This window comes from Chiloscyllium punctatum, chromosome 14 (assembly GCF_047496795.1).
Source record: "Chiloscyllium punctatum isolate Juve2018m chromosome 14, sChiPun1.3, whole genome shotgun sequence".
Taxonomy (NCBI): domain Eukaryota; kingdom Metazoa; phylum Chordata; class Chondrichthyes; order Orectolobiformes; family Hemiscylliidae; genus Chiloscyllium; species Chiloscyllium punctatum.
This window is the reverse complement of record NC_092752.1, coordinates 30,147,619-30,679,792: the sequence shown is the minus strand read 5'-3', so window position 1 is coordinate 30,679,792 and position 532,174 is coordinate 30,147,619. Positions and strand designations below refer to the sequence as shown.

General features: G+C 40.7%; 3 protein-coding genes and 2 long non-coding RNA genes across 10 annotated transcripts; 3 read left to right on the top strand and 2 right to left on the bottom strand.

Moving 5' to 3' along the window:
- The first annotated feature begins 44,811 nt into the window (after positions 1 to 44,811).
- LOC140485703 (uncharacterized) lies at positions 44,812 to 112,873 on the top strand. Of its 2 annotated transcripts, XR_011962411.1 has the most exons (4): positions 44,812 to 44,889; positions 57,555 to 57,794; positions 72,667 to 72,795; positions 108,402 to 112,873. It is a non-coding gene; the product is annotated as an uncharacterized lncRNA (long non-coding RNA). The 2 variants fall into 2 exon arrangements; XR_011962412.1 differs by lacking the exon at positions 72,667 to 72,795.
- On the bottom strand, positions 95,310 to 159,164 carry il15l (interleukin 15, like). Of its 2 annotated transcripts, none has more exons than XM_072584127.1 (8): positions 158,591 to 159,164; positions 133,505 to 133,614; positions 117,659 to 117,770; positions 117,536 to 117,562; positions 113,959 to 113,985; positions 111,716 to 111,748; positions 106,842 to 106,982; positions 95,310 to 99,033 (listed from the first exon to the last, which is right to left on the bottom strand). In XM_072584127.1, the coding sequence occupies exons 1-8, from the start codon at positions 158,663 to 158,665 to the stop codon at positions 98,932 to 98,934; spliced, it is 627 nt and encodes a 208-aa protein (XP_072440228.1). In that variant the 5' UTR covers positions 158,666 to 159,164; the 3' UTR covers positions 95,310 to 98,931. The 2 variants fall into 2 exon arrangements, with proteins under 2 accessions (XP_072440228.1, XP_072440229.1); XM_072584128.1 differs by having other exon boundaries at positions 95,310 to 99,030.
- Positions 158,311 to 313,325, top strand: LOC140485704 (uncharacterized). 2 transcript variants are annotated; one of them, XR_011962413.1, is made up of 3 exons: positions 158,311 to 158,439; positions 312,209 to 312,370; positions 312,478 to 313,325. It is a non-coding gene; the product is annotated as an uncharacterized lncRNA (long non-coding RNA). The 2 variants fall into 2 exon arrangements; XR_011962414.1 differs by lacking the exon at positions 158,311 to 158,439 and adding an exon at positions 217,785 to 218,082.
- Positions 252,763 to 278,695, bottom strand: znf330 (zinc finger protein 330). The gene is made up of 9 exons (XM_072584126.1): positions 278,485 to 278,695; positions 276,628 to 276,647; positions 276,273 to 276,343; positions 272,469 to 272,548; positions 271,820 to 271,946; positions 260,420 to 260,524; positions 259,528 to 259,574; positions 259,161 to 259,278; positions 252,763 to 253,242 (listed from the first exon to the last, which is right to left on the bottom strand). Exons 1-9 carry the CDS (start codon positions 278,602 to 278,604, stop codon positions 252,953 to 252,955), a joined length of 978 nt encoding a protein of 325 aa, XP_072440227.1. The 5' UTR covers positions 278,605 to 278,695; the 3' UTR covers positions 252,763 to 252,952.
- A 22,210-nt stretch (positions 313,326 to 335,535) lies between the features above and the next one.
- rnf150a (ring finger protein 150a) lies at positions 335,536 to 469,060 on the top strand. 3 transcript variants are annotated; one of them, XM_072584123.1, is made up of 9 exons: positions 335,536 to 336,725; positions 386,984 to 387,234; positions 431,070 to 431,141; positions 434,622 to 434,704; positions 438,671 to 438,767; positions 448,427 to 448,640; positions 449,342 to 449,534; positions 451,573 to 458,503; positions 459,264 to 459,364. In XM_072584123.1, exons 1-8 carry the CDS (start codon positions 336,272 to 336,274, stop codon positions 451,589 to 451,591), a joined length of 1,383 nt encoding a protein of 460 aa, XP_072440224.1. In that variant the 5' UTR covers positions 335,536 to 336,271; the 3' UTR covers positions 451,592 to 458,503; positions 459,264 to 459,364. The 3 variants fall into 3 exon arrangements, with proteins under 3 accessions (XP_072440224.1, XP_072440225.1, XP_072440226.1); XM_072584124.1 differs by lacking the exon at positions 451,573 to 458,503 and having other exon boundaries at positions 335,538 to 336,725; positions 459,264 to 469,060; XM_072584125.1 differs by lacking the exons at positions 449,342 to 449,534; positions 451,573 to 458,503 and having other exon boundaries at positions 335,538 to 336,725; positions 459,264 to 469,060.
- Positions 469,061 to 532,174: the final 63,114 nt, after the last annotated feature.

Genomic DNA, 532,174 nt, shown 5'->3' with positions numbered 1-532,174 from the left:
TGGTTAGCAAAGATAGATTTCATGGAATACAGGGAGAACTAGCCATTTGGATATAGAACTGGCTCAAAGGTAGAAGACAGAGGGTGGTGGTGGAGGATTGTTTTTCAGACTGGAGGCCTGTGGCTAGTGGAGTGCCACAAGGATATGGATGTGAGCATAAGAGGTACAGTTAGTAAGTTTGCAGATGACACCAAAATTGGAGGTCTAGTGGACAGCAAAAAAAGGTTATCTTAGATTACAACAGGATCTTTATCAGATGGGCCAATGGGCTGAGGAGTGGCAGATGGAGTTTAATTTAGATAAAGGCGCAGTGCTGAATTAGCAAATCTTAGCAGGACTTGTACACATAATGGCAAGGTCTGAGAGAGTGTGGCTGAACAAAGAGACCTTGGAGTGCAGGTTCATAGCTCCTTGAAAGTAGAGTTGCAGGTAAATAGGATAGTGAGGAAGTCATTTGGTATGACTTCCTCTATTGATCAGTGTATTGAGTACAGGAGTTGGGAGGTCATTTTGCGGCTGTACAGGATATTGGTTCAACCACTTCTGGAATATTGAATGCAATTCTGTTCCCCTTCCTATTAGAAAGATGTTAGATTAGATTAGATTGCTTACAGTATGGAAACAGGCCCTTCGGCCCAACAAGTCCACACCGACCTGCTGAAGCGCAACCCACCCAGACCCATTTCCCTACATTTACCCCTTCACCTAACACTATGGGCAATTTAGCAAGGCCAATTCACCTAACCTGCACATTTTTGGATTGTCGGAGGAAACCGGAGCACCTGAAGGAAACCCACGCAGACACTGGGAGAATGTGCAAGCAAACTCCACACAGAGAGTCGCCTGAGGCGGGAATTGAACCTGAGTCTCTGGCACTGTGAGGCAGCAGTGTTGTGAAACTTGAAATGGTTCAGAAAAGATTTACAAGGATGTTGCCAGGATTGGAGGATTTGAGCTACAGGGAGAGGCTGAATAGGCTGGACCTGTTTTCCTGGAGCATCAGAGGCTGAGGGGTGACCTTATAGAGGTTTATAAAATCATGAGGGACATGGATAGGACAAATAGGCAAAGTCTTTTCCCTAGGGTGGGGGAGTCCAGAACTAGAGGGCATAGGTTTAGGGTGACAGGGGAATGATTTAAAAGGCAACTTTTAAGAGGGAACGTTTTCACTCAGAGGATGGTATGTGAATGGAATGAGCTGCCAGAGGAAGTGGTGGAGGCTGGTACAATTGCAACATTTAAAAGACATGGGTATATGAATAGGAAGGGTTTGGTGTGATATGGACCAGGTGCTGGCAAGTGGGACTAGATTAGATTGGGATATCTGGTTGACATGGACGGATTGGACCAAAAGTTTGTGTCCATGCTGTACAACTCTATAACTTTCTGAGTTGCCTGTAGCCCATGTTTGCCCCTTGAATCTTCTTATCCTTTCTTAAGTTACAAATCAGGCTCGACTTTTAGACTCTGGAATACACCATGGGCCTTTTAAAATAGCAACTGGCCCACAATGAGCAAGTCCCAGTCCTATTTTCAACTGATCCAATTTCAGACAGTGGGAGAAAAGTCACAAGGCATCATTGGCAAAGAAGGGACCCCTGACCTCATCACGACCTTTTGAACATGCTGCTGACTCAATTTTAATTTTTGCAAAGCATTTAGCCAACTATGTGAAAGTCGTGCATTCATGCAACAATCATAAATGTTCTTGAAGGCTAGATACACTCTGTTTAGGTTATGTTCTCTGTCAAACTCCTGCTCTTTAACCATTAAGAAGAGGCTGAAACATTTGTGTGCTCTAAATGCAATCATTTGCTGGACTTCCTTGAATGAAGGGAAGCCAGGTATAGGTTCAAAAAGATTATGTGCAAGTGATTATGCAATTTCAACTGAGTTCATTGTTCACATTGCCCTAAGGGCTGTTATAATCGTTATGACTCAATGTGGAAATATACTGGAAATCAAGCTCTGCTATTCCCAGAGTCATCACAAAAATAAAAAAAATTAAAAAGAACTCAAAGTTCTCCAATTTACCTGTTTTTGAGACTGAGATTAACAGAAAACACAGACCAGGTTTCTGTTTTTAACAAGAATGACTATTTATTCCAAGTCATCAAGTCATACAGCATGGAAACACACCCTTCAGTCCAACTCGTCCATGCCAATCATGATCCCAAACTAAATTAGTCCGACCTACCTGCTCTTGGCTCATATCTCTCTAAACGTTATTCCAATGTCCTCATCTGAATGTCTTTTAAATGTTGCAATTGTACCTGTATCCACCACTTCCTCTGGAAGTTCATTCACACATGAACTACCCTCTGTGTAAAAGAAATTGATACTCGTGTCTTTCTTTAAATTTTTCTCTCCTCACCTTAAAAATGTACCCCCTAATCTTGAAACCCTCCATCCTAAGGAAAAGACAACTCCCATTAACTCTATCTATGCCTCTCATTATTTTATAAACTTCTATAAGATTGCCTTTCAACCTCCTACACTCCAGTCGATCCAGCCTTTCTTTATAACTCAAACCTTCCATACCCAGCAACATCTTGGTAAGTCTCTTCTGAACCCTCTACATCTTAATAATATCCTTGCTAAAACTGGACAACCAGAACTTGTACACAGTGTTCCAGGTGAGGCCTCTACAACCTGAACATGACTTTCCAACTCCTGTATGCAAAGGACTGAGCAATGAAGACAAGTGCCTTTTTTAATCACCTTGTCTATATGAATTCCTGAAGAAGGCCTAATGCCCGATTCTCCTTTCCTTTGATGCTGTTTGACCTGCTGCGCTTTTCCAGCAACACATCTGCAATCCTCACTTTCTCCTTGTCTATATGTTAAGCAAACTTCAAAGAATTATGTGCCTGAGTCCCTAGATCCCTCTGTGCTACGACAGTACCTAAGGCCCTACCATTAATTATATAAGCCTTATCCTTGTTTACTGTATAAAAATGCAATACCTCACATTTATCCAGATTGAATTCCATCTGCCATGTTTCAACCCAATGACCCATTTTATCAAGATGCTTTTATCTTAGAAAACTTTCTTCACTGTCTGCTGCAATTTTGGTCTTATCTGTAAACTAACTAACCATGCAATCTGTACAATAATCCAAACCATTAATCCAAATGACAAATAAAAGAGAGCCCAGAACCAATCCCTTGGAACAGCACTGGTGACAGGCCTCCAGTCTGAAAAGCAACCCTCCACCGCCACTCTTTGTCTCCTGCAGTTAAGCCAATTATGTATCCAATTGGCAAGCTCACCCTAAATCCCATATGACCTAACTTTACTAATTAGTCCATTGTGCAGAACCTTGTTGAAGGCTTTACTAAAGTCCAAGTAAACAGTGTCTACTGCATTGCCATCATCAATCCTTTTAGTAACTTCCTCAAAAAATTCAAACAATTTGTGAGACACAGTTTTCCTCACACAAAACCAGGCTATTAATCAATGTTTGCCTCTGTAAATATCCATAAATCCTATCTTTTAAAATCACCTCCAAGAATTTATCCAGAACTAAAGTCAGACTCACAGGTCTACAGTTCCCCGATTTCTCCTTACAACCTTTCTTTAACAAAGGTATAACAGGAGGAGCTGGACGAAAGAATCTGTTTCTGTGCTGTCTGATTCAGTTAGCCACCCTCCAGCCATCAGGTACCTCAACCATAGTTACAGATGATGCAAATATTTCTTCAAGATGTCTTGCAATTGATCACAATGTTCTGGGATAAATTACATGAAGTCGCGGACTTTTATCCACCTTTATATTCTCTAAGATTTCCCAAACGTCCTCTTCTGTAATGTGAACAGTTTTCAAACATTAAAATTTATTTCTCTGTGTTCTCTAGCCTCCATTTCTTACTCCAGAGTAAAAACCGACACGAATATTCATTTAGAATCCCTCCCATCTCCTGGGGTTCAGACAAAGATGACTTCCTCGATCTTTAAGGCTGCATTTGGACAACGTTTTGGCTCCAAACCACCTCCAACTCAAACTTCAGTTACTGCTGGTTCAAACAGTGATTTACATAATACCTGCAATCGGGGTCAAGTTGCTTGCTTTCAAAACATAGAGCCACCCTTTCAACCACTGGTTCTAAAACAGTTCTTTCTCATTTCATAAAAACCAAGAGCAGAAGTAGGCCATTTGGCTCTTCAAGCCCATTCCACCATTCAATAAGATCATAGCTAGTCTTTTTGTGGCCCGTGCTCCACTTACACGCCATCTCACCATAGCCCTTATTTCCTTTACTGTTGAAAATGATTGATTTTAGTTTTAAAAGCATTCATTGAGGAACCCGCAACAACTCCATTGGAATTCCACTGATTCACAATCTTCTGGGTGAAGAAGTTCCTTCTCAATTCAGTTCTAAATCTGCTCCCCTTAATTTTGAGGCAATGCTCTCTTGTCCTAATTTCACCTGCCAGTGAAACTAGGACATCCTCGCTACTTCTATCTTACCTATTACCTTCATAATTTTAAATGTTTCCATAAGATCCTCTCTCATTCAGCTAAATTCCAATGAATATAATCCCAGTCTACTGAGTCTCTCCTAGTAAGCCAAATCCCTTGAATCTGGAATCAACCTAGTGAACATCCTCTCCACCCCCTCTGGTGCCAGTACATCCTTTCTCAAGAAAGGAGACTAAAACTGCAGGCAGTACTCCAGATATGGCCTCACCAGCATCCTGTACAGCTACAGCATAACCTCCCTGATTTTAATCTCAATCCCTTTAGCAATGAGGGACAAGATTCCATTTGCTTTCTTAATTACTATTGCACCTACAAAACAACCTTCTGTGATCCATGCAGAAAGACACCCAGGTCCCTCTGCATAACTGCATGCTGCAGTTTTTAACATTGAAATAATAGTTCTTTCTATTGTTATTCCTACCAAAATGGTTGACTTCACATTTATTAACATTATACTTCATCTGTCAGACCTTTTCCCACTCACTTAGACTATCTATTATGTCCCTCTGCAAAGTTTCACAGTCCTCTGCACACTTTGCTCTGCTACTCATCCACAAATTTTGACACACTACACGTGGTCCCTAACTCGAAATCATCTGTGTAATTTGTGAATAATTGTAGTCCCAACACTAATCCCTGAGGCACACCACTAATCAATGATCGTCAACCAGAATAGCACTCATTTATCCCCACTCTTGGCTTCCTCTAACCATGCTAATACATTACCTGTAATGTCTTGCATCTTTATCTTATGCAGCAGCCTTTTGTGCAGCATCTTGTTGAATGCCTTTTCGAAATCTAGATACACCATATCTATGTCTTCATAGAATTCCAGTAGATTAGTTAAGCATGACCTGCCTTTCATGACCCATGCTGCATCTGCCTAAAGGGACAATTTTTATCTAGATGTTTTGCTATTTCTTCATTGATAATAGATTCAATCACTTTCCACACTACAGAAATTAAACTAACTGATCTATAATTCCCCATCTTTTGTCTATTTCCTTTTTTAAATAGTGATGTCACATTTGCTGTTTTCCAAATGTACTGGAAGTGCCCCAGATTCAGCTAATTTTGGAAAATTACCACAAGTGCATTTGCTATTTCTCCTGCCATTTCTTTTAATACCCAATGATGCATTCCATCAGGGCCAGGAGCCTTGTGAACCTTTAGCTCCATTAGCTTGACCAAAACTACCTCTTTCATGATAATGATCAGTTCTAGATCCTCACCTACCTTAGTCTCCTTGTCAATTGTTGGCATGTTAGTCATGTCCTCCACTGTGAAGACTGACACAAAATAATTGTTCAATGTCTCGGCCATTTCCTAATATCCCATTACGAAAGCTCCTTTCTCATCCTTTGAAGGACCGGTGTTTACCTTAGCCACTCTTTCTCGTTATATATTTGTGGAAACTTGTACTATCAGTCTTTATAGTCTGAGTTACATTACTCTCATAATCTATCTTACTTTTCTTTATAGCATTTTTTGTGATCCTCTGTTGACCTTTAAAGTTTTCCCAATCTTCTAGTTTCCAGCTGGTCTTTGCCACTTTGTATGCCTTCTCTTTCAATTTGATACCCTCCCTTATTTCCTTAGACATCCATGGCAGATTACGCATTTTCCTACTGTTCCTCCTTTTCACTGGCTTATACTTTTGCTGAGCACTTTGAAAAATTGCTTTGAAAGTCCTCTACTGTTCATCAACTGTCCCACCATAAAGTCTTTGCTTCCAGTCTACTTTAGCCAACTGCTCCTTCATCCTATTGTAGTCTCCTTTGTTCAAGCACAGGACCCTGGTTTTAGACTTTATCTCACACTTTCCATCTGTATTCTAAATTCAGCCATATTGTGATCGCTCCTTACAAGAGGATCCCTAACTATTGAGATCATTAATCATTCCTATCTCACTACACAGAGCCAGATCTAGAATAGCTTGATCCCTTGTCGGTTCCATTACATACTGTTCAAGAAAACTATCGTGAATACATTCAATGCACTCCTCAAGGCTACCCTACTGACCAGGTTTGACTAATTGACATGTAGATTAAAATTGCTGTATCATTTTTACAGGCATTAGTTTTTTTTTTGTTTATAGCTCACCTCAATATGATATTGTTATTTGGTGGCCTATAGACCAAGCCTATCAGTGACATTTTCTTCTTAGGATTTCTAATTTCCACCCAAATGGATTCAACCTTATTCTCCATAGAATATTACCTCCCACCACCGCCCTGATGTCATCCTTAAATATTAGAGCTGTTTGCTGTTAACTTGTCTACTTTGTTACAAATGATACAAGCATTAAGGTAAACTGCCTTTATGCTAGTTTTATGCCCTCTTTATGAATTCTAACATCTCCATTAATAATATCTCCTGAGTTTTCCTTCCTTTTGACATCTTTCATAGTCTGACATATAGTTAAAAGTTTTTAAAAATACAAAACTGAAGAAACTTTATATAATGTCATCAATAGTATGTGGTTGAATTTCAAATGCTAAAATTATCGATGTTGGTGTTTCTGCATTTACCAATAAAAAATGCAAGTGCTGCCAAAAGTCAACAGCTCTGGCAGTATCCTTGTAGAGAGCAAGAGGGCGAGTGCTCCAAATCAAATCTGATTCTTCTTCAGACTGCAAGCCTAATTCTATCCCCTCTCTGCACTGTGGAAAGGCAATTGAATATAATAAGGCACCTTTTGCCAAGCCTGGTCCAGTGGTTAGAGATACTTCCAGACTTGAGCTGCCCACCTCGGTACAGAAATCTGAACCATTGACTTTTCTTTTTTGTGTCTAAGATATCTTGTTGGCTTGCCCTTCTTGAAAACTATATATTTTGTTATTGTTTTCTATTTGTTTATACTTGGGTTATTTGTAATACTCAAAATATTTCCCCTTCAGGCACTATGAAAAGGGCAAGACCTGAAGTTCAGCACTATAATATCCATGGGAATTGATACATAGAGACTGTAGCTTTTTAAAAATTCATTCACGGGATGAGAGCATGACTAGGCCAGCACATGTTGTCCATCTTAATTGCCCAGAGGGCAGTTTATCAACTCATCAAACCCCGTCAATTCATAGATTTACACTGGAAACTTCTAATTTTGATTTGTCAAGTTACTTATTTTCTTTCACAGTTGAAATACATGTATCTGGTGGTCCTGCGTCTTTGATATTGGATCTTAAAAACTGAGTGACAATGGAAAATAAGGTAAAATTAGGGTTTGAGTAGAGTTCAAGCCAACCTCCACAGATTAAAAAACACATTCCAGTGGTGTGGCAGTGGCCTTCTTGGCATCCTCATTGACATGTGTATCTGGATAATCATATTAGGGAGGTGCCTGTTTGGGATAGATTACAAACTGCAATAGTTTAGTTGTGAAGTGACCAAAGTGGTTAATGATCTCTGACCAATGTAAAATCATCCGATTAATCATAAAAGCCTGGTGGGAACTCGCACTAACAGGATGAAACCTCAGAGTGAGACGTGTTACTCGCTATGTCTCATTGTAAAAAACAATCATGAATCAACTAATTTAAAAGAAAGACCTCCCCATGGCTATAAAATGATACTGGTAACCTAAACAAGCAGCTCGAGCGTGTGGTGCTGGAAAAGCACAGCCAGTCAGGCAGCATCTGAGCGGCAGGAGAATTGATGTTTTGAACATAAGCTCTTCAACAAGAAGATGAAGCAATGCTTCCTGATGAAGTGCCTCCTGAAGCAATGAGGCCCTTCCTGATGAAGGGCTTATGCTCGAAACGTCAATTTTCCTGGTCCTCTGATGTTGCCTGACCAGCTGTGCTTTTCCAGCACCACACTCTTGACTCTGATCTCCAGCATCTGCAGTCCTCACTTGCTCCTCAATACTAAACAACTCCCACATCCATCCCATTATCATCAAAGTCTGATGGAGCCTAGTTTCTCCCACCCTTGCTAGACAATAATAATAATGCACTGCTGAGGGACTTCATGTAGGCTACAAATACATGCTTTGGGTTAAGTACTGAGGAGCTTTGCAACCATAGGTCCTCTCAGATGGTGCAATGTGCAACAACTATGTTCTAAGCTTAACCAGTGATAGATAAGTCATGAGGGAATATTATGGAGTTCTTCAAAGATAGTCCCTCTGTAAACTTCTCATTAATGACCTGACAAAAGCAGTCACAGCTCCCTCACACACTGAAGGGTATGGGACAGGTGAAATGAATGTAGTTGTATTTATTGTCATAATCTTGAACTATTTGGAGTCAGTATAAAAATGACTGCCCACTGAGTGAGAATAAAAGAGCTTCAACAACTCCCCAGATAGAAATGAGTGAATTAATTTAATTAGGTTATGTGGAGTGTCATGAAAAAAGGATTGTAATTCTGCAATATAAGTAAAATGTATAACCACCCAAAATGATCCAAGCAAGTGGCATAAATAAGGTATTTCTTCTTGGGTCCAAACAGATGATGAGATACAAAAGCCATTAGAAACAGTTTAGATCAGGTATCTTGATAAGTGGACCTCAGTGAGACTGGAATCTAATTAACCAAGTAGAAATGAACTAACAGAATTGAGTTAGGCAGTATGTATGAAATTATGTTGATGTTTTTAAAGGCATTGACATCTATCCCCTCCAACATGAACAAAGCTGATCAGTCTCCCTTTAATAATTCATAATAAGAGATTACTGGTATTTAATGAGACTAAGAAATGAGTACAAGTGTTTACGGAGTTACCTGAATGGAAGCTTTCTGAGAAAGGGCTTTTCTTTGGGACATTGCATCCTCAGAAGATAAAACATACAAGGATAATTTTATTTGGATGCCTGACTCTTCCCTCTACTTCTCATGTTCTTAAATCTCATGAACTATTTTTTCCTGCAGGAAGAATTAATACATTTATTAATATAACAGTAACCTGAAATTTAGCCTGCAGCTATCATTTGATTTGTCATGGCTTGGGCAGCACAGTGGCTCAGTGGTTATCACTACCAGGGACCCGGGTTTGATTCCAGCCTGGGCAACTGTCTGTGTGGAGTTTGTACATTCTTCCTGTATCTGTGTGGGTTTCCTCCAGGTGCTCCAGTTTCTTCCCACAGTCCAAAGATGTGCAGATTAGGTCAATTGGCCATGCTAAATTGCCCTTAGTGTTCAGGAGTGTGTAGGCAAGATGCATTAGTCAGGGAAAATGTAGAGTAATAGTAGAGGAATGGGTCTGGTTGGGATGCTCATTGGTGTGGACTTGTTGGGCTAAATGGCATGTTTCCACATTAGAGATTCTAATCTATTCCATCTATTAAGGGATAATTACGATATCCACAACAATAATAATTTTAAAATGGTTTGCAATTATAACATCTATAGACGAAAGATCATTGTATCCAAAATTAAGTGCATTGGCAATAGGATTGGTAGGATACAAGTGACAAAGTGGACCTGGCACTAAGACTTAGAAGTTAATGTCTGAACAGTTTAGACAAGAAGTAAGCATTTACTATCTGAATTTTCTATATGCTTTTATGACTAAAGACCGCCAAGTCACATATAATTACTGTCTTTGTCAGCTCATAAAATAAATGTTGATAGTGGCATGGTATTTAAAGGTTAGAGAGTTGCCAGGTGCCGTCTTTTCAATTCCTTAAATATTTCATGTGCAACAAAGTTTGCTGAGCAAGAAACCAAGGCCATCATGCCGACCTTTTCATTCAGTTAATATATTTTCCAACTTGGTAAACTTTGCTTCTTCCTCCCCCTTTGACTAGATTGACTTCTATTGAAAAAGTTTGCTCTGTAAAGCGCATTCTGCCATTGAAAGCCACAAATGATTCCAAATTTTCTAAAACAATCCCCAATTCTATGTTTTCCAGAACTCCAAGATGTTTTCATCCTGTACTGCTAGGCCCCCAAGTGTCTCAATCTAATGTTCTGTTAAAGAAGGAACGCGGGGATTTCTAAAGTGACCAGCATTTACAGGGATTGGTAGATGGACTTCCTGCCCTGTTGCATTTATTAGGGCAGAGAAAGGACATTCAAACTTTTTGTCTTACCTTTTCATAAACTCAAATAAATGTTATTGGCAAAGCACATGAAACCAAAGCATTTCTAACTGTGTGTCACACCTGTATGGGTCACCTTAATACTAATAGAGAAAGGTAGACCAATGTTGATTGTTCTTATTCATTCATGGGATGTTGGCATTGCTGGCTAGGTCAGCATTTATTGCCCATCCCTAATTGTGCAGAGGGCAGTTAAAATTCAACCACATTACAGTAAGTCTGAAGTCACACGAAGATAAGGATCACTAAAGGATGTTAATGAACCAGGTGGGTTTTCTGCCTGTCAGCAATGGTGTCATGATCATCATTAGATTCTTAATTCTAGATTTTTTAAAATTGAATTCAAATGTCACCATCTGCTGTGGTAGAATTCAAACCCATGTCTCTAGAGAATTACCTGGATCTTTGATTGAACAGTCTAGCGATAATACCACTAGGCTATTGCCTCCCCTTATTTAAGAGGATCTTATTTAATATTTAGAATTATCCTTGTGTAAAGGGATAATCTTAGTGCAAACACAACCAATCAGGTGACTGCAATGGTCATTTTAGATGTAGGACAATTTCTTGAGCCTAATGGATCCTGCCAATCTAATATTGTGTTTCTCAAGCATTTTAGTTTGAAGAACAACTTTTCAAATCACAGACCCCTGTCTGAAGTAGAATACTATATAATATTCATAAAACAAAAGTACTGCATGTATATTGAATTTTCATGATGTGTTTAAGAAAGTAGATAATTACTTAGGATAAGTTTGAAAAGTAAGTTTGCATATGGTAAAAAGATTAAGAGGGTGGTTAACAATGAGAAGGAAAGTGTTTAATTGCAGAAGGATATAAATAGATTGGTCAGATGGGCAGATCACTGGTGAATGGAATTTATCTCTGATAAATATGAGATGATGCACTTTGACAGAAGGAAAATGAGAAGGAATTATTCAATGAATGGCAAAATACCAGGAAGCTCTTTTTTTTTAATTTCAAAAATATACTTTATTCATAAATACTTTGATCTATACAACTGGACATGCCATACATATGTAAACATTCCATTTCTTTGTGTATCGAAACAGAGTAATCATTCCTATTTACAGGTTGGTGCGATTACATTTTTGAGCTGAGGCACCAGCAGAGCCCAAATGACTGCATGGGCTCCCTGTTCTTATTAGGCAGGCAGATGTTACATTGTGGTCTTTCCCCACCGCGCCTTGGCAGCAGCTGCCCCATTACCAGGAAGTTCTTGGGGTAACTGTGCCCAGATCCCTGTACAGAACTTTGGTTAGTCCCCAGCTAGAGTGTTGTGTAGTTCTGGTGATCACACATTTGGAAGGATGTGATTGCACTGGAGGGAATGCAAAGGAAATTCACCAAGATGTTGCCTGGATAAAGCATTTCAGCTATGAAGCTCAAGTTGTTTTCTTTGGAACAGAGAACGCTGAGGGCAAATGTGATAGAGGAGTATAAGATTGTGCAGTTGATCGAATGGGAAGTGAATAGAAAGCAGATGTTCCCCTTAGTTGATGGGTCAATAACAAGGCAGCATAATTTTAAAGTGAAAAACAAGAGGTTTAGAGGGTATTTGAGGAAAAGCTTTTTCATCCTGAGGATGGTGTGGATCTGGAATGCGCTGCCTGGGAGAGCAGGTGAGGCAGGAAATTTCACAACCTTTTATACATGGATGAGTTGTTAAAATGTCATAATAGTCAAAGCTATAGGCCTCGTATGGAAAAGTGGGACAAATGTAAGTAGTATACTTGTGGTGATATAGGTTTAATGAACTGAAGGGCCTCTTCTGTATTGTTTGATTCCATGTTTCTACCAATTTCAAAATTATTTTACTGAAATAGAAAGTGAGACAGGCCAGACAAACCGGAGATAAAGGATAAGTATAATTCAATTAAAACTCTAGTGTATGCTAAATTGTGTTTAATATGGATAAAAGTTGTTTGTAAATTTCCCAAATACCCACTTGATTTGCATCCAATATAAGCAGCTGATTACCAAATCAGTATGAACAGCAATTTCAATATATTGAGTTGTTTTAAGATTTCTAAATTTAGAAAAATAACTTTCCAGAAACAAAGGAGTTTGCTTCCTTTCAATTTATGACACCCTCAATCAAGTCATTTTCGGTAATATATTACAGACCTGTGCAAACACAGCCTTATGTTATTTAAACAGGCAAGAAATTTACATTATTGCAATAAGATAGATAATTTAAGTTAATCAAACAGACAGTACTTCCACAATTAGAACAATCAAACCAACCAGAAATTGATATTATCAAAAAGGAATGGAAATGCAGGCAGTGTTACAATGGTACTGGCTCATTGCAGTGTCCAAATCTAATACCTGTCACCTCCCTTCCCCTCCGACTGAAAGTAAATGGCAGTATTACTACTTTAAGCAATGGCAACCATGGTGCTTATCTCCATAAATAGAACCTAATATTTGGCATCAGTGGAAATGGACATTCTGTTGAACAAAAACCAAAGAACTGTGGATGCTGGAAATCAGAACCAAAATCAGAAATTGCTAGAAAAACTAACAGATCTGACAGCATTTGTGGAGAGAAAGCAGAGTTAGTGTTTTGGGTCCAGTGATTCTTCTTAGAATAGATTATTTTGTACAGACCAGGAAAATATCAATGGACTACCAGGATTCCATAGATTCTAATTTGAGAATCATTGTTCTACTGACATCATGAAACATTGGTCATCATATGGGCTGCCTAACCATTCTATTTCTAAATCAATCAATGACTGTTTACAGATCACAATCCTTTGATTCAGTCAACATATTAGACCATTAGGCCCAGATTTTCTGAGGAATGACGATCTCATGCAGATTGTCACTTCAGCCCTTTTTTACAAAAGAAGGGAGCTGCGCTTTTCTAAGAGGCAAATCCAATCAGATCTCCGTCAGAAATGAAAATCCATACTTCCATTCTGATGGTACTCAGAACTGAAAGAGGAGGGAAGAGCACACCCTATTTTCACAGCAATCATCTCCCCAATTCTGAAATGTAAAGGTCCTGACAGCTTTTGACAGCTACTGTCAAGTGGTAAGTCCATAAGGTAAGTGTGATGTTATGTTGTTGGGAAGGTAAGGTGCCAGATGTGTGGGGGATAGAATGCCAGATAGAGTGCCAACTAAGTAGAGTGCCAGCTGAGTAGAGTTCTGGATAGCAGAGTAAAATGCCAGGTGTGTATAGTACCAGCTGGATAAGCTGCCACTGAGAAACAGTGGGCTGCCAAGGTTATGATGCCAAATGAGGAGGAGATAGGATTGCAGCTGAGTAGATGGTATGTGCCAGCTGGGTAGGGTTCCAAGTGCGAAGGATGTACGGTACAAGTTGGCAAGGGGGACAAGTAAGTGATGTATTGTTTACAGTTGGTCAGGTTCAGTAGTAGAAATTAGGTCCTTTGGAACACAAGAAGAGATGTTAAACCTGCAGGTTGGTGGAGGAGGAAGCAGGTGTTCTGGTGTAGCAAATGGAATGTCAGGTCCTGTCCAGTCGGGTGGAGGGGACAGACTGGTTGGATGTCAGTTCTGGGGTCATTGTTCTAATTGAGCAGCAGTGGTGTCAGATCCAATCTGGTGGGCATAGTGGCAGGGTTTGGGTCTATCAGCTGAGCGGGGGTAGGGGGTCAGATCAGGACCCATGGGGGCTGGAATAGGAGAGGTAAGGGTCTAGTCCCAGTCTGCTCTAGTGGAAGATGAGGAGTCAGATTTTGTCTGGCGTCAAGGGGATGTGTCAGGTTTGGTCTGGCATTGGGTGACCTTAGGCATGATCTAATGGGAAAAATGGTCTTGTCCTTTGGGGGCTTCTGGATGGTTAGGGATGTGTAAAGTAAATATGAGTCCTGGTGAATTGTTACTCAAAAGTTCAACTGCATATTTAGTAGTCTAACTTCTCTTGAGTAACTATTTATTTAATTTCAAAGAACCTACTGAATTTTAAATGAAGACATCCAAATGGTTCCATGCATAGAATCATGAATTTCCTAGGCAATTCCTGCAGAGTCTGCTCTGATGAGAATTCAGCAGGCTCCCCGTGCGCATCTCCCTTCTGAGCTAGATTAATGTTCAAGAAGGGGGAAAAGTAGCCTTTCAAATTAATTGTATAAGACTGGGCAACTACCTTGACAATGACACCGAGAGTGGGACAGGAAGGAAGTGAACATGCAAGCATTAAAATAAAGCAGCAAATAGGAACGACAGGGAACAAACGGTAGTAAGGCAAATTAAAAGTTGCAAGGAAATTGAAGCTGGGAACTAAAACTTCAGGAGTATTCACCTTTTGAAAGGGCAGACAGGAACGGAAGGGTGAGGTAGTTTTGTTAGCATGAGGTGAAATTAATGCATTAAATTCAGGCAACACAGTGGCCCAATGGTTAGCACTGCTGCCTCACAGTGCCAGGGACCACATTCCAGTCTTGAGTGACTGTCTGTCTGGAGTTTGCACAGTCTCCCTGTGTCTGTGTGGGTTTCTGCTGAGTGCTGTGGATTCTTCCCACAATCCAAAAATTTGCAAGTTAGGTGGATTGGCCATGCTAAATTGTCCATAGTGTCCAGAGGTGGGTTAGCTATGGTAAATGCCAGTTTACTGGATGGAGTGGGGATTCTGGTCTGGGGCAGATGCTGTTTGGAGGGTCAGTGTACATTTAATGGGCTGAATGGCCTCTTGCTGCACTGTAGGGAGTCTAAAAAATGATGTTGGATTAAATGATAAAGAATCCATATAGGTGGAGGTAAGAAATAATAAGGGACAGAAGGTAGTAGTCGAAGTAGTTTATAGATCCCCCAACATTTGCTATCCTCTAGGATAGACAATAAGTTATGAGATGATGAGCAATGTAAAATAGGCAGTACAATTAATCTATAATTTCTAAGACCAATAGGTTGTGTATCCAATGAGGGATCAGGCTTTTTTGGATCTGTAATCTGTAATGGGGCAAGTTTAATAAATGTTCTCAGTTAAAGATCCCCTAGTAAATATAACATGTTTGAATTTAGTATTTAGTTTGATGGTCAGAAACTTAGTCAGAAACTGCTATACTAAACTTAAAAAAATCAGAAATTGCTGAAGAAACTCACCAGGTTTGGCAGCATCTGTGGAGAGAAAGCAGAATTTTGGGTCCAGTGATCCTTCTTCAAACTGATTCTAGCTAGGAAAAGGTCACTATATATGGGGTGGGTTTGGGAGGTGGGTGGAGTGGGGGTTTGGAATAGGAGTAAATGGCAGGTAGAGATTGGAGCCCAGAGGGAGAGAACTGCAGTTGCATAAACAAAGGAATGGGAAATGGTCAGCCTAAGTGAATCAATAGCTACTAATTGTGATCATTAGTAGCTGACAATGGCTTATTTGCCGTAGCAACCCATATAATAACAAGACCTGGTGTATGGGGATTTGGGGAAAGGACATGGAAGAAGTTGCTCAGGCTCTAAAATTATTGAACTCGATATTGAGTCCTGAAGGCTGCAGGGTTCCCAAGCAGAAAATAAGATGCTGTTCTTCTAGCTTGCGCTGAGCTGCACTGGAGAACGGCAGCAAGCCCGCAACAGAGATGTTAGCCGGGGGACACGGTGGTGTGTTGAAGTGGCAGGCAATCAGAAGCTGAGAGTCATTTTGGTGGATGGAATGTAGGTCTTCTGCAAAGTATTGGCCCAGTGTGCATCTTGTCTCCCCAGTGTAGCAGAGACCATATTGTAATTAGCAAAGATAGTAGACTACATTGAGTGACATACATAAAACTTGTTGGTTTACCTCAAGTGTGTCTGAGGCCTTGAATTATAAGGAGCAAGGAAGGAAATCTGCTGGTGTTACACCTTCGGCAATTGCATGGGAAGGTGCCATGGGGATGTGGGGAACCTTGGGAGTGGTAGAAGAGTGGACCAAGGTATCCAGGAGGGAATGGTCCATGTGGAATACTGACAAGGGAGGAGAAGTAAATATGTGTCTGGTGGTGGCATCCACCGAGAGGTGGCGGGAAAGGGAGCAAATGATACTTTGGATGTGGCTGCTGATGGGATGATAAGTGAAGACTAGGAGAATCATATCAGTGTTATGGGAGAGAGGAGAAGAGGCAACGGCAGATATGTGATAAATTGGGCATATATGGCAGAGGGCCCTGCCAACCATGGTGGTATGAAATCCTCAGTTGAGGAAGAAAGTGTACATTTAAGAGGCCCTGTTGTGGAACCCAAGGGAGCATATATTTAAGGTGAGAGGAGAAAGTTTTATAAAGGACATGAAGGGTAACTTTTTCACACAGACAGTTCATATGTGGAATGAACTGCCAGAGGAAGTGGTGGATGCAGGTACAGTTACAACATTTCAAAGACATTTTGATAAGTATATGAATAGGAAATGTTTGGAGAGATATGGGTCAAACGCAGGCAAGTGGGACTAGTTTAGTTTGGGAACATGGTCAGTGTGAATAAGTTGGATCAATGGGTCTGTTTCCATGCTGAATGACTCCATCACTCTATAAGGAGAAAGTGGAGACTGCAGATGCTGGAGATCAGGGTCGAGAGTTTGATGCTGGAAAAGCACACCAGGTCAGGCAGCATCCGAGGAGCAGGAAAATTGACGTTTTGGGCATAAGCCATTCATCAGGAATCCAGAAGAAGTGCTTATGCCCAAAATGTCAATTCTCCTGTGCCTGTGACTATATAACCTGACATAGAGTCATAGAGATGTACAGCATAGAAACAGACTCTTCGGCTCAACCCATCCATGCCAACCAGATATCCCAACCCAATTTAGTCCTACCTGCCAGCACCCGGCCCATATCCCTCTAAACCCTTCCTGTTCATATACCCATCCAAATGCCTCTTAAGTGTTGCAATTGTACCAGCATCCACCACTTCCTCTGGCAGCTCATTCCATACACGTACCACCCTCTGCATGAAAAAGGTGCCCCTTAGGTCCCATTTATATCTTTCCCCTCTCACCCTAAACTATGCTCTCCAGTTCTGGACTCCTCCCCTCCAGGGAAAAGACTTTGTCTATTTATCTTATCCGTGTCCATCATAATTTTGTAAATCTCTATAAGGTCACCCCTCAGCCTCTGACGCTCCATGGAAACAGCCCCAGCCTGTTCAGCCTCTCTCCATAGCTCAAATCCTCCAACACTGGCAACATCCTTGTAAATCTTTTCTGAACCCTTTCAAGTTTCACAACATCTTTCCGATAGGAAGGAGATCAGAATTGCACACAATATTCCAACAGTGGCCTAATCAATGTCCTGAACAGCCGCAATATGACGTCCCAACTCCTGTACTCAATACTCTGACCAATAAAAGAAAGCACACAAAACGCCTTCTTCACTATCTTATCTACCTGCAACTCCACTTTCAAGGAGCTATGAACCTGTACTCCAAGGTCTCTTTGTTCAGCAACACTCCCTAGGACCTTACCATTAAGTGTATAAGTCCTGCTAAGATTTGCTTTCCCGAAATGCAGCACCTCGCATTTATCTGAATTAAACTCCATCTGCCACTTCTCGGCCCACTGGCCTATCTGATCAAGATCCTATTGTAATCTGAGGCAACCTTCTTCGCTGTCAACTACACCTCCAATTTTGGCATCATCTGCCAATGTACTAACTGTACCTCTTATGCTTGCATCCAAATCATTAATGTAAATGACAAAAAGAAGAGGACTTAGCACCGATCCTTGTGGCACTCCACTCGTCACAGGCCTCCAGTCTGAAAAACAACCTTCCACCACCACCCTCTGTCTTCTACCTTTCAGCCAGTTCCATATCCAAATGGCTAGTTCTCCCTGTATTCCGTGAGATCTAACCTTACTAACTAGTCTCCCATGTTGAATGCCTTACTGAAGTCCATATAGATCACATCGACCACTCTGCCCTCATCAATCCTCTTTGTTACTTCCTCAAAAAACTCAATCAAATTTGTGAGACATGATTTCCAACGCGCAAAGCCATGTTGACGATCCCTAATAAGTCCTTGCCTTTCCAAATATATGTATATCCTGTCCCTCAGGATTCCCTCCAACAACTTGTCCACCACCGATGTCAGGCTGACCGATCTATAGTTCCCGGCTTGTCCTTACCATCATTTTTAAACAGTGGCACCACGTTAGCCAACCACCAGTCTTCTGGCACCTAACCTGTGACTATCAATGATACAAATATTTTAGCAAGAGGCAGAGCAATCACTTCTCCAGCTTCCCACAAAGTTCTAGGGTACACCTGATCAGGTCCTGGGGATTTATCCACCTTTGTATGTTTCAAGACATCCAGCACTTCCTCCTCTGTAATATGGATATTTTGTAAGATGTCACCATCTATTTCGCCACATTCTATATCTTCCATATCCTTTTCCACAGTAAATACTGATGCAAAATACTCATTTAGTATCTCCCCCATTTTCTGCAGCTCCACACAAAGGCCGCCTTGCTGATCTTTGAGGGGCCCTATTCTCTCCCGAGTTACCCTGTTGTCCTTAATGTATTTGTAAAAACCATTTAGATTCTCCTTAACTCTATTTGCCAAAGCTATTTCATGTCCCCTTTTTGCCCTCCTGATTTCCTTCTTAAGTGTACTCCTACTGCCTTTATACTCTTCTAAGGATTCACTTGATCTATCCTGTCTATACCTGACATATGCTTCCTTCTTTTTCTTAACCAAACCCTCAATTTCTTTAGTCATCCAGCATTCCCTACACCTACCAGCCTTCCCATTTTCCAGCCGTTCCTTTACCTGCAAACATCTGCCTCCAATTTGCTTAGGAAGGTTCTTGCTAAATACCATCAAAATTGGCCTTTCTCCAATTTAGAACTTCAACTTTTAGATCTGGTCTATCCTTTTCCATCACTATTTTAAATCTAATAGAATTATATTCACTGGCCCCAAAGTGCTCCCCCACTGACACCTCAATCACCTGCCCTGCCTTATTTCCCAAGAGTAGGTCAAGTTTTGCACCTTCTCTAGTAGGTACATCCACATACTGAATCCAAAAATGTTCTTGTATGCACTTAACAAATTAGTCTCCATCTAAACCCTTAACACTATGGCAGTCCCAGTCTATGTTCAGAAAGATCTCCTTGCAAGTTTGTTTCTCAATTTCCCTCTGACTATTAGGGGGTCTTTAATACAATCCCAATAAGGTGATCATCCCTTTCATATTTCTCAGTTCCACCCAAATAACTTCCCTGGATGTATTTCCAGGAATATCCTCCTTAAGTACAGCTGTAATGCTATCCCTTATCAAAAATGCCACTCCCCTTCCTCCTGCCTTCCTTTCTATCCATCCTGTATTATTTGTATCCTGGAACATTAAGCTGCTAGTCCTGCCCATCCTTGAGCCATGTTTCTGTAATTGCTATGATATCCCAATCCCATGTTCCTAACCATGCCCTAAGTTCATCTGCCTTCCCTGTTAGGCCTCTTGCATTGAAATAAATGCTGTTTAATTTATCAGTCCTACCTTGTCCCTGCCCGCCCTGACTGTTTGACTTGCTTCAGTTCTCAACTGTACCAGTCTCAGTTTGATCTCTTTCCTCACTATCTCCCTGGGTCAAGAAAAATGAAAAATCCTCTCAGCAAGCTTTGAGCAAAAGTGCATTCTTCAAAGTTTCAATTTCACCATATTGTAAATGTAATCTGTAACCATAGTTCAAACATCAACCTTTATTGGTTTGCTAATTGTAGTCTGTTACCAATTTACATGAGGAAAGATCTCATATGCATTTGAACAACATATAATACTCAGTTGCTAACAACAACTGCCATTCTGGATATACAGTGCATGAAAATATTTCTCCAAAGCTAATGCCAAACTTCTGCCTAGATTATACTAACAGAAGAGGTATGTGTCTAGACGAGATTTCCAGTTCAATTTATATTTAGACACTGGTATGTAAATGATTAAATTGAAGTAAGACATAGTGCTCAGTCTCAGTGATATCCAACTTCTGTTTCCTTGGCTGTCATGTAAGCACTGTATACTGCTTTTAACTTGTCCAGAATCTCAAACCTGAAACTAAGGATATGGTTTACTGCCTGATAGTATCTCTGAACTTACATTTCAGATAGTTGGAAACATGCAACTTCTGCACCCTATAGAGGAGTACCACCATAAGTGCCTTCATAAGATCTTCCAGAACCCCGTGGGAAGAAATGTTGTGTCCCTACGAGTGTGAAACTTCACAATTTTGTTTACATTCCTGACAGCAGACTCTCAAAAGCGGAATTGGGTCACAACGGGAGACATCCAGAAAGACAGTGGAAACATTTCAGGGATGCCCTTGGAGCTTTAGACTTATCGGCTGTTGTAGAAGTGGAGTGGAAGCAAATCGTCCTCAATCCTAAGGAGCTGCCTAAGAAAAGCAGTATCTTCTTGTTTCCTAATTGTAGAACTGTTTCTAAACTGCATACAAGTTTATAGTTATTGAGTGCTGAGTGCTAAATACAACTTTTTTAACACCCATAATTATCCTTTGTATCTCCTTCTTGATTTTATTTTTAATTGTGCTGCCACAGTCATTGCATTTCTTCAAGTGGCTTCAGCTAGCACAGTTCCTCATTTAGATTGTCATCAATAATACTCACGTCAATGCTGAAGAAAATCTTTAACATATGCACTGTGCCAGATGTAATATTAACCAATTGCCTGTACAAACTCGAGCTAAATTTCCTTCTCCTCAACACCACCAAAGTTACAGTAGTTCTGTTTATTTCTCACCTGTCCCTGGCTCCAACTGTTTCAGCTGTTTTTGATGTCTTTTTAACGTGATCCATTGTAAAGCGTTATCCACTGTTTCACAGCTACTTGAAGCAGTATACACGTGCTTCATCAGATTGTAGAGCTGTTGGCTGTAATGGTTGGATTCAAAAGGTCTTGAACCCCAGATACTCAACCCCAGATAATTCCAAATTGATTTTTGATAACTTTATCACCAGCTGTGCAAATGTTTTAAAAACCACAGAATGCAACCCAAGAGTAGGAAATACATGCTGATATTGAGCTGCAACTGGCAAAACACGCATATTACATTAGTAAATGCAATGGCAACATTTGACACAAAATCCTGAGCAAACATTTTATACTTTGAAAATATCCATGGAAGCTAAAACATTCACATGTCTTCTTGCAAGAAATGCAATACCCATCAAGAGCAATTATTCTTCAGTCTGTTGAAGAGACAAATCTTTTTGTGCTCTATGAACCTTAACTCAGTCTTAAGCTTGTCATTTGCATTGAAATCATGCTTTCACAGCTGATTGCTTTTGGGGGTCAGATGCTAACTGAAAAAGGGAAACCGAAGGAAAGGAAATCAACCCTTCTAGAGTCCCAGGTTAGTGTGTTGTTCTTCAAGTCCAACTATGTATCAATGTTTACTGTCGAGAAAGACATGGAAGATATAGAATGTGGTGAAATAAATAAATAAATAAAACCTTGACATCTTGAAAACTGTCCATTTACAGAGGAGGATGTGCTGGATGTCTTGAAATGCATAAAGGTGGATAAATCCCCAGGACCTGATCAGGTTTACCCTAGAACTCTGCACGAAGCTAGGGAAGTGATTGCTGGGCCCCTTATTGAGATAGTTGTTTCATTGATAGTCACAGGTGAGGTGCCAGAAGACTGAAGGTTGGCTAACATGGGACCATTATTTAAGAAGGATGGTAAGGTCAAGTCGGGGAACTATAGACCGGTGAGCCTGAATTCGGTGGTGGTCGCGTTGTTGAAGGGAATTCTGAGGGACAGAATTTATACATATTTGAAAAGGCAAGGACTAATTAGCAATAGTCAACATGTGTTTGTGTGTGGAAAACCATGTTTCATGAACTTGACTGAGTTTTTTGAGGAAGTAACAAAGATGATTGATGAGGGCAGAGTGGTGGACATGATCTATAAGGACTTCAGTAAGGTGTTCAACAAGGTTCACTATGGGAGACTGGTCAGCAAGGTTAGAGCTCATGGAATACAGGGAATCCATGGATGCAGAACTAGTTCGATGGTTGTAGACAAGGGGTGGTGGTGGAGGGTTGTTTTTCAGGGGGAGGCCTGTGACCAGTAGAGTGCCACAAGGATCGGTGATGGGCCCACTACTTTTTGTCATTTATATAAATGATTAGGATATGAACATAGGAAGTATAGTTAGTACGTTTGCAGATGACACCAAAATTGGAGATGTAGTGGACAGCGAAGAAGGTTACCTCAGATTATAATGGGATCTTGATCAGAATGGGCCAATGGGCTGAGGAGTGGCAGATTGAGTTTAATTTAGATAAATGCGAGGATTTATGCATTTTGGAAAAGCAAATCTTAGCAGGATATATACACTTCGTGGTAAGGTCAAGGGGAGTGTTGCTGAACAAAGAGATCTTGGAGTGCACGTTCATAATTCCTTGAAAGTAGTCGCAGGTAGATAGGCTAGTGAAGAAGGCATTTCATATGCTTTCCTTTATTGGTCAGAGTATTGAATATAGGAGTTGGGACATCGTGTTGCAGCTGTACAGGATATTGGTTAGGCCACTTTTGGAATATTACATCTAATTTTGGTCTCCTTCCTATCGGAAGGATGTTGTGAAACTTGAAAGGGTTCATAAAAGATTTACAAGGATGTTTCCAGGATTGGAGGATTTTAGCTATGTGGAGAGGTTGAATAGGGTGGGGCTATTTTCCCTGGAGTGTCGAAGGCTGAGGGGTGATCTCATAGAGGTTTATAAAATCATGAAGGGCATGGATAGGATAAATAGACAAAGTTTCTTCCTTGGGGTGGGGGAATCCAGAACTAGAGAACCTATGTTTAGGGTGAGAGGGAAAAGATATAAAAGGGACCTAAGGGGCAAAATTTTCATGCAGATATATGTGTATATGGAATGAGCTGCCAGAGGAAGTGGTGGAAGCTAGTACAATTACATCTGGATGGGTATATGAATAGCAAGGATTTAGAGGGATATGGGCCAAGTGCTGGCAAATGGGACTAGATTATTTTGGGACATATGGTCAGCTTGGACGAGTAACTGAAAAGTCTGTTTCTGTGCTGTACATCTCTATGACTCTGTGGTACATGGTGAAATTTGAATTCCATTTTAAAAATTCTGGCATTAAAATTTAGCTTAATGGGGACCATATAACCTTGTCAATTGTTGTAAAACCCCTGAGGGATTTGGGGAGGGAAATTTGCCATCCTTTCCTGGTCGGCCTCCATGTAACTCCAGATTCACAGCAATGTGATTAACTCAACTGTTATTTAAAAAGGGCAGGTCAATGACAACAACTGCTGGTGTAGCCAGCAATATCCCCATCCCACACAGAAGAAATTAAAAGAAATATTGGAACTCAAATGATATTTCCTTGGCGCAGTACAGACAGACTGAAGAAGATAGAAGCTGCAAATCAACAAATTTGCTTTTGCTACAGCTATTGCTGTCACTTGAAGATAACATTGGTCAACCTAAGACATCCAGATCATTGTGAGCAGAGTTGAGGACGTTCTGCAGACATGTGCCATTTTTGGTGAAAGAATTCAGAGAAAAAAAAGGAGCTAAATGTCTTTGTACAGTAGACAGAGTTTTGAATAACATATATGACTGAAATTGAAATATATGTTGAGCGCACTATCTTAATTGTACTTGATGTTTAATGTGTAACTTCGTTTACAATTGACTGTAATTTAGCTGTTAATTCATCTTTGATTTACATTGATTTTGGATTTTAATGCAAAAGTGATTATCTAAGATAATATTTAGAGTTTGCCCCATCTAGTACAGTAAAAATAATTTTGTGTTAACCCATGGAATCCTGTGGTTTCATGTTTCCAATAAATTACTGGGATTTCAGCTTTCTTTTCTAAAAAAAAAGGTGTTACTAGTCTGTATTGAGGTCATGCATATTTCCAAGGTACATTGAGATATGTGTATCAATCCTATGGTGCTAGTCATTGAAATAACTCCACAGAGGCTGCTATCCTGTTACCAAATCATGTGGGTGTGTGTGTGCATGTGGGGGTTGGGGGGATATGAGAGAGAGTGTGTTTATATGTGTGTGAGTATGCGAATAAAGGGGTATAAGTCTGGCTATGTCAAAGGCATCTTGAAATGCCTTATACAGGGGACAAGCTTCTGTCGTGACACTACAGATTTCTTATAGAAACTCAGCATCCACAGACCAGTCAAACTGGGAACATTCCTCATCACAATGGACGTTTCAGCACTCTACACCAGTATCCCCACAATGATGGCGTCTCAGCAACAGCCTCAGTACTCAACACCACAACTGCCAATCTCCAAACACCGCCCTACAACTCATCTGCTTTATTCTCGATCACAACGTCTTCACCTTTGACAACCAGTCTTCATCCAGATACATGAAACAGCCACAGGGACCAAATTTGCACCCCAATATGCCAACATTTCCATGCACAGGTTCGAACAAGACTCCTTCTCTATGCAGGACCTCCAACCAACGCTATACACCTGGTATATTGACCAACATTTTCTTCCTCTGGACCCATGGGGAGGAGTCACTGAAACAACTACACAGTGCAATCAACGAGTTTCACCCCACCATCAACTCATCATGGACTACTCTCTAGTGTCTCTCATTTTTGGACACATGCATCTCCATAAATGATGGACACCTCAGCACCTCACTCTATCAGAAACCCATGGATAAGCTCACAATGCTACACTTCTCCAGCTTTCACTCAAAACATATTAAAACAACCGTCCCCTACTGTCAAGCGCTATGCATACACAGGATCTGTTCAGATGAGGAGGAACGTGACGGGCATTTGGAAGTACTCAAGAATGCCTTCACAAGAACGGGGTACAATGCTCAACTCATTGACCGCCAGTTCTGATGTGCCACAGCGAGAAACCATAACGAGTTCCTCAGGAGAAAAAATGAGCTGCAACCGACAAGGTACTCTTTGTTATCCAGGAGCCGAAAAGCTACACCATGTTCTTTGCAGTTTGCAACACATTATCAATGAGGATGAGCACCTCGCCAAGACCTTTTCCACGCATCCACTTCTCACCTTTAAGCAACCACCAAACCTCAAACAGATTACTGTTCACAGCAAACTGCCCAGCTTTCAGGAGAGCACCATACAACTTTGTCACAAAAGACACTGCAAGACATGTCAGAGTGTTGACACGGATACCAACATTACACATGGGGACACCTCCCCCATGTACATAACAGGTACTCATATGACTCAGCCAACATTATCTGTCTCATACGCTGCAGGCAAGGATTCCCTGAGGCATGGTACATTGGCAAGACCGAGCAGAGGTTACGGCAACAGATGAATGGACACCACACAATAGTCAACAGACAGGAGTGTTCCCTCCCAGTTGGAAAACACTTCAGTGGTCCAGGACATTCGACCTCAGACCATCCTCCAAGGCGGACTTCGGGACAGGCAAGAACACAAAGTGGCTGAGCAGAGGCTGATAGCCAAGTTCGGTACCCATGGGGATGGCCTCAACCAGGACCTTGGGTACATGTCACACTACAGGTGACCCCACTGAACTACACAAACATACAAAGACACAGACACACACACTCTCACACACAGACTCATGCAGACCCTCTCTCATACAGGCTCACACTCACACCCACACATGCACCCCCTCACAGACTTATACCCCTTTACACTCACACACATATACACATTCACACACTCTCTCACAGACAAACTCCCGGTGCGCATGCGCATACACGTCAGTCTGTGGGGTGAATTTGTACTTGCAGAATTACATTTGACTTTGCTCAAAAACTGTATGAATCCATGTAAGATTCTGTAAATCCTTTTTTTAAAAATAGAATCAATCTGAACATTGGGGCACAGACAGCCTCACGCAGGGCACTTCACACCTTCAATGCATTATCTGGGCCACATGGCACCTATTGTTAAAGTTCACTTGAGAATGTAACTTTAAAAAAGTTCTGGGATTTACATATGATGGAACTGAAACCAACATGGTCATTCTAAAAGATGAGAGACTTAAAAAACAATCCAGATCTTTTTCAATATATAATTTCAGCTACATCACACTGTAAACATTTGCTTTGAATTCTGTGTCTTACGATCTTATACTCCACAACGACCTATTGAAGGAGCAGTACTCCAAAAACTAGTGTTTCCAAAAAACCCTGTTGGCCTAGAACTTGATATTGTATGATTTTTAAATTTGTACACCCTAATCGAACACCGGCACCTCCAAATCAAGGACTGTGGACAGAGCAGTACAGTTCGGTGTAAGTGGAAATGTGAACATAAAGCTGCAAACAGATCTGAGTGTAGACAGTCTGTGGTCAAAGCATGTATTGTATGGGGAGACCAGATGAATACATATACTCAGTCCTGAAACAGATGCTGGTCTGCATGCATTGAGGGACTGATACAATTTCAAGTAGTGTTGTCAAAAATTCTGAGATTTCAAAGCCCTTATGTGAGATTGAAAATGAGTTGCTAAATTTTACTTTTAAATGACATCTCCCCTGTAAAGGTTCATTAGTGTTGGAATGTCTGAGATGCAGATCAGAAATTAGTCTGCCTAATAGGTCTGTGCCATTCTGGCAAGTGTATCTTTAAAAATAATCACAGCTGAATTTCCCACTTTTTGGCAAAGTGTTGTTTTGGGTAGAATCATAGCATTTGGTCTGTTGTGGCCCATGTGAATATTTCTCACACAAGAGCCCACTCTTCAGCTCACTAGTTTTGCAATCGGCCTTTTCGGTGCCCATTTCATGGACCTGTGCAGCAGAACAGGTGAAATTGCTCACTGCTGTCAGAACTTGGTGAAATTTACATCACCTGCTCCATCTTTATGCCCCAGCTGTGCAGTACTTCAGTTGCTGCAAGCCAGGAACTTCCCCTTACGCCGTGGTCCTCCAGTGTCGAGGAAAAGCACAGCAGGTCAGGCAGCATCTGAGGAGCAGGAGAATCGATGTTTCAGGCATCAGCCCTTCATCAGGAAGTGGTCCTCCACTTTGGAACTCAACAAGTGACTCAGAAAAGGAAGCTGGCATCTAATTTCTCCAACAGGGATTGATGGATGGTATGGTTGAAGGAAGGGCAAGGCTGATTCCTCCAGACCATCAAATGAGGTCAGATTGCCAAGCACAGCCAGATTGCATAGAGTTAGTGTCCTGGGTTAAAGGAAACGCCCACAGTGTTGAATGATGGTTCATAACCTTCTGTGTTCTGCAAAGGTAAGTGCCTTCATCTTCTTTATGCAACCTCACTCCTAGAACCACCATTAGTCACTCTAAGTCTGACCACTGAAAATTCTCACCAAGACTCATGGACGACAACTCGTATTATTGCATGCATCATGGCCACGTAATGATTTTCACCCACTTCATCCTCCCAAACTATTAATCCTGCCTGCTCTCAGTGCTTCTTACTCACTCACTGGGGATATGTTGCCACCTTTCTTGTTCCTCCATCATCACCAATGGCTTTGCTATCCACTTCGGTCATATTCTGCCTTCTGTCCAATTGCAGGAAATGGGGAACCTGGGCCAAGAGGACTGTTTCATGTAGACTAGCTCTGTGTTCAATAGAAGGTCTTTATTGTACCTAGAATCAAATCGTCCTACAATTCAGATAGAGGCCAATCAGCCCATCAAGTCTGCACTGACCCTCCAATGAGCATCCTACACAGTCCCAGCCACATTACATTATCCCCGTAACCCTGCATTTACCATGGTTAATCCACCTAGCCTGTACATTCCTGGACATGTACGTCCGGAATCAAACCCTATGCTGTCTCTACCTCATGGTAGAGGTTGCATAACTAGGCCAGTCTAGGACAGACATTTTTACATTTGCATTTCAATCCAAATAACAGCCAAGACCAGGGGTGAGTGGCAAACATTAAGATTCTTATGGGGAGAAAGTGAGGACTGCAGACACTGGAGATCAGAGTCGAGAGTGTGGCGCTGGAAAAGCAAAGCAGGTCAAGCAGCATCCAAGGAGCAGGTGAATCGACATTTCGGGCATAAGCCTTTCATCAGCCCTTCATTAAGTTCCTTACCCAGTGTGAGGGTGAATGCTGCAGTTAGCCCAAAAACAGGGAAACCACTCACGAGGTCGCCAAGAACTGTTTTGTCATGCTGTGGTGCATTGCTCTCCCATTAACACAGTGGTAACTCATTCTTGTCCTGAATGAACTTTTACCCGCTTATCATAACTATTTCCATTTCTTTATATATGCAGCTACCAGTACAAAGCAGCAAGTTGTAACAGGAAGGAGGCCAGTGCCTCCTGTGTTGAGCTCAATCTCTACCTCTGAGGTGAAAGCCACTGACTCCCACAGTCACCTTGACTGTCATCCCTTTTTTTGTATTTACTTGTGGGATGTGGGCATCATTGGCCAACCAGCATTTATTGTCTGTCCCTAGTTGCCCTTAGGATGGTGGTGAGCTGCCTTCTTGAACCATTGCAGTCCATATACTGTAATTAGACTCAGAATATCCTTAGGAAGGGAAAGTTCTAGGATTTTGACACATCATCAAAAAAAGAACTTCAAATTCAGGATGGTGATTGGCTTGGATGGGAACTTCCAGGTGGTGGAGTTCCCACTTATGATGAGTGTTGTTTGAAGCTACAACCATCAGGCTAAGTGGGGAGTTTTCCTTTACTGTCCTGACTTGTGTCATGTAAGTGGACATGCTTAAGAGAGTCAGGAGGTGTGTTATTTCCTATGTACACCTATCCTCTGACCTGCTCTTGTAAACTCAGATACTGTTTTCTGCAAGGACTCCATTCCAATCTCAGTTTCTTCATCTCGATCACATGTATTCTCATGGTCCCAGTTTCATAAGCAGAACATCAGAAATTTCCACTTTTTCCTCAACTGAAGATTTCCCATTACTGTTGCTGATAGGGCCTTCAGCCATGTTCAAGATGTTTTTCACACTTCTGTCTTTACCCTCTCCCTTCCCTTCGAGGTCCCCAGTTCTCAATTTCCACCCCACCAGCTTTCACATCCAAAGGGTCATTAGCTGGTACTTCTGTCCCATTCAGTGGGATGCCAACACCAGAAATATATTCCCTTCTTTTGTTAGCATTCTGCAAGAACTGATCCCTTTGGGGGCATCCTGGTCCACTTTTTCTCCCACTCCCAACACTTCCCAACTTTCGCAGGGCACCTTTCTTGCAATCGCAGAAGATGCAACACTTGTCCATTTACCTCTTCCCTCCTCATTATCCAGTGTTCCAGACACACTTTCCAGGTGCAGCAGAAATTTACCTGCACTTCATTCAATCTATCTACTGTAGTTGCTGCTGACAATGTGGTCTCCTCTACATTGTGGAGACAAAGTGCAGACTGGGTGACTGCTTTATGGAACACCTGCATTCTGTCTGTAAAAATGACCCTGAGTTTCCAGTTGCCTGCCACTTCAGTATATTACCTTGTTCCCTCGACAATATCACTCTCAGGCTTGCTACAATGCTCTAGCAAAGTCCAATGCAAACTGAAGGAACAATACCTCAGCTTCTGACTGAGCACCTTACAGGCCTCAAGATTCAACCATGAGTTTAACAACCTCAGAATGTGAACACCCTCCTCCATTACCTGCCTGCACACCCTAGGTCCTGTTCTGTGTTGGTTGCTCCCAGTATCAGCGTAAATATCATTTTTTCGCAGCTGCTTTCAGTCCTGATGAAGGGTCACTGGTATCATCATATTAACTTTGTTTTCACACTATAATTGCTGGCAGACATACCATATTTCTCCAGCACTTTCTGTATTTGCGTCAGTAATGTAGTCCTACTCACTTATATGAATGAGAACAAAAGGACATGCCTCACACATTATAGTATAGAGGCTGTCTTTATGAGGAGGCCAATGTCATTGCCAAACTAAGAAGCTCTGAGCTATATAATCTTGTGCAGATACATGTTGCAGAGCCAAGATGCAAGTGCAACATTAGGGGAGTTAGTACAGCCACTTCTTCACTTTGATAGCACCCCTTCTCAAAAATAGCCCCCATTTTATATCATGGATTTTTTCATCACATGCTTTTAGTTAAGTGTGAAATATGGCAGGACAAAGGATCATTTGGATAAACGTATGGATGAAAATGGAATAGTGTAGGTTAGATGGGTTTCGGATTGGTTCCACAGGTCGGCGCAATATCAAAGGCCGAAGAGCCTGTACTGCACTGTAATTTTCTATGTTCTATGATGGAAAACTCATTTTTTGTGTGTGTGCAGGTGATGGAAAGATCATGATTACTTGAGGCAATAATTTATAATGTTAATGATTGCTGAACAAATTATGTTTCAATGTGATGACCAAGGAGTGGCATTATTTAATTAGTGGATGCATGATTAATACAGTTGCCCCAGCAGCACCTCATATGTAAATAATACCCTACACTTGAAGAGAAAAATAGCAACATACTTCATCCACTCTGCATGTGGTGCCAGCATTGTGTCTCATTATTACACACATTAGCTTTGTTCAAAGGTAGCAAGATTTTAGCTTCATATCCTCATTAGTGATTTGCAAGAGAATAAAGATGATTTCTACATCCGTCATGTTCCCTATTGTGTTACGGTCCCTATGTCCTAGATTACATTCAGCCTCCTCCTGTTTCTAATCAGCTCTTTTATATTACTATTTATGTTCGGGTCCTGTTGTAGTGCAGTGGTAGTCTACTTACCCCTGAACCAAGAATCCTGGGTTCAAGTGCTATAAGAGTTGTATAATAACATCCGTGAACAGGTTGATTAGAAACAGTACTGCTAGTGTTCCCCATTTATTCTCTGGACATGAGTCAAATTACTTCGTCCTTGTTGGCCAGACACTCTCCTCAGAATTGAGGATTGTAAACTGTGTGAACTATCCTCCCATGGTTTTCCTTCCTCTCCTTGTATCTGTAATTGGCCCCTTTTCACCACAATGATTTCCTCAGTGACTCAGTCTCATGGATCCCCACTTCAGATGTGAGTTTCCTACTTGCCCCAGGATTGCACAGGTTGCCCCGATGAGCTCCTGATTGTTAATATCCAAACTCTCATGGTGACCCTGGATTGAGAGGACTGTCCTGAGACATCATATTATGGCCAAACAGGACATTGGTCAGGTCAGTTTTAGAATACTATGTCCAGTTCTGGTCGATCTTCGATAGGAAGGGTATTGTTAAACGTGAGATGGTGCAGAAAAGGTTTACAAGGATGTTGACAGGACTAGAGGGTTTGAGCTATAGGAAGAGGTTGAATAGGCTAGGGCTTTTTTCTCTGGAATATCAGAGGCCGAGGTAACAGTTTATGGAGATTTATAGAATCATGAGGGTCGTGGTTAGGGTGAATAGCCAAGGTCTTTTTCCTAGGATGGGGAAGTCTGAAATGAGAGGGCATAAGATGCAAGGGCAAAGACTTAAAACATAGAACAAAGAACATTACAGCGCAGTACAGGCCCTTCGGCCCTCGATGTTGTGCCAATCTGTGAAAACAATCTGACGCACATCTAACTTACACTATTCCATTCTCCTCCATATGTCTATCCAATGACCATTTAAATGCCCTTAAAATTGGCAAGTCCACTACTGTTGCAGTCAGTGTGTTCCACACCCCTACTACTCCCTGAGTAAAGAAACTAGCTCTGACATCTGTCCTATATCTATCACCCCTCAATTTAAAGCTATGCCCCCGCATGCTAGCCACCACCATCAGAAGAAAAAGGCTCTTACTGTCCACCCTATCTAACCCTCTGATTATGTTGAATGTCTCTATTAAGTCACCTCTTAACCTTCTTCTCTCAAGTCCCTCAGCCTTTCCTCATAAGACTTTCCCTCCATACCAGGCAACATCCTCGTAAATTTCCTCTGAAGCCTTTCCAAAGCTGTCACATCCTTCCTATCATGCAGTGACCAGAACTGTATGTAATACTCTAAGTGCGACCGCACCAGAGTTTTGTACAGCTATAGCATTACCCCATGGTTCCAAAACTCAATCCCTCTACTAATAAAAGCTAACACACCGTATGCCTTCTTAACAACCCTATCAACCTGGGTGGCAAGTTTGAGGGATCTTTGTACATGGACACTAAGGTCTCCCTGTTCGGCAACACGACCAAGAATCTTACCAGAAGCCGAGCACTCTACATTCCTGTTGCTCCTTCCAAAGTGAATCACCTCTGCATTAAACTCCATTTGGCACCTCCCAGCCCAATTCTGCAGCTTATCTATGTCCCTCTGTAACCTACAACATCCTTCCACACTATCCACATCTCTACCAACCTTAGTATCATCTGCAAACGTACTAACCCATCCTCCTACGCCCTCATCCAGGTCATTTATAAAAATAGCAAACAGGATCCTTGCAGTGCACCACTAGTAACTCAACTCCAGGATGAACATTTCCCATCAACCATCACCCTCTGTCTTCTTTCAGCTAGCTAATTTCTGATTCAGGATTTAAAAGGGACCTGAGGGGTAACTTTTTCCCAGAGAGTGTAATGCATGTATGGAATGAGCTACCAGAGGACATGGTGGATACAGGTATAATTACAACATTTAAAAGGCATCTGGATGGGTATATGAAAAGGAAGGGTTTAGAGGGATGTGGGCCAAATGCTGGCAAATGGACGAGGTCAAATTGAGATGTCCAGTTGGTTCAGACACGTTTGAACAAAGAGTCTGTTTCCATGCTGTAAAACTCTATGACTGTGACTCTGTGACTGAGCACAACCCAAGACCTCAGTTAGATGTCTCCATAGCACCCCAACCGATGTATTTGTGATCTTTGGATTGGCTGCACTTGAACTGCAATTCTGACTGTGGTTCAATTCCCAATTTCACTCTCTGAACACTGATAAGGTGCCTGCTTCTCCCTCTTGCTTAGCAGTAATATAAGCCACAGGAGCTGTACATTATGGTTGAAGAGTCTCCATGCTGAAAAGCCAAAGAGCCAGGTAGTCTCAAAGTCAGCATGACATGAGTGAGTGCCAAGAAATCAAGCCAAGAGGAATAAGATGGATTCTATGAAGATAGATGTGTGTCCTGCTCATTAGGTGACCTGGCAGAAGCATGCAATGTGTAAATGTCCATGAGCTCCAAAGTAAGGTCCTAAAGGGCAGAGTGATGTGTGAGTAGATCTGAGTGCTGCTGTGATGATGCTGAGAGGCCTGTGATTGCCCAGTTGCATGCTGGAAGGGTGGGGGAACATAGTGTCTATGGAAGATTCAGGGAACCAGCTGGATGAAAACACAGAAAAGCAACAGCTGTGTCACAAGGTAACCATGCTGAGAATTGACTCCATCTAGTTTCCCAGGGAAGTAGGAAATTGGGATCTGAAGAGAAATGAGGCAAGATTAGTTGCTAATAAAATGTGGAAATAAGGTAATTGCTGCTCATTAGCAAGATTCAGATTGCTGTTCAAAGATTAAATGGAAAAACATTTTTTCTATGTCAGGGATCTGATTTTTTTCATTCTCACTCTAATTTCCTAATTTTCTTGCTGCAGTGATTGGAACAAGATTGGCCAAGTAGATCCTATTGAGTATGAGTTCCCTGATTGGGGCTGTTAACCTGGGTCAATCAGGGAGTCCTGGCTGATAGATATAAACAGGAGTCTCTACTGGGAAACAAAATATATAACCAGGAAATTTGAAAAAAATATGAACAGGAGAGTCTAGGTATCTCCTCACTCTAGGCACTGGCTCTGAGATAGCTGGTCAGAATCCTACTGTGCAGTGTAAATAAAGAATGACTCGGTGACTGGATACCAGCCTCTGTGAAGTTATTTCACTTGCCTTTGCCAACTTTGTTGAAGGCCTCGAAAATTCTGCCTGAGAAGTCTAATTTTGCAGAGACTAATTAAATAATGAGCCTTGAGTTTTGTAATTCAAAATTGTTCAGTTTATGCTATTCATTTTTCCTGCTCTGCAAATATAATGTCACCCTGACCTTAGTGTTAACTTATTATGAAGTGACACAGCTGCAGCTGAGAACTCCAGCATTGCTAATTCTCGGTTGCATTTCCCAGCACTGAATAAAAACATCATTGTTTTCCTTCAATTTGAAAAGTGACAAAAGAGAACATTTTAACCAAGTAAAAGCAAAATGCTCATGCTGGAAAACTGAAGGAAAAATAGAATGTGCTGGCAAGACTCAGTCAGTCAGTCAGAATCACATTCGTTCAACAGAATTCACATTTTAAATCCTGAATAACTCTTCTTTGGAGGTCCTTTCGAACTAATCCACATATACAGCCTGAACTACTCTCTGTGAGTCCAGTGAGGTCAATCTCGATATTGGGAACAACTTGCTGCAACTTTAACTAGGTTCTGCATGTTGAGGCAGGATTCTCGCTATGCAGGGTGTGTTGCCTATTACAGGAGATTATTGCTTGTTAACTATGCATCTTGCTTCATTAATTGCCACTCACCTAGAGCAAACTAGAAACTGAGCATTCTCAACAGAGAAGTCAATGCAGGTACCTGGTGACTTTAGCTCATTGCTTGCTCCAGAGGACCTCTACTTTGGCCACCAGGCACCAATATCTCAGAGAAAGACACCCATAGGCACTGGACATGTATACCTTACATCCAGGGGCATTGGCATCTGACATCTACCAGCCTTGAAGAACCTTCATGACGTATATTCAATCCACTTACAGTACGTTTCTGCACTTTCACTCTGTGCCTCAGGGCTAAAAGGCAGCTATCAACATAATGATGCAGCAAGGACACTTAGCACTCAGGGTCATACACCCAGTTCATAGATTGGACCAGGCTGTATCTCTGGGCTGTTCATTTGGTCTCTTAGTGCTCACTCATTCTTACTTTGACTTTTTGCATTTTGAGAAAGTGAGGACTGCAGATGCTGGAGATCAGAGCTGAAAGATGTGTTGCTGGAAAAGCGCAGCAGGTCAGGCAGCATCCAAGGAGCAGGAGAATCGACGTTTCAGTCTTAAGTCCTGAAGAAGGGCTTATGCCTGAAACGTTGATTCTCCTGCTCCTTGGATGCTGCCTGACCTGCTGTGCTTTTCCAGCAACACATTTTTCAGCTTTTTGCATTTTGACCCTCTTTGAACTGCTTCAACTGCTCCAAATCTGTTTACATTTGTTTTATTTGAGTGTCTTTAGAAGATAGACATCAACGTTCTCCAGGGCATTCCTCATGAGAGAGCACTTTATGGTTTGGTTATTTAGTTGTTGACTGAAAAATCCCTCCAGTGTTTCCATGGCTTATTGATGAGGCACCATTCAAACCATAGATGCACATTAAAAGCTTGCTGAACTTTTTCAGCTTTTCGTGAACTTTCTGTCTCCAAGGATATGTGCCTGCGTAAGGACTTGAAATCCATCGTATACTGTTTGTGTCACTGCTGGGCACCTCTTCAAGTTTTTTCCACCACTCTCGGGTTGGTTCTCTGCAGCAGATTTGATATTTAGCTGTAATTTGTACGTTCTCAGGTGCGCTTCAGATGTTCTTTGTTATTTACTTTTGGTTCTGTGATTCTCAGCACCAATGCTACCATGCAATAAGACTACTCGAATGGGTGAACACTGACAGACTTTTCCTATTATTCATTCATGAAATATATGTATTGTTGGATATGCAAGCATTTATTGCCAATCTATAATTATCCTGTGAATGGTGGTGGTGAGCTGCCTCTTGAACCACTGCAGTCCTTGGAAGACGTGCAGTGCTGTCAGGAATAGAGTTCCATGTTTTGACCCAATGCAGTGAAGAAAAGGTGATATATTTCCAAATTGGGATGATGTATGATTTGGAGAGAAGCTCAGCAGGTTGAGATATTCCTAAGCATCTGCTATTCTTATCCTTCTAGATGGCAGAGATCATGGGTTTGGAAGATGCTCTCATAGGAGCCATGGTGAGGCGGTGGATGGTAAACAATGCTACCACTGTGAGGCAGTGGTGAAGTGAGTGAATGTTGAAGGTGTTGGAGGGCTGTCAATTAAGTGAGCTGCTTTGTCCCGAATGGTGTCAATCTCCTTGATTGTTTTCGAAGCTGCATCCATCCTGGCAAGTATTGATTATTCCATCACACTCCCAATTTATGTCTTGAGATGATGAGTAGACACTGAGGAGATAACAGATGAGTTACTCACTGCAGAATTCCTAGCCTGTAACCTTCTCTTCTGGCCATAGTATTTATATGGTTGGTACAGTTCAGATTCTATTCAATGGTATCTCCCAGAAGTCTATAATAGGGGGATTTCAGTGATGGTAAACTTTATGACATTTTGGAATCCTACAGACTCAGGCTCCAGTCCCATGTGTTCTGATGTGATTATAACATAGTTGCTTTCACACATTCAGTAGCTATCCTTAGCGTAAAAGTATAGTTCACTCTTTGTTGCAATTTCCTTCATTAAAATAGTGACTACACTCCAGAAGAACATAGACTGGAGAATGCTTTGAGCAATCTAATGGTCCTGAAAGGTGCTATATAATGTACATACAAGTATTTATTTCTCCAAAACATTGGCACATTTAGTGTTGGCTAGTATTGAATCAGTAGAGTTTTTGTGCTAACTCAGCTACTTACATGATGGTTCAATTTCAGATATTATCTTATTTAAATGAGCTCTCTTTGTTGCAGCAGAATGAAACTTAATACAAATTCACAAGGATACAAAATTTACAAATATTGCTGGAGCTTCTTAAAGGGTTTAAGCGGGCATACAAAAATGAATACAATTAGTTTTGCAAGACCTTAAATGGAAACGAACGCAAGACAAAAACAAATGTGACAAGTGTGCACTTGTTCACGCAAGACAAGTGTGCACTAATCAACATCGATCCTCCACAAAGCACAGTGTCCAGAATATCTGGGAGGTGACAACCAAAATTAACAGCATATCCACGTCCCAAATAAATGTGCAAACAAATGGCAAATTTTACAACTGCTCCAAGAAGCACTTATACAAATTGTGCAATGCTTCATTTGCTTACATTGTATGTCTTTGCTACAGTACAGTGCATATTCAAAATGTAATTTAAAATACAGTGATCAGGAAATCATAGACAAGGCACGTCTGATTCTAATTTAAAATGCGCACTTAACTCCACTCTGTGCAATTTCAACAGTCTTAAGATTCCTCTTGATTTAACACAATTTAGAGGTGTTAGAGTTATTGTATCATCATTTCCTATGCTTCTCTGCCATGATTTTACTAACGCAATGAAATTAGTATCTATGTATTCCTGATATTTGGCATATTACTCACTTGAATTATAGTAATTACATATAGTAAAAAAAAATGCCATGCCGCTGAAACATTTTAGCTCCCAGTCTTTCTACAATAAGTCCTACCCACTTCTCTTAGATTTACCTCATTTTTCAGGTTCTTTTCAACTATGATGTATGGCTTTACCAATAATATCAAAATAGACTTCATGCCCAAACTCTTAACTTGTCATGTCTTTAAGTGTTAAAGATATTTCCAATATGAGTCTTATTGGTCCTGGATTTTCCAAAGTCCAGCAGTTGTTATTCTAGTGTTGATGAGAGTTGCACAAGGGGTCCCTGTGAGATCTCCATAGGAGTAGGCTCCGAATGAATTTTTCATTTTGCTCTTAGTACAGAGGACCCATTCTCTCCCTTTCACACCATAATTCACACCCATTTCATCTCTCTTTTTCTCTTCCATCACGATTAACAACCCCTTTTGCCTTTTTCACTGGGTCTCTACACCATCTGCCTCCTTGCAATTTCTCTACCTCTGTCAAAAGTGTACAACTAATGCAAAACCTTTCAGTTCTGAGGAAGAGTGATAGTGGACTCAAAGTGTTAACTCTGCTTTCTTTCCACAAATGTTGCCAGACTGCTGAGTTTCTCCAGTATTCTCTGTGTTTGAATCCTGCCTTTTATATCAATCTGTTCAAATATATCTGGGACTGCTAGGACTTGAACCCCAGCTTCCCTACTCAGAGTTGTGGATAGAGGGGTGAGATCCAGACAGACCATTCGGCAGGAGAAGAGGAACAACCAAAATTAGAAGAGACAGCCAGTGAGTCAGGAAAGCATAGGTCAGTTAAGGCACAAGGGAGTTTGACAAGGTTGACATTTATTTTAAGACAAGGAATCTGGCTAACAAGACAGGTGAAGTGAGGGCAAAAATTACAACATGGGAGTACAATGCCATCACTATTACAGTGACATGGTTGAGATAGGGGCAGGGTTGGAAACTCAATATTTCAGGATACAGGGTCTTTAGACAAGACAAGGAATGAGTAAAAGAGGAGGAGGTATCACAGTTTTGATCAGGGAATCAGTTACAGAAGTAAAGAGAGTTGGCATCTTAATAAGCACAATCAGAGTTTGTGTCAAAATTCATTAGGTGCAAGAGAGAAGCATTTTTCAAGAGACACAAACAAGTTTTAATGAGAGAACAGTGGTTAGCACTGCTGCCTCACAGCGCCAGAGATCCGGGTTCAATTCCCGCCTCAGGCGACTAACTGTGTGGAGTTTGCACGTTCTCCCTGTGTCTGTGTGGGTTTCCTCCGGGTGCTCCGGTTTCCTTCCACAGTCCAAAGATGTGCAGGTCAGGTGAATTGGCCATGCTAAATTGCCTGTAGTGTTAGATAAGGGGTAAATGTAGGTGTATGGGTGGGTTGTGCTTCGGCGGGGCGGTGTAGACTTGTTGGGCTGAAGGGCCTGTTTCCACACTGTGAGTAATCTAATCTAATCTAATCAAATTGACATGGAAAACATGATGGGATTGTGATGTTTGCCAGTTGGAAAACTAATCACTTTCTAGAGACTGGTTTATGTCAAGTGTAAAATATGTAGCTTCTTTGTATGGAAATCTTAAAAAGTAGTTTGACTCTCTGTAAAGTTTTGCTAGTTTGAAGAAGATCAACTGATGAACAATGAGAAGTTGAGTTGGAAAGTGCTGATCACCTTTTCTGGTCTGATGTTTGGACAAGTCCATATTAAAGGGGTTCACTTGTGATTGTAAGCATTGTATGGGTAAGGTATTTATGGTTTTTTTTGTTTCATACTGTGCTTTAATAAAGAATGTTGGATATATTCCATTGTTAGAATTGCCTTGGATTATTGATATCTAGAGTAAACACAATGGGCCAAGGAAAGCAGGAACAAGAGCCTACAACAGATGAAGGATTGATGAGTTAGTAGGTCTCAAGAAGTTAAAATGCCAGTAGCATCAGTATGGGTTAGAGCGCAGCACAGGATGCTCCAAAACTGTGCCTATCAGAGGGCATTACCTAATGACATACTGCTGAACAACTTAAAACCAAATTCTACAACTTTAACTAAAAGTACCTTCGATGGAATGACATTGAAACGAAAAAATGGGCAAACATTCAACGGGGATTTACTGCTCTAGTCAAGATATAGATTTTTTTAAAAATGATGAGTTACAGGCAAACTTTAGGGAGCAAATAAAGAAACTGACAAGCAGAAGCTCGAATGTAGGAAATTCCTGATTACTCCTTGTGTTGGCTGCCATTGAACATAAAAACAGAAGGAAAAGCATAGATTGTTGTTTATTTATTCACTCCTAGAATATGGGTATCACTACCTAAACCAGCTGTTATCCATCAATAGTTGCCTTTGAGAAGGTGGTGGTGAGCTGAATTCTTGAACTGTTGTAGTCTATGCATTATACAAAGACCCACGATGCTGTTAGGGAGAAAAATTACATGATTTTGACCCAGCAACACTGAAGGAATTGCAGTATATTTCCAAGTCAAAATAGTGATTGGCTTCATAGAATCCCTACAGTTCATTTCGGCCCTAGAGTCTGCATTGACCTCTTGAGGAGCATCCCACCCAAACCCAGAAACAGAACTTTCAGTCCAACTTGTCCATGCCAACCAGATTTCCCAAATGAAATTAATCTCATTTGCCTATCCCTGTAAACCCGCATTTACCATCACTAATTCACATAGCCTGCACATCTCTGGAAATTATGGACAATTTAGCATGGTCAGTCCATCTAATCTGCACATTTTTGGATTGTGGGAGGAAACTGGAGCACCCGTAGAAACCCACACAGACAAAGGCAGAATGTGCAAATGCCACACAGACAGTTACCCAAGGCTGGAGTCAACTCCAGGTCCCTGACACTGTGGGGCACCAGCACTAATCACAGAGCCACCATGCATGGAATTCTCATTCTGGAATGGCAGTCTCACCCTGAATGCATCTTCAGGGGTTTCCCAGAGCCCAGGAGCTGTTGCCCTGAACTGTGATGAACCCTGTCTTAATTTAACTTGTTTTTGTATTATTAGGCATGACTTCTATCATTAAGATGTTGTGAAACTTGAAAGAGTTCAGAAAAGATTTACAAAGATGTTGCCAGGGTTGGAGGATTTGAGGTATAAGGAGAGGTTGAATAGTCTAAGGCTGTTTTCCCTGGAGCGTCGGAGGCTGAGGGGTGACCTTATAGAGGTTTATAAAATCATGAGGGGTATGGATAGGATAAATAGACAAATTTTTTTCACTGGGGTGGGGGAGTCCAGAACTAGAGAGCATAGGTTTAGGGTGAGAGGGGAATGATATAAAAGAGACCTAAAGGGCAACTTTTTCACACAGAGGATGGTATGTATATGGAATGAGCTGCCAGAGGAAGTGGTGGAGGCTGGTATGGGTATATGAATAGGAAGGGTTTGGAGGGATGTGGGCCAGGTGCTGGCAGGTGGGACTAGATTGGGTTGGGCTATCTGGTCTGCATGGACGAGTTGGACCGAAGAGTCTGTTTCCGTGCTGTACATCTCTATGACTCTAAGTGCTGTGGTGTGGTGACTTTAAAAACTTTTCATTGTATTTTTCTTGTAAAAGTACATGTGACAACAAATTTCTATTATTTTTCTGTTCTTTTCACTTATGCTGAGTGAGACCGTGACTTGATATACCCTTGAAGGGCAGTGGCAGTGCAGTACCTGAGCTGGTGGCTACAATTGTAAGATCAAGAGACTACTAGTACACCATCATCATTTTCATAGGGTACCTCTTCACCTTCCTCCTGTGTCCATGTAAGCAGCAACTCTTCTGTAACTGAAAGGATACAAGTAGAGGGAGAGTTTTTGATTGAGAGAACAGTGATGGGAAGGAAAGCAGGAGATGCATGGTCACACTTTAGGTTTCAATTAATGCTGCATCCCAGGATGAGGGTACGGAGGGAGGTGAAAAGGAGCATATCTAACCAGCATCTATAGCTCTAGGTACCACAGGCTGCATTGCTTCCAGACTCACTATGTGTTGCATCATCTCTTCCAGGATGCTGAGGTGATGGATTTGTGGTGTCCACATTTTTAACCTTTCATTATAGTCAATCTACTCTTGCAAGGGAAGGGGAACAATGACCATGATTTTAGGTATGTTGTGCTGAAGTCATATGCTTATTATAGGTTACTAATTGGAGGAGTGTGGAGGCAGGTGAGGGTGGGCTGTGAGGCTGGCAGTATTAGTAGGTGTCTGTGGATGAGGTGGATAATGTGGATGTCCTGGTGAGTCCCAAGTGCCAGAGAATGGTGCTGCGAACATGACAGGAGTGTGGTGCATTGAGTAGAGTGAGAAATTGATGAGGTGGGCAAAGGATTCACTGTGAGCAATAAACAACATGAATCATTGCATTTCTGCCTACAGTGGTGCCAGACTATGGTCTTTCATCTCCTGGGTGATAAGCATCTACTTATTCTAAAGGGTGAGTTTGGAGAACTGCTTTCCCATCCAATGAAGCAGTAGGTGAAATCTTTTCGGCTTTCAAAGTTCCCAGAAATCAGGACCAATTAGAGATCCCAATGCCACTCACTTCTCCAGCACACTTTCCTTCACCATCTTACAGGACATGCTTAATTAAGGCACCACCGCTATGATCAATGTCCAGTTAAGGACAGCCCACAGGTTCCTAGGGAAGGCCAGAAGCACTGGATATCCAGCCACTCTGCTTGACCAAATAGCCAGCACTGGATGGCAGATGGCTCTGGACAACTGGGAGTAATGGATACCTGACAGCCCAATTGGAAAAAGTGGCTGTTGCTAAATTGATAGGGACCATTAGGGTATCTTAAAATGCTGGTGCAGTTAGAAACCTGTTGAAACTGTTAATCTTTGTTAAAAAGCTCCATAAGCATGTTCTTGTTTTGAAGGAAACCCTCCCTCAATGAGATTGATTGTGAGACTGTTATAGGCTATTTCATCCAAACAGTTCCATTTTTGGGGGTTTGAGGGCAGGTTCCACTGACCCCACCCCCACTCCACACCTGTACTGGGAAGGCACATGGCTGCAGCTGCTAGACTTTGACCTCAAACATGAAGCCTGATCAATGCCACTAAAATACCAATAACGTTTTAAAAATGGCACATAAGTGTGGCCTTAGTTACATGTCCACCTCTGAGGAGCAAGGCGCCAATTCCTATAGCAACCCCTTCTTGGGAAAATTGCCCAGAATCAGGAAGAGTGTCAAGGAGCCAACCTGAACAACCCTCTAATTTTCCCCACACCGCTAACATCAAAGGCACCTCTCAGGGCTGGTAAGATCCTACCCACAGCCTCCCACTTGTAATGTATCTTGGACACCACAGTATCCTTAAAGCGTAGCTAGAGTGGAAAACTCTTTCCCTTGGCTGCTGAGACTTTCTTCCAAATATGAAAACATCTTGTTTTAGGCATCATGGCTGATATACAATCTCCCTTTAAGAGACACCAAATCGTTTAAAGGCACAGGCTGTTTGTGTTTTAAGATCTGTGAACATATTGTCATTGTTAAGTATTTTGGCACATGCTGAGGGCTGCCGACCATATGCCAGTAAAATAATCCAGTAAAATAAACATTATACAACTGCCAGGGTCCGGGGATCTGGGTGAGGTGCAGCACTGAGCACATGATTTCTGTTCCTGCCTCTGCTTGCAATGATGTCTTCAATTTTAATATGTTCCACATTTAACAGACTATCCCATGCATTGTTGCTCTCAATGTAAGAATGCATAATTATATGTTGCTTATAACAATGCACTAAGTGTAATGATGTGCTACATTATGTGTAACAATGCATGCGTAATGATGTGCCAAGCACAACATACCCTAAGTATAACAAAATCTTGTTTGTAACAATTCATTATGTGTTATGATGTTTTAGAAGCATGCATTAACTTTAATGATGCATTACTTGTACCAATGTATTAAGGGCACTAATATTTTATACATTAAGAGGGCTAGATATTTGAGTCAGATTTTGTGGCTATTCATTTGAGAGCTGACCAAAGTAAGGTATCCTGAAGCCCATTTTAGAAAGGTGATAAAAGTGAAGATAATTATCTACACAATTTTTGTATGACTAGTTAAAGAACCATGAGCAGTTTTGGACAATTTATTATTGAAAGGACATTGAAGTCATATAAAGCATAGAAGGTAGATTCCCCAGGCTGATGCCAGGAATAAAAAATAAGGACAAACATAAGATTTGGGACTTTATAGACTGTGGGGGAATTACTAGAGATTTATAAAATCATTAAGGGTTTTAGTCAAGTACACAGGAAGAGTCCAAAGATATTCAGGTCAGGTGAATTGGCCATGTTGAATTGCCCATAGTGTTAGATGCACTAGTCAGAGAGGGGTGGGCTGCTCTTTGGAGGGTCGGTGTGGACTTGTTGGGCCAACGGGCCTGTTTCCACACTGTGGGGAATCTAATCTAATCACTACAACCTGGTGTTGTGTGGCTTTAAAATGGGTGGTGCGGTGGCTCAGTGGTTAGCACTGCTGCCTCACAGCACCAGGGTCCCAGGTTTGATTCCAGCCTCGGGCGAATGTCTGTGTGTAGTTTGCACATTATCCCTGTGTCTGTGTGGGTTTCCTCCGGGTGCTCTGGTTTCCTCCCACAGTCCAAAGATGTGCCGGCCAGGTGAATTGGCCATGCTAAATTGCCCGTATTGTTAGGAGCATTAGTCAGAGAGAAATGGGTCTGGTGGGTTACTCTTCGGAGGGTCGGTATGGACTGGTTGGGCTGAAGGGCCTGTTTCCACACTGTAAGGAATCTAATCTAATCTATCTTTGGCACTGGACTGTATACTTCACTTATGGTCACAAGATGGTAGATATGAGATATAAAAAGACATGCCAGTGAGTGCATTGAATGCTAATAACTATAGAATTGAGAGTTGATATGGCAAAGAACCAAAACATTATATTTGTGTTGATTAACTATGACATGCATGGTGGGAAATGATCAAATGACTGCCAGTAAGTCACAGGACACAGCAATTTATTCTTTACAGATGTGACAGCTGAATGTGGTTCTTCTTGTTCTGCCAGACACTTGCACTGAACTGGTATTCAGCCTCTTAAGCATACCCAGCAGGGACAGACAAAACATTGCAGTGTGCTTGTCATTTCCCAGCACAAAGGTAATGTGAAATGTTTACATACTTACACAATTTTAAGAATAATTTTTTTTAATGAAAATGTTTACTTCCAATGGAACAATTTTGGAGACAGACATCTATGCCAGAAAGTGAAAGTGTTTCTAATTTCTTGTAAATGTGTTACTAGGTAATCTAATATAGGATCATTGTATGTATATTCTTTTCTGCAAGGGCTGGTTAATTTTACTCCGCCGGCAGGTAAAGAATGCAATTGTACTTTGCAAAGTATAGCCGATAAATAAACCATATGTCAAGAATAGTAGATGTTTTGTCCATGTTTCCAATGCTTGATAACTCGTACCCTTCCTTCTGCTGACTTCTGATTACAAACTGGTACAAGCAGTAATATCTTATCTCCGAGTTCAGCAGGCAACTTTTGTGCAATCTTAGTTCTCTGCCGAAGTACTAAGTCATGCCTTTTCATGAACCTTGTGCACTATCCAGTACTTGCCTTAAAATCCAAAATTCCATCCTTTGATACATTTCATGCATGGATTCAGATGGCTTCACGACTAACACATTTTCCATTTTCAAGTACACTCTCAGCAACTATTACTCCAATTGCTCAGTTTACCTCTGTTGGCACACCTTCGTTTTAGCATTAGCTGAAATTGCTTTGATACCTTTCTCCAGTCTCTCAAAAGTTTCTCCAGAACACAAAATTCTCTTGCTGCTACACCGTTATTTGTCTTCTCTGCAACTTCAATAACTTTCAGTTTAAACATTGCTGTATATTTTTAGTTTTTCTGGAGGGAATTTTTACCAAAATGATGAAGAAATTTCAAAACCTCAACAAGGTATAGGATTGTACTTCACGAGGTTGGTTGTCACCTGACATTTTCCTGCTGAATTGGTGTGAATTGTACATCAAATCGCATAATAGCACAAAAAAATCATTCCCTCATTAACGTTTATGTACAGAATAATACCTTGACTCACAAATGGTGATATGTTATCTGTGAAGAACTAGGGTTGACTTTTACACAAGATATGTGGAAAATTCCAGAATTTTTAAATCAAAATTGAGGATTGACTTTTATATGAGATCAACTTTTACTCAAGTATCTATATGCTGGATAGCTTTTTTTTTGGTTGGCACAAATGCAAGGAGTCAAATGGTGTCCTTTTGTAACATAAACATTTATGATTCTTAGCTGGTATTGATTCACTATTTAAAGGTAGATCCCTTATGAAGAGTTTAATATGCATTAGACATTGTTCTTAAAGGGCTTGTCTGTTTGCATTTGTCATCAAAACATCCAATACTAAATATTTCCAAAACAAATAATCAAGTCCTTATACTGATCTTGAGTACTCTGCACATAGTTCTACCCCTGTGAAAATCACATTCTTAATGTACTACTCTTTCTTTTGTATCTGACTCTGCCTTAATTTACTCAACCCTCAAATTGTCTAAGACCAGTTGTGAAAATTGAAGCAAAACACCAAAACATTACATTCTTGCTGAGGAATTTTACATAAGAAACTTATTTTTAGCAAATTATTCTACCAGTAAGGAGAAAAGAAAATTCAACTTCATAAAGCAGAGCTACATTTTTTTTATAAAATTCAAACCTGGTTACAAGTTTTGAAATTGTTTTCCATGTGCAATTAATCCAAAGTACTGTAGGGGAAACATTTGAAGGGATTAGATTTGACAGACCAAAAATAGTATGGCAATTGCAATGCAGGATTTTTGTTTAGTTCTTGACAGGCGCATGCTTCAACAAATGTGAAATGTGATGCCAATACAAAATGTACTATTGTTTGCTATGCACTTTAGCAGGAGTGCCAAAATTATGGTAGAGTTAGAGTTACCACTTACAGTTACCTACCATTGCATAAAGCCAGCCTATACCTTTTAAAGAAAATGTATTCGATTGAAAGTAGACAGTAGAAGTCATTGAGGAACTCAATTTCACTTCAAAAACAAAATGGACGCGCAATGGAGGAGAGATGTGCTTTGTCCAAAAGGAGCTTTCAAGACAAACTCTCAGAAAGCTTCAGCCCCAGGAGATCTGAATATTTGCTTTACCAGGTAAAACTGCCTGGCTGATGAGCTCCAGAGGGCAGCACGATGGCTCGGTGGTTAACACTGCTGTCTCACAGCACCAGGGACCCAGGTTTGATTCCAGCCTTGGGTGCCTGTGTGGACTTAGTACAGTCTCCCCATGTCTGCATGGGTTTCTTCCAGGTCCTCTGGTTTCTTCCCATGCTCCAAAGATGTGCAGGTTACATAGATTGGCCATATTACATTGCTCCATAGTGTCCAGAGATGTGTAGGCTAGGTGGATTAGCCATGGGAAATGCAGAGCACAGGGATAGGTAGAGGTCTGGTTGGGATACTCTTCAGAGGGTTGTTGTGGAGTCGATGGGCCAAATGGCCTGCTTCTACACTGTAGAGATTCTATGATTCTATGAAACAAGTAATAAGATCAGATCATTATGTCAGTCAATGCCAGAAGTGTAGAGCAAAAGACTGAATGTCGGTTGACCAAAAGATTCAATCACATCACATGTGATTAAGGTTAGCAGATGCATTTTCAAATGCCACATCCCACCAACCGACATATTAGCAGTTGCAAGTGTCACACGTTAAACAACACAACATTTGTTTAATGCATCATACTGCAATCACACAGCTACTAACAATCTCTATAAATGTAGAGTCCCTGGTCTTGAAATGGGATTCTGATCTCTCCCCACAGATATTGCCAGACTCGCTGAGTTTCTCCAGCAATTTCTGTTTTTGTTGTTGATAAATAAGGATACAAATTTAGCATTCATAGCCTCAACTTACCCTCGTACACTTGAAATGACTGAATGCCTCACACACACATTTCACAGCTTGCAAGCATTGTCAGCTATTGAACCATAAGCAGCCATATCAACCAAACATATTACATCATGATCGCTGACATATTCCCATTTCCCTTAGGCAAGCTGATGTCTAGCAAAAGACAGAGGGATGTAATTTAAATATGTACCTCTGACTTTCCTCACATTACATCGACCAGTGCACACTTCTCATTTCACATACCCAAGAATCTCCAGCTGGCCAGATTGGTTTATGCATGGTGGAAGTCTGTGATAAGTAGATACCAGCAATGTAGACTGATATTCGGCAAAGTGGGAGTACTTCCTTCAGAACTTCCTTGTTCCCATAAAAGGCAATTCCCTCCAGCTCCAACCCCCAATTCTGTTTCCACCACCTCCAAGTCATAACTCTGTTGTTCCTTCCAAATTCCAATCTCTTAAACCTAGCCCTGCCATTGACCTCTAGTCTGGACTCGATTGGCTGCTCTTCTTCAGAGACAGGCTGAGCTCTAAGGAGTGGTTACTGCTCAAACTTGGTGCTTCTACAATCACAGACCTGCCAACTATCCAGTTAGCAGGCAGCTCTCAAAATGTGACAAAGAGTCATAGAGATGTACAGCATGGAAACAGACCCTTCAGTCCAACCTGTCCATGCCAACCAGATATCTCAACTCAATCTAGTCCCACCTGCCAGCACCCTGCCCATATCCCTCCAAACCCTTCCTATTCATATACCCATCCAAATGCCTCTTAAATGTTGCAATTGTACCAGCCTCCACCACATTCTCTGGCAGCTCATTCCATACATGTATCACCCTCTGCGTGGAAAAGTTGCCCCTTAGGTCTTTTTTATATCTTTCCCCTCTCACCCTAAACCTATGCCCTCTAGTTCTGGACTCCCCCACCCCAGGGAAAAGACTTTGTCTATTTATCCTATCCATGCCCCTCATAATTTTGTAAACCTCTATAAGGTCATCCCTCAGCCTCCAACGCTCCAGGGAAAACAGCCCCAGCCTGTTCAGCCTCTCCCTATAGCTCAAATCCTCTAACCCTGGCAACATCCTTGTAAATCTTTTCTGAACCCTTTCAAGTTTCACAACATCTTTCTGATAGGAAGGAGACCAGAATTGCACGCAATATTCCAACAGTGGCCTAACCAATGTCCCGTACAGCCGCAACATGAACTCCCAACTACTGTACTCAATACTCTGACCAATAAAGGAAAGCACACAAAACGCCTTCTTCACTATCCTATCTACCTGCGACTCCACTTTCAAGGAGCTATGAACCTGCACTCCAAGGTCTCTTTGTTCAGCAACACTCCCTAGGACCTTACCATTAAGTGTATAAGTCCTGCTAAGATTTGCTTTCCCAAAATGCAGCACTTCGCATTTACCAGAATTAAACTCCATCTGCCACTTCTCAGCCCATTGGCCCATCTGGTCCAGATCCTGTTCAAATCTGAGGGAACCCTCTTCACTGTCAACTACACCTCCAATTTTGGTGTCATCTGCAAACTTATTAACTGTACCTCTTATGCTCGCATCCAAATCATTTATGTAAATGACAAAATGTAGAGGACCCAGCACCGAGATCCTTGTGGCACTCCACTGGTCACAGGCCTCCAGTCTGAAAAACAAACCCTCCACCACAACCCTATGTCTTCTACCTTTGAGTTGTTCTGTATCCAAATAGCTAGTTCTCCCTGTATTCCATGAGATCTAACCTTGCTAATCAGTCTCCCATGGGGAACCTTGTCGAATGCCTTATTGAAGTCCAGATAGATCACATCTACTGCTCTGACCTCATCAATCTTCTTTGTTACTTCTTCAAAAAACTCAATCAAGTTTGTGAGACATGATTTCCCACGCACGAAGCCATGTTGACTATCTCTAATCAGTCCTTGCCTTTCCAAATACATGCACATCCTGTCCCTCAGGATTCCCTCAAACAACTTGCTCACCACTGAGGTCAGACTCACTGGTCTCTCGTTCCCAGGCTTGTCTTTACCGCCCTTCTTAAACAGTGGCACCACGTTTGCCAACCTCCAGTCTTCCGGCACCTCACCTGTGACTATCAATGATAGAAATATCTCAGCAAGAGGACCAGCAATCACTTCTCCAGCTTTCCACAGAGTTCTTGGGTACACCTGATCAGGTCCTGTGGATTTATCCACCTTTAACTGTTTCAAGACATCCAGCACTTCCTCCTCTGTAATATGGACATTTTGCAAGATGTCACCATCTATTTCCCTACAGTCAATCTCTTCCATATCCTTTCCACAGTAAATACTGATGCAAAATATTCATTTAGTATCTCCCCTATTTTCTGTGGTTCCACACAAAAACCACCTTGCTGATCTTTGAGGGGGTCCTATTCTCTCCTTAGTTACCCTTTTGTCCTTAATATATTTGTAAAAACCCTTTGGATTCTCCTTAATTTTATTTGCCAAAGCTATCTCAAAATCAAGAGACTTATCTCCAAAAACACATAATCAAGAAAGAACCCACTGTACTCACTACTACAGCCTTTCTCTTGGACAGACTTAAAACAACAATTAACTTATCTGATTCTGTGTTGTGAACTTCACCTAAACCGTTCCTCCAAGATTAATTGTGAAATTCACTGTTTGTTAATTTTCCCAGATGCACTCCGATATCTATCGACACATGAATTCAAAAACCGCAAAGGCAGTAACTGTGCAGGTTCTCTCTCTCTCTCTCCTGCACTGTCCTCACCATATGCTTCCTTTGTCTGTTCTTCTCCCTTTTAAAACTGCTGTTGTTTAATTTTTTTTTTCAAAGTTCCAAAACAATGCAACAGCATATAAAACAATGATTGCTGCTCCTGGAATTCGAGGAAATCACCTCCAGCACCTAAAATACCTCAAAAAAAGGAGCAGCTCTTCCAGCCAGAAATTTTTCCCATCCTCCATCTTGGATTACCCAGAGATCTTCCCAGATGTGGCTGAAAGTCTCGTCCCTGCCCAATTAATGCCTGACCAAATGGGCTCGAAGGCAGCTGGAATTGGCAGGGATGGGTTACTTTTGATACTTCAGGCAAAAGTTCTGTCCATGTCTGGGAACAACTGACTTACACAGAATCCTTGAGGACCAAGACCTTAGACATGCACCATATTGTTCTCTGTAGAACTAAACAATGACAAAGAATTCTAGAAACCATTTCACACCAATAGCCACAGAAACCAATCAGTCGCTAACTTGAATGACTTAATTTCATATAGTTAAAAATCACACAACACCAGGTTATAGTCCAACAGGTTTAATTAGAAGCACACTAGCTTTCGGAGCGTCGCTCCTTCATCAGGTGGTAGTCACTGTGTGATTTTTAACTTTGTACACCCCAGTCCAACACCAGCATCTCCAAATCATAATTTTATAAAGTGCTTTTTCAATCACCAAAGTGCATTAGCCAATAAAATACTTTACAAAGTGTTGTAATGTGAAAAAAAAGTGCAACAGCCACTGTCACTTCAGCAAACTCACACAAAAAGAAATAAGCAGATGGTCTTCTTTTAATTCAATGAGGAATAAGTAACTCCATAAGACATAGGAGCAGAAATTAGGCCAATTAGCCCAGTCTGTCCTGCCATTCAATCATGGCTGATACATTTCTTAGCCCCATTCTTCTGCTTGATGCCCTTGATACTCAAGAACCTATCTACCTTAGTCTTAAATATACTCAATGACCCGGCCTCCACAGCCTTCTGTGGCAATGAGTTCCACAGATTTACCACCACTGGCTGAAGAACTTTCTCCTTATCTCCATTCGAAAAGGTGCTCCCTTTACTTTAAAGCTATGTCTTCGGGTCCTAGTCTCTCCAATGCAAATATCTTCACAACATCAATTCTGTCCAAGTCATTTAGTATTCTGTATGTTTTAATTAGATCCCCCTCATCCTTCTAAAGTCCATTGAGTCCCAGAGTCCTTAAACGTTCCTCATGTGTTAAGCTTTTCATTCCTAGGACCATTCTCATGAACCTCCTCCGAACACACTCCTGGGCCAGTACATCCTTCCTGAGATTTGGGGCCCAAAGCTGCCCACAATACTCCAAATATGATCTGACTAGACCCTTATAAAGCCTCAGAAGTACATCCCTGTTTTTATATTCAAGTCCTATCAAAATAAATACTATCATTGTATTTGCCTTCCTAACTACTGACTTAACCTGCAAGTTTACCTTGAGAGAATCCTGGACTGGAACTCCCAAGTCTCTTTCACTTCAGACTTCTGAATTTTCTCCCCATTTAGAAAATAGTCCACACCTCGATTTTTCCGACCAAAGTGCATGACCTCACACTTTTTCACATTGTACTCCATCTGCCAATTCTTTGCCCACTCTCCTAACCTGTCCAAATCCTTCTGCAGCCTCCCCACCTCCTCAATGCTATCTATCCCTCTACCTGTCTTTGTATCATTTCCAAACTTAGCAGAATGCTCTCAGTTACTTCCTCTAGATTGTTAGTGTATAAAGTGAAAATGTGTAGTCCCAACACTGAGCCTTGCGATACACCACTTGTCACTGGCTGCCATCCTGAGAAAGACCCTTTTATCCCTACTCTCTGTTTTCTGCCAGACAGCCAAGCTTCTATCCATGTTAGCATCTTGCCTGTGACAGCATATTCCCTTATCTTACTCAGTAGCCTCCTGTGCACTACCATGTCAAAGACCTTCTTGAAGACCAGGTAGATAACATCCATTGGCTTTCCTTGGTTAACCTGCTTGTTACTTCCTCAAAGAATTCGAGCAGATTTGTCTGGCGTGATCTCCCCTTGATGAAACATAGTCTGACTTTGCCCTGTTTTACCATATACTTCCGAGTATTCAGAAATTTCATATTCATAATGGATTCCAGGATCTTACCCACGACTGAGGTAAGGCTAATCAGTTTGTAATGTTCTATCTTTTACCTTACTCCATTTTTAAACAGGAGTGTTATGTTAGCGATATTCCAGCACTCTGGGACCTTTCCTGATTCTAGCAATTCCTGAAAGATCACGTCAGCTATCTCCCTTAGAACTTTGGACTGTAGTCCATCTGGTCCAGGTGATTTATCCGCCTTCAGGCCATTCAGTTTTTCTAGCACCTTCTCCTTGATGATGGCCACCATACTCAGCTCTGCCCCCTCACTCCCTTGAATTTTTGGGATATTACTCATGTCTTCCATCATGAAAACTAATGCAAAGTAATTATTCAGTTCCTCAGCCATTTCCTTGTTCCCCACTACTACTTCTCCAGTGTCATTTTCCAGTGGCCCAATGTCCACAAATATTGGCCAGAAAACCATAACTCTCCAGACCATCTTCAAAACTATACACCGGGATCTTTTACATCCAAACAGGCAGGTGGAGACTTGGTTTAACATCTTATCCAAAAACAGCACCTCTGACAATGAAGTATTCCACTGGGATGTCAACTTAGATTTTTGTGCTGAGACCCCAAGTGGGACTTGAACCCAGAAACTTGTCACTCAGAAGCAAGCTACTAACTGACACAAGACTCGATTGATGATTCCTTCCATCTGCTGAATGCCTGTTAACCATGTATGATTAAAAGAGGCATTAGCAGAAACATTGAGTTCCAAAACAGCAAGACTAGCATAAATTCTTCAAATCTATATGCACATGTACACCATGGTCCTAATGTTCATTATATTTCCCCCAACAGCTTTTGTCTTTACCACCATACACTGAGGTTCTTTGCTGTGTTTGTTTCTAGGTAAACCACATTGCTGTAATATTAGCAGCCTTCAAATGTTCTCAACCCAGATGTGAAAAATGGTGCATTACATCTTTGCATTACAAAGATTTTAGCCTGTCAGAAGAAGCTTGTTTTTGACTAAGTCGCAAATGTAATTTATATCTATTTTCTATTCAATGCTTGCACAGATGTGAGCAAATTAGAACCATGAATGTATCACATTATCCCTACAATAACATTCCCCAGGAGAAGAAAGTCCCTGTTTTTGTTTCATTTAAAAGACGCTGGCCCAAGCTAATGACTCTCACCTTAACTCTCTTCCAAATATATTATCAGATACATATCAGATTCTTGATAAAAAGGTTGTGGAAAATATCAAAAACTAAGACGCTGTAATTACCAGAAAGACAAAAATAAAATAGGAAGACATCAAAATAACTTATAGACTGGATAAAAATGAATTTCAATAAAGTATGAGGTGATACAATTGAATAGGAGAAATAAGGAGGCCATCTGCTGCTTGGATTACAAGGTTCTAAATGGGATCGAGAACAACGGGATCTGGAAGTTCAAATAACACAAAAAAATTAATAAAAGTAGAAGTACCTCAGCAATACCATAAAAAACAATAGAAACACTGAGATGCATTTCTGGAGGAATTAATTTGAAAAGCATGTGACTGGTCGAGAACCTTGTTCAGACAGTATTTGGTATATTTTGCATGACTTTGCTCTTGCTATAGTAAAATGATTTACATGCATCAGAAACAGTACAAAGAATTACAAGAATTCACAGTTTATGATATCAAAATTAAGACTCCATAACTATCACTAAGGAGGACTGAGTGGATTGAGGCTTTTTTTGTAAGGAAATAAAATGCTGTGAGTTGGAATAATAGAGATCTTTGTGAATCATTTTATTATCTTAAAGAGATCAACAATACAAGAGTGGGGAAAGTGTCAGGTCATGAGGTTGCTCTTGTGTTCAAATATGATTCTAATGCTGATGACCCACGATACCTCATGGATGCCCTACCTTGAGGTGTCAGATCTGTTTAACGTCTGTTCCATTTAACACATTGATAGTGCCACTGGACATGATATAAGGTATTTTCAACATGAATGCAGGACTTTGTCTCCACAAGGCCTATACAGTGGTCATTCTTAACAATATTGTCTTGAACGTATGCATTTCTGGCAGGAAGATTAATGAGGACAAGGTCAAGTATGCTTTTACTTCTTGTTGATTCCCTCACCATCCACCACTGACCCGGTCTTGCAGCTATGTCCTTTAAGGCTCAACCAGCTTGATTAGAAGTGCTGCTGTCGAGCCACTCTTAGTGATGATCATTGAAATCCCTCATCCAGCGTACATTTTGTGCTCTTGCCCCAGTTTCCTCATCAACATAGAGGTGAATTCTGGGCAATTAGGGATAGGCAATAAATACTGGCCTGGCTAGTGACATCCACATCCCATGAATGAATAAAAAAAATCAACAGGAGGTTTCCTTGCTCATGTTTGTCTTGGCATCATTTGACTTTATGGTGTCTGGAGTCAATATTGAGGAATCCCTAGGCAACTTCTGAAGCCAATGTCTCCCTTGCAGCCCAATGGTCCAGCTGTGGTAGGACTTTTAGTATGCACCAGTTTTAGTATAGTCACAATTCATAAGATTCTAACCACAACCATTGTGGTACAGTCATACATGACTCAATCAAACCAGCTAAAGTTGAAGACATTCTTGAAGTAGATCTGTAACAGTTTGGCCAGAGCCAGTCTGAAAAGTTATAATTAGAACATTTGCATGATGAACAGCAACAAGTGTTGCAAAGCCCCAGGATAACTTGAAAGATTTAAGAAAGTACCTGAGAGGGTTTATTAATTTTTTTGGCAATACAGAAATTAACTTTATACTGTCTATCATGACAAGTCATTCCTAAAGGCAAGTTAGACCTAATAGAGAAAATATTGTGCCAGAATATGAGGGCAACATCACACCAGGGATGTATGGGTATTGAATGCACAAAAAGGTTAACGTGAATCTGTGCACTCATGAATGCATGTGACACATTTCAATGTATCAACACCAGAAGTGGAGGGAGCCTTTACATCTATACAATATTCAATCCTCTCTTTGGGAAAAAATAGCAACATACTTATTCAAAGTGCACAGGAAAGATTGCATCACTATGTCAGATTATTTCCCCAAATTTCCCATTGTTCAATAAGTTAGTAACACAATTAATACAACCATCGCTAACACAAGCTGACCATAATTTCAACTTTATTAAGCTTAATAAAATGAATAGAGTCTAACAATGTACTGCAGTTCACTGGCAAAGCAGTTCAAAATGTGTGACGTGGGGAGCAGCCCATAAGACATTGTTACCTCATTATCATTACTCAAACAGTCCAGCAGAATATATGGCATTTAGTACCAAATCAATGACCACCAAATGTTAAGCAACAATGCAAATTTCCCACATTGTATTGCTGCAGTTTCATGCATCATGAATGGAAATGTATAGGTATTCCAGCACAAATTATACACGGAAAGAACTGTTCAAACATCCTGAGGAACAGAACATATTTCTTTTTCTTTATTCATTCATTGGATGTGGATGTCATTTATTACCCATCCCTAATTGCCCAGAGGGTAGTTAAGATTTAACCACATTGCTGTGGATCTGAAGTCACATGTAGGCCAGACCAGGTAAAGATGGCAGTTTCCCTCCCTAAAGGCCATTCAAGAACTAGATGGGGTTTTCCAACAATTGACAATGGTTTTGTGGTCATCATTAGACCCTTAATTCCTGAATTTATTTTATTGAATTCAAATTCCACCATCTGCCGTGGTGGGATTCAAACCCCGGTCCCCAGGACATTACCTGGGAGTCTGGATTAACAATCCAGCAATAATACCAACAGGCCATTGCCTCCCCAAAAGATATTGAAGAATGAAAGAAATACATGGCCAGCAAGCTGTTTGAGAACCACCACAACTGTGCACTGGGCAAGAAGTGTAGGTCCTAAGTCCAAACAAGAATACTTGAATTCTAGAAATGTTTTCCAGATTATGCAACCAGCCCATATTGTACAAAATCATTATTAATGGTGATACCTTGTAAAAGGAACAGAAGCCAACTCAGACCAATTTACAACATGCCAATCAAATACAGAGAGAAAGAGGGAGAAAACTTTGTCAATGATGCGTGACAGCATCAAGTAGCAAGAAAACTCTGGTGACAACCAAGAACATCCAAACAGAACATGTACATCCCCAAAAGGGTGTACAATGACCAGAGATGTCAACATACAAATGTTATACTGAAATTTAAATTATTAACTTTGTAAACTCGTTTTATCAGTTTATATAATTATTGACAACATTTATCCATGTACAGTCATGTTTGCCTGTTTAGTACAACATTTTGTCTTTGGCAAAAAGGGGGATTGAATCGTGCCTCATAGCTAGTGAGCAGTAAACGTTTAAGAGACATGCTCATGATATCATCACTATTATAGCATGTAACTCTATATTCCTTCTCCACTCAAATTATCTGCATTAAATTGTTAGCCTGTTTTAATCGTGAATGAGTATATCTAAGTTTTGATTTTTGCAGAGGTGCAGTTAAACAACAAAGTCATAGATTAGAAATATTTTTATTTTTGTTAAAGTTGTGTTACAATACATCGTGTTATTTTTCTGCGACTGACTAAATTTGGTATGAATTGCTTTTGTCCTGAACAACAGTCAGTTGGACAAATTAGTAGTCTTTGTAGTCTAATTGGGATTTAAAATATTTTGTGATTGACAAGCTTCCCCAATTAAGTTGTAACTGCAGCAAATATCCAAGCTTGAGTTGATAAGTAACATGTACCATTTGTTCCTCAGAAGTGCCAGGTAAAGACCACTTTGATTAAAAAAAATCTAACCATCTATATGTGATATTTAATGGCATTCACATGATGAATCCCCATTGTCATCATGCTATGGGACAGGATGGACCAGAAATTGAAATAGACTAGCTATGTAGACGCTGTGGGTCCAAGGGCAGGTCAAAGGCTAGGAACTCTGTGGCAAGTAACTCACCTTCTCTCTCCACAGCACATGTCCAAGATCTACAGGTACAAGTCGGGATAGTGATGGAATACTCTCCAGTTGCCTGAATGAACACAGCTCCAACAACACTCAAGCAGCTTTACACCATCCAGGACAAAGCAGCATGCTTGATTGGCACGCTATCCACCACCTTCAGAATGGAAGACACATCGTATGAGATGCAATATTGCCTCAGGGCTACATGAAGAAGCTGTACCTAGGGATCTTTGTACATAAGATGTCAATGTAAGTAGTGACTTGTACAATTTTCACTGTACTTATTTGAAAATAAATTAATTCTAACTCTAATTCAAATTACATAACAAATCAAAACAAAGAGAGTTCAAATCTTTTGATTCTATGAGTGACTGCCCAACATGTGGAGCAAAGCAAAACACACAAACAAAAGCAAGTTCCAGTTCGATCACAAGAATGTTCCTTTTGCAAAAAGGACTTTCACACATGGACATTTGGTTGAAGCATATGCAATGCATTTGCCATGTAAGTCGCTGACACATGCTGAAGGTTTGACACTGACGTGGCATGGTGCCATACAGCAACAGGACTTGGCTGTTCAGTGCTCTAAACTATGACCTGTCTCCTCAGCCTGTACTGTAAAACAATGCAAGCCTGTAACTCAGCACTGAAGAATCAATGGGCTGAAAAACGTTACAAGCCAAAGAAGCTGGTTTCAAGTTGATGCAAAGTGAGTGAATGTCAATAAAATAAGTTAACAATCATATGTTAATGCATGAGATACATGTGTGTACCTGTGAGCAAGGCAACTTGGCAGAAGCATGCAATTCGTAAATGTTCCTGAGCTTGAAGGGCTGAAGTGGAATGTGAGTTGGTCCAAGAGCTGTCGGAGGCTGAAGGTGTGGTTGTACTGATCTGTGTGGACGAAAGATGGAGGAAGTCAGTGTTCATGGAGCATGCAGGGACATTGTCATGAAGACAAAGTTGGATGAAGGCCTGAGAAGCAGCTGCCCGCTTATGGCTTTGATTAGATTAGATTAGATTACTTACAGTGTGGAAACAGGCCCTTCAGCCCAACAAGTCCACACCGCCCCGCCGAAGCGTACCCACCCATACCCCTACATCTACCCCTTACCTGACACTACGGGCAATTTAGCATAGCCAATTCACCTGACCTGCACATCTTTGGACTGTGGGAGGAAACCGGAGCACCCGGAGGAAACCCACGCAGACACGGGGAGAACATGCAAACTCCACACAGTCAGTCGCCTGAGGCGGGAATTGAACCCGGGTCTCCGGCGCTGTGAGGCAGCAGTGCTAACCACTGTGCCACCGTGCCGCCCACTTTCATGTCAGGAATTGGCACCATCTAGTTTCTCAGCAAAGGAGAATAGGGGTGAATTGGGCTATTCACGAGATGGAAATACATGGGAAAATGGATATATGTTCCTCATTAGTGAGATTCTGAACTTGCTGTTTAACCTTTAATGGGAAAATCTGAATTTCTTTTCACAATGTCAAATTCTGTTTTATCATTTTTAACTGTATTTTCCCAACTTTCTCACCATTGCCCACATTATTCAGGGGAGTGGGAATTCAGTTATGTGATTATAATTTTCCATTAAGTTTTGAGAAAGATACACAATTGTTTGTTGTTCTTTATACTCTAAATTTGAAGACTGAGCTTATTTGTTAACATAAATTGACTTTCTGTCTTTGCTATGCTAAATTTCAAAATTTATAGCTTGGGTCACAGTTTGATAGTTTTTAAAATATCAGTTTGAGAAGGCATAGAAATCATATCAGGCATATCATTTAGGCTTAACAAATGAGGAATGTTTGAGCAGTCTACATTCCTCAATGGGGTTTTAAAAAATGAGGGAGGATCTAACCGAAACTTACAGAATACTGAAAGGCCTAAATAGAGTGAATGTTGGAAGATGTTTCCATTAGCTGGAGGGACCAGGTACCAAAGGCATAGCCTTAGAGTAAAGGGAAGATTTTTTGAGGGAGATGAGGAGACAATTGTGTAGAATTCATTGCCACGGCAGCCTGTGGAGGCCAGGACATTGAGTATTCTTAAGACAGAGATGGATACGTTCCTGGACTGTTAAGGGGATCAAAGGTTATGGGGACAAGGCGGGACTGATGAACTTATCAGCCATGATTGAATGGTGGAGCAGACTCGATGGGCTGAATGGCCTAATTTCTGCTCCTTTGTCTAATGGTCTTACGGTGTTATATATTTGATTAGCTAAATTTCTATTCATCCATCGCTTATAATGATTATTGTGATACTTGCCAAGTAAAGGGCTCCCTCCAGTTTACAAAGCATCAAGAGCTTGCTAACAAGAATGAATTTTGGGCATTGGTCCTAAAAGTTCAAAAATATTGCATAAGATGTAACTTGCACTTTGGTTACAGAAATGGAAGTCAATGTTACTCAAGATAAAGCAAGATTTAAAATTAAAGAAATTTGAAACAAGCATGTGAGTTTGGATTACAGATGAAGGCAAATGAAAATTTTAAAACTAAGCTGTTTGACCACCTATATATAATTATGTTGCATAATAAACTGCATCTTGTGAAAGAAAGACATAGACAATAGACAATAGACAATAGGTGCAGGAGTAGGCCTTTCAGCCCTTCGAGCCTGCACCGCCATTCAATATGATCATGGCTGATCATTCCAAATCAGTATCCTCTTCCTGCTTTATCTCCATAACCCTTGATTCCACTATCTTTGAGAGCTCTATCCAACTCTTTCTTAAATGAATCCAGAGACTGGGCCTCCACTGCCCTCTGGGGCAGAGCATTCCACATAGCCACCACTCTCTGGGTGAGGAAGTTTCTCCTCATCTCTGTCCTAAATGGTCTACCCCGTAATTTTAAGCTGTGTCCTCTGGTTCGGCACTCACCCATCAGCGGAAACATGTTTCCTACTGCCAGAGTGTCCAATCCTTTCATAATCTTATATGTCTCAATCAGGTCCTCTCTCAGTCTTCTAAACCCAAGGGTATACAAGCCCAGTCGCTTCAGTCTTTCAGTGTAAGGTAATCCCGCCATTCCAGGAATTGACCTCGTGAACCTACGCTGCACTCCCTCAATAGCCAGAATGTCTTTCCTCAAATTTGGAGACCAGAACTGCACACAGTACTCCAGGTGTGATCTCACCAGGGCCCTGTACAGCTGCAGAAGCACCTCTTTGCTTCTATATTCAATTTCTCTTGTTATGAAGGCCAGCATGCTATTAGCCTTCTTCACTACCTGCTGTACCTGCATGCTTGCCTTCATTGACTGGTGTAGAAGAACACCCAGATCTCTCTGTACTGCCCCTTTACCTAAATGGATTCCATTGAGGTCGTAATCTGCCTTCCTGTTCTTGCCACCAAACATAGAGACATATTCATAGTCCATCCTCCACCATAGACTAATGAACAGTCCTTATAGTAGCATAAGAAGGAATATTGATGCCAGCATTTTGCCTGAAAACCACTCAGAGATTCCACATTCAACAGAGGGTGCTGACACTTTGAATTCAGTTTCCAGAAGCTACTGTTGCCCATGGACCTCAGAGTTCCACAAAGCAGAGAAATTAATTAAAGCGGAATTTGACCAACCAATAGTTTGCACTCAAACACCTGGACTGGACTGGAGTGATTCAGCTAGGAGAGTGTCAAGATAGCTGGTGCTGTTTTCCTTTGAGGACAGAAGGCTGAGGGGGAATCCAATTGAGGTGTACAAAGTTCTGAGGGTCATAGAAATTGTAAATACTGGGAGACTTTTCCCATTAGTAGAGGGGTCAATAACTGGGAGAGGCAGATTAGTTTATAGTCATAGTGAGTACAGAGATTCCTCAGCAATTCCCATAGTGCACTTTGTTTTCTTTCTTGAAGATGGTGGCAATAGCAGCATCCTGGGGATTGGTAGAGATTTCTTCTTTGTCCCAGATTTCCAGGAACAGTGATGATAGGTAAGCTCAGCTCCTCCAAGTTTGAAAGTTTCCTCTGGAATCCTGTGTACTCTTGCAATGTCTCCAGTCTTTGTGTCAAATGGAGGCTTCAACTTCTGTGACATTAGGTAAGAATCTATGATCATCTTTGATGGAGAGTTGGGGGATTTCCTCAAATATGTCCTCATCGACGATTGTATTGTGGTTTAGGAGTTCTTTGAGGCGTGTTCTCTCTATCCAAGACTAATGTTCCTTTCTCTCTCAAAAGAATGCCATCCTTACTCGACACCACTTTGAGGCCAGGGTGTTGGTGGCACTGAAGAAACCTTGGGGCTTGTGCTTGTCCGCAAGGAGTTGCAGCTTCTTAGATTTCTCAATCCACCATTAGTTCTTCATTTTCCTAGTTCTTCTTTGGTAACTCCATCTTTGTTGTTTGATGAGGTCTCTTCTTTGCCTCCCTGAGGATATTGTTTTGCCAAGCACAGAACTTTTCTCTTCTAGCTAATGATATCTTGGATGGTCATTCTCGTCGACACAATCTTAGTGTTTTCCGGTCTTGATGATTTATTCACAACATGACATGATGGCTGTCTTCAGCTCTTTCCAACTCATTAAAATTAGTTCTTTGGTGATTTTGGTGGAGACACTGTTGGAAGATTCCTAGTTTGTTTGGTCCTTGAAACTGCTTAACATTGAGCTTTTGTCTAAACTGTAGCTTCATGTTCAGTTGTTCTGGTGGCATTTGATGGACCTTGAGGAGCAAATGATCCAATCGTTTATCCAGCAGTCATCTGCCCAGGTAATGAGGGTGTCCTTTTGGTCTCAGGATCGAACAATATGTAATTGATAATGTGCCAGTGCTTTGATTATGGATGTCTCCTCGAAGCCTTGAACTTGTCTTTTTGGTGGAACTGTATGTTGTTGATGACCAGTTGTTGTTCTGCATATTTGATAAGTAGGAGAATCCCTTGCAATTTCCAAGTCTTTCCTTTCTGATAGTTCCTTTCTAGAGTTGGGCACCTTTTCCAACACTGCTGTTGAAGTATTCAAGGAGAATAATATTATCTTCCTTCGGAATACTGGTGAGTCTAGTGTCCTGGCTGGAATAGAAGCTTTCTTTAGATTCATCTGTGGCATCAAGAGTTGGGGTTTAGGCACTCACAACTATTGCCTTTTGGTTCGTGGCGAGTTAAAGATGGAGAATCACAAAGCAACCGTTGATGTCAATAGGGAGCTCTGAGTGTCAGTTGATGAGCTTTTGATCGTAAATCCAATTCCATGTGTCCTAGGTTGATCCTCAGATTTTCCTCTTCAGAAGGTGTAATCACCATTTTCTTCCCTCAACTGCCATTTGCCTACTTTTCAAGTCTTCTGCTGGGCAGCAGTATCAGTATTAAGATGTCTGAAGAAGCCTGCTTAGTCATCAAGAAAGCTGCCAAGATGCTGTCCTCTTCCTTTTCCAAGAACAAAACAAATGTGATCTATATGGGCTTCAGTAAGGCGTTTGACAAGGTTCCCCATGGGAGACTGATTTGCAAGGTTAGATCTCATGGAATACAGGGAGAACTAGCCATTTGGATACAGAACTGGCTCAAAGGTAGAAGACAGAGGGTGGTGGTGGAGGGTTGTTTTTCAGACTGGAGGCCTGTGACCAGTGGAGTGCCACAAGGATCTCGGTGCTGGGTCCTCTACTTTTTGTCATTACATAAATGATTTGGATGCGAGCATAAGAGGTACAGTTAGTAAGTTTGCAGATGATACCAAAATTGGAGGTGTAGTGGACAGCGAAGAGGGTTAGAGCTGAAAATGTGTTGCTGGAAAAGCGCAGCAGGTCAGGCAGCATCCAAGGAGCAGGAGAATCGACGTTTCAGGCATGAGCCCTTCTTCAGGAATGAACCTGAAGAAGGGCTCATGCCCGAAATGTCAACTCTCCTGCTCCTTGGATGCTGCCTGACCTGCTGCGCTTTTCCAGCAACACATTTTCGGCTCTGATCTCCAGCGAAGAGGGTTACCTCAGATTACAACAAGATCTAGACCAGATGGGCCAATGAGAAGTGGCAGACGGAGTTTAATTCAGATCAATGCGAGGTGCTGCATTTTGGGAAAGCAAATCTTAGCAGGGCTTATACACTTAATGGTAAGGTCCTAGGGAGTGTTGCTGAACAGCGAGACCTTGGAATGCAGGTTCATAGCTCCTTGAAAGTGGAGTCGCAGGTAGATAGGATAGTGAAGAAGGCGTTTGGTATGCTTTCCTTTATTGGTCAGAGTATTGAGTACAGGAGTTGGGAGGTCATGTTGCGGCTGTACAGGACATTGCTTAGGCCACTGTTGGAATATTGCGTGCAATTCTGGTCTCCTTCCTATCGGAAAGATGTTGTGAAACTTGAAAGGGTACAGAAAGGATTTATAAGGATGTTGCCAGGGTTGGAGGATCTGAGCTACAGGGAGAAGCTGAACAGGCTGGGGCTGTTTTCCCTGGACCTTCGGAAGCTGAGGGGTGACTTTATAGAGGTTTGCAAAATTATGAGGGGCATGGATAGGATAAATAGGCAAAGTCTTTTCCCTGGGGTCGGGGAGTCCAGAACTAGAGGGCATAGGTTTAGGGTGAGAGGGGAAAGATATAAAAGAGACCTAAGGGGCAACCTTTTCACGCAGAGGGTGGTACATGTATGGAATGAGCTGCCAGAAAATGTGGTGGAGGCTAGTAGAATTGCAACATTTAAGAGGCATTTGGATGGGTACATGAATAGGAAGGGTTTGGAGGGATATGGGCTGGGTGCTGGCAGGTGGGACTAGATTGGGTTGGGATATCTGGTCGGCATGGACAGGTTGGACCGAAGGATCTGTTTCCATGCTGTACATCTCTATGACTCTATAACTGAGTCAAACTTCATCACCTACATGCCAGTCTGGACCTAGAGACTTCCAGATCTCACAATGTTGTCCCTATTGCCTCTTGCTGATCACCGCAGGGCTTGTGTAGTCTGTGTAGGCAGGTTGAATTCCTCTAGGTAGATATCTTGTGCAGGGAATCTTTTAACATAGGAATGCTGTTGCACATCAGCAGACTCATGGTCCTTGACAGAGGTGGATCCAGTTCTGGTGGCAAGGAAACTTCAAAGACCGGGACCTCTCTATTGTTGCAGCCTTCATTTACTGTTGCACCCAACATTATCACATGATATACAAATATCTTCCACCTGAATTGCCATTGAGGACTTGTTTTGGACTTTGCTTTCTCCCTTCAACCTTACTGTCATGTGTGGCTCTGCTAGGAGTTGAGAACTCCTAATGGTATCACTGTTAGGATCAATGGAACACTCAAGCCTCTCCACCACAGCAAGATGGCAAACCACAGAAAAGGTTTACAGCCATAATCAGTATCCCATTGAAATCTCTTGCTAAGGACAGACTTACTATAAACTATGATGATGTCTTTGGGTACTTCTTGCAAAATCTCACATTATCACATCTCTACTATGGATTTATCATACACTCCACCCCTTGTTTTCTTTTAACCTTTAAGGATAGCTAGACAAATTTCCTATGTAATTTTAACACGGCTGACTCTTTGTCATCTAAAATTCTTCCCCCCCCCCCCAAAGGAAATAGTACATGTTTAATTTTTTAGTGGAGAGGTTATGTTCCACTAAAAGGATACAGCAGTGTCCCAATTGTGTGAGTTACAAATTCATAGATTTTCCTAACATAATACAATACAACACAGGAGCAGGCTCTTAATCCTACCAAGCCTGCGCTGATTACTAATGCTTATTTAGCCCCACCACTTATTGCCCATGCACAGTAACTATCTCTCTATTTGCCTCACATTTATGTGTCAATCAAGATATGCCTTAAACATTACTAATGTGCGTGGTTCCACCACCTCCACTGGCAGTGTCTCCCAGCCACCCATGACCCTCTGTGTTGTTAACCCTCTCCCCTAACCCATGACCCTCTCCCCTAAACCTTGCCACCTCACCTTGAACTTGTGTCACTTGTAGTTGACCTTTCCCCCCGGGAAAAAGCTTCTGACTATCCATCCTATCAATAGCTCTCATAATTTTTTAGACCTCTATCCAGTCATCTCTCAGCCTGTCTTTCAAGTGAAAACAATCCAAGTTTATTCAACATCTCATATTTAAAACCATTCAGACCAGGCAATATCACGATAAACCTTCTCTGCACCCTCTTCAAAGCATCCCGATACTATCAACGGTACCTCCAACCTTTGTGTCATCTGCAAATTTACTAACCCACCCCTCAACCTCCTCATCCAAGTCATTTATAAAAACTACAAAGAGCAGAGGCCCAACAACAGAACCCTGGAGAATGCCACTCACCATTGATCTCCAGGAAGAATACTTTCCATCTACAACCACTCTCTGCCTTCTGTCAACCAACCAATTCTGAATCTAGACAGCCAAATCTCCCTGTATTCCGTATCTCCTGACTTTATGAATCAACCTACCATGTGGAACTTTATCAAATGCCTTGCTGAAATCCATGTACACCATATCCACTGCTTGACCTTCGTCAACCTGTCTCGACACCTCAAAGAACTCAATAAGATTTGTGACACATGATCTGTCCCTCACAAAACCATCAAGGTAAAAACAATGACTGCAGATGCTGAAAACCAAATACTGGATTAGTGGTGCTGGAAGAGCACAGCTCCTCACAAAACCATGCTGACTGCCTTTAATCATGCTATGCTTTTCCAAATAGTCATAAATCATATCCCTCAGAATTCTTTGTAAAACCTTGCTGACCACAGATATGAGACTGACTGGTCTGTGATTGCCAGGGATTTCCCCATTCCCTTCTTGAAAAGAGGATCAACATTCGCTTCCCTCCAATCCTCTGATACGACTTCTGTGGAGAATGAGGAAGCAAAGATTTTCACCAGTGGCTTAGCAACCTCCTTTCTTGCTTCCTGGAGCAACCCAAGATAAATCTGGCCCTGGGGACTTATCAATCTTAATGTTTGCCAAACTTTCCTGCACATCAATTTCCTCAATCTCGATTTGTTCAAGCCTGTTTTCCCGCTCCTCGAAGTTCTCATTCACAACAAGGTCCCTTTTCTTAGTGAAAACTGAAGCAAAAAACTCATTTTGGGCTTCCCTATCTGCTCAGACTCCATGCACAAGTTCCCTATGCTATTCCTGATTGGCCCTGTCTTCTCTCTGATCATTCTCTTATTCCTCACATATGGGTAAAATGCCTTTGAGTTCTTCCTAATCCTTCTTGCTAAGCCTTTTTTGTGCCCCTCCTGGCTCTCCTCAGTCCATTTTTGAGCTCCTTCCCAGCAAGCCTGTAATCCTCTAGAGCTGTACTAGATCCTTGCTTCCTCCACCTTACGTAAGCTGCTTTCTTCCTTTTGATGAGAAGCTCCTCTGTTCTTGTCATCCAACACTATTTAATCTTACCCCTTTTTGCCAATCTCAGAAGAACAAATTTAAGCATCACTTGCAACAACTGCTCCTTAAATTGTCTCCACATGTCTGTTGTATCCTTTCTGTGGCATAATTGCTCCCAATCTGTAATTCCCAACTCCTGTCTGTTAGCATCATAATTTCCTTTTTCCCAATTAAATATTTTTCCATGGTAACTGCTCCTTTCCCTCTCTTCATGGCTATGGTAAATGTGAGATAGTTGTGGTCACTGTCACCAATGTGTTCTCTCACCGTGCGATCTGACACCTGTCCTGATTCATTGCTGAGCATCAAATCCAAAATGGCCTCTTCCCTCATCGGTCTGTCTACATACTGAGTAAGGAAACCCTGCTGAACACACCTGACAAAAACGGCTCCATCCAAATCATCTGCACTAAGGAGGTTCAATCAATATTGGGAAAGTTGAAGTCACCCATTTGTCCAGATCAAACCCCATTTGTCATTTCTCTGCCTAAATCTGCAATTTATCTGTATCCCACTGTATCCTTTGACAATCCTCCTCACTATCTACAACACTGCCAATTTTGGTGTTAACCACAAACTTACTAATTAGATCACCTACATTTTCCTCCTGATCATTTATATCTATATATATTACAAACAACAAAGGTCCCAGCACTGATTCCTACGGAACACTACTAGTTACTGATCTCCGTTCTGTAAAACACTCTTCCACTGCTACTCTCGGTCTTCTATGACCAAGCCAGGTTTTTTATCCATCTAGTTAGGTCACCCAGATCCTTCTGTACCAGCCTGTCATGTGGTATCTAATCAAATGCCTTACTAAAGTCCATGTAGACGATATCTACTACCCTTCCCTCATCAATCATTCTTGTCACTTTCTCAAAAAGTTCAATCAACTTGGTGAGATATGATCTTCCCTGCACGAACCCATGCTGCCTATCTCTAACAAGTCCATTTGCTTCCAAATGTGAATAAATCCTGTCTCTCATTATCTTCTCCAGTAGCTTCCCCACCACTGACTTCAGATTCACTGGCTTCATTGTTTTCTATAACCAGTTTCATCTGTGTTTTCTCCATTAACTGCCTACTTAATCACAACAATATTTCAAAGGAAACTACATCCATGCTAATAAAATAATTCATTTAAGATATTTTACAAAGATTACCACTCTTCTCAAAGATTTTAGTTTGTATTCTCAATTTTAAAACTTGTGGAACTCTTAAATTCCTTAATTTTGTCCAAATCCTTATTACTCAGTCTAGATTGCAGTTTAGCTAGTCTATTCCACATACTGTAGACATACATCCGCTGTCTAATACTGCATAATTAAAATGCTCTGCTGTTTGGGATAATTCATGGGATAATAATACTTTATTGATTTATAGGTGTCACATCTACCAACATGCAGTGAGAAGTTTTGTTTTGCATGCCAATACAGTGTTACAACTGCAGATAAGGTGCAGAGAGAGAGAGAGAGATCAGAATTAATATGTGAGAGGTCTGTTCAAAAGTCTGATAACAGTGAGGAAGAAGCTTGTTCTTGAATCTATTCATACATGTATTCCAACTTTTATATCTTCTGCCTGTTGGAGAATGGTGGAAGAGAGTATAACCAGGGTTGGAGGGGTCTTTGATTTTGTTCATTGCTTTTCCAATGCAGCGGGAAGTATATGGTTTGCATGATGGACTGGGCGTGCTCATGACTCTCTGTAGTTTCTTACAGTCTTGGGAAGACCAGGTGCCATACCACACTGTGACGCATCCACATAGGATGCTTTCGATAATGCATCATTAAAATTTGGTAAGAATACTTTTGGACATGCCAAATTTCTTTAGCCTCTGGAGGAAGTAGAGATGCTGTTGTGCTTTAACCCCATTGTGTTGATGTGAGAAGACCAGGAGAGATTGTTGGTGATCATCACTCCTGGAAATTGACACGCTCAACCATCTCCACTTCAGTATCATTGATGGAGACAGGTCCGTGCCCACCACTTCACTTCCTGAAGTCAATGACAGATCCTTTGTTTTTTTTGTTGTTGATGAAGAGCTTGTTATCGTTATACCATGCTGCAAAGAACTCAATCTTTTCCTGGTATTCTGTCTCATCATTGTTTCAGATCCGACCAACAACAGTGGAGTTGTCAGCAAACCTGTAAATGGAGTTGGGTCAAAATTTGGCTACACAATTGTGAGTTTACAAAGCCTACAGTAGGGGGCAGACTAAGCAGCCTTGTAGGCACCGGTATTGAGGATTATGGTGGGGGATGTGTTATCCCCTGTCATTGCTGATTGTGGTCTATGGGTCAGGAAGGCAAGGATCCAGTTACAGAGGGGGGAGCCAAGACCTATGTCTTAGAATTTAGAGATGAGGTGTTTTTGGAATTATGGTGTTGTAGGCAGAGCTGTAGTCAATAAGTAGAAGGCTGACTTAGGTATCCTTGTTATTCAGCTATTCCAAGGATGTTGTAGGGCCAGGGAGATAGTACCTGCTGTGGACCTGTTGTGTTGGGAGGTTAATTGCAAAATATCAGGCAATTTGGTGGGCTGGACTTGACATGAGCCATGACTAATCTCTCAAAGCACTTCACAATTATGGAGGTCAGGTGCACTGGGCGTTAGTCATTGAGGCACACTGCATGATTTTTCTTTGGCAGTAGAATAATGGTGGTCTTCTTGAAGCAGGTAGGGTGTTCAGATCATAGTAAGGAGAGGTTAAAGATATCTGCGAATACTCCCACCAGCTGGTCTACACAGGATCTGAGCTGGTCTACACTCCATCCAGGCCAATCACTTTTCATGGGTTCATCTCATGAAGACCAATCCAATGTCTACAGCAGTGACCATAGGTGCAGGTGTATCTGAGGGTAGGTGACATTGTTTCACTGAGATTCTGTTCAAAGAAAGCAGAGAATGAATTGAGCTTGTCGGATTGGGATGTACTGTTGCCCATGATTTCTACTCAACTTCTCTTTGTAGCCCATTAGTCGTGTAAGCCTTGTCATAAACAACCAATGTCCGTGTCATTGGTCTGGGTCTGAAGCTTAGTTTGGTATTGCCTCTTGGAGTCTTTGATGGCCTTACAAAGTTCGTACATGGATTTCCTGTATAAGGTAGGTTTGCCCCACGTGTATGGATCAGACCTGGATTTCAGTAGGGAGTGTATCTCCTGGTTCATCCATGCTTTCTGGTTGGGGAGTATTCAGATGGCATGCAGTCTTCTACGCACTTACTAATGAAGTCTCTAACAGTAGTTTAAGTTGGTTGCTGAGTTCTTGAATATGGACCAGTCCACTGACTGTAAGCAGTCCAATTGAAGCTTTTTTGTTGGCTCATTGCAACATTGTATTACTTTCTCCACTGGGTTCTCATGTTTCAATTTCTGGGAGGAAGAGCACAACATTGTGATTTTACAAAATGCGGATGGGGGCTGGAGCAGTAAGTATCTTTGATTGTTGTATTGCAATGGTGAAGGACATTTGGGCCTCTGGTTGGACAGGACATGTGTTGGTGGTACTTTGGCAGTAAGTTCTTGAGGTTGGTCTGGTTGAAGTCACCGGATATGATGGACTAGGCCTTGGGGTGTTCTGTCTCAAGACTGTTTGCAGTGTTGTACACTTCGTCAGGTGCACTTTTCACTTCTGCATGGAATGGGATGGAAACTATTATCAGGGTGGATAGAGGTTAAACTTATTCAGCAGGTAGTAGGGATGGCACTTTACTGTAAGATATCCTAGGTCCAGGGAGCAGTAACACGCTAGGGTCACCACATCTGAGCACCAGGATGTTGATTAGGAGGCAGACCCCACTGCCCCTTACATTGCCCAAGGACACTGGGGGGTCCTTTCAGTGAACTGAGAAGCCCTAAGATTGTAAGGTACAGTCAGATATAGCAGGAGTGAGCCATGTCTCTGTAGGACAGAGCACAGAGCATTCTCTCAATTCCTTTTGAGTCCAGCTTTAAGTTCATCCTTTTTGTTCTCAATGGCTTGGATGCTTACCAGGACTATACTTGGGGGACTCGAAATCCCAAAGTTCTAGTCTCACCTGAAGTCCAGCATATCCCCCACATTTCTTGGTTGGATGGCTTCTCTTAGTCAATCCTGGATGTCTATGAAGGAAATCTGCTGCTCTGAGAGGTAAGTGTGTGTTCCCAATGGGGTCCTGTGCACAAATCACGCTCTTGAGAGTTCCGAGGGTCATCAAGATAAGTAGATGTCCAATGGAGTCCTGGGCACTCATCTCATTCATGAGCACTCCGGAGCGTTTTGCAGTCAGTCTGGTAGGGCCTCTGATGTCAGGTCACCGTGTTGTTGGGTCTTCTCACCATGCTGGTTGGGTCCCAGTTCTGGGTTTCCACAAGAAGGCCGGGTTTGTGGGAAGCCAGAAGGCCCTTAGTATGCCTGAGCTTGCAATTCCAGCATCAGTAGTTGAGTCTCACCAGTGGTAGAATCTTTAAACGTGAAAGTAGATTTAAGAGAACATTTTTAATAATTCTGATAGACAAGGAATTGATGTTTCTCTTACTCTAAATCCTAAATTCTTTTTGCTTCTTCAAATTATCAATAGCAATTCTGCCCTCATTTATCTCAGTCATATTTCTCTTTCTATACTGCTCCCTGTGATCCATACCTAGACGGTTTCACCAATTTAACATTGTGCCCTCCATTGAGTCATATTGTAATGATGCTGCTCTTTTGACAGGGTTATTCTGTCCTTGTGTTTTTTTTTCAAGAGGGGTAGTAAATGCAGAGGTTTTTATGGGCTTTAGGGCCAATTTGATTATAACTAACAGATATTGCCTCAGGTAAAAGGCTTCCACTTTTTAAAAAAAAACAGTTGTACCATGAAACGGAGAGTGGCCAGATTTTCCAGCTCAGCTTTTCTCTGGTTTGTTTTTCTTTTTAGCAAGCTGTTTTGTTTGTAGCTGCTTGTCATGTTTGATTGGGAACACAGAGAAGCTGTTGGACCCAAAGAGACAGCTCTAAGCTGATCCTTTCTCTCTCTGACATCTCTCCTATAAGAACCTGTGTTTGATTTTACCTTTTTTGCCAAGGGGTTGTTTATGGAGATGTTGCCAAGTATTTGGAACAGCATCATTAAGTTGCGATAATGTTTACCAAGGTTTTCAATTAAGTTACGTTATTCTAAATTCTGTTCTCTTTTGTTCGTGTATAAATAAATTGTTTTGTTTAAAAGCAAGTAGTTAGGCCAGCTGCATCACTTTTGGTTCATACACTTTGCCTGCTTAAAACAACTAGAAAAGTTAGGTCTGGGCTACCTTCTTGAACTGTTTTGAGGGCGTCTGGCCTGGCCCATAACAATATCAGCAATCATTTCCTTTGTGCTCCTCATTCTGCTGGAAAGGAATGTTATCCTAAGGATTTTTTTAAAGAGTTTCTGACATTTGTTCCAGTGCTGTATGTTTATCTGCAAATTTAACTCCTGTCAAAACTAAACTCTCTGCAAATTTGATACTTTGGTAGTCTGATAGCTTAAATGCCAGCACAGATTAGGGAAGTTCCAAATGAAATTTCATCAGCCTTTCTAAATATGTTAAAATCTGACATGCCTCAGGACGGTTGATAAATCATATTTTTGATAAATTTTATCCATTAAAGTTAACATTCTGCCCAAACCATCATCTGTCTTCATATCATCAGGATCTTCTTTGTCCAGCAGAAAAGTCATTTCAAATTTGGGTACACTGAGTCTGTAAAATATGTGCAATCCTGTTAATAATAATTCTTCCAAGTTTTTTTCCTATTGTAGACAGGGGTAATACAACTTTGTGATTGTCACAGATGAACTTGCCTCCCTTCCATTGTACCGATGAGTTATGGAAGCAACCTCATAACCTTGGGTCAAAATCAAAGGTTCAAGGTTAAGCAGAGAAGGCTGGTGAGTTTTTTAAAACCACATGAACTTTTAAAAAATGTATTCATCTTGTGTGATGAGCATGTTGCTGGTTGGCCAGCATTTATTGTCTGTTCTCAGTTGCCCTTGAGAAGGTGGTAGTGAGCTGCTGCCTTGAACCGCTGTAGTCCATTTGCTGTGGGTTGATCCACAATGCCATTAGAGAGGTAAATCCAGGATTTTGACCCAGTAACAGTGAAGGAATGGCAATATATTTCCAAGTCAAGATGGTGAGTGCTTTCAAGGGGAACTTCAAGCCGCACTTGTCCTTCTAGATGGAAGTGCCCATGGCTTTAGAAGGTGCAGTCCAAGGATCCTTGGCAAATTTCAGCAGTGCTTCTTATAGATAGTACACACTGCTGCTACTGAGCGTTGGTGTTGGAGGGAGTGGATGCTTGTGGCTGTAGTGCTAATTGAGCGGGCTGCTTTGTCCTGGATGGTGTCAAGCCTCTTGAGTGCTATTGGGGCTGCACTCATCCAAGAAAGTGGGGAGTATTCTAACACACTCCTGACTTGTGCCTTGTAGATGATAGACAGGCTTTGAGGAATCAGGAAGTGAGTTACTCATTGCAGTATTCCTAGCCTCTGACCTGTTCCTGCAACCACTGCATTTATGTAGTGAGTCCAGGTGAGTTTCTGGTCAATGATAACCTTTAGGATGTTGACATTGGGAGATTCAGTGATGGTAATACCATTGAATACCAAGGGGCAGTGGTTAGATTGTCTCTTATTCATGATGGTCATAACCTGGCATTTATATGGCATGAATATAACTTGCCACTTGTCAGCCCAAGCCTGAATATTGTCCAGATCTTGTTGCATTTGGAATATGGACTTCAGTATCTGAGGAGTTGCGAATGGTGCTGAACGTTGTGCAATCATGGGCAAACATCCCCACTTCTGACCTTATGATGGAGGGACTCCGATCATTGGTAAAGCAGCTCAAGATGGTTAGGCCGAGGACACTATCCTGAATAACACCTGTAGAGAGGACTTGAAACTGAGATGACTGACCTCCAATGACCATCGTCCTTTGTGTCAGGTATGACTCCAACCACCAGAGAGTTTGCTACCAATACCCATCGATTCCAATTTTGCTTGGGCTCCTTGGTGCCACACTTGTTCGAATGCAGCCTTGATGTCAAGGGCTGTCATTCTCACCTTACCTCGGGACATCAGCTTCTTTATCCATGTTTAGACCAAAGCTGTAATGAGGTCCGGAGGTGAGTGGCTCTGGAGGAACCCAAACTAGGTGTCACTGCGCAGGTTCTGCTTGACAGCACTGTTGATGACACCTTCTATCACTTTACTAATGATCGAGAGTAGAATGATGGGCTGGTGATTGGCCAGGTTGGATTTGTCCAGCTTTTTTATGTACTGGATATACCTGGGAAATTTTCTACATTGTCGGGTAAATACCAGTATTCTAACTGTCCTAGAACAGCTTAACTACAGGAGCAGCATTTTCTGGTAGAGAACTATTGCTGGAATGTTGTCAGGGCCTGTAGCCTTTGCGTATCCAGTGTCTCCAACCATTCCTCGATATCAATGGAGTGAATCGAATTGACTGAAGACTGGTATCTGTAATGCTGGCGACCATTGGAGGAGGCCGAGATGGATCATCCACTCTGCACTTCTGGCTGAAGATTGCTGTGAAAAATATTTGTGGAGAATCCTCCTCTGAGTGGTTTAATCGTCCACCACCATTTGTCGCAGGACTGCAGAACTTAGATCTGATCCACTGGCTGTTGAATCGCTTAGCTTTATCACTTGTTGCATGTGCTGTTTAGAGACAAAAAAACTGCGGACGCTGGAATCCAAAGTAGACAGGCAGGAAGCTGGAAGAACATCGTAGAACAGGCAGCATCAGGAGGTGGAGATGTCCTGAAGAAGGGTTGCCCTCCCACACTGTCTATTAAACCAGGGTTGATTCCTTGGCTTGATGGTAATGGTTGAGTGGGGAATGTGCCAGGCTAAGAGGTTACAAATTGTGCTGGAGTATACTTCTTCTGCTATTAATGGCCCACAGCACCTCATGGATGCCCAGGCTTGAGTTGTTAGATCTGATCAAAGTCAGTCCCATTTAGCATGGGGATAGTACCACACAGCACAATGGACATTATTCTCAATGTGAAGGTGGGACTTCGTTTTGACAAGGACTATGTGGTGGTCACACTTTTTGATACTGTCATGGACAGATGCATCTGCAGCTGGCAGATTGCTAAAGATGAGGTCAGCCTGGAGATAGTTAAAAATCACACAACACCAGGTTATCATCCAACAGGCTTATTTGGAAGTAACCTGATGAAGGAGCAGTGCTCTGAAAGCTAGTGCTTCCAAATAAACCTATTGGGCGAGAACCTAGTGTTGTGTGATTTTTTTTAACTTTGTCCACCCCAGTCCAACATTGGCACCTCCCCAACTTGGGAGGTAGTGTGGACTGCAGATGCTGGAAAGTCAGAATCAATAAAATGTGGTGTTGGATAAAACACAGTAGGTCAAGCAGTATCAGAGGAGCAGGAGAGTCAACATTTCAGGTTAGAACCTTTCATCAGGACTGGGGAGGGGGAAAGGGGCTGAGAAATAAGTAGAGGGAGGGGTATGGGGCTGGAGGAGAGGTAGGTGAGATGATGATAGGTGGATGCAGGTAAGAGGTGATTACGAATGGTCAGTGGGAAGGTTGGAGTGGATAGGTGAGAAGGAAGATGGACAGGTTAGGTCAGGTCAAGGGGGCTGGGCAGAGAGGGGGTGGCTGGACCTGGGATGAGGTAGGGGGTGGGGAGATTTGGAAGCTGGTGAATTCTACGTTAAGGCCGTATGGTTGTAAGCTCACGAGGTGGAAGGGGAGGTGTTTTTCCTCCAGTTTACATGTGGCCTTATTTTGACCATGGAGGAGGCCCAGGATGAGATACCATTGGAGGAGTGGGAGGGGGAATTGAAATGGCTGGCAACTGGAAGGTTAGGTTGATTGGAGCATACAGACCATAGATGTTTCCTGCTGGTTGGTTCTCTTATCAACTGCCGCAGACTCACTCCAGCAGCTATGTCCTTTAGGATCCAACCAGCTCGATCTGTAGTACTGCTGCCAAGTCAGTCTTAATGAAGGACATTGAAGTCCCCCACCCAGAGTACATTTTCTGCCCTTGCCATCCTCAGTGCTTCCTCTAAGTGTTGTTCAACATGGAGGAGTACTGATTCATCAGCTGAGGAATGGCGGTATGTGGTAATCAGCAAGAGGTTTCTTGGTTCTTGTTTAACCTGAAGTCACAAGACTTCATGGGGGTCCGGAGTCAATGTTGAGGACTCCCAGAGCAACTCCCCACCAACAGTACACCACTGTGGCACCACCTATGCTGGGTCTATCTTGCCAGTAGGACAGGACATTTCCAAGGATGGTGATGGTGATGTCTGGGATATTGTTAGGTATGATTCTGAGAATGAGAGTTCCACTGTTTTGAATAATTCTAGTGGTATGCCAGCAGTTTCTGGAGACATACCTCAGCAATTTACTTAAAGGAATGTGTTGACTTCAGCTTGAGACTTATCGAGGGCCTCATTCAGAATGTGATGCTATGGAAGTGACTCAAAAGCTTCATTGCCATACTGTGGTCTCTTGTACCAGGGATTGTTAAAGTGCTCCAGCAAATGAGAGAGAAATCTCATGCCTGTTTGTTCACAGCTGATTGCCATCTGCTCAGAGAACATGTATTATCTAGTTGGTTTTGGGGAGCATAATCAAGTTGGACAGCCTCGTGGACACCATTTAGGTCATACATTTTCAACGACTTCCTGAGATTCTGCTGTCTTGTCACATGCTCAACTGTTTATTTCTCTGAGTTTGGCCTGCATCATGTGCTTTGGTAGATGGTTTCTAGCTTTTCTTGCTGGTAATCTTTTCTTAGATATGTAAAACCAGTGTGCATTGTGTACATCATCTAGCAGCTTGGCTATAACTCAATCATTTTTGAACAATCTTGATGTTTCTGCTTCACAAGGAGCTCAGATACAGTGTTGTGTGTGACAAGCAACTGACTCCTTCACTGCAGATAGCATCAGGTGCCATGCGTTTGTGAACGATAACAATGATTACAGGAGCCAAAGCATTGAACTTTAATGTAGACAACAAGAGGCCAAAAGATCTTAGTTAGATTATGCTAGAGCCTGGTCTGCACATGTCCTTCTACATACAAGTTGGGTGAGTGAGAGTATGGAATCAATGATGATTCCACACATCTTTGGAGGGAAAGGTTCTTTTGTACAACAGATTTTCAAAGGGGCTTACTGTCTTTCAAGGCTAGGAGATGTACAATGTGGAGTTCAAATGGCCATTCTCCCTCATAGCATAATAGTTTGCTGTGTAAAATGCAGCCTCTTTCAAGTTTAACACAAATTGTAAGATGTTTGAGCACTTCAGGGCAACTTAGCGGTCTACATGCACTCTGAAACCTTGTGGGCAATCTGATTTTGGAAGTAGCTGGATCAGGATTGCTCTTAACATGCTGTCTATCATGAGAGACTTCAACGTGCAAAACTCAGGTATCTTATGCTGACTGAAGCTTCATAGCTACTTAACCTTACTTGTAATGTTAATGGACTTACTCATAGATTTTTGTTTTTTTTTCCTCCAGCTGTCAATAAGGATTCACATTCTAATAGTTAGATGCTTGAAAGTGGCTTTGCCTGATGATATCAAGTGTACAATCAGAATAATAATGAAATATTTATTCAACAATAGAAAAGGTCAAAAACTGCAAAAATAACAATCCACACATTCTTTTCACTAAGCCAGGGCTGCATGCCATATAACCAAAAGAGTGGAGAAGGACATGGGAGGTATACAATGTGGGGTAATAGATGGCAATATCTTGAAAATTGTCCATATTACAGAGGCGGTGGTGCTGGATGTCTTGAAATGCATAAAAGTGGATAAATCCCCAGGTCCTGATCAGGTGTAGCCTAGAACTCTGTGGGAAGCTAGGGAAGTGATTGCTGGACCTCTTGCTGAGATATTTGTGTCATCGATAGTTACAGGTGAGGTGCCAGAAGACTAGAGGTTGGCTAACGTGGTGCCACTATTTAAGAAAAGTGGTAAAGAAAAGCCAGGGAACCACAGACCGGTGAGCCTGACATCGGTGGTGGGCAGGTTGTTGGAGAAAATCCTGAGGGACAGAATTTACACATATTTGGAAAGGTACGGACTGATTAGGGATAGTCAGAATGACTTTGTGCATGGAAGGTCATGTCTCATGAATGTGATTGAGTTTTGTGAAGACGTAACAAAGAGGATTGATGAGGGCAGAGCAGTAGACATGATCTATATAGACTTCAGTAAAGCATTCATGTGAGACTGGTTAGCAAGGTTACATCTCATGGAATACAGGGCGAATTGGCCATTTAGGTACAGAACTGGCTCAAAGGTAGGTGGTGGTAGAGGGTTGCTTTTCAGACTGGAGGCCTGTGACCAGCGTTTTACCACAAGGATCGGTGCTGGGTCCACTGCTTTTCCTCATTTATGCAAATTATTTGGATGTGAATGTGGGGGATATAGTTAGTAAGTTTGCAGATGACACCAAAATTGGAGATGTAGTGGACAGTGAAGAAGGTTACCTCAGATTACAATAGGCTCTTGACCAGATGGGCCAATGGGTTGAGGAGTGGCAGATGCAGTTTAATTAAGATAAATGTCAGGTGCTGCATTTTGGGAAAGCAAATCAGAGTAGGAATTATACACTTTGTGGTCAGATCCTAGGGAGTGTTGCTGAACAAAGAGACCTTGGAGTGCAGGTTCATAGCTCCTTGAAAGTAGAATTGCAGGTAGATAGGATTGTGAAGAAGGCATTTGGTATGCTTTCCTTTATTGGTCAAAGCATCGAGTATTTGATTTGGGAGGTCATGTTGCGGCTGTACAGGACATCGGTTAGGCTGTTTTTGGAATATTGTGAAATATTCAGAAGAATATTGTGAAATTTGAATGGGTTCACAAAATGATTTACCAGGATGTTTCCAAGGTTGGAGAATTTGAGCTATAGGGAGAGGCTGAACAGGCTGGGGCATCGGAGGCTGAGGGGTGAGCTTATAGAAGTTTATAAAATCATGAGGGGTATGGATAGGGTAAATAGACAAAGTTTTTATTCCCCTGGGGTGGGGTAGTCCAGAACTAGAGAGCATAGGTTCAGGGTGAAAGGGGAAAGATATAAAAGGGACCTAAGGGGCAGCCTTTTCATGCAGATAATTGAATTGAATTGAATTTATTGTCACATGTAGCAAGGCACAGTGAAATGCTTTTTCCTACCAGCAACACAGGCAGATCACAGTAAAGTAGCATAAATAAGTAAGTAAATAATACATAAACAGTAGCAAAAACAAAAACACAAGTACAGATGAATGTTAAGAGTTTGTGAGTCTATTCAGTATTCTAACAACAGTAGGGTAGAAACTGTTTCAAAACAGGCTGGTGTGTGTGTGTGTTCAGGCTTCTGTATCTGCTCCCAGATGGTAGAAAAACATTGCCAGGATGGGATGGATCATTGAGAATACTGGCTGCCTTTCCTTGACAGCAGACTTGGTAGATGGGATTCTGTAGATGGGAGATTGGCCTTTGGTGAACTTGGCCCGGACAATCACAATCTCTGTAACCGTCTCAAATCTTAAATGGTACAGTTGCCATACCAGGTAGTGATACATTCAGGAAGAATGCTCTCGTTGGCGCACCTATAAAAGTTGGCAAGGGTATTCGCCGTATTGCCAAATTTTCTCAGCTACCTGAGGAAGAAGAGACATTGTTGGGCCTTTGTAGCCAGTGCATCCACATGAAGAGTCCAAGAAAGCTTATTGTGGATGACCACTCCCAGGAGCTTGACACTCTCCACTTATTCCACCTCTGTGCTGTCAATATGTAGAGGGGCAGGAGTAACAACCCACCAAAAGTCAATAATGAATACCTTGGTTTTGCCAGCATTGAGAGCTAGGTTGTTCTCAGTGCATAATTTTTCCAGGTCTTCCACCTCCCATCTGTAGTCTGTTTCGTCGCCATCTGAGATTTGACTGACTATGGTGGTGTCATCAGTAGACTTATAAATGGCATTAGTCTGATATTTGGTGACGCAGTCATGGGTATATAGTGAGTACAGTAGGGGGCTGAATACACACCCCGAGGGGCTCCACTGTTGAGTGTTAGTGAGAATGAAATATTGTCCCCAATCTTCATTGATTGTGGCCTGTGTGTCAGGACACTGAGGATCCAGTTGCAGAGGGTGGTGCGTGTATGGATTGAGCTGCCAGAGGAAGTGGTGGAGACTGATACAATTACAGTATTTAAAAGGCATCTGGATGGATATATGAACAGGCAGGATTTAGAGGGTCATGGGCCAAGTGCTGGCAAACGGAACTAGGTTAGGTTAGGTTAGGATATCTGGTCGATATGGACAAGTTGAGCCAAAGGGTCTGTTTCCATGCTATATATCTCTATGACTCTATTAAAGCAAGTCCCAACCCGGCTTACTCAGTGTGGATTTGGGTTTCAATAAGGTTCTTCCTGGCTTCTCGTACTCATTACTCCATAATGCTGTCTTGGGTGTTCCTCCGGTCAATGTCCTGATCTTCATCTTCATCATCAGGAGATTGACATTGATCCGCCATTTCTTCCTCAACAAGGATGTCAACTGCAGTTGTAGAGCACAGGGTGCCACAATAATGCAGCACAGCCTTTCTGGGCTGAAAAACAAGGTCCTAATCCAGGAAATAAAACCTTATCTTAAGGAAGCTTATGGTCTGGAGTGGGCAGCATTTTATGTGATTCTGAAGGTTTCATAAAGGTGTCAGCAGCCATATTTGGAAGGGGAAGTCCTGATCTCTGAGCAGACCTTGGAAGGAGGCAGCACATAAGCATTATGGCAGATCTCAGAATAAAATCTCAAAACAGTGGTAATCTTAATAACCACCAGACTAGGATTAGCTATTACTTAAGAACATAGTCCAACAGGTAATGCATTTTACTTATAATGTCTTAATCCACAGAGCCATATTTTTCTGAGAATTGTAGAAAATTACAGTGAGAATTATAGATATAGCAATTGCAATATTTTACTCTGCTTCCTTGGAGGAGCTTCTCACTCTGGAGTCCATGTGGCACATGCTGGACATCATTGTTCTTGCTGAGCTTGATGATGACATTGTAACTGATCTGCTCTTCAACAAGTCTTCATATTTGAAGCAGTGCATCAATAACTGCAGCCAGAGTCAGATTTTCTTTCCCTTTATTCATTCATAGGATGTGGACATCACTGGCAAAGCCAGTATTTGTTACCTATCCCTAACTGTCCAGAGGGCAGTGAAGAGTCACATTGTTGTGGATCTGGAGTCACATGTATGTCAGATTAGTTAAGGACAGAGGTTTCCTTCCCCAAAAGGACACTAGACAACCAGATAGGTTTTTCCCAACACTTGACAATGATGTTATAGTTACCATTAAGCACCCAATTCCATATTTTTATTGAATTCAAATTCCACCATGTGCCATGAGGGATTTGAACACAAGCCCCAGACATTTACTAGCTCTCTAGATTAACAGTCTAAAGATGGCCTAGTAGCAAGGGGTAAGAACCTGTGAAAGGCATCCCATCCAACAAAAACACATCCTTGCATACTTACTTCTTGTTTCAATGTGGCAACTCTAAAAACTTTATCTTCCATTGACAGCTAAACACTGTTTCAGATATGCTAAGCCCAGGTGACAATGTAAGTTAATAATTACATTTACATAGTAACATTATAAGGAGGCAACTAGTGCAATCACAACACCAGTTTATACTTCAACAGGTTTATTTGAATTCACAAGGTTTTGAAGCACTGCTTCTTCAGCAGATGAAGTGAAGAAAAACACAGGCACAGAATATATAGGCAGAGAGAACAAAAGATCATAGAAATGGTGAGTGGTTTGTCAATAGGCTGAATAACAAGTCTCTGCAGGTGATCAAAAGTGTCAGACAGTGTGATAAAATGTCACCAGCTGAATAGCAAGTGAATGGATGGCCTATTATCCAGTTAATTGTGGTAGACAGATAATTACAAAAAATAAAAATAAAATGGTGCTGCAACCAAACTAAATGGCAGAAATAAGTCTAACCAAAGTAACAAGTAATCCAAAACTGTACAAACTAATTAAGGCAGAGAGATCATAACAAGTTACCAATTTGGTAGTGTCAATACAGGACAATAAGGAAGATTTTACAATACAGAACAGTATGGTGGGGTTACATGTAGCGCGACATGAACCCAAGATCACGGTTGAGGCCGTCTACATCGGTACGGAACTTGGCTAGCAGTTTCTGCTCAGCAATTCTATGTTGTTGTGTATCTCGAAGGCCACCTTAGAAGTTTGGAGGATGAATGCCCTTGGCCTTTCCAAATACATGTACATCCTGTCCCTCAGGATTCCCTCAAACAGCTCGCCCACCACTGAGGTCAGGCTCACTGGTCTATAGTTCCCTGGCTTGTCTTTACCGCCCTTCTTAAACAGTGGCACCACGTTTGCCAACCTCCAGTCTTCCGGCACTTCACCTGTGACTATCAATGGTACAAATATCTCAGCAAGAGGCCCAGCAATCACTTCTCTAGCTTCCCACAGAGTTCTCGGGTACACCTGATCAGCTCCTGGGGATTTATTCAGTTTTAACCATTTCAAGATATCCAGCACTTCCTCCTCTGTAATCTGGACATTTTGCAAGATGTCACCATCTCTTTCCCTATAGTCCATATCTTCCATATCCTTTTTTCACAGTAAATATTGATGCAAAATATTCATTTAGTATCTCCCCCATTTTCTGTGGCTCCACATAAAGGCTGCCTTGCTGATCGTTGAGGGGCCCTATTCTCTCCCTAGTTACCCTTTTGTCCTTAATATATTTGTAAAAACCCTTTGGATTCTCCTTAATTCTATTTGCCAAAGCTTTCTCAAGTCCCCGTTCTGCCCTCCTGATTTCCATCTTAAATATACTCCTACTTTCTTTATACTCTTCTGAAGATTCACTTGATCTATCCTGACATATGCTTTCTTCGTTTTTTTAACCGAACCCTCAATTTCTTTAGTCATCCAGCATTCCCTATACCTACCAGCCTTCCCTTTCACCCTGACAGGAATATACTTTCTCTGGATTCTTGTTATCTCATTTCTGAAGGCTTCCCGTTTTCCAGCCATCCCTTTACCTGCGAACATCTGCCTACAATCAGTTTTCGAAAGTTCTTGCCTAATACCAACAAAATTGGCCTTTCTCCAATTTAGGACTTCAACTTTTAGATCTGGTCTGTCCTTTTCCATCACCATTTTAAAACAAACAGAATTATGGTCACTGGCCCCAAAGTGCTCCCCCACTGACACCTCAGTCACCTGCCCTGCCTTATTTCCCAAGAGTAGGTCAAGTCTTGCACCTTCTCTTGTAGGTACATCCACATACTGAATCAGAAAATTGTCTTGTACACATTTAAGAAATTCCTCTACATCTAAACCTTTAACACAATGGCAGTCCCAGTCGATGTTTGGAAAGTTAAAATCCCCTACCATAACTACACTATTATTCTTACAGATAGCTGAGATCTCCTTACAAGTTTGTTTCTCAATTTCCCTGACAATCCCAATAAAATGATCCCTTTCGTATTTCTCAGTTCTACCCAAATAACTTCCCTGGATGTATTTCCAGGAATATCCTTCTTCAGCACAGCTGTAATGCTATCGCTTATCAAAAATGCCACCCCCCCTCCTCTCTTGCCTCCCTTTCTATTCTTCCTGTAGCATTTGTATCCTGGAACATTAAGCTGCCAGTCCAGCCCATCCCTGAGCCATGTTTCCGTAATTGCTATGATATCCCAATCCAATGTTCCTAACCATACCCTGAGTTCATCTGCCTTTCCTGTTCGGCCCCTTGCATTGAAATAAATGCAGTTTAATTTATTAGTCCTACCTTCCACTGACTGTTTGACTCACTTCTGTTCTCAGCTGTACCTGTCTCAGATCGATCTCTTTCCTCACTATCTCCCTGGGTCCCACCCCCCCCCTTACTAGTTTAAATCCTCCCAAGCAGTTCTAGCAAATTTCCCTGCCAGTATATTAGTCCCCTTCCAATTTAGGTGCAATCCATCCTTCTTGTACAGTCACTTCTACCCCAAAAGAGATTCCAATGATCCAAAAATGTGAATCCTTCTCCCATACACCAGCTCCCCAGCCATGCATTCATCTGCTCAATCCTCTAATTCCTGCCCTCACTAGCTCGTAGCACTGGGAGTAATCCAGATATTACTACTCTTGAGGACCTCCTTTTTAAATTTCTGCCCAACTCTCTGTAATCTCCCTTCAGAGTCTCAACCTTTTCCCTTCCAATGTCGTTGGTTCCAATGTGGACAATGACCTCCTGCTGGCCCCTCTCCCCAGTGAGAACGTTCTGCATCCTCTCTGAGACATCCTTGATCCTGGCACCAGGAAAACAACACACCATTCTGCTTTTTCTCTGCTGGCCACAGAAACGTCTGTCTGTACCTCTGACTACAGAATCCCCTAACACAATTGATCTCTTGAAAGCCGACATACCCCTCATTGCATTAGAGCTAGTCTCAATACTAGAAACTCCAGAAGCCACTAGGAGACATGAACATCAACTAGCCACAAAACGACATGACCCTCTCTCACTAGTATCCTTACGTACAGATGAGGAAGGACACCACTTCGACTGGGATAAGACGTCCATCCTAGGATAAGCCAAACAGAGACACATACAAGAATTCCTATATGCATGGCATTCCAACTGGAACTCTATCAATAAACACATTGACTTGTATCCCATTTACCACACCCCGAGAAAAAGAACAGGAAATGGCATCATCACAGGAAACTTAAACATATAAATAAAAAGTGGGCCATACCACCAGTGCTTCACTGGAGACTCACTGATGATGTTACCTAGGAAGGTGACGAAATGTCTGAAAATGAACCTTCCAGCTCAGTGAGCAAACATACATCCAGAACCTGAATCTGAGCTACAAATCTTCTCAAAACTCGCTAACATACCTTTTGTATTGTGAATAAATGCAAAGATTCTTTTGCCCTGAAACTCTGCTTTTGTCTACTGCTTTCTTCATTTCACATTTCTAAATAAGTCCAGTGTCTAGAACCAGGGATCGGGGGTGATTCAAACCACCTAAACATGAGCAAATTACTGATCGCAAACCAGAATTCCTACAAACTGCAGTGTATGAGGTAGATAACATTTACCGAGTCACATGAATATCAGCCATGTATGTGGTGAGTAGTATTCCCATATGTGATGGCACTGTCCATATTGATGATCTGGCATGACTTGCAGAGGTTGCCTTGGCAGGATTGTGTGGCGTTGTAGTCCATGTTGTCCTGAAGGCTGGGCAGTTTGCTGCGAATGATGGTTTGTTTAAAGGTTGACCGTTGTTTTAAAGTGAGAAGTGGAAGCGTAGGGATCATCTTGGAGAGATGTTCATTGTCATCAATGACATGTTGAAAGCTGTGAAGAATTTGGTGTAGTTTCTCTGGTGTAGGGGATCTACTGGATGATGAAGGGTATGTTTTCAGTCGTGTCCTGTGTGTCTGTCTTCTGAGGAGGGTGTTGCAGCTTTTCGCTGTGGCACATCAGAACTGGTGATTGATGAGGTGAGCATCGTATCCTGTTCTTATGATCTCTCTATCTTCATTAGATTAGATTACTTACAGCATGGAAACAGGCCCTTCGGCCCAACAAGTCCACACTGACCTGCAGAAGCGCAACCCACCCAGACCCATTCCCCTACATTTACATTAGTTTGTAGTTTTGGATTACTTGTTTATTTGGTTAGATCCTTGGCATGCGACTCTTATACTTATGTAATTCTAGCCATTTGGTTTGTCTCCAGCACCACTTTAATTTTTGTAATTATCTTCCTGCCTCAATTAATTTGATCTCTCTGCCTGTAAATTCTGCGCTTGTGTGCTTTTCTCCACTTTACCTGATGAAGGAGCGGTGCTGTGACAGCTTGTGGTTTCAAATTAACCTACTGTACTAGAACCTGGTGTCATGTGATGTCGGACTCATCCACCCCAGTCTAACACTGTAATGATCATGATTGCTTGAGACCATCATTTGCAATGTACGTTCTTGGACAATGATCTGCCAATGAAGCATAATTTGATGTCAGGTGGCTGGCAGTACCAAATACATGGCCTCAGATACAAACAATTTTACTCCACCCCAAAGAGATATAGTAATTGACTCTGCCCATTCGGCATGCAGTGGCAACCATTTTGTAATGTTATTGTGCAATTGACTTAGCATTGAAGATAGAGTTGAAACCTTAGATTAGATTAGATTACTTACAGTGTGGAAACAGGCCCTTCGGCCCAACAAGTCCACACCACCCCGCCGAAGCGTAACCCACCCATACCCCTACATCTACATCTACCCCTTAACTAACACTACGGGCAATTTAGCATGGCCAATTCACTTGACCTGCACATCTTTGGACTGTGGGAGGAAACCGGAGCACCCAGAGGAAACACATGCAGACACGGGGAGAATGTGCAAACTCCACACAGTCAGTCGCCTGAGGCGGGAATTGAACCCGGGTCTCTGGCGCTGTGAGGCAGCAGTGCTAACCACTGTGCCACCGTGCCGCCTTGCTATGTTTTTGTGTGTGACTTGCAGTCCCATCTGAGAGACAGGATGATTTACATACCTTTAGTTTCACCTACTTTCAATCTGTGACTGTATCCATGGGTTTTAAGTGTTTGTATTGCACTTTGGGATTGTCTTCATTGTTTAATAGTTTTACCCCAAGGTGAGTTTTAAATGAATAAACTTGACCTCTTACTTTGGCAAAAACTCAAGAAACCCTGTCAGGCTAATTCTTTACAACTACCACATTGACAGTTAAGTATTTATACGCGGTTGACAGGTCTATTCTTTTAAAGCAACCACTAAAAGATAATTTTACCAGAGCACAGTGCTGCTCCCACATTAGAGAGAGGCTGGTGGTGGTTTAACCAGAGGATCACTATACCACAAGTGAAGGGTAAGGTTGAGAAGAAGAATCCTTCATGGGGAACTTAGCCACTGTGGGAATTGAACCCATGCGGTTGGCATCACAAAACAGCCATCCACTCTTGAGCTAAACGACCCCTTTCAAGCTTTAAACCCATTGAATAGCATCAAATGAGGAAGAAAGACAAAAAATCCACTCCACTCAATCAGTGATTGTATCTGATACTCTCATTCTTCTTCATGTTGTATCTATGCATGTTTTGTGAGAAGGGAAATGTTTTTCTTTTAAGTGTCTAGCAATAGAGGTTCCCAGAAAAGACAAAGCATGTCATTTCCTACAGTATAGCTAGGAAGTGACTAGTATTTCCATGAAACAGTGAGTCAGAGCATTACTTCTCATGAGCAGGAGCTTCTTATATGTCCCAACATAAATTATAGAAACATTCCATTTGTATTATTCTAATCTTAATTCTCCACTTCCAATATTTTCTTCAGGATTTAGTTTTTGTACCAGGCTTTATCTTTTTGAGTGTATGCTCACACATTTGCACTATTTATTACAGGAGAAGGCGTTTATGGTAATTTTCAGGAAGTTGTATATCTGTACAGATTAAATGGGAGCATTGTCGATGTTACTTAGTGTTCCTACCTCCGTCTCATGCTCCTGCAGCTAAATCTGTCTGAAATTTACTTTTTATTAGCCCACAATGAGTCTTCTGCAATTGAATGGATGTGCTGTCCAGTACAATATCCAGTACAGTTGACCAGCCTCCTGATTTTGACCCTGTATTGATACAGTGAAAAGCCATCGACAACAGAAAACACTGCTGATTGACTCCATGGGAAGAAGTGGAAGAGAGCATAAACATTGTGTCCCTCACTCAGAGGATCTGTGTGCAGATGAGAAAACAAGTTTATTAGATTTAAAATCTCGTCCAAGGTCCAGTGACACCAAACTTGCCAAGACAGTGTAAAGTAGTAAAAGAAGACATACATTTATATAATGACTTTCATGGCCTCAGGGCATCCCAAAACACTTTTACAACCAATTAACTGTGGTTTATGATGGGCAAACTGAATATGTTTCTTGCTAATTAACAAATTGCTGCTCCCTTATTACTTTATGAGTATTTAGGGTGTATAAGTATGCCCATTTTGCAAGAGGACACACTTTTGAATAGTAACGTGTAATTGGAATTAGCACATTAAAGTTGAGCCTGCAATACGAATCTCTAACAAACCTTGTTACTAAATACAGCTCTAATGTATTTACACATTTGAGATGTTCAGTTATGCAGATGAAAGTGGAATTAAAAGCTACCATTATATTATAAAACCTCATCAACTCACTACTGTCTTTTAGGGAAGAAAATCTGCTGCCCTTAGATAATGTAGTAAGTTTGATTCCAGAACTACTGGTATGTGGTAGACTCTTAACTGTCCTTGGCAATATCCTGGCAAGTCAAATAGCAGTATCAAACAGTGGGAAAAAGGGTTAAAATAAAATAGACCACTCACTATTGACCTAGGCAGCAAGCATGACATGGATAAAAGGAAGAAGTGAAATTAATTATGTTGTTGTTCTTCTGAGATGCTATTGATTTTACTTGACAATTCGAGAATCGGGGAATCCAAATCAGGATTTTTGACTAGGTTATGATGACTAGCAGAGGCATGTCAATTTGGTTTGACCTTCAATGAGATTCTGACAGGACATTTGGTATGTGTGATTAATGATATAACTAGAATAAAATAGGTGTTCTGAATTGGGTTGGGAATTGCAGGATTGACCGGATGTGACTGGACTGTTTGTGTGGCAATCAATATAAGCAGAAAGTGATAGACCAAGCTAAGCGATCACACAACCAATAGATCAGATTGAGCATATTGAGAGTGGGCATCCATGAAGCACTATGAGTCACTAACAGCAACAAAATTATACTCCAACACAACCTGCAACCTAGAGGAGGAGGCCATTCTGCCAGGCTAGGACAATGTCACACCACGCTGGGAGGCCACTGCAAGAGGAGGCTACTGTGCCAAGCCAGGAGATCACCACGCCACACTGAAGGTTGCTGCGCCAATGCCAGGAGGCCACTGTGGGAGGTTGGGAGGTCGCTGCGGGAGGCTGGGAGGTCGCTGGGGGCCACAGCAGGAGATCACTGCAGAAAGTCTCTGCACCAGGCCGGGAGGACACCATGCCACAAGACTGCTCTGCCAGGCTGGGAGGCCACCAAGCCAAGCCCGGAGTTGTCACCAGAGGCTGGGAATTGTCACTCACCAGAGGCCGGAGCTGCTTGATCAATTGTTAATTTTAAATCTGAGAGTAAATGGGGCGCAGGTTGGAGGAGGTTCGAGGGAAGTCAAAACAGTTTCAAAATCAAAGAAAATGGCAGAGTTAAAAAACAGACAGGAAACCTACTTCATGTACAGCAGGTAATGGCAAACTTATAAGAAGTATGTTGATTAAACTAGAAGAGAGAAATAATAAACAGATGCATAAAGCACCAATGCTCAGATTAGATTGTATGGCTCAAACAAGAGTTCCACATACAAATTAAATGGAGTGTAAGGAATAAATTAAGCAGGCTACAAATTCAAATTGGAAATTATGATATAGTAGCCATTACTGAGACTTGGCTACAGGGTGGTCAGGATTGGAAATTAAATATACCAGGTTAGAAGGTTTACAGGATGGATAGGGGAAATGGCAGAGGAGGTGGTGTGGCCTTACTGATTAGAAATAAAAGTATTTCAGTAGTGAGGGAGGATATGATGAGGGAAAGCATTCAGTGAAGAACATGTGGGTGGAATGGAGGAACAGTGAAGGATCTGAAATTACAACAGACAATGTGTTAGACCTTCTGTTCGCCCCTCAGATGTGTTAGATAGTCTAAATGAAGGACTTGGGCTAGTGCGTAGCAAACAATGGTATTGATGGAGGATCTTAACTTTAACACAGATTGAGAGAGGCAGATAAACACCTGTAACAAAGGTAGTGAATTTCTGGAGTGTGTCAGTGATAGGTTCTGGAATGTTTCAAGGGGCCAAGCAATATTGGATTAGTAATGAGCTAGGTTCAGTTAGTGACCTAATTATGTATGAACATTTATCAAGTCGTGATCTTGAATGATGAGTGCAATGTAGCTTTTGAAAATGAACAACATGAATTAGCAACTAGAGTTTTAGATTTAGGGAATGTTGACTTTAAATGAGATGAGACAGAGATGTCCACAGTAAACTGAGAAAACTGCAAATGGGCAAAACAACAGAAGAACAGCGAAGGATGTTTAAAGGAATATTTAACAGTACAAAATCAGATCATGCCCCTGAGAGAAAAGCTCCACTTCACAGAAAAATCATGGCCTTGAACAGCCATGGACAATTGAAGAGATAAAGGACAGCTTAAAACTAAAAGAAAGGGCTTATAAAAGATGCAAAAAAAACAGTACAGATCCTGATGAATGTGATCAACACAAAGAGCAGCAAAGGGCCACAATGAGATTTTTATAAGAGCTACTAAAAGGGATCACATAAGAAAATTTGCCAGAAACATCAACATCTATAAAAAGAAATTTTATAGTTACACAAAGGAAAAGTGGGTGTTCATGAGCAACACTGGCCCACTAAAGACTGAAAGTGGGGATATTGTCAATAATTATGGGGAAATGGCAGACATGTTGAATAATTACTTTGCCTCAGGAATTACAGTAGAAAAGGAGGATAGTTTGCCAGAAATCCAAGAAAATTAATAGTGGATTGGGGACAGGGACTGAAAAAAAAAAATCAACATGGGTAGAACAGTCATTAGAAAATTAATAGAATTAAAGAGTGACAAATCCCAGGACCCGACAGTTTTCACTGAAGCGTGTTAAAAGGAAGTAGGGGACATACATTGTAGATGCTCTAACTTTCTTTCAGAGATCCCTAGATACATGAGTCACCCATCTAGACTGGAAACTTGCACGACACTCCACCTTTTAGAAGGAAAGAAGAAAACCAAGGAATTGAAGTCTAACATTTGTGTTGGGGAAATTGTTGGACCCATTAATCAACAATAGACCGACTGAACGCCTCAAATTTTCAGTTAATCAGGAACAACCAGCATGGATTTATGACAAGAAAATCATACCTGACATACCTTATTGGATTTTTTTTTGGAAGAGATGACTAAGGTGGTGGACAGGGAATACCTTCAGATGTTGTTTATATGGAATTCTAGACTGATATTGTCACACTTAAGAGACTGTTAACTAATGTAGATTTCCATGGAATTGAGGGCAATTTATTGACATGGCTGAGAAATTATGTGAGTGACAGGCAATAATGGGCAGGGACTCAAATTGGAAGGGTGTGACCAGTGGTGCCCCAAAAGTATGTGTATTAGGGCCTCAGTCATTCATATTATTTATTAATTACTTTTGACAATTGCAGCAAAACTCAGATATTCAAATCTGCTGATGACACAAAGTTAGGGGGCATTGCAGACAATTTAGGTGACAGCATAAAATTACAAAAAGATATTGATAGACTAGGTAAATGGAAAAAAACTGGGAATTCAATGTAAGCAAGTATGAGGTTTTCTATTTTGGACTGAAAAAGAACAGATTAGATGGTATGAAGTTAAATACAGTGGATGTCCTAGGAGACTTGGGAGCATAGATCATTAAAATGCCACAAACAGGTGCAGAAAGTAATCAAGAAAGCTAATGGAATGCTGGCCTTTATATCAAGAGGATTGGAAGTATTAGGATGCAGAAGTTATGCTGCAGTTATAAAGAAAAATCTGGTTAAACCTCACTTGGAATAGTAAGCAGATTTGGACACCACACCTTCTGAAAGATATACTGGCCTTGGAGGGAATACAACGTAAGCTGACAAGAATGATACCTGGACTTCAGGGGTTATGTTATGAGGAGAGGTTGGACAAATTAGGCCTGTTTTTCCTAGAACATAACAGTTTAAGAAAAGATCTGATTAAAGTTTTCAAATTTATAAGAATGATTTGGATGCGAACATATGGCTAATAAGTTTGCAGTTGACACCAAAATTGGAGGTGTAGTGGACAGCGCAGGAGGTTATTTCAGTACAACAGGTTCTTGATCAGAAGGGTCAATGGGCTAAGGAGTGGCAGATGGAGTTTAATTTAGATAAATGTGAGGTGCTGCATTTTAGAAAGGCAATTCGGGGCAGGACTTATGCACTTAATGGTAAGGTCCTGGAGAGTGCTACTGAACAAAGAGACCTTAGTTTGCAGGTTCATAGATCCTTCAAAGTGGAGTCGCAGGTAGATAGGATAGTGAAGAAGGCGTTTGGTATGCTTTCCTTTATTGAACAGAGCATTGAGTACAGGAGTTGGGAGGTCATGTTAAGACTGTACAGGACATTGGTTAGGCCACTTTTGGATATTGTGTGCAATTGTGATCTCCCTCCTATCAGTAGGATGTTGTGAAACTGGAAAGGCTTCAGAAAAGATTTACAAAAATGTTGCCAGGGTTGGAGGATTTAAGCTACAGGGAGAGGCTGAATAGGCTGGGATTAGGGTAAACAGACAAGGTCTTTTCCCTGGTGTGGCAGAGTCCAGAACTAGACGGCATAGGTTTAGAGTGAGAGGGATAAATTAGAAGGGACTTAAGGGGCAACTTTTTCACGCAGAGAGTGGTGCGTGTATGGAATGAGCTGTCAGAGGAACTGGTGGAGGCTGGTACAGTTACAGCTTTTAAAAGGCACCTGGATGGGTATATGAATAGGAAGAGATAAGAGGGATATGGGCCAAGTGCTGGTAAATGGGACTAGATTAGGTTAGGACATCTGGTCGGCATGGACGACTTGAATCGAAGAGTCTGTTTTCGTGCTATGACTATAACTCGAAGTTAATAACAAGGAGGAGGGTAAACAAAAATAAACTACTTCCACTGGTTCTGAATTCTAGAAATAGGGGGCATAGTCTAAAAATTAAGGCTTGACAGTACAGGAGAGATGTTAGGAAACACTTCTATACACAATGGATGGTAGATGTTTGGAACTCTCTTTCACAAACAGCAGTGGATGCTAGATCAATGATTAATTTGAAACTTGAGATAGATAATTTTTGTTAAGCAAAGGTATTAAGAGATATGAGCCAAAGGCAGCTAAGTGGAGTTACACCACATGGTCACAGTGAATGGCTCAAAGGGCTGAATGGCTTCTCCAGTTCCTGCATTGCTATCTTTCTATGTGGGTCCTCAAGCCTGCTCTGCCGATCAATACAATCATGGCTAATCTGATTAGGACATTATGACACCTTGCCTTCTTCTTAGATTTAACATTTGTCTAACTCAGCATTGAACATATTCAATGATACCATCATTGCTCTCTAGGAAAGAAAATTTCAAAGTTTAATGACCCTCTGACAAAATTTCTTCTGTCTTAATTAGGAAACATTTATTTTTAAACTGTACTCCTTAATCCTTGAAATAGTTAACCCATGAAGCTCCTTTGAATAGTTACCTGTTTCAATATGATTAGAAGCAGTTCCAGAAGGTCTTTGATGATGTGCTGCACCGGAAGCTGCTAAATAAGAGTCCATGGTGTTACAGACAGGAATTTACATGCAAAGAGAAGTGGCTGGCTGGCAGAAGACAGAGTTGGGACCACAACTATTCACATTATACAGTTACATACAGTTAATGCTGGTTACATTAACTATCAGGAGAAAGGAACGGAGGATATTGCTGCCAAGTTTATAGATGACACAAAGATAGATGGAGGGATAGATAGTGTTGAGGAAGCAAGGAGGCTGCAGAGGACTTGGACATGGTGAGTGGGCAAAAAAGTGGCAGGTGGAATACAACGTGGGAAAGCTTGAGCTAATACACTTTGGTCAGAAGAATAGAGACAGACTATTTTCTAAACACGGAAAGGCTTCAGAAATCTGAAGCACAAAGGACTTGAGAGCCTAGTTCAGGATTCTCTTAAGGTCAACATGCAGGTCTGTTGGCGATTAGGAAGAAAAATACAATGTTAGCATTCATATCATGAAGGCAAGAATAGAACAGCTGAGGCTGTATAATGTTTTCGACAGACGACACTTGAAATATTGTGAGTTTTGGGTACTGTATCTAAGGAAGGATGTGCTGGCCTTGGAGGAGCTCCAGAGGAGTAGATGAGGACTCTGGGCCTGTACTTAATGGAGTTTAGAAGCATGAGGAGCATCGAATGAACTGACAAAATACTGAGAGGCCTCGGTGAAGTAATGACCTTTAGAACTGAGGCGAAGTTGAATTTCCTCGGCTGGAGGTAAACCTGTGGAAATTATAGCCTCAGAAGGTTGTGAAGGCCAAGTCATTAAATATATTTAAGATAGAGGTACATATGTTTTTGATTGGTAAGGGGATTAAGGATTATGGGGAGAAGGGAGGAGGATAGGGTTAAGAAACACATCAGTCATGATCAAATGGCAGAGCAAAGTCGACAGGCCAAATGGCCTAATTCTACTCCTTTATCTTATGATTTAATAGAAGCAGGAACAGATCGCTCTGCCTATAAGCCTGATAAAAAGATTACTTCTCATTATTCTAAAATTCAATGAGCACTGTCCAAACATGCTCAACCTTTCCTCATAATCCAAGTCATTCATTCCAGGAATCAGCCTTGTGAACTTTTTCTGAGTTGCCTCTAAATATTCTTAAATGAGGAAACTAAAACTGTATTTAGTAGTCTTGGTGTGGTGTCACCAAAACCCAATATAATTGTAATAAGGCTTCTCTACTTATACACTGTATCTCTTTTCCTTTCCAATGAATGCCAATATTCCATTTGCTTTTGTAACTGTGTGCTTTACCTGCATAATAATCTTTTGGTTTTCATGTACAAGGACATCCATTTACAGTAGCTTTCCAATCTCTCTCCATTTAAGTAATAATTTGCTTTTCTATTGTTCTTGTCAAACTGAACAGCTTTACATTTTTCATATTATACTACACCTAACAAATTTTTGCCTATATTTCAATAGATCTATCATATTCATTTTGAGAATCATTGTCTTCCTCACTACTTACTTCTCTCTCTATCTTTGCATTGACAGCATATATGCCTACAATGACTTACCAGCAATTCATTAGTTTAGATCATAATTAGTTAAGGCCCAAATTCTGATTCCTGTGACATTCCACTAATTATAGCTAGCCAACCTGAAGTTATATCCAAATGTTGCTTTCTGTTAGCTTAGCCAGTCTTCTAACTATATTAACGTCTAGCCCCCAACATCATGAGCTAATATTTTATTTAGTAATTTTTTATATGGCATATTATTGAATGCAGTTTGGAATTCTGAATATACCAAATCTATTAAGTTTCCCTTTATCTACCCTGTTTGTTAAATCCTCAAAGAAGTTTAATAGATTTATCAAACATGATTTCCTTCTCATAAATCAATGTAAACTTTGGATTACATTATACTTTTATAGATGTCTTTCTTATTTTTCTATCATTCCAATGTTGACTCCCTCTTGAACAGTTCTGTTACATCCTTCTATATCTCTTGGCTGGGTATTCACAGCAGGGTCCACTGCTCCAGTACCTCCTTTCAAACAGTTGCATCGTCCTAGACTCTCCTAGCTTCTGATCCAGCACTTTTCCTGGTGCATAAATTGTCACCCTACTTGTTCCACTATTAATACCAATGGTGACCCTGTGGTCGTTGGCAACAGATCAGCTCTCAAAAGACCTTTCAATACCTCTTCCAAAAAATATTCCCCTGTGAACAAGTATTTTGCAATCTTAAGAACTCACTATGAATGGTGTGATCAGTATCATGGTCTTACCAGACTTATTCTTATTAAAGACCCTTGCCTGGCTATACACTGCCTGACTCCAACCGTCGCAGTGGCACTAGTTCATTTATTTCCTTTCTCCTCTTTGATGTTTGATCTTCTTGTCTTGTTCCATTCTTCACACCTGTCATTTAAAATCCTTAGTCCCTATCAGTCACATGCCAAGATTTCCATTAAGCTGTTTATAATGCTTTCCTCACTTAAACTCTGCTGTGTGACTGCTTGTGTTCAGTAATTTAAAACTTCCTCTTACCTCAGACTTCATTGTCATTTGTCCCCTCTTAAATTTCTGCTTCCATTAAATGTACTCTGGCCATATTCATAGTCACTCGCTCAACCTCACTCTCTCCTTGCTATTCATCATTCATAATTAAAGTCAACTTCAATCCCAACTTTTTGAGTCTCCACCACATCTTCCTTACCCCTCCTAAAGCTACTTCCTTGTGCCCGATTCTGGAACAAATTTACCATCAAGTTACTTGTAACTACACTTTCAAACTTACAACTGTCTAAGCATTGGCTTTCATTCTTTGAACTTTCTACAACTTCTCAACTACATCATGAATCCACCTTTGGAGCCATTAAAATATATCCTCACCCAGTCAGTGCCATGCAACACCCAGCCTCCCCACCCCAATATGGTCCTTATTTCCAACCAACCTCAATTTCAATTGTGCAGAATTGAACGTCTTTGGCAAACAACTGCTCCATTCACCACCAGATCTGACTACAGCACATGAAGTCCTACCCTGCCCAAATTCATTTGCTAAAACATCAAAAAATCACCTTGAAATACAAAGTAAAGCCTGTTTCTTTTCTCTAGTATAATCTGCTATCCTGTACCATTCCTCTACTCAACCCCCACCTCCACGAGTGTAAGAATCTTGTGTACATTCTTTGCTACCACAAAGTTTGATCCATGAACTGACATCCCTCATTTCTCCCAAACCACTGGGCAATCTCCTGCCCGAACTTCAATTCCAGGTGTTCGCCAAAAGTTTTCAACTCTGTCTCCACTTCATCATTTTTAATGTTGCTATTGTCCCTTGTGTGTTACACTGTCCAACATCCAGGAACTGATAAGCAACCACTTGGTTTAACAAAAAGTGTTGTGAAGGCCAAAGCCATTTGTCTTCATCCTCACTCAAGCTCTGTTCCGTAACCACCAATTCCATCTCTCTTTCTGGCAACATTTTGATATTGAGCCAGGGTGTGTGCAACCTTAGGTTTGTGTTGGGCTCCGATGATGTTCTGACCATTTCTATCCCATAGCTGAGACTGATATCTTTTACCTTTGTAATATCACCCATCTCCATCCTTCCTTAACCCATCCACTGTAAAACCCTCATTCATGACTCTTATTACCTGTAAACTATTCCAGATCTTCCACTGAATATAAACTCTGATCTCAAAGATTCTATGGCCCATACTTTAACTCAGTGTAAGTATTATTCACCCATTGCTGCTATGCTTCCCTGTCTACATCTTCTCTTCATCTGGCAACATGTTAAATTTAAAATTCTCATTCTTATATTCAATTCCTTCCATGGTCTTACTCCTCCCCATTTCTGTAGCGTCCTCCAGGTCAACAATTCTGTGCTCCTCCAAGCCTCACATTTTATGCATCCTCAATACCTATACAAGGAGAGATATAAATAAATAAAAATGTTCCTTCTTGCCATTTTCTAACATCAACTCCCCTTGCTTGCTATCATCTCCAGATAATTTTTCCCAATCTTCCCAACTTCATGATCTGATTAAAGTTGGATTTTGATTTCCACAACAAATTCAATTTAAATGTATATGACATAGCGTGTGAAGTTCTGCCTATGGTGATATGGCTGAGCTAATGACTTAGATAAATGTCAACATCTGGGAACAACTCCAGCAGCATATCCGAAATTATTTAATCTGGCACTGTGCTTATCAGTTTGGTCTGATCACATACATGTGGGTAAGTTTTAGTTTCTTGAATGTAACCACTGACATGAAATTAACTCAAGTCCAATTTTACAAATAGAATAATGGTTGTGCCCCATCAAAAATAACAACTGGTGTTATTTCAAACTTAAATAACTAAATTGCAATTGTTCTTACAGACATATCTTCTTGATAGCCATCCAAGAATAATATTTCGGAATTTGAAATTACTTCTGAACTTTTCTCATTGTTGTGTACAATCATGAAAACTGAAGAGAAAATGAATCTCAAAAAATATTTGCTTTGGGAACAAGATTTATTTTAAATGTACTGAAAATGTGCTGCTTTTGTTCTCCGAAGCATCAAGTGTGCAAAACCTTAGCTGGTTGCTCTGTCACTGTGAACCATGCCTACACTTACCCTGGTCAAAAACCCCAGTATTTGGAAATTGAGGGCTGCGTGTAGTCACAGTCGTGGTCATTGCGACCATTGGTGCTGCTGGGACTGCTGGCCAATCACATTGGCTTACAGCACTCTGAGGTGGGAGGAGTGACATCTTCTTGGAACATGAAATGGCTGCCTTCATATCAACTCAACAGGTGGTGGGATGGGCAAGTCCGTCATCTGATAATTCTTGCTCATTATATAAAAAACTCAAAATACACAGAAATACATTAAAATCTGAAAGAGGAGAAGCAGGTTTATCAAACAGGAACCACACCACGTTGCTCATCCAGTGTATTGTTTTATGGTTTAGTGTACAGTATTGGAAACCTGCCTATTCCTGCTGAGGCAAAATATGCTGAATGGTCTCCTTCTGATTCCATCAACCTTCACCATGGGATCAAACTCAAAGTTGGTGGTGAAGGAGATAAAGAATGGAAGTGAAAGTGAACGGCATTACTCTTAGTTCAAAAGAGGAAAATTCTTTTGCAATTTTAAGTTAATTGTTTTCAAAAATACATTCCAGTAATACCTCAATCTGCTTGTTAAATAGATGGGCTAACAGAAATTAATAACCAAAATTCCCACCCCAGGCCTGGATTCTCCTTAACATCATTGACTGTTATGGTTAGAATAGGTTCTGATATGTCTTCACATCCTTAATGACTGGATTAGAATACAGTCTTTAATTTAACAGCTTTAATACACTTACTACATATGGTACACGTTACAAAATCCATATAATGGAATTCATAGATTCTTCATTTATAAAGATTATATTGTAGATATTTTTATAAAAACTATAAACATGAATTCTGTATTTACATACAATACAGCAATGCTAAGTTAAATACAATAAGCATTTATAAAAATAGCTTTTCACAATTCACTATTTACATACCGTACAATATGATCTACCTTTGTTTATACCGTTTTTGGAGATGTTTTTGAAAAGCCTTGAGAAAATGTGTTGCATTTTTTTCTTGGAATGTTTCACAGATTTTGCAGTTCTTCTGCTGTATTAAAAACACAAGTTTAGAACTACAACAAAACTTTATAAGGCAATTTTAATGTAATAAATGATGATTAACCTAATCAATTGTTGAAATACAGCACATCCTACTTTTAAAATAGCAGGACAGATTTAGAGCTATGAGAACTGAGAGAGGTTGGATACAGGTGTGTATGCAAACAGACAAGGCAGAATAGAAAAGGAGATGAAAGGAATGAAAATAAGATAAATTCCAAATGTTAATCAAAAAGAAATCAGAGCATAGAACACTAAAAAGTTAATCAAATGAGACGTTCAATTATAATGCAATGTTTTTGATCTGAGGTATGGATTAGATGTGTGAAACTTAGCTGTTTGAATTGAAAGACAACCCAGACAATGAGAAGAATTATTTTCATGTCCAGTGAACAGCAGAAAGAATCAAAACGTTTCTGATTTCTTCCCTGATCTATTTACAGTGATATTATAAATATGGTGTTAATACACGTGGTCACAATCTCCATGTGAATGACAAAGAATAGAAATTATCACACATTAAGTGTGGGTAATTCTATTCAGGTCATATTGAACTGAGGAGAACAATCTGGAATTAAACAGAAAGACGGTTATGAGCCTTCTTTAAACTGTGCCAAAACATTCAAGTGCTCCTCTAGGTTTACGTCTTAAATTTCCTGCAGGAGCACAAATTGGAGATAAAATTTCACTGACGTCAAATCATGCTCAAATTTCTTGCTCATCATGTGAGTTCATGCCTAACTAGGGCTGTGTATAGGGTTTTAAACTAAATAGTGGGCAAGCTGGTTCAATTGCATTGAACCTCTACAGTGCAGATAGAGGCAACTTGGCCCTCCAAAGAGCATCCCACCTTATCCCCATAATCATGCATTTACTGTGGCTAATCCACCAAGCGAACATTACATGGCTTTTTTTTAAAACGTGGTCAATCCAATCCAACTTGCACATCTTTGGACTGTGGGTGGAAACCAGAGTACCTGAAGGAAACCAACATAGATACAGGAGAATATGCAAACTCAGAGAGACAGTTGCCTGACACTGGAATCAAACCTGGGTCCCTGGCACTGTAAGGCAGTATGCTAACCATCATGCCACCATACTGCCCACGTCATATCGAAAATTATGGAAAATATTAAAGGAGGGAGGGCTCAGCAGAGGTTATTAAAGCTTCTAGAACAAGTAATAGGTCAGATAATATGAAAAGGCTCAGCAATGTAACTTCAGGAACAGCAGATATAGGGGTCAGGCAGTATCCAAGGAGCAGGAGAGTCAACATTTCGAGCATAAGTCAGGAATGTGAGTGGATGGGGTCCAAAGGGGGCTGAGAGATAAATGGGAGGGGGGTGTGAGGCTGGGGGAAGGTAGCTGGGAATGCAATAGGTTAATGAAGGTAAGGGTGAAGGTGACAGTTTGGAGAGGATGGTGGAACGGATAGGTGGGAAAGAAGAGAGACAGGTAGGACAGTTCAAGAGGGTGGTGCTGAGTTGGAAGGTTGGTTCTGGAATATGGTGCCGGGGGCCTGGTGAGGAAGCTGGTGAAATCCACATTGATCCCGTGTGGATCCTTTCACTTCCTCCAGACCAAAGGGGTAGCCATGGGAACACACATAGGTCCCAACTATGCCTGCTCCTTCATCGGGTACGTACAACAGTTCATCTTCCGCAGCTACACCAGCACCTTTTCCCCACCTTTTCCTCTGCTACATCGATTACTTTATAGGCACCACCTCGTGCTCCCAAGGGGAGGTTGAACAGTTCATCAACATCACCAACACCTTCCAGCCCGATCTCGAATTCACCTGGACCATCTCAGACACCTCCCTCCCCTTCCTGGTCCTCTCCATCTCCATTTTTCGGTGACCGACTCGGCATAGACATCTACTACAAACCCACAGCTACCTGGACTACACCCCTCCCATCCTGGCTCCTGTAAAAATGCTATCCCTTATTCCCAATTCTTCCGACTCTGCCGCATCTGCTCCCAGGAAGGCCAATTCCACCATAGAAGATCCCAGAAGGCCTCCTTCTTCAAACGCTACAGCTTCCTCTCCCACATAGTTAATGATGCCTTCCAGCACATCTCCTCCACTTCCCGTACCTCTGCTCTTGAACCCCATCCCTCCAATTGCAACAAGGACAGAACCGCCCCCTCCCCCCAGTCGTCACCCTTCACCCACATCCCTGCCATTTCCACCACCTACAAACAGACCCACTACAAGGAATATATTTCCCTCCCCACCCCTATCTGCATTCCGGAAAAACCATTTCCTCTGTGACTCCCTCGTTAGGTCCAAGCCTCCCACCGATCCACCCTCCATCAGCACCTTCCCCGCCACTGCAAGAAGTGCAAATCCCGTGCCCATACACCCATGTCACCTCTGTCGAAGGCCCCAAATGATCCTTCCGGATCTAAAGAAGATTTATCTGTACTTCCAAACACGTCATCTACTGTGCCTATTGCTCTCAATGTGGTCTCCTCCATACTGGGGAGACAGGATGCCAACTTGCAGAACGTTTCAGAGAACATCTCTGGGACCACGCGCTAAACAACCCCACTGCCCTGTGGGCAAACACTTTAACTCCCCGCTCCCACTCCGCCAAGGACATGCAAGTCTTGGGCCTCCTCCACTGCCAAACTCTAGCCACCTGATGCATGGAAGAAGAATGCCTCATCTTGCGACCTTCCAACCACATGGAATCAATATGGATTTCACCAGTTTCCTCATCTCCCCTCCTCCCATCTCATCCCAGATCCAACCTTCCAGCACCACCCTCTTGAACTGTCCTACCTGTCCATCTTCCTTCCCACCTACCTGCTCTACCCTCCTCTCAACCTATCATCTTCACCCCCACATTCAGCTACATTTCCAGCTACTAGCTCTACCTCCTCCTTTTTATCTCTCAGCCCCCTTGGGCCCACACCACTCCCCCACATTCCTGAAGGAGAGCTTATGCTCGAAACATTGATTCTCCTGCTCCTCGGATGCTGCCTGACCAGCTGTTCTTTTCCAACACCACATTCTTCAAATCTGATCTCCAGCATCTGCAGTCCTCACTTTCTCTCAGCAGATATGGGGGACAACTATGAAAAAGGGGTCAGTCAGTGGCACTGAGGATGTTGTACTTAGATACACAAAGGATACAAAACAAGGTAAATGAGCCTGTAGAACAGATTGAAATTGGCGGGTGCAGTGTTGGGGGTATCCTAGAGATTAGGCTGCAAGGGGATCACAGCTGGAACTAAACAATCAAGGCTATGTGTCCTATTGAAAGGACAGACAGATGGGCAGAAGATGGGTTAATCAGAACTGAAATTAAATCAATAACAAGAATTGGAAAGCACGGAATCTGAGGATAGAGTTTAGGAACCACAAAAGAAAAAAAAGACTCTGATAGGAGTTATGTACAGACTTACAAGCAGTAGTCAGGATGTGGGGAAGGAAATAAATCAGGAGACAGAAAAAGCATGCAAGAAAGAGACCATTATAATAATGATGTGGGACTTCAATATGCTGGGGGACTGGGAAAATCAGTTCAAAAACAAAAAATATGGGATAAAAGCAAATTACTGCAGATGCTGGAATCTGAAAACAAAAAGTGAAAATGCTGGAAAAACTCAGCAGGTCTGGCAGCATCTGTAAGGAGAGAAAAGAGCTGACATTTCAAGTCTAACTGACCCTTTGTCAAAGCTCAGGCTGGAACGTGCCTAGTCGGAAGATGAGATGCTGTTCCTCCAGTTTGCGTTGAGCTTCACTGGAACATTGCAGCAGGCCAAGGACAGACATGTGGGCATGGGAGCAGGATTGTGTGTTGAAGTGGCAAGCCACAGGAAGGTCCGGGACCTGATTGCATACAGACCGAAGGTGCTCAGCAAAGCGATCACCCAGTCGGCGTTTTGTGTCTCCGATATTGAGGAGACCACATTGGGAGTAATGAATGCAATAGACCAAATTGAAAGAGGTACAAGTGAAACGCTGCTTAATCTGAAATGAGCGCCTGGGGCCTTGGATGGTGAGCATGGAAGAGGTAAAGGGGCAGGTGTTGCACCTTCTGTGATCGCATGGGAAGGTGCTGTGTGTGATTGGAGAGGTGTTAGGTGTGATGGAGGAGTGGATTAGGTTGTCCCGGAGGGACAAAGGGTCAGTTAGACTCGAAACTTCAACTCTTTTCTCTCCTTAGAAATGCTGCCAGACCTGCTGAGATTTTCCAGCATTTTCTCTTTTTGTTTTGGGAAAATCAGTTTGCTAACAGATCCCAAGGTAAGAAATTTGTGGAATGTTTATGAGACTTGTTTTGGAGCAGCTTGTGGTAGAGCTTACCTGGGAGCAGGCAATTCTGGATGTGATAATGTGTAATGAGGCAAACTTGATTTTGGGAACTTAGGAAACTTTGGGAACTGGAGGCAGTGACATAAAATGATAGAATTCACCCTATAGTTTGATAGGGAGAAGCTAGAATCAGATGTAACAGTATTACAATTGAGTAAATGAGAGTGGAGCAGGCCAGAATCGATTGAAAGAGCAGCCTAGTAGGGAAGGTGGTAGAGCAAGAGTTTCTGGGGATAATTTGATAATTAAATAGGCACAGCAGAATTCATCCCAAGAAGAAATATACTAAGGGGCATACAACAAGGTAACCAAAGCTGACAAAGGAAGTCAGGCACTAGCATAAAAGCAAAAGAAAAAGCATACGATGTGGTGGAGATTAGCAGAAAACCACAGGATTAGGAAGCCTTTAAAAGCCAACTGAGGACAACTTAAAAGACAAAAAGAGGGAAGATGATTCAATGTGAGGATAAGCCAGCTAGTTTCTAGAAAAATGCAAGAGTTTTTTAGACATATAAAAGCTAAGGAGGTGTTAAGAGTGAAAACTAGACAGCTGGAAAATGAGGCTGGAGAACTTGCTTTGATGAAGAGTCACAGAACTTGAAACATTAACTCTGATTATTTCACACAGATGCTGTCAGATCTGCTGAGTTTCTGCAGCAATTTCTATTTTTGTTTCAGATCTCCACAATCTGCACTCTTTCCTTTGTATTATTGAAGTAATGGGAATCATTGAAATGCTGGAAGTACCAAATAGGTACTTTGCATGAGTTTTCATGGTGGAAAGGACCAGCAGCACACTAGAACTTCAAGAGAGTCAGTGGGCAGAAGTAGGCATAGTGGCCATCATGAAAGAGAAGGTACTGGAGAAGCTGAAAGGTCTGGAGTAGATAATATATTTGGACCAGATGGACTACACCTTAGAGTTCAGAAGGAAATATTTTAGGAGATTGTAGAGGCATTGATGGCGATTTATCAGGAATCACTGAAGTCAGGAGGGCCACAGAGGATTGTAAAATGGTTAATGTAACATCCTTGTTTAAGAGGGAGGGAGGCAGAAGATAGGAAACCAAAGGCCAATGAGCTCTCCTTGATCAATGGTAAGATTTCAGAGTCCATTATTAAGGATGAGATTGCAGAGTACTTGGAAGTGCTTGGTAAAGTAGGGCTGAGACTGCATGACATAATCAAGGGAGGTCATGTCTGATGAATCTGTTAGAATTCCTTGAGAAGGTAAAGTGCAAGGTATTTGCATGGATTGGTTGACTGATAGTAGTCAGAGAGTGGAAATAAAGGAGGCTTTTTCAAGATGGCAGCTGATGATTGGTGGAGTTCCACGGGGATCTGTGTTGAGTAACTACTCACATTAGGCATTAACAAGTGAATGAAGGAACTGAAAGCATTATTGCTAAGTTTGCAGATGACACAAAGGTGGAACTGGTAGTATTGAAAAATTGAGGAGACGTCAGAAGGACCTGGACAGGTAGATGGAATACAAGATGGGAAAGTGAGAGATTATGCACTTTATCAGGAAGAATAGGGACATAGAATATTTTCTAAATATGGAAAGGCTTCAGAAATCTGAAGCACAAAGGGACTTAGGAGTTATAGTACAGGATTCTCCTAAGGTTAGCATGCAGGTTCGGTTGGCAGTTAGGAAGGCAAATGCAATGTTAGCATTCATTTCAAGAGGACTACACAAGGCCTTAGTCAGTTCTTGCAAAGATCAAGCTCTGTAATTAAGGGTCATTGTGATCTTCGTACCCACTTTTAAGTCTATATCTGATAGTTGTGCATTGCCTGCACAGCTGGTGTTCGGTCAATTCTTCAAACAGGTACTGGAATATTAATGGATTGAAAGGATGAGAACAACCTATGTGCTAGGTTGAACCTATGTGCTAGAATAAATGGTGTGTCCCTGATTCACGTGACAATAATTCTTTCTGTGCCCAAAAACCTGGTCATCAATATAGACATGCTCTGAGCAAGTGGAACTGACAGTAACCTACTAGGCTGTGTAGGATCATTTAAAAAATTAAGATGTGGGCTGATTATAATTGCACACAAGTCAATTATGCTCAATTTTATTTAGAAAATTTCCAGTTATTCATTTAGTTTGTAGCCTGATTATGCGTATTCCTGAGTAAAAACTTCACAGGAAACTCATTCAGGCATATTGAAAAGAAAAAATGTCTGTTTCCAATCACCAAAAGACTTCAGACATTATAAGAGCACAAAATAAAGGAGGAAGAAGAGAGATAGAAGAGAGATGATACAGATGGATAATAATTCACAATCTAGTCTGTGAAAGAACAGATAGCTCTCTATTCTATATTATTGACAGGGTCAAACATTCTTTGGTAGGTCATTTACACATTGTATCCAATGATTTGCAATGTTCTTTGCAAGTCAAAGAATGCCAACATATTGGAAAAGCGTGGCTGCACTGCTTGAGATTCAGTCCACTGCTTTCAAATGGATGAAATATGCAGAACATTCTGATTAAGTGCCTATTGAATGTAAGACACCAATGACATAGGGTCTCTAAAAAGTTGGTCCATTGTGCACTTCATAAACAAAATACAGAATAATAAACTAAAATAAAATCACTACAGCACAAAGACTAACTGATTTTGGTCCAATTTAAATACCTCTTGTACAATGTCCTTCACTGTGTCTCACTTATTAACCAAGCTCCTACTACAGAAATTACAAAAATACTAATGAATATCATTTTGAATGCATTTTTTGACAATGAAATGAATTTGAAATAAGTTATTTATTTATTGTTTGGGCATAGATTAGCTAGAATCTAGCTTTGGCTAAATTTCTGAATTAAAAAAGTTTGTTATTTGTCGGGTGGCACAGTGGCTTAGTGGTTAGCACTGCTGCCTCACAGCACCAGGGTCCCAGGTTCAATTCCAGCCTCGGTCGACTGTGTGGAGTTTGCACGTTCTCCCAGTATCTGCGTGGGTTTCCTCTGGGTGCTTTGGCTTCCTTCCACGGTGAATTGGCCATGCGAAATTGCCCCTAGTGTTAGGTGCATTAGTCAGAGGGAAATGGGTCTGGGTGGGTTACTCTTCGGAGAGTCGGTGTGGACTTGTTGAGCCAAAAGGCCTGTTTCCACACTGTAGGGAATCTAATCTAATAATTACATCATAGTTATCAAACAGAAAATTCTCCGTGGTACTACCTCAAAGCATTCAATTCTTTAATGAAGTAACTAGACGTGGTTTCAAACAACTCTCTCTGGGTAAACTATCATGTGGATTAAGGAAGGAAAATAACACTGCTTATTTGTCTTGATGAACTTAAGAGGAGTCCTACTGTCAGATGTAACCTGGACAAGTGTGAGGGATTGGATAGATATTAAACAACTCCTTTCTTCAAGTAATTCCCTGGTACTCATAGTTCTGCACTGCAGATAGTTTGCCACACAGGTTATACACAGATACAGTTACTCAGGAACTTACCCCATTAAATTTAGAAAATGTTTTTGCATTTCTATTCATTTTATTCTTGTCTTTTAATTCATAAGACTTGAGCACAAATTCAAACTGCAAAACGTTCAGTTCTTGCATGAAGCACATCAAAGCAGTTTCGAAACAGTCATTCTGGGGGAGGAAGGTAAGCAGACTGGTTCATCAGAATGGTTTCTGTGTGTCTCAAAATAATTTGCATATTTATTCTCCATTTCTAATTTAAGAAAACCAGTAATTTTAGTAGATCCTTATGACTACGAAAACATTAGTTTGTGTCAAGTCAACATGCAATCACTAAATCAGCTGTAATGACAAGGTAAAACAACAAGTCTTAGATAGTTTTTCTTCTTTCCTGCCAGTTGCAAACCAGGCAACACGTGAAAGAATAGATGGGAATACGGTTCAGGCTGAACAGGTCTAAACTGATGCAATTTGAATTCAAAATGGAGAATACAAAATTCACAAATAATAGCTCTTAGTCCAGTCACTGGCACCTCATCACATTGTTTTGTTTCTCTCTCAACCCCACCCCCAAATCCTTCACATTCTTCCCATTCCCAGATGTTCTTCTCACGCCCTCCACTTCTCTTACACCCCTCAGTACTTCTTTCATCCCCTCACTTCAACTCACCACTCTCCTCCTATTCCCGATGGGCTCACTGTTCTCCCTGCCACTTTATCATACATCCCCCTGCATCGACCCGCTCACAGGGTACTTCTCTGTTGCCTTTACTTCTCTTCTTCCTCCCTGCCATCCAATCTGGAAATGAGCCTATCACAAAGAACCCAGTGAGAAACACAGAGAATGAGTAGTAGCATGTGAGGAGAAAGGGAGAGGGGAGCAGGGAGGAGAAAACGCTGCTGTCAGATAAGTTGTCAAGTTTTTGATTCTCTTGGGGTAACCAAAGAAATGCAGATATTTCTGCATGATATGCATCAGAGCGCAGTTGTTCCAGTAAATAAAGCACAAGTTTTATTTTCTAACTGAAAATTAGTGTATTCTGCCATTGCAAATGGTAAGCCAGTTTTTGTCATCTCTCTCTGAATAGATGAGTGATTGCCTAGTCCCTAACTTCTGACTGATTCAGTTCTGTTGCCCACATATCTGATGCTGCCAAATTTAAAGTTACAATCATTGTATTACCAATTAATTGAATTCAGCAGATGTGTCGCCTAAAGAAAGACGATTGATAAAAATCTGCAAATGTTGTACCAGTTAATAATTCTAAAGGCAGTAGAGAGTTGCTCTGGGAAACTCCCCAGATCTATCTAAGTTAACTAAAGATTAACTGCCAAGAATGTTGCTGTTAGAGAAATCAAGACACTGGCAAGTGCCTGAGCATGCGCAGAAAGCATTCCCGTGGTATTGCTGCCCTAGTGGTGTGGTAGAATGATAGTATATATGCAAGCCACTCAGTTCAAGGGCAGCTAGGGACAGGCAAGAAATGCTGTCCAGTCAATGACACCCATGTCCCACAAGTGAATAAATAAAAATTATGTGCTGTATTGTTTTTTAATTACCACCTTCTACAATTTATAATTTTCTTTCAGCGTTACAGAAAGAAAACTTAATACTAGCGAACACAATAATGGAAAGGAGATAAAATGAAGAACTGCAAATGTTTGACATTTGAAACAAACAAAAACAGAAATTACTACAGAAATTCAGCATATCTGACAGCACCTGTGAAGGGAATACAGTGCTCGAGTCCAGTTCTAGAGAATGGTCTGTAGCAGATGTAGCGAGGACGAAGAAGTGGGTAAAACATACTTGACCTCATCCTTACCAAGCTGCAGATGCATCTCTCTATTATCGTATCAATAAGAATGACCACTGCACAGTCGTTGTGGAAGCAAATCTTGCCCTCACACTGAAAATACGCTCCACCATGATAATTGGTATAGACGTTTGAACAGATTAAGCAGTTCCACATTGGGCATAAATGAGGCACTGAGGGCCATCAACAGCAGCAGAACTATACCTCATCCTAACCTGCAACTTCATGGCCCAGTATATCTCCCACTCAACCATTATCATCAAGCTAGGGGATGAACTCTGGATAAATGGAGAGTGCAGGAGGGCATCCCAGAAGCAGCACCAAGCAGACTTGGATTGGGGTGTCAACTTGATGAAGCTATCAAGCAGGACTACTTGCATACCAAACAGCATAAAAGCAAATGATAGATAGAGCAAAGCCATCCCACAACCATAGGATCAGATCTGAGCTCTGCAATTCTGCAACAAATAGTCATGAATGGCGATGGAGAATTAAAACAACTCACTGGAGGTGGAGGACTCCACAAATATTCCCATCTTCAATGATGGAAGAGAACAGCACATCAGTACAAAAGACAAGGCTGAAGCATTCGCAGCATTCTTCAGTAAGAAGTGCCAAGTGGATGATCCATCTTGACTTCTTCCATTGTTCCCAGGATCACAGATGCCAGACTTCAGTCAATTCGACTCATCCCACTTGATATCAAGAAACAACTGGTGGCACTAGATTCTGCAAAGGCCGTGGGCCCTGACAACATTCTGGCAATAGCACTGAAGACTTGTATTCCAGAACTTGTCACCCCCTAGCCAAGCTGTACCAGTACAGTTACAACACTGGCATTGACCCAACAATGCGGAAGGTTGCCCAGAGATGTCCTGTACACAAAAAGCAGCACAGGTCCCTACCAACTACTCCCCCCTCAGTCCACTATTGATCATTAGCAAAATAATGGAACATGTCACTAACCCTGCTATCAAGCAGCACCTGCTCAGTTATAGCCAATCTGGTTTCTGCCAGGGCCATTCAGCTCCTGACCTCATTGGTTCAAACATCAACAGAAGAGCTGAATTCCAGTGGTGAGGTGAGAGAGATTGTTCTTGACTTCAAGGTCACATTTGACCAGTGTGACATCAAGGACCCCTAGTAAAACTGGAATCAATGGGTATTGGGCAATCTCTCTGCTGGTTGCAGTCATACCTGGTATATAGGAAAATGATCGTGGTTGTTGGAAGTCAGTCAACTCAGCTTTAGGACATGTCTGCAGGAGTACCTCAAGGTAGTGTCCTAGGACCAACCATCTTCAACTGCTTCATCAATTACTTTCCCTCCATTATCACGTCAGAAGCAGGGATGTTCACCTATGATTGCTCAGCACCATTCACAACCACTCAGTTACCATGCAGCCCATGTTCAAATACTACCAGATCTGTAGTATTTGACAAGTAGCAAGTAACATTGATGCCACAATAATTCCGGGCAATGTCTCCAATAAGAGACAATCTCACCACTGCCCTTGATATTCAATGATGACACTGTCATTGAATCCCCCACTATCAACATCCTGGGGGCTTACCACTGACAAGAAACTCAAATGAACTCATCACTTAAACACAGTGGCTACAAGAGCAGGTCAGAGGCTATGATTACTATAGCAAGTAACTCACATCCTGATTCCCCAAAGCTTGTCCAACACCAAGGCACAAGTCAGGAGTGTGATAGAATACTCCCACTTGACTGGATGAATGCAGCTTCAACAACACTCAAGAATCTTGATACCATCTAAGATACAACAGTGTGCTTTGTCCACACCCACAAGCATCCATTCCTTCCTCTACTTATGGACAACAGCATCATGCTATCTTGAAGGAACACTGCAGAAATTCACCAAAGATCATTAGGCAGCACCTTCCAAATCCACGATCACTTCCATCTAGAAGGGCATGGGTAGCAGCCACATGGGAACACCACTAACTACAGGTTCCTTCACTGCCATTGGGCGAAATCCTGGAATTCCCTAGCTAAGGGCATTGTGGGTCAACTCACAGCATGTGGACTGCAGCAGCTCAAGAAATCAGCTCACCATCACCTTCTCAAGGGCAACTAGGGATGGGAAATGAATGCTGGCTCAGCCAGTGATTGCCATGTCTCAAGAAAGAATAAAAAAACAAAACACTTTCCCCAATCCCTCCAATTTTCTCTTTATCCACTTAAAGGATAAATCTCTGGACTATGTTCCATGTGGCAGACTATAAGCACCTCCCTCAATTTCTCATGCGTAAATAGTCTGGCCTTCTGCCCATTTAGAATAATGGCAGTGTTGTTGCAGTCTTCTACTCTTAAAAACTTGGCACTGAATTATGAAGCACATCATTTTCATGTCTCAAAATCACCAAATAATTTTCCCATTAAATAAGCAATTAAAATCCCTAAATAATCAACTCTGCACCAAGTAATGAGAGGTTCAAGGAATCAACACTACCCCTAACTTTGTAAACACTTGCACACTGATGTCTGATAAAGAGCCATACCACAGTCCTATTGTGGACAACACCAAAATAGGACACACAGTAACATACATAGGTTATAAGTCAGTCTACCCTCCAGCATAAATTGTCAACTTCCTTCATATGGCAGCAATATGTTGGAAATCATTCATTTCCAGTTCTGGATTTTGAACTAGGAACTGCTTGCATCTAGTCATTCATTACTGTTCAGATTGGCAGACTTTGCTCCAGCACATAAAAATTAAAATACTTCAGTAAAATGACCAGCCAAGAGGTTTAGAGGGAAAGAATCTGAGAGGTTAGAAATCTATTTAGAGATAGTTAGCTCCATACAAATGTGGATACAGGGACTTGTGCAGAGACATATGTATATACCATAAACCATTTCCCACTTAGCTCAAACTCATTGGAATACCTTAGCCTATGCTGCAACTGAAACTGTGTAGTTCATAGAGTTACAAGATTTGTTTGACTATTCCACTATTTATTAATCCAGTAACCAATCATCTACTCAATAATAGGGTACCAACATTCAGCTTATCTTATTGCAGTAAGTTACGGCATTCCAGTGCCTTATACTTACAGGTACATTTTCAGGAGTGTATAATCGTAATTCCTAGAAGAAAATAAAAGTGTTTTGATGAAAATATAAAACATATTTATTCTAAAATGTGTGCAACCAATCTTAATTGTTTAGTACCCTTTCATTTCCATATGGAATTGAACGTAGAATTTCATCAGCAGCTATTTTGATCACTTATTTAAAACAATGGTTTTAAGAATATATGAATAGGAACAGAGAAAGGCCATTTGCCTCATAAAATCTGCTCCATCAGTAAACTAGGTCTTAGGTAACCGCCTACATCTATACCATTTTCCCATAAAATTCCCATATACCCTAATATTTGAAATATGTGGTAACTATTGATCTCTGTCTCAAATATACTCAATGGCTGAGTCTCCATTACCCTCTAAGTAACGTAGAGACTCAAAAAAGGTTCAACATCCCAAGAGTAAAGACATTCCTTTACATTTCAATTCTAAGTGACCTACATCCTTTTCTGAGACAGTACCCCTTGTACTAGATAACCCAACTAGGAGAAAAATCCTTCCTGTATCTTTCCTGTTCAGAATTATGCATACTGGCTTTGTTTAACAAAGCTGGGCATTTGTGGAATGGTAGACAGACAGAATTGACAATAAAGCGAGATAATATGAGAGATGTTGCTTCTCATTGTAACACATAAAATATGCTAATGTTATCAGACACAAATACACATTAATTTCCTATTAAAATGGTTGTATAATTTGTTGATAAGAAAAACGATCTGTGACACATTTCTTCTTGTAATAATATTGGGGTTGGGGTTTATTACATTTAAAAGAATTTGTAGGGAGACTATGAAATAATTAATTGGATTGATGAGGTGAGGCAGTATCATAGTGAGCAGTTTGGAAAACAATAAGTAGTTGAAGGAGTCTAGTGAGTGAGAAAAAGGCTCATGAGTCTATGATTAGGTGCAAGAATACATTTTAGGGAATATTTAGGAATTAGAGTCATAGCGTGGTGCCAGGACATTTGAAAGTTGGTGGAGGGCCATCAGTATGGAGATGACAGTAGATGAAAATGGTGGGTGAAAGAAAAAGGCAGTTAATTTCTTATAAGAGTGAAATACTGCTGATACTGGAAATCTGAAATAAAAATAGAAACTGAAAAGAAGCAGGTTTGGCAGCATCTGTGGAAAGGGAAACAGAAACAGAATTAATATTTCAATATTTCAATAAACAGAATTAATATTTCAAGTCCAATTTGACTTTTTTCAGAACTGCTATGAAGAAGAATCATACTGGACCCAACATATTAACTCTATTCCTCCCTCCATAGATGCTGCCAACTAATTTCTGATATTACAGATTGGAACATACTGAGAGGTCCTGAATAAAAGTTAAGTAATGCAAAGTCCAGAGAAAAATTCTGGCATCATTGAATGGTGGATGTGTCACTAAAAATAAAAGCTAAATTGATAATTTAAAAACCTGAAACCATTTAAAAAGCTTTTTAGCATTGGACTTCTTGAACGAATTAAACTGTTTGGAGCAGTGTGTCACTGCTGCTTAGAATGGAAGCATGAAAGAAAGTGGACAAGGGGAATGAAGGATGGAATACAATATAATAATGGGTGAAGTATGAGTGCATCAACAAATAACAGCAGAGACCTTTGAGACCTCCAGTACTATACAAACTCTTTGACAATCTTCAACAAAGTGACCTAATCCATTAGTCTTCAAATTTTATGTCAGGATTGGGCTCCATTAAAATAAGTCCTTGAGCTTCATTTGACTATTTAGTAAATACAACATTGCTTCACTCCTTTTTACTTTTCCCATTTTATATTCAACTGTCTTTCTTTCACTCTGTTCTTTCACTTTTAGTTGGCATTTTTTCTCCTCTATTTTTATTGATCACTTACATCTGTTCACATTTCCTGTCAACATTTTTACTCCATCGGAAATTTCCATGTGCAACTTTATCATGGAAACTACTTATCACATTTTAACCACTCTTCTCCAGAGGATGAAGTTGCAGTGTAAATCTTAACAGTTTCATTGTAACTGCCAACACAGAAATTTGTGCTACATGCATGTACACACACAAACTACACTGTTACACATGGCTCAGTAAGGCACTGAAGAAGAGGCAAATGCTTACTTGGCTGTACTGTTTGTTTTATTGTTCCATTGGGTAATAAACTACACAGTGAAAAGATGAATGTTTCATCTTTTAAATATTCAGAAAAAGTTGGCTTGCCATTGTCTAATACTTACAGGTATATCTTTAGGAGGGAATAGACCCTAAAAAGAAAAAAAAAGAATTATTCTCCAACATGGCTTTAATAAATCTTAGTTGTGCTACTTATCTTCATATGCAGGTTTAAGGATAAAGCATCAAATTCTACAATGTTCTTTCTTAAATCAGTGACCAAAACTTGTATAGAACTAGTTATGGGAAGTGTGTGTGCGTATGTGTGTGAGAGAGAGAGAGAGAGAGAGAGAGAGAGAGAGAGAGTAGGGCAGTGAGGGACAAAAAAGTTAAGAGACACACAAAAACAAAAGTAACAGAGAGGGAGGGAAGGAGAAACAAAAGGAAGGTCGATAAAGATGCGTCAAATTCAGATAAATACTTTTTTTTGCTTTGATTTGATTTATTATTGTCACATGTACCTAGATACTGTGAAAAGTTTCTTTTGCGTGCTATACAGGCAGATCATACCACACAAAGTGCACTAGGGTTATAGAACAGAGCAAAGAATACAATGTTATGGCTCAGAGTAAGTGCACAAGAGCAAGATCAATTTTAAATCTAAACCTTTACAAGTCCATTCAGAAGTCTAATAACAGTGGGGAAAGAAGCTGTTCTTCAATCTGTTGGTATGTGTTTAAGCTTTTGTATCTTAACGCTTAGTATAGCAGGTTGGAAAAGATTATATCAGGAGTGGGAGGGGTTTTTGACTATGTTAGCTGCTTTCCTAAGTCAGCGAGAAGTGTAGATGGAGTCAATTGATGGAAGGTTGGCTTGCATTGACTGGGCTGTGTTCACAGCTCTCTGTAGTTTCTTGCCATACTAAATTATGATGCACCCAGAGAGAATGTTTTTAGTGGTGAACACCAAAAGAAGTCACTAAAAGGTCTAAACCACCTCAGCACAATTTTGTGCTTTATGTGGTTTCTTCTAAAACTGATCTGGCAATGGACTCATGAATTTTTTTTAAAAATCCATCAAAGCTTGAACTCATTTATTAATTTTCAATGTGTTTCATTGTAGAAATAGCCTTCGCCAAATTTGGTGGGAGAGAAGTATGAAGATCGGGGGACGGAAATAAAAGGCAATCACTTGGAATATTGTCCCTTTACATGTTTAACATATAAAGGGGCCAACCTGTTAAACAGTCTTTTAAAGATTCCAAGTACAAAGCTTTTGTGATTTACACCTTAGTTGCTGACTTCAGGAGGCAGCAGAGCTGGAGGAACAAAGTGTGTAAGGTGTAAGGTGCAACAAGATCAGAAAAGAACTTGAGTTTCTTAAAAATACAGTAGTCTGTTGCTGTCAGTGAATTAATTCCTCCTATCGATCTACCAAGTCGTACCTACAACACATATTCACCTATGCCCCTATCCCCACCCATAACCCTTGCCCCTGCTTTATCTGCAACTCCCCCTATCCATACCCTCATTCCTGAAGAAGGGTTATACCCACAATGTTGAACTTCTCCATCTTCTGATGCTGCCTGGCTTGCTGTGCTCTTCCAGTCTCCTGCTTGTGTGCATCAGTGAATTAACAGCTTCTTTCAATAATTCACATTCACAAACAAATGAATGAACTAGAAATTTCAAGAATTAAACTTATTTTAGAAATTAACAGTAACAAACCACTTACCAGCTTGAACAATTAAGGAGTGGAACTGATCTGAAAATGGCCTAATAAATGGAATTGCTTGAATTCTTCTGAGCAACTGCTGACCAGCTAATGGGGTACCTTTAGCCTTATCTCTCAGAATTGTTACGACACAGAAGGAGGAGAGCATTTAGCCATTTTTTTGATTCTGGGTGTTCAAAGAGCATTGTAACTTGGTATTCTTCTCTTGCCTTTTCCTTAGACACTTGCACATTGTTTCCATTCAGATAATCATTTAATGCCCTCTTGAATAGTTCAATTGATTCTGCCTCCATCAAACCTCCTGGCACTTTATTCCAGACCCAGACCACTTATGAAAAAGCTTCTCACATCATTTACAAAACTTTTGCTACTGACACATTTTATTCCATGAGTTATAACTTTTCTCACAAGTCTGTTGTGTGGCATTGTATCAAATGCCTTTTGGAAGTCCAAGTATACCACATCAATAGCATTACCTCTTCAAACAAACATTCCAGCAAGATAGTCAAATATGATTTTTCCCTTTAGAAATCCATGCTGATTCTTCATAATTAACGTACATTTTGTCATATGACTACAAATTTTATCTGATTAATTGTTTCTAGAAGCTCCCCACCCCCACTGAAGTTAAACTTTTAGATATATAACCGCTGTATTTAGGGCGGCACGGTGGTTCAGTGGTTAACACTGCTGCCTCACAGCGCCAGGGACCCGGATTTGATTCCAACCTCGGGCGACTGCTGTGTGGAGTTTGCACATTCTCCCTGTGTCTGCGTGGGTTTCCTCCGTATACTCTGGTTTTCTCCCACAGTTCAAAAATGTGCAGGTCAGGTGAATTGACCATGCTAAATTGCCCATAGTGTTAGGTGCACTAGTCAGGGGTACATATGGAGAATGGGTCTGGGTGGGTTACTTTTTGGTGGGTCGGTATGGACCGAAGGGCCTGTTTCCATACTGTAGGTATTCTAATCTAAAAAATCTTCACAACCTATTTGAATAAGCGCATAATGTCTGTAATCCTTCAGAACTCTGCCACCTCCTGAGGAGTCTGAGGAAGACCGAAAATATATGGCCAATGTCCCTTCAATTTTCAGTCTCACTTCTGCTTGGGACTGGGTTTGGATCAGGAACAGAAATTTTCCTAACTCAGAGATAAAGTTTTTTTTGCTTGATTTAAATATATTGAGGGGAACGCTAAAAGCAACAGGTATTTAATCTTCAAGACACAAGCAAATAATATTGGCCAAATCTTTACACTGAAACAATAATAGAACATAGAAGAATACAGCGCAGTACAGGCCCTTCGGCCCTCGATGTTGCGCCGATCAAAGCCCACCTAACCTACACTAACCCACTATCCTCCATATACCTATCCAATGCCCGCTTAAATACCCATAAAGAGGGAGAGTCCACCACTGCTACTGGCAGGGCATTCCATGAATTTACGACTCGCTGAGTGAAGAACCTACCCCTAACATCAGTAGTATATCTACCTCCCCCCTTAATTTAAAGCTATGCCCCCTTGTTTAGTAATCTAGACTATAGTCAACTCCTCAACTAAAATCAATTTTTAAAAAATGCAAAAAGACAAAACAATATTTGCAAGATCACACAATTGTGCTTCAAAATCAACTTGGGAGGAAATCAGTAGAAAAAGTTGAAACAGAGTTAATTCTTATTAAGAAAATTGACTCGTGGTAGATGAGCCCAACACGTTCGAGTAATATAGTACACTCTTTAGTCTTCATTCTCTAGCAAATTGGGCACAGATTCAACTTTACAGTTCAGTTTTAAGTCCCTCGTCTGTGATGAGTTTTACCATGTTACTTTGACTCTTGTATAAGGGATTTTTATAATATGCTGCTAATACTGTAATCTAACAGCTAATACTTTGCAGTTGCAATAGTGGATATTAAACTAATGTTTGCCCTTTGTAATTTCTCTAATTGGAAGGAACCTCATACTCACTGCTTTATGTCTTTCCTCCACTTCTTTCTAAAAAGAGATTAAAAAAATAATTTTCAGTGAAATGAAAATGTTTCTTCATAGAATGTAAAGCAAAATAATTTTAGAAATACTTCGAATACTAACTTGTATCGCTCCCACTATATTGAGCATTTCACTTAACACTGCTGAATTCTCTGGTTTGCTTGCATTATAATTGTGATCAGCATCTGCTTTTGGTAGACATGCAACAAAATTGCTGGAAAAGCAGGAAAAAAAAACTTAAGTCAGAATGTACTGCCAACCTCCAGATTTGCTATTTTCCACATGCATGATCTATGCATTTCAAATGCCAAGTTATGATCCTGCTGAATCATTGTAATGAATAACATTAAAGATCTAGAATTGGTCTTTGTATAAACATTCAAGCTTAATTTTTCATTCCACACTATTAGAGTTTATCACTTTCACGCATAGTTGAGCAATTATTCCTCACACTCCTGCCTCCCATCTTGGAACAATATCACAAACATTGACACATTGTGGGCACACTAAATGCTCAGTTACTCATGATTAGATCCACACATCTAAATTGCATATAGTTCAGATTTAAATTTAAAATAACATCCCCAAATATGAAAACTTCTCTAAGAAAACACCTATTACAACAATATTAGCTGAAAGGTGATTGCAATGCATGTTTTGCACCAGGTAGTTCATATTTTTTTGTGTGCATTTTGATAAGGTGGTGGGTCACAAAGTAGAGTGATCAAGTTTTTTTTTGACTGATGTATCTACATGTTTTGCTTCCTTGGTCATTGCTCATAGGTTACAATTCTGTGCAACACGTGTGAAATTGCTGGACTTTAGCAGCATAGAAGCACCAGAAAGAAAACGTGTTGCATATAATTGTTTACCTCTGGTCTGAAATAGAAATGCTGATGAATCAAGCTGATTATAATTACAGCTTCCCCCCTACCCAACCTTATCAAAATGCACAGCTAATACTGTGGGGGTGTGGGGGTGTGGTTAGGGGGGGTGGTGCTGTGATGTCACTGTAAATGACATCCAACCATGTTTTGGATGGAGAGCAAATGCCTGATCAAGCGACTCAACGTTCTTGACAATCATTCCAAAATCAAAATACAGCTCACGTCTACCACACAAAGACTCAGAATTCAAATGAAAATATTGTGCGTCTGATCAATTCAAGGCAGAATTCCAAATATATGTGAAAATAGAAGACTGCAAAAAATGGTAGTAGATGTTGGTTAATTAAATTCATTCATTTAGGAACACCTTAACAGTTTCAGTAGAGGAAATTACTTCTTCAGCAATGTATTTTTTTTCTAATTTCGGGAGCCCAGTTCCAAGTAATGATGTGATACAGCAAAAAGAAGGATTTGTCATCCACAATATGGTAGATCTTGGGTTGGTGACTGCAGCTTCACAAGTTATTCAGTTCACAATGCTAACGATGCTGTATAAGGAAGCAGCATTATTAGAGTGAATTGGGCTCTAAGGGTTAAATAGAGAAAACATAGAGCAGTCTCTACTTGATTTCAATTAATCAACCTTATACTAGATTAGCCTTCTGCATCCTAGGGGATAGTGTTGCTGGAATCTATTAACAATAATTAGTGATACCAAAATAGGTGGCACGGTGGCTAAGTGGTTAGTACTGCTGCCTCACAGTACCAGAGACTCAGGTTTGATTCCAGCCTTGGGTGACTGTGTGGAGTTTGCACATTCTCCAAGTGTCTGCGTGTGTTTCTTTCAGGTGCTCCAGTTTCCTTCCACAATCCAAAGATGTGCAGGTCAGGTGAATTGGCCATGCTAAATTGCTGATAGTGTTATGTGCAATAGTCAGAGGGAAATGGGTCTGGGTGGGTTACTCTTCGGAGGGTCGGTGTGGACTTGTTGGGCCAAATGGCCTGTATCCACACTATCGGGAATCTAATCTAAAAAAAATCCTAGAGAGGTCTTGCGGGAGAGACCAGGAGATGACAGAGACAGATAAAAGGATGGTGATGCAAAAATAAATGAACCTTGACTGGGTTAAGGAGTAGACATCAATGAAATTAGTCTATGACCTAGAATAAACATCTCTTTCAAATTATTTTAAGAAGCAAGATAGGTATTTAGATAATGAAATGTTTCCGCAGTAAAAATATTGCCTTTTCCTGTATTCGTTACAGTTCTTTGAGCTAGCTTTTGAATACACTCTTATTGCATATGCTTGATTAAATGATCAAAAATCTATAACCAGCACATCTGAAGCTATGAGCAGGAACCATTGGTTGGCACGACAAAACAGTATTTTTTATATTCCATCTATAGCTAGGACAGTAAGCCAACCCAAGGAAAATTCAGTGTGAGTATCAAAAAATCTGAAAGAGCACAAAGTATAGGAAGTGCTAAGAGGGAGAGGTCGCTAATTAGGGCTCTGTGTTGGTAGAGTTTATACAGAAGTCACAGTTGAACCAAAAACACTGCATTGGTAGAATTTGTGCAGATACTGTAATTGAGTCAAATTCCATGTTTTGAATTTGCATAGAAGGCAGAGCTAAGCTGAACCCGCATTGGTAGAACTCAAAGTAACATACTAGAAGTATTTGCATTGGTCTAAAGAAAAAATTTAAAATCCAGTAAAGAGAGAATTGATGCTACGGGTGGGAGAGACTGGGAGTTTCAAAAATAGGTTTCTAGCTGAAGAACAAATAATTAAGAGAATGCTGCAGAAGAATAGCTGTCAGTAGCTGGGTCAGATGATGTATCAGAACAAAAGGGGATAATGATCACCACATTTTATATTTGCAACTTTTTGATGAGTTAGTGTTAATTTAGGAAGACATTGCAAGTAAGTAGTAACAACTGAGAAAGGTAAAGAGCAAGGTGAAATCAGAAAATTTAGAGAAGTTGATAACTGAGTATGGAGAGAAGGCAAATCCACTCCACACAACACCAGAGAAGGTGTCACTGACCTACCCCAAATTCTAGGAGTGGTGTCAGAAATGGGATATCACAGAAGGAGAGGTTTAATTGGATTTAAATTTTCAAAGCAAAGAAGCAGCAGTCTTAGATTATTGTTAAAAACATATTAAGTTACAATGGCACTGGAGTATTCCAGAATGCCATTAACAAATAGTTTAACAAAAAAGTTAGGAGCATCAGCCATGATAATTGTTTAGCTCAATGGGCTGGGTGGCTGGTTTATAACACAGGGTAATACCAAAAACGTGTGTTCAATTCTTGCACTGGATGAGGTTATTATGAAGGATTTTCCTTCTCAACCTCTCCCCTTCCTTGAACACGGTGACCCTCAGGTTAAACCACCACCAGTCATCTCTCTAACACAGCTATGCAACTTTACAATTCCATCATAATCTGCAATTAAATACACATCCCATGTTCCAAACAGGATTCCAAATATTACCTTTGAAATTTGACCATCCCTATTACCATCTCCACCTGGATCACTGCTTCTTCCTAAAACAACTGTCCGTGTTCATTCACCATTTACGATATATGTTAATGATATAGCAGATGGTATTAGTAATAACATTAGCAAATTTGCTGATGATACTAAGCTGGGTGGCAGGGTGAAATGTGAGAAGGATGTTAGGAGATTACAGGGTGACCTGGACAGGTTAGGTGAGTGGTCAGATGCATGGTAGATGCAGTTTAATGTGGATAAATGTATGGTTATCCACTTTGGTGGCAAGAACAAGAAGGCATATTACTACCTAAATGGAATCAATTTAGGTAAAGGAGCAGTACAAAGAGATCTGGGTGTTCTTGTACACCAGTCAATGAAGGTAAACATGTAGGTACAGCAGGTAATGAAGAAGGCTAATAGCATGCTGGCCTTCAAGACAAGAGGGACTGAGTATAGAAGCAAAGAGGTTCTTCTGCAGCTGTAAAGGGCCCTGGTGACACCACACCTGGAGTACTGTGTGCAGTTCTTGTCTCCAAATTTGAGGAAAGACATTCTGGCTATTGAGAGAGTGCAGCGTAGGTTCACGAGGTCAATTCCTGGAATGGCGGGACTACCTTACGCTGAAAGACTGGAGCCACTGGGCTTGTATACCCTTCAGTTTAGAAGACTGAGAGGGAATCTGATTGAGACATATAAGATTATTAAAGGACTGGACACTCTGGAGGCAGGAAACAGGTTTCATCTGATGGGGGGGTGCCGAACCAGAGGACACAGCTTAAAAATACAGGGTAGACCATTTAGGACAGAGATGAGGAGAAACTTCTTCACCCAGAGTGGTGGCTGTGTGGAATGCTCTGCCCCAAAGGGCAGTGGAGGCCCAGTCTCTGGATTCAGTTAAGAAAGAGTTGGATAGAGCTCTCAAGGATTGTGGAATCAAGGGTTTGGAGATAAGGCAGGAAAAGGATACTGATTAAGGATGATCAGCCATGATCATATTGAATGGTGGTGCAGGCTCGAAGGGCAGGATGACCTACTCCTGCACCTATTGTCTATTGTCTATTTACCCAAGACTTGCTGTTAAACATTGCAGGCAACAAACTTGCCTGGCTTGCCTACACTAAATTCCCTTCAAATTTTCTGCTGCACGAATTGAACCCTATGACCATAAGGCATAGGAGCAAAAGTAAGCCATTCAGCCCATCGAGTCTGCTGCTGGTGAGCTAGACTTTTCTAGGTTATGGAGTCCTATATTATTGTTCATCAGCCAGCTCTTTTTGCAAACAGTCAATATTGTAAAATTATAATATGAGTTATGACAGAACTAAAGCCTCATTCTGCAATGTAGGCATGCGAGTTCTAAACCAGACTTCTCAATAATTATCAGGAGAAAATTAGGTGCTAAAAACATAAAGGAGTAAGAAAAGGGCATATTGTCCTATGAACATACACTTTCAAGCAATTAGTTAATGGTTGATCATCCGCCACATTATCTTTCAATGAGATCATCTCTCCTTCTAAACAATATGGGTCCATTTCAGAGAACTTCCATATCCTTCCAGGAACCAATTTTGTGAGCTTTTGTTACACCTGCTCCAAGACAAGTATATCCTTCCTAAAATAAGAAGACTAACTACATGTAGTACTGCAGACATGGTCTCGCCAACAACCTATGTAATTGTAGCGAGACTTTATTAATTGTCTGTCACCTGAAACCCTTGTGATAAATTCTAAAACATATTTCTGACCAGGATGTTGACTTTGTATTTCAGCAAAACAAATCATAGAAATAAGTGAGCTTCCGAAGGATTTACAACAAGGGAAAACCTCATTCCTATCCAGAAGCAACTAACAGAATGAGTCCATTGTGCTTTCCACAGAAAATGAGCTGAAAATATCCTCTGTAGGAATACTACTCTTCGAGTCTTCTCAGTTAAAAAACAATTGGCATTCAAAATGAAAGTGAGACAGTTAGTTTGCTTCAATGCTAACTGACAATAACTAGGTGCTATCGGAAAGTGAAGGCTAATGGTTGTTGAAACTTATTGGCTTGCCTTTTCTGACAATAAGATCTTGTTCTGACAAGCATGTTTCTTGAAAGAGTGAACTGTGATTTTATGCTTCTTATCAGAGGCCTGGATCTGAATGCCAATGGTGTAATCATCCTTCAAGGTAAAGTAACATTAGTAAATTGTGCATTATTCTGAGTTATCCTCAAGATTAGATATTTCTAATTTTTTAAAAATAAGCTGATCTATATTTTTGCATAGAAAAGCATGAACCTGTATTGCAGCGATAAGAAACACCATTGCTGAGGATTATCTAGAAGTCCCAAACAGTAGTGGGGATGTAAGAGAAGGCATTAAAAAAGAAAGCAAAAGATACAGGCAATAAGGGTACAAGTGTAACCATGGGTGACTTTAATTTAATTGCACATTGGACAAACCAAACTAGAAAAGGTATTATGGAGCAGGGCTTTCTAGAGTGTGATAGAATTCTTCATTAAGGTGAAGTGTGAAGTAGTAGAATCTAAAATTAAGGTTCTGAATCTAAATAAATGGGAATTAAGAGGTTATGAGGCACAATTTGGAAAGGATGGATTTGGGAACTTTACTGAAGGAGTTGATGATGGATAAGCAATGTTCATGCATATAGCACATGTGCAGGAATTATTCATTTACCTCCAGCACAAAAATAAAAGAGGAAAGGTGGCTCAACCATGGTTTACAAAAGAAGCTCAGTTCAAATTAGATCCAGTGTAAGATAAATTAGATCAGTACTGGATCCTAAGAGGAGACATGTAAAATTGCGAGAGAAAAAAAACCCAGCATGCCTAAGGATTGGGAGCATTTAGAATTTAGCAAGCTAGGAGGGAAAAAAATACAGTACAACAGTCAAATTGCAGTAAAACATAAATATGGCCATAAAAGCTTGTATAAATACAGATGAAAGAATATACTTGCTATAGAGGGAATGCAATGGATGTTCACTCAGCTAATATCGGAGATGGCAGGACAATCCTGTAAGGATAGATTAGTTCAACTAACGTATATTCACTAGAGTTTAGATGGGTGAGGGGCATCGGATTGAAATGTATAATTCTACAAATTCTAATTGGGCTGGATGCAGAGTGATATTATCATGGTTGTGGAGTCTGGAAACAGGAGACACAGTCTCAGGATATAGGATTGATCATTTAGGTCTGAAACAATTCTTCACTAAAAGACAGTGAAAACCAATATATGTTCAAGTCAGGACTGTGTATCAGAACTTCCAGGTGGTGGTGTTCCCATAATCTGCTGCCCATGTCCTTTTTAAAGGTAGTGAATGTGGATTTGGAAGGTACTGTTGAAAGATGTAAGGATGACTTTCTGCAGTGTGTTTTGTAGATAATGCACAATACTGCCACTGTGCTTCAGTGGTGGAGGGAGAGCATGTTTAAAAGTAGTAGATAGGCTCAAGTCAAATAGGCTGTTTTGTTCACAGTGGTGCTGAGCTTTTGAGATCATTCAATCTGCACCCATCCAGGCAAGTAGAGAATATACCATTACACTATTGACTTGTGCATTGTAGATGGTGGACAAGCTTTGGGGAATCAGGAATTAAGTTACTCATCACAGAAATTCTAGCCTCTGACCCAGCTCTTGAAGCCACAGAACTTACATGTCTGATCCAGTTCAGTTTATGGCAACTCCCAGAGTTTTGATTGTTGGGGATTCAGCAATGGTAGGTCCATTGAAATGTTAAGGGGGGATGGTTAGATTCACTTTTGTTGGAAATACTCAATGCTTGATGCTTGTGTGATGCAAATGCTACCTGTCATTTAGCACCCAAATGTTGACCGTGCATTTCTGCACATGGATATGGTTTGCTTCTTTTTCCAAGGAACTACGAGCAGTGCAGACCATTGTAAATTTGCTGCATTGATGCAGAGATAATTAGCTGTCAATAACCATAACCACTATTCTTCATGCTCATTAAAACTCCAATGAGTAGACAGTGATCCAATCAGTGACTCCAATTTAGCTCGGGCTCAATGACACCACAGTTACTCAAGAAATGCCTTAAGTTCCAAGACATTTGCTTTAGCCTCCCCTCTGCAGTTCATCTGTCTTGTCTATGCTTGGATCAAGGCTCTAACGAGGTCAGGAGCTAACGTGGAACATCAGTGAGCAGTTATTACTGAGCATAGCACTATCGAAGACCTCCTCTAACACTCTTTCTACCGTGCAATGGCCAACATTAATCATCATCAGAACTTCCTTGTTCTTGTACTCTGCAATCTATTTATAAAGCCCAGGAACACAAATGCCTTTTTAACCACTGTCCTATTGCCTTAAACACTCATATCTGCCCTGCATTCCTTTGGAATTATATCTTTCGGTTCATATTATCTCTTCTCATTTTCCCTGCCAAAGATTTATCACTAATCTTTTGCCATTTCTCAGATCATCATCATGTGCCCATCCATTACAAGAACCTGTGGATATCCTCAATTATTATCCTCAAAATGTACTGTATTTGGAAGTCTGTGCCTCTGGAAAACTTTGAAATGTATGCACCCAAGTCTAGACCATTAAAGGTATCAAGAAAGGCAGTGTTTCTGAGAAACCACACAACATACCACAACATACCAGTCCAAAAAAAATTAATCATGATTCTCTACTTGTCAATTAACCTATTTCATATCCATGTTGCCACTGTTCCTTTTACATCATAGGTGTCAAGTTTGCATATTATGTGACACTTTGTCAGTGTCTTCTGGAAGTCCACCTACATATCAATCATGCTACGCTAAGCAGCCCATTCCATGATCTCAACAAATGTTCAAACAAATTAGTCAAACACACTTCACCTTCCACAAATCTAAATTGACTCTCCTTAACAAATTCATGTTTGTCCATTCATAAATTCCATCTCAGTTCATTTCCAAAAGCTTCTCCATCACCAAGGTCTTAATGTCCGGGTTTAGTCTTCAGGCCAGTTTTGAACACAGTAAAGCCAATTGCAACTCTCTAGTTTTAGAACATAGAACATAAAATATAGAACAGTACAGTACAGGCCCTTCCGCCACAATGTTGTGCCGAGCATTTATCTTAATCTAAGATTAACCTTACCTACACACCACTCAATTTATTGCCGTCCATGTGCTTGTCCAGCAGTCGCTTAAATGTCCCTAATGTCTCTGACTCTACTACCACTGCTGGCAGTGCATTCCACGGACCCCATCACTCTCTGCATAAAGAACCAACCACTAACATCTCTCCATACCTTCCTTCAATCACCTTACAATTATTATCCCTTGTGACAGCCATTTTCACCCTGGAAAGAAGTCTCTGGCTATATATTCTATCTATGCCTTTCATTACTTTGTATATCTTTATCAAGTCACCTCTCTTCCTTCTTCTCTCCTGTGTGAAAAGCCTGAGCTCACTCAACCTTTATGCACTCCAATGCAGGCAGCAACCTGGTAAATCTCCTCTGCAATCTCTCTAAAACATCTACATCATTGCTATAATGAGGTGGCCAGAACTGGACACAATATCCCACATGTGGTCTAACCAGGGTTTCACAGAGCTCCAGCAAAAGCCTGCAGCTCTTAAACTCAATCCCCCCGTTAATGAAAGCCAAAACACCATACGCCTTCTTAACAACCTTCCAATTTGCGTGGCAACTTTGAGGGATCTGTGTACATGAACCCCAACATCCCGCTGTTCCTCCACACTGCCAAGAATATTCTGCATTCAAATTTGACCTTCCAAAACGAATCACTTTGCACTTATCCAGATTGAAGTCCATCTGCCACTTGTCAGCCCAGCTCTGCATCCTGTCAATGTCTTGTTGTAGATTAGAGTAGTGCTGAAAAAGCAAAGCAGGCCAGGCAGCATCCGATGAGCAGGAAAATCGACATTTCAGGCCAAAGTCCTTCATCAGGAATGAATCTGGGAGCCACAGGGGTGTAGAGGCTTGGGGCTGGGGAGAAGGTAACTGAGAGTGCAATAGGTGAATGGAGGTGGGGGTAAAGGTGATAGGTTGGAGAGGAGGGTGGAGTGAATAGGTGGGAAGGAAGATTGACAGGTAAGACAGTTCATAGGGATGGTGCTGACCTGGAAGTTTGGAACTGAGGTAAGGTGGGGGAAGGGGAAATGAGAAAACTGATGAAGTCCACATTGATGCCAAGAGGTTGAAGGGTTCTGAGGTGGAAGATGAGGTGCACTTCCTCCAGGCGTTGGGTGGTGAGGGAGTGGCAAAGATGGCAGCCCAGGACCTGCATGTCCTCGCAGAGTGGAAGAGTGACTTGAAATGTTCAGCCACAGTGCGGTGGGGTTGATTGGTGCAGGTGTCCCGGAGATGTTCTCTGAAGTGCTCTGTGAGTAGACGTCCAGTCTCCCCAATGTAGAGAAGACTGCATCGGGAGCAACGGATACAATAAATGACACGTGTAGAAGTGCAGGTGAAGCTTTGATGGATGTGGAAGGCTCCTTTGGGGCCGACATTTCCGCAACCTACAAACAGACCCTACTACCAGGTATATATTTCCCTCCCCACCTCTATCTGCTTTCCATAAAGACCATTCCCTCTGCGACTACCTAGTCAGGTCCATGCCCCTTAACAACCCACCCTCCCCTCCTGGCACCTTCCTCTGCCACCTCAGGAATTGTGAAACCTGCGCCCACACCTCCCCCCTCACCTCCATCCAAGATCCCTGTATCCCGTACCTCCTAATTTGCTGAATGAGCCTACCATGACATTATCAAATGCCTTACTCAAATCCATATACACCACATCCACTACTCAACATTCATCAACTTGTCTCGTTGCATCCTCAAAAAACACAATAAGGCTTCTGAGGCATTACCTGTCCCTTACAAAGCCATGCTGACTATCTTTAATCAAAATATATTTTTCCAAATAGTCATAAATCCTACCTCTCAGAATCCTTTTGAGTACCTTGCTTACCACAGACTTAAGACTGAGGGATTTCCCTATTCCCTGTCTTGAACAGAAAAACAACATTCGCCTATAACCAACCACCCCACATTACTCCCATGGAGAGTGAGGATGCAAAGATCATTGCTAGAGGCACAGCAATCTCATTTCTCGCTTCCCGTAGTAACCGTAGATATATCTGGTCACGCCGTGGGGACTTAGCTATTTTGATGCTTCACAGAATGTCCAGCACATTCACTTCCTTAATATCAATCTATTCAAGCCTATTAACCTGGTCCACAGTGTTTTCACTATCACCAAGGTCCCTCTCCCTCCTGAATACTCTAGCAAAAAACTCATCTAGGAGCCTTTACCTTACCATTCCTTGCCTGTTTCAGTGGGACAAAGTTATGCTACACTCTCAACAATTGCTCCTTAAACAGCATCCACGTTTGTGCATTTCCTGTAGAACAATTGTTCCCAATTTATATTCCATAGCTCCTTTCAAATAGCAATACAATTTCCCCTCCATCAATTAAATACCTTATCATACGGTCTGTTCCTACCCCTCTCATGGTTATGATAAAGGTGAGGCAGTTGTGGTCACTGTCACCAAAATGCTCTCCCATTGAGAGCTCTAACACGAAAGGATTCAGAAAAGATTTACAAGGATGTTACCAGGGTTGGAGGATCTGAGCTACAGGGAGAGGCTGAACAGGCTGGGGCTGTTTTCCCTGGAGCGTCAGAGGCTGAAGGGTGACCTTATAGAGGTTTACAAAATTATGAGGGGCATGGATTGGGTTAATAGGCAAAGTCTTTTCCCTGGGGTCGGGGAGTCCAGAACTAGAGGGCATAGGTTTAGGGTGAGAGGGGAAAGATATAAAAGAGACCTAAGGGGCAACTTATTCACGCAGAGGGTGGTACGTGTATGGAATGAGCTGCCAGAGGATGTGGTGGAGGCTGGTACAATTGCAACATTTAAGAGGAATTTGGATGGGTGTATGAGTAGGAAGTGTTTGGAGGGATATGGGTCAGGTGCTGGCAGGTGGGACTAGATTGGGTTGGGATATCTGGTCGGCATGGACAGGTTGGACCGAAGAGTCTGTTTCCATGCTGTACATCTCTATGACTCTATGACCTGGCCTGGCTCATTGCCTAGCACCAAATTCAATATGGCCGCCTCCATTGTTGGTCTATCTACAAATTGGGTCAGGACTCCTGCCTGGACACACCTGACAAAATCAGTACCATCCAAACCATCTGCACTAAAGGAGCTTCCAATCAATATTGGGGAAGTTGAAGTCACCCATAACAACAACTTTGTTACATCTACACCTTTCCAAGATCTGCTATCCAACCTGTTCTTCAATCTCTCTGCGGCTATTGGGGGGTCTATAGAAAGTACCCCATAAAGTGACTGCTCCTTTCCTGTTACTGACCTCCACCCGTACTGACTCAGTAGACAAACCCTCCTCAACAACCTCCTGTTCTGTAGCTGTGATGCTCTCTCGAATTAACAATGCTACTCCCACTCCTCTTTTACCCACCCCTCCCTGTTCTTTTTAAAAGATCTAAACCCTGGAATATCAAGCAACAATTCCTGCCCCTGTGAAATCTATGTCTCCGTTATGGCCACAACATCGTAGTTCCAAGCACTGATCCATGCCTTAAGTTCATCACTCTTATTCCTGACACTCTTTGCATTGAAACAGACAGACTTTAACACATCCCTTTGCCCTAACAATGTGTATCCTTCCTAATAGACTCTATTTCTGCCCATTGAATAACTATCCTCTCCTCTAATTTATAGCTCTGGTTCTCATCCCCCTGCCAAACTAAGTTTAAACCCTCCCGAAATGCTCTGGCAAATCTCCTGCCCAGGACATCGGTGCCCCTCCAGTTTAAGTGCAACCCATCCTTCCTGTACAGGTCCCACCTTCTCCAGAAGGTACCCCAATGATCTACATATCTGAAATCCTCCCTAGTTTTCTTGTACCAGTACCAATACCTGAGGCAGATTACAAGTTATGGCTAATCCTCAGCAATTGCCACTCACTTGTTTTCCAAATCCTTGGTTCCATCTCAGAGATCTTGGGGAGCAAGTTCATAGTTCCTTGGAAGTGGAGTCACAGGTAGAATGGGAAATGAAAAAGTTGTTTGATACTCTTGTCCTTATTGGTCAGTGCATTGAGTAGAGGCGTTGGGAGGTCTTATTATGGATGTATATGACATTGGTTCGGCCACATTTGGGATACTGAATTCAATTCTGGTCTCCCTGCAATAGGAAAGATGTAAAACTTGAAAGGATTCAGAAAATATTTACAAGGATGTTTCTGAATTGGAGGGTTTGAGCTGTAGGGAGAGGCAGGATAGGCTGGGGCTATTTTCCCTGGAAGTGTCAGAAGTTGAGGGGTGACCTTATAGAGGTTTATAAAACCATGAGGGGCACAGATAGGGTGAATGGCATAGATATTTTCCCTAGAGTTGGGGAGTTCAAAACTAAAAGGGCATAATTTTAAGGTGAGGAAAAAAATTTAAAAGGGACCTGATAGACAACTTTTTCCATACAGTGGGTGGTTCTTATGTAGAATGAATTGCTAGAGGAAGTGATAGATGTAGGTAGTTACAACATTTAAAAGACACTTGGATAGGTACATGGATAGGAAAGGTTTAGAGGGATATGGGCCAAATGCAGGCAAATGTGACTAGTTTAGTTTGGGGTACATGGTCAACACAGAAAAATTGGACCAAAGGGACTGTTTCCTTACTCTATAACTCAAAGACTAATTGCTGTAAAATGTGAAATTTCCAGACAAATGGATTCCCTTCACATGTTAAGACTGAAATGCCTTGCGTTATCTGCAGTGGGCCGACTGTAAGAACAACACTTGGTGTTTTGAGTCTTCAGATAGTTGTTGATGACACAAGGATAGGTAGGGAAGCACGTTGTAAGAGGACACAAAGTGCCAAATTTTCAACACTGAGACAGAAACTACAAATCAGACCATTTCCTAATTTTGCAATCCAGCGTCTGCCTAGCAGCATCTGCTATTGTTATTTTCATTGTGGGGTGACAGGGACAGGTTGGATTCATTGGCTGAGATAGACAGATTTTTGAACTACAAGTGAGTCCATGTTAAGGAGGTGGGTGCAATCAAGAAAGTGCAGTCTGCGTCTTTGTGCTTTAATCAACAAGACTAAAACAATACATAGAACAACACAGTCGCACATAAATTCTTAAAGACAGTAACAGTGTGGGATAAACATTGCAAGCATAGGGTTTGGTGGTTAAGAAGAATAAACTGAGAAAAATTCTTCATAATTCAAGCACGCTTTGAACCATCTAATGTTACAAACAGGTCAGCTGATGTTACTGAATGGTGGAGCTGGATTAAGCACAAAAATGGCCTGCTCTGATTCCTGTTTTCAATATCGTTAATTGTCTATGTGCGATTGTGCAACAATTGTGGACATTTAAACAATGCAACCTTGTACCAGTGATCTCATCATAATTTAATGACTGAACATCCATTTCTTCAGAAAGCCCTTTCACACCCCTTTTTTAAAATCTAAAATCAGACAAAAACATAAATACAGGACAACACATTCCTCACCATAATATACTGAATAATGTCAGGTTACCACACTGAAAGAGTGTCCAGTTTTGCTGCCTTCTGCCAACATGCGCGCCACAACCTTGCATGTTTGCAAAACAGTATAGTTGCTTCACAGTCCAGCAGCAATTTTAACAACTAGATCTTCTAAAATTCAGAGCAAGTATCTTTTACTGTACACTTGGTTCTGAAGGGGTTACCAATTTCTTGCATGCAGTGATATTCTCCAAAAACTAAGCCTCAGGCGACTGACTGTGTGGAGTTTGCACGTTCTCCCCGTGTCTGCGTGGGTTTCCTCCGGGTGCTCCGGTTTCCTCCCACAGTCCAAAGATGTGCAGGCCAGGTGAATTGGCCATGCTAAATTGCCCGTAGTGTTAGGTAAGGGGTAAATGTAGATGTAGGGGTATGGGTGGGTTACGCTTCGGCGGGGCGGTGTGGACTTGTTGGGCCGAAGGGCCTGTTTCCACACTGTAAGTAATCTAATCTAATCTAATCTAATCTAATTTCAAACAATATTTTTAGGTGTTTTTGGAGATTTATTACTTTAAACCCCAACACATAACTTTTTGCCTTTTAATTGCAGCACAACTGTCAAAATACACTTCACAGGTATACTCTACATTGTCCTTTAAATAGACATTCAATTCCCCCAGAATCATTCCAAATAGATAATTAGCTCTCAAGTGTTTAGTCCGCTCTTTTCCTTTCCTAGTCTGGAAACATTTAACCTTTTTATATTTGTTCATGGGATGCGAGTGTCATTGGTTGGACAGCCATTTATAGCCCATCCCTAATTGCCATGGGTCTAGAGTCACCAAACAAGGACAGCAGATTTCCTTCTCTAAAAGAAAATTAGTGAACCAAAAGGGTTTTTATGACAAATGACAGAAGTTACATGGTTGTCATGAGACTAGTTTTTTGCTGAATTCAAATTTCATCATCCAGGTATGGTAAATTGAACTAATTCCTTCAAAACCTTATCCTGGGTTTCTGGATTGCCAATCCAATGATACTACCACTTTGCCACTGTCTCTGGTGGAGGAGGAGAGGATATCTCTAGGGATATTTTTCACAATGCAGATTTTCCTACAGTTAGACAAATCTTCCAGCCTCATTTTAACGATTCACAAATTTGATCTTTCTAATCTCAGTGTTAACTGAGATAGTGAACTGCGCTATCTTTAATCACTAGTTACACTTTTTCTTCTGGATCGCCCGCCAGATTAAATTTTCTGTAATGTTTAGTGATTTTTACAAAAGCCTGCATCTCAACATTACAATAGTTTCTTCCATACTGTTCCCATCATAAAGCCCAGTACCATGGCAATATATATCACATGGGCCTTATACCCAGGCTGCAATGCAGAATAGTTTAAGGATCCAGCTTTCTTTGATTTTCAAAGTAAATTGACATATTAAAGCACGACTGTTTATAACCAGATATTCTCTACATCTTTCTAGGAGTTTGGAAATGTGTAACCATTTGTAGCACATGGGCCATTGTCTAATCGTGTAAATATCTTGGATATTTTTCAATTCTTTTAACATTCAAAACAGTTTGGACCTCATTTAATCTCTAACAATCAAATCACCCAGACTGTTATGAACATGTTCCCCTTTATTCTACCATATGTTAATGACACAGTCCCCCCCAAAAATAAAAAATCATACAAAAATGTTCTGATTGCAACAGTACCTCAAAGTAACCATCTTGGACTTAAATAAAATTTAATATTATATCGGAAATCTGTACCTACTCCTGATCTATCGATTGTGCTTGCTACTGCAAAGACATGTCACATTATTGATTGTAACTGAGGTTTGTTTCCTGGGATAAGTAAAGTTGAAATTCTCGCACATAGAACAGGATTGCAATATATAACCAGTTAACTTTCAGAACAGAGATGAACAAATAATTAATAACTGCAACATGTTAAGCAATGCATTTTACTACATCTATAAGCATATTATTACATACTTAATTATGATAGCTATCTCTAAATAAAACATTACCATAATAAGAGCAGAGAAATCCCAGTCTCAGTGTTTATGAATGTGAAAATATGGCAGTCCAGACTCAGATGGAGGTAACAGTAGAAACAAATTCGTTTCACTTGCCTTCTCTGCAAAGAGAAATAAAAAAAGTTTTTTTAAAAATTCATGGTTCCCTTCCTGACCAGAACAAAATCCACAGTGCCATTGAAAATTAAACATATTACTCTCATCAGTAGTGACTGGTATTTATATGAAGGGGAGCTCTCATCAAAAACAAAGAACATTGGTAATAATGATCAGCATACTTCAAAAATTGTCTGAAACTCTGCATTACTTGACTTGGAACTATGTCATCGCTCCTTCACTGTCAAGATCCTGGAACTCCTTCCCTAACTGCATTGTGGGTGTATTTACACCCAAGGAACTGTAGTGCTTCAAAAAGGCAGCTCACTGACACTTTCTCAAGGTCAATTAGGGATGCAAACTAAATGCTGGCCTAACCAACTATGCCCATATCCTATGAACGAATTAAAAGAAAAAACATACCTTCAGAAGAACACAAGTTACATTTCAAAATGTCAAAATTATTTTTAAAAAGTAGACATTCTTTGCTGCTGCTTTGCTAGTTGATATAGAGGCCTAACAACATTCCTTAAAGTTAAAAAAAAACTAAAGGCTCCTATGAAAACATCACGAAAAGACATAGCTGCACTCATTTTCCCACCCACTTCTAGGCATTCAATGCCCTCTTTCTACAGAACTGTCTCTTTCCAAAAAGGCTTTATTTTACATGCACACACATACACAAAGTTTTACTTTAGAGGGGCTACTAGATTTTCAAAACGCACAATCCACACTGTTAAGTGCTGGCAGCTCCCCATTCCAATTTAAAAGAAGCCCTGACAATGATGATGGCTCAGACCTCTCCAAACTGCCATTAAGCAGGCAGTGCAATCATTCAGCCCACCATCTGCCAGATCTCTTTTTCAAATCAAAATTGCTTCAGCATATTCTCCAAATTGCCACAAACAATATTAATGCAACAAAACACCGAATACTGGAGAAACTCAACTGGCAGAATCTGTGAAAAGAGAAATAGAGTTAATATTTCAAGACTGGCATGACTCCTTCAGAAATGCACAATACTATGAAATGCTGCAGGTTACAGTATGAAAACATAATATAGGCAAGTGTGTTTGAAATTAAGAATTCCCAACTTGCTTGTACTTTCTTGTATTGAGATTATAGCACGGTCAATGATTGGTATAAAACAATTAGTGAAACTTATTACTCAAAAGAGGATTCAACCTATAGAAGTTAATTCAAGTCAACAGATCAATGGGCCATGATGGAAACATAAAAGATTCCTTAGGAGTTTAGAGAAGAAATAGAGGGAACTCCAACTATAATTTTCTGAAATTGTACATAAAGAAATATTGTACAAGATGAATAATTGCAGCCTTCTTCAAAAGGAAAATTGCTAAGGAGTTGGAGAAACAGAACTTCCACCAAGCCCAGTCAAATAGTCTTTTTTTTTTAAATGCAGGTTATTTTTGCATTTGTTGTTTTCAGCACAGATTCCAGCATCTACAGTAATTTGCTCCTATCATTTTGTTTTATCATTTAGTCAAAGAGAAGCACTGTAATTAATGCAGATTAAGATACACTTGATGTTACACATGAAAATGGCATGTGGTATTAAGAGGAAGGTGCCCACGTAGCTGGAGATTGGAAAGCAAAATAGATATTTTAGCAAAGTGGCAGATGATTGTGAAGTACAGTTCAGATCAGAAAACTGTAAGGCAACACAATTACAAGAAAGAATTTCAGATAATATCCACCTGAAATGAAAATAGTATATAAACATGCATTTTAAACTTAAAAATAAAGTTAGACTGCATTTCTCAGAATACTGTGTATATCTCCCAGTTTTTATTTTACAAGGTCAAAATTGCAGTAGAATGTTAATTCCTGTCTAAAACAATTAATCGCAGATTGCCTTTACTTCTTATTATTTTAAAGGGCGGGGTTCCCTTTAAACAGGTAACCTTATGTTTTAATTGGCATTAAACTTCTCTCCTTACAATCAACTTATTGTGAATAATACCAGATAAGGCAACATCTACAGATAGTAAAAAAAATTGAATCTAGTGCATGTTACAGACTAAATATGGCCATAAAAGTTTTTCTTCCCCCAGTGGCTCCAAAATACACAAAGAACTTGAATAGAAAGTTACATTGATTTCAGCTATATATTTGCAGCATTTGGCATTTTAAGATTTCAATATGCCTTTTTGTTTAGTCTGTACTGCTACTTGTCCCTGACTTGTCTATACTCTAGATAATTTCTAATCAACTGGAGCTGGTGGCAGTTGAACCCAGGCCTCTTGGCGACCACCAGGTTCCATTCAATTTTCTTAAAGCCGCACTGGCCTCCAAGATCCATGACAAGCAGCAACTTCAGGAAACAGAAGTTCAGCGCCATGATTGGTATGCCGACGCCAATCACCATGTGGGTATCTTAGAGCAGTTTCACGCACAGCTGTTCAGCTTAGAGGGAGTAATGACTACCACTGCACCACAGCAACCTTCTTTCCTCATGTTCTAATCGCACACAAATTCACTGCCTAAAGGCCCTCTGAAATTCCAAATCTATTTTTTTGAATACATTACAGAAGTCATATGAGTAAAGAATTCTAAAAGGTTGGTCAAACATGATATCCTCTTTTGCAATACAATTGAACTATTATTGTATTTTTCATTTCTACATGTTTTTCCATTATATCTTTGAATAAAGGCTCCATTAGTTTTCTGATTATAGATGTTTGAACATATAGCTATTTCTTACTCCTGGACTTGTTCTATCTCACTTTTTAAAAAAATAGAAATAACTTGAGCTGTCATCCAATCCTCTGAAATCATAACATGTGCTGATTTTTGCTGAATAAATATAATCATTTTTCTCTTTCCTTGCATCTTCTAATCTAAGTAAATATAATTCAGGGGATTTATCATCTTTGGGAGGCTAGCATGTTTATCAAATATCTCCCCTGCCAATAACATTTTTAATGCCATATCATCCCTGTCATCCTGATAACAACTGAAGGAAAATTAATATTATTAAATTATTAAAATTAATATTATTGTCATTTTGTTGTCATTGTCCATGAAAGTTATTGTGTGCTTTCCTTGATGGCCCAGTTCCAAATGTTCAGTTTATCTGTGTCTGTAGAATGCTTTACTATTTAACTTCATTTCCCACAATTAATCAATTAAATGGTTATCCTTTTTTATTTCTCTTCTAAATCACTTTCCATCCTTTAGTTATGTTTCCCCCCATTGTTCATGTGTTTAATAAATGCCTTTTTCATTAGTTTTATCTCTCCTTGTACAGTTATACCCATCCACATTGGTCAATAATGCATCAGCAGAATTTTCTTTTCATAAAGTCTGTTGGTCACCATTTAAAATGTCTTCCTATTTCTATTCTGTTTACTTCTTGGCCCAAATTAGTTTCCATTATTCCATTCTCATTCAAAAATGAAATTCTTTCCCCTAATCCATTATTTTGGTCTTTGTTTCACTTACGTATTTTGTAAAGCATTATTCTAGGTTTATGGTGATGTGATTGCTCTTGCTTGAAAAGTTCTTTTACATTGATTTCTCCCAGGTGCTGTGCTTCATTTACTACTAGAACCAACATAATTCCTTTCTACATAATGGTTAAGAAAGAAATCCTGCTCACACTGCAAAAACTCAATTTCCTTAATGTTACCTTTCTCCCCAGCTAATTATTTAAGAGTAGTTAAAATCTCCCATTATTATTACTCAATGACCTTGAGTCATTTCACAAATTTGCTCACATTTTTCTCCCTCCATTTGCACAACCATCTAGGAATGATCAATCCTTTGTCTTCTATTTCAATCCACATGGGTTCTGGTTCTTATTAGTTAAGTCTCTTCTTACTATTACCATTATGTTGTCTCTAAGTAGTAGAGCTCGATCAAACACCGCCCACCCTTTTTCCTTCCATATCATTATTGTATATGATATAACCTGCAACATTCAGATAACAATGCTGTTCTTCTTGTTTCAGTTAGTTGGTCTCAACTAGGTTACACAAAAGAAAAGTCTGCAAGCAGTCTCAGCTCCCTTACAATAGCAAGAGTTAAAACAAAAGGTTTTTTTTACTCCAAATTGGGCTGTAACATTCCTGTATTTGAAGTATGCTAGAATCATAAATTAGAAATTAATTCAATAATTCATCCTTTTAGCTGGTACTGACAACATAATTCAAACACACTGAAATGTTCATTGATGGCAGCTAAACGAGTACCTCTGGGAAATCTGGGAAATCCTATGTCACTGGTCATGGGTTCCGTGAATTCTTGCTCGGCTGATGAGTCCCAATCCTTGAGCACAACCCTGTCCACACACTTGGTCGTTGTGTTTGGGTGGTGGACTTTGTCCTAGACTTTGGGATTATTTGCATTCCTTTCTCCATTCCTTTTCTGTGCTTCCTCTTGCCGAATGTGTGTTCTCAAAGAATTGTATCAGTAAATTGAATGAGCAGCTCATGGTAAAAATAAAAGATTTCATCATTCACAATCTTGTGAGAGACAAGAATATTAATTTAAATCCTGAGGACAGAATTAATAGCAATATTATTTCATCCTGCACATGTAGCTGCAATCATGAATGCCTTTACTTCTTCCAATGTAGACTATCTTTTGCAACACTTCAAATAGCTCAGAATAACTCTATAGATGCCATTGATGGCTCAGTGAAGTGGGTTTGCCACTTTAAAATGTTAGGTTCAAAGGCTATGGTTTACATCAGTTAAATGTCTTACTAAGCAGACATTTTTGTTATTGATGGTCAGATTATCTGAAATGAAGGAGTTATTTAATGATTCAGAACTAAAAGTAACTCACTTTTGAAGGTAGCTGTGGAAAATTTGCGAAAGGAATGTATTTTACACATCTATGCAAGATTTACTACTTACAAAGAAGAAATGCTTTTCACCTGAGCAGAGAGATTGCTAAAGATAATGTTAACAATTATATGGATACAAATTAGAACATGCTAATAAGAAGCATTCTTGATTGATCTTAAACCTACTTCACAATTTATAATGGTGCGCGCTGGTGAATCGTGGATTCCAGTGCTACTGGTTCAGCTAACCCTATGGCAGAATCCTTCTGTGATTGAATATCGGCAAGGTCCAAGGTCCAACCTAAAGCAGGCAATGACAGTGCAGAATTGAAAATGCTCCAGAATGGGGTCTTCTCTCTTTCACTGTAAGCTGTGAGAATGCTATTGTTGCCCTCGTGCTAGTAGATATGCTAAAATCACAGAATAATTTCTTCCGTATTTTGAAATTCACAAGGTTTGTCCAATTTTGTCTGATCAGTCGAGCATGTACCTAGAATATAACAGCACAGTACCGGCCCTCTGGATCTGTGAAACCAATCTGAAGCCTATCTAACCTACACTATTCCATTCTCATCCATATGCCTATCCAATGACCATTTAAATGCCCGCAAAGTTGGCGAGTCTACAACTGTTGCAGGCAGTGCAGTGCGTTCCACGCTCCTACTACTGAGTCAAGAAACTATCTCTGACATCTGTCCTATATCTATCACCCCTCAATTTGAAGCTATGGCCCCTTGTGTTAGTCATCACCATCCGAGGAAAAAAGGATCTCACTGTCCACCCAATCTAACCCAATGATTATCTCATACGTCTCAATTAAGTCACCTCTCAACGTTCTTCTGTCTAACTAAAACAGCCTCAAGTCCTCAACCTTTCCTCGTAAGGCCTTCTCTGCATACAAGGCAACATCCTAATGAATCAAACCCTTACCAAAGCTTCCACATCCTTTGTATAATGCGGTGACCAAACCTGCACGCAATACTCCAAGTGCGGCCACACCAGAGTTTTGTACAGCTGCAGCATGAAAAGCAATAGTACAGCCCTTACTATTAGTATTCTGGATTGTTTTTAATCTGCAGGCAAAATGTCTGTGCACAAATCTGAATGTTCATACACCATGGACAAGTCTGGGTTTTGACAGTCTCAATAATACTGAGATTGGCTCATGCTTGTTTCAACAGTGGATTTGGTCGAACCTGATTAATAACCTGGTAACGTTTCTGCCAGGGTATATACAAATGTTTTTGCATTCTGCTGTGCTTGATTGTGTGGCTGTTAAAACCAATCTTCATATTCTATTCTGTGTTTGCTTCTTTTGAATATGCACTGTCATCTTAAGTTTCAGTAGAATTCACTACAGTCAAACCCATTTCACCGAGCCATCAATGGTATCTATAGTTATGGTGATGCTATTTCTGAGTTATATTCTACATTGAAATAGGAACTGAAAAGAGAGCTGTACTAATCACAAATTTTGAGTTCATTGGTTAAGTTGGAAAAGGACAGCTAAGAGGCTAAATGGTTTGTAAGAGGCTATGGCAGAGTGCTAGCAATCCAGAAACTCAGGCTAATGTTCTGTGGACATGCATTAAAATCTTAACATGAAAGATTGTCCACATTAATAAAAATCTGGAATTTAAAACTTAAAAATCACAACACTGGGTTATATATCAAAATCTTCTGTCAGAAATGCAAAGCTTGTTTGTTTCATAAAAAAGGAACAAAGTGGGAAACTGCATGTGATTGCCACTCTGAGGTTGTAGCATTAGTCAGGTGCATGTTAACCGGGTTCACGTTAATATAGTATATGTGCTGAGCAAAGTAAAGCTTTGTGGTTTAAATTTTCCACTCACTGACCGACTGAATTATGATTTGCACTGGCCTACTTCCAAGTAACAGGTCTTCTGTGGAATAGAGCAGTCAGAGGAGTGGGGGAAAGTAAAACAGTCCTATTTTCACAGTAGTCAGTTGTCATCATCTGAAATTTAATGGCCCAATTGCTATCAAAAGGTAAATATGTAAATAAGTGCAAGATTAGGATGCCAGGCAAGTAGGGTATAGGGCAAATGGATAGGGGTAGAGTTCTAAGGGGAGGGGGGTGGGAATAGGGGCAGGTAAATGGGAGTCCTTTTTGGGTAGGTTGGGTTGGAAAGGAAATATCAAATCTGGCAGGAACAAAGAGGTTGGTGATATCAGGTCCCGAGGAAGTGCAGAGCTGAGATGGGATCCAGTGGTGGGGGAAGGTAAAGATTGGGTCTATGAGCAGGGTGGAGGAAGTGGTGAAGGTGCGGTCAGGTCAGAGGCCTGACAGATCTGGCAGCAGGGTTGGGGGATTCAGTGTGGGCATGAAAAACTGGGGGTGCGGTGTTCCAGAGGTAGAGAAAAGGGGAATGGTGAGGTGCTCACATGGGGGTGGTGTCAGGTCTACCAGCTGGAGAATGGGGCTCAAGTCCAGCAGCAGCAGCAGCAGCAGAGGAGTCGGGTTCCGGCAGTGAGGGGGTTTGTGACTGGTGCAGGTGAGGGGTTGGGATGACAGGTCAGGATCTAGTAGAGATGTAGTTCAGGTATTAGAGCTAGGCTGGGAGGCCAGTTGAATAATTATGCAGGGGTAGTCTAGGTATTTAATCAGAGTTGAGAAGGTGGTGCTGGAAAAGCACAGTAGGTCAAGCAGCATCCGAGGAACAGGAGAATCAATGTTTTGGGCATAAGCCCTTCATCATTCCCGATGAAGGGCTTATGCCCGAAACGTCAATTCACCTGTTCCTCGGATGCTGCTGTGCTTTGCTAGCACCACACTCTAGACTCTGACCTCCAGCATCTGCAGTCTTCACTTTCTCCTAGGTACTTAATCATCCAACTCTCCCTGAGGAACTACAGGTGGGGCTTCTATAACGCGTTTTTATTAAACGCAATTTGTCTATGACGCAATTTGCGAATTGCCGGACGTTTTTTTTCATAAACCCTTCTTCAGGAATCCTTTCCTGAAGAAGAGCTTATGCCTGAAACATCGATTCTCCTGCTCCTTGGATGCTGCCTGACCTGCTGCGCTTTTCCAGCAACACATTTTTCAACTCTGATCTCCAGCATCCGCAGTCCCCACTTTCTCCTAGTTTTTTTTCATAAAGTGAACTGTCGTTCACTGTTATGCAATTCTCATCCCCAACACTAGGTGTCACAGTGCGCAGAGGACTGGACTCCGCGTCAGCATCACACGGTCACTCAGCTCATGCACTTTCTCGTGAAGAGCTTCGTGAAAGGCATTGTAAATGTTTGTGCTAGTGGACTTGGAAAAGCATCGTGAAAATGTCCCTACAGCCTGAGGTCAAGAAACTGGGAGCAATCTGTTAATTTAAAGACTGAAAGAGTTGAAATAAGAACGGAATTTCACTGGAATTGACTAACAATAAAAGGACAATGTTGAGAAGCAGTTTGAAACTTGGTTTTGTTGCTTGTCTTAACAGCTTTTTTCTCTCTCTCTTTGTTTGACAAATGTTTACATGTTGAAGAATATCTGTAGACTCATGTGAATCTGTTTCAGTGACTAATCACTATGGTAACCAACTGCAAAAAAGCAAACTCCACAGGGACTCCATGGACGCGGTCAGTCAGCTGCTCAAGGTGGTCCAAGTCAGGAAGCTCTGCACATAGTGGGTGAAGTGGTCAAGGTAGGTATCACATTGTTACTTTTGGTGCATTTGTGCAGATGTCCTGAGGAGGTGAATAGGCTGTGCAGAAGAGATTCAGGGTTAGTCAGGGTCAGACGTCAGCAAGGATGAGAGCGAGTGGGGAAGGTCATAAAGTCATTGAGATGTACAGCGTAGAAACAGACCCTTCAGTCCAACCCGTCCACACCGACCAGATATCCCAACCCAATCTAGTCCCACCTGCCATTAACCGGCCCATATCCCTCCAAACTCTTCCTATTCATATGCCCATCCAAATGCCTCTCGAATGTTGCAATTGTACCAGCCTCCACCACATCCTCTGGCAGCTCATTCCATACGCATACCACCCTCTGCGTGAAAAAGTTGCCCCTTAGGTCTCTTTTATATCTTTCCCCTCTCACCCTAAACCTGTGCCCTCTAGTTCTGGACTTCCTGACCCCAAGGAAAAGACTTTGTCTATTTATCCTATCCATGCCCCTCATAATTTTGTAAACCTCTATATGGTCACCCCTCAGTCTCCGATGCTCCAGGGAAAACAGCCCCAGCCTGATCAGCCTCTCCCTGTAGCTCAGATCCTCCAACCCTGGCAACATCATCGTAAATCTTTTCTGAACCCTTTCAAGTTTCACAACATCTTTCCGATAGGAAGGAGATCAGAATTGCATGCAATATTCCAACAGTGGCTTAACCATTGCCCTGTACAGCTGCAAAATAATCTCCCAACTCCTTTACTCAATACTCTGACCAATAAAGGAAAGCATACCAAACGCCTTTTTCACTATCTTATCTACCTGCGACTCCACTTTCAAGGAGCTATGAACCTGCACTCCAAGGACTCTTTGTTCAGCAACACTCCCTTAGACCTTACCATTAAGTGTATAAGTCCTGCTAAGATTTGCTTTCCCAAAATGCAGCACCTCGCATTTATCTGAATTAGACTCCATCTGCCACTTCTCAGCCCATTGGCCCATCTGGTCCAGATCCTGTTATAATCTGAGGTAACCCTCTTCGCTGTCCACTACATCTCCAATTTTGGTGTCATCCGTAAACTTACTAACTGTACCTCTTATGCTCACATCCAAATCATTTATGTAAATGACAAAAAGTAGAGGGCCCAGCACTGATCCTTGTGGCACTCCACTGGTCACAGGCCTCCAGTCTGAAAAACAAATTCTCCACCACCACCCTCTGTCTTCTACCTTTGAGCCAGTTCTGTATCCAAATGGCTAGTTCTCTCTGTATTCCAGGAGCAGAGATAGAATGAGTGTAAGGTATCAATGAGAAGATGGTAGCACCTTCACTGGCAGACTGAAGAAGGTCATTGATCTTCTTCATATATTCTGTGCATTCCTTTAGATGGTTGAGACTGCATTGGCCTGGAAGGTTGGTATGGTCCCAGTAGAAAAGGACATCCTGCCTCTGCATCACCCCATCCCCATCAGCAGCATCTTCATGTCCATACCCACAAAGAGAGGTACTAATTTTCCATTGTCTGCCATGTCCAGGCCAATGTCAAGAACCATGCAGAGCAGCTCTGGACTAAAGCTCTTGTCTGAGTGCACAAAACCTTTTCAAAGATGGTGCTGCACTACGGATGGTGATCAATTCTGGGATATCCAATGGTATGTTGGTATTAGAACATGTGAGAGGGACACCAAAGGGTGAGGTAGGTAATAAATCAGGTGGGTTTTGTAAAACAAGGTGATACACATCCCTAAGCATCATGATGTGAAACCCTCAAAAATTTCACAAAACTGACACTTAGCAAAGAAAAAAAATTAAGATTCAGCTCTTGATCTATCAAGGCAGATTTCATTCTGGGATCTGACTTGTGCAGTATTACCATTGTAGTGCAGCCAGCATGTATCGATGCCAATCGAGAATAATCAGGATGTAGGTTTGCTTGCTGAGCTGGAAGGTTTCAGCGTGCAAACCTACATCCAGAACCTCAACCTGAGCTACAAATCTTCTCAAAACCAGAGAGTAATCAGTTGAAGATTCTGATGAATTGCACTATACAGTACCATATAATGGGTCCAAATTTACTTAGACTGTGCTATCATTTGTATTCGGTTAACTCCTAGTTTTGTTCCATTTTTACTGGTATTTTTGTTAGTTTGCCCCTAACCCTGCTTTTCCCATAGGCCCCATTATTTCTTTTCCAGAATACAGTATCACACATGAACCAACTACAGCGTTATAGGAGAACTACCTGTACTTAAACTAACTGCAGCAGAACCCTCTAAATTCTATGATCTAAATGGATACTTTTCGAAGTTACCAGGCATAGATGAATTGCCCAATCCTTGGCAACTCCTTTGGAGTGTGCTATATTTCTGGGATATCCAGAAAGTGGTGAGTTGTTTTGGAAATGGTCCATGGTATGGTGGTATTAGAACATGTGAGAAGGACACCAAAGGGTGAGGTAGGTAATAAATCAGGTGGGTTTTGTAAAACAAGGTGAAAGTCAACACATAGTTTCCAAACTTTTCACGCTTCAGAAACAAATATCTGGTCACCAGAAAATCTGGGTCAATTATTGTACTTAGCACTGTATGAACTCTGATGAGTCAGACTAAAAACTGGCTGGTAGTAATACAATGAATCACATGCTTTCAAGTCTTGATAGACTGTTGTTTAACTAACGTTTAAAATGCAATGAAGTGTTAATTGATAGCCAGGCTGCAGCTGCTACTTTAATGGACTGAGTTTATGCTTGGGTCACTGAAGAGCCAAATTCTACATCTATTAAATTCCTATACATAAACGCAATTCTTAGTCCACCAACTCGATGGGTGACAATAGTGTCATACCTCCAGATAAAGATGCAGTCTATCAATATTTACAATTCCAATTCACATATGAATAATTCAAATTTAAAGCAAGTTATCTTTTGACTAATTGCACTGATTGGTGCTGTGTTGCAACAATGACTGCCTTTAGCAAAAGGAGGTCAAAGTGTGAAAGGTTGGCAACTGACAACTTAAATTATTTACATTATCAATTAAACACGGTTCCTTGAGATTTTCCAAAGGAGATATCTTCAGAGGGATAACTTCCCCATCACACTCTCTCCTATCCCTTTGTCTGCTGCTGATATGGAAATGGCGGATCTAATTTAATAATGACCCCTGATTCGCTAGTAGTGATGTTTGGACATAAGCTTTTGATGAGTAACTTTGTCGAAAGCTTTTGATAAATCTAATATTGTCATGTCCATACTTTCATTTCTATCAAGACTTGAATCTAAGTCATTCGAAGTCTGGAAAAGCTATATTTTGGTTGACTTTTTTTGACTGAAACCCATGTTTACTGCCCACCAGAATACTGAGCTTCAAAGTGATTGATGGTATGTAAATGAACAATATGATGCATTCATATCAAAAACAACATTATATTTAATCAGGTGGAGGGATAAGTCTATAAAACCATGCCATCTTGGAACATATTAAGCTCTGGGTTTTTTGAAATATATAAAACTATTGGTGGCTTTCACCCCGCCAAAAACAAAAAGGATTTTCTCCTTTCTAAATTAGCCACATTTTATTATACATAAACAAGTACATTGCAACTTCAAAAACCATCATTTATTCAGTATGTAATGATGTATAACTAATGCAATATTCCATGAATGGCTTACAGTAGGATGAATAAAATTTACCGGATAGGATTAGCAACCTGCATGATTTTGAATGTTATTTAAAACAACAGCAGTTTTTTCCAATATTCACCATGTAAGTAACATTCATATCAAGGAGTAACATTAGGAATGAATCATAACAGTCTCATGAATATTAACAGATAAAGATCATTCAATTACTCACTGCTCACCTTTAAGTACAAGTGTAAATCTTGTGACCCCATCATAGATTCTAATTTTGCAAGAAAGTAAACTAGAATCACTTATGTTTCTTCTGCACCCCACACCCCCCATTCCAAAAGAAATACCTGTACCTGCTTCCAAATTAATAGAATGTGGGTATTTTGTCATCATATTGTGCCATGCTTCATCCACAGTGAAAGGCTGTCATAGAACATAGAAAAATACAGCGCAGTACAGGCCCTTTGGCCCTCGATGTTCCGCCGATCCAAGCCCACCTAACCTACACTAACCCACTATCCTCCATATGTCTATCCAATGTCTGTTTAAATGCCCATAAAGAGGGAGAGTCCACCACTGCTACTGGCAGGGCATTCTATGAACTCACGACTCGCTGAGTAAAGAATCTACCCCTAACATCTGTCCTATACCTACCACCCCTTAATTTAAAGCTATGCCCCCTCATAATAGCTGACATTTCTGATCTTATCCACCCATTATTTTATACTTTTTTTTTAACCTTATTTACCCAGGGGCTAAAGGATTTTGGTTAATCCACCTGCTAAAGTTACAATAACTAATTGTTGTACTTTCCCTCTTGGGCTCAAATTAATCATAGTTAAACAATTAAAACTTTGCGAGGACTGCAGTTAAGTGCAGTTACAATAAACCTCTTACAGCTATACTTTGATACCATTTTTGCATTATTTATTTTCTCTCCAGTGTGCTCCCGTAGCACAGACAATAAAAGGATACCACAACACATGTTCGTGATAAGAGCTTTGAGAGCAGGTTGGACCAGGATTCCAAATGCAAAGAACAGGAGAGATTTGGGACTGCAAGTGTTTAAACTGCTGGGTTTTCACTGCGTTTTTGATCAAGAATCAGACCTCAAGATTGGTTAGTTGGGTTAATTAGATCTAAAGGAGACTTGCCACTGTTAACATTCAGTCTGAGCTCCACTTCCATGGATGATTAGCATCACATTGTTAATATTTAATTCTCAAGTTAATTTTTAATTTCCAAAATGACTGTTTAAACTCTGTTACAGTGTCCCGTTAAGGCCTAGCATCCTTTAACATAGATTTAATTCGGCTTAGTTGACTTCCTGATTTTAAATGGTTTGCAAGAACTTCAGTATGGGAACCATTGCTGCCTCTAAGCTCACAACCTTGAAATCTCATCACACATCACTTTGGACGGGAGTGGCTTCCATGTCCCTTAGGGTTTGGGAAGCCCTGGTCCATTACCTTCCACATTTCGATCCTGATGAAGGGCTTTTGCCTGAAACATTGATTCTCCTGCTCCTCGGATGCTGCCTAACCTGCTGTGCTTATTCAGCACCACTCTAATCTTGATTTAGATCACTGTTCAAGATGCTTTTTCCAAGATCTGGTTTGGATTTTTGCCATCCATTTATAAATTTATTTTACTGCAGCTTTAAATTTCTCTTGGTTAGAATGAAATTCAAAATTATCTAGATATAAATATCATATTTACAAGTTACCAATGTCTGACCACCATTTATATAAACTGCATTTTCTGTTTGATAACCCATCTTTATTTCTATGCATCTAGAAATCAACTAACTCAAATTATTCAAGAAGTATCAATTTCAGGCAACAAATTGTTTTGAAGAAAGGGATAATCTACAAAGTATTTTGTGGTAGACAGTGATAGCCAGCACTCGAAACTTCAATACAAACAGGCCACATCCCAACCATTACACATTTTTATATATCCTTCATGTCAGCCGTAGTTCTAACCTCATGCGCTTTCACTGTTCCTATATCCTCCTTACCATAAATCATATACCTGTTTTGATTGTAATGAGGTCAGCCAAGTGGACCTCATAGAATGTGAGTTCCTGATTAGGGCTGTTAATCTGGTTCAATCAGTGAGCCCTGGCTGACAGATATAAATATGAGTATTAAGAGAGGAGAGGAGACTGATTCTGTTGGTGTCTCTTCCCACTAAGGAGGAGTTTATTTTGAAGTTTTTGTTTCTTCTTTTTTATTATTGTGATCGTTTGTTTTCTGGCTTTTCTTTCTTTTTTGCTTATTTGAAGCTGTGCTCAGCTGCACAGGCAGCTAAAGAAAGAAAAGAAAAAATAATAAAGAGATGTGTCAAAGGTTCTGCACACTTTGAGAGCTGGTTCTGAGAAAGCCAATGTCAAATACTATGCACGTGTAAATAAAGGGTGACTTGGTGACAGGGGATACCCGTCTCTGTGGAGTTATTTCAATACCCAACCTATTCTTACATAGTAATGCAAAGTTAAAAGTGACAACATCAGGTTATAGTCCAACTGCTTTATTTGGAAGTACTAGCTTTCAGAGCGCTGCCTCTTCATCAGGTAACTCGTAGGGCAGGATTATAAGACACAGAGTTTATAGCAAAAGATCAGTGTCATGCAATTAAAACAATATATTGAACAAACCTGTACAGCTCTAAAAGCTAGTACTTCCAAATAAACCTGTTGAACTATAACCTGGTGTTGTGTGATTTTTAACTTTGTCCACCTCAGGTCAACACTGGCACCTCCACATCACATTAATGCAAGTAAACACTGTCCTTAAATGCGATTCTATCATGGCCTTATTACTTCTGTCACAGAAAGATTCAGAAAAGGATTTCCTATCTCTCAGGTGATGGATAATGCTAAGCATGATGACTTAAATCAGACAAGTATCCAAAAATCAGATTTTCACCACCAAGTTAAACTTTCACAAGTAAACACTCATATGATGACTTTCTCACTATCAGGTGGTGAAAAGTCTATATACATGTATATGCATCTCATTAATACCCTAAAAACTTGAATTAACTTCCCCTTCCCAAATAACTTCCATCCAATTGAGATATAAATTTGACTGCGGAAACCAAGCACATGGTCCTCCAACATCAGCCAGGTGAGTACATAGCTTTCACTTCCTCTAATAATGTCTTTGCAATATTTCTTCTCTTTACTTCTGTTAGAAAAATGACAACTGCACTAGATGCCACCATGTCTTCAAAGGTACTACATGTCCCTGGACTCTCACTGCACCCAACTGGTTAATAACAATGCATTAGCCAAGACTTGTCAGGTGGTACTTTAGCACAGAAGGAAAGGCAGGAAAATATTGGTGTAGGACATAGTGAAGAGTTAATCTGAAAGGGGAATATGTGTTGAAGTGTGATATGGTGCTGATGTGATGCATATGCCAACAGTTTATGTGGTGAACACAGCATACATGCTTGAAGAGCATAGTGATATGAGAAAGAAAGAGAATGCTCAATAAGGCAAGGGCAGATTCCAGTCAGTCAGGGGCCAATCCTTGAGCTGGGACGTGCCTAGTCCAGGAGATAGACACAGTCAGGTCCACTTAAGTCCAGGGAGTCATGCAGTTATAATCTGGTGACAGTTTCTGCAGTCAGGAAAATTCAGTCTGTGCTTTGCTGGGATCGCCTTGCAAATTCAGCCTGGACCCTTCTCTATTTTATCCTTTCTTTACAAAGAATCTCAACACAGTGCAGTGTATGGAAGCAGGCCTTCCACTCTGAATATGTCCCCACCCCATAACCTCCACTTTGTTCTTGGTCACCCATCCAAACCATAGAAAGGTGTAAAACAAGGCCATTCAGCCCATCGATTCTGCACCATCAGAATAAACTAGCTTTTTAAAATTCATTCCAGGATGAAAACATCCCTGCAATCCAGCATTTATTGCCATCCCTAATTGCCCAGATGGCAATTAAGAGTCTATCACATTGCTGTGCATCTGGAGTCACATGTAGGCCAGACCAGGTAAGCAGTTTCTTTCCCTAAAAGATATTAGTGAACCAGTTTGGTTTTTATGACAATCAACAATGTATTCATGGTCATCATTAGAATCTTAATTAAAGACTTTTATGTAATTCAAATGGTGGGATTTGAACTTGGGCTCCCAGAACATTACCTGGGTTTCTAGATTGTTGATTGATAATACCACTAGGGCATTGCATACCCATTGCTGCCCACTCTAATCCCACTTTCCAGCACCTAGTTCAGGTTGCAGTACTTCAAGGGCAGATCCAGGTTTCTTTCAAATGTGATGAGGATTTCTACTTCAACCATCAAACTGCAGGATTACTAGTCTCTGACACGCTCGTGAACCAACAGTATTTATTTGGCTAGTCCAGTTCAGTTTCTGGTCAATGGTAATTCTAGGATGTTGACAATGGGGGACTCAGTTACAATCATGCCATTGGGTGAGGGGTAATTGTTAGATTCTGTCATTGCCTGGTAGTTGTGTGGCATGAACATTACTTGCCACTTCACAGGTCAAACCTGGATATTGTCAATATGTTACTACATTTGAACACAACTGCTTCAGTATCTCACCAGTTGCAAATGCCACTAAATATTTTCCAATCATCAACAACATTCTTACTCTTCACCTTATGATGGAGGGAAGATCATTGATGAAGCAGCTGGAGATGGCTGAGCCTAGGACATTATCAGGTAAGGGCCTTTTGTGGCACAGTGGTAGTGTCCCTATCTCTAAGCCAGAAGACTTGGCTTCAAGTTTCATTTGCCCTAGAGATGTGCCATAACATCTCTTTCACAGCCATCACACTCCGCATCCCCCCCCCCCCCCCCCCCCCACAACCTCTTTATTTAGATTCTCAGCATTATCCCTCTCCCTTATGAAGTCAGAGGCAAAGTACAGTGAGTCTTTTGTTAACACAAATTGGCTGTAACGCGATTGGTGAATTGGGAATGCTGTTTCTAAAACACAAACTTGTAAAACGTGTGTTCGCTATAATGCAATTAGATTGCCAACACTAAGTTTTATCTGTTTTGTGCAATTTTTATATAGCGAAGGTTCACACAGAAACAGAACTGTTGTGTTATAGAAGAAATTACTGTAATCATAAATAGTCAAAACAACCAGCCTGGTAGGCAGTGCTGGTTAATTGCTCAGTAATTTGCAGTGGGTATTCAAAAAGATTGCTGTGTTCTCAGTGGGCACCATGGGAACTGGGGAATGTTATCTGCCCCTCCAACACCACTCTGAATTTTGTCCGTCTTGTTTAAGCCACCTTTTTGGTTTCTGTTGTTGTTATATTATGTCTGGTATATTGCTTGTCAATTGTTTTAATGAATTAATTTGGATGTAGGTTTTCCAAAAAAATAGGCTGTGTGTGGTGCAGTGATAGTATCCCTTCCTCTGAGCCATGAGGTCTGGGTTCAATTCCAGAAATGTGTCATAGCAGGTTTATCAAAAATATAACATTCAATACCTTTAGAGACGGAGGCATTCAGAGGGTAGGGTGCTTCATTTCCTCTTCCAATTCCATTTTGATTTAGACCACTTTCCCTCATCTTTGATGTGCTTTGCGTGTAAATTATTCAATTGGAAACATGGGCAATTTACTGGGGAGGGTTAATAGATTAAAAAAACAGTGATTTGGTGATATGGCGAAAAAAGTTCAGTTGTGTGTAAGAGTCTTTCTGGATACAAAAGAAAACAAAGAAAAGAGCTATGTTTTCAGGGCTCTTGTAGCACAGTGGTTGTGGCCACTCTGAGCTAGAAGGCCCAGTGTTCAAGTCCCACCTACTCTAGGGATTGGTCACAACATATCTGAACAGGAATGAATTTTTTTTTAAACTGGGTTTGGGCAGTACTTGTATTTTTTTTCTTTCTCTATACCCAGAAGCGTGATCACACACAATTCCGCAACTTTCCCACCACCAAAACCACCATGACTCTTTTCTCATTTTCCTTTCTAAACACTAACTACTATGAGTAAAACACCTGTGTAGCCAATTAGATATTTTAAAGCAAAGCCCACGATGGATAATATGAACAATCAAAGGTGAGGGGGCAGGGAGAATGGGAAGGGGCCAAATCAAAATGAAGTTGGAAGGGGAAATAAAGCAATACTGCCCATCTCTCTCTAAAGACATCGAGAGCATTGAGGGCAGTGCTTGTAAAGTGTTAATTAAGTGATAAAATGAATGATTTAGTGGTGAGTTTAAAACTAAAAAAAAGTCTTGTTGTTAACGTTTGATAATATGTCAACTGGTTAATTCATTAAATGGGTGGTGAGTATTTTAGATATTTTTAAATCAACTTGTTCAGGTGCATTAATGACATTTCTGAAGCAAGTGAGATTTATACATAGACCATATAATCCAGAGATGGGGGCACTACCACTGTTTAAAACTTTTTAAAAAGCTGGGGTTCTTACATTGGGTGAATTAGCAAATTGTTGGTAGGTCCTTAAAATAAAAAAAAGGAGCTGTGTTCTCATGACAATCTTGCGCTACAGTGGTTGTGTCCCTACCACTGGGCCAGAATGTCTGGGTTTAAGTCCCACCGGTTCTGGAGGTGTTTTATAACATGTCTGAGCAGGTTGATTGAAATACCTAAAAAAAAACAGCTGAATTCTTGTGAGGATTTTGTGCCATGGCAGTCATGTCCATCCCTCTGTATCAGGAGATACGGGTTCAAATCCCACTTGCTCCAGAACACTATTTCTGAACAGGTTGATTAGAAAATATCTCCCAAGAACTTCTAGATAGGTTATCTATTTAGCCTGGCTTGAGGAATCCTGGCCAATGAACTGGCAGGAGCTGGATGCATAAGTCTCCAAATACCTAGGGTGCTGTGCGGGACTGCTTACAGTGCTATCTCACACAGCTGGAGCACTGGTCATAAACCGGCCGGTGGCCTTAATGCTGTGATACTGGCTGGTTCCTTTGACTCCTCCTCTTGACTTTGTCAGTAAAATCCAGAAGATGGTGATCAAGATGAACTGCATCACCACAGAGGTTCAGAATACCCCCCCATTGAGAGCAGTGAGCCACCAGCATGCCTCTGTAACCAGATGGCGACTTTCCACCTTCATACCTTGGAGCAATACCTTTACAATCGAGCTTCCTCCCAAAGATGTGACCTGGCAATGCATTTCAGCCACTGGATCAGTGACATGCAACTCCTATTCATAGACTGTGAGCATCTTCAGGTCTCCCTCAACGCTGCCAGGATCTGATTAACGTCTGGAATGTGGTTGGTCGGCTCACACCAGGTCTTCCCACCATCAGAAGTGGCGGTTGTCAGACTGCTTCTGCTCAGAAATCTGCACCTGCACCATCGCAGATTCTGTGGCTGGCGGAGTGGAGAGCCATGGACCTTGGTGCGGGCAGGGAGGGTGTTACCAGAGTCAGGGTCGTGCTGGGTGGCAAAGGCCTAGACTGAATGTTGCTGCAGGAATTTACAAACAAGGCAGTGTTGGACGTCCAGCTGATGGCCAATGCTATCTACTGATCGAAAACAGCAGTGCTCGGACGAAGGGAGGCCATTCTAATGTGCAGTGGGATCTGGCCTGCATGTATGCCTTCTCAGACAGAATTTCGCATCAGCCCTGGGGGTCCAGAGTGCCCCTCAGACTTCATGGCCCACAACCTGAGCCATGTCATTGTAATGCTGTCTGTGTCCTTCTGTCTGGTGTGAGGGAGTTTCCTATATGGCTGCTGCTGTATACCATCCATTTGTTCTGCTTTATTCACAGCCTGGACACACCGTGGTGTGGATCCTCAGTGGAAGGCTCTCTACACGGGAGTCCTCCTGCTTTACAATAGGGACCTGGGGTGGAGAGTGTTGCAATACAGCAGTCCTGTGCAATTGCTGACTGCAGTGGTTCACAGCCCATTTATTTATTTTACAGTGCTGTGGAGTCAGTGAACTATATATTTATTGGTTGTGAATGATTACATCCTCTCTGATTATTTATTTTAAAATGTCACTGTTCTTTAGATGGCACTTCGGCCTCACACTCCTGGTCTTTGGCCCTGTTCAGAGAGGAGCAGTCAAGTCAAAGAATCTCCTAGTGGGCCTGGCCAGTGTGATGATCCACAGGTCAAGACAGCAGGCAGTGGACGGGGGGGGTCATAGTCCCCGGCTGCCTTCCATTCTTCCACAACTATGTTCATATGAAAGTTAAAAATCACACAACACCCTGTTATAGTCCAACAGGTTTAATTAGAAGCACTAGCTTTATAGAAATTCTGTGTCTTACAATTGTGTCCTCCACAACCACCTGATGAAGGAGCGGCGCTCCGAAAGCTAGTGCTTCCAATTAAAGCTGTTGGACTATAACCTGGTGTTGTGTGATTTTTAACTTTGTACACCCCAGTCCAACACCGGCATCTCCAAACCATGTTTATGTCAAGTATCCTTGGTGAGGCGGCAAGTAGTGTCCAATAATACCCTTGAAACTTTCAGAGACAGTTGGGCACAGTGCAAGTTGGAGACCATTATTAAACCTTCCAACTCTATCTTAATTTAGTTCCCTCCTCTTTCCTTACCTTTTTTTAAAAAATGGTTATACTCACTCTAGTGAGTAAAGTTTGATTATCATTTGCTTAATTTGTAACAAGGGCAATTTGGTGGTAGTCAAAAAAGACTACCACCAAGTGGTCTGTAATAGCATCACTGGACAGAAAAATAAATATATAAATAGATAAATAAGCACTTGGTTCTCATAAGCATCTTTTCCCATATGGGTTATAAGATCCAAACATGCTGTTTAAATAAAAGAGCTGGGAACCCATTCCCCATGGGTGTTGGCTTCTAATAAAGTCTGTTCTAGTCAGGAAAAGATTCAAACTGATGTTTCTGCTCAACTGTACGTTTCCTAAAAAGAAACTGGAAAAACTATTCTGCCACAAAATAATGTGCTTCATCAAACGTGTCATGTAAACATTAGAGGGAGAGCTTGAAGGTTTTGTTATGCAGCAGATTGTCTGTCACTGATATGCAATTTTTATAAATTACAGTCTTTAGCACTTTTCTTCCACGCATCCACTAATAAGGCTAGTATTTACTACCTATCTCTAATTGCATTTGAGAAGATGATTAGTCACTTTCTTGGCTATAATTAAATGCTTGCTAAGTTACTCCGAAGGCAGTGAAAAAAGAACTACACTGCTGCGGGTTTTGAGCCACATCTATGCCAGACTGAGGATAAACAGGCAAATTCCTTTGCTGAAGAAGGTCTATAAACCTGAGAAGTTTTTACAACAATCTAGTAGTTTCATAGTCAGCATTACTATGCTGGCATTTTATTCCAGATTTTCTTCAATTTAATTTGATTTCCTCAGCTGCCACTTAAATCATATCCTGCATTACTACTGTGGGTTTCTGGATTTGTCCAGTAACGTAGCCACTATCTTGTGATAATGGAATCCATGTTGTATTTTCTATCGTCGTCTTGCACAGCTATCTATTGTCGGCTGTCAAATTCCTACTCCAAAAAGCAATGCCATGTTTCTTCTTGAATACTGAAACTTAAGTTCCCCTTGACACAATCATTTTGATTTACTAAGACATGCAGAATGTGTTTCTTTAGCAATACAACTGGGTGCCATTGAGTGGGAAGCAGACACTAAGGGTAATTCCAGTATAAGGAGATGTTGCCTTCTTTATTTGGAGGAATTCACTAGAGAATTTTAATCATTTTTGTAATGATTTTGGCATGTTAGGATTTTAATTTTCTCAAGACATGCTGCTTTTGGGACTTTCTGCAAACAGAGTACATTTAATTTCACTCACCATCTCCATGGGTTCTTTGTTTTGGCAGTGCTGGGTCAGGAGAATAGGAAAGTCCACATTGCAACTTTTCCTGTCTTTAATTTGGCAGGCATTCCAGAATAAGAAATTCTATTCTGCAACTTTCTATTACCCAGAGTAAATTCTAAAATAGATATCATTCGACTTAAGCACTTTAAAAAGTTAATAAAAATACTTCAGTTTTTAGCTCCTGGATTTTACGCCTTGTCAAACAAGGCTTGCTAGTGCAAGTGGGAAGTGTTGAATTACAGTGCTTCTATTGCTATGAGGGTGGATGAACTAGGGATGCAGGTTATGGTAAGCACATCAGTGCAATTTCATGCTTGTGTTGTTACAGAAAATGCCAGTACAAGACATAAAGTAAGCTTGTAAAGAAAGGTTTGGAAATATGAGGATTATAGAGATGTTGAGTAAGTCTGCCCTGTATTAATATCAAAGAGTCTGATTTTTGAGTGAATTCAATTTAACAGCCCATAAAACCCAGAACTAGATATTACATGGTATTCTTCTATACTTTAAGGCACTTTAGCTGAATAATGTCACATTATGTTTTGGATCTCCCCTCAAGTAAAGCAAACAGAATAAGTTGCTGAATAGGTTTTTCATTGGCCCCTGAACTACCACCAAATTAAAAGCAAAATTACAATATGAAATTCCTCCCCTTCAGCCCTCAAAGAACAGGAATGAGCAAAGATAGACCAGCGTCGAAAGGGGTTAAAATATGTATTCTGATATGTTTGCTGAAAGCAATTATACAGCATAATTGGGGTAATTTAAGACATGCCAAAACCTGAAGAATTATGAAAATTGTTAAAATGTTACGTCTGCTTCTTCCATGTGCAATCATAGACACAGCCACTAAAAAGAATTATAGAATTGGTACAGTTTAGAAAGAGGCAGCATAGCCCATGCTGTCTGCACCAGCTCTCCAAATGAGCATCTCAAATACTCCTCATTTCTCTTATAACTTTACTCATTGTTTCTTATCAAATCACAGCCCAATTCTCCTATGAATGCTTCAATCGAATCTGACTTGACTAATCAGGCAGTGTGTTCCATACTGTAATCATTCATTGTGTGAAGAATTCTTCCCCTCCATAATCACACTTTTTCTCCCCACTTAATTACTTAAAATCTGTCCTCAGTTCTTTCATGAGTGGAAAGATTTTATGCCTACATCGAGTCATAGAGATGTAGAGCATGGACACAGATCCTTCAGTCCAACCTGTCCATGCCGACCAAATATCCCAACCCAATCTAGTCCCACCTGCCAGCACCCTTCCTATTCATATACCCATCCAAATGCCTCTTAAATGTTGCAATTGTACCGGCCTCCACCACATCCTCTGCAGCTCATTCCATACACGTACCACCCTCTGCGTGAAAAAGTTGCCCCTTAGGTCTCTTTTATATCTTTCCCCTCTCACCCTAAACCTATGCCCTCTAATTCTGGACTCCCCGACCCCAGGGAAAAGACTTTGCCTATTAACCCTATCCATGCCCCTCATAATTTTGTAAACCTCTATAAGGTCACCCCCCAGCCTCCAGGGAACACAGCCCCAGCCTGTTGAGCCTCTCCCTATAGCACAAATCCTCCAACCCTGGCAACATCCTTGAAACGGTTCAGAAAAGATTTACAAGTTTCACAACATCTGTCCGATAGGAAGGAGACCAGATACTGAAGAATTTTAAATCTCTTTTTTAAAAACAATCAGATCTCCTTTCAGCCTTCACTTCTCCAGCAAAAACAATCCCAGTTTCTACAAAAAAACCAAAAGAATTGTGAATGTTGGAAATCAGGAACAACAGAAGTTTCTGTTTTTGTTCCCAGTTTCTTAAACCCATCGTCATAGTTCCTCGTCCCTGGAAACATTCTATTAATTCCCTTTTGTACGCTCTCCAATGCCTTCCGATTCCTTCCAAAAGGCAGCCCCATCTATTCTGGTGTCATGTGCAAACGTACTAACATCTAAATCATTTATAAAAATGATGAAAAGAAGTGGATCCAGCACTGATCCTTGTGGCACATAGATCTCCAGTCTGAAAAGCATCCCTCTTCCACCACCCTTTAATCCTACCTTCAATTTTGTATCCAATTGGCTAATTCACCCTGTATCCCATTTGACCTAACCTTACCAACCAGTCTAACACATGGAACCCACATTGTCACTGGCCCTTTTATTCCATGACCTAAAACTTTGGTCCCCTATCTGTTGTGTAGGAGAAAAATGAAGAGGCATGCTCCCTAATATTATAATTACCCTCAGCATGGCGTTCCTATGGCAGCCAGTCCCACCACTGGAGAAACATGCAATGCATTTATTTTAAAAACACCATTTTAAAAACAAAATAACTGTTGAAGGGGGAGAGAGACTAAGCGTCACATCAAGTCTTGCTAAAGGCTAGATACTTCCTAAAGAACTTTTTTTCCAGAGAGGGCATAACTGGAACTGCTGAAACTTGAACCAGGCCTCTTCGCTGAGAGGTCGGGACACTGCCACCACAGACGGTGTTGGTGTGCAAACTCTTGCACCAACTGAAACCTTAACACAAGCTAATTCAGAATTGGAAAGCGTGCAGCGTTTAAAGTTGACTGGCGCCAGCGCTTGGTGTCTTTGAATCTGTAGTCTGTACTGTTTGTCCTGTTCGGGTCTGCTGGTTTAAAGGTGGTCCGGAGTGGGGATGAGTTGGTTACAGAGGCAGGCACTGAGGAAGCAAACGTGGCTGTGGTAGCGAGTTTGTTTCAGGACGCGGTTGAAGAGCTTCAGGGCAGAGGAAATGACCTGGGAGTAGCAGTGGGAGGGGGAACTCGTTGTAAAGGTGCGCGCCAGAAAATTATGAGTGACCACAGTCGCCTTTCTTGACCCCACACCCCACCAACTCTAGAGAACAGCGATCGGCCGCTGCCGAGTGCTCCAGGGAAGACGGAGGTATATATAACACACGGTACAGGTTCACAAAAATCAGCTTAATGAGGCAGGCGTGCGATTGACATTTTGTTTTCATATCGTGGCTTTTCGAACAAACAAAAAGGCGTTCACAAAATACTCTTCCCCCCCCCCTTCCCCCACCAAAAGTTACCTGTGTGAATAGAGCGAACTGCATAAGCGACAGCCTGGTGAAAGTTAAGGCGAAGATGCACACAAGTGGGTTCATCCGCCCGTTTTACACCCTCCTCACGCCAGGGATTTCAATGACCGCAGGCCGGCGATCATGATCTCGGCGGCTGTCTGACTCAGGACAGGGTCTTCAGCGACGGGGGCAAAGTTCCCCCTCTCCCTCTCCCTCTCTCAGGGAATAGAGAGAAGCTCTAATTCCAAATAAGCCTAGCTCAGAGGCACACCCGGTGGACTGGGGCTGGAGGCAGCCTGTGTGTTCAGCAGCTGTCTGTCTGTCTGTTTGTTTGTGTCTGCCTGCCCCGGCTCGCACACTTGTGAAAGAGAAAGTTCAAAATGCAAACCAAAGTCGAGGAAGCCCGAAATATCACGTATCGCGACCAGACGCAACAAACAGTGCGCGTGCCTGTTTCTATCGGCTCCTTCCTCACTCCCAACATCGCTGACAGGGAGAAAGTGAGGGCTGCAGATCAGAGTCCACAGTGTAGGGGCTGGAAAAGCAGGCAGCATCCGAGGAGCAGGAGAATCGCCCTTACAGGTATAGGTTCTTCATCAGGAATGAGGCTTGTGGGTCTGGGTTGAGGGATAAATGGGGGGGGGGGGGGGGTGTTGGGAGGAAGGTAGCTGGGAAAGCTATGGGTAGGTGAGGGTGAGGGAGAAGGTGGCAGGTTCAGAGGGGGGAGTGATGGACGGGTCAGGAGGGTGGTGCCGAGTTGGAGGCTGGGGTAATGGGGCGATGTGGGAGGAGAAATGAGGAAGCTGTTGAAATCCACATTCATCCCCTGTGGTTGCAGGGTCTCAAGGCAGAATGTGAGAAACAAAGCCCACTCACTTCAATAATTTCAGTCCGAGACAAGATCTGAATCAGTAGTGTCATTTATTTTACACTTGCAAGTGGGTTTGATGTCCAGTGTCTATAAGGCAGAGGACATACACACCAAATTCAATTCATACACAACATTTAAAAACTTTGATTTCTTTTGTTTTACACTGCTCCTCCCCTGTTTACAACCTCCACTTCCCTAAGACCGGCCCCCACTACCCCTGTTATCTCTTACCTTATCCGGCCTTGTCTGTGACAAAATGCTTATTTCTGGCCTCACGAGGCTGTTTGACCTCATCCTGCTGTAGGTCATCGTTAGGCATATTCTTTCTTCATCATTATCTACCCCCTTCATCTGTGCCTTTCCCGAGGCCATTTGGATCCCTATGACCCTTTTAATTGGGGTTTGTTCCTCTGTCTCTGAAAAAGTGGGAAACAGATGTTTATACCTACTGTTTGTACAGGCGTATTTAGCTTAACTTCATCCCCTCACAACATCTTATCTATTTGCCCGTAATGTCTACCATGTTGTGCTGGCACATCTCATTCTGACATACAGTTTTAGCTAATACAAAAACAATTATATATTTCCTCCACATCGTTTCCATTCTTGTTGACTCAGCTCGTGGCTAAAACAATTACACACTGGTGTGAGTTCATTTTACTTTGTAAAATGGAATTGCAGAATTGCAGAAGTAACATTAATTTACCTATATCCCACAATTCCCCCCTTTTCTTTAATTACCATTTGTTATCTTCTGCATTTTTCTTTTAGGGGCACCTGTTTCATCAAGGCTGTTTGAATCAGTCTGGGTGAGCCCTCGTATACAGGGTATGATACAACAGCCAATGGCCACCAATACCCCGACTACTACTATCAGGGAAGTAAGGATAGAAACCACCACCCCCTTCTACCTTCCAAACCAGGACTCAAGCCATTCTGTGAGAGATGTCTCTACTCCTGAATTCTCAGCCAATTCCTCTGCTAAGGTAGTCAATCCCCTTAAGGCCCGAGTAATTGAACCATCAGGTGCAGTGTTATTAGGAATAAAGTGTGAGAAACAAAGCCCTTCAATAATTTCAATCCGAGACAAGATCTGAATCAGTAGTGTCATTTATTTTACACTTGCAAGTGGGTGTGATGTCCAGTGTCTATAAGGCAGAGGACATACATACAAAATTCAATTCATACACAACATTTATATGATTAGATTTCTATTGTTTTACACTGCTCCCTCCCCTGTTTACATCCTCCACTTTCCTAAGATCAGCCCCCATTACCCCTGTTTATCTCTTGCCTCAGGGTATGATACAACAGCCAATGGCCACCAATACCCCGACTACTACTATCAGGGAAGTAAGGATAGAAACCACCACCCCCTTCTCCCTTCCAAACCAGGACTCAAGCCATCCCATGAGAGATGTGTCTACTCCTGGATTCTCAGCCAGTTCCTTTGCTAAGGTAGTCAATCCCCTTAAGGCCCGAATAATTGAACCATCAGGTGCAGTGTTATTAGGAATAAAGGTACAACAGCTTCCTCCTAACATCACATACACACCTTTTTTCTGCTAAAATCATATCAAGGGCCATTCTGTTTTCCCATGCCATCCTACTTGTCACATCAAGCTGGTCTGATATTCCTTTAACCGCATCTCTTGTATAATTTATGAATCGCTGTTGATTATAGAAAATGTAATTTATCCAATCTACATTTTTATTAATTGTTACCCACCAAAAGAGAGCTGACTCAAAGCCTGCTGCAATCTGGTTATGAGCCTTGAATTCACCAGGTACCCCCCCCCCCCCCCCCACCCAGGGACTCCTACAGAATAGAGATAAATCCTGTCATCGAAAGAAGTGTCTAACAGTAATCTCTTACCCCTTCCCTTTTTCCCTCCTATCTTTTCCTTCTCAAATGCCAGGGTAAATGGAATTGCCAATTGTACAATTGTGCATATCCCTCTCCAATCTGGAGGTAGCGTGGGTCTCAATATTTTGCCTCCACAGTCCCACCACAGATCCGCTCGGGGAACCTTTAGTGCTGAGTAGTTCCCTCCCTTCTCTGTTTCGGTAACATTCTTAATCTCTGTACATAATTTCAGCTCCCCCCAAATCTTTCGACCAACTTGTACCTCGTCTACGCACACAGATGTGTGATTTCCAACTGCGGCAGAAAACAGGGGGGGAACTTTTGCATCTTTCTTCTCCAAGGGAGGGAACATCAGAGATAGGGAGGTACAATTCCTATCATTCCATGCAGTCTCATCCTGGTACAGGGCTATCATACATTTCATGCCCTTCCTGCCTCGCTTCCACCCGAGCGGAAAGGGAACCACCTGGGCCACTGGCCGACCGGAGGCACATGCATAGCAATTGCTTTTGTTCAGACTTTTCACAGTATACTTTACCCATTCAACCCAGGCATTTGCATCCCCGTACCCAGTTTCTATTTCAATGGTCTGTTTCAAGTCCTTTACCTCTATAAATTTTACTACTTTAGGATCATCGGGAGGGGTGAAAGATTGTATCTTATTACCCAGTAGTTCTACCCGTTTTCCCTGTCCTACACTAATTCGGAAACAATAGCCCAAGAAATCCTTCCGATTTGCTTTCATTTCTATCCCAAATGTTTCATTTCATTGTATCTCATAGGCGCCCAACCCCCCAGGATTGTTTCGTGCCATATGGTTTTCCTTATCGTTAGGTATATTGCACTTTTTATCGGGACAATCACGAGCTGGTCGGAAGGGGGTCCGGTGTACTGTGACGAGACCATTATACTAAGTACCATCCCCAAGGCCATCCCCGTAGGACTTAAGATGTAACTCTGAGCTGTGGTACTGTCCCTGATTATCTCCATCCCCACAATTTACTAAGCTGCATACATCAGCGTCTATTACTTGTGGATTATCAGATTCAGGAACCGTTAATAATACATATGAAAATGATATTTGACAAAATCCCAATACTAAGAGGGCTAGCATCATAACTCTAAGCATTCCCAGTATTCTAAACATCATGCTGAAGCACAAAACGACTTAATATACAATCTTACAGAAATAATCCCGCGCTCGCGTCTCCACTGTATAATTAGTTACTCAAAGTCTCTTTAGTCTGAATTTCAGTGGGTCTTGCGTTGATTCGGCTGTCCAGACTTCTTCCTCAACTGCAGCTTCCACTGGCCCTTTGATCCGAGTGTAGTGAGTCCAGCCTTTCTCCGCTGTCCTTATTGCCGTTTCAGTAGTCAAAAGAGCCTGGTACGGCCCTTCCCAGTCCGGCTGTAATTTAGTCTCTGTCCATTATTTACTAAGATTCAATCGCCCGGCTGGATGGGATGAACGGTGAATTCAAGGGGTGGAGTCTGTGCCAATAAACCCTGTTTCCTGAGGAAAAACAAAGAGGAGGACAAGCCCAGTATATACTTCTTTAAAAACAAATCTTTAGTTTCGGAAATTGGCAATTCTCCATTCGTTCCCAAGTAAGGTAATCCAAATAAGATTTCATAGGGGGATAGTCCCAAGTCTTTCCTTGGGGCTGTTCATACTCGCAAGAGAGCTATAGGTAAACATTTGGTCCAAGGGAGTCTGGTTCCTATTATCAATTTAGAGAGCTGTCGTTTAAGTGTTTGGTTCATTCTCACAACCCTTCCCGATGATGGCGGGTGCCATGGAGTATGGAACTCCCAGGAAATTCCCAACCCTTTCATTACCCCTGTAACACTTTAGAGGTAAAGTGAGTTCCTTGGTCGGAATCTATACGATTCACTTGCCCATATCGAGGAATTATGTGCTCCAATATTGTTTTAGACACTCCACTCGCAGTGGCGGTAGCTAGGGGGTATGCCTCAACCCAACCAGATAAATGATCTACTATGACTAGCATATATTTTAGTCTCCCTACCCTGGGGAGTTCAGTATAATCTACTTGTATACTCTGGAAAGGTCTCAATCCTGGGTCTCTTCCTCCCGGGGTCTGTTTTCTCAAGACTTTCTTATTTACCTTTTTGCATATGATACATCCCTCATATATTTGTTTAGCAATTGTATATATTCCTTTACATCCATATTCCCTAAGAACTAAATCACACATTGCTTGTACTCCCCAATGGCTGCCTTGGTGTAGGACAGCCATAATCTCTCGCATCATCATTTTGTTTAACATTCTCCTTCCATCAGGTAACATCCAATGCCCGTCTGCTGTTTTTACAGCCCCTAAATCTCTCAGTTCATTTTCTTCGCTTTCAGTAAATATAGGAGCTTCCCGAAGACCTGGGACAGCAGGTTTTAGGGAATGAATCACCACTTCTTGTGGGTTCAGGGCTGCTTCTTAGCCACTTCATCGGCTAATCTATTTCCCCTAACTTCTAGTTCATTTCCTTTCTGATAACCATTTACATGCACTACTGCTATTTCTCGGGGGAGTAATAGGGATTCCAAGACCCGTTTAATCAATTCTTCATGTACTAATTCCTTCCCCCACCTCTGGGTCAATACTCCCAAAGCCGCTCCCTTATCCACGGTAGCAAAGAGGTGGAAAGGTTTATCTAGGGAAGGTAAGGCTAACACGGGGGCATGGATCAGATCTCTTTTGCCTATCATCCCAACTTAGACATTTTGGTTCCCCCTCTAATAGTTTGAGATATAATTTCTTAGTCTTCTGTGCATAGGAATCAATCCACAATCTGCAATAACCCGTGAGACCCAAAAATTTGTGTAACTCCCGTTTAGTGCTGGGCAGCGGCATTCCCACTATTCCCTCTATCCGTTCTGGGCTTATCTTTTGCTTTCCCTCACTAACTAAATGTCCCAAGTATTTCACTTCTTGCTCCACATATTGTAGTTTGTTTTTAGATACCCTCAGTCCCTGCTGGCCCAGGAAATTCAATAATTTGTTAGTGGCTTCTACTACTCTTTCTCTTCTTTTTCCTGTTACTAAGAGGTCGTCTACATACTGCAACAGGGTAGTCCCCTTGGGGCTGCTAAATTTCTCCAATATTTGTTCTAACATCTGTCCAAATAAATCCGGGGATTCTGTAAACCCCTGGGGGAGCACAGTCCATCGGTATTGCTGTTTCTGTCCTGTCTTAGGGTCTTCCCACTCAAAGGCAAACAAATTCCTACCTTCCTCTGCCAAGGGACAAGCCCAAAGGGCATCCTTTAAATCTATCACACTAACCCATTTGTGGTCATGAGGGATCTCACTTAATAAGGTATAGGGGTTTGGCACCACTGGGTGCCTGATCTGTACTGTTCGATTTAATGTTCTCAAATCGTGCACCAATCGATAAGTTCCATCGGATTTCCGCACTGGTAGTATTGGGGTATTATAAGGAGACATACATGGCTCCAACAGTCCATCTCTAATCAATCCTTCAATTACTGGCTGCAGTCCTCGTTTACCTTCTATGGAAATGGGATATTGTCGCTCACAGACAACGTCCCCTTTCCTTTTTTTTAAACTTACTTCAAGGGGAGGGATCTGTAGTTTTCCACAATTCCCTTCCCTAGCCCATACAATAGGGTCTATCTCTCTCTCCATATCCTCTGTCAACATTGCCTTTGTACAACTAATTCTTTTTCCTGAATGCCAATCCCCAGTCCTAAGAGGATAATTAAATCTCTCCCTAATAAGTTACTTCCTATATCAGGGATATACAACAGTTCCCCTGTGACCATATCCTTAGGATCTTCTATCATCATAGGTTCAAATACTGGAACAGTAAATCCTTCCCCTTTAACCCCTGAAACAGTAATTGACCGTGTTGACATTCCTACTTTCTTTGGTTTAAAATTCAGCGATGACCGTGCTGCCCCGTATCTTCTAGGAAGACTACCTCTTCCCTACAGGGTCCCACCTTCAGGTTTATCAAGGGTTCCTGGTGGGTCCCCGGGGGCAGGAACCCCTGACACCCCTATTCTTCATCAAAATTCATAAGCGGAATTGCCCTCTCTTCCCTTTTCAGAGCAGGACACTCCCGCTTAAAGTGCTCTATCTTTCCGCAATAATAGCATCCTGCCTGTGGAGACCTCCAGCTCTGCCCCTGTCGCTCGAACCCTCTATCAAACGCTCCCCCTTGTCCTCTCTGCCCTACATGCTGCCACCCACCGCTCCAGTTGCTCACTATTGGTTCCATTCTTTTCTTAACTACCTCATCAACCGCAGCTACCATCATTTTCACCTTCTGTTTTTGTCTCTCATCCTCTCTCTTTACAAACACTTTCTGTGCCTCTCTTAACAATTCATCTAATGGCTTTTCACTCCACCCTTCTATCTTCTGTATCTTTCTCTGTATGTCTGGCCATGCCTTTGTCACAAAAATGTACTTTCAAAAGACTGGGTTCTCAGGGTTCATTCCAGAATATTTCCACATTGAGTCTCTTAATCTCTGCAAAAAAAGCTGAAGGAGCCTCATCTTTCTTCTGTCTAACTTCAAAGACTTTAGTCAAATTCTGTGACTTCGGAACTGCCTCTCTTATTCCTTTTAGAACCAGGTCTTTCAATTCGCTCATTCCTTCTTAATACTCTGGGTTTTGATCTTCCCACTGGGGGTCTCTGAGGGGAAACTTCGTCTCTCCCTGTCCAGCATCCCCATCTCCAATGGGGTGTTCCCTGTCCCATATTTTAATGGCTGCTCCCCGTGTAAGTCCCCTTTCTTCCCCAGTAAATAGTATATTCAAATTGACATTAACTCAGCCCAGGTATACAGACTGGGCCCTAAAAATTGATCAATTTGTTCAGACAACCCTACCGGATCCTCAACCAGGACCTTCATTTCTTTTTTAAATGTTCTGACCACCCCACTGCTGACGGGGACACTTACAAATCCAATCTCTTTGTCCCCTATTGGTACCTCCTGAAGGGGATAAGTCATCACGTTCTTCCCCTTTTTCTTTTTTAAAGAAATATTGCAATATTTCTAGCTCCCCATAACTTCAAACACCAATTCATCAATTCATGCTTGGCTAACTTTAAAGCCTGTTCCAAACTTGTAAATATATTTATATATTTACGTTCATTTATTCAGTATTTAATATTTAAAATGTAAAATGCATACAGTTCTCAATTTTGAAATCCACTGTAATCACCCAGTTTTAGTCCCTTAATTTAAATCCAAAATTAGTTTTCTTAAGTAGTGCTGACTAATCATTGCTCAATTACAATACTATAGGTCGTGAAATAATCAGAGCTGCCTTAAAAGAATTTGTCTATTCAAGTTAAAAAAAACTTCTAATGCATGAACAATGGCCGAATCCAAGGTCACAGATATTAACCGTAGAATTTTGTTTTTACTACAACCTAATGTTAAACTGAAACTTCAACTGTCCTCCATAAATCGCTTTTATGTAAAGATAAAAAAGATTTGTTAGAAACTGATAGTAAGGCAGTCATGACCTGTAAGAAGAACAGGAGGTGTCATTCTTTTTTTTCATAATCTCTATAGAATCCTTAACCTTAAAAGAAATCACGTTAAGTTTCCATAATAAAAATCAGATTCAAAACAGTCCCGGAACTCAAGCTCCAGGGAATAAAACGCAAACATTCAATCACCAACAAACAAATGTGCATTCAAACCAAATCACAAAAGGTTAAACTTTCTACCAGCTGTTAAATTCAGATATCTACAAACCCAGTCTTTGTCCAACCTGTATTTTGGCCAGAAGATGGCGGGACGAAGAATGGATTCCTTAGTCCATATGAAGCAACAATATTTAATCATCTTTTTCCCCTGTACAAGTATTATTTTGCCAATTCCACAACATCCTCCCCAAAGGACTTTCTGGAGGTATGTTGTAAAGGACCCCGCCTCCAATTCCATTGCCTTTTCCTTCTTTTGTTTTCCCGGAGGCTTTTTCCTTACCCACGGCACAACCCATATTGAGTTCCTTCGTTAGTCCCTTATTAACTACTAAAACTCAATCCCGGCCACCAAGGCAATACTTAAAAGTCAATTTTCTTACCTTGGTCTGTGCACAGAGTTGCCTGGCCCCTTTGTGCCATATTGTCTGTCGAGCTCCTATCACTGTCTGATTCAGATGTCTCTCTTGTGGGATTCGTACCAGTTGCCCAAGGGAGCGGACCAAACCGGGACACGAGACCGCTCCTCAATGGGGAACGGGACGCGTCTTCCCAGTGTCCAAGGCCAGCCACTCCCCGCGGTGATGGAAGAACAACCCGGACAGCCCCCAATTGTGAGAAACAAAGCCCACTCACTTCAATAATTTCAGTCCGAGACAAGATCTGAATTAGTAGTGTCATTTATTTTACATTTGCAAGTGGGTGTGATGTCCAGTGTCTATAAGGCAGAGGACATACACACCAAACTCAATTCATACACAACATTTATATAATTTGATTTCTTTTGTTTTACACTGCTCCTCCCCTGTTTACATCCTCCACTTCCCTAAGACCGGCCCCCACTACCCCTGTTTATCTCTTGCCTTATCCAGCCTTGTCTGTGACAAAATGCTTATTTCTGGCCTCACAAGGCTGTTTGACCTCATCCTGCTGTAGGTCATCGTTAGGCATATTCTTTCTTCATCATTATCTACCCCCTTCATCTGTGCCTTTCCCGAGGCCATTCAGATCCCTATGACCCTTTTAATTGGGGTTTGTTCCTCTGTCTCTGTAAAAGCGGGAAACAGATGTTTATACCTACTGTTTGTACAGGCGTATCTAGTTTAACTTCATCCCCTCACAACATCTTATCTACTTGCCCGTAATGTCTACCATTGTTTTGCAGTCACATTTCATTCTGACATACAGTTTTAGCTAATACAAAAACAATTATATATTTTCTCCACATCGTTTCCATTCTTGTTGACTCAGCTCATGGCTAAAACAATTACACACTGGTGTGAGTTCATTTTACTTTGTAAAATGGAATTGCAGAATTGCAGAAGTAACATTAATTTACCTATATCCCACACAGAATATGAGGCATTCCTCCTCCAGGCATCAGGTAGTAACAATTTGATGGTGGAGGAGGCCCAGGACCTGCAAGTCCTTGACAGAGTGTGAGGGGCAGTTGAAGCGTTCAGCCATAGGGTGGTGGGGTTGGTGGATGTGGGTCTGAAACGATTCGCAAGAAGGCATTCTGTTTCCCCGATGCAGAGGTGACTACACCAAGTGCAACGGATGCAGTAGATGACATTGGTAGAAGTACAGGTGAATTTCTGACATGTGGAAAGATCCCTTGGGGGCTTGGATGGTGGTGAGGGGAGTGGTGTGGACACAGGTTTTGCACTTCCTGCAGTGGGCAGGGAAAGATGCCAGGAGTGGTGTGTGGACTGGTTGGGGGTGGAGGGGGGGGGTGTGGACCTGACCAGGGAGTTGCAGAGTGCAGAGGGAATGGTATTTTCGGAACGCTAATAGGGGTGAGGAGGGAAATATGTTTCTGGTGGTGAGATCCATTTGGAGGTAGCGAAAGTGGCGGAGGATGGCGTGTTATATGTGGAGGTTGGTGGGGTGGAAGGTGAGGACCAGGGGGGTTATGTGCTGTTGCAGTGGGAGGGGTGGGGTTCAAGGGTGGTGGTGTGTGAAGTGGAGGAGATGTGCTGGAGGGCACCGTCAACCACCATGGGAAGGGAAGTTGTGATCATGGAAGAAAGAGGCCATCTGGGACTTTCTGAGGTGGAATTGGTCATCCTGGGTACAGATGCGGCGGCGGTGGAGTTTTGTGATAGAGGGAAGGTGATTGAAGAAACTGAAGGTGTTTGGGCCTAGGACACTCCCCTCGGGAACTCCTGCAGCGATATCCTGGGGCTGCAATTGTTGACATCCAGAAATCATAGTCATCTTATTTTGTGCTTAGTATAGAACATACAACATTACAGCACAGTACATGCCCTTCAGCCATCTGTTGCATTGACCCTTGGAACCAATTTGAAGCCTATCGATCCTACACTATTCCATTCTCATCCATATGTTTATCCAATAATCATTTAAATGCCCTTAAACTGGTGAGTCTACTACTGTTGCAGGCAGGGCATTCCGCATCCTTACTACTCTCTGACTAAACAACCTACCTCTGACATCTGTCCTATATCTATCGCCCCTCACTTTAAAGCTATGTCCCCTCGTACTAGCCACCACCATCCGAGGAAAATGGCTCTCACTATCCACGCTATCTAATCCTCTGATCATCTTATATGTCTCAATTAAGTCACCTCTTAACCTTTTTCTCTATAACAAAAATAGTCTCAAGTCCCTCAGCCTTTACTCATAAGACTTTCCCTGAATACCAGACAACATCCGCGTAAATCTCCTCTGCACCATTTCTAATGCTTCCATATCCTTCCTATAATGCGGCGACCAGAATAATATGCAATACTCCAATTGCCGCCACACTGGAGTTTTGTACAGCTGCAACATGAATTCATGGCTCCAAAACTCACTCCCTCTACCAATTTAAAGCTAACACACCGTACACCTTAACAACTCTATCAATCTGGGTGACAGCTTTCAGGGATCTATGCACATGGACACTGTGATCTCTCTGCTCGTCCACACTACCAAGAATTTTACCATTGGCTGAGTACTCTGTATTCCAGTCACTCTTTCCAAAGTGAATCACTTCACACTTTCTGCATTAAACTCCATTTGTCACCTCTCAGCCCAGCTCTGCTGCTTATCTATATCCCTCTGTAACCTGCAAACTCCCGATAGTGTGATCTCTCATTACTTGTTTCTAACCTCAGTAGACGAGTCTTCATCAAACGTCCTTTCTGCCGCTGTAATACTGTCCTTGACTAACAATGCCACACCTCCCTCTTTTTTCCCCTGTTCTTACTGACATATCTTAACCCCAGAACCTGCAACAATCATTCCTGTATCTGCTCTATCCATGTCTCCGAAATGGCCACAACATCCAAGTCCCAGGTATCAACCCATGTTGCAAGTTCACCCACCTTATTCAGGATGGTCCTGGCCTTGAAGTAGACACACTTCAAACCACCTTTCTGCCTGCCAGTACACTCTTGTGACCTTAAAACCTTATTTATGACCTCATTACTTTCAACCTCCTGGATACTGGAGCTACAATTTAGGTTGTTACAACACAGCTTAAAACCCTCCCTACTCATTTAAACCAGCAACACAGAAAAGATTTATCCCATGCAGTAATCTGAAAATTCAAGAGGCAAAGAACTATTTATAGCAAAAATTAACAACTTTATTTCTTAAAATAAAAAGAGAATAATGAACTAACAACTATTTACAACTCCTTCCTCTAACCTATCTTATACTTTTCCTTCTATAATACAAGTCCAACAAAACCCCTGATTAAGATTAACAGAAGAATTCAAATTTCAAAACCAGCCAGCTGTTGAATCTTCTCTTGCTATCTTCCTCTGTAGATTTGCTGTCCAGGTTGGTGTCAATCTTTTTTAACTGTGCAAACTCCTTCTCCAGATAGGGAGAGTTCTGACTAGCAGCCTACATCTGTTGGTCTTTTGGCAGTTCTCCTCAACTGTTCTTGTTTTCCTGATTTATACCCCAAAGCATAGGATTGTGTCATTGATTTTTAATATTGTCAACATACTAAATTCAAACTTGATTGGAGTTTGGTATTTTTGGGCGTTGGCCTAATTCGAATTGTTTTTGTCTCCAGTCAACCAGCTACTCTAGCTGCTGGACCAAAAGGTTACTTTATATCTTGTTTAGAACATTTGGTGCTGTTAGGTAGTTCTGCTAGCTATTAACTTTCTTAAAGGTACAGTATACTTCTACACCTTTATAACAAGGTTCCCATTCCCTCGCTGAATTAGTTTTGAATCCTCCTGAAGTACATTAGCAAATTTCCCCCCAGGATATTGGTAACCCTCTGGCTCATTTGTAGAGTTCCCACCTACCCCAGAATGAGTCCCAATTATCCAGGTATCTGAATCCCTCCTGCACCATCCCTGTAGCCACATGTTCAACTGTTCTGTCTCCCTTTTCCTCGCCTTGCTAGCATGTGGCATGGGTAACAAATCAGAGATAACAACTCTGTTTGTTCTTGCTCAAAGCTTCCACTATAGCCCCTTGAATTTCTGCCTTACATCCCCATCCCTTTTCCTATGTGGTTAGTGCCTATGTGGACCACAACTTTGCGCTGCTCCCCCTCTACCTTAAGAATCCTGAAAACACGATCTGAGACATCATAGATCCTGGCACCTGGGAGACAACACACCAACTGCGTGTCTCTCTCGTTCCCACAGAATCTCCTATCTGTCCCCCTAATTATGGAGTCCCCAGTGACTACTGCTCTTCTCCTCTCTCCCCTTCCCTTCTGAGCAACAGGGACAGACTCTGTGCCAGAGGCTTGTACCCCATTGCTTACCTCTGGTAGTCATTCCGCCCCACCCTAAACAGTATCCAAAATGGTATACTTGTTATTGAGGGGAACGACCACAGGGGATCCCTGCACTATCTGGCTGTTCCCTTTCCGTCCCCTGACTGTAACCCATCTGCCTTTATCTTGTATCTGAGGTGTGACTACATCCCTGTAGCTCCTCTCAATTACCCCCTCAGCCTCCCAAATGATCTGAAGTTCATCCAGCTCCAGCTCCCTAATACGGTTTTCAAGGAGCTGGAGATGGGTGCGCTTCCCGCAGATGAAGTCAGTGGGACATTAGAGGTAACCCTTACCTCCCACATTCTACAGGAGGAGCATTCAACTCCCCTAACATCTATTCACACTGTTTTGAATTCCCAAAGAAACTATTGGGATTTTTAAAAATCTAGTAACCTTACCAATCCGGCGCACAGATTCTTTTTCTATAGTTAGAGGAAGAGGATGGGTGGGAGATAATGCCTAAGTGGTGTTTTGGGTAAAGCAACACCCAAATTTATTACCTCACTTACTCAGCAGGGCCATATCTGCTCCAGGTTGGCATGCGCTCCATCTATACATGAAGTAAGTTTTTAAAGGATAAATTTACCTTCACGGCAGCCCCTGGTCCTCACACTTACTGCTCCCACTCCTGCTCAAAATGGAGACCGCAGACTCTCAAGGTAAGTCCCTTTAGAGGGAAACTTAACTTGGGTATGACTCCAACTAGCAAAGTGTGGTGGACATAGATTCAATTCAGCTTTTCAAAAGGGAAGAAAGAACATTTGCAGAGAAAGGGAGACCAAAGGCTAGCTAAATTTATCTTCTAGGATGCCAGCAAGGATATGATGGGCTAAAAGCCATAGTTTGTGCTAAGGCCATTGTATGAGTGCAGTGAAAAGTGACTCTTTTTGAGATTGTCAAGAGGGGAAGTGGTAAGCAGATCTTTCTCAATATCAGGCAGGTTGGTTGAGTACAGGGACATTGACCCACACCTCCCTAAAGTTACAAAAGTACACTGCACTCTTTACCTGTAATACTGATATGGCTTAAAAGGTCCACCAAGCTTTGTCACCTTTGCATTGGAGATAACAATTTATTTCATATGCATTTAAAGTAAAATATTTACAGCAACCTTATCTTGGGAAATTGGTATAAAAGTTCAATTATATTTGATTTTTAAAAAATAAAATTCAAGCCAAAGAATTGAAAAAAATGAATTGAATTGAATTGAATTTATTGTCACGTGTACCGAGGCACAGTGAAAAGCTTTGTCTTGTGAGCAATACAAGCAGATCACAGAGTTAAGTAGCATAGATAAACAGCAGCAAAGACAAAAACACAGGTACAGGAGAATGTTAAGAGTTTGTGAGTCCATTCAGTATTAAAACAACAGTAGGGCAGAAGCTGTTTTGAAACCGGCTGGTGCATGTGTTTGGGCTTCTGTATCTTCTCCCAGTGGTAGAAAAACATTGCCAGGTGGAATGGATCTTTGAGAATACTGGCGGCCTTTCCTTGACAGTGGGCGTGGTAGGTGGATTCTATAGATGGGAGGTTGGCCTTTGTGATTGTCCGGGCCGAGTTCACAACTCTCTTTAAAAGTCTCCGATCTTGAATGGTACAGTTGCCATACCAGCTAGTGCTACATCCAGACAGAATGCTCTCGATGGTGTGCCTATAAAAGTTGGCAAGGGTATTTGCCATTATGCCAAATTTCCTCAGCTGCCTGAAGAAGAAGGGCCTTTGTAACCAGTGCCCAAGAAAGCTTGTTGTGGATGGCCACTTCAAGGAGCTTGACACTCTCCACTCATTCCACCTCTGTGCTGTTAATGTGTAGGGGGCATGAGTAACATCCCGCCGAAAGTCAATAATGAGTTCCCTGGTTTTGCTGGCATTGAGAGCTACGTTGTTCTCAGTGCACCATTTTCCCAGGTCTTCTATCTCCCATTTGCTTCGTCGCCATCTGAAGATGGTGGTTTCACCAGCGAACTTGTAAATGGCATTAGTCTGGTATTTGGCGACACAGTCATGGGGATACAGTGAGTACGGAAGGGGGCTGAGTATGCACCCATGGGGTGCTCCAGTGTCGAGTGTTCATGAGAATGAAATATTGTCCCCAATCTTCACTGATTGTGGCCTGTGCATCAAGAAACTGAGGATCCAGTTGCAGAGAGTGGGGCTTAGTCCGAGATCACTAGGTTTAGTAATCCGTCTTGAGGGGATATTAGTGTTGAAGGCTGGTGTGTGGTCAATGAGTGGGATTCTTAGTTAGCTATTCTTGGTGTAAAGATGTTCCAGGGAGGAGTGAAAGGCAAGTGATATGGCATCTGACATGGATCTGTTGCTCCAATAGCCAAATTGGAGTGGGTCAAGAGTAGTGGAGAGGCTCGAGTTTATTAATGCCATGACCAGCCTTTCAAGGCACTTCATGACCACCAAAGTTAGGGCCATTGGGCGGTAGTCATTGAGACATGCTGCATGAGCCTTCTTAGGCACAGGGATTACATTAGCCTTCTTGAAACAGGCAGGGAAGTGGCCTGCTACAGGGAGAGGTTGAAGATGCCTGTGAAGACCTCTGCCAATTGATCTGTGCATGGTCTGAGTGCACGGCCTGGTACTCTGTCTGGTCCCATCACTTTCCTTGGATTCACACGAAGGAAAACTGATCTGACCTCTGATGCAGTGACTATTGGGATAGGTTCGTCAGGACTTGTCAGAATAGGTGTTACCTCTCCGACGAAATTCTGCTGAAAGTGAGCATAGAAGGTGTTGAGACGATCCGGGACGGATGTGTCATGGTCTGTTATCTTGCACTGTCTCTTTATCGAACCTGTGATGTCATTCAATCCTTGCCATACTCGCCAGGTGTCTGTCTGGGTCTCTAGTTTGGATCAGTATTGGTCCTTGGCTGTCTTAATGGCTCTGCGAAAGTCAGACTTGGATTCCTTACATTTGAGTGGGTCTCCTGATCTGAAGACCTCACCCCTGGTTTTTAGCAGGTTCTATGTATCCTGATTCATTCGAGGTTTCCTGTTGGGAAACACCTGGATTGACTTCTTCGGTATGCAGTCCTCCACACATTTGCTGATAAAGTCTGTGACGGTGGTGGTGTACTCATTCAAGGTGCCTGCGGACTGTTTGAACATGGCCCAAATCAGCCGAATCCAGACAGCACCGGAATTGATCCTCTGCCTTCTCCGACCAGCACTGGACCTGTATCCATGAGGGGGTCTCCTGCTTGAGCTTTTGCCTGTAAGCCGGGAGAAGAAGCATGGCATTATGGTTGGAGTTCCCAAAATGAGGGCGGGGGGATGGAGTGGTAGGTAACTTTGGTGTAGCAGTGGTCTAAAATATTCAGGCCCCCCAGTGGGGCAGGGGATGTTCTGGTGGTACTTGGGCAACATCTCCCTCAGGCTTGATTGAAGTCGCCAGTTACAATAAACAGGGCCTCAGGGTGTTCGTGGTGGAGTCCGGCATATCCAGAGCTTCCTCAACCTTTGCTTGTGGCGATATGTACACAGCAGTTAGTATAGCAGCGGTAAATTCCCATGGTAGATAGGAGGTAGATAGAATGTTGATGTTTGTCGACCATCTTAATACTTTTTATGTCTTACTAGGACAGTGCAGTGGAAATCAAAGCCAATTATTCTTGGGGTCATTACAAAAATTAAAGAATTTTAAAAGTATGCAGAATTCCCCATTTAACCTGACTTTCACACCGAGGTTGACAAAAGTTGTGGACCAGGTTCCTATACATAACAAGAATTACTATTCATTGAAAGAAAATGAACCACTGGTAAGCAATTATGAAATGCCGGCCTACAAATCTCCTAGTTAAAACTTAAATCCCTTATAAATTCCCTCTTACAGAAAAATATTGAGGAAAACATTATGGGTGTCATGAGGGGAAGGAAAGACTAGGAAAGCAGTTCAGGAGTTCCTGTTCACATGGTCTGCTCAGCTGATTCTTGGACTGATGAGAACACTACTTTCTCAGTCTTCCTTTCCCAGACGTTTTCTCTGCTTTTTCAGGAGTTACCGTGTGACTGGTTCACACTAGTAAAGATCTCTGATTCATTCATTAAAAGTCACAACTTACAGCAATTGCTATAGGAAGACTAACTGGTTTTCTTCAAGTAACTTTTTACTGCAGAATACAGAGAAATCTCTTGAGTTGATGGAGATCTGTAGGTTTGTCTGTACCTTGTCCACAGCCACAAGCTGTTCAGCTGCCTGAGAACCAAGCTCATAGTTGTTGGCAGGCAAAGGGCCTTTGCTATCATTAATTGGTCACCAATCAGCTATTTATTGCTCAGTAATTCTCCATTTGTACACACCCCTCAGTTCCAGCTTGTCTGTAACCTACTGCTTGAACACAAGTTTTGTCATAGGCACTTACCATGTGTGAATGTTAAAAATCACACAACACCAAAAATATTTGACTTTGCCCACCCCAGTCCAACACCAGCACCTCCACATTTATGAGTCTCATGTTATTTGTTTTCAAAGGTTACAGACCACCTTCAAGGCATCCTTGGTTTTTAGAACAGTTTTTTTTTTCTCATTTCAGTCCACAGTAAAAAGGCATGGTCTCTAAGATAAAAGTGTGTGGATAATAGATGTGTGAAGTATGACTCAGAGCAGAATACTTGGAAAATATTTCATGCATTCCTCTGACGCATCAGCTGAGATTTATTGTAGACCAATTGCTCCTACTTTAAAGCTGTGAAAATCAATCAAGGATATCCACGTTTAGTACTTGGGTAACACCAATACAAAGGTTGAATCTACATTGCAGAGGTTACATTTGCAAACTTACTTTGCATTTCACATTTTCACACGCATTTGTGATTAAGCAGCTTGGCGCATTTTCTTGGAGTAAGGAATAAACTGACTGTGGCATTGGGCCAGAAATTGTTGGGAAAATCATTACTCATCACTATTACTGATTCACAAACTGTTGCAATTTGTGGTAAATAAGAGGTATGCTGTGAATTTTGACTTTCCACAAATTGCTGAATATTTTCACCACTCCACCAGTATTAGCATCACCTAAGTTGGAATAAAAGTCATCTTCTCACCTTGAAGCTCTCCTTTGAAATTTATTACAACAATGTAAGTGCCTGATATTTGACATTGATGAATATAATTTTTGCTACAAACGTTAGGGATAATAAGGACCCTCTTCTCATAAAGACCCATTTAATAGCATGATGTATGGCTTTCAGATGACAGTAAACTATAGACATCCAGAAAGGGAATTGCAAAGCTGTAGGTTTTCTTTCCAGCATGCGAATAGTTATTCCTGAGTCTCTCTCAAAGCTGTCTTAATATTCCAAAGACATTGTATATCCACTTGGTGTTCTACTGCTGATGATGAAAAGGAGCAAAGAGTACGGGTCTGTTGAGTGAACCACCAAGGGCAAAGCTGTCAAAAAGTGTGGTGCTAGAAAAGCACAGCCGGTCAGGCAGCATCTGAGGAGCAGGAAAGTCGACATTTTGAGCATAAGCTCTTCAGGAAATCTGATTCATTCTTGATGAAGAGCACATGCTCAATGTCGACTCTCCTGTTCCTCAGGTACTGTCTGACGAGCTGTGCTTTTCCAGCACCACACTTTCCAACTCTGATCTGCAGTCCTCCCTTTCTCCAAGGGGAGAGGCTGACCAGTTTGATTGTACCACCAGTGAAGTAACTCCACACAAGCCAGTATCCTGTCACCAAGCCACCCTTTATTTACATGTGGAAAATCCTTGACACTGATCCAGCTCCCTCACAGACAGCTAGCTCCCTCACAAGTCCACCTTACTGACCTCATTATAATCAGTATACATCCATGAGAATGAGGGCATAGGCTGGTTCTTTTTCTTGTGGCTCTTCCTGGGGCATTTTAGCACTGGGTCAAGTTCCTCGGACCCTGCCTCAGGTACAGGTGGCATATAATGAACAGTAGCTTGCTTCTTATACTTGGAGTGTCTTGGAAGAAATTTGTTTTCTTTTCAGGCAGCGAAGCATTGAGGAGACAATATCCACCCTGTCTGTCTCCCTTTCTGAGGTATCTTCAATGCTTCACAGAGAGGGAGAACCCATGGGTGCTGCCAACCTTTCTGAGTTTTCTGAGGATCAGGGTAGGTTTGATCCCACACCGATTGTGAGTTTGCAGATTTCATGTCATCCATGTACTTATTCAGTACAGCTGCATCTATCCAGACTTTTCACTAGATCTGACCTCACATTGACCATGCCTCTTACCCCATGTAGGGCCGTTCCTGTGGTTCCTATATCAAACTTTGTCTCCTGAAGTGTCTCTCTCGCTTAGCGGTATCTTGTGCCCAGCATTGGCATTTCTGATGTTGTTTCACATTCATCCCAGGAAGGTCAGTTTTAACCTGATGTGAGTCATCTCCCCGTTAGCAACTCTGCTGGAGCTGTCTATGTACTTGCATAAGGGGTGGTCCTGTAATCAAATAGGACCAGGAACAGTTTGGTATCTAGAGAAGCTGTAGGTCTGCCTTCAAAGTTTGGACTGCTCTTTCTGCCAGACCATTGAATGATGGATGTTATGGAGTTGTCCTTATATGTCAAATGCCATTCAACTTTAGGAAATGCTCAAATTCCCTGCGGGTAAACAATGGCCCATTATCTGTTTCTAATATTTCCAGGCATCTGTGTATTGCGCAAGATTAGGTTAGATTAGATTCCCTACAGTGTGGAAACAGGCCCTTCGGCCCAACAAGATGCAGGCAGTTTTCTATCATTGCCCCTGTTATTAAAGTGAACTTTATGCATGTCTAGCCACTCTGCGTGGGCATCCACAGTGACTAAGAACATTGAGCCCATGAAAGGGCATGCAATGTGTTACTGAGTCCAGGGATTATCCAGACATTCCCACAAGTGTGAGGGAAATGCTGGTGGTAAGTTTTGTCCTTGTTGGCATTTTTGGCACTGCCCCACCAACATGGCTATGTCTGCATTCAAACCTGGCCACCAGACATAACTCCTCGACAACATCTTTGTTTTGGAAACGCTGGTAGTATTCAGCTAGAATCTGGTGGTGACCTTTGCTTGGGACAATCACTCTTGCTCTCCATGATGATCTGCTGTCCTCTACCATGATCTAGTCTTTCCAGGTTCCGAAAGTTTTAATTCTGGTTGCAATGGCCCTTTGGTTACCCTTATCACTACCAGCTCTTCCAGTTTTGCCAGGACTGGATCTGCATCCAAAGTTTGATATTGTCAACTGTAACTGAAAGCGTGTCTAGAAAATTTAAATTACAGACTCTTCCAGCAGAGGTACCACCGGTGGTGTAGCTGCCAGCGGGAGGCAGTTCAAAACATCCACATTTGTTACTTGGCCTCCTGGATGGTTTTCCAACTTATAAAATTCGCACATAGTATTAGAGTCTACAACTGAATTTGGCCTGAAGCTATGTGTGGCACTCTTTAAGTAGGCCTAGCAGGTGTTTGTGGTCTGTTATTACTACAAATTTACCTCCGTAGGTATTGGTGGAACTTCTTGACTCCAAATATGACCACCAAACCTTCCTTCTCTATTTGGGCATGTTGACACCCTGCATTAGACAAAGTCCTGTTTGCTATTGAGCCTTCCTCTCCATTGGGTCACCTGTGAGCTAATACCATTCTAGTGCCTTACGGTGTGGTATTGCATGTCAATACCAGATCTCACTTGGGCTCAAAGTGTTCCAACATTTTAGAGGATGATAGCTGTTTTTTCACTTACCTGAAAGCTTTGGCTTGACTACGTGACCATTTCCAAGGCTGACCCTTTTTACGAGTTGATGCAGAGGTTCCAGGTTGGAGGCCAGGTTCCCTATAAACTTTCTGTATGAACACTGCAACCATCCTTCCATTTCACTAAGCTTACAAGGAGAGAAGATTGTTTGAAACAATATCGGAAGAGCTGTGTTTTCACAGACTGTCATTCAATAAGGAAGTAACCAATAAATGTTGATACACACTAAGAAAATGTCAGTGTCAAGACGCTATCTCCAATAAAGCCTTGATAGTGCCCATAAGATTTACCACAGGCCTCAACTTCTGTTCATGTGGTTCCTTTCGAACAGGCACTGGTGACATTGCAGCATTACCCAGTGACTGCATTCTACAGGATAAGAATATCCTACCTTGCAGGGCTTCCAGCTTGTGCTACTGAAGGCACTTTAAATCTTGGTCATTTTACACTTGTTCAACAGGAGAGAAGCAGAATGGAGTATAAGGTGTCACAGTGTGCCTGCTAAAACCATTTCAGATTATACCCTTTGTGTCACAAATGACACAGCAAAGGAAAAGTACAAATACACACACTTGTGTGCAGGAGCCAAAAACCAGAACAGGAGGATGCTTAACTCACACTTCTGGAGCCCAGATTAGTTGGCATGTTTTGTGGTAATCATCTAGAAAAATGCTGATGCACATGGTGACCTTCTGTGTATTTCACAGTTGTTCCCTTCATCTACAAGACATGTTCATTATTCCAGGATCATCCTGAAATGCAAAGACAATTCCAGCTTTTTTCTCCACCACTGACCATGTTCTGAAAGTCTTTTCTTCCCTGTGTCTTCCAGCCTTACTTCCAACAATAAGTTGGAAGATACCTTATTGACTTCTTTGTCACTAAGATTGAGAACATGTGAAAAGTTACTTTTTGCAGTTTAATCCCTTCACCCAAATCATCTTCTAAAGATGGACAAAACATCTTCTAAAGGTTCCTCAGCCCTTGTCCTGAACCCTTACATTTTTTTCCTAATCGTTCATAGGACATAGGATTCACTGGTTAGGTCAGCATTTATTACCCAGGGGGCAGCTCAGAGTCAGCCACAGAACTGTAGTTCTGGAGTCACTTATAGACGAGACCAGGTAAGGATGGGAGATTTCCTTCATGAATCAGACAGTTTTTTACAACAAACAACAATAGTAATCATTAAGCCATCATTTTTCAAATTCCAGATTTTAAATATTTTTGAATCAACCTATTCTGAGATGTTACTACACACCACTAGAGCAGGTGTGACATGAAACTGGGTCGCCTGGCTGAGAGGTAGGGATACTATCATTGTATCACAAGAGCCCTCAATTCCTGATTTTAAAACGTAGAACGTTACAGCGCAGTACAGGCCCTTTGGCCCTCAGTGCTGTGCTGATCTGTGAAATTAATTTAATGCCCATCTAATCTACACCATTCCATTATTATCCATATATTTGTCCAATGCCCATTTAAATACCCTTAATGTCAGCTAGTCTACTACTGTTGGAGGTAGGCCGTTCCTCATCCCTTCTACTCTCTGAGTAAAGAAACTACATCTAATATCTGTCCTAAATCTATCACTTCTCAACTTAAAGCTATGTCCCTCGTGTTAGCCTTCACCATCTGTCCATCCTATCTAACCCTCTGATTATCTTATACATCTCGATTAAGTCACTTCTCAACCTTCTTCTCTCCAACGAAAACAGACTCAGTTCCCTCAGCCTTTCCTCATAAGACCTTCCTTCCAAAGCAGGAAACATTCTCATAAATCTCCTCTGAACCCTTTCCAAAGCTTCCACATCCTTCCTATAATGCGGTGACCAGAACTGTATGCAATATTCCAGGTGTGGCCTTACCAATGTCTTGCACAGCTGAAGCATGACCTTGTAGCTCCGAAACTCAATCCCCCTATCAATAAATGCCAACACACCATATGCCTTCTTAACAGCTCTATCTACCTTTCAGGAATTTATGCACCAGGACACCGAGGTCTCTCTGTTAATCTAGAGAGAATTTTACCATTATCTGGATTAGTGGTGCTGGAAGAGCAGAGCAGTTCAGGCAGCTTCCAAGGAGCTTCGAAATCGATGTTTCGGGCAAAAGCCCTTCATCAGGAATAAAGGCAGTGAGCCTGAAGCGTGGAGAGATAAGCTAGAGGAGGGTGGGGGTGGGGAGAGAGTAGCATAGAGTACAATGGGTGAGTGGGGGAGGGGATGAAGGTGATAGGTCAGGGAGGAGAGGGTGGAGTGGATAGGTGGAAAAGGAGATAGGCAGGTAGGACAAGTCCAGACAAGTCATGGGGACAGTTACTGAGCTGGAAGTTTAGAACTAGGGTGAGATGGGGGAAGGGGAAATGAGGAAACTGTTGAAGTCCACATTGATACCCTGGGGTTGAAGTGTTCCGAAGCGGAAGATGAGGTGTTCTTCCTCCAGGCGTCTGGTGGTGAGGGAGCGGCGGTGAATGAGGCCCAGGACCTCCATGTCCTCGGCAGAGTGGGAGGGGGAGTTGAAATGTTGGGCCACGGGGTGGTGTGGTTGATTGGTCTGGGTGTCCCGGAGATGTTCCCTAAAGCGCTCTGCTAGGAGGCGCCCAGTCTCCCCACTGTAGAGGAGACCGCATCGGGAGCAACGGATACAATAAATGATATTAGTGGATGTGCAAGCAAACCTTTGATGGATGTGGAAGGCTCCTTTAGGGCCTTGGATAGAGGTGAGGGAGGAGGTGTGGGCACAGGTTTTACAGTTCCTGCGGTGGAACTCAGAAATTTACCTCAGAATTTTACCATTAGCCTAGTACTCTACATTATTGTTATTTCCTACGAAGTGAACTACCTCATAATTTTCTGTGTTAAACTCCATTTACCACTCCTCTGCCCAACTCTGCATCTTATCTATGTTCCTCTGTAACCCATAACATCTTTTGGCACTATCCACAACACTGCCTACCTTAGTGTCATCCGCACATTTACTAACCCAACATTCTACACCCACATCCAGATCATTTATAAAACTGACAAACAGCATTAGTCCCAAAACAGATCCTTGTGGCACACCACTAGTAGCAGAGCTCCAGGATGAACATTTCCCATCAACCACCACCCTCTGTTTTCTTTCAGCTAGCCGATTTCTGATCCAAACTGCTAAATCACCTTCAATCCCGAAACTCCGTGTTTTGTGCAATAGCCTACCATGTGAAACCTTATCAAACGCTCTACTGAAGGTTATATACACAACATCAACCATATTACCTTCATCCAACTTTTTTGTCAATAAGGTTAATGAGGCACGACCTACTCTTCACAAAACCATGTTGACTATCTCTAATCAAATTATTCCTTTCCAGATTATTATAATTCCTATCTGTTATAACCTTTTTCAACACCTTACCCACAACCAAAGTAAGGCTCACTGGCCTACAATGACCAGGGTGGTCCCGACTCCCTTTCTTAAACAAGGGAACAACATTTGCTGTCCTCCAGTCTTCTAGCACTACTCCTGTCAACAATGATGACATAAAGATTGAAGCCAAAGACTCTGCAATCTCCTCCCTGGCTTCCCAGAGAATCTGAGGATAAATCTCATCCACCCCAGGGATCTTATTTATTTTCAGATCTTCCAAAATTGCTAAAAATTCAATGTCAATCCCATCAAACCTTGTAGCCTGTCTCTCCGTATTCTCACTAACATTGCCCTTTTCTGATGTGAATGCTGATGAAAAGTATTCATTAAGTGCTTCCCCATGTCCTCAGATTCAACACATAACTTTCCACTACTATCCTTGAATAGCTCTAATCTTACTCTAGTCATACTTTTATTTCCACACGTAACTTTCCACTACTATCCTTGATTGGCCCTAATCTTACTCTAGTCATACTTTTGTTTCTGATATACCTATAGAAGGACTTAGGGTTTTCCTTGATCCTATCCACCAAAGACTTCTCATGTCTCCTCCTGGCTCTTCGTAGCCCTCTCTTTAGATCTTTTCTGGCTAACTTATAACTCTCAAGCCCCCTAACTGAGCCTTCACGCCTCATCCACACATAGACCTTCTTCTTCCTCTTGACAAGAGTTTCAACTTCTTTAGTAAACCATGGCTCCCTCTCTCAACAACTACCTCCCTGCCTGATAGGTGTATGCTTATCAAGGACCCACAGTGGCTGTTCCTTGAATGAGCTCACATTTCAAGTGTGTCCATCCCCTGCAGTTTCTTTCTCCATCTTATGCAACCTAAATCTTGCCTAATCGCATCATAATTGCCTTTCCCCCAGTTATATCTCTTTCCCTTCCATATGCACTATCTTTGCCCATTGCTATTGTAAGCAGATCAAATTTTATTGAATTATAATCATGTGCCATTGGTGAAATAGAACTCACGATCCTAAGACATTAGCCTAGGCCTTTGGATTACTAGTCCAGGGATTTACCCATTACACCACTGCCTCCTTTCTCTAGTTTCTCTCTTTTCTCTCCTCATCCCACCCTGACCTCACTATCATTGTGGCCTACTGTTATCATACCTCTCCTCAAAAAAAATCCTGGATTTCAATATCCTTGTAAACTACCTATCCATCTCCAACTATTCTATATCTAAACACCTTTGAATGTATTATTGCCTTCCAAATCCATTCAGCTCCAGATTTGATTCCCTCCGCATACATTTTCACCCCTGGCCTATAACCAAAACAGTTCTTAACATTGTCACAAAATACTTTCCATGTGGCAAAGATAAAAGGTAAACCTTCTCTTGTTCTTGCCTTCCTATTCTCACACCTTTACCTCTGGTGTTCTCCAGCAGTCTCTTCCTATTTAACATCTACACTCTGCCCCTTAGCAATGTCATCGGATATCAAACCTACAGCTCAGTGAGCAAACCTACACCCTAAACCTCAACCTGAGTTACAAACCTTCACAAACTTTGCAAATGTCATCTGAAAGTACAACAACAGTTTTCACATGTAACCAGCTCTAACCTGCTTCCAGCTCCCTCAACTCCTCCATTATCACTGATTTCTCAGATTGCTTATTTGCTACATAGTACTGGATGAACAGACCTGTCTCATAATTAACCCTGAGATGAGCTTCCGATCACACATTGGTCCCAACAGTAAGATCATTTATACCTACCTCTGTAAAATTAACCAACTCCATGTCTTGACTTTAGATTCTTCATCCTTGTTTCCAAGTGCCACCTTGACTTTGTCTGCCAATATTTCTATTATATCTAGCCCTACATCCTCCAAGAAATCTGCACTCAACTTTCCCAATATTCCCTGCTGAACATTCCCAATATTAGTCTCAATACTGTTGACTATGCCTTTTGCTGACTAGCCCCTAAGAATTCCTTCCTTAAACCTCAATAGATTGCTAATCTTTCTTCCGCTAATACTTTCCATGAAACCTAAGACAAAGCCTTTGACCATCTGCCCCAATATTACCGGATCTCTCTCAGCATGAATTTTTGCCTTAATTTTGCTCTTGTGCAATTGCCTTGGGACAGTTTATTGTATTGAAAGGGTTACAGGAATACAAATTGTTGTTGCAGGAAGTATGATTCTTAATCTGGCTGGTGATTTGACAATGGACCATGGAGGATCTCAATCTGGATTTTGCTGGGGTTATTAGTCATGCCATGCACTTCTCAGCCACCCCTCCCCCACTTACATTCTTAAGAGCTGTCACAAGGAAGACACCAGTGCAGCAGCAGAATCAAGATATTCAGAGACTCTGAATAAGTTAATCGAATATTCCCATTAATGATGCAAAAACAGAAGGAAAGGCGAGATTTATAATGATAGTGGAAATTTATTGTGCAACAGTTCAAAGAATGTTCAACAAGTTATTGCAGATGAAAATTAAAAGAATTATTGGCATAAAGTACTGTATGACCTTCTTAATAAAAGATATTTTACAGTGAAAATGCATTGCTCCATTGCATGTGAACTGAGCAATAGTGGTAAGACTGGTTTGAGGTAATCAACTCGACAGTCATGTCTTGTATTACTTTTAAAACAAACTATCTCCTTTGCTGACAATTGGGCATTTAGTTTTAATTAAAAGCAGTAAACTGATGGAGAGTTGGTGGCATAGTGGCAATGTCAACAGATCATCTAATTGAATTCCACCAGGGTAGATGGTCAATTTCGAATTCAATAGAAATTTATAATTTTCAAATGAAATCTAGTCTCTTGGTGACAATATAATGATTTTTAATGTGTCTGCCAATATTTCTATTATATCTAGCCCACATCCTCCAAGAAATCTGCACTCAACCTTCCACAATCTTTAATCCACAACCTTTTCAAGGACATCTTGCTGCAATTATACAGGGCTTTGGTGAGATCACACATAGGATATTGAGTGTGGTATTGGTCTCCTTATCTGAGGAAGGATATTCTTGCTATGCAAGGAGTGTGGCAAAAGTTGACCAGTCTGATTTCTAGGATGGCGGGGCTGATTTATAAGGTGTACTTCACAGTTAAATCTGTTAGAAGTATCTATACTGGAATTTAGAAAAATATGAGGGGTTTTCTTAGAAACCTGGAAAGTTCTAACAGGACTAGGCAGCTTAGATGCAGGATGGATGTTCCCAACGCAGGGGAGTCAAGAATCAGGAGTCGCACTTTAAGGATACTGGGTAAACCATTGAGGAATAAACTGAGGAGAAACTCTTTCCCCAAGAGAGTGATGAGCCTGTGGAGTTGGCTATCACAGAAAGCAGTAAAGGCTAGAATATTGTATGATTTCAAGGAGTTGGATACAGCACTTGGAACTAAAGGGATGAAAGGATTTGGAGGAAAAGCATGAATAGACTAGCGAGTTGGATGATCAGCCATGATCATAATGAAATGTAGATCCGACTCAAAGAGCTAAATAGCCTTCTGCAACCTTTATTTTCCATTTTTACCAAAAACAACCTCTAATAAGAGCAACACTTGTAACCTTTAGCATTAAACATTATTCAAGGGTAAACTATTTCTCCCAGAATTATTTGACAGGGGGTAATTACAGTCCACAATCTTGCTCTGAGAGAGTAAGGATTTAAAAATGACATGAGGGGCAATCTTTTTTTCAGAGTGGTAAGTGTGTTGAATGAACTGTTAGAGGAAGTGGTGGAAACAGTGCAGTCACAATGTTAAAAGGACATTTGGATAAGTACATGAATGTGAAAGATTTGGAGGAATGGGGCCAAGTGCAAGCAGATGGATTAGTTTAGTTTGGGAATATGGTCGGCATGGACTAATTGGACCAAAGGGTCAGTTTTCATGCTGTTTGACTCTGTTAGAGAAAGACAGTTGGTTACATATAGCTTAAGGGACACGACTTTGCAAGTGTGAGGCAAGGCAAGGAGTCAGAGGCTCTATGAATTATCACTGCCAGCACAAGGATTAAACCCATGCTTTTGACATTGTTCTGCATCTCATACCTGTCACCGAGCCAACTAGACTGGCCAAACCCACAAATCAGAGTGGAAAACATGAAAATTAATCCCATCAATGCAAAATGAACAGATTTATTTCCCAGCAACAATAACACCAAGGAAATAAATAACAATGTAAGTGCAGCAAAGGTAGCAAGAAGAACAATGCTGGTGTATTTACAGCATTTTTATATTCAGATCCTTTCACGCATGCCTTAGAGTCAACTATGAGCAAGCCTTAATGGGAAGGAGTGGAAGCTGAATGATAAGGGTCACCTTATTCCCTGCTACACCATACATGTGTGAACCCTTGTGCCAAGTATATCGTTTCTCTATCAGACCTATCTTTTGGCATTAGGGTTCCAAATATTGTTCAGTCAGGGCATAAGGAGCAGCCTCATGAGGAGTGGCAGTGGCTGATTGTATCTTGAGACAATTGTCCTCAACAGCTGAGGTTCACGGTAGAAGGAAGTGACCCTGTAAACATTTAGCTTATCAGCTGCACACTTCTCTTGCCTCAGACTATATCTGCAGCAAGTGGCTCTCAAGGAGAAAGGCAAACATCTGATGCAGTATTGTTATATCTGTTGTAATCAAATCATCTTTTTTCGGATCCTCTGCTTCAGTATCTCATAAAGGATTCCCATGGGCTGGTTAAACAATCCAAGAAAGCTGAAATATGTCATGCTTTCGATGGACTTCCTTTTCGCTCTTAAAACTTATAGCCTTTCTTATATCTGGCACAATATCTGCTCTTCCTTCCTTTCCTACATATGTCCACCACCTCCCAATTATCCCTTACTGTACCAACAATTCACACTCATGCTGAGAATCACCTCTCCTCAGCTGAGTCAGAAAATTCATGACTGTTTATGATAGGGAATGCATGTGAGCTTTGCACAGTGCCAAGGAGTGCCTGAAGTTTGAGATAGCGGTAGGCACCTAGACATTGCATGAGGTTGGCCACAGTTAAACGTTTCCTTCATTTCACATTGCTTCACCTGCCCTCCACAGGGGCATACAGTCTGCGCGAGCTCCTGCTCATTCCACTATTTTGCTCACCATCCTCTCACACAGTGCCTTTTGCAACCCATTCATCCTTGATATTGCTGTGCACCTGTGGCAGGAAGAGCTACATATTAAAATAGTGCAATTTATTCATTTGCCATCTTTATTGTCAAATTCAGTGCACAGCATGGAAAAATGCATTTCACTTGAAATGCTGACATCCTGCAGAAGCCTTTTTTCACTTGAATATACTATTCCATTTTGCTGTCAGGGAAGAGTTTTTAAACATGCAGTGCATGGAACAGTTGCTTTTCTGAAAGTACAGATGTCCATTTTCTATTTATCTATCCATTTTCTATAAAATCTTCTCCACATCACTTCATCCAGGCCTCTCAGTATTCTGTAAGTTGAAATGAAATCATCTCTCATCTTTCTAAATCCAATCCAGTGCAGACCAAGAGTCCTCAACCACTCCTAATATGACAACCGTTCAACATTGGGATCAATCTTATAAACTTCCACTGGACCCCCTCCAAGGCCACACATCTTTCCTTAGATATGGGGTCCAAATCTCCTCACAATATTCCAAATGTGGTCTGACCAGATCCTTATGCAGCCTCAGTAGTACATTTCTGCTCTTGTATTCTGCACTCTCGAAATTAATACCAACATTGAATTTGCCTTTCTTACTGTCTACTAAACCTACATGTTATCCTTCAGAGAATCCTGAACTAGGAAGTCTCAGTCTCATTGTGCTTCAGATTTCTAAAGCCTTTCCACATTTAGAAAATATGCCCCTTTCTTCCTACCAAAGTGCATAACTTCACACTTTCCCAAATTGTATTCCATCTGCAACTTCTTTGCCCACACTGCTAGCCTGTCCGAATCCTTCTGGACTCTCCTTGCTTCCTTAAAACTATCTGTCCCTCCACCTATTTTTGTCTCATCTGCAAACTTAGTAACAATGCCCCCAGTTCCTTTATCCAAATCATTATTGTATAACAAAAATAGTTGAGGTTCCAACACTGGTCCCTATGGAACCTCACTAGTCACTGTCTGTCATCCTGAAAAAGACCCCTTTACCCCTACTCTCTGCTTTCTGTCAGTCAGCCAATCCTCTATCCATGGCAATATCTTGTCCCTAACACCATTGACTCATCTCTTTTAGTAGCTTCCTATGCTGCAACTTGTCAAAGGCCTTCTGGAAATCCAAACAAATCACGTCCACTGGCTGTCCGTTGTCTAACTTGCTCATTATGATGGTTTGACACTCTTCTCGATTCACTGATGTGGCTCTGCCCTCTGCATAACCCCCATTTATTACACTTGTCTCCACTACACAATGTTGCATGCAGTAACAAAAGAGACTATCACATTAGTTTCTCTTAGTGACCTCAATTTTCTCTCTTCAGTGGAAATTAAGCTGCCAGATTCAACAGTCTGTATAGGTCATTTCCTATGTCGACTAACATTTCTGACTTGCTTGCCTTTGGTATCAGCCTTGAATAAATAATTAGAAAATTATCTTAATTCCCCTCAGTATATATTGACAGACAGACAGATTTGAAATTATCTCAGAAATCCTAATGTGTCTGTAGAATGGTGCTGTTATAACAATTTATGGCACTAGTCTTGTCTGGCAAAACATTATTGAGTGAAATGTCACTGCTGGCTGCCCTGAAAACAATATTGATTTTCCTTGAAGCCCTTTCCCTTGATGTCCTTTACAGCCTCCTGTCCACTTCATTAAAACAACTTGTCAATCCTCATCTGCATAGCTCTGAAAACCCTTCTTTTCAGCTGGAGATCTTTTTCTATGTGTAAAAGCAAAGCACCTCTAAATATTCTGTACCAAGATGTGAAAGATTTAAAAAGGTTTCTTTCATGTTTTCAACTTTTTTACAAGTGGACTGATTGATAACATGGGTATCAGGTTTTGTCGTGTTTTCATGCCAAGTGATTAGACAGTGAAATTGACTTTTGCATTCAATGTTCATAAGCTTTCAGACATGAAACTGACATTGCAGTAATATTATTACTGTGTTCAAATTAAGACAAAACAATGTGAAAGTTCAACTAGAGTATCTAATTAATAGTTTTCTGACCCATTGTTTACAGCAGTGACTTATTTTTAATGTACTGATATTGTTGAGCCCCCTGAGTCTGCTTTGTCATTCAAGTAAATCATGGTTAATCGCCTGCCTCAATTCCATTTTACCACACTATCCCCGTATCCCTTAATGGCTTCAGTTACTAGAAATCTAGCAATTTCTGTCTTCCATGTACTCCGAGCTGTTTCTTTTCTTAGCTTCTTCCCTCCTCTCCTGAAGGCAGAAAAATGTGTTAATTTCACTTTTGAGTTTTTATATCAAGCATTTATACCTACAATACAGTTACCAAACAAAACCAAGAATTCAGATGAAACTTCTTTGTCCAGAGAGTGGTTAGAATGTGGAACTTGCCACCAAAAAGAATAGTTTGGATGGATTTCATTGGTGCTATTACTGGGAAGCTGGATAATTACGTGGGGAAGAAAGCAAGAAGACGATATGCAGGCGGGTCTAGATGCATTAGAGTGATGGGAGTCTCATGTGGATCATAAATAGAGTCCTAGAGACGTGCAGCATGGAAACAGACTCTTCGGTCCAACCTGTCCATGCCGACCAGATATCCCAACCCAATCTAGTCCCACCTGCCAGCACCCATCCAATTTCCCTCCAAACCCTTCCTATTCATATACCCATCCAAATGCCTCTTAAATGTTGCAATTGTACCAGTGTCCACCATTTCCTCTGGCAGCTCATTCCATACACGTACCACCCTCTGTGCGAAAATGTTGCCCCTTAGGTCTCTTTTATATCTTTCCCCTCTCACCCTAAACCTATGCCCTCTAGTTCTGGACTCCTCCACCCCAGGGAAAAGACTTTGCCTATTTTGCCTATTTATCCTATCCATGCCCCTCATAATTTTGTAAACCTCTATAAGGTCACCCCTCAGCCTCCAATGCTCCAAGGAAAACAGCCCCAGCCTGGTCAGCCTTTCCCTATAGCTCAAATCCTCCAACCCTGGCAACATCGTTGTAAATCTTTTCTGAACCCTTTCAGTTTCACAACATCTTTCCGATAGGAAGGAGACCAGAATTGCGCGCAATATTCCAACAATGGCCTAACCAATGTCCTGTACAGCCGCAACATGAACTCCCAACTCCTGTACTCGATACTCGAACCAATAAAGGGAAGCATACCAAACGCCTTCTTCAGTATCCTGTCTACTTGCGACTCTAGTTTCAAGGAGCTATGAACCTGCACTTCAAGGTCTCTCTGTTCAGCAACACTCCCTTGGACCTTACTATTAAGTGTATAAGTCCTGCTAAGATTTGCTTTCCCAAAATGCAGCACCTCGCATTTATCTGAATTAAACTCCATCTGCCACTTCTCAGCCCATTGGCCCATCTGGTCCAGATCCTGTTATAATCTGAGGTAACCCTCTTCGCTTTCCACTATACCTCCGATTTTGGTGTCATCTGCAAACTTACTAACTGTACCTCTTATGCTCGCATCCAAATCATTTATGCAAATGACAAAAAGTACAGGACACAGCACCAGTTCTTGTGGCACTCAACTGGTCACAGGCCTCCAGTCTGAAAAACAACCCTCCACCACCACTCTCTGTCTTCTACCTTTGAGTCAGTTCTGTATCCAAATGGCTAGTGCTCCATGTATTCCATGAGATCTAACCTTGCTAAACAGTCTCCCATGGGGAACCTTGTCGAACGCCTTACTGAAGTCCATATAGGTCACATCTACCACTCTGCCTTCATCAATCCTCTTTGTGACTTCCTCAAAAAGCTCAATCAAGTTTGTGAGACATGATTTCACACACACAAAGCCATGTTGACTATCCCTAATCAGTCTTTGCCTTTCCAAAGACATATACATCCTGTCCCTCAGGATTCCCTCCAAGAACTTGCCCACCACCGAGGTCAGACTCGTTGGTCTATAGTTCCCTGGCTTGTCCTTATCACTCTTCTTAAACAGTGGCACCACGTTAGCCAATCTCCAGTCTTCTGGCACCTCACCTGTGACTATCAATGGTACAAATATCTCAGCGAGAGGCCCAGCAATCACTTTAACCATTTCAAGACATCCAGCACTTCCTCCTCTGTAATATGGACATTTTGCAAGATGTCACCATCTATTTCCCTACAGTCTATCTCTTCCATATCCTTTTCCACAGTAAATACTGATGCAAAATACTCATTTAGTATCTCCCACATTTTCTGCAGCTCTACACAAAGGCCGTCTTGCTGATCGTTGAGGGGCCCTATTATCTTCCGAGTTACCCTTTTGTCCTTAATATATTTGTAAAAACTCTTTGGGTTCTCCTTAATTCTATTTGCTAAAGCTATCTCATGTCCCTTTTTGCCCTTCTGATTTCCCTCTTAAGTGTACTCCTACTTCCTTTATACTCTTCTAAGGATTCACTCGATCTATCCTGTCCATACCTGACATATGCTTCCTTCTTTTCCTTAACCATACCCTCAATTTCTTTCATCATCCAGCATTCCCAAATACCTACCAGTCTTTCCTTTCACCTTAACAGGAATATACTTTCTCTGGATTCTTGTTATCTCATTTCTGAAGGCTTCCCATTTTCCAGCCGTCCCTTTACCTGCGAACATGTGCCCCCAATCAGCTTTCAAACGTTCTTGCCTAATACCATCAAAATTGGCCTTTCTCTAATTTAGAACTTCAACTTTTAGATCTGGTGTATCCTTTTCCATCATTATTTTAAATCTAAAACAATTATGGTCGCTGGCCCCAAAGTACTCCCCCACTGACACCTCAGTCACCTGCCCCCATGCCTTATTTCCCAAGAGTGGGTGAGGTTTTGCACCTTCTCTCATAGGTACATCCACATACTGAATCAGAAAATTGTCTTATACTCATTTAACAAATTCCTCTCCATCTAAACCTTTAACACTATGGCAGTCCCAGTCAATGTTTGGAAAGTTAAAATCCCCTACCATAACCACTCTATTTTTCTTACGGATAGCTGAAATCTCCTTATAAGTTTGCTTCTAAATTTCCCTCTGACTATTAGGAGGTCTATAATACAATCCCAATAAGGTGATCATCCCTTTCGCATTTCTCAGTTCCACTCAAATAACTTCCCTGGATGTATTTCTGGGAATATCCTCCCTCAGCACAGCTGTAATGCTATCCCTTATCAAAAATGCTACTCCCCCTCCTCTCTTGCCTCCCTTTCTATCTTTCCTGTAGCATTTGTATCCTGTATCATTAAGCTGCCATTCCTGCCCATCCCTGAGCCATGTTTCTGTAATTGCTATGATATCCCAGTCCCATGTTCCGAACCATGCCCTGAGTTCATCTGCCTTCCCTGCTAGGCCCCTTGCATTGATATAAATGCAGTTTAATTTCTTAGCCCTACCTTGCCCCTGCCTGCCCTGACGGTTTGACTCGCTCCTGTTCTCAACTGTACCAGTTTCAGATTGATCTCTTTCCTCACTCTCTCCCTGCCCCCCCCCCACCTTACTAGGTTAAATCCTCCTGAGCAGCTCTAGCAAATTTCCCTGCCAGTCTATTAGTCCCCTTCCAATTTAGGTGCAATCTGTCCTTCTTGTACAGGTCACTTCTACCTCAAAAGAGATTCCGATGATCCAAAAACATGAATCCTTCTCCCATACACCAGCTCCTCAGCCATGCATTCATCTGCTCTATCCTCCTATTCCTGTCCTCACTAGCTCGTAGCACTGGGAGTAATCCAGATATTACTACTCTTGAGGATCTCCTTTTTAAATCTCTGCCTAACTCTGTAATCTCCCTTCAGATTCTCAACCTTTTCCCTTCCTATGTCATTGGTTCCAATGTGGATAATGACCTCTTGCTGGCCCCTCTCCCCCGTGAGATCATTCTGCACCCTCTCTGAGACATGCTTGATCCTGGCACCAGGGAAGCAACCCACCATTCTGATTTTTTGATGCTGGCCACAGAAACATTGGTCTGTACCTTGGACTGGAGAATCCCCTAACACAATTGATCTCTTGGAACCTGACGTACCCCTCGTTGCATGAGAGCCAGTCTCAATACCAGAAACTTGGCTGTTTGTGCTACATTCCCCTGAGACTCCATCACCCCCTACATTTTCCAAAGCAACATACTTGTTTGAAATGGGTATAGCCACAGAAGACTCCTGCACTAGCTGCCTACCTCTCTTACCTTTCTTGGAGTTCACCCATCTCTGTGACTATATCTGAGACTTTCCCCCCTTCCTATAACTGCCATCCATCACATACCGTTGCTGTTGCAAATTCCTTATCGCTTCTAACTGTCTCTCCAACCAATCCATTTGATCTGATAAGATTCGCAACCAACAGCATTTCTGACAGATATAATCCACTGTAACCCTTAAACTCTCTTTAAACTCCCACATCTGACAAGCAGCACATATCACTCTACTCAAGACCATTTTTGCTTCTTCACAATCTACAGACCCAGAAAATAACACCGTCTTATTCTTCTACAAACACTGCCCCAGGTTAAACTTATATTTTAAGTTTCAACAAGAGACATACCTCCAAAAACATATAATCAAGAAAGAACCCACTCTATTCACTACTGCAGACTTTCTGTTGGACACACTTAAAACAACAATGCACTTATCTGCTTCTGTGCTGTGAACTTCACCCAACAGTTCCTCCAAGATCAGTTGTGAATTTCACTGTTTGTTAATTTTCCCAGACGCACTCCGATGTCCAGCAATATATGAAGTCAAACAGCAAGGGCAGTATCAGTTTCTTTCTCTCTTTCTCACCTGCAATGACCTCACCATGTGCTTCCTTTGTCTGTTCTTCTCCCTTTTAAAAGTGCTGTTGTTTTGACTTTTTTTTTCCAAAGTTCCAAAACAATGCAACAGCATATAAAACAGTAATTGCTGCTCCTGGAATTCAAGGAAATCACCCCCAGCACTTAAAATACCTCAAAAAAGGAGTAGCTATTACAGCCAGAAATTTTTCCCGTCCTCCATCTTGGATTACCCAGAGATGTAATGTTCAGACGAGTTAGACTAATGGGCTACTTCTGTGTTACAAACAACCTTGTAGTAAAGGATCCTATGGGTTAGAGCGATCATAAAGTTACCATGTTTTGTTTGAGGGTTAGAAATTTGTGTCTGCATCTCGATTCTAATATATATATAAATAAAGGCAATTGAAAGGAATAGTTGGTGGAAGCGAACTGGGAAATTGATTAAAACGTAACACAGTACAGAAACAGTGACAAATATTTTAAAAAGATATATCAACTCTCAACAAAGATATCTGTAATTGAGAAAGAAAGACTGCAAGAAAATGAGTGGCTAACTAAGACAATTGAAATATAAGCAATATACAATGCTATAAAGTTTGTGATAGACCAGAAGATGAGAAACCAGCAAAAAAATGAGAGCAATTAGGGTATAAGAAATACATAGAAAGAAATACGAAAGCAGACAATAGAAACACCCACTGGGAGTACCTAAACTGAATCTTGTTTCCTTGCAGAGTGAGACTTTGGAATTAATAGTGGGAAGCAAGGAAACAGCAGAGACTTTAAACAAATATTTGGTATCTGTTTTCATAGTATAAGATACAAAAAGTATCCCAGCAACAGTAACCTATCAGGAGCCAAAAGGAAAGGAGGAGCTTTAAAATAATCATGATCACCAGAGAACAAATAGTGAGTCAACTAATGGGATAAGTCCCCTGGAATTGATGGTCTGCATCCTGGAGGCATGAAAGGAGATGTCGTCAAAATGGTGGATGCATTGCTTGTAATCCTTCAGAATTCCCTAGATACTGATAGAGAAAGACAGAGCAGGAACCAAATATCAGTTAAACTAATATCAATCATGAAAAAAATGTTAGAATCTATTATTAATGAAGTATGAAGGGAAAATATTCATTGGAGTTCCTTAAGGATAGAATAAAATAAGTGGATAAAGTAATTACAATTTTTTGATTTTCTAAAAAATATTCAATAGGTGCCACATAAGGTACAAGAGAGTGTTGGAGTGATACATTAAGATGGATAAAGGATTGGCTAACTACAAGAAAGCAGGAAATTGGGATAAAATGAATCATTCTCAGTCTGACAAACCCTACCTAGTGGACTGCCACAAAGATTAGTGCTAGGGCTTTAAAAGTTTACAATGCATATCAGTGACTTGGATGATAACAAAATAGACAAGAAACTAAATTGTGAGGAGGATACAAAGCATCTTTGAAGGAATATTAGATAAATGATTAATCAAAAGCTTGACAACTGATGTACAACATGGGTAAAATGTGAGATTGTCCACTTTGGCAGTAAGAATAAAAAAGCAGACTATTTTTTAAAAGGAGAGATTCAGAGGAATTCGTGAAACATGAAGTTTAAACATGCAGATACAAGTAATCAGGAAGGCAAATTGAAGATTGGCCTTTTTTGCTAAAGATGGAGTATAAATATTGTAAAGTCTCACTATAGCTGCAAGGTCACTGGTGAGACCACAGAATACTATATATACTTTTAATCTCCTTATTTAAGAAGGGATGTACTTGCAATCGAAACAGATTAGAGAAAGTTTATTCAGTTGATTCCTGGAATACACAGTTGCCTTATAAGAATAGGTTGACATCATTGGGCCTATACTCATTGGAGTTTAGATGTGATCTTATTGAAACGAGGAAGATTCTGAGGGGCTTGACAGGATATAAACCGAAAGGATGTTTCACATTTTGGGGGGAGTCTAGAGCTAGGGAGCACAGTTTTAAAATGTAACCTTTGAACAATAGAGGTGAAGTGGATTTTTTTTTCTCTTAGCATGTCGTTAACCTTTGGAATCCTCGTCCACAGAAAGCAGTGAAAGCTCAGTCATTGATGATGTTTAAAGCTCAGTTTGTCAGCTTTGTGATCTACAAGGGAGTGAAGTGTTAACTGAGGTCTAAACAATGAAATTCTATGTATCAGAACAGTTTTATTTTGTCAGTATTCACATTTTAGCACAAACATGAAATTGATACAATGTAAAAGTTATTTGTAATGATCAGAATTAACTGCATTTTCCATTCTCTTTCCCAAGCGATCCACCTCTAAAACTTATTTCAGGTAACAGAATACATATGAACCATGCTTCATTTCTGCAATAGTACATTCCCCTATTGGACTACTGGGAAGCTAATGCTATTTTTGTAATATAATTACCTTATTTAAAGACAGGCTCTTGTTTTCAGTGTTTTGGCAATAATAATTGTATTTTATTTCTGCAAGACTGTCTTATACAATTATATGAAGTTGGAGCAGTTGACTAATCTGCCCCCTTGAGCCTTTTCCCCACGTTTTGATAAAATCATGGATGTTCTGATTTTGGCCTCAACTGTTTTCTGCTAATACCCTTTACCCTTTGACTTTCTTGTCAATTAAAAACCTTTAACTCAGTCTTAAAAATATTCAATGCCCCAACTTTTCACTGCTCTCTGGAAAGTGAATTCCACAGTGCATCGACCCTCTGAGAGAAAAACATATTTACCTCATCTCTGCTGTAAATGAGAAACCTCTTATTTTTAGATTATGCCCCTTATTCTTGTATCTCCCTCAAGGGGTCTGCATTCTTTCAGTATCCACCCTATCAATTCCTCTCAGGATTTCATGTTACAATAAGATCACTTCTTCTAAACTCTAATGGATACAGGCCCAACCTTTCCTCGTAAGGCAACCCACCAGTGCCAGGTTTCAGTCAAGTGAGCTTTCTCTGAACTGTTTCTAAAACACTTATTTCCTTTTGTAAACAATAATCATAGTATTCCAAGCATAATCTCACCAATGGCTGATATGTTTGTTGCAAATTCCTGCCTTTATATTTCACTCCAATTTTTCACTTCACTGCAATAAACAACGATCCATTTGACTTCCTAATTACTGCTGGACATGCTTCCAAAGTAATTGTGGTTCATGCACCTAAACACAAAATTGTTCAGTATCAGATAAAAACTGAAAGAACTGCGGATTCAGGAAATCAGAAACCAAAACAGAATTTGCTGGGAAATCTCAGCAGACCTGGTAGCCTATGTGAAGCGAAATCATAGCTAATGTTACGGGTCTGGTGTTCCTTCCTCAGAACTGAGTTGTGAGGAAGGGTCACCAGACCCAAACCGTTAACTCTGATTTCTGCTCACAGGTGCTGCCAGACCTGCTGAGTTTTTCCAGCAACTTCTGTTTTTGTTATTGTTCTGTATCACACAGTTATGTAATCTTTCTATTTTTTAAATAATGTATTGCTTTTAGAGGCATAGATATTTACAGCATGAAAACAGACCCTTTAGTCCAAATCTTCCACACCAAACAGATATCCTAAATTAATCTAGTCCCATTTGCCAGCTTTTGGCCCATACCCCTCTAAACCCTTCGTATTCACATACCCATCCAAATGCCTTTTAAATGTTGAAATTGTACCAGCCTCCACTACTTTCTCTGGCAGCTCATTCCATAAATTGGCCCTTAGGTTCCTTTTAAATTATTTCCCTCGCAAATTAGACCTATGCCCTCTAGCTTTGGACTCCTTTACCTGCACTGACCAATAAAGGCAAGTGTACCAAACTTAACCTGTCTACTTGTAAGTCCCCTTTCAAGGAACTATGAAACTGCACTCCAAGGTCTCTTTGTTTGGCAACACACGCCAGGAACTTACCATCAAGTATGTAAGCCCTGCCCTGATTTGCCTTCACAAAATGCAACACTTCACATTTATCTAAGTTAAATTCCATCTGTCACTTCTTAGCCCATTGACCCATCGGATCAAGGTCCTTTGTACTCTAAGACAGCCTTCTTTGCTGTCCACTACACCACCAATTTCTGTGTCATCTGCAAACTTACTAACATATCTGTTCATCCAAACCATTTATATAAATGACAAAAGCAGTGTACCCAGCATCAATTGCAGAACACCACTGGTCACAGGCCTCCAGTTTTCTATTCTTCCAGCCAAAATAGACAAAATCTTATTTTCCCACTTGATATTCTATTTTCTAGATTTTTGCCCACTTACCTAATCTGTCTAAATCCCCTTGGAAACTCCTTTTAAGAATTTACATTCCAACCTTCTCTGTGTCATCGGTAAATTTAGCACCCGTCAATTTGGTTTCTTCATCCAAATCATTGATATGACTTGTAAATAACTGAGGCCTCAGCACTTATCATTGTGGCACTCCACTGGTTACAGCTTGCCAACCTGAAAGACCTTTACAATGGTGAGAAGAGACTGAATTGGCTGGGTTTGTTTTCCTTGGAGCAGAGAAGGCGGCATCAGATTGAAGTGTACAAAATTATGAGAGACATAGACAGTGTAGATCCTGAGAATCTTTTCCCCATGGCAGACACATCTAAGACCAGAGGACATACATTTAAGGTGAGGAGTAAGTGATTTAGAGGCGATCTGAGAAAAAAAGGTTTCACCCAGTGGTAGAAATTTGGAACATGCTGCCTGAGAGGATGATTGAGATACTCTCGCAACATTTATGAAGCATATGTGTGAGCACTTAAAATTCCAGAGCATACTAGGCTATGGACCAAATGGAAAAAATGTAGCTTCGTTTTGTTGGTCAGTGTGGACATGGTGGGCTGAAGGGTCTGTTTCTATGTTGTGTGACTTTGACTCTCTGACTAAACTGTCCCATTTACCCCTGCTGTCTGCTTCCTATTATGATCCATGGTATGTAATCCAATGTCTGAGAGGGTTTTATTGTTGTTGAAAACAGTTGAGTGAACCTTTGTCAAATTCTGCAGTGTGATAATGCAACTCGCCTCAAATCATTGTGTCTCTATTGTTATGATAAAAAAGAACACATCCATTTTTCCACACCACAAGAAAGGTGGAATGAAATTTATTTTCAGCGATAGTACAAAATTGGCAACAGCATGCCATTAATCTATTTTCTACTTCACCCAATTTTCTTTATTCAAGTCAGGTGTAAGGTGAACCTTCAATTTGCTTCAAGATCAGTAGTGCAAAATCCAGTCAATTGCGTTCAGCGGCAAAAAGAGGATGTGCTTAAGTTTTAGGAAGTGCAATTACAGTTGGCCTACAGCTTCTAACTGAATGAAAACTTGCACGTACACTGTCAAGCTGTAGTGACAAAAGCAGTAGCAACTGTTATGTGAGAGTTTCAGAAAACCTGAAACAACATTGTGGTATTGTCACAGAGCTGACATGACTGAACACAAATAGCACACAATGGGTGGAGTTAGAACATTTGAGAATTGTTATCACTGGAAACGAGTAAACAAAGAAATTAGATTAGTCATAGAGTTATGCAGCATGGAAACAGACTTTGTTCCAACTTGTCCATGCTGACCAGATGTCCTAAACTGATCAAGTCCTATTTGTTAGCATTTGGCCCATATCCTTCTAAACCCTTCCTATTCATGATTAGAGTGGTGCTGGAAAAGCACAGCAGTTCAGGCAGCATCCAAGGAGCAGGAAAATCAACGTTTCGGGCAAAAGCCCTTCATCAGGCTTTTGCCCGAAACGTCAATGTTCCTGCTCCTCCTGTGGCCATTGGTTTGTGTTTTCAGTTCACACAGAAAAGGATAAAGGCATGTCTAAACATAGCCTAACATTCAGTTCAGTTTGATTGTAGACAGTGCAATTGCCAAATGCAAGAACAGTGTCTTTATTTTTGAGAATTTTAAAAACAAGGAGAAAGAACTGTTTTTAAAAACAGGGACTTACCAGAATGGCTGCATAATTACACAGCAAGGAATGTGATAACCATGTGAACTTTTTTTTTAACCATGGGTTCCTGCAATGTGCAGACAGTCAGAAGCTGAAAAGTTGTTGACAAGTGAAACTGATAGGTTCTCAGCAAACTGAGCAGGTTGGAACTGGAAAAAAGTTACAGAGGCACAGACAGAGAGGAAGAAAAAAGATACAGATGTGTATACTGTAAGTGTTCTCAGTAGCAGAAGCTGCCTGTTCTCTGCAGTAAAACAAAACTCAGTTTATACTTGAAATAAAACAGTCACCTTTCCTGCATCAGCTATGGAGTCATAGAGTCATACAGCATGGAAACAGGTCCAACCAATCCATGCCGAACATAATTCCTAACTAAACTAGTCCCACCTGCCTGCTCCTGGCCTTTATCCTTCTAAACCTTTCCTATTCATGTACTTATCCAAATGACTTTTAAATATTGTAACTGTACCAATATCCTTTTGCCTTCATTCATCAGTCCTTTCAGTATAGGTGTTGGGAAATCATGTTGTACAGGACATTGGTCTGTCCAGTTCTGGTCTCTCTGTTATAGGCTGGAGAGAGTTCAGAAGGGATTTACCAGGATATTGCTGGGAATGGAAAGTTTGAGTTATAAAATGTATGCTGGAACTTTTTTCACTGAAGAGTAGAAGGTTGAGAGGTTACCTTATAGGAGTTTATAAAGTAATGAGAGGTATAGATAGAGTTAATGGTAGTTGTTTCTTCCTTTTGATGGGGGATTCCAAGAGAAGAGGGCACATTTTTAAGGTGAAAGGAGAGAGATTTTAAAAAGACATAGGTAAATATTTACACTTTGTTGTGAACTATGATTTTAAAGTTGATAAATCATAGATATTTTCTGAATGAATTAGTTATTCTAAACTTCTTACAAACCAGTAGGAGATTCCAGAGAAAGATAACTGAACATCAATGGTAGCAGAAGAAGGAGTATTTCAACATAAGAATCAGGAAACAACGACCTCTGATTTGATTTCCCAGGATTTTATTTTGTCTCTCTCTCTCTGCCAATAATCTATTTTGTCTAACTAAAAAAACCAAAAGAACAGCAAATGCTGGAAATTAGGAACAGAAAAATAGAAGTTAATGGGAAAACTCAGCAAGTCTGGCAGCATCTATGGAGAGAGATCAGAGTTAACTTTTCAGATCCAGTGACCCTTATTCTGAAGAATTTTTTCAGCAATTTCTATCAGAAGAAGGGTCAGTGGACCCCAAACATTAACTTTGATTTCTCTTCACAAAGACAAAAGTAAGGACTGCAGATGCTGGAGAAGGAATGAAGGACTCCTGCCCGAAACGTTGATTTTTCTGCTCCTCGGATGCTGCCAGAACTGTTGTGCTTTTCCAATACAATTCTAATCTTTCTCTTCACAGATACTGCCAGATCTGCTGAGCTTTTTCTAGCAACTTCTGTTTTTGTTATTGTTCTGCAAAACACAGTTACATAATCTTTCTATATTTAAATAATGTATTACTTTTAGAGTCATAGAGATATACACATAGAAACAGACCCTATGGTCCAACCCATCCATGCCATTTGCCAGCAATTGGCCTATATCCCTCTAACGTTTTCTCTAGCAATTTCTGTTTTTGAATCTATTTTCCCTATTTGTTTGTTCATGTAAATGTACGAGGGTGTTTATAAGGGGATTAAAGTTTTATCTAACAGTGGATATGTGTATGTCAATGGTTTAAAACTGTTTTCCTGTAGCTTTAGTCTAATCAAGTGTAATAAATTTTTTAAAATACAGAAATTTGGTATATTTTAACCTTGTCTATAAGCTGGGTAAATTGGGGCACTTTCTAACACAAAAAAACTTATAACATTTGGTACAACTCATGGAATAGTGGGGCTCAATTCACAGCATGTTATCCCAATGAGTCATAAAACAAATTGTAAATTTAAAGTAAGATGAATTTAGAAGTTTCAAATCTCTGTCATATTCTTTCTTGTTCAGTTACAAAGTCATTTATAAGTGCTTTGCTTCTATGAATACAAAAATAGATTATTGTTTAATCTAGGAAGAAATTTTCTTTGGCAACTGGCATAGCATATATCAGTGATTGACAGACTACTTCCCCAGCATTCTATCATTGGAAATTTTGCCATTTCCTTCACTTAGGCAGCTAGAAGGCCAAAGACATTCATTTGAGCCCTCATCACAAACTTTATAATCCTCTTGACTGATTCTATTCCCTTTGTTAGCTATTGTCCCTGGTTAAACCAGACTCTTTCACTTGCAGCAATTTATCCAACTCCAAGGTTAGTCTCTGGCTGAGTATCTTCTCCATTACTGGGACTGCCAGCTTCACCTCTGCATCATCATTTTCCTTTAGATCTTTCTCAGCTCAGCTTCAGCTGAAGCCCCCAATCAAGGTATTGCAATCTCTGGATTTAAGATTTTAAATACTTGCCACCCAGGTAAATAGTGCAGTGAAGAAGGCATATGGCGTACTGGCTTTTATTGGTAGAGGAATTGAGTTCCGGAGTCCTGAGGTCATGCTGCAGTTGTATAAGACTCTGGTGCGGCCGCATCTGGAATATTGTGTGCAGTTTTGGTCGCCATACTATAGGAAGGATGTGGAGGCACTGGAACGGGTGCAGAGGAAGTTTACCAGGATGTTGCCTGGTATGGTAGGAAAATCCTATGAGGAAAGGCTGAAGCACTTGGGGTTGTTTTCATTGGAGAAAAGAAGGTTTAGGGGTGATTTGATAGAGGTGTACAAGATGATTAGGGGGTTAGATCGGGTTGACAGTGAGAACCTTTTTCCACGTATGGAGTCAGCTATTACAAGGGGGCATAGCTTTAAATTAAGGGGGGGTAGATATAGGACTGATGTTAGGGGTAGGTTCTTCACTCAGCGAGTCGTAAGTTCATGGAATGCCCTGCCAGTAGCAGTAGTGAACTCTCCCTCTTTATGGGTATTTAAGCGGGCATTGGATAGGTATATGGAGGATAGTGGGTTAGTGTAGGTTAGGTGGGCTTTGATCGGCGCAACATCGAGGGCTGAAGGGCCTGTACTGCGCTGTATTCTTCTATGTTCTATGTTCTATGTACTCTCTTGGCTTTCTTCGCATATGTACCGTTCATTAAAAGCTCAGCTCATGCAGATCTATTGCCATTTATCTACCCTGCACCAAATGCTGCTCATTTATTTGGAAAGAAATACTCAGTTAATTTTGATTAATTTTCATAATGTTCCAGCAACCATATTTTTGACTGCATGCACAGTTAAGTTTACATATTTATACAGACAAATGTTGTTGGGCAAAACAATGTCAAACAGCTCCTGAGATGAAAACTCATTACAACTTGAAGAACAGGAAATCAAATACTTCCACCAGTGCGCTCTGACCATGACATACTGGAGGAAATTAATATCAATTCAGTGAATGCTTTACATTTGCCTTGATTTTTGAGTTCCATTTACTTGCTTGCCACATACATGTCAGTAAAGTGATGGTTTTCAACTCTTATTAATAAGGCAGGCTAGTGCAGGCACAGCGAATTTCCTAGTCGTGCTCCATTCCCTGTTCTCCATGAAAAACAATGAATGGCATTTCCTAAGAAGTGAGATACAGGGTTGGGATCAACATCTGGCCCTGAAGGATATTCCAGGGAAGAATCTGATGAAAAGACTCCACAACATCAAGAAGGATGGTACAAATTGGGAATTGACAGATTGAACAGAAGTTGAATATATTAAATCAATGCAGGCTTACTTGTGCAAGGAACAGCACTCAGAATGTTGATCATATATTCCACGAGCAATCCAGTATGGCTGACAAACTCTTTGTTGACACTAAAGATGTTGATACTCTTTGCATCTTTGTAGTTAACTATCTACAAACCTGTATGTAACAGGCATGAATATTTACATGCACTTGTATTTGAATTTATTGTGTGGGGTGTGGTATCTAAGATGGTCCCAACAATGGTACCAATCCACTTGGCAGCCCTGCGAACACTCTGCACCTTCCTGATGACACTGGCTCTGTCCAGTGCTGGTAGGTCATGAGGCATGGTTGTTGTGATCACCTAATCCATAGGTTCTAAAGGCCAGCAAACCCTGCATTCAGACCAAACTTGAATGCTGCAAACAGCTGAGCAGTGTTTCAGAAAGGGTGCTTTCTCCACAGCGAACCTCTTCTCCCTATAGGCTGTCTCTTGTTCAATCCAGGAGCCCCAGAGGCTGACTATTACTCAATTCAATGGAAAGCTGCAGGTTAACCAGGATGACAAAGATTGGACATGGAGGTTGCCACTGTGTCAAGGGAAGTCAACAGGTGGCCTTCTGTTGAGCAGTGCAGTCTGCAACTTCTCCTCACAGTTGCAAAGGATTGTCCGAGTTCTCTTATGAAAGGATAGCAAGAAGACACCCTCCTATCTGACTAAGGAAGCCTGTACAGAGGAATTTAGGGTCTCCCCAATTCTGGAGGCAGTGCCACAAATGCATTGATAATCTCCTCCTCTCTGCCAAGCTGAGTTTTACACACTCCTCTCCTCATTGGGGTTCGTGTGTAACAGGTTGAGGAGGGAGTGACAAACCACAATGTGGTAATAGGAAGCAATAGCATCAGGGACCATATGATACACAACTACATCACAACAGCCAGAATTGTTTCTCTGTTGCTGACACCCTGCCTCATGAGTGTGGATTTTGGGAGAAGCCATTGTGGACCCTCTATTATGAGCCAAAGGGATGCCACCATTATATGTGTACTGCTTGTTTTAATGTTGAAGCCAGAAGTAACATCATTATGCCTGCAAGAGAAATGGGCCTAGAACTACAAGGAAACATTCAAGACTGGTGGAGATCAGAGCACTGACACTGGCAGAAGAACAGGGTGCGGAGATGGGTGGCTTAAAGGACAACTGGGCAATTACAGATGCTGAGATTGAGACTGGAACCAAAAATAATAAGAAGGCATGAAACACATGTCTCTGCCATCACTGGAAATTATACCCAGCCTGCATGAGAACAGAAAGGATGTGAAACCCTTAGAGACAGACTCTTTATGGCTTTCTCATATAGGACTATAAAGTTGGTCAGCCACTAAGACCAGGGACTTGCAGTCTACTTCTGAGGAGAAAGAGGAAACACCAGGTGGTGCAGCATCGTATCATTCCCCTGTACCCTCCACCAGTCCAGAGACTTTCACATTGGTGGGTATAGCGGAGATTAGACTCAGTTGTAAAGCATCACAGAAGTGCCTGAGCAGCTGACCGAGACTGTGACACCTGAGGACTGTGGGCAGCCAGGCTTATGATGAATTCCAGGGTTGAAGACAGACCTTTGGTTTCAGCCATTTGGAACCCAATGGGGATGCAGCAATAGGTAAGGGTACATCTGACTTTGCCAGAAGCTAAGCTGGTCATTCAGGCAATGCTTGCAATGGCCTACAATGTCAACTAATGCTGCCTAAGGGCGATGACTCTGTTCTATCTGTAATCATGGTAATTGAACTTGGAATCTTGTTAGTATATTGCATGTTCTCTGTTGCTCCTTAATGATTCTCTTTTTCATTGATTGTCCTCAGTGTTCAACTGCTGAATCCAGCTCATTGGGGTTAGAACAAGGACGCAGCCTCTAATACAAACACTTTTCAGCTGTCCCAATCATACTTTGCTTTTGTTTACTTATAAAATGTGAGTGTTTGCCAACATTAAATTGCATGTGTCTGAGGTGATGCATAGTCCTGTGATGCTGCTCCTACAGAACAAAGCAGTTCCTCTGAGGATTCTTCATCTGTGATTCTGCTGTGTGTAGGCCCTGGCAGCGAGAAAAAATGTGAATTGTTGCAAGATATTGGCCTGGACTTTCTGATGGACAGAAAATAGTTTCTAAATCATAGATGGGCATGGGGCATAGGGACCCTGAGATGATCATGCTTCCAATTACAATATTCTCCAGAGTAATGTGCCTTTTAATTTACTGACACAGCATTTTCTCAAACATTGCTCAGATGTGTCATGAGTGTTTACACAGTAGCATTGCCCTTTGCCTGAGTTTAAAGACTATTCTGCCAAAATCAATATTCTACCAATGAGAGGTGATAGTCCAGCAGTATTGCCACTACACTATTAACCCAGGGATGCAGGGCATGCTCTGCAGACTTGGGTTCAATTCCTAACATTGCAGATAGTGGACTTTGAATTCAATAAAAATCTGGAATTAGATCTAATGATGGTCATGCAACTATTGTTGATTGTCAGGAAATACACATCTAGTTCACTAATCTCCCCTTAGGGAAGGAAACTGCTGTCCTTACCTGCTCCAGCCTACTTGTAACTCCAGACCCACAGCAATGTAATTGACTCTTAACTGCCCTCTGGGCAATTGGGGATGCTAGCTTAGTTAGTGATGTCCACATCCTGTGAACAATTTTTTTAAAAGTTCAGAATACACAGAAAAGTTGGGTTAAGGGCAAAATTTTTCTTATTTATTCATCTGATGTGGCCATCGCTGCCTTAGCCAGCATTTTTTGTCTGTCTCTAATTGCCCTGGTGACAGTGAGCAGCCTCCTTGGACTGTTAGGAAGGGAGCTCCAGGATTTTAAATCCTTGACAGTGTAGGAATGGTGATATAGTTCCAGGTGATAATAGTATGTGGTTTGGAGGAGAACTTGCAGGTTATGGTGTCCCTTTGAATTGCTGGTCTTGTCATAGTGATGGTACAGGTCACAAGTTTGGATGGTGGAGTTTGGGTGAATTATTGCAATGCACCTGCACGCTGCTGCCACTGTACCTAAACAATGAAGGGAGTGAATTTTGAAGATACTGATGGCATGCCAATCAAGCTTTGTCCTGCATGGTTTCATGCTTGAATATCATGCTGCACTAGAATGTCATTGGAACCACACATGGCCCACAATTGGAGAATATTTCATCACACCCCTAATTAGAGCCTTGTATTTGGTTGACAAGATTGTAGGAGTCAAGAGATGAGTCACTTGCTACAGAATTCCTCATTATGACCTGCTCTTAAAGCCACAGTATTTATATGGCTAGTCTGGTTAATCCTAACCTCCAAGCTGTTGGTAGTGGGAGATTCAGCAAAAGTAATTCCATTGAATGTCGAAAGGAGGTAGATTCTCTTTTGTGTTACATGATGGTTTTCTGGCATTCATGTTACTTGCCAGTTATTGATCCTGGATTTTGTCCACATCCAGCTGCTTATAGACACAGTCTGCTTCAGTATTTGATAACATGTGAGTGGTGCTAAATGTTGTGCAATCCTCAGCGAACAATCCTTCCCACTTCTGACCTTATGACAGAGGGGAGACCTTATGACCTATTACGATAACTCCTTAATCTTTCACATTCCAGTAAAATTCCTCTGGATAGTGTCCCATCAATGTTTGTAAAATCATGAGGGGCACAAATAAGGTGAATGGCAAAAGTATTTTCCTTAAGGTGGGGGAGTTCAAAACAAGTGGGTACATTTTTAAGGTGAGAGGAGAAAGATGTATAAAAGACATGAGGGGCAATGTCTTTACACAGAGAGTGATTAGTGTGCCAGAGAAAATGGTGGATGCAGTTACAGTTACAGCATTTAAAAGACTTTTGGATAAGTACATGAAAAGGAAAGGTTTGGAGGGATATGGGCCAAATGCAGACACGTGGAACTAGTTTAGTTTGGGAACATGGTTGATGTGGACTAGTTGAATTAAAGCACCAATTTCCTTACTATCTAACTTTATGACTCTATAAACCATAATCATCTTCCTTTCAGCTAGGCATGACTGCATTCAGAGAGGTTTCCAAATGATTCTCATTGAGTCTAGTTTTACTAGATTTCCAGTTCTGATGAAGAGTCATTGGGCTTGAAGTGTTAACATCAGAGAGCATGCAGAGTGAGTAAAGGGTGACAGCTGGAGAATTTTCTCAGTTATTCAATTTTAAAATTTTCATTTCGTGACATTACATTGAGGCAGGCTGTCTGCTTTTCCCATACTTGAACCCAACATCATTTGCTCTCATTGTGAGAATGCCCAGGCACCTAGGAGCCAGGCTAAAGTTCCAACACCTCCTCACAATCTTTTACCTGCTTCATGTGGCAAGGGTACCTGTCTTGAATCCACCAAATGTGTCTTTTTCTGCAGCTGCAGTAAACTTTGGGAGCACAGGCTACATCATTTCAGAACCCATTGCCAAACATCAACATCTAACATAGGAGCCACTTCAGGCTCCATGCTTGCAAAGCAACGTGCTTCATAAAGCTCGACTTGTAGTAGTCTAACCAGGTGACGCACTTCAAACAAGTCTAGTCGCATACATGTGTATGAATGATTACACATGTGTGCATAGTCCCATGTTGCATACATATTTGGAGAATAACAATTAAAATTTCTAAAGCTTTGAGCATATCATGAGGAAAGTTGACTTTGACTGAGGATTCACATTTCTCACAACGATCCCCATAGCTTGTCTGCTCACAGCACTCGTATTGACTGCTAAAGCTCCCATCTAGTTAAATTTTAAGCTGAAAATCATTGCCTTGGATATCTGCTTGGCTGTGGACTTTCTGATCAGTCAATAGCATTCTCACTGATTTTGTCCCGGATTATTTAAATAGCCTGCAAGAATTCTAACCACTGTGTTGTAATCATTTAAAGCTGTCCTCGTTTTAATTCCTTCCCATCATCACAAGATCTCCTTCAAACCCTTCCCAGCTACTGATTGCCATGAACTATTCCTTCCCATTGCATGCTGATTTTAGTCAGGGACCTGAATCAGTTCAGGCACAAGTTTTAAAATGATCTGGACTCATGCTGTTGAATTTGGATAGTTTTGCTGCCCACCTCAGGCCCGACCCATTGACTGCTATTTCAAATTAAATTTGTGCTGAAGAGTTCTTGAATGTCAGATAAATATGGAGGCCTGTTATTAATTAAGTTTTGTCCAGGAGCAACATCAAGTGATATTGAATTGATATATACAAGTTCAACAGAGTGCAAAAGGAAAAGTTGTCGTTCAAAGGAAATATATAGAGATAATGAAGTTGGAAAAAAAATAAGGTTCTAAAGTTTTAGGAAAACGTGGGAAAAGGTTTGACAGCTCATCATGAAAATCTCCATAGTTCAGACAATCTTCTATATTGACAGTTACTCGTTTTTAAAAAAAATAGCAAGTTAAACTTCAGTGCTGTAACAAAATATCTGGTTTATTAATATGAAAATATATCTTCAGAATTACAGCAAAAGGCAGAACTTTGTCCCATTATTTTAAAGGAAAAACTGCCTTTCTTGACAACGTTAGCTAAGTTAACATGAATTACAAATTGGTGTAGGTAGATTGAAATAACTCCACTGAGGCCACTATCCTGACAGCAAGTCACCTTTTATTTACACGTGGAAATCCTTGACACTGATCCAGCTCCCTCAGAGCCAGCTCTCAGAGTGAATAGAATGTCTGACGCTGTGTTTCTATCTGTCAGCCAGGGCTCCTTGTTTGGACCGGATTAACAGTGGTCCACCTGGCTGACTTTCTTACAATCATTACATAGGCATATCTTTAAAAGTGCTCCATTTGAGAAGGGGAGTGACAAATGCATGAGACTGTCCTGGCTTATCACATTTTCCATTTGTTTTGGTTATCTTACCTTGAGGCTGACTCTATCTGATGACACAGAATGAGACGCTAATGGCTTGCTTTTGTATTGCATCATTCTATGATTCCACAATTATAAAATTAAGACATGCAGACTTCTATCAATATTTTTTAGGTACTGATCTGTCACCTTCTGAGACCATGCTAACCAGCTTCGATTCACCCACTTCAAACCTAGATAAGGGCAGATGGGAGGCAGTTTACCCATATAGAAAATTTTAGTCCTACATAAATAGAGTCATAGTCATAGAGTCATAGAGATGTACAGCATGGAAACAGACCCTTCGGTCCAACCTGTCCACGCCGACCAGATATCCCAACCCAATCTAGTCCCACCTGCCAGCACCTGGTCCATATCCCTCCAAACCCTTCCTATTCATATATCCATCCAAATGCCTCTTAAATGTTGCAATTATACCAGCCTTAATCCAAATATGTGGTCTCTGAATTCTGACTTAACAATTTCTCCTTAATCGATTTTAGATTAGATTACTTACAGTGTGGAAACAGGCCCTTCGGCCCAACAAATCCACACCGCCCCGCTGAAGCGAAACTCACCCATACCCTACATTTACACCTTCCTAACACTACGGGCAATTTAGCATGACCAATTCACCTGACCTGCACATCTTTGGACTGTGGGAGGAAACCGGAGCACCCGGAGGAAACACACGCAGACACGGGGCGAACGTGCAAACTCCACACAGTCAGTCGCCTGAGGCAGGAATTGAACCCAGGTCTCTGGCACTGTGAGGCAGCAGTGCTAACCACTGTGCCACCGTGCCGCCCACTCTACCACATCCCCTGGCAGCTCATTCCATACATGTACCACCCTCTGTGTGAAAAAGTTGCCCCTTAGGTCTCTTTTATATCTTTGGAGTAGAGTGGTGCTGGAAAATCACAGCAGTTCAGGCAGCATCCGAGGAGCAGGAAAATAGACTTTTCGGGCAAAAGCCCTTCATCAGGAATACAGGCAGAGTGCCTGAAGGGTGGAGAGATAAAAAGCCTTTTTATCTGCTTGTATTCCTGATGAAGGGCTTTTGCCCGAAATGTCAATTTTCCTGCTCCTTGGACGCTGCCTGAACTGCTGTACTTTTCCAGCACCACTCTACTCCAGAATCTGGTTTCCAATATCTGCAGTCATTGTTTTTACCGCTTTTATATCTTTTCCCTCTCACCCTAAACCTATGCCCTCTAGTTCTGGACTCCCTGACCCCAGGGAAAAGACTTTGTCTATTTATCCTATCTATGCCCCTCATAATTTTGTAAACCTCTATAAGGTCACCCCTCAGCCTCTGACGCTCCAAGGAAAACAGCCCCAGCCTGTTCAGCCTCTCCCTGTAGCTCAGATTCTCCAACCCTGGCAACATCCTTGTAAATCTTTTCTGAACCCTTTCAAGTTTCACAACATCTTTCTGATAGGAAAGAGACCAGAATTGCATGCAATATTCTAACAGTGGCCTAACCAATGTCCTGTACAGTTGCAACATGACCTCCCAACTCCTGTACTAAATACTCTGACCAATAAAGGAAAGCATACCAAACACCTTCTTCACTATCCTATCTACCTACGACTCCACTTTCAAGGAGCTATGAACCTGCACTCCAAGGTCTCTTTGTTCAGCAACACTCCCTTGGATCTTACCATTAAGTGTATAAGTCCTGCTAAGATTTGCTTTCCCAAAATGCAGCACCTCGCATTTATCTGAATTAAACTCCATTTGTCACTTCTCAGCCCATTGGCCCGTCTGATCAAGATCCTGTTCGCTGACCACTACACTTCCAATTTTGGTGTCATCTGCAAACTTACAAACTGTACCTCTTATGCTCGCATTCAAATCATTTATGTAAATGATAAAAAGTAGAGGACCCAGCACCGGAATCCTTGTGGCACTCCACTAGTCACAGGCCTCCAGTCTGAAAAACAACCCTCCACACCAGCCTCTGTCTTCTACCTTTGAGCCAGTTCTATATCCAAATGGCTAGTTCTCCCTTTATTCCATGAGATCTAACCTTGCCCACCAGTCTCCCATGGGGAACCTTGTCGAACGCCTCACAGAAGTCCATATAGATCGCATCTACTGCTCTGCCCTCATCAATCTTCTTTGTTACTTCTTCAAAAACTCAATCAAGTTTATGAGACATGATTTCACATGCAGAAAGCCATGTTTACTATCCCTAATCAGTCCTTGCCTTTCCAAACACATGTACATTCTGTCCCTCAGGATTCCCTCCAACAACTTGTCCACCACTGAGGTCAGACTCACCCGTCTATAGTTCCCTGGCTTGTCTTTATCACCCTTCTTAAACAGTGGCACCACGTTTGCCAACCTCCAGTCTTCCAGCACCTCACCTGTGACTATCGATGATACAAATATCTCAGCAAGAGGCCCAGCAATCACTTCTCTAGCTTCCCACAGAGTTCTAGGGTGCACCTGATCAGGTCCTGGGGATTTATCCACCTTTAACCGTTTCAAGCCATCCAGCACTTCCTCCTCTGTAATCTGGACATTTTGCAAGATGTCACCATCTATTGCCCAGCTTGTTCTCAAACCTACCAATTGCTTCTGTAAGTCTGAAAATGGCACCAGTGGGCTTCAAAGATGATGTTCGGATATCCTTCAATACTAGGTCAGACTATGACCCAGTAATAGAGAAGGTAACAGGAGAAATGATTGGGATTCTAGGGAGTGCAGGTTCACTGAGACAATGTCCAACTTTGATCCTCAGAGGCTCCTTATGAAGCATTACTTATTAACCTTTTAGGAAGCATCCCAAAGGAGTAGATAAATGGGAGCTTCGATAAGTTGAATAAAATTCTATTTTCACCACGATTGATATTCTGACAGTGTGAAACATAGACTTTCTTATAGAAACTGAGTGAATTTCATTGCATGAAATTGAAAATCAAAGACAAGTACTAATTCAATTAAGTTAGCTCACACAATTCAGTAGATTGGATGGTAAGTACAGTAATTTGAGATTAGTGAAATCATTTGGTAAATAGACTGAAGAGTAAAAAATAAATTGATAATATTCAGAGTTCAGTTTTCTTTCATGCAGCTTAATGAACTGACTTAATTATATTTGCATTAATAAGACATGATAAAGATATCTTTGAAAATGTGTAAAGTGCAGGTTCAGTGAGGACAGGGAGTAAACATGACAGAGTGATTATTTTTCTCTTCATAACCTTCATTTACTGAACACATTCAACAATAATATATTATCTCCTTTCTCAGACTGCATTCTGATAAATGTGCTGCAGCTATTACTTTCTATCTCTTTCTGTTGGTTAATGGAGCATTACAACCTGATTCTTCATAATCATTGTTTTCACCTTCAGAGAGCAGCAATCATTTTTCAGTCCAACGTTATACAAAAACTACCATTCTTCAGTTTGTTTTGTTGAAGCGTACTGTAAGTCTCCAACAGATTTGTGGAGGCATCTAAAGTGAACCAGCGCAAATCTTAGATTGGGGTTGGGTCTCATTATATTTGCTGCCTGTGGATGTCAGACGGCAACTGTTCGCAGGTAATATCAGAACTCAATCCCTAGTAAATGGTTTTGTATCATCAGCATTGGTAGCTAGACTGTTGAATGTAAATTACATGTACATGCAGGATAAAGTGATTGACATTGCACACTAGCTAACCATTTGAGTTATATCCTGTTCACCTCCAAGTCTAGTTTCTATCTTCAAGTTCCTCTCCATGGCCAGAGCCTCAAAGAAAATCAAGTCTGGGACACTGTAATGCAGTATTGAGGGAGTGCTGTACTGTTAGATCTACTGTATGTCTCTGGAAGACTTAAAGCCAAGGCTCTGCCTGCCTGGTGGTTGGAAAAGATACCCATGGCACTATTTCATTACAGAAAACATTCTCCCTGGTGGCCTGGACAGTTTTAGTCCTCAAGGAGAAAGTGAGGACTGCAGATGCTGGAGATCAGGCTGAAATTGTGTTGCTGGAAAAGCGCAGCAGGTCAGGCAGCATCCAAGGAGCAGGAGAATTGATGTCTTCACTTTCTCCTCGAAGATTTTAACCTACTGCGAATCCTCTTGCAAGGATGCCTTCCTTGAAGAAGCTCTCTTCCTCAAAGGGCTTATGCCCGAAACGTCGATTCTCCTGCTCCTTGGATGCTGCCTGACCTGCTGCGCTTTTCCAGCAACACATTTTCAGCAGTTTTAGTCCGCAATCAACATTACAAAAAACAGATTATTTGGCCATAATCACATTGTTGTTTGTGGGGATTTATTGTGCCCAAATTAACTACATATAATACATCAAAAGTATTTCACCAAGTGCATAGCATTTTGAGACATCGAGTTATTGGGAAAGTACTATATGAGTGCAATTCCTTTCTCTTTCTTTTTACCAATGGAAAGAATATTGTCAAATAAAGCATTTGAAACCACAATATTCGAAGAACGTTTCCTTGATCTTGTGGAACCTTGCCAATCTATTAAGTTGGATTCTTCCATTCTTTGTATTATAGGCTTTGGTGTGAAGATAATGTGTTCCATGCATGAACTGAACTTTCAGTTAATTAATTATATAGCAGTGAACTGCCGCCTTATTTATATGACAAATATTGCTTCAGGCTGCTTAGAAAGATGTACTAGCAAAAATATTAATATCATGTCATTTTCACTGCCAGACATCTGTTGTATTGAGCAGTAGATGTTTGAGGTGGAGCTGCCACCAATCCTCCTTTCTACTGTGTGTGCTCTGTGATAATGCGTGTTTCTTCAATGTGAATTGGCTTTAACATGATTGAAGAATTTAGACTGTTATTTGTAGAACAGAGAACTTTCTTTATCTATGCTGGCTATAACTTGATTCTGGCCCTACAAGTTTAAATGGTACGGCTATTGAATGATTTTTCTTATAACGCCAGATCGCACAAGAACGGAATTATCGCATTATATCAGAACTGACTATATTTTAAAATAGGCAGAAGTGGGTGCTGCAGATGCTGGAGATCAGAGTCAAGATTAGAGTGGTGCTAGAAAAGCACAGGAAGTCAGGCAGCATCCTCATGAAGGACTTTTGTCCAAAACGTCAATTTTTCCTGCTCCTTAGATGCTGCCTGACCTGCTGTGTTTTTCCAGCACCACTCTAATCTTGACACTACATTTTAAAATCTCCAAATTAACCAAAATGAATGTAAACAGCTCCTAAAGGGCATTCTAATGAGAATTAAAATTTCAAAGGAAACTTACTCACCTTCAATCGAAATATAATTTTATGAGGAAATTAGGTACCCCAGCCCTGGGAGAACCCATTAAAGGCAGAAGGCCTGAAGCTTACCAGTAGATACTGCATATTCCCTCTCTGAAGACAGACATAACCACCACAGACAGTCAGGCAGGTAGGTGCAATGCGTCATCACTACATGTACCTGGTAATGGCCACATGGGTCTAAGCCATACGGACGTCCTCTGACGTGTCCATCCCTCTTTACTTTGGTTGTTCAAAGACTTAAAGCATTAGGTTGAAGTGCAAGCAAAAGGTTAGCAGCAGCTTTTTTGAAAAGCTGAAGAGAGGCTGAAGCATATGTTTTAAATGACCAGATTAAACAAAATTAGTACAGTCAGCCCCAAAGGAGCCACATAACGAAAATCAAAATCCAAAGAAAACTTGCTAAATTTAAATTTAAATATCACTGGGAGATGGGTGACTATGTATCTCTGCAGTGCCCACCTGTCACGGAAGTCAGAAACCAGATGCACCACAAGCTCCTTCTCCAAGGAAACCCAGGCCGAACATAAACACAAAAGAAAGGCAGGCACTTGGGTAAAATGATTCCCTCCAACGTCTACTGTCTGTTCCTGTTAATGACCATCCAGACCAGGTCTTGGTAAAAGACAGACAACTTCTAAAATGAGTCACAAAGATCAGAATATTCTACAAATGGGAGCTACAGCTCATTATCAAGCCAGTCAAGAGAAGTGTTTTGGCAGGGCACATCAGTTCGGAGGAAGTTTCACATACAGCTATCGCTGCAGGTTCTGAAGGCAATAAAACACCAACTGAAAGCAAAGCTGTAATATTTCAGGTATTACTGTTACCTCAGGAGACAAGGTAACAACTTTTTTTGGCAGAGGTCTGCAGTTCACAAGCACAATAGTGCATGCCCCTACTCGGATTCACCAAGACTCCTCTTAAGGTCTATCAGTGGCAGAGGACAGAGCACTAGGGAGTGTTAGCAGGAAGAGGTATGTGTCTTACATAACAAGGTAGTTTATTGTATGGAAGCAAATTATGCCTACATTGACTAGGCATAATTACAAAACTATCAGAAGCCAGAAATAATATCTCTGTCTCCATCAGGACCTCATGTTAGACTGATTGATTCTCAAGCCAAAGACTAGGTGTGATATGTCAGAACATTGGTGGAGCATAATACAACTTCAACATTGAATCTTTCAGAACCATTATATTATACAACATTGCACCATAAGATTTCTTTTCATAGTTAACATCTCTATGTTCCGATACACATATACTTTTGCATTATATTTCTTCCCTGAACTATCTGACCTAGGAGGTCTGAAGATTGCACAATTCATCCAGAATGCATTATCTTCAGAATTGGAAGTCGGGTATGCTTTAGCTTGAGAATTTGTTGACCTTAATTCTGATCTTAATCTTGACTTGTCTGTGAACCATTTCTCCACAGGAGGATTTGTTAACATTTTGAATGTCCTTTACCAGGATGTTCAGCCTGGTGATCCAAATAAATGGTCCATTAACGTATCAGGAGGACCTCTAATCTCCTGAATTTCCTTCACAGAAGAACTCTTCACTGCTGACTAAGATAGTTGTTGGATAGTCTCATCTGGGCATCCTTTATTCTTATGAATCTCCACCATGAAAGACAACTGCTCTGTTGGGAAAAAAATACTTTCTTCCTAATACTAGCATAGATTTCTGGACTGGGTGATTGTTTTTAAATGTGAAGAGGTGCTGTCTTTGCAGTATCCTGGATGTCAGACACTCAATTTTTTTTTCTTTTTGATCGTATCTTGAATCTGTGAACATTGATATGGTTTCCATGGAGTCATGATTAGCTTATTTCCATTTTATTCATTCAAAATGTCAATCAAAATGAGCTGATAGCTAAGATTTGAAATATACAGGCTATTTACTTGTTCAGTATATTCATCTTCATTCACCTTGGAGTCATGTATTCCTGGTGAATATATGTCTGTGCATCCTCTGCCATTGCTGCTCAGTCTGTCACTCCCACTGGCAATTCTGTTTTGAGTGTGAATAGATTGAAATGTTTTTCAATGGTAATAGGAATGAAAATCATTTCTGTCGTTGCTTTCCGTTGTGTAAAACCATTTTCTTATGCCGATATAACTAATCCCAATAGATTCTTTCTTCTCTTTATTCCACCAAGGTGCTGGGTTGCCCAGTGACAATCATGGGTTACTGCTCAACTGATTGGTCAGCAACAGTTTGTTTCTGGACCAGTTGTTCTCAGGGAAACTGAAAGGTGATGGCATATCTTCCCCCAGCAGAACGCAACAGATCATTGACCTTTCTGCAGCATTGTTTGCTGTCTTTCTATTGAACACCAATCTCTCTGACCCCCTTCTGCCAATTCTGCCCAGGCTGGATGAGTTTACCGGTTTAATGCCTCCTGAGGTGATCAGCCAGGAAGAGAACAGGAATTCTTTGTGTCACATCATCCAATCGGGTCTGAAAGGTAATTTCAATGAAACTAACATAATACTTACTTTATCTAAAGCACTGACAGTCTTCAAGTCAGGAAGGTCCTGCCAATGAGAAGAACTTACACCTCAATTGCCATGTATCATTTGTGAGTAACTCATGTAGGAAAGGTAATGTGAATGGACTACTAATCTGGAACTCCAGCTGTTGTTCTGTGGACCTGGGTTCGTATCCGACTATGGCAGATGGTTAAATGTTTAATTCAATAGCATTCTGGAATGTAAAGCATGCAAACGTATAACCAGTGTTGGCTGTTGTAAAAACCCATCTGTTTTACAACTATACTTTAGGGAAGGAAATCTTATTGTGGCAGGTGACAACACATTTGAGAACTTTGGTGTGGAAAGGGAGGTTGGAAATGGTGTGGTAGAATGTAAGGGCATTAGGGGTCCAGGGTTTTTTTTAGGAGAGGTTGAACATGACATATACAAAAGTGAGAGGGACAGTACCTGAAAATAAAAAAAATTGTAACAATGTGAATTAAAATGGGAACCAGGAAGGTCAGCAGTGAGTGACAACAAATGGATAGATGAGGGTGCGAGAAGCGATGTGATGGAATATGTTTGGCAAGACAGAGTGAAGAATAAGGCAAGATTGTAAGATGGACACTGTTACAAAGAGTTGAATCACTTTTTCTGGCATTTGCTTATTAAAACACATCCTGCACTGCTTTTTAGTGCAACATTTTCGATACTCACTTTGTCAGCTACCCCATAACCTTGAGAAGAATAGGTTTCATCCTCCCAACTTTGGGGAAACCAATATCCCTCACACTCATGACTACATCTAACAGTAATTCTAATGGCTCATCATTGAATGCATGTCCTGCTAATGCTCCATATCCACTACCAATCTCAATTTTCCATCTGTATACCATCGCTTTAAATACAACTTACATTAAATTAGATTACTTACAGTGTGGAAACAGGCCCTGCGGCCCAACAAGTCCACACCGCCCCGCCGAAGCGCAACCCACCCATACCCCTACATCTACCCCTTACCTAACACTACGGGCAATTTAGCATGGCCAATTCACCTGACCTGCACATCTTTGGACTGTGGGAGGAAACCGGAGCGCATGGAGGAAACACACGCAGACACGGGGAGAATGTGCAAACTCCACACAGAGAGTCGCCTGAGGCGGGAATTGAACCCGGGTCTCTGGCGCTGTGAGGCAGCAGTGCTAACCACTGTTCCATCCAAGATTATGTCTTGTTATTGCATGCCATCCCTGCCAAGCTGTTTGAAGTTGGATGTCAAAATCAATAACTTCAGTTGAGTTATGACCGCAGATTCCAACCCATTGAGTTTCACCCTCACAAATGCATCCTCCACCCCAACTCTGAAGCCACCTTGAGATTAATATAAGGATGTGTATCCTTATGTGTGGATATTTTCTTCCAGCTCATAAACATACTATTGTTTTGATGTTCGGTATCCAAGTGACAAGTACTGATAAAATGTAATGAAAACCACATTGAACCTTTCCAAACATTAATCGAATGCTTGAGGGAAATTTCACAATGCTATTCAAATGATTAATGTGTGAGTGTGAAGGTGCATACTGGCCAATTTAGCATCAATGCCAAGTGTATCACAATATGAAAACATAGGTTAATTATTAATTGCCCTCCTAGTACAAAACACAGGCAGCAGTGGATTAAAATTGAAATGAATGAGAAGGAAAATGGGCAGCTGGCCCACTGCCACCTCCTTCCCTCTGAGCTGGTATAATTTAAACTACACCCTAATTGTCTGATATTGTCAGCAAACTGTGCAATCAAAGTGAACATGTTGCATATAGGTTATTATCCCACTTCTTCAAAAAAGACAAATTCTGGGGTCAATTTTGATCCGATTTTCCTGCGAACCAAGAATTACATGCATCAATACACAACACCATCAGCTTGATTGACATGTTCCAGTATTGAACAACCAGGTGAGGAGGGGTGAATCATCCCCACACTTTTCCACCAACTTGGTTGGCTGCAACAAAACTTTATTGTAAGTTTTAACATGCCTCTAATAAAAATGTAGTTAATTAATGTCGTCTGTTGTGTCAATAAGGAGTCAATTGAAAGGCTTTCTTGAGTGAAAGGAAAATTAATTTTAATATCTGCAAGCCCTGAGAAAGATACAAAAGTCACAGTATCAAAAATACATACTTACAGGCACAAAATTAATGAGTGATAGGGCCTGGTGCAAAAAGAAGATAAAACAAAATACATTTTAAACCCCTTTGGGTGTCCTTTGAGGTAAACGCTGAACCTGACAGTATGATTGTTCAAGTGATGTCTTGTATCATCAGCAGGTGCAAATATTTCAGTTGTCCTTTGAGGTCTCAGCATTCTGATCAGCTTTTTCAGTTTATCTTGTAACTGGCTGTTGTAGCTTGTATAGCTCATTGCTGTTGTCATTTTGAGTGAGTGCTTTTATTTTCTTGTTTTAAAACCTTTTTAGTCCATGGAGGTCCCAGCTATTAAAATCAGATGATGGAATTTTAAAACTGATAGTCCATATTTTATCACTCTTGTGACAACTCCTGCACAAGAAAAAATATCAACAGTATTTCTCCTTCTGTTTCAGTTGAGTGTTCTGTTACAATGCCTTAACAAAATCATAATACAGGAATTGGAACAACAGCGCATACATTCCACACAATCTTTTTAGCTGATCCTGGATTCGAACCTGTTTGTGAATAGAAGCCAGACTTGTTCACTAGACAGTGCTATCTCTTTAAGTTTTTTGATAAATTCGAGGTGTTGCATTTTGGTAAGACAAACAAGGGCAGGACTTACACAGTTAATGGTTGGGCCCTGGGGAGTGTTGTCAAACAGAAAGGTCTGGGGGTTCGATACAGAGTTCTTTTGAAAGTTGTATCGTAGGTAGACAGGGTGCAAAAGCAAGCTTTTGGCTCACTTTCATTGCTTACAGCATTGAATATAGGAGTTGGGGCATTATGTTACGGTTGTATAGGACTGAAAGGCTTTGGGTGAAAGGAAAATGAGTTTTCTTCCTGCTAGCCCTGAGAAAAAAAGTCACAGTGTCAAAAATACATACTTACAGGCACAAAGTTAATGAGTGATAGGGGCTAGTACAAAAAGAAGATAAAACAAAATACATTTTTGAGTGTCCTTTGAAGTAAACGTTTAACCTGACAGCATGGTTGTTCAAGTGATGTCTTGTATAATCAGCAGTTACAAATATTTCAATTATCCTTTGAGTTAGTGTACTGATCAGTTTATCGGTTTATGTTGTAACTGGCTGCTGTAGCTTGTATGGCTCATTGCTGTGGTAATTTTGAGTGAGTTTTTTTTTTCTCTTGTTTTAAAATGATTTTAATCCATCTGGGTGCCAGCTATTAAAACTAGATGATGGAATTTGAAAATTGATAGTCCATATTTTATCACCCTTGTGACAAGTTCTGCACAAGAAAAAACATCAGCAATATTTCTCCTTCTGTTTAAGGTGAGTGTTCTGTTAAAATACCTGAATAAAATAATGATTGATAACAACAGCACACACATTCCGTACACTCTCTTTATCCGATCCTGTTTTGTGAGAAGCCAGACTTGTTCGTTGCATTGTGCTATCTATTTGTGTTTGTAGATAACTGCAAGGTGTTGCATTTTGGTATGATGAACAATGGCAATTAATGGTAGGGACCTGGAGAATGTTGTCAAACAGGGAGGTATGGATGTTCAATACATAGTTCTTTGAAAGGTGCATCAGAGGTAGACAGAGTGGTAAAGCCGGCATTTGGGGTTGGGGTGTTATTTTGTGGTTGTACAGGACATTGGTGAGGCAATGTTCAGAGGACTATGTACAGTTACGTTTACCCTGTCATAGGAAAGATATTATTAAATTGGAAAGGTGCAGAAAAGATTTATAAGGATGTTACCAGGACTGGAGGATTTGAGCTATACATAGAGACTGGATAGGCTAGGACTTATTTCCTTGGAGTGTAGGAGTTTTGGGGGTGACCTTGTAGAGATTTATAAAATCATGTTGGGCATAGATAAGGTGCATAGCCAAGGTCTTTTCCCTTGGAAATTCAAGATGGCAGCTGAACATTAGGCTGAGCCGGGCTCGTCTGCTCACATTTGCTTTTTCTTTTCTTTTTATTTCTTCTTTTAACTTTTATTCTTTTTTTTCTTTTCTGTTTGTTTTCTTTGCTTTAAAGCCTGGAGAGTGATGAGTGAATGAGGAGATTCCTGCTGGCAGCAGCAGCAAGGCCAGGCCAAGCTAGACATGGCTCCACCCCAACCCAGGGTCTCCTAGCGAGCGAGGAGCAATTAGTGTTCAGGCTGAGCCAGTCAGTTCCAGGCCAGCTGCATTCTATTTCTCTCTCTCTCTCTTCTTTTCGTCCTTTTTTCTTCATCTTCCTGACATTGTGGGGAGGCTAGAACAGAAATAGAGATGGGACATTGGCTACAGCAATGGCGGGGTGGGAGCTCCTGACTGGAACAGGGACCTTGCAGAAATCCTGGAGCCATGTTTGGGACCCTGGCCATTGAAGATGAACTCTATTTTAGTAGTTTTTTTATATTCTTCTTGCACCTCAAAATGGCTCCAGATTGTAGCAGCAGAACACTTTTCACTGTATCTCCCTAGATACATGTGACAATAAATAAATCATTTTCCCTAGGGTACGTGAGTTTAAAACCAGAGGGCAAAATTTTAAGTGGAGAGGAGAAAGATTTAAAAGCGACCTGAGGCCTAACTTTTTCACATAGAGGGTGGTTCATACGTGGAATGAACTGCCAGAGGATGTGATAGATGCAGTTCAGTAACATTTAAAAGACATTTGGACAGGTACATGGATAGGAAAGGTTTAGAGGGATATGGGCCAAACACAGGCAAATAGGACAAATTTAGTTTGGGAAACTTGGTTGGCATGGATGCTTTGGATTGAAGGGTCTGTTTCTGTGCTATCTGACTCTATGACTACCCAGTTCAAGATCCATGTACCAGATTCAGGCACATTTCTAGGAAGCTAGTGGATGGTAATCTAATAATTGTCCCATAGGGTGTCTGCATCTCACCCTTAGCGAACTTGATATCAGCCTGACTGGAGTATTTGAGATTTGAAACTCGGTTCTGAACCTTTAATATCCCAGTGGGTAACACTATTTTTACATCACTAGTATGTTCCTGGTGGTCCCAATAAGTAGTATCTACAATCGGTTATGTTCACCACCTTTTTCCTTTCATTTTCGGAATGTAGTTTCCCCTGGCCTTTTCACTTTCTCTGGAGCACCACTGCCATCAAGTGGATGTTCAGCTTATGCTATAGTCCACGAAGTGAGACTTCACCTTCACTTACCCTTCCCTGTGTGAGTTCCTCTGGTTCTCCCTCTAAATTTTCCTTGAAGATATCAGTTAACCAGATTTCTGGTTCTGGCCTGTCATCTTTTGTCACCTTTTCTGACCTTCTCTTACCTTTTTAATGACTATTGACCTAACTTTGGCCCTTTTAACATTCTTTAGTTGTGTTTCGATCTTTTCTGCCATTGCCAGCTGGACCTCAGCCCTGTTTATTTCAAGTAACCTTTCTTGAGTCTTTCCAGTCCTCAGGTTTTGCTGCCTGCTACAAGGCTTTTATGTTACTTTTGCTTCCTGGCATTCAGCTGTTTCACGCTGGCTTATTTCAAGAGCCCCTCACAAAATCCTATTTATTGTACCATGTGATATGTATGAAATATTTAGTTCTGAAGACTTGCATTAGGCTCGTACCCAGTCTGCTGATATCATAAGGACTTGGGTGGGGAAAGACAGAACAGCTTGGAAGACAGACCTATTATCCTAGGTATCCTCATAGTCTTCGTAATAATGTCTACCTTACTAAGGTAACTTGTAATCATGTAATAAACCAAATCTTGTTTAAGACAAGTGGCTCTTCTTTGTGAGACCAAGGAGACCCTGAAGACTTTGTTAGAAAATGGGATGGTGACAGCAATATACATATTGGCGGTGGTTTGCGTTGCATAATTATGCCGTATTACTGCTCCCATAAAGCTTCTGAACCTGTCTCCATTTGTGCCCTCTCTTTCACTTCTTGTTGGCTTTCTCTTGCCTTTTCAGCTTGTCTGAGCTTGCTTTTTTTCTGTTTGAGGAGTACATTTTGCTCTCGGCCAGGTCTTTCCCCCTACCTCTGGCATTGTTAAGCTCGGGATAACCCCTATTGTTGCCAGGGCCATAATAAGTTCACTCTTAATGTAAACCTTAATCAGCAGTATCTCAATACTGTTTTAACGTAACCCTTTTATCAGCACCTGGGATCTTCTTCCAGGTAGAAAATGTTTCATTATTCCCACTAGCAAGTTCTATGACAACCCTCGATTCTATGACAACTCTCTGAGCCAATCAGTAGTCAATGTTCCTTTGGCCACAAACTCTTGACAGCTATCTGGTCACCAGTCATGCCTGAGCACCCACTGATCACCTTTAATGCTACAAACGCCAGTCTGAAATTCTGCACTTGAACCGAAAATTTTCTTTTACTTGGTTTAGCTTCCTACAATGGAAACAATGGTAGCTTCCTTACAATGGTGGTTTGCCTCTAATCTCCAGACCAGCTGCCTTTTATTAATGGTTAGGACAGTTCTGCTTTCTCTGCCAGGCTTCTCTTAGTGTACAAAGTAGAAAAATAAATAAACAAGTTTAAAAATTAAACATTACAGTCCTTAGTACTAAGTAGAAAAAAAAAGTTAAATGGTCAAGAAGATTTCTTAAGTGTTGAGCCATGCTGAGCTCACACTCCCTACAAGGGCGCTCGATTTCCGACCACCAAAGTCCCCCCTCTGAGCCCCCAGTCACTGCCACACACCGCACCAGACACAGCCACAATGCTGTCATCACCGCTGCCTCCACAACTGAGCTCTCAGAAAAGAAAGAAACTAAAAAGCTAAAAGCAATTGAGAAAATAAGAAAAAGAAAAGCAAACGGAGTGGACGAACCTACTTTGCCATCACCATCTTGGATGACCTCTTTGACAGGGTAAAGAAAGATATTCTGTGTCCATTATGTCAGCAATTAGGGGTCACAACTTCAAGATTGGCAGCAAGAGAGCTGAGAGTGAGATGAGGAGAAACTTCTTTACTCAGAGAGTTGTTAGGATTTGGAATGTGCTACCTGGGGGCTTGGCAGAGTCAGATTCCATTGGAGTTTTCAAAAGAGAGTTGGATATAAATTTGAAAGTGATTGACTTAGAGGCCTGCGGAGAATTGGACTGGCCAGGTAGCTTTTTCAGGAGCTAGCACAGACATGTTGGGCTGAATGGCCTCCACCTGTATTGTAAAATTCTATATTAAACAATTTAAACCCCCTTTCTCTTTCCTTTCCTACCTATATTTCTTGATGTCTGCCTCTTTCTTTATCTCTCTGTTTCCAAACCAGTCCTGACATGTTCTACTTTTTTCCCTTTATTTGAAATGCATTTTCAATTTTCAGTGTAGCTATTTTGGTATCCTGAACTTCCACTTATGAATATTTCAGCACCAATTTTACAATTTCTGTTTTCCTGGCTTTCATGTTAAATTCTCCCTGTAATGCTCAGCTGTACCTTTTAATTTTACCAAGGATAGTATGTTTCATTTTTCACACAGTATCACAGTCTGTTCAGTGAAAGCATCAAATTAAATATCAACATCTTGGCACTGAATATTTCAGACTGAAGAAAACCTTTGCACAGTTTTTATTCAATGTCTTCTGAAGGAACAATTTATTTTCTACACTCCAATTGTTTTGTTTGTGTTTGGTGTTACAAGTCACTGAAGTAGCAAGCTGAAGATCCAACCCCACTATTCCTAGAGGCATTACAGAAGATTTTATAAAATACACAAAATTCCTCAATTTGCCTGATTTTCTGACCAAGATTGATAGAAACCATAGACTAGGTTTCTGTAGTGACCAAGAATTACTATTTATTACAAGTAATTAGACTGTAGCTACAGATAAACAGTTACAAAAAGTGTTCAAATATCACACCACTAGCTAAAATTCTCACTCTTTTATAAACAGATGCAGTAAAATAGATTGTGGGCAGAAGGCAAAACTGGAAAGATGGTTCAGTAGTTTTTCCCAAGTTCTGTATTTAAGGTTATCCTTAAGGCTCTTCGGTTGGTCAGCACATTGCTTCAGGCATCTTTCTCTGGATGCTTCCACTGGTTGCTAAGAGACACAAGGTGGCTGGTTTACATCTAAAAGGTGTCTGATTTACCAGTTACAGACCACAGCTTCCAACAACTGTTGCAGGAAATATAAACTTTTCTTCAGATTAAAGATTAGTTTTGATTTCAGGGAAAAGAGAGGTCGTTCCTAGGCTGGAGAAGAACTGAAATCTTCTCTTTTTCTGTAACTTGTTCCCAACTCCAACCTGTTCACTTAGCTGAGAACCCACTGCACAACTGTTGGCACGTGAAAGGTCTCTGTTGTCAATAACTGGTCATTAGTCCATAGACCAATCAACTTCTTGTCGCCAGGAAAAACTTCATCTGTACATCCCCTGATTTCAAATTGTCTGCAATTGAAAGTTCAATTACTGCCAATAGTTGTTTACATAATGCTTGCAAGGGGTGTGCAGTTATTTGCCTTAAAACCGTAGAGCCACCCTTTCAAACACTGGTTTTAAAACAGCTCTTTCACATTTTAATTTTTTTTACCAAAAGACAAAATTAAAAAAGGGATGCTTATGGTAGCAATTATCACTTAATACAAATCTTCAATTTTCTTCTCATGAGGGGAAAAGGGGTGAATCGGCTCCCTTCGTTTCAACCCCCTCTGTTGTTTGCAACAAAGATTTAATATTCTTTTTGCATGAAGCTATGCCTGTCTTTATTAAAGATGTAGTTACCCAATGTCCCAAAGATGTAGTTATCAACAATGAGCCAGCTGCAAGGTTTTCTTGAGTGAGAAATTATCAAGTTTATTATCTGCTAATGATGAATAAAACAATAAAGATGCAACATGAAACATACAATACACAATACAGAATTTTAAATGTAGCAGAAAAAGGAGGAGTAGCAAACCTCTTAGTTGTCTTTTGAGTTCTCAGTGTTCTATTATTTATTTTCAGTTTATGTAGTAACTAGTGCTTTATCTTTCAACAGAGATCAAGAAAGCAATTTGTCCATTGATTCCAGTCATAAAACCATCTTCTCGTTTACAAAACAGCAGCTCCCTGAAATATGGCTAGTTTCTTTACTCTTATGTCTGACTTCTTATTACATGTTTGGTAAATGTCAGCAATGTCTTTCATTTCCAACATGTGAAACTTATCAAATGGGATATATTAAAATAGGAGGTGAAGGTTTCTTCATGCCTGACTAATTTCAGAATTTTTAAATAAAAATATCAATTTCAGTTCAGACAAATTTATTCCATATCAGTTTCACAAAGCTTAACTAACCTGTGTTTTAGCCAATTGCTGTGGCCATTTTTAATCAGCGCTGTCATTCATTTTTTAAACCATTTTAGTCTAGGAAAGACTAGGTATTGAAATCATATGATAATATTTGAAAATCCAGGATCCATATTTTATGTCTATTGTGAGATACTTCTCACTTACCTCTTTTGTATTTAATGAAATTCCTCAGGAGAGATCTGTATTCAAAGAAATCACTGTAAAAAATCATTGACATATGTTTCAAAGGGGAATTGAGGTAATCAAGAGCAGTATTGTCAGAATGAAGGATTTGTTCACATCAAAATAACCAGACATGAATCTTAGGAAAAGTATGCAGAGGTGCTATATTTTGTTATTTATGATATATGCCATGGTTACATGGCCAACAAAGACACTTTTGAAAGATGAACGCATTCAAGATGTGGACATACATGTTCAGTAGGGTTGTCCCCATATCCTACACAGACAGGAACACTAACGAGGAAGTGCTGAAAATAGCCGGAGAAAAGGGGAAGTTACTGCATAACATCGAAGAGTGAAAGAAATAATATTGTGGTTACATCATTAGAGCAGATGGTAGATACATCCAGTTGTTGGAGCGGAAGTTTGACAGAAAACATAACAGAGGGAAGATGGATGACATGAATTGATTTGTACAAAATGTGTGAGGACTTTGCAGAATAGATAGTGATGAAGATCCATGGCAGTCTAACTTCTGCAAAGAAGATGACACAAACAAATCATCGAATTTGCTAGGCATATGACTTCCCAAAGCTTCTCCACTAAGCTGAGACTACACTCATCTGATACCATTCTGAGCTATCCAGTCATAGTCAGAGAATCAGATGTCACAATTTGCTTTCTGTCTCTCATACCAATTATATTAGTGCCTCCCAGTAAGTCAAGGTGGCATCTGACATTAGTTAATTCAATTCATCTCAGCATTGCTTCTGAATTTGCTAGATGGGAACGTAGAAAGAACACAGGAAAGCATAGTGAGAAGGGAGGCATAGATTGGCGTGTATTGATTTTAGTTGGCATGGGGCTATAATGGGCCATGGGGGAGGCACGAGTTGGAATTAAGTTGGCATGGAGGCATGGGGAGTGGCTCAGTGGAGGCTGAGTGTGCACAAGAGTTAGAGATCCTAACATGTAACAAAGCAACTTCACAAAATGCAGAAAATAGAGTCAGGCCTTTTAAGCAGCTGCCTGAGCAATAGACAACCTCTATGGTAATCACTGATCTGCATCTGGGACCAATGGTTCCAACTGTATCCCACGCCGGCCCCTATTGAAACAAAGATTGCACCTTTTGTGGGAGTTCCTCTAAGGTGGGTGCAGCGAGTGGGAAGCTTCTAGATTCATACTCGCAGTCATTCTTTATTAAGTAATGCTCTTTTCTTTTCATTGCCCTGCCAAAGCGAACAACTTCACATTTTCTCATATTGTGTTCCATCTGTCAGATTTCGATCCACTCTCTCAGTCTATGTACACCTGTCTGCAACCTCCTTATGTCTTCTCCTTAGAACATATTTTCCTACTTATCTTGGTGTCATCTGTAAATTTAGCTGCCATTGCCTTCGCTCCCCCCATCCAAGTCATTGATATAAATTGTAAAACTTTTAAGTTCTAGCACAGAGTCCCATGATTCTCACGTAATTTGTTGTTTGATTGAACCATAGAGGATTTTAGCAGGCTGGCCAGGTCAACATTAATGAGGAGAAAGTGAGAACTGCAGATGCTGGAGACCAGAGTTGAAAAATGTGGTGCTGGAAAAACACAGCAGGCCAGGCAGCATCCAAGGAGCAGGAGAATTGACGTTTCGGGCATAAGCCCTTCTTCAGGAACATTTATTACCCATCTCTAATTGCCCTGGAGAAGTCATCACATTTTGCCAGTCAGACAATGCATTTTCTCTGTTTTCTGTCAGCCAGCCAATCTTTGATCCATGCTAATATATTATCTCCTACACCATCAGTTTTTGTTTTCTGTATTAACCTTTGTTATGGCACCTTAGCAAATACTTCCAGCGCAACCCTCATTGTTGCTACAGGGGCAGCCATGGAGTCCCAGTAAAGAGGGTCTACTGTATATTCACATGCCGAGAGAACAATTCATACGAACTGCTTTATCCAGGTTGATTTTCAGTTTCTTGAGTATTTTTGCATATGCATCCATCCAGATAAATTAGAAATATTCTAAAGACTTCTGATTTTAGCCTAATTTGTTGTTTGATCATGGGATTTTAGCATCGCTGACCAGGCCAGCATTTATTACCCATCCCCAATTGCCCTAGAGAAGGTAGTGGCACAGCCTTCTTGAATTGCAATCCAGTCATAGGCTGCAGGGATACACAGAGCTGTTGGGAAGGGAGTTCCAGGATCTTCACCCAGTGACATAGTAAGAACTGCGATATAATCTTAAATCAGGAAGATGCGTGGCTAGGAAGGGATCATGCCGGTCTGATTCTCCCAGGTAACCAACACCCTCTAGGTAGAGTGTGCAGGCTTGGAAAAGTGCTGCTGAAGGAGCCATATGAACTATGTGCATCACTGTGCATCAGTGGTGAAGAGAGTGAATGGTAAAGTTTGTAGCTGGGATGCCAATCAAACAAGTTGCTTTGTCTTGGATTGTGTCAGCTTCTTAAGTGTTGTTGGAGTGGCTCTCATTCAAGCAAGTGGGAAATATTCCATCACACTCCTGACTTGTGCCTTAGAGATGGTGGATAGGTATTGCCAAGAAAGGATATGAGTTACTCGCTCCTGGGTTCCTAGCCTCCAACCTGCACTTGTTGCCAGAGTATTTAAATGGTTGGTCTCGTTTAGTTTCTGATCAATCGTAACCCCTAGAATGTGGTTGGTGGGAGATTCAGCACTGATAGGGAGGCATGGTGGCTCAGTGGTTAGCACTACTGCCTCACAGCACCAGGGACCCTGGTTCAATTCCAGCTTTGGGTGACTGCCTGTGTGGAGTCTGCACATTCTCTCTGGGGCTGCTCTGGTTTCCTCCCACAATGTAAAGATATGCAGCTTAGGTGAATTGACCATGCTAAATTGCCCATAGTGTTCAGGAATGTGTAGGTTAGGTGCATTAGTCAGGGAAAATGTAGGGAATGGGTCTGGGTGGGTTACTCTTCAGAGGGTATGTGTGGAACTGTTGAGCAAATGGCCTGTTTCCAAAAGGTCTATGGTGTTAGGAGGTGATTCATGGACAGTTCAATGCACTCAACTTCTTCCTTGTTTTTGAAACCACAATATTATTGTGGTTTATCCAGTCAAGCATCTGGCCATGGTGATATCCAATGTTGTTTTCCTATCAACTGAAGGAATCAAAGAATTTGGTGAGCATCCTACATATCTTTTCAATGGGCAGCAAGATTGCACTGCTGCCTCACAGCGCCAGAGACCCGGGTTCAATTCCTACCTCAGGCGACTGTATAGAGTTTTCATATCCTCCCCGTGTCTGCGTGGGTTTCCTTCGGGTGCCCCAGTTTCCTCCCACGGTCCAAAAAAAATGTTCAGGTTAGGTGAACTGGCCGTGCTAAATTGCCCGTAGTGTTAGGTGAAGGGGTAAATGTAGGGAAATGGGTCTGGGTGGGTTGCTCTTCGGAGGGCCGGTGTGAACTTGTTGGGCCGAAGGGCCTGTTTCCACGCTGTAAGTAATCAATTGCTTATTAGCAAAATCCAATTCATTCAATCCACTTCCATGTTTTACATGTTTTAGATCAAAAGAGGTGCAGAAAACACTTTTGCTAATATTGTTCAGATGAAAGATTGTCAGCTTAAAACATTAAATCTTTCTATTTTTAATCGATGTTTCCTGACGTGTTGATTATTTCCAGTATTTTCTTAAATGTTGTTGGAGTGGCTCTCATTCATAGATAAATATGGGGATATTTAAAATTTCAAAATGGGCTATTATTGTCAGCACAAATGAAATCATTTATGGGAGGCCTGAGTGAAAATTGTATAGGAAACCCAGGCCAGTAGTGTAATGGATATTTGTGGATACTATAGAGTTTCCATGAGTCGGTTGGAGTCATTAAGGTCAACCAGGAGAAGTCCCCTATGGTCATTGACCTCTGTAATGGTTTTGGAGAAAATAACAGATATTGATAAAGAAAGTGCAATAAATGTATATACATTTTCAGAAGAAGTTCAGCAAGATTCTGCAGTGGAGATTTCTTGGTAAAATTAAAGCAGCACAACGTTAAAGGAATATCAGGACCCATTATGAATTTGGATATAGTGAGCAAAATGGTAACTTTACTGACAATATGAAAATTAAGAGTTCATATGAAGAAGACTGTAAGAACATAAATAAATTAGTAACCTACTAGGCATAAGATCATTTGACATAGGAGCAGAATTAGGCCATTCAGCCCATCGTGTCTGCCCTGCTGTTCAATCATGGCTGTTATGTTTCTCAACCCCATTCTCCTGCCCACTCTCCGTAACTCTCGATCCCCTTACTAATCAAGAGCTTATCTAGCTCTACAGCCTTTTGCAGAAATGAGCTCCACTTTGCCTGAACTCCCCCTCATTTCACTTCTAAAGGATCATCTCTTCACGCTGTGGCCTCAGGTCCCAGATTCTCCTACTAGTGGAAATATCATCTCCAAGTCCACTCAATCCAGGCCTCAGTATTCTGTTAGTTTCAATCAAATTCCCCCATTATCCTTCTAAACTCCCATCGAGTGCAGACCCAGAGTCCTCCTAATGATAAGCCCTTCATCCCTGGGAATTATTCTGTGAACCTCCTCTGAACCCTCTCCAACACCAACATATCCTTTATTAGATACGGGGCTCAAAACTGCCCACAATACTCCAAATGCAGTCTGACCACAGCCTTAAACAGCGTTTAGAAGTACATCTCTGCCTTTGGATTCTAGCCCTTTCAAAATGAATACTAACATTGCATTTTCCTTCCAAACTGAAAACTGAACCTGCTTGTTAATCTTAAGAGAATCCTAAACTAGGACTCCCAAGTCCCTTCATAATTTAAATTTCCAAAGTCTTTCCCCAGTTAGAAAATAATCTATATCTTTTCCTACCAAAGTACATAACCTCACACTTCCCCACATTGTATTCCAACTGCCCACTTTCCTACTCTGTCCAAGTCCTTCTGCAGACTCCCTGCTTCCTCAATATTAGCTATCCCTCCACCTGTCTTTGTGTCATCTGCAAACGTAGCAACAATGCGATAGTTCCATTGTCCAGAACATTAAGGTATAACATGGATAGCTGCAGTCCCAAGACTGACCCCTGCAGAACTCTGCCAGTCACCAGCTGCTGTCTGTAAAAGACCCCTTTCTCCCTACTTTCTGTATCTTGCTGCTAACAGCTTATTTAGCAGCCTCTGAGGGCCACTTTGTCAAATCCAAATATTCTGGAAATCCAAATATATCATGTTCTCGAGTTCTAACTTGCTCATTACCTCCCCCAAAGAATTCTAGCAGACTTGCCTGGCATGAACTCTTTTTGAGGAAGTTGTGCTGATTTCATGCTATTTTATCACACACTTCCAAGTATTCCCAAATCTCATCCTAATATTGCACTCTAAAATTTTACGAACGACCAAGATCAGGCTAGCTGGCCCATAATTTCCAATCTTCTGCCTCCCAACTTCTTATACAGGGATATTACATTAGTCAAATTCCAGCCATCTGGTACCCTCCCTGACTCCAATGATTCCTGAAAGATCACCACTAACGCCTCTACAATCTCCTCAGCTATCTCCTGCAGAACAATGGGTACAGTCCATCTGATCTGGGTGAATTATCCATGTTCAGACCTTTTATCTTCCCCATTACTTTCTTAGTGATGGCTACCACAGTCACCTCTGCCCCTTGACTGTCTTATCAAACAAAATTATCTTTTTTGTGGCAGCCTTAATTGATCCCTTTAGAGCCATTAGTTGGACTACAATGATCCAAAAAATGAGCAGAACAATGCTTGGACAGCCTTAAAGTACAAATGTTTTGCTTCTGACTGATCATTATTTGTCCATTTTCCACATGCAATGAGAACCAGTCTGTCCTCTTTTAGGTTTATAGAAACCCTGCAAGACTGCCAAAAGAAGATTCTGACTATTTTTCCCCTGAGAAGCATTCTGAATCAAGTAAAAGACATGTAGAATCATGTCAGTGTTTTTATTGATACACAGATGAATGCTCCTGAAGCATGTTTCCCAGTTAATGTTCCATACTAGCAATAATCTATTGAGCAGGTAGGTCTGTTTATCCTTCAAACCGCTCAGAAACAGTTAACTGACTGGAATGCTGTTCACCCCAATCTCCACTGTGTAGTTCTGGATCTTGTTTAGCATCTCAAGTAGGATAAATTATCCTACAGATTATTTTGAAAAAGAGCAGGAATGTTCTCTTCAGTTTTGTGGTCAATATTTATCCTACAATCAACATGATTAAGAATATGGATGACCTGGTGTTTATTCATTGGTGTTTGTGTAACTTTGCACAAATTGGCTGTCATGTTTTCTATGTTATAACAGTGTGTTATGATTCCCATTGAAACCTATAACATTTAAATGAAAAATGAGTTTCCCAGTGACTGACAGAAATAAACTGAAGGTCAGGTTTTCACAGCTTAAGACTTTTACTCTAACAAACCAAAATCAACTCAACTTAACAGGCAATTAATTTAACTAAAGAAAAAATACTTTCCATATTAACTAACACAATCGAGATCGGTCTTGCAACATCTTCGGCCATGCACATCATCTCTGGCAGTTACATATAACTTAGAAGTTTTAATCAGAAGATGCTATCACTACTTTACCAGGCTCATTGCCCCCTGCTATGTCCAGTCAGATCTTTCAGTGACCTTTGTCCCTTTCTGTTTGAGTCAACCTTTTTTGACAAGCAAGGCCCCAGCTCAGTGATTCCTGTTCCTTAAATCTGAAAAAGTGCAGTTTTCTTCTATTTTGGACAGCTGTCAGTAATATCCTGCAAAACTAAAACAGTCTGACACTCAGCTCAGTACCTACATTTGTTGTATCTGAAAAGGTTAGTACTTTATTAAGTGAAATTAGCATTGTCCACCATGATGCTGTCATGAGGATTCGTTTGCAGAGTAAATTAGGATCGCATGGGAGATAGACCTAGTCTAGATCTTCCCATTAGTTTTTGTAATAATGTAGAGCCTATGAATGTAAGCTGAAAATAGTTGCAGAATGGGAAATGGTGTCTCATAAACTTGATTGAGTTTTTTGAAGAAATAACAAAGAGGATTGATGAGGGCAGAGCGGTGGATGTGATCTATATGGACTTCAGTAAGGTGTTCAACAAGGTTCCTCGTGGTAGACTGGTTAGCAATGTTAGATCATGTGGTATAAAAGGAGAACGAGCTACTTGGATGCAGAACTGGCTTGAAGGTAGAAGACAGAGGGTGGTGGTGGAGGGATACTTTTCAGACTGGAGACCTGTGACCAGCAGTGTGTCATAAGGATCAGTGCAGGATCCACTGCTTTTCATCACATATAAATGATGTGGATGTGAACATGGGAGGTATGGTTAGTAAGTTTGCAGATGACACCAAAATTGGAGGTGTAGTGGACAGCGAAGAAGATCCATTCAGAGTAGAACGGATCTTTTTTGTTGTCCACTAGAGTAGAATGGATCTTGATCAGATGGGCCAATTAGCCGAGGAATGGAAGATGGAGTTTAATTTAGAGAAATGTGAGATGCTCCATTTTGGAAGAGCAAATCAGGGCAGGACCTATATACTTTGCTGAACAAAGAAACCTTGAAGTGCAGTTTCATTGTTTCTTGAAAATGGAGTCGCAGGTAGATAGAATAGTAAAGAAGCCTTTTGGTGTGCTTGCATTTATTGGTCAGTGCATTGAGTATAAGAGTTGGGAGGTCATGTTGAGGCTATACAGGACATTGGTTAGGCCACTATTGTAATACTGCAAGCAATTCTGGTCTCCCTGCTTTCGGAAGGATGTTGTTAAACTTGAAAGGGTTCAGAAAAGATTTACAAGGATGTTGCCAGGGTTGTAGGGTTTAAACTAAACAGAGAAGCTGAATAGACTGGTGCTATTTTCTCTGGAGCATCAGAGGCTGAAAGGTGACCTTATAGAGGTTTATAAAATCATGAGAGACTTAGATAGGGTTAATAAACAAGGTTTTTTCCCTTGGGGTGGAAGAGTCGAAAACTAGAGGGCATTGGTTTAGGCTGAGAGGGGAAAGATTTAAAAGGGATGTAAGGGGCAACTTTCTCATGCAGAGGGCGGAGCGTTATGGAATGATCTGCCAGAGGAAGTGGTGGAGGCTGGTACAATTACAACATTTAAAAGTCATCTGGATGGATAAAAAGTAGGAAGGGTTTAGAAGGATATGGGCCAGATGCTGGCAAATGGGACTAGGTTTATTTAGGATATTGGTTGGCATGGACGAGTTGGACTGAAGGGTCCATTTACATGCTGTATATCTCTATGACTCTGTATGCAATAAACTACATCTTGTTTACTTGACAAGGCTGTTCTCATTAGACCATAAAGTGGACACCCTTGTCCACACAAGAGACCATGTAAACCCCTAAAGAATTTACACAATTGGAAGATACGGATAGCAGCACATACAAGTAGGTGATCAGTGTGATATATGACATTTAATTTAATAGCATCCATCCCCAAGAGACAAACTATTAGTTACCCAGAGGACTGCAAGCAAAACAAATACTGCTGATTGCTGAGCACAGCAAACCCCAAATAAAGTTTGTGGCAACACTCCATGTTGAAGAATACATTAAAGAAGAATATACAAAGTATTTCAGAGCTGATTAGCAATGTGCTGGAAAAGAAAAAAAATGTGCAGCTCCAAGAGAGAGGCACAGGCTGAATTGTGAGGCAGTAATCTGTGGGACCCGATCCTGAGTTTGAGTTTAGCCGATGAGCAAACAGATCATAGAAATGGTATATGTCAATGGTAAAAATCCTTAATGGAAAGGGGAAAACATTGAATGGTGTTGTGAGAAAAGTCACCCCCAATAAATGGAAAGAAATGGTGATGAGACACTCCTCAAGGCAGAGGTTGGATCTCTCCTATGGTTGATGGGTTCACTACTGAACCATGTTCTGGGTTCAGGAGTTCCATCCATTGGGTCCCAAGTGAGGATGTCTTTCAGAGGAGGGCACAGATCGAAGGAAGCAGCAGTAATAAGGGTCAGGAAAGGAAAAGGAGGCTGTAGAAGGGATGTGGAGGATACAAGAGATATGAGAGGGACAATGAGATTGCCAGAGGTCAAACTAGACTAAAATCTAGCTACCTCCCTCAGTGAGTTGATTAATTGTCCATCACTAGTCACGACAGGATGTGACAAGATCCTATCCATTATTTATGGAATCACAGGTCTGTATGTCACCTGCTGCTAGTATTGTTAGGACACAAGCAGTCCTGTTTGGTAGCTTCACCAGGTTGACACCTGAGTTTTAGGTATGCATGATGCTGACATGGCTTCCTGCACTTTTCAATGAACCAGGGTTGATTCCCTGGCTTGACAGTAATTGTAGAGTGGGGGATACGACAGGCTATGAGGTTGAAGATTGTGTTGGAATACAGTTCAGCTGCTACTGGTGACCCACAGCACTGCATTAATGCCCAGTCTTGAGTTGCTAGATCTGCTGAAAGTCTGTCCCATTTAGGTTAGATTAGATTATTTACAGTGTGGAAACAGGCCCTTCAGCCCAACTAGTCCACACCGGCCCTCCGAAGAGCAACCCACCCAGACCCATTCCCCTACGTTTACCCCTTCACCTAACACTACGGGCAATTTAGCATGGCCAATTCACCTAACCTGCACATTTTTGGACTGTGGGAGGAAACCGGAGCACCCGAAGGAAACCCACCCAGACACGGGGAGAATGTGCAAAATCCACACAGTTGCCTGAGGCGGGAATTGAACCCAGGCCTCTGGTGTTGTGAGGCAGCAGTGCTAACCACTGTGCCACCCATTAAGATGGTGCTAGTGCTATATAATGCGATGGAGGGTATTCTCAATGTGAAAATGGGGCTTTGTCTCCACAAAGACACTTATCAATATGTAATGGACAGATGCATTGCAGTAGATTGATGTGGTTTCGCTCTTGAATAATAATTTAGATAATGTGTTTTTTTAATTCGTCTTGCCAAAATTGAGAATTTCACATTTTCCCACATTATACTTCATTTACCTCATCTTTGCTCGCTCATTTAACCTTTCTGTATCTTTTTGTAGCCTCCCTACGTCCTCTTCAGAACTTACTTTCCTACCTATCTGAGCGCCATCGAAAATTTGACAACCATAGGACTATCGCTTTATCTAAGTAATTGCATAATGAATTCACTCTCAGAAGGTCAAAACCTGGACACCAAAATATTTTAAGCTGCCTGACAGCAAATAAAAAGGTTTCATCCTCATAAGTAATGTTGTTGGGGTTTCCCAGGACTTGAGAAACTTGTTTGGTCCCTGGGGGAGAGAAGTACATGGTTTATGGGATAGATGCATTGGCAGCACTGCTTTTGGAACAAACACAGTAGGAGAATTTCCACCAGGATCAATGAGGATATCTCTTTACAAACCAGTGATCAACCAACACCCTGCAGTCCACAATTTGCCATCTGCTACATTCATTATCTTGAGCTGAATCTGAACCGACCATTATTGATCTCCTCACTGCGATTTCCAACTTGCTTCTGCCATTCCACTATCTTGAACGGGAAAAAAAATGTAACTAGCTTTGCATGATTTAAGCTTTCTCATTTATTGGTACCTTTAATTAAAGAGGAACTAAACATTAGCATTGACGTTCTACCAATGTTATATGACTTTTAACTTGTGGAATATATTCTTGCAAGTTGAAATAGTTCCAACAATATTTCAAGACTGAGAGAAAGCCAGAAGGTACTGGAAATGTTTAGCAGGTCAGGCATCATTTACAGAGAGGAAAGCAGAGTCAATGCTTCAGGTCAATAATCTTACATCAAAACGATTGCTTCATGATTATATTACATTTTCTCTATGTTCCAAAGCTAAAAGGGCATTGGTCACTTTGCATTAATAACATCCATTTCAGAAGTATCATCATTAAAGAAGCCAAATTTCAGTTGCTGTTTGCATTGAGCTGAACACACTATAGTCTAACAGCTGCTAAGTAGAGTGATTTGATTCTGTGAACAAAATGCTTAAACTAAATAATAATCTCACAATCCAATGCAGCTAAAAACAAGCTGTTGTAGCAGGATACTTATTGAGGAAGCTTTTAGGTTTATAGAACAATTATATGTTATACAACCCTGTACTTGTTTGAAAGGGAATTTGTATTTGTTAAACATGTCATATCTTTCAGAACTTCATAATTATTTCTTATCTGGTGTAGACACTAATGTAGCAATCAGTCTGTCTCCCACAAACAGCAGATGAGATAAATAATGTATTGCTTAGGGAAGAACAGGACACAATGTTCTAAATGTATACAAATGGCTCACATTTAATCCAAAAGATAAAAAGCATTGCTAGTGTTGGACGATTCTTTTAATAGATTTGGAAGTACAGGAAATTTAAGAACAGCTGAAAGTCTCTTGCTGAAATTGTATAATCTTTTTTCAGCATCCCTCAATAATTGAGGGTACAGTTTGTTGACTTCATTCTGAGCAAATAGCTACTTAATACATGACAACCCATGATACATGTACAGAGAGAGAGTCTTCTACAGAGGCAATGAAGTTTGCACGCCTTGTTATATTCCCCTTAAAATAGAAGCATAAATAATTCCCCTACAGTTGAATTGCTCCCTTTCAAACCCTGCAGCCAAGAACTCACAAATGTTGGCATGAAGCCAGGATTTCCCACCCCATCTTTGTGAAAAACAAAGTCACTCTGCCTAAAGTTAAACAGCACTGCTATTGCAAAAAATGTTTCTTTTCAGCGTATAGCACAGAGATAATGGAGCAGTGAAATTAAAACAAACTGGTTCTGACCAGTTACATTTAAATATCACCTTCTTAGAAACCAACTTTGTTGTAAAGTTTTAATGAGATGTGCATGAAGTGGTCGCACTTGAGTTCCAGGTTTTGGATCTCGGGCAGCAGCTGGAGACACTGTGGCACTACTGCGAGGCTGAGAGGTATGTGGATGGCATGTTTACAGTGTGGTCACACTGCAGCTGAAGGGACTAGAGGAAAGAAAGGAATGGGTGATCATCAGACAGTCAAGGAGAAACAGGCAAGGAATGCAGGAGACCCGGTGTCCTCCTCACAAATTGGTTTTCCATTTTGATAGCTGAAGATGGCACTGGCATCTCAAGGGAACTCAGACAGTGCCAAGCTTCTGGCACCACAAGCAGCAGGACTGTACAAGAGGGGAGGAAGAATAAAGCAGGAGCAATAGTGATTGGAGATTCATTAAGGTAATAGACAGGCTTTTCTGCAGCCACATACATGACTCAAGGTGCCAGGGTCAGGGATGTCACTGAGTGGCTGCAGGGCATCCTAAAGGGGCTGTGTGATAACTTAGAGTTGTGGTATATGTTGGTACTACCAATATCGGTAGAAAAGGGTTTGAGGTATTTCACCAATAGTTCAGGGAGCCAGGCAGTTGATTAAGAAGCAGGACCTCGAAGGTTGTAATTTCAGGATTACTCCCACTCCATGTGCCAGCGAGTACAGAAATCAGAGAATGGAGCAGATCCAAGTGTGACTCAAGAGTTGGTACAAGAGGGAATGTTTTAGATTTCTGGATTACTGGAATCATTCCTGTGGAAGCTGAGACCTCGACAAGTGGAACTGGGGAGGGGGATACAGTGCACTAGTTCAATAGCAACACAGCTTAACTTAGAAAAAGAGCCAAGGCAGAGTGAGTTCAACCATGTGGTGTGTCAAGGAAGTAAGGTGAGACTGGATAGCCTCTATTTTAATGCCAAGAGTATTAAAGGTAAAACAGATGAGTTAAGAGTATGAGTTGACACATGGAATTGTGATGTTGTAACTATCTCAGAGACGTGGTTGAGGGAGGTACAAGACTGATAACTTAACTTTCTGGGATAAAGGATCTTCAGGCAGAACAAGGGAGGTTGCAGAAATGGAGGTGGTGTCACAATATTAGTTAGGGAGTCGGTGAGCAGTGACAGTATCTGAGAGGGGCTATCAAATGAGGCTATGTGGGTAGAACTTAGAAATAAAAAGGAGGCAGTCATACTGTTTGAAGTGTATTATAAGCCACCAAACCATCAGTGGGCAATTGAGGAGCAGGTAAGTCATCAATTCACTACAATTAATAATAGGGTAGTTATATTTAGGGATTTCAACCACTCCAAAACTAATTAGGATAATCAAGGTATAATGAGTTTCAAGTAGACAGATGTTTTTGAAATTCATTCAGAAATTTGTATATCAACATGTAGATGGTCCTCTGAGGGATAGTGCAGTGCTAGACCTAATTCTGGGGAAAGAAGCTGGACAGGTGTTTGAGGTGATAGTGGAGGAGCATTTTAGTGACAGCAACCACATGGTTTGAGTTTGTTATGGAAAAAGATAAAGGGTTTTGGGTTGAGGTAAGACAGACTTTATTAAAAATAAGAAAGATTTGGCCTAAATAAACTGGGAACAGCTACCTGAGGGTAAATCTACAGCAGATTAGTAGGAAGCAGCACGGTGGCTCAGTGGTTAGCCCTGCTGCCTCACACACCGGGTTCAATTCCTGCCTCGGGCAACTGTCTGTGTGGAGTTTGCACATTCTCCCCGTGTCTGCGTGGGTTTCCTCCGGGTGCTCCGGTTTCCTCCCACAGTCCAAAGATGTGCAGGTTAGGTGAATTGGTCATGCGAAATTGCCTGTAGTGTTGGGTGTAGGGGAGTGGGTCTGGGTGGGTTGCTCTTCAGAGGGTCAGTTTGGACTTGTTGGGCCGATGGGCCTGTTTTCACACTGTAGGCAATCTAATCTAATCTGAAAAAAAGCATTCAAAAAGGCAAGTACAGGCCCAACATGTTCCCTTTCGGATGAAATGTAGAAACAACGGGCCCAGAGACCCATGGATCTCTGGGAATATTCAGGATTGAATAAAGAAGAAAAGAGAAAAATGTAACCGGTACAAATGGAGCAAAACAATGAAGGCCTGAGAGAAGTAAAGAAGGTAGAGGGAGGAGATTAAGAAAGCAATTCAGAACACAAAGATGTGAGAAAACGCTAGTGGGCAAGATTAGGGAGGGTACCAAGCTATTCTACAAGTATATCAAGTGACAGAGAATAATCAGAGAAAGAGGAGGGCCCATTAGGGACTAAGGAGGCAATTTGTGCATGAAGGTGGAGGGTATTGGTAGAGTGTTAATGAGTACTTCACATCTGTCTTTATTTGGGAAAAGGAGCTTGCAAGAATTTGAGAAGATGGATTGTGAAGTTCTTAAGCAGATTGTTGCAGCAAGTGAGGAGATTTCGGAGAATTTAAAACTAGACAGGTCAGGAAGGGTTGTATTCCTGGCTACTGTGGGAGACAAGGGTGGAAATTAAAAGGGAGCAGATCCAAACTTTCAAATTTTCTCTGGCCTCAGGGAATTGGACGACAACGAATGCAGTTCTAGTTTTCAAGAAGGGTGGTAGAGATAGACCAGGAAACTATAGACTAGTGAGTCTAACACAAGTGGTTGGGAAACTACTGGAGAAAATGGTGAAGGAGAAAATTAATCTATATTTAGAGAGGCAAGTTTTGAAGAAGAATAGTCAGCATGGCTTTGATAGAGGCTTAATAAGTCTAGTGCAATTTTTTGAGAGGTAACCAATGGATAAGAGCAAGGCAGTTGACATTGTTTTTATGGTTTTCAGCAAGGCCTTTGAAAAGATCTCACATGGGAAACTGGTAAAGAAGGCAATAGCTCATGGGACCCAGGGTAACTTGACAAGTTGGATCCAAAATTGGCTTAGTGACAGGAGACAAAGGATAATGGTAGAATGCTGTTTGTGTGACTGAAGCCCCGTGTGCAGTGGAGCCCACAAGGATTCGCACTGGGTTCCTTATTGTTTGTGATATTTATAAATGATGTAATTGAGAACTGGGGAAGTTGATAAGTAAGTAAGTTTGCAAATGACACAAAGATTGGCTGGGTGGTTGACAGTGAGGAGGAAAACATTATATTACAGGAGGGCTTGTCCACAGATCTCTGATGATGGCAGGGCAGGTTAATAGGATAATTAAGAAGGCATATGGAATGTTTGCCTTTATCAGTCTTGGCATAGATTATGGGAGCAAAAAAACCATGTTGGAACTGTACAGAACTTTGGTTAGGCCACAGCTGGAGTACTGGTTGCAGTTTTGGTCACTACACTTAAGAAGGATGTGATTGCACTGGAGGGGGTGCAAAGGTTATTGCGTGGGATGAAACATCTCAGCTATGAAAAGAAGCTGATTAAGCAAAGAAGGTTGAGAGGAGACATGATAGAGGTCTATAAGTTATGAGGGGTATGGACATGGTGAATAGAAAGCAATTTTTCCCCTTAGTTGAAAGGTCAGGAACAAGGGGGCATAACTTTAAAGTGAAAGGAAGGAGGTTTAGAGTGGGTTTGAGGAAAGACTTTTTCACCCAGAGAGGGCTAGGGCTCTGGAATGCACTGCTTGAGAAGGTAGTTGAGGCAAGGAACCTCACAACCTTTAAAAAAATAGTTGGATGAGCACTTGAAGTATTATAAACATTTCAAAGCTATGGACCTGGTGTGGGCAAGTGAAACTAGTGTAGGCAGTAGTATATTTTTGGCAGTACAGTCTCATCAGGTTGAATGGCCTCTTCTGTATTGTACCATTCTATGATCCTATGAAATTAGATCAATAACAAATAATGTTAAAGGGTTGAAGATCACTGCATGCTAATGTTCATTCATTCCAAACTAACTACTTAATAAATTCATGTACAGAATAGATTATATTTGCCTTTGTTTAGATTCTAAAATTCAATAAATTAAGTATGATGGTATGAGTAACATGACTCAATCTACTTACTGATTTTGACTGCATCCATAAATAATTAATTATGTACTTTAATACTCAGCAACCAACAGATAAACTTACAGACCTTATATGATATTGTGAGATGACTGAACTGTTGCTTCTTTGTATGCCAAAGAGTGCATTTTTGATTGTTTTAATACAAGTCCCTTTGGAAACTGATCTCAAACTCTTCAAGAGTCCCTAGATCAATAATATGAGCAAAGAGGAAAATGAACCAATGCAATTAGAGTGTTTGAAGCTTAGTTCTTTGAAGATAAACTACATAGAAAAAAATGGTGAGAGAAAATAACAAAATTAAGGAAAACTCCCAACTGTGGGAGTGGCAGATCAGAATCATTGGCGAACTTGAAGTGGCAATTGGATAGGTACATGGATAGGTGCTTAAGCTAGGACAAATGTTCGGCACAACATCGTGGGCCGAAGGGCCTGTTCTGTGCTGTATTGTTCTATGTTCTATGTTCTATATATTAGTGTGCTAGTACAGACCTTGAGTTATGCTGAAGAAAGTGATATGCTCTCAAAGGTTTTCATCTTGCATTCATCAGAACAGAATTACAAGATTGCGTAAGAGAGTTAGGATAAAGGGGACATTTTCAGGATGGCCAGTTGTAACTGGTGGATTGTCACAAGGATCGGGACTGGAGCCCCAGTTATTTACAATATATATTCATACTTTGAATGAGGGAAGTCAATGTACTCTTGCCAAGTTTGCAGATGATGCTAGTATAATTGGGAAGGCAACTGGTGAGGATAGCACAAAGAGTCTGCAGAGAGACTTAATCAGGTTAAGTGAGTGTGTAGATTTTTGGAACATAATGTAGGTAAATATGAGTTTATGCATTTTAGCCAGAACAATACAGGAACTGCATATTATTAGTGGAGAAAGCCTGCAGAGAGCTACAGCATAGAGAGATTTGAAAGGTCTTGTGCAAGAATTACAAAGAGCTGGCATCTATGTTTCGTAGGTAATAGGGAATGCAATTGGAATGTTGCCTTTATTTCCAAAAGAATGGAATATAAAAGTAGGAGGATTTGCTAAAACTGTAGGAAGCACTAATCAGACATAAACTGGAATATTATGAACATCTTTGAGTACATTATCTTAAGAAAGACATACTGGCATTGGAGGCAGTCCAAAGAAGGTTCACTAGGCTGATACTAAAAATGGAGGGCCTGTCTTATGAGAAAAGGTTGAGTAGGAAGGGTCTGTACTCACTAGAATTTAGAAGCATGAGAGATGACCTTATTGAAACAGACAGGATTCTTAGGGGAATAAAACAAAGAGCTATGGATGCTGGGAATCTGAAACAAAAACAGAAACTGCTGGAAATTCAGCAGGGCTGGCTGTAACTGTGGAGAGAAAAGCAGAATTAACATTTCGAGTTAAGTGACTTGTCATCAGAACACATTAGGAATTCCTCGAAGACTTGACAGGGTAGATGCTGGGAACTGGTTTCCCCTTATGAGAGAATCTAAGACCAGAGGGCATAATCTCAAAATAAGGGATTGCAAATTTAAAACAGAGATGAGGAGGAATTTCTTATCTTAGAAGGTAGTGAATATGTGGAATTCTTTACCAAAGACGACTATCAAGTCTAGGGTTTTGAGCCATATTCAAGACAAAGATAGTTATCTAGTCAATGAGGGAATCGAAGCTTAAGAGAAAAGACAGGTGAGTCAAATTGAGGATTATCAGATCAGCCATGAGCAGATTCAATGGATTTAATAGCACACTTCCACTCCTATGTTTTGTGGATTTATAGTCTTATAATGCCAAATCTTAAAAATAATAACAATTTATTCCTAAATGAGAAGGAAGTGCTGACTGGTTGGCAAGTGAAAGTGTGTGGCCATGGGAAATGTACCAGGAGACCGTTAACTGCCAAGCAATTGTTAAAGTTCAAACTAAGCAAGATGACTCTGATGAATCAATTAGGAAAATATCCCTTAAATTGATCATCTCTGAGCCTTTGATTTATTGATAAAGGTACAAAGCATGGACATGTTCTCTTTGTTTGAAAAGCACAAGACCCTGTGAGTGAATGTTTAGGTGAATCACAAACAAGTGAAACACACTTCAAACTCAACTCATAATCCTAAATTAGTCCTTAGTATAGTGAAATTTAACATTTTTATTATACTGTCCTGGTGACTGTAAGACAAAATCTTCAACAGCATGTCTCTTTCTTCAGAAATACACAAAAACAAATGAACAAAATAAAGCAATACAACTGGGTCTTAAATTCTGAATTAAATGGGATATGGGCCTGGCAACGAAAAGGCACTCTAAACACAAGAGCAAAATAATCATGTGCATGAAACGTACTATGTTTTTCATGTGAAAATGAACACTACATAATTTAATTTCTGGATCTTGTTTAAATTCATCAGATATGCTAAGTAAGCATCTACAGGATGCACTGCAGAAATTCACCAAACCTCATAAGACAGCACTTTCCAAACCCACAACCACTTCCATCTAAAAAGACAAGTTCAGCACATGTGTAGGAACACCACCATTTACAAGTTCCCCTCCAAGCCACTCAGCGACCAGATTTGGAAATATTCACCATCCTTCAGTCATTGGTTCAAAATCCTGAAATTCCCTCCCTAAGAGCATTGTGGGTGTACATACAGCAAATGGACTGCAATTGTTTAAGAAGGCTACTCACTACCACCTTCTCAGAGGTGACTTGGGATGGGCAATAAGTGCTGCCAACGATCGTCACACCTCATTCTCAGAGGTGACTTGGGATGGGCAATAAGTGCTGCCAACGATCGTCACACCTCACAAATGAATAAGAACAAGTAATTACTTATACTTGCATAAGCACTAACCATTTTGCAATTTTGGTGTATTATATAAGACAGCAATGGTTTATGAGACTAAAACATTCTTATTTGAAAATGTAGGAAGTGAAATTTGCTGACTCTGCTCTTGTTTCACAGGCAGTAAATGGACAGAAAACTGTTCAACATTGACATGAGTACTTATGATTTTAGGCAATCCAATTTCTTACCGTTACTGGCTTACGATTGGTTAAAGAAGAGGTAAAGTGATTATTTTAGTGCTTGACACAGTTATGTATTACAGATTTTACAATTTAAAATCCACAAACATCTAAAAGGGAATCTTCTCAATGCACAGCACATGGTCAAATAACCTACACACTGACCTTTCATAGAAACGATGCTGGAATATGCAGTAGAGGGTAATTTAGGACTTACCTGTGTTGCAATTGATAGTTTTAATATGTATAAAATGTATCCAATATCAATTAGTGCATTTTATATCACCAGAATTCAAAAGTCTTTCTTTTCTTAGTTTCTTTGGGCATGATGTTCCAGATGCAGCTGCACCAAACATTTTGCCACAGCCAGCTTTGATCAATTCCTTCCTATGATTTTTTCTTGGCTCCTGAGAGTATTCTTAGAATCTAGTCTGGGAGCCACATATGATCAAGCAAGCCAAAGTAAAATACTACTGTTGCTGAAAATAAACAGACAATGATGGTGAAACTTAGCAGGTCTGGCAGCAATTGTGGAGAAAGAAACAGTTATGATTTCAAGTCCAACGTGATTCTTTTTCAGTATGGTAAGACAACTTAGGACGTCAAAGAAAATTGACTTGTAGCTGTAATATTGCCAACATACTGTACTAACTCGAATCACTCACAGAATTGGTTCATGTGCTTGGAAAAGCTTCTTTTCCTGTGATTGTATTTTCAATGGAAATGCCAAATTGCTGCTTAGGGGAGGGGTGCAGTTAAGAGTAAGACTCTATAAAAAATATAAGGAGGAAGCTGAGCAAATTAAACAAAATAGGGTATATGAACAAGTGAAATTATCTACAATCAGATTTCTTTGGTCTTTGTGATAATCCAGATTGGTTTCTTTGCTCACAGGTTGCAATACAGAAACATGAATTAATATTAACTGCAGATGCATTCTTGACTGATGATTGTGTTTGACAACACCCCCCATTTCCATTATTACTCTCAATTGGAACAAAAACATTTCTTCCAAACTCCTGTCACAGATTGGTAGAATGTTCCTCCAAGCACATCACTGTCTTCCCCTCAAAGTTACTGAAAGACATCTGGGAACACATGCAGAAATTATACTCTTGATAGATTAAGCTATGATTCCACAGGAAAAGAGGAAAATAGTAAGACTCTGACAAAATTGTTTATGTTTAAAAGACTTTATGGATGATTTTCCTGAATTTTTTGCTCTAAACACGTTCACTTCCTCAGGCACTAAGACCAGGAAAAAAGTCCTGATACATGGATTACCAAATTTCCAATCTTTGAAGGTTTTGTCAGGATTTCTGGAGCACACCTGACAAGGATAATGGGACATTTTGGCCAATGAATGCAATTAATGCCAACTAGACAATCCCATTCAAATGAGGTGAGCAGGGACATCTGTGCCTTGCCATTTCATTTTCTTTTATTTATATTAGTTAAGTGCTCCTGAGCAAACATGACATTGTGTCCTTCAACAGACCTCTATTAATTAAACATTGTAGGTGAGCATAAATTTATTTAGCACCATCAGCAGCCAAGGTTTGTTGCTTGCCTTCTTGAACCACTATAGTCCACTTGTTGTAGGTTGACCCACACTGCCATTAGAGGGAATTCCAGGATTTTGACCCAACATAAGTGAAGGAATGGCGACATATTTTCAAATCAGGATGGTGAGTGGCTTGGAGGGGAACATTTCGGTGGTGGTGATCTCATGTATCTGCTGCCCTTGTCCTTCGAGTTGAAAGTATTTGTGGGTCTAAAAGATGCTGTCTGTTAATCTTTGGTGAATTTCTGTAGTGCATCTTTAGTATGTACACACTGCTGCTACTGAATGTCACTGGTGGCGGGAGTGGATGCTTGTGGATTTGGTACCAATCAAGTGGGCTGCATTGTCTTGGATGTTGTGAGCTTCGAGTGTTGTTGGAGGTGCATTCATCCAGGAAAGTCTGAAAGGGAAAGGCTAGAACTTGAACTGGGTTTTGGACTATGGTTCCTGTTTGGCTGTTGATGCGCAACATGAAGATTTGAAAACTGCCTGTTTAGCCTGGTCATTCAAAAAGTTATCAGCTCTTGGAAATTCAGAGAATAGGAACTAAATTATAAGTACTGTTGTCCTTTGAAGTGAATGGAAAAGGTGACCCTGATCAACACCTTCAGAAAATCTATGCCTATGGAACAATGCATTGTGAAAACCACTTAAGTAATCTGACCAGTTTTGTTATTTTCTTTTACTTATCCCTTTACTGTGTTTATTTGTCTTTTGTGTGAATGAGGTTGAAAACATACATTATTGGGTTTAAACTTAGACAACAATTCGATAACTTTGTTGTTTAATTTTGCTAAAGTTACTGTATCATTAATAAATTGCCTTTTGTTTAAACTATAGACTTGGTGGGCAGGATTGATTATCAAAATGTTTGGTTATGAACCATTGAGTCAATTTTGTGGGTCTTTAAAGGCTTTAATTTTACGGTGTTACGAATACAGAGGCAGAAAAACTGATTTGGTTTGACTGTTTCCATTTTGTAACAATGACTTATGATTGTTTTCTTCAAGAACCGCTCAGAATATGCAAGGAATGCAGGATATGAAACTCATAACTTAAGAACAAATTTCAAAATAACAGGAAAACAGATGACTCTGACTGGAAGAAACTGTACTGCTCTAAGCTGGGCCTTTAGAGGGAGCTGGGGGAGCAAGAATACTAACTCTTTCTTCTCTAATATCATAAACAAAAGAGGAAAAGCTCAGTCAAGTTTTTTTTTGTTAACGTGTTCATGGACAATGAAAGTACTTGACAAGGCAAGCATTTATTGTTCCACCCCAACTGCCCTTGAGAAGGTAGTGGGGAGTAGCTGTCTTGATTTGCAGCAGTTCATATAGTGTAGGTACACCCATAGTGCTTAAAGATAAAATGGATTAAACCTATGTCAGTAGAATTCATAAACTAGCCAGCTGTTCCCATGAATATAAAGGGTGATCAAATTGACATCTGTGATCATCGAAGGAGTTGGAAGAGTGAATAGAAACTATTTTGTCTGACAGGACGAGTCTAGATGAAGAGACGTTAAAATTAAAGTTAGACTATTCAAAAGTCACTTATTCATGAAAATGGTAGTGGAAATTTGGATCAGTATTTCCAGAAAAGTGTAATTGCTGGTAGTCTAGTGAATAGTTTTAAAAAAATTGACAGATAGGATATAGATCAGCCATGATCCATAAATGTTGAAACTTATTAAATATCTGAATGGTCTAATTTTATTTCCATTATCCAAATGTTTATTTGGGGGAGAATTTTGCCACTATCAAAATTAGATGTTTGGGATGCAGTCTAACAACACAGAGGTAGTAGAAGGATTGAGACATAATGGCTATTAGTACCATAAAAATGGATTCCATCAGCACGCACACATGAAGCCTGGCCTTGTGTGTGAATGATGTGATGAGTGGAAGTTTGCAGATGAGAACCAGGAAAATGGTCAACAATTAGATTCTTTGGAGACTCCAGAATTAACAGTGCAGATGTGGGAAGACATTGCAGGAGATTCTTTGGCCTTGGCTGTTGCCTGTTCAATATATCACTCAAACATGCAGCCAGAGCTACCAGCATTTCTTATGGGCTACAAAGCACCCAAGGACTCTGACACCACGTAAAAGGTAGCAAGCATCTTGCTGCAAACTGGCTGCAGACAACAAGGAACTAAATAAATTTTAGATAACTGAGCATTCCAGATAGGGCAGCTGGATTGTTTGATCTGAGCAGATAGCGGAAGAAGATACCTGACATTCTACGAAGCCCCTGCCCACATTAGGGACTGTAGGAGAGTATCAATTCCAAGAACAATGAGGACATGGAGCATGTGAATACCATAAACTTCACAAATGACAGCAAAGATTATAATTTTGAAACCTTACTAATGTTGTCAACAGTGCACTCTCTCTGCTCACTTCTCCATCACTTAGTCTCATGACTCAATATTTTCCCGCTCACCTTAATCTATTCTCCAATTACCACAATACCAAGCTGGCAGTTTTATCTCCTCAATCTCACAAACTATTCCTCTCAATTAACATTAATCAAACATGAATTGCATTTTGAGGAAAAAAAACAAACCTCACTACATGCTCAGTAACACATTCCATTCTTGTCATAGAAATGTTCTTCCTGCTTAATGATCCCAAAAAGTTGTAAATGAAGAATGATGAGCCCATCTGTACAACCTATTCTGCTTACAGGAAGTGTTTTTGTTGTCATGGATGGGGTAAAGCTATGGCCACATTAACACTGGGAGAGATATTGTGACCATTATTATCTCTACCACTCTATTCTGCACGACAAATCTCAGCTACTTTCAGCAGCCCATCCTTCACACTAAAATCTAAGTTTAGCCCATCTATTTCATTTTGATGCAGATGTGAAAGACTAAAGAGAGGAGGCCAAACGTACGAACATGCTGCAACAATCTCACCCAATCAAACACCAGTAAGGATGTTGTGAAACTTGAAAAGGTTCAGAAAAAAAATTTACAAGGATTGGAGAGTCTGAGCTACATGGAAATGCTGAATAGGCTGTGGCTGTTTTCCCTGGGGCATCGAAGACTGAGGGGTGACCTTAAAGGTTTATAAAATCATGAGGGGCATGGTTAGGGTAAACAGACAAGGTCTTTCCACTGGGGTGGGGGAATTCAGACCTAGAGGGCGTAAGTTTAGGGTGAGAGGGGAAAAAATTTAAAAGGGACCTGAGGAGCAACTTTTTCAAGCAAAGGGTGATGCAAGTTTGGAATGAGCTGCCAGAGGGAGTGGTGGAAGCTGGTACAATTAGAACATTTAGAAGTCATCTGGATGAGTATATGAATAGGAATTGTTTAAAGGGACATAGGCCAAGTGCTGGCAAATGGGACTAGATTAATTTCGGATATCTGGTTAGCATGAATGAGTTGGACCAAAGGGTGTGTTTCTGTGCTGTACATATCTATGACTCGCTTAGATATTGCCATTATGTATAGTTTTAAAAACTTGGTTCAAGGATGGGTTACTGATCACATCAGGCCAAGAACTGGAGTAGCAAACAAATACACCATAAGTGCCAGGGCTCCTCTGGCAAGTTTTCACACTGGCTCTGTTGCAAGTACTCAGATGCTGACTTCAAGCACAAAAACAACTGAAGACATTGATGCAGCAAGAAATGCTAATCTATCTTGCAGTAGGCAATATCAGGCAGCATACAGAAGCCCAGTTTCAACATGCTCATGGAAGACTATTCTGAACATCTTCAGTTGCAATAATAGCGCAGTGGCAGCTCTACCCCATTTCTCCTATTTCGTAGAGAAACTGTGGTCGAACCTCAGATGGCTACCATTCATGACTTTGGGGATCAGCATTGATACCTTTCAGAACATCATGATCACCTCCCTATGAAACTATACAGCGCCACAGAAGCAGGGAGATTACCATCTAGGAAAGTAGACTTTTCTCCTTGGGACAGATACCTGCCATGCTTTCTCAGTATGGCAACCAGCTCTCCTAACACTAACCCCACCTTAAGGGTAGGCAGTGGCCTAGTGGTATTATTGCTAGTTTATTAATCTAGACAACCCACGTGGTGTATTCTGGAAACTAAAGTTCAAATCCTGCCATGGCAGATGGAGGTATCTGAATTCAATAAAAAGTTGGAATTGAGAGTCTAATAATGACCATGAAATTGATTGTAAGGAAGTTGATTGTAAGGAAGAAAAAAACCATCTGCTTCATTAATGTCCTTTAGGGAAGGAAACTGCTATCCTTACCTGGTCTGACCTACATGTGACACCAGATCCACAGCAATGTGGTTGACTGTCCTCTGGCAATTCGGGATGGGCAATATCAGCTGGTGTGGTCAGCAACACCCTTAACCTGTGAATGAATGGAAAAAAGTGCTAGACAGCTAGCTGAGCCTGACTGCCTTGGCTGACCATGGGAAACTGGGCTTTCTAGAGATACCCAAGTCCCAAGCAGGAATTAAATTCATTCTATTTTAATTCCAAATTATAACCAAAAACACCAAATTGATTTAATTATTTAGTCAGTTCACTTCATAAACTAAATAGGGAATAACATCAATGGCGATAACCATGTATAATTTGAATACTTGAGGCAATAAAGGTTAAAACAAATGAGCAAAAATGAAATGCATACATAAATGTCAAATACCTGTGATATTAAAACTGACACGTTTTAGACATGAGGACACAGGTGAATTAATAAATGGTGTTTATTTTCAGAGTCTGAAGAACTTTTCATTGAGAATGTAACTTTAAAACTAATGAACAAATTTGCACTGCAAGGTGCAATCATCATCCATCTTATGTTAACACATCACTCGAGGTACATTTTGAAATATGAAATAACACCATCCACAATGAATGTCCTATTATGATACATCCTTACGATTCTTCATAGTGTGCATATCCACTTGCATAGGTTCTCCCCAGATTTAGAGCAGCAAATGTGTCTCTATAGCCTTTATCATCATCATCAGGCTCTTTTTCTGCTTTATCCTCTGTGTCATCATCCTCCTCTTCGTCATAATCCTCGTCATCTTCACCATACTCATCATCTTCGTCAACAGTATATGTTTCACCTCCTCCAGACGCCAAATTTTTCCAGTAATCATTATAACCAGAAGCACTATCATCTTCAACACCGGACTGTCTTCCAAACTTCAGTGAGCGAGCTGAAACACAAATATGATTCATTTGATACACAATTTTTGTTGTAACCCATGCACTGACAGAGTTAAAATCCAGTTCATGAAATTTGAAGGCTACACGACATGAACTATTTGATTTTTAAGTTTGACACTTACATCCAAATACCCAAGAATTATTTGTAACATTTTGTAATAGTGGTTACACTACAAACATACTTCATTATCTGGATGACATGTTGAAAGTGGTGCTATATACATGGATATAAATAAATCGTTGCCCCGGCGTCAGTCGTAACTTAGAAAATAGGATCAAGAGTAGGCCACTCAGCCCTTTGAGCCTGCTCTGCCATTCTTCATGATCATGGCAGATTATCCAATTCAATAGCCTATTCCCAGTCTCCACCTCCCCCACCCCCAACAAAATATCCTTGGAGCTGAAGGGGTCAAAGTGGTTTATCTAACTTCTTGAAATCATTCAATGATTTGGCCTCAACTGCTTTCTGTGGTCGCAATTTGCACAGGCTTACCACTTTCTAGGTGAAGAAATTGCTCATCTCAGTCCCAATTGGTTTATCCTATGTCCTTAGACTGTGAGTCCACTGCCATCAGGAACTTGCATCCTATATCTACTACCCTGACTAGTCATATTAGAATTTTATAGTAGCATTATTTTAAAAAAAGTTTTACTTTCCTACAGCATTTTTTAAGATCTCTGGACATCCCAAAAAAAAGACTTTTACACACAACAAAATGACATAAGAAATGCAGTCACTGTTGTGGTGCCACTCAAAATACAGGTAGCTAGCTCCCACAGTTACATGATAAAGACAAGATAACCTGTGAAGAATTGTAGCAAAGACAATATACTTAAACTACTAGACTTACGCCTCACTGCTCACTTCATCTTTCATGGCCAATTATAATCAACAAATCTATACCTAGGGATCACCCATCTCAGAACTCACAGCAGAAGCAGTCATGCAAAGACTGGAATGCACAGCCCTTCTCCTGATCTAACCAAGGCTATGGATCCGATAAGTGGATGTCAAATTCACCAGCGAAGATGAGAACAACAATCAACTCCCTTTCCTAGAAGTCATGGAACGAGTGACCAACAGTGAATTCCTTCGGTGGTTTATAAAATCCAATTATATAGAAAGGCAATCTACATGGACCAAATCCTTAATTACAACAGCAATTACCCCCAACGTCCACAAACAAAGCTGTGTCAGGACACTATTTACATGAGCTATAATGCACTGCAACACACCAGAACTATGCAAAAACAAACAAGGACGGACACCAACAAGGTCTTCACAAACAACAGATACTCCAATAGCTTCGCTCACTGATGCCTATTGGACAGACAATGCCAACAGGTCACTGTATGCCCTAATACACTGGTTACCCTATCCGATATTAAAAACATACCAGAAAAGACAACCAGACGCCCGGTAGCACACCAACCTGCAGCCACACTATGCTCACTACTCACAGGGATGAAAGACCCCATACCCACAACATGCAGGACCAACATAATATACAAATTCCCATGTGACAACTGCCATAAACAGTACATCGGATAGACGGGAAGAAAACTAGCAATTCGGATACGTGAACACCAACTAGCAGCAAGACGGCATGACCAATTCTCTCTCATCTCAGACAAGCAGGGCCATCAATTTGACAGGGACAACATAACTGTCAGAGGACAAGCTAACCAGTGAAGTGCAAGGGAATTCTTAAAGGCCTGATTTTCAACCCAGAATGCCATCAGCAAGTATGTAGAAATAGACCCCATTGACAAACCACCGCAGAGAAAAGTCAGAAATGACACCACCCACCTTAACACACCAGATCATATAAATATCAAGCAGAGTAAAACAACAACACTTCACCAAAGTCACACTGATGATGTTACCTAGATGGCGACAAAAACATTTACATGACAACCCACCAGCAAACCAACAGCCACAAGATAATCCGTTTTGGTGATGTATATCAAGTGAGAAATATTAGCCAGGTCACTGGGGATAAACCTTAACTTTATTTTCATAACACTGAGTACAGGAGTTGAAATGCCATGTTGTGGCTGTGCAGCACATTGGTGAGGCCACTTTAGGAATACTGTGTGCAATTCAGGTTGCCTTTCTATAGGAAGTGCATGTTAAACTTGAGAGGGCGCAGAAAAGGTTTAAGAGCTTTGCTGGGACTGGATGATTTGAGCTATAGGGAGAGGCTGAATAGGGTGGGGCTGTTTTCCCTGGATTGTCAGAGGCTGAAGGGTAACTGTCTAGAGGTTTATAAAATCATGAGGGGCATGGATAGGGAGAATAGCCAAGGTCTTTTTTCCAGGATGGCAGGGGAAACCAAAGCTGGTGGGCATAGGTTTAAGGTGAGAGGGGAAAGATTTTAAAAAGGGAACTGAGGAATAACTTTTTCTTCATGTAGAGAGTTGTCAGTATCTCGAGTGAGCTGCTAGAGGCACGCTGGTGGAGACAAGTACAATTACAACATTTAAAAGGCATCTGAATTGGTATAGGAATATGAAGGCTTCAGAGGGATCTGGGCCTAAGGCTGGTAAAAGGGACTAAGTCTGATTGGGATGTCTGGTTGGTATGGACGAGTTGGACCGAAGGGTGATCAACTATATGACTCTCCAATCCTAACCCTATTCCTTCACACCAATTAAGAGGGCGTGCATGGCCTCATTTAACACCTTGAATGAAGATGACATCTTGGATAATGTAAAACTCACTCAGTACTGCAGTGGATACCAGCCTTGATCTTTGGGCTCAAAATTGTACAGTGGAATTTAAACTTTTGGCCTCAAAAATAAAAATATATTGTTCCAAGTCAGTATCATCAGAATGACGATGCATTGTATACATTTCTTCCATATCCTTAAATACATTGCTTTTACTTAGAACAAATCACTTTTTTTCAATGTTTTATATTCCATTCTTAACTGTTCACAGAAGCAATCATTGTAGGGAACCTTCCAAAAGATGCAGTTCGAGGGAACTAAATGCCAAGCACAGGCAAGAGTTGGGGGAAGGTACAGTCTACAGTTTTCAGGAGGTTCCCATTGGCGGGTAATAAATGAACAAGGCAAAAACATTCAGATTGAGAAACCCCATGGCTGAAGGCTCTGCTATTAAAGGCTTGAGACACAGGTTGGGGAAAAGCCTTGCAAAAATTTACAAACAGTGATGACTATTTTGAACTAGATGGTGCATGTAGGTGACCACTGATTTAAACTACCTTATGGCAGTAAATATTATCTCATATTGTAGCAAAGTATAGGGATATGGAGAATTTAAGCAAGTGGTCACATATTTGCAAATGGAATATAATGTGGGAAAATCTGGAGGTTAGGTACTTTGGCAGGATTAGAAACGCTGAATATTATTTAAATGGACAAAGACTACAGAAAGCTTTGGAACAAAGGGATTTGGGAGTCTTTATCTATAAAACAACAAAAATAAAATCAAATTTAGCAGGTAATAGGGAAATTAAGTGGAATATAACTGGAGGTATAAAGGGACTAATCTGACCTCAGCTGGAATACTGTGAACAATTTAGAGCCCCTTATCTAAGGAGAGACATAGTGATGTTGGAGGTTCACTAGGTTGTTACCTGATCTGAAGGGACTATCTTATGGAGATGCTGAGCCAGTACTTGTCAGAATTTAGAAGGAGACAACTTTATTGAACCATCCCCTACGTTCTTTTAGGGGAATTGACAGTAGATGAGGAAAGGCTATTCTCCGTTGTGGGAAGGTCTAGGATCAGAATGCATAATCACAGAATAATTCAGCACACATTTAAGACCAAGATTGAAGTCACACAACACCAGGTTATAGTACAACAGGTTTAGTTGAAATCACAATCTTTCAGAGCGCTGTTCCTTCATCAGGTTAAGACTTCAAATAAACCTGTTGGATGATAACCTGGAGTCATGTGACTTCTGAATTTGTCCACCGCAGTCCAACACTGGCACCTCGACATCATTAAGACAGATGAGAAAATTTTTTTTTCTTCTTCTCAGATGGTACAGATCCATGGAATACTTTACTGCAGAGGACTGTCCAGGATGGGTCATTAAGTATATTCAAGGCTGAGACAGACATATTTTTAATCAGTAAAGGAATGAAGGGATATGGGAAAAAGGGCAGGAAGATGAAGTTGAGGATTACCAGATCAGCCACGATCTAACTGATTTGCAGAACAGACGCAATGGGTTGAATGGCCAACTTCCGCTCTTAGATCTTATGGTCCTAACTGTCCTTAAAGATTAAAAGATCTTCTATTTTTATTCAAAATCCAATCACTTAGATCAACCAATCCAATATCTGACACTGAAGGCCGCACTTAATTCAAAATGTTATTACATTTTCACAGCACTCCCTATAGCATTTTCCCAGTTTTGTTTATGCTCTATAACCAAAAGACTAAAAAAATGAAATCCTATTATTGAAATCAGTCATAAAAAAGAAGCTTCAGGCTAATTCCACATCCAACATCCTGCTCTGAAGAGTATGATGGTATTTTGACAGCTCTGATCAATTCCACCACAACAACTCAGACAATCCATACATACTAAACCAAACAACCAAGTATACTGAAAGAACAATAAATTACCTTTTTTTCGAACTTAATAAATCCTGTAAAGAATTCTAGGATCCAGATCTGTATCTTCACCAAAACCAAAGTTTTTTTAGATACATAAAATATAAGAGAGAGAGAGGCAAGCGTGGACAATGCTCTGTCCGAAAATAAAGTTGGAGAATGGGGAACAAAGAAATGGTGGATAAATCAAATGGGTGCTTTTCAGTGGAAGACATGAATAACATACCAGAACTTAGAGAATCAGGGGACAGAGGTGACTGTAGAGACCATTACTAAGCAGAAAGTGCTGGGGAAGCTGAAAGGTCTGAAGGTGGATAAATTAGACTATACCTCAGAGTTCTGAAGGAGATAGTTGAGAATATTGTAAAGGCATTGGTGGAATACCTTTCTTTCAGGAATCAATGGAGTCGGGGAGCTCTCAAGATTAGAAAATGGCTAATGTAACACCCCAACTTAAAATGGAAGTGAAGCAGAAAATTGAAAAATATAAGTTGACTAGCCTGACATCAGTTGTTGCTAAGATTTTAGAGTCCATCATTAAGAATGAGATTGCAGAAAAGTGCATGGTAAAATAGGACAGAGTCAGCATAGCTTCATCATGGGGAGATCATGCCTGACAAATTTGTTCGAATTCTTTAAGGAAGTAATGATCAATTTACATTAAGGACAGCCATTGGATAAGATCTATTTTGCTTTCCAAAATGCCTTTAACAAGGTGCTGCACAGAAGACTCCTACATAAAGAGCCCATGGTGTTCGGGGTAAGGTACTGGCTGGGATAGAGGATTGGCTGACTGACTGAGGGCAAGAAGTGGTGGAGCAGATTCAATGGGCCGAAAGGCTTAATTCTCTCCTATCTCACAGTCCAAATGACTGTTATTTAGGCTATATTTTAATTACTAAGCTTTGTCAAAAATCATCCATGACTTTTTGAGCTATACTGTTAACTGTTTGCCTGTAAACAGTAAAGAAGCAAAACCTTCCTTCTCAGAACTTTACTGACAGGTAAATACAGGTTAGCGCAATACAGTCGGTTTTGTTATAATGCGATAGTTTCACTTTCAAGCAATCTCACGTTGAGGAAATCATGCAATAGCCATGCCATTTATACTAATGGGGCCAGAATCGTGTTATAGCCAGTACAGGCAAGGAATGTTCACATTCTACAAATAACTATTTAAATTCTTCAATTGCGTTAAAGTCAATTCATGTTGAAGGAACACATGTTATAGCAGAACTGTAGTCTCATCTCACAATAATGGCCAATTTGAACATATTTGTATAAGTCATATCATGCAATGATTGAACTTACTGGACATGCATAGATCCTTTGTCTCTTGTGTTTCATGACCACATTTAGGGCAAGGTGGCACTTTCCCCTTTTCTTGTTTGAAGACTTTGCTGCGAACATGATCATCGCAATAACAGGCCTGCAGGAAGGGAAAGGTACAGGGACAAAACATATGTATAGAAATTATTGTTCAACTGAAGTCACTAGTGATGATATAGCATTGAAATTAATATATATATTTCAGTTGAAATTGCCATTCATATAAAAGAAAATTAGTACATCCAGTTAAGTTACCAAATGGCAAATTTAATTACTAAAATCTAGTGAGTTGAAATCTCATCAATTGAATAAAGAAAACAAAAATCTGTTGAAAGCCACATAGCTTCACCTTACAACGTAGACAAGAGTGCTGTCCCAGGCGATTACAGGAGATGCCTGGAAAGAAATCAAATTAATTTGTAAGGTAAGAGTGCAGTAATGAACAAATACTCGACTGATCCAGTAATTGACCAAGTTCTTGATGTGTTCTCGCATTAATAATTTCAAAGAAATGTGCCTCTCCCGATTATGTTTTGTTTTTTTTTTAAAAAAAAGAGGACTATGGCCATCATAGCAAGATATCAAGGAAAGGAAATGGAAGAGCTCCCAGATCAAAGAGCAACGCGAGAGAAACATTTCCCAGAGCCATTAATATATAAATATAAAGACTTCCCATCTTGCAATATCTCCAACTGAATGTAGAGCATAGATCCTGAAAAAGTGTGTTAATTTTGACTTTATAAAACCCATTCTAACCCAAAGTTTTTTTTAAAAGAAAGCATCCCCTAAAGGATCTATGTAAGATTCTCATAACTTACAAGAGCTGTCTCCCCAAACATTATATTTAAATTTATATTATATATATATATATATTAATCAAAGGCCAGTTTTATCAAAAGAAGGCATTCAGTCTATCTTTCCATCATAAATTAGTTGAAGTGATTTTTAGTGGGGCTGTTTGTTTAGGTTGCAGTTTGTTTTGTAGAAATACCCCATAGGTATGGGATGTCTTGAAATTAGTTGGAGACCTGCAGGCATAGGTGACATTTTCATCCAACTCGCCAACTCTGGTTGGATTTCAACCCTGGTCCCAACAATACCACAACACTGTATACTTGGTGCTCAAACATGCTATTGAAGCGCCATTAACAAAAAGCAATTTTAAGGAAGGCAACTAATTCATAATTACATTTAAAACTTTAATAGGTGTTTATACAATAAATACATCAAAAATGACTTACACTTGTAAGTTTCAGCATCCAGGACTTGACAGCTGGCTTGGTGCTCAAACTGATCATCTTCACACAGGAAGTTGTGACAGAAAGAACATCGGAACACTCGCCCTCCTGTAACATAACATAAATAATAGCCCAGAGACACAGGAAGTTTCCCGATGTGACAATTCCTCATAAATACTGCAATATTTAAGCAGGCAATGAGTGACTATGTTTTTGAAAATGGTTAGAGACAATTTCAAGGAAGTAAGCTGATACCATTTCAGCTTTGCATTAGGGGTACGATGACAAAACTGAAGTTGAGAAATAAAGGTCAAGATACGATCCATCTGGATGTTTTAAATTTTGTTTTTCTTTTTGGAAAACTTAAATACAGTTTAAAAAGAGAGTGATCCTATCAGCTGTTTATTAATATAATTTAACTAGCCTTCATGATGAAAAATCTTGATTAAATCCGGCAAACCACTTATGAATTTAGGAATAGGAAAGGATTAAGGTCAAGCTGTACTGCAGTGTCTTCTGTTGTTGAATTGTAACCTTATGTAATACGTTGCATTGACAATTGAATTGCCTTGGAGGTAGTGGTACTTTGCTAAAGTGGTCACCATTAACTTAAGAATTATTGCACCAGACCTTCTAGTTCATATGACTCAGTACAATGTCAACCAGCATGTTAATGTACTGAGTAATTAGTATAATCCACATAATACTATTTCTGACCTTCTTAAGTTAATGAATATATTTGTTAAAAAGAAACCAAACCATCCATTTTATTCCAGTTAACTGGATGCCAGCATAAATTTACTGAGACAAGTGACAATTTGGATGGACATGCATGATAGAATGTATGAACAAAATAGAAAAATATACTCCGTACTAATATACCAAATCAACATAACTAACGGTATAATACTGGCGTCGGTAATTCAAAACGCACTAACCTCATTATTGGACAAATGATTGGTCAAAGAGGAAGGTTTTTAGGAGTGTCTTAAAAGAAGAAAGCAAAGTAAGAGGTATAGGGAGAGTATTGAAGGGCTTAGGGCCTGGGCTAGTGCAGGCAGGGCCTGGAGCAATTAAACTTGGGCTGCTCAAGATATCTGAATTAGTCTAGATATCTTGTGAATTGTGGGTTGAAAGATTTTACAGAAGTGGGGAGGAGAAAGATCTTACAGGAGTTTAAAAACAAGAATAAAATTTTAAAAATTCAAATTAAGATGCTGAAAGCCTGGCCATCAATGACAAAGCAATCATAATTGGGAATGTGTTCGACATCAGAATTAGAAAAGAACATACCTTTGCACGTGGCAGGACTAGACAGGATTAGAATAGGGAGGGGACAAAGCCCAGACTGATTTGACAACAAGGGTGAGAATTTTAAAAGCAGGTTGAGGCCAGGGTGGGTTGGACGGGGGGAGTCTGGTGGAGGTATACAAGGTCCCAAGGGGCACTGACAGTGCAGAAAGTCAGAATCTTTTCCTGTTAGGTGACCTATAATCAGGGGTCACATTTTTAAAGTAAGGAACAGGACACTTAGAGGAGATTTGAGGAAAATGTTTTTCATAGACTGTTGAGGGCATCTGGAAATCACTGTCAGGCAAATAGTAGATGTGGGAACTCCACAACTAATTTAAGAACTATTTAGGTGAACACTTGAAATCCTACAGCACATAAGGGGGCTGAAAAAATGGGATTAGAATTAGGGATTACTTGATGACCTGCACAAACACAATGGCCTGAAGGGCTGCTTTTACATGCTATGAAACGTGTATGAAATTCAAAAAAAAAATCAAAGAAAGGAAAAGTCTCCTGGATTCTTTGTAACAGGAGGCAGTCACGTGTCTTAGAGTTGGTGTCTCAGATTTCATCAGTGTTCAAGCACAGGAGTGTGTCACTGCAAGTAAGGGAAACCAGAAGAAAGGAACATCAGCCTTTACAACCGTCCAACCAAGTCTGAGATTATTGCAGATCATCTGGAAGGAAGCAAGGGCTGACAGATGAATGAGTTAACTTATCATTTGATTAGGGGAAACATCAAGGCAGTAACTTCGAGAGGATCTTCCTGGGGGGAATTGTCCAGTGAAGCTGTATGGTGGAATTGAGAAATAAGAAGGGGATGATCACTTCAATGGAATTGTACGATAGGGCCCCCAACAGTCAGTGAGAAATTGAGCAGCAAACATGTAGGGAGATTGCAGATAGCTGTAAGAATAATAGAGTTATAATGGAGGGGATTTTAGCTTTCTAAACATAGGCTGAGACTGCCATTGTGTTAAGGGCTTGGAGGAGGAATTTGTTAAGTGTGTTCAAGAAAACTTTCTCAATCAATATGCAGATGGCCTGACTAGAAAAGGGGCAAAATTCAACTTCCTCTTGAGAAATAAGGCAAGGCAAGTGACTGAAGTGTTAGTGGGGAGCACTTTGGGACCAGTGAACATAACTATAAGTTTTAAAATGGTTATGGACAAGGATAGGCCTGGTCCACAAATTAATATTCTAAATTGTGGCAAGGCCAATTTTGATGGCATAAGACAAGAACTTTCAAAAAGTTGCTTGGGGGAGGCTGTTCACAGGTAAAGGACGGTTTGGCAAGTAGGAGATTTTCAAAATGAGAGGCCATAGAGTCAGAGATGTACAGCATGGAAACAGACCCTTCGGTCCAACCTGTCCATGCTGACCAGATATTCCAACCTAATCTAGTCCCACCTGCCAGCATCCGGCCCATATCCCTCCAAACCCTTTCTATTCATATACCTATAACAAATGCCTCTTAAATGTTGCAATTGTACCAGCCTCCACCACTTCCTGTGGCAGCTCCTCGGGGTCGGGGAGTCCAAAACTAGAGGGCATAGGTTTAGGGCAAGAGGGGAAAGATATAAAAGAGATCTAAGGGGCAACTTTTTCACACAGAGGGTGGTACATGTCAGGGACAACATGGTCCTGTTCACATGAAGGGCAAGGCCGGCAGGCATAGGGAACACTGGATGACTACAGATATCGAAGCTCCGGTCAAGAAAAAGGAGACATATGTCAGGTATAGGCAGTTGGGATCAAGTGAATCACTTGAGAAATATAGGGGGTGTAGGAATACGCTTAAGAGGGAAATCAGGAGAGCAAAAGGGGGACGAGAGACAGCTTTGGACGATAGGGTAAAAGAGAATGCAAAGAGATTCTACAAGTATATTAAGGAGAAGAGAATAACTAGGTCACAGTCTGCTTGTGAAACCACAGGAGTTGGGCAAGATCCAAAATGAATATTTCAGGTCAGAATTTACTATGGGTAAAGACATGGAAGCTGGGAAGCCTGGCGAAATAAATACTGATATTCAAGGTCTGTGTAAAGAATTTTAACTCAGATGCCAGTTGTCATGGTTGTGGGTATGTTCACCAAGCTGGGAAGTTGATTTGCAGATGCTTTGTCTCCTGTCTAAGTGAAATCTTCAGTGCTTTGGAGCCTCCTGTGAAGTGCTGCTGCACTGTGTTTTCTGGAATTTATTGGTTCTGTTTCTGCTGCTTCCAGTTGCTCATTGTAGTGGCCGGTATATTGAGTCTAGGTCAATGTGCTTGTTGATAGAGTCTGTGGATGATTTCCATGCTTCTAAGAATTCATTGGCTGTCTTGTTTAGCTTGTCCTATGATTGTTGTGTTCTCCCAGTCAAAGTTATGGTCTCTGTCATCTGTGTGTACAGTTACTCGGGACAGCTGGTCGTGGCTATTGGTGTTTGTGGATGTGAATAATTAGTTGTCTGCCTGTTTGCCTTATATAATGTTTCGAGCAGTCTTTGCATGGAATCTTGTAAATTACATTAGTCTTGCACATGATGGGTAACGGGTCTTTTGTCCTGGTGGGTTGTTGTCTGAGCGTGGCTTCGGTTTATGGGCTAATCATAAATCCCAAAGGTCAGAGATGTCTGGCTGTCAGTTGAGATGTTTTTTTATATAAGGTAGCATGGCTAGTGAGTGAGTTAGGTTGTGGCACGTCCTCGTCACGTTGTTTGTCTGTAAGGCATTTGCAGATGAAGGATCCTGTTCAAAAGGGCTACAACACACTGCAGCACTCCTGACCTACCAAGGGAAGAAGAACACCTCCACAGAGTCTTTGTTAAGAACAGATATCCCCACAACTTCATCTGTAGATGCCTAACAGACAAACAACGTGACAAAGATATGCCACGACCTAAGTCACTCACTAGCCACGCTACCTTATAAAAAGCAGTCTCGGAACTGACAGCCAGATTTCTGATCACTGGGATTTATGGCAGCCCATAAACCGACAGTCACACTCAGACAGACAACAACTTACAAGGACAAAAGACCCATTTATCCATCATGTGCAAGACTAATGTAATTTATGAGATTCCATGCAAAGATTACATGAAACATTATATAGGGCAAACAGGCAGGCAACTAACCATTCACATCCACAAACACCAATTAGCCACGAAACACAAAAACCAGCTGTCCCTAATAGCCATACACACAGATGACAGGGACTACAATTTCAACCGGGTCAACACAACGATCATAGGACAAGCTAAACACAGGACAGCCAGAGTTTCTAGAAGCATGGCACTCATCCATGGAGTCTATCAATAAGCACATAGACCTAGACCCACTATATTGGCCACTACAACGAACAACCGGAACTGGCAACTGGAAGCAGCTGGAATGGAACCAATAAATTCTAGAAGACACAGTACAGCAGGGCTTCACAGGGGCTCCAAAGCACTAAAGAGGTCACCTAGACAGGGATCGAAACGTCTGCAAATCAACTTCCCAGCTCAGCAAACATACCCAGAACCACAACAAATACTGATATCTTGAAAGAGAGTCCACATTTCAGCAGAGGTGCTAGAGGTCTTAAAAACACAAAAAGGTAGATAAATCCCTGGGACCTGATCAAGAGTATCCTAGGATATTGTGGGAAGCTAGGGAAGAAATTGCTAGGCCCCTAGCAGAGATATTTGTATCATTGATAGCCACAGGTGAAGTGCAGGAAGACTGTAGGGTGGCTAATATGGTACCATTATTTAAGAAAGACTGTAGGGGAAAGCCAGGGAGCTACAGACCAGTGAGTGTGACATCAGTAGTCGGAAAGTTGTTGGAGGCAATTTTGAGAGACAGGATCTACAAGCACTTGGAAAGGCATGAATACATTAGGGATAGTCAACATAGGGATTGTGCATGAGAAATCATGTCTGACAAACTTGATTGAGTTTTTTCCTGAAGAGGTGGCCAAGAAGATAGATGAAGACAGAGTGGTAGATGCTATCTATGTGGACTTTAGCAGGGCCTTTGACAAGGCGGTGGACTGGTTAGTAAGGTTAGATCAATGATATCCAGCCAACTGGATACAAAATTGGTTTGACAGTGGTGATAGAAGGTTGAGTCATAGATAGTCAGAGATATACAGAACAGAAACAAACTCTTCGGTCTAACTCATCTATCCAACCAGATATTCTAAATTAATCTAGTCCTATTTGTCAGCACTCGGCCCAAATGCCTTTAAACCCCTCCTATTTATATACCCATCCAGGTGCCTTTTAAAGGTTGTAATTGTACCAGCCTCCACCACTTCGTTTGGGAGCTCATTCCATATATGCACCACCCTCTGCATGAAAATGTTACCTGCTAGATCCCTTTTAACTCTTTCTCCACTCACCTTAAACCTGTGCCTTCTAGTTTTGGACTCCGTCCACCTTGGAGAAACGACCTTGTCTATTTACCCAATCTATACCCCTAGATTTTATAAACCTCTATAAAGGTCACCCCTCAGCGTCCAATATGCCAGGGAACATATCCCAGCTGATTCAGCCTCTCCCTGTAGCTCAAACCTTCCAACCCTGACAACATCCATGTAAATCTTTTCTGAACCCTTTCAAGCTTCATAACATCCTTCCTACAGCAGGAGACCAGAATTGAACACAGTATTCCAACAGTGGTCTGACCAATGTCCTGTATAGCCACAACAACTCCTTCGTTCAATGCACTGACCAATAAAGGCAAGTATACCAAACGCCTTCTTCACTACCTTATCTATCTGCAACTCCACTTTCAAGGGACTATGAACCTGTACTCCAAAGTCATGCTCCAGGACCTTACCATTAAGTGTATAAGTCCTGCCCCGATTTGCCTTTCCAAAATGCAGCACCTCACATTTATCTAAATTAAACTCCATCTGCCACTCCTCGGCCCATTGGCCCATCTAATCAAGATCAGATTGCATCTGAGGTAACCTTCTTCACTGTCTACTCCAATTTTGGTGTCATCTGCAAACTTACTAATCCTACCTCCTACATTCATATATAAATCATTTGGATGAATGACAAAAAGCAATGGACATAGCATCAATCCTTGTGGCACACTGCTGGTTACAGGCCCCCAGTCTGAAAAGCAACCCTCCACCACCACTCAGTCTTCTACCTGAGAGCCAGATCTGTATCCAAATAACTAGTTCTCCATCAATTCCACGTGATCTAACCTTGCTAAACAGTCTATCATGAGGAACCCTGTCCAAGGTCTTACTGACATCCATATGGATCACATCCCAAATCAGACTGGAGGCCTGTGACCAGCACTGTGCCACAAAGATTGATATTAGAGTTTAATTTAGATAAATGCGAGGTGTTGCATTTTGCAAGGACAAACCACGTCAGGACTTACACAGTTAATGTAAGGTCCTGGGGAGTGCTGCTGAACAGAGACACATAGGGATGCAGGTACATAGTTCCTTGAAAGTAGCACCACAGGTAGAGTGTGGTGAAGACGACATATGGCACGCTTGCCTTCATCAGTCAGAGCACTGAGTACAAGTGGGAATGTCATGTTACGGCGGTACAAGGCATTGCTAAGGCCACATTTGGAATTCTATGTAAAATTCTGGTCACCCTGCACTAAGGAGGAATGTTACTAAACTGGAAAAGGGTACAGAGATTTACAAGGATGTTACTTAGACTGGACAGTTTGAGTTACAAGTAGAAGCTGAATAGGCTGGGACTTTTTTTTTCCCCACGGAGCGTAGGAGGCTGAGGGGTGACCTCAGAGGTTTATAAAATCATGAACGGCATAGATAAGGTGAGTAGCCAATGTCTTTTCCCCTGGGTAGGCGAGTCCAAAATTAGACAGCATAAGTTTAAGGTGAGAGGACAAGAATTTAGAAAAGACCCGAGGAGCAACTTTTCTTTTAAACACAGAAGGTAGTGCATACATGGAATGAGCTGCCTTGAGGAAATGGTAGAGGCGAGTGCAATTACAACATTTAAAAATGCAGGCAAGTGGGACGAGCTCAGTTTAGGAAGCCTGGTCGGCATGGATAAATTGGGTCAAAACAGTTTCTTTCTGTATGACTATGACCATGGAATTCAGAAAGCATTCACAGGGATAGCAAAGTATGAGGAACATAGTTGTATGTTACAAGATAATGATGGGATTAATACCAACTTCTGTAGCTAGGAGCACAAGTCCAGATGGTTATCTGGTGCCAAGGATTAGGAAGTCTACTTAGGACTGGAGAAGAATTTGGAGTGGGAGCAGAAGGATCTGGTGACGTGATCCAGGTAGGTACCAATGACACAGGCAAGATAAAGGTGGTTCAGAATAGTCAGTATGAGGAGCTAGGTGCCAAATTAAGAAACAAAACCTCAAAAGTCATAAACTCTGCATTACCTCAGCTATGTTCAAATTGTCATAATGCAAATCAGGTAAGAGAGATGCATGCATTCCTGGTGAAGGGCTTTTGCCCGAAACGCCGATTTTCCTGCTCCTCGGATATTGCCTGACCTGCTGTGCTTTTCCAGCACCACTCTAATCTTGACTCAAAGACTGGCATGGGGAATGTAGGTTTTGGTTCATGGAACAGTCTCCACCTGAACAATGCTAGGAGCAGCGTTCTTGCCAACTGCATAACTAAGGAAGTAGAGAGAATTTTAAACTGAATAGTGTGGGCAAGGGATCAAATTTGGGAAACGTAGATAAATCAAAGAGCAAAGTCAAGGCCCAATATCAAAAAGGTATAAAACTCTCAATGATAAATAGACCATGACAGGATAGAGAGTACAACCCAAGAGTCAATCAACAGATGACACTAGATTTTTAAAAGAGAGCAAAAGGATAAAACAAAACACTCCATATCTGAATGCATGTAGCATTTAAAGCAAAATGGATAAATTGAAGTGCAAATAGAAATGAATAAGTAATATCTGATGGCCATTAGAGACATGGTTGCAGGCTATAGAAGCCAGAGATTATCACTGCATTTTACAGTGATCATGGAATAGTGAACAGTTTTAGCAGATTAGACCTGAAAGCGTTGTATATGGTCCTGTCAAATATAGCAGTGGATGGTTAAACCAGTTAGAATCATAGAATCCCAACTTTGTAGATAGAGGCCATTCAGCTCATTGAGAATGTTATGAAGATATGGGTGTACCTTTAAGAGAGTGAAGGACTTGGCAAGTACACGGAGTGCTGGAGAATTTACATTCGCTGAGTGGCCTGGATACAAAAACAAATTTGTATTCGGCCAATCAGTTTAAATTATACCCTGAAAAAAGTACCAATTTCCAATCAAGTTTGAATTGAGTATATTGACAATTGTAAAAGCCAATGACACAATCCAATGCTCTGGGGTATAAGGTCGGGGGAAAATTGGACAGTTGAGAGAATTGCCAATCCTAGCATGTACCTGATTACGCGAAAAAACATCTCTCTTAAAAGTACCTTTTCAATCAGTAACCTGTGACACAGAAATTCCTAACCAGGAGAAAAGAAGACACAGGAAGATCCGAAAACAAGACAACCGACAGCTGCCTGGTTTTGAGATAACAAATGTTGTTTTGTAAATCTTAATGGGAGTTTTATCGGATTAGTATTATAGAAGGGAAGGTAAAAGATAGGTTAGAGAAAGAAATCGTAAATAGTGGTTAGTTAATTATTCTCTGTTATATTCCCACCATTCAGGGTGAGCGCCTGATGACGAGTTGTAATGGTTTATATTTTATTGAGTTTATTGCCATATTTAGAAACAGCTAGAATTTTGCTTCAAACTTAAATTTTCTAAATGAGCTTTAAGAATACATCACCTGTAAAATCTTGGTAAATGAGAAATCTACATTAATTGTAATCATGGTTTCGTAATGTAATGTATTGCTGTTTGTATTGAAATGTTATCCTGTTGAAGATTGCTAATACAGCCAATATGTGGTGCTGTAGGTTCACCATTAGGAGTGATAAAAGTATTTTGTCAGAAGTATTATTCAAATCAAATCAAACAAGTATTACATGTAAAATGTTGCAGAAGATCTAACTTAAAAATGCTCCATATGTACAATGAAAACAACTTTAAAATGTTGTTTATAATGCTCATTTATGAAGAATTAGTTTCATAAGTATACATATCTATACTTGAATTACAACTCCAGCTAACTTTTTTTTCTCAGAGTGCATCTAAATTAAGTGCAGGGGCCCCTTTAGATTTTTGCACGGTAACTTAAAAAGGGAAACCTCGATGCAATGTGGCTTGGTGACTTTTGGGTTGCTGTGTGACTTTAAGGAACACCAACAACAAAAAAAAACAGGTTTTTCCACAGCTTTCTGAGGTGCTGCACGGTGAACCAAAAAAATCTCAGATATGAATGGCACAATCATAGGTTCAGAGTATGCAAGAGGCCTTTGGGCCCATTGAGACTGAATTGCCAGACATACACTAACACCTACACTCGTTCCATGTTTCCACACTAGGCCCATAGCCTTGAATGTTACGACACTTCAAGTGTTCACCCAACTACTTTTTAAAGATTGAGGTTTCCCACCTCAACTACCTTCCCCAGCAGTGCATTCCAGAGCCCTACCATCATCTGGGTGAAAATGTTTTTCCTCAACTTCTCTCTAAGCCTCCTACCTTTTACTTAAAATCATGCTCTTGTTACTGACCCTTTGACTAAGTGAAACTGCTGCTTTCTATCATGCTGTCTATGCCCTCATTGCAATGGGAGAATGGCAAGCAATATAGACCAAAATATCCTAAGGATTTATGGGGTAAATAATTGGAAGCAGGAAAGCTCAGAAGGAAAGGTAAATTAAGCAAAAAAGGTCAGGAGGGGGGCTGGATGCCCAATTTACTTCTGCTTCAGCCGAAAGCATTGGGCAGCAGATGAAATGGAGGCAAATGTAGAGGGGTTGGGGAGGGGAATGATGATGTCAAAAGTAGAATTCAGGAACACAGGACACATTAAATTTTGCAATGGCTGCAAATTAAAGGCTAAAAAGCTTGGAAGGAGATTAAGAAAGTTGGGTGGGTCTAGAGGTCTTACTTCAAGTTGCTGCTTCAGAATTATCTGAAAGAAAGTAAATTTTCATAGCTGAAAGATTTTACTTGAATTTCATATCGGTCAAAGCACACAGAGGTTACAACAGGCTCAGCAGAAGAACAGAAAATGGGACAACTGTACACCAGCACCTTGAGGCAGCACTGTGCCAAGCAAGTGGTAACAAACATTTCCATCACCAGTGCTTGAAGTCATTTGCTGTCCACCTCTAATTGCTCTTGAACCAGATGGCTGATTTGGCATTTCAAAGAACAATTAACAGTCAAATCACATTGCTGTGGGCTTCACATTTAGGCCATATCAGGAAAGGATAACAGATTTCCTTCTTGAAAGGATATTAGTGAGCCAAATGGCTTTTTATGGCGATCAATGGTTACATGTTTTCCATAAGGGTAGCTTTTCTTTTCAGATTTTTACTGATTTCAAATATCACTATCTTTGAAACATCTGAACCTATATCCCGTAGACCATTAGTCTGAGATTCTGGATTATTAGTCTAATAACTTTACTACTACACCACCTACAGTACATCTGGAGAACTGTGCACAGCTTTGGAGTCAGTTCTTTGAAAAAAGATATTAGAAACAGTTCAGGGTCTCATCTCTGGTAATGACAGGCGTGCCTTATGAAAAAATGGTTGAACGAGTTTGAGGAGTCAAATGACCTATTTTTTAAGTCCAATGTTCCCATGTAGTAGGGGAAGTGAGGGCAAAAAGGTCAGTTGCAAGACATATCACTGGTCATATTTTGGTGAAACTTTTCACGCTATATATTTGAGAAAAGTATGTTCTTTGAAGAAAGCTGTTTCAATAGGCCACTCCAAAACACTTGTATTAACTCAATTTCCACAAACTTAAGATGAAAATTCATCACTTTTTTATTAATGAAAGTTATAAAAATAACATTGAATGCATTTTATATTGCTTATTACTAAATCTTAATGCTGTCACAAATTAATCATCAAGGCAAAATGCAAAATCATCTTGCACGATTAAGAATGAATATATCATTTGTTGCGATTTCTGGCTGTTCAATATTAGTCTTTAACCTTCCTGTAAAACAGACAATTCATGATCCTTACCATGATCCCATACACCCCTCTCACATTCAATACACTCAACATCAGCAATAGGGCAGCTACAGGCATGTGTGCTCAGACACTTTTTCCCATGACATACCCAGGCCTCACAAAAGTCGCAGACTGCTCCCTAAAAAGGACAAGAAATAAAAACAAGAAATTTTCTTCCTGACTACATATATTTTGAAATAGTTTAAGCTTTAGTTTAATGTATCTGGTATTTACTAATCAATTTACTTACAAATCCATTTTTAAAAACTGTAATTTTCAATATTGTTCTCATCAGTCACAACAAGTCAAATTTCATAGACAGTTACAGAATGTGACAAAGCTGTCATTCAGCATTTGTGCATTAATACGCTGGACACAAATAATCTTGTTCACAATATCTTCAACTTAATCAGAATCGTTTTACAATTACTTAATATTGGACTCATTCAACACATTCATTGTATATTCAAAAAGACAATCACAACAAGATGGTTAAAACTAACAGATGAAAAACCGTGTGTGAAGTGAGCTTTTACTGTTCCAAGATAAATCAAAATACAAGAAGAAAAAAGCACTGCATGTGAGTGACAAATCCCAGCCACAAAAAGGTCTGAAAAAGAAAACTCCTCCATTTACACAGGTGCAGAAAGTGAATACTCACCACCATGGCAAGTCCAGTACTATAGACACCAGGGTGTTTAATCACACAGTCTGAGCCCTTCAACATACATTTTGTTTTCCCTAGAGGACAGAAACATAAGCAATGTTTCTTTGTAAATTGTGTGTAAATAAATTACAATGCACCTTTAAATCTTTTAAAGTTTGCATACAAAACACAAGCCTGTCTGCTCGCCTGAAATTCTAACTGATCTGCATCTCTATGATTTTCTGTTTTTGTTTTACATTTCACCTATCTGTCGTATTTTGCTAAATACTGTGTCATTAGCAATATTCTCCAGCATTGTTCCTTCATTAAGTATAGTTACAAACCCAAAGACTGAATTGAAGCATGTTTTCCAATATCTCTCTCATGAACCACTACTTGAGCTCATACTGCAATCTCCATTTTGCTGACCCCCAGAGTGCCTGTTTAAAATTGACAGAACTCATAATTATGGACAGTTCTGTTGAATGCTTCATTTTAGGTCAGGGTCATATTCTGCAGTACCGTATGCCATAGTTGGTCATATTAGATTACCCTGCTCCCAATATTCTGACTTGGAACAGGTCACATGTCCTAGTCCATTATATAGGGTGAAGCCAGAGTACTCAAGAGATTCTAATTTTGTGAATGCCTTCCACATAACTGATAGCAAGTGGGTACAAGTTATTAATATTCTTAGAGACCTGAGCCTCTAATTATATCCTTAAAAAAGCCTTTTCTTTATCCTTTTTCCCATTTCCTTGTTTTGCATTTTATCATCTTTGCTTTTTTTCATTTCCAGCAGAGATTTTCATCCACTTACTCATTTTTATAAAGGAGCATCTCAACTACTTGACTTTCCCCCTCACTGGTGTTGGGTTCCGACTTCACTGTTCACAGGCTTACACTATGTTCTGTTACATCTGCTTGGAGTTTCTATTTTCAGGCCTATTTTTTATCCAAACAAGCAACTTTTCAGAATGGATTCCCAGTGAAATTATAATTACATGACTTCATGCAACATTCCAATTCAAATGAGGCCTGACAAGTAGCAAGTAACAACTGGAATGTGACTGCTTTTGAAGAATTCAAGGATCTTACAATCAGTGAGTCGAGCTCAGAAAAGTAATCTTGATGCTAGATCAACATGGTTAGGAGTTGATTATGTCAATGTACTCCAGGAACTGAGTGCAAGCCCAGCATCTGATCAACTCCCAAGTTTGATATCATCCTTTAGTGTTGTCATTAAAGGAATATCTCAATGTATTGTACCAAATTACATTTTATAGTCAGTTATTAAATAAAACTAATGCCTGTAGTATTCCCAAGTCATCCATTCACAATTTGTCTGCAGAAAGCCTGGACATAAATCACCACAAGTGGATGTATTGATGCCCAGTTCGTTCAAAAGGCCAGCATATGTCCTTTCACATTAATGCTGTGTTTTTAACTAAGTTAGGTGGTCACCCATGAAACATATCAAAACATTACAAAATTAACTTTACATTTATCTCAATAAAGTGATAAATTTCACTCAAATTTACACAAATGCTGCAGCAAATGGAGTCTTTAAAATTATAAACCTGACAGAGGTTTGTAAATACTATCGTAAACATTTTTATATTATTTATGGATTGAAAATCATTACGAAAAACAATTTGTTCAACCAGAATTAAATTAATGCTTACTGCTTAAACTACAGCCACAGAGTCATACAGCATGGAAACAGACCCTTCAGTCCAACCCATCCATGCCGACAAGATGTCCCAACCCAATCTAGTCCCACCTACCAGCACCCGGCCCATATCCCTCCAAACCCTTCCTATTCATATACCCATCCAAATTCCTCTTAAATGTTGCAATTGTACCAGCCTCCACCACTTCCTCTGGCAGCTCATTCCATACACGTACTACCCTTTGTGAAAAAGTTGCCCATTAGGTCTCTTTTATATCTTTCCCCTCTCACCCTAAGCCTATGCCCTCTAGTTCTGGACTCCCCGACCCCAGGGAAAGGACTTTGTCGACTTATCCTATCAATGCCCCTCATAATTTTATAAACCTCTATAAGGTCACCCCTCAGCCTCCGACGCTCCAGGGAAAACAGCCCCAGCCTGTTCAGCCTCTCCCTATAGCTCCGTGCTGAACGTAATCCCAAACTAAACTTATCCCACCTGCCTGCTCCAAGTCAATTTCTCTCCAAGCTTTTCATATTCAAATGTCTTTTAAAATGTTGTAGTTGTGCTCAGATCCATTATTTCGTTACAAAGTGCGTTCCACACATGTACAGTTCTCCTACATAAATAGTTTCAGATACAAATAACATGGGCCAAATTTGTGTTGCAGACGTTTCGTCCCCTGTCTAGGCGACATCGTCAGTGCTTGGGAGCTTCCTGTGAAGTTTCCTCCGGCATTTATAGTGGCCTGTCTCTGCCGCTTCCGGTTGTCAGTTCCAGCTGTCCGCTGCAGTGGCCGGTATATTTGGTCCAGGTCAATGTGTTTGTTGATAGAATCTGTGGATGAATGCCATGCCTCTAGGAATTCCCTGGCTGTTCTCTGTTTGGCTTGTACGAGAATAGTAGTGTTGTCCCAGTCGAATTCATGTTGCTTGTCATCTGCGTGTGTGGCTACTAAGGATAGCTGGTCGTGTCGTTTCGTGGCTAGTTGGTGTTCATGAATATGGATCGTTAACTGTCTTCCTGTTTGTCCTATGTAGTGTTTTGTGCAGTCCTTGCATGGGATTTTGTACACTACATTGGTTTTGCTCCTGCTAGGTATCGGGTCCTTTGTCCTGGTGAGTTGTTGACTGAGAGTGGCTGTTGGTTTGTGTGCTGTTTGAGTCCTAGTGGTCATAGTAGTCTGGCTGTCAGTTCAGAAATGTTCCTGATGTATGGTAACATGGCTAGTCCTTTGGGTTGTGGCATGTCCTCATTCCATTGTCAACAGAATGAGGGCATTACACAACCCAAAGGACTAGCCACGTTACCATACATCAAGAACATTTCTGAATTGACAGCCAGACTACAATGACCACTAGGACTCATAACAGCACACAAACCAACAGCCATCTCAGACAACAACTCACCAGGACAAAGGACCTGATACCCAGCATGAGCAAAACCAATGTAGTGTACAAAATCCCATGCAAGGACTGCACAAAACACTATATAGGACAAACAAGAAGACAGCTAACGATCCATATTCATGAACACCAACTAGCCACGAAACCACATGACCAGCTATCCTAGTAGCCACATATGCGGATGACAAGCAACATGAGTTCAACTGGGATAACACTAGTATTATAGGACAAGCCAAACAGAGAACAGCCAGGGAATTCCCATAGGCATGGCACTCATCCACAGATTCTATCAACAAACACATCGACCTGGACCCAATATACCGGCCACTGCAGCGGACAGCTGGAACTGACTACCGGAAGCGGCAGAGACAAACCACTATAAATGCCAGAGGAAACATCACAGAAGCACTTCACAGGAGGCTCCCAAGTACTGACGATGTCATCTAGACAGGAGACGAAAAGTCTGCAACACAAATTCCCAGCTCGGCAAACACAACCACAACAGCGAGCACCTGAGCTACAAATCTTCTCACAAACTTTGAACATGGGCCAAACACACAAACTTCAACATTAAAATCTATCACGCTCTTCCCAATAAAGATGAGGCAGATAAAGCTTTTTAAGAGTAACTTAGTTTTCTGAGGTATCTGCACACAATGGTGTTCCCATTTATTTCTGGTTATTTCAAGACAAAAAAAAAACTTAAATTTGAGCAATAACTTGAATTCAAGAGACCTACTTACCACATTGTGCACAAATAGGTAACTTTTGTACTGAATTACAGAAGTAACAAAAAGCTCGATTCTTTTGCCGTCTTGTCCAAGGCAGGAAAGTGAACATAGGAAACAAATGCAAAGTTACGTGATAAACATCAATTACACTATAATATACACTTGACATATGAATTCTAAATGTGGACAACTAAACAGGCATTCCAATGTCAAAATTCAAAGAATTTAGTTGAGAATATTTGAACATATGTTCATGAAACATGTATAGAAGCCTTACATAATGATGATATTAGGCTATTATTGTCTTTGACTAAACTTGATAAATTTTGAAAAATTATAAAAGGAGTAATTCTTTGGTCTACCTTACCTTTGGCATTTATCGCATTCCTATTTTGATTGGAACAAAAGAGAGAACTATATTAGAAAAGAATTAAGCCAGTCACAAATTTTAATAATAACTTCTTAAAAAATTCTTAAGGGAATGAATGATGGTTGAGTCTTAACTGGCCTGACAAGCTATGTTGTATTAAGCCTGGAAAACTAGGGATGGGCAGTAAAATGTCACTCACACCAATAACCTTGAGAAGGAATTTTTGTCTGAGACCATTTTCTGTGTCAGGTGAGTTTCATTTAATGTTCAGTATGTTCTTTTACTTTTTAAAAACTCTAACCAGAGTTCTCAAATTTTACAAACACGTTCAACACTGAATTAAACATGATGAAAATTGTTGCACTGTTTCAGGAGATTGTAGGCCAATATAAATGATAGTTTTATCAAAAACTCCTTAAATAAGATTAAAACCATAGAAGTGGTCACAGAAAACCAGCAGATTTATTTCTAAGCACCAGTAAACTGTTTCACATGGCCTGGTCCTTTGCTGTCAGTCTGTATAAAGTAAAAATAATGTTATGCCTAAACTCATTTACTTGAAAATGTATATTTTCAAGCCCTATAAATTTCAAGACACAAAACAGCATCATTAGCAATTAAAACTTCACACTCTTGGCATCTGACAAGGAGTACTGTCAAAGCAGTTTTAAGGAGAGTTATGAATTTGGGGCAGAAATCCAGAGCTAAGGGCCGAAGCACCTCAAAAAGCAGCTATCATAGTTCAGGGATGAAAATTAGGAATACGTGTGCAGGCAAAATTGGAGGGGCATACAATCTCAGACATGGAGATTACAGTTTGAGAGGGATAAGGCCATGGAGAGTTTTGAGAACATGGAGGCTGAAACAGAAGCTGACGTATGTCAAAAAAATACAGGGGCAGTGAGTGAGTAGGACTTAAGTAAAAAAATCTAGGCAGCAATACTTTGATGAGCTCAAGTTTAAAGAGGGCACAAGCTGGGAGACAGACAGAAAGATATTGGAATTGAGGAACAGCAAAACAAAACTGCTGATTCTGGAGATCAGAAACAAAAATAGAAAAATTGAGGAAGTCAGAAGGTCTGGCAGCATCTGTAGGAAGAAAGTAGAGTTAGTGACTTGTCAGAACTGTTAGTAGCTCAGAAAACCTGGTATTTATACCATGGTGGGGGGTGGGAGACAGAGTGAGCAAATACAAGGAGATGGAGTCCACAGAGAGAGATATGACATAGGTAGGTAAACAAGGAAATTATGGATAGCAGTCAGGACAGAAGAAAAGCTGAAGAAGTGATGAGAGAGAGAAAATGGGTTAGCTGTGCTGAATTCAATATATAATGTGATAATGGACCTAGGAGTGCATGGGAAAGGGTGATTATGCCAAAAAGCAATCTATGTCACAACAGGACCAGGTGAGAAGTGGGCAAAAACATGGAAGAATGGAATCAGGCTCTAAAGTTATTGAACTTAGTGTTGAGACCAAGAGGTTCCCTAATTCCCAATTGGAATTATGGAGTCTGATCATTGCAATGAAGTAACTGTTCGCGTGCAATGCCAATTACTCCTGATATCAACTTAAAACAGGGAGATCGAATGGAATGAAATTAATCCTCATCATCACCCCTCCCCCAAAGGCCACAGAGTCAAGTAAAAGTTAGCACTTCACAATTGCCTGGGAATGAGTTTTTCGTGCGTAACCTTCCGGCGGAGCAAATGTCAGGAGAGGATGGATTTGAGAGTAGAGTTTGTGAAGGGTGTTTGTTTATGTTGTTGGGACGTTAAAGCTTGGGCCGTGGCAGCCGTGTTGCATGGAGTCACCACTGCAGGTAGACAGTCCCCTGATGGCTCTCCTTTACCCACCATAGAGGCATTACAGGGGTGTTTCGCCACATCCACGATGTCCCTGGCCGCCCGCGTTAACTTCTCCCGTTCTTTGCGACTTTCCGCCTTTTTTCGGGCCCCAGTCTTCTTTTTCGGCATCTTCGGGAAACGCTGGAGACTAAACCAGCGAAGTCTCCTAAACTCTAGAAATACCGGAAGCTGCGCCTGTTACCACGGGGGGGTTGTGACGACATCACAAGGCGCCGCACAACCACATTTCCGGTGCGTTGAAAATGCGTCACTAGGCTCCTCCTTCTGTGGCTTTTGGAAAGTGCATTGTCTTCAACGTCCTTCTGAGATCCTTACCTAGAAATGAAGTATTTAAACAAGAAACTGAAGTAAAACTATATACATTAACCAATAATATTACTTACCAAAAAAGTATATTTATTCCCCATTCCAGGCTCCAGCAGCCCCCCATTGAAGATGTCAAGTGTCCCAGTGGACACTGTCTACTCTTCAAGGTAAAAACAATGACTGCAGATGCTGAAAACCAAATACTGGATTAGTGGTGCTGGAAGAGCACAGCAGTTCAGGCAGCATCCAACGAGCAGCGAAATCGACGTTTCGGGCAAAAGCCCTTCATCAGGACTACTGTCTACTCTTCATCAGGGCCATCCAGATATTCTTAGAGTAAGACCAGCCCAGAGTTACAGTGACGATGCTGCACTTTTGACAGGGTTGTGTTGTCCTTGGCTTTTCTTAAAAGTTTTGTACTAGGTATAGTTGCTGAGATGTCTGGTTTGGATTGGTTTCAGGGCCAATTTGATTATAGCCAACAGATACTCCCCAGACAAAAGGCTTTCAAGTTTTTTAAAACACTTGTATAATGGAAGGGGAGTGGCACATTCTACAAGCTCGGCTTTTCTCTGGTTTGTTTTGGTTTTTAACCGTCTCACTGTTCAGAGCTACTGTTAAGTTTAAGCTGGTCAAAGAAGCAGCTACGTGGAAGAAGGTGTTCCATGCTGAATCTCTCTGTCACCTCTCTCCTGTAAGACCCTTGATTTTACCTTTTTTGCTAAGGGATGTTTATGGAGATTGTTGTGTTGCAAGTATTTGGAACAGCATAATTAAGTTGCGATAGAGTTGACTGGGTTTTTTAAATAGTTAAGTTATTCTATATTCTGTTCTCTTTTGCTCGTGTTTCATTCAGTAATCTTGTAAATACATTTTGTTTTGTTTAAAACCAAGGGGTTTGACTAGCTGCATCTCTCCTGGAATATCCAATTCACACCTGTTCAAAGCAACAAGAAAGGTTAGGGTCTGGGATACCTTCTTGAAATGTTTTGAGGGGGTCTGGCCTGATCCATAACACTATACATATTACCCAGGTCCAACTTGGGCCTCTTGATGGCAACATTGTCCAGGCCATTGGGATATTATGTTATTACACCATGCCACAGTGTGGCATATTATGTTTTTAAACAGGCTACAGTATGTGCCAGCAGATCCTGGGATTATAAACTCCTCACTGAAATGAGCACTGATGGCCAAATGGCAATATCTGGATGCAAGGCTGAGTATTGTTCAATAAAGAGCCCAAACCTTCAACTCTGTGATTTAATGGTGAGGCCAGAAATCTTCTCCCTTTTCCCATCACATGACTCCTCTCCATAACTAATTGATTGATTACCTGACTGTTGCTGCTCTGAGTGGGAGAGCTGTGCACTTCCAATCCCACAGTCACGGCCCTTGATATGAAAAGAGGTTTCTACCCAGACAGGCATTCACAAATCTTCAAGTACACCATAGTAAGTTGATCAGGTTGTTAAAAATAAGGAATCCTGGGCATTATACATGGAGAAATTGAGCATCTAAGCAAGGACATCTTTATGAATGACCAAGAGCTGAAATGTATACAGCGCTTTAGTAAACTGTCCCAGAGCACTCGATTTGATATGGTGAGAAGTGTTGTTTTACATGCTAACCAGACAAATCATACTTTACAAAAGTACATTAGGGTAATTGAACATAATGCATAATATAGTGTTATAGCTATAGAGAAGGTGCAGAGAAAGATCAATTATAATACATGAGAGATCCGTTCATAAGTGGGATGATAGCAGGGAGGAAGCTATTCTTACATCTGTTGGTACGTGTTTTCAAACTTTTGTATCTTCTGGCCGATGGGAGAAGGTGGAAGAGAGTGTAACTGGGATAGAAGGGGTCTTTGACTGTATGGATGTGGGAAGTCTAGACAGAGTTCATGGAAGAAAGGTTGGTTTTTGTGATGGACTAGGCTACATATACAACTCTGTAATTTCTTGCAGTCTTGTAAAGAGCAATTGCCATATCAAGCTGTCATACATCCGGATAGGATGCTTTCTATGGTGTAACAATTAAAACTGGTAAGAGCCATTGCGGACATTCTGAATTTTCTTAGCCCTTCTGAGGAAGTAGAAGCATTGGTGTACTTTCTTGACCGTAGTATTGATGTGGCTGGACCAGGATAGATCATTGGTGATATTTACTCCTAGGAACTTGAAGCTCTCAACACCTCCACCTCAGCACCATTGATACAGACAGGGGTGTATCCTCCACTCCACTTCCTGAAGTTGATGGCCAGTTCCTTCATTTTGCTGACATTGAGGGAGAGGTTGTTGTCTTTATACCATGCCACTAAGCTATCTCTTTCCTGTGTGTCTTTGTTGTTTCAGGTCTGACCCACTACAGTGGTGTCATCAGCAAATTTGTAAATGGAGTTAGAGCTGAATTTGGCCACACAGTCTTGAAAGTATAAGGAGTATAGTAAGGGGCTGAAGACACAGCCTTGCAGGGCACTGGTGTTGAGGATTATCATGGATGAGATGTCTATTCTTTCTGATTGCAATCAGCAGGTCAGAAATTCAAGAATCCAATTGCAGAGTTTGGAGATGAGCTTGATTCAAATTATGGTGGTGGAGGCAGAGCTAAAGTCAATAAATAGGATTGATGTCCTTGTGAACCAGATGTTTCAGGAATGAGTTCGGGCCAAGGAGATGGTGTCTGCTGTGGATCTTTTGTGATGGAAAGTGATTTTTAGTGGATCAAGGCAATCTGGGAGTTGATGCCATTACGAACCTCTTGAAGCATTTCATAATGATTGATGTCAGAGCCACCGAGCAGTAATCATTACGGCACGTTGCCTGATTTTCCTTTGGTACGGCGATGATACCAGTCTTCTTGAAGAAGGTGGGAACCTCACATCGTACTACGGTTTAAAGATGTTTAAAGATGTCTGCAAATACTCTCGTCAGCTGGTACACGCAGGCTCTGAGTGCATGGCCAGGGATTCAATCTAGGCCAGTCGCTTACTGAGGGTTCACCTTCAAGAAAGCTGATCTGATAGCTATGGCAGTTCAAAGTTTGGGAGAAGATTTGTAGCTCGGGTGCTCGTTGTTGTGGTTCTGTTCGCCGAGCTGGGAATTTGTGTTGCAGATGTTTTGTCCCCTGTCTAGGTGACATTCTCAGTGCTTGGGAGCCTCCTGTGAAGCACTATAAATGCCGGAGGAAACATCACAGAAGCGCTTCACAGGAGGCTCCCAAGCACTCACGATGCGACCTAGACAGGGGACGAAACGTCTGCAACACAAATTCCCAGCTCGGTGAACAGAACCACAACATCTATGGCAGTGACTGTGGGTACAGGTGCACCCAAATCTGTCGGGGCAGGTGACAACTTTTCACTGACCTTCTGTTCAAAACGAGCATAGAATGCATTGAGTCAATGGGGCAGGGTGGGGGGAGTGTGAATGCATTATTGTCAGCGATTCTACTTGACTTCACTTTGGAGCCCATTATATTGTGTGAGCCTTGCCACAGTCGAAGTGTGTTTGTGTGGTTAGTCTGGGACTCTAATTTGGTCTGGAATTGTCTCCTGGCGTATCTAATGGCTTTTCAAAGATGATTTTAGAGAATCATTACCAAACAAAATTTGATACTGAGCACATGAGAAAGTAAGGGAGATTGTGAAAACCTCAGTTTGAGGTAGGTTTTGAGGACCATATGAAAGGTGGAAAAGGAAAAGGAACTCACTTGAGTGAGTTGCAAAGTGAAAATCAATTAACTTCCGATGGAAATGTGAGTCATGCATTGTCGACCTGGGTTCTTTGATTTAAAATGTATCCTCGGAGGAATTGACTTGCTGTTGATTGTTATAAGGTAATCTAAACTACCTCTTACAGAACTTGGGAAGCTCAGTGGTTTTGTGTAAAGGCTTCAGGACACTGAAACAACCATGTGCAAAGGCGTCAGAGAATTAAACACCCTTGGGTATAAATAGCACAGTGTGGATAGAGTTAGAACATTGTACACCAGACCAGTCTTCAACATGAGCATGAATGCACACAGAAAAGAATTTAGTGCTTACTTGGGTAATAGTAAGATCAGAGCCTGGTATATCTATGATATTAGAAAAGCATAGCAGGTCAGGCAGCATCTGAGGAGCAGGAAAATCGACGTTTCAGGCAAAATACTGTTGATTTTCCTTCTCTTTGGATGCTGCCTGATCTGCTGTGCTTTTACAGCACCACACTCTTGACTCTAATCTCCAGCATCTGCAGTACTCACTTTCACCCATCTATGATATTGCCATGTATAGCCATATTTAGAATTAACAAATAACGTAGCTCATATTGTGGCATCAAACCACACGATAAAAGATTGGGGAGGTAAAAGGCATGACTGAGTACTAAGATTATAAGAATGTTGGACATTTTTATTTTGCATCTGATTATATTTCAGTTACTGTTCACAACACAAGCATGTAGCTGTGTGACCTTCTGTCATCAGGTAGCTGTAAAGTCCGTCATCTCTAATGGCAGACAGGCTGAGGCTCAACTCATATCCAGTACTCCCAGTCAAGGTCGCTGGCAGGCTACTTCCAATTCTCTTTTTCTGCCAAATGTTCTGGGTTCTTTTCTGTGGCAGGGAGTGAAAGAAAAGGCATGGGAGTGAGGAAAGGCATTTAGTCACTCAGTTGACAGAGGATATCTGTCTAACTGAGGAAGAGGCATGACATCTCAAAAGAATGAGGGTGTATGTCAATGAGGATAACATATGAAGAATAACATAAACAGAGAGAGATTGGTGTATCTGCAAGGTATAGTGTAAAGGTGTGAGGAATCACGTGCTGTAGTAGTTTTGAGAAGGTAGAGTGAGGTAGGTGCCACATCAAGATGAAGGTGAATGTGCCATTGCTGCTGCCTTTCCTGCCTTGGTTTTCCCTGCCTTACTGCTTTGATGTCCTTTCCTCTATACTCTCAAATTCTACCTTCTCCCTACCAGAAAAATTAACTGGGTTCAGGAGTTGGAATTTGCCATTCGGGTCTGTTCTATGGTTTGCTTTGAGAAGTTCTCCAACTCGACTCAAATCCAGTCCTGTAGCAAGGAGAAAAGATGCCACTGTGGAGTTAAAAACCACAAAATGTGGGATCCAGATTCTTAGATTTCCAGTGTGAATATTTACCTTTCTTCTTTACAAGCTCAGTTGACAATGACTGGTTGACAATGTTGAGTGATGAACAGCATGGGTTCAATTTCCAATAATGGCTGAGGTTATCATGAAGGACTCTCCTTCTCATCTTCTCCCCACACCTGAGGTGTGTGACCCTCAGGTTAAACATTCACCAGGCATCACTTACTAATGAAAGAATCTGAGACTGTGGCGACTTTATCTTTTCATAATCCACTCTTGTTAAAGTTGAAGCCCAAACACATGTTTAATGCCTCTTCTACTTCTGTATTCCCTATTATAATTGCTCCTGTGTCTATCTTTAAGAGACCGACATCTACTTTTGGCTCTTCTCCTTTTCTGACACTTGTAAAAGCTCTTGAAAACTGTTACATAGCTCTTGCTAGTTTAAGCTCAAATTTTATTACCCCGTCTTTATTTGTCCTTCACTGATTTTTGTAAAAATATTCCAAAATCCTTAAGTTTTGTCTTCTTAATGACAGCATTGTAAACTCTTATATTCTCATATGGTTCTTCAGTTATCTGTATTTTTACCACTTTTCCATTGGAATTCTTTTTGATCAAAGGAATGTAAATTTGTTAAAGACTACTTTTTCAAATGTTTGCAATTGCTTATCTATCATCATTTATCCTCTGGGCAGTTTCTTACAACTAATTATCTTCGGCAGCTTCATAGAACATAGAACAATACAACACAGAACAGGCCCTTCGGCCCACGATGTTGTGCCAAACATTTGTCCTAGCTTAAGCACCTATCCATGTACCTATCCAATTGCCGCTTAAAGGTCACCAATGATTCTGACTCTGCCACTCCCACAGGCAGCACATTCCATGCCCCCACCACTCTCTGGGTAAAGAACCTACCCCTGACATCCCCCCTATACCTTCCACCCTTCACCTTAAATTTATGTCCCCTTGTAACATTCTGTTGTACCCAGGGAAAAAGTCTCTGACTGTCTACTCTATCTATTCCCCTGATCATCTTATAAACCTCTATCAAGTCACCCCTCATCCTTCGCCGTTCCAATGAGAAAAGGCCTAGCACTCTCAACCTATCCTCGTACGACCTATTCTCCATTCCAGGCAACATCCTGGTAAATCTCCTCTGCACCCTCTCCAAAGCCTCCATATCTTTCCTAAAATGAGGCGACCGGAACTGCACTCAGTACTCCAAATGTGGCCTTACCAAGGTCCTGTACAGCTGCAACATCACCTCACGACTCTTGAATTCAATCCCTCTGCTAATGAACGATAATACACCATAGGCCTTCTTACAAGCTCTATCCACCTGAGTGGCAACTTTCAAAGATCTATGAACATAGACTCCAAGATCCCTCTGCTCCTCCACCTTACTAAGAACCCCACCGTTAACCCTGTATTCTTATTTGTCCTTCCAAAATGGACAACCTCACACTTGACAGGGTTTAACTCCATCTGCCACTCCTCAGCCCAGCTCTGCATCATATCTAAGTCCCTTTGCAGCTGAAAACAGCCCTCCTCACTATCCACAACTCCACCAATCTTTGCAAATTTACTGACCCACCCTTCGACTCCCTCTTCCAAGTCATTAATAAACATTACAAACAGCAGAGGACCCAGAACTGATCCCTGCGGAACTCCACTTGTAACTGGGCTCCATGCTGAATATTTACCATCTACCACCACTCTCTGACTTTGACCAGTTAGCCAGTTCTCTATCCAACTGGCTAAATTTCCCACTATCCCATGCCTCCTGACTTTCCACATAAGACGACCATGGGGAACCTTATCAAATGCCTTACTAAAATCCATGTACACTACATCCACTGTTCTACCCTCATCCACATGCTTGGTCACCTCCTCAAAGAATTCAATAAGACTTGTGAGGCAAGACCTACCCCTCACAAATCTGTGCTGGCTGTCCCTAATCAAGCAGTGTCTTTCCAGATACTCATAAATCCTATCCCTCAGTACCCTTTCCATTACTTTGCCTACCACCGAAGTAAGACTAACTGGCCCATAATTCCCGGGGTTATCCCTATTTCCTTTCTTGAACAAGGGCACAACATTCGCCACTCTCCAGTCCCCTGGTACCACCCCCATTGACAGTGAAGACGAAATTTCCTCTCTTGCTTCCCACATAATCCTAGGATATATCCCGTCAGGCCTGGGGGACTTGTCTATCCTCAAGTTTTTCAAAATGCCCAACACATCTTCCTTCCTAACAAGTATCTCTTCTAGCTTACCAGTCTGTTTCATACTCTCCTCTTCAACAATACGGTCCCTCTCATTTGTAAATACTGAAGAAAAGTACTCATTCAAGACCTCTCCTATCTCTTCCGACTCAATACACAGTCTCCCACTACTGTCCTTGATCGGACCTACCCTCGTTCTCGTCATTCTCATGTTACTCACATACGCATAAAAGGCCTTGGGGTTATCCTTGATCCTACCTGCCAAAGATTTTTCATGCCCTCTCTTAGCTCTCCTAATCCCTTTCTTCAGCTCCCTCCTGGCTATCCTGTATCCCTCGAACGCTCTGTCTGAACCTTGTTTCCTCAACCTTATGTAAGCCTCCTTCTTCCTCTTTACAAGACATTCAACCTCCCTCGTCAACCAAGGTTCCCTCTTTCCTGCCTGACAGGTACATACATATCAAGGACACGTCGTATCTGTTCCTTGAAAAAGTTCCACATTTCAACAACATCCTTCCCTGACAGCCTATGCTCCCAACTTATGCTCCTCAGATCTTGTCTTGCAGCATCATATTTACCCTTCCCCCAATTGTAAAACCTGCCCTGTTGCACGCACTTATCTCTCTCCATAACCAAGATGAAAGTCACAGAATTGTGGTCACCATCACCAAAATGTTCACCCACTAACAAGCCCATCACTTGTCCCGGTTCGTTACCAAGTACCAAATCCAATATGGCCTCCCCTCTGGTCGGACAATCTACATACTGAGTTAGAAAGCTTCCTGGACACACTGCACAAACACCGCCCCGTCCAATCTACTTGATCTAAAGAGCTTCCAATCAATATTTGGGAAGTTGAAATCGCCCATGACTACTACCCTGTGGCTTCTGCACCTTTCCAAAATCTGTTTCCTAATCTGTTTCTCCACATCTCTGCTGCTATTGGGGGGCCTATAGTAAACACCCAACAAGGTGACTGCTCCTTCCCTATTTCTGACTTCAGTCCATACTACCTCCAAAGGCAGATCCCCCTCGAACGGCCTTTCTGCAGCTGTTATACCATTTCTAATTAGCAGCGCCACCCCCCCCCTCCTTTTTTTACCACCCTCCCTAATCTTACTGAAACATCTGTAACCAGGAACCTCCAACAACTATTCCTGTCCCTCTTCTATCCACGTTTCCGTGATGGCCACAACATCGTAGTCCCAAGTACCGATCCACGCCTTAAGTTCACCCACCTTATTTCTGATACTCCTTGCATTGAAGTATACACATTTGAACCCATCTCTGTGTCCGCAAGTATTCCCTGTCAGTGCTACCTTCTCCACAGACTCCCTACATTCTTGGACATCCTGAAAAACAGCTAACCTACTTGCTGGACTACAAGTCCGGATCCCATCCCCCTGCCAAACTCCCCCAAAGAGTGCCAGCAAACCTACCTCCCAGGATATTGGTGCCCTTCTGGTTCAAGTGCAACCCGTCCTGCTTGTACAGCTTCATCAATGACCTTTCCTCTACATCAGATCAGAAGTTGGGTATGTTCATTGAATAATGTTTTGTTCAACTTGCAACTCCTCAGAAAATGAAACAGGTTAGAGGTGGACACTCGTGACAATTGACACACCTCTTGACTCCCCAAAGCCAAAGAGTGTGATGATATACTCTTCAAGAACAACACTCAAGAAATGCAACAAAGCAGCACATTAGACTGTTACTTTATCCACCACTATAAACACTTGATTCCTCCACCACGGGCATACCATTGATGCACTGCACCAACTTGCCAAGGTTTCTTCAATAACACTTCTCAAATCTGAGAGCTCCAATCTATGTCTAATCTCTAATCTATTGACTAGGATAAGGGCTGAAGGTGCAAGGGAATATTGCCAGTTTGCTTATGACATTGTCAGCTTTTCCTTAATCCTTCATATGTTCAGTAATCGTTTATTTCACTAACTGTAAATGTAAAAATTAAAGATGAAAGGATTGAGTCATTTATAGTTCCAGGTTTGAGGATACTTAAATATGATTGGCTTTTTGCCCTATTTGATGACATCACGGCCCTGAATGTCTGGAGATCCTTGAAAGCATGCCAAATTTCATTTCATACCAGGAGGTAGAATATTAGAGGGAGAGAGATCTACAGAATTTTCTGAAATGTCATTGGGAAGCACTGTTACTCAATGCAAATTCTATCCTATCGTATCAGTTGAAAAGCTAAAATAGTACAATATTAATTCATGGTGCCAGAGTCATTGAAGCTACAGCTGTAAGGAGACTGCTGTATGTGTTACTAGTGATAAAAAGCACCTCTGTCTGTGATGTGTCTTATGAGAAACAGAAACAGAAATTGTTCGGAAAACTCAGCAGATTTGGCAGCATCTATGGAGGGAAATCAGAGTTAATGTTTCGGGTCTAGTGACCCTTCTTCAGCGTGTTATGAGTTTAGATTCTCCACGATTTCTGGACAGTCGAATGTCATTACTCCTGGTAGTCCAATGGAGCCATGCAACCAGAAAATTAACAGCAATGTGAAAGAGAGAGCAAATTGCTGGGTAACTGGACAGGTCCATCAGATGAAGGTGTTGGTTCTGAGTACTTAATATTAAATGCATTCCATAATGCACAATGGTTAGAAATCATTCATTCTGACCTGTTTTCTGATAAGTTTAATGTATGGCAAATCACCTTAAAGTGCAAATGTCAGCAATCATGGATCTCCAACTTTCATGGTCCTTAATAGCTCCAATAAATTGCAGTTGTTCTCAATTTTTAAAGCTGTTCTATCAATTAAACTGTCAGTATATTTCCTTCTTTGTCTCCCTGATGGTTTGCTTCCCTCAATGTTACCAGTAATCACCAATGTTCTAGTTTTCTCTTTGAAGCGTGTGCCCAAATAATTTAGTTTACTCTTGGTGATCATTTCCAAATGTTCTTTTTGCATGTCTGCTTTCCTCAAAATTTCCCCATTAATTGTATATGTTGCCCAACTAATTTTCATTATGTATCACGTGACTATATCATGCTCATTTTTGTTTCCATTGCATTCAGCAACTTGGGAAGCAATTTACTTTGTACTTTTATTGAACTGTTACAACACAGAAGGAGGCTACTTGACCCAACATGTCAGCATCACCTGTCTAAATGAACAATTCCCTTAGGGCCATTTTTCTGGCTTCTCCCATAGCCCTGCATGTTTCTCCCTTTTCCATTAGCAGTCTTGTTAAATGCCTCCATAAGACCACAAGGTATAGGAGCAGCATTAGGCCATTTGACCCATCCAGGCTGCTCTACTATGGCTGATATGTTCCTCAACACCATTCACCTGCCTTCTCAGGATCTCAACCCACCAACACACTAAAACAGCAGCTAATGAACTTAAAACATCCTATACAGACAACAAGCAAAACTAATGTCATTTACAAAATACTGTGTAAGAACTGTAACAAACACTACATTGGACAAACAAGCAGAAAACTAGCCACTAGGATACATGAACATCAACTAGCCACAAACGACATGACCCTCTCTTACTAGTATCCCTACATACAGATAAGGAAAGATACCACTTCAACTGCGACAACACATTCATTCTTGGACAAGCCAAACAGAGACACGCATGAGAATTCCTAGAAGCATGGCATTCCAACTGGAACTCTACCAACAAACACATTGACTTGGACCCCATTTACCACCCCCTGAGAAAAAGAACGGGAAATGACATCACCACAGGAAATGACATCACCAACCCAAAGAGACCCAAACACCTAAATAGAAAGCAAGAAACATCAGCAGTGCTTAGTCTGCTCACTGAAGATGTTACATAGTATGGTGACAAAACGTCTGAAGATGAACCTTCCAGCTCAGCGAGCAAACCTACATCCACAGTGAAAAGTTTTGTTTTGCGTGCCAGACAGGTCAATCATGCCATACAAAGTACATGAGGATAATAGATGAATGTAGAATATAGTGTTGCAGCTGAGATATCTGTAACATTGATAGTCCCAGGTAAGGTGTCGGAAGACTGGAGTTTGGCTAACATGGTGTCACTATTTAAGAAAGGTGGTAAGGAAATGCCAGGGAACTATAGACCAGTGAGCCTAACATTAGTGCTGGACAAGTTGTTGGAAGGGATCCTGAGGGACAGGATTTACATGTATTTGGAAAGGCAAGAGCTGATTAGGGATAGTCAACATGGCTTTGTGTGTGGGAAATTGTGTCTCACTAAGTTGATTGAGTTTTTTAAGAAGTAATGAACAGGATTGATGAAGGCAGAGAGGTGGATGTGATCTGCATGGACTTCAGTAAGGTGTTCTATAAGATTCTGCATGGTAGACTGGTTAACAAAGTTAGATCACATTCAATACGGGGAGAACTAGCCATTTGGATACAGAACTGGCTCGAAGGTAGGAGACAGAGGGTGATAGTGGAGGTTTGCTTTTCAGACTGGAGGCCTGTGACCAGCGGTGTGCCGCAAGGTTCAATGCTTGGTCCACAGTGTTTTGGCATTTATACAAATGATTTGGATGTGAACAAAGGAGGCGTTAGTAAGTTTGCAGATGACACCAAAATTGGTGGGGTAGTGAACAGTGAAGAAGATTATCTCAGAGTACAATGAGACCTTGATTAGATGGGCCAATTGGCTGAGGAGTGGCAGATAGAGTTTAATTTCGATAAATATGAGATGTTGTATTTTGGCAAGACAAACTAATGCAGGACTTATACGGTTAATGGTAGAGCCCTTTGGAGTATTGCCGAAAGAAGAGACCTTGGAGTGCAGGTTCATAGTTCCTTGAAAGTGGACTCACAGGTAGACAGGTTAGTGAAGAAGGCCTTTGGTACGCTTGGCTTTATTGGTTTATTGGCGTTGAGTATAGGAGTTGGGAGGTCATGTTGCAGCTGTACAGGACATTGGTTAGGCCACTTTTGGATTACTGTATTCAGTTCTGGTCTCCCTAATAAAGGAAGGATGTTGTAAAACTTGAAAGGGTTCAGAAAAGATTTACAAGGATTGGAGGATTTACAAGGTTGGAGGGTTTGAGCTATAGGGAGAGGCTGAATAGGCTGGGGCTGTTTTCCCTGGAGCATTGGAGGATTAGGGGTGACCTTATAGAAATTTATAAAATCATGAGAGGCATGGATACGGTAAATAGCCAATGTCTTCCCCCCCCCCCCCCCCCCCCCCGCCCCGAGTAGGGAAGTCCAAAACTAGAGGGCATAGGTTTGAGGTAAAAGGGGAAAGATTTAAAAAGAACCTTTTCACACAGAGGGTGGAGCCTTTATGGAATGAGCTGCCAGAGAAAGTGGTGGAAGCTGGTATAATTACTCCACTTAAAAGGCATTTGGCTAGTACATGAATAAGAAAGGTTTAGAGGGATATTGGCCAAATGATGGAAAATGGGATTAGATTAATATATCTGGTCGGCTTTGATGAGTTGGACCAAAGGGTCTGTTTCAACGTTGTACAGCTCTATGACTCTCTTCAGAGAAGATGCATAGAGATCGAGATCAATATTACATTTAAAATTTGAGAGGTGCATTCAGAAGTCTAATAATGGCAGGGAAGAAGCTGCTCATGAATCTATTTGTACAGGTATACAAACTTCTATGTCTTCTGACTGATGGAAGAGGGGGCAAGGGTATGTAATCGGGATGGGAGGGGTCTTTGATTATGTTGGTTCCTTGTCCATGGCAGCAGGAAGTATAGATGGATTCAATGGCTGGAAGGCTGATTTACGTGATGGATTGGGCTGAGGTCTGGAAAATTGGAACAACATGTTTTCCTCAGATCTTACTAGGTCTAACACCTAATAATCATTTTTGTTTCTGTTTACCTGCTTTCCAGATTGAGAGGGTGGCTATAGCTTTCAGATGAGTAAGTAATTTGAACATCTGGGGAACAAAGAGGAGGGGCAAGAGAAACTGCAAGCTTTGGGAAAAGCAATGGAGGATATCAGAGGTCTTTGGGAAAAATCAGAGATGCAGGAAATCAAAGTATATGGGAAGGGATGGCCAGATTGGGAACCTGGCTTGGTTCAGAGGTGGAAGAGATTGAACTCAAATAAGAATGTTTAGGGTGAATGGAAGAATGGGTGTAGAGCTCAGCAGGGCCTTGCTGATCTCAAATGGCCAAGGGGCATCTAAGGGGGCAGGGTTGTGTCTGATTCCAGAGGGTGGACCTAGCAGGTAAGCTGGATCCAAGATGTATGTGGAAGTATAGGATCTAGAAGTAATTACAGGAACAAAGGAAAATGAATAGGCCATTCAGTCCCTTGAGCTTGTTCTGCTATTCAATGAGATCATGACTGATCTGTGGCTTAACTCTATATAACTGCCTTTGGACATCTCTGTCTCTATTTGACCAACAGGCTTCCTAGCCTTTGTGAAACGTGATGCGAGGACAACATTTAAAGGTGGCTACTCCTGTTACAAGCAGCCTCATTCTAATATTTACATGTCTTCAGAGTGAACGTTGGTCTTCCACCCCCCGTGCTGCCTTCGTTAAAACTGGGGCAGGATTCAAATTTCACCTTTTTACATGTTGCATCAATCAATCTCACATGCTGTGGGAGGATAACATTCATTCCATGTTTCTGATCAATTATCTGAACTCACAAATATGAAACACTGCGATGGATTTTAACACCCAGAAACATTTGGCCTGGGCCAAGTATGATGTTAAAATGTTACAAATCTCTATCCAATCTAATCCAATCATGCATGTCTCCAAACCTCCCATATCCAGGTTGTAAAGAGGCAAGCAGGGGACAGTTTTTTAACCTTTGCTTAGGAGATGGACTGTCTATTTGATTATTCTAATTGAGGCTAGAACTTCATATTTAATTTCTCTATCAGATTGAACGGCAACTGCCTGGATTTTCCAGATCTCAGGAGACTTAGGCTGGAATTTTCCCATCCCCTGCACAATGTGGTAATTGTCGAGTCTGTTGAGAAAATAGGCTGAGGTCAGCAGAAGTGAGATTCTTGATGTTGAGAGGATAAAATCTAACTTTTCAAACAAAGTTTTGAATAACAAGCTGGGAATCTTGCTCATGAGTGATGAGGGGCCTATTTGCATTCATTTGCACACCATAGCGTGCCATAGTTACCTAATCCTGCCTCATAGATAAGGTTTCCATTCTCCCTCCAACCGGATAGAAACTCGATTGCAACAATTCCCAACATGAAAGACAGAATGGAAGCCTGGTGGCTCCAGCTTGTCACTTGTTCTTTGAGTCTTCCATTGTGGACAGCAGTCACCAATATCTCAGGGCACATTCCATGGGCAGCAATTGCCTGCCACCCCCGATCCACGGTTGGTTGGCATTGGACATGTACTAGCTTTTCCAACACATTTAACACATCTCATGCCCAATTACAATGCTCAGAACTTGCTGGAAAAACTCAGCAGGTCTGGCAGCATCTGTGAAAAGAAAACAGAGACACTGGAGCTGAAATATTAATTCTGCTTTTTCTCCACAGAAGCTGCCAGAACTGCTGAGTTTTTCCAGCAATTTCTAATTTTGGTTCTGATTTCCAACATTCATTGTTCTTCTTCCAATTACAATACTGTCCTGCACCTCAATTTGGAGCACTGCACTTTGGAACATGAAACTTATCTTGTAGTGCTGCAGATAGGACACATTGTGCACAGGAAAAGCAATAATCTCATGGACTAGACCAAGATATGTCTCAAGGCTCCTAATTTGCTCTTTTGGCTCTCACACATTTTGTGCATCAATTTGGTGCATACAGCATCTCTATCTTGCCTTCCCTATTTGCGGAATGCCCCCTCAGCCAGAGTTTAAAGGCTTAATGTACTTCTGTTTTACCCTGCTGTTTAGCATGGACAAAAAGCTAGAAAGTTTATCATGATTGTCAGTAGTCATCAGCATAGGTGGTGGATGTGTTGTTGCACAGTACCATGCTATGTCAGTGTCACATTTACACTCTGCACCATCAGCACATGCAGCAAACTGCATGTGCTTCAACCAAATGGCCATGACTCAAAGTCAACAGGGAGTAGTCGTCAGTCAGACTAAGGGAGACAGCCTTCAGTCAGGAGGTCCTGGCACTGTCAGTCATGGCTTAAAAATGTGTTGCTGGAAAAGCACAGTAGATCAGGCAGCATCAAAGGAGCAGGAGAATCGACATTTCGGGCATAAGCCCTTCTTCAGGAATCCTGACTGATGATTCCTGAAGAAGGGCTTATGCCCGAAACATAGATTCTTCTGTTCCTTTGATGCTGCCTGACCTGCTGCGCTTTTCCAGCAACATATTTTTAAGCTCTGATCTCCAGCATCTGCAATCCTCACTTTGTCCACTGTCAGTCATGGGAAGCATTCAGTGTAGCCTAGGGGCTTGGGCACAGTCAGTTGGCCACTTAGGGTGGTCAAGTTAGGAGGTCCATACCTTTATCATCCAGGTTGTGGGCCACAGTCAATCCCATATGTACAGGGCAACCAATCTGAGGATTCATAATGAGTTAGTTGGGGAGCTCCACGTGAATCAGTCAAAGGTTTAGTCAGTTATCAGTTGGGGCTGTCTGTCCAATTGGTCAGAATGGTGGGCCACAGTCACTCCTGGGGGTCAGTTCAATCAAAATCAAAAGATGTCATCAGGAACTACTGTTTTGCTAGGGAAGTTGGATAACATGGGACACTGCAGGGTGGGGATTTGGGGAACATTGATGGTCACAACCACCCTGGAGGAACATTGTAGTACAATGATTAGCATGACTAAGCTGTAGGTGACACCCGGCATTGTGGGGAGAGCGGCACTCCCTTAGACAGGGTTCTAAGGTCGGTTCAGGCCAAGGACAGGAAACCTTTATACCTCGACTCCTAAATAACAATATAGTTACAAATATGTACTTCTACGCACACACTTATGTGCCTTGAGAAGTATTTATTTTTGCATTCCTTCCCAAGATCTGCATAGTGAGGGGCAACTTCTGGTTGGTTGCCCTTATCCACGTGCACAATTGGTATTGAAAATGGCATTGGCACTTGGACTCGCAGCAATGGTGAGTCCTTCCACCTTTGGTAAGAAGGAAGATAGAATCAATGGGCTGTCATAGTGCTGTTGTGCATAGATAATGAGGGAAGTTTGAGTGAACAGCATATGAAACCTTGTTGCACTTTCACTCCGCACCATCAACATATGCAATAATCTGCATGTGCTTCAACCAAATGGCCATGACTCAAAGTCGACAGGGAGTAATCATCAGTCAGACTAAGGGGACAGCCTTCAGTCAGGAGATCCTAGTACTGATGGTACTGCCATTTTCAATACCAATTGTGCATGAAGATAAGGACTCACAGAGAGGAACCCTTTGTGAAATTCACCAAAATTGACGCTTAGCTGATTTCTGGCAAATTTCAACTCTCAGTAACTCGAGGGAGATCAGGACAGCTTTGTAGAAATGCCGATAGTCACTTTTACACCATTGCTGATGGAACAAGAGGAGAAAGGTTCCCATTGTGTGTATCCCAACAACCACCAATATGCCTCCCCCAACCCTCCAGCTCTCTTTCTAACCTGTAATAATGAAAGTAGAACCTACCTCCCAGTGGGTTTTATGCACCTACGCAACCAGACCACTTGGGGATCATGCAGTCCCACCCTGGGTTGAGGATCTAACACCCATTTCCTCTCACTCTTTACCTTCCATATTACTATTTATAGTACTTGCTCTGCAGCCTACTTCATGGCTGTTGCTGCTCAGTTGCAAGCAAAATCTATCAAGCAACTAAATTCCAAGTAGGGATCCTATAAAACTTTTAAATTTAGAAACATTTTCTATTTTTACTTCAGATTTCCAGCATCTTCATGATTGAGCTTTTGCCTATCCATGATCATCTAATTTCTAAGTTTTTAAGTTCAGATACTACATTATTAATGTTGGCTTTCTCATAACATTATTATGGTCAAGGGTGTCCTTACTGCCTCAGAGATTCTTCAGAATTGTTACAGAATAAATAATACAGAGCTATGGAGTAACAGATGGTAAAATTAGAATCTTCCAACTTCCTGTGTGGTTAATCTGCCCCCTGATCATAGTAATTGGAAGCTAAGGATATTTGTAAAAGTAGGAATATTATATCATTTGATACAAAATGGCTACATTTCTGCAGCAATGTGGTCTTTATATGCTTCCACACTTAAAAGAGATAAACTGCTATTTCAAAACAATGCATTTCATCACAAGGTATGTGACAGATAAGTAACAAAACACGAGATCCATCTATTCATCTTTCCTCGCCCCTTAACAATCTTCTATAATCTTTCAGCATTTCATAAACCTTTAACTTATTCCCTCATTTTACACTCGGGACAATGCATTTACCATCACATGATCTTTTCCAGCAATGAGAATAATCTTTACATTGAAATGGTTGAAACAATATACTTCATTTGAACAGTCTCACATTTCAAGTTTTAAACTTTTCAAAGAATGACAGCAGATTACAGTCATCATAGATTAGTGTGAGCAGACATAGACACCAAAAATGTTGAAGAGCCAATTATAATCCCAAAATCTCCTTTTCTATGGTCGAGTACTTCCTCTGATATTGGTTTTGTTCCTTAGAAAAGGAGCTCATTATTCCCAAGACAGCATTTTATAACAAGACTGCACTTACCCCCAAATCACTAGCATCAATCATCATTTTAAAAGGTTTGCTAAAATCAGGGGTGGCCAATATTGGTTCATTTACGAAGACTTCCATCTCAAAGGCTGCTTGGCATTCTGCTAACCACACCACTTTTGTGCATTTTCATATCCAATTCTTTAAAGGTATTGATTAGATTAGATTAGATTACCTACAGTGTGGAAACAGGCCTTTCAGCCCAACAAGTCCACACCGATCCTCTGAAGAGAAACCCACCCCCACCCCTATAATCCACCTAACACTCCGGGCAATTTAGCATGGCCAATTCACCTAACCTGCACATCTTTGGACTGTGGGAGGAAACCGGAGCACCCGGAAGAAATCACGCAGGCACGGAGAGAATGTGCAAACTCCACACAGACAGTTGCCCGAGGTGGGAATTGAACCTGGTTAAAAGACTCATGATTTCCAATTTAGAAGCAGGTGCACTTCTGGATAGAATGTCAAAGAGTCAGGCGAGGGAGTGTGTGATAGAAAGAAGGACATGGCCTAGACTACTGAATCAGCATTACAAGGGGAGGCTTTCAAGGGAGATGAGCAATGTTTGACATTTGCACTGTGAGAAATAAGTGCCAGCTACGCAACAGATGGTTGAAAATTGGTCAGATCAGAAATTAAGGATGTGACCTAAAGTGTTTAAAAGATAATAACTTGTGGGTTTTAGCTAGAGCTCAGTCTTGGAATGTTTAAGACTGATCTGTCCCTGTGTGCACATGAATAAACAACTAGAACCTGTACTTGAGTCTTCTAATAGTTTGTCAAGTCGAACTATTGTTATGAGCGACCTTAGTTTCCCATCTGGCTTTGGCCAATCTGTTCCATAAGCAGCTACCAGAGGTCTGACCAATCTTTACAGCTTTTGCTGCCTGCCCTGCCAGAGTGGTTACTCCATCTCACCCAGTGCCTTTTATCTTGAGTATTTGAATCTCAACGACATCCGTCTGGTGTGGCTCTCCACCTTATCTCTATGTGTTAAATTAGAAAGTAACCATACAAATGCAGCACTGGTCCTGGGGTTCTGCCAACCCTGCCAAATACTATTGTGGTACAACTTGACAAGCTACCAGGAGATTTAGCTACGTGTTACGATCATTTTCTCAAGCATACACTAAGAGATCTAGCCTTGAATAGTCTTATACTGCACTATAGAAGAACCTACAAGTTCTCATTTCTTAAACACTTTAGGTCATATACGTAATTTCTAATCTGAAATTTCTAAATAGTACCACATCAGGCATCGTTCTTATCCATGTAAAGCCTCCTCTTATTGAGTTGATGGCACATTCTATGCTGTGACTATTTTTCTATAAGCCACTCACTGGCCTAGTTTGTTGCCATGGTTTCATTCCTTGTTTTGCCTAGAGAACATCTGCTAATCTTCAGTTATTTTCTTTTCTGTGTACATTTTATTTTGCTGAAAAACTTTCTGACTTAAGCTGTTTAACCCTGTCACTCTGATAAATTACAATGATTAAAGACAATTAATGTTAATCTTCATCAATCAAATCAAAGGCCCAGGAGGAGCAAATTTGAAAGCAAGTATCAGATTGTGACAAGCTTAAAATATATAGATAGAAAAATAACTGAATCACTTTATATTTTATAGGAATCAACAATCCTAACTTCTCAACAGGAAAGCATGCTCGAGATTAAAACTGATTTTCAAGATACGTGAATTTGCAAAGGAAACTCAGAATTTACAGAAGAATTTCAAAATCATGTTCAAAACAGAGTATTTTTTTTAAAACCATTTTTCATTGCAGCCAAATGAAATACCAATTTGTCTTTATACTCCAAAGAAGTCCCAAATCTACTGCTGGATAAAGTGGACCCTCTTGTGGCATAGTGATACTGTCCCTAATCCTGGACTGGGAGGCCTCCATACAGCTTGATTAGAAAAATAGGTTAAAAAAAATTTTAAAAAACTACAGTTAAAGTAGAAATTGAAAATGTAGCAAAAGTGGATAAAATCGTATATGTATCACAAATTCAAAGTAATCATGACAAGGTTGTATTAGATAATGAACCAGAATTTAGAATATTTACCAGGAAATATTGGTTCATTTATGTGCCAAGTTAACCTTATTAACTCCAAGCAATAGTGAAGCTGAAATGGAAGATAGAACTATAAAAGAACTGATGGAAAGGAATTATATTAATTTGGCTGTATTAATTTAGTTTTTGGCTCTGCTGGAAGAAAGCACATTGCAGTTTCTATTGTTGTATGGAAAATTAAAACCCGATATTACCATGGAAGACCATCATAGAGTGAGAAAATATGAGGGCGTCTTAAACCAAAACAAGGAACTACAATCACTGCCATTGAGCAAGGGAGTTGCCAATCTCTCTGCCAACAGAAGTAGTATGAATACAAAACCAACAAAAAAAAAAGGAACTGTTGTTGAGAAAACAAAATTAGAAGTCACACAGCGTCAGGTTATAGTCCAACAGGTTTATTTGAAATCACAAGCTTTTGGAGTGAAGACTTCCCCTGACAAAAGCTTATGATTTCAAATAAACTCGTTGCACGATAACCTGATGTTGTGTGACTTCTGACTTTGTCTACCCCAGTCTAACACCGGCACCTCCACATCAAAAAGCAGAATGGCTAAGTTCATATTTGATAGCAACATCACTGAGTATTGTAAGGAGAACTCAAAGAGCCATAGCATCCTTAAAAAGACCAGTATAAATATTGTCATATACCCTGACATTAAAGAAGCGAGGAGATGCACCAAACATTCTACAAGTACTTATGAAACCTGCAACACTGAGAGGAGGGGTAGGCTACCAGACCATCAAACTCAGAAACAAAGTCAAACAAAATCAGGAAGATTTGTAAAATCGTCTCATAGACTAACTCTGCAATGTTTGAAACTTTTGAGAGGAATGTTGGAAAATACAAATAATTATAAAGAAGATGTAAAAGTATTGTAGTGGTTGTGGGGTTGGGGAAGGGGTGGGTGTAGTTGTCTATGAGATCATGATGTCATAGAGTCATGGAGTCATAGAGATGTACAGCACGAAAACAGACCCTTCGGTTCAACTTGTCCACGTCGACCAGATATCCCAACCCAATCTAGTCCCACCTCCCAGCACCCGGCCAATATCCCTCCAAACCCTTCCTATTCATATACCCATCTAGATGCCTTCTAAATGTTGCAATTGTACTAGCCTCCACTACTTCCTATGGCAGCTCATTCCATACACGTACCACCCTCTGCGTGAAAAGGTTCCTCTTAGGTCTCTTTTATATCTTTACCCTCTCACCCTAAACCTATGCCTTCTAGTTCTGGACTCCCCCACCCCAGGGAAAAGACTTTGTCCATTCTCCCTGTAGCTCAAATCCTCCAACCCTGGCAACATCCTTGTAAATCTTTTCTGAACCCTTTCAAGTTTCACAACATCTTTCAGATAGGAAATATGATCACATGAGTTGAAGAGAGCTGTAATAGGACCTGTTGGAGGAGACACTTTGAGCATGTATAAATAGTTGGTCCTTAGAGTCATGTGAAAGGCAATCAGAATCCCTATCTGTCCTAGGACAAAACATGGTGTCAGCAGGTTGAGTTTTGCACTAATCTTTGTTTTTTAAGCATCAGCAATATTTTGCATTCATGTTTTTTAACTGCATGCCTTGAATCCTTTTCTTTCTTTCCTACTTAAATATCAAAGCATTTGAAGACTAAATAATGGTGTCAGTATCAAATACAGTGACATAAGCAACTGAATATTTTTATATTTTTCACAATAAATTTGTATCTTTCTACAGAAAATTACCTTCAATATTATCTCTCATTCTGTAGTTTGAGCGACAACACAAAAGTGTCAAGATGTTGCAGCTATGTGTTTATAATTCTCTTCAGCACAAGTCCATTTCCTTGATGTGTAAATGTACAAATTTAAAATTTGTGACACTGAAATAACTAAACTATAAAAATAAACATATTACAGAACATTCAGCTAGTATTTGAAATGTATAAATAACACCAGTGTATTCGTACTCATTTCAGATTATACTTTCACAAGCTTGTCCTGCTTATATAATATCTTTCTCTATCTGGTTATCAATGAAATCACTCACTTTAACTATTAATCCTTGTTTGCAGAAAGAGGCCAATCAGCCCATCGGGTCTGCACTTCAAAGAACGTCCCATCTAGGCTCACCACCCAACCTATACTTGTAACCCATTTACCTGTAGCTAATCCACCTAACCTGCATAATCGGGACTGTGGGAGGAAACCAGAGCACCAGGCAGAAAACCATGTTGACATGGGGAGAAGTGCAAACTCCACACAGGCAGTCATCCAAGGCTGGAATTGAACCTGGGTCCCTGGCGATGGTGGTATACTGCTGCCTCACATACTGCCGTAATGGTTTCATGGTCATCATTAGACTCGTAATTCCAGATTTTTGTTTTAATGAATTCAAATCCCACTATCTGCCATGGGATTCGAACCTGGGACCATCAGGACATGACCTGGGATTTCTGGATTACTAGTCCAGTGATAATATCACTAAGACATCACCTCCCTCACATCCTTACTGGCCATATCACATTTCAGCAACTCTTCTATTAACTTCAGTGATAAAAACAATCAAACAATTTTTCATAGTCTACAAAACATATATAAATTATTTGTTTACTTCTAGATATTTGTCGAAGATTGTTCTTAGGTTAACTAATCCTTCTCCTGTTCTAAATCTAGCCTAAGAGCAGACAGCTTTAACAATCTCTGTTTAAAGTGATTTATTATTTCTTTCCATCATGACTTCCAAAATCATGTTACTGAAATGACTCATTTGCTTTTGTGTTCTTAGGTAACATAATGAATAATGAATATCTCAAGTCACTTGAAATGTGTCTTTTGGTACATAGTTGATCATAAGTTTCTGTTATCACTTCTAATTCTGTTTTGCCAAGACCTCTTAGTTGTTGTACTTTCCCTCATCTTTGCCTGGTGTTTTTCCAGTTCTCATCAATTTCATAGTATTCTTTACCTCTGAGATAATAATGTTTCATCCATTGTTTATCTCTATATCTTGAAGGGTCCATCAATTTGGATCGTGAAGGTCCAATGTTTTGAGTTGGGGGTGTAGACTTCAAAAATAAAATGGGGAGTCTCAGGAATATCTTGTTTTTCATGAGAAGAAGGCAAAGCTAAAAGCTCTGTGGTACATCATGTTATTGCAGGCCCTTTCTGTTTTAAAAAAAAATTGGCGAGAAATTTTGGTGCCATATGACTGTGATAAAATACAGCAAGCTGGAACCCCTACAAAGAAAGATTCCAATGTTTTGTATGTTTGTCCAAGATTTTGTTATTTTCAAGTAATATTTTACCATGTTGTCGTTTATATGCCCACTACCTGTTGTTTTCCCTTTCTATCCGTTAAAGGTTTCACCTTGTGGTACATAACTCTCATTTTCTGGTTTCTTTTAGCTTCAGCACTTCATTATAAACCTTATTAGCCTGTCTACATCCATTCTTCATTTTCTTTCCAATTTCATCATACTCAAGCGTGCGTCTTTTCTTTCCCCTTTCTATTTATCATTCATATTTCTTCTGTCATTCTTTCCTTGCCTCTTTCTCCTCTCCATTTTTGTCATATTTCCTTTTCAACATCTTGTGTACCTTCTTTCATATGTTTCTATTTGCTTTCTATTTGTTTTACTGCAAATTCAAATTCATTCATATCAATTTTGTTTAAAGTTAACTCTATGAAGTTTTCATTCTTCAACATGACATAAATGGTCGCATGACGTTTTTTCAGTATTGTCAATTTCAATTTAATTTTTGCCATTAGGAGACAATATTCTGAATTTGTATCAATGCCAGGATGTGTATGAATATTCATTATACTATAATCTATTTTATTTCTACACGCATCAGCTCTCCAAGTTTGTTAAGGTGTTTGTCACAGTCACATTTTCTTGTCAAAACTGTATCAGTCTCTCTTTTCTTTTAGTTCTCAATCCAGGGCTGTGTTGACCGACCTGACTTCCAATGTTCCATCACTGATTTTACCATTTAAGCCATCTATTTGAGTTACCACATCAGTTAATTTCACTTAATCATATCAGTTCAGGGTGTCACCATAAAGTGCTTTTATTATATGCTCACTATGATCATGTGTTACACTTGTATGACAATCCAGTCAAAAGGCTTTTGTTCCTTAATCTACAATCATGCTGAACTTTTGCCACTAACCTTGAACTGATCTCTTTTATCTTATGTTTACTAGAATTCTTACTACATTCCTATGTGTCGTGACTGTAAGTACTCATAAAATATGAGTTCCCTCATTGGGGCTGTTAACCTGGTCCAATCGGGGACCTCTGGCTGATAGATAGAAACAGGCGTGTCAGGGGCTCTGTTCTTTATGAGAGCTGGCTCTGAGGAAGCCGGACCAGTATCAAGTACTATGCACATGTAAATAAAGAATGACCCAGTGAAAAGATACCGGCCTTTGTGAAATTGTTTCACTGTGTATCTCACCTTCTTAGAAGTGAAGCATATGTTCTTTTCCATCAGACCAGATTCTAGCCACCTTCCTTAAGCTAGTCCTAGTTAAATCAATATATGCAATATATCCTATCTGCACTTACCAAGCTTTTCCACTTCATAAAAGGCCCTTATGTTCTTTGTTCCTGTTCTCAAGAAGCTATTTCTTGCATTTAAAATAACAGACTCTGAAGTTGCTGCTCTTATCATTTTAGGGCAACTTCATAAATGTGTTTTTTACTTGATTGGGCTAGGGATTTCCTTATATGTCACCATATAGAACAAAATGTTGCTAGGGACCCAATCTTTTCTGTATTTTCTGATTTTTAATTATGACTCTTCTTGATTAGGTATGAGGCTCATGGTGTTTGCAGTATCAGACTCTTCACAGTTGATTGGTCACATTGATGACAAATAGATAGAAAATTATAACTAATTACCAATCAAAGTAAGCAATAACGCAGTATGTTTATTGACCACAACAAACAAATGAAGCAGCAAATGACCAACTAGCAATAACAAACAATAACTCAGCAAATGTTGGGAATTTATGTAAACATATTGTACTGTTAGTTTAAGAGACCGACCACATGATATCCTGATTATGTCATCAGCCATTTAGAGGGAAACTGTCTAGCTAGTTTGCCTTGTGGGTGAGCATCTCCTTAACAAAAGTTTTTGTTGATTTAAATGCAGAGGTGTCTGTGTTCATGAAATGTACACAGAAAGGAGGTAGAACATAGAATATAGAACATAGAAAAATACAGCGCAGTACAGGCCCTTTGGCCCTTGATGTTGCGCCGATCCAAGCCCACCTAACCTACACTAGCCCACTATCCTCCATATGCCTATCCAATGCCCGTTTAAATGCCCATAAAGAGGGAGAGTCCACCACTGCTACTGGCAGGGCATTCCATGAATTCACGACTCGCTGAGTAAAGAATCTACCCCTAACATCTGTCCTATACCTACCACCCCTTAATTTAAAGCTATGCCCCCTTGTAATAGCTGACTCCATACGTGGAAAAAGGTTCTCATGGTCAACCCGATCTAAACCCCTAATCATCTTGTACACCTCTATCAAGTCACCCCTAAACCTTCTTTTCTCCAATGAAAACAGCCCCAAGTGCCTCAGCCTTTCCTCATACGATCTTCCCACCATACCAGACAACATCCTGGTAAACCTCTTCTGCACTCGTTCCAGTGCCTCCACATCCCTCCTATAGTATGGCGACCAAAACTGCACACAATACTCCAGATGCGGCCGCACCAGAGTCTTATACAACTGCAACATGACCTCAGGACTCCAGAACTCAATTCCTCTACCAATAAAAGCCAGTACGCCATATACCTTCTTCACAGCACTATTTACCTGGGTGGCAACTTTCAGAGATCTGTGTACATGGACATCAAGATCCCTCTGCTCATCCACACTACCAAGTATCCGACCATTAGCCCAGTACCCCATCTTCTTGTTACTCTTACCAAAGTGAATCACTTCACACTTACCTACATTGAACTCCATTTGCCACCTTTCTGCCCAGCTCTGCAGCTTATCTATATCCCGCTGTAACCTGCCACATCCTTCCTCACTGTCAACAACTCCACCGACTTTTGTATCATCCACAAACTTGCTCACCCACCTTCTAGCCCCTCCTCCAGGTCATTTATAAAAATGACAAACAGCAATGGTCCCAAAACAGATCCTTGCAGAACACCGCTAGTAACTGCACTCCAAGATGAACCTTTACCATCAACTACTACCCTCTGTCTTCTTCCAGCCAGCCAATTCCTAATCCAAACCTCCAACTCACCCTCAATGCCATACCTCTGTATTTTTTGCAGTAGCTTACCATGGGGAACCTTATCAAACGCCTTACTAAAATCCATATAGACCACATCTACCGCTTTACTCTCGTCCACCTCCTTAGTCACCTTCTCAAAGAATTCAATAAGGTTTGTGAGGCACGACCTGCCCTTCATAAAACCATGCTGACTATCCTTGATCACATTATTCCTATCCAGATGTTCATAAATCCTATCCCTTACAATTCTCTCTAAGACTTTGCCCACAACAGAAGTGAGACTCACCGGCCTATAGTTACTAGGGTTATCCCTAGGGATAAGAGGGAGATCTGCTTCCAGATCCTCCAGAGGAATCCATTAATGCTTCAAAAGAAAATTGTTGTCCTCACTACAGAGCTCAGAAGCACTTTGAAAAAGAAGAAAAAACAGGTACAGTCATCATGGATTAAAATAAAAGAATTTTGCCCCAAGGCAGAGGTGAGCAATGCAGAAGAAGCTTGCCACATGCTCCAACATGAAGGAACACTGTCAGTAACAAGAACCCTGTGTGAAAGTAAATGTTTGATTTGGAGATATCGACTTAAAAAATAAAATGGGGAGTCTCTGGAATATCTTGTATTTAATGAGAAGGAGACAATGCTAAACATTCTGTGGTACATCATGTTATTGCAGGCCCTTCCCATCTTTGAAAAAAGTTGGCAGGAAATTTTGGTGCCAAACGACAATGTGATAAAGAAAGAGCTGGAACTCCTACAAAGAGAGGTTCCAATGTTTTGTTCCAGCCAACAAAATTGAAGTGGATATAGTCACCCCTGCAGTCCTGAGTATTATGGGGTGATAATTTTTGAATCTCCTGAGGAGCCTGCTACAGCCAGAGAAGCCAGAAACTTATGAAGATATAGTGGGAATCTTTTTTTTTCACTAAATGCATTGGTGATTACTGAAAGCTTCAGATTCCACAAATGCAACCAGTATGGTGAATTTATCTTCCAGTTTGTAGCAATTTTAAAGATGCTAGCAGAACTTTGCAGATTTGGAGATTATTTAAATGATGCAATCAGAGACAGGTTGGTGCTTGGTTTAAGATATGAAGCAATCCAGAAAAATTACTGATGGAAGGGAACCTGTACTTAGAGAAAGCTGTAGAAATTTTTCATGCAGAGCGTGGTGCATGTACGGAATAAGTTGCCAGAGGAAGTGATGGAGGTTGGCACAGTTACAACATTTAGTTATAGAGTCAGAGAGCTGTACTGGAAACAGACCTTCAGCCCAACTCGTCTATGCCAACTAGATATCCTAAATAAATCTAGTCCCATTTTCCAGCATTTGGCCAATATCCCTCTAAGTTGTTGCTTTTCATATACTTATCCCAATGCCTTTTAAATGTTGTAATTGTACCAGCCTCCACCACTTCCTATAGCAGCTTATTCCACACACACACCACCCTCTGTGTGAAAACGTTGCCCCTTTGATTCCTTTTAAATCTTTCCCTTCTCACCTTAAACTTATGCCCTCTGCTTTTAGACCTCCCTCGTCTGGGCAAAAGACCTTGGCTATTCATCCTAACAATGCCTCTCATGATTTTATAAACTTCTCGGAGGTCACTCCTCAACCTCTGACGCTGCAGGGAAAGTAGCCCCAGCCTATTCAGCCTCTCCCTCTAGCTCAAATCCTCTAACCCTGGCAACATCCTTTTAAATCTTCTCTGAACCCTTTCAAATTTCACAACATCCTTCCTGTGGCAGGGAGACCAGAAATGCACACAGTATTCGAAAAGTGGCCTAACCAACGTTCTGTACAGTCGCAAGATGACCTTCCAACTCTTATACTGAATGCACTGACCAATAAAGGCAAGCATACATAACGCCTTCTTCACTACCCTGTTTATCTGGGACTCCACTTTCAAGTAACTATGAACCTGCACTCGAGGTCTCTTTCTTCAGCAAGATTTCCCAGGATCTCACCATTAAGTGTATGTTTTGCCCTGATTTGCCTTTCCAAAATGCCGCATCTCATTTATCTAAATTAAACTCCACCTGCCACTTTTCGGTCCATTTGCCCATCTGATCAAGATTCCGTTGTACTCTAAGGTAACCTTCTTCGCAATCCATAAAAACTCCAATTTTGGCATCATCTGCAAACTTACTAACCATACCTCCTATGTTCAATGCACTGGACCCAGCACCGATCCTTATAGCACACTGCTGGTCACAGGACTCCAGTCTGAAAAGAAACCCTCCACCACCACCCTGTATCTCCTACCTTTGAGCCAGTTCTATATCCAAATGGCTAGTTCTCCCTGTATTCCCATGTGATCTATCCTTGCTAACCAGTCTACCATGTGGAACCTTGTCGAACACTTTACTGAGTCCATATAGACCATGCCCACTGCTCTGCCCACATCTATCCTCTTGGTTACTTCTTCAAAAACTCAATCAACTTAGTGAGACAGGATTTCCCATGCACAAAGCCATATTGACTATCCCTAATCAGTCCTTACCTTTCCATTACATGAAGATCCTGTTCCTCAGGATTCTCTCCAACAGCTTGTCCACTGCTGATGTCAGGCTCACTGTTCTATAGATCCCTGGCTTTTCCTTACCATCTTTCTTCAATAGTGGTACTATGTTAGCCAACCTCCAGTCTTCCGGCACCTAGCGATGATACAGATCTCAGCATCAGGATGGGTAATATGAGGGATATGGGCCAAATGCTGTCAAATGGGACTAGATTTATTTAGGATATCTGGTCGGCATGGACAAGCTGGACTGAAGGGTCTGTTTCCTGCTCTGTGACTCTAAATAGCATTATCAATGAAACTAGCAGCAAATGAAGCTCAATAGCAAAACTTGAGCACAAAGTGGCGGCTAAAGAGTTCACAAAATTATGGTCAAGAAATTGCAGACTCAAAACTATCATCAGTGTGGAAAGACAGCTCATTGCAACAAATAATTTTTAGTGTAAGGATGCTATGTCCAGAAACAGGAAAACAAAAGATCACATTGAACTGGCGTGTTTGAGGAAGAAACATAAACAATGTGTAGCAAAAGTATAGAGACTTAATAGTAAGAAAAAAACTTACATGGGTCAATAAAGGCATGAAAAATGTCCAAACTACAGTTCAAAGAGGAGCTGTTATTAAACATATTGGCCATTTTTTGGTGATAACAACCATTACTGGTTAACTCTCGTTTTAAGTGGCAAACTAGTAAGAATGAATATGGACACTGGATCAACCAATGAATCTGATTTCATTGATACCTGAATTTGTATATCAGCAGCAACTGAGTCACGTTGCACTGTAACCCTCAACAATTGTACTAAGAATGTACACAAATTAAGGGTGCCTTTAATAGCACATTTACCAATGTGAATATTCAGTTATATGGTGGACTGAAGACTTATCCATACATATTGTTAAAGGAAATCTTCCAGTATTATTGGAAAGAACATGGTTGGAGAAAATCAAACTCAACTGGGCTGGAGTAAATCAATTGTTAGATTCTGAGACTGCTATGTCACAAAATCTGAAAAAAACAAACCATTACTTTTAATCGGGATCCAGAAAGCATGGAAAAGACCCTGTCAAATTAAAAATCAAGTAGTGCTCTGACTTTCTTTCAATTCATTTTTGATACATGACCCATCTAGCTGCCTGGAGATCTCCCCAATCCTGTAAACAGTCAAGGAGAAGAAATCCAAGGACAGAGCTTTCTTCTCAGAGAATAGTACACTTGAGTGAATATATAAGGGAACAGGCCATGAGTCGTTTTGAATTGCTCAAACATCCATTTCTATGTTTCATGATTCACTTGCAGTGCCAAGGTGAGAAAAAGTAAAATATTAAGTAAAAAAAGCCATCAAAATGTCTATACCTGGTCATGATAGCTCATTGTTAACTTTAAGTTGAACTACATTTAAAGTACACAAAACTACAAAACAAGCTGGAACAAAAGTTCTGAAACATTAATTCATTAATCATTGGCACTATTACACACATTTTTCATCTTTGATTTCTTTCATGTTAACTTGGCAGGGAATAAATCGTTCAGCTATGCTCTTGAACGTCAGATGATGCGTTGAACTTTTGCCAATTTATCCTGTTGTGACCAAGGCCAAAAAGTACCATGGATTCTTGAATTTGTTTCTTTGAAGTGTAAGCAGAAATAAAATAGATCTTTCCCATTACCAAATGTAAATATTTGCCAAAGCTTCTTTAAAACTTTTAAACACAACACATCAAATAGAAGAAGTTAATTTGGGCCAGCATTTCCTTGACTGATGTTATGCAGAAATTAAGTGAAAATTTACACCAATTTCTGAAACAAACTTGCTCTAGAAATTTTGCTGAAATTTCCTCAAGAGCTTATTTGCTTATGCTAGAACATAACAACTGCCACAAGCCCCTTGCATATGGTAGGTGGAGAAGGGTCGTCCACAGGAGTGCTGGAAGACACTGTAGGCCTGGCATTTTCATGTTCTTACTACTTCTGTTATAACCCTTCATTTTGGAAAGAATTTGTGGAAGAAAGCCAATCCAAACTCCTAACAGTAAAATTGTTAACAAGAGAAAAAAATCAAATTAGGTGCAATTTAAGTAGCCATTGAATTCAGCTGAAGCGTTATAATTTGCAATATAATCCTGAAATTACATATTTTTCCGCCATTTTGGGGCAATATTTCAGTTACGTTTTCAATTAAGGGTTCTGGGATTAATTCTGCAATTGTTAAACCTTCTAATGACCATTATTTTATTTGTGCCTGGGGTCTGATTTTATGGGCATCGACTTTAAATATACACCGGAAGTAAGAATGCAAAACATGAGAGATATCGATTTCCTATATCAACTGGAACTGGAAGAAATGACCTACGTCTTAACCTGCAGCTTAAAGAAACATCAAGTATTGTTTACTCAACTTACAAAAAGTTTTTAAAGTATTTATTCTTTTGATTGCGCTTTGCTAGGTTTGGTTTTGACGGCCTGAAGGACTGAGATGATCATACATTTGCTTCCACTCATTGTGAAAAATTGAGTCTCCCAGTAGGCAACTGCTTAGTTGCATTTTCACTAGGAGAAGTACAGAGGTTTTCCAGGATGGAAAAAAAAACTGAGGCGATATGCAATAACAGCTTGCATTTTAATTGCACCTTTAATGCAGTAAAACACCATAGAGTGTTATCAAATCAATGCTCACAATGAACTACATACAGTTTTTAGGACAGGTATGAAAAGCTTGGTTTGGGATAGGTTTTATACAGTGTCTTAAAGGAAGAAAGATGGACATGGAGGCAGCAAGGATAGATGCAGGAATGCCAGAGCTTAGGACCTAGATATCTGAAGAAATGGATGTCAATAGTGTAACAATTAAAATTGGGGATTGTCAAAAGGCCAGCTTTAAAGGAACATAGATATCTCAGAGGATTTAAAGAGTAAAAGTGTTTATAGGACTAGGAGAGGTGAAGCCAAGGAGGGATTTGAAAACAGAACAAGGAGTTTTAAATATTGGTTGTTAGGGCAGGAATCAAATTAAGTCAGTGAGCACAGGAGTGATAGATTAACAAAACCGAATGCAAGTTAAATTTATTTAGTAGGGTTTTGCATGAGCTCATGTTCAAGGAAGGAGAGTGTGACAGGTTGCTGAGGAGATACTGGATTAGTGGTGCTGGAAGAGCACAGCAGTTCAGGCAGCATCCAACGAGCAGCGAAATCGACGTTTCGGGCAAAAGCCCTTCATCAGGAATAAAGGCAGTGAGCTTGAAGCATGGAGAGATAAGCTAGAGGAGGGTGGGGGTGGGTGAGGAGATCACTAGAATAGTCAAGTATAGAAGTAGCAAAGAAATGAAAGAGAATTTTTGGAACAGTTGAGCTGAGATTGAGATGAGTAGTGTTACAGAGGGGATGTTATGGCCCCAGTTTGTTAGCCAAACAGATTAATAGATCTTAATAATTTTAAAATGTAATGAGTGGAAGAACCAAGGAAAACAAAAGGGCAGGATTCTGCAGTTGAATTGAAATGAGTCTTTACAAACTTAGAAAAAAAGTGGGAATAACTTAATTGATAAAATAAAGGTAGGATAATGATTCTAGACCATATACACAGCATATACAACTTAGATTCTAACATTCAAGATACAAATTATGAATTAACAGCCAAACTCTGGTCAAAGAGACTGCACTTTAAACGGCCAAGACATATTCTACCCAAACATTAGTGACACTGTGGGTCACTAAATCTCATTAAAATGATTTCTCCTTCACAAAGGAATTCCAATCCTTCATTTTAGATGATCTAGCCCTGGGATGCCCTAAAAGCCTCTCTGATGTGGACTACATCAATGATTGAATTACCAAGACAGGGGCAATCTCTTCTTCCAAGATTGAGATTTCCAGGAATTGTGAGAGTATGCTAATAGACCTAATTGCCAGCATAACTTAAGATTTTATTAAACACTGAGCTGAGCTGCCCCAGAGTTTCTCTAAGCTTCGTTTTTTCTCAACTGTAGTTTGCATTCTTCCCGACACAGTGTTCTTAACCAATACCAGGGGGTACACAGATGACCTAGCCCACAACTAATGGCAATTCTACTCATAGAAGGACAATCATTTTGAAGATGTCTTAGAAGGGGAAACTGATGCTGCAATTCTCCAGCAGAGACCTGTGGGTCCTGGTGGGCGGAGTGGTCCAGAGAAAGCACACCTCCTCCTGGAGGACTGGCAGAGGAGGCTATGACACCATACCTTGGCAGCCTGGACCAAGGTCAAAGTCAGTGCCGGATCTACAGTGCAGAGAAATGACTAACAGTGCTGCGAGAGAATTAATGACCTCTTCCATTCCTCCAATATCAATGCAACACCGATCTCTCTGTATCTCACACTAACTCCTATCTCTGCTACTACATCCACCTCCCACCAAGGTTTATGCTCTGCAACAGCTTCCCTCACTCAGTTTTATTTGCTTTCAAAGCTCATACCACAAACATTTCATGGCCTCTGCCTTGCCTGGGACACCTCTGCATCTTTTTCACCACCTGCACCAGCATTAACAGCTGTGGAACTTATGAATATTTCACTCAATCTGTTCCCCTCTCTCAGCCATTACAGGGGAAAGCATCTGTTAACAGTGCAGAAAGAGTCTGGACACAAGGATGGGTACAAGACTCCTTAACGTCTATAAGGAGAGAATCTTGGTCCTCTCAGGAGAAGACTAGAACTGCTCCGACAGAGATGCCGAGACAGCCATGTTCCACCAACCGAGTAAGTACCATTCTTTGTTCCATTGCAACTCCCACAGTAACCCTGCTGTAAGTGCATACAACCTCTAGCCATTGGCCAATTTGCCTTGTCTCCCTTTTGTTTTGCAGGTACCAGTGGCATGGCCAAGACCCGTGTGGAAAAATGGCAACCATTTATTGTCTATTCCTTTGTATTATTTGCTCTCCCCAGGTGTATGACCTCACACTTCTCCAGACTGAAATCCATTGGCTACCTAGCTAACCTATTCGTTGATTCTGCCCGTAGTCAACAGTTTTCTTCCTCTGTATATATCACATAACCAACTTGTGCATCATCTGTAAAATTTTCAGTCATACTCCCTATATTTAAGTCATGTAACCCAAGCAACCTAGTGATGAAACAAAACAGGATGCTTCTGCTCAGTAAGTTGGTAGCATCTGTGGAGGGAGAAACAATTAACATATGACTCTTTTTCAGCTCTGGTAATGAGCCCTGAGGAACTCTATTTGGCACAACTTTCCAGTCACAGAAAATCCATTGAACATTATCCTTTGCTTCTTGTCTCTGAGTCGGTTTTGGATCCATCTGTCACATGCCCTGGTACATCATGAAGTTTTACATTGCTGACTAGTCTGCCATTTGAGATTTTGTCAAAAGCTTTGCTCATCATGGTCAAAAATAGTTCCTTTATTTTGGTCACAAAACATTCCACAGTTTTGGTGTGGCAAGAGTTTTATAAGAAAACTGTGATATTAATACACTAGAGAGGCGTAAAGGAGGAAGGGATTGTTGAATGGATTACTTGTAGTTTAGAAGTAACAAAAGAGTAAAGTTCAGAGAGGTTTTGGTCACATAAATTGAGAGACAACTGAGAAAAGGTTGGATGCCACAAATGAGAGAGAAATCACTTATCAGATGAAACATTTATTATTATCTTTTGTCCAGCAATGCAAAAGAGATGCTTTATTAGAATGGAATTGCCATATTGAGTTGAAACATAATTTCCAGGTCATAATAATTTGACTACATTGCCTCATCATTCCTTATTGCAGCTGCAGGAAAAGAACATGTTGTCCCTTGTGACTGTTTCTGTATAACTAAATGTTCCCTGGCTAATGTTCCATTTATTTGGCAATGTTGTACAAATTGAGATAACTCCTATGCTCCTTTGGAGTCTCTTGGTTATGATCTTGATCATTTATTTATTCTGGTCGATTCTGATGCTGGTGTACATCTGCTCTCAGCAATTGAAGACCACTTTTGCTCATGTCTTAGTTGATATTTATCTGCCAATGCTGTAAACCAGATCATAAGTTTGTTATCCCATTACTGTTTTGAGGAGAAATTAACAGCTGTGTTTTCTATATTACAACAACAACTATAGTTTAAAAGTACTTCATTGATTGAAATACTTTGCAACTCCTGGGGATTATAAATAATAAACTTGCATTTATATTTACAGAGTCATAGAATCATAGAGTCAAACAACACGGAAACAGACCCTTCAGTCCAATTCATCCATGCTGATTAGGTATATTAAACTGAAATAGTCCTATTTGCCTCTGTATGGCCCATAATTCTTCAGAGAGGGGTGGAGTTACTGGAGAAGGTTACAGAGATAGGGAGGGGTGTTGGATTGGTAGAAATATCAGAGATAGGGAATGAAACTGGGGTTGGAGGAGAAGGAAAGAGGTAGAGCAGGGTAAAGGGCTGGAGGGTGTTATAGAATTAGAGAGTATGGCAAGTGCTGGAGGAGGTTGCAAAGCTTGTTCAGAAGATAGGGATGGAGGAGGTTAAGAGATATTTGGTGAGTGGGATACAGAGATGGAAAGACTTGTTGGGGCTGAAGGCAATTGCAATGATGGGGAGGGTCATAGGATGTGGAGATTCTAGAGATAGGGAGGTGCACAGGGCTTGAAGATGGTTCAAGGGGAAAAATTTCTGGCTGTAACAGCTGCTCCTTTTTTGAGGTATTTTAGGTGTTGGAGGTGATTTCCTTGAATTCCAGGAGCAGCAATTACTGTTTTATATGCTGTTGCATTGTTTTGGAACTCTGGGGAAAAAAATAGTCAAAACAACAGCAGTATTAAAAGGGAGAAGAGCAGACAAAGGAAGCACATGGTGAGGTCATTGCAGGAGAGAGAGAGAGAGAGAGAGAACCTGCACGGTTACTGCCTTTGCTGTTTGAATTCATGTTTCGCTGGACATCGGAGTGCATCTGGGAAAATTAACAAACAGTGAAATTCACAACTGATCTTGGTAGAACTATTGAGCGAAGTTCACAGCACAGAATTAGATAATTTAACTGTTGTTTTTAAGTGTGGCCTACAGAGAATCTGCAGTAGGGAGTAGAGTGGGTTCTTTTGTGAATATATGTTTTTGGAGATATATCTCTTGATTAAACTTAAATATAAGCTATAAATATTAATTTAACCTGGGGCAGTGTTTGTAGAGGAATAAGACGGTGTTATTTTCTGGTTCTGCAGATTGTGAAGGAGCAAAAATGGCCTTTAATAGGGTGATATGTACTTCTTGTCAGATGTGGGAGTTTAAAGAGAGTTAAAGAGTTACTGCGGATTATATCTGCCATAAATGCTGCTGGCTGCGAATCTTATCAGATCAAATGGATCGGTTGGAGAGACAGTTAGAAGCAATGAGGAATTTGCAACAGCAACAGTATGTGATGGATGGCAGTTATAGAAAGGGGGAAATGTCTCAGATACAGTCACATAGATGGGTTAACTCCAGGAAGGGTAAGAGAGGTAGGCAGCTAGAGCAGGAGTCTTTTGTGAATATACCCATTTCAAACAGGTATGCTGTTTTGGAAAATGTAGTGTGTGATGGATTCTCAAGGGAACGTAGCACAAACAGCCGTTTCTGGTGTTGCAACAATGCAACAAGGGGTATGTTGGGTTCCAAGAGATCAATTGTGTTAGGTGATTCTCTAGTCTGAGGTACAGACAGATGTTTCTGTGGCCAGCAGCGAAAAAGCAGAATGATGTGTTGCTTCCCTGGTGCCAGGATCAAGGATGTCTCAGAGAGAGTGCAGAATGTTCTTTACGGGGGAGAGGGGCCAGCAAGAAGTCATTGACAACATTGGAACCAATGACATACGAAGGGAAAATGTTGAGATTCTGAAGGGAGATTACAGAGAGTTAGGCAGAAATTTAAAAAGGAGGTCCTCGAGAGTCGTAATATCTGGATTACTCCCGGTGCTACGAGCTAGTGAGGTCAGGAGTAGGAGGATGAATGCATGGCTGAGGAGCTGGTGGACTGGAGAAGGATTCATATTTTTGGAACATTGGAATCTCTTTTGGGGTAGAAGTGACCTGTACAAGAAGGACGGATTGCACTTAAATTGGAAGGGGACTAATATACTGGCAGGGAAATTTGCTAGAACTGCTTCGGAGGATTTAAACTAGAAAGGTGGGGGGTGGGGGTGGTAGTGGTGGGACCCAGGGCGATAGTGAGGAAAGAGATTGATCTGAGAGTGGTACAGTTGAAAACAGAATCAAGTCAAACAGTCAGGGCAGGCAGGGACAAGGTAGGACTGAGAAATTATACTGCATTTATTTCAATGCAAGGGGCCTAACAGGGAAAGCAGATGAACTCAGGGCATGGTTAGGAACATGGGACTGGGATATCATAGCAATTATGGAAACATGGCCAGGACTGGCAGCTTAATGTTCCAGGATACAAATGTGACAGGAAGGATAGAAAGGGAGGCGAGAAGAGGGGGAGTGACATTTTTGATAAGGGATAGCATTACAGCTGTGCTGAGGGAGGATATTCCCGGAAATACATCCGAAGAAGTTATTTGGGTGGAACTGAGAAATAAGAAAGGGATGATCAACTTATTGGGATTGTATTATAGACCCCCCAATTGTCAGAGAGAAATTGAGAAACAAACTTGTAAGGAGATCTCAGCTATCTGTAAGAATAATAGGGTGGTTATGGTAGGGGATTTTAACTTTCCAAACATAGACTGGGACTGCCACAGGGTTAAGGGTTTTGATGGAGAGGAATTTGTTAAGTGTGAACAAGACAATTTTCTGATTCAGTATGTGGATGTACCTACTAGAGAAGGTGCAAAGCTTGACCTACTCTTGGGAAATAAGGCAGGGGGCAGGTGACTGAGGTGTCAGTGGGGGAGCACTTTGGGGCCAACAACCATAATTCTATTAGATTTAAAATAATAATGGAAAAGGATAGACCAGATCTAAAAGTTGAAGTTCTAAATTGGAGAAAGGCTGATTTTGACGGTATTAGGCAAGAACTTTCGAAAGGTGATTGGGGGCAGATGTTCGCAGGTAAAGGGACGGCTGGAAAATGGGAAGCCTTCAGAAATGAGATAACGAGAATCCAGAGAAAGTATATTCCTGTCAGGGTGAAAGGAAAGGCTGGTAGCTATAGGGAATGCTGGATGACTAAAGAAATTAAGGGTTTGGTTCAGAAAAAGAAGGAAGCATATGTAAGGTATAGACAGGATAGATCGAGTGAATCCTTAGAAGAGTATAAAGGAAGTAGGAGAATACTTAAGAGAGAAATCAGGAGGGCAAAAAGGGGACATGAGATAGCTTTGGCAAATAGAATTAAGGAGAATCCAAAGAGTTTTTACAAATACATTAAGGACAAAAGGGTACCTAGGGAGAGACTAGGGCCCCTCAAAGATCAGCAAGGCAGCCTTTGTGTGGAGCCGCACAAAATGGGTGAGATACGAAATGAATATTTTCTTTCAGTATCTACTGTGGAAAAGGATATGGAAGATATAGACTGTAGGGAAATAGATGATGACATCTTGCAAAATGTCCATATTACAGAGGAGCAAGTACTGGATGTCTTGAAACAGGTAAAGGTGGATAAATCCCCAGGACCTGATCAGGTGTACCCTAGAACTCTGTGGGAAGTTAGAGAAGTGATTGCTGGGCCTCTTGCTGAGATATTTGTATCATCAATAGTCACAGGTGAGGTGCCAGAAGACTGGAGGTTGGCTAACGTGGTGCCACTGTTTAAGAAGGGCGGTAAAGACAAGCCAGGGAACTATAGACTGGTGAGCCTGACGTTGGTGGTGGGCAAGTTGTTGGAGGGAATCCTGAGGGACAGGAAATACATATATTTGGAAAGGCAAGGACTGATTAGGGATAGTCAACATGGCTTTGTGCGTGGGAAATCATGTCTCACAAATTTGATTGAGTTTTTTGAGGAAGTAACAAAGAGGATTGATGAGGGCAGAGTACTAGATGTGATATATATGGACTTCAGTAAGGCTGATTAGCAAGGTTAGATCTCACGGAATACAGGGAGAACTAGCCATTTGGACACAGAACTGGCTTAAAGGTAGAAGACAGAGGGTGCTGGTGGAGTGTTGTTTTTCAGACTGGAGGCCTGTGACCAGTGGAGTGCCACAAGGATCGGTGCTGAGTCCTCTACTTTTTGTCATTTACATAAATGATTTGGAAGTGTAATGGACAGCGAAGATGGTTACCTCAGATTACAACAGGATCTTGACCAGATAAGCCAATGGGCTGAGAAGTGGCAGATGGATTTTACTTCAGATAAATGTGAGGTGCTGCATTTAGGGAAAGCAAATCTTAGCAGGACTTATACACTTAATGGTAAGGTCCGAGGGAGTGTTGCTGAATAAAGAGACCTTGGCGTGCAGGTTCATAGCTCCTTGAAAGTGGAGTCACAGGTAGATAGGATAGTGAAGAAGGCGTTTGGTATGCTTTCCTTTATTGGTCAGAGAATTGAGTACAGGAGTTGGGAGCTGAAAAATGTGTTGCTGGAAAAGCGCAGCAGGTCAGGCAGCATCAAAGGAGCAGGAGAATCGATGTTTCGGGCATGAGCCTGCAGAAGGGCTTATGCTCGAAACGTCGATTCTCCTGCTCCTTTGATGCTGCCTGACCTGCTGCGCTTTTCCAGCAACACATTTTTCAGCTCTAATCTCTAGCATCTGCAGTCCTCACTTTCTCCTACAGGAGTTGGGAGGTCATGTTGCGGTTGTACAGGACATTGGTTAGGCCACTGTTAGAATATTGCGTGCAATTCTGGTCTCCTTCCTATTGGAAAGATGTTGTGAAACTTGAAAGGATTCAGAAAATATTTACAAAGATGTTGCCAGGGTTGGAGTATTTGAGCTATAGGGAGAGGTTGAACAGGCTGGGGCTGTTTTCCTTGGAGCGTCGGAGGCTGAGGGGTGACCTTATAGAGGTTTACAAAATTATGAGGGGCATGGATAGGATAAATAGACAAAGTCTTTTCCCTGGGGTCGGGAAGTCCAGAACTACAGAGCATAGGTTTAGGGTGAGAGGGGAAAGATATAAAAGAGACTGAAGGGGCAACTATTTCACATAGAGAGTGGTACGTGTATGGAATGAGCTGCCAGAAGTGGTGGAGGCTGGTACAATTTCAACATTTAAGAGGCATTTGGATGGGTATATGAATAGGAAGGGTTTGGAGGGATATCGGCCAGGTGCTGGCAGGTGGGACTAGATTGGGTTGGGATATCTGGTCGGCATGGACAGTTTGGACTGAAGGGTCTGTTTCCATGCTGTACATCTCTATGACTTTATGAGATAGAGAGGGCTGTGGAGTCTGAAGGAAGTTACAGAGATAGGGACAGGTGTCAGTGCTTGAAAAGGTGACAGAGATAGGGAGCGATGTAGCGGCTGGAACACACTACAGAGATAGGGAGGTTGGTTTGGGATCAAAGAGTTTTCAGAGATAGGGAAGATGCCAATTCTCAGTTCCCCCACTGAGCAACTTCACCTAGTCCTTGATCACTAGTGAGTGGACGATAGTGACAATGTTACATTGAATCACGACAATCCCTTCACTGCCCATGACTATGCACCCTATTGTCTATGTCCGGAACTGCTTTATACATTCTGAAATATCAACATTATCCCTGAAAGATGAGGATTTTTGTAACTCCCACTTTGATCACAATGAGACCCCTTGAATTGTAAAAGTCAAAGTGTGACCTTACAGAACAAATGTGATCTCACCATGGGCATCACAGAGGTCAGATATCATAATACGGGTGGGTTTTCTATAACACACACTTCATAAGCGTGATTTGGCTGTAACACGAATTGTGAATTGTGGACTTTTTTTATAAGGTGATAACCATTGGCTACTGTGCAATTCCATCCCCTGTATGACCAGCGGCTGGGTGCATCTGTTGCAACAGGTTGTTGTGTGTGTGTGTGTGTGTGTGTGTGTGTGTTTGTGTTTGTGTGCTCCAGGGCAAACAGTTTGATTGTTTCGGGGGTAATACCACACCACTCTCCACCAACTTGGCAAAGAACCTCATCCCAGATCAACTCCCACTGCTCACAAAGGAAGCGAACATTGGAATATTACGTTGGATGCTTACTGGGGTCATGCATGGAGTTGGGGGAGTGGGGTGCAAGGACCAGGAAGAGAGATATAGGGAGCAAAATAAGGTGTAAATCCAGCAATGTCCAGCAAGTGTTGGAGAATAAGCTGGGCCTTTTTTTTATATAGCAGAGGCTCAGTTGCTGGTTATCTGAAGCTTCAACACGGTGACTTTACAACAGAAGAATGTATGTGTGTGGAAGGGGGAGGTGTGAATGGTGACCAGACCACTGGTGACCTTGATCTCTCCCCTCCCCACCCACCCCCAAGTTATGCCTGATCCAAGTTTACCTGCTGGCACACCACCCCCTTCACCTTCATCTGGGACCTCAAACAATCCTTCCGGGTGAGACAGAGGTTCACCTGCCTCTCCTCCAACCTAGTTTACTGTATCAAGTGCTCTCAATGTGGCCTTCTCTACATCAGTGAGACCAAACGTAAACTCAGAGCATGTTTCACCTAAAATTCTCAGCTGGGCCTGCAGGGGCTGACCGGACCACCCAGTCACTGCCCATTTTAATTCCCCTTATCACTCACTTTCCAACATGACCATCCTTGGCTTCCTCCATTTCCACAGCGAATCAGACTGCAAATTGGTGGAACAACATCTCATCTGCCGCCTGGGCTTCCCACACCCCAGAAGATTCAACACTGAGTTCCCCATTCAAATAACTTCCCTCCCCATCCCCTGACTCCCTTTCCAGTCCCTTCCCCTCCCTTCCATTCCTCTGATCGACACTTCCTTCCAGCTACCAACCGGATTAATTCCTCCCATTGAACAATCAGACCGTGCCTTCCATCTCTGTTCACCTATCCCTAGCTCAGCATCCCACCCGTCTCCCCACCCAAAATCCTCCCAAACCTCCCCCTTTATCTGCAGCTCCCCTTCCACCCATCCCCAGTCCTGAAGAAGAGTTACACCCGAAACATTGACTTGTCTGACTCCTGATGCTGCCTGACTAGCTGTGTTATTCTAGCCTCCTGCTTGGATTCCAGCATCTGCAGTTTTTTTGCCTCTGGATCAGGTAAGGATGACAAATTGGAGAGAAAACAGATTTAATGTTTTGAGTCCAGTGACCATTCTTTGGAACTGAAAGCAGTATGAAGAGGTAATATTTATGGTAATGCTGGGGACTTCTTGGGATAGGGGAAGTGATCAGATAGGTGAGACGGAGCCCAGACAAAGAGAGAGAGGAAAAAGGTAGGCAGACAAAGGATTTTTTGTTTGGTTTACAATAGCAGAAGAACAACCACAGAGTTTTAACAAGAAGAAGTTGAAAAGTGTGGCACTGGAAAAGCACAGTAGATCAGGCAGCATCCAGAGAGGAGAGTTGATGTTTTGGGCAAAAGCTCTATATCAGAAGTGTGTGTGGGGGGATGGGGTTGGGGGATGGTAGTTGGAATGGCGAGAAGTAGGTACAGGAGGGGGGTTGATAGTGAAAGATTAGAGGGGAGGGTGGAGCAGATAGGTGGGAAAGAAGGTGGACAGGCAGTACAGTTCAAGATGGCGGTGCTGAGTCGGATGGTTAGATCTGGGATGGGATGGGAGAAGGGGAGTGAAGGAAACTGGTGAAGTCAACATTGATATGGTGCAATTGGACAGTCCCAAAGCAGAAGATGAGGTGTTCTTCTTCCAGTCGTCGAGTGGAGGAGGCCCAGGACTTGTATGTCCATGGCAGGGTAGAATGGGGAGTTGAAGTGGTTGGCCACAGGGTGGTGAGGTTGTTTGGTGCGTGTGTCCCAGAGATGTTCCCTGAAACGTTCTGTGAGTTGGTGTCCTGTCTCCCCAGTGTAGACGAATTCCACGAGTTGGCCACCAAGTTAGAGTGCCACACTTTTCAACTCTGATACTCCTGCAGCTGCAATCCTCACTTTCTCTTAAGAAGAGGCTCTTGTCCTAACAAGATGTTGTTTATTGTGTTATAACAACCAGGCACCAGTTACATTCTTAAGATAAAACAATGGGCTGAATTTCTGAATTGTAATTGAAGTGTGATGGTGAGTGAGCTTTATGGCATCCAGTCCACCATGGCCGAAGATGAATTTTCTCACACCATCTTCTGCTTTTCACATCAATTATGCAACTGAGATGTTGGGTGCTTTTCAGACGTGTGGTGCAAGTCCCCCAATGTCATATTTAATGCCAAGCTGTCCATAAGGCATTGCAAGCAAGGAACTACCTCTCAAAGTACAGCACTCAACCCAGAAAATGTCTCAGAGGGAAGATCATAGTTGCATTTCGAAGACTAAGGCCTGGACATCTTGGTGATTGGTGGAGAAGAGGGCAGTTCTTTTCCCTGCTGACCCACAAAGAAAACTATGGCAACAGAACTAGTCAAGCTTGGATAGAAATTACAGCATGGATCAGTGCGTGCCTCTAGTGAAAAGAGACACATTAACAAGGGTGAGTGGTGCTGTCTTCTCTCTGCTGTCTCACACAGAGGACCAGCCCTCACTCTAACACTACTAGTGCATATACATCTCATCAAGACTGATGGACTACAACTCTCAGTAATGCATGTAGTATATCCATCTCACCAATCTCACCAATATCTTTATCAATGAAAATTTGTGATAATAACAGACCACAAACCCATTCTAGGTCTGCTTAAGGAGGACAAGTGTCACCCATTGCTTCAGGGTGAATTTAGCAGTGGACTTCTAATACTAAGTGCTTGTAATTTTGTCAGAACACTGCCTGGGAGGCTAAATAGCAAATGCGATTGTGTTGAGCCACCTCCCATCGGCAGATACACCACTGATGGTACTACCAATGGAAGAGTCTGTAATGCTTTTAAGGTTTCTTCCAATCACAGCTGACAATATCAGACTTTGGATGCAGAAAGATGCAATCTGGTTAAAACTGAAACAACTGGTAGTAATAGAGGAAACCAAAGAGCTGTCACAAATTGAGGAGAGCATGTTATTATGGGGAGCAAGAGCAATGCCTCGGGCAAAGGTCGCTGCCAGATATTTGCTGAGCTCCACCAGGGTCATCCAGTGGTCTCCAAAATGAAGGTGCTGGTGAAAAGTTTTAAATGATGGCCAGGCTTGGATGTGGACATAGCTGTGTTGGTGGGGCAGTGCCCAGAGTGCCAATAAGGACAAAACTTACCACCAGCAGCTTGCCCAAATCCATATGAATGGCTGTGGAAACTTTGGACTCAGTTGCCCGTCAGCTATGCAGGACTCAATGTTCTTAGTCATGGTAGATGGGTGGCACGGTGGCACAGTGGTTAGCTCTGCTGCCTCACAGCGCCAGAGACCCGGGTTCAATTCCTGCCACAGGCAACTGGCTGTGTGGAGTTTGCACATTCTTCCCATGTCTGTGTGGATTTCCTCTGGGTGCTCCGGTTTCCTCCCACAGTCCAAAAATGTGCAGGTTAGGTGAAGTGGCCATGCTAAATTGCCCATAGTGTTAGGTGAAGGGGAAAATGTAGAGGAATGGGTCTGGGTGGGTTGCTCTTCAGAGGGTCGGTGTGGACTTGTTGGGCCGAAGGGCCTGTTTCCACTCTGTAAGTAATCTAATCTAATAAAAAAAAAGATGCTCTCATAATAGCTGGATATGCATAGAGTCCATTTGTCAAACAATAAGAGAAAACTATGTGCATCTTTTACAATGTACAAAGTCCCAGAAGTGTTGGTCATAAATAACAGGCCATCATTTACAAACAGAGAATTTAGGTATTTCCTAAAGTCGAATGGGATTTGACATATAAGGACAGCTTCATACCACTCATTATCCAATGGCCTGGCAGAAAGAGCAGTCCAAACTTTGAAGGCATCCTTGAAGAAACAGCCTATAGCCTCTCTAGATACCCAATTGTCATGCTTCTCATTTGATTATAGGACCACTACACATGCAACTACAGGGATAGCACTGGCAGAGTTGCTCATGGTAGAAGACTCTGCACCAGGTTTGGTCTAACCTGGGAAGGAGCTTGAAATGGCATCAGGAACCAATACTGCACACAAGGTTCCACCAAGCAAGAGAGACAGTTTGATACAGGGGATGTAGTTTGGTGTAAGAAGCATGGTTGACACAAGGTCAAAACCATTGACCTATAAAGATCAGGTAGGTTCAATGGTCCTGAACAAGCATAAGGACCATAAGAAAACTGCAAACTCATAAATGGTGCGGGAGCAAAACGTGCCCTCCCCCTCAGAACAGTCAGAAAGGCTGCCAGAACTCGTGGCTTCATCCTGTCCATCAAGAGTTGAAGAGTCCTCTGAACCAGAGATGGACATGATGGACGTAGCTGCCTTGACACTTTCACTGCTGGAAGAAGGGAGTGAAATTCTACTGAGGTTCTCCTGGCACAAGAAGAGAGCTCCAATGTATTACACGCTGCCCGGATCAGAGTCCAATTCAGAACAACCTGGCCCAGGGATAAAACTGCCAGGAGGCTCTCCAAGAAAAAGAATCAGTTTATGCCCTCAGAGGAAGAGGGATATATTGATAGTTATGAGGTCAGCCAGTTGGATCTCATGGAATTTAAATTCCCTGATGGGAGCTGTTAATCTGGGCCACTCAGGGAGCCCTAGCTGATAGATAAAAAGGGGAGTATCAAAATAACCAGAAGATCATTGCCCTTAAAAAAGAAAAGAGAAAAAAAGGGGAGTATCAGAGATTCTGGTACTGTGAGAGCTGACTCTGAACAGGCAATACTAGAGTCAAGGACTTTTCACATGTAAATACAGTGTGGCTTGGTGACAGGATATGAGCCCCTGTGGAGTTATTTCATGAACCTTCCAACTAAATTATGTCTGATCTTCACCTCTCCTATTCTTTACCAATTGATACCATAACTTAACAAAAATTTAGCTATCTCAAGTTTCTGTAATGTGTCAACCATGAAGGTGAGTGAATATTTGAAGACATATATTGAAATCTATGACAAATGCAAAGGGAAGTATGATTAAATAATTTCCACACAAAATTACCATTGGTATGGGCAGAATAAGTCAAAGGATCTCCTTTTGTGCTGTGATTCTAATGAGCAAATAAGCATTGACAAGATTCCAACTGATGTGATTTATGCTGCATCTAGATGTTCACAAATTAGTATCCCACAAATAAGTATATTTTCTGTATCAATGACTAATAGGCTGTAAGATACTATTAAAATTTTCAAACAGAAGCCTATAGAAACATAATGTTCAAAGCAAGATAGTTTACATTAGTGACAACAGCAGAAATTAATAACAATTTTTGGGGAGGGGTGGGGTTTCTAAATTTTAATTCAGCCAACATATAATAGTAATCTGATACTATTCTGTTCTGACAGTATTTCTTTCCTATTTTAATGGACTGATGTTCAAAATCCTGATACCAATCAGTCATGTTTGGAGGGATTAAAACAAACCTGAATAATTTTCATCTCTCATTGATTGTTCAGTTAAATTCAATGTCCAGACAACACAGAATGCAGAGATGTTGTCAATATTTCACAGACAAATTCTTGCAATCTCCCAGCAGCAGAAAGCAGGCTACATTTTCTAGAGATATTGTTCAGTATTGCATTTGTCTAACATTCTCTCCAAGAAAATCAAATCATCATAATTACAGTAAGAATTCTCCAGGTGCAATGCCAAGTCATTTTAATTAAATCATCAAACTGTAGGTAAAATGTCAAGTGCCTATTCTGTTATTTATCATGCATAAGGGGAGAGATATATGTAATGGGTGATTTTTGTTCATAAGTCTGATAGCATGAGAAACTATTGATGTTTATAAATTCCATACTTAGCTATATTAGCTGAATTTGATGTCTAATTACATAACCATATTCTATGAATCAATTTAAAATGGCCTTTATTATTGATCTGATAACAATGGATGTTAGTTTTGTAACCAATTTGATGTAGTGGGTCAATTATTATTGTATAGTCTATAAATAAAATGCCCATTATAAATCAAAGGCAAGAAAATCCCTGGATTTGGTCAGAGAACTGACACCAGGATTGAGAATGTTTAGAGATAATGTTAATACTGTAATTGTTTAGGACAGCCAACACTCACTTAATCTCAAGGCAATCACTTATATATATGTAGATATTATGTCCTCACTCACATTCAAAATTGTAAACTGAAATACAAAACAATCTGTTCCCCAAATATGATATTGGGAAAATAAATTAAAATGTGGAAATTGTATGGGAATATGGAAGTATATATTTTAAAAGTATGGATGAGTATATTATACCAAAAAGCCCTGCAAGGTAAGTGGCATTATTTGGAGACTGATTCTTGAAGATAATAAGACTATAACTGCTATTCGTCTTTCAGAAAACACTGTAAGTGTTCAGGGTTGAGTTGAAGAATGGCATGCACAAGGAATCCAAGGATGATCGTGAGTGTGAAGGAAGGGATGAAGAAAACTTGTTCCAGGGGAGGTGCAGTGTAGTTGTGCAGATCTGGTGTTTTATAACCTATACAACTAGACCATGGTTTCACCAAGGATGACAAATCTTCAAACCATTCAATGGAATTCAAAAAGGACCAGCATTGTGGATTCATAAGAAGTAGGATGTCTTACAACCAGGGAAAAACACTATGCACGTGGGGCAATTCATGGCTATGCTAACCAATATGTTTCCTACGCTAACCAATATGTGTAAAATATTCCTCTGCCTTTGGGAAGATACAAGTTGAAAACACATACCAACATATTCAAGAACAGTTTTTTTGACTAACATTATCAGACTTTTGAACAAACCTCTCATGTATTAAAGTTGATCTCTCTCTGAACTTTCTCTGCAGCTATTCTAGATTCTATTCTATTACCCTGATGTACTTATATATGATAATTATCTGACTGTATAGCACACAAAACAATACTTTTCACTGTATCTTGGTAAATGCGACAATAATAAATCAAATCAAAAAGAATTATAATATCTTGGTGCCTGTATGCACCCAGAGATTCAAGTAAACATTCCTTTTAAGGCACAAGCGTTGTGAACAATTGTATATTTTGAGCATCTGATTCTACTTTGAATTTTAAATCAATGGGTAGCATCTTATGTATGCAACACAGTGCCACATCCAGCATTAAATGCAGGAGCAAGCCATTTTCTGCATTGTTGGGCTCACCCTGCAGCCATGGCATACTCAGGTTGGGCTATTACTTGTCTTATGATCAGATGTCTGACCCCATCAGGTAGTACGCCCTGTTTCTGGAGCTGATAACCAAGAAAGAGGCAAGCAGCTCACTAGACCCAACAGTGCCACTGGGAGGGGTGGCAACTGCTGGGACTGCAACAAGTCCCTGAAGAAGAGAATTTGGGACACTAGGAGTTGAAAAAATATGCAGGATCTTGCATGGGCCAAAGGTTAATGTTTAATAGGGCAAGATACAAAGAAATATTGAGAGATGGAGAATATTTTAGGAGAGGTAGTGTAGAACCTAACTGCAGTCATTTACCACCATGCCACACAAAGGCTGCCTAGTCTCACCTAATGGACTAGGTCTTGATCCTGGCCTCTCTCAGCCTAGCAAAAATCCAAGTACTGGCAGGAGAATGCCCTTAAGCAACTATCATTAATTGGCCACTGAAGGCATCAATTTGCTCTTGGGTAAGTAGCCTCCTCCTCTTGGATAGACTATCTGCAGTGGTGAGTAAGTATACTGCTTTGCTGCCATGATCTTCAATTTTTGCCCCCTTCTTCCAGCATCAAAGCCAATGAGTGCCAAAAAATTCTGGCCTATATTTTAATATTATAATAGTTCACAAAATAATTTGGTACGTATGCAACAATACAATGACAACAGTAAGCAGTCAATGAGCACTCTGAGCATTCAAGCCTGATTGGAGGTAGTGTGAAATAGAAGTCAACATCCATGGAAAAGAATTGCTTTTATTTAGCACTTGATATTTTTGACAATCATGCATGTTATAATTAAAGTCATACTCTGTTTGCTTACGGAATCATTGGGAGAACAGATAAAAGAATGTAATGTAAATATTTTTATTACTCAAATGTTAAACACTGAGACTACAAAACAATGATTCTTTTGAGACTTGAGGTTAGGAGTGTCAACAGAGGCACGTCAGCCAGGGGTTTACCCTAATAATTTTTATAAAGTCATTAAATATTTCGTTAAATATTAAATTCACTCATGTAGATTCAAAATAAGAACCTGCAATAGAGCCAATTCTGAGAGGTCCTATTCCTGACATGATTAGAACTGTCGTCAAACATTAATGGACAAGTAATCTACAAGGACTGACATAGCATGTTCTAGGCACCAAGCCAGATGGTCCTGAATATTGTCATTAAAGCTATTACAGAAAATGAGACAGTAAGGTACAAACTTTGAGGGAACTAATGATAGTGTCACAAAGACTTACTAAAGAGGATTACATAATTTACAAGATGATTTAATGCATTAAAGTGTTATACATTAAAAATAATCAGAATATGTTGATATATTTTCATCATGTTCACAAGACTATGAAAACTATACCATACAAAAATGCTGGGGAACTTCTGGCCTTGAACAGTGTAAGCTCTTCTTGATGAATCCTCAAGTGAGTTACAGTCTTTTGCAGTAATGTCAAGGTCACAGAATGCATTGAGCTATGCAATATGAATATATGAGGCAAAAGTGAGGACTGCAGATGCTGAAAACCAGAGTTTAGATCAGAGTGGTGCTGGAAAAGCACAGCAGGTCAGGCAGCATCCGAAGAGCAGGAAAATTGATGTGGTGGACGCTGGAGGCTTCCTGCCTCTGTTTCTGATGAAGAGCTTTTGCCCGAAATGTTGATTTTCCTGCTCCTCGGATGCTGCCTGACCTGCTGTGCTTTCCCAGCACCACTCTGACCTAAAATATGAATATACGACCAACATTCGGTGAACATCTGTTTGTTTCCTAGATTTTGAGCCTGTTCTTAAAGTGTTAATTTTATTATTAAATATTATTTATCCTGTTGTATTTCAATGGGTATATGGCCTATTAAGGGTGAAAAATCTAATTAATGGCGCTTTACTTTCATGACAAGACTGTTGAAAAGCTGCTGCAGAAAGTTGAGCAAAGAAGGGATGTCCTATTTCCCTGCCACAAAAGTTGTGGCACAGAGGTACACATGATACACAACGACTTGAGGCCAGAAATAGTTACAATGTTGCACCAAGGATGTGGGTGCAAAGTTGAAAGATATTTAACCTTTAAAAACTGTGCCATCAGTTTCTGTGGCAAACAAGGTGCTAGTGACCTGTTGGATGCATCACCTAAAGATTCATATTAGACTTTGCTATTGCAGCCCTCTGAAATCCTTCAGCAGAAAATTAATTGCCATTGTTATTTTTGCTGACATTAAAAGAGCTGCAAGAACTTGGGAGTGTCATGTAAGGTGATTAGATTACTTACAGTGTGGAAACAGGCCCTTCGGCCCAACAAGTCCACACCGCCCCGCCGAAGCGCAACCCACCCATACCCCTACATCTACCCCTTACCTAACACTACGGGCAATTTATCATGGCCAATTCACCTGCCCTGCACATCTTTGGATTGTGGGAGGAAACCGGAGCACCCGGAGGAAACCCACGCAGACACGGGGAGAATGTGCAAACTCCACACCTGAGTCGCCTGAGGCGGGAATTGAACCCGGGTCTCTGGCGCTGTAAGGCAGCAGTGCTAACCACTGTGCCACCGTGCCACCCTGTTTTTACAAGAAGTGATGCTAACTCACTGTTAAATTCAATGCACTAGTGGGAGGTTTTATTCAGTCTGTTTGTTTGGGTAGCTCTAGGTCAGCATACTCATCCTATGAAATTGGCTCTTCATTTTGACATCCAATTGCATTTCCAGCTTATTCTCCCTTTGAGCAACATATACATTGAAATATCCCAAAAAGTACCCAGACATGTGTCCTCCCAATAGCCAAAGATAGCAAGGAAACTTATAAACAACAACCCAAAGATTCTTATTTTTCCTACATTAAGTAATCAGCTGAGGCAGCCATTGCAGCACATTAACGGTTCCTTATCTTTTTTGTTATGACAGCTTGGTGCAGCTGTCTAAGTAGCACACACACACTCCTGATTTGCAATGCTCAACTTTCATTAGGTTAATTAACTAAGAACATTTGGATCAAAGTTACTATGTTTAGAATTTGTAGAAATGCAAAAATAGTCACAAAATAATTTGCAAATAATCCTCAGCCCTGTGTGCACATAGACAGGATATTCACAAAATTAGAATGATACCACCTATTAATTCATTCTTTAAAAGGAATGGAATTCTTCCATATACAATTCGGCCTTTAAGTTTTCTAAGAGCTATATCTGCAGTAAAACATTTTGGTTGGCAACTCTAGCTGGATGTGTACCTGGAGGGTTTCATTGCCTCCCCTTCTGCTTTCAAATGCTCCATCCCATGCTCCTGCAATAGAATACTTGGCAGACCTACCTTTATGGTACTCACCCTTTCCATTTTAGTTGAAAATCAAAGAGACACTTCATTAACAAACAGTATTTTTTCCTGTCTCCAATATACTTAGAACAATAGATGTGTTCAAAGGAAATGAAACATGCAATATTTAAATGTCCACATTATTTCTTTTTTGCCAGGCTGCTTGCAGCAGTGTATGGAAGTTCGATTTTTAATGTCTGTACACTCCAGGACAATTCTGGAGGGTTAGCCATCCAATAAACATTCAACAATACAAGTGGTTGCCTTAGTTACGATTTCCTGTGCATTTCTGTGGAAACATCTGTCGGACAGAAGAAGTGATGAAAACAGAAGATAAATAACACCCTGCGAGGAGAGGTGTAGCAAAAAAACAAACACCATGTTGTAACTGTACAGCCTCAATAGGGGGCTATGTAGCACTGCAATTATAGCAGTTCGGGCACCAAAATAGTAATTGGAACTTGAAGGGATTTCACTAAATCTCCACAGTGTGCAAGAAAGACTGAGGGGATTGGATTGAGTTAATGAAATCCCAAAGGATAGGTTTCCATTAGATGCTATCAACTTTAATAGTACAGCGTGATTAGGATTTTTTTCTTCTATTTCCCACCTACAACCAACCAGGTTAGGCATTGCCCAAACAATGGAGAAAGGGGCAGAGGAATCACAGACTGCTAGTTGGGTGTGGTTAGAGATTCAAGGATTGGTGACTGGGGATTGGAGTGCTGTGAATGAGTCAACTCATTCAGAGAATGCACTGTTTGAATGTTCTTCCCCACCTTCCACTGACATTTACTTTAGTGGATAATTTATTTAAAGTGGGCTTTGGGTCACTTTCTGGTGAGCACACTACTAATCTGGGTTCACAACTACCATAGAAAGTTAGAAGAAAGGTTTCTGACATTCAGAGGACTAGAGAACAGACCCATGTTCAGCCCACTACAGATGATGTGCCTCTGGATTCAGTCACTAAGGTGGTGACGGACATGCATAGAAAAGCAAAATGCATAGAATATAATCAAGGGTAGCAGAAACCAGCCAGGTTTTGTCTGACGTTGTGACTTCACTATGTTCCAGTTCATCCTGGAATGTACAGACATTAAAAATCAAACTTCCATACACTGCGGCAAGCAGCCTGTCAGAAAAATCATGTGGACATTTCAGTATTGCATGTTTCATTTTCTTTGAACACATTTATTGTTCTACATTGGAGACAGGAACTGGAACATAGCAAATTCACAGTTCATTACACTCCATGGAATGTGAAGCAGCTGCTTTGCTGAGCGAGGTCCCATAGAACCCTCAGTATTTGCTGGTTATGCATGGAGACTTGCACTCCATAACTGAAGCCACTAGTACATCCATTCACTAGCTCAGGCACCTTGAGCTCTCTCCAAGTGCCACATTCCATGAATGATGCCGTTGTGACAGCTAGCTTTCTCAGGATTGTCATCTCAAGACATTGCAGAGGTACCCTGCTTCTTCACCTCCTTTCTGCCAGGTACCCAACTACTTCCATCAGATCAGGCCAAGGAGGTAACATCTGCACCTGTGTAGGACATTCCTAATTGCTTGAACTTCTCTGGGCCCTAGACCACCAGAGTGGTAAAAACAATGACTGCAGATGCTGAAAACCAAATACTGGATTAGTGGTGCTGGAAGGGCACAGCAGTTCAGGCAGCATCCAACGAGCAGCGAAATCGACATTTCGGGCAAAAGCCCTTCATCAGGAATAAAGGCAGTGAGCCTGAAGCATGGAGAGATAAGCTAGAGGAGGGTGGGGGTGGGGAGAGAGTAGCATAGAGTACAATGGGTGAGTGGGGGAGGAGATGAAGGTGATAGGTCAAGGAGGAGAGGGTGGAGTGGATAGGTGGAAAAGAAGATAGGCAGGACGCACAAGTCAAGGAGACAGTAACTGAGCTGGAAGTTTGAAATGACCTGGGAGTTGCAGTGGGAGAGGGACTCCCTGAGATTCTTGTAGAGAGAGGAGGAAAACTTCTTCAAGGCAGGCATCCTTGCAAGAGGATTCGCAGTAGGGTTAAAATCAACAAGGTAAAAACAATGACTGCAGATGCTGAAAACCAAATACTGGATTAGTGGTGCTGGAAGAGCACAGCAGTTCAGGCAGCATCCAATGAGCAGCGAAATCGACGTTTCGGGAATAAAGGCAGTGAGCCTGAAGCATGGAGAGATAAGCTAGAGGAGGGTGGGGGTGGGGAGAGAGTAGCATAGAGTACAATGGGTGAGTGGGGGAGGAGATGAAGGTGATAGGTCAAGGAGGAGAGGGTGGAGTGGATAGGTGGAAAAGAAGATAGGCAGGTCGGACAAGTCAAGGAGAAGTTTTCCTCCTCTCTCTACAAGAATCTCAGGGAGTCCCTCTCCCACTGCAACTCCCAGGTCATTTCAAACTTCCAGCTCAGTTACTGTCTCCTTGACTTGTCCGACCTGCCTATCTTCTTTTCCACCTATCCACTCCACCCTCTTCTCTTTGACAGTCTGCATCCCTTACACTGTTAATCATAGACAACAACAAAGCTTTGTCAGACCTGTTATGAATGAGGTTTTTCATGAACTGGATTGACTGGGAAGTCTGCATGCCTTACACTGTAACAGTTTGAACAAAGAAATCACTCAGTTATGAAGAACAAATGTTACTGAAGAAATGTGCAAACAACAGAGCTTAGAGGAAGAAGTCATGACGCTTACCTCATATGGCCATGTTTGCAAACACATTTTTCTCATAGTCTACTAATAAGATTGTGCCATGCACATAATTCCAGTGGGCCAAGATGTTACTGCTAATAAATGCAAAAGAGTTTCCTGACCATTAAATTCAAAAAGGTTCACCCATCTGAAGTATTCTAAGAGCATCAGGTTTAAAGCTGACATCAGAAATCAGAATTTTGGCATCCTGTCCAAATAAATCTCACCTCTGACTTTTCCATAGTTTCAGATATGCCTGAAGATGCCACCCAAAATTTTCCAGTTAGTAAATTTTCGTAAAAATATGGCACCTTTCTTGTACAAAGTAGGAAAACCCAGAACTTGGCAACCAAAAAGGTTGAGAACCAACTAATAGCTATGATCCTTAGGAATTGTGTATGCTTGTGTGAGGATCTTCTATCTAAAAGTTTAGACGATGAATTCTTGAAAGGTATTCAGATGGCATGTCAAGAAGCTATGTCTTCATAATCAGAACATCCATGTTTGGTGTCAACTTTATTAAACACTACATTATTAAGGTTCTTATCATGCCACTTAATTCTCATTAGTTGTCACAACCTGGGTGGTGTTAAATCTCACTTCAGGGTTTGTGTTTCAGGCATGCATTGACAACATCACCTGTAGCTACAGTATATATATTTCATCCCCAGCAGCCATTCTTTGCCTGTTAACTACCTTAGGATGGACCAGTCTTGAGAATTGCCATAATTATGGGCTATGCTCTACATAATTCTGTTGCCATACCAATGGGTCACTCACATCCAGAAAAGATCAACCTTTTCCATTACAACTATATTAGCAACAGGAATAGGACCATGTACAATCACTGGATGGCCTGCCATATACTAAAAATTACAGCTCTCAACTGCCATAGGCAGCTTTACAAAGGAAAATTATTGAAATCACTGACTCTGGAAGATAACATTATTAACTGTGGTGGATGTAGTTCTATCTTTGAATTTGATTAATCAGAAAGGAGAATTAGATATTTGTTTAAAATCTCAAGGTAGCTGGCAAAAGATGCTTTAATTGTATGGAGCCTTGGTCAATTCCCATTTGAAGTACCATATTCAGTTTTGGATAATGGATCTTAGTAAAGATATATTACCATTTGAATTACTTAAGGTGTTTGAAATGATGTATGGATTCAGTTTGATAAATAAAATAGAAGTAATTTCATGTGTTAGAATCAACAAGAAATTATAATTGTAAACATTTTGCAAAAATTATATGAGATAGGCCAGTTAAAAGTGTAATCACAAGCACTTTCTCCATACAAAAAGTTATAACCATTATGGAATGCAAACTGAAAATACTCAGTAAATCAGTCATTAGAGTTTAAAAAACTCAATAATTAAAAGCAACTATCAGTTTAAAAAAAATGATGCTAGTGATTATGATCCAAGTTTGTTGAACTGTTGGATCCAGAAGGCCTCAAAGTGCCTAACTGAAAGATGAGTTGCGGTTTTTGAGTTTCCAATGAGTCAGAAGTGAAGGGAAGAGTTGAAGATGGATGACGGAAAACCAAGGGATAATTAGAAGCAATATTGAAACCGGACAAGTTTCTGACAAATTTGCATTGTACTTATGTGTCATCTGTTAAAGTTCCTGTAGTAGCTGTTGAGATATTCAATCTTTCATGATCTTGCAGATTCACATGTTTATTACTACTGACTCTAAGGAACATTTTATGTTGAAATTACAGAGATTTTAGTGCCCTAATTGAAAATGTCCAGTTGCCTGTTACTGAAATTCCTCACCTTGTTTAAGATGAAAAAAGATCACATGACTAAAAATAAATCAATGAAATACTTACACATAAAAACAAATGCAGCCGAGTGCATTTCTTTCAAGTGATCAAAATAGACAACAGTGAGAGCTCTTGTGGCATACTATCTCTGAGTCGGGTGGCCTGGGCTCAACTCTCACTTGCCCTGGAGGTGTGTCATATCACCTCTGAATGGGTTGAGAAAATTAATCTAAAATAGACATGTAAACAAAAGAATGTAAACAAATGGTCGTCACCCTAATGAGTAACATAGGATGGACAACCTTTTCAATCACATCGAATGAGCGAGACTAAAACGTCAATAGCAAGTACAGTGGAGGAAAGTCTGCACTTTATAGATGGTGGCTGTCATTTCAAGATAATGGTTGAAAAGAGCATAACCCAGGAATGGCAGTAATTACTTTTTTGAGATATCCTCAGACAGGGATCAGCAAACTTAATAATAAATTGGGCAGAATTTTCAACTACAGGAGTGTTTTTATTTGGCGAGGGGGCGGGAATTGGTTGGGGGAAACGTAAGAAGGAAAGTGAAGTTAGTCAGATAAATTATGGTATTACCGAAGAGCAGGGCAGGCTCTAGGGGGTCAATTCGGCTACTCATATTTCCCATTTTTAAAATAAACTAAAAAAACGTCATGCTGAAAAGCCAATAATGATGAAAGTCAGAATGGAAACGCATGTAAATAATTGTTTTAAAGAGAAAAAAAAAGTTAATTGAATTAAAAACACGAAAGGCGGGGAGGTTCGGTGTATGTGTGCGGAGTTAACCTTTCGAGTTCAATGTGATTTATTATTTCGGATTTTCGGCATGGGCAGTATTTTCCGGTTTGTGAAGTGATTTGTCAAGCGCAGCGTTCGGGAACCGAGAGAAACCCGAGAGGGCGGGCGGATGGGCCTTCGGAATCGGAGCAGCAGGTTGCAGAGCCCTCCCCCCGCCCCGCCCTTCTCGCCCGCGGTGGGTGGAGGACATGCAGATGCATTTTGTTGTTGTTGTTGTTTCAGTCTCGCACCTTTCCCTGGTGCGCGAGTGCGTCAAAAGGCGCTGCTGAAGCTCGGCGTCGTGCGCGTGACTTGTCCGGCGGTTGCTGCCGGTCTCTAGGGAGATCCGCGCGCGCCGGGGGGAGGGAGGCCGGGGCCTGGAGAAATCTCAGGCTGTCCGCAGGCGGAGCGGCCCTGCCTTTCTCCTCGTCAATGTAAGGCATGGATTAACGGTTCCATGTTTCCTCCCCTCGCCCCCGAAAAAAAAAGGAACTCCTTCCTCATGGAGCGAGCGGCGGTCACCTCGACACCATGAGCCGCCTTCCTGCAGCAGCTCCTCCAGCAACCGCCGGATGGATGGGCTTCGACGGCTATAAATATTAACCATCTATTTGGAACAACGACAAAAAAGTTTTTTTTTATCTATTAAAAATAGATCGATACATCTCACACGTATAGCATCTTGCGCAGGAAGACTGGGGGGGGGGGAATACAATTTTTTTTTAGTCTTCCAGCCCTCCCAACCAAAAAAAAATCTCCCTGTGGACGACGGCAAGTGCGAAAGTGAGTGACTGACAGCAAATTGCCGACTGTTAAACGTAAAAGTCGGTTCTGGTTGGCTTGTTTTCAGTGATGCCGGTGTCTCTGGTGCAGACCTGCCGCAGTCTGGCTCTCTCAACATGGCTGCTGTCTCTCTGCTTCGTGCATTTGCTGTGTTTGGACTTCACGGTGGCGGAGAAGGAAGAATGGTACACGGCCTTCGTCAACATCACCTACGTGGAACCGGCCACCTCCGAGAGGAGGTCGGAGAAGAGCGAGTGTGGCCGTTACGGGCAGCACTCGCTCAAGCAGGACGCTCGGGGCTTGCTCGCCCTGCCCGCTCAGCACGACAAACTCGCCTGTGATCCCCAGGCCAGGTTTCAGCTGCCCCCCGACTCTAGCACCAAGGGCTGGATCGCACTCATACCCAAGGGGAACTGCACTTTCAAGGACAAGATCCTGCATGCCGCCAGGCAGAATGCATCCGCTGTTGTCATTTACAACATGGGGGCCAATGTCAATGAGACCATTACCATGCCACATTCAGGTGAGCTGGTTTGAGAGGACGGGAGGGTAAAGAGGGGTTGACATATCGGGTACAACTATCAATCATAGAGTTAAGTAAATTGTAACCCCAATGTATCTTTCACCGACAATAAGGTTGATGTTAAAGTATGTGTGTTAATCTGGAACAATTTCATATAGTATTACAGGAGATATCTTTTGCATTTCATCAGCTATACTTTATTGGTGCCGCAGAAGAAGGAGCTACAACTGACTCGCTCCAGATGTTTTCTTGTCTGGCTCAACAGTCGCAAACCGTTGTGATACCCCTCTAATGATAACATCGTTTTGCACAATCCTGCGTTGATGCTAATCCAAAATCAAATGCCAGTTTAAATCATTAAATTAATTTGCCTTTGTTGTAATACCAGTGGAGTATTAGGATTGCTGTTCGCTTGACAGTAGTTGCCAAATTTTGTCGACTTAAAGCAACTTGCTGCCACAAAAATGTAAATACAACATATTTTAATTTTGAAACAAAGTTCAGTTAACTTTAAATATACTGGAGGATATTATCATTTATTATCTGATAGGTTTAGCATTAAATTGGATTGTGTAGTCATTTTTATTAAGACCTAAATAAATTAGGTAAGTAAAATTGTTTATTATGCTGGTGTGCAGTTCATTTAATAGACGAACCAAAATTGGTTCAAATAAATCTCAGTAGCAAAGCTTGAAAATCTAGTGATAAGTAAGGAAAATGTTGTGTGCAGTTGATCATGCCACTCTTATCTGAAGTTTGCGAGACAGCTTTGCTTGCATGAGATTTTCTCATCTCATAGCCCTCCTTCATTTCATCTTTTTTTGATGGATAAATATGCAGAATTTTTCCTTTATTCCTCTTTTGTTCCTTTGTGGCTAATAATATACTTTTTTTGTATAAAATTGCAGCTAGGGCATATTTGTCTAATTTTTATTAGCCACACAATATAAACGTTTAGGGGAGTTGGGCAGATTTGCCGGCCCTGTCGTAAGTATATCAAAGGGGAAAATTAGCATGCTGACTCTTATTAATCATCTTCTATACCGACTTTGTGGTCTCTTTAAACCAATTGATTGGTGTGGCTGGGTCATGCATTCCTCAATTACTCCCTGAGCTGTAGACATAGAGTCATTCTTTGATTTTGACCGTGTGCAGAATCACAGAACTTTTACAGTCCAAAAGGAGACCTTTCAGCCCATCCTGGTCCACACCAGTGTTTTAAATGAATAATTGACCTTGTGCTGTTTTCGAGTCTTCTTTCTGTAACTCTGCAAGTTCTACCTTTTCAAATAATCATTCAGTTCCTTTTTGAATCCATCTCTCTAACACAGCAAGGCAGTTCATTGCAGACTGTAACCAGTCAGGTTTAAAAAGCCTTATTTCTGATGTCAGTTTTGCTTCTTTCACAAATTACCTTAAATTTGTGTTTTTCATTTGTGATCCTTTCATGAGTGGAAACATTTTTACCCTGTTTACTCTGTCCAGACCCCTCATGAGTTTGAATGTTGTAAATTAGTCCCTGAGGCTGCACCACATTCAGAAAGCATGTTTATGGGCGAGGGTCCTTAGCTCTTCTCACTGCTTCAAATATTTACTGTTACTCAGCGTGGATGGAGCTTCTGCCCAAGTTACTGTGGAAATGCTGGATGTATGACGTGCTTTACATTGAAATATGTGCTGTGTACATCGCTGTTTTGTTTTAGCTGGCTGCCTGGGTGTAAAACTGGCATTGCTGATTAATTGGAAACACATTCTCAATGATCCATGAGATGACAATCTACCTCTAGTGGCTCAAAATCTGGAGCAGGTACATAGTGTATTCTGAGAGCAAGGGAAGACAGATTTCAGTCTAATTGCCATCACTTGATATAAGGAAAAGGATTTCTGAGGTAAGTTCAGGTCTGAAGCTGAGCTGGTTAATGGGTTTTGAGAAGATTTCTGGCTCAGGTTGAGGTTCTGGATGTACGTTTGCTTGCTGAGCTGGATGATTCATTTTCAGACGTTTCGCCACCATACTAGGGAACATCTTCAGTGAGCCTTTTGGACGAAGCATTGCTGATGATTCCTGCTTTCTATTTATATGTTTGGGTTTCTTTGAGTTGGTGATGTCATTTCCTGTTCTTTTTCTCTGGGTAAGTAAATCTGGTTCAAGTCAACGTGTTTGTTGATAGAGTTCCGATTGGAATGCTTTGCTTCTAGGAATTCTCGTGCTTGAGACACTGAGTTGGTTAATCTCAGCCAGGAATTAGGTAGAGGGTACAATACATTGAGTAAATGAATTGGGATGTCATGTCGAGGCTGTACCAGACATAGACTGTTTTTGAAATACTGTGTCCGATTCTGGTTTTCCTGCTATATGAAGGATGGTGTAAAAATTGAAAGTGTTCAGAAAAGAATATGAGGATGTTACCAGGATTGGAGGGTTTGAGCTATAGGATAAGGCTAACAGGTTAGGCCTATTTTCCCTATAGCATCGGAAGCTGAGGGTGACCTTGTAGAGCTTAATAAAATCATGAGGTGCGTGGGTAGGGTGAATAGCCAAGGTATTTTTCCAGGGTAAGGGAATCCAAAACCAGAGCGCTTAGGTTTAATGTCAGAGGGGAAAGATTTAAAAGGAACCTGAGGGGCAACTTCTCACGCAGAGAGTGGCGCATGTATGGAATGAGCTGCCAGAGGAAGTGGTGGAGACTGGTAATTAATACATGAATAGGAAGGTTTAGAGGGATATGGACCAAATTCTGGCAAATGGGACTAGATTAATTTAGGATATCTGTTCAGCATGGGTGAGTTGGACTGAAGGTTCTGTTTCTGCTATATGACTATGATCAGTATAATGTGGTTGATAGAGTTTCTGATCTGTGTCCTTCCTGATAGGATAGTATTTGCATTTTTATCATTGTTTCTGTTTTATCTGGCTGGGGAATTTTGTACAGTTTTGTTAACGTAATAATTGTTTGCATCATTTTAGTTGTCACTTCTCACTTGGAATCATGAAATAAAGAAGCTTATTTGAGACAATTAGTGTGTGTTTTGAAAAAAGGTAATTTCTTTGCTCTAAGCACAGCATAAAATCCATTTCAAATCAAACTATTGCCAAAGGTTTATCATGATTTAGAAAGCTGGGGTTTAAATATTTACTTAAGGAGAAAAGACGAGTCATTTTAGGAAGGTGTCCAACGATAATTAAATTATAAACATTTGATCCAAAGGTGAATTGAGTGCTCGAAGAAATCAGAATTTTCCTTTTGTAGAGAGAGATAATTGAAACTAATTGTGAAATGAGATCAAGGAGTAAAATTTTGTATGGAAGCTGGATCATAAAATCCCTGCAGTGCAGAAAGAGGCCATTCAGCCCGTTCAGTCTGCACCAACCTTTCGAAGAAAATCCTGCCCAGATTGCTACCCTATCCCCTTAACCCTGCATATACCTGGACACTATGGACAATTTAGCATGGCCAATCCACCTAATCTGCATGTCTTTGGACTGCTTGAGGAAAGTGGAGCATCTGGCAGAAGCCGAGATTGACATGACGAAAATGTGCAAACTCCATGCAGTCACTCAGGGCTAGAATTGAACCCTGGGTTCCTGGTACTGTGAAGCAGCAGTGCTGACCACTGAGCTCTAGTGACTGGGAATGTGCATGTGAGTGGGTTCGCCATGGATTTTTAAAAAAAATCTACACAGGGTGGTATATAAGTGATGGTGATGTTGGAGTCTGAGTGATGCTCTTCAGTGTGTTTCTGATGAAGAGCTCATGTCTGCAATGCCGATTCTCCTGCTTCACTGATGCTGCCTGACCTGCTGTGCTTTTCTAGCATTACACTCTGAAGTGTGTTGGTACGTACTGGATGGCAGAATGGCCTCTTTTTCCACTGTAGGGATTTTATGATTTAAACGTGAAAGACGAGTTTAATGTATAGAAACAGCAGAAATAAACAATGTTGCCCCTTCAATCTGCTGCCCTATTCAATTTTTCTCCCTCAATTCCACTCACTCCCCTTCTTTCCATTTATTCCTTAATTCTGCGAGACACAAAAAAATCTGTCTCCCTCATCTCTGAACATATTTGACATTAAAGCATCCCAAACCTTCTAGGGTAAATATTTGCAACCAGTGAGTGAAGAAATCTCTCCTCATCTTAGCCCAAAAAGTCCATTTATTCTGAAACCATTTTTTGTATTTCACTGGCTGGGGACTATCACCTCTGCATATCTATCCTGTCAAGTCCTTTCAGAATTCTCTTCCATAAATGATTTAGAATCTTAGATGTCACAGGTAAAGTTTTATTCCTAGGACAATTGGTGCATTCACAGGTCAGTTTTTGGAGCTACATATCTACATTGACAAGAATGGGCATTTTTGTTGTAGATAAGAGTTTTTAGATCACTGACTCTTTATGACATTTTCTGCACAATCGTTGCAAATAAATACATTTGTATTTCAGTATGCAATTTAGTGATCAAGCATAATTGTAATGGTTTCTCAGCTCCAAATAGTTAACATTGAAGCCAATAGTAGGAACAAAGAATTTATAAATTGGCTAAATTTATACATTTTCTTGCAAGGTTGACGTGTCATTTGAGGTGTCGAAGGATTTTTCCCCTGTTTGGCTAATAACACTATCTCTCACTATCTTTAACAAGTCTTGCTCTTCAATATCCCATCATCAAATATAGTGAACTGTCTGTCTCACAGTGCAGTCAAACCATTGGACTGTTGCTTTGCTAAAGTTTTGCTTGATTGTATCCAAGATTTTGTTTGCTTGATCAACTAGGGAAAATATGATGTTTGAATTGTGATTGACACTTTAATTGGTCAAATATCCATTAATTAAAGGATGTTTAAGATTTAAGATCTTAAGATTTAAGATGGCTGACTTAAATCCCATTAGCTCTATTAACAATCCAGAAGATCCTGCAATCCTCTCCCTTGCTTCTCTCCGTATCCCGGGGTTCATCTGATCAGGCCCTGGGAAACGGTGTACCTTAATGTTTTTCAAGACACCAAACATCATCTCCTTAATGCTGGCATGATCTAGAACATCAGCATACCCCTCTTAAATCTTACCATCATCTATGTCCTTCTTAGTGAATACTGATACAAAACACTCATTAAGGAGTCCCTCTGGCTCCATGCATGAAATCCCTTCTTTAGTCCTTGAGTGGACCTACCCTTTCCCAAGTACACTCTTGCTGTTAATATATAAAATACCTTGTGATTCTTCTTAATTTCCTATTTTCCAAGGACATTTCATCGCCCCTTTTTAGCCCTCCTAATTCCTTGTTTAAATTTTTTCTGATTCTTTTATGTCCCTCGAGCCTTGTCTGATTTGTTTCATAAACCTTAGATATACCTTGTTTTATTTTCTTTTTGACTAAATTTTCAATATCTCTTATCATCCGGGGTTCCTGAATTCTGCCATCCTTGTCTTTTATCCTCCAGGAACATGCTGATCCTGAGCTCTGGTCTTTAAATCCCCATCATATTAGATGGGGGTTTATCTTTAGTCATTCCCAATCTAATTTTTCCAGTCCCTGCCTAATATTGTTATAATTAACCGCCTTCCAATTTAGCACTTTCACCCAAGGACCAGTCTTATCCTTATCCATAACTATCTTGAAATTTATGGAGTTGTAACCGTCACTACCACCTTCATATTGAAATACCCTAGAATATCAACATACCCCCCCAATCTTATCATTCCATGTCCTTGTCCTTAGTGACTACTGATGCGCAGTACTCACAGATTTCACCCATTTCCTGTGGCTCCATGCATAAATTCCAGAAGGAGAAGTAATCTACCTGGAAGAATGCAGCTCCCAGTGCCTTCTGCCTGTAATGCCTTCTTCCCATGAATGATTTTTTAAAAAAAAATGTACTGCAGAAATAAGAATCAAATAAGAAATTTCCAGTTCTGTCACAATACGAACATGTTCAATTTCCTATCATGTGTTTTTCATCTTTGAATCCACTTGACCACTTCCCTTCTACTCTGCTGAAGAACATTGATATCATTCTAATTGCATCAATCACGTTTCCTTTTACTCCCCACAAAAAATCAGCAGGGAAGATATTTTAAGCTTCTTATTCTTTTCTTGCGGATTTCAATTCTTTATGATTAATATGCACATTACCTGTGTTCCTTGATACATATTACTAAAAGTTTACCAGGCAATAGTTAATTTTTTTTTACAACAGTCCCCACTGCTGTAAAATAGCAAATGTATCCCCGCTAAGGAGTTAGAGGATGAGTATAACTGTAGGACAGTTATCCTGGCATCAATAATAGGGAAAATGTTGGAGTTGTTTATTAGGGTCATGATAAAACAGCAATTGGAGTCAGAATTGGAGAGAGAGTGAAGAAATGATTCTCAAGAATAGTTCCAGGGATGAAGAACTTCAATGTTGTATAAATTCTTGAGAAGCTGGTGCTGTCCTTTGTTTTGGAAAAGGAAAGGTTGAGAAAAGATGTGACAGAGGCACTGTTCAAATCAGGGATCTGGACTTATCCAATTGGCAGAACGTTACCTTAGGTCGGTGCCTTTTAGTCATCTAATCAACAAAGTTAGCAACGACTCAGTGTGGAAAAAGCTTTTTTAAACAGTGGATGTTGAGAATCTGGGATGCATTTCCTGATTGTGGTGGAACCAAATTCAATCAAAATATTCAAGAGTGGATTTAATTATTTTCTGTAGTGTATTTTGAAATTCAAAGAGCATTCGATAAAGTATCACACAAGGTGATGATAATACAAAATTAAAACTGATGGCATTAGGGGGATATTAATATATTAGCATGGGATGGCACAAGGAAGGTATAGATCAGTAGGATTGAATGAATTATTGCTGTATTGTAAGGAGTTACTTAGTTGGCTTATTTGCAATGCAGATTGACTCCAACAGCACAGGTTCAGTTACCACACTGGCTAAAATTATCATGAAAGACTCTTTCTCAATCTCTCCCCTCACCTGAGGCATGGTGCCCCTAAGGTTAAACCGCCACCAGTTGTCTGTCTTTAATGAGAGAACAACACTGTGGTAACTTAACCTTTACTATGCTGTGAATTCTGGAATGTGGTTCATTCAGTTGTAAAGTATTATAATTTTCAATTGTAAAATGTCCTTCACAAACTCTCTATTGTTCTTATAACCGTGCCTAGATTAAGAAACCGAAGTTGGGAAATTATTTAAAATGCATGATGCTTTTTAACTTTATTTATCTCTGCCACTAAAAATGGGAGCTGGTAATATTTTTGCTTCTGTTAGTCTGTACATCTGTAAATATTACTCAAAACTGAGATTTTGACGAGTTGGTATGCAGGTACCCAAGGAAGAACTAATTCAGTTTAAACAAAAACTAAATATGGATCTGGATCCTAGACTGATTTTTTTTTGAAAAGGATCCATTTGCATTGGGAACTGCGGTGAATTGACCTTTTTTCCAATAATTTTAGGTTTTATTCAGAATGTTCTAGTTGGTTTCATACTGTGAAATGTATCACAGCTGACAAACCATGCACAGAGTTTTTGGAGCAAGTTGTTAGCTTGGGATCAGCCTGAAGCCACCTTAGTAAGATATGGAAGCTTATACTAAATAACTTATTTTCTCACTTGGGTGCAGAGCTTCAACCAGGCAGGGAAAAGGCACGCAAAAGCTATGTAACTTTAGTAATTTTGACAACACAGCGTGAGATATGAGCTCTACTGGGAAGTACTTGATTTTGTTACATCTAAAATGTCTGAAAGGTTGCTACTGATGTTATACTGAGAGATCTGCAGTACCTTTCTCATTGGTGTGACGACCTCATTTTAAACCTGTTTCATAGGCTTGGTTAGAGTATCTCTTTGATCTCTTTTCATGGAGCTCTTGCTGTTTCCACTGTCAGTTTAGCCATTTTTCTTCTCCATACTACTTTTGTATGTTTAGTTCTATATAATTTTGCACCTGTTCAGTCTTGCCTGTTGCTCCCAATGTTCCAGGTTCAAGTCCCGCTCAGAGGCTTGAACATACAAATCAAGGCTGACACCCTGGTGTAGTACTGAAGGAGCGCTGAACTGCTATTGATGCTTTCTTTCAGATGACATAGTAAACTGAGGTTCCATTTGCCACATTGGGCAAGATCCTATGGCATTACTTTGGGCGTGCCTCCTCTGCTGTGCTTCAATGGTCTGGATGAAATTTATTGCTCAATATCATAACAGATTCTGGTCATTATCATGTTGCTGTTGTGGAAGATTTTTTTTTGAAAGCATGTTCGCTGCCAGATTTCCTAGTCTATAGCAGTGACACACTTCAAAAGTCCTTCTACAGTTGTAAATCACTTTGAGACAGTGGTGGTCATGGAAAGTGCCATTAAGTCTTTTTAGTCTTTTCTGCTTCCATTGCACCTTTTTTATTCCCAATACCATGTTCTTAAAAGAAAACAAAGGCAATGTAGTCATTTAGTATCACTCTCATTTATTCAGCCTCTGTGTGAAGAGTTCCTTTTTGCCAAGCGAAACAACTAGGGTGGGAAAATCAAGGAATTTGCTATGATCAAGGGCATCATAAATTGAGCTGAGGGTGTAATTAAGCTCAGGTTTTGTGGCAGTTCAAAGGCTAGACTATATGAATCTCTGATCTCTCTCAATTCAGAGATTACCTGATGCTTTCACTATTCCCTGGAAATTTTTAGCTGTAGTTCTCATTTTGCGCACATTGCTTTATGTATTTTATTTCCAATCTATACATGTTACACCTAATTTTATTATTTTTAATTCTCTCTTCCAATCTTCAAAATAGTATTTTTACTCTCTTCTTTCTCAGATGGTTTGTAGAAGCAGTTCTTCTATAAAGCAATGGTTGTGTTCTTGTGCAACCCCACATTATAGAAAAATCACACTTTAAGCACTATTTCCAAAGTGTTGGCGATGTAATCGCGTTACAGCCAACACATTTAAAGTTCGTGCTTTAGAAACAGTGTCCCCGGTTCATCAGTTGGGTCATAGCGAATTCATGTTAACAAAATGCACGCTATTGCAGAACTACCTGTTTTTGTTTTATTTTCTAATTGTTTTCTTTTCTTGCTTCTGTGTTACTTTGAACCATGTCACCAGTTTTTTTTTGCTGTAAGAAAATCCATATATTTTAATTTAGGTGAAGCTACTCTGAAACAAAGCTGGCCACTTTAACACAGAAATATGAGAAACTTCTATAAAAATTATTTTCCCAGCCATGCACTTAACTTGCCTATGTTCCCATTTTTATACAGGAGGGAATATGGCACTAGAGATAACCCTAGAGGTAATTAAGTATCTGTTCTTTATACTTGTTGAAATATTTTTGCAAGGTCTCAATTACATTTTTCTCTTTAAACCATGACTTCTGAGAGCTCCTTTCCTTTTCAAATGCCTTTTACAGCTCTAAATATTTTTTTACTTTGTCACTTGGGAAGTCAAGATCCTGTCTATTTTTGCTGACTAATCTCCGAATGGTAGTGCCTTTCAACATTTCACTTCCTTTTTTGTTTTAAGCAACCATTTGTTCCAACTTGCTGCTGTTTGCTCAGATTGTAATTATTTGAGATACTCTAGTACAGTTTACCTACCCCTCTAATTTCAACCGAAGGTGAATTTTCATTAATCTTGTTTGGATTAAAACTTGCAATTTAATGCACAACCTAATTTTTAATTATCCATTTCATTTTTATAGAGAGCTGAAAGCTACATCAGAATGACTTTGGTAACAACATAAAATACTTAGTAGTTATTGCAGTAGTTTCTGATCAGTCCTAATTCAAATTAATTTAAAATATTTATGATTAAACTGGATTGGTGGCCCTGTTCTCCTGCATCATTTTCATGAGTATAGTTTGGTACTTATTTTTGAGCAAAACAGTAGTCAACCAGTAAAGTCACTGAATTGAAGATGCATTTAATTCTGAAATGATGCCAGATTGACACAAGTTTCTTTTAACTTTGTCATTTCATTTTCAAACTGAGTGGTATGTAATTGCAACCAGTGCACAGTCTTGGTTCTATGGACAATCCTGCAACTTTTTGAACACCATTTTTAAATTTCTTGGTATTAGCAAAGAACGTATAGTTCAAATAACCCTTAATTAAAATTTGAAAACTGATGCCAATAATTGAAGCTTTGTGCATTTGCAAGCATGAACATAGCTCAGTTTGCTTAGCTGGAATATAGTCACATGGCCTTGTGAATAATTATCATTGTCCTTCTAGTGCATTCATGCTATCATACTGTGTTTTCTCAATTATGTTCTGAATTCATATAATGAATGCACACCTTTTTGCATCATTTCAAATAATAAGGTCAAGTAAAAAAAGAAATAGGCTAGACACTAATTTATATTGTTGTACAGGATTGCTGCGTTTCAGTCATCTTACAATTGCCTGTAACTTGATCCACATCTTGGATTTTATTATTTCCTATATAGTGCCTAGTGCTCTGACTTGATACTGTCATGTACCAAGATCAGTACTATATGTATGTTCCCTACGGGTCACAGTTCTCATGCTCCAAAGCAAATGAATAATGTAGATGCCATGTAAAATAAACCAAAGAATCAAATGATTTTTGGTTTGTTTTTAAGTGTGTTGCATTCAAAGTGGAACACGACTTATGACACCTGGAGAATGAGCACTTCCGTTTCAAGACAAATTGTGGTGTACAGAATTCCATGCTACTAGTACCACAAGTTCTGCTGGGTCCTCTGTAATTTATGTCATTGTAATCATTGCATTCATTGGCAGTTTCTTGCCATACAATCACTATTTTGTGTTAATTAGTTTATCATAGCCAATAAAGCTGGCCTGTATGGCTGTTCTGTTTTCTCTGGGAGGTAAATTTCAAACAGAGGCAACTAGTTCCTTCTTTGTTACCCTCCTTGCAGATATTTCTTGTCAATGAGGGTGCTAAGGGCATGAGATAGCAACCAACCTAAATGACTTGTCAGGCAAACCTACCAATTTAAGGAAACGCTTTCAATGAATAAATCCAATTACTCAAAATGCTTTCGAAATATAATGCTACCTTTTTATTTTGAGATACTGGAGCATCTAATGTCCAAACCAAAGCTGAGACAAAATAAAATAATTTTGTGATTCTTAGTAACGTTATTAAGTTTACACATTTAATTTTCTTCAGGCTTTAATACCTTTTTCTTAAGTACCTCTCAAAGCATGAATTTTGGCTGGGTTTCCATTGACAGTTGTACATTTCCAACTTTGACAATTTGCAGAATTAGCCAGTATGGAATCTGTATACATGCAGATTTCAGTATCCCAGGATCAAGGGATAGATTTATGAATGAAAGTAAAGGGTCACTTGACCCAAAACATTAACTGATTTCTCCCCACATATGCTGCCAGACCTGTTAAGCTTTTCTAGCAATTTCAGTTTTGGTTTCCGATTTAGATCATCTAGAGTTCTTTTGGTTTTTATATGAAAGGATATATCTTCTCACCTTGTGAGAAGGATGAGAAGGATTATTGGAAAGTATTCCTAGACAAGATATCTCTGGTCAGCAGCACCTGTAACTTATTAATTGACAAAAAAAATCATTTTATAGAGCATATTCAAAGAATTTGAGATTCCTAGTTCTGAGCTTCCTGTAGGTAAGTAGGATGCCAGACTAACAATATTTCAATTAGTGTACTGGTTAAATTGCATGGAAAATAAGAAGTACTAGTGCAAACAGTTCTTACGTTTTGTAATTAAAACTTTTTTTGTAAAAGCCATTTGACCTACTTGCAACTAGTTGTATATGTGAAATTTTTAGTTATGTAAATGTGATTGTACATAAATCAGTAATGTGCCTGCTAATAACTGGTTATCTGGAATATCTCAAGTATCAAGTTTTGTAAATAATGAGGAAATTATGGATAGTGTAAAGACTTTTAGGGGTTCAAATACAGAAATCTCTCTCTCTCAGGACTGGAATGCAGAGATGTGGAAGTTATGTTTATGGTTTTCAGAGTCTGGTTAGCTTCAATCTAGAATGAAACTGAGGAAAAATTTGTTGGCCTGTGTTTTCCAATGACTGGAACGTAGTTGTTGCAGTGTCGATGGGAGTTGCACATGACTTAGCACCCTGCAAAGTCCCAATCATGGTACACTTCAAAGGAATTGCCTGGGGTGGTGAAAATTCTGTGTGGAAATTCTTCTATGCTTGGACCCCTCCAAAAGTCTCCATTTAAATCCAAACCTTCAATGGGTAGTGATGAAATTGTAAAATGCTTATTCAGGGAACATTAGACTATTTAACAGACTTATGCTGGCCTCATACAGCTCTGACTCGACACCCCTGCCCACTCTGCTGCTAACCGAACTGCTGCTGCTGTTGAGTCGTCTACTTTTGGTTCTATATTTCCAAATAGTTGTTTAAAAATTTGGTTTTATTGTCAAACTATGAGCATGTTCTCTTTTCTATTACAGTCGGAGTGTTCCCAGTTAGAGTTAAATAAGAAATCCAAGTACAGGTTGAATAACTATTTTTAAAATATTAGTGTGACTGAGAAGAAATTAAATTTGGTCTAAATATATTAGGGAAAGATAACAATTCATTTAATGTTTTCCATAAATACTGTACTTCAAACAGATTTCCAAACATTTACTTTTCTGATACTTCCATATAAAAGCAATATGGTAAAGATATTTGCTAAAAGGTAATTAATCAGTTATTAAGGTGTATGACCTTTTTTAATGGTAAGCAGCATGAGTTCCGATAATATATTTCTGAGATTTTGAGTGGAGGACACCTTGAGTTTGGCATTTCACTTGATTGTTAATTTGCCATCTGCTGAACTGGGAGGGCCAGGGCCTAGAGTTGTCTGGACTCAAAAATGTAAAAATCTTTGATACATAATTGCCTTTCTGCAGACAGGCTTTATTTCACTGATTCAAATAAATCATTCTAGGCAGAGTGTTGGATGAAACTCTACCTACCTGAGTTGAGTATAGGTCTACGTGAGACTAGATTTTGTCATCCATGTAGCAATAAAATGCTCAATGCAGCTTTAAATTTAGTCTTGTATCTGTAGGGTTCTTTGGATTCTTGAATCTGATTATCAAAAACAAAAATACAACAGAAGTTGAGGAAGCTGAGTAAAGTCAGTTGATATGCTATTATAAATGCTTACTACTCACATAATTCATTTCTCACTTGCTGGTGTAAAAGGGTTTATTCACAGTACTATTTCATTGGGAGTTCAATTCAACATAATAAGTAATTTTCATTTCTCAGATCTCGCCCTGCTTCAGTTGTAAACCTTGCTGGGGTGGACAGTTTGCTTGGGCAGCAGCAAAACCTGGATGTTAGGTGAGCTGCCGCATGGGCGATGGTGAACCTTCCCAGTAGCTTGCTGAGCTCCTCGTCATTGTGGATGGCAATCTGCAGAAGATTAGGAATAATGTGGCTCTTTTTGTCCTGGGCTGCATTGGTGGTCAGGTACTTGAGACAGCAGCCAAGTAAATGGGGGTGCCCTCAGCCCTGACCTGCTTAGTGTAATACAGTGTCTGTTGCACAAGAGGTATGTAGCCCACCGGGAGCCAAAGGCTGGCTCGGAAGGAACCGGACTTGGCCTTAGCCAGCTTTCCCCTCCAATTTACCGCGACTGGACATTCTTCAATTTTCTTTTTTGTCCAGAGATTTCTGAATCCTGTCATCAATGTCCAATCTTAAATTTTAGAGATTTTCTCAACTTTATGTGGATGGGTGGAGCATTGTTGCCTTAGATAGGATCACTGGCAAGAGCAAAATGATTAGTAACAGTAACTGCTTGTTGTTTAGTGACCTGTAACTGATCATCAGAAAATCAAGCAACAGTGAAGGGAGCAGTACAGGGTTTCAGCTTGTGGCATATAATCAGTCAGTAAACATGGCCTGTTCTTTTGGTATGTAAGTGCAGTAGGACTTCTGGAGGCTAAGGTAGTTGGTATCAGGTGGTAATCTTGGAGGAGACTGGATGCGCTGGTGATTGTGTTTTAACAGCAGTTGTCAAAATGATATCTATCTTCAAACTTTTGCTTCTGGATACTTTCAAATCACTTGGGGGAAAAAAATTAGGGTTTTCCAGACTTCTTAAAACAAACCCAGAAATATATATACAAGTGGCTGGATTGTTTGAGGGTCAGCGGTTAAGTGAGCATAGCTTAACTGATGCCGTCACCTTTTAGAGACTCTAGTTTACGTCACTGGCTGGCTTCCCATAGTTGCAAGGTGTCACCACCTGTTGTTCTGGCAATCTGCTCATTCCCAGGTGAACTAGAAATATTTGTGAGCCTCAAAAGCTACTGGTGAGCAAAAATTATATTTTTGCAGGTGTACAGATGAATAATGGGAATTCCAAAGGTGGTCTTGTCCTGTGACATTTTAAGCTCCTTTAGACTTGGGAAGCATCTTTAAAGTTTAAAACAGATTTTACAAGTGACAGCAAGGTCACCAAGATATCCACTTCAAATTTGGTTGCTGACACAAGTGAGAAGTGGGACCAAGTCAGACAGCTCTACATTTCATGTTATGTTATCACTAAATGGCTGATAGAACAAATCATAGGTTTTGAGACACAACTTGGAGGTGCCCGTTAAAATGCAGGGTGGCTAGAATGGGTATTGTGTGTGTGTGTGGTACATAATTTTGTGCAAAAACAATATTTGTAACTGCAGGTGACAAAAACAGAGAGAATGCACATTATAAATGATTGTAAAATGGAGAAAGATAAGGAAATTGAAGAAAGCCTGCTTTTTACACTGCTGCTTGGAATGTTGGTTATACTGTTATTAATGCAGATTACACTATTTCCTCATGGCAAAACCACATTTAATGGTCAACACCTCTCTCCAGCTCCCCATCCTAAATGCCATCGGAACAATGCAAGTCTGTAACTAACCAACCAACCACCACATTAGTGCCCATTCATTTATGTAAACTCATTCATCAATAAAACAGTAAGTTAATTTTAATCTTTTTAAATTAATTGAATACATCAAACAAGAAAGTGGTGAAAATAATATTTGTGTTACGATGCAGAGGTCGAACCCCTCTGCTAACTAAAACTAAAATATCCAGAAAAGCTCCCCTCACCTCGTAATCTGTTAAAACTGTGAGTGAGTGAAAGAAAACCCCAACTTCCACTTGAAAGAAAAAATAAATTATTTTCCTAACTCTAACAGTGAACACTAAACAAAAACTATTAACAAACCCGAGCCCCCTTTTTCTTAACTAATCACTGTCTGACACCAACTGTATACAAATGCTACTCCAATAACATAATTATCAGACATTAAATTAACTTAATCTCTCAAAGTCCACACAGTCTGTTATGCAGTCTCCCTTCCATCTTTCCAAAACTGCTGCTGCTGCTTTCCTTCCTTCTGAATCTGCTGTTTCTTTCCGATTCTGTTGTCTTCTTCCTGGGCCATCTTCTGTGATTTTTGTTTCTCTGCGAATGCCTTTGTATAAAATTCCTCGGTACTTTTTAATAGATGGTGCTTTCTAAGAGATTTTTTTGAGACCCCTTCCAGATGACCTGTGCTCTCATGTTCAATGGGAGGTTAGCTCTGACTAATTTTCAAAGTGCCTTTCCTTTTTAAATCCACAAGACTCATACCCTCATTAGTCTGATATTATCAGTACAATCCAATTCAATTGATTTTTGGTATCCTGGCATAATTTAAATTAATTGGCTAAATTCAAATCCAGTTGCTTTAACATCAAAACACAACGCCAAGCCAATGATTACATATTATCAATTCTCAGCACTCTGTGTCTTCCTGTTTCTCACCCTCTCAGCCGAAACAAAACGATCAGCGACACAGTATAGTTTTAACTCCTTCATCTTTATTCTGGGCCCTGGAGGGAGAGAGAATGATCACCCATGTGCCCAGAGACATGAGTTCACTGTCTTCTTTGGAACAGCAATTTCTTAATGAACCATATAGTCATTTTACAGGGGGAGCATCCAGATAAGGCAACCTATATATTGATTAGGTGACCGTTACAATCAGCGAGTGTCAATAGTAAAGATTAAGCCATCTGATGTTACACAATGAATAACTGGCTTCACATAATAAATACTTTTCACCTTGTTAAACTGACCTCACGCTCAGAATGCTACCTCATCTTGTTAAATGGCTCAACATAATAGCAAGTTTTGAGAAGATTTGTAGTTCGGGTTGAGTTCTGGATGTAGGTTTGCTCACCGAGCTGGAAGGTTCATTTCCAGTTGTTTCATCACCCTACTAGGTAACATCTTCAGTGGGCCTCTGGGCGAAGCACTGCTGATGATTTCATCATAATCATCATCATCATCATCATCATCCCACTGAAGATGTTACCTAGTAGGGTTGCGAAATGTCTGGAAATGAGCCTTCCAGCTCAGCTAGCAAACCTACATCCAGGCTCATCATGATGAATGCTTTTCCACATTGTTAACCCATTACCCTTGCCTGCAGCACCCCATCGTGAACTAAGTTCTTATCTGATCCGAATCATGCTCAGCTGAACCTCTTGCTTCACAAAACTCAGAACTTAACTGTTTCCCTGCCTGCTTATACTCATTCTCATCTGCACCCATCAGCTAGTCACAGACATGTGCTGTCAAAATCTCTCAGTTCAGAAACACACCTCGCGAAGTGAATATTCACTGTTTCGACTTTTTAACATATGCTGAGAAACAAGAACATAATGTGTACTGTTGTAGGCATGTAATTGTAACTACTAAATTGTTCTGTAAATTCCTGACTGATGCTGCAACCCGTTACAGCTTGAGGAGAGACAAAGGCAGACTGTTCAAATCTTTGGTCAGACTGGTCAGATGTTTTAGGCAGTAATTGCTGGGTTTTGATGTCCTTGGGATTCCACCAAAGCTTACTCCAACTGTAACATCAATCCACTTGCACCAGCAAGGACAGATCTCCTCACTAAAAGACAAGACTTCATGATGGACAACTGTTTTTTGGAACATGCGATTATGTAACGAGTAATGTAGTGGGGAAGGTGGGAGTAATGGAAGTGCTTTCACTTTCTTTCCTTTTCCGATCATCCCTTTCATAGGCAGGGTGCATTTCAGTACTAACATTGTATGAGTGCACATCAGCATGAAGCTGAAGGCCAAAGCTATTTGTTATCCCTTATAAGGCTGGAGAGTGTGCTCAGTTGGAGACAAGGTTGATTTAGGTTCATTTGTTTGCATTGTTTTGACGTTTTGTGGAGTTGGCCAATCTATCCTATATAAAAAAACATTGTTGTGAAATGCCCTGAAGCATCAACCCATTTCTGCCTGAAGGAGATTCCTCTGTCCTCTGCAGTCTCTCACAGTCATTGTGCTTAGAAGGCTTGGCAATCCATCTCTTATTGTAGGAACAATGTTTTTTCAAAATATAAAAACATCTTTTTAGTACATAACTATTGCACTTCATTAAACTGAATTTGCCAGATCAAAATGAAGGAATCATTATTGTCCTTGATGTTAGATTTTAACCTAAGGTCAGTTGTTTAATTGTTAGCTAATTTCCTTAGCACTGGTGAGTTTTGTGAATATATCTCAAGTTCTTGGTGAATGGTTATTTCCCCAATTTGCATTTTCACTGGTCATTGTTTGGAGATGAGGAAGAGGAGGAGGAGCCAGAAAAAGAGACAGATTTCAAGCTCATGTTACAAATTCATTTTTCCTTCTCTCCCTTCTGCGACTCAAAACAGCTACTAAACTATAGTTTGTATATATGTTCCTAAACTTTATTCTATTGTCTTTAAAAGCCAGCTAATCGGCATGCAGTCCTTTCATCTCCCAATATGTGAAATAATCATATACATGTGAACTAAAACAGGAGGTGCAAATTGACTCGACTGCTTGGTTTTAAAATGGTAGTTTCAGTGCAAATGATATTGTTTGTTCCAGATCTGTCAATGTTGTCTCAGTTGGTGGTTAGGTGATCATGACAGCCATTTTAAGTTGATATTTGTCTCACTTTTAAACTAATTTTTTTTCTACAAAAGGATAAGTGGGAAAACGGAGGACTGGGAAGCTTTTAAAAAAACAACAGAGGATTAATAAGAAGGAAATATGTAGAGAAAAAATGAGGTACGAAGGTAAACTGGCCAAAAATATAAAGGAGGATAGTAAAAGCTTTTTTAGGTATGTGAAAGAGAAAAAAATGGTTAAGACTAAAATTGGGCCCTTGAAGACAGAAACAGGGGAATATATTACGGGGAACAAAGAAATGGCAGAAGAATTGAATTGTTACTTCAGATCTGTGTTCACTGCGGAAGACACAAGCAATCTCCCTGAGGTAACAGTGGCTGAAGGACCTGCACTTTAGGGAATTTATATTTGCCAGGAATTGGTGTTGGAGAGACTGTTAGATCTGAAGGTTGATAAGTCCCCGGGGCCTGATGGTCTACATCCCAGGGTACTGAAGGAGGTGGCTCAAGAAATTGTGGATGCATTGGTGATTATTTTCCAGAGTCCGATAGATTCGGGATCAGTTCCTGCGGATTGGAGGGTGGCTAATGTTGTACCACTTTTTAGGAAAGGTGGGAAAGAGAAAGCAGGAAATTATAGACCAGTTAGTCTGACCTCAGTGGTGGGAAAGATGCTGGAGTCTATTATAAAGGATGAAATTACGACACATCTGGATAGTAGTAACAGCATAGGTCAGAGTCAGCATGGATTTATGAAGGGGAAATCATGCTTGACTAATCTCATGGAATTTTTTGAGGATGTAACTCTGAAGATGGATGAGGGAGATCCAATAGATGTAGTGTACCTGGACTTTGAGAAAGCTTTTGATAAAGTCCTACATAGGAGGTTAGTGAGCAAAATTAGGGCACATGATATTGGGGGCAAAGTACTAACTTTGATTGAAAGCTGGTTGGCTGATAGGAAACAAAGAGTAGTGATAAACGGCTCCATTTTGGAATGGCAGGCAGTGACCAGTGGGGTACTGCAGGGATCAGTGCTGGGACCGCAGCTTTTTACAATATATGTTAATGATATAGAAGATGGTATTAGTAATAATAGCAAATTTGCTGGTGATACTAAGCTGGGTGGCAGGGTGAAATGTGAGGAGGATGTTAGGAGATTACAGGGTGACCTGAACAGGTTAGGTGAGTGGTCAGATGCATGGCAGATGCAGTTTAATGTGGATAAATGTGTGGTTATCACTTTGGCAAGAACAGGAAGGCAGCTTACTACCTAAGTGGAATCGATTTAGGTAAAGGGGCAGTACAAAGAAATCTGGGTGTTCTTGTACGCCACTCAATGAAGGCAAGCATGCAGATACAGCAGATAGTGAAGAAGGCTAATAGCATGCTGGCCTTCATAACAAGAGGGATTGAGTATAGAAGCAAAGAGGTTCTTCTGCAGCTGTACAGGGCCCTGGTGAGACCACACCTGGAGTACTGTGTGCAGTTCTGGTCTCCAAATTTGAGGAAAGACATTTTGGCTATTGAGGGAGTGCAGCGTAGGTTCACGAGGTCAATTCCTGGAATGGTGGGGACTACCTTATGCTGAAAGACTGGACCGACTGGGCTTCTAAACTTTTGAGTTTAGAAGACTGAGAGGGGATCTGATTGAGACATATAAGATTATTAAAGGATTGGACACTGTGGGGGCAGGAAACATGTTTCCGCTGATGGGTGAGTGCCGAACCAGAGGACACAGCTTAAAAATACAGGGTAGACCATTTAGGACAGATGAGGAGAAACTTCTTCACCCAGAGTGGTGGCTGTGTGGAATGCTCTGCCCAGAGGGCAGTGGAGGCCCAGTCTCTGGATTCATTTAAGAAAGAGTTGGATAGAGCTCTCAAGGATAGTGGAATCAAGGGTTTGGAGATCAGGCAGGAACAGGATACTGATTTAAGGATGATCAGCCATGATCATATTGAATGGTGGTGCAGGCTCGAAGGGCAGAATGGCCTACTCCTACACCTATTTTCTGTTGTTCCCAGGATAACAATTAGATGGTGAAAGTTGAAAATTGAATGGCCATTTTTACCATGAGTGTAACAATATCAGCACTGCTGAGAACTTAATCATCTGTGAGGTAGTGTTTGTTTCAGTTGACTGAAAGGCCCAGTTAAAGGAAAACGATGTGTATTTATACTGGGAAGGTAAGATTATTGCAGCTAATTGTTATGAAGGTGATATTTCACCCAAAATCAAACTAACAGGACAGAGCATTGCATGACATGAGGTTAAATTATTTTAGTAATATTAGTTAGCTCACCATAGCTGTGAGTTCTCCATTTCCACTGGCCAAGGATGCCTTAGTTCCATTGATCTCTAGTTCTTTCAGCTGTGGTTTGCAGAGGACTAAGCATTCAACTCTATTCCAATATGTGCGCATTCCAAAAAAAAAGGTGGAGGGACACATAGTATTGGAGAGTTGGGAAGACTGCATAAGGACATGGACAGACTAAGAAAATGGACAAAGAAGTGGCAGATGGCATACTATGTGGAGAAAGTGAGTTTATGCACTTTGATAGGAGGAATGAAGGTGTAGAATATTTACTAAATGAGGAACGGCCTTATAAATCTGAAGCACAAAGGGACTTCAGAGTCCTAGTTCAGAATTCTAAAGGTTAATATGCAGGTTCAGTTGGTATTTAGAAAGGTAAATGCCATGTTAGCATTTATTTCAAAACGGCTAGAATACAAGAGCAGAAATGTACTGCCGCGGCTACATAAGGCTCTGGTCAGATTATGTTTGGAAAATTGAGTGGTTTTAGGCCTGGTATCAAAGGAAAGATGAACTGGCAATAGAGGGAGTCCAGAGGTGGTTTACATGGGGATGAAGGGCTTGTCATATAAGGAAAATTTGAGGAGTCTTTGTCTGTATCTGCATTTAGAAGCATGAAAGGGGATCTCATTTAAACTTGGAGAATATGGAGAGGTCTTTATAGAGTGAACACGGACAAAATGTTTCCACTAGAAGAAGAGACCGTGACCATAGGCCACAGCCTCTGAAGGGGCGACCTTTAGAACTGAGATGAAAATGTCCTCAGCCAGAGGCTGGTTAATCTGTGGAATATGTTGCCAAAGATGGCTCTGGAGGCCAAGTCATTGAGTGTATTTAAGACAGATTCTTGAATAGTAAGTGAATCAAGGTATAGGAAGAAGGCAGGAGATGAGGGATGAAAAACATTGGCAATGATTGAATAGCAGAGTGGACTGAATTGGCTGAATGGCCTATCTTCTGTTCTTATAGTTCTGCAAACCCCGTTTTGGAGAGCACATCTATCTTGTGTGTGTACAGTATTCTATCAAAAGCATTCTTCTGGTCCATATCAATGTCCATCGTTCTGTCCCCCACACATGCAATGGTATATCTGAGTAGTGTGAAGCTTTTTGGAATCTTCCTGTTAGATTTTGCACAAGTCTGGTCAGGGTGGTTCACCGACTCCAGAACAGACCTTACCTGATTGGAGTACAAAATCTTGTACTCCACAATTGGCAGCGAGATTGGCCCCCAATCTGAGAGCAGTGACTTATTAGATTTCATCTTGTCTTTTAAATACTTTTCATTACCTTTTATGACTTAGTATGTTTCTATCTAGATTTTTTTCATGTTTACCTCGTGTAGTAGATACAAGAAATTTTCTGCTCTGTGACTGATTTATCCATATTAGATATTGAACAAAGAACAAAGAAAATTACAACACAGGCCCTTCGGCCCTCCAAGCCTTACACCAATCCAAATCCTCTATCTAAATCTGTCACCTATTTTCTAACGATCTGTATCCCTGTGCTCCCTATTCATTCATATATCTGTCTAGATACATGACTCTATTGTGCCTGCCTCTACCACTTGGTAATGTGTTCCAGGCACCCTCTGCATAAAGAACTTTCCACACATATCTCCCCTGAACATTTTTCCTTTCACTTTGAATTCGTGACCCCTAGAAATTGAGTTTCCCACTCTGGGGGGGGACAAACTTCTTGCTATCCATCCCATCTATAACTCTCATGATTTTGTAGACCTTGGTCTCCCTATTTCTAATGAAAATAATCCTAATCTACTCAACTTTTCTTCATAGCTAGCACTCTCCATACCAGGCAATATCCTGGTGAACCTCCTCTGCATCCTCTCCAAAACATCCACATCCTTTTCGTAACATGGCAACTGGAACTATATGCAGTATTCCAAATGTGGCTGAACCAAAGTCTGATACAATTGTAACATGACCTGCCAACTCTTATACTCAATACCCCGTCCAGTGAAGGAAAACATGCCGCATGCAGCCTTGACCACTCCAGTGACCTGCACTGCCACCTTTAGGGAGCAATTTACTCCAAGACTTTTCCATTTACTACAGTAAATCCCTATAGTTCCCTTTTGAATTGGATCTTTCAAAATGCATCAGCTTGTATTTGCCCAGATGGAATTCCATTTGCCATTTCTCCACCCAACTCTCCAATCTATCTATATTTTGCTATATTCTCTGACAGTCTCCTTCATTATCTGCTACTCCACCAGTCTTGGTGTCATTTGCAAACTTGTTAATCAGACCACCTATATCTTCCTCGAAATCATTTATGTATATCACAAATGACAGTGGTCCCAGCACGGATCCCTGTGGAACACCACTGATCACAACTCTCCATTTTGAGAAACTCCCTTCCCCTACTATTCTCTGTCTCCTGTTGCCCAGCCAGTTTTCCGTCCATCTAAGTAGTACACCCTGGATCCCATGCAATTCACTTTCTCAATCAACCTACCTTGGGGAACTTTATCAAACACTTTGCTGAAGTCCATCTATATGACATCTACAGCCCTTCCCTCATCAATCAACTTTGTCACTTCCTCAATGAATTCTATTAAATTGATAAGACATGACCTTTTTTGCACAAAACCATATTGCTTATCACTGATAAGCCCATTTTCTTCCAAATAGGAATAAATCCTATTCCTCAGTATCTTCTCCATCAGCTTCCCTACCACTGACGTCAGGCTCACTGGTCTATAATTACCTGGATTATCCCTGCTACCCTCCTTAAACAAGGGACAACATTAACAATTCTTCAGTCCTCGAACTTCAAACTGATCAAGGATGCTGCAAAGATCTGTTAAGGCCCCAGCTATTCCTTTTCTCATTTCTCTCAGTAACCTGAGATAGATCCCATCTGGACCTGGGGACTTGTTCACCCTAATTGGCCATGCTAAATTGCCTGTAGTGTTAGGTTAGGGGTATGGGTGGGTTGCGCTTCGGCAGGGCGGTGTGGACTTGTTGGGCCGAAGGGCCTGTTTCCACACTGTAAGTAATCTAATCTAATCTAATCTAATGCCTTTAAGAATACCCAACGCTTCCTTCCTCCTTATGCTGACTTGACCTAAAGTAATCAAACATCTATCCCTAACCTCAGTATACATCATGGCCCTCTCCTTGGTGAATACTGATGCAAAGTACTTGTTAAGAATCTCATCAATTGCTCTGACTCCATGCATAACCTTCCTCCTTTGTCTTTGAGTTGGCCAGCCCTTTCTCTCGGTACTCTCTTGCTCCTGAAAGGTGAATAAAAGGCTTTGGGATTTTCCTTAACTCTATTTGCTAAAGATATCTCATGACGCCTTTTAGCCCTCTAATTCCTCGTTTCAGATTGCGGATATTCTTCCAAAGCTTCGTCTGTCTTCACTTGCCTAGACCTTATGTATGTTTCCAGGATGAGGAAAGCTGGTGGTCTGTGTTGCCCCTGTGTTGAGCCAATCTCCTGTCCTGTAGAATGGCATATGGCTGAGGGGAAAGCAGTTGGCAGGTATTGTTGCTTCTGGTTCTGTTAGTATTAGTAGTTTTTTTCCCTTGTCAGAGTTGCAGAATTGATTTGTCTGCACTGCTCCCAAGGAACAGTGAAAGCAACTAGCTACATTAAAGCATGATGAAAATCTTTGGATATTAAAAAGGGAAAGCAAAAAAATAAAACCCTGAGAAAGGGACAAAATCCTAGCTGAACAGATTTTGAAAACTGAGGACAGGCATTGAGGAAAATCTATCCAAGAGCAAAGAAATATTGTTTAAAGAAGCAAAGGAGCAGGAGTATGTCATTCAACTTGTAAGCCTATTGTGCCATTTTGTTAGTTTATAGCCGATCCATAGCTAAACTCTTTTTCTTTATCTCCTTCTTTCTTGCTGTCTGTCCCGTTGCACCCCTGCCTGCCTTCCCGCCCACCTGTCTCCCTCTCGTGCACTCCCACCAGAGTAGGCAAGTATTGGCTGCTGTAAGTTGAGATGTAAGTTTACATAGATTAGATAGTAGCTTTTCAGACCACAATAATTAGCATATGGTTCTTGAAGTCATTTTTCTTGGATCTGAGATCTGATGGAACATGCAAAGATTAAAAATGTTAGGAATCTGGAACTTCGTATGGTCGATTACTTTGGGTGACAATGATGTGGAGTTTCTGGGGGTGGACAAAGTAAAAAATCTCCCAACACCAGGGTATAGTACAACAACTTTATTTGGAAGCACTAGCTTTCGGAGCTCTGCTCATTCGTCAGGTAGCTGTGGAGCAAGATCCTGCTGGAGTATAACTTGATGTGGTGTGGTTGTTTTTTAACTTTGGGTGAAGTAGTGTTCTGAATCCTCATTACATTTTAACATTATCGTAAAGGATTACGGCGCCCAACATATTTGGATGTTGATATGTTAATGGTGTGCTTACAGTGATAAGTAAATTTGAGTTTCTGCCAAACTGGTTTATGTCACACTGCAGAAGACACAAAATTGTAAGAATTAACTACAATGAAGAGGGAGATAGTTGCCTTCAAAAGGACATGTATCTCAAATAACTGGAACATACTTCGTAAAGTTCATGTTTGGAAGTATAATTCCTGTTGGAACAGAAAATGTTAAATGCATTTACAATTTAAGGTATCTGTTCCCCCTGAAAAAGGCATTTGGGTGTGATAGCATTAAGATTGGTAAAACAGATTCAGTGATGGATATATCTTGAGAGAAGTTGACAAGTTTATTTAAGTTACACTAATCTTCTATAGATCAGTTGCAAGGCAACATTTAGAATTGTATGTAGTTTAGATTATGCTACTTTAAAATTGGCATGGGGAGGTTTCGGAAGAGAATGATTCTTGGGTAGAACTCCAAGGATTAAGAAACTTACAAATTTTTTTTACTTATGCTGATTGAGAAAATGACATGATCTTTAAATGCTGAGAATCATTCATATTCTAGTAGCTTATTTAAAAACAAAGGCAGTGAAATCAATCAGAATTGAAGGGTTTCAAATCAAAATTAGCAAACAATAAGCAAGACTTGCGAGTCATAAATGAACAGTTCAAATGCTGGATAAAAGCAATTAAAACTGAGTTGATCAACTCATTTTAAAAGATGCTTAATATTGAGAGATTTAATATTAGCAGGAGGCTGAAGATAGAGGCCAAAATGGGAGCATGGTGACAAATTAAAATGAGAGATACAAATCATGCTTGCTAACTGAATGGAGCTGTTCTGAAAGGCAGTCAATTACCCAATGTTTTTTTCTCCCCAATATAGCAGAGACCATAATTACCAGCAGTGAATACAGTGTACCAAGTTGAAAAAATGCAATTAAAATTGATGTTCACAAGGAAGGCATGTTTGTGGACTCTTTCTGTGCTTTGACTTATTGAATTCTTCAAATCCTCATGAACAAAAAATCCCTTTCCTCATAAAGAACTTGTCGTGAGTTTGGAAAAAAAGCAGTTCAGTTTTAGTCACCTACACGTGCAGCGATTTAAAAAGATCAACTTGTGACAAGCCATTGAGAGTACTACTTAGCTGTGCATCTTACAGAAATTCTTATTGAGCAATGTGGTACCCTGCAAAGTTATTGCAGTTGCTTGAGGTCATCTGTTTTTCAGATGATTTATGTATACTGCTTTCTTCAAACCTGATGAAGTCCTTTGTAGTTTCATTCTTTTGGGGGAAGATTTGTCATCCTTCATGTGCTTTGTCATACCATGGAGTGATCAGAGACCCTTTTGGGCTCTTCACAGTATAAAGTAGAATCTTGTGGTTTTGAAAAGTTGTTCAAGGAAAGGTAAAGTAAATCTCCTAAAATGTTAACATTACTGCTGCTAAGCTTGTATCCTGATTTATTTTTGTGTACCACTGTTGTACAATTTCTAAGGGATCAACATCACAGTTGTATGCAAACTTAGAACCTGACAGATCATTATATTCTGTTTATTTATGTGTCTGAAGCATGATGAACTGTTCTTAAACTTGTTTGGAAAGTTGTGAATCTCATAAACAAGAAGCAGGCTTTTTGGTAAGTTTAAATCAGAAGAAAGTATTGCTTTTATTCACATGATATGAAGTAGAGACTCTCTTAATCTTTACATCATTGACTAACTTAAATTTTTGCATTGGGAGAAAACAGTTAAAAATGAGCTAGCCCATTTGAAAATGCCTGTTAAAAGTTATCTGATCCAAAACTAATGCAACTCCATTTTATAAGAGAATGTCACAACATAACCTTGTTGAGACAGTGTGCCACACCCTGAAAAGGTAGTCCAGGAGAGAACTAAATGGATATTTAAAATTATTCATTTGGAATGCATAGCTCACAATGAGCCCATCAATGATTTCTGTGGCCAAGACACCTCAACTGCAAGTATTGCCAAAAAAAGACTTGTATCTGAATTCATTTTGCAAAGAAGATGATTGAGTTCTGATGAATTATACTAGACTCAAAATATTAGCACTCTTTCTCACTCCAGAGATGCTGCCAGATCTCTGAATTTCTTTCACATTGCAATGTTAAATAAGTGACCCCTTTATTTTGTGACTATGTCTCCTGGTTTGAGATTCCTCCACGAGTGAAAACGTCATCTTAACAGTTACCCTGTTAAGCTCCCTCAGAAGTTTTCAGATTTCAATAAGAATCCCTTACTCTTTTAACTTAATGAATAAAGGTCTTATCTGTTTTGATTGTATATTTTTGGCAGTGTAGACATGCTGGGCCAAAGGCCCTCTTCTACATGGTATGATTCTATGATAACACCTTCATCTCAGGAATCAGTCGAGTGAATCTCTTTTTTTTTGAACTGCCTGTAATGCTGGTAATCTTCAATATGGAAGCCCAAATTGTACACAATACTTCAGGTGTGGCCTGATCCAACACCCTGCATAGTTGTTACGAGATTACTCTATTTTTAAATTCCAACTCCCTAGCGATAAAGTTCTAAATTCCATTTGTTGATTTAATTAAAGTTGCACCTGCATGCTGACTTTGTTTTTCATGCACAGAACACATAGATCCCTTGCTTCCCTTTTTTTTGGAATCTCTCTTCAATTAAATAACAGTCTGCCTTTTGTTTCTTCCTGTCAAACTGCATGACCGTACTCTGACCTACATTAAACTACATTGGCCACATATTTGCCCACTCGCTCAGCCTGTCTATGTCTCCTTGCAGATTCCTTATCTTGTTGACGCCACGTATTTTTGTATCTTCAGCAAATTGGGATGCATTACATTCTGCCCCTTCGTCTACTCATTAATATAGATAGTAAAAATTGAGGAATTAAGACATTTTCCTTATGGCACTTTACTATTTATGTGTTACCAATCTGAAAATGACCCAATTCTCTAACTTCTGTGTTGATCACTTTTCAATCTGTTCTAATAATTACTCCTATCTTATGCAATTTATGTGGCATCTTACTAATTGCTTTCTAGAAATCCAAATATTAGGTATCTGCTGGCTTCCCTTTACCAACTATATTTGCTCTTAATCCTCAAAGAACTCTAGGAAACTTGTCAAATGAGATTTTCCTTTCACAAAACCACATTGACTCTGATTATGTTAAGCTTTTCTGAATGGGCTGCTATTGCCTATTTAAAAATGGGCTCTAGCACTTTATCAGTGACAGATATTTGGTTAATTGGACTGTTGAATCTTTCTCCCTGTCTCCCTTCCTCGCTGATCAAGGCTGTTACATTTGTGATTTTCCAATTCATTAAGTTCTGGAATATTTTGACTAATGCCTCCACTACTACTGCAGTCCTTCGTTTAAAGCCCTTAGATGCATGCCATCAGGTCCTAGTGATTTGTCTGACTTCAGTCCTATTAGTTTATCACATATGTTGTCTTGAAAGAAACTGCTCCATGATGATTTTCGTTATGTTTGCATATCTGATATCTTTGGGATGTTTATTGTCCTCCACTGTGAAGACTGTAAAATATTGGTTTAAATTGTTTGCCAATTCCCTGTTCTCCATTATTAATTCCTCATTTACTTCCTCCAGTAGTCCTACACACACTGCAGCTATTTTATTTTTATATACATGTAGAAGCTCTTGCTATTTGATTTTGTATTTGCCACTTCACTTTCACACTCAATTTTCTCTTTTTCTATTCCACTCTTCTTTATAGTCATCCATTGCTGGTTCCTAAAAACATCCCAATTCCCTAGCCTATCCCTAACTTCTTAGGCCTTCGTGTTTGATTGGATACTCTCAATTTTATTTGTTAATTACAGACATTTATCCTTCTCATGGAATCATCTTTCTGACGAGGGTTGTAGATAGTCTTGGAATGGTAAGAACTCATTACTCAAGGATATTTGAGATTCCAGAAAAAGTGGCAAAAGGGAGGAAGCAATGGGATAGCATATTTCAACTGGAAAATACTTCTGAACGTGAAATAACAGCTTCAATGTATACTACTGCTCATCTACTGATTTTCTGCTTAGTTTGGCTTCCCAGTTCACTTTTTAGGCATCTCTTTCTTTATCCCTCTTTAAATGCTGTTATTTAACTTGAGGACACTAGTTTCAGACCCAAGTTGCTCCTCCTCAAACTGAATTTGAAATTCTACCATGTTGTGATGGATCCTCTTGCAGGTATTACTAGCTGTGAAGTCTCTTATTAATCTTGCTTCATTGCATATACCTAGATCTAAAATAGCCTGTTTCCCAGTAGTTTGTGCAAGATACTGATCTAAGAAATAATTCCTGGTGCAATCTTGACTTCCATGTTACCCATGTCCAGATAATGTGCACCCCTGACAATTAAGAACATAAGAACTAGGAGCAGGGGTAGGCAACACAGCCTCTTGAGGCAGTTCTCCAACTTTTTAACCCATTACTAATTAAAAATCCATCTCCTTTTAAATTTACTCAATGTTCAGGCATCCACCACACTCTGGGGTAACGAATTCCAGAATCCATTGAAATATGCTATCCCATTGCTTCCTCCCTTTTGCCACTTTTTCTGGAATCTCAAATATCCTTGAGTAATGAGTTCTTACCATTCCAAGACTATCTACAACCCTCGTCATACAATTCACCATGACACAGGTTGTAGCAGGATTCAAATGAAGGCTGTTCCAATGGAACATTTCTCTTTTCCCAATACTGGTGGCAAATTGGAAGCCATTTGCCTCTAATGTGATTTATCGTATACAATTTGCATGTAACTCAGGTAGCGGAAATTCTTGCTTTTGTGGTTCTGTTTTTTGGCTGCCAAATTGCTCATAGTCCCTCAGCTGAACTACTTTCCTAGTCCCTACAATGCTAATTGCTCATTAGTATGAGTCTGGACCATGACAACTGGATTCTTCGTTTCCCATTCCAAGTTCCTCTCAAATCCTGGAAAAGATGCCTTTAGGCATAGTACCAGATGGGCAACCCAGACTTTGGGTCTCTGTATTTGCTACAGAAAACAGGAACAATTCCTAAACTACACTATTTCCTATTGCTACTACATTTCTTTATGCGCACCCACCCCCTCCAGGTTGAATGGCACTCTGCACCATGATGGTTTAGTCAGTTTGCTCATCCTCCGTGCAGTCTATGCCTTTGTCTACTGCATGTGCAAGATACAACATAGAACAATACAGCACAGAACAGGCCCTTCGGCCCACGATGTTGTCCCAAACATTTGTCCTAGCTTAAGCACGTATCCATGTACCTATCCAATTGCCACTTAAAGGTCACCAATGATTCTGACTCTGCCACTCCCACAGGCAGCGCATTCCATGCCTCCACCACTCTCTGGGTAAAGAACCTACCCCTGACATCCCCCCCCCCCCCCCCAATACCTTCCACCCTTCACCTTAAATTTATGTCCCCTTGTAACACTCTGTTGCACCCGGGGAAAAAGTCTCTGACTGTCTACTCTATCCCCTGGTCATCTTGTAAACCCCTCATCCTTCGCCATTCCAATGAGAAAAGGCCTAACACACTCAACCTATCCTCGTACGACCTATTCTCCATTCCAGGCAACATCCTGGTAAATCTCCTCTGCACCCTCTCCAAAGCCTCCATATCTTTCCTAAAATGAGGCGACCAGAACTGCACACGGTACTCCATGTGGCCTTACCAAGGTCCTGTACAGCTGCAACATCACCTCATGACTCTTGAATTCAATCCCTCTGCTAATGCACGCTGATACACCATAGGCCTTCTTACAAGGTCTATCCACCTGAGTGGCAACTTTCAAAGAGCTATGAACATAGACCCCAAGATCCCTCTGCTTCTCCACCTTACTAAGAACCCTACCGTTAACCCTGTATTCCGCATTCTTATTTGTCCTTCCAAAATGGACAACCTCACACTTGACAGGGTTGAACTCCTCAGCCCAGCTCTTCATCATATCCAAGTCCCTTTGCAGCCAACAATAGCCCTCCTCACTATCCACAACTCCTCCAATCTTCGTATCATCTGCAAATTTACTGACCCACCCTTCTACTCCCTCTTCCAAGTCATTAATAAACATTACAAACAGCAGAGGACCCAGAACTGATCCCTGCAGAACTCCACTTGTAACTGAGCTCCAGGCTGAATATTTACCATCTACCACCACTCTCTGACTTTGACCGATTCGCCAGTTCTCTATCCAACTGGCCAACTTCCCACTATCCCATGCCTCCTGACTTTCCACATAAGCCGACCATGGGGAACCTTATCAAATGCCTTACTAAAATCCATGTACACTACATCCACTGCTCTACCCTCATCCACCTGCTTGGTCATCTCCTCAAAGAATTCAATAAGACTTGTAAGGCAAGACCTACTCCTCTCAAATTCGTGCTGGCTGTCCCTAATCAAGCAGTGTCTTTCCAGAAACTCATAAATCCTATCCCTCAGTATCCTTTCCATTACTTTGCCTACCACCGAAGTAAGACTAACTGGCCTGTAATTCCCGGGGTTATCCCTATTCCCTTTTTTTGAACAAGGGCACAACATTCGCCACTCTCCAATCCCCTGGCACCACCCCCATTGACAGTGAAGACGAAAAGATCATTGCCAACGGTTCTGCAATTTCCTCTCTTGCTTCCCACATAATCCTAGGATATATCCCGTCAGACCCGGGGGCCTTGTCTATCCTCAAGTTTTTCAAAATGCCCAACACTTCTTCCTTCCTAACAAGTATCTCCTCTAGTTTGCCAGTCTGTTTCATACTCTCCTCTTCAACAATACGGTCCCTCTCATTTGTAAATACTGAAGAAAAGTACTCATTCAAGACCTCTCCTATCTCTTCTGACTCAATACACAGTCTCCCACTTATGTCCTTGATCGGACCTACCCTCGTTCTCGTCATTCTCCTGTTTCTCACATACGCATAAAAGGCCTTGGGGTTATCCTTGATCCAACCCGCCAAAGATTTTTCATGCCCTCTCTTAGCTCTCCTAATCCCTTTCTTCAGCTCCCTCCTGGCTATCCTGTATCCCTCCAATGCTCTGTCTGAACCTTGTTTCCTCAACCTTATGTAAGCCGCCTCCTTCCTCCTTACAAGACATTCAACCTCCCTCGTCAACCAAAGTTCCCTCACACGGCCATCACTTTCCTACCTGACTTGGCACCTATTGGACAAGGGCACTTGGCTCTTTGGAAGCTACGTTCTAGATTCCAATATCTGCCTCATTCTTTCATACCCTTCTGTCTCAGGCCATGAACCAAATATCTGTAACTTATCTAAAGGCGCATGATTGTTTTAGGAAACAATGCCCCAATAACCTCCCCGAAACTCCCTGATGTGTTGTAGAACCTGCAGCTTGGAATCCAGCTCATCATTTTGAGCCAAAATTTCTTGAGCAGCCAACAGTAGCGGCAGATATGGTTCCAGTGGATCCAACTGGCATCCACCAGCTCCCACGTACTAAAGCTGTAGCACATTGTCTGACTAGCCATCTTTAACTTATTAAATGTTTTAGTGAATCCTAAATATTGGAGTGATGTTAAATATTTTAGTGAATTTTCTAACTGCACTGTTCAGCAATAATAATATTTCCTGATTTAAATTACTTAGTCCGATCTAAAGTGATATTTCACATTTTTCAGATACTGGGAATCTGAAATGATGTTTTGCTTGGATGACTTCACAGCATTATGATTAGTTAGGGACAAGATGTATGATTCAGGGGGCTTGCATGATTCTATGGTTTTGAACAGATGGCAGTACTTTGTATTTCTCTAATGTGTATAATCTGAGGTACGTATAACTTATTTTTAACAACCAGAATTAACGTGATGAAATTAGTAAAGTTTACTGGACAGCTGGCTCAGTTGACTGGTAATTTGCTATGCTGAGTAATGCCAACAGTGTGGCTTCAATTCCTGTCCTAGTTGAGGTTGCCACAAAAGACTTTCCAGAGCGTCAAATCATCAGCTGTCTAATGAGAGAGCAGCTCTGTGCTCCATTAGGACTATGCTGACTTTACCTTTTATTGACAGCACAGTGGCACAGTAGTTAGTACTGCCTCACAATGCCACAGTTTGATTCCAGCCTTGGGTGACTGTGGAGCTTATACATTCTCCTAGTGTCTCTGTGGGTTTCTGTCAGATGCTCTGGTTTCCTCCTACTGTCCAAAGTTGTGCAGGTTGGTAAATGCAGGCTTATGGGAATAGGGTGGGGGGGAGGGGGAGAAGAGTCGGAGTCAGGGAGGAATGCTTTACAGACAGTCGGTTCAGACTCGATAGGCTAAATACCCTCTCTATTCTGTAGAGATTGTATGATTCTGTTGTCAGGGATTACAGTTCTTCACATTTACCAATTTGGCCTTGAAAATTCCTCCAGCTGTTCTGTAATGAATTGTTTCAATGACTGCTGCTGTGATATTTTATCATCCTCTTGTTCTGGATTCACACTCCTCTTGCATTCACATCTATTCCATGCTTTGTTACAGGTGTAGCTTTAGCTTTTCCTCCACAATTAACTTCATGAAGCCAAAAGCTGCCTCTGGGTTTTCCCCAAGCTCCAACCTTGCTGAGTTACATAGTGAATACTGCTTCTGGCTTTTCAGCTCCTTACTCTTAAACTTTACTGACCTGTTATTGGAACATAGGTTCTTCTGAGTCTGCACAGCTTCTCAAACTTCCCTGGGGCCAGGCTACCCAGTAGTTCAACAGCTGTAGGATTTCATCGAACACTCCCAACTATACTGAGCTTGTGTAGAGTTGCCTTTAGCAGCAAGCTAACTGCCTAACATGGAAGTGCTTCTGTTCCTTTCTCCAAAGAACAACTAAGCTGATTCTTGATCTTCCCTGAGCTGACTGTTCAACATGGCTTCTTGAACTGACCTTCTGTCACTCCTGAATTGTTCTGAGTAGCCTGTTTAAAAAATCTTGGCAGTAAGCTGCATTGCTGTCATAGGCAGAATTGAAAGTTGGCAGACTCAAGAGATGTTATATGGCTTGAATGTTTTTCATAAAGCTGGTGTACTCAGTGTAAAATAGATATGTCTAGAGGATTTCATCACAATAGTGACGTGGACTATCTAAGCAAATATAAAATTAATCATTAGAAAATAATATATTCAATTTGTTTTCATTAAAAGCTAGTAATCATTATAGATGTTATATTTAATGTCTGCGGTTAAGAATCTTTAATGTAAGTTTATCTACTTATGCTCGTTTTATCCTTGATATTGAAATGTTTTGTGCACAAGGTTTTATGTGCATGTTTAACTAGCTGATAATCTGTATTGAATCCACATCTGGCTAGTAGTTTAACAATACTAAATATCAATATATTTGTATTTTTGGACTTAACCTATGTAATCTTTGTCATTTGAGATGATTGATCTTCTCACTCTTTTAGCCTACCTTCTTTGTACCATTCATCTTAGACATTTTTATGAAATAACCCCACCCCCACAAACTTTTGTGGACTTGTTTCATTGTTTCCAGAAACTTTTCTTTGACTCTCTTATTTGCAAGAGTTTTAGTTGAATTCAGAATTAAATGTTATCAACATTTTGGTGTTTTCCTTTTCCTTCCAACTTGTCCCAAAAAGAAATTGGTGTTATAGTTTGACTGCATGCTTAATATGTATATTTATTTGATGCAAGTTAACATGTCATTTGAATTGGTTGTCTGCTTGCTTTTTTTAAAAAAAGTTTCATCGTCCTTCATGTTTGTAAGGAGTTGAATGGGCTTCAGCTTTCTTGCATCCAAAACTTAGTTGAATTCCTAATAACTCTGCACAAATTTATGCAAAAATGAACACTGACCTTGCTTATTGTAATCTGTTGAATGTGCTAAACTATTGAATTTGTGAATAATAAATACACACCGGAAATTTTAAAACGTTTAGAACTCAACAAAAAAGGGACACCAAAGAGCAACAGCAATAAAAGTTCAAATTTACTTGCAGTGACAATAGCACAAGAATAGAGAGTTGTGATCGCAGCCCCGTTCATCACAATAACCAGCCTTCCTTCCATTGACAGTATCTACAGGTAAAAACAAGGGCTGCAGATGCTGGAAACCAGATTCTAGATTAGAGTGGTGCTGGAAAAGCACAGCAGGTCAGGCAGCATCCGAGGAGCAGGAAAATCAATGTTTTGGGCAAAAGCCCTTCATATAGTTCAGGCAAAAGAGAGGACTGCAGATGCTGGAAACCAGAGTTTAAATCAGAGTGGTGCTGGAAAAGCACAGCAGGTCAGGCAGCCTCCTGCCTCTCTTCCTGATGAAGGGTTTTTGCCCAGAAAATCGATTTTCCTGCTCTTTGGGTGCTGCCTGATCTGCTGTGCTTTTCCAGCACCACTCTGATCTAAATCCTGTATCTACAGTTCATATTGCCTTGGGAAAGCAGCCAAGGTAATCAAGACCCTTGAGATTTTGGAAACATGTGGATCAGGTTGTCTGTTTATTCACTGAACTGTTGGGTTTGTTTTCAGATGTTTCATAACTATGCAAGGTAACATCATTAGTGAGCCTCCAGTGAAGTGTTGGTGTCCTGTCCAAATTTCTATTTGTGTGATTTGGTCTGTTGTGGTGCGTTGTATCACTTCTGGTTCTGTTTCTGAGAGGTTGTTAAGTGGGGTCCAAATCTATGTTTAATGGAATTCTGGTTTGAATGCTCAGCCTCTGGGCATGTCAGAGACTCTCGTCACCTTGCCATACAGCAAAGACCTTTCGGAGATGACCACCAGATTACTCTTACTCCTAGACAACATGGTAGCCCACAAACCTACTACTGCACTAAAACAACTACTGATGAATTTTAAGAACCCCATACCCACAGCCAACAGAATGAATGTAATATTCAAAACACCCTACAAGGACTGCAACAAACATTACTTTGGACAAACCAACAGAAAACTAGACACTAGTATACATTAGCACCAACTATCACGTATCCATGCACACAGACGAAGAAGGACACCAGCTTGACCGGGACAATGTATCTATCATGGGATAGACCAAACAAAGACACTCGTGAGAATCCCCAGAGGCCTGACATTCAAACAAAAACTCCTTTAACAAACACACAGATTTGGACCCCATTTACCAACATCTCAGAAGCAACCAAAAATGATGCCACCTGCCACAACAGACCAAGACACACACATAGCAAGCAAGATAGAACTCCAGCGTTTCACCAGAGGCTCACTGATAATGTTACCTGGCATGGTGACAAAACGTCTGAAAACAAACCCACCAGCTCAGCGAGCAAACAGACAACCTGATAATCAAGACTCTTCCTTCCCAGATATACACTCTTCCCTCTTGCAGCAGATATAAAAGATTGAAAGCTTGTACCAATAGATTTAAGAACACCTTCTTGCCTGCTGTTGTCAGACTTCTGAACGGACCTCTCACAGAGTTGATCTGCCTCTGCACCTTCTTTGTAGCTGGAACACTATCTGCTTTCTGTTCTATTAATCTAATGTGCTTCTGTAAGCTAAGGTATGCTTTGTCTGGTTAGCGTGTAAAACAATTCTTTTTGCTGTATCTTGGTACATGTGACAGTAATATATCATCATTCAAGTGTTTTTTTAAAGAAATGTAATAAACTGCACAGTGTCTTGATCCTAATGAAGACAAATTCAATGGGATTCAAATGTGCGTTTGATTGTATATTTTAGGAATATATTTTAATGCAGTGGCTCAAGCAGAATAAGATCAATTCTGTTTTTAGCAGAAGAATTAGAAATAGCTTTGAACTAAAGCATGTGCTGTCTTTCAATCAGTTAATTATATTCAAAACTAAATAAACAACCTTAGTGAATATATAAATATGATATTGACATTCCTACATTAATAAATGTGTGTGACACAAGGAGTTCACAATAAGCAGGAATATGAATTCACTTAAAAGCCTGAATATCATTACTAAGGCCCTGTCGATCAATGGAGCAGACCACATTGATCTCCTGGATCAAAAAGAGACGAAGGGGTATGTGATCTGGAAGAGCCCCAACTCCGATGAAACAGTAATGAATGTATTTAATTGTCCAGCAGGAAATATTTGAATGATTGAACTATTTTCTCAGCTGCATTACCTATAAATTGTCAGACTAAAAGCATTAATGTCAATAAGGTGTTTAAGTTGCATATTGAATAAAGAGTCAATATTATAATGTTATTGCCGATGGGACTTGGATGAATTGCTAATACTGGCCCAAAATTTTCTTCAAAAATAAGTTTGTTCACAGTGAATTCTATTTTTTATGTGCATTTTTGTTGAATAAATGATAGGTTATGAGCTATGAATCTGTACGAATTGGATGATTTGTACCAGTCTCTTGTTAACCTCAAAAACTGGAGATGGTATCAATTTCTCAGCAAGACATTGCTGTATTTGAAAATTATGAAAGGAGATAAAGCCATCCTCAAGATTGAATGATAGAACTGAAAGCAAGCAACTAGACTACAGAATGAAAAGTATTTATGGAAGCAAATGCTGCTAATTGAGAATATGTGGGTTAGGAGGTAGCTGGTGAAACCAGAAATGTCACTGACTAGCAGTGATGAAATTTTGAGATTTCATCACTTAAGGTTTATAGAATCAAATGTCCAAGCTAGCAATTTAGAACTTGGCTAGTCATTCACGTCCTTAAATTTTAATGGCTAAGAGAGAAACAATTCGATCTATCACTCACTAAGGTTTGTAGATTCCTTGTTGATGGTTTTCAAATTGTATTTTCAGCAGTTTGCATCTCAAAATTAACTGCAGCTGAAGGGTGGAAAAAAAGTAAAGCTGTGATGCTCACCTACTGTGCCCCCCTCCAGCAAGTTTTAGGCCATTGTATATGAACCTGATTTTATTTCTCTTGCAGCATTTCAGAACCAACATAGTATCATCTCTAGGCTGGTGAAATGTAGAATCTGATTGTGTTTTTGATGATGTTGCTAAGTTCTGTTTATGAATGAGGACCAACTATGGCTTGGTTGTTAACTTTCTCCCCTCCCAAAGTTCTAGCATCAAGTCCCCACTCCAGGAAGTACAAAGTTAAAAATCACGCAGGTTATAGTCCACCAGGTTTATTTGGAAGCACTAGCTTTTGGAATGCTGCTCCTTCATCAGGTGGTTTGGTTGGTGAAGGAGCAGTGCTCCAAATAAATCTGTAGGGTTATATCCTGGTGTTGTGTGATTTTTAACTTTGTACACCTCAGTCCAACACTGGTGTTTCCAAATCATGACTCCAGGAGGTGTCTGTATGAAATCTAGGTTGGCCTGCCAGTGCAGTACTGAGGGAGGTGTTTGGAAAAACCTTGTTTTGTCAACCTGCACGGATGTGAAAGATTGCCTGACGTTATTTTTTAAGCAGAGCATGGAGTTTTGCCCTGGAGTCCTGAAACAAGATTATCAAATTGTCATCGTCTTGCTCTTTGTGGAAGTTGCTGTACATATTTTACTGCTATATGTTGAAGTAGTGAGTAGACTTCCAATAAACCGTACAATGCATTAAGATATCCAGTGGTTAGGAAAAACAAGTCATTTTCTTTCAAGTACATTTGAAATGGGAATCCTAAATATGTTTTCTGTGGTGAATTTAAGTTTTGTGGATTTTGGGGTGAATTACTTTACATTTGAAAAAATATTAAATAATTGCCTGAATTTGGTGCATTTCCATATGACAAGCTTTCGTTAGATTGGCCAAGTTGATATTCAGCATTCCAACAGACATATCCCATTTTGAATGCTATGATGTCAACAACAGTGAAAGAGGTGTTACTGTGGAAACTGCATAAGCAGGAATTAAATGTATGAACATCATCCTATTCCATTCAGACACTGCAAGGAATTCTTAGTTTCATGAATTGGATCGCTCAAGTATAATCGGGTATGTTGGGCATTACAATTTTCTGAGTTGACTTTCTGATTTGAAAGTGTAACAACTCTGGAAGTTTATTTTCTTGTTACAAACAAAAAATAGGTGAAGGAGTAGGCCATTTGGCCCTGCCAGCCTGCACCACCATTCAATATCATGGCTGACTGTGCAATCTGGGTAACCCCTTCCCACTTTCTCTCCATGTGCCATGATCCCTTTAGCTCCAAGGTCCATGTCAGCTCCCTCTTGAATATATCTAATGAACTGGCCCCCCAACGGCTTCCTGTGGGAGAGAATTCCGCAGGTCCACAACTCTAAAGATATTCTTCCTCATCTCAGTCCTGAATAGCTCACTCCTTATTCTGAGACTGTGACCCCTAGTTCTGGACTTGCCCAACATTGGGAATATTCTTTCTGCATCTAGCCTGTTCAATCCAATCAGGATTTTATATATTTCTGAGAGACAGCAACAACACCCTCCCGCCCCCAACCCCCCACCTCCACCCTATGCTTCTAAATTCCAGCTAGTACAAGCCCAGTCCATCCCATCTTTCCTCATGTCAGTCCTGCCATTCTGGGAATCAGAGTTATAGAATCATAGAGATGTACAGCATGGAAACAGACCCTTTGTTCCAACCTGTCCATGCCGACTGGATATCCCAACCCAATCTAGTCCTATTTGCCAGTACCCACCGCATATCCCTCCAAACCCTTCCTATTCATAAACCCATCCAAATGCCTCTTAAATGTTGTCATTGTACCAGCCTCCACCACATCCTCTGACAGTTCATTCCATATACATACCACCCTCTGCGTGAAAAAGTTGCCCCTTAGGTATCTTTTATATCTTTCCCCTCTCACCCTAAACCTATGCTCTCCAGTTCTGGACTCCCCACCCCCAGGGAAAAAATCTTTGTCTATTTATCCTATCCATGACCCTCACAATTTTGTAAACCTCTATAAGGTCACCCCTCAGCCTCCAACGCTCTAGGGAAAACAGCCCCAGCCTGTTCAGCCTCTCCCTGTAGCTCAAATCCTCCAATCCTGGCAATATCCTTGTAAATCTTTTCTGAACCCTTTCAAGTATAGTTTGGTGAATCTTCGCTGGGCTCTTCCAATAGCAAGAACAACCTTTTTTCTGTCTAGGGGACCAAAACTGCATGTAGTACTCCAGGTGTAGTCTGACCAAGGCACTGTATAACTGCGGTTGAAAGTGTGATGCTGGAAAAGCATAGCAGGGTCAGGCAGCATCTGAGGAGCAAAAGATTCAATGTTCCAGGCATAAGCCCTTCATCAGGAATGAAGAAGGGCTTGTGCCTGAAACATCGATTCTCCCGCTCCCTGGATGCTGCCTGACCTGCTGTGCTTTTCCAGCACCACACTCTTGACTCTGATCTCCAGCATCTGCAGTCCTCACTTTCTCCTAGCTGTATAACTGCAGCAAGACATCCTTGCTCTGATACTGAAATCCTCTTCCTATGAAGGACAGCATACCATTAGCTCTTTTTATCACTTGCTGCACCTGCATGGTGACTGTTCCACCATGACATCCAGATCTTGTTGCCCCTCACCTTTTCCTAAAGTGCCGCGATTCAGATAACCTTCCTTCCTGTTTTTGCAACCAAAATGGTTAATCTCATATTTATCCACATTATCTTGCATTTCCAAGTATTTGCCCACTCAGTCAGTCTGTCCAAGTTCCCCTGTAGCAGCCTAGCATCCTCCTCACAGCACACACCACTACCCAGCTTAGTGTTATCTGCAATTTTGGAGATATTGCATTCAGTACCTTCATCCAAATCGTTAATGTATATGTGAACATCTGAGGTGCCAGCATTGAACCCTGCGGCACCCCACTCGTCACTGCCTGCCACTCTGCTTCCTATCAGCCAGCCAGTGTTCTATCCATGTTAACATTACCTCCAATTCCATGAGCTTTAATTTTCCTTACTAAATTACTGTGTGAAACCTTGTCAAAAGCCTTTTTAAAGTCCAGATGCACAACATCTACTGATTCACTCTTGTCCATTCTACCAGTCACATTCTCAAAAAACTCCAGAAGATAGTCAAACTATTTTTTCATTGTAGTGAATCCATGCTGACTAGGACTGACTCGATCACTGCTTTCCAAATGCTCAATTTGGAATTGACTCCACTATTTTCCCCACCACTGATGTCAGGCTAACTGTTTTATAATTCCCCATTTTTTTTTTCTTTTCCTTTTTTAAAGTGTAGGGTTACATAAGCTGCCCTCCAGTCCATTGGAACTCTTCTAGGGTCTACAGAATTCTGTAAAATTATCGCCAATGCATCCACTATTTCTAGGGCCACTTCCTTAAGTACTCTGGGAAGCCCTGGGGATTTATTGGGTTTTGATCCCGTCAATTTCCCCAGTGCCATTTCCTGACTAACTGGGATTTCCTTCAGTTCCTCCTTTTTTGCTTGACTTTGTCTCCTAACATTTCCTGAAGGTTAGTTGTGTCTTCATCAGTGAAGACAAATCCAAAGTATTTATTCAACTGGTCTGCATGTCTTTGTCCGTTATGAATTCACCTGATTCTAGCTGCGTGATCTACACTTGTCTTCACCAGTCTTTTTCACTTCACGCATCAATAGAAGCGTTTGCAGTCAGTTTTCATTTCCCATAAGCTTGCTTTCATACAGGTTCTTCTGCTATGATGCATACTTCAATAATGCAAATTTGTTGTAACGCGATTGACGAATTGGGGGAATGGTTTCTAGAGCATGAACTTTTAAAGCGTGTATTGGTTATAACATGACTCTGGTCCCATTAGTTTAAATGTTTCTGCTATTACACTATTTTCTTATAACATTGGATTGCACAAGAATGAAACTACCATGTTATAGTAGATCTGACTGTATTCTATTTTCTCCTTCCAAATTAAACCCTTTGTTCTCCTCTGAATTGTAAATTTCTTCTAGTCCTCAGGATTCCTGCTTTTCCTGGCCAATTTATATCCCCCTTTTTGGCTTTAACGCTACCACTGATTTCCCTTGTTACCCACACCTTCCCTATTTTACTGTTGCACCAGATAGGGGTATGCAACTATTGAAGTTCATCTATGCATGTTCTTTAAATATCTGCCTTTGCCTATCCGCCGTCAACCCCTTAAGTATCCTTGGCCAGCTTATCCTGTTTCCCAGCTTATCCAAGCCAATGCTTGCGTCATACCATCACTGTTAGCTTTCTTTAAGTTCAGGACTGGAGTTTCACATTTAATTGTGTTACTCTCCATCTTAATGAAGAATTCTACCATATTATGGTCACACTTCCCCAAAGAATCTCACCACAATGTAACACAGAACCCAGTCTAGGATCACTTGCTTTCTAGTTGGTAACTCGGCATATTGATCAAGGAAACGGTCCCTCATATGTTCAAGAAAATCCTTCTCCAATGCATTGCTACCAGTTTGGTTTGTCCAGTCAATATGTAGATTGAAGTCACCATAATAATTGCTGTACCCTGACTGCATGCATCTCTAATTTCTTGTTTGATACAATCACCAACCTCACAACTACTGGTTAGTGGTTTGTACACAACAACAACTGATGTCTTTTTTCCCTTTGGTGTTCTGCAAGTCCACCCATCCAGATTCCACATCATCCAGGCTAATGTCTTCTCTTACTATTGTGTTAATTTCTCACTTAACAATAAATATTACCCACCTCCCTTTTTCTTTCTGTCTGTCTCTCCTGAAAATTGAAGAACCCTGGACGTTAAATTCCCACCCTTGCTCACCCTGGAGCCAGGTGTCTTTGGTTCCAGTTACATCATATCCATTAATAACTGGCTACGCATTGAGATACAGAGCCTTCATAGAACATAGAATCATGCAGGGCCCACTTTTGCTTTGATGTATATTACTCCTTTAGAATCATGGTGTAATGTGGCCCTTTTTGATTTTTGTCTTTGGTTTCTCTGCCTTCCACTTTCACTTTTCCCCTTATTTTCTTTTGTTTCTGTCCCCACTTTACATCCCTGATATTTCCTGCATTGGTTCCTATCCCCTGCTATATTAGTTTAAACCCTCCCCAGCACAGGCAAACACTCACCATAGGTCATTGGTTCCAGTCATTCGAATCCCTAAAGTGTGGAAGCAGGCCATTCAGCCCATCGAGTCTACATCGGCCCTCATCCCAGAAGACCATCCCCCTCAGACCCAACCCATCACTGTAACCCTGTATTTACCATGACTAACTTACCTAGCTTAAATTCCTGGAGACTGTGGGCAATTCAGGCTACCAATCCGCGTAGCCTGCATATCTTTGGGGTGTGGGAGGTGCAGACCATTCAGTTTGTACTGGTCCCCCTAGAACCAGTTCCAATGTCCCAGGAATTTGAATTTCTCCCTCTGGCACCATCCTTCAAGCCACGCATTCATCTTAGCTATTCAGCCATTCTTACTCTGACCAGCACATGGCACTACTAGCAATCCCGGATTACTACCATTGAGGTCCTACTTTTTAGTATAACTCCTAACTCCATAAATTCAGGTTGTACGAACTCATCTGCTTTTTTCACCTGTATTGTTGGTGTCTATGTGCGCCATAACAGCTGGCTGTTCACCGTCTCCCTCCAGAATGTCCTACAGCAGCTCTGAGACATCCTGGACCTTTGCACCAGGGAGATAACATACCATCCTGGACACTCATTTGCAGCCAGATAAATAGCTATCTATCCCCTTTACCACGTATCCCCTATTAGTATAGCCCTGCCGTTCTTTTTTCTGCCCTCCTGTGCAGCAGAGCCAACCACAGTGCCATGAACCTGGCTGCTGCTGCTTTCCCCTGGTGAGCCATCTTCGCCCAACAGTATCCAAAACAGTATACCTGTTTTGGATACTGTTGGGCGAAGATGGCTCACCAGTATACCTGTTTTGGAGGTAGATGACACAGGGGACCCCTGCTATACTTTGCTATTCTTTCTCTGTCTGTTGGTCACTCATTCCCTAGCTTCAGTAATTTTTATCTGCACTGTGACCAACTTCCTGAATGTGCAATCCTTGATTCCCTCAGTCTCAAGGGTGCTCTGATGTGAATCCAAATGCAGCTTCAAAACTGTCAGACAGGAGCTGCATCTGGACACATTTCCTGCATGTGAAGGAGTCGGGGACATCGGAATAGCCCCTGAATTCCCGCATTCAACTGGAGGAGCATGACACAGGTCTGGGATCTCCTGCGGTGACTTAACCCTTAACAACAGTAGCAAAGCGAAGAGAAAAGAAAATCTACTCACCGATCACCAGCCACTCTCTCACCTACTATCTGTATTTCACGGTTAAGCCTTCTTCTATGTTGCCTTTACCCTTGTGCCTCCAGCAGCTGCAATAGTTCACTCCTCTTCTGACTGCCTTACTTCACTGCTGATGGCTGTCCTCACCGAAGCTCAGTATTCTCTTAAGTTTACACTTAAACCTCCAGCTGCTCTTCAACCACAAAGCATTCGCTCTCAAAATGGCTGCTCCACTAAATCTTTCCTTTTATTCGCTCCTGGACAGTGACTGAGACTACTACTCCCAGAATCCTTCTCAGCAGTGCCCTCTGTCTCGTGAGCAGTCTATCAATTTTTAAAGGAAGGCTACATGCCTAACACCATTCTCCCTTCTATATGTGAAATTTTTTTTGTTATGACCTCTGTTGATGTTAGTACAGGACAAATCCGATCACTGAACTCTGACTTAAAATATAGAATCCCTGCGCCCCACCCTATCCATGTAACTGTGCATTTTCCATGGCCAATCCACCTAACCTGCTCATCTTTGGAGGGTGGGAGGAAACCAGAGCACCTGAAAAAATACATGCAGATGTGAGGAGAGTGCTCAGACTCCACACAGACAGTCGCCTGAGGGTGGAATTGAACCCGGGTCCCTGATGCTGTGAGATAGCAGTGCTCTGCACTGAGCCACCGTGCCGCCTTGAGAAATACACTTCAACTCCTTCATTCGCAGACTAAATGCCATGGGCCACTTGTTCACAATCCTAGCTCTGCAATAAAATTGTGTGTGTGTGTGTGTATATGTATGTATGTATATACATATTCTGGAGATCGGAAACAAAATCAGGAATTGCTGGTAGAACTCAGCAGGTCTGGCACCATCTGTGGAGAGAAAGCAGGGTTAACATTTTGAGTCCAATGACTCCTTATTAGAAATGAGTAGCTTAGAAAAGTGGTGTTCATGCTGAAGATGAGTTTGGGGAGATGTGGATGGATAGAGATGGAACTCTAGAGAGATGAAAGAATAGGCTTAATGAGAGGTGAGAGTCGATGAGAATGCATTGGCTGTGCTAAAATGAGCCCATGTCATGACAGGACCGACTGTGAGTGAGAGTAAAATCATGGAAGGCTGAAACCAGGCTTTAAAGTTCTTAAACTGTATATTGAGTCCTAGAGTCTGCAGGGTTCCTAGCTGGAAATGAGATGATATTTTAATTTACGATGAAGTTAACTGGAACACTACAACACGCCTATTGGTGTTGGAACATGGTGATGTGTTGAAGTGATAGGCAACTAGAATCTTGGGGTTACTTTTTACAAACAACATAGGTATTTGAATTTCCTAGCCCCTCAATTATCCGTGGAACATCTGGGTTACAAGGGCACCCATGTCAGGCTCCTACTAATTGACTACGGTTCCGCCTTCAACACCATAATCCCTACCAGACTAATCTCAAGATTTTGAGACCTAGGTCTCAGCTCCACCCTCTGCACCCTCAGCTTCCTGACCCACAGACTGGAATCAGTGAAGATGGACAGCACCACCTCTACAATAATCCTCAGCACTTGTGTCTCACTAGGATGTATTCACAACCCCCAACTGTACACCCTGTATACCCACCCTGTGTAGCCAAATTCTGTACAAATGCCATCTACAAGTTTGCTGATGACTCCGCCGTGGTAGGGTGAATGTCAAACAATGATGAACCAGAATATGGGAAGGAGATAGGATGCTTGATGTCATGATGCAGTGATAACTATCTCTCCCTCATTGTCAGAAAAACGAAAGAACTGATCATTGACTTCAGGAAGAGAGGAAATGGACAAGTTCCTATCTACATCAGTAGAGTGAAGATAAAGGTGAAGAGCGTCAAGTGACAATAATCCATCTGTCCTGGACCCCTCGGATAGATGCGATGGTCAAGAAGGCACAACAACAATGCTGCTTCCTCAGGCAGCTGAGGCAATTCAGCATGTCCAGAAGGACCCTCAACTTTTTACAAATGCACCATACAAAGCATTCTGTCCGGGTGCAAAATGGTCTGGTACAGCAACTGCTCTGCTCCGGACTGTAAGAAACTACAGAAAGTTGTGTGTACAGCTCAGACCATTGTGGAAAGCAACCTCCTATCCATGGACTCTGTTTACACTTCTTGTCACCACAGAAAGGCTGCCAACATCATCAAAGACCCTCTCCACCTGTGTAATGTTCTCTTGCAACGTCTTCTGTCAGGTAGAAGATATGTGCACAGAAGTTCAAGACTAACTTCCCTGCTGTTATTAGACTGCTGAATGAATTCCTCTAACTTCAAATAGTGTTGATCTTGCTAATGTTCATCTTGCTTTGCACAGCTTCTGTGCAGCCATGACCTTATATGCCTTGCTTTATGTAAGCACCCTATGATCTGCTTGTATTGCTCAAAAACAAAGCTTTTCACAGTACATAGTTTTATGTGGCTCCAAGAAATCAAATCAAATGTATGTAAATATCACCCCTTGCATCATAAATACAAAATAAATATATTGGATTGCATAGTTTATGCAATATTGATAGTATTTCAATATTAGACAAAATATTATGTCATTTGCTTTTGTGTTGGAATTTAAGTTCAAAATTGTTTTGGAATTTTGACACTGAACTATTTAAGTTTAGGCAAGTACAGCTTTTGTTATCACGTTTTCATATGCAGTCAATGTCGAAAACATGTTTTCAACTTTGGATGATCTGTGTGATGCAGAGCACTGCCTCAGCTAACTTGTGCTCACTATATGTTTTCCGAGTGTAACTGTGGAACTGCGCTTTAGTCAGTTTAAATGAGGCATATCTGAGCTTTTAATGGCACAGAATAAAAAATGGCTACTGACATCGTTAGCACAATAGCTTGTTTAAAATCCATTTAAATTCATAAGCACCAACTTGCATTTATGTAGTTACTTCACATTGGATGTTTTATTAAGGCAGTTTGAAGTTGTTATTGAACAAAAATTTGACCCTGAGCCACACAGTTGTCTCAAATCTTGGTAAAGGAGAGAGACTTTTAACAAGTATCATAAAGTTGTAGAGAAGAAGAGAATCGGGCCCTGTGCCGTTAAAGAAATGGCTGCCTCTAATAGAGCAAGGAAAATTGAAAACATTTTAAGAAGACAGAATTGGAGGAGCACACAGGCTTCTCAAAGCTGTCATGCAGAAGAGGAGAAATGAAGCCATGAACGGATTTGAAAAGCTGGATGAGAATTTTAAAATAGGTTGTTTATCAATCACTCTAGATCAGTGACCATGTGTAATGGCTGTTGGAACTCGATCCATATTAGGACACGAGCAGTGAAGGTTTTTTGAATGAGCTCAGATAGTGGTAGGTAGGTCTAGAGAGAAATTGAATTGTCTAGAGGTTGCACATTTATGTATAAGGGTTTTAATAGTTAGAGCTGAGACAAGAGAGGAGAGAAATGTTTATGGAGGGAGAAGCCATTTAGGATACAACTTACTGTTGAAGATACTAAGGTTGGCAACAGTTTGGTTCACTGCAGACATTTTGAGTAGGTTACTTGGTAATAAAGTTGATTATGTGGGCTGAAGGTAGTGACTTTGGTCAGCTTCATCTTTGACAAAAGAGTTCGTTTAACAGCTGAATGTTTAGATTGAATCCATAAAGCAGAGTTTAGAGAATGCCCTTAAAGGAGCTTGGATGTCAGACAAGTCTTGGGTAACGTTTGGGAATACGTTCTTTCTTAGTACCGTCTTTGACTCAAAGGATGTTAACAACCAGTCAGTGGTTTTAGGTCATGGCCAGCATCCACGCCTTGTATATATAATCTAGGCTCAAATTCCATTATTGTACTGAGAGCGAGCACAGCATTGTCTGCAGTCCTGATTTCGGGGTGAGATCATTTCTCTCCTCTTGAATCCACTGGAGCTATTTGAAGAGCAGAAGGGAATTCTAATGATTTGGACAATGTTTATCCTCAGGCTCTTTGGCCATCTATCTTCCGTTGAGCCATGCTTATTTATGAGTATTCTGACTAATGGCCACATAAAACCTTCCTTGGAAGTGAGGTGAATGAAACTGATCTGGCTCCAAGTTAACATGCATGGGACACTTGATCAAAACATCAGACGTCCCTGATATACTCAGTATTCGGTGTCTACATCTAAGATCTTCAGTTCTGGAGAACATTTTTGAGATTGTTGAGATCTGGAGGTGCAGTCCTGTTACTAGGATCTCTGATTAAATTCTCTCTGATCTAAGTACTGTAGTCTGTTGGGGTGACTGCAGTTTGAATCTGCAAAGATTGTCAACAATCTTAAAATCTTAAATAAAAACTCATTTGTATGAAGTGCTTTTTTTAAATATGATACAGGTAGTTCTGGGATAATGCGAGTTTTGGTGGTGCAATTTGGCTATAATGCTACTAAAGACTTAAGAAATGGTATTTTCAAGAATGCTTACCTCGGTTGACAATAACGTGATTCCAGCAGGGATCAGTTGGTGTGATGCTCTGCATGTGCGCCGGTGTCCATGCCGTTCTGCACATGTACGATGTCAGCTGCCAACAGAGCAGCTTTCTGTGAAAGGTACTGTACTGTATAGAGAGTGGCTTTGTTTTTTTTTTAAATGTACTGTGTTAAATTTACTTTTGTTTCATTAATAAATATGTTTTCATTCAGGCTGTGCTATACTTTGCTTTAGAGTTTTGAGTGATAATGAATTATATTTTTTGCTGGTCAGCCCCTTAACTTTATTTTTCCCCATTATTTCTATTAAGCATTTTTCTATTAAAGGGGGTTTTGTTGGAATGCAGCAATAGCATTGGAGGAGAACTACCTGTTTTAGGATTGAGCTACAAGTTGTGTAGCACCTGGCTCCATGTATATGGATGATATTGCTAAAGGGCTAGATACAGAATTGGAAGGGCAAGGGATTAAGTTATAATCTTTGTGATCCCAGATATATCAGTATGGGAGAAGAAACAGGAAAACCAAAATCATGTAGTTTGCCATGCCATATGTTGATTATACAAATTTCACCAATTGTACAAGCTTCACCAATGTCCCTATTCATGACTGGATAGAAAGCCTGAAAGGTAAATAGTACGTGACATTGCAGAAAGGGTATTCATTCTAACTCTGGCATACACAATGTGGCTTCTCAGCAATTTGCTTTTGTGATTATTTAGCATGTTTCCAAGCATACCAGGTCCTCAGCTGATTTAAAAACCTCTTTTAAAAACTTCACTTTAAAACTGGAAATTGAGGGTACCTTATTGATAACTTTATGACCATGATTACCACTTTTAGAACCACAATTGAACCTTCATAAATCTGCTTCAACACATGAGGATACTGACCAATTTTTAAAAAATATTTTTATTGAAAAAATTTTTCTTTACAATATTATAAAATTACAAAAATATGAAAATATAACATACAGCAAAAACAAGAACAATAATAAACAATAAACCAACTACTATACTATTCTACAAAAAACTCAGCTACACTTATTACACCAATAAATAAATAAATAAGTAAATAAATAACACCACTCGGCATAACAACCTCAGCAATCAACCTTTGAGACCATCAATTATTAAACTCACATTTGCTCAATTTTTATTCTCGGGACATTTAGGCTTATTAAACCAAACCACTATGGCTAGACAAAACCCCTAATTAAAATGGCGGATAGATCTGCTTTCAAATAATTCAAAAAGGGCTGCCATGTCTTATAAAAATTGTCCATTTTCTGCTGCACCATATTTGTAAGAAAGTCCAAAGGAATGTGCTCTATAATTAACTTATGCCATCCCGACAGACCCTGGGGGTTCTCAGACACCCAGCACATCAGAATGTTCTTCCTCACACAAAAAGTGTGGATGCTAAAAAGCTTTTCCCCATATATATCTAAGGGAGTTAAATTCTGCAAACACAGGAGAAAAGAAACTGGGTCCACCTTGACTTCGGTCACGTAGACCCCCGTGTTACTCCTGGCGCAGCGCTCCACTACATATGGAGCCTGTGGCAAGACCACAAACAATGAGTGAGGGTACCCATATTTATTTTGCATTTGAGGCACATTGAAGACGCACCCTGCTTAAATTTTGCAAGACAATCTGGGGCCAGATGATCCCTATGAAAAATCTTTAACTGCATCGCATGGATCCTGTTACATATTGAAATCTTCCTCATATTCTCACCAAATGTCCTCCCAGGTTTCTGGAGTGGTCTCTACCCTGACAGTCTCTCCCAGACCTCCCGTAATCGCTCGATATCCCCGAGGAATCTCCCCCCAACAAATGATGGCGTGTACTATACTGACCAATTTAACAAGTGAATTGGTGGATGTTCTCACTTGCTAGTATTATACAGGCATTGTAGTAATTTTGGAAAATTAAAATGATAATAGGTTATCATCCAGACTGAAATGACTACTCATTATGTGACCTATAAAGAAGAAAAACAATTCTGTAAGCTGCTTTCACAATTCAGTTATAGTCATTCATTCTCATTTTCTGTTTTTCAGGTGCAGGAGACATTGTAGCCATAATGATTCCTGAGCTGAAAGGTCGTGAGATAATGAGCCTAATTGAAAGAAACATCACCATAATGATGTACATAACAATTGGAACACGTAATTTACAAAAATATGTCAGCCGTACCTCAGTTGTATTTGTCTCAATCTCGTTCATTGTGTTAATGATCATTTCGCTGGCCTGGTTAGTTTTCTACTATATCCAGAGGTTCAGATATGCAAATGCTCGTGACCGGAACCAGGTAAGACCATTTTAATAAGATTTTTGCCTACAGTTTGCTGATTCTCTCATTTTTACAAACTTACATATTTTAAAAAAAACTGACATTAGCATTTGCTGTCATTTGTCCTTTGGTGACAGTAGTAGAAACAACTTGTGTTTGTATAGTGCCTTTATCATGGATGTTATCAGGAATGCATTTCCTGAAAGGGTAGTGGAGACAGATTCAATATCAAAAAGATATTGATAAGCATTCATGAAGAATAAAAATGCTGTGCGGGGAAAAGAGCACAGGAATAGTTCAAATTAGATAGCAGTTCAAAAGATCCAGCACGTTGCCTTCTGTATGATTTTGTAAACCAGATGAGGTTTTCTGTGAGATAAGTTAAAAGTTTGGTTGAAGAGGTTGATTTTAAAGAGGGAATTAAGAGGGGAATTAGGTAATTTGACATTTAGGGAAAAAAATTACAGAGCATGCATAGGGTCTGGGAGGTTGAAGCTATTATTGTCATTATTGAGGTGAAAGGAGCGATAGTTACAATTGACAAATAGACTTCTTTTCAACAAAGAAATATTGTAGAAGCTTGTAGAAATAGACCATGGATTTTTAAAATATAAAATTTGTTCCAGAAAATCCCCTGAAAAATCCTACAGATTAAAATTTCAAAGAATTAAATCTTTTTCTTTGATACAATACCAAAGCTCCCTCTTTAACAGGTTAAGTTTCCTACAATACAGGCTTTCATGTTTAACTATAACCAGATATATACATATTTAAGATGATTAGTTGTGCACATTACTGGGGGACTTGTTTTTCACATCACCATGGGGAATGTTGGTTATAAACAGGCATCTTGTGTATATATAAATAGATGTGCAGATCACTCCAGAAATTAAAATCAGTAAACTTTGCTCATGATCTCATGCTTTGGTTAAATGCTAATAAGGTTCTTGCTTGTTTTTCTAAATTTTGTTAGCTTCTTTGCTGTCAATGAATTCAAAATGCATTAAGAACACCTATTGTAAGAGGGGGTCATGGTTTTCTGCATTACCTATTATGCCTGCAAATTAAGTGATTATGTTGCTACAATGCTCAATGTTGTGTAGTGTTACATTACAGAATATTTTGTGACTGGCAATGATGGCTTGCGTTATCACACCATAGCCATAGGACTATGCAACATTTTATTATCACTTTATGGATGTGACTGTACCTTTTTAAGATATGTGTTCTGTGCTATTTCTCTTGCAGAGAGGTATTGTCACAGTGGTGCAAGAATGTCTCCATCAGACAGGCATTGGTAAACAGCTTTTGAGTTCTTCTTGAGCTTGTTTTTAAATGAGACAGACAAAATATTAGTGGACAGAATTAGGGCTTATGCACACCCAAGAAGGCTTTTAGTTATGCTTTTAATTTTGCTTTCAATTAGTGAGAAGGTTTCTGTTGGCTGCTGAGCTAAAGTTTGAGTTCCTGGCTGCTGGAATGAAGTCTTAGATAGCGAAGCTTCCGCTTAAACATCAAAAGGGATCAATTGTTTGTTTCTGGATTGGAGAGAGGCAGCACATGAGAACCATACCTGTTTTCCTGAGTTGTATTTTTGTCAAAAGGGGTATTTGTGGGGTGCTGCCTATATTGGAACAGTTGGTGCTCCTTGTTAAATAATACATTACCATTTCAGTAGAGTTATTTCAAATGTTATGACAATTATTGTCTTAATATTTAACTGATGTAAGATTAAATTGTGTTTTGATTAAAGTCTAGTGGTGGATCAATCGAATCACATCTGGAACACTGAATCTTCCTCTTGCCTTTAAATAAATATAAAAGTTTGGGTCAAGGCTATCTCCATATAAAACTTTGTGCCTCTGTGTTGGAGAGGGGGTGCAGGGGTGGGGGTGGGGAAGCGTGGAGCGTGTTATCTGGTCCATAACAATGATAACTTAAATTTGGGATATTGATAATGATATGTGGAATAATCAAATAGAATGGTCAAAAAATCCAAATGTGACACATCATCCCTCCATCTGTCTGTCTGTCTTTTATGAGCTGTGTGGCTCACTTGTTTAACAAAAAAAATCTTTCCCATCTCACTTGGTTCGTCAAGTTAGTTGATAATCCTGCTAGGTCCCAGGAAGCTCACCCTGCTCACAGTTGAATACCTTCCACTGACTCTTTTGGTAATTGTTTCATCCTGCACAAGATCTGTCTAAGTTGTCAGTACTCCTGAGTTCTTCATATGTGGATTATCTTAGATCTGTGTTGCCTGGTCATGACTGCTTTGGTTGTTTGAGGTAGCCCCAGTAGGTTGATCTGATGTTGCCCAATCACTCCTTCTTGCCCTTGCCATCCTGAAGAAGGGTCATTTGACCTGAAGCATTAATTCAGCTTATTCTCCAAAATTGCTCCCGAACCTACTGAGTTTTTCCTGCGGTTTCTGTTTTTGTGGCTGATCTAGCCACATTAGTATGTACACCATTCTGTACTATGGCATCAGACAGCATGAATGTGTTAGCTCCATTTTTGTGGTATTTGCTGAACAGGTTCAGGATAAGCCAGAACACTTGTAGTCAATCTCACTGCTTGGACCTCAGAATAAACCCCTCATGCATTTAAAGAGAAACACAATGCTGGACATGACTGAGGTCTGTTCACTCGACAGAATAAGTGCAGCCCAATCACCTGTGATGACACAGCGGCAAATCCCTCTGTTAATTAAACCCAGAAAAAGCTTGCCTCTCTTTGTAATCTGTTAAAGTATGCATGATAGAGAACTCTAAATTGCACTATTTAAAGAAAATAATATCATCATTTTATTTTCCAACTCTAAAAGTGAACATTAAACAAAAGATATTCTCGAATCTAATCCCTCCTTTCTCTTAATTGCTTGTTATCTGATTCTAACTCATTATAAAAATACGCTGTTCCAATAAGACACTTAATAAAATTATATTAACTTAACACTTTGGGGTCAGCGACCATAATTCTAATAGTTTTAAAATAGTGATGGAAAAGGAGAGACTGGATCTAAAAGTTGAGGTTTTAAATTGGAGAAAGGTCAATTTTGTCAGTGTTAGGCAAAACTTTCAAAAGCTGACTAGGGGCAGATGTTTGCAGGTAAAGGGACGGCTGGAAAATGAGATAACGAGAGTCCAGATGCAGTATACTTCTGTTTGGGGGAGAAGGAAAGGCCGTTAGGTGTAGGGAATGCCGGATGACTAAAGAAATTGAGGGCTTGGTTAAGAAAAAGAGGGAAGCATATGTCCGGTATGGACAGTATAGATCGAATGAATCCTTATAAAAACAGTAGGAGTATATTTAAGAGGGAAATCAGGAGTGCAAAAAGGGGACATGAAATAGCTTTGGTAAATAGTTGAAGAGAATCTAAAGGGTTTTTACAAATACATTAAGGATAAAAGGGTAACTAGGGAGACAGTAGGGCCCCTCAAACATCAGCAAGGCGGCATTTGTGGGGGAGATACTAAATAAGTATTTGCATCAGTGTTTACTGTTGAAAAGGACATGAAAGATGTAGAATGTAGGAAAATAGATGGTGGTATATTGAAAAATGTCTATTACAGAGGAGGAAGTGCTGGATGTCTTGAAATGCATAAAAGTGGATAAATCCCCAGGACCTGATCAGGTGTACCCTAGAACTCTGTGGGAAGCTAGGGATGTGATTGCTGGGCCTCCTACTGAGAGATTTGTATCATCGATGTTCACAGGTGTGGTGCCGGAAGACTGAAGGTTGGCTAACATGGTGCCACTGTTTAAGAAAGGTGGTAAGGACAGACCAGGGAACGATAGACCAGTGAGCCTGACGTCAGTGGTGGGCAAGTGCAAGGGAAACTTCAGGGACAGGATATACATGTATTTTGAAAGGCAAGGACTGATTAAGGATAGTCAGCGTGGCTTTGTGAGTGGGAAATCATGTCTCACAAACTTGATTGCATTTTTTTTTTTGAAGAAGTAACAAAGTGGAATGATGAGGGCAGAGCGGTGGGTGTGATCCACACGGACTTAAGTAATTTCTAGTAAGGTGTTCCCCCTGGGAAACTGGTTAACAAAGGTTCGATCTCATGGAATACAGGGAGAACTATCCATTTGGATACAGAACTGGCTCAAAGTTAGAAGGTAGAGCATGGTGGAGGAGGGTTGTTTTCAGACTGGAGGCCTGTGATCAGTGGAGTGCCACAAGGATTGGTGCTGGGTCCACTACTTTTTGTCATTTAAATAAATTATTTGGACGTGAGCATAAGACGTATAGTTAGTAAGTTTGCAGATGACACCAAAATTGGAGGTGTAGTGGACAGCGAAGAAGGTTACTTTGGATTGCAACGAGATCTTGATCAGATGGGCCAATGTGCTGAGGAGTGGCAAATGGAGTTTAATTTAGATAAATGTGAAGTGCTACATTTTGGGAAAGCAAATCTTAGCAGGACTTATACACTTAATGGTAAGGTAAAAACAATGACTGCAGATGCTGAAAATCAAATACTGGATTAGTGGTGCTGGAAGAGCACAGCAGTTCAGGCAGCATCCAGCGAGCAGCGAAATCAACGTTTCGGGCAAAAGCCCTTCATCAGGAATAAAGGCAGTGAGCCTGCAGCATGGAGAGATAAGCTAGAGGAGGGTGGGGGTGGGGAGAGAGTAGCATAGAGTACAATGGGTGAGTGGGGGAGGAGATGAAGGTGATAGGTCAAAGAGAAGAGGGTGGAGTGGATAGGTGGAAAAGAAGATAGGTAGGTCGGACAAGTCAAGGAGACAGTAAGTGAGCTGGAAGTTTGAAACTAGGATGAGGTGGGGGAAGGGGAAATGAGGAAGCTGTTGAAGTCCACATTGATGCCCTGGGGTTGAAGTGTTCCGAGGCGGAAGATGAGGCGTTCTTCCTCCAGGCGTCTGGTGGTGAGGGAGCGGCGGTGAAGGAGGCCCAGGACCTCCATGTCCTCGGCAGAGTGGGAGGGGGAGTTGAAATGTTGGGCCACGGGGCGGTTTGGTTGATTGGTGCGGGTGTCTCGGAGATGTTCCCTAAAGCGCTCTGCTAGGAGGCGCCCAGTCTCCCCAATGTAGAGGAGACCACATCGGGAGCAACGGATACAATAAGTGATATTGGTGGATGTGCAGGTGAAACTTTGATGGATGTGGAAGGCTCCTTTAGGGCCTTGGATAGAGGTGAGGGAGGAGGTGTGGGCACAGGTTTTACAGTTCCTGCGGTGGCAGGGGAAAGTGCCAGAATGGGAGGGTGGGTCGTAGGGGGGTGTGGACCTGACCAGGTAGTCACGGAGGGAACGGTCTTTGTGGAAGGCGGAAAGGGGTGGGGAGGGAAATATATCCCTGGTGGTGGCGGAAATGTCGGTGGATGATTTGGTTGATGCGAAGGTTTGTAGGGTGGAAGGTGAGCACCAGGGGCGTTCTGTCCTTGTTACGGTTGGAGGGGTGGGGTCTGAGGGCGGAGGTGCGGGATGTGGACGAGATGCGTTGGAGGGCATCTTTAACCACGTGGGAAGGGAAATTGCGGTCTCTAAAGAAGGAGGCCATCTGGTGTGTCCTATGGTGGAACTGGTCCTCCTGGGAGCAGATACGGCGGAGGCGGAGAAATTGGGAATACGGGATGGCATTTTTGCAAGAGATAGGGTGGGAAGAGGTGTAATCCAGGTAGCTATGGGAGTCAGTGGGTTTGTAAAAAATGTCAGTGTCAAGTCAGTCGTCACTAATGGAGATGGAGAGGTCCAGGAAGGGGAGCGAGGTGTCAGAGATAGTCCAGGTAAATTTAAGGTCAGGGTGGAATGTGTTGGTGAAGTTGATGAATTGCTCTTCCGTAATTACACAGGCACCACTCCCCACCTCTTCCTCCGCTACATTGATGACTGCATTGGCGCCACCTCATGCTCCCGCGAGGAGGTTGAGCAATTCATCAACTTCACCAACACATTCCACCCTGACCTTAAATTTACCTGGACTATCTCTGACACCTCGCTCCCCTTCCTGGACCTCTCCATCTCCGTTAGTGACGACCGACTTGACACTGACATTTTTTACAAACCCACTGACTCCCATAGCTACCTGGATTACACCTTTTCCCACCCTATCTCTTGCAAAAATGCCATCCCGTATTCCCAATTTCTCCGCCTCCGCCGTATCTGCTCCCAGGAGGACCAGTTCCACCATAGGACACACTAGATGGCCTCCTTCTTTAGAGACCGCAATTTCCCTTCCCACGTGGTTAAAGATGCCCTCCAACGCATCTCGTCCACATCCCGCACTTCCGCCCTCAGACCCCACCCCTCCAACCGTAACAAGGATAGAACGCCCCTGGTGCTCACCTTCCACCCTACAAACCTTCGCATCAACCAAATCATCCACCGACATTTCCGCCACCACCAGGGATATATTTCCCTCCCCACCCCTTTCCGCCTTCCGCAAAGACCGTTCCCTCCGTGACTACCTGGTCAGGTCCACACCCCCCTACGACCCACCCTCCCATTCTGGCACTTACCCCTGCCACCGCAGGAACTGTAAAACCTGTGCCCACACCTCCTCCCTCACCTCTATCCAAGGCCCTAAAGGAGCCTTCCACATCCATCAAAGTTTCACCTGCACATCCACCAATATCACTTATTGTATCCGTTGCTCCCGATGTGGTCTCCTCTACATTGGGGAGACTGGGCGCCTCCTAGCAGAGCGCTTTAGGGAACATCTCCGAGACACCCGCACCAATCAACCAAACCGCCCCGTGGCCCAACATTTCAACTCCCCCTCCCACTCTGCCGAGGACATGGAGGTCCTGGGCCTCCTTCACCGCCGCTCCCTCACCACCAGACGCCTGGAGGAAGAACGCCTCATCTTCCGCCTCGGAACACTTCAACCCCAGGGCATCAATGTGGACTTCAACAGCTTCCTCATTTCCCCTTCCCCCACCTCAACCTAGTTTCAAACTTCCAGCTCACTTACTGTCTCCTTGACTTGTCCGACCTGCCTATCTTCTTTTCCACCTATCCACTCCACCCTCTTCTCTTTGACCTATCACCTTCATCTCCTCCCCCACTCACCCATTGTACTCTATGCTACTCTCTCCCACCCCCACCCTCCTCTAGCTTATCTCTCCATGCTGCAGGCTCACTGCCTTTATTCCTGATGAAGGGCTTTTGCCCGAAACGTTGACTTAATGGTAAGGTCCTAGGGAGTGTTGCTGAACAGAGACCTTGGAGTGCAGGTTCATAGCTCCTTGAAAGTGCAGTTGCAGGTAGATAGGATCGTGAAGAAGGTGTTTGGTATGTTGTCCTTTTATTGGTCAGAGTATTGAGTACAGGAGTTGGGAGGTCATGTTGAGGCTGTACAGGACATTGGTTAGGCTACTGTTGGAATATTGCGTGCAAATCTGGTCTCCTTCCTATTGGAAAGATGTTGTGAAACTTAAGGGTTCATAAAAAAGATTTACAAGTATGTTGCCAGTGTTGGAGGATTTGAGCTATAGGCAGAGGTTCAATAGGCTGGGGCTGTTTTCTCGGAGCGTCGGAGGCTGAGGGGTGACCTTATAGAGGTTGGTAAAATCATGAGCTGGAACTGACAACCTGAAGCGGCAGATGCAAATCACTATAAATGCCGGAGGAAACATCACAGAAGTGCTTCACAGGAGGCTCCCAAGCACAGAGCATGTCACCTAAACAGGGGACAAAATGTCTGCAACACAAATTCCCAGCTCGGCAAACAGAACCACAACAACATGAGGGGCATGGATAGAATAAATAGACAAAGTCATTTCCCTGGGATCGGGGAGTCCAGAACTAGAGGGCATAGGTTTAGGGTGAGAGGGGAAAGATATAAAAGAGACCTTAAGGGGTGGTATGTGTATGGAATGAGCTGCCAGAGGAAGTGATGGAGGCTAGTACAAATGCAACATTTAAAAAGTATCTGGATGGGTCTACGAATAAGAAGGATTTGGGCAAGGTACTGGCAGGTGGAACTAGATTGGGTTGGGATAGCTGGTCTGCGTGAACTAGTTGGACCGAAGAGATGTACAGCACGGAAACAGACTCTATGACTCTAATCTCAAAACCATACAGTTGCCATCATCGTCTGTGTCTTCAGTCTTCCAGCTGCTGACCTCTCTGGGTCATCTTGCTTTTTACTATGGGTATGGTTCACATGAAAAGGTACATTTGATAGTGTTTTCTGATTTCTTTGAGAGCAAGAGGTTAGGTTGGCAGATAGCTTTCCAGCAGTTGCTTTCTGACCAGTTTTCAAACTGTCTGCATTCTCATACCCCTCCAACATCAGGTCGTCTCATTGGTTTGCTGTTGGCAAAACAATAAATTCAAACTTGATAGGGTTTTAGTATCCTGGCCATAATTTAAACTGGTTAAATTTGAATTGTTGTCAAAGTAGCAACCAAAGCTCAGGTATCCATTTCATATTCAAATGTTACATATTTTCAGTTTCACTGTACACTCTGGTAATCTCTCCGTTCAGAACAGCATTCTCTCTCTCTCAAAGGGACAGTACATGTCTTCACCTTCATAACACATGTTAAACTCAGTTAATTAAGGGGCTGTTGCTTGGCTTCACAGATTTGCATTCACTAACTAAATAAATCTCTGAACATTGTGTGGTATTCCAACCAAAATCTGAATATGGTTGGGACTTTGGTAGTTTACAACATGTAGATGCCCGCAACCAAGATTTATGCGGTAATAATCCTTTGTGCGTTGCAGAATACTGTTTTTAAAGAGCAGTCAGTACATAGAATAAAATCCCTCCAATGTGGAAACAGGCCCTTCGGCCCAACAAGTCAACACCGACTCTCCAAATAGTAACCCACCCAGACCCAATTCCACTACCCTATTATCCTATATTTACCCTCGAATAATGTAACTAACCTAGCATCCCTGAACACAATGGGTAATTTAGCATGAACAATTCACCTACATCTTTGGATTGTGGGAGGAAACCGGAGCACCTGGAGGAAACCCATGCAGACACTGGGTGAATGTTCAAACTCCACACAGATAGTTGCCAGAGGCTGGAATTGAACCCAGTGCAAGCTATTGTGTTGCCCAAAACAAGGTGCTGGTTTTACGGGAGATTGTAAACTCTACATAGGCAGTCACCTGAGGCTGGATTTAAACCTGGATCCGTGACACTGAGTCAGCAGTGCTAGCCACTGCCCCACCATGCCACCCAAATCTCAATCTCAATCTCTTTGTGCCCCATCAACCTGACCCAGTGAAGTCAATCTGTTGGTATTAGGGGCCACTGTCAAACTGACTGGCCAATGGACTCTTGCTTTGCATTGCAAAATTTGAAAGAGACATGCAGTGATTTTTCTTGTTTCACTATATTTAAAATCCATACTCTGATAGTTTGCGAAACAACTTGGCTGATTAGCTGGCATACTGAACAGTTTGTTATTGGACACTGTCAGACATTTGGTGCTAAGTGTTTGTCTCATGAGCACAAGTGAGCCATCAATGAAAATGATCAATAAGAGTACCAAATTTGGGCATATTTCCAGAAATCTCTTCATTATCTTTAAATGTCGGAGTATTTGCAACCTATTATGCCTTTGCTTTCCAGGCACCTTGTGCTGTGCCTTTGAGGTAGATTTGAATTGACTGTTTCAGTTTAGGGAGTAAGAGGTAAGAATAGGAGACTTCACCATACTATAATATATTCCGCTAGCAGTACTGATAAAATGGCACACTATACTATGTAACACTGTGAATATCATCTTTTTGCTTAGAGTCACAGAGATGTACAGCATGGCAACAGACCCTTTGGTCCAACTTGTCCATGCCGACCAGATATCCCGATCCAATGTAGTTCCACCTGCCAGCACCCGGCCCATATCCCTCCAAACCCTCCTTATTCATCTACCCATCCAAATGCCTTTTAAATGTTGCAATCGTACTAGCCTCCACCACTTCCTCTGGCAGTTCATTCTACACACGTACCACCAGCTTCATGAAAAGGTTGCCCCTTAGGTCTCTTTTTTTATATCTTTTCCCTCTTGCCCTAAACCTATGCCCTCTAGTTGTGAACTCCCCCACCCCAGGGAAGAGACTTTGTCCATTTATCCTATTCATGCCCCTCGTAATTTTATAAACTGCACCTCTTAGCCTCCAAAGCTCCAGGGAAAACAGCCCCATCCTATTCAACTTTTCCCTATAGTTCAAATCCTCCAACCCTGGCAACATTCTTGTCAATCTTTTCTGAACCCTTTCAAGTTTCACAACACCCCTCCGATGGGAAGAAGACCAGACTTGCACGCGATAAAGGAAAGCCTGCCAAACGTCACCTTCACTATCCTATCTACTTGCGACTCCACTTTCAAGGAGCCGTGAACCTGCACTCCAAGGTCTGTTTGTTCAGCAACACTCCCCAGGACCTCACATCCAAATAATTTAAATAAATGACAAAAGGAAGTGGACCCAGCACCGAATGCCTTACTGAAGTCCGTATAGATCATGTCCACCGATCTGCCTTCATCAGTCCTCTTTGTTACTACTTCAAAAAACTCAATCAAATTTGTGAGACATGATTTCCCACGCACAAAGCCATGTTGACTATCCCTAATCAGTCCTTGCCTTTCCAAATACCTGTACATCTTGTCCCTCCGAATTTCTTCCAACAATTTGCCCACCACCAACATCAGGCTCCCTTGTCTTTCGTTCCCTTACTTGTCCTTACCATCTTTCTCAAACAGTGGCACCACGTTCGTCAACCTCCAGTCTTCTGGCACCTTACCTGTGACTATCGATGATACAAATATCTCAGTAAGAGGCCCAGCAATCACATCCCTAGCTTCCCACAGAGTTCTAGGGTACAACCTGATCAGGTCCTAGGGATTTATCCACTTCTATGCATTTCAAGACTTCCAGCACTTCCTCTTCTGTTTAATGGACATTTTTCAAGATGTCACTATCTATTTTCCTACACTCTCTATATCTTCCATGTCCTTCACCACAGTAAACACTGATGCAAAATATTCATTTTAGTATCTCCCCCATTACCTGTGGTTCCACATAAAGGCCACCTTGCTGATCTTTGAGGGGCCCTATTCTCTCCCTAGTTACCCTATTGTCCTTAATGTATTTGTAAAAACCCTTTGGATTCTCCTTAACTCTAGTTGCCAAAGCTATCTCATGTCTCCTTTTTGCCCTCCTGATTTTGCTGTTAAGTATACTCCGACTGCCTTTATACTCTTCTAAGGATTCATTCGATCTATCTTGTCTATACTTGACTCATGCTTCCTTCTTTCTCTTAACCAAACTCTCAATTTCTGTAGTCATCCAGCATTCTCTATCCCTACCAGCCTTTCCTGTCACCCTAACAGGAATATACTGTCTCTGGACACTCATTATCTCATTTCTGAAGGTTTTCCCATTTTCCAGCCATGCCTTAACATCTACCCCTAATCATCTTTTGAAAGTTCTTGCCTAATACCATCAAAATTAGCCTTCCTCCAATTTAGAACTTAACTTTTAAATCTCGTCTATCCTTTTCCATCACTACTTTAAAACTAATATAATTATGGTCACTGGCCCCAAAATGCTCTCCTACTGACATCTCAGTCACCTACCCTGCCTTTCTCAAGAGTAGGTCAAGTTTTGCACCTTCTCTTACAGGTGCATCCACATATTGAATCAGAAAATTTTCTTGTACACACTTAACAAATTCATCTCCACCTAAACTCCTAACACTATGGCATTCCCTGTCTATGTTTGGAAACTTAAAATCCCCGACCATAACCACCCTATTATTCTTACAGATAACTGAGATCACCTTACAAATTTGTTTCTCAATTTCCCTGTGACTATTAGGGGGCCCATAGTACAATTCCAATAAGGTAATTATCCCTTTGTTATTTGTTAATTTAACCCAAAAAGCTTCTCTGGATATATTTCCAGGAATATCCTCCTTCAGTACAGCTGTAATGCTATGCCTTATCAAAAATGCCGCTCCCCCTCCTCTCTCGCCTCCTTTTCTGTTCTTCCTGTAGCATTGTATCATGAAACATTTAAGCTGCTAGTCCTGACCATCCCTGAGCCATGTTTCTGTAATTGCTATGATATCCCAGTCCCATGTTCCTAACCATGCCCTGACTTCATCTGTCTTCCCTGTTAGGTCTCTTGTATTGAAATAAATGCAGTTTAGTTTATCAATCCTACCTTGTTCTCTGCTTTGTCCCTGTCTGCCCTGAATGTTTGAGTTGCCTCTTTTCTCAACTGTACCAGTCTCAGATTGATCTCTTTCCTCACTATCTCCCTGGGTCCCACCTCCCTAATTGAACAGCTCAAGCAAATCTCCCTGCCAGTATGTTAGTCCCCTTCCAATATAGGAGCAATCCGTCATTCTTGTACAGGTCACTTCTACCCCAGAAGAGATTCCAGTGATCCAAAAATGTGAATCCTTCTCCCATACACTAGCTCCTCAGCCATGCATTCATCTGCTCTATCCTCCTATTCCTGCCCTCACTAGCTCACAACTGGATTACTCCCAGAGATATTACTATTCTCGATTATCTCCTTTTTAAATTCCTGCCTAACTCTCTATATTCTCCCTTCAGAATCTCGGCCTTATCCCTTCCTGTGTCTTTGTTTCCAATGTGTAGAATGACCTCCTGCTGGTCCCTCTTCCCCCCTAGAGAACATTCTGCACCGATTCTGAGACATCTTTGATCCTGGCACCAGGGAGGCAACACACCATTCTGATTCTTCGCTGCTGGTACAGAAGCGTCTGCGTGTACCTTGGACTAGAGAGTCCCCTAACACAACTGATTTCTTGGAACCCGACGTACCCCTCATTGCATTAGAGCCAGTCTTGATACCAGAAACTTGGCTGTTCTTGCTACATTCCCCTGAGATTGCATCACCTCCTACATTTTCCAGAACAGCACATTTGTTTGAAATTGGGATAGCCACAGAAGATTCCTGCATTACCTCACCCTCTCGCCTTTCTTGGAGTTAACCCATCTGTGGTACCTGGTATCTATGGTACCTAGTATCTGTGGTACCTGTCAGATGGCAATGTTAGTGGATGTGGGCTGTGTGTGACCGGTGACGGTGGAGTTGCCCTGAGAGGTTTGTGCTGGGTATCCAACCAGAAAGTTCTTTGGAGTAAGTGACAAGCTGAAGTCACCAGGTACCTGGCTCTAACTTCCAACTTGAGAATTCTGTGCATGGAGCTACTCGCAGCAGGTGTCAAAGTGGGAAGCTGCATAGTAATGAGGTGAGATGTGCAGTTAATAAACACACTAATAAGCAAGAATCTTCTTCTATAGCCAACCCACAGCAGCCTAGCAAGTGTCTCACCTGGATAGCCAGAAATTGGAGACTTGTTGTGGGAACTAGGGGTGGGGCCGCGGGTACAATTGGAGCATTTAAATGGCGTCTGCGTGGATAGAAAAGGTTTAGAGGGATATTGGCCAAGTGCTGACAAATGGGACTAGGTCACATTGGGATGTCTGATCAGTGTGGGCAAGTTGGACTGAAGGGGCTGTTTCCATGCGTTAGTAGTTTTTGCTGCCCATGACAAGTCTGCTGAGTATTCTAACCAGCATACAAAAGACCACAAACCATAAGATGGGGTAGTACTTCTTTTTCAAAAAAAAATCTATTTGTGGAAACTGACAGCAAGGTCACTAGCTCAAAGCCCCCAATATGCTTATGTAAAAATGATTAATTGAACAGGTAAATACAGTAAATGATGGCTTTTGATAGCACTATCTCAAGAATCTTGCTAGTAAAATTTAGGTATAAAGTATGAGGAAATGCAGCAGTCTGGATAGAAAGTCTGAAGTCGATAACAATTTGTGCTTTTACTTTTTATGAAATAAAATGCCCCAAGTCACGTAATTGGAGTCTAATTTAGCAAAATTGGACACTGATCCACATAAAGCAATATTAACACAAGTGGTCAAAAAGCATTGTCGAAAGGTAGGTTTTAAGGATCATCTTGGAGAGAGATGTGGAGAGGCTATGAATATGTGAAGCAAATTTTGGAGTATTGGGCCTCGCCAGCTAAAAATAGACGTTAATGGTGGCAAAACTTAAATTTTAAATGCCAAAACTATATTAGTGCAGATGTCTTGGAGGGCTCAGAGTCATTAGAGATATCAACACTAGAATGAGAATTTTGAAATTTAAGGCATTGCTTGATCAGAAGCCATCTTGCGCAAATAAGAACATGGGCTATCGAGCCTGGAATGACCTCCAGTTTACAGTGGGAAGACAGCTAGATGTGCTAAATTGTTGTTCAGAGGTAACATGATCATTAGTAATTATGCAGAAGATAAGCTGAGGGAGGAATGAAGCAGGGTGATGTTACAAAGATAGAGTTTTGTGGTTGTGGTCCTGAAGCAGGTAATCATCTTGGGGTCAAATGTGTCATCAATGTTAAAAATGGTCTCTGACAGTTATACGGACAAAATACTGGAAGGAAAGGGGTTCAGTATGGTGAAAGCTTAGAAGTATGTTCTGTTTGTCAGTGCTAGGTAGGTGTTCTATTCAGTGTATGGAGTTGACAGCTTGCTACCTTCTCCAGGGTAATTTGGGAATGGATAATACATGCTGGCCTAGCCAGCAATGATAGCACCTATGAATGAATCCTTTTTTAAATTGTACTTGGCTAGAGGAAACATACAAGTTTGAAATTTGGTGGTGATGTGTTGATAGATTTGACAAACTGTGAAGTAATCAGTGGAACACATTCAAAAGAGAGTAGTTAACACATGCACTTCAACATCTGTAATTATATAGTGTGTTTTCAAAGGTAAATGATGCAAGTATGCACTTGAAAGATGTGATGAATAAAGACAGATTGAGATTCAGGTACTTCATTCCCTGAAAGTATGTATATAGATAGATAAAATATTTTAAAGGCCCACAGCACTTAGAATTTTAGAAATGGGGTCAAAAGATACAATAATAGAAAGATTGATAAAGCTTTTCAAAAGAGTTAGAACACCAAGTGATTCTGGGTAATCCAAGATGGAGGACAGGAAAAATTTCTGGCTGTAAGAGCTGCTCTTTTTTTTTTGAGGTATGTTAGGTGCTGGAGGTGATTTCCCCGAATTCCAGGAGCAGCAATTATTGTTTTATATGCTGTTGCATTGTTTTGTAACTTTGGAAAAAAAGGTCAAAACAACAACAGTTTTAAAAGGGAGAAGAAGATGAAGCACATGATGAGGACAGTGCAGGAGAAAGAGAGAGAAAACCTGCACAGTTACTGCCTTTGCTGTTTTTGAATTCATGTGTCGCTGGACATCGGAGTGCATCTGGGAAAATTAACAAACAGTGAATTTCACAACTGCAAAATGTCCAGATTACAGGGGAGGAAGTGCTGGATGTCTTGAAACGGTTAAAAGTGGATAAATCCCCAGGACCTGATCAGGTATACCCGAGAACTCTGTGGGAAGCTAGAGAAGTGATTGCTGGGCCTCTTGCTGAGATATTTGTATCATCAATAGTCACAGGTGAGGTGCTGGAAGACTGGAGGTTGCCACTGTTTAAGAAGGGCAGTAAAGACAAGCCAGGGAACTATAGACCAGTGAGCCTGATGTCAGTGGGCAAGTTGTTGGAGGGAATCTTGAGGGACAGGATGTACATGTATTTGGAAAGGCAAGGGCTGATTAGGGTTAGTCAGCATGGCTTTGTGCATGGGAAATCATGTCTCTCAAATTTGATTGAGTTTTTTGAAGTAACAAAGAAGATTGAGGGCAGAGTGGTAGATGTGAGCTGTATGGATTTCAGTAAGGCGTTTGACAATGTTCCCCATGGGAGACTGATTAGCTCGGTTAGATCTCATGGAATACAGGGAGAACTAGCCATTTGGATACAGAACTGGCTCAAAGGTAGAAGACAGAGGGTGGTGGTAGAGGGTTGTTTTTCAGACTGGAGGCCTATGACCAGTGGAGTGCCACAAGAACTGGTGCTGTGTCCTGTACTTTTTGTCATTTGCATAAATGATTTGGATGCGAGCATAAGAGGTACAGTTAGTAAGTTTGCAGATGACACCAAAATTGGAGGTGTAGTTGACAGTGAAGAGGGTTACCTCAGATTACAACAGGATCTGGACCAGATGGGCCAATGGGCTGAGAAGTGGCAGATGGAGTTCAATTCAGATAAATGCGAGGTGCTGCATTTTGGGAAAGCAAATCTTAGCAGGACTTATACACTTAATGGTAAGGTCCTAGGGAGTGTTGCTGAACAGAGACCTTGGCGTGCAGGTTCATAGCTCCTTGAAAGTGGAGTCGCAGGTAGATAGGATAGTGAAGAAGGCATTTGGTATGCATTCCTTTATTGGTCAGACTATTGAGTACATGAGTTGGGAGATCATGTTGCGGCTGTACAGGACATTGGTTAGGCCACTGTTGGAATATTGCGTGCAATTCTGATCTTCCTATCGGAAGGATGTTGTGAAACTGAAAGGGTTCAGAAAAGGTTTACAAGTATGTTGTCAGGGTTGGAGGATTTGAGCTATAGGGAGAAGCTGAACAGGCTGGGGCCATTTTCCCTGGAGCGTCTGAGGCTGAGGGGTGACCTTATAGAGGTTTACAAAATTGAGGGGCATTGATAGGATAAATAGGCAAAGTCTTTTTCCTGGGGTTGGGGAGTCCAGAACTAGAGGGCATAGGTTTAGGGTGAGAGAGGGAAGATATAAAAGAGACCTCTGGGATAACTTTTTTTACTCAGAGGGTGGTACGTGTATGGAATGAGCTGCCAGAGGATGTGGTGGAGGCTGGTCCAATTGCAACATTTAAAAGGCATTTGGATGGGTATATGAATAGGAAGGGTTTGGACGGATATGGGCCGAGTGCTGGCAGGTGGGACTAGATTGGGTTGGGATATCTGGTCGACGTGGACAGGTTGGACCAAAGAGTCTGTTTCCATGCTGTACATCTCTGACTCTATTAGTACTTGTGCCACTTGAGAGGTTAATAAAGCCACAGATGCTATAAGTGTACATTAAATAAAATGCTTTCCATCAAATGGCATAAATGATCAAGTTTAAGGAAATGTTGGGGCAATGGGGCCACCATCAATAAACCACCGAAGGTTGAGCCAAATTAATTTAAAATGATGGTTTGCTCTATAGTTAGATTTTTGATATTGAGTCAGGGGAGTCAGTAATGAGGGTCTAATTTAAAATTCTCACCGAAACTGGCGAGAAAGGTTAGCAGTAATGCTTTTATACACATGATCAGTAATTCATGCATTGCTTTGCAGTACGAACTGTTTGAGCAGAAAAGTTTTTCAATCTTTTAATAGAAAATGGATAACCATTTAAAGCTAGTAGACTTTGGCGATTAATGTTGGATATTTCGAGGAAGGATTTTCACTCTGACACACAGCTTCCTTTGCTGGTTAGAGTCTTAGAGTCGTGCAGTATGGAAATAGACCCTTCAGTCCAATTTGTCAGTGCTGACAATATATCCTAAACTGATCTAGTCCAGTTGGCCAACATTTGGCCCATATCCCTCTAAAAACCTTCCTATTCATATATGCATCCAGATGCCTTTTAAATGTTGTAATTGTACTAACCACCTCCACCGCTTCTGGCAGCACATTGAATAAACATACCACCTTCTGCATGAAAATGTTGTCCCTTAGGTCCCTTTTAAATCTTTCCCTTCTCATCTTAAACCCTAATGCCGCCTGGGTGTGAGCTCTCCTATAGTGGGAAAAAGACTTTGCGTATTCATCCTATCCATGCCCCTCATGATTTTATAAATATCTATGAGGCCACCATTCAGCCTCCGATGTTCCAGGGAAAGTAACCCCAACCTATTCAGCCTCTCCCTATAGCTTAAACCTTCCAATCCCAGCAACGTTCTTGTAAATCTTTTCTCAACCCTTCAAGTTTCACAATGTCCTTCCTATAGTAAGGAGACCAGAATTGCATGCAGTATTCCAAAAGTGGCCTCACAAATATCCTACACAGCCACAACATGAAGCCCCAATTCCTATACTCAATGCACTGACCAATAAAGACAAGCGTACCAAATGCCTTCTCCACTATCCTGTCTACTTGTGACTCAACTTTTGAAGAACTATGAACCTGCCTCACTAGGCCTCTGTTGGGCAACAGACCCCAAGGCCCTATCATTAAGTGTATAAGTCCTGCCCTGGTTTGCCTCGCCAAAATGCAATACCTCACATTTATCGAAATTAAAATACATCTGCCACTTCTCGGCCCATTGGCCCATCTGATCAGGATCCCGTTGTACTCTGTACTCTGAAGTAACCTTTTTCACTGTCCACTATGCCACCAATTTTGGTGTCATCTGCAAACTTCCTAATCATTCCTCCTATATTTACATCCAAATCATTTATATAAAAGACAAATGCAGTGGACCCAGCACCAAGCTTTGTGGCACATCATTGGTCTCAGGCCTCTAATCTGAAAACAACCCTGTACCAAAGTTACGCAAAGTATCCTATCTTCAAGCCAATTTTGTATCCAATTGGTTAGCTTCCCTTGGATCCCATGTGATCTAAATTTTCTAACCAGCCTACCATGAGGAACCTTGTTGAATGCTTTGCTGAAATCCATATTAACAAGGGCTACTGCTCTACCCTCTTCAATCTTCTTTGTCACTGAAAAAAAGACTATCAATTTAGTGAGACAATTTCTCCCACACACAGCAATGTTGAGTTTCTTTAATCAGTCCTTGCCTTTCCAAAAGCATGTAAGTCCTGTCCCTCAGAATCCCCTCCAACAACGTAACCACCATTGACTTCAGACTCATCAGTCTATAGTTCCCTGGCTTTTCCTTACCACCTTTCTTTAAATAATGACACCACATTAGCCACCGTCCAGTCTTCCGGGACCTCACTCATGACTGTCGATGCAAATATCTCAACAAGATATGCAGTAATCACTTCCCTAACTTCCCACATCGTTCTGGGATTTACCTGATCTGGTCCGAGAAATTCATCTACTTCTATGCATTTTAAGACCAACTGTTCTGTAATATGGATACTTTTCAAGGCATCACTGTTTATTTCCCCAAGTTCCATAGCTTCCATGTCCTTCTCTACCGTAAATACTGATGCAAAATATTCGTTTAGTATTTTGCCCATCTGTGATTTCACGCATAGGCAGCCGCATTAATCTTTAAGGAGCTGCAATTGCTCCCTAGTTACTCTTTTGTCCTTAAAGTATTTGTAGAATCTCTTCAGATTCTCAACTCTAAATGCCAAAGCTATCTCACGTTCCCTTTTTGCCCTCCTAATTTCTCTCTCACTCCTACTGCCCTTATACTTCTCTGGGGATTCACTCCATCCCAGCTGTCTTTACCTAACATATGCCTCCTTTTTCTTCACCAGAACCTCAATATTTCTAATCGTTCAGCATTCCCTGTATCTATCAACTTTGCCCTTCGCACTAACAACACACTGTCTCTGAGATCTAATTTTTGAAGGCTTCCACTTTCTAACTGTTCTTTTATCTGCAAACAGCCTTCCTCAATCAACTTTTGAAAGTTCCTGCCCAATACTGTCAAAATTGAGATCAGGTCAACCCTTTTCCATAACATTTAAAACGAATAGAATTATGATCAATTGCCCTAAAGTGTTCTCTAACCAATGTTTCAGTTATTTGTTCTGCCTTATTATTCAAGAGAAGATCGAATTTTGCTCCCTCTCTGGAAGGTGCATCTATTAATCGAATAAGAAAATTTAAGTTCTGCAGCTCCACTAATGAAACATGCTAGTCGAACAATGAGTTAAGCATGTAGATAGAGCGTAATTACCAGGGCAAGGCAAAAGAATTGGAAGCTATTGAAGCCAAATGTTTTGGCCAATGAAAATTCTCCTTTCATAATCTTGAAACGTTCTCTTTGTCTGTAACATCAAGAGTCTTGTTGTCAAAATAATGGTGAGGCTAATGCTGTCATTATTTATCTGTAAATTGAACAAGTAAGAAACAGATGCTCATTAAGGTCAAATGTCCAAAAGTTGCTCTCTGAATAGTGCTGCTCAGGTGTTGGCTTAGTAATCAGCATTTTACTGTCTGCCTCGCCATTGAAATGCATTGACTGTTCCGAAGTTGCTGTATTTGCACAGTTGATGCAAACTAAACTTGTCACCTGTTCACTTTTTCAGACTTGTTCATTTCACTTTAAATATCCTTTATCAAGGTGCAACATATTAAATACTACAAATCAATCTCTCTGACAGTGAAGGAAATCATAGTTACTTAAAAGAACTCTCTTAATATACGAAACCTACTTTAAACATCACAAAACATGGAAAAATCTCAAGTTGGAACACACTTTGCCTCCTTCTGAAAGCAGAAATGTTGCTAATCTAATTAACAGATGTTCTCAAGGAAGGAATTTCACCCTGACCTCAAACACATTGTTAGTATAGCTGGTTACACTACTAATTAGTTGCCCTCTCACCATAAAACACTTAGAACATTTCCTAAAGTGGTATTCTGAATAGGTTTACATTCTTTTCCAACCTGTATCAATGTATTACATAAAAGAATAAAAGCAGTTACACAAGTAGACTGGAAAAATATCCATATTATTTAGCAGAAGCACAAATATTTGTCTATGCGTTCACAGATTCAAGTGTCAATGTTAGATATAGTTTAGCAGAAATCTGTGATTTTGATTACACACAACAATCAAACTGTTGAATAGGTTAAAATACTCATTAGATATTTTGGTAGCTTATGGTGTTCTTTAAGTAGGATATTTTCTCTGCAGTGGTTCAATTTGTGCAAATATAGGAAACAATTCAAATTGTATTGCTCATAATGTCCCAGAAATAATTCCTATAACTTCCCACAGAAAACCATCATGTTTGTGTGACAGTTCCTAAGCCAGATTGTGTCACTATTCTGCTGTTGGGTATACTAGAGTAGGTAGAACAATACAGTATGTACATAGTGTGTTTTTTTCTGTGAAACAGAGACTGCAGTCTTCATGTGGTCCTCTTGTTAAAGTAAGATTTCCAGCTTAAAAGCCTTTAAATAAATGATGACAAGAAGGTGACTGAATCCCAGCCATTGAATTTCAGGACTAAGCGGTAAAACCCCACACATCTTTTTAAATAGAATTCTTTTCTCCTTTACATTGAATTTCCTCATCTTGCTTTTGAGTTACTGAGAAAACCTTACAAATCTGAATTTGATTCTGATGGTCCTATACTTGATTGATCCAATTCTGTCTGCACTTTTATTAATACAAGTTATGAGTTTTATTCTCTTCTCTGGCAGAACAGCTTCATTGCTGGAATCCTCTTCCAGCAGCCCATCTCAAAAGAGAAGAAGCCTTAAACTCGACTGGTGGGTCCCAGTCTACATAGTAACTCTGAAGAGATTAGCGAAAACAGTGTGGAAAAAAAACAAGATCTTTGCTTCCTGTAATTTTTCCTGAGAACTCACTCCTCCCCCACCAAATACAAAGTGAGACACATGAGCCCCTTCCTCAGAACTTTAAAGCCAAAAATGTATAAAACAATACAGAGGCTTGTCCCTTTTGTTTGCTGTGATTTTGATTGTGAACCAAAATAGGGAAAGAACTGTTTTAAAACCAAGGATTGTTGAAGAATTTCCACTGTTTCTAAAGTTAAAAATCTCTCAATATCAGGTTATAGTCCAGTAGGTTTATTTGGAAGTACACTCTTTCTGAGCGCTGCTCCTTCATCAAGTACCTGTGGAGCAGGATCATAAGACACAGAATTTATAGCAAAAGGTCAATGTCATGCAACCGATACGATATATTGAATAAACCTAGATTGCTGTTAAGTTTTTCATCTTTTAGAGAGGGGCGCAGGTTTTGGTTTATTAATATACCAGATGGATTTAGTGAAAGAGAGGAGATGTTTAGAAGGGGTTTGAAATTTTAACTAGCAAGAGTTTTATATGATAGTTCATAATTATTTACCTGGAACTATAGTCCATTTATTTGTATTAAATAGTAATTCCTGTTAAGTTCTGAAATCTGGCCTATGCTTTGTTAACCTGCTTCTGAAAATCAGGTAAATTGGGGAATTTGCACACTCTTATAAAGTTTTTTGGCAACTCTGGGAATAGCAGGGCTTGACTTTCACTGTAGTACCCCAGTGAGGCATTGAACAAATTCATTCTTGAATTTCTCTTTGTTAATGAGCATTTATGAAATGGTTTGATACTTCTCCCATTGCCTGTTAAACAGGCCTTACTGCTTTTGGCTGGAAAATTCTGTCAATATATGGCATTCAGTTTCTGAAAGCAATCTGGCCTGATTGCTCTTAAACTCTGTTTAAAGCCCTGTATCTAATTGTTTGTATCAAAAAAGGTGCATTATTAGTCTGATAGTTACCTTTCAATAATGCCTCTGCAAACTCTCAGACCTGAAAGCTGGTGGGTATTTTGACTAGTCAGCATGACAAGAAGCTAGGCAAATGTAATGGGCTATCTCTGTTAATGAAAGATTGCAGTAGCTCAGTAATGAGAGATGACCTTAACTTGAAAGATCAAGATGTCTGATCTTTTTGGGTCGAGGTAAGAAATAGTAAAGATAAGAGGTTACTTGGATAATAGGTTATAGATCCTCTAACAATGTTTACACTGCAGTACACAGCATACGGGAAGAAATGTAGGGGCATGAAAGCAATATATTACAATAATCATGGGTGACTTTAATTCATGTGTATTGAGAGAATCAGATTAGTAAAGATAGCCTGGAAAATTAACTCAATGGGGATATTTTCAAGACAGTTTCTTAAGAGTCGTACATTTTAGAGCCAACCAGACAGCAAATATCCCAGACTTGGTAATGTGCAATGAGACAGGATTAATCAATAATCTAATGTCCCAAGGATCCTCTAGGTGACAGCAAGCACATTATGACAGAATTTCATCTTTTGTTTGAAAGATGAAAGTCTAGTCCATGACTGGTGTTTGTTCTAAACCTAAATAAAATAATATGTAGGTAGAGCTGGCTGAGGTAAACTGATAGATTAGGTTAAAAGATAGGACAGAATTGCTGGAGCAAATTTATGAGAGATGGGAATAAATCTTTCAGTTTTTAACCGCGAAATATAAACGTTCTTTGAGAAGAATGCATAATCTCTGGCTAACTAAGCAAGTTAAGGACAATATTAAATTGGAAGAGACACGGTACAAATATGTAAAGAATGATGATATGTCAGAGGATTGGACAGACTTTAAGAACCAGCAAAGAATGGCTAAAAACATAATAAAAAGGCAGAAAGCAAAGTATGAGAGAAAGCTTGCCAGTAATTTAAAAATCAGATAGTACTTGAATAGAAAAATGAGTAACGAAAGTTCGCATTAATCCTTCAGGTCACATCTGGGTAATTAATGATGGAAAACAAAGAAATGTTCGAGACTTTGAACAGTTATTTTGTGTCTGACTTTAATCTAGAAGTCTTAGAAAATTTCCTCAAGGTAATTGAAACTCGAGATGATACGGAGGGTTGATGTTACAACAACTACAATTACCGTAGAAAAGTTGTTGTAGAAAAGTTGCTTAAAAAAAATTGATCTAAAGAATGATGAGTCCCTAGGACCAGATGTCCTACATACTAAAAATTTGAAAAGAACGGTTAACACATTGGATATGTTGGTTAGAACTTTCCAACATTCCATTTAGATTGTGGAATGGTCCCAGCAGATTGGAAAATAGCTGAAGTAATAATATATTTCAAAAAATATGGTGACGCAAGTCAGGAGACTGTGGACCAGCTAGCCCAATATCCGTTGTAGGGAATTGCTAGAATCCATTATCAAGTATGTTATAGTAGGATATTTTAAAAATCTGTGATCTAAGCCAGCGCAATTTTGGGAAACCCAAATCCCTATTTCATATTTCTGGAATTGTGTTTAACTAATTAGTTGGAGTGTTTTGGTGAAGTGACATTCATGGTGAATACTGAGAAACAACTAGATGTGGTTACTTTGCATTCCAAAGGTGTTTGATAAGGTGTCACATCAAAGAAGATTGGTTAAAAGTTAACATCTTGTTGCACAAGAAAAGAGCACATGTTATAGGGGGTAATGTGTTAGCCTGGATGAAGGATTGGTTAGCTAACAGAAAACAGAGCAGGTGTAAAACTTTTTTTTTGGTTGGCAAACTAACTGGTGGAGTGCCACATAATCAGTGCTGGGTCCTAAACTATTTACAATCTATATCAATGATTTGGATAAGGAGAAATGAATGTATAGTAGCTAAATTTGACAATAACACCAAGATAGATGGGAAAAGAAAAAATAAGGACAAATTGCAGGAGCAACACAGCTGGTCTGGCAACCTCATGAAAAGAAAACAGAGTAAACGTTTTGAGTCCAGTGACACCTCTTCAGAATAGAAAAGAACAATCTCTCCATAGATGCTGCCAAAATGTGCTGAGTTTCTGCACGTTTCTGTTTGTTTGTTTGTTTGTTTCTGAACTCCAGCATCCATATTTCTTTTTGTTTTATTATAGGTAGGAAAGTAAATTGTCAAGAGGAAGCCAAGGGTCTGCAAAGAGTTATCAATGGATTAAGTGAATGGGCAAAATTGGCAGGAGTATAAAATGGGTGAACATTAACTTGTCCATTTTGGCAGGAAGAGTAGAAGAGCAGTATTTAATCTAAATGAGAGAGAGATTGCAGAACTTGATAGTGCATAGAAATCTGAGTATCCTGGTACATGAATTACATAAAATTAGTGTGGAAATACAGCAAGTGATTAGAATGGCAATTGCACTGTTGCCTTTTATTGCAAGAGGAATGGAATATAAAAGTAGGGACATTTACTGCACTCTACATATATATCAAGTTTAGTCCTGGCCATCTTTTTGGGGGAAAAAACATTTAAATGCTTTAGAAGCAGCCTATAGCAGGTCTGTTCCCAGGGGAAGGGCTCATGCTATGAAGATGGGTTGAACTGGTTAGGTCAATATCAGTTGGAGTTTAGAACAAGAAGAGGTGATGCTTTTGAATCATATAAGATCCAGAGAGGACTGGGCTTTTTTTATGCTTGTGGGAGACTTAAATGAGGGGCAGAGTTTAAGAATAAAGGCTGTCTCTTTTAACACAAAGATGGAAGATTGTTTTCTCCCTCTGAAAGTTATGATGATGTAGATTTTTTCTCTCCATAAGGTAGTGGAGCCTGTGTCTTTATTTAACTCCGTTTTGGAGTTTTGATAGACAAGGACTTTGGTTTGCAGACAAGAAAATGGCGCATGCTTCAAACAAATCAATCATAATCTTATCGAATGGTAATGAAGCAGGTTCAAAGGGCCAAATGGCTGACACCAATGCAGAGTTTTCTATAGTCTTGCAGATGGCCAGTACTAGAAGTGTGTTTTTTCTTCTGCTCTCCCTGTCCAAAGGTAGGTCCAATCCTCAACATCATGGCCTTTGAGATTAGATTAGATTAGGTTACTTAGTGTGGAAACAGGCCCTTCGGCCCAACAAATCCACACCGACCTGCCAAAGCGAACCCTACCCAGACCCATTCCCCTACATTTACCCTTGCACCTAACACTACGGGCAATTTAGCGTGGCCAATTCACCTAACCTGCACATTTTTTGGACTGTGGGAGGAAACCGGAGCACCCGGTGGAAACCCACGCAGACTTGGGGAGAATGTGCAAACTCCACACAGTCAGTCGCCTGAGGTGGGAAATGAACCCGGGTCTCTGGCGCTGTGAGGCAGCAGTGCTAACCACTGTGCCACCATGCCGCCCACCAGGCAGGGGTTGGTCCTGAATCCACCCCAACCACTACAGGAATCAAGCCCCATGCTGTTGGTACTAAATCTGATCCAGACCAGCTGCCCAGACAACTTGGCTAACCCAAATCAAGGAGTCTGAATTATTCTGACAATGTACACTTCTACATGCATATTGTAGCTTGGACCTATGGATGGTCATGGTAGAGGCTCCAATTCTTTCCATCATATGGCTGACCAGGAATTCCTCCTGGCCCTACTACACACAGCTGTCATATGCTGGAAGGATTTACAAGTCTATATTCAATTTTTGGCCATGTTCACGAATATTCCTTGATCATCAAGTACTGGAGTTGAACTGAATCTGGAGCTTTACCTCAAAGGCAATGACACTACCCCAGTGCCAAAAGATGATCTAGAAGGGACTAAGAATGTTACATTATGATGCCAGGTTGCATAAGTTTATTTTGCATTGCACTCTGTGAAATATGAAAGATCAATGGTGGTCTAAACTTGTCTAAAATGTTAAATTTTGATACAGTGGATCCTGAGAAACTACTCCCACTAGCAGAGCAGTGAAGTGCCAGAAACATAATCTTAAAGCTAGTGCCAAGTCAGTCAGGAAGAGAAGTTGGAAAATATTCGATCTCACGCAGGTTGTAGAAATTTGGAATTTTCTTTCCCAGTAGGCCATGGTTTCTGGGGAAATTGAAGCACAAGACTGAAATCTATAGATCATTTGCCAGTTAAGTGTACTGTGGAGTGTGAAGCTGTGTAGCTGAAGAGGCTGTGATCCAAATCACCCACAATCAAGTTGAATGGGCTAGAGGGTTGAAATGGGCTACTCCTATCCTTTGGTCAGCTCAAATTCCAAGTGAATTGAGTCAAATTTTCAGGAAAACCATAAGATCCAAAATCATTTCTTTCATTAAATATCAATCATAAAAGTCTTCTATTGATCTACATATCTATTATTAGCTGATTCTTGATTTACAGTCTTTTTGAAAAACTACGTTATTGTTTTTAATTCCAGAAATTATTTAACACTGTATCACAAATCACACTTCTTCCAGTTAGCCTACACAATATCTCAACTGATTTGTCTGATCCAGAACCTTAATGTTCCATTTCTAGTTGTAGACCTGAGTGTGGGTTTGTGCTGTCTGTGTGCATAGCATTTTTCCCCTAAGATATAGCAATAGCTCTAATGAGTCTGTTCATATGATCAGTAAATCTTCCAAATGATTTAAAATTAATTGCCATCAAGGTACAATTGCTCTTAAGTTGTTTCTCGAGTGTTGACACTGTAATGTCACAAATTGTCTTTTCTCTTTACTATATACAACTTAAGAGCAAGTTCACCAGAACCATTAATTCCATCAATTGGTACTCCTGTATCCAAAGCACCTTCCTCCCTCACAGCTCCAATTAATTGTCTAAACATGATTTCTTCTTCTCAAAACCATGTTGACTCTTACTAATTATTTTGACTTAACCAAATTCTCTGCTATAACGTCTTTATGATGGTTCCTAACATTTTTACTGATACAAATGTTATGGGAACTGTACTGTAGTTTTTGGCTCTGTCTTCATTTCAAAATGAAGAATAATTAAATTATTTGTTTCTCCCAATCTAATGGGACCTTACCAAATCTAGAGAATGTTTAAAAATCAAAACCAAGGCATCAATCAAGTCGCGTTTTTAAGACTTCTATGATAAAGTATGTTAGGATTTGGATACTTTTCAGTCTGTAGATCCAACAATTTGCTCAGTACTCAATGGTGATTGTAACTTTCCTGTGTTTTTCTCTTCCATTTCCTGATTTATAGCCGCCCTTTACACATATGTGAAGAACAAAATAAAATAAGTCCCGTATTTTAAAGAATAGCTAGTATGTAAATGGACAGAAGTCAGAGAGCAGGAAGTGAAATACGCAAAGGATGACCCTTTATCGTTTGGTAAACTGACAGGAAAAGGAGATGCTGAGTCTGTAATTGTTTGAGATAAATTGCAGTTGGGTATATAAGACTCCCAAAGACAGTGGGAATTTTCATAGTTTCAGGTCATGATGCTCAGGTCAAATTCCTGGAGCCAGAATCAGGCCTGAACCTTCTGATCGACTAGGACATTACATGTCATTTAGTGATAGCCAATATGTTACCTTCCTACAGTTTTTAGGGAGCATATATTTAATTTTGAATTTTCTTTCCTGTTTAACTGTAGTAAGATTGAATCTTGAAAACTTTTGGGCTCCTGAATAGTTTAAAGATTTAGCTAACAGTTCGAACATGTGGCATGTAACAAGCTTAATGATAGGCTGCCCAGAATGTGGCGTGTAACTATTTTATGGGTAAAAGTCGTGATTATTTGGAACTCGGTGGAGGGCATTTCAGCTGCATCCCACATGCCTATGGATAAACTACTTGTATCTTTTATTTGGCCTACTAAGTTTCAACTCTTATTTAATGCTGTCTACTTAGCCTTTCAGAGGCTAAGGAGCCTAAAGAGAGGATGGACCACTCAGTATTGATCATGACAAACGCAACCCTGTTAAACTTGCAGAGTGCTCCTGACTGATGTTTGAGGCTGTATTAAAGTTGGGAAATCTGCCCAAAGGTGGGGATATGGTAGTGTACAGTCTGGGAGTCCTTAACATCAATTCCAGACCCCTCTGAAGTTTCATGGTCAGTGCTGTGAGATCCATTTGCTTTCATTTGTTTCTTTAGGCTCTGAAGAGGTTTGTCTACTTAGTCTTTCAAATCAATGTTAAATAACACACAAACACAAACTAACTCACTTCCAATCTTCATTGAAATCTAAGTTTTAAAAAGAATCCAAGGAGTACTGAAACTTAAGACATCTCTCTCCAGCTCTAATGGCCTCGAGACAGTCAAACAAACTCATTTGTCCTTCCATTGAATGGATGTGTTCTTCTGTTCTGTAATCTGTTAGTGGCTTCTTGCCCCTCTATACTGTGTCTCATAAAAAGCTCAACTTGCTAAATGCTTCAATTATCTTGCCATGTGGTTTTCCAAATATTTTGCATACATCACGTTAATTCTTGGAAATGTTGTTCTGAGTATTGTGTAAAAGAAAATTACAAGTCACCTTCACAGAATAGAAAGCCAGAAAAAAATTACCTCTATTTTAGAATAAGCTCCCAAACAAACATCATATATTATAAACTTCTATCACAGAAATACCTTAAGCACAGCAGATGGTGATGATATACAGACTTGGAGAAAAATCTGAAGGAGAGCATCTATCTCCACTTGGAGATGCAAGGCTTGATCAGGGATAATCAGCTTGGCTTCGTCAGAGGTAGGTCTTGCCTGACAAATTTCATTGGATTTTTTGAGGAAGTGACTAGGTGTGTAGGTGAGGGTAATGCAGTTGATGTCGTTTATATGGATTTCAGCAAAGCCTTTGACAAGGTCCCAAAGGAGATTGAACAAGAAGGCAGTGCATGTGGGATACAGGGTAATTTGATAAAGTGGATCAAAATTGGCTCAATTGTAGGAGACAGAGGGTGATGTCAGCTATTTTCGTGATTAGAAGCCAGTGGTGCCTCAATGAGGAGATGATAAAACAGAATCTACAATACCTGTGTGTAAATATTTCAGTTTTATACTCTGGCAGTAAAGGTGACTATCTATTCCAGGAAGAGAAGCTGAAACTCATCACCATCAAAAAATGAACAGTTATCAGAAAGGTATTGTGCTATCTTAATACGGAGGATGATTTCACAGAAAACTTTAAACAGCTCTGCTCAACTCTTCAGTGTATAGGTTAGTTTTATGTAGGCAAAATAATCAAATAAAATTAGACTGAACATACATAGATCTAAAATAAACAGGGACATCAGTCTGAGAATTTATCTGTTTTGGACTTTGAATTGGTCAAGGCAGCAACAATGTTAATGAATGTACGTGCAAACAAGGCAGGTTTCCTGTTGTGATCACTCATTGCTTCAGATCAAACTTTTTCAGGTGTTGTTTTAGTTGCTTGTTACACCTTTGTCACACCTCTAAGTCGTTTCATAAAATTTGCACCTGTTTTGACTTTCCTCTCAACTATTGACATGAAAGTAAGGTGAACCTGAATTTCCTGATTCCCATTATAAATTCAGAGATCGTTTCTAGTTGTATATGTTGATACTTGGTGACTTGTAAGAATTTCACTCTGGAAAACCTTCTAGGGGAATGTAAATAAGATGAGATTATTCATTTGGTAAATCACATGTTGAATTCTGACAATTATTTACATTAATGCAGAATGTGGCAGTGTGATTCAATGATTAGCACTGCTGCCTCGCAGCACCAGAGATCAAAGTTCGATTCCAGCCTCACGCAACCATTTGCGTGGAGTTTGCACATTCGCCCCGTGTCTCCGGGTGCTCTGGTTTCCTCCTATGGTCGAAAGATATGCAGGTTAGGTGGATTGGCCATAGTGTCCAGGGATTGATTAGCCGTGAGATATGCAGGCTTACAGGAATGGGATGGGGTGTGGGTCTGGGTGGGATGCTGTTCAGCAGATCAGTGTGGACTCGATGTGCCGAATGGTCTGCTTCCCCTCTGTAAGGATTCTAAAGAAGCACTGGCCAATCAATATAGCCCAACGCTAAATGTCCTTGAGCAGGTGGTGGCAAGTTGTCTTTTGTTGCACTGCCGAAAGTGTGGTGCTGGAAAAGCACATCAGGTCAGGCAGCATCCGAGGAGCAGGAAAAATCGACGTTTCGGGCAAAAGCCCTTTTGTGTATTGCTGGAGCTGCACTCATGCATCAGTGTTGGCATTCATAAGTGGAGTATCCCATCATTTTCTCCCTTGTAAAAGGTGGGCAGACTTTGAGAATTTATTTTGTGTATCCACCAAGTTATGAATGCCAACATTGATGCATTTGTGTTGTCACTAGACTAATAATCCAGATCTCTAACAGATCTAGCAGCAAAAGACTGGGCACTAAACCCTTCCTATTCATATGTCCATCCAGATGCCTTTTAAATGCTTCAATTGTACCAGCCTCCACCACTTTCTCTGGCAGCTCATTCCATACATGCACCACCCACTGCGTGAAAAAGTTGTCCATTTATATCTTTCCCCTCTCATCCTAAACCTATGCCCTCGAGTTCTGGACTCTCCCACACCAGGAAAAAAACCTTGATTTATCCTATCCCTGCCTCTCATGATTTTATAAACCTCTCTATGATCACCCCTCAGCCTCCGACGCTCAAGGGAAAACAGTCCCAACCTATGACTCAAATCCTCCAACCCTGGCAACATCCTTGTAAATCTTTTCTGAACCCTTTCAAGTTTCACAACATCCTTCCGATTATGAAGGAGACACTCAGCAATTCCACAAATAACACATTAGATTGAAGTTTTGCAGTCTTCGTACATTCATGAATGGTGATAGACAATTAAGCAACTCACCGAAGAGGAAAGTCCACAAATAATTCCTTCCTCAGTGATGGAGCAATGCAGTATATCAGTGTAGAAGATAAGGCTGAAGCATGTGTAACTATCATCCAGCAAAAGTGGTGAGGGGTGGGGGGGGGGGGGGGGGGGGGGAGGAGAGTCTATCTCAGCCTCTTTCATAGGTCTCTAACATCACAGATACCAATCTTCAGCCAATTTATTTCTCTCCACATGATAGCAAGAAATAGCTGAAGACTCTTGATACTGCAACGGCCACGGCCCCAATTATATACCAGTAGTAGTACTGAAGATATGTCTGCCAGAAAATGCTGCACCCCCCAGCCAAGCTGTTCAGTGCAGTTACAGTACTGGCATCACCTATCTGACAATGCAGAAAATTGCCCAAGTATGTTCTGTACAGAAATAACAGGACAAATTTAAAACTGCCAATTACTGCCCCATCAATCTACTCTGATCTTTAATGATGGTGCAAAGGAATAACCTGTTCATTTGCATTCTGTTCCACTTAGCCCATGATCTCATTACAGCCTTGGTCTGTACATGGATAAAAGACCTGAACTCTAGAGGTGTAGTGAGAATGACTGTCCTTGACATCAAGGTTGCACTTCACTGGTTGTGGTGTCAAGGCTGTCAAACAAAACTAGAGTCAGTGGGAATCAAGGAGAAAAATCTCTGCTGGTTGGAGGTGTACCTGGCACAAAGAGAGAGAGTTCTGATTGTTGTAGGTTGGTCATCTTAGCTTCAGGGCATCAGTTCAGGAATACATGAGCGGAGTGTCTTGGGCCCAACCATCTTCAGCTGCTTCAAAGACCTTTCTTCCCTTATCAAAAGGTCAGAAGTTGAGATGTTCACCGACAATTGCACAATATTCACTGTTTGCAACTCCTCAGATACTGAAGTGGTTCAGCAAGATCCCGACAATATCCAGGCTGGGGCTGACAAGTATCAAGTAACATTCATGTTGCATTAGTGCTGAACAGTGACTATTTGCAACAAGAGAAAATCTAATCATTACCCTTTAACATTCAGTGGAATTACCATGGCTGAATTCTGCAGTATCAACAGTCAGGAGGTTATCATTGATCAGAAGCTGAACTGGACTTACCATGTAAATACAGTGGCAATAAGAGCAGGTGAGAGGCTTGCAATAGTATAACAAATAATTCACCACCTGAATCCCCAAAGCCTATTTACTATCTACAAGACACAAATGAGAAATGGAATGGAATGCTACTTACTTGCCTGGATGAGTGCAGCTCTGACAACATTAAGGTCTCTTTTTCATCATTCAGAATGGAACAGCCACTTGATTGGCATTATAACTGTAAACATTCACTTGCTTAACCACAGTAACATAATTGCAGCAGTGTGTACTATCTACAAGATGCTCATAGAAATTCTCCAAAGCTCCTTGGACAACACCCTCTAGGCCCAGAATTGCTACCATCTAGAGGGACGGAGGCAGCAGATGCAGGGCAGCACTGGCATCTGCAAGTTCTCCTCTAAGACCCTTGCAATTCTGGCTTGGAAGCATTCCTTCTCTGTTTCTGGATCAGAGTTCAGGACTAGCCTCCCTGGGCATACCTACTCATCATTGACTGCAAAGGTTTAAGAAGACAGGTTACCACCACCTTCTCAAAGTCAATTAGAAATGGGCAATAAATGCTAGCCCAACCAGTACCTCTCAAATCTCATGAATGAATAAAAATAACTAACTGGAAGAGATCAGTCTGTAAATGTCCCCTTTCTCAATAATGGGTAAGGCAACATGTCAGTGTAAAGAACAAGGTTGAAGCATTTATGACCATCTTCAGCCAGAAGCACCAAATGGATAATCTATCTTGGAATCTTCCTAAGATTCCAGCCATCTCAACTGTTGGTCTTCAGCCAATTCAGTTCCCTCCACATGATATCATGGAATGGCTGAAGACATTGGTTACCTTTGTGCCCAGACAACAATAGTACTAAAGGTGTGTGTCCCAGAGCGAACTGAGACTCTAGTCAAGTTGCCAAAGTACAATTTAAAAAAAAACTGGCATTGACCCAGCAATGTGGAAAACTTTGTATGAAAAACCATGTATGCCTTGTCCATAAAATGTAGCACAAATCAAACCTGACCAACTACTGCCCCATCAGTCTACTCTCAATCATCAGGAAAGTGATGGAAGGAGTCATTGACAGTACTATGTGACAAGATGGGATGTTATGTTGAGGTTGTTTTGGACTTGATGAGACCTCTTATGGAGTGGTATGTCCAGTTCTGGTGTCCCTGTTATAGGAAGGATATTATTCAGCTGGAGGTTGTTCAGAAGAGATTTATCAGTTGCTGGGAATGGAGGGATTGAGTTAAAGGGTGAGGCTGGATAGGCTGGGATGTTAATCACCTGGAATTTAGGAGGTTGAGGGGTGACCTTTATAGAGATTTATAAAATCATGAGGGGCGGATGACAGGTGTCTTTTCCTTCAGTTTTCAAGACGAGAATGGCATATTTTTAAGGTGAGAGGAGAAAGATTTAAAAAAGATACAGGGGCTTTTTTTTATAAAGAGTGGTTTGTGTGTGGAATGAACTTCCAGAGGAAGTGGTGGATGTGGGTACAATTACAATGTTTAAAAGACATTTAGCTAAATACAGGAGTAAGAAATGGTTGGAGGGATATGGGCCAAGTGCAGGCAGCTAGGATGAGTTTTGTTTGCTATTATGATCAGCATGGACTGGTTGGACTAAAGGGTCGGCTTCCATACTATAAGCACAGTTCCTCACTCAATATTGTGACATCATGGTGACGGTAATGGGAGACCTGAACAGTGCCCCATAGTTGCATCTTCACAGGCTTTCAAATTACTTGAGATACCCAAACACAGTTAGCCAGTTATGTCCAAGTTGTAATAACCTATGCTTTGTAGATGCAAACCATGCTCTTTACGTAACTGTAAGGAGTTAACCCAATATTCTAATTCTGTTAAGCAGAAATATCTGGAAGTATTGGAAGTCATTTTATATGAAGCTCTGGTAGTTGATGCATTATCCTTCACATTTAAAATAAAATTGCTTAAATATACATAATTGAGCAAAATCCACCTCACCTGTTCACCTGGGATAGTTTCACATTGATCAAAATTTTAAATCTATATAATTTGAAAGCAACAAGATTTGTTTTAACTCTAGTTGAATGACTTAATGCTGATACTTAAAATCAAATTTTAATTAAAATGAAATGTGTTCTAAAAAAAATCAGTGATTTATCTCTTGGATTACATAGGACTAATCAAAAATTAGTTCATAGTAGATGACTTTCTTTCCCCAATCCAGTTTGTAGAAGCTTAAAAAAAACAAACATTTTAAATTTAATGTGGTAATCTAGAATATTCTAGAATAAAACTTTAGCTGCTTGGCCTTGGATTTATGGAAGAGGATGATCCTGTCCCACATCGGGTGCTGTTGTTGGAGGCTTCGGATTTGTTGTAGGTATTGGTTGTCCTGGTTGGGTCCAAATTTTGTTGGTCGGAACGTAGTCCGGAGTCCATGCAGGATCAGTCGGTTCCGTAGGCAGGTGCTGAGGAAGGAGAGGTGGCTGTGGTAGCGAGTCTGATTTGAGAACGTGGCTGAAGAGCTTCTGGGCAGACGAGATGACCTGGGGTGTGCAGTGAGAGAGGGACTCGCTGAAATCCTTGTAGAGGGAGGAAGAGTGCTTCTTCAAGGAAGGCATCCTTGTAAGAGGATTCGCAGTAGGTTTGGACCCAACCAGGACAACCAGTACCTACAACAAATCCAAAGCCTCCAGCAACAGCACCTGATGTGGCCTCCTCTATATTGGGGAGACGGGCCGCCTACTTGCGGAGCGTTTCAGACAACACCTCTGGGACACCCGGACCAACCAACTCAACCACCAGATCAACACTTCAACTCCCCCTCCCACTCCACCAAGGATATGCAGGTCCTTGGACTCCTCCATCGCCAGACCATAGCAACACGACGGTTGGAGGAAGAGCGCCTCATCTTCCCCTAAGGAACCCTCCAACCACAAGGGATGAACTCAGATTTCTCCAGTTTCCTCATTTCCCCTCCCCCCATCTTGTCTCAGTGAAATCCCTCGAACTCAGCACCGCCTTCCTAACCTGCAATCTTCTTCCTGACCTCTCCGCCCCCACCCACTCCGGCCTATCATCCTCACCTTGACCTCCTTCCACCAATCGTATTTTTAACGCCCCTCCCCCAAGTCCCTCCTCCCTAAGTTTTATCTTATCATTTCACTTTCCTCATTCTTGAAGAAGAGCTTATGTCCGAAACGTTGATTCTCCTGTTCCTTGGATGCTGCCTGACCTGCTGCGCTTTTCCAGCAACACATTTTCAGCCAAAATCTCAACTATGTATTCTTTCCTCCTTTTTTATTTGCCACAGCATTTTTGCATCATCTTAATGTACTCATGTACATTATCATGTCCACCTTACTGTGTGGTTTTATTGGAAATTAGAACAATCTCATCCTGGCTATTTCATCCAGTAAGACCTGCATTTCCACTTCCTTAAGCCCAAGAGACATTGACTTAAAGTAATAAGGTGGGCAAATGATTTAGCCATCTCTGCTGGACCACTGAAAAATTGTCAGGTCCTGGCAATACAAAGATAAGCCTTCCTCTTCTCTATGGGGAACCATTTTCTTCAAATTCTGTCCCCCATAAACTTCATCCTCAACTTCATCAACGTGTGCACGGAACTCGTGGATTTGTTTGTCATTAAGATATGGACAATCAAATCAGCTGCCTCTGTCAAGAATCTTCTTGCAGTAGCCCGCATTACCACTTTCTTCATTACTCTTACCTACCCTAACCCCTGAACTCCTATCTTTCTATTGTTATTTACTGTCTCAAGTTTTGCCCCCTCACAACTCATTTTGTCCATGAGACACATCTCCTGGTGGATGGTGAGAGGAGGATGTTTTGTCTGGCTGAATCTCGAATTAGGTAACAGTTTAAAAATAATATATATCCTATTTAAGATGGAGGTGAAGAATTCCATGCCCCATAAAATTGTTAGTCTTAGGAAATTTAGAATTTCACTACCCTGTATTCAAAACTGAATTAGATAATCTTTTGACGTACAAGGAAGCCAAAGTTTGTAAGGAAAATTGGAAGTGAAGTAAATGTCACATCAAATCAGTCATGATCTTAATGAAAGATAGAGTGGGTTTATGACTCCTAATGACTTATTCCCCTCCTCCTACCTCTTCTGTCTTTGTTCACCCATAGCAACTATCTTAGATTGAATCAGACTCTTCACAACTTTGATGTCCTATTTAAGCTGTCAACTGCAAATCTACATTGTCTTTAAGGCTACCTTTTTCCGCTTCTACAACATCCCCCTGTCTCAACTCTTTTGCTGTTGAAATCTTTTTCTGTTCATTTTATTATAATCAAATTTATTGTGATACAATCCCAGCTGTTTTTTCCACACTCTACCCTTTGTATGTTTGGGGTCAGCCAAACTTTGCTGCCTGTATCTCAACTAGCTGTTACACCTATTACCCCTATAATTTGCTGTCTTGCACTACCTCCTAATTATTGTTTCTTTTAAATTCTCATTTCAAATTCCTCCATAGTCTGATTTCTTCATATTAATGTCCTCCAAGAAATGCAATCAGCCATCCCTTCCTGGCTCAGTGTACATGTGATTCCAGACCCACTGTAATGTGGTTGACACTTAACTGCCCTCTGGCAACTGGGGATGGACAGTAAATGCTGGCCCAGCCAGTGATGTCCACATCCTGTGAAATGAATTTAAAAACAAAAATCTGTAACTTCCTTAGTCCCAAAATCCTCCTGTACCTGCACTCCTCTAATTCTGGTTTCTTGCACATTCCCAATTTAATAACACTTTGATTTGTAGCTTTACTTGCAGGTGACTTAAACTCTGGAATTCTCTCTGCCTCCAAATACAGCACTAGCTAAAAGTTACTTGAGCTTTTGGCCATTTGTCCTAATATTTCTTCCTGTGGCTAGGTCTCGTTTTAAGATGCCCTGTGATAAAATATTCTACAATATCACAGTGATGTTACTATGTACATACAGTTGGTTAATATGTGATTGTTTCTTCGCCCAACCAGCATGTGCAATATTTGGATTGTTTTACGTTATCATGTGCTTTGACATGACATCAACGAATTTAAATTAAGACATAAGTCCCCTGGTCTAATATTGCAGTCAAATTGAATGATATAATGGTACACCATCAATTTTGAACTTCAGTTCAATGCGTTAGAGGAGCAATATCAATATTTGTATGCCCAATGTATTTGATTAGTATCCAATAGCAGTATGACATACACTTCAAATTATAATACTGCTTCCACAGATGATGAGAATCATCAGTATCATATCAAATCAAATCAAATTAATTTTGTGACTTTGAGTAAGACTATTACTTTAAAGCCAACGGCCTCTTTTTACAATCGTGGTCTGCATTAAAAATTAGCTTGTGATTCATGTCTTATGTCTGTCAAAGCAAATTAGATATAATCTCTTTTTTATTTCTTGTACACTGTAAGCAGTCCTGTTCATTAAGGCTAAAGAACAGAATTACAACTCTGGATATAAAGAAACTGAATCCGAAAAGTATATGTCACTTTCTAAATCCACTTCAACCCTCTGCAACAATGCCACCTCCCCACCCCCCAAATGTTTCCTTCCTTAACTCTAATGATTTAATCCTTTACTCCCTTGTCTCTCATGCTTTCTAACTTTCCTTTAAATACATCTGTACCATTTACATCAGCCATTATTCTCTATGGCCCTCTGGGACTGTGGTGACTTTACCTTTTGACTGTGATAATGAGCGCCATGTTATTCCTCCTCCTTTGGGTAAAAAAAACTTCCTTTTGTATTTGTTTAATTTCTTAGTAGTTATCTTCTATAAATGGTCTCTGGTTGTGGTGTTCTGCATGAATGGAAATATTCTTTGTCTATCCACTTGATTAAATCTTTTCATAATCTTAAAGACCTCTAGTTAGCACAACAACTTTTTTTTTCAAGGGAAAAGGGACTCTATCAGTTCACCTGAACTTTCCTGAAATGTATAGACTCATTTTACTCGTATCATTGTAAATCTTCTTTGCATCTTCAAGTTGTTTATTTTTATAATTTGGCAACCAGAACTGACTGCAAGTGTTCCTTGATGAAAATTTAGCATAAGTCCCCTTTCCCTAAAATTATATCCCTTTAATAATAATAGCTGGTGCTTGGTTTGTTTTCATGCTTGTGCTAACCAGTTATTGTTTGGTGTGTTTATACACTGAAATTTATTTATTTCTCCAACCTACCCATGCTTGTACCGCCCGAATAATAAATTCTTTCTCTACCAACTAAAATTTGTCTTTTTAATGTTGGGAATTTTTTTTTATTTTGAACATGTAAAGTTCATAAACCTCCCCTTTGACAATATCTTCACCACCTTGCACTCGTCAGGTGCATGGGAGGTATGGTTGGAATAGAGTACTAGGTCTTCAAACATATTCCCTGCAGGTACAGGGGAATTGCTGTACAGTATAATTTTGATCCACTCTTTTTCTGTTGCAGTATACACAGTTTTTTAACGTTGTATACAATTCTCACTGAAGCATGGTGAAAAGATTATTCACTTCTTAATTGTATTTCCATGCGATGCAATCTGCAAAATTAGATGACTTAAGGGTCTTGTGGACAGAGAGAGTGTCCCTACCTCTAGGATTCCAGTACCAGCTCAGGAAATGGTGGTCATGGAGCTGTGTTGTAACATGTCCAAAAAAATGTTTGAAAAATAAACTGTATGCAGTTTGTTTTCAGCTACAATTTCTGTGGGTCTATAAACTACAAGTTTTTTTTTAATCAGTCTATTCAGACATGTGGACCAGGTCCTTTTAGCCAAGGAATGCTATCACTGTGTCACAAGAGCCTCTGGCTACAAGTAATTATAAGTAATTAGTGCACTTAACAGACCGTTAGTGTGATGAGTTCTGTATAAACTTACATTACAAAACAAGCTATTTGGTCCAACCTGTACATTCAGCATTTGGGCTCCATTCAAGTCATCTTGCATTTTTTTTCTCGAATAAATGTATCAACATAACATCTCTAATTTGCTTACCGTTTTAAATGAGCCTATATTATTTGCCCCATCACTCCCGTGATAGCATGTTCTATTCTTCTGAATTCCAGATTTGATCATTTTCATTATTTATGTCAGTAACTGCTCAATTTGCTCTTGCCAGACTTTATTTTTATTCCTTTGGAGGATATGGTCATGGCTGGCTAGGTCATCTTTTGTTGCCCATCCCTTATTGAATGAGAAGTTAGCAGTTTCACTGCAATCCATGTGATGTCGATACATCTACAGTGTGTTTAGGAAGGAGAACACGTCTTCCAAATGTCTATTTTATTTTTGGTTAGTCTGTTTGCTAATATTTTCTACAACATTATAACATGGCTGTGATTTTTGCATAGAGAAGAACAAGTTCTATGTTACACTATTGATGACAAAGGTGGGGAGGGGATGGTCACAAAAATATTGTCAATTTGACAACTGAAGTGTAAATCTAGAAATAAAACAGAGTACCAGTATTTTTTCAAATTAATGAAATTTGCTACTAGTAATACCTGCAACATTATTTTTTAAAATTCATTTATGAGGTATGGGTGTTGCTGTCAAGGGCACAATTTACTGTTCTTAAAACTACCTTCTTGAACTGCTGCAGCCCTACAATGTAGGAGTTCCCACAGATGTTATTTAGGAAGTTCCATGATTTAACCGAGCAGCAGTGAAAGAACCGCAAAATATTTCAAAATCAGATTGGTGTGTGATTTAGACAGTCACTTGGATCTGGTGGTGCTCCCCTGCACCCTGTTATCTTTGTCCTTCAAGGCAGAACCTGCAGAGTCTTTTTCTAACTGGCATAGTCAGACAAGAGGATCGTGATTTTCTGTTTTTTGAAAGGCAAGTTGTATGGCTTTTACTCAGCCATAAGTGGTCAGAAAGACTGAAAGAACCACAATAATTTTTTTCTGGGTGAAATTGTGTTCTGAAAGAGTGTTAAAAATTGGTTACCCGTTTTTAATTTCAATAAATGGCCACATGACCTGATTTTACCATGGGGACGAATAGCTAAGGACCAAAGAATATTTTTTTAAAGCCTTAACTACAGTGGGATTTGGTCTACCAGTCACCGTTCAAACACAACAAATTGCTGTAAAGAAGTAATAGGTAAGATCTCTCCTGAATGAAATAGTTTTTCTTTAGCAGTCTTTGAATAGATCCTGGTGTAGGTTTCTAGAGTATATCTTGAATATTACTATGTGTCATACAGTTGGAAAGTCCTGAGAGATGAAAACAGGGGCAATTGTAAATTGGACAAGGCCACTGCTGTTGTTGCCTTGTTTCCAGAGCAAACCACACCATTTAAAGGGATCAGGGAAAGAGATCTTTGATTTTCTACCTTGCCACCTAAGTCAAATCCATCCTGGTGCTATTCTATTTATCATAGAATAAATTAGGGGGAGATGATGGTCTTGTGGTTTTATCACTGGACTGTTAATCCAGAAACCCAAATAATGTCTGGGGACCTGGGTTCGAATCCTGCCATGGCAGACAGTGGAATTTGAATTCAATAAAAATCTGGAGTTAAGAACCTAATGATGACCATGAATCCATTGTCAATTGTCGGAAAAACTGATCTGGATCACTAATGTCCTTCAGGGAAGGATGCTGCCATTCTTACCTGGTCTAGTCTACATGTGACTCCAGACCACATCAATGTGGCTGACCACCTGGGAAATTAGGGATGGGCAATAAATGCTGCCTAGCCAGCGATGCCCTCATCCTGTGAAATGAATAAAGAATAAAAAGAATAGTACACAACCAAAGACAACTGTTCAATTGTGTTCTATGCTGTGATGAAAAAAACTGAAATTGTATAATTTGGATATAGCTTTTGTTATAAAAGCCTCCATGGAGGTTTTTTAATTAAAAAGAATTCACAAAAATATTTTCTGACGTATTTTGTGTTAATTTTGGGAGTGGTGTTGGCAAAAACAGTCTCTGAACTGGTAACTGTGCCCAGCTGATGCACTGTCAGCTGGTAATGAGATACAATTAGTTCTGGGCTAATGTGCATTTCAGAAGTGCAATTTGACTATAATGTCTCTGAAGAATTAGGGAACGGTGTTTTCGAGAACACTTGCCTCTGTTGCAAATAGCACAACTCCAGCAGGGTTTGGTTTGCATGATTTAAGAGCATGTGCCGAAATCTCCACTCCGTTGTGGACATGTGTCAATATCTATGCTGTTCTGCACATGTGTGACGTCAGCGCTGGTCTTTGTTTCATTCTGCACATGTGCCGGTGTCAACTGCTGACAGAGCAGCTTTCAATGAGAGGTACTGTACAGAGAGCAGTTTTCTTGCATTTTTTAAATATACTGTTTTTAAATTTACTTTTGTTTCATTAATAAATATGGTTTCAACCTTCAGTCAGACTGTGCTACACTTTGTGTTAGACTTTTGGATGATTTTTGAGCAATTGTGAGTGATATTTTTTGTTGGTCTGCCCCTTACCCCACCTTTCCCATTATTTCTTTTAAGCAATTTCTATTCAGCAAGGTTTCGCTGGAACACAACCACAGCATTTAAAGAAGAACTACCTGGATTCTAACCCCTCAAAAACATTACTTGCATAAGCCATCCTTTTGGTCTCAAAAATAGTCTCAAACTCAACTTGTATACAAGTTAGACAATTATTAGCATTTATCAGTGGAGACAAGATTTTAAAGTATATTTACAAGATAGTTGGCCAAATAATAGGAATTGTTAAATACTGTCAAAATTCATTTGACAAATTTTGAAGTTTTGATTGTGTTCATTTAATTCCATTAAAAACAAAGCGCAAGCAGCATAAAAACATTATTTGTACATGATCTTTTAAACAAAGCTGCCTTGCATGGTCATATTGTCAAGTTTTATGTTTTTACAAATAATCAGCAGAAGTGCTAAAACCCAAAGGTATGTAGTCAGTGAGTCAAAGGATGGTGCTGACAGTATATTCAAACAGTATCTGACAGAAACATGTGACGTAGATCATGATCGGAGAAAAACCTCCAGTTTTGGAACATTACAGGATATAGTTCTCTAAGTGGGAGGGAAAAGCAATTGTGGGAACATGAGCAATGTTTTCTGGAACAACATCTGAATATTGAGGGACCTATGATAAGTGTTTATGTAACACCTTCACGGGAGCATTATAAAACAAAGTATGTGATGGAGAATAAATGTCTTTTTTAATGGTACTAACTCTTTTACAATGTATATTCGAAGTATGGTATATTTAAGTTTGTAATGGTTAGTATTAAATGAAAATATCGGATTAACGATGCACAAAGATCTTGTCTTTGGTATTTTGGCAGGTACCTGGGTATATCTCATAGGTCATATGCAGACTTATCAATTTCTGAGCATCCCTTTCCTTTCATATCCACTTAACCAAATGTGGGTATATGTATGAAAATCTCAGCATAATGAGTGAAGCACTGCTCTGCTTTGCATTCTGCTATTTGACTTTTAAAATTAGATGGTGAAGCTGTTTATTATATACTAGTTTCCGATGTTTAAATGTTCTTGAACATTCATCGGAGAGTCATACTGGTTAAATTACAGGAGAGGAATATGCATCGAAGTGCTCTAAATATGCTTAGAATAAAACAACCAAGAAATATTTGAACTGAAGAAAAGTAATGCCTTGAAAATCCAGAAAAAAAATTCCATGGGCTTGCTAGCTTCCCTCTTTCTCCTGCTGTGATCTATGCAGTATTTTTACTATTTTTTCATTTTCGTGGAAGACAATAAGCCTGTTTCCAATATGATGATAACCCCAGTGCCAAAAATACAGCTGGGGTTGAGGAGGCCATCTTAATGATAGTTGGAAATTTTTTGCCAGTTAAACCAGACTCTGAGATTTAAATCCATGTTATCTCTTAATCTGGGTTTGTCTCAAGCAGCTGGTGCAGGCATCTTGATGTTCTTATTTGGAATTTATCTACTAAAGTAGCAGCAATGCTAGAAACCTTCAACCCACAAAAAGGCAAACTGGCAAGCATAAAATAAAAGTCAAAGCAGAACTATGCTGTAAGAACATTATGGTTGGATTTCCAAGCTGAATCTGGCCTGAAGTGGAATTTTAGGGTTCCTTAAGGTGAGAAACAAATAACATTACCACTTTGTGCCCCTTGTAAAATTTAGTAATCCCCACTTATTTTATTTTGAACGTAGTCAAGCCACCGATTAGTATAGCAACAGCTTGCATTTTTATGATGCTTTCAAGGTAGAAAAGCGTCCCAGGCCACCTGATTTAGTTGTAAGTAATGTTGAATTTTAAAAAAAAGTATTAGGTGTTCTTCAAAACCTGGCCACAGACCAGTTTAAGAGGGTACTTAAGGAGGAGAAAGTCATTGGAGAGGATCTTAAAATTATACAGCATGGAGCTTAGGTAACTAACAGCATAGCCTTCAAGTGATCAGGAGAAATGCACCGGAGAGCAGAATGAGATCAGTGCATTGTTAGGTAAGGGAGGAGTTGAAGATTACATGGCTCGGTACATGATTGCATGTACTGTGTTGATGTAACAAATTTACCCATTCAGTTTTATGAATGTTGAACTACAGCATATGCTAACAGTTACCTAATACTTAAATTATAGTACTGTTATTGTAATGGACAATTTTCTTTTGCTAGCGCCGTCTTGGAGATGCTGCTAAGAAAGCCATTGGTAAACTTCAAATTAGAACAATCAAGAAAGGTGATAAGGTAATCATTTTTAAGAAATTTGCTCATTGAATTTTGCTTTGGTGCTTGATAACAAAGGTTTCACATATTGCAATTAACAACGCTAACAAAATTAACTAGTACCGTTTTTTAAAAGTACAATTAGGAATGCTCAGTAAATAATAGTCAGTGATGCGCATATCCCATGAATAAATATATACAAAAATAATAATAGACCACCACATCTCTTCATAGTTATTCTTCCATGGATTACTTCAATATTGCTAGTTCAATGACCTATTTGATTTTGATTTTCAACTTAGAATCCAGCAGCAAAAGAGAGATTTTCTTTTTGACGCTTTGAACAGTAAACTATCAACTCTAACATAGTTAGTTCACTTAAGAAAATTGGCAAGAAACAGCATTTTTCTTTCCTTTGTATATAATTGATTCTTATCTAGTAGATCCTCACTAGTGCTGTCACCACCTCACTTTTCAGCTTTAGCTGAGAAAGTGGAGTAGGAATCCCAGCCATTGCTACACTATGTAAAACCAACAAAAAAAAACACCTTTATCACAAGACCTTATATAATGACTTTAATGTGAAAAAAAACCTAAGGAATTTCATGGGAGAATTATAGAACAAAGTTTTACAACACTGAGCCACATAAAGGCAAATGACTAAAGCCTGAACAAAGGAATAATTTTAAGAAAAAGAGGTAGGGAGTCAGAGGAGCTGACAGGATGGAAATCCATCACTTAGAGGATGTGTAGCTCAAAGCACTGCAATCACTGGCAGAGAAATTAAGTTTCATGAAGCTTAAGAGACCAGAATCTGATGAGTACATGTGTTTTGGAAGGCTGTATGGCTGGGAGGAGTGAAACCTTGGAAGATTTCAAAACAAGAATGGAAATTTTAAAAAGGTATTGCTTGACTGGAAGTCACTATAGGGAGAAAGTGAGTACTGCAGATGCTGGAGATCAGGGCCGAAAATGTGTTGCTGGAAAAGTGCAGCAGGTCAGGCAGCATCCAAGGAGCAGGAGAATCGACGTTTTGGGCATGAGCCTTCCTGAAGAAGGGCTCATGACCGAAACATCGATTCTCCTGCTCCTTGGATGCTGCCTGACCTGCGCTTTTCCAGCAACACATTTTCGGCTCTGGACGTCACTATAGTCTATAAAGCGCAGGGTGTTTGAGGAAAGGGACGTGGTGTGAGTAAGGATACCAACATCAGAGCTTTTAATTACCAAACTTACAGCAGATGAATGTGGGAGATCACTTAGCAGTGGGTTAGAATAATTAAGTGTTGACATTACAAAAAAAAGTAGATCAGCATTTCAGCAGCAAATGAGCATAAGCAGATATCATGGAATCAAACAATGTAATGGACTATCTTGGTGACTTGGTTATGTTTGAAAGTTTTCCCATTCTCAAATATAACATCAAATTTGCAAGCAATCCAGTTTAGTCTCCATTGTTATCCAGGACAAGGGTGAAGTCTATAGCTAGTAAATGGGGTTAGAGTGGGTACCAAAAAATGGGTTCATGCTTCCGAATATTTAGTTAAGGGAAATGTCTCCTTAGGCTGTCTGATAATGTAGCAACAATGAACATTGCAACTATAACGGAAAGCAACATAATTGCCTTTCAGATGAATACATTGGGGCAGCATATGACAGTTTCTTGGGTGGATAATGCAAGGATAGCTACTTGGAGAATACCAGAGGAAATGCTGTGGGAGTGAGAAGAAAAGATGTGCAAGTGATCATCTTCCTGCAATGCGATAGATAACAGTAGAACCAAGTGAGCACATTCTTAGACAGCTGCAAAACAGTGGAAGGGTGTTGGAGGAGGATGACGTGGTTTTCTGTGTCAAATGGTGGAGATAGGTCAAGAAGGTTGAAGAAGGATTGTTCAGTTTTGGACGGAGATAAGATGTCATAAGTATCATTTTTAGAGAAAGTGTTTTGGTCCTGAGACAGCAGTGGAAATATTATTGGAGGGATTGAGGTAGTGAGTTCCAGGAAATTTGTGCACATATTTTGAAAGCAGCAGCATGTTTAAGGACTTTGGAATGGAAAGGGAGATTGATAGTGGGCTGTTATTTGTCAGGATGGTAAGTGAGAAGAGTAGTGATGAAGATAAATTTATCGGAGAGGATAGCTCCTGAAAAGAGAATACTCTTGACCAAATCAACTCATGGATACCAGAAAAGGAAATTGGTGGTCAAATTAGGGGGAATAGAATCAAGGTAGTAAGAGGTGCAACTTAAGGATGAGATGCTCAAATTGTTATGAGTGAGATAGAAGAAATACTAGAGAAGGATGAGAGGCTATGGCAGGAAGTATCATTAGGAAAAGTTTGATCTGGTGAGTGAGGGAAAAGGAGGGATATGGCAGAGGAAGCTGATGAGATGGTTCCAATCTTGGTGACAAAGAATTTTATGAACTGCATGCACTTATTGTTGGAGGTGAGAGTGGGTGAGTTAAAGATGATAATTTACATTAATGAAAAGTAGCTAGACATTGTATTTGCGCTCCATGATGGTTCTAGCATCTTGAACAGTTTTAGGAAATGAGTGGAATCTGATGTTGCCTTATTCTTTTCTCTTTTCAGTATTATGCTGTCCCAAATTTCTTAGTTCAAAAGGTTGAACTGAATTTATTGTCATGTGTATTGAGGCACAGTGAAAAGCTTTGTCCTGCGAGCAATACAGGCAGATCACAGAGTTAAGTAGCATAGATAAGTAAATAATAGGTAAGAAGTGGCAAAAACAAAAACACAGGTACTGGCGAATATTAAGAATTTGAGAGTCCACTCTGTATCCTAACAACAGTAGGATAGAAAAAGTTATGAAACCGGCTGTGGCGTGTGTTCAGGTTTCTGCACCTTCTCCCCAATGATAGAGGTTGTAGGAAAACATTGCCAGGTTGGGATGGATCTTTGAGAATGTTGGCGGTCTTTCCCTTACAGCCTGGTAGACGGATTCTGTAGATGGCAGGTTGGCCTTTGTGATTGTCCGGGCTGAGTTCGCCACTCTTTGTAACTGTCTCTGTTGAATGGTACAGTTGCCATACCAGGTAGTGATACATTCAGACAGAATGCTCTCGATGGTGCACCTATAAAAGTTGGCAAGGGTATTTGCCGTCATGTCAAATTTCCTCAGCTTCCTGAGGAAGAAGAGACATTGGGCTTTCATAACCAATGCATCCACATGAGTCCAAAAAAGCTTGTTGTGGATGACCACTCCTGGGAGCTTGACACACCACTCGTTCCACCTCTGTGCTGTTAATGTGTAGGGGAGCATGAGTAACATCCTGCCGAAAGTCTTGTTCGAGATGTTGACTTTTCTAGGCTTCCTATAGTAATGCATGTTGTGAATTTTTTTAAACAGTAAAAATAAAGAACCAATAATTCGCATATAGATTTCTAATTTAGTCATGCATACTTTTAGTTTTATCCCTTTGATGACTTTGTTCTCTTCCCTCCGCTTTTCTCCCCTCCCCCCCCCCCCACCTCAGGAAACTGAATCAGACTTTGATAATTGTGCTGTTTGTATTGAAGGCTACAAGCCAAATGACGTAGTGCGAATTTTACCATGCCGGTAAGTTGGTTGGAGAAATACTGCTTTCTTTGTACTGTTTCTCCCTGAGAAGTGTTTCATATCAATTTGCAAAATCTATGGTTATGTTACCATTCAACTGCCTATGTAAATAAGCATCAATGTATTTTAAAAAACTCATCACTTGTGAAGAGTAGGGGACCAAAAATGGCTCCTTTAGACGTTCAGTGTTCAGTAATATGATACTTTCTGATCCCTAATCCAAATCAATTCTGATAATCCTCACCACTCTAAAATTGTATCAATTGATTAACCATACCCATTACTTCTATTTTCATTTCAGAGAATACTTTAGTGATATTTGCTTATGCTTTAGGTCTCAGGGCTAATAGTACTGGTCCTGGAATCTATATCCACAAATTTGTTTGAACGACTCGCTAGATTTAAAAAGGAAAATAGCTGAATTTTTGCCAGCTTTGCTGTGGGCGTGGAAGCAGGCCATTCAGCTCATCAAGTCCACACGGATCCTCTGAAGAGCATCCCACCAGACTCTCGCCCCACCCCACTGCCATCTCTCACTATCCCTGTAACCCTGCATTTTCCATGGCTAGTCCACCAAACCAACACATCCCTGGACACTATGAGCAATTCAGCATGGCCAATCCTCCTAACTTGTGGAAGCAAACTGGAGCACCAAGAGAATGTGCACACTCCACCTTGGCGGTCGCCCAAGGGTGGAATTGAATCCGAAATCTTGGGACTGAGGCAGTACTGCTAACCGCATAGGCTAAGAAAGAACGGGTGGCAAATTATGATTCTTGTGTGTGCAATTTTAAAGTTATACTGAAAATTGAATAACTTAGGCATGCTTATTTTGAATAATGTATTTGCAGATGTGTGTTACACCCAGAAACAGCATTTCTCATATTTGTCATGTTTTGGAAGTATTCCACATTTGTGTGATCATTCCATGTAATAAGCAATTCTGCTGCCAATGTTTCTGAGAGAACCAAAGCTCCTTTTTATCAATAACATTCTATCAAATCTAATCTTCTACAAATGGATAACCAATTTTACGTGTATAATATGAAACCTTTTTTAAACTTTTTGTGTTGGGTTTAATAAAGGTTTTATTTGTATCTGATGTTACCAATTTTAGATTATCTGCCAAAACCTTGAATTTTTTCTCCATCATACAATAATAAATTTGTTCTTGATGTGTCCAAGTAAACTAAGAAATTTGTTGTCAAGTTTCTCCTGTGATTTATGACTATCTATATATTAGATTAAGAGAAATAGGATGAAGATAAATTACTAATAAATTAGGTTGCAGATGAACCATGCTCTTTTATTGTGCACAGCCATATGAAAAAAAGTCTTATTCCCCAAGAACTGATGGATTTGGAAAGGATGGATAAATAAAATAATTCATCCTTGTATCATGAGCAACACAACGTGACCGAATGGTGGGATGTTGTCTGATGCGCATTTTGAGGTATTTAGCCTCCTATAACAAACTCCCACCTACCCCACCCTAGTTATAACCAACTTAATTTAATTCCAAATCTTGGTTGCCAACATGCTGGATGGTGAGTCAACTTTGCAATTCCTGCTGAAGGGCTTTTGCCCGAAATGTCGATTTCGCTGCTCGTTGGATGCTGCCTGAACTGCTGTGCTCTTCCAGCACCACTAATCCAGTATTTGCTTTCCAGCATCTGCAGTCATTGTTTTTACCTCAATTTTGCAATCTGGCCTAGAAACTGATTTTTTTTAAAATAACTTTAATTGGGCTTTGCTTTTAAAGTGTCCTCTGAGAATCCAAATTTTGGGTTTTCCATTTGCTAAATCATCCAGCCTCCAACTCAGTTGGTGCTTATTGCAGCTATGTTTTTCAGCAATATGATAACCTGTTTAAGTTGTTGCATTTTTCCTTTGTGACAGATGATGAAAGATTATTCTGTTGATGTGGAATTCTCAAAGGGTGCACACATTTGTTTTTTGCATTAAAATGCCATCAGAGTTTTACTGATCTGTAATAACGGCTTTCAGTATTGTGTGAACTGATGCCAGCAAATTTCATTATGTAGGTTATTGCAATTTATTTCAGTTGATAACTGATAGAATTGCAGACTTGTCACGGGCAGAATTGTGTTCCTTTTCAGTGACTTTGATCCGCATTTTTGTGAGTAAGAAGTGGTTCTTTTATAACAGAGTCTGTGTCTCAGTTAAATAATTTCAGAGGCAAGAATCTTGTATTCAACATATGCACCAGACTCTCAAATGCAATATCTCATTTGCTTGTGTAACACTCTCTATATCAAGCACAGATTAAAAACCGAAGACAGTTTCCAAAAAAGATTGCGTCTATATCCATCTTAAGACAGGCCTTTAGTTTCTTAAATGAACAAAACACTATTGAAGTAGAAGTCTTATCAATCAAAGGATTCTTCCTATGCTACATGATTTATTTTAATTGATTTTCTAAACATTGATTCTTGGGTGAACATAGTAAAAGACTGGGCTGAGATTGGTGAAAGACTACTTTTCTCTTAAGATATCCCACTTTCAGCATATGGCTGTTTATCGCCTTGGTTGCTTGGATGATTTGCAGTTGGTTTGCTGGCTTTCGGTAGAATTCACCCTGATTGCAAGCTGCCTTCTGCTGATTGTTAAAGCACAAATTGAAAATCTGCTTTTCCTGATAAAGGGTGATGTGCCTGTTGATTCCAATCATCCTGTCATCGTTGGACATTTTGAATACACCAGCCTAATTTGGATAAGTGAACCCATTATAATAAAGCTGATTGGATCCATTCAAATTTTTCGTATACACATTAAATGTCTCCTTTCTTCCATGCTGAAACAGAGATGGACTGCTGCCATTCAACAGTTCTTTCTGGTTGATGATCCATCCTTAAATGAATGTATGAATAGTTGACTCTGAATGTCTATATTTAATTTGGTATTTGCTTGAGTCTTGTGTATTTTTGAGCTCCAGCGAGTCCTTTGGCTGGTGTAAAAGTTTGTAATCTGCTGGATCTTGACAAATTAGCATGGTACAAAAGTTATGTTCTGAAGAGACAGTTTCCAATACACACACATGTTAAACCATTGGAAATGTACATTAAACTTGATCTGTTTTGCATTTTTTTCTTAGTTTGGTGTAAGCATTGATTATAGTGTAGAAATCAGCATTAAATCTAATTACACTCAAAACTAATATTTTTAATTTTAACTGAAGCTCCTAAGTGTTAGAAAACACTTCCTTTCGTACATCACAAATTACCACAGACAATTGCCTCATAATAATGTTTAAAGATCTGCCCAGATTTTTCTTATTTATGATGAGTTAATGCCACCTTCCAATTGCTGTTTCCTTCATTGATGTTAGCTGAGCAAAAGGAAAGGATCTGTTTAATTGCAGCATTGTGTGCCCTACATATGTAACGTTTTGTTGCCTGTTCTTCAGGGATATGTGATAGGAAATAAAAATACAATTTCTAATATCTGGCATTCTTTAATCAGAGTAGTAAGGGTATGGAATGCAACGGTAGTAGATTTGCCAACTTTAAGTACATTTAAGTTGTCATTGGACAAGCATATGGACGTACATGGAATAGTATAGGTTAGATGGGCTTCAGATTGGTATGACAGGGCGCAACATCGAGGGCCAAAGGGCCTGTACTGCGCTGTAATGTTCTATGTTCTAGTGAGTCACCAGTGCAAGGCAAATATATTGTCAGTGATGGAAATACTGCTCAGAATATACTCAATGAGAAATATGAGGCTTATCTTGTTCTATTTCACCAATGATAGATAAACCACAGCTAGAGAAAATTATGATGAAAAATTTGATTGATGACTCTGAATTTGTCAGTTTCAAATGAGCTTTCCTAAGTCATTAGCTTTCAACTGCAATCTTTAGCTTGAGTTTGGTTGCTATTTTAAAATTAATTAGATATTTTAAATTGTGCTGTAATTGACTGAGGTCTATGTATTGTGTTGCAGACACCTTTTCCATAAAACTTGTGTGGATCCATGGCTACTAGATCATCGTACTTGTCCAATGTGTAAAATGAATATTCTGAAAGCACTAGGAATTCCGGTAGGGATGCTCTAATGTTATCAGTTAAATCACTGATACTGTATTGATCTCAATTCCTTAATGTTTGATTAGTGTGGCATTTTTAAAGCATGAATATGTATGTAATGACTGCACATAAACACACTATTAAAGTTTGTTTGTTTATTGTGGTTTGTTTATTGAGTATTTTTCTTATGTAATTAGTAACTCGATTTTAGTGGTGCTTGCAAGATTGGGGTGGTATTGCAGCCAATGACCTTTTGGTTTACTTATTTCTCAAAGCAGTGGAAGCAAGATTTTTGAATGCTTTTTAAGATGGTGGTAGATTAATGTTAGTTAATGGAGTCCAATGTTATTGGGAATTGTGGTAATATAGAATTGTAAACACAAACAGATCATCTGTAATTTTATAATTGAGGGTGAATGGCCACTACTTCATTTAGATGTTATGTTCATACACCTCTCCGGAATAGAGAATGACATTTATGCCAGCCTTACTCATAGAGATGTACAGCATGGAAACAGACCGTTCAGTCCAACTTGTCCATGCTGACCAGATATCCTAACCAAATCTAGTCCCATTTGCCAGCACTTGGCCCACATCCCTCTAAACCCTTCCTGTTAACTTACCCATCCAGATACCTTTTAAATGTTGTCACTGTACTAGCCTCCACTTTCTCTGGCAGCTTATTTCATACACGCACCACCCCATGCGTGAAAAGGTTGCCCCTTGGATCCCTTTTAAATGTTTCTTCTCTCGCCCTAAACCTATGCCCTCTAGTTTTGAACTCGCACATCTTGGGAAAAAGCCTTGTCTATTTATCCTATCCATGCCCCTCATGATTTTATAAATAAGGTCACCTCTCAGCTCATGACGCTTCAGGGAAAACAGCCTCAGCCTTTTCAGCCTCTCCCTATAGCTCAAATCCTACAAGCTTGGCAACATCCTTGAAATTTTCCTGAGCCTTTTCAAGTGTCACAACATCCTTCCAATAGGAAGGAGAGTAGAATTGCACACTGTATTCCAAAACTGGCCTAACCATTGTCCTGTACAGCTGCAACATGACCCTGCAACTTCTATACTTAGTGCTCTCTTCAATAAAGGAAAGTACACCAAATGTCTTCACTATCCTATCTACCTGTGACTACACTTTTGAGGAACTATGAACCTGAACTCCAAGTCTCTTTGCTCAACAACATTCCCCAGGATCTTACCATTAAGTGTATAAGTCCTGCTCTGATTTGCTTTTCCAAAATACAGCACCTCACCTTTATCTAAATTAAACTCCACCAGCCACTCCTCAGCCCATTGGTCCACCTGATCAAGATCCTGCTGTATTCTGAGGTAACCTTCTTCCCTGCCCATTACACCTTCAATTTTGGTGTCATCTGCAAACTTATTAACTATACCTCCTATGTTCACACTAAATCATTTATATAAATAACAAAAAGCAGTGTACCCAGCACAAATCCCTGTGGTACACCGCTGGTCACAGGCCTCCAGTCTGAAAAGCAATCCACCACTACCACCCTCTGTCTTCTACATTCAAGCCAGTTCTGTATTCAATTGGGTATTTCTCCCTGTATTCCATGAGATCTAACCTTACCAACCAGTCTACCATGAGGAACCTTGTCAAACGCCTTACTGACGTCCATATAGATCACATCCACTGCTCTGCCTTTCTCAGTCCTCTTGGTTACATCAAAAAACTCAACCAAGTTTGTGAGACATGACTTCCCACAGACAAAGCCATGTTGACTATCCCTAATCAGTCCTTGCCTTTCCAAATGCATGTAAATCCTGTCCCTCAGGATTCCCTCCAACAACTTGTCCACCACATTGGCTCACCAGTCTATAGATCCCTGGCTTGTCCTTGCCACTTTTCTTTAAATAGTGGAACCACGTTAGCCAACCTCCAGTCTTCTGGCACCTCACATTTGACTATCAATGATAAAAATATCTCAGCAAGGGGCCCAGCAATCACTTCTCTATCATTTTAGAACACACCTGATCAGGTCCTGGGGATTTAATCATTTTTATGCATTTTAAGACATCCAGCGCCATGTATTTAAAATGTCTTTTATATTGACATTCTTCAAGATGTCACCATGTTTTCCCCACATTGTATATCTTCCATGTCCCCCTCCACAGTAAACACTGATACAAAGTATTCGTTTAGTAGCTCCCCTATCTCCTGTGGTTCCACGGCCTCGCTGATCTTTGAGGGGCCCTATTCTCTCCCTAATTACCCTTTTGTCCTGAATATATTTATAAAATCCCTTTGGATGCTCCTTCTCCCTATTTGCCAAAACTATCTCATGTCCCCTTTTTGCCCTCCAGATTTTCCTCAAGTATACTCTGTCTTTATACTCTTCAAAGGATTAACTCTTTCGCTCTTGGCATAGGCTTCGCTCTTGGCATAGGCTTCCCTCTTTTTCTTAACCAAAACCTCAATTTCTCTAGTCATCTAGAATTCCCTACATCTACCAGCCTTGCCTTTCACCCTAACAGGAATATACTGTCTCTGGGCACTCGTTATCTCATTTTTGAAGGCTTCTATTTTCCAGCCGACCTTTTACCTGCGAACATCTGCCCCCAATCAACTTTTGAATGTTCTTGCTTAATACCGTCAAAGTTGGCCTCCTTCCAATTTAGCACTTCAACTCTTAGATCCTGTCTATCCTTTTCCATCGCTGTTGTAAAACTAATAGAATTATGGTCTCTGGCCCCAAAGTGCTACCTCACTGACACCTCAGTCACCTGCCCTGCCTTATTTTCCAAGCGTAGGCCAAGTTTTGCTTCTTCTCTTGTAGGTACATCCCCAGACTGAATCAGAAAATTTCTCCATTGTATTTCAGTTCTAAATGATTTCTCCCCTAAAATCTATAGTTATGTCCCCTAGTCTGAGTTTTCCTGACTAATGGAAACATATTCTCAATATTTACCACTGTCAAGCTTCCTCAGAATCTTGTATGCTTCAATAATATGCCCTCATTTTCTAAATTCAAATGAATAAAGGCCTAATCCATTTAGGAATCATAAAATAGAATCACAGAATCCCTACAAAATGAAAGCAGGCTATTCAGCCCATCGAATCCACACCGACCCTCCAAAGAGCATCTCACCGGACCCACCCTCTACCCAATTCCTATAACCCTGAATTTCCCATGGATAATCCACTTAGCCTGCACATCAGTGGACACTATGGGCAATTTAGCTTGGCCAATTCATCTAAGCTGCTCATCTTTGAACCGTGGAGGAAACTGAAGCACACTGAAGAAACCCATGCAGACACTGGGAGAATTTTGCAGACTCCACACACTTAAGGCTAGAATCGAACCAAGTTCCCTGACACTATAAGCAGCATAGAGTTATAGAAATGTGCAGCAAGCAAACAGACCCTTTGGTCCAACTGGTCCATACTGACCAGATATCCCAAATAAATCTAGTCCCATTTGCCAGCATTTGACCTATATCCCTCTAAACTCTTCCTATTCATATACCCATCCTGATTCCCTTTAGATGTTGTAATTTGACCAACCTCCACCACTTTCTCTGGCAGCTCATTCCATACATAAACCTCCCTCGGGGGAGAAAGCTGCCCCTTTGATGCCTTTTAAATCTTTTCAACCTATGCCCTCTAGTTTTGGGCTCTCCCACTCCGAGGAAAAGACCTTGTCTACTTGCCCTATCCATGCTTCTCATGATTTATTAAACTTCTATAAGGTCACCCCTCAATCTCCAATGCCCCAGGGAAAACAGCCCTGGCCCATTAAGCCTGTCCCTATAGCTCAAACCCACCAACTCTGACAACATCCTTATAAATTTTTTCTGAATCCTTTCAAGTTTCACAACATCCTTCCTATAGTAGGGAGATTAGAATTGAATACAATATTCCAAAAGTCACCACCTATACTTCTGTACTCAATGTACTGATCAATAAAGGAAAGCATGCTAAACACCACTTTCATTAACCTAGCTATCTGTGACTCCACTTTCAAGGAACTATGAGCTTGCGCTCCAAGGGCTGTTTTGTTCAGCAACATGCCTAGGACCTTGCCATTAAGTGTACATGTCCTTACCCTAATTTGCTTTTCCAAAATGTAGCACCTCAAAGTAATCTAAATTAAATTAAACTCCTCCTGCCACTCCTCAGCCCATTGGCTCATCTGACCAAGATCCCATTATACTCATAGAATAAAATCATAGAATTCCTACAGTGTGGAAACAGACCCTTTGGCCCAACAAGTTCACACCAATCCTCCGCAGAGTGACCCACCCAGACCAATTCCCCTACCCTATTATTCTACATTTTCCCCTGACTAATCCACCTAACCTACACTGAACACAATGGGCAATTTAGCATGATCAATTTACCTAACCTGCACATCTTTGGATTATGGGAGAAAACCCATGCAGACAGAGGGAGAATGTGTAAACTCCATATAGATAGTCAACTGAGGCTGGAATCGAACCTGGGTCCCTGGCGCTGTGAGGCAGCCGTGCTGACCACTGTGGCACCCCAACCTCCTTCGCTTACCACTACACCTCCAATTTTGGTGTCATCTGTAAACTTACTCAGTGTACCTCCTATGTTCACATCCAAAGAAATGATGAAAAGCAGTGGACCCAGCACTAATCCTTGTAGCACACTGCTGCTCGCAGGCCTCCAGTCTGAAAAGCAATCCTCCAACACCACTCTCTGTCTTCTACCTTCGAACATTTCTGTATCCAAACAGCTAGTTCTCCCTGTATCCCATGTGATCTAACCTTCCTTACTAGTCTACCATGTGGAATCTTTTTGAACGTCTTACTGGAGTCCGTATAGATCACATCCACTGCTCTACCCTCATCAGTCCTCTGTTTCTTCTTCAGAAAACTCAACTATGTTATTGAGATGCTATTTCTCATGCACAAAGCCATGTTGACTATCCCTAATCAGTCCTTGCCTTTCCAAATGCATGCAAGTCCTGTCCCTGAGGAGTCTCTGCAACAACTAGTCCACCATCGATGTCAGGCTTGCTGAGCTATAGTTCCCCACCTTTTCAACCTTTCTTAAATAGTGGCACCATGTTAGGCAGCCTCCAGTCTTCTGGCACCTCACCTGTAGCTATCATTGACACAAATATCCCAGCAAGGGGTCCACCAATCACTTCCCAAGCTTCTGACTGAGTTCGAGAATACACTTGATTGGTCCACTGAGTCACTATGGTCAAGGTATTCTTGATAAGTGAACCTTTTTGTTCCAGGGGTCAAACCTAGTGAATTGCATCCAATGTCAATATATCCTTTCTTAAATACAAGCACCAAAACTCTGCACAGTAATCCATGTGTGACCTCACCAACATGTACACCAATGTACAATTGTTACAAGAGTTCCCCATTTTAAACTCCATCTCCCTAGCAATAAAGGCCAAAACTGCTTAATTACTTGCTGCATCTGCATATTCACTTTTTGTTTCATGCAGAAAAGTAGCCAGATCTTTCTATCCTGCATTTTGTTTTGGAGTCTCTCTTCTAATAGTCTGCATTTTGATTCTTCTTTGCAAGCTGCATTACCTCACTTGCCTACATTAAACTCCATCTGTTAGGTGGAGTAAGTGGAAAAATCCTATCTGTATATCATTGAAAATTCCTTATGCCCTCATCACAAAATATCCTCTCATCTTTTTTTTTGTATCATCAACAATTTTAGATTTATTTGTTTTTGTCTGCTCCTCCAAATCATTGATAAGTCAATATTTGAGGCCTTAGGATTGATCCAGTTGGCTCTACATTAGTTTTGTACTCCCAATATGAAAAAAATCCCATAATCCCAACTCTGTCTATTGTGTATGAACTAGTCCTCATTCCATTAATACCTTACCCCTCATAAAGTGAGCTTCTATGTTGTCCAATCACATCTTATGGAACAATTTATTGAATGGCTCAGAATATCCAAATAGACTATATCTGTCAGTTCCCTTCATCAGCTGAGCTCATTATATCCTCAACGGACTGTACCAAGTTAGTCAAACATAGTGCCTTTTCTCAGAGCCGTGCTGACACTGGTTGCATTAAGCTTTTCTAAATGTGCTACGGTTTCTGCTTTAATAATGGACTGTAGGATTTTACCAATACCAGATGTTAGGCTAGTTTCCCTATAACTTCCAAATTCCTTTTTCCACCTCCCTTCTTGAACAAGAGCATCCCATCAGCAGGAGGACTGCAGTTGCTGGAGATCTGAGTCAAAAGTGTGGCACTGGAAAAGTCAGCAGGTCAGGCAGCGTCCAAGGAGCTGGAGAATCGACGTTTTTGGCATAAGTCCTTCATCATGAATAGGCTTTTGGGCTGGGGGCTGAGAGATAAATGGGAGGGGGGTGAGGTTGGGGGCAAGGTAGCTGAGAATGCGATAGATGGATAAAAGTTGGAGAGAAGGTGATAGGTCGGGGAAGAGGGTGGAGCGGATAGGTGGGAAAGGTGATGGACAGGTCAGGATGGCAGTGTTGAGTTGGAGGCTTGAGACTGGGATGATCTGGGGGAAGGGGAAATGAGGGAACTGGTGAAATCCACATTGATCCAGTGTGGCTACAGGGTCCCAAGATGGAATATGACGCATTCTTCCTCCAGGTGTTGGGTGGTATGGATTTGGCGAAGGAGGAGGTGCAGGACCTGCGTTTCCTTGGCGGAGTTGGAGGGGGAGTTGAACTAATCAACCATAGGGTGGTGGGGTTGGTTGGTGTGGGTGTCCCAGAGACGTTCTCTGAAGAGATCCACAAGTTGGTGTCCTGTCTCCCCGATGTAGAGGAGACCACATCGGGTGCGACGGATACAGTAGATGACATTGGAGGTACAGGTAAATTTCTGCCATATGTTCCACCTTGGGACTCTGCAACCACATGGAATCAATGTGGGTTTCTCCAGTTTCCTTATTTCCTCTCACCCCACGTCATCCCAGTCCCAAGCCTCCAACTCGACACCGTCCTCCTGACCTGTCCATCACCTTTCTCATCTATCTGCTCCACCCTCCTGTCCGACCTATCATCTTCTCCCCCACCTTCACCTACCTATCTCATTCACAGCCACCTTTCCCTCCTACCCATCCCCATCCCCATCCCCATCCCCATCCTCATCCTTTTTATCTCTCAGCACCCCGGCCCACAAATCTATTCCTAATGAAGGGCTTATGCCTGAAACATCGATTCTCCTGTTCCTCGTATGCTGCCTGACCTCTTGTTGCTGACCATGAATTAAACTTGATGGAATTAATCCAAGGAATGTGAACATTGCCTGAAACACATGTCTAAGTAATTCTCTTCCTTCCTATTTGTCAGTATCTGCAGTTGAGACTTTGGTTTGTCAACTCTGAAACACATATTGTTGGGTATCCAACACTTGTGGTAGATATGTTCTCCTTGGATCACACCAGTGTCCACTAACTCTCATGTACTTTTGCTGCGAAACATCATGTCCCCATCCATCTCTGTTCCATTTAAATATAGTAACTTTTAGATGTTAAATGTGTTCAGCTAGAAAATGTACTTTTTCTCTTCAGATGCAACCGCATCTCCTGATTCAAACCAATTGGCCAATCAAAAGAGGGAAGAAATATGCTGTAATCATATTTTTCTGTGACAACACTCTTTGGTTCTGGCAGGAAGAAACAGTTGAAAGGGCTCTTTGCTGGTTTGAATGTCATGCTTCCCTTTTCATGTGGTCCTCTCTTCCAGCCAACTTCACAGTAATGCGGACTTGATGCATACGCCTCTCAGTCTGCTTCCAGGATAGATAGAAATCATAGATGTTATACGCTGCTGATACGGCAAATGGCTGCCGTATCTTCAAAGTTGAAGCTTGCAGTTCACCAAGCCATTAGGGTTATGTGGAGGAGTCAATGGTGTGCCATCAATGACATCCTAAACGTTGGAACCTGAGCTCCTGTGAACCCGAGTCTTATTCTGTTTCTTCCAGTGTCCAAGGGAGAATTAGAAACTTGTTTGCTTCCGTGTATAGTGCCATCAGCTATGCATTTGAAATGCAGAGTCTTTGATATGCTGACAGTTCAGAAGGACCCAGAGGCAGAGGCTCCGGGCTGAATTGACTTAGAATGCAATAACCTTTACTGTGTTAACTGTGGTAACGTTACCTTGTCACAGATTCCCTAGACAATTGAAAATTCTGAAAATTTATTGAAGGGTAAGAATTCCTTAGATCTTCTCTTCCTCTTATTGCAACTCCTTCTTTTCCTCAAGAGGCTCTTTACCAGTTTGGAAGCAACAACCAGTATATTCAGAATGTTAAGATGCAGAAACCTATGAGTTAATTTTATTTTTATAGAATCCCTACAGTGTGGAAACAGGCCATTTGGCCCAACAAATCCACACCAACCTCCAAAGAGCATCCTACCCAGACCCATCCTCCTACACTATTGCTGTAACACTGCATTTTCCAAGGCTAATGCACCTAACCCTGAACACCTCGGTAATTTAGCATGTCCAAACCACCTAACTTGTATGTCTTTGGACTGTGGGAGGAAACCACAGCCTATGGGAAACTCATGCAGACATGGGGGACTAGCTCATAATGTCATACAGCTTTTCCTGCAAACAACTAAGGATCTGTCTTTTGACTTGCACAGCTGTTCTGTCTGAAAGTAGCTGATTCACTTCAGGCTAGAAGTGTGGTGCTGGAAAAGCACGGCAGGTCAGGCAGCATCCGAGGAGCAGGAAAATCGACATTTCAGACAAAAGCCCTTCATCAGGAATAGAGGCAGGAAGCCTCCAGGGTGGAGAGATAAATGGGGGGCGGGGGGGGGGCTACCTTCTCCCCAGCCCCACCTCCACCCCATTTATCTCTCCACCCTGGAGTCTCCCTGCCTCTATTCCTGATGAAGGGCTTTTGCCCGAAACGTCGATTTTTCCTGCTCCTCAGATGCTACCTGACCTGCTGTGCTTTTCTAGCACCACTTGACCTAAACTCTGATTTCCAGCATCTGCAGTCCTCACTTTTGCCTACTGGGTTTTTAAATAGTTAAGTTATTTTATGTTCTGTTCTCTTGTGTTTGTGTTTCATTCAGTAATCGTGCAAATAAATTCTGTTTTGTTTAAAATTGAGCGATTGGGTCATCTGCATCACTCCTGAAAAATCTACGTAACACCTGCTTAAAACAACTAGAAAATGTAGGGTCTGGGCTACTTTCTTGAAATATTTTGAGGGTCTGGTATGATGCATAACAAGGAGTAAAACTAGTTTGACATTTATCATGACTTTGAGTGCATGTTATTGGTTAGCAGGTAACTTCTGTTGAGTGGTAGAACTGTTGTCGCTAAGGGAAAAATTGAGGCAGGATTTTGTGATAGTTCTAAATGAGAAACATCTGTTAAGTTTAAACGTTCAGTTCCGTCTGTTACATCCCTATAAGGATTAGAAAGTGTTTTTGATTTGTGTTATCTCCCAGATTAAATAATGCAGCCACATACTGTAAATTCTGTTTTCATTTATTTGTTGAGTGCTTTCCACTGTTTTACAAATCCTTAACAATTTTGTATTTCTGATCCTCACTTTTCACTTATACATTTCAATAATGAATGTCATGTGAAAATTAGTTTAAATCACGATAAGAAACCCAATTATCTGTTTTGTTTGTCAGGAAATGAAAGAATTTATTATTTAATTGTAACTTGCATCCTTTCTCTTCTAGCCAAATGCAGATTGTGCAGATGACATAACAACTGATTTTGATGGATCCATAGGAGGGCCACCCACTAATCAAATTACAGGTGCCAGTGATGTGACAGTAAACGAAAGTTCTGTTGGCCTTGATCCTCCTGTTCGAACCATTGGCCTTTCACAGATCATTCACGACGATGACATTCTTCAACAAGTTGAAGAGGTTAACATTACTACTAGCAACAGTAAGTTTGACAGAATTTTGTTATCGTTATTCTCCCATGCTGCGATATGTTTAGAGGTCAGGAAAGAAATGAATCTCACCACAGGGTTGGTCTTGCTTCCAGAATTTAAGAATTTGGTATTTACGTTTTGCCTAATTATTGTGTTTTCAGTTTTCCTCAATATTAGAAGCAGCTAATGGTTTTGTAAAACACAATTCTAACGCATATGTCAATCCACAAACTGCTACAAAAGGCATTCACATTCCTTGGGAAACAATCACATAAAGATTAATAAGGGAACATGAGAATTGTTGAGTCAAAAAAGATCATTCTCAGCACGATTGCAATCCACCCATCTTGGTAATTCCATGATAAAATATGAGTTGTTAACTAGTCACAGCAGTCAATTTCAAACAAAAACAAACTCAATGACATGAAGAAAAAGCACAGTGATAGAGACCAGTGGGAACCATTAGTTCAATGTCACTTTTTCTCCCAAGTATCATACCACATGACTGAAATTATTCGTATACTATACTCTAATATCTCACCTGCTGAAAGAAACATTTATTATCCTTCCTTTATGATGATGTGAGACATCTCACATTACCAACTCTCTTCCTGTACAGTTTGAAAGGGTATGACCAATGTTAGAACTTTAGTTATTTTTCTCAAGTGTATCTGGGGGAAAGAAAGAATTTCCCTATTTGTACTCTGCACAGGTTTGGAGGGGTTGGATGGATATGAGCACTGTGAGTGGAGGGTGCTCAGAAGAATGGAAGAGACTCCACAAAATCTATCTTCTCCGAGTTACATCTCTCACACACCGTTGGAGACTGATCAGGAGGAGGAGGGCTGGTCCTTGTGGGGAAATGAAGAGGTTGTTACTCTCAACTATTTGGGAGAAACGATTAGGTATGCAGCAATACATTATATAGTGTGGCATCTTCTGTGTGTGTGTTGAAATTAGCACAGTAACCAGTAACCATATTAGTCAAAAACAATCCACTTGAGAAAGAAATCTATTTTCAAGCACTGTTAGAGAATTTATAATTATTTAATGCTACTTTTTGTAAAGTTCTTGCCTTGGTCTTGCAGCAAATTGAATTGAATTATTCTTGTTGCACCTCTGGGTTTAATAAATAATAGTTAACAGTTTGTAATAATTTTATTTCTCTCATTAGTTGCATGTTGTAAACTTTTTCAAGTTGCATCTACGCTCAAGTACCAGAAAGACCTTTAGCACCATCACTGAGCATTTTGTTGGGACCTTAACTGATTCCCGTAACTTTGTCACCACATAAGTAGACACCATGATAGATGCGTAAACAAAATAGTATGCATTACTACTGTGGTTGTGATGACTGATCAGTAGAATCACCTGAGGAAATTCATGTTGTATGGGTGAGTATGTAAGTTCATAGAATCCTTGTAGTGCAGATAGATTCAGCCCATCAAGTCTCTTCTGACCCTCCAAAGCACATCCCACCTAAATCCAACTCCATGCCCATAATCCTGCATTTACCATGGCTAATCCACCCAGCCTGCACATTCCCAGACACTGCGGAACAATTTATCATGGCCAGTCCATATAACTTATACACATTAGGACTGCATACCCAACAGAAACAAGAAGAACATGCAAACTCCATTGTTAGTTGCCTGAGGTTAGAATTGAACCCACGTGCTTGGCAGTGAGAGGTAGCAATGCTACCCACTGTGTTACTGTACTGCCCTGTCAACACTGCAAAGTCTTCTTTACTAACACCTGGGGCTTGTGCTAAATGTGGAAGAGCTATCTTTCAAATTAGTCAAGCAACAGCCTGACATAGTCATACTCTCAATCATACTTGACAGGTACGCTAATGTAAAGGACCCTTTTATAAGCTCGATTGTTAACTGTCAAAAATCACTCACTTGGACATAAAATCAGGTCCTGAGAATTCAAATGATCACAAAGTGTACAGGATAGGACATGGATGTATCCGTGACTCTTGATTTACTCTGCCATGTTGTCTTGCGTTGACAACAAATTTGAAAAACACAACCCCTTTTTGCTTTTTTAAAAATTATTGTTAGTATTTATAAGTTCTAAACTAAAGTTATGCAGGAATTAGTTTTATGAAACTTTGTTAGAGAGACTTGGTCAGTTGATTAAGCCATGATAATCTATCTATTACTTAAATCTATAGATATATTACTGAGAGTCCAGTTAGCTTAGAGGGCTAGAACATACTACCAAATGTTAATGGCGTGGGTTCAAACCAGATTGTTGGGCCTGTCTTTTTTTCTTGTTCAAAATAATGATGTGGCATAAATCAGAGAGATGTGTAATCAAGTTCTTGGAATATTTAAGTATTTATAGAGCCATAGAGACGTACAGTGTGGAAATAGACCTTTCGATCCAACTCATCCCTGCCGACTAGATAGCCTAAATTAATCTAATCCCATTTGCCAGCACTTGCCCATATCCCTCTAAACCCTTCCTATTCATATAGCCATCCAGTTGCCTTTTAAATGCTGCAATTGTACCAGCCTCCACTATTTCCTCTGGCAGTTTATTCCCCACACGCACAACCTTCTGCCTGAAAAAGTTGCTCCTTAGGTCCCTTTTATATCTTTCCCTTCTCAACCTAAACCTGTACCCTCTAGTTCTGGACTGCCCCACCCCAGGGAAAAGACTTTCTGTATTTATCCTATCCACGCCCCCTCATGATTTTATAAACCTCTACAAGGTCACCCCTCAGCCTCCGATGTTTAGGTAGGGGTACAAGCTTTACAAGTAGCTGCAAGTGTTTTGGTTGTAAGACTTAACCTATCTTCTAACTGCCATTTAACTCTGCAGCATTATAGCATGCTTAGATAGTAATGTGCAGAACTTACTTTAAATTAGCATTTTTTGAAGTTATTGGTCTTGCACCTGATCTAATTTGATTTATGAATATTTTCTCAGGCTTTCTGAATGCTACTAGAATGAGGGTACTGAAGTCCCAAGAATGTCTATGAAGTTGCAGTTCTGTCCTATCGGAGTGGCAGTTGCATTAACCATCCATGTGCAGTGATTAAATTTGAGCCATTTTCTCCCTGACCAACTCAAATCACTGGCTGGGAGAAATTATTATTTTTATCCTAGAATCTCTACAGTGTGGAAGTAGGCCATTTGGCCCATCAAGTCCACAGCAACTCTCCAAAGACTATCTCACCAAGACCTACCCCATTGCCATAACCTGCATTTCCCTTGGCTAATCCACCTAGCCAACACATCCCTGGAGAGTATGGGTAATTTAGCACTGCTAAACCATCTAACCTGTACATCTTTGGATTAAGACGGGAAACCCATGCAGACAGTGGGAGAACGCACAACCTCCACACAGGCAGACACCTGGAATCGAACCCAGGTCCCTAGTTCTTTCTGTGAGACAACAGTGACCCACCGTGCCACCCAATGTAGTATTATTGAGTTTGGTTTGTAATTTTATTACCTTTGCTGTGGTGTCTTTTACAATTTTTTTTGTTCTGTTGATCATTGATTTTTTTCAATATTTTGGTATATTGAATTTAATCTATTTAATTCTAATAGGTTTTCTTCACGTTCCTTTTATTCTGAGCAAAACATGAAACTGTAAGAGAAAGTATTAAAATTTAGAAATGTTGAGCAGGATAATGGCATGGAATAATTTCTTAATAAATATGTGTCTGAGCCTCACAATGCGTAGCATATATTTGGAAATAGGATTAGCAAAATTCTCTAGATTTGGTGATTTTGGAGCTGGCTGAGAAAGGAAAGGGATGTTTATGGAGGACAGCAGTCCAGCATTGAAACGTTGAGGTATGAGGAAGATTGTATGTTCTTATGTTTACTTGGTAATCTTGAGATTCAAGGAGTGTTTATTTAGAACTTTTCTACGTGAGTGTATTTGTGATGGTGTCCATTTACAGAGTAGGTTGCACATGACTATTGAAGCAGAGAGCTTGTTGGATACCTTTTTCATTCTATGAATAATTTCCCATCAAAATAAACAACCAAAAAACAGGAAAGCTATAAATAGATGTGACAGTTGGCAGGGATCTGGTGAATATTCTGTTACATACCTAGATTAATCTTAACAATTTTTCACATCAAGTGCCCCTTTTTACTATTTGCGTCAAGGCTCCCATCTGAATTCTTAAAAGTTTTCCTCCCTAAACCCATCTGATAATTTTATTGTTCACCAAGGTTGTATTGCACAAAAGGTTTCTGTCCAAATTCGGTTTTCTTCCTAATTGCTTCCCAGAAATAAATGTGAAAACAGTTACTCTTTCTCATTAGATCTTTCTAATAAAATACCACTTCATAAATTCACAAATCAAATCTTCAACTTGACTGTTACAATTTTATTCTCCCCATCCTGCAATTATGTCCCAAACACCAAGTTACATACTCCTTTCCATTTCTCTCACTCTCCAATTTACACCTAGATAATTGACTTTCTAACATTAATCAAGGGTTGCGAGTGTTCCTGGCACAACCATTTATATATTTCACATCCTTAATGGCTCTTGAACTGCTAAAATATTTTTGGTAAAGGAACTTGCACAGTGCTGTTAGGTCAGGAGTTCCAAGATTCTTCTGAGCAACACTGAAGGAATGGTAATGTATTGACAGGTCAGGGTGCTTTCTGACTTCAGAGGAATTTGTCGAAAGTCGTATTCCTGTGCACCTATTGCATTTTTTCCTTTTTGATTGATGGGTGGTGTGAAATTGCGATATGCTGTCAAAAAGCCTTTACAAGATCCTACAGTGAATCTTGTAGTTAATGCAAACTGCAGACCATTTTTTGTAATCATTATTCACTTGTGGAACATGAGCATTGCAAGCTGGCATTTACTGCCTGTGCGTAGTTGTCCTTGAGAAGGTCGTGGTGAGCTGCTTTCTTAAATGCTGCAGTTCATGTGCTGACTGTTTACCCACAATACCCTTAGGAAGGGATTTCCCAGGACGTTGCATGGTGATGGAAGGAATGGACATCTAAGTGGTAGTTGGGATGATTTGTCCTGGGTAATATTGAGCGTTGCTGGAGCTGCACATATCCAGGAAAGTGAAGAGTATTAGGAGTGCCTTGTAGATGATAGAGAGTCTATGGGGAGTCAAGAGATCACTTAATTGTTGCAGAATGATCTCCTGACTTGTTCTTGCTGTCGCAGTATTTATGTAGTTGATCCAGTTAATTTCTTGGTCAATTAACTCCTAGAATATTGATGGAGGGAGATTCTATAATGGCAGTGTCATTGGTGATCAAGATGGGGTAATTAGACTCATTCCTGTTGGCGGTGGTCACTTTTATGACATTAATATTAGTTATTCCCATTTTTGCAGCATGATCGCAAATGATCAAAATATGGATGCACTGAAATCCATCCCTGGTATGATAGACACATTCCAAGAGCAACTGTATGTGTGGAGTACCAGTTTACATACGGATATGCAAACACAAATTCATTTTTTCCTTTATATAGCCAATATTGCTTCAGTGTGATGTCCTAATCTATAACTTCAAGCAACACTATGCCCGAAGAATTAGGAAAGGAATAAATAGTGCTCAGGTAAAAGGGAGTGCTTTGAGGGAAGTGACACAGTAACAGAAGCATCTTTGTGAGTTTGAGATTAAGCCAAAAATGAGTAACATTAACAATATGAAACATCCAAGGCATTTCATAGGAGCTTTGTAAAACAAAATATGACACCAAGCCATATAAGGAGAAAGAGAGGACTGCAGATGCTGGAGCTCAGAGTCGAGTGTAGTGCTGGAAAAGCACAGCAGATCAGGGAGTATCTGAAGAGCAGGAGAATGAACGTTTCAGGTGTAAGCCCTTCATCAGGATGATGATCCTGCTCCTCGATGCTGCCTGACCTGCTGTGCTTTTCCAGCACTGCACTCTTGACACCAAGCCATATAAGGAAGTATTAGGTCAGATGATCAGAAAATTGATCAAAGAAGTGAGCTTTATTTTTAAAGGAGGCAAGCAAAGTAAAGAGACAGGTATAGGGAGCAAGTTTCATTGTTTGAATAACCTCTAATTTATGAGAGGGTAGGAGGTAGTAGAAGAGCCGGCGATGTGTTGAAATAGTCCAGTCCAGAGTTAAGGCATGAATAAAGGTTTCAGTTGCTGATGAGCTGAGACAAAAGCAAAGTTGAGCTCTGTTGCACTGCTGGAGCTATGTGGGCTTAGAGATGTCACAAGTATGAGGTCAGAAGCTCACCTCCATTGAATGCCATATCACGTTTGTGAACAGACTGGCTTAATTTCTGATTGCCAAGGAGAGGAATGGAGTCAATAGTTAGAACTTTTTGAGAATAAAACAAAATTGACCATAAACAATTGGTCCTGCTGACGTGGCATAAAACATATTTTCAAACAACCTTTCTTTTAGGCAAGTGGATATTCAGTGGCACTGCTGATCCTAAGCATTCCTATTTGATCAACACACAATTTTTATGTTCAAATCCATTATTTACCTTGTCTTTCCCTGTACCTGTTGAGCTTTCTCCAGCCTTCCAATTCCTCTGAAAGCTATATTTTTCTTCCAGCACTATCTCAGTCACTTCCTCCACCCCACTATTGAATGCTGTGCCTTCAATTTGAAGTCCCTTAACTCTAAAATTCTCTGCAAGAACTTGTCCTTTCGGAAACTCTTTGAAATCATCATCTGTCCTAAAGTCTGCTTTGACTCTGGCAATTTTTGTCTGATTATGTTCCAGTTTATAGCTTTGAGATATTTTAATTATATTATAGGTGTTATATAAATGTTAGGTGTTATTTAGGAGTTAAGCACACAGTTTGAACATTTCATTCTGTTGGATGAATATTTTACGTTTCAATGAAAGCAATGGTTGGCATTGCTGTTGATTTATTGGCTATGCCTGCTTATTTTAGCTGTGAATGGATGAAATTGGTACATGGAAAAAGATCAAATTTGCCCTTTCAGTAACTCTAGTATCATGAGTTCCTAACTTCCCACCTACCAAAATCCATATTAATCAACTATGTGAAGCAAGCCAGTACATAGTGGTATATCATCTACCATCTAAACAGTTGTTAGTGCACAGTGATATTATTCTTAACTGGGAACACTCCCAGCTTTTTGGTGAAGTCTTTATTCCATGGAAAATGAAAAAAGTTAGAAACAAAATGTTAGTGTGGTTGCCTGAATAAAATCTAATCCCCACGACTTATCCTGTCCATGCTTACTCCAAGTAGCTGCCCTTATTGGATATAGAGCATGAATCGTTTCTCTCTATCACAGATATTAATGGCCAGATTGAGTTTGTTGTCGAAGACCATTGGTGTCAACACATCTACTATTAGTAGTAATTTTTGCATTGTGGTATATACTGTATATATATTTTGGACTTGAGAAATACTAGCTTTTTGGATAAATCTGAGCACTTGCTACTGATTAAAGTCGTCATTATGTGTGTGTATGTAGCATGCTTATGAATGCATTAGCTCTGTAGTGCCTCACATTGACAAAAAGTGCTTACCTGCTCTTGTTAGTGGTGTCTGCAGGAAGATTACTCTAGTTCAGTCCCTAGAGCTGGGATTTTTGTCGGTATTGCAGACATCCACAGAATATTGTATATATTACTGAAAGTTAGTTCCAGTCAAAGTAAATGTCAGCATAATTTGGAATGATGTAAATTAATTCTTGCGGTTAACTGTAACCAAATTTCAAAGAGTAATGGAGGCAGATCTTGTAAAAATTTGTCCTGAAATATCATGTAACTTGGGTGGAACAGTTTGGAAAGATATATAGTAACACATCTCATCTATAATTTTGACCTTTAACAGTTTAGTTGTTAGATTTATTTGTTTATGTCCAAATTTTGACATTTTACAGGCAACTCCATAGTTACCAGCAAAAGCTGTTTATTAAAATGGAAGTAATCTAGTATTGTCTAATCAGTCTGAAAGGGTAATGCTACAGTTTCAGGTCCACTGTGATGCCAGAGGGTACAATAGTTGTCAAGGGAAATGCAGGCTGTAGCTTCCAACATTCTAGATTGTTTAGTAAGATCAACTGTTACAACTTCAGTGAATTTCGACAAAGTCAGTGCATGGAAATAATTTCTTATGGTTTTCTATTTCCTTGTGACATGTGAGGCTCTGTTTTCTGTGAAGATTTTGTTTTTTTTATTTTTGTGGGCTATTTATGAGACCTCCCAATTATTTTTTAAACCTTTCATGAAACATTTAACCCACTAAGGTGAAACATTTCAGTGGTGGACAATAACTCAATCTGTGCATCTAGATCCTGGAACAAACTAGTTAGATGTAGCATAGACCTGAAAGAGATCTGTCCCTGTACTCTGCACGTACAAAACGATTGTTCTGAGAGTTCATAGAGCTCTTTGGCTGAATTTGTCCATGCCAACCAGGTTTTGTAATTGATCTAGGGCTATTTACCTGAATTTGGCCCATATTCCTCTTTACTTACCTTTTCCTATCTGTGTACCCGTCCAAATGTCTTTTAAATGTTGTAATTGTACTCACCTCTACCACTTCCTCTAGCAGCTTGTTCCATGTATGCATCACCTTCTGTGTGGAAAAAGTTACCCCTCAAGTCCCATTTTAAATCTTTCCCCTCTTACCTTAAATCTATGCTGTCTAATTTTGGACTCCCCTATCCTGGCGAAAAGACTTTGGCTCTTCACCTAATCTATGGCCCTCACAATTTTATAAACCTATATAAAGTCACCCCAAGCCTTCTCTGCTCCAGGGGAAGGAAGTCCCAGTCTATCCAGCCTCTTATAACTCAAACAGTCCAGTCTCTAACAATTTTTCAGCTTTCTACACCAGTCATTGGATGAGAATAGGTAAGTGTTTGTTTTTGACCTGCACAGACTTCTTCAGCCGGATGGTCTTTTTCTGTGCTAAAGACTTCTGTGACTCTAATGATGTTTTGTGAAATTAGCACATTTGCCTTGAATGGTCCTGACTGGGAGTTTTATGCTTTGAATCCAATATATTTGAGACCACCCAATTAAATTTGAACTTTCAAATATTTTCTAAATAGCTCATCACAGTATTTGTCAGGTCTCCTGAAAGAAGACCTTTTCCTGTTGGAGCAGGTGGGACTTGAACCCATTACTCCTAGCCCAGGAATAGGGATACTAGCACTGCATGTCAAGAATGCCATTGGCTAAGCCTCATTTTTTTCTTAAATATTTTTAAATGGTGTCTCCTAGTTCTAGTCTCCCTAGAAATCATAGAAATGATATAGAATAGAAGGGGGCCATTCAGCCAGTCATGTTCATGCTGGCCCAAAGACCCCTGGATACCCTTTCAAATCCAATCTTCCTGCACTCTGCCCATAGCCCTGCAGTTTAGAGTTGTTACACTGCAGATCCAGGTACTTTTTTTCTAAAAATGAGTTTAGAGTCTTTGCCTCCACCACCAACTCAGTAGTTGGTGTCTGAGTTCCTGTCCTGAGAAAGATTCTGGCTTTTCTTGATGCACTGCTTTCAAGTTGGAGGCACTACACACCTGATGGTATCCTTCGTCTGCCTTTCGCATTAATGAACTATCATTGGTATACAGAATATTCCTGCACTAAAATATGACCAGATATAGTTTGTTAATGACTTTGCTATTTTTAATTACTTTTGCTAATGCGTGTGTGTGATGGAGCTAATTTTTTATTCACTCCTGAAACCTGGTGTTGCTGGTTGGCCAGCATTTATTGCCTCACCCTAGTTGCCCTTGAGAAGGTGGTGGTGAGCTACTGCCTTGAACTGCTGCAGTCCACATGCTGTAGGTTGACTCACAATGTCCTTAAGGAGGGAATTCCAGTATTTTGACCCAGCGACACTGGAGGAACGGCAATATATTTCCAAGTTAGCATGGTGAGTGGTTTGGAGGGGAACTTGCAGGTGGTAGTGTTCCCCTTGTCCACTAGGTTGAAATGGGCATGGGTTTGAAAGGTGCTATCTAAGGAGCCTTGATGAATTTCTGCGGCGCATTTTGCAGATTTCATTTCGTTAACCTGATATACTCTGTGAGGGAAGGCATTTCATCCCATCATTTAATATGTGCAACCTTTTAGAATTCCATGACCACAATTTAATTCTTACTTCTTGAGTATCTTTGTTTATTTCACTGATGGAGTTGATTGTCATTAATCCAGGCCATCTATGTGACCATGATTTTGCAAGTGCTGCTTAGCATTATTCAGCACCCTTTGCATCCTTTTTGGTGATGCTATAAGGAGTGAAATAGAGGATGCCTATGGTGTGTGATTATAACAAATGTTTTCAGTCACCATCCATAATGACTATTCACTATGACTGAAGAAAATTTTTGAGTAAAGGCAATTGAATGCACCTCTGTAGTATGTTGATCTACAAAAATGATAGAATTGCCAGTTCTAATCATCTTTAGTGCTTGTTCTGTGACTTTTTTTAAATCCTTGGGTAGATTGAAATTCTAGACTTCTGTTTCAAATTTGGACCATTGTGGCTCCATTAGTAGCAATAGTTTACTTAGTAGAGTTCTAATAATGCATATCTTTGAGTTACTGGTTGCTTGAAGCATTTGTTGAATTGTATCTGTAATATTAGAAAAAGAAAGAAGGCACACTTTAACTTTTTTTCTCCTTTCTCAAAGATGATGAAGGACAAGTTGTGAGCAGCGATTCAGACACTTCACTCATTCTGGCTGTTGAAGTTGGATTTTCTGACATAGAGCTCTCCACTGATCAGGATTGTGAAGAGATGAAATCCTGAGAAGAGTTTATTCTGTCTCTGGATGTGGATTAGGCAAGCACACAAAATGACTGAAACATTATCCGGTGCACTCAGAACTGGGAAGATTGTGAGAGCAATAGTGACAATCGTTTACTCTTCCTTAGACACAGATTCTTTAGCATTTGATGTCTTGTTTTCTTCATGAGGATGCTGCAAGCTTATCTCTTGCTCTCATTCCTATATTTAAAAATGTTAGCAAAACTCAGTGACTGAAATGAAGAAAATTAACAATTTTTGTGTTTACTTTTTTTAATTTCAATGACGGTCAACAATTTTTTTTTGTTTGTTTTTGCGACTGACTCCAGCTTTTCCAGAGTTTGATCCTAAAATATTTTTTATTAAAAGGATTGATCCTGGAATCACTGCCTCAACACTAAAAACATTCAGTTGGTGCTTTTAAGTTATAAACTGAATTTTAAAGTTGACTCCGAGTCCTGCACATCTGTGAATCACTAGCTTTTTTTGTGGTCAGCTTTAAGTAAAATTTATTTTGCTCAATAAACATTCAGAGCAGCAACTTGCAGGTGCTGAAAATACTTCTAGAAATTCATCTGCCACCTCTTAACATATCTTTGCCAATAGAAGAGCTTGTAATGGTATTGTGCAGGCATAGTGTATATATACAAAGTGCTGTGATAGTAACTTAGACAGAGTGAATGTTCCAGCAACAGCCTGCTTGCACTCTTAAGAATTCATGGTAGATTGGATTGTTTGAATGTTTGTGTGTATGATTCACATTTGACATTCCTCCAAGTGGCTATTAACACACACAGCTGAGAAAGTGGCCAAATAGGTTAAACCACAGGCTTTAATGGCTTTTAAGTGATTGAAATAAAAAATAATTATAGTCTTTACAGAATTACATTACACCAACCAACCTCAGCCAAAACACAATATAATGGACTTTTCTAATATTTTATGGAATTTGAATTTTAGTTGCATATTATCATCTTTCCTAGCAATAGCTTATTGTACGGTGAAAAACATGAAAATGTATCAGAATTACAGAATTGTTATACTGAGTCTGAATAAATGACTTAAGTTATGAGATTCTACTGCAACCTTTTTGTAGATAGATCTTTCTGTCTTTCAGAAACAACCATTCATGTAATAGATAAAGTTTTAAAAAAAAAGAAAAATTCTCTAGGGAGGAAAAATATCACAAAGCAGCAAAGGTTATATGTTTTTGTAATTACTGTGCTGTTTTTGTCCTTTAGATAGATTGTTAAATATGTAGACATTAATATTTGCAATAGGCAATCTTTGGCAACTTTAATGATAATGAACAAATTAAAAACCCTATTGTGCCCTTATAACCACCAATGAATAGTTATGGTCTGATGTATCATCCTGATATGTTACTTTGGTTTTGAAACAACACAACCATAGGCAATGTAGATGGTTCATTGATCTAAAGATATTAATGTTTTGAGGTTGCAGTTTGGCAGTTTGATGAAAGGAAATACGTTCATGTATATAGGCCTAGGTTTAGACTAGGAAGGAAGTAGAGCACAGCAGAAAGTTTAGCACCATTCTATTTGTTGCTCGAATTTGATGATAGATGTTGAACCTGCGAAGATGAAAAATGAATTATATAAAGGTATTTAATTGAAAAGCATATGATGATGGAGTTGTCTGATATTAGCTTTTTAAAAGATGTGTTTTTTCTAACACAAACAGAAGATTAGAACCACTTAATGTTGCTGATTTTTAAAAAAATGCATGAGTGCAATTGAGAAATCTTAGACCAAAGTTGAAAGGGATAGGATGTAGAGTTGTAGTCCATCACTACAAGATGGAAAATCATTTAAACAATTTCCTCTTTAAGTCACATGCTTTTGCTGTACAAAAGGGTTTACTAGAGGCTACACTCCTGTTAACTTTTCTCCTGTCAATAGCGAATCTAAGAAAGGTTTAAATTGCTGTTTGTATTTCTTGTTGCTATAAATAATGTCAGCTGTGCTCCTTCAGTGTCTAGGCTTTCAGAGAGAAAGAAAGATTCATCAAAGTTTGTGTGGTTATGCTTTACTTTTTAGTAAAATCTAGTCCACAAACTACTTGTATCATTTTCCTGCTGTCTTGTTTTATTGTGCATTTTGCAAAAGACCTGCCTGATTGGACAATCTAAGGGTTAGAGGCATTTGGACTCTTGTTGTTGCTGATTTACATAATTTAGCTGTGAAGCCATCTGTAAGATTGTCACATTTATCGACGATACAAAATTTTAGAAATCCTTAAGGAGTAAAGACGCAACAAAGATTTTCAAAATTATAAAATGATTTGCAGATAATATAAGGGTTCCTTGTGTCATTAATTATGAGGAAGCTATCAAGACTGTGAGAAGATAACAATGGACTCGTCAGGAGTACAAAAGCATATTAAATTTCAATCTGAAGAATGTGCAGTAATGCATTTAGGGAATGCAAATAAAGCAAGGAAGTTAGAGTGAATAGTAGGTGCAGAGTAACCGAGGGACTCTGAAGTATATGACTACAGATCCTTAAACGCAGCAAGGCAAACAGATATGGTCAAAAAGGCAGATTCAATAATTTGCTTTTTTGGTAGAGCCTAGAGTAGAAGAGCAGAGAAGTTTTGCAAGGACAATTTTAAATACTAGCCAGAATGCAGCTAAACTACTGCTTTTAGATCTGCTTGCTACAATACATAAAAGTTAATGAAGACATTTTGAGAAGATATGGTGAAGATTTATGAGAATATGCCTGTGAATTCCAGCTGTGAGAAAAGACTGAATCGGCAGGCATTATTTTTTATTGTAACAGAAGTCCAATAGGAGATTTAATCACTCTGGGTAGAACAGATAGAAAGGACCTATTTCATTGACAAAAGATAATTACCAATGGGCATTCAGAGAATGATGGAATTCTGGAACTCGCAGAATAATTGATAAAGGCAGACATCTTTCATCACACTTAACAAATTTGGATAAAGTGCTGTCAGCTACAGGGCTGCAAATCAAGAGCTGGATAGTGGATTTGACTGAGTGGGTCTTTCTCAGCTGGTGTGGGCATGATGGGATTACACATTTGTGTGATTTTGGTTCTACATCTGCAAACTTATTCCTAACTTAATAGATGCACTTTGCTTGACCATCAGAGGTTAACGCTGACCACCAGAATGGTAAAGCTAAGGTTTTTTTTTCAAATTGCATCACTTGGGGTTCACTGAGGCACAAAAAGCATGAAAATTAAAGCTAACACAGCGTCTGGAGTAAAACCCTTTTAGAGACGTACTGTTTGAATAATGTCTTGCATTGCTTCACAGAGCCATGAAGTATTAAGGAAGGTGGCTTCTTGAGCACTGTTCATAGTCTTACCTTACTTTCTCCTGGTGTTGACTAGAATATCCTACTTAAAACAGTATTACTAACTTGCTCAAGTTCTGAACTTCAAACAGATGTCAATCCATGTTGCCGCCTCAAGCTTCAATTAAATATGTTCCACCTGCAGCACTGCATTGCTCCAACTACATTATCCTTGGATGAGGTAAACCAAATCTTCTCAACAGGACTGCATCTGAAAACATTTCAAAACTTTCTGCAACAATTGGTTTTATTTTCATTTCAACACTCAATAAGAGTCTTTCCTGTAATATGGCTATCTTTGCTAAATTTGTTGGGGACCATTGTTCACTGTCTATCCATTTAAACTTCTGTCAAGCACTTGTATGCTTCCAAGTGGCAACTATCCCAGTGGATGCCAGGTTGGCATCAGTTTTGCCTCATATTCAAACCATGCCTTTTGCTGATTTGAAGATGCCTTTATTGCTGATGGCCTAGCGATATTATCACTAGATACCCAGGTTCAAACCCTGCCATGGCGGAAGGTAGAGTTTGAATTCAATTAAAATCTGAACTTAAGGATCTAATGATAACTGTGGAACTTTTGCCAATTGTTGGAAAAACCTATCTGGTTCAATAATGTCTTTAGGGAAGAGAAGTACAGTCCTTACCTGGTCTGGCTTACATGTGACTCCAGGCCCATGGCAATGTGGTTGACTCTTAACTGCCATTAGGGATGGACAATAAATGTTGGCCTAGCCAGTGCCACCCGCGTCCCATGAACAAATACATTTCTTTTTGGTTTAAGTTTGTGTTCCTAAGCCGCTCATTTTTTGTGACATTTTCAGTTTGGATTAGAGCCTCATATCCTTTAGTATCAATTTATTTTGTAAGGAGAATGAGGAGAGACTTTATATAAAGAGTACAATTCTAAAGTGGCTGCTAGAGTAAAGCAGCCTTTGGGTGTGTATGAGCAAATTATTGAGTGATAAGGCAGGTTGTTAAAGCTGTTAATAAAACGTACAGAATGTTTGCCTTTACAATTAGGGACATAATTTATTTTCTATACATGTTTATCATAAAGTTTTTTTAAAAACTGGATCGCCCTCATTTTGAGTACTGCACTTTAGGATAATGTGAAGACATTAGAGAGGGTGGAGAAAAGATTCATGAAAATGATTCCAGGTTTGGAGCTTCAATTATGTAGATAGATTGGAAACATAAGGACTGTTGTATTTGAAGTTAAGATAAAGAGATTTGGTAGAGGTATTCAAGTAAAAGAGAGGGAGGAATGTTCCCATTAGAGGAAGACTGTAACCGGAGGACATCAATTTTAGTGAGTGGCAAAGTGACAACATAAAAATCTTTTTTTCAAATATACATTGAGCAGTTAGGATCTGAAATGAGCAACCTGAGTGCATAATGGCAGATTTGTTTGAGGCTCATGAAAAAGAATTTGATAATTTTACAAGGAAAACAAATGCAGTCCTGTCGCGACAATATATGGGAATGAGACTAGATGAGCTCTCTTTCTATGCTATAACCATTCTAATTCTGTCAAAGAGCAATGTTGAATTTCAGTCCAAGAGTAAGAAAAACCATTCAGAGAATATGTATTCCAAAAATAAACACACTCATCTTTGATACGGTTTTTATTCTCTAATGAAAATCTAGCTGTGCCCAATACTCAATTGTGAACTCTGTTAACATTTAATTTTCATCACTTTTTTGTTTAAATAGGACTAATAAACAAAGAAAAATTAAATGTTTTTATATATATGAGCACTTTGTTTGACTCCATTAACTCTGAATTGTTCAATCTTGACGACAAAATGAAATGTTTTAAAACTCCAGAAAGCTATGTTCTCTATCCAAAAATGGCACTAATTTGTTTAATGTCAAATTGAAATCGCTGAAGTTGATACTAAGTAAATTCTGTCTGCAATGGAGTTATATTTAATCAAGTATGTTGCACTTGGCTTTTCAGCAACACCAGCTGCTGCTTTTCCAAATTGATCATATCAAATTCAAGTTATTGAACACGATTCTGAAACTTTTCATCAACATTTCTTTTGCAGTTGTTCAGTCATATTAGATTCAAGACTTGCCTTAGGTTATTTTCGGAAAATGTAAAATGTTACACTTCGATACCAATAGGTACATTTTAGAATATTGTAAATGTCTTTCATCAAAAAGGTTTTTCTATTGAAAGCCAGATAAAATTTATTATAAAATGTTCGACTGCAGTGCCCAAAGGCATATTATCTTATGAATTATTGGATAATCATACTCTACTTTTTGATTTTCTACAAGGAGTTCTGGTATAACGCGGCAGTTGCATTCCTCTGCAACTTTGTGCTATAGATAAATCACGTTATGAAAAGCTGCTATAGAAAATTATGCTGTGGAATCTCCCATAGAAAATCGTTATAGCCGTTCAGTAGAAAGTTTGCATTATCCAAAGTGTCCCTAATTTGCCAACTTTGTTATAGCCAAACTGTATTGATGAAAAGCACATTATACCAGGAAAAACCTGTATTATTCTGTGTTATAGTATGGTGGTTCAGTATTTCAGTGTTCAGTGCTATTCAAAAATTAAATGTACATTTTCAGATTTAAGACCTTGACATCAAGTAGCTTTGATAGGAATCTAGGAATGTTTTGGACTAAGTAGAGATGAGTCTGCTAGAAGACAAATTTTACATTGAAGGTTAGACAGAAAGAGGAACAATGACAGGATATTTTTTTAAAAAGTAAAGCATTTTCTTGAGACCATATTTCAAATATGCCCCAAACAATTTGCTTGATGTTGAAAAAAATTGCGTAACACTTATGGTTCACTTCAAGTTACAGTTTGCCCTTTGAACCACATCATCGTGTTTTATACTACCCACATTGTAAAATGGTCAAATTGTTTAACTTAGGAGTGAATGTACACAAAATTTACATTTGTATCAAGATTCATTCTGGAAGGTGTTACTTATAAACAGTGCAGCTATTTTTGAATTGCATTTTCGTTTATAAATATTTCTGCAACAATTGAACATAAGGCACTTTCACGTTCCTGAGTCAAGACGAGCATTTCTGTGAATGTATGACACATGAATTTAGACCATTATAAGTTGTTAGCAGTTTTATACTTTGAAGCTGTTTATTGCCATGCCGTTACATAGAAAAACTATTTCAGTTCACTGTTTCAAAACTAAATTGATAGGTAGTCTTGGGTTTGCGAACAGGTTCCGTTCTTGAATATATTTGTAAGCCAATTTGTACACAAGTTGAAACATGATACAGGACAATATAAAAAGCAGTTCATAAATATGACATTTTTAAAAATATGTTTTGGATGGTTTTTCCCAGTGATTTTTACACTTTTTGAATGCAATTTGTTTCATGCAGCAAGCTGTAAGAATGTGAGATCTGCATTCACTAAACAAATTACTGGTTTGGTTTCACAACATTATCGAATATAACATGTAAATAGATTTTCTTATTGGTTTGTTTTAATTTTTTTAAAAAATTGACCTATTAATTGTTCCAAAAGCATTCCAACTAATTATTTTCATATTGCTAACAAAAGTGCCAAGAATTTTCTTTAATTGAAAGGAGAGACAATTAGCTGCCTTGTTTTTTCATATTGATTGAATATGTTTCCATTTGGAATTTACTTGGATACGTTATTTGTGCGTGGAGATACTGACTAACATTTCAGCAAATTGTACGATTTGCATGAAATTTTCCAACCCAAAAAGAGAAGTTCACTCGACCAGTCTGCAACTAGAGTCTTGATTACTATCTAAGTTACATCGCCATCTTCAGTGAATCCCTACAGTGAAAGCAGGCCATTTGGCCTATTGAGTCCACACCGACCGATGCTGTGAAGAGCATCCCACCCAAACCCACCCCCATGCCCTATCCCTGTAAACCTGCATTTTCCATTGCTAATCCACCCAGCCTGCACATGCCTGGACACTATGGGCAATTTAGCATGGCCAATCCACCCTAACCTATGCATCTTTGGACTTTGAGAGGAAACCCTCACAGACACTGGGAGAACATAGAAACTCCACACAGACAGCCACCTGAGGCTGGAATCCAGCCGGGGTACCTGGTGCTGTGAGGCAGCAGTGCTTACTCCTGAGCTACCTCTTTTCCCACCTGAGCCACCCTGCCACAAACATAAGCAAAAATTGAAAAGAACTTGAAGTGAAACAGTATTTGCAATATTCTTCTAAATCTGACTGTCGTAACATGAATTATACGTTTCCTTGTTTCCCTACTGAAATTTGCATATCACATGCTTGGAAAGCCATGACCAATGGCTATGTCACTGGCCTGTTGGAAGTTTCACTTATCAGTAAATATAACAAAGTTTTAAAAACAGTACCTGTCTTCAAATACATGTGACTCTTTTATTCATTCATGGTATATGAGGATTGCTAGCTAGTATAGCATTTATTGTCAACCTCTAAGAGTCAACACATTGCAACCCTTAGAAATGCAATTGATTTCAACAAACAACCCATTAATTCTTTTTATTTCAGTGTACAGTATTAAGCTTGTGGAATGGCTGTAGAGTAAATCAAATCCATCCACTGTTCCTATTAATTTTATTTGTTATCAGACATGCTGGTCTTGATGAAATGGTCACTGCCATATTCAGTGTTACTTAATTTGATATCATCCAACATACAAATATTTCTGAATTTCTCAGCAACGTGATATATAAACTTATAATATTGATCTGTATCTTACTAAGTATTAAAGTAGTGCTGTTTGGGTGTAGAGTTCCCCCTGTCTGAGTAAGTATAATTGAAGCATTTTTATACAGATACAGGTGACAACTTGAATTTTGAAGTTGTTCCTTGAATACTACTGACTTATGATATAGAACTGCACTTAAGTTGGTAATTCACCCTCTTGCTGCTAAAGCTACCGTTAATGCAGGTGTTTTTTTTTAAACCAGATGGATGGGAAATGCAGCAATCAGATTGACTGAGGGTGCCCTAATTCTCCTTTTTACTTATAGTAATTTAGCAGTTTCATTCAGATTTGTACATCTTCCAATATAGGGTTTTCCATTGACCTTTTACGAATGCGCATTTTATTTAAGGGGAAATTCTTTTTTTCTTTTGACCCCTGCCAACCCATTTGTGCATTGATATACAAATAGTACAACAGTATTTTGCAAAGAGCAGGAAGCCTTCATTTTCACAAAGGTGAGCCTTTTTGTCATGGTGCAAATGTGAAATCTAGAGGATGTGTGGTGTTTCTATCTAGGGAGACTCACTAAAAAGAAAGTTGCATTATACTAATGTAACAATTTCTGGTAGCAAACTAGTGAAATTATGACACCATTCAATACTAGATTGTTGCTATAAATGCAATGTTAGCAACACATAAATAAAAGAAGATTGTCCAGATTGCTAATTTGAGGGCACATGTGCCAAACCATGGCAGTCCAGACTTTTCTGTACTATTTTGTACTGTGTATATGGTTCGGTTCTTATCAATTCAATAACTATTTCCATTCACTCCCATTTTTGAATGTCGTTTTTAATGTCCTTGGTATTAAAGATGACTGTACAATCCAAGTTTAATAGAACTTGGATTTCTGTTTAGTAAGTCAATGGGTATGCACTATAAGAGGATGCATTGCCTTAAGTTTAGTAGATTAGTAGTGGACTTATTTGTTTTTGATGCAGCTGTTTATATTGTTGGGTTTGTTGCTTTTGTCTTCAGAAACATCAGTCCAGTTGAAATATTTGGTTTGCTTTCTCAGTGCTATTTCTTCCAGATGTTTCTGTTTCTAATAAATACTTGTTTGGTAAGCGTTAAGCCAAATGACAAATGGATTGCATGGTGATAACAGTAGAATTTCTTTTTATTTGACATATTGTCGTATGCTGAAACCTGCAAGATAATAGGCTAAAATATTACACAGTTGTATTTGCAGTTATGTTTGCCTCTAGAATTTTCTTTAAGTATGGTTTGAAGTGAATCATTGAAGTATAATATTTCTTCCCCTATATTGCACTTTATTTTTTTTTAAGAAAAACTGGCATCCAAGGATGTTATTGGGGAAAAGGGATTTGCCTGATACAATCAATGAAGCATATTTCTCTTTTTGGTTTGCAGTACTTAAAATTGCTTGATTATAGATGTGATGTTTGTACAAAAGGGGAGGAATTACATTCAAATGTGGAAGCATTATTAAGTAGCCTATTACTATTATTTTGTTACATAGACAAAATGTAAATATGTGCAGCTGTGTTGGAATGTACTAGGTAAAATGTTACAACTACACAAAATTAAAAAATTGAGTCCCAATAAATTTGATTGAACTGTTTTCTTAACAAGTGAGTTCCACTTTTGTATTTTGTTTTAACCTTACTAATGGCACCTTTCCTTGGACTGCTTCAATGTGGAAGCAGAGTCTTCAAACTATTTATTCATTGAAGGGTTTTATGATCATGAAGGGAGAAAAGATAGTAGTGAGAAGTGGAACATGTATTCTCATTTCCACATAGAATCATTGAGACATACAACACAGAAACAGACCCTTTCGGTCCAACTCGTCCATCCCAAACAGAGATCCTACACAAACCTACTCCCATTTGTCAGCATTTGGCCCATATCCCTCTTAACCCTTCCTATTCATATACCCAACCAGCTGCCTTTTAAATGTTGTAATTGTACAGCCTCCACTACTTCTGCAACTGCTTCCATGCATGCACTGTACTTTGCGTGAAGAAGCTGCCACTTAGATCCCTTTTAAATCTTTCCCCTCTCACCTTAAACCTATGCCCTCTGGTTTTAGATTCCCCCACCCCAGGAAAAGATCTTGTCTGTTAGTAAGAATAGCAGGATAAAATGTCTTAGGATAATGTACCTTTTAAGAACTAGACAATTTTCCCAACTCTGGTATGCAAGGCCCTTCACTGATGTTGGAAAGAGATGGAAAGGAAAATTTGGCCTATATTAGTGCTACCTCAAGAAGTATTTCACTGTCACCTGTTTCAATGTTCAATGTTATTTCTTGCATCCTTCCAAGTTTCCTATCTGCCAGGAAATCCTTTTAAGCATAGTTCACTCTTGATGTGAAGAACTTGATATTTCCTTTACCAAATTTATCTTTTCTAGGCTGAAAACTCCCCAGTTTCTCCATTCTTCAGAAGTAAGATTCCCAGGAATCGACAGCATGGCTCTTGCTTGCATGCCGCCAGTGCTTGCATTTCTCCCAAATAATTTGGTAATTAGACTGGACATGGTATTATGAAGTGCAGTCAGCATATAGTTTAATCACATCTTTTTCAATCACCATGACTTGGAGGTGCCGATGTTGGACTGGGATTGACAAAGTTAAAAATTTCACAACAGCAGGTTATAGTCCAACAGGTTTATTTGGAAGCACTAGGTTTTGGAGTGCTGCTCCTTCAGAAAGGAGCAGTGCTCCAAAAGCTAGTGCTTCTAAATAAATCTGTTGGACTATAACCTGTTGTGTGATTGTTAACTTTCTCGATCACAGTTTTCAGTTGCACAGTTTGAGCATTTTACTGACTTTTTTAATTGCATCAATGCACAGTAGCACCAAATCTAGTCAGACTGTTGGCCACTTTGCACTTCACCATTTTTCAGTGCCATTCATGGAACATTGAAAAATGAAATCTTGCAGCACCTTTCAATGTACAGCTTGTTTGTGTCATTTATGCAATATTTTTCATTCCACTGCATTAAATTTCATTGCAGTTAATCTTCCCATTTACTAATATTGCCAAACTCATTCTGTGATTGCTGAGCTGCCTTCAATTTTGAGCATAGTCTCCTAGTTAAGTAGCAGCAGCAAATCTGACCACTTTACATCAAGTTCCTATATTCCACTCATTTATGTAACTCCTGTAATGGGGTACAAAAATCAGCTTGATTCACAGACCAGGTACTGCATGTTTTAATTGAGGCTGTACATCTGATGAACCAAGTGCCATTGTCCAAGGTGCTCCTTCTAGAAAGGGATTCAATAGAAAGGTACCACTGCAAGATCTGAAGGCAAAGTCACTGTTTGGCCAAAGTCTGTACTTTCGATAGCACAATGCTCCCTCAGTACGCACTGGAATGCAAGTCTTGACTTCAACCTATCATATGATTCTAAGGTAAACATTTTACTAACTCACAAAAGGAGTGGCAAGTCTCCTCTTGACTACTTCAAATAGATAAATCAAAATTGGAGCAGACAACAGCTAAGGGGCACTGTAATAAATATCAAATTACAAAGGAGCCTTTAAATCCAGATGTTATTTTGTGGAGATAGTATTCCAAAGTCACCTGAGCAAAGGACACAACAAAAGCAGGTACCCGGATGCAACAAACCTTTTACAGCATGCGACCTGGACCTGTTGATGGAAATCTTTCTCTCAAGATGGATTCTAAGGAGCTGTCTAATTATCACTGGCAATGGCTAGATCATATGCGAGTCTTAACAAAAGCACTTGTCTGACATGACAAGGCATACTCTATTTCATGTTAGCACACGGTACAATTAATATCATTGATCAGGTTTAATTACAAATATTAACAACTAAGTATATAATATGTCTCCATTGGGAGCTCATGCAAGACTAACTATTTCTTCCCTCAAAGACTCTATATCACCATTCTCAATTGTCATAAAAAGCCATCTGGTTCACCAGTGACCTTTAATGAAAGAAATCTGGTATCCTTATCTGGTCTGGTCTATATTTGAATCCTGAGCCACAGCAATGTGGTTGACTCATAATTGTCCTTTGAAATGGCCCTAACAAACCAGTCAGTGGTGGGCAATAAGGGATGACCTATAGATGGGTGGCCAAGCCAGTGAAACTCACACCCCATAAATTAATTTCTAATTTAGTTCTTTCAGAACCATGACCTAATGTAACTGCCTTATTGGAAAGGAGAAGGTTGAAAGTAATATAACTGCTGTTTTTTAAGATTCTAAAAGTCCAGTAACAATAGATCATCTCAAGCTACTTCATGTTAGCCAGGACAGTTGAAACAGAGACATGGTTTATGTTTTGGCTGGATAAATTCAAAATTCGTCTCTGGAAACTGGAACAAGTAGTCAGTCCACAGAACAGATCCTGTAAGGAGATGGTGGAAGCAGTCAGTATTGATTTGTTGAAATTCAATGGATCCCCTTGAGAAAAGAACATTTTGGGATGCAGTTTGAGTAAACTGAGATATGACTTTGTATATGTACCATGCTTAGATGGAAAAAGGTGGCTTTGAATATATGCTCACCACAAGGATTTTCTTTTGAGTAATTGTGACAGATTATTTGATGGTGATTGATTGTCATGATTAAATAACTAACAACTTTCTGTGGTCTTTGTGTCAAGTTACTACTAGAATAGTAGGTGGTGAACTTTATTATTTTTATCATTTAGCAATTCCAAGTTCCTGCTTTCTAAATGCCTAACTACCAGATTACACCAAATATTATTGATTTGAAGCTGTATGAAGGATGACAAATGAAGATACAAGTAAGCACATTGGCTTTTGTTGATGAAAATAATTATTTTCAATGTCCATGCATCGCAATAATATCCTGCCAAGGAAATAACCTGATGGGCAATTTGTACAGTAACTTTCATAACTCTTTTAACTTAGTTAAAAATTTCACAATGCCAGGTTATAGTCCAATAGGTTTATTTGGAGGTACTAGCTTTCAGAGCACTGCTTCTTCATCAGGTGGTTTTCACTTAGTATTAATCAAAATGTATTAGTATTCTGCTGTGGATACTGTGACGTGGAGGTAGGTGTTTCATGCTTTGTGAATGTTCAGAAGGTTTTCTCTGAAACCATTGCAACTCAACATACATGTGCACTAACATCAGAAACATCTGTAAAAGCTGCTACTTCCCAAGTTTCGTGAATAAGGTTGTGTCATGATTCATTTCAATAGTATGTGGAAAATGCTTTCTCCTAACCACTGACACTGATGGAGTTTTTATGTAAATATGGAGCACATTACCTGGGAGTTATTTGGAAAATTGTCATTATTTGCTGTACTTAGTCAATCACAGAAAGGATATATTTATTTTAAACAATTTAAATTGTTTCTTTTCTATGTCATCTGTTACAGGTAGTTCTCCTATAATGCCGTAGTTGCGTTCCAGCAAAACCTCGCTTAATAGAAAATTGCTTCATAGAAATAATGGGGCCTATGGGAAAAGTGGTGTTAGGGACAGACCAAAAAATATCACTCATGGTCATTCAAAAATTACCCCAAAGTCTAATGCAAAGTATAGCACAGCCTGATTGAAGGTTGAAATCCAATTTCTTAATGAAACAAAAGTAAATTTAACATAACATTTAAAATTGTTAACAAGATGGAATCTAATTATTGCTCCTTGACATTCAATTGCATCATTGTTGTTAACCCCCAGGATGTTGACAAAAGGGGATTTACCATTGAGCAAAAACTGGTTATAAAAAACTGTACTTATAGAAGCAAGTCAGAGGTTAGCAATCCAGCAATAACCTGCCACCTGTCTCCCAGTGCTTGTTCACTGACTACAAGGCACAAGTCACAGTCACAATGAGTATGACACAATGCTCTTCACTTGCCTGTATGAGACCAACTCTCAGAACATAGTAAAGGAAAAAGAATAACTAAAGAGAAAATCGGACCCCTCAAGGACCTAAGTGGGCATGTATATATTCCTGTTAGGGTGAAAGGAAAGGCTGGTAGGTGTAGGGAATGCTGGATGACTAAAAAGAAATTGAGGGTTTGATTAAGAAAAAGGAGGAAGCATATGTAGATAGGAAGCAGGATAGATCGAGTGAATCCTTGGAGTGTAAAGGCAGTAGGAGTATACTTGAGAGAAAGCAGGAGGACAAAAAGGGGAAATGAGCTAGCTTTGGCAAATAAATTAAGGAGAATCCAAAGGGTTTTCGCAAATACATTAAGGACAAAAGGGTAACTCAGGAGAGAATAGGGCCCCTCAAAGATCAACAAGGTGGCCTTTGTGTGGAGCCACAGAAAATGGGGGAAATACTAAACTAGAATTTTGCACCTGTATTTACTGTGGAAAAGGATATGGAAGATATAGAATGTAGGGAAATAGATGGTGACACCTTGAAAAATGTCCATATTACAGAGGAGGAAGTGCTGGATGCCTTGAAATGCATAAAAGTGGACAAATCCCCAGGACCCGATCAGGTGTACCCTAGAAATCTGTGGGAAGCTGGAGAAGTGATTGCTGGGCCTCTTGCTGAGATAGTCACAGGTGAGGTGCCGGAAGACTGTAGGTTGGCTATCTTGGTGCCACTGTTTAAGAAGGGTGGTAAGGACAAGCCAGGGAACTATAGACCAATGAGCCTGACATCGGTGGTGGGCAAGTTGTTGGAGGGAATCCTGAGGGACAGGATGTACATGTGTTTGGAAAGGCAAGGACAGATTAGGGATAGTCAACGTGGTTTTGTGTGTGGGAAATCATGTCTCACAAATTTGATTGAATTTTTTGAAGAAGTAACAAAGAGGATTGATGAGGGCAGAGCGGTAGATGTGATCTGTATGAACTGACAAGGGAGACTGGTGAGCAAGGTTAGATCTCACGGAATACAGGGAGAACTAGCCATTTGGATACAGAACTGGCTCAAAGGTAGAAGACATAGGGTGGTGGTGGAGGTTTGTTTTTCAGACTGGAGGCCTGTGACCAGTGGAGTGCCACAAGGATCTGTGCTGGGTCCTCTACTTTTTGTAATTTACATAAATGATTTGGATGCGAGCATAAGACTTACAATTAGTAAGTTTGCAAAGGACACCAAAATTGGAGGTGTAGTAGACAGCGAAGAGGGTTACCTCAGATTACAACAGGATCTTGAAAAGATGGGCAAATGGGCTGTGAATTGGCAGATAAATGCAAGATGCTGCATTTTGGGAAAACAAATCTTAGCAGGACTTAGGCACCTAAGGGTCAGGTCCTAGGGAGTGTTGCTGAACAAAGAGACCTTGGTGTGTAGGTTCATAGCTTATTGAAAGTGGAGTCACAGGTAGATAGCATACTATACGCCGCCTTCACTATCCTTTCTTTTGTTGGTCAGAGTATTGAGTACAGGAGTTGGGAGGTACGTGTATGGAATGAGCAGCTGCCAGAGGAATTGGTGGAGGCTGGTACAATTGCAACATTTAAAGGCATTTGGATGGGTATATGAATAGGAAGGGTTTGGAGGGATATGGGCCGGGTGCTGGCAGGTGGGACTAGATTGGGTTGGGATATCTGGTCGGCATGGACAGGTTGGACCCAAGGGTCTGTTTCTATGCTGTACATCTCTGATTCTATGTGTAGAATCACAGGAGATGGGCAAGATCCTCAATGAATATTTCTCCTGTCTGTTTACCATGGAGAAAGGCATGAAGACTTTGAGATGTTAATGGTCATATCTTGGGGACAGTCGTATCACAGTGGAGAAGTATTGGGTGTATTAGAATATATGAAGGTTGGTAAATCTCCAACAGCCCTGCAAGAAACTAGAGAAGAAATTATGGGGCCCTGGCTGATATTTTTGCATCATCATTAGCAATGGGTGAAGTCGTGGAAGACTGGAGCATAGTGAATGTTGTACCCTTATTCAAGATGGGCTGCAAAGATAAACCTGGGAACTATAGACCAGTAAACCTGTGGTAGGTAAGTTACTTGAGAAGAATCTAAGAGATAAGCAAATACATGCATTTGGAGAGATGTCTTGATTAGAAATACTCAGCATAGCTTTGTGCGTAGGAGATCGTGCCTCACAAATTTGTTAGAGTTCTTTGATGAAGTGACCAGGAAGGTTGACGAGGGCAGGGTGGTAGACATCAATATGGATTCAAGTAAGGCCTTTGATAAGGTTCCACATGATAGGCTGCTCTGGAAGGTTAGTTCACATGAAACCCAGGGGGTGCTGGCAAATTGGATACACAATTGGCTTGATGATAGGAAGCAGAGGATAATAGTGGAAAGATGCTTGTCAGACTGAAGGCTTGTGACTAGTGGAGTGCTTTGGGTTACCTATATCAATGATTAGAATGAGAATGTACATGGCATAATTAGTAAATTTGCAGATGAACTAAAATAGCCGGTATTATGGACAGTGAGGAAGGTTAACAGAAATTGTAGTACAACCATGATCAGTTGGGGAAATAGGCTAAGAAATGGAGTTTAATATAGACACGTGTGAGGTCTTGCTTTTTGGAGAAGTCAAATCAAGGCAGGGGTTTCATGATGAATGGTAGGGTATTAACGAGTGTAGTGGAATAGAGGGACCTTGGCGTTCAGGTGCATGGTTCCCTGAAAATGGAGTCACAGGTTCACAGGGCTGTGAAGGAGGCTTTTGGCACACTGGCCTTCATCATTCAAGGCATTGAGTATAGAAATTGGGAAGTTATGTTGCAGTTGTACAGGATGTTGGTGAGGCCATACTTGGAGTATTGTGTTCGATTTTGGTCACTTTACTATAGGACAGATGTTATTGTGCAGAAGAAATTTCAAGGATGTTGTCTGAATTATATGAAGAGGCTGGACAAAGTAGACTTTTTTTCTTTAGAGTGTAGGAGACTGAGGGGGGATCTTATAGAAGTGTATAGACTCATGAGAGGTATGGATTAGGTGAATGGACTCTTTCTTTTTTCTAGGATTAGGGAATCGAGGATTAGAGGGGAAAGAATAAAAGGGAACCTGAGTGAAAAATTTTTTTTACGTAGGGTAGTACGCATATGGAATGAGCTGCCAGCGGAAGTGGTTGAGGCAGGTACATTAACAACATTTGAAATACATTTGAATAAATACATGGAAAAGTTTAGAAATATCTGGGCCAAGTGCAGTGAAATGGGGTTAGCGTGGATGGACATTTTGGTCAGTATGGACAGTTTGTGCCAAAAGGTGTGTCTCTGTGCTGTAGTAGAAGAAAAACGCTTGAAGCTTGATGACTGCTTAATTGGTAGCCTATACAAACCTTCAACAATCACTCCCTTCACCACCAATGCACAGTGACAATGGTGTGTACCATCTACAAGATGCACTGCAGTAAGTCAAATATGATTTCTACCACTCCTCAGGACAAGGGCAGCCGATGCAAAGGAGCAACGACACCTGCAGGTTCTGCTCCAAGGTCTCTAAACATCATGACTTGCAATTAAATTACTGTTCCTTCATTGTCACTGGGTCAAAATTCTGGAACTCCCTTTTTAGCAGCAGTGTGGATGTCCCTAACACTCCAGGGACTGCAGCAGCTCAAGATGGTGGCTTACCATCCAGTGCACCTAGATATGGGCAAAAAATGCTGACCTAACCAGTGAAACCCATATCCCATGAATGAATAAAGCAAATGGAATTGGACTTAGCAGAACCTGGTTTTCGGAGGCTATGTGTACTCCAGATGACATTTACAATAAATTTATGGACTTGGCTGTATGCTACACCAGTGATGGCATGAATATGCATGCAGGAATATCCAGCAGAAATGTGTAGAGCAGTCTAATCATGTCATCTTATTTTCTGCAGCAGGAAGAACCAGGGTGACCAACTCATAGGGAACAAATTATGGTACACTTTTTGGCATCTGGGAGTTGTAAAGAGCATGGTAAAGAGGTATGCAGTGGTTGCTTGCAAACTGTCAGAAAAGGAAGCGAGGGAGATTGTGATTCTAGAGGAGGGGACACCAGAAGGACAGACAGTATTCCGGTGCATATTGTACATGCAAGGAATTTAGTTATTGTTTCCCCTGTAGTCATGCTCTCCCACAAGCCTTGCTGAATTTGTTACTTTCTCAAATTGTCCTACCATTTATGAAGGCATAACTCAGGACTTTGATGGAATAATCTCCACTTGATTGGACAAGTGCAGCTCAAGAAGCGTAACATTAGCCAACTTGTTTGGCACAACATGCACAAGCATTCAGTTCCTTCACCACTGATGCATAATAGCACAAAAGTGTGTCACCTACAAGATGCTCTGTAGAAATTAAAGTCTCCTTAGCATGTTCCAAACCGCCAACCATTATCATCTAAAAAGCCGAGGGCCGCCAATACATGGAATCTGCACGTGGTTGTGTTCCCCCTCCAGGCCATGTGCCATCATTCCTTCAGTGTTCCTGGTCAAAGTCCTGAAACTCGCTAATGGTATTGTATGTATTGGAGTGGATCAAGAAAAGATCATCAATCTTAATTTTGTAAGTGTTAATTATCTTACCAGATTGCTTGGTTTACCTTAAGTCACATTTCTGTGAATGCCGTCTTGAGAGAACAGCAAGTTTATGCTCCATGGAGTCCCTGCAGTTTTTTTTTCCTTTATTCATTCACAGGATGCTGGCCAAGCAGCATTTAGTGCCCCATCCCAGAGGGCAGTTAAGAGTCAACCACATTGCTGTGGGTCTGGAGTCACAGGTAAGCCAGACCAGTTAAGTGTGGCAGTTGCTTTCCCTAAAGGACATTAGTGAACCAGATGGGTTTTTCCTGACAGTTGACAAAGGCTTCAAGGTCATCAGACTCTTAATTCCAGATTTTTTTATATTGAATTCAAATTTCCCTATCTGCTGTGATAGGATTCAAACCCAGATCCCCAGATTATTACCTGGGTCTCTAGATTAACAGTCCAGCAATAATATCATGAGGCCATCGCCTCCCCCTACACCACCTGGAGTTATTCATCTGCAGCTTGAGTAATCTGTTGGAAGACACTGCTGTGTTGGCCTGCAAAGCTTTTGAACTTTAATTACATCCAAAAGAGCAGTGGTCTGAGTTTCTATTACAACACTCCCAGGTATCGGAATGCTGTTACCACCAAGGTGGGAGGAGTGTATTGTCTTTCTCTAGTCTCACTACTCCACAGTTCACAACATAAATTGAGTTATTTGACTCAGTTCCTGGTATGACCAATCATATGCTTTCTCTGTACAAGACTTAATTTTTTTTAAAAATTATGAGCCATGTATCTTTAATAAACACCCAAATTGGGTATTGTAATTGAAAGGGCTTCCTGTGGTGCAGTGTTAGCATCCCTACTGCTCTCTCCTGCTCCTGTAATGCCATCCTGAACAGGTTGATTGGAAAATATCCATTCTAAATTAAAACACATTCCATGAAAATGAACAATTGGTTAACATAGTTTGTAATGTGTAAGTGTTTACCCTTCTAGATAATCCAAAACATGCACAGGCAAAGGAAAACATTTTTGCCAATAAGTCTTAGTTCTTGAAGCCTTGAGATGTTTAAGTACCTGTCAGTCTGGTGCATAAAAATGGCTTTAATCAAACACATGCAGTTTTTACTGGGAATGTTTGGAGAGGTAGTTATTCAGAAAATATCAAAGTTAAAAATCACACAACACCAGGTTCTTGTCCAACAGGTTTATTTGGTGCTGCTCCATCAGGGGTTGAACCATTTGATGAAGGAGCAGCGCTCCAAAAACTAGTGCTTCCAAATAAACTTGTTGAACTATAATCTGGTGTTGTGTGATTTTTTTAACTTTGTCCACCCCAGTCCAACACCAGCACTTACAAGTCAAGGAAATAATCAACAAATCTTTTCAGGAGCTTCTCATTCAAGAGCAGCTGGGTGGATATCACACTTGATCCAAAAATATGATTTTTTTCAAAAAGAGGAGAGCTGAACTGGGAAGTACTTTTTCAGAAGACTGGTAACCAACTTATTCCAAATATCATGCAATCTGACCATCATAAACCCAGGCAGGATGTCACTATGAACATTAAAAAAAGCCAATTATCACAAGATGTGACTACAAAGAAATACCTGCTTTTAAAAAAGTTGTTTGAGTAGGCTTACAGCATGGATACATGAAATATCACTTTAAAAAGTCAATCTTTCAAACGCAAGTCCACAAAAATAGCAAAGATGAATTCTTTATAACATGGATTCTCCAGCATTGGAATTTGCAACCATGGTTGGGTCTGCAAGCATGGAAATGGAGTTACCCACCACTCTCACAGTGGAAAGGATGGCCTCCAAGCTCTGTGTAAAGCTCCACTCACACAAGGTTTTGAGGTAGGCCTGCCAATGTATATAGTTGTGCATTCACATCACCATCCGTCTGTAGACTGCCCCACTGAAGTCATCATTTGGTGACACTTGTGCTATCTTTTCCCTCATCCTGGCTACAGTGCAGTTATGTCAGGTACTTTGCCATTTGCAAGTACTTTCCATAACCAATTCTCTAATGTTCACCTAGTGTCAGTATTGTTTGTTTGTTGTCGGTGCAAAGTCACGTGATGGTGCTATTTCTTCATCATTCTCTTCTGGCTCGATCACCTGGTCAGGTTCTACCTGAAAGGAAGAAAGGCACAAGGATAAGACAATAATTCAGGAAAGGTGGCAAGTGAGAGATGTGTTCATTCATCATCTGGAGTTTAGAAGTCAGAAATTATTGTGGGAAAAGGAGGACAAGCACGGGAGAAAAAATTATTTAAAAAGTACCACTTTTAGTCTGCTACAACCCTGCCTCTGGGTATGGCCTCAGCAATGTAACCCTAATAATGAAAAGCACCATATTTTCTGTGGGGTTTAAATAGTCAGACATTCCTTGCCCATTAGGTGCTGCTACTTCAAGTTACATGCAGCCTTGTGCTCAAAAGAGAGGGAAGTGTGTCAGAGTGTTATGCAATCTGATTAGCTAATGTAGCTATCCTGACTGAACACCTGGGGGTTTGAGGAAAACATGAGCATTTGAATGTTAGTCATGAAACCTAATTAATAGAGATTATTGGTAGATAAGTGTTAGGTGTGAAGACTAGTGTTTGGAGCTATGGTGCAATATTCTGAAATGCCTTTCAAGGAAGCATTCTTTCATCACTCATGAAGGAATTGCACTTGTTGCACGACATCCAAATCTTCAAGGTTTAATTCCTGCCATTGAAGCCCATGGCAAACTGGGGTTCTTATTGCTTTTTGAATAAACCAGTAGAATTATGCCCCCTGGTGTCTCTCCTACTTGCATCTTCTCCACTAAAGGCCTGCAGTACAGTATGCAACAACCTTTGGTGCTTGCTGTCTCTCTCCTGTTATGCCATTCTTCACTATTTCCATTCTTCACTATTTCCCAGGCCACATTCAATTGTTGAATGGTTGTCATTACCTGCTGCTTTCACCTCACAGCCAAGAGACATATGCTAGCTTTAAGTAGTGCTCAGGATTTGATTTTGAGTGATTTGTAGGGAACAGCACAGTTTGTTCTGGCTATTCTCTCAAATCATTCAGGTGAGCACAATGTTGTCATACTGCTTGCATTACATTAAACAAGGACACATTAGCCACAATTTGTAGTTTCAGTGCTTGTTTTTTGGTGACTATCCAATTTAATCCCCATGTTATTCTGGTGCAACATATTTTTTCTGGCTTCTTGATCAAAGAAGACGCACAAATTTTAATTATTATATGCAACAAATACAGCTGTTTCCGATCAGAGCATGTGTTAAAACCTAAAGAAAATAATGTTCTGTGTCATTATGTTCACAAATTTGTAGTTACAGTATGATACTTAGCACATTTATCAATTCCAAGGTCAGCATCATGACTGGTATCAGTAAGTGTATGAGGAGAATTTTGTTTTGACTAAACATTATTTAACAACAGTGAAGGATGTTCTGTTCTCTATTGTGTCCAAAATGTCCATAATCAGTTGGCATAATTTATTAGCAACAAATACTCAGATGTAACTAGTTTGACCACCAGAGGGAAATCTATAACCACAAAATAAATTATATGACTGTGGAGAAGGTCTCCCCTGTGGTTAATTAACGTTCTAAAGTGAAATTCAAGCACATATGGCTTTTGCATAATCTTTGTAATCTGACTTTTCAACAAATTAATTTCAGGTTTCATAAAATCACCAACTTCATCTGTTTCAGGCAAAAATACATTCTCGATATTTTATATTAGAAACCGCTGGAGTTATAACACTGGAACAATCTGTATTAATGACTTGGATAAGGGAACCAAATATACTCTGGTAGAGAGATATATAGGAAATCAAATTATGAGAAGGTTACGCAGTCTGCAACAAGATAAAGTTAGGTTAAATGAGTGCCCACAAATTTGGCAAATTGTATACAATATGGGAAATTGCGAGTGTCTATATTCTTGGGAATGCTGCATGACAGAGTCTGTACATGAAACAGAAAAAGCATGCAAATACAGCAAGTAATTAAGGTAAATGGAATGTTTACCTTTATTGCAAGGGTTATAGAATATAAAAACATGATATTCATGCTGCAACTGTTCAGGACAAAATACTATGGACCAGTTTTAATCTCCTTTATATAAGGAGGAACTTACAGTTCAGAAAAGATTTCATTAGGTGGATTCCTAGCATGAAGGACTTGTCTAATGAGGAGAAGTTAAACATGATGGGCCTATAGTCATTGGAGTTTAGAATCATGAAAGATCAGTTTACTGAAACAATTAAACATCAGGGGAATTTGTCAGGGTCGATACTATGAGAATGTATCCTCTTATGGGAAACTCTAGAAATGGGATGCACAGTTTCAAAATAAGGGATCTCCCATTTAAGATGGAAATGAGGAGGAATTTCGTCTCCGAGAGGGGTACTAATACTTGGAATTTTCTACTCGAGAAAGCACAACCATCTGTGGTGATTGAGTACATTCAAGGTTGAATTAAACTAATTTGTGATCTACAAGGGAATTGTGGAATGTGCAGGGTGGGTAGGAAGGCAAAGTTAAGACCACAATCAAATCAACTATGATATTATTGAAGAGAAGGACATGCTTGACCATAAATGCTTTTGGTCCCTGCTCCCATTTCCTATATTTCACTCCAGGATAGGTCCATCAGCAACGGTTTTATATTTAAGATGGGATTGTCTGGTATCACTTGGGGTAGCCATAGTTTGCACCCTCTATAAGTCTAGCTAGAAAATCCCAAAAAGGAGCTATTTGATGCTCTTGCTGAAGTTATTGTAAATGCCCTTCATTTCTGTGGTACTCACTAAATTTTTTTTAAAAATCAATATTTACGATAGGTGCCAAAGATCCTTATTGTGCATCTAATGTAAATGGCTTTCAAAACTATTTTAAAAATAAAAGGTTGGTTGATATAATTTTGTAGAACAGTATAGACACAAAGGTTTGCATGCATTGGCGCTCTCTCCTGCAGCATTCTCAAGAATGTAGACAATCTCTCAATTTTCCACATTGGACACCACCTGCTCAATGTTTATCCACTCACTTAACCTAACTTTATCCCTTGGCAGACTCTGTCCTCCTCACATTATTTTTGTCTGTATCATGAGCATACATTTGGCTCCTTTATCCAAGTCATTAATAGAGATTGTTCCAGTATTATCAGTTGATAACAGACTCTGCAGTTCATTGATTGCATCTGTTGATCAATTTCTGAGAATGGTCAACAGTTAAGCTAGACTGGAGAAGCTGAACCTTGTTCTACATGGTCTGAAGCTGAAATATTTTTAACTTTTGTTCTACTCTAGTACAGTTTTTGAGATTAATTTACCTGGCAGTATTGTCAGCAATGATCCTAATGTTATCTGATTAGATTAATCAAGTTACTGCAAATGCTAGTGACTGTGGAATGGCAGCCAGGATATCATCTCACACCTTTTTATTTCCCCCAAAAGTTGTGCTGGGATGATGTAAACTTTACTGAAATTCAAGACCATTTTTCAAAAATTACATCCACCAAGTAAAAGATTCTGTTCTTTAACTTGCTTTCAGCTGGAATTTTTATTAACTCGCTTAGAAGACACACACTCCATTCAACTTCAGTGCAGCTACTTTCCAGTAGTGGTGTTATTGCAAATGCATTTCCATTAATTGCATCAAAATGCCCACAGTTTTGACATTATAATGTTTATAAGCTTGCAGATTCATCACTAACAATTAAATTGTTCTAGTACTCATGTTATCTAAATTACAGTATGCAAGATATTCAATATGGAAGTCGTGTCTGAGCAAACTGACCAATAAAACGGTCAAAGAAAATGTAATGCCGTTTACTGTGTGTAATTCCTTGTGTCTAATTACATGATGTATAAGTAAACTTTATTAACCTTAGCCTGAACATGAGTGACTGTGTGATACTTTCCACATTTCAGAGTGGGCTAGAGAGTATGGTGGATGAATTAACTCCCTACAGGCAATGTGACATGAACATTAACCCCCTCAGACCTTCTACCTTAATAATAAACAGACTTTTAACTGCTACTAACTGAAATCTTGTACCTTTGTTCTAAAAGGGCACTTGTTTGTCTTTTGGCAAACTATTCCATTCATGCCCTGCACAAAGCTACAAGATTCCAGTTAATAGCAGTTAAAAGTCTGTTTATTATTAAGGTAGAAGTTCTGAAGGATTAATATTCATGTTACATTGCCTACACCCATTTACTGATGTCACTCGGAGACTTAGTATTCATGCCTGACTAAATGTCGATAAATCATCTTGTCATTTAAGAACAGTACCCTCCTCTGAAGATACTTAAGGGAGGTACATTCTCTACTATAAATTATGAAGTAGATCTATGACAAGGTAAACATTGATAAGGCTGGGTGCCAGAGAATACCTGAAACATCCCTTACCCAGTATCACATGTTAGTAGAGGTCTCAAATACCACAAAGTACCAGAAGTCACCTGGGAAAGTGCCATACTGATGGAATCTGCTTTTTGATGTGAATAAAAATAAATATCATTTGAAGACAGTCTGAATTTCAAATACTTGAATCTGCCAATGAAAGGAAAGATTGAAATAAAAACATTGAGAGGGAAGACAGTGATGCAGTGGTAATGTTATTGGATTGATAATTCAGAGCCAGATTATTGCTATATGGGTTTAAATCCCACTGCAGCTGTGGAATTTAGATTCAATTAATACATCTGGAATTGAAAGCTATTGGTTGGACCAGGACACTGAGGTTCAAGTCCTACCTGCCTTGGAGATATTAATAACAACATTTCCAGTAGATGTCAGTAGTTGCTGACCTAGTACAGCTTGGCTTGGGGCACAGCAAGTTCTGGAACACAAGTCTTCAGTACTATTGTTTGAATATTGCCAGGGCCCATAGCCTTTGTAGTGTCCAGTGCCTTCAGCCATTTTGTTTTCATAACATGTGGAGTAAAGAAAATTGAGTAAAGACTAGTATCTACAATGCTGTAGACCTTCTCTAGAGGGAGAGTTGGATCATCCGTTCAGCACATACAAAGCCATGTTGACTATCTTTTATCAGTCCTTGCTTTTTGAAATACATGTAAATTCTGCCCTCACGATTCCCTTCAACAAGTTGCCGACTACTTATGTCAGGCTCATTGGTCTATTGTTCCCTGTTTTTTTTCTTATCATCTTTCTTAAACAGTGGCACCACATTAGCCAACCTCCAGTCTTCTGGCACCGTACCTGTGACTATCGATGATACAAATATCTCAGCAAGGGGCCTAGCAATCACTTCCCTAGCTTCTGTCAGAGTTCTAAGGTATACCTGTTTAGGTCCCAGGGATTTATCCACCTTTATGCATTTCCAGATGTCCAGCACCACCACCTATGTAATATAGACATTTTTCAGGATGTCACTATTTATTTTCCCATATTCTATATCTTCCATGTCCTTCCCTACAGTAAACACTGATGCAAAATTCTCATTTAGTATCTCTTCCATCTGCGGTTCCACATGTAGACAGCCTTGCTGATCTTTAACAGGGCCTATTCTCTCCTTAGATACCCTTTTTGTCCTTAGTCTATTTGAGACTTCCCTTGGATTCTCCTTAACTCTATTTGCCAAAGCTATCTCATGTGCCCTTTTTTTCACTCCTGATTTCCCTCTTAAGTATACTCCTACTGTCTTTCCACTCCTGGGGATTCACCCAATCTCTACTGTCTATACCTGTCTGTACACAGATGTGTCCGCCTCATTCTTGACCAAACCCTCTGGGATGGACGGTTTCTCTAGTCATCCAGCAGTCCCCACACCTATTAGCCTTGTCCCTCACCCTAACAGGAACATACTTTCTCTGGACTTTCATAATCTCATTTTTTTGAATACTTCCCATTTTCCAGTCATCCCTTTACTGGCAAACACCACCCCCCCCCCACCCCCCCATCAACTTTTGAAAGTTCTTGCCTAATACCATAAAAATTGACCTTCCTCCAATTTAGAACTTCAACTTTTAAATCCGATCTATCCTTTTCCCTCAATATTTTAAAACTAATAGAATTATGGTCGCTGGCCCCAAAGTGCTCCCCCACTGATACTTCAGTCACCTGCCCTGCCTTATTTCTCAAGAGTAGGTCATGTTTTGTACTTCTCTAGTAGGTACATCCAAATACTGAATCAGAACATTCTCTTGTACACACTTAACAAATTCCTCCTCATTTGAACCCTTAACATAATGGCAGTTCCAGTCTATGTTTTGAAAGTTACAATCCCCTACCATAGCTACCCTATTATTCTTACAGATAACTGAGAACTCCTTACAAATTTGTTTCTCAATTTCCCGTTCCTGGGGGAATGTCTATAGTATAATCCCAATAAGGCGATCATCCCTTTCTCAGTTCCACTCAAATAACTTTCCTCGACGTATTTCTGGAAATATTCTCCTTAAGTACAGCAATAATGTTATCATTTATCAAAAACTCCACTCCTCCTCTTTTGCCCTTTCTATCCTTCCTATAGCATCTATACTCTGGCACATTCAGCTGCCAGTCCTGTTCATCCCTGAGCCACATCTGTGTAACTACTATGACATCCCAGTCCCATGTTCCTAACCACACCTTGAGTTCATCTGCCTTCCCTGTTAGGCCTCTTGTATTGAAATAAATGCAGTTTAATTTACCAGTACTACCTCATTCTCTACTTTGCCCTTACTGTTTTGAGTAACTCCTTTTCCCAACTGCACCAATCTCAAACCGATCTCTTTCCTCACCATCTCCCTGGGCCCCACACCCTCTTGTTCCTCCCTCCACCCCCCACCCCAAAATCTAGTTTAAATCCTCCTGAGCAAATCTCCATCCCAGTATATTAGTCACCTTTCAATTCCGGTGCAATCCGTCCTCACACAGGTGACCTCTCCTGCAGAAGGGTTCTCAGAAATATCTGTCTGTTCCTCTGACTAGAGAGTTCCCTATCACAATTGATTGCTTGCAACCTGGCGTACCACTTGTTATATTAGAGCTAGTCTCAGCACCAGAACCCTTGTTGTCAGTGCTGCATTCCCCTGAGAGTCCATCACCCCCTACATTTTACAAAACAGGTTCTGCTATAATGTGTTTCTTTAATGAAAATTGGCTTTAATGTGATTGAAGAATTTGGACCATTATTTGTAGAACGTGAATTTTCCTTACCTGTATTGGTTCTAAAGAGATTGTACCTCCATTAGTGGCAGATGGAGTTTAATTTAGATAAATGTGAGGTAATGCATTTTGAGAAAGCAAATCTTAGCAGGACTTATCCACTTAATGGTAAGGTCCTCCAGAGTGTTGCTGAACAAAGAGACCTTGGAGTGCAGGTTCATAGCTCCTTGAAAGTGGAGTATCAGGTAGATAGAATAGTGAAGAAGGCATTTGGTATGCTTTCCTTTCTTGGTTAGAGTACTGAGTACAGGATTTGGGAGGTCATGTAATGGCTGTATAGGACATTGGTTAGGCCACTTTTGGAATATTGCATGCAGTTCTGGTCTCCTTCCTATCAGAAAGATGTTGTGAAACTTGAAAGGGCTCAGAAAAGATTTGCAAGGATGTTGTCAGGGTTGGAGGATCTGAGCTATAGGGAGAGGTTGAACAAGCTGGGGCTGTTTTCTCTGGACCATCGGAGGCTGAGAGGTGACCTTATAGAAGTTGATAAAATTATGAGTGGCGTGGATAGGATAAATAGACAAAGTCTTCCCCCTCAGGTGGGGGAGTCCAGAACTAGAGGGCATAGGTTCAGGGTGAGAGGGGAAAGATATAAAAGTTTCCATGCTGTACATCTTGGTGACTCTGACTCCGAGACCCCATGTTATAAGGAAATTGTGTAATAACAGCACCGCTTAGAGTCATAGAATCACAGAGATGTACAGCACTGAAACAGAATCTTCGGTTCAACTCGTCCATGCTGTCCAGCTATCCCAACCCAATCTCGTCTCACCTGCCAGCACCTGGCCCATATCCCTCCAAACCCTTCCTATTCATATACCCATCCAGATGCCTTTTAAATGCTGTAATTGTTCCAGCCTCCTCCACTTCCTCTGGCAGCTCATTCCATATACACACCACCCTCTGTGTGAAAATGTTGTCCCTTAGGTCGCTTTTATATCTCTCCCCTCTTGCCCTGAACCTATGCCCTCTAGTTCGGGACACCCCACGCCAGGGAAAAGACCTTGTCTATTTATCCATCCATGCTCCTCATGATTTTATAAATCTCTATAAGGTCACCTCAGCATCCAATGGTCCAGGGAAAACAGCCCCAACCTATTCAGTCTCTCACTGTAGCTCAAATCCTCCAATCCTGGCAACATCCTTGTAAATCTTTTCTGAACCCTTTCAAGTTTCACAACATCCTTCCAATAGGAAGGAGAGCAGAATTGCATGCAATATTCCAACAGTGGCCTAACCAATATCCTGTACAGCTGCAACATGACCTCCCAACTCCTATTCTCAATGCTCTGACAATAAAGGAAAACATACCAAATGCTTTCTTCTCTATCCTATCGACCTGTGACTCTACTTCAAGGAGCTATGAACCTACACTCCAAGGTCTCTTTGTTCAGCAACACTCCCCAGGACTCATTCACTTAATGGTAAAGTCCTGCTCTGATTTGTTTTTCCAAAATGCAGCACCTCACATTTATGTTGTGGCACACCACTGGTCACAGGTCTCCAGTTTGAAAAGCAATCCTCCTCCACTATCCTCTGTCTTCTACCTTTGAGCCAGTGGTCACTTCCAATGTGGTTACTGCCACTCCCTATTGTCTGTCTTCTTCCTTTTTAGAGTGCTGTTGTTTTGATTTTTTTTCCCCTCAAAGTTCCAAAACATTGCAGCAGCTTATAAAACAGTGATTACTGCTCCTAGAATTCGAGGAAATCAGGTCAAACGCTGAAAATACTTCAAAAAAGGAGCAGCTCTTGCAGCACAATTTTTCCCATCCTCCAGCTTGGATTACTCAGAACTTGATTCCTCAGAGCATTAACTGGGTCTCTGGATTACTGATGCAGTGATAATATGTCTCTGCTATCAACTTCCCTGTAAAACATGTGTCAAACTGATGCAATCTATAAATGCACTAATGCAATCAACTTCTAAACAAGACTCTTCATTTTTGACCAGAAAAGAGGATACCTTAAACCGTACTATCGCACTTGGAGCTGGAAAGAACTCACCATTATAACAGCCACAACTAGAGTAGTTCATAAGGTTCTGGTCAGCAATTTACTGAGCAAGGGATTTATAAAAATTTTAAACATGAGCTAAAATTGGATAGATTAGCAATGTTTTCTTTGGGGTCGAGAGTGTGGTGCTGGAAAAGCACAGCAGGTCAAGCAGCATCCGAGGAGCAGGGAAATCAACGTTTCGGGCAAAAGCCCTTCACCAGGAAGGGCTGATGAAGGGCTTTTGCCCAAAACATTGATTTCCTGCTCCTCATACTGCCTGCCCTGCTGAGCTTTTTCAGCACCACACTCTCGACACTAATCTCCAGCATTTGCAATTCTCACTTTCGTCTCATGTTTTCTTTGGAACAAAGGCGTCTGTGAAACTCTAATTAAGAGGTGTAAAGGTATTTTACACCAAGATAGTTTTGATAGGAAGGACCTATTTCCCTTAATAGAGATCTCAATAACCAGGAGCCATTGATTCAATGTAACTGGTATAAAGATTAGAGGGAGGGTGAGCAGGATTTTATTTTTCACACAGGAGAGTGAGGATTTGTAAATCATTGTCTAAAAGGGTGGACGAGGCAGAAAGTGTTTGGATGTGCATTTGAATTGCCTTAGGTTTTGAAGACAGAGTGGAACATGAAAATAAGCTGGAGAGCTCAAATTTTGGCTAGCACAGATATGGTGAGCTGAATGACTTATGGTACCATAAATTTTCTGCTACATTTCTATAAATACTGCAATTTTGAATCGCACAAAGTTCTGCTTTCTGTAGAATACTCTAGCTAAATTGGCTTTTGGTTCATTTGTAATCATAGAATTCATACAGATAGAAGCCATTCAGCCTATCAAGTCTGTAGCATCCTCTGAAGAGCATCCCACCCAGATCTGCCTCTCCACTGAAATCCTACATTGACTTTGACTAATCCACGCAGCCTGCACATCTTTGGGCTGTGGGAAGAAACTGGTGCAGCTAGCAGAATCTCACGCAAATATGGAGAGAATGCATAAACTCCACACAGTCACTCGAGGCTGGAATCGAACGTGGGCACTGTGATACATCAGTGCTAATCACTGACCCACCATGCCGCCTTTAGTAGTTGTAACTAATCTGAGTCTTTGTTCTCTGCTACTCAACTGATACAGGAGGAGAGGAAACAGGTTATTTTTCCTATCATGAAATTGTTCAACAGTGAACCCTTAGATTTCATAAAAATGTTATCATTGTTGTTCTGGTGGTGGGTTATATTTATCAGTGAATGCTTGCTGACTGAAACCCATATTGGAGGTGACCTGATCTTTATAACTACTGGCGAGGTTCTCTAGCATTTCCTGTTTTTGTTAAAGTAAGTTAGTTCTTACGTATAGATTGAAGTAGTAATTAAGATCAATGTATTCATATATATTTTAACATTGCAGAAATCTGTCTTGATTTGACAAATGTAGGATGGAAACCATGTAAGTGCGCAATGTTTTAAATCTGAACATTGTATCTGAACATTTTAACTTTTCACTCCCACACATAAGGCTATAGGAGCACTGAGGTCTCAGTTAAATGAAAACCTGCAAATGGTGATGAACAAGCATGTTCCATGCTGTAAATATCTGTAATTTCCGTTAGCTTCAGTTGGAATGGATTCCACTGCCAGTGGTGACAATGCAGCAGAATACAAAACCACACACATAACTTGATCACATTAACTGATACGCTGTTTGACTGTACAAGTTGTTACAATGAGGCATTAAATTCACTGATTTGTGATTGATAAAAGTATGACCTATTTACAGTTACATCTCTGCTCCACAGAATTTTCAGTTTTAGTCATAGGTTGTTTGTCTTACACTTCTCAAAACTGGTAATAAAAACAGAGGATTCTATTAAAACTCATCAGGCAGACAGTAGATGCAGAGGCAGTAATATAGGTTCATGGTGAAATTTTTGAAGGTAGTCCCAGCTGAAATAGCAGGATAGTTAATAGGTTGGGAACCCACTGAAAACGGGAATGGATTTGGCCCAGGTTCTTTATCGGAGCTACAGCATTAACAGTCTTCCTCCAGGTTCTTCAGATAGTTATGGAGGATAACCAGGATTAGAGCTGAACCTGCCAAAAATGGAGAATGTTTGTTTGAAGCTACATGATACAGAAATTGAGATGAGACCTGAGAAATCAATCCTCCTCAGGAGCCGAGAGACTGCAGTAAAGGTTCTTTCCTCAGGATGGGTGGAAAAACATTAAATTTGCAATCAGACGGTCGTGGTTGGAGCCGACCAAGGAAGTTGTCAGTGGGGGTGTGCTCCCTCCAATCTGCAGACAGTGTACTGAGTGTATCTAGGCCAAAGGAGGATGGAGAAGGTAACATCACACTCTCAAGTTCCAAGGACCATATTCTAACCTCCCCAGCATTGTCCTGCACAGAGCACTTCACAACAAGGGACTGTGCATCTCTGTGTGCTTCTCATCTCCATCCGAGTAGCTAACACTCTCATGCACCATCATGTCATTGCCCTTTTCTCATTTATTCCTTGAGGTGACCCTGCACAAAAGCTGGCATTTCTTGCTACCAACATAAGCCAACACTGCTTTTTCTCAAAGCAGGAGAAAAGAAAACACAACCTCAAGGGAACAGAGCCTTGGGTGGAACTGCAGAAAGTGGCCTTTCTTTAGTCATGTAGTTTGATGCCACACATTGAGTTTGGTTTCTTTACAGACCAATTGAGAAGTCAAGGTCTGTCTTCAGACTACAGTCTTCAAAGCAACACAACTTATTATATATTATTAATATATGTTCCAATATATGGTAATCCATAGATATATCAGGTTTTGACATTTTGGTTTTGATTAAATGTTCAAGTCCTTGTGCTCAATCTCAAATTTGAGCCTCTTCCGAAGTGATCCTTCCAGTCTTGTTTCTTCCAGGGTGTTCTAACTTCGCCCACATTGCAATATTTATACTCAATGATGTGCAACCCATAACATTGTGAGATAGCCATACGGTCCTAACCCTCTAACACTGCAGCCCACTTGTCTGAGCATGTCTTCACCTGTTCACTTTCACTGAAGAAGCACCTGCAAGTTGCTAACAGGTTGAGACATTTTACAATGGCTGTGAAGCCAGAATTAAGATTATCAAAAATAATATTTAAATGTCCCAATCAATAGCTGAAAGGAAATTCCCCACTTGTCTTCAATCCTACTTCATGAAATGTTAAATCCCATTGGATGAAGAGAGGATCCAGATCCAATGTGATTATTGAGGGTTTAACTCCCCCCCCACACATAATTACCTTCCCTTGCCTTGGAAACCACCTCCAAATGTGTCAGTTCTATGACCTTCCGTCAGAACTGCTTTGAATATCATGAAGATATGTGAACATGGGTGGCTTGAAAACATAAGTAGAGTTTATGCGGAAACCTTTGTGGAATGGGTCAGAGTTGGATGAAAGCAAATACATGGCCAAAGTCAAGAAGTGAGATACGTTGTATTAATGGAAAATGGAGCCAGGATGATTGAGATAAATGAAAATCACATTGGTGTGAAGATCAGAACTTTTACAAGGTGGAATTTCTGGAAACAAATGGTAGTGGAACTAAAGAAACATAAAATCAATTCACATTTCCATCAGTAATAGTGCTTCGTTTTCCCTCTTAGGCCAGAATGAATACTCAATGTAGTTCTGTTTTAATTCTCTCATTTGCCAGCATTTGTATTTTTGTAATAATGTATTGTAATTCTTCAATTGTATGCTTTCAATTGTAATAATGGCCATTCTGTGACAATTTACTCATTTCAAGCCTTAGAAATCTGTTTCTTTGTAATGCTGTATCTCTGTACTGCTTACTAGATTGCCTCATCTTTTTCAATCCCAAAAATGGTGGCTCCTGCTTCTTCTGTAGTTTTTTTACCTTCTTGGTCATAATGGAGCTTTCCTTCCTTTCTTGGTCGAAAATACCAAATATTTTCTTTTACAAGAAAAATTTTAAATAAAGTTCGCTCACAGCACCATTATATTTTTTTCTGACAAAATCACTACATACTTTATTGAGACCTGGTCTGTTTAAAGGATTAATTCCTTCATCTTTTTCTTATTTTAGTTTCTTCCACTAAACCTCTTTATTTAAACAGGTTAGAAGCAAATTAAAATTGAGGCCTTCCTGATTTTGTAGCCCAGTCGAATGTTATTTTCTGACCTTTTCCAGGTATTAATCTATTTGAAATTTCCTGAACTGCTTCCACCACATTCACACCCTTCCTGAAGTAAGGACACCAATTCTGTAAACAGTACTCCAGATATGGTCTCAACATTGCCCTGTGTAATGAAATATTACTTCCCTTTTGTATTCTTGGGATGGGTTCCAGGATATGCGTAATGCTCTCTGAAACAGTGAAGTTGACCTCCTTCATGCTCTTGACAGGAACAGGAGGCTCTGCAGCAGGCCTGTCCATTTGCCAAGTGTCCCAATATGTGTTCTCCTGTCACTATCCTCAGCTGAACCCCATGCAACAGTCACCTTTTGATGTTGTTTCCATCATTTTAATTGTGGCCATGTAACCAAGATGTATCAATTTCAAGGATAACAAAACTGATGCTGTGACAATTTGAGCTTGGGCTTGGCTTTTGGATCCAAGGTCCTCCCCACACCCCACCACCACCTGAAGTGTCAACAGGAAACATTTCCCACCAATCACAGTAGCCTCACTGCCATTTCATGCTCCAGGGTGGGATAACTGGCTGGAAATAGGACTTCCCTCAGAGCGAAAGGCAAGAGATCTGCTTTACAGGTCTGATAGGATATAGTCTCAGCAATGCCATCAGCAGTCACTAGGGCTGCGAGTGCAATCATTCCCCTGATTCTAATTCCTGGAGTCCAGAACCAGGTAAATACTAGTGTGTGTCTCCTGGGGCAGAGTAGGGATGTGAGGTATGAGGACAAGGGGATTCCTACAACGAGGCCAGGGGATGGATGGAGCACCCATGCAACTGGGGTTTGCCCAAAGTAAAGAGGGGTGCTGAGTATTTGCCCCTTCCCTGCTTAAAACTTGAGCAGTGTCACCCCCCCCCCCCCCCCCACCAGGCATTTCCCCTCACATCTGGTGGGATCGGCTGGGGAAAGCTGGATGAGTTGCTCTAGGCTTGGCGGGGGTGGGGTGGGGAAACAAAGTGAAGGCCAATGGAGAATCACAATAGATGAGGATGGCTAAGTATTGTTGAAGTACTCCAAAAGTAATGTGAGTTTTGTACTTCATTTGTGTACATAGTTATGTGAATGAACATGAAAATTCTAATAGAAAAGTAAGATTAATTGTTCGCTAGATCATTACCACGTTTAACTATGGAGAAAAAACACTGTTGTTGTCACTTCAGTTTCTGACTTTCCTACAAATATTATTATTTAAGGACAAAGATTAGGTGTTAATACATGACATAATCTCTCACATGGAGAAAAATATGTTTCCCTGTGAGTTCTGTGACAGAGTATACAATTGTCTAACATTATGTAGTTTAAAAGGTGCTGATGGTGTCAATAAGGTGAAGAGTAATTACTTTGCTGTCGTTTAACACATCTGAAGGATGGTGTGACTGGTTATCACAATACATTCTGGGACAATTACTGCAAAAATGTGTGTCTTCCTTTGTTGTAGGTATGACTTGGACCAAGATAGAATATTTCCCCTCACTCCCGTTGACTCCAGTTTTGCTACTGGCTCAAAGGTAGACGACTGGTGGTGGTGGTGGTGGTGGTGGGTTGGCCTTCAGACCGGAGGCCTGTGACCAGTGGAGTGCCACAAGGATCGGTGCTGGGCCTTCTACGTTCTGTCATCTACATAAACGATCCGGATGCGAGCATAAGAGGTACAGTTAGTATGGTTGCAGATGACACCAAAATGGGAAGTATAGTGGACAGCGAGGAGTGTTACCTCAGATTACAACAGGACCTGGACCAGATGGGCCAATGGGCCGAGAAGTGGCAGATGGAGTTTAACTCAGATAAATGCGAGGTGCTGCATTTTGGGAAAGCAAATCTTAGTAGGACTTATATACTTAATGGTATTGTCCTAGGAAGTGTTGCTGAACAAAGAGACCTTGGAGTACAGGTTCATAGCTCCTTGAAAATGCAGTTGCAGGTAGATAGGATAGTGAAGAAGGTGTTTGGTATGCTTTCCTTTATTGGTCAGACTATTGAGTACAGGAGTTGGGAGGTCATGTTGTGGCTATACAGGACATTGGTTAGGCCACTGTTGGAATATTGTGTGCAATTCTGGTCTCCTTCCTATCAGAAAGATGTTGTGAAACTTGAAAGGGTTCAGAAAAGATTTATAAGGATGTTGCCAGGGTTGGAGGATTTGAGCTATAGGGAGAGGCTGAACAAGCTGGGGCTGTTTTCCCTGGAGCGTCGGAGGCTGAGGGGTGACCTTATAGAGGTTTACAAAATTATGAGGGGCGTGGATAGGGTAAATAGACAAAGTCTTTTCCCTGGGGTTGGGGAGTCCAGAACTAGAGGGCATAGGTTTAGGGTGAGAGGGGAAAGATATAAAAGAGACCTAAGGGGCAACGTTTTCACACAGAAGGTGGTACATGTATGGAATGAGCTGCCAGAGGATATGGTGGAGGCTGGTACAATTGCAGCATTTAAGAGGCATTTGGATGGGTATATGAATAGGAAGGGTTTGGAGGGATATGGACCGGGTGCTGGCAGGTGGGACTAGATTGGGTTGGGATATTTGGTTGGCATGGACAGGTTGGACCGAAGGGTCTGTTTCCATGTTATACATCTCTATGACTCTATATGACCAAGGAGCCTTAGTAGCAATTCAGTCCCTCAAGTTTGCTCTGTTTAGAGGGATATGGGCCAAATGTTGGCAAACGGATCTAGATTTATTTAGGATATCTGGTTGACATAGACAAGTTATACCAAAGAATCTGTTCCGTACTATACATCTCTATGACTCTAAGTCAGAAATGTGATGGAATACTCCCCACTTGGCTGGATAGTTGCAGCTCCGACAACACTCAAGAGGCTTGACACCATCCAAGGTGAAGCAGCCTACTTGGTTGGCATCACATCCACAAATATCCACTCTGTTTACCACCAATGCTCAGTCACAGCGGTGTGTACCATCCACAAGGTGCATGGAAGAAGTTCACCAAAGATCCGTAAACAGCATTTTCCAAATCCACGACCACTTCTATCTAGAAGGTCTAGGGTAGCAGATACATGGGAACACCATTACCTTCAAGTTCCCCTCCAAGCCACTCACCATCCAGATTTAGAAATATATTGCTGTTCCCTCACTGCCAATGGGTCAAAATCCTGAAACTTCCCCAGTGGCAATCTGGGTCAATGCAGAGCACGTGGACTGTAGTAGTTCAGAAGGCAGCTCACCGCCACCTTCTCAAGGGCATCTAGGGATGGACAATAAATGTTGGTCTGCAACCCACAAATGAATTTTATAAAGCTGAGATAAAGGCAAGTTTTGAAGTAGGTATCTTGTACAGCACTGATAGTAGTTCTTTGTAGTCTCAATGGAAAGGATCTGCCTGGCCCTCTCAAATGTTTCAAGACTTTCATTCTTAATGTGCACATTATATTGCCACCCACCAAACTAAAGACTTAATGATTTTTAAAAAGCTCTGCAGTTAAAGTGTATAAATGTTCCTTTAATGGACTTAGTGATTGTATCTAGCAAATAGCTGATACCAGCACACATGCAGCTATGAGCCAATGGCTGGACAAATTGCAACATTTGCCAGTTGGAACTACCAACCAACCTTCAAAGGCATAACTAATCCTCCACCACCAGGAACCAGAACCAAATCAACCCTCACTACCAGCAACAGCTGGGGATGAGGGGAATGGAAGAAGGTTGATAATGCTCACAGGGAGGGTATAACTCTGCCCTGTTTAAAAACAAATGAAATACCATAATGTGAAACCTTAACTGCTCCAGTCCTTATTGTTGACAAGAGCGCAGGGAACAGCTGGTACATTAGCAAATTGTGATCTGTATCTGGTATCTGTACAAATCCTTATTTTAATGTGCACTCCCCCACCCCACCATCTATTTTAGTATTCTATTACCTCTCCTGGCTCTTTCTGGAACTCTTCCTTTATCTCCACTCTCCATATTAAAGTCCTTTGTTTCACCTCCCTCTGTGCCTTCATCTGTCTAATTCTCGTCTACGCTGGGTGTTCCAAAGCCCCTAATTCAATGCTGTCCTATCTGATACTAACTTCTTTCTCCCCATCTGAGTCCCATTGCAGCTCTTGGTGTCAGTGCTAGTCCAAATATTTCCCATCTGCATTGCTGTGGAACTTTTATTCACTGTCTGTGGTTGCAGTTAATCATTTTATCTTGTCTTACAGCAGCAACAAAACTTAGTAGGAGCCACAGCAGGACTCTGATTTGACTAATTCAAGGAAATGTGGCAGCAAGACTGGTTCTTGACAAGGAAGTGCTACTCTACCTAGCTTCAAAGAACAGAGCGTATATTTGTAAATAATAGCTAAGGGGGGTACATGCCATATGCCTAAATGTCCTTTCACTAAACATCTGTCTAGATGAGCATCATATATCAAGATCACTTTGCAAGACAGTGGGTAACCCTCAGCTTCAATTAGATATTAGTATTTTCAACATCGATAATTTGGAAAACAAATGGATGCTGAGCTCGACAAGATGACTTCAGCAGTTGACTGTTTTCCAAGTGCAGACAGCAGTTAGACATGCTATGATACAGGCTTGAATTCCTATTTCTGTCACATTTGAGATCATTATATGATGTGTTTCTAATGCTCCAGCAAAAAGCCTGATGTTTTTTCCTTCCTAATATTTTTACATTAATATTCAAATTTATCTGGGGAAGGTTATTGTTTAAACTATTTTATGATGATGTTCAATAAATTCCAAAATAGATAGTAAAATGCTGCACAATATTTCAAAGGCTCACTGAAGCAAAGCACTCTATTTATTACAATTGACATTTTGAATCATGTTGTGACAAAGGTTGAATTATTATTGTTCTGGAATTGTTGGAATGTACCTGTCCGACATACATTTAGATTTTGCTTAAAGTTTGATTTTTTTTAGATTAGATTACCTACAGTGTGGAAACAGGCCCTTGGCCCAACAAGTCCACAGCAACCCACCCAGACCCATTCCCCTACGCCTAACACTACGGGCAACTCCAATTCACCTAACCTGCAAATCTTTGGACTGTGGGAGGAAAGCGGAGCACCCAGAGGAAACCCACACAGACACAGGGAGAATGTGCAAACTACACACAGACAGTTGCCCGAGGCAGGAATTGAACCTGGGTCCCTGGTGCTCTGAGGCAGCAGTGCTAACCACTGAGCCGTCCCTGAGACACCTTGATTTGTAGAGTGTAATATACTATGACACTCATGTCATAGCTTTTATGGTTCTATAAGACATATTCTCTCAACCTAGTGTTTTCAGTTGTAATTCCCAAAGCATAAGTATGTGTGGGCATTACAGGTAAATACTTTGGAGGTTGCCATGTTTTACGTCAATCAAAAGTAAAAGTGGCAAACATAAAAAGTAAATCTGCAAGTTAAATAAGCAATGCATGTTGTGTGTCAATAGAATTTCCTCTGGATGACTTAATAGAAAAGATAAGCAAGATAGGAATTGATTATAATAACAGATAATAACAATTTAACAGCCAACAGTGCTATATATTTATGTGATTGGAAGTAGTCTGGCATCCATGTGAATCCCAGACTCAAGGCCCAAGCCAAGCCAGCATGGAGGTTGTGAATCCAGGCAAATCCTAGGCTAGGACAGCACAGAGGTAATGAGTCCAGGCGAGTACCGAAAGAGAGGCCCAGGCCAACAAGGTGTGGGAGGCAACGAGTCCCGGAGGCGAGTGGAGCTGAGGTGGCAACAAGTTCCTTGGAGAAGGCAAGCAAGGCCTCTAGAATTGATGGCCAGCATCTCCAATACACTTGGCCTGACAGTCTGAAAGCTGGCATGGACTTAGTTAAAAAGACTAAAATGCGAGTACTTCTAAAAGAAAGCTCCATTATCTTTTATTATTATGGTGAATTTTTATTTATGATTCACTCAATTCTGGAACACATGCTTAAGTATCCCCTACCTAACATGGCACTGAAAGGCGACATTACAAACATTTCACTGCACTCACTCATTAAAGTGTGTATGACAATAAAGGCTAATTCAAATCAAAACAAGTTAAACTGAGCTAAGTAGACCTATGAGTACATTACCTTAAATGGGAAAAATAATTACTCTGTGCTGTTACAAGTTTATATTGCTATGAGGCAATATCTGCTTTGCACTGATTCTAAACTGTTAGCTTTAGAGACCTTGCTCCATCTGATTCTGGGGGAGAAAAGGTATACATCTTGTAGGTGGTATTCTCATTGAGTTTCCATTTGATGCTGCAACCCAGTATGACATCAAACATAAATTTTCAAAATCCTCATAGGTTCCTGTAGACTCATTGGGTACAGTTTTATTTCAAGGCCACAAATATTGCTCTCTTAATTTTAGGCTTAGATTTTTCTCCACTTTTTTTTTCTTGTTTTCTAGTCAGTGAAGACTAGGACTAAAAAAGACTGGAAGGTTTGCTTCTAGAGTTTCTCTTGAAGATTTGTTTTATGTTATAGTGCCCTTTAAGGGGCTGCCACTTGTCCACTTGTTTATTTAGTTAAGTTATTTTATTTTAATGAGGGAATAGCTGGGAGTGGAGAGGAGAGTTATGAGTCTCCATTATTCACTAAAATCTCTTAAAGCGAAAGCTTGACTGTATCTTGGTTCTTGCTTCAGCTTTTATCCTCCTTATAGTTAACACAAGAGGGTCTTTCAGCAGGGATGGCCCTTGCTGTCACAGGACTGTCCTTGGGCTACAGGCTACCAGCTACCAAATCAGATGGCCCCTACAGGCCTGTTGGATGGTGCCAAGGTACAGTCAGTGGCAACCTATACAACTAATGCTGGTAAAACATTAGCAGTGACAGGGCAAGACCCTTAAGTGGCCTGTTATCTTCACTATCCTCCTGCTTCCAGTATGTTTGCTGGAACCTGGAAAATCTTAGCCACAGTAATTGGTTCCATAATTTCTTAGATTATAACAATGACCATGAAATGAGGTCTCTGAATACCTTGAATTAGGGACTGAAATAGAAGAAAAGAATGATTAAATCGATCTCTGGTCACATGTTAAACATTGGGGAGTCCAGAACTAGAGGGCACAGGTTTAGGGTGAGAGGTGAAAGATATAAAAGAGACTAAAGGGGCAAATTTTCATGCAGAGGGTGGTACGTGTATGGAATGAGCTGCCAGAGGATGTGGTGCAGGCTGGTACAATTGCAACATTTAGAGGCATTTGGATGGGTATATGAAAGGAAGGGTTTGGAGGGATATGGGCCGGGTGCTGGCAGGTGGGACTAGATTGGGTTGGGATATCTGGTCGGCATGGATGGGTTGGAACCGAAGGGTCTGTTTCCATGCTGTACATCTCTATGACTCTATGACATCCTTGTACACTCAGAGCTAGGCAGTGAAGATTAGAATACTGGAACCTAATCTTTACAAGTTATTATTTATGGAAGTTGACATTACATGCAATGCACATAAAAACTAAATCCTCTGTCAATCTGTTCTGATAATAGTTATATATAATCACCAATTAATGTCCATCACCTGAATACAAATAACAATCCTGAGACTGTGAAAATAACTGTCTAAATGTAAGTTCTTCCAGCAATTGCAAGGTAATGCTTTTGCAATTTCAAGGCTGAAATAATTCCTTCTTGTTGTGAGGTCAGTCCTAAACAAGAACATGTAATTGGTGAACAACTTTGGCAGCGTTTAGGATGAATGGAATATGTACTATATGTTCAATGGCAGGAATGTATTACACATAGTACAAATAGCTGCCTATGCAACTAACCTCGGACTTATCTTATATGCAACATGGTTGTAGTCACTAATGTCACACAATCCATGATCATAATTCATCATTCAATATCCTCTATAAAATTACAAAAACATTCTTAAATTTAATCAGAACAAAATGTTATTTCCTGAGGAAGGGCTCTGTTTCCATGACAATGATGGATATATTTCTCATTGTTTTGGATCCCCCATCTTCAAGGCTATTGGAGTCTTGTTGCTTAATTCCAATAAAGAGATGGTTATCACATTGGGTTAGAGTTTTGTGACCTCATGGAGAATAATATGGAGGGAAGAGTGTGATGCTGGAACAGCTCCCCAATGCCTTTACCCCTCCAGGAATGGAATCAAGTAGGCTGACTGCTCCATGGAGGTGATCAACCAATTAATCCAAGACAGACAGCATTTACAGAAATATTAATTGATGCAAATTCTATCAGGTTGACATAGGTGGATATATGTGGAATAAGGGTGTATGAGGGGCAAGGGCTGGAAGAATGTTTTTCTTTGTTTTCTTAGTTCTTCCTGGCTGGCCTGGCAAACCTTCCAATCCAGCCGTATCCTGGATCAAAAATAGATAGTGGGGGCAGGCACTTTTGACAGTCACATTTACAGAACTCTCCTGTCTCTGCACTTAATCAAGCAATGAAATTCAGGACACACCATAGATGCACTTGCACTTTTTCAGAACTGAGGCTGGATGATTTCTTCAATTATTTCCTGTTTTGACTTCAGGTTTCTAGCAGCCACAGTACTTTGACCTTATATGATAAACCAGTCCAGATTTTTAAGAAATGAGGCCACTGATCTGCAAACTTTAATGGATTTATCCCCTATTGATAAGGAAAGGTTTTTGTGTTTTCTTGGAAGCAAGGATTACTCAAATGATTTATGCAGAAAGACCAATGTTAATTGTATTATCTTTCCCAGTGATCAGAAGAATCATGCTTCATGGACTTGAGACTGCTGTCTGCCATCGATAGTGCAGATTTATGGTCTCCGATGAATCTACAAATTTGCATGATGCCTCATCAACCCTCCGTTTGAGGCACTTCAGTGGAAAGGAACAAATTTTAAAAGCTTTATCATCGGAAATAATTGTTTCTTTTGCATCTCAGGAAGGTTTCTCTTAGACTTCCAATGTGAAGTAGAAAAGATTACCTCAGTGGTAACAAGGTTTAATAGTTTAAAATTTCACATCCCTTCCAACTGTATTTTATTTGAATTCACAACTAAGTTATAAACTTGAACTTAGTTCCAACAGAGCACATTTGGCATGTCAGCTGATTGTTGATCTGTGGATGGATATAATTCTTACTGTTGCTGCAGACAGAAAATCAAGCCCTTTGTTTAAAATTGAGCAGAAGTAAGGCAACGCTAATGGTCTTTAGAATTGCATCTCTACTTCCTTAATTTAAAAGGAGTAGACACCACCCAGGTGCTGGATCCCATCCTTTTTCTGGTGCCCATCAATTTTCACCACCCTCCAAATAATGGTGTTTGTAGTGAGCTTGCATTTTACATTTTCGATCTGACTGGCTCCATTAAAGGGATATAAATCATAATACCATCACCAACCCCTATGTCCCCACCCACCTTCCTGCAGTTTTCATGGAGTCATCAATTTCACCATGATTCATAAGCCATAGCCCCTCAGAAGTGCCATGAGCCATTGTCTGTATTCAGGAATTTTTCAAAAGGTAAGTTCAGAAAGTCTTACCCCTGCTCCAATCATTCTAACTCTTTGCCAACTAATGCTATCCCCTCTTGGTATTTTATACTGTCTGTGCCAACTCATTTTCAAAATATTTCTCATGGCTCCTTATACACTCTATATCAACTCATGCCTTTTCAATGCCCATTCACTCAATACACACTATGTACGCAACAAAAATCCACATAACAATGGCAAGGGTGGAAGTACTGAGAGAAAATAAGAACACTCACTGCCCCAAAACATCCTTAGAAGTGTCAATCTAACAGGCCATTAAAATATCAACAGAAACTTCAAATTGCTCCTCATTTCTTAATTTCAGCTAAATAAACATTGAGACATTGTCAAAAGTGATCAGAGAAAGAACGATTCATGATGACCACTTAAACATATTCATTTATCAAAGTGAACAATTCACTTCAGTTGTCAACACAAACTCCTCTGCTAAGGTAATGCTTTTGTTGGTCTGGGATCACGTCTAAGCATGCATAATGAGACGAATTTGTTCTTCGTCCACTGAAATTAGCCCTCCTCCAATTAAATCTTTTTGCTCAAGATTAGTCTTTGTCCTTTTCCAACAAACCTAAACCATATGATGCAATGATTACTGTTCCCTAAAAGTTACTCTAGTGATACTCAGTAGGTCAATTTTTGTTGTAGCCAACCTGCTCATAACAGTGAGTGACCTTCTTCCATTGCATTCTCCAGGGAAGTGCATTGATTAGGCTTCAATCTATTCCAATTTAAAATGAGAATCAATACTAGTCTGTATAATCCTTTATTGCCTTTATCAGCAGAGCAACAAATCTCCAAAATAAATCTTCCTTAAAAATTAATCATGCTCTCGTTTGACAGTTAGTACTTTTAGTTCAGCAGTTAATAAAATGACAGTAACACCCTTATTCTGATAAACCATAATATATGATTGCCTTTTCCCTTTGCAATTTAACATTTTTTCATGAATGTAAGCATTGCTGGCAAAGTCATTTGTAGCTTATCCCAAATTGCCCTGGAGAAGATGGAAATGTATGGTATCCTTTTTATTATGTGTATCAAAATCTTCTACAAATCATTTTATATGGTGTTTGTTACTTTTTCAAGAACACTGGAAAGTTTAATTCTCCATTCTTTTTGTTGTCAGTCTGTTTCTCTCCTTTTCTCTGAGAATTTCTGCTCCCTCACTCTCTTCTTAAGTTATTGATCCTGGTATCCAAATTTTCCAATACATTAACCCATGTGAGCCTAAACAGTGAGTGTTACAATGCTGTTCGACAGCATGTGGCATCACAATTGAGCTCAACTTAATCTTATCTTCACCCAAAGGCTGTGTTACATCCTCTGACATGATTATTTAGTAGAGATAGGACTAGGTGCCATGGTCAAATTTCCCTTTTTCCAAACTCAAGCACCAAAGCCAACTGTCATTGGCCAGTTTCTACCCAGGTCAAGATCAGTTCATTTGGTTTAGTTCAGGGATGAAGTAAGGATATTCAGGTCTGTGCTGATGAATAACTATTTAAATCGACCTTTTCAGAGATATTATTCCACACCTCTGTAGCAGGTGGGACTTGAACCCGGGCTTCCTGGCTCAGAAATAGGGACACTGCCACTGTGCCACACTTGCCTTGTCTTTTAGTGCAAATATGAATCCAGGAAGATTGTCAGCAGTCATTATTCATTGGTCATTTTGCTGACAATAGTATGTCAATCTCACACCTAAACCAATAACATCTGCATATGGGCAAACACACTGGGTGTGCTTCAATCAAATGGCCATGTACCAAAGCTGAAGCAGAGCAGTCTTCATTCAAACCAAGAATGACAGCCTTCAGTTGGGGTGGGTGGGGGTGGGGGTGGGGGTGGGGGTGGGGGTGGGGGGAGGTTTCCAGCAGAGTCAGCCAAGGGTGGCCTCTGATAGCAGTCTAGGAGCTTTGATATGGTCATATAGCCACTTGGTGACATCAGAGTCAACATAGTCTCCTCATAGGAAGTGAGCAGCCAGATGTTGGGCACCCACTACTCACCTTGGCTTTCTGCCTTATTGTAGTCTGTTTTCTCCTGGAACAAGATAAATAGTTGGAATGCTTACTTACTTACAGTGTGGAAACAGGCCCTTCAAGCCAACAAATCCACACCGATCTGCCAAAGTGCACCCACCCAGACCCATTCCCCTACACCTAACACTACAGGCAACTTAGCATGGTCAATTCACCTGACCTGCACATTTTTGGACTGTGGGAGGAAACCAGAGCACCCGGAGGAAATCCACACAGACACAGGGAGAATGTGCAAACTCCACACAGTCAGTCACCTGAGGCGGGAATTGAACCTGGATCTCTGGTGCTGTGAGGCAGCAGTGGTAACCACTGTGCCAATGTGCCGCCCACACGGCATGAGTGAAAGGAAAGTGGGTGATATAGCTGCCAGTGCTGGTGAAACCCGAGGAAATGTGAGCTGAGGTGGCCCAGGTGAGTGAGAGGCAGGGCAAAGATCATGCAGGGTTAGTGGTGTGGAGGACTCAATGCATAAGCACACATAAGGAAAGATGTTGCGTGTAATAGTGAGAATGAGAGAGCGTGGGCCTTGGTGGGAGGTGTCTGCACCATCCATCCACCAGAACCCTTTGGTCTCTGACCACAGATCAGGGGGCCAATCTCCTTTATCTAACTTAGCCAAGGCAGATGTCACAAACAGTGAAAGGCAGCTCCAGACTGAGTGCTTGACTGTGTGCACAACCACCTTTTAAATGTAGAACTGGTGCTATGGTTCATGGGATATCCCAGCAATGATGGGTATTTCTGGCTCCAGCATGTGGGAGAATTGAGCTGACATCAGGTGAGAGAAATGGTAATTCATTGATGAGGTCTATTTGGGATGATAGCACAAGAAAACCCACGAATGTTATTGGAGCTGCACCTATCCATGCAAGTGCAAAGTATTCCATCACACTCCTGACTTGTGCCTTGTAGATGGTAGATAGGCTTTAGGAAATCAGGCCTGGAATTTCACTTGAAAAAAAATTACACAAAAGGTAAGTGGGAAATTTTTAGTTTGATCTGGTACAGAAATAGGAATTCAGATTCAGACGGGAAGATACTGGTGAATGTATTAAAAGGTACCAAACTTTGAACATATTTGATGTTCAGAGACACTTGGGTATATGCATATTGGATCAAAGGAAATCAGCAAGTAGGCACAAGAGTTAGGAAAGCAAATGGCATATTGGTCTTTGGGTCAAAGGGAAGTCTTGCTACAAATGTAGGGTATTTTGTGTTTACATCTGCCGTGCTATAGGATTAGTCTTCTTACATCTATCTATGACCTAAGGAAGGGTATTTGCCTTGGATGCAGTGGTCCCAATTTTCAGTCTCAGGTTACATGCACAGAATCGGGAGAAAACCCTGCTCCATTAATCCAGCCTTTAAAAATGGCAGCCGTATTTCTGATTTTCGGTTTGTAGGGATCGGCAAACTGGGAGGAAATTAGAAGCTACCTAGTTCCCAAGGAAGGTTGGAGGAAAGCCTGCCTTGGGGTTCCAGTACAATTAAAAGTTTAAAAAGCAAGATTAAATCATAAAACATCCCTCTCGCTCCAACCCCCTCAATCTTCATGCCCCAAAGCCTATCCATGACCTGTACCCATCTGTCAGGTCCCCTCGTATCTCATGCCAAATTACGTTCATCTCCCTATCCCATGGCCTCCTTTGCTCACCAACCCTCATCTACCCGTCTCTCACATCCCTCTTAGCCACATGCTAATCTCTCACAGCTTCTCATGTCATATGCTGCATGTCACTTTATGGTCCCTATGTCAATTGACTGCCAAATTATATCTTTTGCACTAACCTCTCCATGTCTATTCAACAATTATTCAGCACAGACATGATTCTGGAGGTATTTTGACATAAATTAAACTGATTAATCTGTTGATAATCTACTACAAGCTTTATCAATCCCAAAGGGTACCTCCTCTTTCCTGTGTTCCAAGGCACTGACAGCAATGCAAAAAATGTGGTGAAGATCAGTGACTACATGTTCACACCAAACCACCAGCCTCCCACAATACTCGACAGCAGCATTTAATTGTGCTGAAGGCATAAACTCATTACATATGACTTCACCAACATACACTATCCAATGACACAAGTTTCAGATACACCATCTACTGCCTACTCAGATTCCAACTATTCAGCAATTCAACTACTCAGATTCAAACTATTCAGTGCCACTCAACTACTGATATTTTGCCGTCTCCCATATAAAGAAGAGAAAAGGTGACCAGAACAGGACAAAATAAGAGATGACTGAAGAGGTGGTAATCATATTTATATCCAGTCACCTCAATGGAAAATATTGTTTTCTGCATCACTGGCATGGCAGCCACATCACAAACCATTGAAGATGATAATGAACTTCAGTTGTCTTAATTTCATATTCATCCACAATCTAGAATTTGCTGTAAAATGAAATCTGCATGGACCTCTTACTTTTGTAACCCCTACCTTTCTCACTCTGACTTTTATGCTTTCAGATATCCAAAGTCTGCAGTATGGCCAATATCAACACAGTCAGGAGGAGGAAAGAGAGCAGGGAGAATTCTACACCTCTAATGAGGAAACACCATTACTTAGATTGGATCTGAACAGACGTACATGCAATATGCGGGCTAGCATTGAAGCAGGCTTTAATTCAGCCATGATGTTAACATTCTGCTTCCAGGTGATAGACCAGCGATTGAGGATGGACATGGTGACAACTGGATGGATGTCTAACTAAAGGGACTAGAGCAAGTCTCAGAGTGACTGAACTGTGCATTCAATCCTGAGGATTCAGCAATCACTGAAATAGAAAGGATACTTGGTAAGGCTGTCCCAAGGCTTCTGACTTCCCTGGAGATCCTGCCAAGGATTGTGAGGAATTGAAGTACTGTTTCCTGCAGACAGAAAAGGAGATATCAGCTTCTCAAGCCAAGCTGGCCTGGATGCAAGGGACTCAGAAAGTGATCGCCAGGTGGACAGTTTCTCGAACCTGGACACAGTGTTCCAAGAAATTCAATGACTTCACGGGCATGCAAGGTGAGTGCGTCCTGCTTTCAGGTGCTAACACCGCACACTCTCCTTGTCCAGGCATTGTCCTGCACAGCACTCCTCAGACCAACATAACTTGCCGCTCCACTTCTTTCTCTACTCAAATGAAAAACGAACAGCAAGCAGTCACACTCACCTTCATCTGAATGACAACTCACACCCACTCCTCAGATCCACCTTCCACAATTTGGTGTCATTCCATTGCTGAAACCCATTGTTTTCTTCCTTTTGCTTGCTTTCTTTTCAGGAGAAGATAGCACACAACCCCAAGGAGAGGCTGGGAACTAGGATGGTCAACAGCAGTAACGACATTGATGACAATTGGCAATGAATTCCACAGCATCACAGTGAAGGGGGTCACGCTGCAGGAGGCTGAGAATACTTACAATGATCTGCTTTGAAAGCCTGAGCCTCATGAAGCATATTGAGAAAGGTAATCCTCTAGATGTAGGTCATATATTGAGTGTATCACATTGTTCCAGCAGGATCTCTGTTTGCCCCTCTGTGTTGTGGAGAGGCGTGTGGCTGAGAGGAAGCATCTGCCTCTGCTGTTAATATTGCTCCTGTTATTGCTGGTACTAATCCTCTTATGCTTCATCAGGAATGGAAGATAGAGCTGAAATAGTATTTCTTACTCAAATGAAGGCTGGCAATGGAGAAAGTGAAAACACAATCCCTCCATTGTGGAAACAGGCCTTTCAGCCCAACAAGTCCACACCGATCCTCTGAAGAGTATCCCACTCAAACCCATTCCCCATATTTACCCCTCACCTACACATTCCTGAACACTATTGGCAATTTAGCACAGCCAATTCACCAAACCTGAACATTTTTGGATTGTAGGAGGAAACTGGAGCACCTGGAGGAAACCCGCACAGACACGGGGAGAATGTGCAAACTTCACACAAACAGTCGCCTGAGGCTGGAATTGAACCTGGGTCCCTGGTGCTGTGGGTCAGCGGTGCTAACCAATGAGCCACCATGCTGCCACAGGAAGTAACATCCATGGTAGGTGAAATGGGTTCCAAAAATTTAGAAATAACCTGTGAAGCAGTGAAATCTTCCTCTTGAACAAATACTATGATTACAAGCTTCTTCCATTGGCATTTTAGCAAAGGTTTTCCAGCCACTTTGTTTTATTACAGATCCTCCAGTGTCCTCTCATCTGGTTGACCCGAGTGAGTTCCATGTAGTTTTTGATGGCTGTTGAAGCCACTGTACAGGTTAAAATTCACAAATAATTATCTATTTAAATATTAAGGTTACTTAGCTCCATGAGTGTTTTCCGCTTATCTGTAAAACTGTCCACAGGAACTTGGCTGCCTCTTCCTAGTTGCATGAAGGTCTATGTGGGAAATGAATTGGACTACGAAGGTAGAGATCTTTGAAGTGATCATTAGCTGCATCATATTTCAGTGTCTGTTTACATCAAGTCAACATGACTGAGTGTGTGTCAGCCACATGGCAGTCTGATATTTGATTCCCTCACTAGATAGCTGGTAGGTCTCAATCTCCCCAACTCTGACAGCCACACATACAGAAAATCCACTGATCACCAGCAACTCTGATGAGAACAATGCCAGCATTCACTGACCTGACCGAAGCTTTTGAGTCAGTAAATTGAAAGACTCTGGATTGTCTCTAGAGATCTGAATATATTAGGAAGTTAATCGGAATCCTGCAACTGCTTTATGATGATATTACAACAATTGTCTTGAGTGGGAGATCTGAAAAAGACTCCTTCAAAATCTGGACTAGCATCAAACAAGGCCTTGTGATTGTAAATAGTATGGGGGCAATCTACCTGACAGTGTTAGTCACCTCGTCAAAGATCAACTTGCCCACTTGAGTTCTAAGTAACACTTAAATAGAAATATCAATCACTGAGATGCCAACACTAAATTAACCACCAAAAGACACACATGGCCTGCAGTATGTGAATGACTACACTACACTAGATTGTTAAGCCATTGTTGATCTCTGTTTTTTCATATAAAAAAACTTGGTTTGTCCTTAAGTGTTGCCATAAATAAAACTAAGATATTAACCCAGACCTGGTCAGTCAATTATTCCTTCCCTCACATATATTGAAAATATGTTGAGCACTTCCCATACCTTGGCAGCCACCTCTCTCAAAAAGGCTACTGCTGAGGAGATTCATCATTGGATTAGCTGCACCAGCTCAGCCATCTAAAAGTGTTTAACAACAAAGGCCTCCACAAATCAACAAAATCTAAGCGTACAGAGTATTTATCATCATCAAATACTTGTAATGAAGGGGGACCCGAACTCCATATCAGTGACAAGAAGTGTGCTGGAGAAATTTCACCAATAATGCCTCAGCTGAATTTTCCAGATTCAGTTGGGAGCACCATTGAACAAATGTCAGTGTTCCTCTAGAAGTCAGCTCTGCAAGCATTCAGGAAAAACTCTTGCAAAATTTACAGTGATGGACTGGACAGTACATCCAAATGGCTGAAATGCATTTCCCCACCAGGTTCTGTTTTCTCAATTCTCAAACGGTCTGTACCAAGGAACTACAAAGAAAATTCAATAAAGAAACTCTGAAGCTTTTTTTGAAGCATGGCAGAATTGACATTAATACCTGGCAGTATTGAATAACAATCATTCAAAAGAGCAACAACTTGTTCATCAAACTGTGTCATGCTTTGAATCAAGTGTTTTTGATGAGGTAAAGCAGTAGCAGAAAAGCAAAGTAAAAGAAATTCTGCACTTTGGATCCCACTACCTCATGGAACAATCTATCTGATGTGCCCAAAAATCTATGGGTCAAGAATCAGTCTGTTTAATCATGAGGGCTCATGGCAGAAACTTGCAACCCTGAGTAAATGTCATCCTCAAATCACGAGACAGCCACAAGATCATATGACTGCCTGGTATTTAATTCTGTCACAGGTAATCTCTGATGGCAAGGCATGCTGGGCCCCCATTGTTCTCCAGCAGTTCCTTTTCTGCACAGGTTATTTGAGCAAAGGCTGCAGCATTACCCCCCACTTCTCCACCTCTTCATGGTGTACTCTGCTTTCTGCCCCTGCAAAGCAGGAATGAAGGAAACTATAAATGAGAATAATGGAATATATTCATCCAATTAGTGAACAGCATTTATTATGGGTGACTACAAGAGTGAGGAATGACATTACATAATAATGAGTGAGTGTCAATGATAGATGGACAGTGAGGAAGTGCATAAACAGAAAGATCTGCAAGACAGACTTGTGAAAAGAATGAAGAATATAGAAAAAGGATTAGGCCATTCAGCCCATAAAACTAGTTCCTCCATTCAATGAGATCATGGCTGATCTGTGGCCTAACTCCATATACCTGCCTTTGGTTGATATCCCTTAATGTTCTTGTGTAACAAAATTTTATCTATCTCAGATTTAAAATTAACTGCCATTTGTGCTAGATCTTCAAATATCTACCACCCTTTGTGTGTAGAAGTGCTTCCTAACATTTCTTCTGAATGGTCTGTCCCTAAGTTTTGGACTATGCCCTTTATCTGCTTACCTACTTTGTCATTATCCAGTATGTCCATTGCTGTTAATATTGTGAAGACTTTAGTCAGATCACCCCTTATCTTTCTAAATTCTGGAGAAACCAGGCCGAATATGGGTAATGTCTCCTCATAATTCCTTAAATCCAGGTATCATTTTTGTAAACCTATACTGTATACCCTCCAAGACCAACATAATCTTCCCAAGTTGTGGTGCCCAGATCTGCTGACAATACTGCCAATGGGATCTAATCAGGGTTTTGTATAGATGCAGAATAATTTCTGCATTCTTATACTCCAGTCTACGAGATATAACTTCCGAGAGCACTGGAATAGACTTGTAATGCAGAATGAAAGGGTAAGGGTGACAGGCACATCAGGATGCAGGGCAATGTGCTATTGCTCCCAATTTTTCTGACTACTCAACACATTGACTGGCTTCTTGCACTAGATAGCTCCTGCTCCTGACCAGATCAGTAAATGCCTACTTGACTTTCTTTGTCTCAGCTGCAAGTTACTTCCTTCTGTCACTAATGAAATATATTTCACTCTAGGTGCTTAACAACTCCTGACAGTATGTCTGGGGATATATTACTGAAGTGAAACACAGTTTCCACTCGTATCAACTCCATAGCAAAAGGTCTATGGCTGTCCATGACAACTCAAAACTGCTTCAATTTACATGGTACGAAAATTTCACCATGCTTATCACCATGACACTCACTGAGACTAATTGAATGAAAACCTTGCAATAATATAATGCATTGGGAGAGTTAAAAGATGTTTGACAGGAGTGCTGCATCTAGTTCAGGTTCCCAGGCACCAAACCCCAACTTCCCATATTCTCAGTTCTGCCTTCCCTCTGCCCCAATGTATTTTCTTAGTAAAATCCAGCCTTTTGTATCTGTTATTTCTCTATATATACTATATAGCAAAAGTACAGTGCAAAGTCTTTTGCTAGAGTAAGATAATGTTTTAGTATTAAAGTTCAGGTCACTAATTATACAAATTACAGCTAGTCCCCTTAGATGAAAGGTCAATAACAAGAGGATAGACCTTTAAGGTGAAAGGCAGGGTTTTACAAGGGATTGAGGAAAATTGCTTTTGTTCCGAGGTTAGTGAGGTCTTGAATGCACTACATGGGAGCCTAGTTAGAGGCAGGTAACCTCAACCTTTAAAAAGTACTTGGATGAACACTTGAAGTGTTATAACATTCAAGGCAATGTACCAAGAGCTGGAAAGTGTAGATTTATCATAGTTTTCGTGATACAGACTTGATGGACCGAAGGGCCTCCTCTGTACTTTATGACATAATGATACTTCTCAAACTTCTTCCTGATATGACCCCATTTTGATGTTTCCCACTTCGTGTGACTCAGGATTGACAATTTAAGGGGAGAATTGTAGTGGGAGAGAGTTGGGATGAAGCTTCAGTTGTTGAGTTGGGGAGAAAAGAATTAAATGGGCCCTATTTCACACTCCCTTTCACTTTCTCACTCCTCCACCTTCCTTCCTTCATCTCCATCTCCCCTTAGTCAGCTCCCTATATCCCCCCTCCTTTACCTGTTCATCCCCTCCTTCACCACCCATTCACCCTCTTTCATCCTCCCCCACAACTCTCCCTCCTTAACCCTTTCCATTTCCAATTCCAACTCATTCACCCCACATCTTCCCCCTCCTTCACCCATCCCCGATCTCTGTTAAAAGGAGGAATTGATGAAAAGATAGGGTTTTCCCAAAAATAACCCCAACCTATCAAGAGGCTTTGTTGCAGCAGCAGTCGTGCAGTTTCTCACAACATTCCATTAGACCATGTTATCAACAAAAGAAGCAAAGATTTAAAGGGGTGTCAAAGGGGTCATCGACCATAATTTGGAAAACTCTATGTAATACTGTCTTCACTTTGAACCCTGGAAAATATTGTTTTATACAGACAGGAGCTTGGTATGTGCAAAGATCCATCCACAGATTTATGGTGCAGCACTTTTCATCAATATCATTTGAGTTGGGAACTGGTAGAATGAATTACTCTCCACTGGTTATCAACATTCCACTGGTTTCCGTTGATCAGACGAACAAGGGCAGGAGTTGCAAAGAGACAGAAAATACTCCAGATGCTGGAATTCAAAGTAGGCAGGCAGGAGGCTGGAAGAACTCAGCAAGTCAAGCAGCATCAGGAGGTGGAGATGTAACATTTCAGGTGTAACTCTGCTTCAGGACTGAGGGTGGGTATAGGGAGAACTGCAGATAAAGGGGAAGGTGAGGCCAGGGTGGTGAAGTGGGGATAGGTGAAGACAGGCAGAGGGTTGGTCAATGGGAGGAAGGAATCTGGTGGGTGGCTGGTAGGAGTAAAGGGAGGAGGGGATTATTTGAAATTGGAGAACTCAGTGTTGAGTCCTCCGGCCTATAGGCTGCTCAGGTGGAGGATGAGGTATTATTCCTCCAATTTGTGGTTTGGTTCTAGTGGCAATGGAAAAGGCCAAGGATGGTCATGTCGGAAAGGGAGTGGGAAGGGGAATTAAAATGGACAGTGACTGGGAGGTCTGGTCGGCCCCTACAGGCCCGGCTGAGATGCTCGGTGAACCAAGTTGCAAAGAGCCAGAAACAGCTGCATGTTTCTTCCCTGGCCACACACTATTTTTTTCTGAACCATTCCTTCAATATTATTAGATCAAATCCTGAAATCACCTTCCTAACAACAGTGAAGGTGTATATACACATGGATTCAGCAGTTCAATGCAGCTCCTTCTCAAGGTAGTGTTTAGTGACAAGTATTGACAGCATAAAAGAATATGAAAGGAATGAATTTGGGGTGGCACAGAGGCTCAGTGGTCCTCATAGTACCAGAGGTTTGATTCCAGCCTTGGGTGACTGTCTGTGTGGAGTTTGCGTGTTCTCCCAGTGTCTGCAATGGCTTTCTGCCAGGTGCTTCAGTTTCCTCCCACAGGACAAAGATGTGCAGGTTAGGCGGATTAGCCATGGTAAATTGCCCTGTGGTGTCCAGAAATAGGGGTTAGGTATGGTAAATATCAAGTTTATATGATAGGGTCGGGGGGTGTCGGTATGGGTGGGATGCTCTTCGAAAGGTTGGTGCAGACTCAATCGGCTAAATGGCCTCTTTCTGCACTGTAGTGATTCCATTCCAAGAAATTTGGTGGTTTCTGTATTTGTGGGTGATTTTCTCCATCAATTTATTGGTGAAATCTCTGAAATAAACTACTCAAAAATCAAAATGGCTTTCTTTTATCCATTACACAATACATACTCTATCCATGGGAATGCATTGTGCTTGTCATAGACTATGCACTTTAGGTGCATATTAGCATAAAACTTAAAAACAGTTAACTATTCTACATTAAATGTTCATTAGAAAAGGCTTGATTTAATTCCATCGAATTTTTCTGCATGTGAATATTTTATTAAGTTAAATTATTTAACAATTCCAATTGTTAACTATTAATTTTTATGTTTTACCTATTTTCGCACCTCATCTTGGATATATGGTACAAATTTAATGTAACATATACACATTCACTTAGCTCAACCCAATGACAATGGTACTAACAGTTATTTAAATTGCATGCATCTTAGAATATGTGATAGAAACTTAGGAAAATCCCCAAGTTGTGGTCCACTTAATGTCCGCCAGTATACTGCGGACATTCCATTATAGGTTGGAATATTTCTAGGAGAAAGTGAGGACTGCAGATACTGGAGATCAGTTGAAAAGTGTGGTGCTAGAGAAGCACAGGTCAAGCAGCATTCGAGGAGCAGAATAGTTGATGTTTCAGGCATAAGCTCTTCATTACTGGAATATTTCTCGTCTTTCTCATCAATGCCCGTGCATTAAAAGTTAGGAGAATCATGTGAGATGGCCAGTGAGGATTTTCCAGACATTGAGAGAAAAAAAAATCTCATTCTCAGGTGTTGAACAGTGAGGTGAGATATTGCTGGTGAGTGATGACCCAAAGACTCAAAACTACCTGGACTACACCTTCTCCCACCCAGTATCCTTCAAGAACTCCATCCTGTTCTCCCAATTTCTCTGCCGCACCTGCTTGAATGAGGAGACATTCCACTCCAAGCATCCCAGATGTTTATCTATTTTGAACAACATGCCTTCCCCTCCATCTAGATAGCTCTCCAGCGCATTACCTTCATTCCCCATTCCACTGTTCTAAACCCTCCCCACTCCAAACGCAATAAAGACAGAGTCCCCTTGTCCTCACCTACCACCCCACCAGTTTCAGCATCCTATGTGTCATTCTTAAATACTTCTGTCAACTCCAACCAGACTCACCACCAAGGACATCTTCCACTCCCCAACCCTCTCTGCCTTTCACAAGGACCATTCCCTTCGCCAATCCTTGGTTTGCGCCACTCTCCTCAGTAACCCCCCGAACCCCTGATACCTTCCCCTGCAACTGGGAAATATGCAAAACCTGCTGGCACAGCAACCCCCTCACCACCATCCAGGGCCCTAAACTGTCCTTCCAGGTGAGACAGAGGTTCACCTCCTCTCTTCCAACCTAGTTTACTGCATCAGTTACTCCCAATGTGGTCTTCTCTGCGTCGGACAGACCAAACGTAAACTAAGGGAATGTTTCGTGGAGCATCTCAGCCAGGCCCGCAGAGGCTGACCAGACCTCCCAGTCACCGCACAGTTTAATTACCCTTTTCCATGTGATCATCCTTGGCCGCCTGCATTCCACCATGAATTAAACAGCAAATTGGAGGAACAACAACTCATCTTCCGTCTGGAAAGCCTGCAGCCCGGAGGACTCAAAACTGAGTTCGCCAATTTAAAATAACCTCCCTTCCCATCCCCTGACTTCCTTCCCAGCCCTACCCCCTCCCTTCTATTCCTCTCATTGACCATTCCTTCCAGCTACCAACCGAATTCATCCCTCCCATCGACCAACCAGGTTGTACTCTCTACCAGTCTCCACCTATCCCCACCTCCCTTATCTGAAGCTCCCCTTACACCCACGCCCCCGTGCCCCCGCATCCTCAGTTCTGAAGAAGGCTTACACCCAAAATGTTGCCTTCTGCACTTTCTAATGCTTCCTGGCTTGCTGTGTTCTCCCAGTCTCCTGCTTGTCTACCTTGGATTCCAGCATCTGCATTTTTCTGTCTCTAGTGAGTGAGGACAGACCTATTTTCCATCCTTGTTACTGTGTCCATTCTCCTCACTGATATACAGTTTCAACCCCTCTTCCTGTAGCCGAGAAACTAGGCTATGACAATTCCAAAGTGAAGGTCAGTGGTAAACTAGTGACTCCAGCCCACCAATATCTCAGGCATGCTCCATGGGCAGCAATTGCATGCACCCCCTGTACAGTAGAATATCTAGATCCTCATCAGCAAAGCAGCATGCCAATTTCCTTCTGCCCAAAATGTTTGGATCAATTGACAAATGTGCAGGGCAGCTGTGAACCGCCAGTGCTTGACCAGGTACACAACTGGGCTTTAAAGATGGCACTGGTGCATGAATCACATGATGTCCCAGTTAGTGGCCAATAAGTCCACTAGATGCAAGGGTTATGAGGTTTGTGGATCAGTGGGTGAAGTTGGAGAGTTGATCCCTAGAAGTATTCTTGTTAACGTCTTAGAAACATTGGAAACTGGGGCTCAGGGTTTGGACAACAGTGATTTGTGGTCAGGCTGGGCCATTTTGGTATAAGCAGGTATGGGCCACGTCTACATCAAAACTTTCTAATTTTTACAGCCTGTGGTCAGGCTGTAATCCAAGGAAGACTGAGAGCATCTGGGGAAATTGTGGGAATTGTCAGTGATGGGGAAATCTGAAAGCGTTGTTGGAATGGGCATGCCTTTACTGTAGTGCCTAAAGCTGTGGGTTCTTACAGCACTGTTGGACTGGATTTAGGATCTGTAGCAATAAATCATGTTAGGTTAGACAGCACGTTAGTGGAAGCACATATTTGAGCATATTCTCACACTGGTGGGGTGTCCATGCATAATCATAGATTATACTCCCACAAATGCCCAATGGAGCAGAAACAAACCTGTTCGTGAGAGCTATCATTGAGCACTAAAAAGCCTGTGCCTACATCAGGAATATAGTGGTTACAATTTGATAAGGGACATATAAAGGTTGTGACTGCAATTTTAGAAAATTTTGATGTAGACGTGGCCCATACCTGCTTATACCAAAATGGCCAACAAGGGTTAAATAGAATGAAACAGCATGTTTCAACATTAAGATATGATATGGCTGATGAAGAGCTATTCTGAGATCAGTGAAGGGACCTTGCAAGCAACCATCCAAGACAGTTTTGGTAACATGATGCCGACAGACAGACAAGTGATTGATCCCAGCCTCATTAATGAAAAGATGATAGTCCCAGTATATGAATAACACCAGGTATGAGTCTCAGCCCACGAACCAGCCAGATTGCCTCTGTTAGCTGTTGTCTTTGCAGCTGCTTAAGTTATTCTGTAGTAAATAGCTGTTTCTTTAAAGTTACTTGCAATGTTAAGAAATAGGTTCTAGTTAACTGTTCTTCAGATAATCATAGAAGTAGCTTTCAACATAAAGGATAGGTACATATAACCAAAGTGAAATACAAGCATTAGGGGAAAGACATTTAAACATAGATGTGGAAGTTAATTAGCCTCAGGAAATACTTTCTCTCTAAAAAAATGCCCAGTATGAAATAGATTAGTTGCACCTTATTAATTACAAGGTGCTAACAGTAGAACTAGCTATATAACTCTACACTTTATATCTAACTTTATAACATACATTAATATTACAAATTGTATAGCAAGGAGTTAAAACTGTCTTTTGTATTTTTACATACACTTAGAGCAGTGAGAAATACAATATATAATAGAATTTAAGATGTCCCTAGAGATAAGCAAGCCTGAGACAGATCCGAAGGAGTATTGCCAGTAACTCTGGAATGCAAATGAATAAGATGCATAGGAAGATCCCAAGGCCTAGTGATTATAGTGTTTAATAAACACCATAAGATCATTGGAACCTGGCATTGTCCATAGCGATGCCCATCATTGATTAAGTGTCTTGGAATTGGGTATATGAAATAAGAGGAAAGATCAGTAACTACACTATTTGATTATTGTAACAAAGTGTATAAAAATGCTGCTTTTTTACCATAAAATCAGAATGTATCATTAATCTCTCTTTCAATCTGAAGGAAAGATTAAGGGAAAAATTGCTTTCTCATAGAGGCTGGATTCGAGGAAGATCCTTTGGCTCTCTCCCTGCATTGATTAGTTTCTGCTTGAATAAAAGTCTGCCTCTTGCCTGAATCCCACCTGCCACTTGAGTCTTCATCCCCGGTCAGCGCTACGCTCCTGTTAACTACACGAGTACAAACATAATGGGTTAGAAATTCTATTAAGCTCCATTTGTTTCATTAATAAAATGGATGTCTAAATGTCCAGAATGGTGGGCAGTATGTACATGTCTCAATCATACCAGAGATGCAGTATTGGCTATTTGGATCATACTCCATGGTTGCATGCCATAAAAATTAGATTAATCATTATAACATTTAAATAGAATTTTCTTTGCTGGATGCAGGATCTTTTTTTGTAAACTTGATTTGCCCCAGTGCCTGATTAGTCACAAAATAAAAATACCCAACATAAAATGGCGGCAATTCATTAGAACTACCATGGATGGCTCTGCTTATCAGCCAAGGCATACTGGTGTTTTTTTTGGCATCCCTGGCTAACTTCTATGAGAGAATTGTTAATTTAAAACTTTCAGAACACATATTTGTTCACATTTTGGAGTGGGGAGGATGACAAAGGGAAAGGGAGTGAGCAAACAGCAGCAGGGAGGACACTCCCTTGCAGCACCGAGCATGCCAGAGGCCGTAGCAGCGGCCTCTCCTGAACTCCAAAAGGATTTCGTGGACCCACAAGGATTGGAGACTTACCACAAAAGTTGAGGCCGCATTCGAGGAGATCCGTGCCCAGATTCAACCCATCGCGTCCATGCTGCAAAAACATGAGTGGGAGCTCCAGGGCTTTGGGACGCGGATGGAGGAGGTGGAGAGTCGAACCACGACCTCAGAAACAGTGATTGAGTCCTCGACGGATGGATCCAGGCCCTGGAACAGCAAGCGTGGGCCTTGCGAGATCAGATCAACAACCTCAAAAAATCGAGGTCGGAGGATGAATCTACAGATTGACAGGCTCCCGGAGGGTGAAGAAGGTGGGCAGCCAGTCAGCTTCTTTGAACACTGGCTGCCACAGTTCCCGGGCCTTCAAATCGAGTACGGCAGGCTCCACATTGCAAGGGCCCATCGGGTGGCGGTGCGCAGGTCCGGGCTGGTCCTAGTGCACTTCCTCACATACAGGGATAAGCAAAGAGTGATAGAAGCCTCCAGGTTACTGGGAAAAGACCCACAGGCACTGCTGCACAAGGGGTCAAAAATCATGTTCTTTCAAGATTTCTCGGCAGCTGTAATCTGAAAGAGGAAGTCCTTCGATGAAGTTAAGGAGAGGCTGAGGAACCTGGGTATCCAGTGTTCCATGAGGTACCCCGCAGTGCTCCGTTTCAGCCACGAGGATTCGGTTTGTACATTTGACTCGACGGATAAAGCCAAGAACTTTGTGGACACTTTAAAATAGACCAACTGACATGAAGAATATGGTTCATGTTCATCCTCTTTTCCTATTTACCCTGTGTTTTCCCTTTTCCCTTTTTTATTCTTCTGTCTCTAATAAGTTTTTAAAAATATCTTGGAATATATTGTTCCTATTAGATTTTTATAACTGGATTTTAACGTAGGAAATGTTATGGGTGCTCTTTGTTGTTTTCTCCTTTTTTTTGTTCTTTTTCTCTTTTAGTCATAAATTGGGTCAACATGGAGCCGGGGATGGGTGAGGTGCTTATCCTGACTTTGTCTTTTTCTGTTGATTTAGGGATCATCTCCTTGTTTACTTATTTATTTTTGCCTGGCACATTATTAGAGCAGATGAAAGATGAGCAAGGGCACTTTGTGATACTTAAGACCCTAATAGGGCATCTTAAATGTTTACCAGCCCCCAGCGCATCCCCTTAAATTTTTGATTAGTATCTTCTCTAAGTTGAGTGCCTTTGGAACATGGCACATTATTTTAGGGGGGGGATTTTAATTGCCTTTTTGGATCCGACAGTGGACAGGATGCCTAGTGGGACCCCAACTAACTCTCTTCATAGGATAAGCAGGTGACTGACTTATTTGAAGAGTTGGGGCTGGTAGATATTTGGAGATGTCTTCACCCTACTGGCAGGGACTTCACCTTTTATTCAAACCTGCATGAATATCACACGAGGATTGATCTTTTTATGGCTCCCTTGACCCTTCTGGATCCAATTATGAGTTGTAAAATTGGGAATATATCTATTTCTGATCACGTGGCGGTATATTTGGAGGTTAAGGCCAAGAGTGAGGGGCTAGGTTCACTGCACTGGCATCTGGTTCCTTTTCTCCTCAAGGATTCCAAATTTGTGGAATACTTTTTGAGGGAGTTTCAGGAGTTTTTGACTATCAACTCAGGCACAGCTAGTTGTCCGTGTATGCTATGAGAGACGGCTAAGGCCTTTGCTAGGACTTTGCTAGGCCTTTGTTTACTATTCAGCTAGCCAAAAACAACAGAAGGGGAACAGCAGCATCTACTCAAGACGTGGCTGAAAGCCGCTGAGGCGGTTGCATGGCCTTTGATGACTAAGCTGCAGCAGATCACAGCCCTCCGGGCTGCCCTGAATTCAATACTTACACAAACCACAAAGAAAGAACTTGCTTTGCTAGACAATGGCTGTTTGAGTATGGAGATAGGCCAGGGAAGTATTTAGCGTATCTGTTTAGGAAAAAACATGTTCCCCAATCCATTACTGCAATTAGAGATAGTGCCGGGGTCCTTACATACGATGCCAAAAGGATTAATGAGGCTTTTCAGAGTTTTTACTATGAATTGTATCAGTTTGAGGGTTGCAAGGAGCGGTGGACCAAGATGGAAACCTTTTTAAGAGCCTGAACCTCCCGAGGGTAACCTTGGAACAGGCCTCTCTCCTTAATGTCCCCTTGACAGTTCAGGAAATACAGGAGGTAGATAGGCAACTTCAGAGTGGGAAAGTGCCTGGCCCTGATACACACAACGCTCCCATTTTCTGTTTTGGAACTTTGCACCGAGCCTTGTTATTTTGTATTCTTGTATTTTTTTAAAGTCACTTACTTATTTATTGGTGTTGTTTTGCACAATGTTTGGTTTTGTTTTGTAGGGTAGGTTTGTAGTTATGTTGTAATTTGCATTTTTTTTATTATACTGGTATTTGTTATATTTTTTATGATTTTATTTTTTAAAGTCAAAAGTTTTTTTGCGAATATATTTTTTTTTAAAAATCACAACACCAGGTTATTATCTAACAGGTTTATTTGGAAGCACAAATCCTATACTCCACAACCACCTGATGAAGGAGCAGCGCTTCAAAAGCTAGTGTTTCCAAATAAACCTATTGGACTATAACCTGGTGTTGTGTGATTTTTAATTTTGTACGTCCCAGTCCAACACCGGCACCTCCAAAAACACAACATTTTATTGACATGAACAGGCAACAGGAGACTTTGGGAGCTCTACTCAAACCCACTCATGTGGGTTAGTTATTGGTAGCATGTTGTCTTAGCTTGCTGGTTGACTTTTTGGCCTTTGTCCTCCAACTACTTTTATTGTTTAACATGTACATTCAGACCTGTCTTCACATCTTTGTGCTGGCTCTGGAAGATTTTTTTCAACGATTCAATTGAGATTGTGGATGATCTGGCAGGGCAATTGGGAAGTAATGATAGAGAAAGGAGAAGCAGCTCAGAATCAGACAACATTGTGCAGGAGGACATATCCATGGTAGATCTTCAGATCAGGACTCAATTCAACTTCACTCAAAAAAAAAAGATGGCTGCACTTCACCAAGGAGGTTGTCAGAACTCTTAGCAGCTGCAACCATAACTGGACCCTCACTACTGCTTGTGTTTGTCAACATCACAGACAATTAGCTTTCACAAAACAGGCAGCACAGCTAATTTTGGTGACAGCTCAGTGTTTGTTGTGCGTTGCTAAATCCAAATGGCCAACAAGCATCATACAATATTCCACGATGCATGCTTGCATCTGATTTATAAAAGGACTGAGTGAAGTAGAAAACAAATTGCAGATTTCTCCGGAATTCAAGCTTCCACAGACGACATCCACATTATTTGCTTCAATCACCATCTTAGAGATTAAAAAAACCTGCAGATGCTGGGTCCTGAAGAAGGGTTCCTCCCAAAACGTTGACTTCTCCACCTCCTGTCGCTGCCAGGCCTGTTGTGTTCTCCCAGACTCCATCACCATCTTGATGATTTTTTCCTGGCCAGAGAATGATTCCACTGCTTGCATGTCCAGCTTGTTGATGATCACAAAAAATGGATTGTGCAGGTCTTTGTCAGGGTCCTGACAGATATAAAGTTTGGGCATTAAAGTATTTATAAGATTATGGGACAGATACCAAAGAATAAAGCCATTCTACATCATCCAATCAAGGAATATGTAGGCAAGTTTTTGTCCCTATTACTGAAATATGGACACCTTTCTGAATGAAAAATATTTTGATTTGCATCTTAAATTTAAATGAAAAATCTTACATGATATGCCTTTGAGCCATAATAAGAGCTTTTTTCCCTACACCTATTTGTATTATATATCTCCCTGAAGCAATCTCAATTACTCCCTTTAAAGGTTGAAAACCAAAGTTTTCCATGACTTTCTTCTGTATTTAACTTTCTTCACAATAGTGGCTAGAATTGACTTAAAGGTGTGTGCTCTATTTGAAGTTTGAACATTACTTTCTCTAGCCTCTATTGCAATGCTATTGTACAGAATTAAAATTTTCTTTGTTGATTCCTGTTCTTTACTGATCTTGTTTTATCACTTCCGGTCCACATTTAAAATATTGTCTAATATTCATTTATTTTCCGGTATAATTTACTATTTGATTTGCCTAACTAACGTTTATTTTGAAGTTTATTTACAGTATCCAGGCTTTCCCTTGTTTCTTGCTTGGAATTCCAACAATAAACAATTGTATGGCTAAGTTTAAGAATTTTTTAAAAAATACAGTTTATTCAGCAGTGGCTTTCCTGTCCTGCCATTGAAGCACCAGGAAAATGGTGTGAACATCTGTAACTGTGAGTTATACCACTTCTTTGGAATTTTTGTCTGTGCTTTTGCAGTGACTGGTAGTGACTTTATGGAATTTCAGAGCCACAACATGTGCAAAATTTAAGATATTTAATGACTGTAGACTAGCAGCAAGAATAAGCTAATTGAATGATAATAAGACACAAAAGAATTTCACATGTTTTAAAACCAAAAATCTAATGCTTTGGTGCACAAAATGTTTGTAAACCACTTGTATTGATAAATCTGCTTCAATAGTTACCTTCTTTCTATTTTGCAATAACCTTAGGGTCTAAATACAAATATTTCAATTCCTACACCAGCCATCTGCGTATCCTCTGCAATCAGAGAATCCTCCTAGTGTGGAAGCAGTCCATTTGGCTCATCGAGTCAACACCAACCCTCCAAACAGCATCCCACCCGATCCCTGAAACCTTGTATTTCCTATGGCTAAACCACCCAGCCTGCACATCCCTGGACACCATGGAGCAATTTAGTATGGCCAATCGACCTAACCTGCACATCTTTGGACTGTGGGAGGAGACTAGAGCACCAGGAAGAATGTGCAAACTCTACACAGACAATCACCAGAGGCTGGACTTGAACCCAAGTCCCTAACACTGAGACTGCAGTGCTAATCACGAAGCCACATGCCACCCAGCTCTGAAAGTTCATGGAACTGATCATTTGCAGCTTTTGCTGCCCACTCAGACATACAAGGACAAAAATGAGAGACTCAAAACCATGTTCTACTTCTTGCTCAGAGTACATTTAACTGGACTGCATTAAAATTCAAAGCTAAATAATGCTTTCGTGCCAATTTTCTAATTTAAGAAAATGGTAAATGTATCATCATTAAAGTAACATTCATTATTGCTCCAAATTAAGTGATTACTCAAAAACGGCTTTCAGGATATAATGACAGCAAAATTGGAATGTGTTATACCACTTCTGTAGGCACCACTTGAGCACCTGATAGTTGAAAATGGGATCTCGGCTATGTATCCATATTTTAAATGGAAAGAGCACAGGATGTCACCTTGGTAAAGGAGCTTGTGCCTCTGTACCAACATGCAGAGCAGTCAGATCATTATGTACATCTGTATACAAAACTGACTACAGGTATTGCTATTTTAGAGCTGTACATTCTAATCAACATCTTGTCCTAATCTCATATGGCTTGACATGATGTTAAATGAAATGAAAGGTCCCTCGCCTCCACCAGCACCTGTCAAAGGTATATTGATTATTTTCAGGCACATTCTAATATTATTTATTCTGGTATGTTTTTGGATCTTATACTTGACTGATGCTTTTTGTTTATTTAAAGTCTTGCATGAAACGGTGGATTCCAGGCATACAGTCACAAGTAGCCAAATGGGATTTCCTCTGGGAATGATGCACGATTGGATGAATGATCTCAGAGCAGGGCAAGCCATGAGAAGGGGACGAGGAAGAAGGTAAGGCAGCAATCAGCTGAAGGCTGTATCCACCTGGGAGCCTTCATGTCACAATTCTTTATTTCAACTTTGAAGAGGATGAGTGGTTGAGACATTGATTCACAAAAGAGAGATTCCATATCCTCAATATGCAGTTGGTGAGCAACAACAATGAGAATGCCTGCTGTCTTGTCCACTCATAAATCAAAAGCTAGCTATAATGATAAAGTTAATTTATTTATGACATGTCCCATGCTTCCTGTTCCAAAACCTATGTACTTGTACACAACATATCTACAGTAAAAACTATGCTTCTAGTGGCAAGATTATAGGACATGTGTCAGATTTTTGAAGAAATGCAGACAAGTTGGACTAAAGGATCTGTTTCTGTGCTATATGACTCTATACTGCCTGAATCACTGTGAAGAAGCTCTGCAAAACCTACTTAACTGAACGGGTATGAAGATTTCTTGAAACTTGTTGCACAACCTAGTCTTTGAGGGGAACATTCCATAAAGTCAACTATCAGCTGAGTTAGAGGAGCTAAAGAGGAAGAAATCCATCAACAAGAGGAAGAAAGACTACAACGTTGAAAGTCCCTTTCAGCCCAAAGAGTTTGTAAGCAGAACATTCAAGAGTAATATTAGTCACCTCAACCATAACTTCCCCATTTGTTAATAGTCCCAAACTTCTTACCTGCTATCACGTTTTATCACACTGTTCTTTTGCCTATGAAATAATAATAAATAAATTCCAATTAAATTTTACAAGTTCAACAATTACTTAATGCATACCGAATTAAACAAATTATGCTTCGAGCCTGCCTTCTCTGAACTTATACCTTATTTGAAGAGCTCTTTGAAGGTGCTTTGCCACAGGTTGTATTATGAGTGGTGGAAGGCTGTAGTTAACATCAATTGAGAAGACAACAGTTAACCCGAAAAGAATTTCAAGCACGTCTGCCCTTTGAGAATCCAGCTTCAGATGGCACCATCTTAGCCTTTACTGTAACAGTCTTGGCCACCTCAATATTAATGGTCCAGCACATTTCATTGCATTGTGGACAGCATATGAAATTTGTGGGGTCTCCTGTTTTAATTGATTGCTTGCGGGTGTTGCTAATCATGCTATTCATTAGCTGCATGTGACAAGATGGCATCTGATGCACAGAATTGACTGGGGTTGGCTAGTTCTGCAGCATGGTAAATAGGGCTGGCACAAGGCAGATAGAACTGAGATACCCATGAGGGTTTGGGGGAATTGGGTGACTGAAAGGTTCTCAGTACACAGAAAATGCCACTGCTGCTATAGTCCCTTCAGTCAGTCATGGAGTACCCAAAATGGAGCCTGCTGGGGCTGCCAGGTTTTACTGAACAGTCTCTCCAAGTGGTGATGAGCCACCCCAATGCAAGTAAAATGCCCAAAGAGGTAACAAGGGACCTTGAATTGGCCACACATGAGCATCCTGTCTGCATTTTTCTAATCTCTTGGCTAAATAACATTACGCAGGAAGACATCAGGTGCACCACTTAGTCAGTCTCCCCAATTTTCACCCATTACCAAATACTGGTAAAATTCCAGCCAATGTGGTAAGTGGCCAGCAATCCCCATGTCTGCTCTCTGAAATTATCCAATTTCAACCATGCCTATCTGCTTTGGATTAATAATTTAGTGCTGGAATCATGATTTATTGAGGCAAATGTCTAAGTGGGTGTGGCCAGCAGAGGATCTCAATCAATAAAAGGGCAGGTTGTATAATGAGGCTCAGCAATCAAAGTGTCTAATTCATCACAGTCCTCCAATCTAGTCAAAGGAAATGCAGTAAGGATCTAAAGGGTCAAGTATCAAGCTGTTTTCTGTACCTGATTGACATTGCCATTGAATGAATCCCATGCTATCTGTACTTAAGTCATAAATTCACCTTGTAGAACATTGTATTTTATTTATTGTATTGTGCAATTTTCCTACATTAAAGAATATATGAGTAAAAGTTATGTGTACATTGAATAGATACTTATAAAAGCAAGAAAGTAAAGTCTTGATGTTGATTTGCAGCCATCAAGACATTAACAGAAATATGCTGACAATCAGAATTACACGTGTGGTTTCAATTGCACTTTGGAAGAGTATTTTAACTTGTTTTTCATTCCCTACGTGATGCACCTGCTCAAATAATGAGATGTACATTTTCATAGGGTGAAGATTTGGGCTTGTGGCTCCATTTCCTGATTAAATCAGATAAACAACTGCATCCTGGAGCAGCCAATCTCTAATGATTTGTTGCAGAGTGTGAGCTATTGTGATGTTTAAAAATAGCAGCATGCATAAAACAGATGTACGTACTGTGTTTAAATTTCTTTTATGATGTCCTGCTTTTTGTTTGGATATCCTACTTGAAGTAGCTTTCTTTGCTCACAATCACATTGAAATGATGTCTCTGATCAGATTTCCATTGAATAAAACAAACAGCAGATGTTTTCATAGTCAGCATTGACCTGAGTCTTTCTACAGCTAAAATTTGCTTTCATTCGCATGCAGCTGCTATACATTGTCAACCATTTGATGCAAAATCTGGCCTGTTTTTTCCAGCACTGACTGAATGACTTTCATGAAAATGGAAGATTTGTCTGAAGCATTTTTAATAAAGAAAACTGTGACTTGATCAATGCTCTTTTGACGTCAAAGATAGTGACTCTCACCTCATTTTTCTGAATTCAACTTTTTCGCAGTGTTGGGTTAGCAGACCTGGCAGAACTCAAAAAACAAATAATTGTCACTTGATAGTACTATCAACAACATTTTCCTTTGATTCAAAGTTAAAAATCAAACAACACTAGGTTATAGTCCAACAGGTTTAATTGGAAGCACACTAGCTTTCGGAGCGACGCTCCTTCATCAGGTGGTTGTGGAGACACAATTTAAGACACAGAATTTATAACAAAAGTTTACAGAGTGCTGTAACTGAAATTATACATTGAAAAGTACCTTGATTGTTTGATGAGTCTCTCATCTGTTAGAATGACCATATTAGTTTCACTTCTTTCATATGTAAATCACAAAATTTTTTTAAAAGTTACGTTCTCAGGTTAACTGTAACAATTGGTGTCAGCCCAGATAATATGTTGAAGGGGGCAAACACCTTTACATATTATCTGGCTGATACCAATTGTTACAGTTAACCTGAGAATGTAACTTTTAAAAACGTTTTGTGATTTACATATGAAAGAAGTGAAACTAACATGGTCATTCTCACAATGAGAGACTCAACAAACAATCAAGGTATTTTTCAATGTATAATTTCAGTTACAGCACTCTGTAAACTTTTGCTATAAATTCTGTGTCTTACAATCGTGTCTCCACAACCACCTGATGAAGGAGCAGCACTCCGAAAGCTAGTGTGCTTCCAATTAAACCTGTTGGACTATAACCTGGTGTTGTGTGATTTTTAACTTTGTACACCCCAGTCCAACACCGGCATCTCCAAATCATTCCTTTGATTCACTGGTGATTGCAAGTAAGCTAATAGAGTGGTAATTGGTTGTTGTCCTGTCTTTTATTGACAGGATATGGACAAGTTGACAGCTCTTGTGGCACAGTGCTGGTGTCCCTCCCTGAGTGCGGAAGCCTGCATTCAAATCCCAACTGCTCCAGAAGTTTATCATCATGTCCCTGAACAGGTTGATTAAAAATGCCTATAGGGGAAGAAGGGTTGGCCTTTTGGCGCAATGCTGGTACATCTGATTCTTGATCAGAAGGTTGTGTGTGCAAATCAAGTTTGGGATCATAGGGACATTATCAATATGCCACCATTTGTGAGCCAGAAGGTCTGGGTTCAAGTCTCACCTGTCCTGAAGGTGTATCGTAATATGTTCAAACAAGTCAATTAAAAATAATTAGACCCAAACCTTAAAAGGGCCTAGAGATCCAGATTAAAGTCTCACGTGCCCTGGAAGTTTGTCACGACATGTTTAAACATGATTCAATTGACAACAGAATAAGGTTTCACTTTGTTGGATAGATGCCAGAGGCGACGTGACTGTGGCTACCCTTGGCAGTCACTGAGTATGGCATCAAGCAAATCTGGAGCCAAATGGGGGAAATCTCTCTGGTAGTTGGAGTCAGACGTAACCCAAATGTTGGAGTTCATCATCTCAGCTCCTGGGCAAGAGCTCCTCAACGTAGTGTCTTAGGTTCAATCATCTTCAGCTGCTTCATCAATGACCCCTACCCTCCATCATAAGGTCATAATCAGGATGGTCACACAATGAACTGATTTACTAATGCCTAGATAGTCATTATTCTGGAGATTGGAACCCCGCAAATCCCCATTGTAGTAGACAGTGAAGGAATTGCTCAGGAAATTAAAGATTCTGTGGGGCAATTCTTCTATGTCTGGAATTCTCTGAAAATTTCCATTTAATTCAGGGAATCAGATGAAATTAAGTAAATTAGTTACTCTGGAAAAGTTAGGCAATTAAATATTTTTTGTACCCCTGGGTAACATATCAACAAGCCCCATAATTACCTCACACATCTCCAACTAGACCTCACCCAGATCCTGATGTGACACCTGCCCAAAATCCCCAACACTTCCACTGCTGGGCCATACCTGACTGCCCCACAGCAGTGGACCTAATGCAGTTGCACTGAAAGTCAAACCAAGGTAGGACTTGCACAGTAAATGGTAAGGTGCTGAAGACTGTTGTGGAACAGTGGGCCCTAGGAGTACAAGTGGGTGGAGGTCGGTACTGCAGATGCTGGACATTAGAGTCAAGATTAGAGTGGCGCTGGAAAAGCACAGCAGGTCAGGCAGCATCCGAGGAGCAGAAAAATCAACATTTTGGACAAAAATTCTGATGAAGGGCTTTTTCCAGCACCACTCCAATCTAGGAGTACAAGTACATAGTTCGTTGAAAGCAGTGTCACAGGTAGACAGGATGGTGAAGAAGGCATTTAGCATGCTGGCTTCATTGGTCGGGGCATTGAGTATAGGAGTTGGGATGTTACTTTACAGTTGTATAAGTCATTGGTGAGGAGTATTGTGTACAGTTTTAGTCACCCTATTGTAGGAAAAAACATAGTTAAACTGGAAAGAGTGCAAAGAAGATTTACGAGGATGTTGCCTGGACAAGTAGGCCTGAATTATAGGGAAAGGTTGGCCAAGATAGGACATTGGAATGTAGGAGAATGAGGGGTGACTTTATTGAAATGTATAAAATCATGAGGGACAGAGGTAGGATGAATGCATATAGCTTTTTTCTCAGGGATGGGGAATTGAAAATAGAGGGCACAGGTTTAAGATGAGAGGGGAAAGATTTAAGAAGAAGCTGAAGGGCAACTTCTTCACACAGACAGTATGCATATATGGAATTGGCTGCCAGAGAAAGTGGTTGGGGCAGCTACAATACCAACATTTAAAAAACATTTGGGTAGGTACATGGTTGGGAAAGGCTTAGAGAAACATAAACCAAATGCGGGCAATAGGAACTAGCTGAATGGGCACCATGGTCAGCATGGACCAGTTTGGGCTGAAGGGCCTGTTTCCATGCTGTATTACTCTATAACTCGCTGACAACCCCATCCCCACCTTGCTAAACCAACTCATGACCCCTCAGCCCACATCTGCCACTGAATTCCACCTGAACCTCCCACCACCACGACACCCCATGCCACCACAGTTGGCCTGACTCCCCTGCTGCTGGAACCAAAACTCCCAGGCACAACATCCCTTTCCCTAGCCATGCTGGATCTGATTTGTCCTACTCTTAACACGGCATCTTGGTTTAATAGAGTCTAGGTGGGAATGGAGCAATACCAGGCCTACTTAAAGCCAAGGTAACAATCTGGTGAAGCTACAAACCAGGACTACATGCAAGCCAAACAACATAAGCTGCAAGTAGTAGACAGAGTTAAGGCATTCCTCAACTAACAGAACAGATTTAAGTTCTGTGGTCCTGTTACATTCAGTCGTGAATGATAGTGAAAAATTATGCGACTCACTGGTGGAGCAGGCTTCATAATTATCATCACCCTTAAGAAGAGAGAGCCATGGATATCAGTGCTAAAGATAAGGCTGAAGCATTTGCAATCATTTTCAACCAGAAGTGCGGGTGAGCAGGGAGGCAGTTGTAAGGTGGTTGGGTAACAGGTGAGTGGGATAACAGGATGATAGGGTAACAAAGTGGACTAGAGTATCAGATGTGTAGGTCATTGAATAACAGTAGCAGGTAGGTAGGCTGATAGGTAAGTGATAGGTAAGGGAGGTAGAGTTTGGGGTGAAGAGGCATGATGGATTGGCTGGGAATCAGGTAGATCGGGGGTGGGTCTGGTGGCGAGGCTGGGTCACAAATGTTGAGTCAGCAGAGTTAGGTTGTGTCAGGTTAGATTGGGAGACTTGTCAGGCGTTTAGGTCAGTGGGAGTCAAATACAGCTGTTAAGGACAATGTTTTTGGTTGGGAGAGGGTGTCAAGTGAAGAGGATCAGGATTGTGTCATATCATGATTATGTCAGGGGTTCAGTCTAAGATTAGGCCAGGTTTTAACCAGTCTACTATTTTCCAGGTAACTATCTACATAAGTGAATCAGAACCTTTTGAAGTCTCTGATTTTAACTCAAGAGTTAGAGACAGTTTACGAGGGCAACCAAATCCCGGTAATCGCTCATTGAAGGTTTAACCTTCCCACGTATGTCAGGACTTCTGCATAATTGCAATATCTACCTCCAGTCTAAATCACTGTAGTGACTACCTGCCTACAGGACCTTTGGGCTACCCCCTCATTAGAGAAAGATTACTGGTGGTGAGTTTAACCCAAAGGTCACCACGCATCAGGCAAGACCCACGGTTGACCTTCGTGGAGGACCTCCATGGCAACCTCAGACAGTATGAAAATTGAATACATACTGTTGCATCAAACTGCATCACAAACCACTCATCCAGCCAACTGAGCTACCAAGTGCAATCTGACTATGATTGCCACTCCTCTGTAAATCTGGCCTTTCAAATCTGTTTTTCTCCTGACAGATAAGAATGGATCTGATGAGTATTTCTTGCATTTTCTCTTTTATTTTGGATTTTCAGTGCTGCAATGTCTTGCTTTGTACTGAAAGTGGTAGGCTGGTTTCAAGTAAAATTCAGTAATGTGATACAATGGAAACATATACCCTAGGAAGATCCATGTCTCTATATCTAATTTAGTTAATATTAATAAATTTGTCATAATTTGATTCATGACTTAGACTTTT

What these genes read in the sequence shown, in the direction of transcription:
- rnf150a (XM_072584123.1), top strand. Translation starts at nt 336,272, where the DNA reads ATGCCGGTGTCTCTGGTGCAGACCTGCCGCAGTCTGGCTCTCTCAACA. An exon ending in CAATCAAGAAAGGTGATAAG is followed by an intron (nt 431,142 to 434,621) that starts GTAATCATTTTT and finishes CCCCCACCTCAG; the next exon opens with GAAACTGAATCAGACTTTGA. An exon ending in TAACATTACTACTAGCAACA is followed by an intron (nt 448,641 to 449,341) that starts GTAAGTTTGACA and finishes TACTCTGCACAG; the next exon opens with GTTTGGAGGGGTTGGATGGA.
- znf330 (XM_072584126.1), bottom strand. Translation starts at nt 278,604, where the DNA reads ATGCCGAAAAAGAAGACTGGGGCCCGAAAAAAGGCGGAAAGTCGCAAA. An exon ending in GGATGCTGAAACTTACAAGT is followed by an intron (nt 259,575 to 260,419) that starts GTAAGTCATTTT and finishes ATTTCTTTCCAG; the next exon opens with GCATCTCCTGTAATCGCCTG. An exon ending in AAAGGATCTATGCATGTCCA is followed by an intron (nt 253,243 to 259,160) that starts GTAAGTTCAATC and finishes TTTGTGTTTCAG; the next exon opens with CTCGCTCACTGAAGTTTGGA.
- il15l (XM_072584127.1), bottom strand. Translation starts at nt 158,665, where the DNA reads ATGAACCCACTTGTGTGCATCTTCGCCTTAACTTTCACCAGGCTGTCG. An exon ending in AGTTCGCTCTATTCACACAG is followed by an intron (nt 133,615 to 158,590) that starts GTAACTTTTGGT and finishes TTCTCTTTGCAG; the next exon opens with AGAAGGCAAGTGAAACGAAT. An exon ending in ATATAGTGGGAGCGATACAA is followed by an intron (nt 117,563 to 117,658) that starts GTTAGTATTCGA and finishes ATCTCTTTTTAG; the next exon opens with AAAGAAGTGGAGGAAAGACA.